Source organism: Cupressus sempervirens, chromosome 1, assembly GCF_028749045.1.
Source record: "Cupressus sempervirens isolate cs-2001-9-10 chromosome 1, ASM2874904v1, whole genome shotgun sequence".
NCBI classification, from domain to species: Eukaryota; Viridiplantae; Streptophyta; class Pinopsida; order Cupressales; family Cupressaceae; genus Cupressus; species Cupressus sempervirens.
This window is the reverse complement of record NC_143118.1, coordinates 757,067,373-757,626,912: the sequence shown is the minus strand read 5'-3', so window position 1 is coordinate 757,626,912 and position 559,540 is coordinate 757,067,373. Positions and strand designations below refer to the sequence as shown.

Here is a 559,540-nt window from a genome sequence, read left to right as displayed (position 1 = left end):
CTATTCTTCTATTAAGATGAATAATTGGACAAACATATTTTATTTTCCTCTTTTTTTAAAATAAAATAATTAATTTAAATCCTCAAACCTTATTCTAACCCTTAACCCAACCTTATCCTAGTGGTTCAAGCTAATCAAACCCATTTATCCATATTGACGCATCTTAAACAACTAATTAAACTCATTTACTTAACTCATCCACTTGCATTTTCCTAACATGTCCACTTGCCTCCGAATGACTCCCTTTGTTGGAAACTTACAATTGGAGCAATTTTTGTTTTTTCATTGATGTCAAATCTATGGATGAGCCATATTGCTACCTAATCTAAATGTCATATCTAGTTGACTGATGAAGAGGATTTGAGAGTTACTCATAACTATAGCACTTAGAGTAAAGGTTGAAGTTACAAAAAGGAAGTTACAATGGAAATTTGATTAGATAGATTTTGATAAAGAAAAGTAATTGCTTATGTCAAGGAAGCTAAGCCAAGTCGAACAAAAGAGTACATTACTAAGGAGTGTTGAGTAATGCTAGTGTCAACCAAGCCACAATTAGTGCCAAGAAAATCCAGTGTTGAATGAGCATTAGCATCGACTGATCAAGTTAGTTGATGTCGAGCCAGAAAGCTTAAACAACAACCAAGTATTTCAGTGTTGACCGAGTGTTAGAATTCAATGATTGTCGAGTGACAATAAAAGATCAAATTAAAAGGAATTGTAAGATCAAGCCGACTTAGTTGATTTCTTGGGAGATGTAAAACATGTTGATGATTAGATTCATGAGCTGGATCATTAAATTCAAGGCAGTGATTAGGTAAAGACCTAACATAAGGATTCTAGAGAAGTTTCTAGAGGATGATCAAGAAGTTGTACAAATACATTAAATTGAGTTTAAGATTATCATAAACCCTAAGATCTATGGTGGATGTAGAAAATGGTAAAGCAAAAATTACCTATTTAATAGAATACTGAACTGAACTTTTGGTGTTGTGTCTAGACAAGCCTAGTTGAGCCCAATCAGTGTGTATGAGCGAGTTTATTTACAAAGCAAGGTTGATTAGAAGTACACAAGAGTGTGAATATGAAGCTAAAGGAGAAATCTTGTAGATGTGATGTTATTATTGATAAGTGATTTTGAGTAGAAGGCACAAGTGTTGATGAGAAGTGTAGATTGATTGCTTGAAGGGTGTCTAAGCAGATCGAGATTAGAGATAACAATGAAAGGCTTATCATTGAACCAGCATAAGGACTGAACAAAGATCTGAACTAGAAAAAGTGAGTTTTGATCACACAGATCAAAACCTACTATTTTCCTTCCTATCATTGTAAATAGTTTGTATTGAAATCCTTTTAACAGAGGTTGACATAACAATCATTGGAAGACTTAACAGTCTATGTAAATCATTTAACTAGGTGACATTCTAAATGGAATGATTAAATTCCTCTTACAAGGCCTCTCCTAATAGGCTGATTAAATCCTCTAACCAGGTCACATTTAATAGTGTGTATTGTAAGCCTTTAACAAGGTTGGCTCCTAACAAAGCTCACTTTGAAAGAGTGAAAAAGAGTGACATGTTCTTGGAGGTTTTTCCCAAATTGGGTTTCCACGTAACATCTTTGTATCAAAATGTGATGAATGTCTTATTAATGTTTTACATGTGATGATGTTTTTCATTATGCAATACAAGTTAAGTTTATGATAGTTTTACAATACAAACCGAGCAACAAGTTAAGAAAGATCAATAGAACATTGATGCGTTTAATGTTCAATAGTTAAAGTGGTACATATAAACCTTGAGTAACTTATTCACCCCCTCTCAATTATTATTAACATTTCTAATAGTTGGTATCAGAGATAAGTGCTTGTAGAGAAAATTTTTAAGGTGCTTAAAGCTAAAGATCATGATGAACAAGAGAGATGTACCTAAGCTGAATAAGGAGAACTTTCTTGCATGGCAAACCCTGATGAAGCTACACATATCCAGTATCATTAATGCTACTATAAATTTTTTGAGCAATGAATATGTAGAGGTAACAAGTACTCCTTTGATTGATGAAGATTTGAGACATAAGTTAGATCACAACCAAGCAATGTTAGAGATTGCTTCAACCCTAAGCTATGCAAAGTTTGATGACCTAAAAGATTGCAATACTACAAAGAAGATGTGGGATAGATTGAAGATCATATATGGAGGTGATGACAATGTACTAAGAGCCAAAGTAGAAATCCTAAGAGGTAAATTTGATGATATGAGAATGACAAAAGGTGAGAACATAGTAGAATACTACACAATAGTTAAAGAGATTGTTAATGCTATTTGAGGAGAAAATGGAACAATTGAAGATGAAATAGTGATAAGCAAGGTATTGAGGACTCTACTCCCTATCTATGCCATTAGAGTCTCTGCAATTCAATAATTGAGACGCACACCAAGTAAAAATTTGAACTTAAAAGGTATAGTTGGTAGACTTAATACTTTTGAGATGTCTAATTTTGATAACTATACACCTGCTACCATTGACTCCGCTTTCGAGTCCCAATAGATTCTTACCAAGAAGAAAGGAAAACATGTGAAGAGTGAAAGTGATAGTTTTGATGATGATATTGATGAAATTGAAGCCCTCATTGCAAAAAGGTTTGGAATAGGAAGAGGTAAATACAAAGGTAAATTACCTATCATTTGTTTTTCATGCAACAAAATTGGTCATATTGTTGCTAGATGTCCTGACAGTGAAGATAAGGATGAAAAGAATGAAAGCAAGTACAAAGAAAGAAGAGATGACAAAAACTATAGAAGAAGCAAGGATGAAAGAGGTATGGAATCTTGTTATATTTCTAAAGAAAAGACTAATAAATGAATCTGAGAGTAATGACGATGAATTTGTCTATGTTGCTATGAAAGAAGAGTCTAATGAAGATGAGAAAACTGCATTCATTTCTTATGTGAACAAAAGTGATAGATGAATAATTGATAGTGGATGTTCCAATCATATGACTAGTGATAAAGAAAAACTTAAAGATATTGGTCAATACAATGGAGGATGTGTTAAATTTAGTAATGATGTGGTAAAAGGTAAAGGTGCTATTCAACTGACTAACAAGATAACATGTGAAAATGTTTACTGGGTTGAAGAAATTAACTAAAATTTGTTGAGTGTTTCACAACTAAACAAATCAGGTTACAAAGTTGAATTTCACAATAGGAAGGCCAAGATACATGATGGTGATGGTAAGATAATTGGGACTAGTGAGCAGACAAGATGTAACTTATTCTATCTAGACCTATTAGAAGAGACATGTATGTTTGCACAATAGGAAGATGTTTGGTTATGGAACAAAAGGTTATGTCATGTGAACTTTGACAATTTAGTTAATATCAATAAGATGAAGAAAGTAAGAGGATTGCCTAAAATAAAGAAGCCTAACAATGTTGTGTAAACAATGTCAATTAGGAAAGATGACCAAGTCTAGTTTTAAGAGTAAAGCATATACTGCCAGTGATATTTTTGAATTGGTTCATACTGACCTATGTGGACCCATTGGTTTTAAAAGTTACTATGGAGATCAATATTACATTCTATTTGTGGATGACTACTCTAGATTGATGATTGCAATGTTTTTGAAAGTTAAATCTAATGCCTTTCAGTTATTCAAGTGGTATTTAGCTAGAATTGAAAAGAAAATAGGAAAGATTCTAAAGTGTTTGAGATCAAACAAAGGTGATGAATTCATTTCACATGAGTTCAACACATTCTGCAATGAAAGAGGAATCAAAAGATAGATGTCAGCACCAAGGACCCCTCCTTAGAATGGGATAATTGAAAGAAGGAATAGATCAATTATGGAGTGTTCTAGAACACTAATGATGGAGAAAGGTGTATCATAGAAATATTGGAGATAAGTGGTTAAAAAAAATTTCTATACCCTGAAGAGAGTTCAAGTCAAGAAAGGTAAAAATGTTACAGCTTATGAACTATGGTATGGTTATGTTCCCAATGTTAAATATTTTCAAATCTTTGGAAGTCATGTTATACATTGAAAGATAATAGAGATGGAAAACATGATGCAAAAAGTGACTAAGGCATATTCCTAGGATATCCCACAAAAAATAAAGCGTATAAGTGTTTAAATTCTAACACTAACAAAGCTGTGGAAAGTGCAAATGTGAAAATTAATGAGTTTGCAAAAAAATGTGATGCTTCATGTAACAAAGAACTTGTAGACTATAGTAAATTCATCTATGTGGATGATGATGCTTCCAACACTCAAAATGAATAGACAAATTAAGTTGTAAACTCCCATCAGACAAGAAATGATGTAGTGGAAATACAAATTGTTGAGTAGAAGAGAGTGGTTGCCGAGCAATAGATTGTAGATGGTAAGTCATAGATAGGAAATGCTAACCATAAAATAGTAAATGTTGAGCATTCAAAACCTGAGCCTGAATCATAACAAAGAAGAAGAAATGAACCTAAGATTAATTTTCTAGATGATCTTGAAGAACAACCAAGAAGAAAGCTACCTATATTAGCAAAATATGTGAGAAGACATCATAAACCTAATCAAATAATTGGAGATGTTGAATCAAGTGTTATGACAAGGAGAGAACTCAAAGGTGACACATCATTATTATGTGAGTTCTAGCCTAAATCAATAAAAGATGCTTTAGATAATGAAGATTGGATACATTCTATGAATAAAGAAATTGACCAGATTGAGAAGAACAATACTTGGACCTTAGTGCCAAGACCTAAAGACAAAAAATTCATTGGGACAAAGTGGGTTTTTAGAAACAAGCTCAATGAAAATGGTGAAGTAACAATAAAAAAAGCAAGAGTGGTATGCAAGGGTTATGCACAAGAAGAAGGAGTTGAATATGGAGAAACTTTTACTCCTATGGCCAGACATGAAGGATTCAAAACTCTACTTGCATACTCATCTTACAAGAACTTCAAGGTATATCAGATGGATGTTAAATCTGCATTTCTAAATGGTATACTGGAGGAAGAAGTATACATTGAATGGCTTGAAGGATTTGTAGATCTAGATAAGAGGAACATGGTATGTAAACTAAACAAAGCTCTTTATGGACTAAAGCAAGCACCAAGAGCATGGCATGTAAGGTTACATAACTATTTAGTGAAAATTGGTTTTGAGAGAATAGATGATAACAACAATCTATAGTTGAAGAATGGAAAGAATAATGAAGTACTATTATCTGAGATATTTGTTGATGATATCATATTTGGAGGAAGAGAAGTGTTATGTGATGCAGGAGCATCCTAGGCTTTCTTGCAATCCTGCATGTTGGAGTCGAGTGCTAGTGGTTTCCAACTTTCTATTGTTGTCGAGTTGTTTAGTGGATAAGTGTTCCTGTATCTGTCGAGTGCCAGTATTGATTTTGGTTTTGTTCAATTTGAGTTGTCTATGAGTTGAATTTTGACATTTAATTTATGTATGGGTATTTAATTTAGTGTTGCAACCAACTTGTGGTTCGATCTATATTTAATGTAAGGGATTTAATTTAGTTTGTTATGCACTGGGCCAACTTGTGGCTTAGTTGGGTATAAGTAAAGGGTTTTGTGGAGTCTTTAGCATAACATAGAGAGTTCATTCATTTAGAGGAGTGAAGGGGATTGTGTAGATGTGAATTTGAAGAGCTAGGGTTGCGGCTTGAGAACCAAAGGATTACTTGGTGGACCTAAGGGTACAAGTGTGGATTTTCTTTGTGTTCTTATCCATATGTGGATCTCGACTAGTTGGAATCAAGTTTGAAAGTGGATCTTGTTGGATCTTCTAGAACTGATATTGTAATTGTTGTTTGTATTTGTCCCCAACTTGGAAGGTCTTACAACTAGGCATATTGCATGTAATCAGTTATATATATGAATAAAGAGTTGTGATTTGGTATCAAATTGTGCATTATTGTTGTTGTTGTATTTCCACTATTTGGTTGTTTGCTAGAGGTTTGGACATCTCCTTTGGGGACTCTCCTACTCTGCACGATGTTAGATGGTATCAGATCAAAGGATATTTCTATGTGTGGAGATAGATCACCAAAGTTGAGGCAGTTTGTATTAGCATCTTGGGTTGGAGAAGGTTGATCTTATGGTTGATTGATCTTCTGGATAGGTGGATCTATTGCTTAGGGTTTGCTAAACTTTTGGAAGATTCCTCTAAGAAGATTGGACCCTAGGGAAATTGATGATCTTAGTGATGTTGTGGAAGAAAGGATCTCAGAGAAGATAAGAGTAGAGTTCAGAGCTGAGATTGCATTGATGAAGAGTGACATGATTGTTGAAATTGTGAGTGCTTTAGGTGGTGTCCCTAGGCATGTGGGCACTGAAGGTAGTTATTAGGAAGTTGATGAAGACTTTGAAGTTTCTAGATCTAGTGGTGAGGATAGAACTAATAGCATGAAGAGACCTATTGGAACGATGGTTGGTCAATTTACTAGTCCTAGATCTTTATTGAAGCTTAAGCATAAGATAGAGGTTTCTAATTTCTTAGGTACTTAGACTCCTGAAGACCTAATTGATTGGATTGGTGAGTTGGAAGACTACTTTGAGCTTGAGGATATTGAGGATCCACTTAGAGTGAGGCTGACACAAACTAAGTTGAAAGGACATGCTGCTCTTTGGTGGAAAGAATTGCAAAGAGATAGAGAAGAGGAAGGTGAAATGAAGATCACTAAATGGATGTTGATGGTGACTAAATTGAAGGCTAAGTTCATTCTTGTTGATTATGAACTTGATTTGTTTAAGAGATTGCAGAATCTAAAATAAAAAATATGATTGTGAAAGATTATACTGAGAGTTCTATAAGTTGACTATTCAATCTGGTCATAGAGAATTGCCAAAGGAAAAGGTAGCTTGGTACATTAAGAGTTTAAGATTCAATATTTAGGATGAGGTTGGTATGTTGAATATTTCTTCAATTGAGGATGCTTATCAGTATGCTCTTAAGGCATAAGATAAGTTGAAAAGGAAAATTCAAGGTAATGCTAGAGGGAAGGAGAAGCAGGATAGCTTGTCACAAGCTAAACTAAGTGTTGAAGGTGAACCAAAACCTGTTGATCAGAAAAGGAGGATAGGTGGAGGTGGATTGAGAGGGATTTGTTTCAAATGTGGGAAAGAAGGGCATAGATCTTTTGAGTGTCAACTTAGCAGGACAATTGCTGTTGTGAATGAGGTTGTAGTTCAAGATGATCAACCTGAGAAAGGAGAAAGTTTGTTAGCTCGGTGTGTACTGGTTGGTGAGAGGACATTGGATTCTTGTCATAGGACTAGTTTGTTCAGGACTTTTTGTAATTATGGTGGTAAAGTCTACAAGGTGATTGTGGATGGTGCTAGTTCTAATAACCTTGTTGTTGAGGAGATGGTTCAGAAACTTGGTCTAAAGAGAGAAGAAATCCTTATCCTTATAGGATTGGTTGGTTGCAAGGTGAACATGCTTTGGAAGTAAGGGAGCAATGCCTTGTTGATTTCTAGACTGGGTGGTATAGGGATCAAGTGTTGTGTGATATTGTGGACATGAACAATTGTCATGTGTTGCTTGGTAGACCTTAGTAGTATGATTGCAGGGTTGTGCATGATTGTGTCAAGAATGTGTTTACTGTTGAGAAAGGTGGCAGGAAGTTTTCCCTAATTCCTTTATAGAATGAAGAGCTCAGTAGGAGGAACCTGAGTATTGGTAGCCAAGTTAAGTTAGCAGATTCTGAGAAGGTTGGAGATCAATGTGGAAAGCAGAACTATAGCACAATTAAGATGGATGTGAAGAAGTAGAAGAAGAATAGAGGAAAGAGTGTACAAGTTGAAAATTTGGAGGATATATATGTGAAGAACTAGTTTGGGATTTATGTGCTAAATCCTAGAAGATGTTCTTTCAGTTACTAGAACATCTTTTCAAACCTAGGGTGTCTAATGCAAGAGCATCCTAGGATTTCTTGCAATCCTGTATGTTGGAGCTGACTACCAATGGTTTCCAATTTTCTATTGCTGTCAAGTTTTCCAATGGAGGCCAAGTTACTGCAGCTCCTAATAGATGTTGAGTTACTATAGCTCCTAGTGGGTGCCAAGTTATTGTAGCTCCTAGTGGATGTCAAGTTACTATAGCTCCTAGTGGGTGTCGAGTTACTGTAGCTCCTAGTGGATTCTGAGTTACTGTAGCTCCTAGTGGGTGTCGAGTTACTGTAGCTCTTAGTGGATGCCATGTTACTGTAGCTCCTAGTGGGTGTCAAGTTACTATAGTTCTTAGTGGATGCCAAGTTACTGTAGCTAGTGGATATCGAGTGTTCTTGTATGTGTCGACTATCAATATTGGTTTTGGTTTTATTTGTGTCGAGTTGTTTGTGAGCCAAATTTTGGCATTTAATTTATGTATGGGTATTTAATTTAGTGTTGTAGATGACTTGTGGATTGATCTATGTTTGATACAATAGATTTAATTTAGTTTTTTATGCAATGGGATGACTTGTGGCTTAGTTTGGTATAAGTAAAGGGTTTTGTGGAGTCTTTAGCATAGCACAGAGAATTCATTCATTCGAAGGAGTGAGGGGGATTGTGTAGATGCAAATTTGAAGAGCTAGGGTTGTAGCTTGAGAACCAGAGGATTTCTTAGTGGACCTGAGGGTAGAAGTGTTGATTTTCTTGGTATTCTTATTTGGTTGTGGATCTAGACTAGTTGGAATCGAGTTTGAAAGTGGACCTTGTTGGATCTTGCAGAAATGATATTGTAATTATTGTTTGTATCCAGCCCTAACCTAGAATGCCTTAGAATCAGGCATATTGCATGTAATCAATATATCTATGAATAAAGAGTTATTATTGGTATTAGATTGTGCATTATTTTTGTTGTTGTTGTATTTATGTTGTGTGGTTGTTTGTTGGGAGTTTGGACATCTCCTTTGAGGATTCTGCTTCCCTGCACTGCATCATTATGAAAATCATTTGTTGATGAAATGAAAAAGGAATTTGAAATATCTATGTTTGGTGAGATCAAATTATTTGTTGGTTTACAAGTGTGCCAAATGAATTTTGGTATTTTTATTTCACAAACCAAATACATCAAGGAAATATTGAAGACTTTTGGTATGGAAGATTCAAGACCAGTGAGTACACCTATGTCTACAAGACATAAGCTATCTAAGACTAATGATTCTATTGATGTGAACCAGACCATATATAGATCCATGAAAGGAAAATTGCAATATGTTGTTCATAGAAGACTAGATATTGCATTAGTAGTTGGGATTGTTGCTAGATTTTTGGTAAATCCTAAAGAGAATCACATGATGGTTGTAAAAAGGATAATGAGACATCTAAAAGGTACAAAAGATTATGGATTATACTACAAAAGAAGTGATAGATTTGAACTGAAGGTTTTCACTAACTCAAATTGGGTAGGAATATTGATGACAAGAAAAGCACTAGTGGAAGTGCATTCTTTCTAGAAAAGATATCGGTGTCATGGACAAGCAAGTAACATAATGGTATTTCCCAATCAATAGTTGAATCTGAGTATGTGGTAGTTGCAGTGAACTATTCAAATGTAATGTGGACTAAGCAATTGTTGAAATGAATGAATGAAGAGATTATAGATCCAGTAGTTATCTATTGTGATAACACAAGTGTTATTAACATTTCGAAGAATCTAGTGATGCACACTAAGACAAAGCATATTGCTATCAAGTATCACTACTTGAGAGAATGAGTTCAAGAAAAATAAGTGAAGCTAGAATATGTGAATACAAAGGAACAAATGTTGACCAAGCATTAGCATCAATCGAGAAAGTTAGTTGATGTCGAAACATAAAGCTTAGACAATGATCCAATATTTTAGTGTTGACTAAGTGTTTGAATTCAGTGATTGTTGAGTGATAGTAAAAGATTAAATTCCAAGGAATTGTAAGATCAAGCTGACTCAGTTGATTTCTTGGGAGATGTAAAATGTGTTGAGGATTAGATTGATGAGTTGGATCATTAAATTCAAGTGATTACGTAAAGACCTAATAAAAGGATTCTAGAGAAGTTTCTATAGGATGATCAAGAAGTTGTACAGATATATTGAATTGAGTTGAAGATGATTGTAAACCCTAAGATCTATGGTGGATGTAGAACAAAGAAAAGCATAAATTGCCTATTTAAAGGGATACTAAACCAAACTTATGGTTCCATGTCCAGAGAAGCCTAGACCAACCCAACTAGTGTGTATGAGTGAGTTCATTTCTAGAGCAAGGTTGAACAGAAGTACACAAGAGTATAAATGTGAAGCTAAAGGATAAAGCTTGTAGATGTAATGTTGTTATTGATAAGTGATTTTGAGTAAAAGGCTCAAATGTTGATAATAAGTGTGTGGACTGGTTGCTTGAAGGGTGTCCAAGCAGATCAAGAATAGAGATGACAATGAAAGGCTTATCAGTGAACCAACATTAGGACTAAATAGAGATCTAAACAAGAAAAAGTCAGTTGTAATCACATAGATCAAAACCTATTGTTTTCTTTCTTATCATTATAAAAAGTTTGTATTGAAATCCTTTTAACAGAGGTTTACATAATAGTCATTGGAAGACTTAGTAGTCTATGTAAATCCTTTAACAAGGTGACATTCTAAATAGAATGATCAAAGTCCTCTTACAAGGTCACTCCTAACAGGGTGATTAAATCATCTAACTAGACCACATTTAACAATGTGTATTGTAAACCTCTAACAAGGTTGACTGCTAACAAAGCTCACTTTGAAACAGTGAAAATAAGTGACATGTTGCTGGTGGTTTTTCCCAAATTGGGTTTCCACATAAAATCCTTGTGTCAAACTATGATGAATGTCTTATGAATGTTTTACATGTGATGATGTTTTTCATTATCCAATACAAGTTTATGACAGTTTTACAGTATAGACCAAGCAACAACAAGATAAGTAAGATCAATAGAATATTGATGTGTTTAATGTTTAATAGTTCAAGTGGTACATATAGACCTTGAGTAATTGATTCACCCATACCCCCCTCTCAGTTATTCTTAACATTTATAACACCCTTATCATTTGTACAACTTTAAATATTGGTGTTTAGAAATCCTAACCCAACCCAAGTTAACCCCTATGTCACATCTCTTACACCCCCACCTAAATGAATTAATGTCAACATTAAATGGCCCTTACACATTTCTTACATGTGCCTCCCCCTAATTACTTCTATGTCCCCTCACATTTCCCAAAATGGCCATAATTCCTAACTTAACACTAATCCCCTGACATCAACTCTCCTTGTGACACTTGTCACAAGGCTATGGATTTGAGAAATCATAATCCATGTACTTCCTTTTCCTTGCACCCTAACCACTCTTAACAATCTATCCATCTTGCATCTTTACCATCAATTTCCTGACCCATTTTCCTATAAATTAAACCCTCTACCCTTCACAAATCATCCCTCTTTTATGTTAAAGTTGCCATTAAGAACAAAAATATCTCTATCCTACCCTTATTATGCAAAAATCATCCCACAAATCATCCTTCATCCTACATTGTTGTATCTTTGTCATCCTCATTTGAAGCTTTAAGCATAAGTACACTTGAGCACACATACCTCTATCCTTTGGACACATATCTTCATCAAAAGAAGCTTGGGATTTTTTTTGTTGGATGCTTTGTTTATCTTGGTATTTTATAACACGAACATCTTAGGTGATGCTGGGGATGATGGGGATGGGATCAAGGACTTGTGGAAATGGCCCTTGCCCCATGTTTGTTAGGGAGTGTGGAAAGAGTGGAACAACATAATTTTTAGGGAGAAAGAAACAAATGCTAAAGTTGTCTTCCACAAAAGCCTTAACATTTTGATTGAAAACTACTCTACTATTATAGGTCCTAACCCCTTTCTCAGCACAAAGGGCATGGATAATAATGAGAGGAAATATTGTAGATGGACTCTTCCACCTGAGGGCTAGCATAAAGCAAATTTTGATGGAGCGGCCAAAGACAACCTAGGAAAGGTAGGGGTGGGAGGTATCATAAAAAATGCATGTGGAAAAAGGATTGCCATTGTGTCTTTCCCTCTAGGAATACAAACTAATCATTATGTGGAGGTGATTGTGGCTCATCAAACAATCAAATTGGCTTGGGACATTGAAGTCAAAAATCTCTGGCTAGAAGGAGACTCAAATAATAATATAGATTGCCTTAATGAGAAGAACATGCCTACATGGAAGATTACGAATATCATTGAAGAATGCATTCAACACCTTAAGACTTTTGATAAAACTAATGTGGCTCATGAGTATAGGGAAGCTAATCAAGTGGCTAAGAGGCTAGGCAACTAGGTAGTCAAGAACAATGAAGTGGCAAAGTGGACAAACGGGCATAATTTTTTACAAGACATTAAGATCCTGGGTAGATTGGGAATCATAAAAGGTTCATTATGATTGTTTATGAGTTATGGGAAATGTGTAGAAATATGATGTGTAAGTATGAAAGCCATTGTACTTTTCACATCAATAATATCCATCATCTCACTTTGAGGATCGATTTTGGTCATAAAGTACACAATGTGAAAAGAAGTTTTGAGAAAATGACTAGTGCCAACGATAATCCAACTTTGAAGATTATCAATACTAGGAAAAAAGATTGCAGAGAGGAAGAAATAATGGTGGGGGAAAAACATAGGAGGGAACCTGAGGACAAATCTCAGAAGTGGTGTAGGTGCTCCAAGGTGTGGAGCATTTTGAAAAAAGGTGAAGTTACAAATTCATTGAATGGCTTCATGGGTAGAAACCCTCTATTACACGAAGCATGGTAAAGAGCTAGAATGAGAGGACTGTTACGATTGATGGAGTAGATTTCACAGTGATAAAGGATGTTATCTCTATGGTGTCTAGTATTTCCATCATGGGGAAGGAATTCTATACAAATAGAAAGATTTTAGAGTAGGTTGTAGTTGAATTCACCAAGGATTTGGAGGAAAAGAAGACTATAGTCAAGAAAGGTACTTACTACCTATTGAGCACCATTAAGTTGCTATGGAGGTTTGTGATAAGGGTTATAATCAAGTACATTTGCCTTAACATGAGATTTGACTACCTCTACACCCACCATTTCGTGCTTCTCAACCATTTCATGTATAGGGCAAAGATATCTATCTCTTTCTACCTTTACTCGTATATTAATGAAAATATTAATGACTATAAGGAGAAACACTCTAGCAACCTAGCCTTCCATGAGGTGCTCTTGTTGTTAATCTATGATTTTTTTAAGGCTAGGTCTATGGGGAAACAAATTAAGAATAGGAAGGTAAGGAAGAAGGGAAGAGATGATTCAGATGAGTCGGGAGAGGACTATACACCTTTAGATACTGAGGATAGCCAAGAGATGCACCCGAACACGGAGAAGGAAGCCTCCCCACAGCACAATACTGGGAAAAAAATGTGTTAAAATGGAGAGAAAGGAGAAAAAAGTAATTATTGAACCTAAATAGGGTTTTGACATCTCTTATGATAGGGACTATAGTGAAACGGTGAAGGGCATGGACACGAAGGGCAACAGTGCTAAAGGGGAAGAGGAGACCTATCTCAAAGAAGGGAAGGACATTGAGAGAATGGGTGGTAAGAGAAACATTACCATTAAAATGTTGTCCAATAGAGGGGAGGAATGTGAAGTCAAGACCTTTAGGGATGAGAAGAGAGGGAAAGCTTGAGATTCCAAGCAGGAAAAATAGGGGGAGGGGAAGGATAGTATTGAGGGGTATAGAAATCAGGGGGACCGAGAAGAGCATGAGAAGGAGTACGAGGAATTCAGATCCAACCATTACAAATGCATGATTACAAGAAAAGATAGGAATGTGGTGTGGAGGAATTTTGATACTGTCTCTGCTAGGATGGGGATAAACAAAGAACTAATTAGAACTATGGTCAAGGAGAATAAAGAGGGAAAAATCCAAATGGAAGATTTGATTGACCCAGCCCTTGTGATTTTAAGTGACACCACTAATGAAAATCCTCAAATGGACTTGCTCAACAATGCTAAAAATAGTGTGGATAGCTATCACACTACCAAATGGATTTTCCACAAAATTCAAGAGCTCAAATATAGAGTAAGCAGTTTGGAGAGGGAGAATTGTAGCTTGCAAAATAGGAAAACAAAGGAGGAAAAGGACATGGATAACAGAGTAGAGGAAGTGAAGAGTAGGGTCAAAACCATGGAGAGCTCTATGCATAATATTGTTGAACAAAGCTACAACATTCTCAAAGAGGCTAATGAGAACATAAAGGTGCTCATTAACAAAATTGGAAGAACACATGGCTAGCAAAGAGGATGATCTTTCTCCTAATAGCGCCAAGGATAGGTCTCATGAGGATAGTTCATGGAAGAGAACTAGATCTAGCACAAATAAGAAGGATATCCAAGACCCTGATAAAGATCTATCTGACATGAAGGAGGTGACTGGAAGAATGTCTAAGATGGAAATTCATGCTACAAAAATATTCAGAGAAATCACCTAAGTAGCCTTCCTGGCTTTTTGGCCTCTATTGGTTTTTTATCCTACTCCCCTGGTTTTTTTTAGGTTTTTTCTTTTATCTATGGGGGGTCTATTTCAGTATGTTGCTTTTAGTTTGATTGATACTTTAAGCATTCTTTTTATGTTTATCTTATGATGTGTAAGGGTTTCAAGGCCCCATTAAAACCTATTTTCCTTAATCAAAAACATCTTAGGTGACGCATTTTGGCATGCCCGATGGGACCTTACAATAGGGTCATTTTACTATATAATCTTGATTTTATTTGCTTAAAAGATGAACAATTAATCTAATGTTTTGTGTTGTTTGAAGTTCTTTGCAAATTTTCTAGTTCTTTCTATAGGTTGAATGTGCAATAAGAGGCTAGTGTGCCACCAATATTCAAATTATATTTTCACACAATGCATGAAACAATACATTCAAAAATTTGAATCCATGACAACAAGAATGACAGATAGAAATGTGAGATCACAAAACCACAAAGGTAGGAACACCACCTAAACCTTTAGATTTAAAATGATGGCATTTCTCCTCCTTCATCTTCTGTCATTTTTTCATCTCATTCTTGCACTTTTGGGAAAAAAATTTGATGAGGAGGAAACACCTATAAAACCTAGTGGGACCACTCTTTGTTAGCCATTGGATAGTAATTAAAAATTCACTAGTCTGTAATGGCGAGAATGCCAGGTTTGTTAGTGGGATCACTTCGCTCACCGGAATGCTCTATGAGTATTCTACTCTTAGGTTTCCCTATTGTTTTTTATTTCCAATTTTATTGCATTCTCAACATTTTACACAATCAGTGGGATTACATTAGATTGTGATGGAGAGAATGCTTATTGTCCTCATGGGAATGCTTTGTGATAGAATTTTACTATTTTGTTTGAGTGTTCAATTACCCAATTTGGATAAGTTAATGTTTTTAATCTAAAATTCACTCATACTTTGTTTTTGGTTATTAAAATAACATTATATGCCAAACACAATTCTATCTTGAATTACTAAAGTGTCAAAATGAACAAAATAAATCTCACACTTTTAATTTGTACATAAAATAAACACAATTCAATCTTGAATGCTTGAAGTATAATCTATAATAAAAGCATCACTCTTCAATGTTGGACTCAAAATCAATCAAACAAAGTCTTGAATGCCTAAAAGTGAATGAAAAATGCTATGACAAACCTTTTAATTTCATTATAAAATGAATTCATCAAGTCTTAAATGCTAAAAAGTTGTAACCCTTCTTGTATATTTCAAAAAGTATTGTAATTTCAATTTCCAAGAAGTGAATATACATGCTTGATCATGAGTGTGCCTTGTCATGGATAAAATACACTTAAAATCTTAATTTTGAATGAACAATTTCTTGATGTATTTGAAGGAGTGTTTCTTAGAGCTTCCTTGAGCTTTTTATTTTCTTGAAAATAAGATCCATAAATAAATGTGACATCAGACCTAAGTTTCTTGCAAGAGAAACAAAACAAAGTTGTGGTCCACTTCTAGAGAGGCATGTCCTTTCAAAAAAGAATGTCCCTTTAGAGAGTGGCCTCAAATCAGTAAACTCCCTAACTAGTATAAAAAAAAGTCTCACTTCATCGACTCAAGATCAGATGATGTGTTTTGATATTGTAGTCTAAGGTAGGTGAATACCCCTACAATTTTGACATGTTCAACTAGGATCTTAAGGACTCGTGTGCATACAAACTAATTATGAGGACTCCATATATCCTACTATGAACCAACTTAGAATCTAATCCATTATCCTTGATATGTTATTCACGATGCAAGGGAATATAAGGCTTCTCTGAAGTTACTCACCATATGTGTTTTCCCTATTATAGGCATAAGGCTACTTTGGCTTCATCTCCAAGAGTCATCAACCACTCTGAAATGGGGATTTTATTTTCCATACTTTGAAGGATCATTGATGTGTAAATTTATTGATTGAGTCATGTATTAACTCACCTCTAAGATTTTGAGAGAAACAACACACGAGAAACAACACGCAAGGACCAAAAAAATGTCAAGATTGGGATCCTCCTTGTAGGCCTATGAATAACATATTCCAACCAAATTGACCATAGGGATATCATGTGTTTGAAGTGTATTCTTTGTAACTTGAGTATGTGAAAAATATTTGTAGAACATGCACAAAGTTGGTTTTATCAAATCCTTTTCCAAAAGAGATCATTAATATGTCTCCCTAAAGGTTTATTTGTCCTTTGAGGTATTACTTGTTCACTTGACCCAAAAATAGAATTGCATGTCTTCCAACCTAAGTTAGGGAATACTTAGCATAGTCACAACCTAGAGTTGAAAGTTGTTAATGCATAGTCACAACCTAGAGTTGAAAGTTGTTAATCCAAAGAGTCAAGTTAAATCCTCATTACATATAAACCCAAGCCAAAGCTCAAAATAGTGAAGCTTAAATCATAACTAGCCTACAAAGAACGAAAAATTGAGCTCAACATATTAGCACCAGACAAAAGAATTGTGAAAGAGTTACAAATAGAGAAATAAGGCATTAAATTTTCTCTACAAATATAATGGGAATAAAATTTCCAAAACATGATTCTTAGACTTGGATTCAACCATAGCTTCATCTCATACATGAATTATCCCTATAATGATTAGATCCTTCTTTCTCCTCACACACACTCTGCATTTGTATGAACTTACCATAGAGTCACCTTTAGGAGTTATCATATAGGCCATCATCCCTTAGGCATTTATATATTCATCATCATACTTAGATTATATTTTAGGAATCTTTAGAAAATCCTTGTCCAATTAAAACCCCATCATTATCTTATTATTTGGTATCGCTATCTTGGAGTTGTGCATCCTCCATCTTACATCCATCATGTTATTGTGACTACCCCTTAGGTGACACACTATCTAGTGTAGTTTATATTGTTACTTGTGTCCTTCACAATCTTATTTAATAGGTTGGTTTCCAAATTTGATCATCTCACACCTTCCAAAGGTCATTAGTCTACACTAGGTTGATGCATCCACCCTCATCTTAAGCTTACACAAAGGCAATAACTATCATCCATTCCTTACACCAAGTTGATCCTTAGGTCCTTTAGGAATCTCTTCTATAGGAATCACAATTATATCATCCTTTGCATTATCCAACATATTTTCTCTTTTCCAACACCCATCATTAAGATCGTAGGAAAATCCTTACATCATAGATTAGACATCATTCCCTTTTTAGAAACATCATAGAACTTATCTTGCACTTTGCATCCCACATCTAGGTGAATTATCATTTCATGCCACCTTAAACATGTCTCAACAAGAGCAAGAATCAAGACATGGACCCAAATATCATTGATGGCTCCTATAGTTTACAACTTGATCCAAAAGCTTCCATGCTCATATACAATCCACCTCCCCCAAATCCAGAGGCAATTATAAATTTGAGACCTACCATGACTATCTTGGAGGCATCCATGAACCATCCTAGAAATGCAATACTTATCAATGACATTATATACAGGAATAAGGATGCCATCATGGGGAACTTTTAAAGAGAAAATATTGGGACATTTGGTTTCAAAAGGGAACTACCACCTATAATCATCACATATCCCGCACATCCACTCTTCAAAATGTCACTGCATTTGGGTCCCATAGACCTCACTCATCCCATTTACATTCCAAAGGAGATTTACAACCTAGTGGTGCAATAGGTTGTGGACTCAACCATAGGATCCATCCCCATGTAAGTGTTCCTATCCTCCCTAATAACCAACCACCTATCTTATAACTATTGTTTCATGTCATGCCACAAAAACCCACCACATTACAACTTGCACCATCTATGCAATGCCTTGCATTCATTGCACTTAACACTTTAGGTCATGTCATGTCTCAAATAGATGTCCCCAATATTACCTCATAGTCACAAGAATCTACATCATACACTATCTCAACTAGTGGTGCTACCATTCCATTCCAAGAAACCACTCAAGAAACACCATAGTTCACCACATGAATATCATAGATGGGGATTAAAAATCAACCCCTTGTTCCATATAGCACCAATTTTAATCCATTTACACTCACAAGGAACTACCATGCCATATCCACTTGGCCCATGGGGTTAACACATGCACAAATGTAGACCACATGCATCGTAACTATCAATCCCATTGCACCTACTTTGCACACAAGCACAAGCACCACCACTGACAAATTCACTATCAACCATCGCCAACTTCTTTGCCATACCTCCCCTTGGTGCACACCCATCACATGCAAGCACACACCCATCATACATTGGAAAGAACATGACCACTTAAACCAATGCGCAAACTTATCCACCCCAACAGCAACAACAACATCAATAATACATGCAACACATACATACAAAAAACCTATCCATTTGTGAAACAATCCCATAATTATTACACACATCAAAACATGAAAAATACACAAATTTAGCAAAAATACATCCCACAACCACAACAACAATATGTCCTTCCACTATAACAACCTCAAACTCTCACACCAATATTTGAACATTCATTATTCCAACCACTATATTTCACACAGTAGAATCCTTTATACTCTCCTGCTCCATTTGATACCCACCTTGTACTAAGGGCAGTAGGATTGGGGGAGATTATCAAAACACCTATTAACCTAGAGTGGGAAGAAATGAGAAATAGAATCAAGGAACTTAGAAATGGAAACCAGGTCAAAACCTTCAAATTTGAGGATGTGTGCCCATTCCCATTTAACATATCCAGCACGTTCACACCCTTTCCTGAGCACTTTGAAATACCAAAATTCAAAAAAATTAGGGGGAAGTAAGACCTGATGGCACACTTTGAATTTTATATGCACTAACACGATGTGGCCTATACTGACATATTACTCATGGGTCTATTTTCAAAGGGCCTCAGAGACCCCACTCTTGAGTTGTTTTACCACATACCCTAAGGAATAGTCAATACATTTGTGTAATTCTCTAAAAGGTTTATTACACACTATAATCACTTGGTTGAGAATGAGCTATCAATGGTTGAATTATGTGATATGAAACAAAACAAAGGCATAAGCCTAATTGACTAGTTGTAAAGGTGGCAAGCCCTTGCAACCTGGGTATCATGCAACCTATCAAAAAATACCTTGTAAAAATGTTCACCGATAATGCATTCACAAAACTTGCATACCACATGCACATGAAATGCTAGAAAACATACAAGGATATCAAAGAAAAGAGTATGGACCTAGAGAGAGGACTCATCAAAGATGGAGCCATTAACTTTAACAAAGAAAATACCCAAGAGTGGGGTCACTCTAATGAGAAATAAATGTATTAGAAAAAGAATAAGAGCATGATAATAAATGGTGCTACTAACACAAAGTGCATCCATATGGTAGTTGCAACACCAATTTTACCACCCCACGTTACCAACAAGCATTCCAACAATAACAACCATTCTAGCAACAAACTACATTCCACCAACAACCATATAAACAATCCCCACAATAGGCATATCAACCACACACACCAAAATTTTCAAAATAAGTGCCAACCAATCAAAAAAATGCCATATAATTTACCACTTGACAAAATCCATGCATCTGGAATAACCCAGAAAGGATTTTCACTCCTGTATGAGAGCCACTAGATGTCATTTTTGACAAAATAGTAAAAGGCAACTTTGTGGTATTCCCACAAACACAACCACTACATAAAAGTTAATCTAAGCCTACATGGTACACATAGAATAAGTTTTACACCTATCATCAAGTCAAGGGACAAATTATATTTAAACATATAAAGTTTAAGAGTTATGTGTGAGATCTTATATATCACAAGGAAATTATAGTTGGGGCACCTACACAAACTTCTCCAAATGTAGGATTACAAATATACTCAAATGCATTCCCACCACACAATAAAAATAATAACTTAGGCAAGGAAACTATCCAAAAAACCAACAACAACAACACCAACACTAAAAACACTAACACCAACAATAATAACAACAACAACAAGCACAAATAAGGAGACTTTTTTGATAAAAAGGGTTATACCATTGCCTATATTGACCATGGCAATTTAATTGGGTACATATCCCAAGTCAAGCCCTCTATCAACGTCATACACGTTACGCATGTAGAGAGTCAATGTGTAGATACAACTTAGCGGAGCCAAATATCTATCATAGGACCACCTACAATTGTTCCCTTAGGGGCATAATACAACATCTTGGAACACCTTGGGAACACACCATCCCAAATCTATATTTTGGATTTCTTCAACACCAACCCACTTCACTAGGAGATCCTAAATAATGTTTTCCATGAATCCTACATCCCCACATATTTCAATGCAACTAAATTCAAAAACCTAGTGGAACAATTACCTGCATCATGTGCCTTATCATTTAAACCCTCAAACATACTAGAGGTAGAACCAAACCACAATATTTCACTCAGTGTCACTATCATGGTCATTGACTTTAAAATCAAGTGGGTCATGATAGATAATGGCTCAATCCTAAATTTATGTACTTTGAAATTTTTCAAACAAGTAAGATACACTAAGGTAGACATTATGGACAAAAACATCATAATCAAGGCATATGGCAGCTTAAAGAGAACATCTAAGGGAACTATCTTGCTTCCTGTCAAAGTGGGACCAACCACTAAAGATATAGTAAGCCACATGATTGATCTTAACCTCCATTTAACATCCTACTTAACCAACCTTGGATTCATTTGATGGAGGTCGCTCCATCCACATACCATCAATGCATCAAATTTATGCACCATAGAATTAGGTCACCATCCATGCTAATCCCAAACCCTTCGTGTATTGTCATACATTGGAAGCATCATATCCACACAACAACCATTATCCTAGAACCAAGATTAGTACTTATGTTGCTAGTTCTTCTAGTAATTACCATGATCCACACACCATCCTTGCCTCCACACTATCCACTATTAAGATAAACCACTATGGTTGTGGTGAATATAGCCTATCAGATGCATAGTCACTTGGAGCCTTGCCCCTTGATACACATACATAAGGGTGTGTGTCACATCAAGACACAAAGAAGGACACCACACCTCAACTCAAAAAAGTAGGTTCATCCATGTTTGTCTACCATGTAATCTTAAATGGAAATGATATGGCTTGTGACATCAACACTTAGTTGTATAGAGAGCCACCTCCCAAGGATGAAAGACTACTTGATTATTTCAAAGACAAATACCCCAACTCACATCGAATTTCCAATAAATAATGAGATTATTGAGCAAAGTTAGGTCATGAAGAGTTAGGAATAAAAAATCATGTAGAACCATATATTCAAAAATATCATCAAGGCCTTTGTTTTGGACTTCCCACAATTGAGGGCACTAAGAAGACTGACCAAGCCTTCCTAAACATCTAAAAAAACTCATGAAAGTTGAAGACATCCCTAAAGAGGTTGAAAATAGAGCCTATGATGATACCCTTGATGATGACATCTTCCTAGGACTTTCTATGATCTATAAACTACTCATAAAATCCATTGACCTCTCACTCATCTATCCTAAACTTGTAGATCAGGGCCAACTAATTTTATTCCACATCGATGAGTTCCCTAGCGAGGAAGTGCTCTATGCAAACAAGAGAAACCACTATATACATATGTCTACAAGTTGGGCCAAAAGGGATACATTAGGGAGGACAAAATTTCTAGTCACAACATTGAAAAAGAAAACAAAAATAAAAATTAGAAAAAAAAAAACAAAAGGGTCCCTTGGTGAAAAATCATCTAGATGGATATCAAAACCAATCAAAAAACAGAAATAAAGGATGTATCCAAGGGTGAAAACCTCTATAAAGCGCACGAGGATGGATACTTCTTCCTTACCCAATAGGATTGTAGAATAAAGGTCTCATCTATATTGATCAAAGAGACCAAGCCAGTCAACATAGGTACATAAGAGATCCCAAGAATCACTCACATTGTAGCATCTCTATTAGAGGAGGAATAAATAGACATTGTTGAAATATCAGCAAATTTGCATGGTCATATCAAGACATGTTAGGATTGGACCCAAAATTGGTTGTGCATCATCTACAGTAGAGCCCAAAGAAAAATTGATCAAATAGAAGTTAAGAAAGATGCATCCCAAGGTGGTACTATTGGTAAAAATAAACCTAAAAAAACTTCTCTATGCCAAAGTCATTAGACCAATTGATTGTTCTGATTGGATCTTGAATATGGTGTCAATCACAGAGTGATTAGGTGACATCAAAATCTGCATAGATTTTAAGGATTGGAACAAGGCTTGTCCCAAGGATGACTTTGCATTGCCAAACATCAACATGATAGTAGACCTCACTATTGGACATGAGATGTCTCTCATGGATGTATTTTCAAGATACAATTGGATCAACATCACAAAAGAAGATCAACATAAGAAAACATTCACATCCCCTTGGGGTACCTTCTGCTATAACAAGATGCCTTTTAGTTTGAAGAACATAAAGGTAACATATCAGAGGGCCATGAAAATCATCTTCCATGGCCTAATCCACAAAACCCTTAAGGATTAAGTAGATGATATCTTGGCCAAATTCCTCAATTAGATGGATCATCTCAAGAAACTAGAATAATTTTTTGATCACTTTGGAAAGTACTATCTCAAGCTAAATCCAAAAAGTGCATCTTCGTCATCACCTCAATAAATTCTATGGTTCATAGTTTCATAGAGGGGCATAGAGATCAACCCTAAAAAGGTCAAGCCTATCATGGACATGCCTCCTCAAAGGACTTTGAGATAGTTACATAGCCTACATGGAAAATTTTAATCAGTTAAGATATTTGTCTCACAACTTGTAAATAAGTGTCAGTCTTTCATGCACTTATTAAAGAAGGATCAATATTTCAAATGGGGTCCCATTTGTTAATGAGGTTTTGAAAATATCAAGCAATACTTGGCCAACCTGGCCATCATAGTTCCACCCATTGTATATTCTATAAATATCAACTACTCTAATGGCTAGGGATGTTCCTGTACTAGTTAGATGATGATGAAAAGGAAAAAGTAGTTTACTATATCAATTGTACCCTCATCGGCTATGAGCTCAACTACACCCCAATGGAGAAAGCATGCTTGGTAAGGGTTTTTGCCACTATGAATTTTTTTCATATATGCTTAGTTACACTATCAAAATCATCCCAAATATTGATAAACTAAAATATATGCTTTCATGAACAAATCTCACAACTTAACTAGCTAAATGGGTCATGTTGGTGAATGAATTTGGCATCCAATATTTAGATAGAAAAGTAGTCAAGGGACAAGTCATCATAGCTCAATTGGTCAATGTACCTCCAGTGGATGCCTATCTTCTAGTCATGGAGTTCTTTGATGAATATCTCTATATGATCTAAGAACAACCTCCATGGGAACTTTACTTTGATGGGACCTATAGTCGTCACAGATCTATAGTAGGGATACTATTGGTCACACCTCAAGGTGACTATATCTCCAAGTCCTTCAAGTTATGTTTCAACTATACCAAAAATATATCAAAATACATGGCCCTCGTCACTAGATTAAAGATAAGCATAAAATGAAATATCACAAAAGTATAAGTCTTTGGTGATTCCCAACTAATCATCAAATAGGTCCTCGATGAGTATCAATTAAAGGATGATAAGTTGTTACCATATAAAGATATGGTGGATAAGATGAAAGAAAACTTCACAAAGATCTAGTTCACATAGGTGATATGATTACAAAACAAAGTAGTAGATGTAAAGGCTACTATCAACTCGCTCTTGGAAATTCCTCAGGAGGCTTTACAAAACAAATTCTTAGTTGAGTAGTTACATATGCCTGTATAGGAGAATAATGAGTAAATGATGGTGTACAGCCTAGTTGGTCCCAAATCCCCATGGTACCATGAGATTCAAGATTACCTCAAATATGGTATCATATCCCCCCACCTCATAGGAATCTAATGCCATAACCTTGTTCATAGAGCTTCCTGCTACACTATTGCAACTAATACCCTATATTGTCAAGGTTATCCCAATACTCTTTCTAGGTTTTTAGGATCGAATGAGGCCATAATGGTTCTCTAGGAGGTACATGTCAAAAAAAAAATTGTCCGTAAAGTGGCATAGTCCTAGCTAGGCAGATCTTAAGAGTTGGGTATTACTAGCCTATATTGGAACATAACACTTGTGAATTCGTCAAGAAGTGTCTACCATTTCAGAAACATGCAAACCTAATACATACCCCAACATAGGATCTACAACTTATTTCACACCATGGAATTTTGCATAATAGGATTTCAACCTTGTTGGGGTGATTACACCTTCATTTTTTGAAGGACACAAATGGATTATCATAGTGATAGATTATTTCACAATATGGGTTTAAGTAGTTCCCCTTGTCAATGCCAAGAGAGTTCAAGTATTTAAATTTATCCTCTACCAAATTTTTTTCCACTTCAATATCCCTACCACTATTTTCACAGAAAAAGGAAGCAACTTCGAGAATCTCAACATGAAAGATTTGTGCTCCTCCCTCTACATCTGTCATCACTTTTCCAGCCCATACTTCCCATGAGGTAATCATTAGGCTAAGGCAACCAATAATACCTTACTCAAAAACCTCAAGAAGGTTGTCAGTGATTCTAGTCATGATTGGAATTTTCAAATCAACCTTACCCTACGGGCATACCACACCTCCTATTACACTTCCACTGGAACAGCCCCATACTCCCTGGTTTATGGTGTTGAAATTGTACTCCCAATAGAATTTTAACTCCCTTTCTTATGCATATCTTTGCAAGGTTAAATATATGAAAAAGATTACCCAGTTGCTAGACTCACTTAGCTTGATTTACTTGATTAAAGAAGGCAACAGGCCTATGACCACCTAGTGGTTTATCAAAACTGACACAAACATGACTTCAACAAAAAGGTTTATCCGTGTTGCTTCTAGGTGGGGGACATGGTTTTGAAGGATAACATGATGGTTCAAGAAGATAGAGAGAAGAAGGGAAAATTTAAGCTCACATGGCTAGGTTTGTATGTTGTCACAATGTCTTTTAACTCAAAAGCATATTAATTATCAACTTTAGAAGGTGAACTTTCAAATGATCCCACAAACATCATTCATCACAAGAATTTATATTCCTAAGCCTCTTAATGTACCTTGCTAGTCCTAAAAAAGCATAAAAACATCATAAAATGCCCTACAAAAATCATTATCGTGATGAAAAGTTGGTGATTCAAGCATTTGATGATACAAAATAAAATCAAAAAGAAAAAATATGAAAAAACAAGTGCCCAAAGGTAAAAACTTGGCAATTCAAGTGCCTTGAATAGATACCTTGGTGGAAACCTAATAAAAAGCACCATGTATACTTGGACCCACTCATTATCTATCAAAATCCCATCCCCAATCCCCACAAAATTCACTTATCCATCTACCTATATTCCCATGATGTTCTAGCATCATGATATGTAACAGAGAAACCCTCGGTACTATCCCAATTCTTGAGCTTCGAAAGAAAATTAGAACATTCTACTATATCATGGTAGTTTTGAGTTGTACTATAATCATAGAAGCTTTAAATTTTACTATATCAAAATTGTTTCACTACCTTCTCATCCAAAGCTTTTTAGTTTCACTATCTTCCAAAGCTTTTTAGTTTAAATTTTACTATGTCAAAATTGTTTCACTACCTTCTCATCCAAAGCTTTTTAGTTTCACTATCTTAAGCTTTTCAAATTTTCTATCTTCCCATCCTTAGCTTTTTGGTTATACACTATAAGTTCTCCTATCTTATCATACTAAGATTTTTTGTATAGTTCTCCTTATAAATATTTTGGCATGGAAGTTGTACATATCCCCTTAGAGCTTGTTTCTAGTTCATCTCATTGTAAATATCTCACATTTTGTGATAGTTAGTATGTGATTAGGATCTCCAACTCTCCTAGCTATGCACTTAAGAAATTCCCCATACGAGATCCCTTGCAATTAAAACATTGCCCTAAAGATTTTAGTTTTCTACTCAATCATGGTTCTAGATTCTACCAATAGGTCCTTGTAGGATGTATCCTTCCCCATATTCAACCTTGGTCTATCAATATCCAATCATATTGATCTCTTTGGAAAAATGTTATTTTCATGGATTTACTCTTTCTTTCAATTCTAGGATTTCTATTTTGGTTATAGATTATCTTTTCTTAGAAATTTGGTTGTTTCACTCCTCAAGGTTGCCACTATATTTTATATCATGGTGTGTTATGAATGAGGAAATTCGAGAGCAAGGTCTTGATCAGTTTTTCATTTGTTTATTTTTTCTAGATGAGAGTCAATCAAATGTGACCCTTTCATATCTAAACAAGTGGTCACTTATGGTTGCATGGTGCACTTGGGAAATACCACTTGTTTGGGGGTTTTGTAATGTCATTTTTTCTTGAACCCTTCTAGATTTGTGTGTTATGCTAGGGAAATCCTTGTGTATCTATTTGGAGTTGGTCCTATGTGATGTTGGCAACAAGGCCTTGATGTTCTTGGTAACCTTGGTAGATCCCCAACATTTCTATATCAAATTCAATGGTCAACTACATGGTGGTACTCCTTCCTTGGGTACCCCATGCTCAAGCTTCAAAGGATTCTATCCACCCATTCCAAAGGAAACACAAAAAAAAAAAACCCAAAAGATCCAAATATAATTAATTAATCCAAGCAATCCTATCGAAACATCCAATCAAATAAGCCCTGCAATTAGGTCCTAATGAATCCTAAAAAGTCCAAAGTTTCAAAATTCCCATTTCATCCAACAAATCACTACACTAAGGGTTCAATTTAAAAAGAAAACCCCCCTAGAAATCCTTGATTTTTCAATCCTCACATAATATTTAGCAAATGATTTCTCCCTCGTGGTAGGAGTGTAGTCAGGCAGTGGTAAATTTCTTTTTCTATTTGAATTTACTTGCATTCATTTTTATTTTCATAATCATTTAAAGTACATTTAATTGCATTCATTTTCATTTGCATGATCATTTAGTTTTCATATTAATTTCAATCATTTTTTATTTGCATGATCATTTAGTTTGCATATTAGTTACATTCATTTTTCATTTTCATGATCATTTAGCTTGCATTTAGTTGCATTCATTTTCATTTTTCCTTTTCATTTAGTTTACATTTTAATTCATCCATTTCATCTCATTTTTTAGATGTATATTAATTCAAATTCATTTCACTTAGTCATTCTTTATCATTATCATCATTAATGCATTCATTTTTTAATTTCTTGCATTAGGTTCATTTTAGCCATCACTTATAAAATATTTGAAATATGCATCACATCATATAGTAAATCATCATACCATCTTGTAAATGCATCTCATAAACATATAGCAGTAAAACATATGGATCACATGTCATTTAAATAGGAAATCATCGTATGCACCATATTCTACATCATCATATAAGTACATCATAAATAAGCATGACATCATATATAACCGCACAACACATTATACACAAATCACAAATCACATAGGACTCATCAATGTATCACCTCCTATAGGAACACGTGAAATACAGATATCACATTCATATAGAAAGCATCATATCTTGCAATCACACACATCAGTATCACATCATATAGGCATCATAAAGCATTATGAGTCCACTATCCAATGTCCACAAGTCCATAACAATAATTATCTCAATTGTACAACAAGGTTTGTGCTCCCAAAAATATAAAAGTGCATCATACATGAATATAGTATAAGAACCTCAAAATGCAATATATCACTACCCATCTGTGTCCCATGTGGAAAACTGATTTATAAGATCTATGGATCATAATGGTACTATGGCTGGATCTGTTGGGAGCCCCCAACCTTGAAGTTGTTGCTGCTCCTAGCCTCCATCCTTGTCCCTATCCATGAGACCCTTGATTGTGAGGATCGTCTATATATTTGTATCTAATATACTATCACTATAGCATGATACTCCCACCATACACCATTGCTTGGGCTCTCATTATTGCCACTTCCACAAGAAGCTTTTCTCTCTCCACCTGTAACACATCTCTATCTGCCTACAACTTGTTTGTCCCTCCCTACAACTTTCCCCACTCTAACTTGAAATAGTCTCTCTCCACTAAACATTAATCTCTTTGTGCCTAGCTATCTTAAAGTAACTGACTTGCCACATTGTGAGTCTATTGCATAGAGGTCATTCATGTTTCTGTACCATTGTCCTTATCACTAGTCAAAGATCCTCATCCATTAGATCCCTTCACAAGCCCCTCCATATCCAATGCTACCTAAAACCCCTTCTTTCCATCCACATCCATCTACTAAGGGCCTCCATCATATTGTCTCTACTCCTCCCCTATCTGGGTGTCTCCTAGACCATTGCCTCCCTTTGTCTCACTGCCTTGGCCACATACCAACCCTGTCTCACTATCATTGCTACTTCCCTAATATTTTCCTCCACCCAAGATGTTTGAGACCTCCTCACTAGTTTTGGCCTGTTGAACTAATCTTTGTACCCTTGGGTAGATCCAACATCGAGCACCCCTCTTCTCCAATCCTAGTCCACAGACTGTAGATCCCTCCACACCACTAGTAGGCCATCTCATCCTAACCTCTGCCTAAACTCTATGGTCCTCTCTTGGGTCACACACTAATACCATACCTTTGTTGTTTGTACATCTTGAAGCCATTTGAACTACCTCATAACCCAATTTGGGTAGTACTACTCTATTATGTGCTCATCACCTAAAAAATAGAGCCTAGAGTAATAATATATGATAGTTGTTGTTGCTCCTCTACCTAGGGTCCTAATCCCATGTACAACCTCCAAGTGATACCTGTATGCATGAAAACCTAACCTGTCAGGAGCACATAAACAAGAAAACATTAGTAGCATGTGCATATCAAAGATTCAAATAAGATTAGAAAACTACTAATTCTACTTGAGTTTTAAAACTATGCAACTGAAATGTCAGAGTCCTCATGCAACCTCAAAGCAACTCAACAAGGGCACCCATAAGAGGCCTTGTTGGTGTGCTCTAGATTGTGGGATGTGAATCTGCTCTCCCAATCACAACTATTGAATCCCAAAGTGATTGAAATGAAAATGAAATATGAAATATGAATGTAAACTAAAATAAGTGTAGAATACCTTCAAGAAATGGCTATGAGTAAGCCAACCCCAAATGATTCTAAAGATGTGAATATGGAAAAGAAATAAAATGAGCTATCATGAAATATACAAGCATAAATGCAAGAAATCTAACATATACCAAAGGGTTAGTAATAAGCATGCAAATCTCTAAAATCACCAGAAATCTCTAAAACTAAACTAGCATGATAATAATACAATGGAGGAGATTGAGAAATGCTTGAGACAAGGGCTCTGTTTATAGGCTTGAGAGAGGCCTTGGGGAGGTAGCATCTGGGGAGGTAGCATCTATGTGGCATCCACATAGGTTCCACAAGGGAGACACATGGGCTAAGGGAAAAAGCCATGCAAAGGTTAACATAAACCTTGTTGGTGAAAGGGATGGCTCAAGGTTTGCTCACACATGTGAGCAACCTTGGAGAAAGGAAAGGGGGACAAGTGAGTAAGAGTGTAAGAGACTTTTGAATAAATTAATAAAAGGGAGGCTTTCTTGGATCTTGAGTTTCTCACACATGTGTGATCAAATACTTAGGGACTAAAAGGTGTTTAGGAGGGTATTTAGGATAACTAAGTGGGATTAACCAATGGGTAGGCTTAGAAGGATGAGAGTGATGGGTGTAGACTAGGTTTTAGGATGGCATTAGGGTTAAATTAAATAAGATTTAACTTAATCACACGATTAAAGAATTTAATAAAGTGGAGGGAATTAAATAAATTGAGATTTATTTAAAAGGGGATTTATGGACCACTATGCATTAAATAAATTTAATACATTAGAGGGGATGTATTTAAAATACATTAAGGAAATGAACCTATTTAATTAAATAAATTTAATTAAATAAGTAGGAGAATATGATAAATATAATTATTAATTAATTAATTACGATGTTAAAAGAAATATTAAATTAATTATTATAGTTTTTAGGACAATTTTAAGTGTCTACATTTTGCCCCTCTTTGATGTGATGTTGAGATAACATTATATCAAAGAAAAGAAAATAGACATTGTTCCAACGAGGAGAGGAGTCACAAGAGTCATGTCATAGCTATGACAAGGGACGAGGGTGCCCCCTCGAGGAAATGGGGTGAAAAGGGGATATATTTTGCCCCATTTTCTCAAAAATAGACACAGGAAGGAAAGGAGGAAGAAAAGGGCTTAAAAGAAGGCCTTGCATGACTTGTTGGTAAGATCAAAATGAAGCTGGGTGAATTGGATAATGATTTAACGAAATAATATATCTAAATGTATCCTAACTATGTGAATGCATGGGATTCAGTTGTGTTCATATGGGAGAGCACACCCTAGTTTGATATTGCAAGACGAGTTATGCACCAAATGCTATAGTAGCATAGATGACAAGATTCCATTGTGTGGAATAGACTCTCAACAAAATAGAGACTTTAGGACAATAGATGTAGTTTTCATAGTCATGATGGAACAAAATGACATGTACGCACTGGAGAGGTCTAGGCACATCCAAATTCTTTTGAGGGATCTTGGTGGAAAGTGTGCTAACCTGGTGCTCGCAGTGAACAATGCATAATCGTAACTCAAAACTGACATAGATGTGCTAAAGAATTATGAAAATAGATGATACTACAAAATGACATGCGTAATTAGGTTAAGTCATGCAAATGATACCAAGATATTGAAGATTAAGGCACACTTGGGAAGGCTGTAGTTGACAAACAAAGATAAAATTGACAAAAAGACCTCATGACCAAGTAATCATTCAGTCCATAATTCTTGCCATGAAGGTTATGCTGATAGTGAAGTCTGCTAAGCCTGTGTAGAAAGGATGCATCCTGTAAGGCAAAAATTGATTATTTAATTGAAATTGTATTGAAATATTTGCGATTGCTTGCTGGCAATTGTGTGAAAGGAACAAGGTTCTCAAATCATTTAGTCTCAATGTAAATTTGTGTAAGTTTTGTTTGCAATCACTATTTTGATAAGCTCAATTTGATGGGTTGAAGCTCAATGTCATTAGATTAGATGATAAATAAAAGAATTTGGACAAGATAATGGATGAAGGAAGAACTTGATGGAATTAGCAGAATGATTGTGATAAGCTTGGGTTAGAAGAAAATGATAGTTAGATAGGATGGAAATTGATTTGTATGAAATGAGTGGAAGAAGGGAATTTGATTAGATAGAGGATAAATGAGTTTATTGAATAAATTGGAAGAAGTAAAGATTGATGGAAAGTGGAATAGATTAGAATCAATGACAAGGGAGAACCAAGGAATGGTAAATGGATGAAATGAAAGGTGAAAGAATATGGGGGACCAAAGGATATGGTATTAGACAATGGGGAGTCAAGGACCATGTTTCAAAGGAGTTAAAATGCCCCATACCAAGGATATGAAAATGGAAGGAAATATGGTGGGAAAGGATGTATAAACATGGAAATATGGTGTGAAGGCTATTGTTTGGAGTAAGGGAAGGCATGTGTATTTCCAAAGCATGTGTGAACATTTTGTTGTTGTGCCTCTAGTATTGATCACGAGCATAGGCCTGAAAGTGAAATGAATAAGGGATATGGGAGGGAGGGTATGAAATAGGGATAATGATATGAAGAGTGTGGAGGAAATGTGGGACATGAAATGGATGAAATTGATGGGATAACCAAGACCAAAGACATATGAAAGAAGGATGCAAGTATGTAGAAGTATGGATGGAGGATAGAGGAAAGGAAAATGCCAAGGACTATGGGATACAAGATATGGATAGGATGTCAAGATCAAATATGTGAAAGTGGATGGAAATGTGTAGCATAATGGATGGATAATGTACAAGGGATATGTCAAGTGAGCATGGATGGATGGAAGGAAAATGATAGTCAAGATAAAATATGGACAAGGACAATGAATGGTAGATAGGAATATGGAAGATATATAAGGCGGTGTGGTATGGATCAAGCTTGCCCCCAGTGTAGAATGCAAGTGGAAGAGGAAAAGTGAATGGATGGATAAGTATATTTGGAAGACACTGGATACAAAGGGAGGAATTAAGCATCTAGGTACATGGATGGTATCCCTTGGCATTTATTCTCTTTCTTTTTTATTTTCAAGGAATTTCAACTATCTTCTCATAGATGTTGGTAGGATGGTGAAACAGAGGATGAAATGGGTTGGGAAATGGAAAATGGCTTACGAAAAAGTTTAGATTAAGGGGTGGAATGATTGGGAGGAATACATGGTTGATGGATGCTAGCTTGGAAGAATTGTGAATGAGTAGATGAAGGATGTGGAAAGATTGTCATTGACACACACCTTGAAGGGTGATGGAAAGGAGGAAATTTTGGAGGATATGTAGGAGAATGTTTGAATTTTGGGATACAAGGACCCAAAATGGATGAAGCAAATGATGGATTTATGATGGTGGATTTTGGTACATAAGGACCCAAAATAGAGTTGGTAAATGGAAGTTTTGAGGATTTATGTATTATGAAAGCATTTGGATTAGCAAAATTGGATGCTATTTTGAATCTTTCTTTGAGAATAATTGCTACATTAAGTATCTTTGGAATCCACCTAATTTTTGAATTTACAATTTTCAGCCTTTGTGGCCTTCTAATGTTTTCTTTCTTTTGGATCATATTTTTGTTTTCCTAAACATGTCTTTTAGAGGGGACATGTTGATCCTTGGATTTTTTTAGATTTTTGACATTATTCACTTTATCTTTGGCATCCAAATTGCTTTCATTGGCCATGGTATGGGTGCATGAAGATAAATGGTATGGAGAGATAGTGGATGAAATTATGGAGGATGAACATTGGAAGGAATTCAAGGATGTGTGTCTTTTTTAATCTTTACTAGGAGGAGGATGGGATGAAGTCGAAGAGTTGGATATGGTAGATGGATGTATGTAGGGACCCGAAATGGATGGAAGGGATGAATGGTTTAGTTTTGGAACATAAGGACCCAAAATGGATGGAAATGAGGAATGAAATGGATTATGGATATAAGGGCCCAAAATGGACTTGGAATATGGATGATGGGAAAATTTTGATTTGGATGGAGGAATTTTAGATTTGGAAGGAGTGAAAGGCATACCAACATCTTGAGACATTATTTCTTCAATGGGATACTTATCTTTTTCAATTCAAGATGTGAGTCCATGTATATGGGGTTCATGAGTGGATTAGATAGGTGTGATAGGATCATGTGGAGGATTAGGATCACGAGGGGATTATGAGGGATAATAGGACCATGAGATGGGTTGGGTTCATTATATGCAAATTCAGGGATACTTTGATCTTCACTTATAAGAGCAACATGTGGTGGAATGGAAGGAATGAGTGGATCATGAGATGGAATAGAATTATAGAATGGAGTGGAGGGAATGGAACCATGAGATGGAGTGATTTGATCTTGACATTGAGAAATTATAGTTGATGAAGTGGAGGATCAATAGATGCTAACTCATGAGATGGAGGGGAATCAGTAATGTGCGCGGTACATGGAATGTCTTGATCTTGATTGGGAAGGGTATCATGAGATGGATTAAGAGGGATAAATGGATTTTGAGGGATAAGGGAATTATGGGATGGAGAAATGCTTGAATCTAGAGGAGAAAAGGAATCCATAATGGCATACTTTGGAGGAAGGTATTGAGATGGAATTGGGTGTATGACTTTGGGTGATTGAATCACTTTATTTTTGTTTCTATATTTAGACAAGGTTTATAGTGAGATAAACCTATTACAAGGTGGGGATGATGTTGATTTTAGAGGATTAGGATTCTATGAAGGTGGAGGCATGGGTAGGGGATTGGGATGATGTTTTTCGACATTAAGCTTGAAGTGTGGGGAATTACATGGAGGATTCGGGTTGGATGAGATATTAGGATTATGGTCTTGGAAACACAGGTGAAGAGGACATATGTCTTGGAAGATAGACTTTTTCTTTTCACTGCGTAGGCTCAAGATAGAATTCTTCAATTCCATAATTTCTTTGGAAATGGCTTTTTTTTTTTTGAGGAATTGTGTGGGCTATGAATGGAATTGTATGTGGTTAAAGGATAATGAGGTGGATTTCCCTTGTCAAATGTAGAAAAATAATGAACATGAGATGGATTAGAATTAGATATGAAGTTTTGAGGATTTATTGATATGGGGTTTGTGCTAGAGGTGTGACTCCATATTGCCTTTGAAGATCTTCAACCATTTGGTTAAACCAATTCTAATCCATGGAGCTTAGATGAACAGTGATGAAAGATTTGATGATGGATGAAATATGAACTTGGGACGAGGAGCAATTTTGGACTTTGTGTTTGATTTGATTTGGATTGGATTTGATTTGATTTGATTCGGTATTTGATGAAGGTTTGAGATAACCTTGATGTAGATAATGACCTTATGATATTGGAAACAATTAGATGTTGGGTTTGGATGATGATATCTTTTTCCACTTGGGGATGGACAAATGATCACAAGTTGGAATAGGATACAAGATAAATGACTCAATATTTGGCAATGGACAAATGATCCCAAATGAGAGAGTACAACTATGATAAGTTTGCTTAAGGATGAAGGTCTAGTATCACACATTGCATAAATCTTTCTTCCTAAAGTCTGCATTGAATCTTGATGAAGGAGAAATATGATTGATGATATTGATTTGAGTCAATCAAGATAGCCAGGATTAAAGTCCAAGGTTTATGATGGTGTTCCTATGTCCAAAGTGAAAGTTATGAAAAAATGAATTAGAAGAAGATTTGAGTAGATAAAATTAGAAAGATTGATTTTTGGATGAAGAAGAAAATGGATTGAATCAGGACTTGATTGGAAAGGAATGAATTTGACAAGGGATTGTATTAAGAATTATGAGGATGAATCATTGAATGAGGGAATTGGATCTTGATGTGGAATATGAATCGTGACTAAGATGAAGATTAGGGATTTGATTGAATGATTAGGAAGATGAGAAAATGATTAGGATGATTGAGATGATTAAGATTTTGAGGAATTATTTGAATGATTAAGAAGGTGATCAAGATAAGAGATGCATGATGATGATGAAATGAATGGATAGAAGAAGTGATGTAGAATTTATGTGGATGACTTTGACTAAGAGGACTTAAAACAAGACTTGTTTTTTTTGTTTTTGACAATTTTTATTTTTTTTTTGAATTTTGAACTTTTATGATGTTTTTGGATTTTTCTGAAACATAACATGCAAAGCATACAATAAAATATATATACAAGAAAATCTTAGATGGTGGGGTAAAAGCACAAATCTATGTCACCCTTTTACAAAGGAAAAGGCTAACAAAAGTATAATTGTTCACCTTCAATGACATAAAACTGGTATTATTATTTAGAATTTGAAAATGGCGTAAACTAATGAAATGTGTAGAAATGGATGAAGTTTAGGATTATAATTTTTAATAATTATTTGGAATAAGAAATGATATATTTTCCTATTTTTAAAGATCACTTTTTAGTTGCTGAAAAATGTTGGAAATTAAGGGTCTAGATCCCACCACAAAATGACATGGAAATAAACTTATTTCCATTTGATCTCAAATTATGTTATAGATAACATATGTAGCTACAACAATCAAATATCAAAATTGGCTTTAGACCTATATCTTCTCTTTTATAACCATTCAAATTGATACTTATTCAAATTGATACTTTTCATCTCCCACCACATTTTTCAAAATAAATGTATTCCAACCAAACGAAAATCTATAAATTCTAGAAGAGGACTCTCTCCTCTAGAACATCATGAAATTTTTAAATTTTCTTGATACGATTTAATATTTTCTTTCTTTCTCAAAATTGACATCTTCTTGAGTGTTAAAATATGTACTTGTAGAATTTTTTAATTACAATATAGTATATCTAATTAAAACACTATGAACTTTATATGAGAATATTCATGAATTTGAGCTCTATAAAATGGTATTTATATGCTATTAAAAAATAGTAAGAGTTATTGAAACATCAATTTTCTGAAATAATTTTATTTCTTTAGTAATTGGATACTAACTGGTATAAAACATGCATTTAATGGACATTTCTAATTGGAAAAGTGTGAGACCATATATAACTTAGCTAGAATAAATTTATCAAGATCATGTGTTTGAACAAAATTGATTTTTAAATAGAAACACTCAAATTTAGTCGTTCTAATAAGTCAACCTAAAAGGTGACACAACTTTGTACTTTTACCCAGTGTGTCCCCTTCAAATGGGGAGGTTTTTGAACACTTAGCACGCCCAACACACCAACAATCCTATAAGGTTTTGACTAGGATATACAAGCTCAGATAAGGGTGTCCTCAATATATGCAAGGTATGTGAGGCCCAAATCTATATATGAAAGAAAAAATGCCACATAGCTAGGAGGAGACATGGTAACCCAAATCTCCACCTTCACTTCCCAAAGGTATAAAGCTCTTTGGGGGCTTAGCCAAGAGTGACAAGATTTTACTTTCAAGAGAGGTGTTTTTTGGTTCACCTCCCAATATTTATACTCTGCCAGAATGCTAGAGTTGAGGTCGTCCCAAGGGCTGATGAAATCCTCAAGCAGGCCTCCTAAAAGTGTAAAAAATGCCACTTATTTCTTGTGCACTCAAGATCATCTGAAGGCCTGAGAGGACTAAATACGTAAGTGGTCTTGGGCTTAAAAGACACTTGTTCTTTCCCAATGGAGCTTTAGGTTTTCTATCTATTTTTGAAGACACTCGTGTTTATAGCATACAATGTTCTTTCTAACTTAACAACAATGCCAACATAATAAAAATTGAGAGTTTTCCAACATAAGTAAATCGAGCGTTGTCAACATAAGAAATTTGATAAGGAAAGAGTCAATTCCTTTATTGTATTCAAGATTGGGTGAGTGTTTGTTTTAAGCACCAAATCCAAATGTTCATTGCAATGTTCTTTGATCCTTAAGCATTCAAGATTTGATGAGATTCATTTTAAACTCTAATTGAAATGTGTATCATAGCATTGTTCTTTGACCTTTATACATTCAAGGGTGTATTTGACTTCTGAGCATTCATTCCAAAAAAAAAAAATTTGAATTTCCTTAAGGCATTCAAGATTGAATTTGGATTGTTTTAGCTTCAAGACATTCAAGAGTGTGTTGGATTTATCAAATTAATTGCAGCATTCATTCAAAGAAAAATGATTAATCATTCAAGTTCATTCCCAAGAGTGATAAAATATTAAGAAAAACGTGCAAGAAACATGGTTAATCGTTTCTAGAATGCTCCAATCTGCAAATGCTACAATAAACAACTTGATTAGTCACCCCATTTATTTAATACATTAAGGAAATGAACCTATTTAATTAAATAAATATAATTAAATAAGTAGAAGAATATGACAAATATAATTAAGGAATAATTAATTAATTATAATGTCAAAGGAAATATTAAATAAATTAATATAGTGTTTAGGACAATTTTAAGTGTCTACAATACCATCTGTAATCCCCATCCAATGTTACTCTCTAGTAGTATAGATCATTCATATGATGATAAGTCAGAGACTTTTCCCAACTATACACAATATGCTCCTCTACACACCTATCCTATCTCTCGACTAGCCTAAGCACTGTAATATGCTCTCAAGCCCAAACCTATATAAGTGAGGTGAAGCCTATGCTCTACCCCTAAGATCCATGTCCATGATAGACTATTTGGTGTATTTCTCTATACAACTCTGCTAAGATCATCACTCCCCATGTTGTTGGCACGTCAACATCAACAATATGAACTATGGTTGGAATATAACAAGAGTGGTGCTTGTACCTCTTGTGTATAGGGAAATGTACTCTGGTACCAACACAGACATATAATAGATGTGCCTATGTTGTAAAATGTCTAAGTGTTGGTCTAGCATAAATTGACCTTGTCAGATCCTAAAAGGAACATTAGAACCAACTAACATTTGTATATCCTACTGTGTTGTCACAATTACACTATTCATAACCAATGTCCCAACTTGGGTAGGAAATAGGAAGATCTTGTATACATCCTCTAGATTCATTGCCATCTCCCTTATTAGAACATGGAATCAGGTTGTCTCGCTCTACCACCACTCACATAGCATTGTAACCATCTCTATATATGTCCTCTTGTGGGGCATATGCGCCAAGTAGCCAAGCTTGAGTGTGTCAGCCCTCACCCAATTTGCATCTTCAAATTAGTTAGCTATTGCATGTCTCTCCTGTGATGTCAAGCGATCTATGAACCACTGCATCCAACAAAAATAACATGTGTTAGTCTTAGATTAATTTTATAACTATCTTACTAATGTTGTACTTGTTAACCCATTCCTAGCCGATCCCAACCCCATTCGGTCCCCTTCCCCTAGCCTAGATTTACTTTTTACCCACTGTCAGTGATCTTGCTGAGAAAAGACCATGATCTCGTAAAATTCCCCATACCTCACATTATTGTCATCTCAGGAACATGGACCTAAACCTAACCCCTAGTTATCCCCTTAATCTTGGTCTTGTGTTGACCCCTGAAACCTTATTGACTAGGTAGGAAGGTGTTCCCACCCACAGGAGCATATTTTTGCTAAAAATACCTTGCAACTTTGTAAACTTGTAAGAAATTTTCTACAAGATCACATTCCTATGATTAATTTTTTAACCTGCTAGATCTTTTATGAGCCCACAAAAGATCTATGGCCTAGTTCATTTTCCCCATTTACCATGGAACTCTTTGAGGGGTCAAGATCCCATTGACATTCTTGTTTGACCCGAGCCAATAGGAATGTACTTTTGTAATGCAATATTAAAATAACTAAGAAATTACAAAATACAAAGGAAATTTTTTTGGCTTATCGCTCAATCCACCACTTTATGTGCTTGTACATGTCTCACCACATGCACTCAATGCTCTAGTTGCCCTAGTCTTGCCATATTTGCAACACAAATTAGAGCTCAAATTAACAAGAACTCAATAAGCAAAATGAAAGCAATTACGCCCCTCATGACCCTATTGGCCCTTACTTAGGACCACTCCTAATTCATTTTTCCATGTTTCCCTTCTAAGGTGACCCCTTTTTGCCCTCTCCCTATTATTTTAGCATCCTAATTGCAATTTTAACCCTCTTTTAGCCTTTCCTACATCTTCTTTCTCACCCCAAATTTCTTACTTTTTGCGATGTCATTAGGCCTTGTTTTCTCTCCTTGCTACCTTCTGAAGGGAGAATCACCTAGTCCATTCTATCCTCTCTCTTTTCAAGACTGGGGAAAAAATTTTGTTAAAAAAAAAAAAAAATCTTTACATCGTCTATCTTCAAACTTCTTTGAAATAGTGTCGTCCCAACATTATGACAAAGAGGGGCAAAATGTAGACATCTAAATCTAATTACACAATTAAGTAATACTATTTAGTCATCTTATAAGGCATTATTAATTAAGTATTTAATATTTTATTAATTTATGTTATCTTATTGTTAATGAATTTAACTAATTGACTATGGTCCAATTAACAATCAAATGATAACCAATAGTCTAATTTATTAACTAAATCTCTATTCTTCTATTAGTTTGATTAACTACACGAACACATTTAATTTAATTTTTATTTTTCCTTTTTTATTAAAAAGGCTAATTAATCAAAATCCTCAACCCTTAGCCTATCCTTTAACCCAACCCCAACCCAATGGTTCAACCCAATCCAACCCATTCACCCATACAAGTCCATCTTAATTATTTAATTAAACTCATTTATTTAAGCCACCCACTTGCATTCTCCTAACATGTTCACTTGCCTCCTAATCACCCTCTAAGATAATCCTAATCACCCCCTAATAATTTTCATGACTTTAAACCTGGGGATTAAGAAATCTTAACCCAACACAAGTCAACCCCCATGTTAGATTTCTTACACCCCCACTTAGATGCATCAATGTCAACCTGAAATTCCCCTTACACATCCCTTACACATCTTGTACATGTCCATCCCCCTAATTAGTCATTTTCACCCTCACATTCTCCAAAATGTTCACATTCCCTAACCTAACCTCGATCCTCTCACATCCATTCTCCTTATGACACTGTTCACAATACTATGGATTCAAGAAAGCATAATCCATGTGCTTCCCTCTCATTTCAACCCAACCACTCTTAACAATCCCTCCATCTTGCATCTTGACCATCCATCATACCCTTCTTTTTCCAAAATTATCCCCCATCTCATCCTTCACCCTCTATTGTTGCATCCTCCTCATCCTTATTTGAAACTTGAAGCATAAGTATTCTTGAACACACAAACCTCCATCCTTTGGACACATCTATTCATCAAAGGAATCTTGGGGTTTTGTTTATTGGTTTGCATTTCTTATTGTTATTTCATTTTTCCCATTCATAAGTTTTTTATATAGTTTTTTCTTGTTGAATACTTTGTTTATCTTGTTATTTGATAATAATAACATCTTAGGCGATACATCCACAAGAAAATCTCATTAGGATCAATAAAGTGAGGGAAAGGATGTTGATCTGAGTAAGCTTTGTAAACATTCGTAACCCCACCATTTTCAATGTATGGTAATAGATGTCAAGCAACTACTATTTGTGCAATATCCTGTAATGAAATCATATATAATAATCAAGGTACCCATTGTGGCTCCCCATCTCTGATACATACATAAATTGTCACATCCTATAGAATACTCCACAACCATACTATCTCAACACCCAAGTAACAATGAAACACTCAACTACATAACAAGTCTAACTAAGAAACTATCTTTTCTTAAAGAAATAAGGCATCTACCTTTGGTCACTATCTCACTCCTTACAATCCAAGTAGGGCCTCCACATGACCTCTATAACATCATCAAGAAGACATCTCAAATACTATAGCTCACCCAAATGGGGATATTGCACATAACCTAAATACATATAGATCCTCAAGATCACACTATTTATCTATAACTAGTCATGTCACTAGGATGTGCTCTGATGCCAAGATCTGTAATATAAAAATCCAAATAACCATACTCATTGAATGTTTATAAACAATCTTATGGATCTCTCTATACATATATACAAGAATACAACTTCCCCATGCAAATAAGTGGGGGATAGCCTTCATTTCTCCTAAATAATAAAGACCATCCACACATATATCTATGTTACCCCTGGTCAAGCATCATAATACCACCAATAAGGGAAATAAGAAATACTAGAAAACACTTATAATGTGTTTGAATATAGTATTGTACGTTAAATATTTTTGTGTAATACTGTCATATCCAAATACTCATTGAGCATCCGATATGTCCATTATTGATCATGACTCAAAGTATAATTGAGTGCCCATCATTGGAATGTGTATGATCCTTTAGACATCCTTAGGGATCACTGTGTTATCTCTTATTAGCAAGAGGATTGTGTTGTGCTCGAAATGCCATCTCTTGGCCAAAGCAATCATTAGGTCTCGATTCACCTCGACATTAGGAAAATCAATAAGGCTGGCAAGTTCTAGGTGCTCAACAACACACCTCTCATTGTCAATAAGATGATCTAACATGATGAGTACTCTTGCTGGTCTAAACCCATAGAAGGATACAAAACCTAAATTAGTCCACAATAGGGAGTTAAAGACAAAATCAAACCCAACTATAGACAAAACTAGAAAACTCAAGTCTCAGAACCTACAGAGGCAAGTAAGAGATCAAGATTACAATCAAAATCAATAAAAACACAAGTCAAATTGGCAAATTTCTTAGAAACCACTTAAGACAGCATAAAAATTAATTTTCTACTATATATGATAGTGAATTTCTCATGTGTGACTCTTCAACAGTAAATGACTTAAAAATCCCTCGATATGAATCTTAAACTAGATGTAAGCTAATATTAACCAGAAATAATAGTGTGGGTTTCTAAACTAAAATAACCAAGTTAACTAAACATAATTCTAAAATTAAACCAAAAGTGACTTTTTTTTTACTAGATATGATACATGATTTCTAACTAAACTGAAAGTGACATGCATTTGAGCAATGTGACTCATGATATGAAAAATGAAACATATAATAATTAATTAAATGTGTAATGAACATGTGAACCAAAAGCACATTATTTATTAGATACTCACCGAAGGGATGTAGTGTGTTGGCCTTCAATGTTGAAAACTGAGCTCAAATCAATGCTTCTTCATGGGGACCACCATCTTCTCACATAGAGATAAAAGATGACCAAGGTAAAAAGTGAAAATGAAATGGTTGTTTGACTAGATTATTCCTAATTTAATAACCTTCCATTATTGATGACCTAATTCAATTGAATAGAGTAGAAAGGTAGAATCAATACCAAATCATTATGTCAAGATTGAAATCAAAACTGGGGCAAGAAAATTAGTTGATGAAGGAACAATTTGATAAAGTCAACAATACAAAGAAAAGTCAAGTTTAATAAAAATGTAGTTGACTAGGGGTAGAATGAGCTAGAATAAGTACATTAATGATGTAGAAAGCTTCCAGAATGTTTTTTGAATGATACCTAAAGTCAAAAAAATTTCACCAAGGAAGAACTTTGATCTAACCTTGATCAAATAGGGTACAAATATAGTCAAAAATAGTCAAACAAACTATAGATGCTATAGAAAATTGCAATCAATCAATAAAATTAAGTCAACACATCAAAATCATGGTCAATGTCATTCAAACCTTCTCAAACCTTGCTTTCACAAAGTGGTCAAACTTGGACAAACTATGTTCTTATTAACACACAATCAATCCAAATAAAATTAAAATTGATGCAAAGCACATTCTCACTGATATCAATATCACTACTAGAAATCTAGATTCCATTAATTTTCATTTTCATTTTTCTCTAGAGGGGGCATGATCATACCTAAATCAATCAATTTCTCATCAAATCTAATCGTGGATTCAAATTAGAATTATTTTATCTATGACCAAAGTAAGTCAATTAGTGAATCAAATCAAATTTCAACACTAAGGGCATACACTTCATCAAGAATCGTACAAATTTGATGCATTCTTAGCAATTAAATTAATCAATATAATAATGAGTAATTTTTTCAAGATCCATATCAAATTACTCGGTGTTATCAATCAAATAATGGTATGTCATTTCCTTCCATCAAGATGGGAATATTGGATAATTGAGTTCATTAGGATACATATCAAGTTGATTATCAATGTCTAATCAAAACATGTTGCATATGTTTTTTTTTTTATTACACCATGTCAAACCAGTTATTCTATCATATCAAGCATCATTTCTTTCAATATTTTTCATACATTGATCAATTGAATCACTTCACGTCAAATTGGTTATTTTTCATCATCAAGATCTTTTAGATGTTCAAATGAAACCAATTAGAGCTAATCACATGGGTCAAGTGAGAATTGCAATGCCCCGCCTATGAATTTTTAGAGACAAGGATCAATCAAAGACTAATATTTTTTATTTATTTTAAGAAAGAACTATCCAACATATGAATACAATCCAAGCAAAATACTAACACACTACCAAAGATTCCCAACCCTTTGAACTAGATTCTAATGATCAATTATTGATTAAGTGATTAACATGCAAGGTTCATCTAGTTACTAAGTTAATATTTCATTTGATGTTCATTTTAAACCAAAAATAAAATTTCCTATATGGTCAATCATACAAGTTCCTTTTCCTATTGAACTACATAATTAAATGAGATGTTGCATCTAGATACTCTAATGGTGATTGATATTTGATATGTTCTAAATTGGAAATATGTATCTCCCAAAAGGGTATTCAAATATGTATCTCACATTTTTTGATCTCGCGCAAAAGTACCCTTTGTTTAAGATACAAAGGTTAGATATAGAATATCATAAGACAAAACTCCTAAAGGCAAAGAATGGAATGCATGTCAAATGATGAAACACCTAAAAGCTGCATGAGGAAGTGCTCCTTCTATAATGAAACTCAAAGGGCCATATGATGAAATGTAATATCATACGATAAATTGATTTATTACGATCCAAGAAACTTGTGGGAGGAATAAGTTGACAATACACATAAAAATATCCACATTGAGGAGTACCAAAAACTAGAAAATTTAGGAGACCATCACTTGAATGCTTCATGAACATAAAAAACATCAGCATAAGCATATAGATAATCTATCCATTCAAATACAAGTCCTAATCAATTTGCTAGATAAAATGCATCAATAGTATGAGTACAATGATCAAGAGGGCAAGAGAAGAGAGAAGGTCAAATAATATTCTACAACTATAAGGAGAATATTTTCCATTCTCTCATATCGTCTGTAGTGGTATAGGTAGAAATGCTTCTCAACCATGTGGAATCCCTAGGCCCACCTCATCTTGCTCATGGTGATAATGATCTGACCACAGTCACAAAAGACAAGACCACCAATAAGGCTTATACATATGATAAATAATTCAAGGAACTAGTAATACACATGAGAATGAATGAAATGTAGTACTTCAAGTCACTATTCAAACCAATGTATAGGATAACTATGTAGGGACTCTAGTGGAGGGTCATTACTTGGCTTGTACTAGCCCAGTTAACATTGAGTCTTTGTTCCAACACATTAAGGAGGCCAAACTCAAAAATGTATCATCATTTCAAATACCTTAAGAGGATAGATACTGTGTCTTCATTTCAAATCCCTTGAGAGTAAATAAACCATACCTTTGTTCCAACTCCCTCAGGAGGCTAGGTATTCAATATACTCTTATCTTTCATTAAGTTTTACTACCCATTTATTTATTTGGTTATCACTTTATTAAACCCATTCATATTAACTTTTTAGCCACTTATAGGCTAGGATAAACATGAGAATATACTCCAAATATCTACTCTAAATACCCTTCTTGTCATACAATGAGTGCTATAAGGACAATACAAATTCCCAGCCCAACCCCCAAATGAACCAACATTCAACTGGCCCATATCTAGGAGTTCAAGTCTCGCAAGATCCCACCACAGACATACTCATATGAATGTGTGTGGGCACAAATAACTCAACATTAGTCAATGATATAACAATATGCAAGAGGCTAGATTTGGGAAAATTAATCAAAGATACAAGTATAAAATATAATCATCCAAGCACTTTGCTAGGAGTATGGATTTGCGGATAAATCTAAAAGCCATAAAGTAAAAGAATGAGATGAATGGAAACATGGAGTATGATCCATTTATATTATCCAAAATAATGCCACAAATTCCTAACTCAAACCTAGGATATAGGAGTTGTTTATAGGGAGGTCAACAATCACTACTTTGAGGTATCAACAGAGTGTATGTTAACCCATTCCTAAAAGGATAGCAGGGATTAGAAGAAGTTGAAAGATAAAATATATGGATGATTATATTTATGCCTTTATTAACCTAGATCCTCAACCTCTTGTTCAAGCTCCATAGATGTTTGATAACACTTCCCTTACAAGCCAATAATTATTGAGCTAAATCCAAAGTTGAAAAGCCTTAGTGGAAGCCTTTAATGAAAGGGTTAATGGGGTGCTTAAAGAAGGTAGTAAATTCATCTTGGATTATAAAAGGGTAATATTATGATGATAATAATCTAACAGTTGAAATACAAATTCTAGACCAAGTGTGGAAAATAAAGGAGTCAAAGTGAATAATAGTCTCCCTGCAAATCTATGAAGTTCAGAAGTAAGAGGCTTCCAAGTTCTTAATAGAAAACCCCTTAAAGTTTGTGATGAATGCCTTTTATGTGTATTGAAAATGAATATATACTAGATAAATTCAATGTTCAAATCTTCCCTTGTTGAGTCTAAAAAGACAAAAACATAATTACAGGATACTAGCCTAATCCTCTCCAATGATGCGCGGTGTATTAACGCCACCTATGTATGGAACAATGGTAATTTGGAGTATGAAATGGATGCAATTGTAAAGGATTTGGAGAATGAATTGGGATAGGTAAAGATAGGGAAGGACCCAACTCCTACTAAATTCACCAAAGTAGATAAAGTGAAATGCATGTTGTACCTTTGTGTCGATGAGTTACCACAGCATACAAATGAGGTGACCAAGTTGAAGCGGGAAAATGAAGCTTGTAAATTGAGGATCCTAGACACTAATAACTCTGATGTCCCAAAAATCTAGGAGTTGCTTTAATGCCTATAAGGGCTGGAAGATAGTATGTGATGCCCCTCCAAAGCATAGTCATCCCACAAAGCAAGTACCGATTCCTTCTTAATGTTTTCTTTAAATTCCTTTTACATTTATTCAAAAGACGTGGGGATACTTATCATAAACTCTGTTCGTTATTAAAACTTCTTAAAAATATGTCTTGAGATCAGCTTGAACTTCGATGCCTATGGTTGATCATAGTTCAAATTAGAATATATATATGATGGTTTGGAAGTTTGGTGGAAAACTTTACTATTTTGTTGTGATATGTTTTCAGAAGATATGAACTCAAAAAATATCTTCTTGTGAACAAAAGTATTTTGAGATCTATGGAAATAGTTTGAATATTTGAATTTAAGCCCATGGAGTTTTTTTTTTTATGAATTATTTTCTTTTGAATATAGATCAATTTGAACACACACACACACACACACACACACACACACACACACACACACACACACACACACACACACACACACACACACACACACACACACACACACACACACACACACACACACACATATGATGGTTTGGAATTTTGGTGGAAAACTTTACTATTTTGTTGTGATATGTTTTTTGAAGATATGAACTTGAAAAATATCTTGTTGTGAACAAAAGTATTTTGAGATCAATGGAAATAGTATGAATATTTGCATTTAATACCATGGAGTAATTATTAAATTTTTGTGAATTACTTTCTTTTGAATATAGATCACTTTGATTTCAAGTTTATATGAGATGATGCACAATGATCTGTTGAGCTTCTAAAAGTGATAATATACAAAAAAAATTATCATTTTTATAATAAGTTATTGTTATACTCATTTGATTTCCATATTCACTGCACATCAAATAATAGATGCATGTGGCCTTATTTTCTTTCTAGTTAAAAGTATGCATGTTTAGTAAATTAGGACTTATTCATTGAATACTTGACAAGGGAGTTGTACCTTAGTCAAAATGTAGAGGGAAACAAAAATGCATGTTTATCCAACTATTGTGAAGGTTTTGTTCTTAGAGAGGGTGATAATGTAATTTAACTATTGAGTGAAAGGGAAAAATTGCTATCCAACACACGTATCCACTTCAACTTGTGTCTAAGGAAGTCCTTTACTACAATGTTATTTCCCCCCCTTCTCACTAAATTCTCTCAAACTCTTAATTATAATACTTCCAACCTTGCCTTATTTATCTTTTTCTTCCTTCATTTTTATCTAGATTCATTTTTCAATGATTCTATTATGCTCATTTGGTGAACCAATTAATATATAAGTCCATGATTTGGTGTCTTCTCTCTGGTCTCTTAACTAAATTTCTTCTAACTTGAACATGTCTACTAATGTTGATTGGATCTCATTTATTTATAGCATATCTTTTTCTCCCTCGTGATAATGAGAATTTTGCACACCACCAACACAAAATAAAGTACACTGTGTATACTTTATCCTTTCTTGAATAAGGAAAGCTCATGTTTTATTAGATATGATTTAGTGAGATAACCCCAAGGTTCCTAATGCTACACAACACACTTCCAAAGGTGTCATAGGAGAATAAGAAGAAATAGAAGGTACATGAAATATAATTTTGACTTTTATTACATCTAACTTTGAAACATTCTCATTCCTTTTATGATAAATCACATTTTTTATATTTCTCCTTTAGAAATTTCTTTTTTTCATGTGACATTCTCTAGGTGTATCCATTTGTACTTCCATGAATTCTAAAATTATTCATTAAGATTTTTATTAGGATAGATTTACCTATGAGTAGGGATGTTGAAATGCCCTTCTAGTCATACTTCATCCTAGTGATCTTCTAACTTTGTTAATCTAGTCAACAAAGTGGTGCTCTTGATCCCTTTGAAGGAAAATTTAACATTTGCATGTAGACATCTATAGGAAACCACTAAAAAATTTATTATAGTTTTGGCATAGCCAAGAACATCAAAATTCAACTTCATCATAATTATCATTAATGTAAGTATCCATTTTATTTTTCACAATAAAAAAATATTGATAGTGCAATGGATATTACACCAATGAATCAAGAACTTGATATGACATAGGAAGATTAATTTTGTTTTAGGTCTTTGGATAGTCTATGATTTACTATGATGAAATTTGGATTGCATGAAGATGGGATAAGTATATTATAATTTCATTTATTTATCTGGCAACATTTACTCATTTACATAGATAGGGAATTTGGAAAAGTGGAAGATTGGATTCATTGATTTGTAAAGGAATCCCTTACTTTTCCTTGTACTTTAGATTTCCAATTTTGGAATTATAGGACTCAAATTTTATGGCTCAATAGAAATGATGAGTATAAGGTGAATTATTGGAATAAAAAATGAAATTGAATGAAGAAGCATAAATGATATGGAGGTAGCATGGGGATTCTCAAAACCTTTGGATTTTCCATTATATGTTGCAATTTGTGTTATGCATACATAGGTATAATTTTCTCTAGCTAATCATTTGGCAATCTTTGGAGTGATACAAGTGTGGTTGTTGTTGCACCAAAAGATTGACTAGACAATGCCTAATACAACCACTAGATTTATAGAATCCACAAGAGGTGGTTAGTCCCTTTTTATGATTCCCAAAGGGAGCACTAACCATTTTGCCGACATGGAGGTTGTCAGGAATTTTGCAATATCAAGCATTTTCCACAATTAGGGATTTTGCACTGTCAAGGATTCTCCATTTTTAGAGATTTTGCATTGTCAGAGATTCTCCATTTTTAGGGTTATTCTAACTATTTGGATTTATCAAAGGCATAGGCTAATCTTCACTATTGCTATAGGTTTGTCATTCATTCCTTGAATAATTCTCTTTTGTTGCAAATTGTGTGAAGCCAATTTTGTTTTCATCCAAGAGAGTGAAAAATCCCTTCTAAGGGTGAAAGAATGACATTTTTAATTTATTTATTCCATTAATTTGATTCATAAGTTGAGTTATTGATATGCCCAAAGGATTATGAAGTACCCACCAAAGCCAATATTATGTCATTCTCTTACTTAAGTGATATTAATTTGATATTTTCTTTATTATCAATTTGAGGTGAAGGTGTCCATGTCTATTCCAATTATCCAGACTTCTTCTTTAGTCACATTTCTCTTTTGTTTCACTCAATTCCTCTATAAATTAATCGATTAAAAATTTAATTCTAGGTTGAAAAGTCAAGGAAAAATTATTCATTTCACACTTATTTTTTCAATTCCTTGCTTCTGCTTGACTTAATGCAAAGTCCCAAAATCCTTATCCAATACTAATTCAAACATCTTATTTTTTCCAAGAGGAGATTTAAGTGTCTTGGAAACTCTCCATATCCATAATTTATTTCTTGTTCAATCTTGTTAAGATTTAAAGTTGTAATTAGCCTAGTCCTTTCTATGCAATACTTCCTTCCAATTTTCCTAAGTACAAAGATGAAATAAAACCTAACAAAAACACTCCAAATTCAGAGAGATGAAAAAACATAGAACTAACCTAACCTAAAGGTGCTAAATAGAGTTGGAGTTTCTTATCCATGATAAGGCATGGGTGCAAGGCACAACATTTCCACTACCAGCAACTTCTTTTTAGCTATTTTTAGTTGACCTAACTCTTATTTTTAATAGTGAGTAATTCTTGTTGTTATCTTTTCATATTTTTCCATAGATTTAAGATTTATTATTGAAGTATTTTATTCTCCCTCTCTCACTCATTATTTATACATGAAACTTGTTTTAACTTGTTGAATTTGTACTTTCCCTTTTTTCTATAACTTTGAGTCTATTATTCATTCTAGTGAATTCTTCCATATATAGCTTTTATGAAAATAATAATCATGTGGGTGTAGGGATCTAAGGTTTCGGGAACACTTTTATGATGACCATGATGGCTCCATTGAGCCCTTCTTTCTTGCTCATATATAGTTCAAGGTTCTCTACATTTCCTATTTATTTTCCCCTTCTTTCTAATCAGTTTGATCAATTTATTATCCTCTTTAAAATATCTTACATAATATCTTTGTATTACTATTGTTTTCTCTTTGGTAAAATCACAATGAATATTTTCTGTTGAGTTTATTTTAGTTTTTTAGTTTGTGTCTACCTTAGAATCCCTTTATACTATTTTGCATTCATGAAGATCAATCTCTTATTAATGTTTGTAGAATAAAGCGTATTTTAACAATGTGTTAACACATAACCACACTTTTCTACTAGATTCCTATTTTGAGCACTTATTACCTTATTTTTGGTTGCTTTAAATTACTAGTTTCCATATCCCAAACAAGTAAAAATATTTCATGATAGATGATGTCATTTATTAGCTCATATATATTTTATAATCTATGGAATACTCTAAGAGATATCCTTATAAGAGTACCTAGTTTCAACTTAAATACTAGGGTAACAAACATGGTGTCCTCTTGGTAGATGAAATGCATGCTTCCATGATGTATTTTACCCCATAATCACTTTTGGCTTAGAAAATTTCAAAGATCTTTATGTGAATGAATGAATGATTTATGATGAAATAGTCTAAGGGACCTTATGTTATAATAATTAGAATAACTAAGAGGGGGTGAATCAATTATCCTTAGGTCTAGATGTACTCATTCAAATTTTAACAACTTAATCAAACTCATAAATCTACTCATCCAATATAACAATTCAACAGTAATCCAACTTATTCACCCAACACTTAGCTCTATGTTTAGTATATGTCGAATACCAGAAACATATAACAATAAATACCATGAAACATGAAAATAACATTCACACAAGTATGAAACTAGGATTTAACATGGAAATCAAATTTGGAAAAAAAACTACTAAGTAACATGCTACCACTTTTCACTCTTATGAAGTGAGCTTGGTTAAGAGCCAACCCTGTTAATGACTAGAAAACACACTATTAGGTGTGACCCTGTTAAATGATTTAATCACCCTATTAGGAGTGGCCTTGTGAGAGGTCTTTAGAGAATTCCATTAGAATGTTACCTTGATTAAAGAATTTACAATACGACTTTTAGGTCAACCTTGATTAAATTAATTTACTACCACAATGGTTAGAAAGTAACAACTAGGTTGATCTGATAAAGTACAGCTCACTTTGAAAATTTAGATCTCCATTCAAATCATTCCTACTCCATTGACTGGACTTCATCACAATCTACATCACTAATTCTCTTGGTAACCCTTAGAGAAATTAATCTTCACCAACTTCTAACTTTGCCTCTACATCTCTTTTCTTCGCAAGTTCTCCACAAATTTGCCAGTCCAACAACCAACAACCTAACAAATCTCTTGTGCCTCCTTAGATAAATGGTTTTGATATTTTATTGCTTAAACATAACCGTAGATCTTAGGGTTTGATCATATTTATTGAATATATCCATCATTTTGTCCTTCTTCTCCTTTCTTAAAACTTCTAGAAACTTCTCATTAAATCCTTACCTTAGATCGCTTAACAAACTCAAATCATACATTAAATATGTCAGCTCATCATTCCTTATTATTTACGCATTTTGACCAATTCATAAATTCAAATGTGTCGGCCTCAAATCTTGATTCTTTCTCAAACTATTGATTTCTCAACACTTGGTTGTCACTATGTTCTTCAACTTGATCATCACTGAGGAGCTCAATCTCTATTGATCTATCTCGCTCGACTTACACTTGCTCACTTGGCCTTCACTATGCTCATTCAATACTATAGGTTTCTTCTTCATCTTGCTCTACCATTACCATCACTTGACTAATACTTTTTGCTCGACCATCTCTTAATTTCCTTAATCTTTAGCTTCAACTTCTTTATTGACCCAGTAAACAATCACTTGGTCAAGCTTAGTGTTTTACTCAACTTCTTGTCTTTCAACAAGTATCTCTTCTCCACTTCAACTCATCTTTCTTCTTCACTTATTATAATGATTAAACAACACATTATCTTTTCAAATACTAACAGATCAAGTACACATTATAATTCCATTTTACATACTCTTCTTCACCCAACAACTTTACTAGTTAACCTCGTTATCTTTCTTTTCAAATCCTCTTCATCAATCAACTTATATGACACTCTACACTATTAGCAAATGTCTTACCTGTAAGGTTTAACATAAATGACAATATAACAATTGTTCCAATTGTAGTTTCCAACACCTTATTCATGCTACTTTTGATGTTAGATCTCCTACTATTAATATTAACTAAAATGACAATCACATTGATTTTGTTTTTGTCAAATAAATGTGCATGTTATCAATCTTCAAGTTGTCCTTGCATTGAGTATGAATATCTTCACACATAGCACATTCAATGATAGAGTTTCATTCTATCTCCACTATACCCTTATTGTAGAACATACAAGTTCTATATTTCCAAGCTTCCTTGGGCCGCTTCTACCTGCATGTCTCACATTTGAGATGATGTGATCCCATCCTTAGTTGTGTAAGTAACAACTTTACTTTCTATTTTATTAAGCCCCCTCACTAAGTTTCTTTCTTCATGTTTACAAGTTGGATTAAACTCTTTAATGTATTATGTTCTTTTTCATCCAAAGGGATGACACCACACTATAGTCCTAACTTTCTTGGTCACACTCTTTTAAATTTCTCCATTAATATTCAAATACTCATGTAGCTTGATATTCTCTTTGCTCAACACTTTCTCTTTTAATTTCTTCCATGTTATCTTCCTATAGTGAAAACCCTCCTCCATGGCTATTTTTGGTCAACATTGGCTATCTATGTTCTCAACCTTCTTTAAATAACTTGTTATCTAGGTCAATGCTAACACATCCAATGAGAATGCACCTAATTTGTCCAAAATTATTTCATATGATATCTTAGGTTTTGATTATAAGATTGTTGACATGCTTCTAAATTCTCTTTGATTATTCGTGATTATAATTTGACAATGTTGTCGTCCTACACTTCACAACCATAGAGGACCAATGATGGGACCAACAAACCAAAAAGATTTTTCTCAGTTGTCTAATCCCAAAGTTTAGTTTGTTTGCACCTGTTGTAGAGTAGGTGTAAAGAAGTCCTTTGTCTAAGACATTTTTAGTCTTGTGTCTAAGCCTTTTCATAGTTTAGTGTGTCTACTTCTATTATAGCACCTGTATATTTTTGTGCATGAGGTTATTGTTAGAAAGTAAAATCCACCAAGATAAATTTGGGGGGGGATGGGGTAAATCACTTATGTATTTAAAATAACTCCCAATATATTTATTATTTCTAAATAATGTAAATAATAGATTCAACAACCATAGAAATATAACCATACACAATAACACAAGATATGTTAACTAGGGAAACCCTTGATCAAAGGGAAATCCCCCATGGGAATCATGCCCACAAGATGATGTACTAATATAAAAGTTCCTCGTAAAAGGATGGACTCTATTATGAGCCAATGAAATACAATCATTACATATGAGTTCCTGTTAGGAGACTTTAAATCCATTTCAAGAGATTCTAACCCTATTGGGAGCCATGTCAACCCTGTTAGGAGTTGAAAGGAGTACAGCTGAACCTACTGTTCAAATAACCTTAAATTGTCTTCACTAAACAATATTCAAGATAACATATCCAATTTCTAAACTAACTAAACAAAAAACTCTTTGCCAATACTATTCTTTTGAAGCTCATAGTACATCCTTAATATCATTCTCTTCTCTAATCTTAGCCAAATTTGCATAACCAACAAAATCATCTCATTGATCCAATGTCACTATTACAACCAAGGAAACAAAATTTCCTCTATACCAAGTCCTAAAACAAGTATTGAGTTGGCCTCGAGCCTTTCTCAATTATAACTAATATTATAGGACCACATTAAAATATAAAGTTACATATTACATTACAATTAGCACTTCCCATAATGATTTTATCAATAGTCAACCTCCAGGGAAAAATATGTTGAACAATCTTCACCAAACCTCACGTAATGAACATCTAATTTTGCCATGTTAATAATAGCATCATGATCATATATTCAACCATAATCCAATTGTTTTGAAAAATCAACAACCTCACCAAAAAGATACAATGTAAATACCAGAAATTCTCTTTGAGAACAGTCTTCACAAATCTTTTTGTAACTCACTAAAATCTTAATAAATTTTATTGTGAACATAGACATAGCATCAAGATAGGTTCTTGAATATACGTTCAAGTGCACATAACATAACTTACTGACCATGAACCTCACCAAATAAATCTTCCTCTGCAAGTTTGGCTAAACTTTCCATAAAACTGATGTTGAAATCAATGATAAACACTGTCATGAATGCAATACATATGCACTCAATCATCTCTCTGACACACTAAAAAACTCCCCATGCAACTATATCAAGCATTAATTCTTAACAATACCCCCCTTTGGAATTTATGGCAACAAAAGATGAAAAACATCTAAGTACCATAAATACCAAAAATACATTTCTTCCTCATCTACCCTTACCCCCCATTCATGTTGCCCATGAATGTAAACATACATCTCAATCTCAAACAAGTTGTAAAGAGTTTTTCATGTTCAATTACAACCACATAGTACATCAAATACTCAATATGTATGAGGAAGGTGTTAATCTCCCCCATACATAAATGTCAATACTCTCTCCCAAAATACATGTATTACTCACATATCTCCCCAAAAATAATTATTCCAAGAGAATGTTTTTTAATGTATTGCTTTTCTCCCCCATTGACATCAACAAAAAAGATATCATTAAGTAGAATATCAATATTCAATCATCTGTAATACAGTATAAAAAAGATAAAGTGTTCAAGCACATTGTTAAATACCAGTACCACAAGTCCTTAATGACTCATCTCAAATACTAACAGTCCCCCATAGGAGAAGCATCAAACATCCAGTCCAAACAAAAGAATAGTCTTGTATTACATACTGGAGTGATGTAATATATGCATCAACTACTCTAAATTAGTTTGGTTTATGACACCAAGCATAGCTCTCAAGTACTCAAATGTGTCCTTGGCAAAAAAAATTGTAAAATATCCACTATTTGCTCCTTTGTGCTAACATATTTGATGTAAAACTAGGTAGTTTACATGTTTAATCCATATCTTCTCATGGACTAGCTCAGGATTTCTCTTAGCCTAATAGATTTAACCTAAATACCCTAACCTCTAGAGGATCTCTAGCCTATCCTCCAACTTCTCACTACCAAGATACACCAAGGGTTTTTGTTTCTTTATTCACCAAATGCCTCTACAAGCTGACTTGTCAACTTCATTTCTTGATCCCACCGATTCATTTCCTCAACTACATGGAGTGAGGGGCTCGTAAATGATGTATTTAGACCTCACCTAGGCTCCTATACACAAATCCCACAAGTTTTTCTCAAGTTCCTTGCATCTACTCCAAAACTGCCAAAAATAAGCCTAATAGAATTAGCCCTCCTACTTGGGTTTTTGGACTTTAACTCCAAATTTATCTAATCAAGGTGGAAAAAAAATCATTGATTCGAGTACCCTTTTGGAAAACCTAAAGGATTTTTGGGGTCTCAAGTCCCCAAGCTCTTCGTACACCTAAAAGCAATTTTTATGCCTATAATCAAGGGTTTCACATTGAAAATGACAGTGCTGACTAGGGTCTAATCATACCCATAAAAAAATTGTTTTGTAATTTTCCCCTCTTGAATATAGCATCATCACTCACCCCTCTCTATTCTAAAACTCATGGTTTCAAATATCTATCACATTCAAACCTCCAAAAGCTTCTTGCCAGCGTTGTGATTGCCTAACCAAGTGACTGTGACTAGCCTAGGGCATCACATTAAAAATGGTTAGCCAAAACTCTAGGGCCCAAAAAGATATATACATATTGTACATAGGATCCACTTCCATTTCCCTTAATTTTGTGATGAATCCATGGTAGGAACTCATGGGGGAGCCAATTTTGCAAAAAATGTCAAGACTGGAACAATGCACAATCTCATTACAAAATATTTTCAAAAACTAGTCAAATGAACTTCTACAACCTTGAAACCTAAAAAAAGGACTGTACAAGCATGAAATCCAATAATCCAATGCAAAAACTCAAACTTTAATCCATTATTGTGAATATGCAATCCAAAACATGAAAATTTGTCAAAACTGGGTAGAATTTGTGGCTTTCAATAACAAAACTTCCTTCTTGCAATCTCCAACCTATGAAATTTCATTCAGAGGTTCTTAAATACCTTTTCTCTATGGACCCAAACTTTTTCTCATACCAAAGTTTCATTAGGAAGACAAGATGAAAAAGTTGTCATATGTTGTCATGACAATATTGCAAGATGCAATGTTGTCATGAGCAACATTTTACATTTCTAAGCATCTTTGAATTTTAACACTTGGAACATGATACATACCCTTAAATAGGTTCCTTAATGATGCATAAGCATGTTTGAGCCTCCAGACCACCATTTTCAATCCAAGTTCATGTTTTTGCTCTCCTACGCCTAGTTGACAATATTGCAACATTTTTGACAACTTATGCAATCTTTCCCCTAATGATAACCTGTGACTTCTAAACTATGAAAAAAAGTGTAAAAACATCTTAGAAGAAATATATACATCAAATCCCAACCTTACCAATATGTCTAAGGTATTTGTCCCCTATTCCTATGTTTGCTCTCAAAAACCCCTAAACAACAAGGAAGACCAAAACCTCTAGACTGGATTGAACCAAACAATCTAGAATAAAAAAAATTTGACCTTGAAAGGTCCAAACTCACACTCTTGAATTTTCTAGAGTCATTACATGCCAAAATCCAAACTAAAATCAAAACAAGGAGCTTTTACTAGGAGCTCTTGCACCATACTCCCCCAAAAAAAGAAGAAGTTAATCCATCCTTGGATTAAGTAAGGTGGAATCAATACCCAACCTATTGAAGTTTGTTTCTCTAATCCGTATAGCATCAATATCATCCTTTCCAAGCCATTTTATGAGGTTTTTCATGTAGTCCTTCTTCTTGATCTTCTTGTAGACCCTTGAATCTAGTATTTGATTTGCTGTCAGAGGAGGAGTAGAGTTTAAGTGTAGATCTGCTACATCTTGGGTGAACTCTTGAAGTTTCTAATCATCATCCTAAATAGGTCCCTTATATGAAATTATTTCTACAACATTGAAGATTGGTGACAACCCCATGTCTACAAGTAACTCAACCTTATAAGCATTCTTACCATATGTTGCAAGTATTTTGCAAGGACCCAATCTTCTCATCTATAGCTTGTGTTGTACTCCCTTTTGAAACCTTTCTTTATTTAGATACACCATCACAAAATCCCCTATTTGAAATTGAACATCCCTTTTTTATGCATCCACCTTTTGCTTCAATTTGTTAGCATTTTCTGTTAATGTCTTCCTTACATTTTCATGGACTTCCCTCATAGATTGGGCAAAGTTCTTAGCATAACCACTACCTTGTGCTCCATTCTTCAACTCCCTTAACTCAAATACCCCTCTAGGATGCAAACCATAAACTATTTCAAAAGTACTCTTTCCAGTTGATCTATTCACTATGTCATTGTATACATATTCAACCTACCCAATGAGTTGGTCCCATGCCTGACCATAATCTTTCGTGAAACACCTCAGCAAGCTTCCAAGGCTCCTATTAATCACCTCTATTTGGCCATCTATCTATGGGTAATAGGAAGATCCAAAAGATAAGTTAGTTCCCAACTTTTTCTATAGTGTCTTCCAAAAGTGGCTCGTAAATTTGGTGTCTTTATCTGAAACAATGCTTATAGGTAGTCCATGGATCCTAACCACCTCTCTAAAAAATAGATGAGCAATCTAAAAAGCATCATGTATGGTCTTGAAAGGTAGAAAATGGGCGATTTTACTAATTATGTCCACAATTACATAAATGTTATCATAACCCTATCTTGTCTTAGGTAAGCCAACTACAAAATCCATATTGATGCACTCCCATGGTCTACTAGGTATTGGAAGTGGTTGATAAAGACCATCATTGTTCGATGCACCCTTTGCCTTTTGACACACTATACAACTTTCCACATACTGTCTGATATCTCTAGTCATCCGAGGCAAAAAATAGAACCTAGTAACTAACTCTTGAATCTTCTTGACTCCAAAATGACCACTAAGTACCCCACTATGATTTTATTGGATCAAATTCTCCCTCATTGACCCTATAGGAACACAAATTTGACTCCCTTTAAACAATAAATCATTCTGTAATGTGTAATCAGAAAAATCACCATGAAAATTGTTCTTAAACTCCTTGCATACCTTGTAGATTTGGGCAAAGTTTTCATCGTCAACATATAGGTCCTTGACACTATCAGTCCCAATGCTTTATAGTTGAATCTCTTGGATTGTAGGGAGTCTTCTACTCAATGCATCAACTACTTTATTCTGCACCCCCGTCTTATGTTTGATGGCAAATGTGTAGGCTTGTAGGTATTCCACCCATTTCATATATTTTCTCCTGAACTTATCTTGGGAGTTAAGGAAAATGAGGGCTTGATTATCTGAGTATACAACAAATTCTTTTGGAAGAAAATAGTGGCTACACTTCCTTAGAGCTCAGACTAGAGCATACAACTCTAAGTCATAGGAGGAGTACTTCCTCTTTGCATCATTGAGCTTCTCAGTATAAAAAGCCATTGGTCTTCCTTCTTGGCTTAAAACAATCCCAATAGCTACAATATTGGCATCACGCTCCACTTGGAAAAATTTCTCAAAGTTAGGAAGCACTAGAGTAGATAGCTCTGCTATCTTCTTTTTGAGTGTTTCAAAATCATGATTAGCTTGTGTGGTCTAGTGAAACTTTGTCTTCATTCCACCTTTGATGGTATCCAACATAGGAATGCATATGTTATTGAAATGCCTAATAAAATTTCTATAATACTGGGGCAAACCATGGAAGCTTCTTACATATGATGCAATCTTGGGAGTAGGCCAACTTAGAATGGCATCTACCTTATCTTGATCCATTTTGACGTCAAAACAAAACCAAGATAAACTAGCTCCTATTTCATGAAGTCATACTTCTCCAAGTTTATCTTTAGCTTTTCTTCATGCAATTTATTAAAAACAATTTGTAAATGCTTGATATGCTTGATATGCTCCTCTTTAGTTTTACTAAAAATTAATATGTCATCTAAATAGACAACAACAAACTTACTAATGTAATCTGCCAATACCTCATTCATCAGTCTCATAAAAGTAGATGGAGCATTAGACAAACCAAATGGAATTACAAGCCATTCCTACAAACCTTCTTTAGTTTTGAAGGTTTTTTTCCACTCATCCCTTTCATTTATTCTAATTTAGTAGTAGCCACTTTTTAGGTCTATCTTGGTGAAATATTTTGCTCCCCCTAAATAGTCCATTAGGTCTTCAACTCTAGGTATTGGGAACCTATACCTAATGGTAATTCTATTAATGACTCTAGAATTAGTACAAAGTCTCCAAGTTCCTCCTTTCATGGGGGCTAAAATAGTAGGGACTGCACACGGGCTAATGCTTTTCCTAATTAGGCCTTGGTCTTGGAGTTCTTGAATTTGCTTGGCAATTTCGTCATTTTGTTGAGGAGTCGTCTTATAGGCAACTTTTTTGGGAAGGATAGCTCCTAGAATAAAGTTTATTTGGTGGCTAATAAGTCTCTTAGAAGGTAGGGTGGCAAGTTTTACATCACTAACAATAGCTTTCTACTCCTCAAGCAATTCTTGTACTTCACTTGGTATCTTTGTTTTCTTGACATCCACTTCATCTTTAGGTTTCAAAACTAATGTAAACCCAACTCCATCTCCTTCTTCTAGGGTTTTTAAGAATTCTTTCTCACCAACCATGAACATACTTGGACCTGAGCTCTTCACCTCTCGTTCTTCTATCAAGGATTGAATCTTGATAGTCACACCATCATTCTTGAATGAGTAGGCATTCTCGGTTCCATCATGTATGGCTTGATTATCAAATTTCCATGGCCTTCCAAGTAGAAGGTGACATGCATCCATAGGAATAATGTCACATAACACTCTATCCTTGTATCTCCTTATGGTGAACTCTACCCACGCTCGTTCTCCCACCAAAATATGTTGTCCTTTGTTGAGCCATGTGACCTTATATGGGTTGGCATGTGGGATTATTTTTAGCTTCAGCTTGTTAACTGCCTCTTTATTAATTATGTTGTTTATTGAGCTCGAGTCAACGATGACTCTACACACCTTCCCCATGATTTTGCATCTAATTCTAAAGAGTTCCCTTCTTTGACTTGATTCTTCTTTGATTGGCTCCTTGATCAATGTTCTTATCATCATAATTTCCCCTTCCTTAGATTCTGAAGCTACTTTAATTATTTATGTCTACTGCTAGACTCTTCTTCCACATAAATAACTCTTTTTGTACTTCCTTGGGAAGTTGAGCCTTTTTCAGGGCACCTATATGTAGGGTGTCCTGACTGGTTACAATGGTAGCAACTCATGGTGGAAAAATAGGATCCTCTCCCCTGGTTGCTGCTCCTTCCTCTCCAACTAGTGTTAGAGCATCTTCCTCTGCTAAAACTTCCTCTTCCTGAACTTCCTTCTTTTTGTTCAATCAATTTGTTGTTTCCTTGTGGCCTAGAATCTGAACCTCTTCCACCATAACCTCTTTGACCTCTTCCATCTCTACCTTTACCCCTACCTCTAAAGTTTGTGTCTTCCCTCTTATTGTTTTTTTTCTTCCACTTTCAAAGCAAGTTGGAAGCATTTATGGAATGTTGTTGGAGTCCATAGGTCAATCTCTTCTTGTGTGTTCCACTTCAAGCCTCCTAGATATCTAGGCACCTTGATAGTTTCATCTTCTTGTACTCTTGACCTCAAGCATAGCTTCTAAAACTCTATAGTGTAATTTTCCACATCCATGTCTTTTTGTTTTAAAATTTTCCTCTTCTTATGTAATTAAATTTCATAGTCCTTTGGTAAGTATTGTTCTTTCACCTTTGTTACCATGGCTTTCCAATTTTCAATGGGCTTCTTTTCCACTTTCTCCCTCTCTTTTGGGAGGTACTTCCACCATGTCAGGGTTGATCCTCTTAGCCTATATTTGGCTACCTTAATCTTTTGTGCTTCAATCACACCCTCACACTCAAAGTGGTTCTCCATTCCTTCAATCCACTCCATTACAAGTTTAATGTCCATTTTCCCACTAAACAAAGGGATTCTTTCTAGAGCTTTCCCACCCAATACCTTGATGGTTTTTAAGAATGGTTCCTCATTTAATGTAGGGTCTAGGGTAGGTATGATGTCTTCCTCATCCATATTTTCTTTACCCTTACTATTGCTTTCACCTTCTTGGTCTTTCTTCTTAGCTGCCTCGACAACTTCTTCTAATTTTGTTTTCATTTCTTATAGGGCTTCTTCAAGGATTCTATTTCTCTCCTTTTTCTCACCTATTTATTTAACTAACTTTGCATTAGTCACCATTGTTGACTCACCTATTGATTCTCTAGTCTAAAACATCTAACCACGAGCCCAATCTTTGGGGCTCTGATACCAATGTGATGTAATACTAGGTAGTTTTCATGTTTAGTCCATATCTTCTCATGGACTAGCTCATAATTTCTCTTAGCCTACTAGGATTCATCCTAGTACCCTAACCTATGGAGGATCTCTAACCTATCCTCCAACTTCTCACTACCAAGTTACACCAAGGGTTTTTGCTTCTTCATTCACCAAATGCCTCTACAAGCTGACTTGTCAACTTCATTTCTTGATCCTACCTATTAATTTCCTCATAAATGATGTATTTAGACCTCACCTAGGCTTCTAGACACAAATCCCACAAGTTTTCCTCAAGTTCCTTGCATCTACTCCAAAATTATAAAAAATAGGCCTAACAGAATTAGCCCTCCTACTTGGGTTTTTGGACTTTAACTCCAAATTTGTCTGAAAAAGGTGGCAAAAAAATCATGGATTCAAGTACCCTTTTTGATAACCTAAAGGATTTTGGGGGTCTTAGGTCCCCAAGCTCTCCGTACACCTGAAATAAAATTTTATGCTTGTAATCAAGGGTTTTACATTGAAAATGATAGTGTCAAATAGGGTCTTATCATACCCATAACAAAACTTGTTTTGATATTTTACCCTCTTTCATATAGCATCATCACTCACCCCTCTCCATTCTGTGACTCATGATTTGAAGTATCTATCACATTAAACCTCCAAAAGCTTCTTGCCAATGCTATGATTGCCTAACCAAGTGACTGTGACTTGCCTAGGGCATCACATTAAAAATGGTTATCCAACACTCCAAGGCCCCAAAAGCTATATACATAATTTACACAAGCCCCACTTCCATTTCCCTTAAGTTTGTGATGAATCCATGGTAGGAATTCACAGGGGTGCCATTTTTGCAAAAATTATCAAGACTGGAACAACACACAATTTGATTATAACAGATTTTCAAAAACTAGTCAAATAAACTTCTACAACCTACAAAACTAAAAGAAAAAGGACTGTACAAGAATGAACTCCAATAATCCAATGCAAAAACTCAAGCTTTAATCCATTATTGTGAACATGCAATCCAAAACATGAAAAACTGTCAAAATTGGGGCATAATTCATAGTTTTCAATAACAAAAATTCATTCTTACAATCTCCAACCTCTACAATGTCATTTGGAGGTTCTTAAATAACTTTTCCCTATGGGCCCTAACTATTTCTCATACCCATGTGTCGTTAGGAGGACAAAATGAAAAAGTTGTCATGACAATATTGCAAAATGCAATTTTGTCATAAGCCACATTTTGTATTTCTAAGCATCTTTCCATTTTAACACATGGAACTTGCTTCATACCCTTAAATAGGTTCCTTAATGATTTCTAAGAATGTTTGACCCTCTAGACCACCATTTTCAACGCAATTTCATGTTTTTGCCCTCCTAGGCCTAGTTGACAACATTGCAACATTTTTGACAACTTATGCAATCTTTCCCCAAATAACAACTTGTGACATCTAAACTATGAAAAAAGGTGTATAAAAATAATAGAGGACATATGATATAAAACATTAACCTTGCCAAAATTTCTAAGGTATTTTCTCCCTACTCCTAGGTTTGCTCTCAACAACAAGAAAGACCAAAACCTTTAGACTAGATGGAACCAAACACAATCCATCTATAATCAAGTAAAAATGACCTTGAAAGGTCCAAACTCACACTCTTGACTTGGCTAGATTCAGTACATGCCAAAATCCAAACTAAAATCAAAACAAGGAGCTTTGACTAAGTGCTCTTGCACCAATATTCCAATCTGATCTCTTTCTTTGCTACCTTTTCTCTCGAAAAATGACACTTGATTGAAATGTTCTTTGTTTTTGAATGTAAAACTAGATTCTTTGACATACTCATTGTACTTGTGTTATTGCAATGTATTATAACAGTCTTAATAAACTCAATTCTAATATCCTTCAACATTTATTTGATCTGAATAATCTGATTACAATTATTTGCTATTACTACATATTTAGCCTTTGTGTTCTTTGTGAAATTTAATCTTGTTTCTTGCTCAACCAATAAACCAATCTTCCTCCCAAGAAGAATGCTCCACCACCGGTGCTCTTTCTATCATCTACACTTCCTACCTAATCAACATTAGTGTACACACACAATGTGAATTCATGTGATCTATCATACCATAAACCATAATCTAGATTTCCTTTCAAGTATCTAAAAAATATTTTTACTACTGCAAGGTGTGTCTCTATAGGATTTTATTGAAATATTTCCATAGTTCCAATTGCATTAGCTATATTAGGTCTAGTATGTGTCAAATACTTCAATCCACCAATCATAGATCTGTACTTTATTTATTCTACTCCTAGAATTCATCTTTGCTAGGTAGCCTACATCTAGTTAGCATAGGGTTTCCAACAGGTTTACAATTTTCCAATCCAAATATTTTCAACAAATCTTTAAGATACTTAGCTTGTGATATAAAAATGTCATCTTTGTTCTTTTCAATCTACTCTAATTTCTCTTTTATAGCTTTTACCCAGTGTATGCACACAATGTGAAATAATGTGATCTGCCATACCATAAACCATAATCTAGATTTCCTTTCAAGTATTTGAAAATTCTTTTTACTATTGCAAGGCGTGCCTTTATAGGATTTGCTTGAAATCTTTCCATAATTCCATTTGCATTAGCAATATCAGTCTAGTATGCGTTAAATACTGCAATCCACCAATCATATATCTATACTTTACTTGCTTTGCACAAGGGAATTCATCTTTGCTACATAGCCTACATCCAGTTACCTTAGGTGTTGTTAATCAAAAATGCCTTACTACCAAAAAATTGAATTTAAATGCCAAAGTCCACCCAACGATCATTTCCACATTTGAATATTAAATACCAATTGAAATATGAAATAACTAAATTAAAAACCTTATTATATTTCCATATGAATCTAAGTTTATTTCTGCGGGGCTGCAACTTTCCCTATCGTTAGATCTTCCCAGATCTACAGTCGTTACTTTGTCACTTTATGAAGTTGCAAGGGTTTTATGGAAAGTGACAAAGCGACATTGCGATGCATGGACTTTGTGACATCATTCTCGTTGGTGGGCCACAAAAGAAAAGACTTGTCAAACTAGGTGGATCAGTGTTAGACAATTGGCAAAAGGCAACATTCTCATTGTTTAAGTTCTGGCATGAATTTGTACATTTTTTGGGACTGTTGGATGAATTATAATCATGTGGTTGTCTCTTTGTCTCTAATGAAAGTTTCACGAAGGATACCCATAGTGACTTAGTGAGGCTTCAAGATGTGTTATGGCCGGTGAAGGAGTCACACGATCTTACGATATAGACTATGTTCGTGAGATCACAGAAAGGAATGATTAAGTTGTCGATATTACGATATCCAACTATCATAATATCATAACAACAAATGATCGTGGAAAGGTTAAGAAATGGACATGATCTTCTAATAACTGTGTCGTAAGATTGTAGGTAGTGTTAAAGGGTCCTTCGAAGCTACGAGGAAGGATTCTATCGTGACGACAAGGAAAATCGTAAGATCGTAAAGACAGATTGGTAGGCTTTTGATGCTACGAAATATGGTGTGTCAAAGGATCATAAAGGAGTTCCAAGAAGGGCTTGATGTTAAGATATATTGATGATTGTAAGATCATAAGGGGCTAGGCTCTAGGTTGAAGATGATACGAGGGTTTTGACCTCGTATGATGATCGTAGGATCATAGGACTTTGAGTTGACCATGAGGTCGTTTCGCTTGTCCAGGTTGGAAAATAAAGGGATCTTCAACCAATGAAATTAGAGGAAAGGTATAGGATGAAGGTTTGATATGCTTGACTTACTAATATATCTGATTTGGCGAGTGCCGAGAACAGTAAAGATGGCTCTTAATGATCAGATTAATCTTTTCAATCATCTGCAACTACTTTTTTGTTTTCTCCATGCCCAGTGAATGAATTTTCTATCTCCTTACAACTGTGGGTTATCCATCTACCCAATCTTTAGTTATGGCCACTGTTTCTATCCCTTCTAGAGATGAATATGAATATGGAAATCATATTTTTTGCATATGGGCACTCACCTAAGCAAATCCTTTTGTATCAACATTGATGTCTCTCTACAACTTGATAATAGTGGTTGATTTCTTGACTTCCAATAGAAGTTTCTTAGTTATGCTTGAACTATAAAAGCAAGTTTTGTACCCTTTCAAAGGGTTGATCTTTCTCTGATTCTCTAGTATTGCTTCCTATGCATATTACTATAATTTCTCATGCCTCTAGGTCATTTAATTTTTTGCTATATCTCTTTTAGCCATTAACACATTGTGCGAGATTTCTTTGCCTCTGGTTAATGTTCTTGTCTATATTATGCAATTTGCATGATTATCTCTATTTTGGCATTTGAATGATATTAAGTGAATTTTCTTCCTATAGCATTGTTTTGTTGTCTAATCTACATGTGGTTGTTAGGTTAAACAAGGTTTGAATTTATATTCTTTGAGATTATAACTGGTTAACTATGCATTTATGGGCAAAGATAAGATCAAACACTCTATTTTGGTGCATCACCTCCTTGGAATAGATTAGGCAATTTGCTTCCATGCATTCCTTCTCCCTTTTTCTCTCCAAGAGTAGTTAGGTGCATCCTAATAGTAAAGGAAGCCAACCTTCTCTGGAGACTCTACCTCATAATTCAAGTTCGACAGCTTGGAGGTTGTTTCCATGTTTCACAAGGTTTTCCTTAGGTAAATACTTTGGACAAGGGTGCAAACTTTTGTGACAGCAGGTGTTCAGACAAGTTTACAATTTTCCAATCCAAATATTTTCAACAATTATTTAAAATACTTAGTTTGTGATATAAAAATGCCATCTTTATTCTTTCAATCTTCTCTAATTCCCCTTTTATAACGTCTACCCAAAAGTCATCTTTACAAGCTTCTTCAACATTTGAAGGTTAAACTTGAGATAATAAACACAATTCTTCACTAACCTTGTTTCTTATCACAACTCCTTTGTTCACACCTCCAATAATTTGTCTTGGAGTGTGATTCTTTGCCACATTTCTATTAGGTGTCACTTTCTCAATTCTAATTTCTACTCTAGGTTCAGATCTTTGTTCTTCTCTCTATAATCCAATCTGCAAATCAGTGTTAGTCTCATAAAATAATTCCAATTCCTTGTCTAATTTTCACTTTGTTCATAGTGTACACTATGGTGTTCATTATTTCTCTCCAAAAGACATGCGATATATTATTCTCAAACATCACTGTTCTTCTTGTTTTTGTCACTGATATGTTTCTTCTTTATGATATCTCATTCTATTGCAAAGTCTTAAGGGCTAAGAGTTGTCTCCTTATAGCACTATCCTCACAAAAGTTGTTAAATTCATTTGAAATAAATTGTCCACCTTTATTTGATCTCAAGCATTTAATCTTCAAACTAGATTCATTCTCAACTCCATTCTTAAATGTCTTGAATTTCTCAAAAGCTTCAATTTTCTCTCTAAGAAATGTAAACCACATCATTCTAGTGAAATCATCAATAAGAAGTATAAAGTACCTTGGACCATTAATAGCTCTTTTTCTTGTAGGGCCACATGGATCTTTATGCACAATCGCCGACTTCGGGTAAGTAGTAAATATCTTTCTTGGAAATGAACTTTTCTTCTACTTTGCCAACAACATTCTTTGCAAATCATATTAGAAGTTTTCAAAATATCAGGAAAATCTCTAACTGCAAATTGTGTATTGACCTTCACAACATTATCAAAGTTGATATGACAAAATGTCTTATGCCATAATCAGCTATCATCCACTTTAGCAACCAAGCATGTCATTTAGTAGGGTTCAATTGAAATACGTTACCTCTTGTTCTTGTACCAGTACTAATCAATGTGTCATTCTTATCCTTGATAATGCAAGTCTTCTCTTAAAATACAACTAATATCCCTTGTCAACAAGTTCCAACACTCAAAAAATTATGTTTCAATCCATCCACAAAGTAAACATCCTCAGTGTTAGTCATTTTATCAAGAGTAATAGGCCTTTTTCCTTTTTTGTGACATGCTGCATTATTTCCAACTCTGATTACTCCTCCATCACAACTATTGAATTCCAAAAATTCATTCACATCTGTAGTCATATGATGTGAACCACCACTATCTATAATCCAATCAAACCTTTTCTTCTCGATCTATGATACTAAAGTTTTTTCTTCTCTTACTTCTTTTATTTCTTTTTTAGGACTTTATTTCTTTAATAGCAACAAATCCTTTCTCATCATCTTCATCATCACTATCACTAGAAAATTGACCTTTTTAAAATCAAGTTCATCATCCTCATTTACAAAGAAGCAATCTTTAGGTATTCCTAACTTGTAAGGTTTTCTAGGCTTAAACTTCTTTTCTCTCTTAGGTTATTTAGATGAATAATGACCAAGTTCTTTACATGCCCAACAAATAATAATTTTGTTAGCTTTATGTTCTCTCTTCATAAGCAGGGCAAGTCCTTCTTCAATCTTCTTGTCTTCCTCTTGATTTTTTGCTTGTCCACTAGCATAATCTCCACTTATACTAGCACGTCTTCTCAATGTAGGTCTATCTCTTTGTACACTGAAACTAGTTTCCACTCTAGGAAATCCTTCATTCTATTTCATTGACAATTTAGATGTTTGCAACCTTCCAAGAAGAGTCTCTTTTGTAAAGTTAGGTGTACACAAAATACCTTCTTCAATCATCCGTGCCTTCTGACGGTAAGTAGGTGTCAAAGTCTTCAAAATCTTCCACACAATCTAATCTCGTATCTTAGTTATGCCACAACTTCTAATTCCAACAAAAATATCATATATCTTACTAAATTATCTTCTTATAGTTTCATCTTCCTACTTTTTAGCATCTTGAAACATACATATCCAACTCTGCAATCTAGCATTCTTAGCATGTTCATCACCTTCAAATATCCTTTGTATTTTAATCCAAATCTCACATGCAAGCTTTAAAGATTTTACCTCTGCATATTCTAATTTAAGAAGAGTTGAAAATAGTGCTTCTTTAGCAAGCATATTTTGCATGACTAGATCTTTTTCAGTTTGTTTAGAGGAGTCAAGTGTGTCTTCATCAACTATATTCTTCTTCTTCATAGTCACCAACCAAAATTTCAGACCCATGTACAACATGTGGTTCTTCATCTTCTCTTTCCAGCTATCATAATTAATTCCATCAAACTTTAGACTTTTGTTTCTAAAATAAGAAGCCATGGATTTCCTCAAGATATTAAATATTTCCTTTAAGGACTTGATGCTTTGATACCAATTGCTAGAAAGTAAAGTCCACCAAGATAACTGAGGTGTTGGGCGGGGTCTCATGTATTCAAAACAACTCTCAATATCTTTATTAATTCTGAAACATGTAACCAATTGATGCAACAACCATAGAAAAACAATCATACACAATAACACTAGATATGTTAACTAGGGAAACCCTTGATCAGAGGGAAAACCCTAGTGGGAATGATGCTCACAAGATAATGTACTAATATAAAAGTTCCTTGTGAAAGGATAAACTCTATTAGGAACCAATAAAATACAATTAGTACATATGAGTCCCTTTTAGAAGACTTTGAATCCCCGTCAGGAGATCCTAACCCTGTTAGGAGTTGTGCTAACCCTATTAGGAGTTTAAAGGGGGAAAACTGAAGCCACTATTCAAATATCCTCAACTATCTTCACTAAACAATCTCTAGGATAACATATCCAAGTTATGAACTAGCTAAACAATAACTTGTTTGCCAATATAGTTCCTTGAATCTCACAGTACATCCTTAACATCAATCTTATGATCTTAGCCAAGTTTGCATTCAAGTTTGCATAACCAACAAAATGATCTCACTGATCCAATATCACTATTACAACCAAGGAAACAAACTTTCCTTTATAACAAGTCCTAAAACATGTATCGAGTATACACTTTCTCAATTTACAATGAATAATATAGGACCACATTAAGATATAACATTACATGTTACGTTACAATTAACACTTCCCATAATGATTTTATCAATAATTGACCTCTTGAGAAACATACGCTGAAGAATCCTCACCAAACCTCGTCGAATTAACATCTAATTTTGCCATGTTAATCATACCATCATGAACATGTCTTCAACCATAATCCAAGTGTGCTAAACAATCCTCAGCTTCACCAAAAAGATACATTGCAAATACCAAAAACTCTCTCTAAGAACAATCTTCGCCAAACTTTTTGTAACTCACTCAAATCTTTATAACTTTTTCTGCGAACATAGGCATAGCATCAAGAAAGGCTCTTGGATATACCTTCAAGTGCACATGACATAACTCACTGACCATGAACCTCACCAAATGAATCTTCCTTTACAAGTTAGGCTGAACTATCCATAAAAGTGATGCATGAACATCAATGACAAACATTGTCATGAATGCAACACATAAGCACTTAATCATCTCTTCGACATACTGACAAACTCCCCATACAATTGCATCAAGCATTCATGCTTAACAATTATACCTTAGCACCCCAACTTGATTTGGATTGTAGCCTAGGTTACTTATGCTAGTTGGTACAAGATTATTTGTGCTTCATTTATGATAACTATTTTGGCATTCTTGCATTATTGTTAGTGGCTTAATAAAATTATATCCCTAGGATGGTATAAATATTTTAGTTTGTGCTTAAAATGAATCTTGTGGATAGATAGACTCAGAAGATTGACCTAGTCTCATCTATGTGTAGCTCTACGACTCAAGTCATCCTAGGTTAGAAGGAAACTCGAGGGACCTAGTTTGAACTTGTGTGATAATTCAAGGAATGTTTGTATTTTATTTTGGTAGTATGGTTGAATGCTTGGAAGTGTAAGTCTTTTGCTTGTGCATGATTGTATAACAATCATCATGTTGTACTTGGTGGTTCTAAGGTAACCTTATGCTATGCACATGGTTATGTTATCGTTCAATTTTTTTTCATCCATATTAATCCTTAGTTTAGAGGGTTCCTTGGCAAGACATTACAACCATTGGTGTGACCAACACAACAAAAATAGTTTTCTTAGTTTTCAAGTCCCCAAAGTTTAGCTTGTATGTGCTTATTCTAGAGTAGGTATAAAGCTTTCTCTCCTCCTTGTATCCTTTTCGTCCTACAAGTCTCCCTATAGAGCTTGGAGTGAAAGTCTAACCCCCATAATTGTATCCTTTCACCATTTCCAACAAACTTCCATAACAAATAAAGGTAATTTGTTTGCCTTTCTTCTTTAAAGAAAAACAATATTATTTTGATTTTGGTAGTGTTCACTTGCATCTCAACCTCCTAACAACAATGTTCCAAGGCCCTAAATGACTTCTTAATTCATGAACTGTTTTTGACATTAGGATAAGATCATCAATGCAAGAAGTAGCTTCATTACATAACTTGCTAGTTAGATACCTTCACTATTTTCTTTCTTTTAACCATGCTTCCAATTTATGAATTGTAAGATTTGATAATGAACAAATCTACAGATCCCTGGATATCTTGCATGCAAATGACCTGTTACAAGGAAGTAAAAAAAGCAAAGAGAGATAAGGGTTTCCGCAATAAACAAGAAGATTGTATTTACTTGTGCAAAACAAAATGAATAAATTTAGAAATTATAACTGATCAATCCTTATGAAGGAGATCAAAAACCTAAAAGGGAAACCCTAAGAGGTAAAATACATTTAATAATTAAATATTAATTATTAAATGGAGATGCATAAGCATGAAAAAGAATCTTAAGAAGGTAGTAAAGATTAATTTAATCAATGTAATTAAATTAATTCTTTACTCTAACATGACTGTATATATCAAACGAAGTGGGGGATAGAGGACATCCTTGCTTAATATTAATGTCACCACCAAAACATTTAGACATTCCTTTACTTATTCGTATTTTAGCTCAAACTTTCTCATAATGTCTATGTATTGCACCCACAAACTTATCCTAAATACCCATTTCTTCTATTCTATTACATAATTTACTAATACTCTAAACTAATCATAGATATCAAATTATTCTATTCTACTACATAATTACGTGTCAACATCATATCAAAAACTTTCTTAAAATCCATGAAATAGTAATAAATTTTTATCTCCTTTTGTTGACTAAGATTCATTTGGCCATTCACTATACACTCCCTAACATCTAATAATTGAAATATAAATGAATAAATGGAGGTATATTAATAATGTCTACAAAAACTCAACAGCCTAGGGAACACAAAACAAAGATCTATATCGTATTTATATGAGCTCTTCTTGTTATAAATCTGAAAACTAATTATTCTTTTAAATAGTCTTGTTTCACCAAAAAGTTAATATAGAAAATAAAAAACAAAAATGGGAAAAAGTGATTGTCTTTATCAAACTAGGTGTTAGAAGGTAGAGGTTTGGGATTGGAAAACTAGTCAAACTTTGTTTGGTCTTCTTGTGCTACCGGCTATTCTTTATAGATGTGAAATATGGGCCAACAAAACTTCAGCCTTATAGTAGAAATAAATTGAGAGGATTCAAAAGTGTTGGATCACAAACAAGTTTAAAATCAAGAAGATTATTTCATATGATATTATGTTAATTGAAGTGGGGGCTGCACATATTGAGGCAATTGCTATGGTTCGCCTCATTAGCTACCTTAAAAAAATTGAAAAAATGTGTGAAGATAGATGATCTAAAATGGTCTTTAATGATACATTGCACAAATGTAAAAAGACATGGATGCAACAAAACATCAAGTGGATGAGCAAATGGAATATCGATTTCAATATGTGTCCCACAAATAATAAAGAAATAAAACTCTTTGTTATGGAGAAATTCTATAAGAAAATTTGGGGTAATGGACTTGGCAGAAAAAAAGCTTATAATATTAGTGAGTTCAATCCCATGTGTGATCAACTCCAAAAGGCATACATAGGGGCCAACATTTCTTGGAGAGTTAAAAGTCTCATTACACAACTCAGACCCAAATTTCATCAACTTCGATGCGAGATCAGTCGATAGAAGAGGCCAAAAGAGTCTTGAGAAGAGAGAATTTGCATATTTTGCAACTCTTGGAAGGTGGAAATTGAACAACACATTATGTTAGAATGTGATGCGTACAAGGACATTAGGTTCAAATTTGTGGATATTATATCTGGTAGCTCTTGGCACAACTTATTCGTTAAAAAGAACAGTGAGAAGTTAGGTGAGCTCATCATCACTTGCAAACAAATTACTAAAGCTGGTTTAGTTAGAAGACTGTCCCATAGACTATTCTTAGCCTTAAAAATCACCTACCTATCAGCTGATGAATGTGGTGTGGATTTAAACATTAAGAGGGCATAAGAACTCCTAAATCAAATAGAAGTTCATTAATTTAGTATCATCCGACATTATATATATATATATAAAATTAATTATTGAAACGGGCTAGCGCAGGCACAGTGCGTGAGTAACCGTCTGCAAGACATTTGATTGATCACCGACATTCTACAGATTTAATGTTGTACATGAGATCTCTCGTTTGTAAGTCGTCCGAATTTGGAAACACGCGGTAAAGAGCCATTGCCAGAATATCGCTTCGATCGTGACTCTTTAACTCTATTCCACCACTTTTGTTACCAGCTCCTAGCAATGGCGATCGCAACCGCGATGCTGCAACTAAGTCTCCGTACCCACTTAAGAAACTTGAGTAGAATTAGCATTCCTTGTGCTCTTGTTATGCAGCGCCAGGCATTATTCTTGTTAACCCTATTGGCTGCACTGTTTGACAATAACTGCCTGCTTTCAGTTAACGAGATTGAGTTGATGTCTTTGTGCAGATAAGCAGCGAGGCAATATTAGGGAGGTTGAAAGAGAAGGGTTTACTGAGATCACAGGCTTTAATCGCAGGAAAATGGGTTGATGCGAAGGATGGCACTACCATACCAGTCAGTACTCCTATCCTCACTTTTACTGGTTATCGCCGTTTTCATAGCTCCCTTGTCATCAAATAACGGTTTATTACTGTTTTAATGGCATCCCTACAATCAAAATTGCTTTCTACTGCCGGTTTAATAGCACCCTATCATCTAAATTGTTGTCTGCTGTTGTTCAATAGTATTTATATAATATGAATTCTGTTTGTGGCTGTTTTTACACAACTTTATCATCTCAATTGCCTTTCATTGCCGTTTCAAGAGTACAATGTACACTCCACATTGTTTTTCAATGTAATTTAATAGCTCTTATTTCATCTGAATTGCTTTTCATTGCTGTTGGAATAGCACTCGAATCCTTATATTATTGCTAATTACCATTTTAATAGCACGAAATAATTTCAGGTGCGATATATTGCTGTTTTAATAGCACCCATATCATCTAATTTTCTGTTGACCGCTGTTTAGTAGCACCCATGTAATCTAAATTACCGTTTGTTGCTGTATGATAGCACCCATATAATCTAAATTGCTGTCTATAACTGTTTGAGTATCACTGTATTATCTAAATTACTCTACATTGCTACCTTGGCAGTTTCATAGAAATTTTGGTCTTTCAAGTGCCTTTTTAGTAGCACCCATATAATCTGAATCAATAAAGCACTTTGTCGGATTTTCCCCAAAATAATTAACAATTTTGAGGTTAAGAATATTTGTTTTTCAATTTCAATAGCACTAGGATTATCTGAACTATTGGGGACCGTTCTGTAAACTAGTCGCCAAACCAATAAACCAGTTTCGTTCTACGTTGGTGATTTTTGACAAACTTCGATAATTTTAATTTCTAAAGAAATTTTAGTTTGAGCAGACTTTCGTAGCTTATTCTTCCCCGTCAAATTCTCCGATGACTGAATTTTCGGGGATCATGGGTCACCTTTCGTCACGAGTTTGTACCCCAGAATACTTGTTGCAGTGGTGGCACAGACAGCTTTTCTGTCATTTTGTAAGTTGTGAGATAAATAAGGGAATGCCAGTTGGTAGTTGGTGGTGCCTCCATCTCTTGTTTCAAATGTTGGAACTTAAGAAGATTTGATACGGGATAACATAAATGATTGTTGCAGTATTGGCACAAACACTTTGTCCACCAGTTTTGGTTGCCCTTGTAATTTGAGATGATGAAAGTTTCAGGGCTGCTAGTGTTGATGGCGCTTCTCCCTCAAGACAAATGAGAGGGTCGATGATGGCATTCCAACATAGATGAGTGCAATTGTCATCTAGCTGAGACAAATCCAGTTTCTGCTAATACTAGAGAGAATGCCACAGTTCACTTGGAATGACAAAGTTCCTCCTTGTTTGAATGTATATTTAATAGATCAAGGTTTGACTGATACAAACTCACCACAACCTGCTGTGGAGGGAGATTGGAAAGAGGCAGGTAATAAAATAGTGAACAATTGAAAAGAAATAAATTCAAAGGGCTGAAAATAGACTTTTGTAGAAAAACTCAGAAAAATATAATCTGAAAAAGTGTTTCTGCAACCAAAGTCTCTCATTATTCCTTGCTTTTTAAGTTTGTGGTGCCGAATTATTTCCTAAAATGCTACTCTAGTGCTATTTGTACATCTCATACATCAGGATAGTGATGAACTCCTTTTCATTTAGAGGTAGAACCTGACATGATGGAGCTAAAGCGTAGACAAACAATGTCTTTTATCTGTACAAGTGGATGCATGGTCAAATCTAATATGATAGTCACTCATCCTATTCGGGGAATTAGAATCTCTTAATTGCTCAATGATAAATGTAGAGTATAGTGTGTTTGCATTCTGTCTTGAAACTTTTTAAAGGAATGATATAAGAAGATAATGAAGTCGTGTCTTATTTCAATTTTCAGGTATACAATCCTGCAACCCAAGAGCTTCTAGCCAATGTCGCATGCGTGGGTGGAAAAGAGACGGAGGAAGCAATTACATCTGCAAATAATGCCTTTTGTTGTAAGTAAATGCAGTTTGTAGATGAGAAGGCACTAAAAACTAGTAATTCCTTTTTGTTGTTTTCAAATTTCTGATATAATTCTGTCATCTTTGACCTATTCTATTATTCAAAACTAATATTGATTGCTAATGCTTTTATACTAGCGCCGAACCATTTGATACTAGCAATTTACCCTGGGTGATGGTGCATATGTTAACCCTGACAAGGATCAACATTTTGATAAGGATCCTTATAAAATATGGACATGAATACAGTGACAATAATCTGTAAACAAAGATATAGTTTAAATAATAACAATGTAGTTTGAGCTAATTTTCAATATACTTTAGAATGAAAGCTATAATGTAGAAATTCTATCTTTGAAGAAGCAAAGACTGGATTCAGCACAAGAATATAAAATTAATTGGCCGATTCCTGCCAATTGTATTCATGTTCTGCTTGCAAAGATTACTGTTTTTTTGGAGTACAGATAGGAGGATTCTCAAGAAAATGTTTGTCTCCAACTGAGGACAGATATTAGTTTAAAAACAGAAAAAAATGCCTAAAAGGTTTCTGTTTTCAGCTTTATAGAATATCATTGTCTTTCGAGAATGGCCATAAACAACTCCCAAACTTGGTGGTCTTCAATGACAATCCTATGCTAAAACATGAACAAGACCATCTAAGTACGATACTAAAAGGGTTATAATCTAATTTCTACTGTATCAAAGAGCCCATTGAGCAATAGATTTCTACGATACTTGGGGTAAAGATGTTTTAGATGCTAACCATAAGTTTCAAAGAATATTAGACATGGTTATACTTGTTTTTCAAACTAGTTAATGATGAGACAAGCTTTAATCTCCCTTTCTAAAGTTTAGGAAAAAGATTTATTTCCTGCTGTAGGTTTGATTGCAATGCCAGAAATAATATGAAATACATATGAAATCAAGTACCAATTTTCTGTCTGTAGTTAGTGTCAATTCTTGTGTGTGGAATTATCTTTCTCTGAAATGACCTTGGCAAGTCATTTAAATTCATTGAATGTGGCTATGAGAGAACAATCTTTCCATCTTTTTTATTTACAAACATTTTTTCTTGCTTTCTCAATTTTTTGTGGCCATGATAGCCAATTTTCCGTCAATTTTAGATATAAACACTTTTCTCTTGATTTTTCATACAAAAGATGTGCTGAAGCTAACAAAAATAGTCTTTTTGTTTTATGTTAATACTAACAGCTTGGAGCATTCTTACTGCTGCAGAGAGAAGCAAAATTCTTCGCAAATGGTATTATGGTTTATTTGTATTATTGCAATTGACAATTCTGCAGTCTGATGTGTGGTGATGATTACATTTGTTCCTATGCTTGTTGGTTTTTATTTTGATTAATTTTTTCAAGTAGCTTTAAAATGCTATGTTCCTTGTTGTGTAGATACACTTTCAATCAGTTCCTTTATATGATACCTATTTGTTTTTTATGAGTAAGGCAAGTCAATGATACATTCTAGTCCTTATGGGAAGAAGAAACACAACTGCCCATGTAAAAGTGATCCGCTCTCTATACATAACTGGTGCATTGATATTGGCAGAAGTATCTTTCAGATGGACAGCTGCCACATTGAGCTCTGAAATTCAGTTTATTATTTCTTCACTGTCCAGAAACTTTATTCTTCACTATGTTTCAATATTAGAAAAAAAAACAGTTTGTGCTTCAAGGTGATGTACAATGATCAACAAGATGTTTGAAAACATTCATATCATTTACAAAATATTCAAAAAGCCCAAAAATGTTGAAGATTGTAATATTGAGGAATTCAATAAAGCAGGAATAAGTTGAAGGTGTGAAATGTTAGTTACTGCCCAAATGTAATTTGTGTATAACATTGTGGATTAATTTATTTTCATTGATTAGATTAGATTGTGTTGTATACTTTTTCCTTTATTGCGTTTGCACCTATTGTATATAGCTCATTCAGAGTTGGACAGCAGAAAGTATCCTTAGGCTGTAATGCAATTAAAAGGGTAGTATTGTAAACCAAAAATACATGGCATAGAAGTATGTAAAGACTTAATATTTGCTATAATAATATATTGAATAGAAATTTTTCACTAGGCTGTGAATAGGATGAATAGGTAAACAATTATGTTCCCCCGAGTTTCTGGGACGGGGACGGCAGGGGACAGCGGGATGGGTTTCCGGGACGGCATTTTTTTTTGCCGATTTTGGGGACGGCAGGGGATGGCAAATGTGACATTTTTTTTAGTTCTTTTAATTTTTTGTGTTAAAAAATTGGGGACGGATGCAAGTCCCCAATGAAGTTTCCGGGACGGGGACGTCCCCGTCTGCGAAATGCTGGTTTTTTTGGGGGGGACGCGTCCCCGGGGAACATAGGTAAACAAAAATATAGGCCAAGGTTCATGTACAATAGGTCAAGAACCTACAAGTATACTGCTGATAATAATGACAAATAGCTAGGTATATAAAATTCTCTCCTTGTTGGAGAGGCTTCAACCTTTTAAGTGCATTTAAAAGACAATATCCTAGAAGATCTTGAAAAATTTCCAGAATGGGCTCATAAGATCAAGAATGATCCATCCAACATAGATTTTGAGGTAATATATTTATACATATACATACACGCATACACACATATAGATAGATAGATAGATATATAATCCAATATTTACATGTTTGGTTCATATTCGTGTATTTGGTATCACTGTGTTGTTTATCTATCTTATACTTTGGGCATAATAATACTCGCTGCATCAAGACATCATAGGGCATCATCCTGAGTACATGCTTCATTATCAAACCCATACATACCCTATGTGCAAGGTTTTGGTCTTTGTTCGAAGTTGAAGCATCAACATGTGTCTCAAGGTCTCATAGACCATACAACTAATAGACACACCTTACACTGTACAACAATGTTGGAGCCAACCATAGTCGAAGGGTGTCGAGTACCAAAAGGTGTTGAATTGTAGCATGGCAGTGTTAGGTGGTGGTTTGCTAACTAATGGTGCCAGTGGCAGGATGCTAACTGGTAGGTGTTGTTGTCGAGTGGTAGTGCTTACTGGTAGTTGGTAGTGTGCCGATTGATACAATGGTAGTGCCTGGTAGCGGTGTGCCAACTGGTACGATGGCAGTGTGTTGTTGAGTAGGGTGAAGGGTTCGTACCATTGAGGTGTACCATTTGGTACATCACATTGTAGCCAAAGACACACACCAAGAACAACTGCCACAATTTTGAGGAAGACAAATCCTCCAAACTTTTGCAGAAGAGCATGATGCCCCAAAAGGATTTTTGAGAAAAAAATTGTCATACCCAAGATTACAAATCATAATTTTTTTTTGCGAAAAAATTGGTAAAAACCCACAAAGGAATCCCAGGCAACTTTGTGAATTACAAAATCTAGAAATGATTTTTGAGGATAAAATCGAAACAGATAGTTGACATAAAATTCGATGGATTAGCATACAAAACATCATTTTTAAGGAAAAACAATAAAACCTTTCGAGAAACTAGAGAGCCCTCTCTTTGTGACAAGAGCGAACCCTTAATATTCGAGGAAAAGTTATTAACTTTAAATAATTTGTTTTCATGTGACAAAATTAGTAGAACCTGCCAAAATCTTTTTATATGGAAAAAACTAATGAAAACCCATCACAAATTTTTAAAGGGAAATTATGAAAACCTACAATTTTTTTTAAGGGATAAAATTATGAAAACCCATCAAAGAAACCTTGCGGCAAAACATGAGACTTCGCATGGTAATCAGCATATGCAAGCAACATGCAATTGACAAAAAACACATGCAAGCAACATCCAACTCACAAAATGTACATGCAAGCAAGATGCAAGAACATGCGACCCTAAAAAATTAGAGACATTTGCTTAAACTAGGAAATCACGTGATCAAAACCCTCGACCATGCTCACAATTTTCAGCAGAAATCTTCCAAGAAGAACCACAAAATTTTCCTAAAAGTCCTCTTACATTATTTATTTTAAAAAATTAAAAAACAAATTTCTAGAAAAGGAAAATACAATATCAGAAGAAGCTTGAATTTTTTTAAAAAAATGCCAAATTTTATGAGATCCCATCGACCTGCTTTGATACCATGCTATGGGAAATTAACGTTGTATTAAATAGAGGAGATGAAAGCTCCTTATATAGATTTACAAAGACGATGTTTCTAAAAGAAACAATCATGGACAAAAGACGAAAATAGCCTGATTTACTTAATACTCACCAAGATTGTAATGTCCCCATTTTTAGTTAGTTCTTGCAGTTGGCCAGGTCAATTCACCATTGTGACCCTTGTGAGCTGACAGTAGGATTTGAGGGTCTTAGTTGTGTGGTTATAGGCTTTCCAGCAGCCTATGGTGTGTTTTGGCTCCGTTTGAGGGACTTACCATTTATAGTAAGTCAATCCGTTGGTTCCAATGAGCTCGATTGAGTCAGAGGAGTTGAAGGATGCTCTTAGTTTTTATTTCAAGCTGCCGGTTTGGGCTCCAAGAATCTTGGAGGGAGCGTCTATCTAAGTCACCCCGTCAGGTTCATTCATCATCTTTCATCATCAGGATCACTTTTGTGTTGTTAGATTTCGATTCTTATGCTTCTCCAGTTGTTTTCGCAAGATGAGTGAATTATTATTATTCATCTAAATATGTTGAGTTTGCTATTTTTGTTAGTGTTGTTGGTTGGTCACCTCAGTATCATAGCTCGTTGGAATTGGGACGAAAAGTTTTAAATCATGGGAACAAGAAATAGTGGCCTTACATGTTAGAATTTGAAGTTATGGTGGTGTTGTGAGGTTTTCACACCATCGCCCCAAAATTTTGGGGACCCCCCTTTTTTTTGATTGCCTCGGCAAATTTTTGGATTGTCCAACAATTTTGAGAATTTTGAGCCTTGGACACTTTTGGGCCAGTGGGAGAAAGGTTAGATTTATTTTCACTCAGTTTCAACTTGATTTTCCAGAGCCACCAATTCTATTCTTAGGCCGAACAAATTTCAAAATTAGTTCCAACTTGGTAGGATAAAATTGTAAATTTTGCACTTAGACATTTTTTTTTTGAAAATTTGGATATAATTGTATAAATTTGGATAATTTTCAAAAAATGAAATTTTTGTTAAATTTGGTCTTTTGGAAAATCTTAATTATTTTTTTTGGTGAAGAAAATTAATTTTTGTGATGGTGAAATAAAATTGCAAAATCGATTTTTGGCTCTAGAAGAAATTTTATTTTATTTTTGTCAATTTTTTTTTTATTTGCATAGCAAAATCGATTTGGGTAAAAATTGCAAAAAAATGGCTTTAATAGATTAAAATTGCCTTGAAAACTTTTTGCCTTTAATGAAATTGGTAATTTAATATTGAAAAATGGCTTTTGGTTAGCCAAAATCCAATTTTAATGACGTATTAATTACTAAATTCTCATTAAATGAAAATATTTAACATCTCCAAGGCACCATTTAATTTTTTTTGCAATTTAGAACTAATTGGCAATTTTAAAAGGCAATTTTCATTTTGGCAAAATTAATATTTAGCTAAGTATTTAATTGTGAACTATAATTTTGCATTAATTATTGTTTTTCTTTCTCCCAGGGTCCAAGTCGGCCAGTTTGGGGGGAATAAGAAAGTTGGGTATAAGAGGAGGCCTCTCTCCCATTTCTTCCTCACTTCTCACTTATTCTTCTCAAGGTGTTGGTGATTTTGCAAGAGCAGATCTGCACTCTTCTTGCTTGGTGAAATTTGTGGAGGGCGAAATTTGTGGGAGCCGAAATTTGTGGGAGCCGAATTTTGTGGAGGGTGAAATTTGTGGGAGTCGAAATTTGTGGAAGATAAAATTCTGATTTTTTCCAAGAGACTGCGATTTTGGCCCTAGGTTGGGTAATTTTATTTGGAGATGAATTGCATGATAAATTTTTTGATTTGCAAGGGATTTGAAGTTCTTAAAGTCAAGTCCTAATTTCGAAAAGTCATTGTAAGATTATTGGTTAAGGTGAATTTTCATCATCTAGAGTTGCAAGGGGTCCTTCAGCTGACATCCTTCTTTCGTTCTAGTCTAAGGATTGCTCCTTTTGGTTCTTTTTGCCTTTTGGTCCACCACTCTACCATCTCGTAATAGGGCAACGAGCATGGAGGATGTTAGTGCAAGTAAGAATCCCAAGCGGGCAAACACTAAGAAAGACAAAGAGGATATGATGCCCAAAACTCCCTTCTCGAAAATGAAGAGAATAACCGACACCAATATCCGTACAGTGGACATGATACGGATGAGGGAAAGACTAAAGGAAGGACAATCCCCCTTGGCAAAGAGGGATGTCAATGAGACAGATTTTGGATCGAGATTGGATGAGCTGGGAAAGGTTGCCATCAGGAAGAAGCATTTGTGCACCCTTTCCTCTCTCAATGCTTTTATTGGATTTGAGAAAGAATATGAGAAGGATCACGATAGGATACTACAAGCAGCAAGTGGCGTGGCGAAGTTAGCGGAACTCAGGGCGAAGCACACACCTTGTCCTCCTATGGAAGAAGTTAATGAAAGGCTAGCTAAGTTCATTGCCTTAGCTAAGAAGATGAAAGAAAAGGGAAGATTTATATTAGAAGATCATTTGATGTAAGCCCAAGTGGCAATTTCCCTTTCTTCTAGAATAGGACAAGTGTCTATTTCTGATTGACCACCCTTTTGGTGCCTTCTCATTGGTTGCCACTTTTTGCACTTTTTTCATTGGTCCATTGACGAGGTGGCCACTTCTCATTGGCCGATGGGGTGGCAACCCTAATTAGGGTTTTGAGGATCCAATCTGGATCGTTGATCTTGTTTTGATCTCCATCGTCCATTGTATTTTTGGCCCCTATAAAAAGCCATTTGCTCTCATTTGTAAAGTGTTGGAGAAATTGTTGCGAAGATAATACCAAAATTGCTCTCTTTTTCATTGTTGCGATTTGCATGTTGATTAAGAACATTGGGTATTATTGCATGTTTTCTTCTTCCACATAGTTAGATTTCTTTTCAAGTTGTTGAAGCAAATTTCATTTCAAGTTGTTTAAGTGAGAGTAAAGTAGATGGATAGAGGTATGGTAGCATTGGTAAATGTTTGAAAGGGGTCAATACTAGGCCACTAGCATCCTTGCCGCTGGTTGGGAAGCTTTGTGTGGTAAGCTAGTTTATTATTCCTTTGAATCATTGCACCTGTGGAAGTGAGGCCGCTAGTCGGCTCTCATTAGATTCAATCCCCGTCCATTTGCTAACCTTCCATTCATAGGAGTAGGAGTAGAATAGTAAGTAGCTGGGTAGTCGAAGCTTAGAGAAGCAAGTTAGAGGAGTAAGTTAAGTATTAGAGCACATCCATTCACCTCCCATAACCATCGCTTTCCCATCAACATCATCACTGGCAGACACATCCTTCATCACCACCACCATCAACATTATCTGCCACTCGCATATTTCACAAACCCATCGTCATCTCCATCATTCCACCAAAGTCCAAGTCATCCTCGAATGAATAGCGTAAGGCCGCCTACGTGATTACTAGCAAATCACATCGATAAAACTGAGCGAGTATCCAACGGTGTAAGGAACATTGGAGCTATTGCTTATGTCTTCATGAGTAATAACTTTTCAAGAGAGGAGTTGCATGTTTGATATCCCATATTGAATATTCAAATCCTAATATGGTATGTAAGTGATACAAAACTCGCATCAACAGGTCGAAAAGGTCATTTTTGGAGCCAAAAGCAATTAATAAATTAGTTTATAATGACACTTTATTATGTTTTAATGTTGTGTGTGGGAAGCTTCTTAAGTGAAGTTCATTTGGGAAACTTTGTGCCATTTGGAGATTATAAATATGAGCCCATTTGATGAGTAAAGCATCCGATTGATTATTTTCTTTTGTTCCTTGCAAAGAGTTTCTGAGTTTGCCGATTTCTTTGCCCTTGCTGAAGTATAAGGTTTTGGAATTAAGAAGTGCCTAGTAATTCACAGTTGAGGTATTGTGAATTAATTCTGAGAATTGTCTTAATTAAATTATAGTATTTCCCGACTGTTATGTACTGTACCTGGGAATTTCATTGTGGCTGGAGAATTTGTGATTTGGAACACCATTATTGTCTACTGTTTGGCGTGGTTAAAGAGGAATGTACTGTGGTTGTTGTCCCTATATTTGGCAGTGATTTCAGACTTTGTGGAAGGCTGCAATCAATTATTGTGGGGCAGCAATTAGGTTTTAGAGCACTTGCGATTATAAGTGAGGAGCATGTATTTTTGAACCTGCGAGTAAGTTGGATTATTTCTTGAGAGCTGCAATCCATATTTCATCTGTTAGAAGTCAGTTTCCAGGTTCATTATTGCATTCTTGTAAATTTTGAGAATTCAATTTCAAAATTGGATATTAGTAGCATTGTCATCAATTATAGAATTACTTCTGAATTGTTTAGTGGTGTTCATTTGTCCAAATTGATAAAGACTTAATCAATTAAAATTGTGAGAAGCTAGTTGTGAATTTAAAGAATTATTTATTGAGTGATAATAATTTGCCTGCCAAATGTTTGACAAAATATCAAACTGTTGATTAGCAAAAGCAAATTTATGTTTGTTAAGGATATAGCCTATTTAGGGTCTTTGCAAAGATGACTATTAAAGAAACATTAAAATATTCTAATAGCCATGACTCAAATTTAGTTCCTGATTGGTTAAGTATTATTATTATTTCTTATATTTCTGATAGTCTAAAAATTTAGTTTAAACTTTAAACTATTATTTGAGTCAATGGATATTGATACTTATTTCCTTACAAGTTATACAATACTTAGCTCCTGAAGAGCTTTAACATCTGGATAATAACAAAATTCCTCCCAAAAGCCACAAAATGGAAGACCAAAAGTCACCACTGAAATTTCCACCTTAGATCTCACTTTGGGGATTTCAACATAGGTCTCCACAATGGAAACACAATGCTTTAACCATTTGAGATCAACACTTTTTACAATAATTATTTTACTTTTATTACCAAGCTCAAAATATTTTGTTTGTCTCCTATGAAATGTCGTCAACTTTTGCGTTCTTTCCAAATAGGAGGCAAACCACAATTTGTGTTGTGTGCTTATCCACTAATCTAAGATTGAATTTCACTTAATTCAAATATTATTACCTCTTGTGTTTCAAATTTGGTTGAACTGACCAATGTTTTCTTGTGAAATCTCTTGCCACATTTTTTGTTGGTTTGTCTCTGAAAAAGTATTGGTTTTCATCAATAACACTGATAAATTTTTCACTTGCCTTATTCAACAATCCAGGATTAAATTGAGTCCTATGTCCTTACCTCTTTGCAACAACCAGTTAGCTGAATTTACACAATTCAATATGCATTTAGTTGGCTTTGTTTAGTTAATAGTGTCAGGGTGCACGCAGCTCTTTGTAAGCTGCATACAAATATATTGATGTATCTTTACTGTAAAATCCATAAATATACCAGAAATCATCTATTAACCAACAGAACATCCTGCCACAAATTTTACTCAAATATTTACCAAACTAAACATAAAATCAGGTTTGCCAGGAATCTCTTGCAAGCACCATTAATGAAGGTTAAAGCGTAATTTTACAACACTGTCTGTAAACCAATACATGCACAAGACAATACATCGAGCTCAATTTAGTAATAATTAATAAATCTGCAACAACATGGAGGGAAAGAGAGCAAGGTGAAACTCACACTGCCATGAATCCTTATACAGCTACTATTTAAAGTCCTCCAGAACACAGCAAATGTGTACACAAAGATGCTTCTGTATTTATATATAACCTTCTCCTCAACATGCTTGCACTTTCCACAGGACACCTCACTGTGTACCTTTTTATCTTTTAGTGGTGCACACACTAAAATTCATTTGCTAGTAATATATTAGCTTAAACCCTTCTATAGTGTTACTGGAGGATGCCATAAGCTAAAGCTACGAATTCATGGGACATTGGGTCAGTGGGATTACTAAAATCTAAATTAGATTAAAACTAGCAATCTAGCTGATCAAGCATATCCAATGAATCTAATGCATCCATAGGAATTTTTGTGTGGGAGTTAATGTGTGGGTGGTGTCTTCTATGTTTGGCTATTTGTAATACCTTTGTTGAATTTTAATGCTGTTAATGTTTATGGTTACCTTTTCTTAGTTACCATTAGTTTTTCAGAACTTATTGAGTTCTTTCTCTCTGGAACTTATTGAGTTTTTTCTTTTCACACGGTAATAATTTAAACAATTTATTATGTATTGAAAAGTTTGTAAAATGCCTAGTTGGTTCTTTTTTCACAAAACATCATGTTTAATTTTATGTACCAACAGATATGATATTATATTCTATATAGTATCTCCATCAACTTGTATAAATTACAATATCATGTCGGTTGGAACATATCATTTAATTGGTTTTTTAACTATTTGGTTCTCATTTCAATGAAATATTGCAATGAAGATATGAATGGAATACATGTAATAGGGGATTGGCAGGCAATGCGGTAGTCAATGGATGAGAAGGTTTCGTGAGAATTTTCCTGCATGATAAATAGCATTTGTTAGGTGGTTTTTCATATATAATAGCTATGAGAAGAACTACCTGAATTAGGGTTTGCTAAAATATTGTGTTTCTAGGTATGAATTTTTGAATTTGGCAAGCTGAATCATTTATCCAGGTATGAATTATTGATGGCACACAAAGAAGAGCTAGGGCAGCTTATGACTTTGGAAAATGGTAAACCTCTGAAAGAAGGTTTGGGTGAGGTAATAAAATTTTGTACTCTTCTTTATCCCCTTATCCTGCATTTTTTGCTTCTCTTCTTATGATCGTCTTGAGACATGTGACAAACTAAACACGGACTCAGAAACAGAAATAAACTTTAATTTTCCTATTAGGAAGACCTTGAGTTGTGACATGCACATAGTGCCTATCACTTACTGAAAATGTTGGTCCAGGTTGTGTATGGTGCAGGTTTTGTGGAATTTTATGCTGAAGAAGCCAAGCGGGTGTATGGTGATATAATTCCTCCTACTTTAGGAGATCGTAGACTGTTTGTTCTAAAACAGGCAAGATAAATGCTTAATCAACTATATTTTCAGACTGTAGATTATTCTTCCTTCCAATTTATGCCATCTGTAAAATGCTGCTATTGACTTGTAATTTTTTTCTTAATTTAATATGGCTTTGCATTTGATTCTTTGTCTAGCAAGAAATATTTTACAATTCTATACCATATAGGTCACTAGACTTAAACCTCCTAGTTTTTGAATTGGGTCAATTGCAGGGACTTAAATTTCTGTGAGTATTATTTTCAGTCATGCAGCTATTATTTTAGCAAAGATGAGTCAGCCTGAACCTATTACTTCCTAGATTAATGGCTAAAAAGACAAAAATCATAACAACCAATAAATGCTAAGTGTTTCAAAAGATTGATGACTTTGCCATTTATGGTTATTCAAATATTCACTTAGCACCTACATAAATAAATAATAAAGTCAAATCCCAATATAGGATGGCAGTCATTTTCTCCCGACCCTTTGAATGATTCCCAAAATAAAGTTTGAAGAGTGTTTATGGACCCGATCATCTTTTGAAAGTTAATGTGGGAATCTTTCAAGTCCGACATATAATCGAGGGTTGGGCCTTTTCCTGAACCAAGAAATAATTGGTTTTAAAGTTTCCAATCTTCCACTACTTCCCAACATGCCGACTCCCTTGCGTAAATGCAAAGTGCTATAATGGAATGATGTGTGGATTCCACTCAACACTCTTTTGACTTCATGGTGCACAAGGTCAAAGATGGTGACCCCCGAAGAGTATTTTTAAGAAATGTTTGAGAATATTAAGAGCCCGTGCAAAGTCAGGACAACAACATTATCTCTTAGGTGCAAATCAATTTCAAAGATTCCATTTTTCCTTGATTCACAACTGATATGCATCGTCAGGCATCATATTTGGTTTCCAAACTAATTCAAAAGCCTGACTTGGTTCACTGTTTATGTATGGGCTTGGCATGTAATTCAAAAGAGCATCTAGTCAGCTTTGAATTCCGGGTGTTGGGTCAGGCAATTGGCTCCTTGAGAAAAGTCCAGAAATCAAAACACCAAGTATGGAAGTTTGGGATTATCCCTGATTTCTTGACATGTCACTAAGAAGCCATGCAAAATACCAATAGTGAGCAATATACTTGGGCAGAGTTGATTTGATAATCACCAAATAAGTTAATTGGATAGATCTCTTATCGGCTCAGCCTTAGCATTTGAAGAATTAACGTCTTCACTTTAGCAACACCTGATTGACATGTTCGATATTTTAACTGTTCAAAATCCTACATGAACTTGGCAAAGTTGAGCAATTCCAAAACTTTAAGGTAAATGTATTAGGTACATGAAGTTTGTATGCATCCTTGGCTTGATGACGTCACAAGGGAAAATCTTGACTTTGAGACAATCAAGGCCTTATTTGGTGTGAAGGTTATCTATTAATTTGAGATGATAATGGAATAGCATGAGTTTATCACATTTGTCCAAATGCAATGAGATGATACTGCACTTGTATTATCACAATGCATGATAATAGGCTCAGTAATCTCAGTTCCAATGTCTTTCAACATCTGCTTCATCCAAATAATCTCATTACAATTCTTTGCTGCTGGTACATACTCTGCTTATGCTGTCCTCTGTGAAATGCAATCCTATTTCTTGCTCAGCCAAGAAATCAATCGTCCTCCCAAGAAGAATGCTCCACCACTGGTGTTTTTTCTGTCATCTATACTTCCTACCCAATCAACATCAAAGTGCGTACATAATGTGAAATCATGTGATCTGTCATACCATAAACAGTAATCAGGGGTGCCTTTCAAGTAACTAAAAATTCTTTTTACTGGTGCAAGGTGTGCCTCTTCAGGATTTGCCTGAAATCTTGCCACAATTCCAATTGCATTTGCTATATGAGGTCTTGTATGTGTCAAATACTGCAATCCACCAATCATAGATCTGTACTCTATTTGTTTTGTACTAGGGGATTCATCTTTTGCTAGAGAACTTACAACCAATTACCATAGGTGTTCCAACAAGTTTACAATTCTCCAATCCAAATCTCTTTAATAAGTTTCTAGGATATTTAACTTGTGATATGAAAATTCCATCTTTATTTTGTACAGTCTGCAATCCCAAGAAATATTTCATCTCTCCAATCATACTCATCAAATTCTTTCTTCATTTCTTCTAAAATTGTCTGACTAGTTTCATCATTACCTCGAAAAATAATGTCATCCACAAATACTACAACAATCAGCAAACCATCATCATTCTTTCACAGGTACAAATTACTATCAACATTACCTTTTACAAATCCCAAATTTTTCAAATGTTTATCCAATCTTGCATACCAGGCTCTAGGAGCTTGTTTCTGTCTATACAATGCTTTCTTCAATCTGCAAACCATATCCTTCTTATCCAGTCAAAGGAAAACCTTCAGGCTGTTCAATGTATACCTCGTCTTCAATTTTTTCATTTAGAAAAGCTGATTTGACTTCCATTTGATAAACTTTAAAGTTCTTGTTAGCTGCACATGCCAAAAACATCCTCACTGCTTCAAATCTAGCAACAAGTGCAAAAGTTTCTTCAAAATCAATTCTTTTGCTGTGAATATCCTTTACAAACTAGTCTTGCTTTGTTTCTCATAACTTCACTTTGTTCATTCATCTTGTTTCTAAGTACCCATTTAGTTCCAATAATATTCTTACTTTAGGTCTAGGAAACGATTCCCAAGTCTTGTTCTTTTCAATCTACTCTAATTCTTCATCCATAGCTTTAATCCAATGATCATCTTCACAAGCTTCATCAGAATTCTTAGGCTCAACTTTAGAAATCAAACACAATTCTTCACTAACCTTGTTTCTTGTCCTAACTCCTTTGTTCACACTTCCAATGATTTTTTTAACGTGGTGATCCTTTGCTACATTTCTATTAGGCATTACTTGTTCAACTCTAGGCTTAGAGCAAGGTTCTTCTCTTTGTATTTTTCCTTGTAATTCAGACTGCAAATCGCTGTCAATTTCGTAAAACAATTCTTGCTCAACATTCTAAATGTTAGTCCTTGGATTAGTCCCTTTGTCAGAATTATAATCATCTTTTCTTGAGTCCTAAAATTTTCATCAACTCTCACATTAGCGCTTTCCACTATAGTCTTCAATCTCTGATTAAAACATCTATTTGCTTTCCTTTTCAACGAACAACTAAGAAATTTGCTTTTCAACGAACAACTAAGAAACATTCCTTCATCATTTATAGAATCAAACTTTCCAATATCATCATCTCTCTTATTATAGGATTTACTTTCAAAGATTCTACAGTATTTCACCGAAGGTGTACATCCAAACCAAAGTTCATAGGGTGTCTTACCAGTACCTTGTCTAATTTGTACTCTGTTCATAGTGTATACTGCTGTGTTCATTGCTTCTCTCCAAAATATATGTGCCACATTGTTCTCAAACATCATTGCTCTTGCTGCTTTTGTTATTGACCTATCCCTTTTTTCTGCTATCCTATTCTATTGTGGTGTCTTAGGGTTTGAAAGTTGTCTCTTTAAACCATTATCCTCAAAAAAGTTGTTAAACTCATTTGAAATAAATTCTCCTCTATCAAATTTTAAACATTTAATCTTCAAACCAGATTCATTCTCACCTCCACTCTTTGAATATTTTGAATTTCTCAAAAGCTTTAGATCTATCTCTTAGAAATGCAACCCACATCATTCTAGTGAAATCATCAATAAGTAGCATGAAATACCTTTCACCATAGAAAACTCTTGTTCTTGTAGGACCACTCAGATATGAATGTACAATCTCCAACTTTGCTGAAGTAGTAAATGTCTTACTTGGAAATGAACTTTTTTTTTTCTGCTTTGCTAGCATACATTCTTTGCACATCATGTTAGTAGGTGTCACAATGTTAGGCAAATCTTTGACTGCAAATGTAGTACTAGCGTTCACAATGTTATCGAAGTTGATTTGACAAAATTTGTTATGCCATAACCAACTGACATCCACTTTAGCAACTAAACATGTCATTTCAGTAGGATTTAGCTAAAATACATTACCTCTTGTCCTTGTACCAGTACCTATCAATGTACTATTAATGTCCTTGATAATACAAGCCTTTTCTGTAAATTGCAACTGATATTCCTTGTCAACAAGCTATCCAACACTCAAAAGATCATATTTCAAACCATCTACAAAATAAACATCCTTAGTGTTAGTCTTTCCATCAAGTGTAATAGACCCTTTTCCTTTTATGTGACATGCTACTTTATTTCCAACTCTAACTATACCTCCATTGTAGCTATTGAATTCAAAATTTATTCATATCTCCAGTCATATGATGGGTATTACGAGGTAATTGGTAAATACTTGCTTGTTATTAACAGAGACCAAGAGGTCAATTTATACAAAAGAATAAAGCGGAAAGAATAGAAATATTCTATTCTAACAAATAAAACTAAAAAAACGAAAGCTAACTAAAGCTAACTAAATATTTACAATAGATAACCATTAACTAATAATAGACGTCTTATCTATTATTGTAATACCCTCCCTTAATGGTTAATCTATCTAACACACCAAGCTGTCTTTTGAATTTGACAAACTTATTAGGACCAAGAGGCTTGATGAGAATGTTTGCAGTCTGATCTGTGGTAGGAACATACTGCAGATCTATAGTCCCGTCTTCAACCAGCTGTCGTATGTAATGACAATGAACATCCACATGCTTGGTTCGTTCATGGAAGACTGGATTCCGTGCTAACTTGATAACGCCTTCGTTATCAACAAACAGAGTAGTCGGTCCTGCTGGTGACATCTGCATATCCCCAAGCATCCGACGAAGCCAGACAGCTTCACATCCTGCCTTAATAGTCCCTCTGTATTCAGCCTCTGTAGAAGAGAGAGAAACTGCCTGTTGCTTCTTGCTGGTCCATGTGATTGCACCGGATCCCAAACTGAACACATATCCAGATGTTGACTTTTTATCATCAACAGAGCTTGCCCAATCTGAATCTGTGAACCCACTGAGTTTAGGATTAGAACTTCGAGAATACAGAAGTTCATAATTAGAAGTGCCCTTCACATAACGAAGCACACGCTTTGCTGCCATCCAATGATCAGCCTTAAGAGCTGTCATAAAGTGTGAAATATAGCTGATTGCGAAGCTGATATCAGGCCTAGTAGCAGATAGGTAGATGAGGCTGCATACTAGTTGCCTATACGTAGTATCATCAACGGAAGGAGAATCAGACTTGGCTGATAATTTGAGACCTTTCTCCATAGGTGTAGATGCAGGTTTGCAATCTTGCATTCAGAATTTGTCTAATAGTGCCCTAGCATATTTGGACTAAGAGATGAATATCCCAGAAGACTGTTGCCAAACTTCAACACCTAAGCAATAATGCATGAGCCCAAGGTCAGTCATATCAAAAGACTGGCATAAGTGTTGTTTGATTCCCTGAATCAAAGATGTTGAATTGCCAGTGATGATCAGATCATCCACATAGATAACTAGAAGGATGATGTCACTGTTAGTAGTCTTGATGTACAGATTTGAGTTTGAAGAACTCCTCTTGAATCCTTGATCACTGAGGTACGTATCAATCTTGATGTACCATGCCCGAGGGGCCTGCTTCAAACTATAAAGAGCTTTTACCAATTTGAGAACTTGATGGTCTTTACCAGCAACCTTGAAACCAGGAGGCTGCGTCATGTAGACCTCTTCATGGAGATCACCATTCAGGAAAGCACTCTTTACGTCCATCTGATGGACCTTCCAGCCAAACTGTGCTGCCATGGCTAGGACTAATCTGATGGTGCTCATCCTTGCAGTAGGAGCAAAGGTCTCCTCATAATCAATGCCCTGACGTTGAGAAAAGCCCTTTGCCACTAAACGAGCTTTGCACTTATCCAAAGTACCATCTGATTTGTATTTGATTTTGTAGACCCATTTGCAGCCAATGGGTTTCTTCCCTGGGGGAAGATCAGAAAGGACCCAAGTGTTGTTTTTCAGCAGGCTCTGGTGTTCAGATGTCATGGCCTGTTCCCACTCTGGAATTCCTTTAGCCTCGGAATATGTTTGAGGTTCAAACACACTGTGAATGTTGGCCATAAGAGAAAAGTTAACAGAATCTGTAGTTTTGCTCTTTTTTCGAGCAATTCTCCCATCAATGAGCTCATCATCATGAAGATCAGCAAGTGTCTTAGCCCACCACTTAGGCCGGAGAGGAGAATGACCAACAGTAGTACTAGGAGATGCTTGATCAGCAGGATCCTCATCAGAAGAATCTAGATCAAACTTAGGTGAAGCATCTTCAAAACGAGGTGATCCTGCAGGAGAAGCTGGAGGTGTCTTTACAGGTATCACTGGCATGATTGGAGCTGCTGGAGCTATTGGAGCCCTCCCATCGGTGGACCTAATGGAAGCCTAACTCCCAAATCATGAACCTGCATAGGCTGGTCTGCTGGATCAGGAACAGGAGAAACAGGCATGAATGGTCCTCGCTGCTCATCAAAGACTACATCGCGGCTGTATATGAGACGAGATGTCTCAACATCAATAAGGCGATAGGCTTTGTGAAGACTGCTATATCCAGCAAGCATCAGTTTTTGACTCTTGGCATCCAACTTGGTGCGTGAAGCATCAGGGATCCAAACAAAAGCAAGAGAGCCAAAAACCTTCAGGTGACTGATTCTGGGCTTGCGACCTGACCAGGCCTCTTCCGGAGTTTTACCTTTGACCGCCACTGTGGGTGACCGGTTCAATAGATAAACTGCAGTGTTAACTACTTCTGCCCAAAACTGCTTCGGAACATGTCTGTGTTCGAGCATGGAACGAGCCATCTCGGTGATTGTCCTGTTCCGACGTTCAACTACACTATTTTGTTGTGGCGTGTGGGGTGTGGTGAACTGGCGTTGGATGCCATGTGTATCCAAGAAGTTGGAGAAAACATTAGAACAAAATTCCCCCCCATTGTCTGATCTAAGAGTAATAATAGATTTCCCAGACTCTTTTTCAACTAATGGTTTAAACTTCTGAAATACAGTAAATGCATCGGATTTCTTTTTAAGGAAATACACCCACATTTTTCTACTGAAATCATCTACAAACAACAGAAAATACCTGTACCCAAGAACAGAAGGAGTGGCCATAGGGCCGCAGATATCAGCATGAACAAGCTGAAGTACTTGAGAAGCTCGCCAAGAATCGCCACTGGGGAAAGGTGTGCGATGTTGCTTCCCAGCCTGACATGCGTCACAAACTCCAAGGTGTTGAGTTTGAATCTTTGGCAAACCAAGAACAAGCTCATCCTGAGCAAGTTGTGAGAGATAATGCACATTTAAGTGCCCATATCGCTGATGCCAAAGTGTGCTGATGGAAGATCGCCGAGCAGCCATAGCTAAGTCCTGAGAATCACCAGAATCAGTAAGTCTGAAAAGACCATGATCCTCAAGACCAACTGCAACAGTAGACTTAGTCGCCCGATCAGTGATGGTGCACTGATGTGAACTGAAGGTGACTGCCAAGTGTGGAGAATGTCGCAGCAACTGACTGACCGAGAGTAGATTTAGTTCCATCCCTGGAACGTAGTACACATCAAGGAATATGAGATTCCTCCCAACAGACTGAATTTGAATGTTGCCTTTACCAACAACCGTGTACTCTTCTCCACCACCAAAAATAACAGAATCTGAATAAGGCTGGTAGTTAGTAAACCGGTCTCTACGGTGAGTGAAATGTTGAGAGGCACCCGAATCAATGTACCAGGCAGATAACTTCACATGATCTGCGGGTCTTTTAGCCATGAAGGCGTAAAAGGCAGATTCTGCCTGCTCAGTGTGCTCTGCACTGTTCGCTTTGAGTTGTGAACTTGATTGCTTAGACTGGGCAGCTAAGCGTTTCCGACATTCAACCTTCATATGACCAAACTTGTGACAGTAGTTGCATTGAATGTTCTTCTTTTTGGTACCATCAGATGCTGGAGCAGAAGACTTCTGCTGAGATGGTTGCTGAAACTTGCCCTTATCCTTCTGAAAGGATTTCGCAGCAAAGGCTTGCTCAGTGGAGGTGGAACTGGAGCTGCTACCAAACTGTTGTTTCCACCGATCTTGCTGAAGCAGCAGGGTGCAGAGATCAGTGAACTTTAGATCAACACCAGTAGATGTGATGTTGAGAGTTTCGATAAAATGCTCATAGGATTTTGGTAAACTCCGAAGAGTGATAACCACAATATCCTCTTCCTCCATCTTGCGACCGATGGCAAGTAATTGATCACGGATTTCTTGAATCCGATTCAGGTGTGCCTGGAGCGAGGTGCACTCATCCATGACAATAGAAAACAGAGTGTTTTTCAGAAAGAAGGCTCTGCTCTTGTCAGAAGTCTCATGAAGATCTTTTAGATGTGTCCAGATTTCGGCAGCTGTCTTGCCAGATGGAATCTGAGAAAGCTGGTCATCAGCTACGGATAGTTTGAGAAGCATTACTGCCTCTCGATTATTCAGATCCCTTGTATCTTGATTAGGACCCGGAGAAGTCGGACGCTGCGTAACACCCAGAACAAGTTGATCGGTGTTTCGATATTCAAAGATTGCGATGATGCGCTGCTTCCAGATTCCATAATTGCGACCATTGAATTTGGAATTATGTTCGAGCAGAATATTTGTCAAAGATGCCATGGCACGTTTTTCAATGAAAAATTGTGAAAATCTGTGAAGGCACGTTCTTCGAGGCAAAAATACGAAAGACCCAGAAGAATCAGAGAATGACCCAGAAGAGAGCTCAAAAAACCCAAAAGGAATTTGCTATCTTTTTTGGATCCGCTGGCTCGAAAATTGAGACACAAAAATCGAGGCACCCAGAAAAAATGGACGACAACCCAGTTGAGTTCTCGAAAAACCCACCAACAATATGCAAACAAAATAGTTTTTCGACCCCAAAAATTAGGGTTTCGAAAAAAAAGGCCCTAGTTGAAAAAAGCTTGAAAAAGCTTTAGATTTCTTGATAAAAAATGACAGATTTTTCTTCAAGGATCGATGTGCATAGCCGAATGGGGCTAGAGTGTGCTGAACAAACACAGGCAGACCCGAGTTCGGGAATTTCTCTAGGCTGAAAACCCCAAACGGGTTTTAGAAAAATTCAACAGAAATAATATTTTAAAAAAATTTAAACAAATAATTTCACGAAGAAATTATAAATTTTTTCGAAAAAATTTAAGTAATAGCTTTGATACCATATTACGAGGTAATTGGTAAATACTTGCTTGTTATTAACAGAGACCAAGAGGTCAATTTATACAAAAGAATAAAGCGGAAAGAATATAAGTATTCTATTCTAACAAATAAAACTAAAAAAACGAAAGCTAACTAAAGCTAACTAAATATTTACAATAGATAACCATTAACTAATAATAGACGTCTTATCTATTATTGTAATAATGGGAACAACCACTATCTATAATCCAATCAGACTTTATCTTCTCAATTTGTGAAACTAATGCTTTTTTTGCTTTTCTTTTTTCTTTTTAGGGGTTTCTTCCTTAATAGCAACAAATCTTATTTCATCATCCTCATCATCCCTATCATCTAAGAAGTTTATCATCTTAAAATCAACTTCACCATCCTCATCAATATAGAAACAATCTTTAGGTACTCTTGATTTGTAAGTCTTTCTGGGCTTAAACTTCTTTACTCTTTTAGGATATTTAGAACAGTAATGACCAAGTTCTTTACATGTCCAACAAACAAGAATTTTGTTACCTTTAGGTTCTCTTTTCATAAGTAGGGCAAGTGCTTCATCAATCTTCTTGTCTTCTTTCGCTTTAGATGCTCGACTGCTGGGAGCATAATCTCCACTTGTACTTGCACTTCTTGTCAAAGTAGGTTTGTCTCTTTGTCGCTGAAAGTAGTTTCTATTCTAGGCAATTCTCCATTCTATCTCATCCACATCTTAGATGTCTACAATCTCACAGAAGAGTCTCTCTTGTAAAATTAGGAGTGTAGGGAATAACTTGCTCAATCATCTGTGCTCTCTAATGATAAGCAGGTGTCAAGGTCTTCAAGATTTTCCACACAATTTCATCTTCTGTCTTATTTCCTCCACAACTTTTAATTCCTGTAACAATTTCTGATTTTCTATCAAAGTAATCTTGTTTTAGTTCCTTATTTTCTCTATGGATTCCTATATTAATTATTACTTGCATAGTGCCGATTTATCCATTATCATTCTATTCCCTTAATTTATAATTCTATTGCAGGCTTATAAATGAATGTTAGTTGAATGATGCATTTTATTTGTATTGGCTATCACCAATAGTAGCTTACCTAGTTTCCCTAGTCCTTTGTTTCAATTATTTATTTTGGTCGTTGCTCATTCGATGCTGGTCTAGGTGTTCCGTGTTTCACCTTTACCCTTGAGGATGGCAAGATCATGCTTTGATACTACTGTAATGCCCCCTTACAGTTTTGTGAGTCTTTAGGACTAATTTCCTTATACTGAATCTCAAGAAAACTTCTTTCTAATCGATATTTTACTTATAAACCAATTATTCTTCTGAGCTTGTATTGATATTAGTTGATGTCACTTATGCTTTATCATCGATTACCCTTAGAATATATACTTAACACGAGTATTATAATAATTTTAGTCATTATATAGTTGTCTAGTATTACGAGCTGCAATGAATATTCTTAAATCTCTTTCTTGATAAGATAAGATGGGGTATCTTCTTGTATCTTGGATGGGCAATGCAATGATATTCTTTGCTATACACTAATATAAATATTAGAGCATTCAGATATATATAATTTCAATATGTACTTCAGATTTATACTTCCACACATCTTCCTTTATATATAGTTCCATAGTTCCTAAATCCTCCGAATAGGAAATTCATAATTCCTTTGATTGTCTCATACTCTTTGAGATCCCATTTTTATGCTGAATATACATTCTATCCTTAAGCTTTACCCTTCAATATAATCATTATCAAATAGAAGTGTATATTCTTTTTTGCACCCCATACTAATTATTCCCATCGCTGTTTATTAATTCTGAGTTGTCTTGTTTATTAATCATCTTATTGATTCGTCATCAAATTATATTACTTGATTAATTATGTCAACTAAGTCATGCAAATTCAGTCTCTGTTAATACCATCGCTTCTCTCCTAATCGCGTTCTCAACATTTTTCATTTGTATTTTATTAACAAATATTGTTGCTCCGGAATGCCACTATAAGAATTGGGTCGTTGGTGCTGTGTATGTCTTGCCATTATTAAAAACTTGGATTTAAGCCTGAAACTTCCATATCTAATATAACACATCTGTAGCAACAACAATCTTTGATATCATCATGAGTTCATGCTCAACAAAGGCTACCATACGACCCAGACTAATGTTTCCTTTATTATTGTAGCCTCTTAACACCTTCATAGCCTAGCCAAGCAGTTATATGCGTCGATTACTCTCACCCATTGATTTACATTAAGCATCTTGGAAAAATAGTAGTTTACTTCATGCTAATGACGCAACCCAACTACTCTGACAAAGATTAAATCCATTGAATATTTCCTCCACAATCTTGCATCCCGTAAATGCATGCAAGCAAACTCAATGATATGAATAAATATTGACACTGCACTATGATGATGATCAATTAATGATATTGTCTCTTCCTTGATTCTGTGTTCATTCCTCTCCCTAGTTTTACTCACATGGGAAGGAAACGCGATCTTCCAAGTTCGTGCCTCTTCCACATTGGAATGTTGTGTCTCTCAGGCAACGATTCTAACAAGGAGCATATGTAATTGAAAAATATAAAAGAATCAGTGTTTTAAGTTGATTCTTTTTCTTCTATTTGGTCTTTGCAACCTTGATATGATGTTTGGTGGTTATATATTATATTTCATATGGTTATTGATATGTTTAATATATGTATTTCATATATATATTATATTAAAATAATTGCACTAAGATATGGCGGATTCATGTTTATTTCAACTTATTTGATGGTGTTCTTCCAATTTCTCAATTGTTAGGTGAAGTGCTTTGATTTCAATGCAGAATGTAACGATGTTTGATGAATTCCCGGGGCTCATACTTATGAGTTGCAATGTAAAGTTAGCCATAGCCATTTTTATGGATGCTTAACTTTGATCATAGAATGTGCACTTTTGGTCATGATGGTGTTCATTATGATCTGAAAATTCTTTGCATAACCTTTTGATTGCACTAGTTCCCATGGAGGCGTTGCTAATCTTTATTTGTTCATCTAGAACTTGGTTTATTTGGTCATCCAATAGAGTATTATTGATTGATATCATGCCCCTTAGGAGTGAATTTAGATCCTTCTAATTTCTAACCACTTCCCCTTTAATTTTGGTTCATTTGGGTGAAGTTTGTTTGAAGAGAGATGCATCACAAGATTGCCACATCTAATGATGAAGTTCCAACCACAACATTGAAGAAGTGTAGAATGATATCAAACACAAGTTCCCCTTGGATTACGACCATACATCAAGGCAAACGAGCTCATGTCTCACCTAAAGTCGCAAGTTCATAGTAGGAACCTTGGAATCACCTCTATGATCTTCACAATCTTACCATACAAGGGGTCTTTGCTTAAGAGCAGAGTGTTCCTTGGCTCTTTATTCCGTGTTGGTATGGTCTTAAAACACCCATCAACAACTAGCACCTCCCATAGGTATATTGAAGTGATCTATTACTAGTCTACTGGGCCCTTATATAGTTTGTGGAGTGTGGATTGACCTTTGAAGAATTCCCCTTAAAGTAACTTATTGGAATATTTTGCCTAGTTTGTCTTAGATGCCATGAGTTAAAATATTAAAAATTGTGGACATGTTAGTAGTAGGACTCATATATACTAACACTCATCAATGTGTGTGTTGCTTTACCATTGAGCTAGCAGCCTATTAAATGTTTTGTTTTCAATGGAATGTATACTGACTTCCCAACACAAAAAGGTTGAGCAAGCAAATAATTAGTGTAGTTTTTAGTGTAATAATTAGTGAAATTTGGGAAAAAAGATATGTAATTTTTTTAATGAATATTGAAGATGAAGACTATAGGTCATAGGAACCAGTATATTGTTGAGGTGCCATTTAACATATAGAGGCAACTTAGATGGTTATGCACCATTAATTTAATGCAATAAAATAATATTATCCTTAGTTTCAGCAAGAACATGCATACAATAGGAGCAATTTTGTACAAGGTTGTCAATATCCAGAAAAGATAAAACATTATGTTGGTAGTTATGATACTTCAAAATTTCAAATACTTTGATTGTCTAGTTCACTTATTCATTTGCAGTGTGCTCTAGATGGTGAGAGGACAATGTACAGTGCTATCCTTTGAGCATTTAAGAGCTAAATGGTTCCCTAATCCAGTGTTACAAGAATTGAACTTGGTTCAGACTTAGCAAGTTGTTTCTTGATCCAAGCTTAGACTTGGTGATGAGACTTGGCCAAGACTTGATAAATGAAAATATCTTAAAATATCTTGATTTTTATTGATTTAAAAACCTTTACTATGCACCCTTATATAAACAAACTTTAAATATATAGTACAGTAATCAAGGAGAAGCTACTTTGATTACATACACAAGTATACATCGATCACATGTACATAAAAGCAATTTTCCTAATGGAACCAACATTTCTAAATATATTAATGTTGCCATTTGTTTAGGTGCACAAAAATAATGGATTATGATATCTGTCGCATCTAAACAGAAGTCACAATATGGAGTCATGAACCATGGTAGATTATTACTTGTCCTTGCTAACTCTATGTGAACTCATGCAATTTGTATCTTAGACATGTTTGCAAATGCCGTGACAACCATGGGAGCATTACTTAGGATAGGAATTGATGGAGCACTTTGGAAGTACAAATTTAAATCAATGCTTGGTATTTAATTGGGAAAAAGTTGAAATAAAGTTGCTTTTCAATCTAGCATGGCCCAAAACGATTCTAGTATTTTTCTTCTTGAAACTAGAGTGGGTTTTTTTAAGTAGCATCCCTAGTGGATTGGATGGGTGAAAAATGTTTTACTTTCTTGCTTTAATGTCATTCAATTATTTATTTTTTCCTAACTTGACTGAGTCTTCGAGCAAGACTCTTTGGCTTTGGCTCTCATGTCCCTAAATTTGAATGCAGTGATTTAATTAAATTAATTAATTAATTGGTCCCAGAATTTAAATAATATAACAAAAGGACCTTTAATTAGTTACTTTAATTAATTAATATGGGGCCAAGTTAATAATATTTGTATTTGTGGTTCCGATTGATTTGGTCTATCTCGGACCAATTTTTATTTAATTGTTTTTGTAGGTAGGTGTGATCGTTGGCTATCTTTGTAAACCCTTGGAAAGTTTCTTCGAAGGTTATTTAAGCACAACACGTAGGTAGTAGTTGGTATGCGATTTGGTTTATTATTCTGTGTACTGCAAATTCCTATTGGGATTCTTTGTTGTCGCCATTTCGGAAGTGAAAGATCTTCCCTACTTGGCTCCCGTAGTTTCTGTGGGATTCAACTCTCACCCTATTCCGTTTGTATGGTTCGGCTCAGATCTAGCAAATTAGAGCTACATTTTATCTATCATTTGTATATGGCAAATCTGAAGTGCTATTGTTATTTCTCTATGTACAATCACCGGCAATATAATTGTTATTGGTAACAATTTGTCTTTCTTGTGTGGATGTGTAAAATACTCTGGCAAAGTGATCACATTCCGTCACCTTTCGCCCATACGCCATACGGATCCATCTACTTGCAACCGTACGGATCCATCAACTAGCACCATACAGTGTGTGGCATCATTACCGTACGGCTCCCACAAACCACTGTGCGGAATAGCCCCTCACCGTATGGACACCTTCCCATCACCGTAGAGCCTCCCTCCCATCACCATACGACCTACCTTCCATTCTGTACAACCACCCTTCATACCAACAGTACTCCCAACATACAACACCTTACAACGAACTCAATTGCACAGTATGGACAACTTAAAGGCATCGTACACTTCCTACTTTCTGTACAATACCCTCCAACTACTTGACGGGGACAAAATTAGGATATAGAGGAAGCACGTCTTCAATTGTGGGGGATTGGAACATTATAGTGGGGTATTATAGCAATTGCTTTCGGGTCAAGATCCCCTTTGGATTGATTTCCCCCTCAGGTCGCGATTTCCTTCGGACCAAGTTTCCCTTTAGATCGAGTTCCCCTTTAGACCGAGATTCCCTTTGGACTGAGTTTCCCTTTGGATCAAGTTCCCCTTCGGGTCGAGTTCCCCTTCAGGTCAAGATTCCCTTCGGACTGAGTTTCCCTTTGGATCAATTCCCCTTCGAACCAAGATTCCTTTCGGATCAAGATCCTCTTCGGGACAAAATCCCCTTCAGGCCCATATTGCATTTTGGTCGAGGTCGCCCTCAGGCCAAGTTCGTCTTCGTAACATTACAGTGGTATCAGAGCTGGTGATTCTGCCAACTTGTTGGGAGAATGTAGAGCTTTGACTTGGATTACACTATGGCTCAGTTTCGAGCCGATTAGAGGGCACATCTGTTAGTCGAAGACTCCAAGAATACTTTTGCGTGCCAATTATTGGATGGTCAAGTACAGGATGACAGATACAAGGTGGTTGGTGAAATCATTTACCACAAAGACAAAATCTACTTGGTACCTAAGTCCAAGATGAACAAAATGATTCTGGAAGAAGGTACTTGCACAAATATCATTGAACCAATGCTCGACGATCAACTTGATGGAAATTTGGGTTCTATTAGCGACCCTTCGAATAAGCAAGCTTTATAGGTAGTTGTTCAGCCTCCTGGTGATGCGGATTCGATCGAGGATTATTTGCAGGAGCAATCTTTACAGTTGGCTGATTATGAAGTCTATTCCCCAGTGGCAATAATGATGGATTACACAGATGAATTTCAAGTTTGGGATCTTGGTGACTTGGGACAAGAGAATATTTATATCAGAGTGGTGCAGTGGATGCTTAACGACAGTGTGGTGCAAGGGAGGTTTGATGACAATTCACTCTTTTCGCTTGTGTATTTGGTTTGAGATCCTAGCGACTTAGGACATGACAATATTTATATCATAGTGGCACTGCAAAAGTTTGACTACAATGTGGTGTTTTGAAGGATTGATGTCATTTCACTTGGCTCGCTTGTGCGTTTGAATTGGGACCCTAGAGCTGTTGGCATTTTGTTTGAGGACGGATTGCTTGAGAGCAAGCAATCTTTGTAGCAAGGATTTGTCATGTCCCCAAATTTGAATGTACTAATTTATTTAAATTAATTAATTAATTGGTTCCAGAATTTAAATAATGTAACAAAAGGACCTTTAATTAGTTACTTTAATTAATTAATATGGGGCCCAAGATAATAATATTTGTATTTGTGGTTCCGATTGATTTAGTCTATCTTGGACCCATTTTTATTTAATTGTTTCTGTAGGTAGGTGTGATTGTCGGCTATCTTTGTAAATCCTTGGAAAGTTTCTTCGAAGGTTATTTAAGCACGACATGCAGGTAGTAGTTGGTATGCGATTTGGTTTATTATTCTTTCTACTACGAATTCCCGTTGGGATTCTCTGTTGTCACCATTTTGGAAGTGAAAGATCTTCCTTACTTGGCTCTCGCGGTTTCGGTGGGATTCAACCCTCACCCTATTCCATTTGTATGGTTCGGCTCGAATTTGACAAATTGGAGCGACATTTTATCTATCATTTGTATCTGGCAAATCTTAAGTGCTATTGTTATTTCTCTATGTGCAATCACCAACAATATAATTGTTATTGGTAATGATTCATCTTTCTTGTGTGGATGCGTAAAATACTCTAGCAAAGTGATCACATTCTATCACCTTCACCCATATGCCATACGGGTCCATCTACTTGCAACCATATGTATCCATCAACTAGCACCGTATAGAGTGTGACATCATCACCATATGGCTCCCACAAACCACCGTGCGGAATAGCCCCTCACAGTATGGACACCTTCCCATCACTGTACAACCTCCCTCCCATCACCGTACAACCTACCTTCCATACCGTATGGCCACCCTTCATATCAATAGTACGACCAACATACAACATCTTACGACCAACTCAATTGCATAGTACAAACAACTTAAAGACACTGTACACTTCCTTCCTACTTTCCATACAATACCCTCCAACTACTTGATGGGGATGGAATTAGGATACAAAGAAAGCACGTCTTCAATTGCGGGGGATTGGAACATTACAGTGGTATTAGAGCAATTGTCATCGGGTCGAGATCCCCTTCAAATTGATTTCCCCCTCGGGTGGAGATTCCCTTCGGATTGAGTTTCCCTTCGGATTGAGATTCCCTTCAGATCGAGTTCCCTTTTGGGTCAAAATTCCCTTCGGGCTGAGTTTCCCTTTGGATCAAGTTCCCCTTCGGACTGAGATTCCTTTCGGATCAAGATCCCCTTGGCGACAAAATCCCCTTTGGGCCGATATTGCATTTGGGTCGAGTTCGCCCTCAAGCTGAGTTCGCCTTCAAAACATTACATTGGCAAGTCTTGTGTACTTGATGGGTCTATTAGTCATGAGTCCTTGTGACTCTTTTGGCTCTCCTCACCTTGGGAGTCACCATGTCTGGGCAAGTCCTGTATCTTTGGTGTAACCCTTAGGAGGGTTGACTCATGTTGTATGACATCAGTCCTTTTACAATCAAGCTAACCTATTTGGTGACATGGGTCATGATATATCCTCATGAAACTTTCCCTAGGTTAGTGCTCTTTCTCCTCAAGGGGCTTGTATTTCATTCGTCGAAAGTCATGGTTGCAAGAAGTGTTAACAATGGCTTTAATGCATACTTTTAGACCAAGGGATTAGTTCCTCTTCGTTTTATTGTTATTGTGTATTGAACTGAATCATTTTTTTCTGGTTTTTAGAACATTATGCTCTGAATCTTTTACATCTAACTCTTAGTTGTGGAATGAAAATGCTACTTCTTATTTAATAGATGGATTGATTGAAGAATTGCTTTGAAGCCTTTAATTTATTTTTTGTTGCCTTGTCACTAAGACATGTGGGTGTGAATAATAGATGTTAGAAGTGTGCATTTTGTGAAATATTTGAGATGTGATATGTATAGATTCTGTAAATTCATAAATTTTGTTCTACTGTTTAGTAATAACTTTTAGTCCATTACAGCCTGTAGGTGTTGTTGGTGCCATTACTCCATGGAACTTCCCACTTGCCATGATCACGCGCAAGGTACACGCAGGATTCTTGAGTGTATTTGTCTCTTCAATTTGTAATGCATACAGTTTTAACCAGAAAAGTACAATAGCTTATTAATTTTTTTAAAATTTAATTGGATATAACAATTTTTTTCAGCTATTACTATTGTCATATGTACTAAATGCCTGCATTCAAGGTGGTCACAAAGAGATACTGATTGCCTTGTCTATTAGCTTAAAAGTTTGAAATTGAGTGCTAGGATGTTTGACCAGAAATAGACCAATTTGTGTTTGATGTGGTTTTTATTCTTTTTAATGTTTTTCAAAGCTTAGTAATGTTTGTAACTATATATCGTATGCAGATCCTATATGATTTACATAACTGAAGTTTTAAAGAAATATTTTATCTTATCTTGTTTGACCTTGAGCAAAATCTACTTTGTTTGCAATATTTAATTTTGACATCAAACTCATAGTGCTCTAATGAAATAATCTTATAAGTGGGACACATTCTTTGAATATACATTATATTTGTTTCAAGGAGAGTGCACTGAAAGCTAATTAGAGGCTACATTGTAGGTATAGCTCACTAGTACAACCCATGGCCTGTTGTTACAGATCATGTCCTTTCCCCATTTTTTGTTCCTTAAAATGCATCAAAACACGAGTGCAATGTAATGGTATTATCGTATACATGATGTAGGAGCATTTTTTGATGAAAGTTGAAACAACAATTTTGCATCACTGCAAAAATTGACGTGTCACAAGCAAAGGCATTGACAAATTTTGTAGAAGTGATAGAGGGTGACATTTTTTATTAGCAGTGATCGTTTTATGAAAATTCTTTCAGCAACGTTTTAGTTTCTACAAAAGAGTTACCTGCAGTAGTTATCCAAATGCTGGGGAACATTACTTGCAACAGTTTCACAATTGTTGTGGGAATTCTTTTACAAGATTTACACAGTTACTGCTAATTTTTTGTTGTAACAATGTTATTTTTGAGTCTCGTTGCTAGCCGTTACATTAGATGATCTGTTATTTCATTTGTTCTTCAATTATTTGAATTTCCATTTGAAGAGTACTTTTCATTCTTAACTCATGGTAGTGCTAGATCTTCTCATTGCTTGGATCAGGAATTTTCATGATTCAATTATTTCCTTTTGGACAGTATTTCTATTCTTAACATTTCTTTTAACTTGGAGAGAATGTGATTTCATTGATACATGATGAATTAGCCAGACACACACTCACACACACATTCTTAAGGTATATTAAGGCATGTGTCATTGCTTCATTTTTTTTCTAGGTAATAAGAAAATAGACTCACAATTGAAATAAAATGCTTAATAAATGCTGATGCTCTGCTTGTTGTTTGATATCATGTTTAGGGAATATCCTAGAATTCTTTATGGAATCAATATGATTCTTGGCTTGTAAATTTGTAATCCTTAACAGGACATTTTAATTTGCTTTACTATGCCCTCTTGTAATCTCCAGGTGGCCCCAGCTCTTGCTTGCGGTTGTACAGTTGTGGTCAAGCCATCTGAGTTGACTCCTCTGACAGCACTGGCAGCTGCCGAGCTTGCACTTCAAGCTGGAGTTCCATCAGTAAGATTTCAAAACTTTTCAATTTTTTGTATTTGTTTAATGTTCTCTTGATCTGTATGGTTCAGTTACTGATTCAAAATCCTAAATTCACATTTTGTACACTTTATGATGACATGTATTTCTACATTCAAATATACAAAAATAAGTTACAGAAATTCACATAAGAGACGTGGAGAGGAATCACTTCCCCCAAGATCGAGTGATTAGGATTTATTCTTTTTCAATAACTTGAGGAAGTTTAAGGAAAATGCAACTTTCTTTTTGTTGAACTGATTTGTTTAACTTGGCAGCATTTGTTATGTTGAATTTGGTAGACATGGAGAAGCTCTTTGTGATTTCTTATGGCCATTTTTTTAAGATGGGAAAATATTCAACTTAGCTGGTGTTGGTTAAAATCATTAAGAACTGCTGGGTGGTGAGAAGGAATAACTTCATAAATGACTAGTATAGGGAATAACTCATCATTTTGGAAATATGAGTGAATAGAGAAGTTCTTACTAATATCATGACAGTATAGGGAAATACTAACCCACGCATATTAGCATTTTTATTGGCACCTTTGTGTGCAACATAGACAGGAACAATATGTAAGGTAAAACCTTTATTTGGCTTGGGAGGGAAAATTCCCATTTGAGAAGAATGAAGGAAATGATTTGTTTTTGAACAATAAAATTCTTAATAACCTAGAACTTGAGATTTTAAGCATGAAATACAAAATTAACCTTAGTTACCAGTTCAAGTTTGATTCAAAATACTGGTTCAAAGAACGGTTCGCTGGTTTGGCAAAATTTTGGAAAGGGTTTTGGGTTCGTTCGTACAAAAACATGTAAAAAAAATAAAAAAATAAAATATACATATTTATGAAGCCTAGAAGTATAGAGAATCATAAAATCTTATGATTTAATCTTAGTTAATCATTTAAACAACAAAAACACCATAGGCATAAACTTTAAACATGAAAGTTGTAATCATAGCATCATGAATCAAGATCATACCATCATATATTTCAAATAATTTTTTTTCAAGTTCAACATCAAAGATTCAAAACATTTAAAGTAAATCATGATCCATAAATCATAACAGCAAGCGTCATTGTTTCAAGTTCAAGCTTCAACTAATCATAATGTATAAAATTTTAATATTCATCTTCTTCTTCTTCTTCTTCTTATTCTCGTAGTCCTTCCACATTAGTTGACTTAGCAATAGAGCTAAGGTCAATGGGATCAGCATGAACAACAATAATATGGGCATCAAAATCTTCAAAGGCTTCAATTGTAAGCCGAGAAGCAGAAGCATCCAAGTCCGCCAACTTTGCATCTACATCCCACCTCTTTGTCTCCCCTTCTTTGTATTCTTTAGTCTTGCGCGAGAGGAGACACAAGTTGTAATGCACAAACACCAAGTTCTCAGCTCTTTTTGATTGCAACCTATTGCGCTTTATTGAATGGATGAAAGAATATGTGCTCCAATTTCTCTCTGAAGCAGAGGAACTAGCAATCTATGAAGACATGACATGTAAACAATTAAAATAAAATTTAAATTATTTGTCTTAGACTTAAATCTTAGAATATCTAGCAGTTTATGAAGACAAAAGAAACTAATAACATTTTTTTGAAAATTAAACTTTGTTGTGATGTCACTTTAATTGCAAGGGGCTGCAATGTTTGGAATCTTTGGCCATGGAGGTACCACCAACTATGAGCATCCTTCCTAAATTGATGACGAAAAGCATCATTACTTAAATGTTTTGCATCCACAAACTGTATGAACTCATCCGTAATCAAATCTCGCCTTTCATCATCAAGAAAGAATCTTTCAAATGCTTCCTTGTATCCATCAGACACTTCTATGTCTCTATAGGGTGGTGGCCTTCCTGGTAGATCAGTATACTGGGTGCTATAGTATTTGGGTATCAAAGCATAGGTAAGCAAATGTAGAGGAGTGGTCATTTTGTTCTATCTTTCTATAACAATTGCTCGCAATTGTTTGAAGATCTCTTGAGGATCTTGTTCCTTTTCATTTACAATTTGCTTGATCTTCTCAAGCATTGAGTCTATGCCATCATAGATCTCTCTAAGGCAAGGCCTATCCATGTCTGCGTACCTAAGCACGATCATAATGGGGGCAGTGAGATTTATGAGATATTCCACATGTTCCCACCAACTTTCATCCAATATCCTCTTCCTTGTTTTGGTTGCCCTCTTAGTGTTGCTTTGCCTCCATATAGCCCAATTGTTTCTGATTATCATATCGGTAATGTTGGGTGGATATTTTGCAACCGATAGTTTTGGGTAAAATCCAGTCGCAAAATAGGATCACTAGCCATAGCGTGTGAGATAGAGTCTCTCCTACCTTAAAGAGATGACTCCCCTTTCTCATCGTTCCTTGGTTCAACTCAAGGTAAGCAAGAAGTCGAGAGATTTTGAAAAATGGGTGTTACCAATATTCTTTCTTCTTATCTTTTAGGAAAGAATCCACTTACCCGTGGAGCGAGTAATGGGCAGAATGAAATCTCTAACTACACTTCTATCTAAAGCTGAAAATGATGATATCGATAAACCAACACTAACTCAAAGGTTAGCTGAAAGTATACCGATTTGGCTCTAAGTCCCGTCGTACTTCTATATGGAAAAAGCTTTACTAATAGGGCACAAAGACTTCTAAAAGTAATGATATCTTAACTATTTTGTGAATTAAGAAAGAAATATAAGCTATAGACAAAGCTTCTAGCTATATATCTCCACAATTACTCGCAGTCAAAGCTCCGACTCCAATTGCTTTTTAACTCTTTTACATTCAATTATCGAGAACACAAGATAACACGAATCTAAGATAACGTATGCGAATTACAGACAACTTCTAATTCACACAAGTAACAATCTCACTCAATCAAAGTTAAGTCTCAATTGCTCCTTTCTATTCACTTTTCTCTCAAAATAATGCTTACACAAACAAAGTTCAGCTGGCACAATTTCTCCAAAGCTTTCTTGCATATAATAAAGATAAAAGATCATTTTACAATGAGGAGGGCATTCTTTTATATAGGCACAGGAGTTGAGAAAAAGATGGAGGAAAAAGTGGGAGCAGCTCAACGAACTTTGACCTAGTCCAATTAGAAGAGAAATTATTGGGTTACATGCAACTGCACATGCAACTCGCACTACATCATTTCATGCACATGCAATTCCCATTACATGTAATTACATCTTTTCATGCAATGCATCCTCTTAGATTGACAAACAAAAATAAAAACAAAAATAACAATCTTAAAGATTGTTCTTTAGTGCCTTGAACTTGATAATATCACACACTGTAAGAAGATCAGAAATCTCCATTGTCTTTGATATGACCTCTATCCTTATTGCATCTGCATATGCTGATTGTACAATCTTAGAATTTGTCGCCAGAGAATCTAACAAGTGCTTTGTCGAGGATTTATATAGGACAAACTTGTTTATCGTGTGAGAACCAAAATTTTCATAATCTAAATCAGTATTGATCCTGATTGTATATTTTGAACTTGCCCTTTCAACTACAATCAGATTACCACGTTCATCAAGAACCTGACATCTCATTTGTCCCAAATCAGAAGTGACACCTGTTTCTACTGCTTGGCAATCTCCAAGAGCTGCATGCAACTTTGTAATCAACTTCCTCAATGTTTCCTCTTTGTAGTTCATAAGTCCTTGATATGTGAAAAATATTTCACATGATGGAAGAATGTTGCATGAGACCAAGGCATCTAGATCAAATTTTGCAATCTCATCCTAGTCATTGAGGATCTCCTTCAAATCATCTGCTTCTCGAGTCAAAGAAGAAACCAAGTTTTGCTCCATTTCATTCATCTCTTTGACACACCTAAGAACTGCAAATGTTTTTGTAATGGATCGAACCCCTTTATAGATGACTTCTCCTATCCAAGACTTGGCGGCTTCAATTAGCTTTCTTTCCTTGGATGTTTGACACATAATAACAACACTTTGAGAAGATTGTTGCTGAATGACCTCATTCAAATGAGTAACTTCCTATTTGAGTTGATTTTTCTTTTTCCGTAATTCATGATTACTTTTCAATACATTAGCTAATGCATCTTGAGCATCTTGCAAACAACTCAAATGTGACTGCTTCTCGATTTCGACCTTAATGAACTTGTAATCAGAACAAGTAAGTTCTTCAACAAGTTTGCCCACTAGTGGCTCAGCAACTTATACATACTTAGTTTTCTCCGAATCAAATATGATCCTTGAAACGATCTTATCTTTAAAAGGTTTGAACTTAGTTTTCTTGACAAGAAGATTATCCGGAGGTACAACCACTTTTGTTCTCTTCATTGTGATCCTGCTGAACCATGCAGGCAAGCTAAAACTTTCATCTGTGGAAACAGGTAAAGTGGAGACCATTGGCATTGATCCAGATTGTATTTTCGTTGTGACTGAACAAGATTCAGTCTGCACAGCTGAATTCATAGGTGCATGATGAGAGGATTCTATCATTAAAAGCTCAAAGCTTGTCAGAGATGTATCAAGTTGAGAAACTTGACCCTTTGTAAGAGTTGGAAAATCCTCAAACACATTTCCCCAATGTTCATATTGTTCATTTGCCAGAATGAGAGGAGTGACTGAAGAAATAGGAAAAGCCAATGTATTTACTTTTGAAACTAGAATAGAAGGTGTGAAAATAGTGGAAAATGAATCCACATCATCATCTATCTCATCCAAAAAAAGTGCTTCATGCATGGATGGTGCATGAGTTTGTGCAGTCCTTGGGGGAGATATGATCATGACATCCCCTTCTTCCTCATCTCCTTTATTTTGATTTTGTCTCTAATTCTTCCTTTGACTCCTTTGACTCTTCTTTTGATTCTGGAATTGGTTTGGGAATTTGGGATGATTTAGATCCCTTTCCGCCCTTCAATTTGAATTTAAGGGACTTCTTTGCATTAGAAGAAGAAGCTCCATCTTTTCCTGCAATTTCTAGCTGTGACTTCCTTCGAGAAGGGCCAAAGCTTCCACAATCCAAACCCAATTTAGATTTACCCTTTTTAGGCCTTTAATTTTCAGCCACTTATTAGTGTTAGTCAAAATGGATTGAAATCTATCTAGGATAGATGTACCTTCTTTCTGCTGCCATTGAATGGGAAAAGGGTACCTTTTATTGAAACCAACTTGATGAAATTCCAGATTAAGAACATTGCCATCATCTTCGATTTGGAAATTTGAAGGTATCTCAAGCATGCTAAGATCAATGATTTTCTGCAAAGTTAATCTACAGTAATCCATCTTCATTATATCCAACTCTGTCCTCATATTAATCCGAACATCCTTGATGCGATGAACATGCATGAAAGCCCTCTTGATTTGAGAATTCATTTCTCGGTAATCAGAGTCAAATCTGGGTTTGAACTTCTTCAAAGTGATTAACTGCAATTCTGCTTCCATATTTTTCGCTTTGTGCATAGAATTAATCGAATAATTACCAATCGCCAAGGGTTTGGCAGAAGAAATACCAAAACCAGGCCTATACAAAGTATACTGATCAGATTGTACTTCCATGAGTTGTCTGGCTAACTCCATCAGAATGATTTTATCAGTGACATACCTAGGTAAGGTAATACGACTCACCTTTAGCGTATCCAACTCTTAAGTATGTAAAAGTTGGAAACTGGATAAAGATAAAACCTTATTGATTTACCTTTTCCTAGGCTTCATCAGATACCCTTTTGATGGACAACTATTTATCAAACAAGCATCGAAAATGCCCAAAGAAAACATCTTGGACTCTTTTGTAATGGAAATTACTATTAGCCAGAGTGATTTGATCATAGTAATCCCAAACTGGAATCTGAAGACGATCTCCTTTGGTTGAGAGACCAGAGAAAGATCCCATGACAACAACAATGTATACAAGGTAGGAGTTCATGTAAAAAGGCATCGAAGTTCCTATGTTGAACAACTATTGACAGAGTGCAGTGCTAATCAACTCTCCCCAAAATATGTGTTCTTTGTTTTCCATGATCTGGAAGATGAATTTGTACATCAATGGTTCGAAAATAGTGGAATCTTTAAAACTGCAAGCCCTGTTGAGAAGAATGATAAGGTCTTTGTACTCTTGCTTGAAGTTAGACCTATGAATGGTCTTTGGCCATTTAGAGAAATTACTCTTTTTACTATCCAACTAGTATTGATTAACATACTTTTGATAATCTCTTTTCTTTTCATTCCAAATTTCCAAAGATGATTCTTTAGTCAAATCTACACATATTGCATTATGTGGCACTTTGAAGATTTGCTCAATAACTTCTGGATCAAGACTAATGATAACCCTGCCATCAACATCCTTGATTGTCTTCAATTTCGGGCTGAAATGTTTCGCACATCCGAGAAAGAACTCAGGTTCCATGACAGCCATGAGAAATGTAGATACCAAGTGAATATGACTTCTCTTGACACATTTCATCTCATGACGAACAGGGTTTTCTACTCTTCGCAGAAATTCAGCCATGTCCACGTGTCCGATCTTCGTGTCCAACACATTGTCAAGAATAGATGTGACTTGAGATGGAGTTGCATGAGCTAACTCTTTGTCAAACTGATATTTCATCTTGCCTTTGGATTTTGATGGTGAGGGCATCTCTTGCGCTTGTGTTGCAACACAAAAATCCCAAAACATAAACACATCCTTAGAGGAAATCACCATACAAGTTGATTCTCGATCAACAAAAAAGGTTCAAGTACGGATTTGAAGCTTTGTAGATCCGATGAAATGATCTCAAAGAGAAATCATATACATATGTAGTGAATGGAGATGAAATGTGAGTGGAAATGGAATGTGGAATGAAGCATAATGAAAGTGAAAAATGGAAGGAGATGAATACGTGTGAAGGTGGAATGCATGGGAATGCGTGCAAATGAAGATTGCTGATTTTCAAAAACATGATTTAGGTTTTCAAGACATTATTGCATGGAAAATGGATTACATGTAAGTGCAACATGTAATGAGGGATGGAAAGTGAGATGAGATGCGGATGCGAATGGGGGATGAGCTTTACATGTAAGTGCGGATAACGAACGTGATGCGGAATGTGGCAAGACAAAAAATGGAAAAAAAACATGTATTTGCTCATGGAGGCGTGAGTGCATATGGAGAGATGAAAATGAAATGTAGCTTAAGGTGAAAAAAACTTTGTAGTTGTCTTGGTGGAAAAGTGAAGTCAAATGAAGTCAAAGTACATGGGAAAACATGCATATGACATTTTTTGACTTTTCAAAAAATGACTTTAAGTGAAAACGGGTTTTGGAGATGTCATTACACGCAAGACTTTTTATGTAATCGTGTCGTGCGAGTGGATATGGAAAGTGAGATGAGTGAAAACAGAAGTGAGAAATGAGATTACATGCATGTGTGGATGGTGAATGAGATGAAATACATGTAATTGCATTTGACGAATGAGATGCTAAGTGTTGTGACATGGGAGATGGAAATGAAATGTGATGATGCTTTTGCATGAAATGGAATATGGAGTGAGGTGAAATGCTTTCAAGTTCTTGGGAAAGAACTTGCAACTTCTCAAAAAATGGAAAAAACCGGAAAGCAAGCACACAAAACACAAAAACTTCAAAAGAAAAATGTACCTTGGTAAATGACTCAAACATGTCAATAAACAAAGCACTTCAATATGCAATCTCGAAATTGGAGTTTGGGGAAAAACCAAAAACATGAAAATGAACCATTTCATCATTTTAAAAGGACAAATACACTTTCCATGGCAAGAGTTTCAACAAGTGGCAATCATCAAGCTAAAATGTGCATAAAATCAGCAAGATAAGCACAAATTTAATAGCAAGAAAGAATATGTCCACTTACATGATGATTAAGTGCCAAAAATGATGGAGGGAAAAGCTCCAATATTGAAAATTTCTTCAAGAAACTTGGACTTTTTCAAAATTTGCAAGAAGAATCCGTAGTGGGCAGCAAATGAGGCGTTTTTGATGGCCAATGACAAAAATGTGCCCTAAGAAAGCTCAAGATCCCAACGTTTTTGGCAAATATATGCACATGGGACATTTTTGCAAAAAATGTGATTCTCCAAGGCATGAAACAAAAATGTTTTGACTTCCAAACACCAAAATGTGAGCCAAGATGCAATGCAAACCACTAAAAATGCCAAAACGTTTCCTCTTGCAAAAATGTGAGCCAAAAATAATTTTTTTTGGTGATTTCCTCCAAAATGTGCCCTTGAATGGAGTTCAAAATAACGATTTTTAGCAAGAAACTTTAACATTCAATGTTTGAAAACCCATATATTTGCAACACCGCCTCCAATGGAGAAGATTTCAAGAAAACCCATGAAGGAAATCAATCGAAATCCTCAAAAACGTCTTCTTGATAGTTCTTTGCATGTATTTTCTCCAAAAATGGATTTTGGAAGGGCATGAGCATGAGTTTTAATGCAAAACACACCTTTTAGAGGTAAATGCATATTTAAAAACATGCCATGATGCAAAACACACCTTTTGGGGGGTGAAAGCATGTTTTAAAACCTCACTTTTTGTTCAAAACTCATCTTTTAGATGTAAATGCATGTTTTAAAAACTCACTTTTAGTGTAAAACTCACAATTTGAATGTGAATGCATATTTTAAAAACTCACCTTTTGGAGGTGAATGCATATTTTAAAAACATGCATATACATATTAAGGCAAAAGCTCACCTTTTTGATGTCATTGCATGTTTTAAGTGAGCTTATATCCAGTGGCATCAAAAAGGTCCACTTTAAGTGACTTTATATTCTAAGTTGAAATTTACATGCAATGACATGAAAAAGGTCCACTTTTGATGGAATTTTACATGTAATGAAATGAAAAAGGTCCACTTTTGATGACTTCAAGTGATTTAATAAGCACATGCCAATTTAATTTCAATAAAATATTACTTAAATGGGACATAAATTATATTTACATATTACATTTAACAATATAATAAGTAAATATCATTTAATAAGTAATATTTACTAGAGCATTTGATTTAAATGTCAAAAATTAAATTGAACTATATAGTTAATTTAGTCACTTAAGTGAAAAATCAAAAAATAAACTCAACTTAAAAATATAACATAAAGTGCACTATAGTTACTTTAAGTGAAAATTTAATTGATAAAGTAACTAAAAAACATAGCATAAAGTGAATTTAAGTTATATTTTTCAAAAAGTGAATGTCAAATTAGAAATATAACATGATGTTTTTATTCGTGCTGTTGTATAAAAAAGGTCCACTTTTTGAGCACTAAAATGACCATATCTTTTGATTGATGATTCCGACTAAGCTCTAGGTTAGATCAAATTGAAGGGGAAACCAAAGGAATGACTTGAGCAAGACTAAAGGACTAAAAACCAACAAACACACACTCAAAAACAAAAGAAAGGACGATGAAAACCTCAAAAATCAAGCATAGGCTCGATAAACAGAGAAACAAAGAAGATTTGACAAGAGCCTTCAATAAAAGAATTTGATATGCGAATTGGAGTTGATTGATCGATCGACATTAAGAAATTGAATAACAAATTCAACTTAGAGAGATGCGAAACTAGTTTGAAAAAGTTTCGTACTGTTATTAGCATTTTGTGGCGATAAAATATAGGACAACAACTGACTCTGATTGGGGAATATTACTCGTTTGTTCTTGGAAACAAAGAGTGACATAGAATCCAGTTCTCTAAGTGCCTTTATCCACTCCATTGGGCAATAGAGTCAGGTGACAAAAGAAACAAAAATTAAACTACGACTCAAAAACCAAAACTATATACAAGGGGTACTTATCTGATAATTACTTAAAGTAATGTTTCAGATGTTATCCACTGTGGGGTAGTGGCATTGGTGTTCCATCACGATATGCAAGCCAGAAATTGTTTTCGCTCGCAATCTAATGAATTGTAAAAGGTCCCTGCCAAAGAGAATCAAACTTTCCATGCATTCCTTTTTGCTCTCGCCTTTTGTCCTAGAGTAGAACAAGATCACCAATTTGAAATTCTCAATACTTGGCCTTTTTGTGAAGAACTTTTACTTGTTGCTGATGAGCAGCAAGCATGTCAACCACTTCTTTTCTTCGTTCCTCCAACTATTGAAGAAACATAATTTGCTTATCCAGTGCATCTGAATAAGTTTCATCCTCGATGGCTCGTACCAACTTGAGAGTTGGAAACTCTAAAGTTATTGGAATCTCAACATTGATCCCGTATAGCAACTGAAAATGTGACATTCCAATTGCTCGCTTTGGAGTGATCCGATCTGCCCAGAAAGCATCAAACAAAGCTTTGTGCCAGGTTCTTTGATTTGAATCAACCAACTTTTTAATGATATTCACCAAATTTTTATTGCTTGATTCTGGTTGATTGTTACCTTGTGGATAATAATCAGATGCATGTGCCAAAGTAATCCCGTGATTGAAATAGAATTCAATGAACTCCTTGGAAGAGAAAGCAACTGCATTATCTGCAACAATCTTATTTGGAACACCAAAACGTGAAATGATGTTCTGCTTCAAAAACTCACAAATTATCTTAGATGTAGATCCTTTCATCGCAATTGGTTCAACTCACTTGAAGTAATTTGTCGTTGCTAAAATATGAGTGTGACCCTTGCTTGACGATGGGTTAATAGTACCAATAAAATCAATTCCCCATTGATGAAATGGCTCATCGATCACAACTGGTTTCAATGGAAGAGTAGTGTTGCCAAGTTTTAGTTGTGCCTTCTTCTATTGGTTGAAGTCTTTGGTTAGAGTGAGAGTGTGAATAAAGGAGATATGTCTAATGTGTCTTAGGTAACTTACTTCTCATCTTTCCTGAGCCATTTACTTTCTTCCATTGCGGGTTTCCTATTTTTCCGGTGCGCGCGGGATTTAGGTGATCTAGGAGTGCTTGGGTTGTATTTTGGCATCTTCTTGATGAGAAGTAAGTTGTTCTTCACCTCATTATCAAGCACCTGGCCCTAACATTTCACATTCCACGGCTTCGAAGATCTCGAGCAACTTTTCCCCTTCAAGCGAACCACATCAAGTGCGGATCCGGAGAATAAAGCCATGGTAGTAGTTGATAAGTCCCAAATTTGATTCTGTCAATACCAGAGGCCTATGAGGTTATGGACAGAAGCAAATGTGAATGTCATTAAAGGTGTGGATAAATAAGACTAAATGTGTCGAGTATTATGAGTTTATGGTTGATCTACTGCATATTGATGGAAATGAAGCCATTAGTCTCTACTTCCGATGCCACATGAACTTAAGATAAACATTTGCCCCAACAATTGATGGACTATATATAGACTTGCATTTGTTAAGATGTGATCAACTCAGATCAAGAACTATGCATCGAGGCCTTCATAAAGAAATAAAAGGTTAAAAGGTTGCCTGCTGAGTTTCAGATTGAGAAATGTGGTTGTAAAGGGATTTTTCTGCCTCAAGGTAACAAAGGAAGCCATTTTTCCAAAGATTGTGAAAAGAGTGAGGTAAAGATACTCTAAAATACGAATATTCCTCGAATATTCTCATCAGATATGTCCGAAAAAATCAATAATAAGAGGGCAACCCCGATACAAAGAAAAGGCAGTAGGCAATATTAAAAGCTTTCGGCGGAAAGGAGAAGAATGGAGTGCGCATGCCACCAAAGGATTACTGCCCGTGCTGTATTTCTGGATAAAGGGAAAATGACTTGTAGAAAAGTTAGGTGTGTCTCTCTCTCTCCTGCATATGTTAACGCCATTATATATTTGTGTGTTCTGGACTTTGAAGAAAAGAAGGGCACTTCTCATAAAGATAAAATACTCATGCAAAGTCATGTCATATCACTCTAGTAAAGTAATATTGCTTTCAGAAATTTTATATTTGATGTGCAATGGAAAGTTTAAATAGTCGTTACTCATGGAATTAAATGCAAATCTTTTCGTTATGAATGTTGGCTGAACTTAATTTCGTTCGTGTGGCGCCAACGTTTGAATTCATTTACTTATTTCACTAGGATTGCTGGTAATTCCCTTCTTCAAGTATATTTAAAACGACTTTTTTATCGAAATCTACATCTTGTGTTATCATTTGGTGAATGGCAATCAAAGCTAATGGTTACAAGAAACTTATTGGCCTAGAGAGTGAGCTAAAAGAGCTGTCAGACACATCCTTCAAATTCTACGATTTGGGTGATCTTCACAGAAGGCTTACTTCTCAACCTCTTCACCCAATCACTTAGAAGCTCAAAGATAGTGGACTGGTTGAGGCAGTCGGCTTTCCTATGGCTGTACATGCACCTGAGCTTGTTCGAGAATGCATAGAACAATATCACCCGAAAACAAAGCAGATTTTGTTTCCTGACCAGTCTATTCTCCTGTCTATCAACAAGGCATTGATGCAGTCTGCATTCGGCATTCCAGTCAAGGAGCAGTATTGTGACATAGATTTCATGTCTTCCCTGTCCATGTTCAATGAAAAGAAGACTCTCAGGTGGGAGGACATGCAGAAGACTTGGTTCTAGACTGCCCGCTCAAAGAAGAGCAAGATGCCAAAGACTCTGTTCAACACAAATTTGATGCGAGAGATTGTAGATATCCTCGCACTTCTCCTCAGGTTAAAAGGAAAAGAAGAGATATTGGAATTTCTCGAGCATCATTTCTTTCTGGTGCAAGGAATTTGTGCAGAAAATATGCACATAGATTGGGCACAGATCATCTGCCATGAACTCTCGTCATGGTTAAATTCAGCCAAAGGCTTCATGTAGTTCTACATGTCTTCTTATCTTATTAATGCTCTAGCAACTCACCACAACTGGTCCGACCTCCCTAGCATTCGGGATTACAATGAGAACACTAAAGTCTATGAATTTTACCCACATCTGCAACTACAGAGAAGTTACGAGGAGTATGTGGCAGTTATTGATGGCTATGCCGTGAATTGCAAGGATGCCTAGAGAGGAGATTCTCATCTAAGGCAATTTTGACAATAAGTCAATTCGGATGCCCATTCATCCAGTTCTCGAGTTTCTCCTATTTATGGATAGGAGCTTATGACGGATTTCCTAAGAAGTTGCCAAGGTATCTGGAGGACAAGGTGGTGCTAGTCGAGCTGTGTCGACAACTCCTAGAAGTAAACACTCTATTCTAATGTAAAGAAGATTGCCGGGATTTCATTTCCTATAGTGGTTGGTCCGTATTCTTGTGCCTCCAGATCAGATGCTCGAAATCTGGTGAAAAGCTTTGAAGGCAAGATCAAGTTGCTAGATTATGAGGTGCTCAGGCCTCAGTATGATCCAGTTGATTTTGTAAAGGATCATTTGAAATTGGGATATGTCTACAGGCATGTCCCGGACATTGGGGATTATTGGTATGGGTGTCTCAACGAGTACCAAACTCGAGAGAGATTTTGGTCTCAACTAACTGTTGATGAAATTAAAGTATATAACAATTCTGTTGATGTTTCTGACCTTGCAGATGACTGAGCCTTCATGCATCCCACATCATATGAAAAGATCAAGAACACCCCAATATTGGCCTCCCCATGCTGGCCCAGTTATTGATACCATGGAGGTTCTGATGCAGGGGATCATCGAAAGAACTGATAAATGGGTTGAAGGGACTGGAGCAAGGAAGAAAAGAATGGGAAGTATTGGTTCCACGGGAGGAGTTTCATCTGGGGCCGCTTAGTCCGCCGCACCAACAACAACCATAGTTACTACTTCAAGTGCTGCTAGCCTTGCTCAATCCATTGGGCAAGGAGGACACCAACCTTCAGAGAAGAACGTGCCAATTACTCCTACGTGCAGAAGTGGCTCCCTTCCAGAGATTGGAAATGTTGGAGAAAAGCAAGATGACAAAGATAAGGGGAAGGAGCAAGAAAAATCAGTGGCTAAGCCTTTCTCCCCCATTCAAGTCATCAATTTGGATGGTGACACCAATCCTATGGATGGCCAAAAGCAAGATGTATCCCAACAAGGAGATACCTTAGCCCTTTTGGTAACTAAGGTAGCTGTTTTCCCCATTGCTTCCTAGGACAACACAACTCCGTTAATGCCAAGGAAGCTATTCGATCCTACTTCTTTGTAGTCGGCTGTCAATGTGCTATCTACAGAGTCATGGCTCGAGGAGACTATTGACAGCAAGAAGAGGAGATACAAGGATGCTACACCATTGAAAGACTTGATCACATAAGTCACCTCTTCTCAGCCATCCAAAAAGGCGAAGAAGCAAAAGACAATTGCTGCGTTGGCTACAGATTCCTCTACTGGTCACATGCTGATCAAAATCGCTAAGCCACAGAAAGATGACAGATTTCACAAGCTATCAAAAACGATTTCCAATTCAGAACATTGGATCTTGGTATCCCCCTATTCATGATTCCATGGTAAACATCTGGAAGTCTACTAATGAGAAAATAGAGGACAAGCTGGAAGAGCTTAGAGCAGAGAAAGAAGTGTTGAAGGCTTCAAACAAGGAGTTGGTGGAATGCATGAAGTTTGCCCTTGGAAGCACGTCTCTAGGTCAATTTGACTCGAATGTAGAAGAAAACAAGAACTTGCTGGCAAAGTTACAATATGAAAGGTAGTTCAGGCAAGTTGGAAAGGCATGGGTAGATCAATTGAAGATTCAAGGTAACCTATTGGTGGAAAATTTGGGAAACTTGGCGTTGGATGCACACAAGCTCAGAGAGGTAACCGCAGACCATAAGAAGACTATACAAAAGGCGGCTAATGGGCTGACAGAGCAATTGGCCCTTCTACAAGTGGTAATTTACATGAAGACAAATGTGACAATTACTCATGGGATCCTCAAGACAGGCATAGAGCCATTGTTTCATTGGAGACAATCCTTAGAATTTGTCATAGAAAGCTTTGTGAGGTCTGCAAATAAGTTAGGAGATGTATGCGACCTGGTGCAAAAAGTTATTGACAAGTGCTTTCACAACTTGAAATTATTGCACACAGTCTTTTGTATCCACCAATGGCAAGCTTGTGGATATTGAGAGAATGAGATCAAAGTTCTTGGCATTTGTTGATGAGGCCATTGACCCTCTCAATTTCGAAGTGTCTAAAATCCAAGAGCTCTCAGTAGCAGATGCGGTCATAATTAGAGAAACAGGGAAGTATAAATCAAGAATGACCAGAATGGATGAGTTAACAGACATGCATGACTACTGGATGGTCCGGGCTTACAACATTATCATTCCAAATGCTGAAGAGCTGAAAAATGTAATTGACACTGTGAAAGCATACAAAGCTAAATCAATTACCTCGAAGAAGACATAATTGTCTTTGACATCTGTCATTCTTCTTTCTTCTCTTTCTTTTTGTAGCCACTCTTGGCATTTTGTTAATCTCTGTAACAGACAAATGATTTAAGCTTGTTCTATTATTAGTATTTCAGTTCGGATATGCTCTGTGAAGCAATCATCCAATGTAATCGGCCATTTTGAGAAGGCCTATATATGTAAACTTTCAAGAAGTTAATTAGATCGACAAAATTTACTTTGGGCAAACCCCTATAGCTGTGAGTATTGTGTGAGACTCTGAGTTCATTTTAGATTTTGCTGTTCATTTAGTTTAAGAGGAATTGGTGGAATGAATGTGTTAGTGCTAAAAATTGAATGAACTTGGTTTCATTCCCTTTATTTAATGAATGGTATGCTTTACTCTATTTAGCATAAACATGTCTTCCATTATTTCTGCTGGTCCGTGTCTTTAATTAATTCATTGCATTAGGAAGTCGGAAACTGATCTGTGGAGTGGCTGAAGGATAGATAATCTGGGCATTATCAAAACATCAGCTAAATTACGTAATCCGGGAATTAATTGTTTGATGGTCTTTTCCTCTCTTCCTATCGTTGTAGTCAATTTTGCATGTTTCTATTTCTCTGCATTGATGGTTTGAGTCAGGTGCATTTAGTGAGTTTTTCTCATTTTTGTTGCCTGGGTTGTTTAAGGTTTTGAGCAACTTGGTTTTGCCTCTTCTACTCTCAAGTTAAGAGCATACCCCCCTAAAAACCCCAAATACAAATTCATTGCATACTTTGCACTTACAAGGGAGCTGTACCTTACAATTCAGGGGTCTTTGAATAGATTTCTACAATGACCCATTCTGTTATTAACTTTGTGTTTTCCATAAGCCATAGGGTAAGTAAAAATTCAAGGTACAAACCAATATATTAAGGAAGACAAACTGTTAACCAATTGTTTTTGGCGACTCTGCTAGGGAACAAATCACATGCTCTAGGTTCTCTCAAGTAAGTTGGTCTATGGCTTTACAGAGAAACTTGGAAATCATCTCTACGACACTTCATTAGTTGAATCATGTATAAACACTCTTAAGGAGAAACGATGTTGCCTCATGAGGGATAAATCCCGGTGGTGCAACCTAACCTTGGCTTTCAGGACGAGCAAGAAGACATCATAAATCAATTGAACGCTCTCGCCTGGAAAAGTCGAAGATCCCTTGACCAATATAGAAGAGTAAGCTTCGCCCTCGAAAGAGAGGAAGCCAATCTTGAATATTGGGAGGGAGTATTATGGGAAAGAAGATTAAGAGAAGTGCGCTCGTTGTAAGCTGAGCTAGTTCACCCTAGATTCCGCATATACCCGCAACGCTCATGGTAAAGGGCAAGTTGATTCTATGTTTGAAGAGTTGTAAAAAGCTAACTTCCCTATATTAGAAAATCCTATAGCAAGAGGGAGGTTACGTTCTCGGGACCAAGTATATCAAGGTATCCATGGTGCTCTTTTTTTGCCACCTCACCCTTCTTCACAGATACGTAGTCATTCCTCATTTCCTGTTTTCCGCACTACAATCTCACCTTTTTGCAATGCCCTCACTCTTCACGGAGTAGCTACCCCTTCTGCGGTTACATTCTAACCTGTACCTGTTATCTGGTACAAACCTTCTTAGAAAATACACCTTTCTGAAGAAAGAGTGAATTGCTGTTTTACTTGATGGTAAAGATAAGCTTTGTATTGCTTGTACCCTTTTAGGATCAATTTTAATACCTTCCTTTGACACATTGTGTCCTAGAAGTTTTCCCTCCATCACACAAAAAACTGATTTTTTGGTATTTAAAGACACGCCATGTTGTCTGCATCTTTCTAGAACTTGTCGAAGATGAAAGAAATGATCTTGACGTTTTTTGAAATAAACAGTTAAATCATCCAAGTATACAACAATATTGTCGTTGATCAGACCATCAAAAGCGAGATCCATTGCACGTTGAAAAGTTGCTCTAGCATTGATAAGACCAAAAGGCATCCGCCTATACGCAAAAGTTCCCCATGCAGTAGTAAATGCCGTCTTATACTGATCATCTTCACGGACCTCAATTTGATTGTAACCCAAAAAGCCGTCTAACATAGACAACATTCTAGAACGAGTAACAACTTGTAAAACTTGGTCCATGAGTGGTAATGGATAATTATCCTTGAGAGATGCCTGATTGAGATTGCGAAAATTCACACATATGTGAATCTCTCCATTCTTCTTCCTAACAGGAACTATATTAGCTACCCAAGACGAATGGTGAATAGGAAATATAATACCTGCTTCAAGAATCTTTTGAATCTCTGCCAAAATGGTAACTGAAATCTTGGGATTATATTGCCTTTGTTTTTTGGCGGAGAGGAGCTGCACCAAACTTCAGAGGAATATCATGTTGTACTTCTTTTGGATGGAAAGACTTGAGATCTTCATAAGAATAAGCTAAAACATCTTTGTATTCACGAAGCAAGGTGATAAACTTTTCCTTCTCTTCCCCCGTGCACCAATGTTAACCAGCTTTGGGTCTTCTTTAGTTCCAATATTGTATTTTTCATACTGTTCCATAGATCTTGTCCTTGTCTTCTGCTGTTCCTTAACATACCTATCATGCTTGTCAAAAAGCTTTTCCAAGGAAACTAAACCCTTTGGAATCTTATTCCCTTTAAGCTGAATAACTTCATGACCAGTTTCAGGATCTATCTCGGAAAGAACTTCATTTGAGGCATGTTCACCTCCTTCAAAGTACATCTCATCGAAGCGTTCATTTGTTTCAAGAAAATTGATGATCTGAGTATCATCATTGAACACTTGCCAATGTTCACAATTATCTAGAATACTTGGTCGATAAACCAATTGTATTTCATATATATTGTCTTCAAAATCTTGATGTGGAATTAATAGAGTGGCTGAAACAACCAATGAATCAGCCCTATCATTCAGTTCTCTGGGAATCACTGAAATATTGAAAGCATCAAACAATTTGATGTAATCCCAAGCTAAATCATGGTAATGTCTAAGTTAGTCATTCCTTGCTTGATATTGACTCTTGACTTGACATACTACCAACTCAGCATCTCCTTTTACATGCAAATTTTGAATTCCTCTAGCTTGCGCCATATTCAACCCCAATATCAAAAGCTTCATATTCAGCCGTGTTATTGGTGTTAGGAAATTACAACTTGTAGGAAAAATGGAAAAATTCACCATCAGGAGAAATAAAAACAACTCCAGCACTAGATCCCACAGAAGCACAACTACCATCAAATTCCATAATCCAGACAGTAGCAGAACTACTCAAACTTGCTCTAGAATTGTTCAGAATGATTTTTCCTTAAAGAGAATCAATGGAATCACCTTTGGAAAGAATTTCTTAATCTTTAAAACAATCCCTAGGATCATCTTCAAGAATAACTCCTTCCTTAGGAATAGCATCTTCTTCTATTACTTCAACAACATCAACAAATCTTTCAGTGTCTAATAGTAAGGAGGAACTTTCAGAATCAGTCCAATCTTTGGCAAATTTGAACACTTCATCAGCATCTAGGTAGTAATTTTACCCATTCTGGTTGACTCAGAAAGAATTTGAGAATGTGGATTATTGGACTTGACTACCACATACTTTGTTTCTCTTTCAGAGTACAACTTCTGCATAACAACTTTAACTGGTATTTTGGCTTCAGTCACATCCATATTGAATTCTCCTACATCTTTGCAAAAATTGTGACCAAGTAACATACCATAGGAGGCTGGTACATCAGCAACTAAGATAATCATCTTAATCTTTTTGTTTGGAAAAGACGCAAAGGCAAACTGAGGATCTTTAATTTGTCCTTTTAGGGGCACTTGTTTATTTTCCATAGAATAACAGCTACCAAAAGACTTAGTTAAAGTCAATCCTAAAGCATTTGCAATCTTGGTTGGCATGGCATTATCAGAGGCCGCAGAATCTATGATGCAGTTACTTAACTTGAAACCATTGATCAAAAGGGAAAGATAGAAAGGTTTAATCTTTCCTGGAACTAAGGATGGAATGGTAATTAAGTTATTTGATATATCTTTAACTTCAGGGGCAACCAAATGAGTTTGGGTAGGCTCGGATTCTTGGACAAATTTAGTAAGTCTATCTAGCTGATCCAGATAGGCTTGTAGGTATTTTACCTCAGACATCTGAATTTTAGTCTTCTTAGCATGATCTATGATATCAAAAGCTTGGAAAGAATTTGCTAAAGAAGAATTGAAATTTTCTGCCTGAGTTTTAACACTAGTATTAGACATACTGGACTTTGAAACACTAGATGCAGGAGTAGTTTGATCAACACTTGGGTTTTAGCTGGATCATTAGGTAGGCTAGGTAATGCTGTTCCTCTCTTTGCAATAGTCACATGCATTTGAGGAATATCCAACTTCTTTTCAGCTTCCTCTTGTTGTTGAGCCAGCTTGGTTTGTGAACGTGTCATAACCACATAAGCTTGTGCAAAATCGATTTCATGATCTACATCATTGTATTGTACGTACCCAATAGTAGAGTCCTCAGCTGCTTGAGGATCATCATGATATAGAGCAGCAATATCCTCGGAAGGATATTCATCTTGATTATCATTCATTGGATCAGCTTCAAAGTAACCAGTAGCTGTGTTACTTGGTGGTGCTTTGAGCGCAAGCCTCTCCGGAGGAGGAGGAAGCTTATTCTGATTCTTAGCTGCATAATTATCTGTAGCATTAGGATAGGGTCGCCTTGGAATATCCTTGTATGGTGCTGCATATGAACCGTGAGATATTTGCTTCTTGAGAGCAAGAAGTTCATTTGCTAGCTTCTAAACCAGTGAATCAGATGTAATCGATGTAGAAGATTTCGGGAAGGAATTGTTCTTAAATCGGTTAACATCTTTATGAATCTTTCCCGCATGTATCAGATCATCTTCAATCTCAATTGCCAAAGATTGTGAGAGAGCCAATGTTGCAGGAGCAACTCTTCTCAACAAAAAGCTGACTTCAGGAAGTTGAGTGTTGATGAAGAAACACTTCAAATTCGTGGCAGTGGGCTGAGAAGTAGTAGGAATTCTATTAGCTAATTTATTGAACTTAACAATAAACTCCCGCACTCTATCATTTGCTTCCTTCTTTCGTAGCATAAGATTGAATGAACGAACCACACAAGGTGTCCAAAAAATATGTTGGTATCTCTCTTCAACCAACAAACCAACAACTCTATAATTCTTTGCATTGTCCGTTATGACTTGAACAATGTTTCTTGCACCCACTTGTTCAATGGCCTCAATTAGGATATTAGCAATAAATGACCCATCTTATACCTACCCCTCACAATCCATTGCTTTCAAAAACATTGCCTCTTTAGGGGACACCGCCAAAACATTGATCAATGGATGATTTCTAGCATCTTTCCACCTGTCTGAAACAATTGTTACTCCTATCTCAATCCATGAATCCTTGATGGGCTTCAATTGCTCATCAATCAAATTGACCTCGTCATCCAACAAGGTTGTTCCTACTCTCTCAAAACTAGGACTTGAATACCCTGTAGGTGCTTTGTTAGCACTCCTCAACATCTACTTGAAATATGGAGAGTGAACAAGATTAAAAGACAACCCATTTGCATACAAGCATTTTGCTGCATCAATGTTGGCGATTTCCCTACTTTGATTTTGAAATGCAGTTTCAGGTGGTCCCTTTTTTTTGTGTTGAATGAGTACTTCATTTTGAGAATTAGGGGCTGATGAGGTAGTATAGAAAGGGTGATTTTCTATCACAACATCTGGGGTGGATTTCATTCCTTTTGCTCTTTTCTTATTTTTATTGCCATCAATGATATTTTGTCTAAGTTCATCTGTCTCTCTCTTCAGCTCGTCCATGCTCTTCAATATATTTTAATACTAATGTGTTTGGCACAGGTGCATGTTTCTTCTAGGACATTTCTTAACTCCTCTACAGGGGTATCCACACAAATGACCCACCACACGATAATATGAATTGTTTCTTTCTACATCACAACCTCGATATTTCCAATGGAAGCCACCACCTCTTGGAAGAGGTTGTATAATATCCACATACTTCCACAAAGGAGAATCAGATGGGGTCTATTCTTTTTGGGATATTGACATTGCCTACTAAGGAAGATGTAGATCCCTTTGAAGCTCCTTTTCCTATGATAAGAAATTGTGTACATATTGACGTATTGTTATTCAATATAAAATTTTAGTCTTTAGGGAATATAATAGCTATAGATCTTATTGTCAATGAAAGATATTAGAAAAAAGAAAAAAGCTTAAACAAAACATTGAAACAAAAGAAAAATAGAACAAGAACTTACCTCTTCCTGTCATTGTGAGCTTGCTAAGATGTAGCAATGAGACACAAACACTTCAATATAGCTTACAATCCAATTTTCCAACTCCACCTTGCACAAGCTTACTTTTGCTCAATCACCTATTTTCTCACAAAATCACCTATTTGAACACCACAAATGATGTTAGAAGCCAAAATAACCTATTTACATTCATGTTTTAGGGCAATTGGAACTCAAAAAAATCAAATTTGTTATAGAAAATCACTTGCAAAGCGTTTGTTGGTGCAAATTCGCCTGGTTCACACCAAATTCGACCTAGGCAGCTGAAATTTGTCTGGATTCGAATCTTGGTCTGCGGGTTTGAACCAGCGCAAGGAAAATCGAACCCTGTTTGAACCTGGGCTGAACCGGACCAGTATTTTCCACTGGTTCAAACTCAGGCAGGGTTCTCAGGCCAAAGAAACGAACACGATTAACTAAGAAATTAACTAAAAACTTGTGTCTTGTTCCTAATCTAGGGGACAAGGTGATTTGACACTTCTGCAGTAGACAAAAGATTATGTATTTTCTTTTTATTGTAGGAAAATAATAACACATAATCAATTAACATTTGTGAGTTAAACATATATTGAATTTAATAAAACATATATATAAATAAGCATGAAGATTTGCTTATATAGTTGTATATTCTTTTAAATAAGGATTGCAATACAATGTTTAGAATAATTATTAAATTATACCAACTCACAAAGATGATAAAAATGAGAAATCACAAGAAATCTTTGAGCAACTTTTTCAAAAATTACAAAAATTACAAAAAAATTGTTTAAAAAAATGCTAACTAGATCTTTTAAGTTAGAAGATTTTCAGTTGCACACAAAGCAAGTCTATAATACAACTTTTTTTTTGAAAAAGGGGTAAAAGTTTATTGAACTAGAAATAAAAGTACAAAGCAAAAGGCCAAGAAGCCCCAGAAAGAGAGCAAGACTAGAAACATCAACAATAGGGTGACCCCTAATGAGCCACAACTAACCCACTATATCTTCCATAACAATCTTCTCAATTTTTTTAACAAACTCTAGTGACCATTGACTCCTCTCTAGCATTCCAACTATCCAACCATTCAGAGGCCCACTTAGCTAATAGTCTGCTGTCATATTCCACTCTCGAGGATCATAGCAAAAGGAAATTAATTCCAAGAATTCCTTAAACTAAGAATCAGTCTACCCACCAAAGCTAAATGCCATTCAACATCATCTACCTCCTACTTATTTAGCATATCCACAAGGACTTGGAAATGAAAGAACATTGAAAGACAAAGTGAGAATTGTTGGTATTTTTCCTTGATGGTCTTGAAGATTTTGTAATTAACAAAGATTTTGGTTTGGCCTGCTTGATGAGCTTGAGCCGGTTAAGGTGCTCAACCTGCTTGACGAGCTTGAGATGCTTAAGGTGCTTGACCTGCTTGACGAGCTTGTACTGCTTAAGGTGCTTGCGCGCTTACTTGTTAGCTGCTTTGTCAGATCCAAGTCAGATTAATGTGCCATGTCATCTCTTAAATTGTCTAAGGGTGCAAGGAAATGAAAACAAATATTGCCAAATGAATGAATAGCTTATGGACTCTGTCAGTTTGCTTAATTTGAGACACGTCAAATGTTAGGGTATGATATTTTGAGAATGGTGCGGGGAACTGTATCAAATCCTCTTCAACAGTTGGTAACACTTATCTCTTTTTATTGAAGTCTAAATCACAGCAGCGTATATCCTTTTTATCCATATGTGCATCTTCAGTTTTGGATTGCCTCGTAGACACTCATTCCAGTTGCAAAAAGAGACAATTACTCATAACTTTCTGCTGGCTAACATTCTATCTGGCTGTCATTTCAGTCTGGGCTAACGTTTTTGTGGAAACCGAATGGCAGAGATATACATTTTATTGTGTTTGTGAAGGAGTGGGGCACACATGTAGTTTTGAACCATGTAATCATATGCCCTGAATGTGCGACAAATGAGTCTGAAGGGAATATGAATCATTACACAGGCATCTAGCATCTCTTCTACTGTAATCGTGGCCTTCCAGAAAATCACTCTCTTCATATATACATTTTTTAACATATGTTTCAGAAAAAAGGGGTCTCCAGTAGTAATGAGAGTTTGGTAGATGTTTGAATGATTCTATGGTCGATTTTTAGAAAATGGAAATAACAACACAAATAATGAGATAGCAATCGTTTTGTGAACAGAGTGGCAACAACTGTTTCTTGTTGGAGCATGTTGATAAAGTGAGAAATATAGAGAGAAGAACGTGTGCAGTTAGAAAGTTTTTTTGAATGGAATTTTGCGTAATGGCAATATCGGGGCATGAAAAAATTATTGAAGCTTACTGGTGAGGATGACAGCTGAAGAAGCTTTGGCGTCATTGGCATTTGGGACATCTGTGTCAATGGTTCTGGTATTCTGAGAATCCAAAGATCACTCCGTCCTCTTCCAACAGAGATGTTACGATGGAGTAACATCAGTTTCAGATGCTCTACTCAAGCTTTCAATGAGTTGTATGCAATTTCATATAAAATTTGAGAGATTTATCTTTGATAAAAAACTAAGAAGGATAGAGAAGATAACATCAAGCAGATTTAAAGGTTGTGAAGTAGTGTTTAGTCTCCACTGTAGGATAATTTTGAGAACCTGTGAATAGGGGTTGTCTAGAAGTTACAGGAAGTGGAGTTGAAGTTAATTAATATCAGTAAACATCGGCTCAGGTGTTCACAAAAAACTGCATAACTGTCACTTTTATGAGTCTCTACTTACTCTAGTAAAGACAGGGAGCTAAATCTGGTCAAATTCTAAGTCAGTTGTATTCAGAAGATTAGTGAAAGAGGTTGTAGCCTTTCTCGTATCTGGTCGGAGCCTGAACGTTTCTAGTGATTGTCAAGAGTTGAAGCTCTAAAGTTTGTAATCGGGTTGCAACCCTGTTTGCTTGTGATTAGTATTCCATGGTTTTTACCCAAAAGGGTTTCCATGAGACATATTTGTGTGTTCTTTTCTTCCTTGCGTTGGCTTAAGTTTGTTTTCTGATTCAAAGTTTATTAAATACTGATTCGCACACTCCCCCTCTCACTATTTTTGTGGTGTTCAATTGGTATCAGAACTGGGTTTCTCTTTCTAAGGCTTAAAAGCTTGAGAGTAGGTCTGTCCTGTATCACCATGAGTGCTCTAGAAGGTCTTGCTACAAACTGTGCACCCTTATTTGATGGAACTAACTATGCCTTTCGGGCTGTGCGTATGAAGACATACATTATGTCATTAGGCTGTGATTTTTATTTTCGTATGGTCAATGGCTACACCATTCCAGCTCAACCTCCTGCCGATCTTGATGATAAAAGGATTCTGAGAACAATGCTAAGGCTATGAATGCCTTATTATGTGGGTTAATTGAATCTGAATTTGTCTAGGCTATGCATTGTACCTTGGCCATGGAAGTATGGGACAAGTTGTTTAATGTTTATCATGGGGATTTTGAAGTTAGGAATGCCAAGGTTCAAACACATAGGGTTGTCTTTGAGAGTCCTTGCATGAGAGAGGATGGGGGCATTACTGCCTATTTTCTTCTGGTCGAAGAGGTTCATTGTCCTACATTTTGTCACTACAAAATGTAGGTAATAGTACAAAACTTTTTCAACTTAGTTTCACATTTCTCTGAGTTAGTTTATTATTTAATTGGCTAACACTAATCAATCAATCAACTCCAATTGATATAATGAATTCTTTTACTGAAGGCTTTCGTCAAGTCTTTTTAGTTTTTCTGTTTGTTGACCCTATGCTTCACATTTTTTAAGCCTTTAACATTCTTTTTCTGGTTTTCAAGTGCGTGTTTGTTGGTTTTTAGTCGTTTGGTTTTGCTCAAGTTATTGCTTTTAGTTTTCTATTCAATTTGGTATATCTTAGGGCTTAATTGGAGTTGGTAGTCAAAAGATATGATCATTTTAGTGCCCAAAAGGTGGACTCTCTAGGTGCAATTGTCCTACATTTTGTCACTACAAAATGTAGGTAATAGTACAAAACTTTTTCAACTTAGTTTCACATTTCTCTGAGTTAGTTTATTATTTAATTGGCTAACACTAATCAATCAATCAACTCCAATTGATATAATGAATTCTTTTACTAAAGGCTTTCGTCAAGTCTTTTTAGTTTTTCTGTTTGTTGACCCTATGCTTCACATTTTTTAAGCCTTTAACATCCTTTTTCTGGTTTTCAAGTGCGTGTTTGTTGGTTTTTAGTCGTTTGGTTTTGTTCAAGTTATTGCTTTTAGTTTTCTATTCAGTTTGGTATATCTTAGGGCTTAATTGGAGTTGGTAGTCAAAAGATATGATCATTTTAGTGCCCAAAAGGTGGACTCTCTAGGTGCAACTGCACGAATTAAAAATATCATGTTATATTTTTAAGTTGACTTTCACTTTTTGAAAAATATAACATAAATTCACTTTATGTTATGTTTTTAAGTTACTTTATCATTTTGATTTTTTACTTAAAGTAACTATAGTGCACTTTATGTGTAAAAACCTTGACCTGGCTACAACTGAAACACTTTGACTTCACCAATTTATCACACTAATCAGTCAGTTTGGTATTTCATCAAACACTCCACAAACATTCACAGATATCCCTGAATAAATGATATTATACAATCCAAATACCAAACTAGAGAATGCAAGGAAATGCTTACCAACTTTCAGATCAATTTGGTTTTTAAATTTTGAATAGATGAATACCGAATATTATTCTGCACTACGGACTTGCATCCACAAGAACTCTAATGGATAATCATTTATTAAATAATTAGAGAGTGGGCAAACAACATTAATCTCTACATATATATCTTGTGCTGAACATATTCCATCATTTATTTAAATTTCATAAGTATCTGGTAATCCACGATCAACCAGTGATTCTAACTTCTGTCCCAAATATAACCCATGCAGCAGCAGATGATACCAATGCTGGTGCCCAAGTCTGCGCATATGAAAACGATCCCAACAGCTAGGAAATTGAGCTTCCAATCTGCACTTTGAATGCCCAGTTTGCAACTTAAATCTCACACCAGCAGTCAGCCTAATGGCCTCCCGAACATCTGAAAATATTAGGAGAAACTCTCAAACAATGGTGTCCAACATGTGCCAATAGATGGTTATGTGTTGCAGGGTAAAACAGTTCCAGCAGACATCCATACAGGCAGCCCCTTAATCTGCATAGGCAGCCTCCAGATGCAAATGCAATGTCTACAAATCTTGCCAAAAGATGATTGCAGGCTTTAGATGATAAAATATAAACTCACATACAAATTGCAGACCTGCAATTCCAGTCGCAGGCTTCTTAAAAGCCCAAATGCTGCCCTTTTCCTGAGTATTGAAACCAATTCTGTACAATTTGATCTCCTACATGAGAATCGTGGGGCATACAAACACAGTAACTCCTCCAATCCTCACAACTCAATCTCAGAAATAAGAATTAACACCAACACTAATTCACTTCTCAATACAGTAACTACAGATGAGAAGTTGAGAGAAACTGCTATACCTCAGCAGTAATTTGCGCACGACTATTAGAGCAATTCTCCACTTTACTTCAGCAATGGAGCAAAAACCTCAGGTTAAACCCTTATACTTCAGGAAGGGATTTGAAAATCAGAACCTCAGAAAAAGCCACGAAGACAACAAAAGAAAATTAATATTCAAGCATGCTTTTCTTAACAAATGGGCTTGTATTTATAACCTCCAAATTCTTTTTTATTGCCAAAATGTAACTGCACTCGAAAAGCTTCACCACACAACATTAATTAGAAGCTTCCTTTAGATTCTCTCACTTGATTTGGCTTAACTAATTAATAAATGACACTTTCTAATGATAACTCATCTCTCGACTTAAGTGAAATTATAAAGTTAATTTATAACTTTATAATAAGCTATATAATAATTAATAATAATTTGGCCACTAAAAATATAGTAATTCTCAAAATACTCATCATTTAAATATGCCATCTAAAATAGGAGTCATATCTATTATTTCTCCATGTGACCAAATGCACTTTTAAAAAATAGAAAGAGTCCATCTCGATCAACACCAACTTACCACAAATAGTAAGTACACAAAACTAAGCCCAAATGAAGTTCGATCTGAGCCAAATGAAGACCAACCTGTAGCTTACTAAAATGTGGAGAAGATAAAATCCTCGCAAGCCAAGCCGCTGCCATAGAAGACCCTCTATCCACAATAATTAGCCTACGAGGATCACAATAATAGGCTAATTTCTGAAACTCCAAGGCTGGTAAAAATGGGGACATTACATTATGTTATATTTTTAAGTTGAGTTGCTTTTTAATTTTTCACTTAAGTGACTGTTAACTATATAGTTTGATTTTATTTTTGATTTTAAAACCAAATGCTCTAGCAAATATTACCTTTAAAATGATATTTGCACATTATATTTTTAATATGATAGTGTAAATGTTTTTTATGACCCATTTAAGTAATATTTCATCAAAAATTAAATTGACATGTGCTTATTTAAATCACTTAAGTTGTGCAATTTAACCGTTAGGTTCATTTGCATGTTTAAAAAAAAAATTTAAAAATATGCAAATGCATCTAGAGAGCGAGCTTTTGAACTAAAAACATGTAAATGCCTTTGACTTAAAATATGCAATCACTCTCCTAGAGTGAGCAATGCATATTTGAGTTTTTAAAATGTGCAATGACCCTCCTAGAGTGAGTTTTGCATGTTTTTAGAGTGCATTTTTGCCTTGAAACATGATTTTAAAATATGCAATGGCACTTCTAGAGTGCGTTTTGCATGAAAAGATCAATTACATGCATTTTAGAATATGTAATGGCACTTGGAGAATGTGTTTTGCATATGTTTCATGCATTTGCAAATGATGAACCCGAATTTGAAAAAAGAAGGGCCAAAAACTTCATGTTTTTCCTCTCCAAGAACACATTTTTCACTAAAAATGAGCAGATCTGCCCCATGAGCTTGAAATCCCCATGAAGAGGGTCGTTTTTGCATCTCTTGGCATTATAATGCCCTAGGCGTTGAATCTCATGCAAAAAAGGGTTCATTTCATGGCATTTTTGAGCCATGTTTTTGTGAAAAATGTCTAGATTTGAGGCAGTTTTGATCACTTTTTGGCTCAAATAGAAGTTGTTTTGAGGTTTCAATCTATATATATATATGCTATTGAAGAAAATGTTTTTGCCTTTAGGTGTCAAAAAAAACTTCAGTTCATGCATTTTATGAATCACGTTTTTGCTAAAAACGCCTAGAAAATTGGGGTTTTTATCCACTTTTGTGCATTTTGAAGTCACGTTTTTTGCATTTGAATCCATGTATATGCATTTGGGGAAGACATTTTTGCATTCCTAAATAAAAAATGACTCAAAAACATGCATTTTTTTGGCCACGTTTTTTGCAAAACGGCTCAGATTTTTGCATGAAAAAACACTAAAAATGACATTTCCAGCCATTTTAAAGTTGTTTATAATTTTTAATGCATGCTATTGCCTCTGGAGACCATGTATTTGGCATTTTCATGTCAAATTCGATCCTTTATTGCTCATTAATATTTGTTGAATGCAAGTATGGAAGAAGTCAAAAAGTTGTTTGAAAATCCGGATTTGAGGGAGAATTGGTTTTCAAAATCTAAAATTTTTGCTATTTTGGCTCATTAACCTCCAAGTAAGTGGATATTCTCAAACTTGTTCATCAATTCATGCTTATCTTGCTATTTTCATGCATATTTTAGCTTGAAGTTGCACACTTGTCCATATATATGCCATGAAAAGTGCATTTTTTCTTTAAAAATGATGAAAATTCTCATTTTCATACTTTTGGTTTTTTCCTAAACTCCAAATTCGAATTTGCATTTTCAAGTAACTTGCTTGTTGACATGTTTGAGTCTAAGACCAAAGGCATGTGTTTGTTTTGTGCTTGTTTTCGTTGTTTGTTTGCTTGCTTTCTTGTTTTTCTTCTTTTGGAAGATATTGTGAGTTCTTTCCCAAGAACTTGAACACGTTTCACTTCACTCACCATCCATCATCGCATGCAAGTCCATCTTTTCATTCCATTTTCACCATCACATGCCAAGGCATATTGCATCCATTCCATTCATATGCAATTACACTTCAAGAGCAATTACATGTAATTTTTCTTTCCATGTCATGACACATTGCATCTCATTCTTCACATGCGATTACATGTAATCTCACCCTCCATCCACATTTACATGCAATCTTGTCTTCCATTCCTATTTACACGCATTTCCATCTTCTGAACCTAAATGCATGTTCGTTTTACATGTAATCCACTTTACGTGTAATGACACCCAAAGAACCCGTTTTTGACTAAAGGTCACTTTTAAATTTAAAAGTTATCATTTGCACACATTCCCATACGCCAATCACTTTGTTTCAAAAAAGAAGTTAAAGGTGCTGATAGAAAGTTGTTTGGAGTTTACATCCGGACACCATCAAGAAGATTTTCAAAGTGTCAGAGACTCCATAATGTGCCAATCTACAAAGGAGAATTCATGACAACTCAAACGAGAAAAAACTTGATCACATCAAGTTTTCAAATGACAATAGACAATTCATCAAAGAGAGTCAGAGGCTATCAAAGATGCAACACCTTGGTTATCAGGGTGAATTTAGTGGCATGAAATATCGTTCGGGATTGCATCGCCAAGTGTAAGGCCCTTCAGAAGAATCTCTAGGATTGTTTCAATTCTATTATGTCTTTCTTCTTCTTCTTTCATGTTTGTAATTGAAGAGGATGTATTACATGAAAATGTGTAATTACATGTAATATGACTTACATGTGTAATGACATATAATTCAATTATTTCTCTTGTTAGTTAGACCGAGTCAAAGTTGGTTGAGTTGCTCCCACTTTTTACTCCATCTTTTTCTCAACTCTTTTGCCTATATAAGGAGTGCTCCCTCATTGTAAAAATCATCTTTTGTTGTATGTAAGAAAGCTTTGCCACACTTGTGCAAGCATAACTTTGATTATGTAGTATGAATTTGGGAGAAAAATGAATAAAAGAAGCAATTGAATTCGAAGCTTTGACTGGAACCAATTGTGATAGAGCAAATTAGAAGCTTTGGTTGTGATTTGTGTCTATTGTATTTGATTCATGTTATTATTGTGTATTCAATAATAGAGCGTAGTGAGTTAAGAAGCAATCGGAGCCGAAGCTTTGACTGAGAGCGGTTGTGGCAATACATAGACTAGGGGCTTTGACTTTGACTTATATTATCATAGTTTAAAAACTCGATATCAGCAATATCTTGGCCGGCTCAAATTTTTTGAAAAAAAAGGAATCAACAAATAACTCGATGAAAAAATCGGCAATAAATCGACACTTTTATCGAACATTTGAAAATATAATTTTTTAAAAAATATTCTTAAAAACACATATATACACACCAAATTTGTAGAATATATAATAATTTGAGATATCCACCATATATTATTCAAAGTTTTAAGTTAAACAATAATTCATAGCAAGAGGAACTTAGTAGATTAATATATTGCTAGAATCATATACCAAAAAACAAGTACAACATCTGATATTCTGAATATAAATAAGTTCGATACATATAAGTCAAACTCTATGAAACTACTTCTTCTGAAAACATATTAAGTTCAAGTTTCGGTATCAATGAAAACTAAAAGTAGCAATCATAAATTACATCTACGAGTAAAACTCAAAAGAGATCATTGCTGCTAGGTGGGTGGTGTTGGTGTAGTTGTGGCAACATCCTCAACAGGTGCCCTAATAGGTGCCTTACGCTCAACAAAAGCCTCTGATGGATAACCAATTTTATGTTCCTCCTCACGTGTTGCCACATCTGCATCCCACTCATCTACTTCTCTCTCAAACTCAGCTAGCTGCTCATCTATTAATAATGGTTCACCAACATCCGCATCCTCACCATTAGGAGGAGCAATCCAATTGGCTGAATATGGATCAATGTCATCCAAGTCTAGTGTTTCATATGAAGCTTGCCCTTTCACCTTCTTCTCGTGCAAGAGAAGGTTGTACTTTACATAAGCCAAGTCATTCAGGCGCTTTTGAGTCAATCTATTACATTTCTTTGTGTGTATGTTTTGAAAAGTACCCCAATTTTTGTCGCAGCTGGAAGCACTACAAGGCTGCGATAAAATTTGGATGGCAAGCCGTTGAAGATTAGGCGTTGTGGCACCATAATCTTTCCACCACAGATCTGCAAGGATTAAAAAAAACATTTATAATGTGGTAAAACTTCCAATAAACTTCGCGAGTGAAATAAATGGTATGATAGAACTAAACACATATTCCTTTTTACTTGGCTACAAGGTGTATCTCCTACGTTTGCAATTAGGAGAAGAAAACAACGGTGCCTCTTCCCTCTTGTAGCTCTATAACTCATCAAGTATGAGGTCTCAGAGGTCCGTATTAGCAACCAATCTTCGAATACATGTGTCCAAGCTAATTTGAACCTCTGCATCTGCTTTAAAAGTGTTGGAGAAATAATACTTGTTGTTCAAGAAGTAACCAACTGCATGAATGTGTTGGTGGAGTTGCCGGTTCCACCTATGATCAAGGATATTCCATATGGGTCTATATTTGGTCTCATTTGACCTATATAAGTGCTGAATGGCCTCTTTTGCCCTATCCATGGCCTCGTATAAAAACCCCATAGGATTTTCATCCCCATCCACAATTCGTAGAACCTTCACCAATGGTTCTGACACCTGGACATAATAAAAAATACAAAAATCAGCCAATGAAAATATTTCAAAACTAAATACTAAATCATCAGTGAAGACCCTAAAACTTACTTTGAGGGTCTCCTCCATTAGCTTTTCAAAGCTAGCATCAAACACAATCCTCACAATCTTCTCTGCTTCAGGCTTCCTGGCATAAGGACTCTCTAACTATTTCTTATCAAGAAACATGCGCCTGAGGTCTATCAATGTCTCAGATATGCTTTGCAAGTTTAGAAAATTAGTAGCAAAGCGTGTTACCCTTGCTCGTACAAGATCCTTACCACTAGTGTGCTCTCTCACAAGACTCAAGACCCATGTATGATTGTAGATGTACTTCACAATATTTTTTCCATCTTCAACCACCTTCTCCACCCAACTCAGTTTTCCTAGATCCTCAAGAAGCAAATCAAGACAATGGGTAACACAAGGGCTCCAAAACAATGTGGGATGTCTCTCCATCAGAAGTCTACCGACTGCCACATACGCAATTTGCATTATCTGTCACAATCTGGATGACATTAGCCACTCCCATTTCTATTACCACCTCATCCAACATGTTACACAAATTTTCTGCATTTTTTACTTGATTAGAGGCATCCACTGATTAAAGAAATGCCAATTGCCCTCCTGAAGCAACTATAAAGTTGATGAGTATCTTGTTCCTACCATCTGTCCACCCATCAAATATAATATTGCAATCTTTTTGTTCCCAAACTTTTCTTTGCTCTTCCACAAGCTGATGAATATTTCTTACCTCGTCATTTAACAACGGCCCACTTGCCTTATGGGGACTTGGGGGCTTGGACCCTTTACGAGACAAAGAAATGGAAGTTACCACTTGATCCCAATATGTACTACATGAAGTATTGAAGGGAATATCATTGCAGATCCAAAATCTTGTAATTGCCACCTTTGTCTTCTTATGCATCTCTTTGTTCCATGCAGTGCCTAGCAAGCCGGGTTGAGCACTAGGAGTATTACGTGGAACCCAAAAGTCTGCTAGAGACCCACTCGTACTTCCCGATCCTCGTATTCGAGGCCCAATAGAACCCTCTCCACCTGTTCCTAATCCTGTATAACTAGAAGTCCCCATTGGGGTTGCCATGGCATCGAATATCCTCTTTTTTTCTGACTTACTTTGTGCATATTTTTGTAGGCTTGTCAAAGCCTCTCTTGTAACCTGTTCCGAACATACATCACACGGTCTAATGCTTGGAATCTTCGCAAGATGCTATTTCAATCAGCTTATGCCTGAAGTCATATGCTTATGGAAATGGATACATTCAACGCGTCCATTAATCCACCCTGAGATCCCATGTTCCCATAAAGGATCCTTACCTTTGCCACCAACCATCTTGTCAAGAAATAGGTAGACCTTCAGTACTTAACAAAAAAAATGATTTATAAATTAGAAAGCATCTAATGAGTAACAATCTAATATTTTATAGATTTGCTGAAAATTGAAATACTATTATTAATCTATTAAAATCTATTTTGTATAATAAATGTACTAATATCATTTATTATTAATCTATTAAAATATATTAATTAATAATTAATAATTATAAATCTATGAAAAAATACTGTTATTATAAGCTAACAAATTCTAAAAATGAAAATCAAACAGTATTAAACAACTTTATATTTAATTAAATTGAAACATATTGAAATTGCAAACTTAAAAAAAAAAAATTATAAAATAAACTTACCAGATTTGGAAGTGTAAGTCGTCGCTTGCAAGAGAGACTGTTGAATGTTCAACTTCAAATCAAAACCCAAATTGGAGAGAGCCGAGTGCAGATAGATTGCAGACGCAGTCGTCATCGTCCAACAAGAATGCAACAGTCGTAGATGTCCAAGTTGAAGTCAAAGTCATTGTTGTCCATGAAAAATGCAAGCCGCAAAAGTTGAAACAAAACCCGTTGTCGCAATTGGAATGAGGGAAAATGTTGAGACGAAAGTATAATATTATAAAATACCGTTTAACCTAACGCACATTTTCACGTGACCACGTAGTCAACAATATGTTTTGGTAGTATTTTGCTTTTACTACAGTTTTAACTCCAACAATCGTGGTGAGTTTTGTAATTTATCGGCATCGATATATGGTGTGATTAATTTGTTTCTATTGTTACCTCACGATATATCACGATTTTTGCGATTAATTGCAGATATTTTAAACTATGTGTATTATCATCTCAAATTCATGAAAAATAGTTAGAATTCCCTACTTCCGGAAGTCTTTCTGCCCTAATGGTAGAGGTTATTCTTATAGAATAGGTTAAGACAAGACTTAGAACTAAACTGGTATGCTTTCAGCTAGCCTTTGAGTTAGTGTTAGTTTCTCGGTATCATCGTTTACAACTTTAGATGGAAGTGTAGTTTGAGGTTTCATCTTGCCCATTCCTTGCCCCGCGGGTAAATGGATTCTTTTATGAAAGATAAGAGGAAAGAATATTGGTAACGCCCCTTACAAAATCTCTCAACTTCTTGCTTACCTTGAGTTGATCCAAGGAACGATGAGAAGGCGGAGCCTTCCTTTTAAGGTAGGAGAGACTCTGTCTCACATGCTGTGGTTGGTCATCCTATTTTGTGACTCGATTTTACTAAAAACTATCGGTTGCAAAATATCCACCCAACAAGGTTGTCAATGCATTGAAAGGCTTGGGAGAAATCATTGAAGAGAAAACAATGGTTCAAAAAATTCTTTGCTCTCTTACCATGAAATTCAATGCTAAGGTGTCTACTGCTGAAGAAATGTCTGATTTGGACACTCTTACTATTGATAAGTTGCATGGCATTCTAACCGCCTATGAGATGAGAACCAATGTTGAAAGTATCTCTAATAGCGAAATGGCATTCAAAGCCTCTAATACAAGTAAGGACAAAGAAAGGAAACGAAGTGAAAGCTTAGATGAAGGCTCAAATGATGAAATTGCAGACCTTGTAAGGAAGCTGAAAAATGGTCTTAGCAAGAACAAAGGCAAGATATCTTTGAAGTGTTTCAATTGTGAGAAACAGGGCCACTTTGAATCTAAATGTCCCTTTGAGAGAGAAGATGAAAGCCAAGATGAAATGAGCACAAAGCTTACAAGAACAAGAAGGTTCTCTAGACGTCATATGAAAGCTGATAAATCAAAAAGAGTATTATACTCTAAAGATGGCAGTGATAATTCTTCCGGCAGTGAGGATGATCCTCAAAATGATGAGATTTTGTTCATGGCTATTGATGACTTGAATCTAGAACAACATGAAAATTGTGGGGTTCCAAAGTTTGATGGCTCAAATTTCACAATTTGGAGCTTTAGAATAATGACTTACATCAAGGCTCTAGGACTTGAGGTTTGGGAATGTGTTTCAGCCGAATATGTTCCATCCCTTAATCCTCCAAATTCTGAAAAAAGGGTCACAGCAAATGCAAAGGCGACAAGTGCTATCATAAGTTGCCTAGGAGATTCTTCACGTGATAAAGTTCTTCTCCTCAATACAGCTGAAGAAATTTGGGAACAATTACATAACACTTATGCTAAAAATCTTCTAGAGGATATGGCTCGTATAGCTTTGGAGGACGCTCAACTTGAAGACCAAGGTTTCTTTGAAGATGTGGTTATGGATGATGATGAAGTAGACTTAGAGTTTGAATTGGTTGCAGCCTTGGCTGAAATTAAAAGGCTCAAGAAGAAAAATCAGAACTGTGTTGATCTGCTACAAGTGGGAAGTGAAGGTAAGTTGAAGGCTGCCGTGACTATTAATGAAGCTTAAAAACACTTGAATGATGTCAAGATTTTATATGAAGAGGCCAAGGTAATACGTAAAAATCTTGAAAATCAAATCCAACTGAAAGAAGATAACATAATCAAATTAGAAGCTGAAGATTGGAAAATCTACTACCTTGTCTAGTTTGGAGTTCTCGCACAACCACAAAAAAATATCTTTGGATGATATTCTTTCCTCTCAAAAATCAATTCTTGATAAAAAAGGAATTGGATGGGAGAAAGGTGAAAGCTCTTCGTCAAAAGGAAGGATCATCTGAATTCAAATGGTGGACAACATACTATCTTTCAACAAATGCAAGCTAACAAGGTGAACAAATCCTTCTTCCATAGTTATTGTTTTTCATGCAATTATTTGGACATAAGACTATGGATTGCAAGGCTGGTTTGAAGAAAGTCCTACAACTTTGAAAGGAATGTCTTTGGCCATTTTAGGAGGTTTAATCTGATATGCTACTGCTGTAATAGGTTTGGTCATACTTCAAGGTTTTGCAAGAGTTACGGCACAGGATCTCTCACTAAAGCTGAAACTAAAGGCATGCCAAAGAGTGTCAAGGTATGGAAGGAAAAGAACCAAGAGGATTCTCATTAAGCTCTAGTTGTCTTAACCACTCTTCTGGCTAAGAATGAAAAGGATATATGGTACATTGACAGTGGTTGTTCAAGACATATGACAGGTGATTTGAGTAAGTTTCATTCCATTAAACCAATAAAGAGTGGAAAAGTAAGATTTGTTGGTAGTTCTTATGCTACAGTTGCTGGTATAGGTAATCTCTTATTGAATAATGGTCAAACTGTTGTAGAAAATGTTCTCTATGTTAAAGGACTGAAACATAATCTATTGAATGTGAGGCATCTATGTGATCACGGATATGAACTTGGTTTTAATCCAAACTCTTGCACTATTAAGAAAGGCAAAGATGTCATATCCAATGCAACTAGGGCAGCTAACAATCTTTACATTCTTGAAGATACTAGAACTGAAACCTGTTGTTTAAGTTGTATGGATGATGCTTGGCTTTGGCACAAGTGTCTTGGGCATATTAATTTTGATTATCTGGTCAAGATTAACAAGAAAGAAGCTGTTAGGGATATGCCTATGTTAAAAAAGCCAGCTGATATTGTTTGCAAAAATTGTCAAGGGAAACAAACTAGAGTTTCCTAAAAACCAAAAGAACATACCAGCTCCAAGCCACTTGAGTTAGTGCACACGGATCTTTGTGGACCAACTACACACGGATCTTTGTGGACCAACTAGAACAACAACCCTTCAAGATGAGAAGTATTTTATGTTGCTGATTGATGATTATACACGCATGACATGGGTTGCTTTTCTATAAGAAAAATTAGAAGCATTAGATAAATTCAAGGTGTTCAAAGCTCTAGTTGAGAATGAAATTGATTTGAAGATCAAATGTTTGCGTTTTGATAATGGTGTAGAGTTCACATGAGCTGTGAACTTCATGGCATTAGAAAATAGGTTTCAGCCCCAAGAACACCATGACAAAATGGTGTTGTGGAAGGAAAAACAGAACAGTACATGAGATGGCACGTTGCTTGAATGAGAGAAAAATTAGTGGTACTTTTTGGAAAGAAGCTGTTCATACAACTGTATATATTTAGAACAGGACTTTGTTGAGATCCAAGATCAACAAGACTTCATACGAACTTTGAAAAGGTATGTTTACCGTACAAGGTAAAAGGATACTTATCGCATGTAGTATAGTAAGATACAACACAAAATAGATAATTCATATACGCAATATGCACTCCAACGCTTACAATATGATTATGATGATTATAATGATGTTCCAAAATCCCTTCTAGACAGTGTACATGTACTTTCCCGAAGGGGTAACTCAACCATTATGCGCCCTTTCGGATACAATTCTACCCATCGGCTACAATATAGAATTTACTGACAACATCATCCCTCCCAAAAAATAAAGTTGTCTCTGGACGACAATTACAAAATATCTAAGACAGATTAACAAAATAGAATAGATCTTTTTTCATCACATCACATTCACATTCCTCACATGCCTGCACCAAACTGGTCTCCAAAACACGTTGCATCTGTAGCCTTTGCTAACACAATAGTCTCCTTAGCCAATTTGACCTTCATAGCCACCCATGCCGCCTTCTCTGCTTCCAACTCCTAGGTACACTGAGCCAAGTGTTGCTCCACTACCTCCAACTGGACGATCAACTCCTCCTGAGCTCTCTATGCATCCACCAAGACAGCTTCACGTCCAACACTTACTCTGAGTGCCTCAAAGCGTAGCATCCCTCTCAAAAGGCTTGCTCCAGTGCTCTTTGCACCTCTGGCAGATAGACACTCCATGCCTGTAGCAGCTTTAGGTCTCATCAACTGGTCACACTTCCCATGACTGATAATTGAACTGATTGGGGGTCTAGGGGGCAATGCCACCAGTGGGGTCGAAGGGTAGCGCCCCTGTGGGGTCCTCGGGTAGAGCCCCAGGCGCGCTTCCACCCCGTATGGTGGTATTTTATAGCTTTCCCACCCTTGCCTTTCTTATCATACAGTGCTTTCTATTCTCTGTTTGTAATGCTTAATCCTTACTCCTAGGCCGTACGGTGATCTCTCTTCTTTTATGCTTTCATGTTACCATATGGTGCTTTTCTTTGTGACCTTCCTGGTGTTGTTCGTACGGCTGATGGTGCCTGTAGGGTCTCGAAGCTCATTAACCTAATTGACTGGTTTTGTTCGGCCTTGGATCAACCTGTGATCTATAGTATTCCGTACTTCACCACTATCTAGGATTATATGTGTAGCGAGAAAGCTTATATATGGGTTTATGATAGGGCGTGCAAGAAGAGATGTCAGGCCACTATTCAAGTGCCTACCTCGGTTAGGGATAAGCGCAAGACTCAAGTATCTACTTGCATCAACTTTATCCATCATCAAGATGCCTTTATAGCTATAAAAGTGGTAGAGCAATTGACTTTAATGGAAGTGCCGGTGTACACAGTACACGATAATTTCAAAACAACCTTTATTTTTGCAGTAGGGGTTCACGACTTTGTCCTCCAGATACTACCGTATGGTGTCCTTCCATAATGTAAGTTCAATGTTTAACAAAAATGGCCGTACGGTATCGCTTATTATGTCCTTACCTGCTTGCCTCTCCTAGTGTATGACTGTACGACTTTCTCCTTGTTCCTGGCCATACATGATGCCTCTTCGTATGTGTTTCCTCTGCCTCCCTTCTATGGTCTGTACTTCCTTACATGCCTTTCCCAAGCCGTACGGTCCCCTTAAGCCGACTATATGGTAGCTTTCCCTCTTGTACTTCCCAAGTACGACACTCCTACTTCTGATTTATGTTTCTAGTGTTTTGTTAGCCGTATGACGTGTTTCCATTGTGCTTGTGTCTGTACGATATTCCTAGCCATATAGTATTGCTTCTCCTGTTCGTACGATGTTCACATGCGTGGTGTCCTTTCCCAGATAGTTTGTATGGTACTTGCTTCTCCTTTGTGACTATCCTATATGCTTTGTATGGTGTTCTTGTGTGGTTGCTTCTATAGATGGTACGGTGGCTACAATCTCCTGCCCTTGACCGTACGGTACCTTGTAGAGCCTTTATATTTTATCGTTGCTCCGATACATTTTATAATTTCCTTCTTTAACTTCTTATTCTGTACATTTTTATTTATTACGCCTATTTACTTATTTACATATATACATTACTACTTTTTATTCCTTCTACTGTCTCTGAATTGTTCGTCCGTACAGGCACGTTATTTCTTTCATGATAGTTTTTTAGCTTCGACCCGTTCACTGCATCAGGTACTCGTCGAGCGTCCATAATTTTATTGCTCCATTATCGCCAACTTCGCGAATCTTGTATGGTCCTACCCATTTCATTGTGAACTTTCCTAGTTTGATCTCGTTACACCCATTATACTTTAAAACTAATTGGCCTGGTTGAAATTTGTTCAATTTTAAATACTTGTCATGCCATGCCTTACACCTATTCTGTGTAACCTCCGTGCCCCATTGTGCCTGTAGTCATTGCTCATCAAGTTTATTTAAACTGTACAATCTTTCCTTTAGGCTTTCCATATCTCTTAGCTTGTTTTCAATTGCAATCCCCAAACTTGGTACCATGAATTCTGTCAGCTGCCACTTCTTGCCATCAATAATTGTATTCTTGATTTTAGAACCTTCACTTGGTAATACTGAAGTTTTTATTAAGCCCTTCCTCTTTGTTTCCTATGCAAACTGTACGATGTGTTTTTCTTGCTGCCGGTACGTTTCTACTAAATCCGTGGTGCGGTGTAACCTTTTCTTTCCGCGTAGTCCATTCATCGTGTACCGTCGGTGGTATCTTTCCTTTTGTTTGGTTCGTATGGTATGTTCTTTCCTTCAATTTTAGTCGTAACTGCCTTTCTTTCTTTCGCTTCTCTGTATTCCTTCGAACATTCATTTTCTTGTCCTTTCTTACCTTCGCCGACCCTTAACATATTACAGCTCGAAAAGAGTTCGTAGTTCTCAATCTGCTAATGGAGTAGGCCGTTCATCGAGTCTAGGTCGTCATCATTAGACCCTCCTTCCCATCTCAATACTCCCTCTTCATCAAGTTCCATTCTCTTCTTTTCCTCATTGTCACCTTCGCCTTCACCTTCGGAATCTGACGACGCTGCCTCCTCACCTACTATCTGTGTGTGCAGGTCAATTATAAATCTTTGGCCTTCGCGTTCCATGGATAGGGTATTTCATTTTCAATCATGTTTCACTTTTGCTTGCACCAATCAACCCTGTCCAAGGATAGTGTCATACCCTTTTCTTTTTAGCGGAATGACCATGAAATCTAATGGAAATGTTTGCATTCTGATAGTTACCAGCTGCATCATCAGGGTTCCCAATGGCTTGCTTCCGTGCAGTGGCCACAACGTAGGTTGTCCCAACTTTTCCCATATATCCTTTGGTAGCACGTTTACGCTTGATACTTACTACACAATAGTGTCTGTAAGTACGGTTCCGAGGATACCCATCTCTACTACCATTGGGTGTCTTCCTGTCGTGAGTGCTAGTAGCATTGGGTTTGTTGCAATCGCTCTGTTGCCATCCTTTCCTGTCTCTTCCATTGCTTTTGGGAGTGGTGTCATGTTTAGTGTCGCCGTCCGCAACGGAGGCATTGTAAGAAGGTCATTTAATTTTATAGGAACTTCTATTTCATTACTTGCCTTATTATGTTTTGTTCTGCCAGGTTTCTCCTCGAGGTGCCGACAGAGTCTTTTGTTTGTAATTTCTCCGTTTCCATTTGTTTTTCCAACTTCGTGTGTGCTTGCTACAACCTTTTCTTTTCTTCCTCTACATCTGGGTATATTGCCTTCTTTGCCTTTTCGCAAGTGATGACTAGTATTTTCTCATCACATGCTTTGATGCTTAACAAGTTCACCCCTTGCTTAGGGCATTTTGAATCCTCATGGTCTCCCGGACCACACCATCTGCATAAAAACTGTGGCGTTGCCTTCGTGGTACAATCTCTAGTGAAGTGCCTCTAGAGGTTGCACGCACGACATTGTATCATCGACTGTCCACTCGAGTCGTACTGTATTCAACTTCGGCCTTTATTATTTTTATTATTGTTATTGTTATCGCCTCGTCTGCACTAGTTATTGTTAGGGTAACCTCTTGAGGTTGCGTTATTGGTTGTGTTTGTTCTTGCTCCTGTAGTGGACACTTCCTGTGTCAGTAATACTTGCTGGTGTCCCTTCGTCTTCATATTGAACGGGCATTCTGTTGATGTGAGTTTTTGTACCACTACATAACATATTAGTAATTGAATATTTGATACGGAGTATCAAACACACAATTCCTCTTTTGAAAAGTTAATGCTCATGGGACATGAGAATAACTCCAATGTTCTTTACACTTGTGGATACTTGCTCAATTTTATCGATGTGATTTGCTGGTAATCACGTAGGCGGCCTTACGTTGTTCATTCAAGGATGACTTGGGTTTTTGGTGAGATGGTGATGATTTTGTATGAGTGCCAAGTGATGTTGATGGTGACAGTGATGGTGGAGGATGTAGCGCTAGATAATGTTGATTGCACGAGGAGGCAATAATGCTTCTAATGACTTCTACCTTCCTAACTTTCTTAGAGTGAAATTCGACTACTCAACTACTCGCTATTCTACGCCTACTCCTATGAATGGAAAGATTAGCAAATGGATGGGGATCGATTCTAATGAAAGTTAACTAGCGGCTCCACCTCCATAGATGCAATGATTCAAAGGAAAAGAGAACTAGTTTACCACACAAGGCTCCTTAACAAGCAGCTAAGATGCTAGTGGCCTAGTTGTAGATCCCTATCAAACAATCACTAACATCACCATGCAATTAGCCATCTACTTCTACTCTAACAACATGAAATGAAATCTTACTTTAATTTGAGAGATGAGAAGAACCATGCAATACACCAAAATGATCATGTATATCCACCATGCAAGCCACAACAATGAATAGAGAACAATTTTGATAGTATTTTGGCAACAATTCTCTGACATAACTCCCTCACAAATGAGAGCAAAATGACCTTATATAGAGGCCAAAATTACAACCGACGGTAGAGATCAAAAGCAAAATCAACGATCCAGATTGGATCCTAGAATCCCTAATTAGGGTTGCCACCCCATCGGCCAATGAGAAGACGCCATCTCATCAATGGACCAATAAAAAAAGTGGAAAAGTGGCAACCAATGAGAAGGCACCAAAATGGTGGCCAATTAGAATTAGACACTCGTTCTATTCTAGAAGAAAGAGAAATTGCTGCTTGGGCTTACATCAAGTGATCTTCTAATATAACTCTCCCTTTTTCTTTCATTCTTTTAGCTAAGGCAATGAACCTAGCTAGCCTTTCATTGACTTCCACAATGGGAGGACAAAGTGTATGCTTTGTCTTGAGCTTAGCCGATTTCACCATGCTGCCTGCTGCTTGTAGCATCATCTAATGTTCCTTCTCATATTCTAAATGTTTCTTCTTGATAACGACCTTTCCTAACTCATCCAATCTTGACCCAAATTTTGCCTCATTGACGTTCTCCTCTCTGATGTTTTCAAAATCAAGTGCCACCCCAACATCGCTCATTATGGTTGAAATAGAAGTGTCGATGCTTGGGTTGTGATATGCAACCGCCTTCTGTATCTTCTTTGCCAAGGGGGATTGTCCTTCCTTTAGTTTGTCCTTTACTTGTATCATGTTTACTGTATTGACATTGGTATTGGTTATTCGCCTCATTTTCAAGAAGAAAGTTGTTTTGGGCATCATATCCTCTTTGTCTTTCTTAGTCTTTGTTCCCTTAAGGTTCTTGGTTGCACTAACATCTACCATCTTGTCAACCCATGATGGGATGGTAAAGTGGTGGACAATGAATGGAAGAAGAACCAAGAGAGACAATATCTAGACAAGAATGAAAGAAGGAAGTCAGCTTAAGGACCCCTTTTAACTCTAAATGATTAGAAGTCACCTCTGCCAATAGCCGGATCTTTCTTTTGGAATTTAGGATTAGACTTGAGAATTTCAAATCTCTTGCAAATTAGAATTTTAATTCTTTGGAATTGTCCACCTTTTGCCCCAAAAATCAGACTTTCATCATGTATTTGTTTCTCCAAACTAAAATCGCCCAGGTCTGATGTAAAAATATAGTCCCAAATGGAGAAAATCAGACCTCCATCATAAATTGCCTAGGGCATAAAAATCAGGTCTGCCCTCAAAAAATGCCAAGAGTGGAAAATTCTGCTCTCAAACGAATTTGCCCAAGCATGGAAATTCTGTACTTAGAAGGAAATCGCCAAAAGATGGAGAAATCTGTTCTTGCAAGAAAAATCGCCCAAAATGAAGAGAGGACTGCCCTTACCAAAATCACCAACACCTTGAAGAGGAAGAGTGAGAAGTGAGGAGGAAAGGGGAAAGAGGCTTCCTCTTATACCCAACTTTCCTACTTTCCATAGCTGGCTGACTAGGACCCTGGGAGCAAGAAAAACAATAATTAATGCACAATTATGGCCCCCATTTAAATGCTTAGCTAAATAGTAACTTTGCCAAGATGAAATTTACTTTTTTAAATTGCCAACTAGACCAAAATTGCAAAAAGAAAGTAAATAATGCCTTGGAGATGCTAAATGTTTCCATTTAATGATGATTTAGCAATTAATATGTCATTAAAATCGGATTTTGGCTAGCCAAAAGCCATTTTTCAATATTAAATTACCAATTTCATTAAAGGCTTAAATTTTTTCAAGGCAATTTTAATCCATTAGAGCCAATTCTTTTTTGCAATTCAACTCAAATTGATTTTGCCAAGCAATTTTAATTTTTGACAAAAAAAAAAAAATCATTTCTAGAGTCTAAAATTGACCTTGCAATTTGATTTCATCTTTACAAAATTAATTTTTTTCACCAAAGAAAAATTTAAGATTTTCCAAAACTCAAAATCTAAAAAATTTCACCTTTTGAAAATTATCCAAATTTTCAAAAGAAAAAACCGTTTAAGTACAAAATTTACAATTTTATCCTGACAAGTGTTGCCTTTGAAATTTTGTCCGGCCTAAGGATGAAATTGGTTGTTCTGGAAAATCAAGTCGAAACCGGGTGAAAATGGATCTAACCCTCTCTCCCTTCTGGCCTAAAGGTGTCCAAGACTTAAAATTCTCAAAAATCAAATCAAAATTGTTGGACAATCCAAGAAAATTTGCTAAGGCGATTAAAAAAAAGGGGGTCCCCAAAATTTTGGGGCGATGGTGTGAGAACCTCACAACACATTCCTTTGTAGAATGTCCTACAATCTGACATATATCGTAAATTTTTTTTTTGGGCATGAGCCTTTTGTGTGGCCCTCCTCTTTACAGTCCATACACCACAATTCCCCTTTCACCGAGTTAGGATTTTTTTTGAGATTTTTAAATTCCTTCATCATACGTAACAGATCTTTCTGCAACACTTGAACTTTCTTACTTGATTCTTCGTCGCTGTTGCTACTTTCGGAAGATGAATTGTTTGAGATCGACAATTTGTGCTTCTTTTTGCTTGTCTTTTGCTCACTCTTTATATCCATCTCCCGATTATGCGCATCTGTGTACGATGTTGGAGGTACAATCTTCATTTTCTTCTTTAGGGTTGGCCACACTCCTTCAATAAACCATCGTTTCTTTAATCCGTCAGCTGATAGGCTCTCCATCTTCCTCACCAATTCTTTCAGCCTTCTTGCATAGACGCGAATTGTTTCATTCTTTCCCTGCTAAGTACTGCATATTTCTGCTACAATTTCGTTATCGTTCCTTAGTAGTCGGAACTCTGCTATGAACTTCTTCCTAATGTCTGCCCATGTAGTTAATTTTTGAGGATCGACATTTACAAATTAATCGATCGCTACACCCCGCAGGGTTGCCGAAAATTGTCGAACCCAGTCATCCTGGTCCATTACACTGTTTGCTGTCCATATTGTTTCACATGTCTTGCAATGTCTGATCGGATCTGCCGTCCCATCACCGTTAAACCTTGACAATTTTTCCTTTGGTCTTGGCATTACTACTTTCTTTTGATTCTGTGGTACTTGGTGTGTACCTGCGCTGTTCTGAGTACCCGCGTTGTTCTGAGCACCCGCGTTGGTCTGCACTACTGTGTTGCTTCGGAAAATCGCTCTATTTCCAACAACCGCGTTACCTGGTGAGAAAAGATCTTCCTCAATCGAAGTTGTTTGATTCTCTGCTTATATCCATTTGTCGGGTGTATCGGGAACGAAGAATTCACTCCATGCTCGTGCTCCTTTGGCACTTCGAGCTGTGCAAGTTACTTCCCTTCCGTTCAGATTCTCTACTCTCAACATATACAAGTTAAGGAACTCCTCCCGTTTGGTCCACCACATAAAAATCTGCCTCAAGAAGGAAATCATCAAAATGAATTGAAAGTCCTAACACCTTCCCTGTGCATCTCAATATCTCACCTCTTGCCACTCTAACCTCAAACTCTGGCATGTCGTCGATTTGTAACCTCCTCTTGGTAACCCATCGTGAGCTTATGAAGTTATGCAAGACCCCTGTATCTAAGAGACATATAATACACTGTCCTCTAACAATTCCTTTCAAACGAAAGGAGTGTCCCGTGGGATTGCTAGAAAGTGATGCTATGATAGGAGGCTACCCCTGGGTAACTTCCTTCTTCTTCCCTCTAGGTGGTTGATCCTTGTTCTCCTCCTCATCACTGCCATCAACATCGATGCCCTCCTTTTGCTCATCCTCCTCTGAAAGCACCTCTACATAATGTATCTTGCCTTTGCCAAGGCATCTATGATCCGGTGTCCATGGCTCTCTACAAGTAAAGCATAACTTCACCCAAAGTTCATTCCGTGTCTCAAGGTCCATCTTGGGAGATGTAGCCTTATGCTGGTTTTTGTTCTTTTGGAAAGAAGTGTTCCTCTTATACGTCTTCTTAGGAGGCTGTAATATCAAAGAGGGTGACTCAAGATCGTGTGCGATTTTAATAGCATCATCTAGAGTGTTTGGTATAAGTACCTTAACCAAACCTCTATGTCTATCTTGTAAACCCTTGGTGAATAACATTACCTTACGCTGTTCTGTCATGTCGGGAACCATCACCAAGATCCGTTGAAACTAGTCAATGAAATCATCTAGAGATCTGCCCTGTCGTAGCTATGCCAAATCTCTTCAATAGACCTCTATATCCTTCTTGTCAAAGCGAGTAATCAGCATAGAGCTGAAAGTCTCATATGATGTAATCAAACCATGATCCTAGGTAACCAACCCGTGGTGCCACCAATCATAAGCTGCTCCTTCTAAGTGCATCGTAGCAAACCTGATGGCTTCCATCTCAGACATAGGTTTAAGTGTTAGGGACATGTCGAGCTTGTGAATCCAAGCTTTCGTAGATGTCTTACTGCTGCCATCAAAAGTAGGGAGAGAGAATTTGTTCATAGCATGCTTTAAGTCTTTGTTTGGTGCTCTAGGCCTCCTATCCTGTTGCTGTCTATCTGACTCCCTTTTCTGATCTAGATATTGGACAAAGGACATATTTTGTTTAATAGGATCAGGAAACAAATCCCATTCATCATACATTGCCATAACATTGTCCGGTAGTAAATTTGGTGCTACTAGTGGTGTTGCCTCTTCCTCTGCATTAAAGACTGGCATTAAAGGTCTGTCAGTGCTTCGTGTGGGAGCTTTAACAGCTCGGGGTGAACTAACTACACTACTACCACCACTGTGATGGCTTGGAGCTCTCTTGTTAACAGGGGCTAATTGCTGTATATTAATTGCAAGTTGCTGAAGAACATCAGTTATGTTGTTCTGCCCATCTCTAATAGCCCGCAATGTCTCTCTAACTTCCTTGTCCGCTTCAGTTTCATTACGTACCATTTGAATGTTGTTTACCTATTCTGCGTGTTCAAAATGATCAACTTGTTTAGTTTGTTCAGCTTGTTCACCTGTTCCAAAAATCAATTCCTCATCCACTGAATAACTATCTTCAATAACAATTTGTTCTGAAGACCTTGCTTGTTGCGGTTGGAGGTGACTGAAATTATAAAGGTTTTTCTTCATACCTAGCTGTCATTTTACTTCCTGTTTAACCCACAAGATGGCAGGACCTGTAGCTTTGATACCACTGTACTAATCTCTCCTGGATTTGGATTAAAATATTGAACTAGGACTGACGAGAATTTCGTCAAACAGTTGTAATATAACTAGTTCTTGGAGAATTAAGGTATTACTGTTCCAACACTTTATTATTTCATGGAGTTAATACTAAGGAGTGAACATGCTAAACAAGATACCAGTACATTCAACCAAATCAGAATTAGAAGCTGATTACAGACTTAATACAAAAACTTATATTCAGGTCAATAAATTAATAAGCTTAAAGCTACAGTCTGAGGATGCGGTTTAGTCTTTACAATATCATCAGATAAGCAAAATGAACATTACAGAGAGAATAAAGGATGAACAAACCCGAATATGATGAATGCCGCTAAGAGACTTGAATCGGTAGCAACCACTCAGTCCGCCAATGATTCTAGGTACTCAATTCGACTACCATCTATTGTTGACCTGTAAACTTTTGATGGAAAACCAACTCATACTGTAGGTGCGGATAATGCCGTGGTAGATGCTAAGTGCCCAAACCGTGTATTGCTTAGTGAAGTCCCTCCCCGTGATCACTTTTCAACACACTGTCATATTCTCTAGTTACCAACTGCAATGCAAGGTCTCTGTTGTAGTTACTTCCAATGCCGCCTTTGCTATACTATTCTGCCCGACCTTCAATCCTACAGGATGGTGCTCATGCACAAATAATTATGTGGGACTGATTAAATGTGAAGCGATACCTGCCCAACTGTCCTGTATGCTCCTTTGGTGGAAAAGCACGCTGCCACTGTGTAAGACGTAGATGAAGGAAATCACACTTTGCAAAAATAATACCAACTCTGACTTGGAAGTGTCTGCTTCCTTGAATGCTGACTCACTTCAACTGGTGTTCTTTAGAAGCCAGCACCATTCACTGATGAGTTCCCTTTCCGTTTACTTTTGTAGCTCCAACTTCTTATCTAACCTTCAAATCGAACTCCAAATCTGATAGTAAACTGTGCTGAACTAGGTTTGCGTCTAGTTGCACACTTTTCCTCAAGGGGTTTCGTCCTTAGGAAAATCCAGTCACATCTAAGCAACCTTGGAATTTGTATCATAACATATATTCGTGGTGTTCTTTTCCAAGACGGAGTCTTATATTTATATTCTCAAAGTGAGGGAAAAGTGTTGGAATAAGAGATGTGGGATAAAACACCAATTTCATCTTCTAGTCACTTAAGTCACTTTATAAAGTGAATGACTTTTAAAATATAACTTTATTAAAGTACTTTAATACATTAAATGATGAACTTAAGACAAATCTTCCCTTGTGATTGGCAGGCATCCTTACTGGTAATGCCATTAATCTATCCGGATGTGGAGATAGATTAACCAGGCACCAAAAGAACTAACGCGAAGGAGGGGACATGACATAGACATTCAGGGGGAGTTGTATGTTTGCAGGTGTTTCTTCAATTCAGTTGTGGTTGCCATAAATGAAAAATAGAGAGAGATAGTCGGTATTTTTCCTTGATGGTCTTGAAGATTCTGTAATTAACAAAGATTTTGGTTTGGCCTGCTTGACAAACTGGAGCTGCTTAAGGTGCTTGACCTGCTTGACGATCTTGAGATGCTTAAGGTGCTTGACCTGCTTTACGAGCTTGACCTGCTTGATGAGCTTTTGCTGCTTAAGGTGCTTGTGTGCTTACTTGCTAGCTGCTTAGTCAGTTCCAAGTCAGATTAATGTGCCATGTCATCTCTTAAGTTGTCTAAAAGGCGCAAGGAAATAGAAAATAAATATTGCCAAATGAATGAATATCTTATGGACTCTGTCAGTTTGCTTAATTTGAGACACGTCAAATGTTTGGGTGTGATATTTTGAGAATGGTGTGTGGAGCTGTATAAAATCCTTGTCAATACTTGGTAATGCTTATCTCTTTTTATTGAAGTCTAAATCACAGCAGCGTATATCCTTTTTATCCATATGTGCATCTTCAGTTTTGGTTTGCGATGTAGACACTTATTCCAGTTGCAAAAAGAGAATTACTCACAATTTTCTGGTCGCTAACATTCTTTCTGGCCGCTGTTTCAGTCTAGGCTAATGTTTATGTGGAAACCGAATGGCAGAGATATACATTTTTGAGAATAATACTGCAGTAAGCATCATTTTCTTTAGCAGGTGTATAATGGACATAAAATCCCATCTGCTGGCATATGTTTTCCAAAACCCAGGATATCGTGTTTGTGAAGGAGTGGGGCACACACATAGTTTTGAACCATGTAATCATATGCTCTGAATGTGCGACAAAGGAGTCTGAAAGGAATATGAATGAATTGCTGAGCATCATTACATAGGCATCTGGCATCTCTTGTACTGTAATTGTGGCCTTCCAGAAAATCACACTCTTCATAAATATATTTTTTAATATATGTTTTAGAAAAAGGGAGTCTCCAGTAGTAATGGTAGTTTGGTAGATGTTTGGATGATTCTATGGTCAATTTTTAGAAAATGGAAATAACAACAAAAGTAATAAGATAGCAATCGTGTTGTGAAAAGAGTGGCGACTACTGTTTTGTGTTGTTGCTTGTTGATAAAGTGAGAAATATAGAGAGAAGAACGTGTGCAGTTAGAAAGTTTTTTGAATGGAGTTTTGCGTAATGGTAATATCAGGGCATGAAAAAATTATTGAAGCTTACTGGTGAGGATGACGACTGAAGAAGCTTTGGCATCATTGGCATTTGGGACATCTGTGGCAACAATTCTGGTTTTCTGAGAATCCAAAGATCACTCCGTCCTCTTCCAGCAGAGATGTTACAATGGAGTAACATCAGTTTCAGAGGCTCTATTTCTCAAGCTTTGTACGAGCTGTGTGCAATTTCATATAAAATTTGAGAGTTTTTTCAGTGATGAAAAACTAAGGAGGATAGAGAAGATAACACCAAACAGATTTAAAGGCTGTGAAGCAGTGTGTAGTGCCTACTGTAGAAAAGCTTTGAGAATCTGTGAATAGGGGTTGTTTAGAAGTTACTGATTCAAAGTTTTTAAAATATTGATTCAGCCTCTCCCCCTCTCAGTATTTTTGTGGCTTTCAAGAATTACTCTTCTCATTATTATTAAACAAAGCACAAACATAAGGTGCCTAAAACCCTCCCTTCCGAAGATTCTCCAAAGTGAGGCATCTATTTTTGTACAATTAACCACATGAAAATTTTACACTCATGCCGAGCCAAGCTGTTCCAAACCTTTTTCCACCAACGAATATTCACCTTCACAAAGGTTGGCCTACCCAACTCCACATATCTAGAAGTCACCAGAAGCTTACCCTTATGATTAGGGCTCCAAGCAAGAATATCAACTTCTTTCAAGGATTTACACATTCTTTCTGCCAAGATCCTCCCTAACCTCTGCTGATCCTCTTTAACCTCTGCTGATCCTCTTAGAGGCCACTTGTGCAACTCTTTCCATCTAGCCACTTCTTTCTGTCCCAAATTCAAAGTAACTTTAAATTTCTCAACTCTACTCCAATCAATTTTTGGACAGCTACTCTAAAGTGATTGCAAATGAGGAAATTCAGAGAGAATTGGAGGTAGTCCGCCCCAAGAGTCATGTTACAATAGAGCTTGTGTGTCCTTACTACAAATCTCAGAGTCCTTTCTTTACTAGTTGCGCTCCCCTTTTAAGAGTATTCGAGATCATGGAGCCATTGCCTGCCAGATTGTACCAAAGAACATCTTTCCTTCGACTCCCCCTCGATACTTTATATTGATAATTTTATCCCACCCATGATCTTGGTTTTTGCCACGTTCCACAGACTCTATAACCAGCAATAATAGTCGGGTTATGTGGTTGTCAGTTGTCTATCAGTCTCCCTGATTTCTCGAAGGACTTTTGTTAGTGATATTTTTATCTCTACCTTGGCCTGGTGTCGTTCCGTCCTGTTTGTCTTATTCTTGCTTGTCTTTATTTTGTTTTGGCTCTCCTATTCCATTCACTGTCGATGATAGCAGGAGCTTTGTTTTTGGTTTGATGTACACCTGCTCTGGCAGGTTGAGTTTCTAAATTCCTTAACACTCCCTGTCACCTGTGACGGGTATCCTGACATTTGACCAGGCTTCTTTCTTGTCATGTTTATTATGTTCTTCTTCTGTTCGATGCTTGTGTTTATCGGTTTCTATTTCCCCCTTCCCTATCTTATTTGTCTCAGGTTCCTCCTTATAGCTTTCCAAACAAAGTCATGACTCTATGTGGTCTCTACTTCTCTTTCTTCACTCAGTCAATAGTCAACTAATCAAAAATTAGTCTTCTTAATTAAATGGATGTCATTTGATATAGAGGTTAGTACATGTTTTTGGGCCTACTGTCCTTGTCGGTTTCTCATTGATAAATGTTTACTAATGAATCAACGTTCATTAAGGTGCATTTTCACTAGTCAGACGTCAATTAGTGGTTATCGGTATTCATTTGCCATTTTCTTCTTGGGTTGGGTGGAAGAATTCTTTTAAGTATGGCATGTCGGTAGACTTGGTCAATTCTTTTCCATTTGTGAGATTTTCATGTTGTTGTGCCAATCCAGTTGTACTAATGCACTCAATACAAATGCCCTTATTGTAAGCTTTTGTGGTCTTTATAGCTTGACCACAGTTCTCTGTATATCTGATAATTATAATAGTATATTAGTGACAAAATTTTATATTAAAATATATTATATTTATTAATTATTACATTGCTATTATTATATTAATGTGATACATAATAATTATATATTATTAATTATTTAATTAATAGTCATTGATGTCAAATGAAGAATGAGGATGTCATTGATGAAAATAAATGAACTATATGGAACACATGTTATGAAGAATAAAAGTAAAAGATAGTTGTATGCAAAGGCTTTACAATTTGTTTAAGAAATCAACAAGTATGTCGCCAGGATAAGTCTAATAATCTAAGTTTAATGTTCATCATATTATTGGCCACTACATACTATCAAACACACAGGCCAGTGATTATATATATGAAGGCTTTGGAGAATAAAATAAATATACTTTGAAACAAATGCTTTATAGCTTGAATTGACAGCTAGGTGGAACTGATAATCTTAAAGTTAACAAATATCAAACATGGCAAGCCACAATGGAATACAAGCTGAATATGGAAATGATACAAATAAATAATCATCAGTCAGATTGAACAGTCAATATTGGAGACGATCACATAAGATGCAGTGATATATATAGAATGATATATGTGCAGCAATATATACAGAGCAGCAGCAACATATAAATGGTTCAAGCAAAAATCATTGAAAACTAAGAAAAAAAATAATAAACAACCACAGTGTATTTTCTAAAGACAACAATGAATGGTTCTAGCATTCAGACTTACACAGTAAATGATTGCGACATCCTTTTAAAGTGACAGAATAGTGATAGCAAATATCAATGACTATTAACAGCAGCCACTGTGCAAGTTTTTAGAAACTGAGTCGGCAAATGATTGACGGATGGAAGTTTGAACTTGGCAACAAATAAATATAGATGCCATTAAGAGTACTCATACGTAATCAGTTTTTGAAAGATCATGAATAGGTAGTTTGCACAGTGGTGATTAGTCAGATATGGTGAATATGTATGAAATGATGATATGTCTATATGCTGATAGAAACAATTTTGGAGTCCATAGGAGGTGAGCACGATAGAGATATGGTTCGAATGTTTGATTGGAAACATGAAATAATCAATAGCGATTAAAAGACAAAGTTACCATGAACAAAGCAGTGAAAGATTATGTAAACAATTCATATCGATGGATTCTAAGGCGGTAAAATACAAAAGGTGCAATGAAGAAAGCCAATACTAGAATGAATAAGGAGGCACATAAAAATGAACCACGATAAACAAATATGAAATAATATTAATGGTCTATAGTTTGCAGCGGCAATTTCTGGACACTAAAATGTGTGTCTACCAAGCTCGTTTGTAATGAAGTTATCAAAGTGCGATGATGAAAGCAAGTAATGATCATATTAAACCCACATCAGATATCCTCACAGTGAACTACAGATTGATGTCAGATGCTAGACAAGTCTCCAACGATGAGAAAATGATTTTGGTCTCTGAGATATGTGAACACGTTGAAATGGTGAATAGGCAACTCCTAGAAATGTATACAGCGAACTCAAACTGAGACTATGTTTGACAATACAAGAAACAGCAATATATGGAGTTAATACAGGTAAATTGGATAGTAATTATATTGAAAGCTGCAATTTTTTTATGGAGGGATGCCATTTGTAAGCAGCGATAGTCAGAGAAAAGTTGTTTGAAAGTCAGATTTAGTGCCATACCCACGTTGACAGTCATGATGGAAGCAATACATTAGAATTAGAAATAATTTTTTAGAAATATCAAATATTACATGGAGGAGACATCATGCCTGTGAGAAGACATCAGGGATTTTTTTGGTGACGACAAATTTACTGATTAATTAAGTGTTATTTATTTAATAAGGGCTGCTATTAATTTGTTAAAGTGAGGTAGCACAAAAGAGGTGTAATGTTGAAAAGTTACACCCACTGTGAATGGGGTATAAATAAAAGTTACGACTTTTCAGTTTGAAAAGTCACACAGATAGGTTAGATATAAATATAAAGAATTTTTATTCAATGAGAGTGAGTTGAGAAGAAATAGTAAGAAAGTATAAGAAACATAAGAGGAAGTAAGGGAGTCAGCAGAAATGAATGCAGAATAAGGAAGTGGTAAGAGTAGTAGAGAGCAATGAGCAGAATATAAGAGGAGCAGTAGATGAAATATGGAATATTAAAGAAGACATCTGAAAGAAGTTAAGGATGTTCAAATGTAGTTGAGAAGCTAGCATATATACTGATTTATACATTTGATTGAAAGAATGACGTAAAAGGATACAAAAGATAGAAGGATTATAAAGAACATGTAATGTCCCCCCTTTTCTTTTACTAACTCAAGAAATAGGGACAATCGCCGTTTAATCTAAGTCAGAAGCCACTTCTTCTCTCAAGTCCTCAATGAATTACTACTTGTGAATGTTAAAATTACACAGCGGTGTTGTACACCTGATATGAATGATAATAATTATACGAGTTGATTGTGATAATTAATGCTAAAGATATTACTCCTCCCTGTTTTGACAGTGGCGAGTATATTGTATTATCTTCCTGTCACTGGTAACGGTGAAAGCTATTTCTGGTCTAACATTACAAACTTACAACTGTCCCTAACATCACATGTAAGTTGTAATTGTTATCCTGAATTCGAATTCTGAATATATGTACAGTAGATGACTGTTATCTGTTGCTATTTCAGATATACGTCTATGTTCTTGTAATAATTACAATGATGTGGTGTCGGATCCTGGCAATATGTGCTTGTTCAATCAGTCAAGAATGATTTAGATGAATACGTCTTTTCTGCTCTATCCTTGCAATATCATCTCCTATTGGTTCTCCACTAGAATATGTAGTTTTAGAATTTGATATCCTTTTCTGTCTGTATTTCTGACAATGTTCCTCCTTCTTCCTTACTATGGCAGTCAGATGGTATTCTTGGCCTTTTGCAATAAAGATATTATACGATAGGCTCTGTTATATCATGGTCTGCGATATCGACTTTCTCCAACACTGATGTGTATGGTTTACTCCCTTTTGATTTGATGAATTCTTCAAAATATTCTCACTGTTGATTATTTCACCACCATTGTCCTCTATTCTCTTCTCTGAAGTCCCAATTGATATTTATTAGTTGTGGGTACTCCCAACCCTTGCTATTGATGAGTGGTTTATTCACTTGGCAATAGCTGAATCCCAATGGTATAAGCAGCGTCCATTCTTCCTTAATATCTTTCATTCTCCATTTTCTGAATCACGTTCTATGGGTGTTGAATTTAACAGTAGCTTGTTTATCTGAATATGAATGGGAGACTTTTCCTTTATGTTGAAGAGTGGTAAATAATAATATCCTCCGTCCATTTGCCATCGCATTTGCTAAGAATATGATCCCTGTTCGCAGATTGCCATCCATATCCTTATGCATCCTATCCTCCATGTTCTGTATCTATTCAGTGTTGCCCTTCTTATCCAATGCCTGCTCCAAAATATGCCCCACTCTCTATTTGTTATATATATATAATTTTCCTCCCCCCAATTGGGTGAGTTGATTGTGTGTATAAATGTGTGCATTGAAGTATGAAGAGGCATGGTGGAAGAGACACCATCCTTGGTTTGAGTCGATGATATAGTTTGGCACATAGGTGACGTCTTATAGTAGTGCTTAGATAGTATATTTGGTGTTTAATCTCCTCGGTAAGGTAATATCAATCTTTGTATGTTTGATAATAGAATTTATTGTATGTTCTATAATATAGATTCAGTGTTCATAAAGTTTGCATCTTAGAATATATGTTTCAATTTAATACTTATTGGTATTGTATTATATATATATTTTATATTTGTTATTATCATGTATTAGATATACAAATTTCTATTATAAAATATTTTTGATTTATATTATAAATAAATATTTCAAATATTTATCTTAAGTATTTAATGTGTATTTATATATAAATTCAGTTATGATCATATTTTAATTTCATCATTTTATTATTATTATAATTTGATAATTATAATAATAATTATTATATTCTATTATATATTTAATTGTCATTTTTACTATTGTTTATTTAATATACAACTTTACCTTATTTGTATATTTTAATATTGTTCTCCTTTGTTATCATTTACTAATTAATTAAGCTATTATTTATTTATTATCTAATCATTGTTTCGATAGGATCAATAGGGACATAACAGTCTGCCCTTCCCAAAATTGCTTGTCCCCAAGCAATCCATACTCTCACGAGATCTTGATATTCAAACCAAGGATCCTGAAACAAAGTTTCATCTTGAGGTTAGTATTATAATATATATAAATTTATCAATAAAAAAATCATAATATTTAATTTAATTTTTAAAATATAGAGAATAATTCAAACAAAAGAACTTATGTTGATGTATTGTTGTACTTGTGATTGTCGTCTTGCTAAGTATTGCTTTCTTTCTGGATGAGTAACCCTTCAAAGATGTAGAATCTTTGTCTTAATTCCCTTCTAAGAACTACAACAATCATTAGGATGTTCTTGTTCTAGTCTTGGTAGAATGTCCTTAATCTTAACACTTGCTAAGAATGTTCATGATGCTCAATGCTCCTTAAGAATGTCCTTATTTTTGACATTCATTGAGAATGCCCCTGATTTTATGCACTGACTAAGAAACATATATTAGGATATGTGAAAACACAAAGCATGTACAATATATATACATTCATGTATGAAGACACGATGTAGACATGAAGGATACACATTAATGCATGAAGACATGATGCAGACATTGAGCATACACATTTTAAAAGATTTGGTGGATTCCTTCCTCTAATTACAATTTTGTTGTTGTTGAAGTTGGTGGTGACTAGCTCCTCGACAGGTACTCCAACCATGATAAGAATATTATTCAATCTTGTAAGTCATTAAAATATAAGATCCTAATTAAGACACATAAGAGGAAGTAAGGGAGTTAGCGGAAATGACTGCAGAATAAGGAAGTGGTAAGAGTAGTAGAGAGCAAGCAATGAGCAGAATATAAGAGGAGCAGTAGATGAAATATGGAATATTAAAGAAGACACTTGAAAGAAATTAAGGATGTGCAAGTGTAGTTGAGAAGCTAGCATATATACTGATTTATACATTTGACTGAAAGAACAACGTAAAAGGATACAAAAGATAGAAGGATTATAAAGAAGAGTTAAAAAGAAAAGAATATGTAATCAGATCTGTAATCTGATTTATATATCTATAAGAATATAGTTTTATTAAAAAGAAAATATTGTTAAGAGGCTGACTTCAAGAAGGGTGTGAGGTGACTCAGAGTAAAAGAAAGAGAGGGGTGTGTACGAGTGAAGATTAAAGAATTCATAAGTATCACATTGAAGAAGAAAAGACATTTAATTTGAAGTGAAATTAAAGTAACCATCATCAATTGGCAAGCAACATTACAAAGGTGGAGAGAAAGTCCGTACAGTGGGTTGGTGCTCATGAAGACAACAGTGGGGAGTTGATGCTTCAAGTAGTTCGGTGCCTGCGAAGTGTGAGAGTTAGAGCTTCTAGTTAGTTGGTGCTCATAAACAAAGAGGTTGGAGTCTCTAGTAGGTCGTAGCCTACTAGACATTGTAAAAGAAAAAAGTTTATATAAAAGTATTTATTGTCGTGGTTTTCTCCCACATTGGGATTCTACATAAATCTTGGGTTATTGTGTTCATGTGCATAATTGTTTATTTCAGCATTTAAAGTTAGTTGTTTGGATAAAAGTTTTAAATTGGCAAATTTGTTATTATACTGATTTACCTCCCCTCTTAGTATAATCGTGTGCTCTTCATCAATATAATATGGTCAATTATAATTCCACTAAAATTTTTTTAATAATAATAAATTCTATTATGTTATTTATCAATTATTTATTTATTATAATACTATATTTATTATGGAATTTACCTTCTAACACTGGACATGACATATGCTAGATGCACACGTTCACTTTCACGATGTGAATTCCTGCGGTCAACTAGTATTAGCATTTACTGATGTTACTAATCCTTCCACAATAGAGGCTTCAAACTAATGCTTGTGACTTTTGTGTATTGTTTGGTTTATTCGTATCTTTATAGTACATTTAGTAGTGTCGTATCAAAGGGCCCACCTAGGGTACTTTAAGTGCATGGGTGTCATATACTTTGGATATCTGTCATGTCCCCTTTCTAGAGTGGACATTAGAGATGATAGAGTTGGCCTATCACTAGAGTCTCGTAGGCTGGCAGTGGTGTTTAGGGACTTAGTCAGGGTACACAGTGTTCGGATCTGGAGTTTCAGACAGTAGGAGAGCAATTGAGAGTAGTTTCTTAATTGTAGGAGGAGTTTCCTACATTTTAGGAGGTGGAGTTGGGTTACATTCTTGAGTCTCTACGAGATCATTCTATGGTTTCAGTTTCGGGAGATTTAGAGACATTCCTATTTTTTAGGAGTATCCCTAATTTTGAGGGATGAGACTGTCAGTTATTTTAGATTATCCGGCATCAGTAACAGTAGGTGACGAGTTCAGTTTCACCTTGTAGAGGTGTTTTGGCTATCAGTTCGCTATTTGGGAAATATTTTAATATATTTAAATATTCTCCTAAGTTAGCATTTTAATAATTTAAATAAGGCTAAGTTATAGCCATTTTGGAGTAATAAGGGGTTTTTTGGCCTTAGCGGGGTGAATACCCCTTGGTGTAATAGCTCATTGGAAAGGCCTTGAACTTTTCTAAATATTTCTCTTTTGATTCAGAGCAATTCGGTGAACGGATTTCTTTCTATTGGGAAAAAGGTCATTTTCTGGATACTTGACCACTTTAAAAATGAGAAATATATTATTTTGTAACCCAACACCACATGGAGACACTTTTAGGGTTCGAGCTAAGTTTGGTGGGTTATAAGGAGGTAAAGACAAAGTTCGAAGGCATGATTGACATATTACATCTTGGATTTGTGTTTTGGGCTCTTATTGAGCTTTCAGCATTTGGGACGCCAACCCCACTTGCTTTGCCTGTTTGGGACGTAGCCCCCAAAACAGTGGTTTGGATTCTTGCAGTTAGAAGCATCTTGGAGATTGTGCATTGTTTCTTCTGGGGAATGCAGTACTGAGTCAGAGTTTTAGTTGGGGTTTGGGCATTTTACCCATGTGTGGGCACTTTGTAGTTGTACGACCGCGCTTGGCAGCCATATTCTTTCCCATGTGCAGCATTTGAGAGCTGGATTCTGGCTGTAGCTTCCTTCTGGGCTCATATTTGACCTTCACGCCTTCACGTTGGCTTTATTCTTGGTTGTAATCATCTAGATAGTATTGTAAATCTTCATCTGGTTACATATTAGGTGTATATTCAAAAAATGTGCTTGAAATGACTTTGCTTTAAATGTATTTGGAATACATTTTCAGAACTAGTTCATGTTATTGTAGTTCCGCTATTACTTATTGAAAAATCATCAAAAATATAAAACAATCAAACCCTTCTGCAAAAAAAATTTAATAAACAGGAAAAACAAATTTAAAAATATAAAATTACAGCAGATCAGCAGAAGAGATCCATCAAGGATCTTTCAATATCCTAGTTACTTTATAGCGGTAAATATTTCAGCCTGTGCATAAAGTATCGACTGCCATCACTATATTAACAAATATCTATTAATCCATGTTTATTGGAGGCCGCCGGTTTATATGAGCCACATCGTAATTGTCTCAATGGTTCTACGTATTTTACACAAGCCATTGCTGTTATGTAGTTATGTTTTCCTCTATGTATTTGTAGTCCATTTTGATTGTATTTCTTCCTTGCTGTTATTTTTGTATCAATCCTGCATTGTGTTAAATGCGATTTCACCTTGCTCACTGGAGTAATCTTTTCCTTTTGATGGTTACCATTTTTTTGGTTATAAACCATGCTTCCAATTGCCGATTTCCATATGTCTGGTGACCATAATTGATTGTTGTATACAGATGCAAATTTGTTTAGAGGCAAGTTTGATAATTGAATTTTAAAACATTTCTTCTACATATATGTTGACAGTGTTTTTGAAAATTTCTCTGATCGTTTTTTCTCAAAGTGGGATCCCAACTTTGATCTGTAAGATTGAACTGCTCTAGTACGATGTTATTTAATCAGGATCGCTGCAAATGTATTAACATTGCCTCTTCGGTATGTGTTTTCCAAGAGCAGCGATCTCTTTATTCATTATTATTTAATTAATATAACAATTAATTATTTAACTATAACTATAACTATATATATATATATATATATCAGACACACATATATTTATGTCGCATATATAATATATATATCTTCAGTTATGTCTCATGGGTTTATCCAATTGAAGCTACCAAACATTAACAAACCGAAGTTCCATCCTTGAATCAATCCTTGCCTAACAAGAGGCTTTATAAATCTTCTTAATGCTTTAGCCATCAAAATGAACAAGTACGAGGAGAGGGGTTCACCTTGCCAAAAACCTCTAGAAGCATCAAATAACTTTGCCAGCTCAATACTGATAGAACCACAAAAGAAGACGAAGTGATACAACTCATCACCCAATTGATCCACTCAATTCCAAAACCAATGACTCTAAGCTCTTTGTGCGAGAAATTCCATTTGACTCTATCATAGCCATGCACAATTTTATGAACGTAGTCTTCTCCTTAGAGTGCGGTTTTCCCTTTCTTGAATAGGATTTGGTAATAAATAATGAAAAAATAAAATTAAGGAACTGATATAATATAATATAATTTATTACTAAAATCAACTTATAATAATGTATTATATTAATCAATATAATAAAATATTATGTATTACTGAATTGTAATGTCCCTTCTTTTGGGACATTGGAAATTAAATGACAACTTAACAAAATATCAAAATGATGACTTCAGAGCTTAAAGAAAATTTGTCAAGTCATTTATTTTTTAAAAAAGGTACAAAAAGAAAGGAGACAGAGACATGGAGAGGGAAAGTGAATAGTCACTGGATTGGACTTTAAAAGAAGATTTATGAATTCATTTCAGCATGCTTGGTTTATTCATTTCTCTTGGTCGAGCTTTGAGAGCTTCTTGTTTCAGTTGTAGTTTCCTGAGGACAGAAACCCCTGGGGTTCTATCAGCAGATTGGATGGAATTGCAATTCGTTTTTAGAGGGTGGTTTCGGGATGAAGTTCATAGCTACGCAAAATTGTTAGACGGTTATCATGATTGTATGGGAAAAACATGGCTGTAATGGTTTATCTATTTTGAGGACAATGTACATTTCTATTTTCAGAATTAATTGTTTATGAATATAAATCAGTTTTGCATGAAAATTGTATGTTTAAATTTCTGTGGTAAAAAATGGGACAAAATTAATTTACAAATATTCCTAGGGGGATATTATAGTGGTATTAGAGCTGGTTTGTTCTACGAGCCTATGAGGTTTCATGAGTTCGATAAGTGCAGCCTGATTTCCAGTAAGAGCTTAAATTAAGAATTGATTATTACATTATTTGTTGCTGGACAAGTTTAATATTGGATTCAATGACCATTGACTATTATGGTAGCTTGATTCAACATTGAATGAATTATATAAATTCCCTCTTTTATGTTTGTGGGTGATTGGTTTTGGGAGTCCTCAGAGCAAGTAGTATTCCCTTGCCATTACAAATCTTGCTGGAGGCTCTTGTCTCTATGTGGGCTTCATTTGTCATTTTCAGCTAATGTGTGGAAGAATTCACATAGAAGTGTTTCAGGTAATTTAAGAAGGGATACTAGTAATGAGTTGAATTTTTTAGAGAGACACAAAGTTTGAAGTAAGTTTTGGTGGAACCCCGAAATTTTCGTTAGAATTGGGCATCAAAGGTTCATTAACAAGGTTAATATATAAATAAAATATATTATTTATATTATTAGAACGATCTATAGTCAGGTTGATCACTAGATCGACAGGGAGGACAGGGTTTGCTGCCTTTGTCACCTCGAGGAGGCTGAGACCGAGATTCACTTTATTTTTTGTTGCCCCATCTATTATGACATCCGGGGGAGGTTCCACTATTTGTTCAAAGAGTGCACATCCTTTCATTTTTTAGATATACCGACCAGCGGTGTCTCGCACTCTATCTTCAGGAGACCTTACGGCTTTGTGACCACACTCTCTAGCTCCAGTTTCCCTCGACATCAACACCTGTACAACTCATTACTTCCTTCTTCACTCCTATGGTTCCCACTGGGGGTCGAAGTGGTCTCTTCGCACTAGCTCGAGGCACACCAGATCTATGAGACCCTGTAGCAATCACACTCGTCAGCACCTCCCTACTTCTAGCGGGCCTCAGAGGAGGCATTCTAGAGCGCCTTCTCGTTTTAGAGCACACCTTTCCATTCTAGACTACTTCTCGTCTGTGCAGAGTACCTGGCTCCTTTCTCTCTTTCTTGTCTTGGTTTGCTGTTTTTGCTTTCATGTTCTTTCTGCTGACACGTTTGGTGCTCCCTCTCTTGTTGGTGTTTTCCTTTTGTACTGTTCCCAGTCCCTTAGACCCTCGTTGCTTTCTTGTTGGACATTAATAAATTTTTCTTACCTTATCTTATCTTATTAATATAAAATTCATATAACATTGATCAAACACATTATATTTAATATAAATATATATTAAGATCACGATTCATGAAGTGTCTATCCTAATATCAAAAGGGGAGCATCAGATTTCACTAAGAAGAATAGAAAATGCTGGTGTTCACAACAATCTTACAATGGCATCGAAGATCATTGTCTCATTCTCATATATATCATGTAATAGGGAATAGAATTGGGGAAGTATCCTATAATGGGCATTAAAGATTGGGAACTTCCTCATTATTCCACTGACTTGTAGAATTGCAGTCCTATGTCTATCCATAGTTGGAGAACATAAAGTGGTTGTCATTGTAGAAATCAGATCTGAAAATCTTCAAAGTCAGCACCGAACAAAATAAAAACTGAGCCCAATTCTTGCAGGCTGGCAAGAAACCGCTTTGAAACCACTGTAGAAACTCTCAACAGGCTATATCCTTAACAAACATCAATTTGCTTTTGCTAATCAATAGTTTGATATTTTTTCAAACATTTGGTAGGCAAATTATTATCACTCAATAAATAATGCTTTAGATTCACAACCAGCTGGAAATTGACTTCTAATAGATGAAATATGGATTGCAGCTCTCAAGAAATAATCTAATTTATTCACAGGTTTAGAAATACATGCTCGCTTATAATCGTAGGTGCTCTAAAAGCTAATTGCTGCCCTCCAATAATTGATTGCAACCTTCCACAAATTTTGAAATCACTGCCAAATACAAGGACGACAACCACAGTACATTCCTCTTTAACCACGCCAAACAACAAACAATAATGGCATTCCAAATCACAAATTCTCTAGCCACAATGAAATTCCCAGGTACAATACATAACAGTTGGGAAATACTATAATTTAACTAAGGCAATTCTCAAAATTAATTCACAATACTCAGCTGTGAATTACCAGACACTTCTTAATTCCAAACCCTTATACTTCAGCAAGGGCAAAGAAATCAACAAACTCAGAAACTTTTCGTAGGCAACAAAAGAAAATAATCAATCGGATGCTTTACTCATCAAATGGTCTCATATTAATAATCTCCTAATAGCACAAAGTTTCCCAAATGAACTTCACTTAAGAAGCTTCTCACACACAACATTAAAACATAATAAAGTGCCATTATAAACTAATTTATTAATTGCTTTTGGCTTCGAAAATGACCTTTTCCACCATAACTTTAAATTCTGACATGTAAGGCCATTGTTTTTTGTTCCCATGATTTAAAACTTTTCCTCCCGGTTCCAACAAGCTATGATACTGAGGTGACCTACTGACAATACCAACAAAAATAGCAACGTCGGCGTATTTAGATGAATAATAATAATAATTCACCCATCTTGCAAATACAAATGAAGAAGCATCAAAATCGAAATCTGACAACACCAAAGTGATCTTGATATGAAAGATGATGAATGAACCGGACGTGGTGACTTACTATAAATACACGTTCTCTCCAAGATTCTTGGAGCCCAAACCGGAAGCTCGAAATAAAAATTGAGAGCATCCTCCAAGTCCTTTGGCTCCATTGAGCTCATCGGAACCAACAGATTGACTTACTATAAATAGTAAGTCCCTCAAACAAAGCCAAAACACACCATAGGCTGCTGGAAAGCCTATAACCACACAACTAAGACTCTCAAATCCTACTATCAGCTCACGAGGGTCGCGATAGTGAACTGACCTAGCCAACTGCAGGAACTTGCTAAAAATGGGGACATTACATAGTAGGCCTCCTTATAGGAAAGACAATAAAAGACAATGATAAGGAGAATGTACCCTATCACCTACACGAGGTGGAATGACATGTTTGAAGACTAAATAGGTCTCAACAAACAAAAAGATTCTATCACATCATCAAGCTGGCTTATGAGATGTGGAAAACCATGTGAAGACGAAGAATAAAGAGTGTCAATCTCCAAAGAAAGTGAAGAAGTATCAACTCCAATTGTGCTAAAACTATCATCAAAGAGAAGAGAAACCCCCTCAAATATGTCTCCGAAATCTAAATGTGAGACTCCATAAATAATGAACCAATATTTGACAAATAAGAATCCCAATCAGGAAGACAAATAGATATCTCTTGTAATATTTCTTTGGAGTCACCAACAAGAGTTGAATGTGTGATCTCAAGCAGAGAAGTAGAACCTACATGAGGAGTTACTTGATCATCTTTTCACTCAATATATCCAAATTCTTCCATCTCCTCTAAGGTATTATCATCATAAAGAATATTATTTGCATCATTAGGCGGAATGAGGCAATCTGAAGTAGGATCATTTGGGAAAGGAGGAACATGGGGATCTCCAAAAATCTCCCAAATAATTGTGTAAGTTATGCATGGGCACTGAAAACCTTTAACTTTGGGGTAGATATCATTGAAGAGACACAAATTGATGCTACTACTAATCAAATTGATAATATGAGCATTCTTTTCTCCCCAAACATATTGCTTTCCTATGACTTTGACTCAAGAATGACTCCATAAAGATGAGGCAAGAGATTAAGCAATCTACAATGTGTCATTATTCCTTTTGTCCATGACTCATAATCATCCTTAGTCAAAAGTATCACCGTAGGATGTGTTTCATAACCCATGATTACATCAATCATATACTTCTCACATTACAAAATGAAATCTACAAATGATTATACCCGAAAATTAGGCTATAGTAGACTTAGATCACTATGCAAATGACCAAGCTAAGGCCTATGCATTATAATTGCAAAAATCTGAAAGTGCAATTTCTGATCACAATTACAAAAAAACTGATATCAGATCTGAAAAATACAAAAATAATTATGCACTTTTAAAAATAATTGCAGCTTCAAAGGAGTTCATATGAGCCTGAATGAGGCCTTAAAAGTTGTGAAAATTGAGATTTGCAATTTTTAGAAAAACTAAGGAATAGAGACCCAAAATCACCTGCACTACTACGTAGGTCGTGAAATTCTACCCCAAATTAAAAAAATGCCCCAAAAAGCGATTCCGGGTAAGTGAGATATCTTTGTTTTAAAATTGCCTTTGAAAGTATTTTTTCTGAATCGCCATTGTTGCACTTCCAAAATTATAATAGCTCTAGATTTGGCCTCAAATGCCCAATTTGGATGAATCAAAATTCAATTTAGGAGTTCTTGGACCTCATTAATGTGATGCCAACCTTTGATTTATACGAACAAGCTCCAATTTTGACCTGTAATAGAAAGCCACAAAATACAAAACTCCAAATGTCCTCAAAATAGACTTATGCAATGATGATGCCAAATTGTCAAATTCTGCATCCACAATTGAATCAAGCCAAGATTGATATTCTTGAGAAGAGGACTTCACATTGTGAGAGCTTTGATACTATGATAGAGTTTTAGGTGACTACAACATGTCCAAGATCAAATGAAAGACCAAGATAACTTCCACCTCAAAATAGACTTATGCAATGATGATGCCAAATTGTCAAATTCTGCATCCACAATTGAATCAAGCCAAGATTGATATTCTTGACAAGAGGACTTCACACTGTGAGAGCTTTGATGCTATGCTAGAGTTTTAGGTGACTACAACACGTCCAAGATCAAATGAAAGACCAAGATAACTTCCACGAGAGATTGACAAGACAATTGCATTAAGATGCAAGAATGATATTATTGATAATGGACATTATTGTACATTACATTGATTGAACGGACATTATTAAAATGTACATAGTAGGCATCCTTATATAGGAAAGGCGATAAGAGACAATGATAAAGAGAAGATAACCTATCACCTACACATGGAGGAATCACATGTCCACCAAAGGTGGATCATCCTCCATTATGCAATGAAGTACGTGCAATGATGAGGATGAAAATGTGATATGTGAATTAATGGTGGATTGAGATAACAACTATCACAACCTAGAGTGGAATTCTCCAACACCATGTGCTTAATTGAGGTGCAATATCTCAGGTGTCTCAATGACAAACTACTATGCAATTTATTATCCTAAGTAAGCTTAGCAAAGTGTAATTAGTGAATATTTAATTACCCAACGATTTCTCGAAATTCTTTATAAAATTCTATAGATAAACTATAATGGCTAGGAGCTTTACCCTTCTTAATGCTGAACCCCACTATTTCAAGCTCAAATAAAGAGATAGGTCTAAGAGGATCCTCACTCCGAAATACAGGTAAGCACAAACCCTTTCTCCACACGTGATGGTAAAAAGACCTCAACAAACAAGTCCGGAAAGAATCTAATGGCTTCAAGAGTAATGTACTTGTAGGAAGATAGAAGGACGCCCCCCTCGAGGAAATGAGAGAAGTAATTGGACTCTCCTATCTTCTATCCTTTACTGAATTGTTGAAAAACTTAGTGTTTTTGTCACCATTTTGGATCCAATCAACCTGTGACTATTGTTGAGTAACATGGATCGTTTTCTGCAAATGTACTAGCATTGCCAATGTAATTGATATGTTCCAAATGCATATTTGAAGACTCGTAAATATGAGAGGAGGAGACATGTCTCTATAGTTAATCATCATTAGTTAATATATTAATAATATAAATAACCATATATATATATATATATATATATATATATATATAAGAATGTTTATCTAATGATAATTCATTATCAACAATATATCTCATGATCGAATCAATCTGACTGGAACTACAAACTTAACACTCCCTCTTAGTTAGGGAGGATTGATATAGAACACATAATGCTCTTGAGTATTTGAAGCGATATCATCTCAGTATGATATTCTTGGAATGACATATTTAAGGATATCAACATAAATCCATCAACTTAGATGTTATTTTTCAATATAATCCGAAGTATGATTCAACAAAAAAAATCAATCATATGATATTCATCATACATATTTTCTTTTGGTATGTGCGCTGCAATCAAATCCTTGATGCCTACCAAAAGAGTATGTTATATCCTAGAAGGATATGAGTTATTTGATTTCCGGCACTCTGGGACAACAACTTAATATAGTCTATCAAATAATGAGAAATCACAATGTCATGGTCTCTATCATGACAAGTATCATGATCTCCGACACTTTGGGACAACAACTTAATGAAGTTTGATCATGATACGTTCGTTATCATGACTTCTAGCACTCTAGGACAACAACTTAATGAAGTCCGTCATGATAATAGGTCTACCATTTATAAGATCATCACCTTACAATGGTTACCTTCTATTTATATATGTCAATGAAAGATCGTCACCTTTCATTACATATCATATGCAAAATAGTAACCACCATGAACCAAGGCAGAGGGTGGTAGAAAGGCTTTCGCCTCAATTCTCTCTCACAGAGAAGAATGCATTACAAGGAATTTCACTTAGAACTTCTCCTCATAGAGAAGATATCATTCACAAAGGATTGCACCTCAAAATTCTCCCTCTGAACAATGATCTTGGGAAGTTAGGTCCAACAGTTACTCCCTTAGAGGCTCTCTTCCCCTAAGGATTCTTGTTAGACTCACTCTGAATCTAATATCGATGTTCCAATTTTCTAGTGATAAGTCAATACTTCCTCATGATGCACTCAAGAGTAGGCCCATCAAAATCATGTAGTCACACACATGTATTTCTAGACTCCCTCTGAGTATCAATCTTCTAAGCTCCTGCGTTGCCTTCGAAGAAGTGTCATACTCCTTCTTAATGTAAAAGGATATTCATAATCTCAATCATCAAGGATATTTTCTTCAAGAGTCTCGTTGATCATTAGACGACTAAGGAATTCTAGATCACAACTTCTTTCGAGCTACTACCATAAGATTGAGTCTGCACAATATTTGGTAGCATGTGTAAAGTACCATCCTTCTTTTCCTGCAAGATCCATCCCTACACATAAAGGAAAAGATCAAGGCAAATACCTTTTATAGTATGTATACAATAATGAGAGAATACGATGAGTAGGTAAATGTAATACTGAAAGCTAATGAATAGATCTCTGTGCATCCTTAGTACAAGTTACTTTAATGAAGGTCTATATCTGTCATGTCAGAAAATGCCTCCATATAAGCGTTTGTCAAACAATGGGAATGGAACATTGATTACTATTCCCCCTCACAATGTGAAGTTCCCACTCTTATATTGTAAAAAAATTTTGCATTATGTCAAATATGAAAAACTTCATGTTCTTCTTTTGCAAACAATCATTCCTAGGGATCAAGCAAAACAACAAGAGTATAATAAAGAAAATATCTCTTATGTCACATGCATGGATACAGTTGAGAGATTGACTATGGTATGCAAATAAAATTAGTATTCAAGAGGTAATAACCAACAATACTTATCTCAAGATGCTCATTAACATCTTTCCCAATTGATGACTAGTGAGAATGACAGTTCTTGTACTGTGACCAATTCTGGGTTGAATGAATTCCTAGCAATCTCTTTTTCCAAGTGAACCAAGTACTCCTTGTTCGAAGTACCTCTTGGTATTTCTACCCTTTGTAGAATGTGTCACCTTGCTTCATAATCTGTTGACACCAAAGATTCTGTTCATGAGACTCAGCCTCCAATTTCCTTTTGTTGATGGTTGCTTCGAGGAGTAACAAAGGAAGTTTATCTTTAGCCCAAGCAGAGAAGGAAATTGAATGGTCATCCTTAATTTTGTCATGAACACAATTCAGCAAAAATGAGTTGCATTTTCTTGTGAAATGTTCATGTTGTGTTCAAGGAATCTAAACTCTTTTATTGCCCAGAATTTAAATCTACGATACAATCACAATGTCTTATCTTCTCCCAATACAGAATGCTTCCACTTGTCCATTTCTATTTCCATTTCCATCACCTGTTTTTTTTAGACCTTGTTGGCTCTACATCATATTGAATTTTCTCTTACCTTATCCTTATTGTTCTTTTCATAGTGTTAATTCAATATGTGATTATGTCCTCAATAAAATGTGAGTCAGTATATTAGTAGCTTCAAGATCCATCTCCAATTGGTTCACACAATGTTATTTGCATGGAGTACATAGAATATCAACTCTAGATGTTGTCAGCTATCAAGTCTTCAATCTTAAGTACATCAAATAATTTTGTTATGATGTAATACATAGGTCACAAGAAGATGAGACAAATATATTCATGGCACTCATTACAGCTGATAAAATACCCAACCTACTGATGATGGATCGACAATCTTTAGATCTCCATATACAATAGTCAATATTCGCTCCCAACACCTCAGTATTCACAAGTCTTAACCAGTCAACATGCAACATTAACTGCTATCTCCTTATGCACATTGTGTCGCTTATGTTTCTTTATCTTGTTATGTATGGCTCAAAGAAATGAACGATTTCAATCGCCTAATTGATATTGATTGCGGCAATTGAATCTTTCTACAGATCGGAAGAGGATTATTTATTATAAGCATCAACTTGGAGCTCCTTTACTGAATGAAACACAAATACAAAGTTCCCAAGCTGATGATTGATGTCTCTTATCAATCAAACAATCATCTTTACACAGAGTTTGATTACTTAGCTATGCAAATAGAGAATATAAATTTCTTTAAGTATCTTACAGATACTATAGTCAATGAGATTGACTCATACACATAAAACTCTAGTTCACTAACCATATACAGAATGATACTGTCACATATAATGCACTAATTACAGAAGATGAACTTCTGCTCCATGCTTGAGAATATCAAAAATACATAAACTGAAGTCACCCCTCGCTCTGAAGATGATCAACCAGTTTTTATAATCAACCCACACGCAGATGATGATGTGAAAAGAGCACAGCATATCCATGCAACAAATCCACCCAAACTGAATGCTTAATGACACTTCATAATTTTTTTCATAAAATGCAGGCGGTAACAGTTACAAGTGAATGTGATGCAACAGGAGAACAGATACTGCAAAATACATACAACTGCTAAAAGGAAACACAAGGGAAAAGTTTCTCTCCAATAATGTGTTTATAGAGAATGAATAAGGCAGCAATGTAGCCATGATAGTGTCTCTGCTTATGTATTGGCTATTCTATAGAAGTTCTCCTCTTTTGTAAAGCTAAATGGTTTAGTTCCCACATGGTGGAGGGTTCAACATAGAGTTCATACTCTTAAAATACCTTCCAATTGTTAAATTTATATTTAATGTAGAATGCTCTATAACTGTCGAACATTGTTTCCAGTACGACACACAGTTTCGATCTTTTCGAAGTTATCAATTTGTTTGAACTATGATGTTTGTCTTGCTACAGAACTCAATTTACAAATTAACAAGAGATTAATTGAGTCTTGTGCTAAAGACATAGAATACTGTGAACAGTTGAGATTCCCTTACTATACTAAATATTTTGAGATGTATTAGCAGAGTTTCGAGTATTTTGTCCAACCACATACTATATCTTTTTTTTTTGATAGGTAACATTTTATATTTTTCATTAATAATAAAAGAGGTATTACATTGGATTGCCATTTGCATAAGTTGGCCAAAAGCTTTACAAACTTCTATCTTCCCTTACCCACAAACATATATAGATATTAAAAAGAAAAGGGCATTAACACCGAATCAAAAAACAACACTTCATCCCACAAAAAAGAGAAGTAGTAGATGCCAAAGGCAGTGACACGGTCAACCACCAACAACCACTTGTGCTTAATCCTTAAACCATTGTGCTGCATCCTTCCTCGTGAAATTTGGAATGGAACGGTTGTCTTAAATTGACCTTGGCATGCCAAGAGGCCTGGTTCCTTGGTGACGCTTTCTGCCCATTTCATTTGTGCCTGCCTCTTTTGTCAATGAGATGTCTAGCCACATTACTGTCATCGTGGAATCCTCAGCATCATTCTGAATTCCCCTCTCAATCTGGTGTGGCGTCGCCTTCATGAATCCCCGCCTCTCCTCGCTTGAAACCTAGATCTTCCCCTGCAAAAATTTCACAATCTTTTTCCACCCTTTCTTTGCCTGTAGTAGTGGCACCCCTTGTGGATTTGCTGATGACCAAACAATCAGGGGTTGAACCGAGGAATCCCCTCCCCCAATCAGCCTCCATGGTTCCTGTCCCATTTCCAAACCCACACCCAGGACAACTCTGTCCACAATATCCTCCAACCCCAGCAGCCATTGTGGGTCAACGCATGCTGCCACAACCCTACGGACTTCCTCCTTGGTCTTGCCAACTAGTAGAGCCAATGCCACAAAGAGTGCAGCAATGTCCAAATTGGAGCATCTCTTCCACTAGGATTCCATATATTCCATTCCATACGTTTGCTGATTGCCATCCAAGAACTCCTGGTCTTCAAACAAGAAAATGTTCTTCAAGCGCCTTATCATAATCTTCCCTTCATACGATTGCATCTAGTTGTCTGATTCCAATGCAAAGTTAGCCCCCATATCCATCTCTCTGCTGAAAACCCTGTGAAATGACCTACCCTTTCTCCTTAAAATCACACACTCGAACAGTCTGGAAGCTCTTTCTATGCGGGGTTGCAATTTAATGATTACAATCTCTATCACGCATGAGGGATTGATATTTCTTGAATGCCGCTGGGAGTATTGATACATGATTGAGTTGTACTCCCATAATAAATGGATCAAACACTTTTATTGGTCCCTTGATTTTTGTTTTCCAATCTTTATTCCAAGTTGAGAAGCCTAAGGTCTTCAAAAATTTCGTTCTGAATCCCCAAGGCTGCATTCGGACCCATGTTAGCTAGTTTGTTTGCCACCTTATTTGCTTCTTTGTATACATGGGAAACCTTAAAGTCCTCAAACTCCAGTAACAGGCATCTAATTTTCTTTATGTGCTTGTCAAGATGCCACGCTTCTAGCTTCCCTTTCTTAATTCCGTCAGTGATTATCTTTGAATCTCTTTCCAGATGCCCAATTTAACGCTTGAAACTAAAGCCTCTTTAACCGCTACACATTCTGCCACATTATTCGTTCCGTCCCTTAGTTGTTTGGCCACAAAAGCAATGCTGTTGCCCTTGTGATCTCTTGCTATACATCCACAACGGGGAGACCCTTAGATTTCCCCAAGTTATTAATCTCTTGCTATTAATCCAGGTATGTATTTTCTTATTGTTATCTCTGGATGTCAATGATGATATGAGTTGTCAAAGAAAAATAAAAATAAAAATCTTCTAGTATTTATAATCCGACCCAGGTTGTACAAATCTTCAACATCTGTTTGTCTAATTTCCATTACAAAATGGACTGGTATCACCTTGGATAGAGTACAATGTTTAAATAGCCGTAAGGAGTTCTGACTTTTTATTTCAGTATCTCCCTCTATGGCCATAACTACCAAATTATATCTCCATTTGAGTTGCCTGATGGTGCCCATCTTGTCTTCTTGTTTGTTGACTACTTAACATTTGCAGTGTGGCTCTGATACCATGTTGAGTAACATGGATCGTTTTCTGCAAATGTACTAACATTGCCAATGTAATTGATGTGTTCCAAATGCAGATTTGAAGACTCATAAATATGAGAGGAGACATGTCTCATGAAGAGACATGCCTCTATAGTTAGTCATCATTAGTTAATATATTAATAGTATAAAGAACCACACACACACACACACACACACACACACACACATATATAAGAATATTTATCTAATGATGATTTACCATCAACAATGTATCTCATGATTGAATCAATCTGATTGCAACTACAAACTTAACCACTATCGCTTCCAATAAATTTCCTCCTAGAGCTTCCATTCCTCCAACTCCTTCACCCCATCAGACTTCCCTATATAAGTCCTCTATTTAATCTTGATTTCTGATTTGGCGAGTGATATCATCAACCCAAGACTGAGCATCCCTTTTTGTCGAGAATATATTACCATGACACATCCTATTTCATATTTTAACCTTATATTTTATGTATTGCAGTTACTTGACAAAGGAATACATTGTAGTACTGAAGACAGGCTTCCCCTCACTCCACCAATCTAGCATAAGGTCATGAAGGGAAGGGTCTTGAAGCTACATAATCTGAAATTTAAAAAGAGGATTTTTTGACACTCAAAACTCATTAGCCAAAAGTGTGATTGACGAATTGTTAAATTCTCTCCAATCTATAATTTTCAAACTTAATAGCCTAGGTTTCACCCATTCAATAGCAAGAGACTAGAAATATATATAATTTCTCAGCTATCGCCTCCACTCCACATCTTCTAATGTACCAAGAATACAATCTAGTGGTGGGTTTAACATCCACTACCTTCGTAAACTCCTTATTTTTTCCCAGAAGATCTGCAGAAGGTTCGAGTTTGATATTAACTCCTCTTTTATCATCTAAACTTGAGACAGCACTAAAATCCCTTTGCGAAAATCCACGGCAATAAAGGAGCAAGGAAGAAAACATGTCTTATATGTGATCAAAGCAAGGATTTTCCAATAAGAATAGTTGGAGCATAAACATTAGCAAAAAGAAGGTTCTTACTGAATTCACAACTTGTGGCCACGAAAGAGAGAGGATCTACAAGATATCCACTAAAGTGGGATAATGTTTGACAGGCAAGACATACCCCTTGAACTGCCTTGAACTCTAATGCATTGACAATGACTTTGAGCATTAATTATTGACGTTTTGTTTAGCTTACTATCAAAATATAATTTATTTTCCTGAATAAAGACCACATTAGAAGAATTCAAATCAATCAACTCTTGAATATATATTTTTTCTAGGATGTTATTCAACCCCCTTACATTCCATGAAGACAATCATTTATATGATGGAGTGAAATGGGACTTCATTAAAGTAGACTCCACTAATTTTTTGTCAACTAGCTTCACCTTTTCTTGGTCTTTCTTTCTACCCACCTTGGGAGGTTTCTAAGAAACACCTTTTCTAAGAGTTGTTTGGTGTATTCCCAAAGCAGGTGGGATTCCCTAACCTTTATTACCATCTTGTGAATTTTTCTCCACATTAGTCACAGAACAGGTAAAGCCAAGACCATCTTTCATCATATTGCATCTATGTAGAAATAGCTCACAAACCAGCTTAGAGCACGCATCAATCACCCTTCAATACTCCTTGTGCAATGACAAGCGAACAAGAAAGTTCAGCAACAAAGGCGAGAAGTTTTTTCCCATTCAGAAATGTACAAATGAGGTATGCTACACCTTTTTGGCCTCTTTAGTGGTCTATTTAAGGGTTGGAGGGTTGAGCTGACCAAAATACACGAAAAAAGAACTTAATAAAGTAAAAATAATGCCTAAAACAGGTCAAATTCTGCCCGGGTTCTGGCAATCAAGTTAATATTAATATTCACTGCAAATTCTTCTAAATTCTCCCTTGCCCCTTCACTGTGAACCCGCAGTTAAAATTCTGAACCCTGGACAAATTCTGGCCGGACCGGAGTGGAGCAGGACCCTGGGCTTCCAGGCAAGAATTTGTTAATGTAGCATTATATTGTGCTTGAAGTTATAAAGCTTATTTCCATCCTCTTGCCTCTCGGTGCTTGAGTTTTTTGGAACTGTATATTCTTTTCCTTCTGAAAGTATAAAAGAAAAAGTATTTTGCTTTATTTCTCAAACATTGTTTGGGTCATGATAGAAAAAAGCGTTTTCAGAAATATCAAAATGGCTATTTTTCATATCACAAAATCTTAATATGTAATAAGCTTTATCGATAGTATTAAACCAGTTTTTCAGGTAACAAATCAAAATATACGAGAAGCTTCAGAGTTGGTATTATTAAATTAGTTTTTAAGCTACTTATTCTTCTGGCAATTGATTTTATGCAGGGTGTTCTAAACATTGTCATGGGCAATGCTTCTCAGATAGGAGACACATTGCTTGCATCTTCTCAGGTTTATTGCCATTTTTTATTGAACAAATTAGCTTTGGACAATAACAATTTCATGTAGGAGTTAAGTTATATGGATAATTTACCGTGTCATATTGGATGTTGTTGAACATATTTCCTTGAATTGATTTGTTACATCTATAGGTGAAGAAAATATCATTTACTGGATCAACAGCAGTTGGAAAAAAGCTGATGGCTGCTGCTGCAGGAACTGTGAAAAAGGTACGTGAAATTTTCTTAAGTTGAAAATCACTTTCTGATTGTAATTTCTTGCTTCATAAGCATGTTTTCTTTTAGGATGCTCTACATTATGTTTATGAGAAATAAAATTGACAAGATTTAATCTTCAAGGACTTGACTATATAGATAAAAATTTAGAATGTAATTGTATAAGTAGTAGGTTTAGAAAATTGTCATCATAGGAGATAGCTACTTTTGCACCTTTTTTATGAGATTACTGTCTATTTTGAACTCAAATTTTAGTACTTGCAGACAATTGTAATGCATGTGTTTAAAATTTAGATGCACATAGATGGTTGGTACAGTGACTTTCTTAAGTGCTATGTTTTGAAATATATATAATGTTGTTTTGCCTTCTATGCTTATTTTCACTTAATGTTTTATTTGCTTCAAATGTGCATTAGGGTATAGTACTTGGTATATTCACTTAGTGTTCCTTCTAACTAAAAGCCCAACTAAACCCTAGAACATGAGTGTAATAACTGTTATCATTTTTTACGCCCCCGCCAAGATTCAAATTTCAAATGTTTACCTGCCAACGGCTAGTGTGCAGAGTTAATATTATTTTAAATGCCTGATCAAATCTTATAATATGTTCTGCGGCCCGCAAGTCTTCCATCGTCAGAGCTAAAGAATATCTACGGTTGGCGCTATCTCGCCATGGCAAGTTGCACAGTGGATACGTTAGCGACATAGCGCCCTTCTGCCGCGTGTCGTGGGTCCCCTTTTCCTTGATTGTTTCTCTAGCGCTGGATTTTGCCAGTTCCACGGTGGGCGCCATGGCGCTATCAAAAAATCCGAGCTTCTCGCCGTTAGCGACATAGCGCCTAGACGGAAAGTGATCCTGCGGCAAGGTTTGGAAGTATGGTGGGTCCTAGGTGTGCCCTGTCAGATATCAGCGAGGATTCGTCAGACAGTTGGCACGTGGCCAGTTCCTATTGGCTATGCACTGAGAAGTTAGATCTATCTTGCTCGCCATTAGATCAGTTCAGATCAATGATGGGCACTATCTCGCTATGGAGAACTGCGAGAATTTTAACCATAGTGACATAACGCCTCGGCGACGCGTGGCATAGATGACGTATTGGGCCCGCCCTTCTTCAAAGTGATAGTACATCTCATCCTCAGTGGCAGTTGTCAGACGGGTTAGAATATGGTGGCATTTTTTCATTGGTCCATTCAGCCAGCTCGAGATGCAGTTGTACAGTTTTGTGGATCACCGTAGATCTAAGGCAAATCTACGGCAGGCGCTATCTCACTATGGAGAACTGTGAGAATTTTAACCATAGCGACATAGCGCCCTTTCGCCACGTGGATTAGGGGGGCCAGGTCTAGCCAAGGTATGTGTGCCAAGGATTGCCAGGTGTCATTCGAGTGTGGTGCATTTGCCGAGATGGCGCCAGGTATGATGGGCCCGGGGTAAGAACAAGCATAGTATTACGACGAGTCTTCACGATCGTCAGATTTCAGGAAGATCGATGGTTGGCGTTATTGCGCTATTGAAAGTTGCACACTATATACCATAGCAACATAGCGCCTTAGTGACACATACAAGGTGGGCCCGTGTGATCTCGTGAACCTCAAGGATGATGCTAGGTTATGCCAGGTCGATACCAGGTGTGCTGACAGTGTTTCACAGGCCCAGAAGTTGAAAAGCAAAGCGTGGAATACGACGAGTCTCCACGATCGTCAGATTAAGAAAGATCCATGGTGGGCGCTATCTCGCTATGAAGAACTGCGAGAATTTTAACCATAGCGACATAGCGCCTTGGTGACACGTGTCTTGCGGGCCTGGCCAAGGTTGACAGTTAACGGCTGGTAGTTAGTGTAACCGTCGCAGCTGGAGTTTGAGGAGTTGGCGCGGTTAGTGATGAAAGAGATGGTCAACTATGTGTAATGTCCCCATTTTAGTAGTTGACCAAGTGTGTGTGCGTTAGCCTTGTTCTACATGGTCCCGAGGGCTAACGAAGGGTTTAATGGGATCTTGGAGTGTTTTGGCCTAGTCATTTCCAGTTTGGGCCAAAACGAAGTTGATTTACTCAGTTTCAGGCATACTTACTATTTTTAGTAAGTCGGAAGGACACAGTGCAGGTCAATTTTGGTGATTGGATTCGATACTCCTCGGTGAGAGCTTTCCAATGAGCTATCACTCGCATTATTCAGAGTTCGATTGCTAATACATTTTAATGCCTGAAGTTTTATTAAAGTAACGTCTAATTTAATTGTAAAATATTAAAGTGTTACTTTAATATTTATTTTATGGTGATGTGTACCCAAGGGAGACATAAGGGGTATTTTAATATATGTTTTATATTACACATCTTTTATCCCACATTGCCCATATGAGTTGAGCGGACCCGTGGGAATAGAATAAAAGGAAGCATCTGTGGCTTCATTAGGAGGTTGAATATGAGAAGAAATTGGTATGTGAGTTGCAGCTCAGTTCTTGGCATTTGAGGACGTCTATCCTCTCTTGTAACATTCTAGACGTCATTCCCTTGGGTTTGGCCTTTGGAATTCTTTGTTTTTGGCTTCATTATCAGGCAGTTTAGTTGCATTTCCGGCTACAGGCAGATTTGGTATTTTGCTCATATCTTCTTCACTACTTGTCCGACGCTTATGCCGCTTTGAGGGAATGGTATTACGAAGGTAGTGGACTGATTGAAGGACAAAGTATTGTAGCAGCAAGTTCTTAAGCATGGGCTGGAGTATTATGACAATATTGCTGAAGTAATTAGTGAGTTGATAAATCTGCCATGTATTTGGTTTTATGAATTCTGAAAATAACATTTTATTAGCAGCAGTTCATTTCCACTTTGCATATTATTGTAGTTCCTTTCTTGTTTATGTTGTATGATACCAATTCCATGCATGAAACACAACAAACAAATAAACGTTTGATTTCCGGAGTTATAAGGGGTTTTAAGAAGTTGAATGCAAACTGTTTGACATAATTCCTTTCAGCAATTTGGTTTAGTTTTTTGGGACATCCAGGGGTGCCCATTACACTATGTAGGACTTTCGCGAGGTGGCAAAATAAAAAGAGCCTGTTGGTCCACGTGGTCCGTCCTGCTTACAAAAACAGGTTGACTGGCTGACCCTGCTTATTCATGCACCAAAAATGATAAGGAATCGGGTTTGTTGCGCGATCTGATCTTCATGATCGATCCCAACTACCATGAAATGAATGCAGAACAAGAACACTCCATCACCCATATTTTGACCCATCTAATTGACCAGGACAATTAGTGGCGCCGTTTTTGTCTTCTCAGGGCCCTGTTCCAAATCATTGTGTCTGGATCCACATCCAGATCAGATTTCCCCTTGATTGTTCTTTGCAGGACTTAATGGCAGGTAGCTGCGAAGTCACTTCAGCTGGAAGAGATCTCAGTTATGCCTGAACTATAAAGGCAACTTTTGTAGATTTTGTTAAGATTGGATCATTCTTTGTTGTTCTCTGCTATTGCTCTGCAATTCTAGTGTAAATTCCCCTGTGCCTCTGAACTGTATGACATACTGCCTTATCTCCTTCAGCCATTGGCGTGAAAGTGCAAGAACTATTTGCCTCCACTAGTGTTTTGTGGATATCTGTAACCTGCATGACTGTATCTCTTTTGGCCTGTGAATGATGTATAAGTGAATCTTCTCTTTCCTTGTGTCATTCATTTTGGTTCTCTGATCTGTATGTGGTTATTAGATTAAAGCAAGTCTGAATGCATATATCCTTGGTTTCATTCTGGTTTGATAGTGCATGTATGGGCAGAGATTGGTCTGAACACTCTATTTTGGTGCATCACCTCTTTAGATTAGATTAGGTAGATTTGCTTCATGCTCTCCTTCTCCCTTTTCCCCTCCAAGAGTAGTTAGGTGCACCTTGATATTAAGAGGAAGCCAGCCTTCTCCGGAGACTCAACCTCACAGTTCATGTCCCACAGCTTGGAGGTTGTTTCCATGTTTCACTAGGTTGTCCTCATGCATAGGTTTTGGACAAGGGTGCAAACCTAAGTGACAACAGTTTTTGGCACGCTTGGTGGGACTCATTTCAAAAAATTTCAAGTCTATTGGTGTCAAAAGGGAAGATTTCAAGATTAATACTGAAGAGATAGTACTGGCTTCGGTGTTTAAGCCTTCAAGAGGCTCATTCTTCAAAGTACTTGGCGACTCTGAGCTTCAAACACATATCTGGTTCCAGACCAAAGTTGCAGTGATTCATGCCCAGAGTTGAGACAAGGACATCTTCTAGAGGTAATTTTCAATACCAAGAGCTTTCACTTTCAAACCCTAGAAGAAGGAAGACTAGAATATCTTTATCACCAGTTAGGGGCGCAGTAGTAACAAATACTCCTGCAAGATCTATCTCTACTCCTCCTGCTGTTAGATCTCAGCCTAGACTGCCATCAGCATGTATCAATAGATCACTTGTCTATATGGCATTGCCTAGAGTTCATACTTTTGCCACCTTTAATGGTGGGAGCCCTCTCTTGTTAGCCCAAAGACATGACATACCAGTAGCTATACTCAAAAGTATACCAGAATTTACTGGTGAAACTTCTATCTCCCCCTCAGAACACATTCAAGAGGTTGCAAATGTCTGCAATATCCATGGCATTACAGAGGATGATGTTGCAGTTAGGCTCCTAGCCTCATCTTTGAAAGGAAAAGCACTACAATGGTATAGAGGTTTAGCTCATGGTTCTATAACAGATTGGGATGGATTAGGAGCAGGATTGTGCAAACATTTTGAGGATAAGAGTGACTATTTGTCACTTTTAGAGCAGTTGACTACTATAAAAAGAGCCCCCCATGAATGTATGACTGATTTTAACTATAGATTCCAAAAGACATGGGATAGAATACCTACTTCAGTGAAGCCTACCCCTGGTAATGCCTTCTAATGCCTTCTTGCATTACCTTAGAGCTTTTAATAGCGATATTGCCACTACAATCCAAACTATGGGAGGAGATACCTTGCCTAACGCTTATGACATAGCAATAAGGGCGGAAAACATCTTGATACAAGGAGGTAAGTTAGCTCCAAGGCCTCCTATGCCTTTCTTCCCTAATGTTCCAAATCATCAACCAGCAATGGCTCCCCTTCCCACAACTTCTATATCACAATCCCTTACTCCAGTCCCTCAAGCTTCCACATCCTCACATGGGATAGATGAAATCAAGGAGATGATGCAATCTATGATGCAGAAAATGGACAAAAGAGACAACAACCTTGATAAACGATTGCAAGATCAAGAGAAGAACCTTGATAAAAGATTGCAAGATCAAGGGAGGAAGTTAGAAGACCAAGGAAGGAGGCTGGAGGATAATTTCTCCATGATGCAAAAAGTGAGCAACAAAGTGGTGACTTTAGAAAGACAGCAAGCTCAAGGTAGTAAGCCTCATCAATTGCAATATCAAACTCCAAATAGTGGTAGGCCTCCAAATCCTAATCATTGGAACCATTCTTTTGATCAGAGTAGGCAGGGTGGCTAGGCTTCAATCTCAAATGTAAACCGAAGTAGGGCCATAGTCCCTCAAAACAATATGGTTCAAGATCAAGATTTTTGTCCCTCCTGTAACTACTCCTATGCCTATTGTATGTGTCAGAAGGCTGAATCTTATTTGGCCTTGACAGTCCAAGAACCTGCAGCAAAACAAGCATACAAGGAGGACCAATTTAAGGATGCCTCAGATATGCAAAGATAGGGTGATTGCTCTTTTATGAATCATCAGATGGAGGAGCATTGTAATGTAAACCAAGATTCCATTGCTCATAACACTAAAAGCAAAAGAAGAGCTATGGAAGATGTTGTCCCTCCTCCTCCCAATCAGGCCTCAACTTCGAATGCAGTACCTCATGAGCAAGCAGCAAATAATCAATCAAGTGCCTTTCAGCAGCAAAGGCAAAACCATGGCAGAAATGATACAAGTGATCCTCAGGCCATCCCATCTCAACCTCATACAGTTGCAGCCCCCAAGATTTCTACCAAAACACTTGCTATGCCATTTAGTGTGGTAGAGCAAATGAAGAAGACAAATGTGAATATCTCCATGTGAGATGCTGTTGTTACTATACCAATGCAAAGGAGGTTGCTGCAGGAAGAGTTAGAAAGAATTGAACCAAAGGATCAGACACCTAGCATGGAAAGTGCCACAAGCCTAGTATAACCATCAAGTGAGGAAGAAACAAGTAAAAAGGTTAGACCTCCTCCATTCTACGTTTCCCTAATTATAGGAGGCAAACTAGTCCATAATTGCATGATTGATTCAAGGGCCAGTAGTTCAGTGATGCCTAGGTGTGTTGCTAATGCTTTGGGAATGAAATATGAGCCCATTGTTAGGGATGTATTACAGTTTTATGGTAGTACTGTCAAGACTGTAGGGATCCTTAGGAATGTGGAGATGGCCCTACATGCATGACCTGGTTGTAGTGTAACCCAAGATATCTCTATTGTTGAAGTCAAGCCATATTTTGCTATCTGTCTGTCAAGAGACTTTATTGCCCAAATAGGTGGTTTCATATCTTCTGATTGGTCATATATGTCTTTTAAAATGAGATATGGAGCCAATGCTTCAATCAGAGCAGAGCCTCAAGCCCTCCATCATACTGAATCTTACACCCCCAACCCCATCAACATGAATTGCCCTATTCTAGAGATGGATGAGAATGTCATAGTGAAGGAGCCCACCACTCCCTTGGCAGAGATACCTGATTTCTTCTTGGATGAGTGGGCTGACGCATATCAATTTGACCCTATGTCAGAGATCCTCGAGACAGGTCTCAGTACATATTGTATATTGGAAAAGGATGCCCTGGTTCCCAATCTTGTGGATGCTAAAGAAGATGAAAGTGGGATATGGAGTATGTACTTCGATGGATCAAAGAATAAAAATGGATCAGGAGCTGGTGTAATGTTAATTTCCCTTGCACAAATAAGGTATTACTTCTCCTTTAGGCTCCAATTCAGTTGCACCAATAATGTGGCCGAGTATGAATCCTTGATCCAAGGTCTCTTACTTGCTCAAAAAAGACGAATTCAAGCCTTAAGGGTCTATGGAGACAGTGAGTTGGTGGTTAATCAAGTGAGAAATCAGAATATCGCCAAAAATGGTTTGCTCAAATCTTATAAACATAGAGTTTGGGATTTGCTTGAGGGTTTCAATGCATTTAACATCCAAAGCATCCAGAGAAAAGTAAATAGACATGCTGATAGACTTGCAGCAATAGGTGCATCTTATGATGTGCCAGGGAATCTTGAGGAGGAGAAGAAGCAACAAATCGGAGTGGTAGTAAGGCCTACCATCCTTGACAATAACACCCACTGGCAAGTGTTTGAGTCTGATGAGAAAATTGTCAGCTTCTTACAGAATGAGGCAGAATTTTCAAAGAGAAATCAGTCAAGACTGCAAGATCAGTATGGTGATCAGATCATTCATCTCAGTTCTAACAAGCTGCCTAAAGGTCTCATTACTTTAGAGAGTGTTTTTAATCCAGATGATCAAGCAAAGGGCAGGGCCATGAACCTAGTTGCTGATGAGGGTGATCATACTCCAGTCATGGTTGCTGATGGAAAATCCTTGAACATGGGGAAGGTATGTTCTGAAATTGAACAAGAAAATTTTATTCATCTATGTCAAGAATTTAATGATGTATTTGCTTGGACATATGATGACTTAAAGGGTTTCGACCCAAGGTTATTTCAGCATACCATAGATTTAATTGATGACGTAAAGCCAGTAAGACAAAAACAGAGACCAGTGAATCCTAAAATTGAACCCTTAATGAGAAAGGAGCTATCCAAATTGATTGAGGCCCACATAATTTTTCCTATCAAACACTCATCATGGGTAGCAAACCTTGTCCCTGTTAGGAAGAAGAATGGGGAAATTAGATTGTGTGTGGACTTTAGGGACCTTAACCAAGCTTCCCTTAAAGATCACCATCCCCTTCCTTCTATGGAGCAAATTTTGTCCAAGGTCAGTGGTTCAAAGAGATTCTCATTTCTTGATGGATTCTCTGGTTACAATCAAGTGCTGGTTAAAGAGTCTGATAGGTACAAGACTGCATTTACCACTAAATGTGGTACCTATGCTTATTGTAAGATGCCATTTGGGCTAACCAATGCAGGTGCTACGTTTCAGAAGGCAATGTAGATGGCCTTCAAAAGATTGATTGATAAGTTTGTCTTAGTCTACCTTGATGATATCACTGTGTATTCAAACGATGTAGATGATCATTTTCATCATCTCATACAGGTATTCTTAAGATGTAGAGAGTTTGGGGTTTCTCTTAACCCAAGCAAGTGTGTCTTTGCTCCTAACCAAGGAAAATTATTAGGGCATATTGTATCTAAGAATGGCTTAACCATTGATCCAGAGAGAACAAAAGAAATACTTGCTCTCCCTCTTCCTAAACACAAGAAAGGGCTGCAAAGTTTCCTAGGCAGGATAAATTTTGTGAGAAGATTTATCCCAAATCTCGCTAGCATGGTAAAACCTCTTACAGCTATGTTAGGAAAGGTATGGTCTTTGCATGGACCAAGGAAGGGAAGGAAAGTTTTGAAGAGATCAAGACAGCCATAGCCTCAGCCCCTACTCTCATGAACCCAAAATTTGAGAAGGATTTCATTCTTTATACCTTAGGTGGTGAGTCAAGCATTTCTGCTATCTTGACCCAAACAAATGACAAGAATGAAGAACAACCCATAGCTTTCTTTAGTGAAGGGCTTAAGGAGTATGAAGATAGGTACAGTTATGTAGAGAAGCAAGCCCTTGCGGTCATCAGAGCTTTAAGGAAATTCAGACACCTCCTATCCCATAACAAGATTCATTTGTTAGTACCCCATGCCAGTGTGAAGGATTTCCTTTCGAGCAAAGATATTAGTGAGAAAAGAGCTGGTTGGATTACAAGAGTGATGGAGTATGATGTCGATATCCAGGTCACTAAGCTGGTAAGAGGTAAGGGATTGTGTAAGCAGATGTTATCATCTCAAGAACCTGATGAAGAAGTTGTCATGGTATTAACAGAAGAACAAGAAGCAAGAAATGATGGCCCAAGGAATTGGATGGATGACATGAAGAATTTCTTATTAGGGAATGGATACCCTCAAGGATTAGACAAAGCTAAAAAGAGACAGTATAGGCTACAGTCAATTCCTAATGTCATAGTTGATGATATCCTTTTTAGAAGAGATTTTAATGGAGCCCTATTAAGGTGCCTTGATATAAACTAGGCTGAAAGAATGATCAAGGAACTTCATGATGGTCCTGATGGTGGCCATTTCTCGGCTAGAACAATTGCAATGAAGATCATGAGGGCTGGTTATTACTGGCCATCTCTGTTCCATGACTGTCATAAGTATGTAAGGAAGTGTGAAAAATGTGCCTTTTTCTTTGGCAAATAAAGACTTGCAGCTCTTCCCCTCCATCCTATCCAGCTGGATCAACCTTTTTCTTAGTGGTGGTTGGATTTCATAGGCCTTATCAATCCTTCTTCCAGTTCTGGTCACAAATGAATTTTAGCTGCTATAGATTACTTTACCAGGTGGATAGAGGCAGTGGCATTGAAGGATGCCACCGAATCTTCAGTTGTTGAGTTCCTTGATGGAATTGTGACTAGGTTTGGTGCCCCTTCAACCATTATTTCAGATAATGTCAAGTCTTTTGTTGAGCTCAGATTTGTGTATGGGCAGTGGATCATAATATCTATATGAGCACATCCTCAAATTACTATCCTCAGGGTAATAGTTTGGTCGAGTCATCCAACAAGAACCTAATCAGGATCATGAAAAGGACAATAGAGGATAATCAGAGGTGTTGGCATAAGAAGTTAAAGACTGCACTAAGGGCTGATAGGATAACACCTAAAAGATCAATAGGGAATTCACCATTTGTGTTGGTATATGGTAGAGAAGCAAGGCTTCCAATTTCATTGGAGTTCCCAGCCCTGGAACTAGCTTATTAGTTGGAGTTGATTGAGGATGATGCCATGACAGTGAGAATGGCAGAACTGATGGAGCTAGAAGAAAAGAGAAATTAGGCCATGCAAACCCTAGAGGCACACCAGTAGCAGGTGAAGAGGAGTTTTGACAAGAAGGCTAGGGTCAGAATCTTCAGGGAGGGAGATTTGTTTCTGAAGTGGGATGCAGATAGGGCAAAACCAGGAAGACACTCAAAGTTTGATGCGTTGTGGAGTGGTCCCTATCTAATTATCAGTTGCAAGCAGGCCAATGCTTTCCAGTTAAGCAAACCTGATGGTGAGATTCTGCCCATCCCAGTAATTGGGATTTACCTTAAGCCGGGTTCCATGTATATAGTTAGTTTAGTTCTGTTCTTTGTTTGTTTCCTGTTTTCCAAGAAGTGCATGAGCACAAGGTTGTCTCTCTGTGAGGTAGCAGGTTTTCGAAATTTTGAAGATTGCAGGGAGTTTTGGTCTCTGGTTCCAGTTGCAGAGACAAAGATCTCTGGGTTTTTCTCTCAGAAGTAGGGTTAGGGTTTCACAATGCACAGGATCTACATCTTTTGACTATGTAGCCCAATAGATGCTTTAAACCACTGGTCTTATGCATAGCAGGCTCGCATCCCCTATGAGTCGCCAGAAATGTTATCATTTTTTACGCCCCCGCCAAGATTCAAATTTCAAATGTTTACCCACCAACGGCTAGTGTGCAGAGTTAATATTATTTTAAATGCCCGATCAAACTTTATAATATGTTTTGCGACCCGCAAGTCTTCCATCATCAGATCTAAAGAATATCTACGGTTGGCGCTATCTCGCCATGGGAAATTGCACGGTGGATACGTTAGCGACATAGCGCCCTTCTGCCACGTGTCAGGTGGGTCCCCTTTTCCTCGATTGTTTCTCCGACGTCGGGTTTTGCCAGTTCCATGGTGGGCGCCATGGCGTTATCAGAAAATCCGAGCTTCTCGCCGTTAGCGACATAGCGCCCAGACGGAAAGTGATCTTGCAGCAAGGTTTGGAAGTACGGTGGGTCCCAGGTGTGCCCCGTCATATATTAGCGAGGATTCGTCAGACAGTTGGCACGTGGCCAATTCCTATTGGCTATGCATTGAGAAGTCAGATCTATCTTGCTCGCCGTTAGATCAGTTCAGATCAACGATGGGCGCTATCTCGCTATGGAGAACTGCGAGAATTTTAACCATAGCGACAAGATGACGTAATGGACCCGCCCTTCTTCAAAATGATAGTACATCTCATCCTTAGTGGCAGTTGTCAGATGGGTCAAAATACGGTGGCATTTTTTCATTGGTCCATTCAGCCAGCTCGAGACGCAGTTGTACAGTTTTGTGGATCACCGTAGATCTAAGGTAGATCTATGGCAGGCGCTATCTCGCTATGGAGAACTGCGAGAATTTTAACTATAGCGACATAGCGCCCTTTCGCCACGTGGATTAGGGGGGCCAGGTCTCACCAAGGTATGTGTGCCAAGGATTGCCAGGTGTCATTCGAGTGTGGTGCAGTTGCCGAGATGGCCCTAGGTATGATGGGCCCAGGGTAAGAACAAGCATAGTATTATGACGAGTCTTCACAATCGTCAGATTTCAGGAAGATTGATGGTTGGCATTATTGCGCTATTGAAAGTTGCACACTATATACCATAGCGACATAGCGCCTCAGTGACACATACAAGGTGGGCCTGTGTTATCTCGTGAACCTCAAGGATGATGCCAGGTTATGCCAAGTAGATACCAGGTGTGCTGACAGCGTTTCACGGGCCCAGAAGTTGAAAAGCAAAGTGTGGAATACGATGAGTCTCCACGATTGTCAGATTAAGAAAGATCCATGGCGGGTGCTATCTCGCTATGAAGAACTGCGAGAATTTTTACCATAGCGACATAGCGCCTTGGTGACATGTGTCTTGCGGGCCTGGCCAAGGTTGACAGTTAACGACTGGCAGTTAGTGTAACCGTCGCAGCTGGAGTTTGAGGAGTTGGCACGGTTAGTGATGAAAGAGATGGTCAACTGTGTAGGACTTTCGCGAGGTGGCAAAATAAAAAGAGGCTGTTGGTCCACGTGGTTCGTCCTGCTTACAGAAACAGGTTGACTGGCTGACCCTGCTTATTCATGCACCAAAAATGATAAGGAATCGGGTTTGTTGTGCGATCTGATCTTCATGATCGACCCCAACTACCATGAAATGAATGCAGAACAAGAAGAACACTCCATCACCCATATTTTGACCCATCTACCTGACCAGGACAATTAATGGCACCGTTTCTGTCTTCTCAGGGCCCTGTTCCAAATCATTGTGTTTGGATCCGCATCCAGATCAGATTTCCCCTTGATTGTTCTCTGCAGGACTTAATGGCAGGTAGCTGCGAAGTCACTTCAGCTGGAAGAGATCTCAGTTATGCCTGAACTATAAAGGTAACTTTTGTAGATTTTGTTAAGGTCGGATCATTCTCTGTTGTTCTTTGCTATTGCTCTGCAATTCTAGTGTACATTCCCCTGTGCCTCTAAACTGTATGACATACTACCTTATCTCCTTCAGCCATTGGCGTGAAAGTGCAAGAACTATTTGCCTCCACTAGTGTTTTGTGGATATCTGTAACCTGCATGACTGTATCTCTTTTGGCCTGTGAATGATGTATAAGTGAATCTTCTCTTTCCTTGTGTCATTCATTCTGGTTCTCTGATCTGTATGTGGTTATTAGATTAAAGCAAGTCTGAATGCGTATATCCTTGGTTTCATTCTGGTTCGATAGTGCATGTATGGGCAGAGATTGGTCTGAACACTCTATTTTGGTGCATCACCTCTTTAGATTAGATTAGTTAGATTTGCTTCATGCTCTCCTTCTCCCTTTTCTCCTCCAAGAGTAGTTAGGTGCACCCTAATAGTAAGAGGAAGTCGGCCTTCTCTGGAGACTCAACCTCACAGTTCAAGTCCCACAGCTTGGAGGTTGTTTCCATGTTTCACTAGGTTGTCCTCATGCATAGGCTTTGGACAAGGGTGCAAACCTAAGTGACAACAATAACCCCAACTGGTTATAACTTTGGCAGACACCAAACTTCTTTATTATCAGTTGTTTGCCATTAAATCAAACACTTGGCAAGCAACGCTAATACCATTGGACTGAACTTCAAATGTTTGTTGATCTGCAAATTCCTCAGTTTCAAATTACCACACTCAAGTAATTAAAAGATAAAGGCAGTCTTCTTAATAACAATGATGATGTCAAGCCAATTCAGATTGCAAGGAAAGATTGTGCAGATTGTTTGCTATGCTAAATGAACACTAAAATTTTGAATTCTAAACAAAGACTAATTCTGAAATGTAATGCAATTGTATCTTTTGTCAAGATAATTATGAAATCAGAATTACAACATAAATTCCTCGAACCTGATGATCACTACATACAATTGCAGCAGATTCCACAAGCATGCCCAAACTGGTAACCGAAATTACACATAGACTGGTGTCCCAAACAGAGGAAATGGATGCCCAGTTGCAGCTGTTCAATGCCTGGACTGTGGTATTCAAACAGGCCTGTGGCAGATGGAAAAATAGTGAAATGTGCTGCCATGAACAGGTAGCTGCCCATGGATGTCAATAGCAATGTGTAAAGCCCTAGTGTTCTGAAATGCAATGCCAAAAACCCCCAACAGCAGTGATGCCAAATCTGGAAATGCAACGCCAAATTTGACAGTGACAATCACCTTCTTTGCAACAGTATAGGCAATCAATAGCAGGCCCTAGTAACACCAAAAGGAATGACAATCTCCAATGCCCAGCAACAGATGTAATACACAGTAATTAATTCTACCAATTTGTCCCAACTCCTCAACGTCTTCTTAGCAACGACATATACAGATTTTCAGCCTTGAACAATTCTTATATTTTAATCCACAATACTTCAGCTGTGGATTAAATGCACATCCAAAATCAAACCCTTATACCTCAGCAAGGGAATTCACAAATCAGAAAACCCTCACAAGACATCAAAAAACAATAGACAATTGGATGATCAATTCTTATAATGGGAGCCATATTTATAATCTCCATTGTGCAACTTAGCTTCAAGTATACACCTTTCACTTAAAAGTCCTTTTGCTTTATACTTAGGCACGTGATATAATTTATTAATTTTCTTTTTGACTCCCAAAAATGACCTTTTCAACCATATCACGAAATTATGAACGAGCTATGACACTAAAGTGACCAACATACAATACCATAAAAACTAACAACTTCAACATATTTAGTTGAATAATAATAATAATTCACCCATTTTGCAAAACTGACTGAAGAAGCATTTTAATTGAAATTTGACAACACGTGAGTGATCCTGATGAAGAAATTGAAAAACGATGAATGAACTTGTCAAGGTGACTTACTAAAAATAGATGCTCCCTCCAAGATTCTTGGAACCCAAACTAGAAGCTAGAAATAAAAAATGAGAGCATCACTCAACTCCTCTAACTCAACTGAGCTCATCAGAACCAACATTCCCTTAAAATAGAGCCAAAACTCACCATAGGTCATTGGAAAGCCTAATAACTCCGCAACTGAGACCCTCAAATCCCACTGTTAGCTCACGAGGGTCGCGATGATGAACTGACTAAGCCAACTACAAGAACCTGTTAAAAATGGGGACATTACAGTTTTCGCTCCCTAAAAGTGCTTGTCCCCAAGCAATCCCAGAGCAAACTGAACATCATAGTCCACTGGGATCCCAAGGGTGAACTGTATACTATCCCTGTTGTGTACAAGCAACTCTTGTAGCACCAATACCCAAATAATTGATATCAATGACATAATCAACCGGAAACTAATTGTAGGCTTTGATGAATGAAACAACTCATATGAACTCGGTCCAACTGAAGCTATATCTTTGTTAACACCTGAGCCCCAATATAACTGACACGCACACCCAAGTACATTGTGAAGATGGTAATAACCATAGATCCTTGAAACACTACCACCAACTCCATCCTCTGCTAAACTATTCTGGGTGTGTCGATATTGCAAGTGATCTAACCGCAATTGTTGATCCCATCTGCAAAAGATGGTGCTAACGCATCCCATAATGGATGGTATGAAAGTGGAGCCAACCCACACTTGCATGAAACCAAATCCTCTGCTTGTGGGTCCAAAGCGAAATGATGAGCACTCCTCACTATGTAATGTCTGTAAGAAGCCCTAATCAATACCAAATTGGGAATCGGGAGATGACTCCAATCTCTAACTCTAAATGACTAGTTGGGCAAGATCTTGGGCAATTCTCTCAGCAAACCCAACCGCAAAATTCTTTTGGGGAAGCATTGTAGCCAAAGTCTCTACAATGTTTCCCACCAACCGCTGAATACCATGAGAGCCCCGAATGAGACTACCCTCAGACACTTTGTATCATGCCTCTCACAAATCTACACTCTCCAATAGACACCCCATGAAAGACACTATGTAGTATAAATTTTATGTGGAAGCATCAACATGCTCCCTTGCAATTCACAAATGATCCCTTTGAAATCGTGGCACTGCCAACTGTCCGATGCTATCAACTGTATGAGATGAAAGAAAAAATTTGTTCTTGGCAAAAGGAAGCAAATCGCCATGTGTAATGTCCCCATTTTTGTTGGCATCAGAGTTTGAGAGATTAGCCAATTATTGTGATCCTCGTAGGCTAATTATCGTGGATAGAGGGTCTTCTGAGGCAATGGCTTGAGTTGGGGGGGTCTTATATTCTCCACAATTCAGTAAGCTACAAGTTGGTCTTCATTCGGCTCAGATTGGACTTTGTTTGGGCTTAGTTTTGTGTACTTACTATTTGTGGTCAGTTGGTGTTGATCGAGATGGACCTTCTCTATTTTTGGAAAGTGCATTTGGTCACATGGAGAAATAATAGGTATGACTCCTATTTTAGACAACATATTTAAATGATGAGTATTTTGGGAGTTATTATTTTTTTAGTGGCCAAATTATTATTAAATAATTAAATGGCTTATTATAAAGTTATAATTTAACTTAATAATTTCACTTAAGTTGAAGGTTGAGTTAACAATGGAAAGAGCCATTTATTAATTAGTTAAGCCAAGTCAAGTGAGAGAATATAATGAAAGCTTCTAATTAATGTTGTGTGGTAAAGCTTCTTGAGTGAAGTTACATTTTGGAAACGAAAAGAGAATCTGAAGGTTATAAATACAAGCCCATTTGTTGAGAAAAGCACGTTTGAATATTTATTTGCTTTTGTTGCCTTTGTGGCTTTTCTAAGGTTCTGATTTTCAAATCCCTTGCTGAGGTATAAGGGTTTGATTTAAAGTTTTTACTCCATTGCTGAAGTATAGTGGAGATTGGTTTCTTGTAAATTTTGATAATTTCATGGTGGCTTCTCGTACTGTATTTCCTGTGGCTGAGGAGTGATTGTTGGTTACAATAATTCAGTGTCTTCTCTTATTGTATTGACTGTGGCTGAGAGGGCAGATCTATCTTGGAGAGTTTGGTAATTTATATCTCTGATTTCTGGTAATTTCTGATTTGGATTTCTCAAGGCTGGATGTTTGTGGTTTTGCTGGTAATAAAATCTTTATGTGATTGCAAGCTTGAATTGTTTTGAAGATTTTTGCTGTTAAAGACTTGTGATTCGAATTTAAGGTGGAGTTGTAACTTGTCTACTGTGATTTTGGAGATTGTGCAAACAAACAGGTTCTATCAATAACCATTGTAATTCCATCTTGCTGCAAATTGGATCTGTTAAGGATCTTTAGGTTGATTGCTCATTGTGATTTCAGTTTTCATGCAGCAATTATTATCGATATATTCAGAATTGCATGCTTGATTAATCAGTTTTCAAAATTGGGCTTGCACAATAGCTATAGATTCTTTAATCTAATATTGTTTCCACTTATATTTTATATGCAAAAAAAGAAACACCATTAAATACAAAGGTAAATATTATAACAGAATTGTGAGCCAAGTGTTTGACGAATTGCCAAACTATTGAATAGTGAAGAAAATTGATGTTATTTGAAGCTATAACCGAGCAGGGTTATTACAGTGGTATCAGAGCTAGGTTTCCTGCTAGCTTGTAGGAATTGGGCTCTGAATCAATTCATAGTGGTCAGTGCTTGGTTAGAATTGTAGTCAGTATTTGATCCATTATTTTCTATTTAGTATCATGGTTAATGATAGGAGATTTTTGCCGGGTATGCACTATACCTGAAGAGGACATACCACTCCACCCAGGGAAGGTGAACCTGAGATACAGTTTGGTTTTGTTGGTTATCTGGGTGGTTCAGGCAGGTTGGGAGTTAGAGATGCTGATGTTGACAGAGAGGCTATGCAAACATTTAGGAACCTGGCAGCTAGACAACAACAGATGATAGGTGTATTGCAGCAGTTGTCTAACACCCTGCAACAGATAACACTTCCTCGAGGATAGAGTAGGGAGAGAGCTCGTGATGTTTCTGTTGGTTCTCATAGATCTCGAGTCGAGGATAGAACCCGAGATGGTGATAGGTACAAAGATGGAGATCGGATTTGAGTTGAGGATCGTGGTGGATTAGTTGATAGAGGTAACATACATACTGACACTCATGATCATAGTTGGAAAACTCACGAAAGGGAAAAACTCGCCAAGCCCACCAAAAGTTTAATTGGGAAAAAATTGGCGATTTAAAAAAAAAAACTCAGGAAAACTCGGGAACCTAAAAAAGCCGCTGAAATTTAATTAAAAATACATTTATTTTGCAAAATTTAATGAGAAGATGCATCTAATAAGTTAATTAAAGAGAATACAAAAGAAACAAGCAGAGTTTAGATATATATATAAATGCATAGTGCATAGAAAATTGCAATTTCATGCGGAATGCTCATGGCAGGAAGCAAAATAGTAAATAGTTTCAATTTGTCAAACTAGAAGTAAATACTAAGAGTCTAAATACATCAATACAATCACATCTTCCTCTTTCCAGCTGCACTAGTAGGAAAGCGAGGGGGTCTAGTGTTCGAAGAAGTGCCCCGCACTGGGATAGGGTGTGAGCTACGTGATTGTGAACTCTGTGGTTGTGCCTCCTCGCTCGACATCCCTATTGACTGGCTTGGCGTCCTGGAAGAGGATGTATCTCCTCCTATATGTGGCATGTCCTCTGAGCTTGAATCATGATCGTCCTCGTCCTTGTCCTCAATGCCATCCATTGTGAAATGAAAATCAGTTCCAACATCCCCCTCCATGGCCTGCCTCTCCAAATCAGCGATCTCATCTATTGTAAACAATGGACCTGGCTCCTGTACTGTCCAATTAGAATAAGGATCTATCTCATCTAGATCAAGTGGACCAGGTAGTGCTGAACTCTGTGCCTATTTTATGCGCAACTTAAGATTATAGTGCACATAAACAAGGTCATTAAGCCGTTTTTGAGTCATTTTGTTTCTTTTCTTTGTGTGGATGGACTCAAATAAGCTTCAATTGCGCTCACAATGGGATGAGCTACAAGGTTGGCATAGGACTCTGAGAGCAAAATTCTTTAAATGGGGGGTATTGCCACCCCAACTTGCCCACCAAGAATCTGCAAAACAAAAAACAAAAAGTTATAAAGCAACGAAAAAAAAAATCAGAAACACAACTTATCAATTTGCAGAAGTTTTAAAGTTTGATGCTTTACCTAGTGCTTGACTAGATCTTGCTCTCTTTGCTAGCATAGAAGAGAACAAATTACCCCTCGATTCCACATAGACTTGTTGTTCGGTCACAATAAGGTCTCTCTCTGCTTCATTGGATATCATTCTCTTAATGCATTTAGAGAGACCTTCCATGACTTCTTCATTAGGATCTGAGGAGGAATCATCAGCCCTAAAACAAATAGACAATGATCTCAAGTCTTACTACACAACCTTAAAAAGTAAAGTAACATAAAGTCTTAGTAAAATCTCAACTTCAAGGACAATCATAGTACTTGAATATGGGTTTGAGGAAGTAGCCTGCTGCATGAATGGGTTGGTGAAGCATATTGTTTCACCTCCTATCAATTATTTCCCAAATGTGGTCAAATTTGAGTCTGTCCCCATGATAGTAATTTCTAACAGCCTCTTTGGCCCTATCCATGGCCTCATAAAGACCTCCCATTGGGGATTGCTGCCTATCACATATGCACAAGACTCTAACTAGGGGCATAGACATCTACATTTGAAATTTGAAAAATACAAATTAGTTAAATAGTAAGTTATAAATTAATAATGAAACTTGAATCAACTAAAAATATGATGTTTTAATTCTTGAAGTTACCTCTGTTTACCGTATGAGTAAATAGATTAATGCATACAAACAATGAACAGAAACATGTAACAACAATACTCCTTTTATTATTCGCATACACAAAAAACATTACATTATGCTTATGATGATGATTACAATGATCTCGGAGGGTGTATATATACTTCCCGCCGAACTTTCCTGAAGGGGTCCGTCGGCTTCATGACAATGCTAATCTACCCGTCGGCTACACAATATTTATTGACGACATCAACCCGTCGGCTACACAATATCTGTCGACAACATCATCCCTCCCAAAAGAAAAGTCGTCTCCTAGCAACTTTAGAACTAACAAAATAGGAGATAACAACATACAATATATGTAAGCACTATGTAATCTCTTCGGCATATATGCGAATAATAAAAGGAGTACTGCTGTGTTACATGTTCTTGTCTATTGTCTGTATGCATTTATCTATTTACCTCGTATGGTAAACAACCTCCACAATCTCGTTAGCCTTTGCAAAAAAACTATCATCAAAGACTATCCGTGCCACATCCTCTCCTTCGAGCTTCTTTGAGTAAGATGAAGGAACCCAATCAGCACACACAAACATTTGTTTCAGAGCCAATATGTGGTCGAGAATACTTTGCAACGTCAAGAACACCGTTGCAAACCTTGTTATAGCGGGTCTCAGCAAATCTTTGCCTTTAGTGGTTTTTTCATCAAACTGAGAACCCATTGGTGATTATACATATATTTGGTGACTTGCGTAGCATCTTCCACTGCTGGACTCACCCAATCAAGTTTTCTTATGTCCCCCAAAATAAGGTCAAGGACAAGTGCTGCACAAGGTGACCAAAAAAGTGTGGGATGCCTCTCTTAGAGGATTCTACCTAAAAGATTAGTAAAAAATCAATAATTAGTTACAGACTTTCCGTATTTAGTGTTACTATTTACATTAAATCTAAATTGAATAAAACCATAGCATTACATTCATGATTCATATTGAACATAAAAAATTAGATTTATGTGCTACCACATATGCTGCTGCATTATCTGTGATTATTTGCACCACATTCTCTACTCCCACCTCCATGACAACATTCTCCAACATTAAAGCCAATGTGTGTGCATTTTTACACTTTGTTGGAGGCGTCAACAGATTTCCAAAACACCACATCATCTTTACAAGCAACCAAGAAATTAATAATGGTTCTACTTCTTCCATTTGTCCACCCATTAGATAAAATGGTGCAGCCATACTTTTTCCACTCTTTCTTTTGGTCTTCTATCAATACTCTTGCCCTACCAACCCCATTGTCAAGCAACCTACAAAATTTATGCGTAATCAAGTGTTAGTAAAAAATAGGAAATAACAATTAAGATTTAAAATATAACTGTAACATCCGGTTTTCTAGGGTCTAATTTAACATCTAACATACACAAAGAATGCAGTTACTACTTCGTTTCATAGGAAGATAGTTATATCATTCTTGTTCATGTGAATAAGATTTACCATTAAAATCAATTAGGCAAAATTTCTTTTAAAAAAAAAAAAAAAACTTGAATTACCATCAAAGAAAATTACTGTAGAAATTGAAAATCACATACCTTGGAAAACTGAGATCGAAATCAAACTAAGGATGCTTCTGCAACCACTCAGGTTAGTCCACAAATACACTATAACAATTTCACATGACGACTATCATCTAAAAATCGCTATTTTAAAATCAAATGATATTTTCAATTAAATACCACTATATTTTAAATTAGGGCATCACATATCACTGTATCAATTAGGGCATCATTTACCATCGGTTCACTTAGGGCTTCTGATACCGCTATCTCACTTAGGGCTTCCGCTACCACGAATTCAAGTAGGGCTTTCGATACCACGGATTCAATTAGGGCTTGCGATACCACTGATTCAAATAGGGCTTCCAATACCATGGATTCAAATAGGGCTTTCGATTCCACTGTATCATTTAGGGTTCCAGTCATCTCTCAATCAATTAGGGCTTCAGATTCCTTTCCTTCCGATTACTTAACTGTGACAATATCTCAAGATTAGAAATATGCTTATATTCGATATTCATCTAAATGAAAAGCAATCCATGATTCTATCTCTTATATCTAGGTGTAAAATAATAGTAACAATGAAATAACTCAATTTAATCTTACCTCATAAATAAAAATGATATTGCTTGTTTCAACAAACAATTGAATGTACAACTTATTTGATAACTTGGGAATAGGTGAAACATTGTCAGGGGCTTGACCACTCAACCTCGAACCACAATTTATCCCCACATGATCTCTAACAAGAAAAGCCCTCCCTACTCGGAATAGACAGGGGTCATCTTGCGATCCATTGGGCTTCCTAGTAATTAACTCACCATATGACTTGGCAACAGGAGATCACAATAGCAGGAATATGCATGAGCTATTAATTAATTCATATTAAATGATAAATATTGAAATGTCATAACTGATTACTGTTTCATGTTATTACAGATTTCTCTTTTTTCACTTCGTCACCCTTTTTCTTGGTTACATAACTAGGTGAGTCCCAAGTATTCGAAATTCTCAGAGCAAACGGCTTTATCAATTATTCAAGAAGATTACATACATCCATCATTTCACATTCTATGTTTACATAAATTATGTTCTTTAAAGATTTCAAAATTCAAATGCTTAATTACTTAATTTAATCATAACTGAATTCTCTTTTGCATTCTTGTAGACCCTCTACACCTCCTCACCATTTTAGGCTACCATGCTGGTGATTTCCAGGTGCTCACGAGTCATATCCACCATACACCTCTCCACCTATTATGGCATTATCGCCGGTGAATTACTCGGTGTGGATTCATTTATCATCTCATTATGAAAGAAAAAAATGTATTAAGTTCTGATCAAAATTATTATTGAAGGTTATTGTGGCTTATCCAAGGTTGATACTCTAAGTTAAAAACAAAGATTATTAAGGAGATATTGAACAAAATAATTGAACAAGAATCTTCTCTTATCAAATCGATTTCAGACTGAAAGGAAAAAGGTGGGTTCAGTATTTAATTTAAAACGTAGCACATTCACAACTTGGGATTTAATTATAATTTGATTCCAACTTCAGCTGGATTCCATCAAATAGACAAGCTTACAGTTAGCATAACAAAATGATGCAGGCGGCATGGCAATTAGTAAGGTTTATGCATACAGTTGGCATAGCAATGATAAGGAAAATGCTTACAGGCGGTATAACAAATGATAGGAAAGATGTTTACAATCGAGATAGCAAATGTTATGGAAGATGCTTACAGTCGACATAGTAATGATAATATGGATGATGCATATAGTCGGCATATGAAAGTATATAAAAAATGTGCAAGAGAAAAGAATACCCTTACGTGACTGTCAAATATCCTGTTACGGCAAGTTGTGGCCTCGAGCCTAGCTTGATTCACAGTTCTGAGGACAGTAGAGTATTGTGTAAGGAAAATAGCAATCAAAATACTTCGCAGGTTATCTCCTTCAAGGATGTGAGCCGACTTTCATTGGAAACAAAGAGGAATTATGGTGTGAGTTGATAACTCGTGAGACTCAAATATAAAGTTTAATTTGACTCATCGGCTTCCCCCAACAGTTACAAGATTTCATCGGCTTCCCAACAGTTACAAGATTTCATTCAAATGCTATACAAAACGTTTAAAGAAAAGGAGGGAAAGAAAGCCAAACCATGGGTGAAGATAATTTTCTTTTTTTACCGCTAAAAAGATTAAACATTTATGTTGACGTTCTATATCCCCTGGCTCTACTCACGGCTTCCAATATAAGGAACTACCCATGACTTCTTGACTTCCAAAACATAAAAGATGTAAAACCATTCGAATTCCCAATTAATAAATCGACTATGAAGAGAAAAAAAAAAAAGCAAATAAGAAGTCGGAAAGAAGAATTGGAAGATTATAATTTGAAAATTATAATAATTCAATTATTATAATTCGAACATTATTATAATGTACAACTAAACATCACTCTATTAAATTATTAAATGATAATGGTGCCAAATCATTTTTATATTTAAATGCACGTAATTAAATATTTATTAAAATAGTATGATGAAATTAAAATCCTTTGAGATATGTTTTATATTTTAATCCAATTATTTTAATTAAATTATTTATTTAAATAACTCATGCGGTTCCACAGATGTATCCTGTTTCAAATTGCTAGGTCCTCTACCTATCTACCCAGTGATGGTGATGCCCTGCCTAATTCTTTTCTAACAATGCTTCCACCCCTTAGACATGCTTCCTGCAAGGAATTTCTCCGTAATTAAATTTAATAATCATAACAGTTAACCTTCATCTTAATTCTATGAATTTGTGATTAACGATCAACTAGCATGTCATCTTCATTTGAAATCATAATGACTAACCATCTTACCATTTCGCTAGATTAAAACAAATTAAACTGCCAACTGACTTCATGCGAACCTCAATGGCTATATTTCAAGTTAGGTCAAAAATTGGGACGTAACAATAACAATGAATTGAAGGGAATCACAATCAATTACAATTACTAAATAGTAAAATACTAACCTTCCACTCATATCCTTGCGATTAGGTAGTTTGTACCCTTTGCTTGATATTGAAATTGCATTCACGATATTGACCCAACAGGGACTATCAGCCGCATTTATTGAGATATTGTTGAAAAACCAAGAATCAACTGCTGCAATATCAATTTGCTCATGCACCTCCTTGAACCATCCAATGCCCTCTAATGATGGCTGTGATCCAACTGTGTTCCTGGGCACAAAATAACTTCCTATCCTTGATGCGGATGGTGATGAAGAACTAGGACCTGTAGAAGAAGTGGAACCGCCATAAGAGACATTTTGTTTGCGGATCTGTGGGCCACGAAGAGATCCTTGTATGTTCTCAAGTGCTTCTTCTTCTTGCATATCAAACGGAGCTCCTTGAGATTCAGCTATGGCTGCTCTCATAGCTAATTTCGCCCTCTCCCCATTCAATTTTTTCTTTTCAGTAGCTGCAAGTAGGGCATTGATGAATCTTTTTTCTTCACTTACCTTGAGACAAGGATTTGAATCATGTTTCTTTATGCTTGCAAGGTGGTATTTGAAGCGGTTTATGCCTCCAGAAATAAGTCGCTCACATGGAATGCATATCACCTTCCCAACATCATTTAGAGCTTCATAGGCATACCGCCATACCTTATCTTTTGCATTTTTAGGCTGAGTGCCTATATATCCAGATGGGCATGGGGTTTGTGGCTAGTCTTCTTATGGGTTTGTCATTTTTTTTAATGCTTGACCGCTGCCCTACACATGAATTTATAGAAAAATGAATAAACAAAGTTAGAACAACTAGGGTTTGTTTTTAGAAAATCTTACATATTACTCAAAAAAATTTGTGAAACATAGAGCGGAATGGTTTTCAAATGATTCAAACATAGAGCTAAAATGCTTTTAAATGATTTGAAATCATTTACAAACAACAACAAAAACAATAGAACGTTTGTTAAGACTATAAAAAGTTTTCGAACTATGATAAAATGAACATACCTGGAAAGAAATTTGTCCAGTAAAACCGGTTAGAATCCTCTAAAATTCACTCAAATCTACCTTGAATCATTTGCAATTAGCTAAGAATGCCTCCAAGCCTTCTTCTCTCCACACCTCAAGGATATAGAGAACACAAATGCAACAAACAATAAGAAAAAAATGAGTTTTTGCCGTTTTAAGCTGTCACAGGCCGCGAGCCAGGCAAACCATGAGTTTTTTGAAAAAAACTCGCCGATTACTCGCTGAGTAATTAGCGATTAATTGTTTCTAGCCGAGTTTTTGAATTCGCAAGTTAAGTGGTAAAAAATTTGCCGAGCTAAAAAACTTGGCGAGCGTTTAAAACTCATCGAGTATTCGACGATTTTTCCATCTATGCTCGTGATAGGCCGCAGAGGCCCATGTTTAGATAATACAATGTTATTAAATAAATATGATAATAAAGTTATATTAAAACTAATACTAAAATATAAAAATAGGAAATAATAATTATTTAATTTATATTATCAATGAAATAATATTTAGTATGATATTTTAAATAATTAAAAAATAATAAAATTTCAATGAGTAAATAAAGAAACACAATTGAATACAAGCGACAGTATTGTAGAAAGTATGTTAACTTTCTAAATAGAATTTAATAACAAATCATAATAAACTCAAATAAGTAAGCAAATAAATAATATAACATAGAATAATATAAATTAACTAAATCTAATGAAAAGTTGAGATTCTTAATAAATAGACATGACTCCTTAAAATTAAGATATAAAAGGAAGGAGAATTTATTTTAGAGAGAGGGAAAAAGAAGAGGAGAAGATAGGAGTTCAAAAAAGAAAAATGGAAAAGGAAAGTAATATGAAGAAAATAATGAAGTGACTTTTTGAATAGGTATCAATGACATTGAAAGGATGTGAACATTGAAAAGGGTCATAATTATGAATAGTTGCGACTCATCAAAAATAATGTGATTATAAAGTATTGAGACTTTTCCAAAGGATTTTAGTTGTGAAGTGTTGTGACTTTTTGAAAGGATCATAACTATGAAGTGTTGTGACTTTTCAAAAGATTTGTATTATGAAAGGTTGTGACTCTTTGAAAAGAAGAAACCAAAAAACATATTTTATCCTTTCCTTATAATTAGAAAAGGAAGAATTTTAGAAAGTAAATATAGAGTTGAGATACTCTAGAAAGAATAATTCATTGAAGGGCCAACTAAGGATAGAGCCACATGGACCAAGAAAATAAGGTAAGAAAGGTATGTTTATGGATTATATTTGTTTAATTATGTTTATGAATTTATTTATGTTAATGTATTATACTTGTGGATAATATTGTGTTAGCTCATGGGGTAAACACTATGGAGATTAATGAGACTTGAAGCATGGGGTATGCAAGATGTTAAGATCTCCATTTGACCACCATGGCGCAGAACCAATGGCTAATCTCCATGTGCCAAAATATTTTGATGATGTCAACATATGCATATGTGATTGGCCTTGGATAAAGGATGTCCCGTCCAAAAATAATCTTAAGGGGTGCGTTCCCAGGAAGATGACGAGTTAGCTATGAGCTAGGAAGCTCGATTTGGAGATGTCCTTAAGATTGGGGTCAAATTAGAGGGTAGAATAATATAGTTAGTTTTGTTATTGTTGTGATTCTAACCATTATTTTGCAGGTATTACTTGTCCCAAACTAACCTTAACAGTGGGGACATTACAACATGTATGCCAGGAATCTAGCAACAAAAAATAATAGATTAGGTGATGAAGAGGGGTTCTTAGCTGAGTTTCTCAAACACGACCTTTTGATCTTGCATGGGTACTTAGTTGATCTCTTTAATCAGGTGGTTTATTTGGGGTACCCCCTCCCGGTCACATCATATTATACATTCGATCCACAAAGAGGTTTGGTTCTTGGTCCTTACAACTATAAGACTCTTATGATGTGACACACTTTTTCTAAGTTGTATGCCATTGTTCTACATACTCTTCTCTTGAGTGAAATGGATAAAATTTCCATCTGTGCCAAAAGGTAGGTCTGCTTTAGGCTTGATTATTAGACTATAGACCATGTCCTCGTATTGCGAGCTATTATTGAGGAGTCTCATTGCCACTCCTCGACGTTGTATTGCTACTTTGTGTGTGTTCCGCAAGGCCTTTGACTTTGTCTTGAGGACGACCCTCTTTGAGAGACTTTGGGACATCGACATTTCTGAGATCCTTTTGACGACTATTATGAGGTTATATGAGGGGGTTCTTAGCCTTCTCATGACTCCTTTTAGACTTTCAGATTTTACCAGGAGTACTATTGGGGTCAAACAAGGTTGCCTTCTGTCCCCTACCTTGTTTGACATTTACATTAATGAGTTGGAGGGCTTCCTTCAAGAGCTCTCTCTTCGGTGGATGGTTGCCTCCTCCACCAGGTCTTGATCTCTATTTTTCTCTTTGTTGATGATCATGTCCACTTGGCTTCCTCTCCAAGTAGTTTGTAGAGATAGTTGAATAGACTTGCCTCTTTCTGTGACTTGTGGCATCTTATGGTTAATTTGGTGGAAGCCATGATTATGGTTTTAGTGTGCTTAAGATCTCTCACCACTTTTTTTATTGGGGCAACAAAGGGGAGATCACGTCTTCCTACACTTACTCGAGGGTGAAGTTATTTGGTCCTTGATTTAGCATGAGGCTTGCACTTCAATTGCGTATCAACAAGGGGTATTTCTCTATGCTTCTTGTGGTGAGAGAGTGCTTTCAACACCACTTCTAGGATACCATGTTCAAGATGACCCTCACGGACACTGTTATCAGACCTACTATTCTCTATGGTTCTATTGTTTAGGGGCCTTGCTTGTTGGGGTTTTCTTGGACCTCTGTTGAATGGGTTCATACCCTTCTTTGGTGCATCATCAGGTGCATGTAGTCCTTTCCTCATAGTATCATCCTTGTAGAGTTCGTGGCACACCTCTTCAAGCTTCAGGCCATCTTTGATTTGATTTAGTTTTTACATCAACTTGGTGGCTTTTTTGATTCTCTTGAGGGAAGACACAAACATGCTTACCTTGCCTATTGCTCCTTGAAGTCGATTGCCTATATCTCCTCTAGCCATTCTTGTAAGTGGCTTGTTGTGGGCTTATTTGTACTTGAGTCTATTGGGATTTTGATGGGTTGTCTCCCTCATCTAGTACTCTCTTGATGATCCTTCCCGTCTCCTTGACAAGAGTGGAATAGGTGCATTAGTTCTAACATCTACAAGGATTACATCCACACTACTTGGGTCAACCCTCATGGGGGCTTGTGCCCCAAAATAGTAATCTATGTGGACCACTTCCTTGAGATGAGGTATAGGCTCATTTTCTACTTCTCTTACTTATCACACAATTGGTCCCATTGTCTCATGATCTCCCTTGTTTCCTTTAGATTGACATCCCACAGGTTCCCTCGAGAGACTAATCATTAGCTTGATAGAAAGGACAAGGTTTGGCAGTTATGCAACACAAGGAAGATCGAGTTGGCGGAGCCTCATGCATACTTACAAGAATTTGGACTTATCACCTTCTTCATTATGCTCCCGTTGATTTGTGTGGCACCAAGAGGCAATCATTCCCCCCCCCCCCCCCCCCCCCTTTCCCCCCCCAACCCTGGTCACTCTAGATCTGTGAGGCCTCGAAGGGACCCTTCTTAGCTTCAACCTTCTTCTTCCAAGACTTCTCAGAGGTGACCAGGTGCCTCAGCTAGTTCGATGACTTAGCCTTTCGTTTGGAGGCTCTTGTTGGCGGTTCAGGTTTCTTAGGGGGTGGGGGTTTTGCCTCTTGGAGCACATGCAACACCCTTATTTCTCTTTTGTTCTGACTTTGTGGTTCTTTTTGTTTCTTGTTGCTTCGACTTTGTCTTTATTCAAGTATTATTTTTGTTCCCTTGCTGCTGGTTGGACCTTTGTGTTTTGTTCGACAATCTCTTTGACCCCTTTTGTGGTCATTTTATTGGACATTAATAAATATATCTTATCTAAAGCCAACATATTTATTAAATAATTCATCTGTTTGATTAATACCCCCTTTTGTCTATAGCCCTCCTAGGTAAATTAATTACTTTAATTTCCTTATAGTGTCATGCCTCTAAATTAAATAAACACATTCATGTGTTTATTTGATGCCCTTTCCTTTCTTTTGACATTAAATTAATTCAAAAAGCCAAATTTCTCTCATCTACTTGCACAATCCTAAAAATCATGCTTGCATGCTAACCCTTTATTTAATTAAGTAAATGACTATGCTTACTGAATCAGTCCCTTTCCTCACAATTGGAACTAAACAAATTTTTAATTCCCCACTCATTCTCTCTCTTCTCATCACATCCTCCTAAAATGTCCACTTGCCCTCTAATCATCACTCAAAAACCCTATCTCCCCCATAATCATGTAAATTTCTAATTCCAAAGTTTAGGAACCTAAAGTCAACTCTTCCATCACATCATGCACATGGGCCCATGTACTTGGTCACATGGGCTTGTCCCTTCATGTTCCCCAAAAGAATTTATAAATCCTTTTGTTCCTCTCAAAAATCCTCAACCATTGATATTTTCAGTCGATCTCAACCATTCATTCGTCTCATCCAAACGCTATAAATCCAGCCCTTCACCATTGTTATCTCTAAACCCATTTTGCACTTAAAGCGTCATTATGTTATTGAAATATTGAGTGAGCACATATCCAACCAAACATCCATGACATATCGTTGCATCAAGGAGGTTATTGATTTGCTACTTGGGTTTGCACTTGTTGTTTTTAGTTATCTTTTGTGGAATCTTGTATATTGCTATGTGTTTTTTGATTTTTGTGTATTTGTTAATTATTTGCATTCTGTTGAATCTCTTTTCCCTGCACATAGTCTTATGTCCTCAAGTATCTTGTGGTTATGTATGGGGTGTAACCATAGAGTAATTGGGGTGGCAGGACCATTCCCAAGCTGTCCTATCCGTGCTCTTGAGCCCAATTTGGAACCACTCCCATTCTGTCCTACGTTGGTACCTAAATGCATGGAACCCAGAAACATAGTTTTTAGCTTGGGAATCTCAATCTGCATAAGCTTTCTCAAGGCTACATTTTTTGATTTTTGATCACTTGGAGGTTCCCATAATTAATCTCATGGCTACAATTTTTTAGTTTCGATCACCATTAACAAAGTATATTTTGCTCGAGTTTGTGGACTTGGACCACTGGAGAGTTGCTTATAATCCAACAACTACTGATGAGAATCATTTTTTATAACAATCTTTTAAATTTTTTGTATGAGTTTGATCATTTAACCTTTCTAACTGCATCTGTAGTCAAATAAGGAAGGTGAATCTTTTGTGTGTAGTTTACGAGTACTCTGCACGTGCTTGGTCTTATTGTTCCAAGGGTCATCCTTTCTCTTTTAAATCTAGGCACTCTTTAATGAAGATGTTATGATCTATTATGTGTTAATATTCACTCATCTGTTCCTTTTTTCTTTCTGTGGGTGTGTGATTGTATATCAAGGTCTATTATAGTTTCTAAAAAAATTTGTCATGCATGTATTGATAAATTGCGGAATGCGTCCTACATGCAAGAGAATCTATTTCCAATTTTTCATCAAATCAAATTCTTCTAGATTTGATTTATGGAAATCAGCTCATTTGGTTGCATAGTGTTTAAACAAATGGACTTGAACTTGTGATTGCTATATAAATAGTTGGATAAGGAAGGTGAATCTTTTGTGTGTGGTTAATGAATACTCTGCACATGCTTGGTCTTATTGTTCCAATGCTCATCCTTTCTTTTTAAAATACAGGCATGAAGATATTATGATCTTTTATGTGTTAATATTCACTCTTTTGTTCCTTTTTTCTTTGTGTGGGTGTGTCATTTTATATCAAGATCTCACGATCTAAAACTCTTTTTTAAAAACTCTCATGCATTTATTCATAAATTGTGGAATGCGTCCAATCTAGAATTGATTAATGGAACTCAGTTCATTTGGTTGCCTAGTGCTTAAACAAATGGACTTGCACTTGTGATTGTTATATAAATAATCACTATTATCCGCAAATTGCATTTGAAGCCTTTTGTATATGTTGGTCCCTTGATTTTCATACAGGATATTGACTATTTTAATATTTGCGCTCGCCTGTGATAATCATGAACAGTACAAATCTTCAATGAGATACTGAACCTTTGGTAGTCAGCTGCTGTGAAATCTTTAAGTTGTCTAGTGTTTAACTTTCAATTCTTTTCTGAAATTATTATGGATAATGGACTTTTCCTGGACCAGTGTTATCAATTAACATCGTATAGTCTTAGAGGATAATTTTGTCTGATTATAAAGCCTTATCAAACATTAGCATTTTTCTGTGTCTCAGGTGTCAATGGAGCTTGGTGGTAATGCACCTTGTATAATCTTTGATGACGCAAACCTGGAAGTTGCAGTAAAAGGCACTGTAAGTAAATCTCAACTAACAGGTTAACTCAAACTGATGTTAGGACTCAATAATGTCTCATGATGCGTATGAGTTGAATTTTCACTGAACTTGCAAAATATATAAATTGATTTATATGCATCTAAACAAGTATGTTATAAATTGCCGAAGATTCTTAACTTTTCCAAATCAAATGCAAATCTTATCAAAGCTCAAAGCCAAATTTTGTGGAAGTGGGAATGTATCTTCTTGAAAAGTAGATTTCCATCTTGTCCTCCTAAAGCAAATAATCCTTATTCAGCCGAATTATATGGCATGGACTATTGCGACTGTCTGTGAGTTTTCAACAATTCCTTGAAAGAGCTCCTTTCTGAGAGAAATGGACTGCAAATAGGATATTGGGTTAATCTTTTAAGCATCCCTTAAACCTTATACTGGTTGAGAACTTCTGGAAAACATGATTTATTGTCTGCACTTTATTGTATGTAGTGTTTAAAATACACACTTTAGTCAACCTTGCTTTGAAAGCTTATCCTTGATGCTTTACTAGGTAGCCCAACATAAATGTTTGAACTGTTTTATGCTACCTTTAGTGGTCATGCTTTCATGCCTAAATAGTCATTACAGTTGAGAATTTTTTTGGGTGCTAGAGGTTTATCCACACCATTTAGCTATTGTAATTGGCGTACCTTTGAGTCTTATTGATTTTCTTTGGTCATTTATGGTTGTCAATATAGTTTCCTTATTTCCTTGTTAGTACTGTATGTAAATTTCTTTAACTAACTTTCAACTTCTGATGAAGCTACTTGTTCATTATGGTGGAGGTCTGAAATCATTGTTTAGTTGGATAAGATAAGATAAGATAATGATATTAATGTCCAACAAGAGATCAACAAAAGGGTCTAAGGGATTGAAAGATACAACAGGGAAGAAGAGTAACCCAGTAGGAGCACCAAATGGTGTCCGAAAAAGAGCGAACAGGAAAACAAAGAAATAAAACAAGCAACACAAAAGAGAAGGACTAGAAATCCTTTCTCGGTAGAAAGAAATTCTTCACGGAAGGATAAGGCCTCGAGCGACTAGAGGTTCGGGCTTGTCTCTAAATAAACTAGAAGTAGGGTGCCACAGTCGAGTGAGTCCGCAATGAGGTCTAACTGATCTGGTATGTCCGGAGTCAGGCGTAACAAGTAGCTGCTTCATGCCCCTGGAGCGTGACATGGGCTGGAAAAAGGCAGTAATAAGCTGACCAGAGGCCTGACTTTGAGGAAGCAGAAGCTGTAAAGTGTGGTCGCGGAGCTGTGAAGTCTCCTAGAGGTAGAGTGCTAAGCACCGCTGGTCGGGGTAGCTGAAGAAGTCCGAAAGAGATTTGCAGTCTCTGAATAAACAATGGAACCTGCCTTTGATCTCATAGTAAATAGGGCATCTGAAAATGAAGTGGATCTCGGTCTTCGTCTCTGACAAAGTGCAAAGGTGGCAAATCTGGTCGTCTCTAGTCAAATGGTGGTCCGTCTAGAACAAATTCCCTTTTTAGGTAACTGTTGACCTTATTCTCGTCTTTACTGCAAAATAGATATTAACTAATACTCGGGTTATACACTTAAGGTTGCTAAAGCTTCGGAGTATCCTGAACTTTTTTTAGTTGAGAGACACGTTGGAGTTGAGATTGGGGAGCCATGATGGTGAAAGAGTGCCAAGTGGCTTTCTTGCATGCATATGGTCATAATGGTGAAGGATGTCAAGGACTTCCTTGATTTGTTTTGATTAGGTTTTCGTTGGCTCTGGTATTTTGTTGTTTGGTGCAGGTATCAGAAAGGGACAATCCATAACCAAAGTTGCATGGATACGGATACAAATACAAATACAGATATGGTATTGGGTACGGATACGACCATTTTTTAAGACCCTCAATATGGAAACAGTTGAACACGACATTAGTAAATAACACATACATATATTTAACACAGTTTTCTAAGTTATTATAGGAGACTTTCATTACTTCAAAAACATTATTGACATGTAAATGCTATATAAATATTTATTAGTTAATTTAACACTATACAATTTGTAAACATAGTAGAGTTGCATTAGAAGATAATGTAAAAAATGGGTTGCTGAAATAGAAAAATATTTTATTTGTCTCTCTCATTTAGTGCAGGTCTTGTTTATTCTATTATTTAAAAAAAAATGGTTTAATAAAGTTTTTCTTAAATTAAATGTCGAAAGATTTATGTCAAATCTTTAAAAGAATCAAATCCCATAGTATTTGGCACAGTGGAAATTCAAGTTTTTATAGTCAAACATAGTACAATATTTGACGTGTATCGGGGCAGTATCAGATACGTTTCCAAATTGGATACCGGGATACGTGCGCCCAAAAAGGGACAGAAGGGTTTTTTGGCAACTTTGTCCATAACAGCTGTGGTAATAACTAAGCTTGATGATAGCAGTAGTAGACATGTGAATTACTCAAACTTAATAATGATTTCTCATGGGCATAAATTAGTGTTAATAACAAAGTGTGCTAAAAAATATACGGACCATTGTTATAGTCAATCAAGGGAATTGATTACCTCCTCTCAATTGTTCCTATTATAGGCCTTGGTTCCAACTTTGTGGTGCCTAATTGTACCTTGTTAGGGAGAGTTACATTTTTTTAACATACATGCATGTAAGCATAGTTAAAATCAGTGAAACCTGGGGATGCGCACCCCCTCGAAAAATTTCAAAGCACCCGTCCCTAGGTACCTGATTACCCTCACCTCTACCATTCTGCAACCACGCTGCCGCTAGGATGGGTACCTGAATTTCTATTTGAATTTTGTTTTTTGAATGTTACTATATGATATGTACTATGTTACTATGTTAAATGTTCAATGGTTCTGTTTCCTGTTGCAATTTTGCTATGTTCAAGTATTTCAATTCAGTATGTTATACTAAAACATCATTGCATAACTAGGATTTTAAGTTTGATATATATATAGTATACAACATACCCCCCTGCCTCCTATCCTGCTACCATCCCCTTGTTGTCCCCTTGCTGTCCCAAAATTGAGGCCCTTTATCCCCTTGTCTTGAAAAATCATCTTGGTGTCCCGATGTACCTAAGTGTTGGTGTTACACTGGTTAAAATTGAGATCATATGCATAATATATAACTTAGCATCTATGCTAAGTAAATACATCATTTAGAAGTAGAACCATATAGAAGCTAGGAACTCTAAACTTAGCTGATGCTCTTGTATGAAAATTTCAATAAACATTACAAAAGACTATGCTTACTCTCTCTACTAGAACTTTAACACCTACTTTTTCTCTAGATTAATCAATATCTTATTTAAAATTAAAACCACATGCATAATACCATAGTTTATAGATTTGGACTCCGAGGGTGTTTGCCAAGCCAAAAATCTCTGACTCAGAGAGTACTTGACACTTAAATTTTAATATCTAAGGGGTAGAGCCCCCAACAAGGCGGACGTGCAATCCTCATCCCTAGTACTAAGCTGAGATCTTCAAAACGACACAAACCTTCATGGCATGCACCACTTTCTTAACTAGCAAAATGCAAAAATAATGCTTAAAAAGCCAAAAGAAGAGTTTTTATAGTAATAACTCCTGTTTTTCCTCTATTTTGACATGTTGGGGATAGTCATGTGGAAAAACATGTGCCAAGTTTTTAGCAAGTCTTAGTGAGTGCTAGCCAAAAACTTGTGAACCTCGTGGATAATTGCGGACAAAAGACAGCTCGCAAGTACTTGGTAATCGTGTGAGCTTTCAAAGTATGTATATTACCATGAGATATGTATCAATGATAACATTATTTAAACAACATAGATACCACATACCTTGTTCTAAACTAAGCTAGTTAAACCACTAGTGAGAAAATTCAATCCAATTTGGATTGCCTATCAAACATTATGAAGAATTGCATTTTGTTCTAGAAAACATTCCTCAAGTCTATGGAAGAATTTAGTACACCAAGAAAGGTTGTCCTTGCTATAAAAGACTAGGATGATGATAAAAGTTAAAACAAATTTGACAAATTTATATTGACTGTCAGATTCTAAAACCTATTCAGGCACAACTGGGGTCAACTTGAGGATTATCAATGTCATTTATAAACTATTGGAGGTTCCTTAAGTATTAAGAAATATAAATAGTGTGCATATCTTAGTCATGTTTTGCATTGTACTTATCTTCATACAAGTATACAGTGAATGAAGCTTGGTATGTAAAACTTGGAATTGTATTTTTAGTTATCTTTATGCATTGTAATTGTTTTATTGCAAAAATAAAAAGCATAAACTCTTGAAAACACACAAAAAAAACTATGTAACTTGTGAAAACAAAATCTTTAAGAGACAATGAAATAGTGGTAGAACCATTGGAGTTCTTATAGGTTTTACTGTTTTTCCTCCAAAACTACATTTTTTGTTCTAATCCGTGCCTCATATTTTATGCTAGCTATCTATGTGGTTTCGATCAGTTTTTAACTTAAAAAATTATGTAAGGTTTTTGTCAAATTTTCTCCTCAAAAATTGTTTTGAGTCTTTGTAATATGCGAAGTGTGGGATTTTCTATTAGGAGTTCTTGTTGTAGGGTTTTACCTTTTTTTCTAAAAAAATGGTGCTTAAGTATCTTCAAATCATGATAGATTGTAGTTTGTTTTAGGGCATCCAACTCATCCACAAAACTTTGGTGGGTTTGTCGATTTTTCCTCAAAATTGTGATAGCTATTCATAGTTTGTCTCTGTCTATGGAGAAGGGCAACTCAGTTATGTGGCATAAGGCTGGATGTTTTTGTGAAATGTTTGATTAGTGGTTTTGCAGATTCTGTGAAGCTCAGTGATAGAGTTAGTGGTAGGTTTTTGTCTCCTTTTGCAGACCATTCTGAAGAAGGGGACAACCTTCTCTATTTTTTTCTAGGCTACTCTTGGTCATTGTGATTTTGTAGATCTAGATAGGGCCTTAGTATTGGGTGGATATTTTGCAACTGACAATTTATGCAAATGCAGTTGTGAGATAGGATTTCTAGCCACAACTTGTTAGACAGTCTCTCCTACCTTAAATGGAAGGCTACCCCTTCTCACCGTTCCTTGGATCAACTCAAGGTAAGCAAGAAGTAAAGAGATATTGTAAACGGGGGTGTTACTGATATTCTTTCCTCTTATTTCAAGACAAAATTCACTTACTTGTGGAGCGAGTAAGGGGAAATATTAATATCTATAACTACACCAACGAGGGAGAAGTAGTGAGGAACTTTTGGAGGAGACACGACAAAGATTGGGTTTGATCGAAGAGACATGTGAACAGTTTTCAAAACTATCCAACACACCTTGGGGGGAGGGAAATTGAGGCTGAAGCAATCAAAGTGAAGGGGAAGAGGAAGCGAAGGAAGCCGAAGATGTCGAGATAAGGAGAAAGGTCGGGAGGACACTGCATGTTGGTTAGGGAAACCTTCCATGATCCAATCCTAGTAGTTCGGGAACACAAGAAGTTGGTCAAGGACAAATGAGAAGAGTCATGTCGCAAAAACAAAAACTACCCAAGTTTACTGGTGAGGGGATGGAAGATCCTGTCAAACATTGTCGTACGTGCAAAACTATTTGGGCAACAAATGGGGTTATCAATAAAGATGAATTGTTCCAACAGTTTCCTGTAACCCTACGGGGTGGTGCCATCAACTAGTATTCAGATATGATTTTTGAAAAGAATTCCATGCAGAATTTAAACTGCTTTGGGATGATAATGAGATCATTACAAAGATCCACAGTGCTAAACAAGGGAAGAAGGAAACTGTCTAAGCCTACAGTAGAAGGTTGAAGGAATCGCTTGGGAAGATGGAAACCCAACTGACAGATGAATTGAAGAAGAGATGGTTCGTTGACAGATTGAACGCATCTATGAGAAGAAAAATGAGGATTGTACTGCCGATGTCGTATAATGATGCGTATGACAGAACTATGAATTTGGAAATCAAAAGCAAAACATTAAAGAAGAAAAAAATAAGTCATCATTCGAGAGTGATGAATCATCAAAAGAGGGCAGTAGTAGCGATGATGAATCCAACAAAAAGTTGCAAGCAAAAGGATATGGAACACATGATGCAAGAGTTTAATACGATGAAAGGAGGCATAGGGCAAAATGATGAATGAGAATCATGGTGCACAGAGTGCAAAGAAAGCGGGCACACAAAAGGAGCATGTCTGAAAAAGTCATTATGGGACATTTGCTAGGTGATGGGCCATTCCACCAAGGACTGCCTATATAACTTAAAGAGGAGAGGAACACAAGTTCTTTCCACCTAGGAACAACCATCTACCTTCGGCACAGCCACTGCCAATCAGCAAACAAACAATGCGTCATTTGGCGGGTTCTGAAATAACTGGCGAGGAGGAAGAGGAGGTAATGAGAATTGCAGCCGAATAAAATACGACTTGAAGGCTTGGCCGATGATTCAGTGTCGGGTGTGCAGCCAGTGGGGCCACTTCACCTGAGACTACAAGAAAAACGACACACAACCGAAGTTGTGTCGATGGTGTGGTCCTAGAGATCATGAAGAATCCAATTGCCCAAAGCTTCGGGTGAACTTATTCAACATTGAAGACGAAGAAGTATTGGCAGTCACTCGTAATCAGGCGAAACAAGCTGTGTGCCCTGATTTGCATACAGTGAAGCGGAGAGTATGGGAGGCCAAAGAGGAAATAGAGAAGGCAATGAAAGCGAAGTGGAATTCACATGTGGCTACAAGTACCTTCGGATGAACAAAGGCTGAGAATAACATACTAGGGCGGACATTGCAAATGGAGGTTCTAGTTAAAAACAAGACCTCCACACCTTACCCTAGTTGAAGAGGACATTACTGAATACCTGTACCATACAACCAAGTACCAACACCACACAATAGTGAAACGTTCCGAGAGGATCAACGGTAGACCCTATGTTATTCGCGTTTAACAATGGATGATACCTCGCAATTGTTGAGATGGGTATCCTTGGGACAATCCTCATTGATTCCATAGTTGATGGTGGGTCGAGGGTAAATGTGCTTCTGAAGGAGACGTGGACGAACCTTGGGAAGCCTACCCTATGTCCCCTCACCTTCAACTTACTCGATGCAGATCAACATAGAATTAAACCTCTGGAAACATTGATGGCTCAGCCAGTCACCATTGGAACCCAACCATTTGTGCTAGATTTCGTCGCGATTCCATTAAAAAAGAAGGGGTATGATGCCATTCTTGGAAGGGGATGGTTATAAGTAGTAAGGGCAAACCATAATTGGAAGAAAAACACGCTTTCATTGGAGAGCAACTGAAGGAAGTTAGTTATCAGCCTTCATACAAATGGTGTGTGAGAGATAGCTTTGGAATTTGAATTTGATGGAGAGCCTGGTGGAATGGACGAGGGAAGAGACCAGATGAGGCCTAATGATGAAGGCGTATTGGAACTCAAAGGATCTCAGAAGATGATTTGGATTCCTTGAACAGACTCTTCCATTGGCAAATGAAAGATTACAAGTTATTTTTGAGTTGCAATATGTTAGGAGTGGAAGGAATGGATGGAGAAGAGAATGATGTGCTTCTGCCGATGTTCAGGGAATACAAAGAAGGAGAATTTTAGGTGAATGAAAGTCCTGCTCACAATTTTGATGCAGGGAAAATCAAGTACGAAGAGCCATCCATACAGGTCACGAATCTCGGGGATGAAGAGAATTCGCACAAAATACTGGTGGGCGATGATTTTGATCTTGTGTTAAAGGCGACAACATTCAAAATCTTCACGTAATACAAAGATATTTTTGCCTGGAGTTACAAGGACCTAAAGGGTGTACCACAAGAGTTGTGCGTACATCGTATACCCCTAGTGCATGGAGCCGTACCTGTGCGGAAGAGACCGTACAGGATGAACAAGAATTATGTAGCCAAAGTTGATGAAGAGATCCAATACATGCTTGAGGCAGGAATCATAGTTAGAGTTGAGGCAAGTGAATGGGTCTCACTGTAATGTCCCCTTTTTAGCATTCATAGCATGATGTTGTCGTTAGCCTATTTCCCCATGGTCCCGTAGGCTAACCAGGACATTAAAGGGGCTTAGAGGCCATTTGGCCTAGATAGTTTCAGTTGCAGGTCTTTTTGAGGGGTTTTGAGGCAACTTTGAGCATACTTACTATTTATAGTAAGTCATCTTGGGCATGGGTGGACATCCAGTGGCAGCGGTATGTTGATGGTAATTGTTTAAAATCGGCAAGAAGACTTGTTTATCATTGATAAGATTCGTTTTGCATTGATAAAGCTATTCTATAAAGTTAAATTTAAATATTTAACTTTATTAATGCATAGACTATAGTTTGTGGGAAATATTTAAATTAAAAGAGTCCCCTTTATTTTATAACACATTGGAGACATAAGTCACATAAAGGGAGTTATGTTTTATCCCACATTGAGAAAACGAAGGATGGAGCTCTTGTGAGAACACTATAAAAGAAATGGAAGAGCTTTTTAGCATGCTTGGAAATATCAAAAAAATTGGGGAATTTTCTGGAGATTATGTCTCAATAGTTTGAAGGACAAAATCCCTTCAAGCTGGAAATCTTGACGCCATTGAAAGATATGGTCTTGAGATTCAACATAGTAGCAATCCGAAAAAGCAAATACGAAAAAGCAATCCGAAAAAAGCGGAATTGAAAAAGCAGACTGAAAAAGCGGGTACGAAAAAGCAGTCCAAAAAAAGCAGAACCGAAAAACCAGGCCGAAAAAGCAGTTCGAAAAAAGCAAAGCAGAAGGGGCAGCATTGAAGGAAATTATTACAGCCATCTACAACCAGGTTCTTTTGGTAGTATTGCTTTTTAGGGTGTTATAAGCTTTCAGCTGTAAGTGTGCATTGTACCAGCATTATCATTTTGTAATCCATGTAAATGCCAAAGTCTTGGCCATATTTCATGAGCATTGTATTTTTTCATTGCAATTAAGAAGATAATAGTTGCTGGTGTCATTTAAGCAATTTAATATCATTATTTATCAGCTAGTTAGTTTGCATACCAACTGTTTCTAAAAATGCCAGTTGGCTGTAGGTGTTCATTTCTCATGCTTAGATCATATATATGCATTGAATATTGTCAAAATTAGTAGCACACTCATGTTAGGTCATTGCGTAGTCCATTGTAGTCTTCTAGCACAAGATTCTCATTGGTGCAAATTGAAAAAAAAGTCAATTGAAGCTAGCTGAAATACTATATCAGTCATACGTCCCTTGCATGTAAATTGTTTGATGAAATTCCTTGAGCTTTCATCAGCATTTTTTGAGGGCAGATTTGAGGAGGGTTATTACAATGGTATCAGAGCTTGCCTGCAAAGTGTTTGACGAAATGTCAAACAACTAAAGTATAAAGAATTTTGGTGTTTGAAGGAGTTATAACCTGTTGGGGTTATTACACTCACCTATTGTGATGTTGTTAAAGGAGGCAAACCAAATTAGGATTTGTGTCGAATTCTGCTGCTTGAATTCTATGACTATAATGGACCCCTTATGTATTCCGTTCACGGATACAACACTCAAAGAAGTTGCTGGACACGAAATGTACTCATTTATGGACGGGTTCTCTGGTTATAACCAGATATCAATTTCAGATTAGGATATATTGAAGACCATCTTCGTGGTAGAGGATGGCGTCTATGCATATAACCGAACGCCCTTCGGTTTGTGCAATGTGTCAACAACCTTCCAAAGAATAATTTTTCATATCTTTGATAAAATTTCCATAGGAAGCTTTCGCACATTCTTGGATGATTGGTCTATCTTTAGTGGACAAGACACGCATTTGGCAGCACTCGGGGAGTGCATGGAAAGGTGTCATTGGGCCAGGCTAACGCTGAACCCGAAGAAGTGTAGACTTATGGTACCCCAAGGTAAGTTGTTGGGGCACATTGTATGTAAGATAGGACTCAAAACTGTTCCAGACAAGATACGCATGATAATGGAGATGGAAGTGCCAACCGACGTCAGTGGAGTCAAATCCTTTTTAGGACACATTGGATATTATAGAAGGCTCATAAAGAACTTTGCTCAAGTTTTAGGCCCCCTTGACAGGTTGACAAGAAGAGGGGAACCCTATGTTTGGGGTACGGAGCAAGAAACCTCCTTTAACGAATTGAAGACGAGATTGCTAGGAGCACCAATCCTGGCATACCTGAACTAGGATAAAGAGTTTCATGTGCATGTGGACGCATCTAACTTTGCAATTGGCACAACACTTGCACAGGTAGGTGATCATGGCTTGGATCATCCTATCTATTTTGCTAGTAGATGGTTGTCAAGGGCAGAGAAGAACTACAACACAACGGAGCTGGAGGTTCTAGGAATGGTCTATGCCATACAGAAGTTTAGATATTATTTGTTGGCAACACCCTTCACTTTCTACGTTGACCATCAAGCATTGATGTACTTAGTGAACAAACCCATCATTCAAGGGAGGGTGAGTAGATGGTTGTTGCTACTCCAAGAGTTTACATTCACCATCATGGTGCGATTGGGGAGGAGCGACATTATAGCCAATCAACTATCTTGAATTAGGTCAGGGGAGTTGCCGGAAGGAGTCAATGATGACTTCCCAGATGCACATTTAATCCGTATATCCATCCTTCCAGAGTGGTACAAAAGCATCGGCGAATATTTATCCACTTCACAATTCCCGAGGGAGATGCCACCAGGCGACCGACAAAAGTTGGTACTAAGGAGCAAAACGTTTTTGCTGATTAATGGTGGGTTGTTTAAAATGGGACCGGACCAAGTATTGATAAGATGTGTCATGGAGGAGGAAGTACAAAGTGTCCTTCAGGAAGCTCACGAAGGCCCAACAAGAGGACTTATGGGACTGGACATGACGGCAAGGAATGTACTCTTGGCAGGGCTATGGTGGCCTATGCTATACAATGATGCCAGAGAGTGGGTGGTCAACTATGATATTTGTCAGCACGCGGGTAAACCCTTGAAACGGGATTTTATGCTGCTCAATCCATCACATGCCCAAGAGTTGTTCGAACGGTGGGGTTTAGATTTCGTGGGGCCCTTCAAGCCAAGTAGGGCTCAGAGATGCTATTACGTTGTGGTAGAAATTGAGTATCTGATGAAGTGGGTGGAGACAGGAGCGTTGCTCGACAATTCGGTCATAAGCACGACAAAGTTTATTTATTAGCAGATCATCATGCATTATGGCATCCCTATTCAGTTGATCAGTGACAGGAGGGGTCACTTCGTCAATCATGTGATTTGATTGCTCATGGCGGAGTTCAAAAATTTTCACTCCTCGTCAAGCCCGTATTATCCGAGGTTCAATGGCTAGGCGGAGGCAATGAACAAAATCCTAGTGATGGTCATCTACAAGTCATGCGGGGTGGAGCAAGCCGATTGGGAAGAGAAGTTGCCATCAACACTTTGGGCGTACCACATAATTATAATGGGACACACCATTCCAACTAATGTTTGGGCAAGAAGCGGTAGTGTCGGTGTAATTTATGTTTCCAAGCCTTCAGATAGTGATTGAAAATAGACTTGGCAATATGGAAAGCCTTTGAGAGATTATATAGGCTGAACAAGCTAAACAAATGAAGGTTAATGGCACAATGGGCAACAGAGGTAGCACAAACTCGTCGTAAAGCATGGCATGATAAAAATCTGAAGCGGACAAGGTTTCAGCTTGGACAATTGGTACTAAGGTACAATGGTCATATTGAGATCAAACCTGGGAAGTTCAAGGTGAAATGGTTAGGACCCTACAAAATACAGGAAGTTGGCGACAATGGAGCCATTAAGCTGTGGACTCTCGATGGACAGGAGATGGCATGCCTAGTTAATGGTTCAAAATTGAAAATCTATCATTAGAGGAATGAGGGTCGTAGAGTTAATACTGGTCGCCCAGAAGAGGGGAACACTTATGAAAAAAAAAAGCAAGCAGAAGTCATCTTACAGTGACTGTCACTTCACAGTGATTGTCATTGCACGGTGAAGTCACTGTCAGCAATAGACCACCACACACCTTCGTCGAAGAAATTGAGTATACTCAATGAGATCCAATTGAACTATTCTTCAACACTTGGATGCCATTACATGTTTGCATTTACATATAAAGACCAAAATTGTGGTTTGGAGATTCCTTTACATGTTTTAAATTGGATATAAAATCACCCAAGTAGTTGTTTTGTTGAGAAACTACTGGATTGCAATCGTAAAATGTGGTTCGGAAGTTACATGTTTTTCATTAAAAAATAACATGTAATTCACTTGCATCACTTAAGTTTTCTATTTTACACATGGCTGTTTGATTCACTTAAGTGAATCTCACTTTAGAGGGTCCAAATTTCACCACGTCAATCGTAATTAGGGTTAGGGTAGGAGAGAATTTGTCATAAATGAGTGGGTCTACGTTGACTAATTAGAAGAAGGGTTTCCACTTAGTGGTAGAGTGGTCAAAGATGACCCATATTGACCGAAGGTTCCCACTAAGCCTTAAATGATCACTTGCCCAAAATTACTTGTCATTTATTCCTTAACATAAAGTTTCTTGACATGTCAATTTCAGAAGGTGATTGAGCGCCATGCTTGTTGGCCATTTTGTTGTTATTTTCACGACCCCTGCAAATGTACTAAGCATTACCATGTTAGGTATGTGTTTTCCAAATGGTAGTGATCTCTTATTTATATTGAGATTATATCAAGAGGAGTGTCCCTTCATGGGACATGTCTAGTCATTAAAATAATAACAACATAATTATATAATTACATATATTTAAATATATATAAGATCTCATATATATAATTTATTATTATTATATATATATATATATATAATATCTGCACTTTAGTCTCATAGTTTTATCCAATTGAAGCTGCCAAATATCAACATTCCCTCTTAGCTAGGGAGGATAAATACAAGACTGATATTACAGGAATGACAAATTTTAAGGAATCTTTGATCAGAAGATTTCTACCATTTTGATATCACATTTGATATCATGAGTATTGGCCTCCAAATTATCAACATATTACATTCACCAAATACTCTAACTAACATTTTGATATCATGAGTATTTGCCTCCAGAATATCAACATATGATATTCACCAAATACTCTTAACATTTTGACATCCTGAGTATTGGCCTCTAGACTATCAACATATTATATTCACCTAATACTTTGAGTAATGGCCTACAAAACATCAATATATGATATTCACCAATTCACCAATTACTCAATATGTTTGATATCATATATGATATCAAGAGTATTGGTCTCTAGAATATCAACACATTATATTCACCAAGTACTTAATAAGGTAATGGCCCGCAAAATATCAACATATGATATTCACCAAATGCCTATTATATATCTATACAAACAACTCATAAACTGTCAAATGAATGACATTTAACACTTAGTTGTTGATTTACAAGATATTATCCATCATGATCTGTTTCAACATTTACATGAAATGTATACCATGACTCAAGTTATTGTAAGATCGTCACCTTCCGATAACTTTTGCACATACAAGTGATGATCATTTGGAAGTTGTCACTTCCCCATGATGTATACAGGGGGTAGCTCCATTAAATCATGCAGTCACATGCATGATACCAAAAGTTTACATGAAGTCAAAACTCCCCTTGATTTTGATATGATCAAGATCTTCAAAAATCAATTGAAACATATCCTCTATCCACTTCTTCAGATGGATGTGTGAGACTCCCTTTGAACATCAATCTTCTAAACTTCTTTACCTTTGAAGAAGTGTCAAACTCCCTTTGAATTTGATATGAATCTTTTTTAACTCCAAGAACATTCTCGAAGGAAATGAAAATCAAAGCAAATAGCTCTTATTGTACGTATTGAAAATATAAATAAGAGAGAGTCTGCAATGAATAAATAAATGTAATACTCAAGGAAAATACTTATCTACCCATCAACATCCTTGATTGTCCTTGTCATCACTGATGTGTTCATTTTATGACTTCATCTAAATTTAGATGTATTCTTGATTGGTTGAAAAGACTCCTTATTAATGTGCCCATTCACTTTATTAATCATCTTTTCCAAAGTGTTTGTTTCCTATATGTATGTTTGTATGTATGTATGTACATATATATATGAATGTACATATATGTACACATATGTGTACATATATGTACATATATATATAGATATATGTAGATATGTAGATATATATGTATACATGTATATATATATATATATACATATATACATACATACATACATATATATATATATGTGTGTGTGTGTGTGTGTGTGTGTGTGTGTATCTATGTATATACGAATACCTTTTGTTCAATACCCATTGTTTATACTGGTTTGATATGCCACCCTGTATAGATGTGAACTTTGACTGACTTCAATCCTCCTTCATTCCATCAAATTTTGTTACAAGGCGATATACATATCGTTGTTCATTCTCACTTTCAGATGCTTTGTCAAATTGTGACTAGATTTGACATTCGATAGTTTTAATTTGTGTTGTATTAATCAAGGTCGTCAACATTAATGCTGAACAATGATTATAAAAAATGATGCCACCAATCACATCAAATTTTAGAATTATCGATATCAACCATCATATCAGCCTTTGTTTAAGCATTGTATTTATCACTGCTGCTTAAACAGAAGATTTGTGTCTTTCTTTACTGAAGATTCAGTTTCAACGAAGAATTCTGTTGTTGTGAGTTATGCTCTGCCGCAAGAGTATTCGTATATTGCACAAGTTAGACTTCACCTTGTTAAACCCAAACCTGTGCATCATCATGTCAAATAACACATACCTATTATTGTGACTTAACAGCCCAAATCCATCTGTCGTAATCTTTTGAAGACCTGAGAGAAGGGTTTCAGCGAATACTAAAGTAGCAATTATGAGTGCTCCTGACATTCTGCATGAAGATATTCTGTAGTCAATATTGAAAACACTGAGGATATATCATTCCACAAACACATATGCTGAACTATTTCTGTGTGCCACACATATTGTAGAAGATCATTCCAATATTCCAACTGTGTGACCAGCACGAACATCTTCAACCAGCAACATAAACTCAACAAAGCACACATCTTGGAGATTACACAATTAACTGCAACTCAATTTGACTTATAAAACAATCTTTAACAAATATTAAATATTACTCTTCAATATTATTGCTCATTTTCAGATAATATCCCATTTGTCTTGACATCAATCACCAAGGTCTAATAGTCCATCCGACATTCAATTTTCAACATCTGCAATTCTGATCTGAATCCACATAATGCTGCGCACAAGGAGGATGGAGGCAATGATTATAGAGATGGACTCCATAGCAGCCAAATACATTTGTTTGGAAGCATTTTCAACTGTTAGAATTCTAAATATATGATCCATTTCTACATTTGCAACTTGGCTCTAATTCCATGTTATTTTTCAGGATTGCTGCAAACGTACTAAGCACTGCCATGTTAGGTATGTGTTTTTCAAATGGCAGTGATCTCTTATTTATATTGAGATTATATGAAGAGGAGACATGTCCCTTCATGGGACATGTCTATTCATTAAAATAATAACAACATAGTTATATATAATTACATATAATATCTCATATATATATATCACACACATATAATATCTGCACTATAGTCTCATAGTTTTATACAACTAAAGCTACCAAACATCAACATCTGTCATTGCTGAAGTCTTTCATACTTAAATTTAATTTTAGGAGCCTTAATGTTTTCCTTGAATGTTTGTAATGAGAATTCTTCCTCATTCTTTCTTAACTGGGATCTTCAGATTTCTTGTGGAACTTCAAGGTGTTGCTTTCTTCCTTCTACACTTGCATTTGAACTTTGATCGTTGAAGTCTTGAACCTTGCATGGCCTAAACTGGATTGCTGGAAACTTGGATGTCTTCAACAGCAGAACTAGAATTCTTGGAGTTGTATGTCTTCCTTGAATGTTTAGAACTGGAGTTCTTCCTCCTTTTTCTTCTTAAAAGCTTAGGCATTCTTTCTTCAGAAACTCTTTCTATCTCATCAAAATTCACACCTTCCTTTGCTCATGTTTTAGACTCACTTTGTCATGCCTTTTCTTTTATTTTCCAAGAATTCTCTTTTTGACATTTATTGTCACCAGTATTTCTCAACCCATGGGCGCACACCTAAAGAGGGTGAAATTTGAGATCTAGATAGGGAATTTCCATACTTAGTGAAATTTCATCTATTCCTTGCAATTTCTTCTTTAAGGGTACATGAGCTAAAATAATTTTTTTTCCAACTCAGTCATTTTTCCAACTTTGTTTGTTCTCTTAACCTTGGGCGCATATAAGTCATGGAGGAGAAGCTTTCCAACACTTGGCAATTTTTCATCTTTCCTTGTCCTCTTGAGTGCATATGATACATGGAGAAATTCCCTTTTCTAGGTGCAAATGCAGCATGGAGATAAGATAAATGTATTAATGCCCAACAAGAGACCACAAAAAGGGTTTAAGGGACTGAAAGCATACAATCAAGGAGGCTACAACAACAAGATCAGCAAAAAATGATCTGAAAAGAGCAGAGCAAAGGGAAGTAGTTACAGGAAAGAGAAGAAGAGCAAGAACAAGATAATGAACACAAACACCACCTAGGCAAGGACTAGGGAGAAGGATTTTCCCATTTTGAAGAAATTCTTTGAACTGAGAGAATTCTCTTTCCTAGTCACACTTTGAGAGTGGAGAGTTGATTTTTTCCCACACTTAGTGAAATTTCATCTCCTTTCCTTTATTGCATGTTTTTCAAAGACATTCTTCAAACATGTCCATTTTATGATGTTTATAATTGCTTTGCACTTTTGGATATTTCAAGGATGTTTCTAGACTTAACCTTTTTCTAATGAATTGCCTCGGTTGCTCATTCTTTTGGATATAGAACCATATACCCTTTTGTCTCTTTATCAGTAGAAGCTCACGTATTGCCAAAAATAGGCTTGCTAAATAATAAGTTGTTCCAATGTCAAAATAAGGCCCATTTAGGATGTAGTAAAATTTAGTAACAATAAACTAAATAAAAACAGACATTGCTAACAATAGTAAGTTCTTTTAAAGTCAAAATAAGGCCAATCTTGGATGCAATGAAATTTACTAAAAATAGATACTTCAAAAAATATGAAGTTCATTGAAAACAATCAAAATTTCATTGGCATGCCTTTTTGAAAGATTTTTCCTTTCCATAGCCAAATTTTATATGTTTTGTGACATTTGAATGCTTAGGCGCACTTTTGGGTCGGAGGATTTTTTTCTTTGAAGAACCCCTTGCATGTGGAAAATTTTGTCACTTGGGTGCAATTCCTTGGTAGTGGAGTATTCTATACTTGGGTGCAATTCCATGATTGTAGAGGATTTTTTCACTTGGGCGCGATTCCATGGCAGTGGAGGACTTTGTTAGTTGGGCGCAATTTCTTAGCAGTGGTGGAATTTGTTCATAACTTAGTCATTTTTTCAACTCTCCTCGCATATCAAATATAACATTTAAATCTTTTATATAACTACTTGTTAGAATGTTTGAGTGTGGTTTCAGATTTCCAGGAGTTATAATGGAAATTCTAGATTTTAGATCCTAGATCTCAAACTTAGCCAAATTTCAGTAATCAACATGCTTCCATTGGTGTTCTTTTCCACAATTTTTTTCCCCAAGATTTCAAATTAATTTGACACTAGGACAAGGATTTTCCAAGAATTTTTACGTCTTTTCTTGCATTGGAATCAAGAATCTTCAGAACAGCCCATGCTTTTGGCATTTCTTTCCCTTTCAATTTAGACTTTGGTGATCTTGAATTCTTCAGACTTAGCCATTTTTGCTAGTCCTCCATGCTTTGCCAACTCGGTCTTGGTGAAACCATAGCCATTTTAGCTCATTGCTTATGGTTTCCAAACTCGGTCTTGGCTGACACTTATGTCACTTTGCTCGTTTTTTGTTCAATTTCTGTTATGGGTGCAAAGTAGAGGCTGACATGGAATTTATGAGAATTGAGTTATTTTTCTCATCATCTCTCCATTTTGATTAGTACTTAGCCAAATTTGGTTGAGTTTTCCACATTTTGACGTTATATGACTTAGTGCATTCTCCATACTTAGTGAATCTTCATGCCCCTTTCCTCTCTGGGGTGCTTTTTTCACAAAATTTCGTCAAACTTGGTGATTTTTTGAGCTTAACACTTTTAGACTGCTTCTTTAGACTTAGTGCTGTTTACACCATCTGCATCATCTGATCACAATTCCGAATGGATCTGGATATCCTTTTTCCTCCTCCTCAGCCACAACTCATTAGCACCCAGAGTTGACTTGCCTAAAATATAATTACTATAAATAGTAAGTTTGTTCAAACACAAAAATAACCAATTAGAGGCAATGAAACTAACTAAAAATAGCCGTACGAAAATAGAAATTTCTAAAGATAGCAAGTATGTCAAAAAGTTCAAGATTTCACAGGCTTTCTTTTTGAAAGATAAATTTGTAGTAATACATCGCCAAATTCATTGTTCTTCAAGGCAGAAGGCATTCAAATCTAGACCCAGCTAATGTCACCCAAGTAGTTTAAGGGTTGGGAACTTGGGAGACAACACTGACTGCAAAGAGATTTGGGTTATTCAACCAAAATAGGGGGTGCCCATTTGCAATGGGGTGATAAGCGAAAGGGTCACAACATGTACCCACAAATTTTGTTGATAAGAATATAGGCCAATTTTTTTACAACTCTGATACTATGAAATGGTATTCAAATGAATTAAACAAGGAGAGGAAGAAACCTTAGAAAAAAATTACAAACGATGTTTCTTAAACTGAAACAATCAATAAGCATTAAATATAGCATTCCCAGCATAGTAGGACATGTATACACCAATAAATTCCATTCAGTTTCTTGTATTCACTACCAAGAGATGTGAGCTATCCACTCAACAGAATATGTCATGTCAACAATGCCCCTTGATTGGCATATAAATGTAGTATCACAGTTGCATTTGTTCTCTTCCATCATTTTAAATATTCTGTATTTACATTTCAATTCATTGAAGATCATTTCTACGAGGAAGCTGGTGAGGGAAGTCATGTGGAGACTTTCTAATAAAGGGGTAACAACTTGCTGCCCTTTACAAGATACAGCGCTGAAACCTACCCACCTGCCCCATTGGTTAAGCATGGGGAAGACAACACACAGCAGATTCATCACCCACAACCTGGGACTCCTAAAAGTGATTGGACATGCTATGTTGGGAAAGAGACAATGATAAGTTCGAACAGTGGTTCTAGTTTTGCAGAACTGCCAATGATGCATAATAACAATACTTTATGTTGACAAGATTTCTCTAGCAAATTACACTGAAATTCCCAAATTCTAGTATTTTTTGCATTGTTCTTAGATGAATCTCAAAACTTCAAACTGCAAAGGAAACAAAGTTAGAAATGCTATCCTAATATGTGCTGTTTAGCACTGTTAGTGTTTGGTTTGCTTTCACTGTTGCTTCTAAAAGCTGTGTCTTTTATGCAGTGTTCTCAGATGAATCCCAAAACCATAGTACTCCATAGGGAATGAAGTGAAAAATACTATCTTTGTTCACCCTTATTAGTATGGTTAGTTTTTAGTTTATTACACTGTTGATTTTGAAATCTGGATAGTGGTTTTTGCATTATTCTCGGATGGCTCTCAAAAATATTAAACCTCAAACGGAACTAAGTTACAAACACTATCCTAATACTGCTCATTATTATGGTTACTTTTTAATTAATGATCACCATTGGTTCTGGAATCTGCAGTCATTTGTTCATCGTTTTGCAAATGAATCTCAAAAGTATTAAACTCGGAAGGGACCAACATCACAAACAATGTTTTTGTACCTGGTCCTTAGCACTGTTAGTTTTTAGCTTATGTCACTGTTGATTGTGAATTATAGAGTCTCTTTAAGATTCTTCTCAGATGACTCTCAAAACTATTGAAGTCAATAGGGAATGAAGTTACAAGCACTATCCTAGTACCTGCTCATCAGCTCTGTTGGTTTTAAGTTTATAATTTGCTATTTTTACATCACATTTTTAAGGAAACCATTGATGTTATAACTCAAGTTAATGTTCACTGACTCTGTAAAGTTTGTTTCTTAACATTGTAATAGTTTTAATTGTGCTATGCAGCTGGCAGCCAAATTTCGTAACGCTGGACAAACTTGTGTTTGTGTAAATAGAATATTAGTACAAGAAGGTATGATGTTCCAGTCTTAATGTTTTTTTTTTTGATTTATTAGAAATTCAAATATTTAAATGATATCATTGATAAATTATTCATCACACACATGCATACCTATCTGCGTGTGTTAAAACTTAAAAGACATGCATGGCTGGTGTGTATGTTTAGGTTGGATTTATTGTTGAAGTTTTCCTGAAACCTTCAAGAAGATGTTTCTCTCTCATATATATAGAGTGTTTTCTGGGGATGTGTCCCCGATATATTTTCAGCCGTCCCCATCCTGGAAACATCTTAGAGACTTGGGACACCTAGGGGACTTTGACTTTGACTTCTAGAACAAATTAGACTTTGATTCTCAAATTAACACAAATTTGGCATATGAATTATGTTGATTCTTATATTAAAGGTTCTATTATGTATAAGTACATGCTTTATCATTGTTTTCATATAAATATCTTAAATTTCTTTATATATTTTAATTTTCCCTATTGTTATATAGCTGTCCCCATTTGCCATTCCCCCGTCCCCAAAATCGACAAAACCTTTTTCTGTCCTAGAAATCCGTCTCACTATCCCTTGCCGTCCCCGTCCCGGAAACTCGGGGGAACATTATATATATATATAAGCATGTGTTAAAATACATGCTTGGCTGGTGTGTACATTTAGGTGGGATTTATTATTGAAGTTTTCCTGAAGCCTTCAAGATGGTGATATCTCTCTCTCTCTCTCTCTCTATGTATGTATATATATATATATATATATATATATAAAAGCAGAGTTACAAAAGAAATGCTGGTTGGTTTGTATATTTATGTGGGATTTAAATTTTAATTATTGGATTTTTCACGGTGCTATAATATCCCCTGTCAGATCCAATAGGTTTGGGATTGATTTCTTTGAATTCAATTACAAGAAACTTCTTCTCATTCAAAATTTGTACCCAATTCTTTTAAATTTAATTTGGTTGTTATTCCTCATTGTTGGACAAAAGCCTGGATTAGACAAAGTGTGTCATTACCTGAATTATGTATACTTCTAATTGCTTTCTCTATTTATTCCTTTTAAAGCATATGACCACTTGTAACATCTTTCCTATATTAGTGATTTGAATGTATGCTTCCATGTTTGCAACTCTATTGGTTGATAGAGTATTGTAGGTTAGGGATTCTTAGGTTGCAGTCAATGCTTCTAGTATATATGCATATTTATTGTGATAGTAAATATTCAGCAACTCATTGTAGAATGGACATCAACCAGAATAACATAACATATATTCAATTGTACAGGAATCAAAAGAACATTTAATGCAATTACCATACTTACCAAAGTTGGCGAGGGGAACTATATATTTTATAGATTACCAAAAAACAAGTACATTATTCATATTCCAAAGTCTTTAAATAGAGGTCGGTTGGTTAGGAAAACCAACCAACACAACCTCTCGCTAACAAGTACCCAACACCAATTAACTATCCTTAATTACAACATTGTATTATCAGGCCTTACATCTATCCTTCCCAAAAAATAGAGTCGTTTTTCAAACGACTGCCCAACAAAACCAAAAGAAACTATACTTCAAGAGGTAGGGTGAGAGGATGTCCCTGGATTGGATCCTTAGTGGTGAATTTGCTCTAACTCCCATTGAGCAGCCATGTGCTTAGCTTGAATTCCTTGAAGTAAGCATAGGGCTTCCATTCTATCCTTTTCTGTTTCTGCCAATTTGGCTCCCAAAGTTGCTTTCTTAGTCTGCAATCTACCTCCTTTTGGTTTACCAATTCCTTTTCTTCTTTCAGCCATCTTGCTAAGTCTTTTGCCTATTGCCATGCTAGGAAGGTGCCTTGTAATGCTTCTTCCATTGGTGAGAGGGATTGCATGAGAGATGGCTGCTCAAGTGTTGAGGGGACTATAAGTTTAGCCTTCCATATCTCTGCTGCCTATTCATGCACGACTCCACTCTACATAAGTACTCCAGTTTGTATGGTAGTCGGTCCTCATAAATGCCACTAGCGACTTTGCTACCCTGATGATGACATCCAAGTTTTGCCCTTGAACCTTCTTTATGATCTCCTTAGTAGCTTACCTCATGTCCCACAACTCTTTGAGAAAGTTTTCATCTTTGTCCCCAAATGAAGGTAGTGCCACCGCTACCCCAGCTAGTGCTAATGGCTCCTTGTGAGTTTCCACACAGTCCTCATCTGTCTCCATTTACAAGGGAATTGAAAGGGGCGGTATCATTTCAAATTTTCGTAGTAAACTATTTGCCTCTGCCAACATCAGTGTTCTCACCTTGTGCTACTGGTGGTGTACTTGTACTTGTTCTCGCCGTGGACTTATTCTGTACCACCTTCTTGCCAATAGGTTGAACCAATAGGGCAATTGGTTTAACCACCTCAGTACCTTGTAGTGTTGCCAATCTAATACTCTGTAAAGCCTTCCTATGGCCTTGAAGATCTATCATCTTAGTGTTAGGCAACTCATTCGGAGAAATGAAGTTCGCTGGAATGGAAATGTGTTTAGCACCTGATTGAGGAAGTAGCTGTGCACCTCCTTGCATCCCTTCTTCTGTGACCACGTGCTCATTACAGACTCCTGCAACCCCCATATTTCCTTCCGTACCAACAATCTCCATACTATCCTCTACTGTACCACTACTATCCTTTGTACCATGCACAGGGACTTATCTAGAATGGGCAACCTTATACCCTCTTGTGTGTACTCCTTCCTCCACCGCACGTCCTTCCTTTCCCATAGTACGACTCCCTTCCTCTTGACTCTTACTTGGCAATGACGCCAAAATGTAGAATGGACATCAACCCGAATAACAAAACAAATATTCAATTGTACAAGAATCAAAATAACGTTTAATGCAATTACCATACGTACCAAAGTTGGTGAAGGGAACCATGTATTTTATTGATTACCAAAAAACAAGTACATTATTCATAGTCCAAAATCTTTAAATAGAGGTTGGTTGGTTAGGAAAACCAACCGACACAACCCCTGTCTGACAACTACCCAACCCCAATTATTACCCTTAATTACAACATTGTATTATTAGGCCCTACACTCATGATACCAATTACTATAATTCCCTATCATAAATGAACTAACATATATTTTAGGACTTGCTTCTCTAGTCTAATACCACGATTCTTGATACTCTCTCCAACTCCACATTTTCTTACTATTTGATGATGATCCTAGAGATTTTTTTGTGCTCCTTCAAGTATGATTGCCACCTTCTCTTTGGCTGACCAACTCTTGAAAGGTTGTGCTTGTAATGTTTGTAGTGATTAGATGTTTTTAACGATTTGTGGGACTCTTGTTTGCATTACTCTTTGGTCCATTAACTATATTGATGTTTTTCCTTAGGCTATATTCCTTAATTTTCTGACTATGATCTCTTACTCTTTATGTGATTATTGAATGTCTTTGAACCACAAGGAACAATATATGAGGGTTGTAATGCCTTTTCATTATGTAACCTTGTATTAGTAAGAAGAATGAGAGTCGAATCGGTCTCTTTTCATTCGTTTGTTGACTCTACTTTGTTTTGGTACCCAATGACTAGATGGTTGTCATTGCCGAACATCCTTTGTTTTTCTATTCCTGTCTTATTTCTTGTCCTTTTCTGTTCCAAAAGTATTTCTTGTTATATTTAACCTGATTTCTTTCCAATGTGCGAATGTGTATTTTAGCCATCTAATTTGGAAACTTTGTTTCTATTTTATTTGATGAGATGTTTGTTTAGCGGCTCTCCTTGGTAATAATCACTATATATTCTGATGCGATATTGAGTTGACCTTCTTCGTTCACTTAGTACTATTATATGCAATTGGTGGAATACAGGTGTCACATTCTTAATAGGTTTCTTTGATTCTGATGTATTGAAATTTTTGGAATACAGGTGTCACATTCTCAATAGGTTTCTTTGATTCTGATGTATTGAAATTTTATTTTCTCTTCTATTCAATGGTGTATATTACAATTGCCATTCCAATATGTATTCTTATTCGACTCCAAATAGCACCATCATGAATCCTTTGCCAATCATTTTCAATGTTTTTCCCATGAATACCCTGTGCTTCAAGATAATAATCTTAGATCCGAAAGTCATTGACCATGAAAGGTGTGGTAGATAATTAATCTAATGATATATTATACTGGTTTTATAATAATTTTAATTAATTTCAGGTTATACTATATAGTATATATGATATATATCAATATATATTGTATTGTGTTATATATAATGTTAATGTTTTAGCGTCAGTAGAAGTAAAACATTGATTATCTGAGATACTGATCTGTGCTTATAGATGAATTAGATTGCTGCTGATTATCATACCTATATATATATATATATATATATATATATATATATATATATATATATATATATATATATATATATATATATATATATATATATATGTATGTATGTATGTATATATGTATATGTAGTAATGAATGTGTATTATGTGATTAACAACAGCTATCTAATCCACTGTTATCGAACTCCATATTATTATTAGTAGATATGTTAATTCGGGCCTCATGTTATTGGGCTTCTTGTTAAGCACATAATAAAGTTATTTTGTTTTGTTAAGCCATGCCTCCGAAGAGGCATGAAACTACGTGGCTCAAAGGCCATGTAGAGTCATGACTCTTCGGAGTCATGACTCCTTACATGATATATATGAGCCGTGCAGATCGTAGGACAAGGATATCAATTCACGGCATCTCCAAAACCTGTGATTAGATAAAATACATTGTTTACTATAATATTATTTGTAGAACAATTCATATTCAATTTGTTTCTTCTATTCATTCACAATCTGAAGTCGAAGGAAGGCAGATCGTGATCACCCTGCAAAGCACTGAAGGAGAACATATATTCAACACAATAAATATTCAAGTAAGGACATTCCCTGCTATCATTATTATTGTAATTGTTTTATCTATTAAAGATCCACAATCTTAACATGGTATCAGAGCTATTTTGATAAGAAAAACTATTACAAAGTAAAGCTTGAAATCTCAAAGTCTGAAAACGAAAGAGGCTAAAACATATTATTAAAATAGCGAATCATGTGAAAATAGAAGATAGGCTTGAGGGGGCATCAAATTTCTCCTCATGGAAAATCAGATTATTAATAATATTAAGAGAAATGGAATTAGAGAAATATATTGAATCAAATTTACCCATGCCTGAAAATGAGTCAGAAAAAGTAACTTGGAAAAGACATAATAATAAAGCAATGAAGATCATTATAGATTTAGTAAAAGATCATATTCTTCCATCAATAGCTAATCTTCAGATTGCATTCGAAATGTTTTCCTCTATTCAAAATACATTTGAAATCAACAATACTAGTAGATTATTAACTCTAAAACAAGATCTACTATATATAAAGATGAAAAATGGAGAATCTATAACCTCATATTTATTAAGGATTACTGAACTAAAAGATCAACTCGCAACTATGAAAAATCAAGTTGATGACAAGGAGCTAAGCATGATTACTCTAAGAGGTCTTCCTCTTTCATAGGAAACTTTTATTTGAGGTTTAAGTTCACGACCCAAACTTCCTAAATTTGATCAGTTAAAGAATGAATGTACTCAAGAAGAATCTAGACTGGCTTCAAGAGGACTAAGTACAAATCAAGAGGGAGACATCCAAGCACTTTATGCTAAATCAAACAAGAAAAGAAAATTCAAGCATAACAATAAGGAATCTAAAAAAAATCACAAATCAAACAAGCAACGTGATTGGTCCAAAGTTAGATGCTTTAAATGTGATAAAATTGGTCACTCTTATATGTTCTGCCCTGAAAAGAAGAAAATACAAGCGGCCTTAGCATAAATTAAAGGAGAAAGTAAAGAGAAAGAAGAAAGAGAAAATTATGCTTTTTACTTAGCCCTTTCAAGTGAAATAAATTCTAACCACAACACTTGGATCATAGACAGTGGAGCATCTCGGCACATCACTAGCTTTAAAGACAAATTTGAAACCTTCTCTAAACAAGCTTCAGAAGAAGTTACCATTGGAGATAACTCTACTTATCCTATTAAAGGAATTGGTTCCTGTTCAATACAACTAAATTCAGGAATTACACTACAACTCAAAAATGTTTTATATGTACCAAGAATCAAAAAAAACCTAGTCTCTATTTCTGGGCTTGCTGATCAAGGCTTCAGAATTACATTTCAAGAAGACAGTTCTATCTTGGCCCAAGAACTTTAATATTAAGAATGCCATTTCCATTGGATTTAGAGATGGAAGTCTTTATAAACTTTGTAATAATCAGAATCTAAACCTAACTCTTAGTCATGAAACTTCAAATTCCTCTGAAATTTGGCATAGGAGACTAGGTCATCTTAACTATCGAGCATTATCATCTATAGGGAAAATTGTAAAAGGTCTACCTAATCTAAAATCTGATGATTCAAGTATTTGTAAAGGATGTGCATTAGGTAAGAATACTAAGCAATCCTTCCCTAAGTGATCATAAATCCAAATCCATTCTTGAACTAATTCACACAGATCTCTGTGGCCCTATGTCAATTCCCTCTTTTAATGGGTGTCTCTACTATATAATTTTTATTGATGATTACTCTAGGAGAACTTGGATTTATTTTCTAAAACAAAAAGAGTCATTTGAAGTCTTATCCAAATTCAAAGAATTCAAAGTCTTAGTTGAAAACCAATCAGGACAAAAGATTAAAACCTTAAGGTTAGACAATGGGGGTGAATACATATCTGATATTTTTAAGAACTTGTGCATTATTGTTGGGATTAAGAGGGTGTTTTTTGTACCTTATAATCCTCAACATAATGGAATAGCTAAAAGGAAAAATAGATCTATAGTCAAATCAGCCAGAGCTATGTTGCATGATCAAAATCTTCATTATTCATTTTGGGTTGAAGCATCTAACACAGTAGTCTACATTCAAAATCAATGCCCACACTCCGTATTAGAGAACACCACTCCAGAGGAAGTATTCACAGGCATTAAACCTGATCTAAGTCATCTAAGAATATTTGGATGTCCAGTTTATATTCACGTACCAAAAGAGAAAAGAACAAAATTAGAACCTTCCGGAAAGAAGAGAATATTTATTGGATATAGTGAAACCATGAAAGGATACAGGATTTACATTCTAGGTCAAAGAACAATTGAAATTAGCAGAGATGTGAAATTTGAAGAAGACACAACCTTTAAAATTTCTAGTAACAATGATGAATCCATTATAGAGTCCATATGTGAATAAGATCAACCTACATAAATTGAGAGGAAGAATGATTCTGAACCTTCATCTATGTCTAGAGATTCTAAAAACACTAATAATAATAAAAAGAGACCTCTTTGGGCTAGAAAAATGATAGAAGAAAATCAGGTTAAGCCAGATGAAGTAATTCAAGAAAGCAAAAGTACTAGAAATCAATCATGTTATGTTGCATTGTTAATTGAACTTATAAAATCAGAACCTTCTAATGTTGAAGAAGCACTTTCAAATCAGTTTTGGAAAGAAGCAATGATTGAAGAATATAACTCTATATTAAAAAATGATGTATGAGATGTTGTATCGAGACCAAAGAACAAATCAGTTGTCTCTTCCAAATGGTTATTCAAAATTAAACATGCATCAAATGGAAGTATTGAAAAATACAAAGCAAGATTTGTAGCTCGAGGGTTCTCTCAGAAAGAAGGCATTGATTATGAAGAAATATTTGCTCCAGTTGCTAGGTATACTTCAATCATAACCATCTTAGCAATCGTAGCATCCAAAGGATGGAAGGTACATTAGATGGATGTCAAAACAACGTTTCTCAATGGCAAGATTGAAGAAGAAGTCTATATTGAACAACCAGAAGGGTTCAATACTTATGACAGCAAAACTCATGTTTGTAAATTAAAGAAAACACTTTATGGACTTAAACAGGCTCCCAAAGCTTGGTATGAAAGAATAGACAACCACCTATTGAAGTTAGGATATTCCAAAAATGAAGTTGACCCAAATCTATATTTCAAAACTGATGGTGATGATATGATTATCCTTGGATTATATGTTGATGATTTGCTAATAATAGGTGAGGAACGTTTCATAAAGAAATGCAAACAAGAACTCACAGCAGAATTTGAAATGAAAGACTTAGGGCTACTTCACTACTTTCTGGGATTAGAAGTTTGGCAACAAGACTGTTGCATTATTCTAAATCAGGGAAAATATACAATTGACATTTTACTAAAATTTGGAATGATGGAATGTAAATCAGCAGCTACTCCTATGGAAGTAAATCTACACAAATTGAAAGATGACATGAACAAATCTGAACCTACAGATCTTACTTACTATAGACAAATTATTGGATCCCTAATGTATTTGGTAAATACTCGTCCTAACATATGCTATGCTACTCATGCCTTGAGTCAGTTTATGTGTGCACCTAAGAAGATACATCTACATGCAGCTAAATATATTTTGAGATACCTAAAAGGCACTATTGGAATGGGAATCAAATATGATAAAGTCAACATTGAACTTCTTGGATATTCAGATTTCGATTGGGCTGGCAGCTCTATTGAATGGAAGAGTACTTCAGGATATTGCTTCAGTCTAGGATCTAGGATGGTTTCTTGGTCCAGTCGGAAACAAACTTCAGTTGCATTAAGTTCCACCGAAGCTGAATAGATTGCATCTTCCTGGGGTGCTAGAGAAGCAGTATGGCTACGGAAGTTGTTATCAGACTTATTCAAAAGACATTTGAAGCCCACTGTGATTTATTGTGATAATCAAAGTTGCATTAAACTTTCATCAAATCCAGTATTTCACAATCGCTCCAAACACATTGAAATTTTGTTTCATTACATTAGAGACATGGTGAATCAAGGAGTCATTCAACTAGAATATATATGTACAAATGAGCAAACAGCTGATATCTTTACTAAGCCTCTTGCTAAAGTGAAGTTGAAATACTTAAGAGAAAAACTTGGTATGATTAATTGTAATAATGAAATTTAAACTAAATGTTTAATTCATGTGAGTTTATGCTTCTATTTGATTACTTAGTAGCATCTGATATGTAATGAAAGGTGATGATCTTTCATGGACATATTCATTCAGAAGGAAATTATTTACAAGGTGACGATCTTGTAAATAATAGACCTAGTATCATGAACATCTCTAGACATTGCTCAAGTGCAAGTAGAGATCATGAGTGTATTATGGACATCTCTAGACATTGCTTAAGTGCAAGTAGAGATCATGAGTGTGTCATGGACATCTCTAGACATTGCTTAAGTGCAATGTGTCATAGACATCTCTAGACATTGCTTAAGTGCAAGTAGAGATCATGAAAATTTTATCACTATGGACATCTCTAGACATTGTTTAAGTGCAAGTAGAGATCATAGAAAATATTTTATGTTGCTAAGAGATTCTAATATACATTGTGTTGAATTCATAATGATTTTGATTCTAATCTAATGATGTTTTACTTCTTCCTTGCTAAAGAGGGAGTGTTAATGTTTTAGTGTCAGTAGAAGTAAAACATTGATTATTTGATATACTGATCTATGCTTATAGATGAATTAGATTGCTGCTGATTATCATACCTACATATATATATATATATATATATATATATATATATATATATATACTTATGTATATGTAGTAATGAATGTGTATTATATGATTAACAACAGCTATCTAATCCACTGTTATCGGACTCCATATTATTATCGGTAGACATGTTAATTCGGGCCTCATGATATTATTGGGCCTCATGTTATTGGGCTTCTTGTTAAGCACACAATAAAGTTGTTTTGTTTTGTTAAGCCATGCCTCCGAAGAGGCATGAACCTACGTGGCTCAAAGGCCACGTAGAGTCATGACTCCTTACAAGATATACATGAGCCGCACAGATCGTAGGACAAGGACATCAATTCACGGCATCTGCAAAACCTACGATTGGATAAAATACATTGTTTACTATAATATCATTTGCAGAGCAATTCATATTCAATTTGTTTCTTCTATTCATTCACAACTTGAAGTCGAAGGAAGGCAGATCGTGATCACCCTGCAAAGCACTGAAGGAGAAATATATTCAGCATAGTAAATATTCAAGTAAGGACATTCTCTGCTATCATTATTATTGTAATTGTTTTATCTATCAGAGATCCACAATCTTAACATATAATATATTAGATTTATTTTAATTTTCTATTTTTCATTTTTCAATTATTATATATCCAAGTTTTTTTTGTTAATCAGTATATTATATTATATATATTTTACTCTTATATAAGTATATTAATAATAGAGATTTTTAATAATTTTATCATTATTTATTTGTTTAATTATTATTAATGTTAAAACTTGAATTTTATTGTCATCATGTATTTAATAATTTTTATTATGTAATTATTATACAAATCTTGTTTGAAATAGGCAAGAGCTTGGAACACAATGGTAAATTGTGAGCCTCTTATACGAGAGGTCTTGGGTTCGAGTCTACTCAATCTTAACTAATAATAATAATAATTAATCACAACAAATAATGATAATCAACCATGGCTTTGGCCTATTACTGATAACAAAAAAACCTTGTTTAAAATTGGGGGGGGGGGCATGACATATGCCTTAAAAACTACCCATTATGCTATCAAACTCATTAACAAAGAGGAACAATTAAGTAAGATGATAATTGGTTATATTTTAGTTGGACCTTGATTGGGATACTGGTAGATGTGATTATTCTATGATTTGTTTGTCCAGGGTATGATTGATATAGTTTTGCGACATGAAAGTGCCATTCCTATTGACCATGGGGTAACTCATACGAGTGGTATAATGGCTAGAGCATGCCAACTTTGTTTTTGGTTGTTCTTGTATACTGAACAAGTTGTCCAATTTATGAAACAGTATAATCTATGGTTGTGACTTTGATTGTGAAGATGAGATCTGCAACAAGGGATATGCATCATTTTTCTTTTTATATTTTGTAATCATGATTAATTGTTGGTCTATTACTTGGTTAGACTTATAAACTAGTGGGAGTCTAGGAGTAACACCCTTGACTAGGTTAAGAGGTAGCACCAAGCGCAAAAGTAAACCCTCAAAGCAATACGGACCTTCATGACCTCACATATCCCCTTTTAAAATCAAAATTGTGTTTTTTATCTAAGTTGTCGGTTCAGGTTCAGTTTGAAGTTCGGGTTCGAAGAACTGGTTCATTGGTATGACAAAATATTGAAATGGGGACTGAGTTCGTTAGTTGAAAAACATGTAAAACTTACACACACACATGTATGCAGCCTAGAAGCATGAATTAAGATTAGAATGTCACATAGTATCATAAAAACAAAAAGAACATCATAAACTTGTAATCATAGCATCATATGAGCATCAAAATACTAATATAATAATACTATTGAGTTCAAGCACCATTGTTTTGATTTACAACAATTGGAACTTTATGCTAAGTTTCAATCATCTAATGAATTATTTAAATCTTCTTCTTCTTCATCATCATCAAAGGCATTAGTTGATTAGAAAACAATACCAATGGCGATGGGATCAGTTGAACCTCTAACATTCTTGCTTTCCAAGTCCTCAAATGCTTATTACTTTTTCATTGTATAGAGAGCTTGTTTGTTTGTAACTAACATCCTACTTGAAAAATGTTAAAAAAGTAGCTTGCAACTCCCTTCACCTGTTGAAGATATTGTTTAATGTTTAAAATATAATTTATTGCTCTAGAGTGCTTGCAATTAATCAGACAAGGGTTATTATTACCAATTAGATATAAAAATTTCATTGGAAGAAATCTTCAGGGTTAGTTTAATTTGATGTAATAATTATCTGAACTACTGGGCATAGCGAAGAGAAGCCATGGAAAACAAGAGGAAGCAGTGTAAGCTCCATGAGAACTACTGGGCGTAGAGAAGAATTTAAGACAATAGGGGCAACAATGAACTCAATGGACAGCCTAATATAATAAAACATAATCTCAGGAGATTTCAATGTTTAAGGGCCCAAGCGCCTAGAGTAAGAGCGCAATTGAACTCGATTATAAAAGGTGACTGAGGTACCAAATATTTTAAAATTGCCTCAACCAGGAGCTGTTTAGACAATCGTATATGGTGCACTGGAAACTAAGAAATTAAGGATGTGTTTTTGATCTTTTACAAATCCTTATTCATCATGGAAGAAGAGGATATCAATTGTATGCAAGCTCAAGAATTTTGCAAGTGTTTAATCCCTAACTAAATTAATTGGGATATGGCTATGTAGGTAGTCAAGAGCTCACAAAAGAACAGATTAAATTCACCATTCTCTCCTTCCATAATGGAAAATCTACTGGCACAGATGGCCAGCCAATAGAATTTCATAAGAACAATATTGAGTGGGTGGTTGAGGATCTGTTTGAAGTTTATCAGGAAGCTATTCTAGATGGAACATCGGGTGAATAAATTAATAAAGGTGCGATTGTGATGCTTCCTAAAGATAGAGACAAAGGCCACATGAAAAACTGAAGACCCATAACCTTATTGAATGTCTCTTCTAAAATCCTTGCAAAGTTGTTAAGAGGCTGACAAACATCTTGTCTCAAATTATTAATCAGACTTGAACAAGATTTCATTAAAAAGAGTTATATTTTAGAAAATTTAATCACTTAATTGGGAAGGTCTAAATTGGGCAAAAAGGAGTGGACAACTAGGCATCCAGTTACGTGATTTTAAAAGCCAAAAGGCTTATGACCGGGTATTATGGTCATTCATCTTGACTATTTTGAAGGCTTTCTGTTCCTTGAAATATATTGCGAAATGTTACAGGTTCTTTTCCAAGATGCTAATGCATAACTCCACATCAATGGGGAGCTTACAGAAGCCTTTCCTCTAGGCATATCAATAAGGAAAGGCTTCCCCTTAGCCCAGGCCTTATTTGTGATTGCTTCAGAGGAGCTATACTATATTATCAGATTTTATAAGCTGGGCTCTAAATTGCAGGAATTAATCTTCCTAATGGCCCTCCTCTCAGTATTCAGTTTGCAGATGCCACTGCTTTGTTCCCAGTGTGTAAGGAAGGCAATTTAAGTGACTTGGTTAGCAGGCTTGAGCTTTCTTGTAAGGCATCTGGCTCCTCAGTCGGATCTATTGTCTTCTTGATTGGATTAATATTTATGGTTGGCAATGGTGAGGTCCTGATAAAATTGTTAGATATTGAGGGATCCCATTTTCGGTCTCCCCCTCTCTTCCTAACATTCGGGACTGTCTTTATTCTATAAAATTGAAAGGAAACTAGCTAGCTGGAAAAGGAACTACTTGTCACAAGCAGAAGACTTCAAGTTTGTCAGAAAATATTCTCGTCTTATACTATTTAGTATGCTTTTGCCTGGTTCTTTGCAAGGTATCAAATCAACTGAGTTCAAAAATTAAGTAGACATTTTTTGTGGTCTGATAGGAGGGAGAAACGTAAGAAACATGCAGTCTGTTGGGAGTGGTGTTGTCAGAGAAAAGATCAAGGAGTTTTAAACTGAAGTACCTGAGGAAACAAGGCATTGTCTTATCTGTTAATTGGATTGTGAAGGCTCTCGAAGGTGAGGAGCCATGGAAAGTGATGATAAGGAAAATTATCCATGATGCCTCTTTTGAAGGGGCCTGAAAATGGAAAGGGCTGTATAGTCATGACATTCTATTTGGCAAATTTAGTGCTTTTCCATTTGGATCCAATGTGTTTTGCAGTATTTGTGATCCAACGTTACCTCTGACGCTACTAACTATTCTAAAGGTGAAATTCTTGGGTATAGATCTCTGCCTGTAGCTAAAAGTAATAGTAAAAGCATAAAACTATGTTAAGAGCACTTTGAAAAAATTATGGGAAATTGTAGCATCTGATGTAGCTAACTGCACTTATTCTCATGGAAATTGAGTCTCATGCAAAGTGAAGAACTTAATCTCCAACGGATCTGCCTGGTGGAATATTAAACACAATGGTAAAATGTTAGCTCTTCTTCAAGGTTGTTCTGCTAGAAGTTGGAATGTAAAAGGACTAACATATTTGGAAAATCTTTGTGTTGAGCAAGGTACCAAAAGCTGGGAGAATCTGAATGCTGAATTCCGTTTATTTGACAGTAATAGGATGTACTCTGTTTTGTGCAAATCTCTTGCTAATCTGAAGAGGCCTATTAAGTCCATTTGAAGCTATCTTCTTCTCCAATATAATGTCGGTCGATGGTACCCCCTTTCTCAACCTGAAGGCTAAAAATTTGCACTGCTCCCTGACATAACCCATAATATCCTTGAGAATTTGTACTATTCCCTTACAAAACCCATGAGATTCTTGACCATGTGAATATGAAATGGAATCTTAAGCACAAATTATTGAAATATACTCTGCAATCTTGTTGGTCTAATGAAATCAAACCAAAGAAAAATTGTTTTAGATGGCAGTTTTGGACTAAAATACTTGTTATTAGGACCACTTCTGTGCATTGTTTGTTTTGTGCTGAGTTGGAAACTTGTTTGTGTATCTTTTTTCAGTGTCATTATGCTGTAGCGACCTAGTCTCTTTTTGTGGGTAGTATTGAGGAATGGAACGACACTAGCAAAAGCTTCTGATCTGAAATTCTTATGGTTTTTTTTTCAAGGGTTTAAGTAAAAGGGCATAATGTCTCTTGGTTGGAATTGTCTACTAATGTCCTTGTATTTGTGGAAGAAAAGAAATGAACACACATGTCTAGGGAAAGAGAGTGTCCATACCGAGTCTACTTATAGATTCACTGTGCTTTTGATTGTTGAGAAGGTGACTTTCACCTTGAAACTTCCAGCTGACAGGTTTATGAAGGTGATGGAGGAAGTTGTCCCAATCTAAAATGATGATATTGAAGAAGCTGACTTTTGGCCACAAGATCTCAGGAATGTTGACAAGAAGTTTCAAGATGAGTGTGTTGACTTCTAGAAAACTTATTGCAAAGAACATAAGTACCTACTTATGTGGGATGAAGAAGACTTTCGACAAGTCCAGTTCTCCCATCTGACAGGCATTTGAGTGTTTTCAGATCATCAGGACCAAAGCTAAGTGTTAAAATTGATTGATTGGATTTTGTACAATATTTATAATCTCTGTTTAATATAAAATAGTGACAAGTTATACTGAAATTGTTTAGCAAACTATTTCAGAACCTCACAATTGGTTCGGATTATCCTTGTATATCAAACTTTACAATTATTGTATTCTCTTTATACTTAATTGCAGATTTAACTGACTTTATAACTAATGTCAGGCAGATAGAAAATCACGTAGAAGACTTGGTATTATTTATGTATCATTGGTGTTTGCAATATCTGCTGCAACTTGATATAAATAGGGAAGCTCATGATTTGGGAAGGCACAACCATGAATAGTCATGCTTCCCACGTGGGAGACACGTCCATTCATGGATGTGTCTTTCCTAATTAAATCATGGGACCATTCAGTCGCTTAATACAAAGCAGCCATTATTTAAATATGTGCCCTATTTTATTTTTATCATTCTGTTAAGTTGATATTTATGAAATTAGTATATGAGAACATATCTAGGCATATACATATACATATACACACACAAAGTTCCTAGACTCGGATCCGACTCTGACTCGACAAGGGCAATTCGACTTGTGACCCAGTTTGGACTTGGTTGTGATTCGGTAGTGACTTGGCAAAGTGACAAAAACCTTGAAATTTAGAGATTTTTAGGATTTAAAGAACATTCCATGCACCCATTACTAAATAAAGCTTAAAGACACAATAACATAATGAAATAGAAGGTAATTTGGTCACATTAATAAACATACATCTATTACATAAGCACAAAGGTACATTGTAGCTAAAGGAAATAGCAAACATAGATAGATATATAACCTATAAGATTCAAAATTCTACATATTGTCAAATCAAAATGTATATCAAATCCATGAAATCCATCACATCAATAGTCATCATAAAATGTTCCAAACATATGTAAACAAAAACAAGTCAATAGCTATGACTTCTCATCCTCATCTAGATCCTCGGCCTCAGCCTTAGAGTTATCTATATTATGCCTCCTAGTAAGGCATCTAAGGTAGGTCCTGGATGATAGATGACCATAGTCTTTGCTTGTGAGGGGCCACTAGGATCAATTGTAGCTCTTTACTCCTCTACTGCCATAGCCACGACCTCAGCCTCGCTGTCCACTTGGTCAATCCACTCTATGTCCTCATCATTGAAGAGAGGATCAATAGCCTTAGTAACCCACTCAGATTATGGATCAACCTCCTCTAGAGTAATCAGAGAGGTGTCACTATCGAAAATCTTTGTTCCTAAGGCGCAAGTTGTAATGCACAAAGACTAGATTATTCATCCTCTCCATAGACAACCTATTATGCCTCTTTGAGTTGACGTACTCGAACATGCTCCAGTTGCGCTCACATCCAGAAGCGCTACATTGCTAGCTCAATATGCGGATGACGATTTTTTGAAGGTTTTTGATTGAAGGCCCAAACATTTGCCACCATCTATCTGAAAAAAGGAAAAGGAAAAACAAGATTATTTTTCTTTCCACCTTTAAAGCTAGAACCTAGATAATAAAATTAAAATGCATAAGCAACGGTTTTTACCTAGCTGCAATTTTGTATGACCTTTGCATATTTGGCCTCCAAAAATGGGCCCTAATGAATTATTATAGGCATCCACCTCAAGCAATGTATCTATGGCAGCAGTGCTCACCATCTTCCCAATTACAATATTTAGGCCACTAAGAGCCTCCTCATTTGCCTTAAAATCATTACGGGAATAGAATGTCGAATTGAGGTAATAGGCTGCTGCATGGATGGATCTATGAAGCTGATTTTGCCATCTATCAATTATGTCCCACGTGAGGCCATACTTCTCCTCAACTCCTGTGTTTACCGTAGTGGTAAAGAAATCAATGCATACAGATAATGAACATGAATAGCAGAATAATATTCGCAATAGTAGATGAATGATGCTTTACAATGATCCTAGATGGGCTATAAATACTACCGCCGAACCTTCCCGAAGGAGTCCGTCGGCCACAATATTACATCCGCTACAAACTATTTACCCGTCGGCTACAAAATAGAAAACATCGACGACAGTCAATCCGTCGACTACAGAAACATCGCCGGACCCATCCAGTCGGCTAACACCATCCCCCCCAAAAAGAAAAGTCGTCTCCTGACGACTAACAAAATATCTAAGACAAATTAACAAACAAAATACATTAACAGAGTGACTACAACAAGAGAAATCTACTTCTGACACATTACTGTCACCTTCGTCCCGTGCCTGTAGCCTCTGCTAACACAGCACTGCCTCCTTGATGAAGCTGACCTTGATAGCCACCTGTGCTACTTTCTCTGCTTCCAACACTGGGTCCACTGAGCTAAGTGTCGTTGCACTGCCTCCAACTGGATGATTAGCTCCTCTCGAGCTCTCTACGCATCCACCAAGACAGCCTCTCGGCCAACACCTACTCCTAGTGCCTCGGTACACAAACAGTCCATGCCTGCAACAACTTCAACTCTTCTCAACTGGTTAGATTCCCACGACTGATATCCGCAACGACTGGGGGTCCAGGGGGCAACGCCCCCGGCGGGGTCGAGGGGCACCCCTGCGGGGTCCCACACAGAAATGCACGGAACACCATTTCTGTCATTTTCTGCCGATTTTGCACTCTTTCTGGCAACCACGGATGCGTCCCCTTTCCTTTGGCATCATCTGTAACTCATTCCAAACAACTTGAATCTGTCGTCGTTTTTTTTTTTGCAATTTCTCCTTCTTGACGAAATTAGTGCGCCTCTCGAAACTCTTGGCGGAAATCCTAATCCTTTGGATGGAAACTGCCAAGCGCACAAATTGAGAACCGCCAACAGCAAAAGAATGATGGCCAACTGCCCGAAAAATGAGAACAACCTTCCCTAGTATGCTGACGCCAGTTACGTTGTTCAACTGAAGCACAGAGAAAACCCAAGAAAGCGCATCGAAATCTTGTATTCCCGTAGAGAAGTCTGCTGGCCGGAGGAGTTTTCTAAGTTCTATGCCTTCTGTCCTCTTCCTTTTACCGGCGGAGACTTTTGGCAAGACTGTTTTCTTTTAAGCCCGCGGCCTTCGTTTTTATCGGCGAAGACTGCCCATGGAGGAGATTTTTATTCAAATATTTTTTTTTTTTAATGAACATGAATAGCAGAATAATATTCGCAATAGTAGATGAATGATGCTTTACAATGATCCTAGACGGGCTATAAATACTATCGCCGAACCTTCCCGAAGGAGTCCGCCGGCCACAATATTACATCCGCTACAAACTATTTACCCGTCGGCTACAAAATAGAAAACAACGACGACAAGGATTTTAGTGTGATAAAATTTGAGATAAATCTTGTAATATCGGGACGAGCCAACTCCTTTTTCCTTGTGTAATCCCTCATAATGCTAGGGACTAATGCATGATTATAGATGAACTTGCAAATATTTTTGGCCTTCTCAACACATGATTTGACCCATTCAAGCTTGCCAATATCCTCTAACACGAGGTCAAGGCAATGGGCCGCACATGGAGTCCAAAAGATTTTTGGTTGCCTCTCCATCAAGTTTTCTACAGCAATTTTAAATTAATTATTAATATATTAGATGAAGACAATTTTAAAACTAAAATTAAAAATTTAGAAATTTAAAATTTTACTTGTAGCAACATAATTACCTGCACTATCACTCACCACCTGCACAACATTCTCTTACCCCACCTCCTTTTTGACCTCCTCAATAGCCTCACATAAGTATGTCACATTTTTGACATCTGAGGAAGCATCTATAGACTTCAAAAACATGGTGAGTCTTGAAAGTGAAAACAAAACAAAATAATTATTATGGACCAATCAATAAATCAAAATTTTAAATTTAAACAAATCAAGATGATCAATCACCTCCGTAGGAAACAAGAAAATTAATGAGAGTCCTATTCTTCCTATTTGTCTATCCATCTATCATAATGGTGTAACCCTTCTGTGTTCAAGTCTATTTATGGTCCTCTAGCTCAAGATTCATTTCCTCAACCATTTTTAGTAGGAGGGGGGCCACTCAATTCAGCCTTAGTGGGGGCTTTAAACCCTGGGCCATAGATGGCAACTGCATCAATCATGCCCTGCCAATAAGGAGTCTTGTCACATATATGGAAATATTTAAATTAGTAAATTTCAACATCAACTTATAATTATAAAATTTTATTTTCAAAGTTTAATTTAAAAGTAAAAGTTAAAACAATCAAATATAAATTAAATACTTGCCTGCAATAAATTGAATGTTGCAGAAATACTCAAACTTGCAAATTGATCTTCCATCAGCATGGATCTCCTTGAACCAAATCGTGCTCTCAAGGGAGGGTTGTGCACCAGGAGTGGTACATGATACAAAATAATTGTCCAACCTAGAAGTACAAGTAGATTTTTTGACTCTAGGATGAAAGGTAATGCAAGTACTACTATCAGGGGTAGAGCCACAAGCAGGGTCAGGAATTGCTGTAGAAGCACTAGCACAAGCAGAAGCACTAGGACGAAAGGGAGGAAGGGAAGAACACTCTTCAACACAACCTAGGGGTGTAAAACTAGATACAGATGCAGATGTAGATGTAGATGAGGGTACCCAGGGACCAATTTGAGCTAACTCTTGTAATTGTTTTTGTCTTAATTCCTTTGTTTATTCATATTTTTCTGAGGCAACGTAACAAAAATGTTTAGCTTCAGTAGATGCCTCTTTACAAGGCTCAGTATCATGGCCATGTATCCGAACAATATCGTATTTCAATCTATTTATCCCTCCACTATTAATGATATTACAAAATAAGCATCTTGTTTGATTTCTACCTCTTCCCGGGAAGTATATGGTGTACTTACAACGCTCATCTCTTGGATTGGTTTTGGATTTTTTAGGAGGAGCAGCCATTATGAGTAGGGATAAAAATGTTTTCAAAATGTCAAGGTTGTTGCAATAAGACAATTTTAACCAAAAATTACTATTTAAGCATTGTATTCTATGAAAATTTAAACTACAAAAAAATCAGCAAACCCTACATTTTTCTATAAAAACACTTGCAAATACTTGAGATTATAAAATGCAATGTAGGATTTGAAGTCAAGCATGAAAAAATGACAATACAGTTATAAACAAAAAAACCCATAAACATAGAGAAAAAATTCATGTAAATCCAAAAGACATCAACTCTTACCTCTTTCAAATGAGTTGATAAGTGTTGACAAGAGCTCCTATAAACTCCTTGATGATCTTAATGCAAGTATATAGCTGCTCCAATGTGCTTTTCGCAAGCTTTTCTTCTCTTTCTTTCAGCTGTTTGCAAAACAATGGCTCCCTATTTCTCTTTCTTTCTCTCCCTTTTTTTCTAGTTGTGACATAAGAATGTTAGGGAAGCCCTTTTAGGGTTATGTAAAAAAGAAACATTGAAAAAAAGTTAAAAAGAAGAAGATATTTGCTATTTTGGTCAAACGATTTTTTCCAGCTGCGAGCGGGGCAGCCAGCACAGATTCGCTAGGTTAGAGGTTGACTCGTGGATTTGGGGAGTCACGTGACTTGACTTGCACTTGACTCACTGAGTTAGAGCCAAGGGTTAGTTTTACCCGATGAGGTTGAAATGAATCACCGACTCATGTAACTCTCAACGTGTCTGGTTTCTTTGTATATGCATATACATATGATATATAGATACATATATATACATACACACACACACATATACACATCTAATTTCTATAAATATTAATAAAATCAACTTCTTCAATAAATATACGAATATAACAAAGAATTATTCTGTGTTATGTCTCCTCCATATTTGCACATTATATTTATCCGATTGCAGCTATAAATTACCAACACTCCCTCATAGCTAGGGAGGATAATAAATACATCACCTTAATGTGATATTAGATATCATATCCACTAGTTAGATATCATCTCATGATATCAAGAGTAATGGCCTCAGAGTATCAAGTTGCATGATATTTACCAAGTACTCTGAGTAATGGCCTCCTGAACATCAAGTCGCATGATCTTCACCAAATATGCAACATGTCCATAAGGTATGTGCATAGGTATCTGTTGTGAAGTTTTCACACCATCGCCCCAAAATTTTGGGGACCCCCTTTTTTTAATCGCCTTGGCAAATTTTTGGATTGTCCAACAATTTTGATTTTTCGAGAATTTTGAGCTTTGGATGCCTTTGGGCCCAGGGGGGGAGAGGTTTAGCTTATTTTCACCCGATTCTAACTTGATTTTCTAGAACGACCAATTTCATCCTTAGGCTGGACAAAATTTTCAAAAAGCAACACTTGGCAGGATAAAATTGTAAATTTGTACTTAGAGGTTTTCTTTTGAAAATTTGGATATCACTGTGTAAATTTGGATAATTTTCAAAAGGGAAATTTTGTTAGGTTTGGGTTTTGGAAAATCTTAAATTTCCTTTGGTAAAAAATTAATTTTGTGGAGATGAAGTCAAATTGCAAAATCGATTTTAGGTTCTAGAAATGATTTTATTTTTGTCAAAAAAATTAAAATTGCTTGGCAAAATCAATTTCAATTGAATCGCAAAAAAAATGGCTTTAAATGGATTAAAATTGTCTTGAAAATTTTAAGCCTTTAATGAAATTGGTAATTTAATATTGAAAATTGGCTTTTGGCTAGCCAAAATCCAATTTCAATGACATATTAATTACTAAATTGTCATTAAATGAAAACATTTACCATTTCCAAGGCACCATTTAATTTCTTTTTGCAATTTGGAACTAATTGGCAAATTTAAAAAGCAGTTTTCATTTTGGCAAAGTTAATTTTTTAGCTAGGTATTTAATTGTGGGCCATAATTTTGCATTAATTATTGTTTTTCTTGCTCCTAGGGTACAAGTCGGCCAGCTAGGAGGAAATTGGAAAGTTGGGTATAAGAGGAGGCCTCTCTCCCATTTTCTCCTCACTTCTCACTTTTTCTCCTCAAGGTTGGCGATTTGGCAAGAGCAGTCCTCTCTCCATTTTGGGCGAATTTGGGCTTGGAGCAACTTTTCCCCTCTTAGGCGATTTCTTTTGGGAGGTAGATTTCTTGCATTTTTGGGCAATTTTGTTTGCAATCAACCATTTTCAGACCTTGGCGATTTCTCTTGGTGGAAGATTTTTGCATTATTTGGTGATTTTTCTCCTTCTATTGGGGCTGCGATTTATGCCCTAGGTGATTTTTGAGGGCAAATTGGAGACTTTTCATGCTTGGGCAGATTTCTTTGAGGGCAGAACTTTCCACTCTTGGCAATTTTTGAGAGAAGACCTGATTTTGTGCCATAGGAGATACATGCTGAAAGTCTGATTTTTGAGGCCAAAGGTGGACAATTCCAAAGGAGTAAAATTCTAATTTTCAAGGGATTTGAAATTCTCAAAGTCTGATCCTAAACTCCAAAAGAGCCAAGATCCAGCTATTGGTGGAGGTGACTTTTAATTATTTAGAGTTGAAAGGGGTCCTTAAGCTGACTTTCTTCTTTCGTTCTTGTCTAAGGATTGTCTCCCTTGGTTCTTCTCGCATTCATTGTCCACCACTTTACCATCCCGTAATAGGGCGATGAGTTGGTAGATGTAAATGCAAGCAAGAACCTTGAGGGAACAAACACTAAGAAAGACAAAGAGAATATGATGCCCAAAACAACTTTCTTCTTGAAAATGAGGCGAATAACCGATACCAATGTCGGTACAGTAGACATGATGCAGCTAAAGGTAACTTCAAATCATTTAGAGTTGAAAGGGGTCTTTAAGCTGACTTCCTTCTTTCGTTCTAGTCTAAGGATTGCCTCCCTTGGTTCTGCTAGTCTAATTGTCCACCACTTTACTGTCTTGTAATAGGTTGACGAGTTGGTAGATGTTAGTGCAAGCAAGAACTCCGAGGGAACAAACACTAAGAAAGACAAAGAGGATATGATGCCCAAAACAACTTTCTTCTCGAAAATGAGGCGAATAACCGATACCAATGTTGGAATAGTAAATATGCTATAGATAAAGGATAGACTAAAGGAAGGGCAATCCCCCTTGGCAAAGAAGATATACAAAAGGCGGTTGCACATCACAACCCAAGTGTCGACACTTTTATTTCAACCATGATGAGCGACGTTGCGGTAGCGCTTGATTTTGAAGACATCAGAGAAGAGGATATCAATGAGACAAGACTTGGATCAAGATTGGATGAGTTAGGAAAGGTTGCCATCAAGAAGAAACATTTGAACACCGTTTCCTCCCTAAATGCGTTTATTGGATTTGCAAAAGAATATGAGAAGGATCATGAGAAGACACTACAAGCATCAAACAATGTGATGAAATCAGCTGAGCTCAAGATAAAGCATACACCTTGTCCTCCCATGGAGGAAGTCAATGAAAGGCTAGCTAAGTTCATTGCCTTAGCTAAAAAAATGAAAGAAAAAGGAAGAGTTATATTAGAAGATCATTTAATGTAAGCCCAAGTGGCAATTTCTCTTTATTCTAGAATAGGACAAGTGTTTATTTTTGATTGGCCACCATTTTGGTGCCTTCTCATTGGTTGCCACTTTTTGCACTTTTTTCATTAGTCCATTGACGAGGTGACAGCTTCTCATTGGCTGATGGGGTGGCAACCTTAATTAGGGTTTCAAGGATCCAATCTGGATCGTTGATCTTGCTTTTGATCTCTACCATCCATTGTATTTTGGCCTCTATATAAGGCCATTTTGCTCTCATTTGTGAGAGAGTTATGTTGGAGAATTGTTGCTAAGATACTATCAAAATTGTTCTCTATTCGTTGTTGTGACTTGCATGGTGGATATATATGATCATTTTGGTGTATTGCATGTTTCTTCTCATCTCTCAAATTAAAGTAGGATTTTATTTCATGTTGCTAGAGTAGAAGTAGATGGCTAATTGTATGGTGATGTTGGTAGATGTTTGATAGGGATCAATACTAGGCCACTAGCATTCTAGCGGCTGGTTGGGAAGCCTTGTGTGGTAAACTAGTTCATTTTCCTTTGAATCATTGCATCTATGGAGGTGGGGCCACTGGTTAGCCTTCATTAGATTCGATCCCCGTCCATTTGCTAACCTTTCTATTCATAGGAGTAGGAGTAGAATAGTGAGTAGTTGAAGGAGTAGGAGTAGAAAAGCGAGTAGTTGGGTAGTCGAATTTCATTCTGAGAAAGTTAGGAAGGTAGAAGTCATTAGAACCATTATTGCTTCCTCGCGCAATCAACATTATCTGGCGCTACATCTTCCACCATCACTGTCACCATCAACATCACCTGGCATTCATACAAAATCATCACCATCTCACCAAAGCCCAAGTCATCCTTGAATGAACAGTGTAAGGCTGCCTACGTGATTACCAACGAATCGCATGGTTTAAATTGAGTGAGTATCCACAAGTGTAAGGAACATTGGAGTTATTCTCATATCCCATGAGCAATAACTTTTCAAGAGAGGAATTGTATGTTCAATACTCCGTATTGGATATCCAATTACTAATATGTTATGTAAGTGATAAAAAAGTCGCATCAATAGTATCCTCAATAATACTTATCATAGGAATATTATATTCATGGTCTTCTTAAGGAAATTAATCTACCGTGCAAGATATATTCTATCATGATTTGCTTAGACATCATAAAATATCCATCATAATAGAAGATTAAGTTATTGTAGGATTGTCACCTTCCAATAACTTTAACAAATACAAGTGATAGTCATTTAGAAGTTGTCACTTCCTCATGATGTACATAGGGTCCAAATAGTAATGAAATAACATTCATGATTAATAATTAGTTTCATTAGTACAATAATCAAATATGTTGAGGCTTATTCTCAATAATTATAATCATACCAAGTATACCTTGGAAGTGTTTCACCTTCATTTTGCAAGAGGCTTGGAGAGGATGGTAAAGAACGTGAATTCCCTCTTAATTCAGTATTTCACAAAATTTTGAGATATATTGAAGTTCTTTAGAATACAAGTTTGTTTGAATCCAAGTTTGAATTATTGATTTCCGAAAAGGAAGCTTGATGTTTGAGTCTATCAAGACATTTTGCTACAGTGTGATCATAGTTGTCACATTTGTAACATTGTATTTTAAAATAATCTCTCTGTTTCTCGAATGATTGTTTACCATTTTTGCCCCTTTTCCTTTTCTTTCTAGATTCTATGCCAACTCCTCTAGATATTTGATTACACTCTTCTTGAATGCAGTCAGCTTTTATTTGATCAAATTTGGGGAGCTTGTGATGAGAACTTATTCCTTGTCTAAAGTTTTCCCATGAGATAGGGAGTCCATTTAATGTTACCATAGTTAACTCTTTCCTATCATAGATGTGACCAATTGTTGAGTGTTGGTTTTTTCATTCCACTATCCTCATAAAGTATGAGGTGATGGTCTCTCCTTTATTCTTTTTAATATTAGAGAGTTGATTTTTAAGAGTGAGAATCTTGCTAGTGTTGTTGATCTCAAACATGTTTTTTAGGGCTTTGAACATGTCATATGTAGAGTCTAACTTTGTGATAATTGGTAGTAGATGATCTTTTACTCTGTCTATGAATGATTCCACCGCTTTGGTGATGTCCTTTCCCCATTGACTCTTTTCATCATTCTCATTGGATTTAGGAGGATTTTTTTACAATTGTTTTAACTCATGCTTTCTTAGTATTAGCATCATTCACAGTTTCCAAGCTTCAAAGTTTGAAGCACCTTCAAATTTGATTCCATTCACCATTTTGATAAGATAATATTTTCAAAAATATGCATATATATCTTGTCAATAAAATTCTGATCCGATCGTCTCTTAACTAGGCTCTAATATAAGGTTAGAATTGATTTGATCAGATTTTGTACAATATTTATAATCTCTGTTTAATATAATAATGATAAGTTATACTGAAATTGTTGAGCAATTATTTCAGAACCTTACAATTGGTTCAGATTATCCTTGTATATTAAACTTTACAATTGTTGTTTTCTCTTTATACTTAATTGCAGATTTGACCGACTTTATAACTAATGCTGAGCAGATAGCAAATCACATAGAAGACTTGGTATTATTTATGTATTGTTGGTGTTTGCAATATCTGCTGTGACTTAATATAAATAAGGAAGTTTGCGATTTGTGTAATAACCCCCAACCAGTTATGGACTTCTCTAACTCCAATTTTCCTAACTAGTCAATTATTTGACATTTCGTCGAACACTTTGCCAGCGAACTTTGATATTACTGTGATAATGCCTATGATAGTTTGGCATTTAAACATGAAATGAAGATACTGATATGAAATAGAAAATTTTGATGACAACACAACGATGCAATTAATATACTCCCTACTACAATACTGACTGCTGAAAGAGAGCAACTAATCTGCAAGTTTATTATGCTCATTCCAATTTTCATAAGCAAATGAACCTGGAAGTAATCGAACAACAACATTGGTCACTAAGCAAATCACAGCCTTCATGCAATCCAAATGCAGGTCCAAATAATTAATGCAGACCTCGCATAATCCAAATGCAGCCCAAGAGGGATAGTCACATGCCTGAATTAATGATATGTAAGCCCTAAACTTGTAGCCACAGCCCCTCAAAAACACCTGCACTTGCCTGTAGGCTGTTGGTAAATGGATGTAGATCGTATAAGGGTGGTCTCCAGGCACATACAACCCTCAACGCTGCCTCCAGTGATGCACAACAGCCCAATATTGAACACAATCACCTTCCAGCTATTAAACGCAGGTAGGATATAAACACAACAACTTGTTAAATTTCACCAAGACTACAAACTCCAACTTCGTATAAATAGTATGTTACAGTCGAGAAGTGAACAATCACCATTAACTTCTTCCAACCACAATAAACACAGCTACAAGAAGACAATAATAATTCTCAGAACTATAACCCTTATACTTCAACAAGGGTACATAAATCAGAATCCTCAGAATATGTCACCAAGACAACAAAACAAATAAATATTCAATCCCATGCCTTTCCCATCAAATGGCCTCATATTTATAATCTCCAAATGACAGAAGTTTCTCAAATGAACTTCACTTAAGAAGCTTCCTCCACACAACACTAAAATATAATAAATTGCCATTAAAATATAATTTATTAATTGCTTTTGGCTCCAAAAATGACCTTTTCTACTATGACATAATATTCTGATATACAAGGCCATTGTTTCTTGTGCCCACGATTTAAAACTTTTCATCCCGGTTCCAATGAGCTATGATATTGAACTGACCAACATATAACACCAACAAAAAATAGCAACCTCAAGATATTTAGAGGAATAATAATAATAGTTCACCCATTTTGCAAAAATAACTGAAGAAGCATCATAATTGAAATCGGACAACACCAGAGTGATCTTGATGAAGAAAGACAGCGTATGAACCTGATGGGGTTACTTACTATAATTAGACAGTTCCTCCAAGATTCTTGGAGCCCAAACCAAAATCCTGAAATAAAAGCCGAGAGCATTAGTCAACTCCTCTAATTCAAGTGAGCTCATCGGAACCAACAATTTGACTTACTATTTATAGTAAGTCTCTCAAACAGAGCCAAAACACACTATAGGTTGTTGGAAAGCCTATAACTCCACACTGAGACCCTCAAATTCCACTTTCAACTCACTAGTGTTGTGATGGTGAACTAACCAAGCCAACTGCAAGAACTTGCTAAAAATGGGGACATTACAATTTGGGAAGGCACACCCATGAATGGACGTGCTTCACACGTGGGAGACCTGTCCATTCATGGTCGTGTCTTTCATAATTAAACCATGTGACCATTTAGTCGTTTAATACAAAGATGTCATTATTTAAATATGTGCCCAAATTGATTTTTATCATTTGATTAATTTGATATTTATGAAATTAGTATATGAGAACATATCTAGGCGCCCACACACACACACATACACGTATATATATACATATCTAATTTCTATAAATATTATTAAAATAAACTTCATCAATATGTAACATAACCCTTTTCCCGGGTCTTAACTAACAACTAGCATATGGAAGAAAAATAGTTATTACGACATATTCATAGGAAGACAGTTATATTAGTTATGTTCATCTGAATGAGATTAATGGTTACAATAAGTTAAATGGAAGATTTCATAACTAACAATTGAAGACATCATTAATGAATTAAACACGGAATTTATAAAAAAATATACAGACCGTAGGATTCAACTCCAAATTTTGTCTAGGGGTGCTTCTGCAAAACCCAGGTTAATCCATAAATACCATTTAGAAACAATTAGCTATACCACTTTATCATTTAGGGCATCACATACCACTGCATCAATTACCATTTTATCATTTAGGGCATCACATACCACTGTATCAATTAGGGCATCAATTACCATTGTATCATCTAGGGTATTACATACCACTGTATCAATTAGGGCATCAATTACCATTGTATCATCTCTTCTCTTTCCATTGCTAACTATGGCAATAACATCTAGTTAGGAAAATACGCTCATATTCATTATTCAAATAAATGGAAGACTGAGATAACAATCCATCAGATAAACCCATCTCTTGCGTATAGATATATTCCATATCCAGTTGGACGATCAATCGATCTAATTGGTTGCCAATTACATTTACTTTAAGTGTTGCTGTCATTTAAGGAAATAACTGAAACGGTGATATAAATCAATCCATCTTATCTTCTACTTGAATAAACATCATAAAAGTAAATTACCTGTTACCAATAAATGTTTGAATGCTTAACTTGTCTTTGTCTGATGCACGTCCTAACATCTTGTGGAGTGGGGAAACATTGTTAGGGGCTTAACCTCCCAACCACGAACCTTAAACTTATCCCCACACTTTGTCTAACTAGAAAGACCCTCCTTACCTGTAATAGACATACAACACCTTGTCCAGTCACTGAGCATCTTGGTACTTAATTCCACCACTCGACTTGACAATAGAGTATATGAATTGGACAACATGTGCTATTAAATGGTTCTTTAAAAGTAATAAAATTATTATATCAAATCTAATTCCGGTTTTCTTGTTCTTGCAGAACTATCTTCCACCTCTTCACCCTCTTTCTTGGCTATCCAGTTGGGTGAGTCCTAGGTGACAAATCTTAGAGTAATTCAACTCTTGCTGAACCTTAGCTTGTATAAAGAATAATATAAATTTAGTACTGTCATAATACAATTCTTAAGACCTAAGAACTTCTCTTAAGGATTTACAAAGAAATAGCTTGAATTTGGAGCCTGACTGAAACAAGAGGCGTCTTAGCATAACATTTACAATTGATTTAGACTTAACAAAGAGAGATGGATTCATCAAATGTACCATTCGATATTACAATCAAACAATGATACATAGAAATCATTGACACAATTCTTGCATTTGTATTTTCAAATGCATACATATAACAATATGAATTGAGAAAGCTGACCACATAACTTGATCAAGAAAGATTTGGAGCTTGGGCTTGACTCCGTACAGTCAGCTCTTGAAGTGCGTATTCCAAAATGCAGAGCTCAAATCAGAGAAAACAATGACTCGGATCTGTCCTCAATCCAATCGCAGCAAAAAGGATGAGAAGAAAATGAGGGAGTAAAGGTAAAATGCAGAACTCAAGTTTTGGTTCTTCAAACTTGTATCCACAAGAAGACATATGGAAAAATTATAAAGGCTTGGAAGAAGTCGTGGCTCTTGCATTAGTTATAAAAAAGAAAATTGGCTTCTTGATCCACCGATAAAAAGAGATGCCAAGTGTACATTCTTGTTTCTTATAAAGACAAATAAATATGAGGAAGAATTCGAAGTTTACTAAATCAAAAAGGATAATATATATATATATATATATATATATATATATATATATATATATATATATATATATATATATATATATATATATATATTTGCACATATATATTATTTCAAATGGTGACATTACACTATTATCATTTTGTCCAATGTTATACCTACTAAGGTATGCATATCTAAATATGTGCATTACTTGGAAGATTATTTTATCTTTATATCTTCTCAAGGTATACGCATATTTAGGTATACGCATTGTAATAGATATGAGCTTGTATAAATTAATACTATGGTGGCACCATACTTTTATACCTATGTGTGCACACAGACACACACACACACACACACACACACACACACACACACACACACACACGTATTGTTTGAAGTGATGAGAATGTCAATATAAACCATTAAAGGTATGTACTTTGATTAAGTTAAAATGTCTAATGTTTTAATGGTTGTCCAATAGCTCGTGGTATTATCCAACGTACACTCTTGCTTGCCTAGTCGTTTACCCTTAGTGATGGTGATTCAAGATTCATACCTATTTGCCCAATAATGGTGGTGCCCTTGTTCCCCAATCTTTTTTGACAATGCTTCCAACTCTTTGACGTGCTTCCTACAAAGAAATTCTCCATAGTTAAATCATATTACCATAACAAGTTATTAATCATAAATGATCATAACGACTAACTGCCTTTTCAATTCCCATGAATTTGTGATAAATAACCATCTGAAATAGTTTTAAAATATCATCATAACACTTAACTAGCATGTTATCTTCATATGAAATTATAACGACTAACCATCTTACTATTTCACATGATTATAACAAATTTTAACTATCAATTGACTTCACACGTGAACGTTAACGACTATATGAACATTTTAAATTGGGTCAAAAATTGAGATGTAACACAATAAGTATATGAATATAATGAAGAATTACTCCATTGTATGTCTCATCCATATTTGCACATTATATTTATCCGACTGAAGCTATAAATCACCAACACGAAGGATGATAAAGAAGGCAAATGAAAATTTATAGAAGAAAGGAGGAGACCAATATGACAGAAAGGATGAGAAACACCATCTGATTTTGATGGAAACTGAAAGTATCATTTTATGTTACTATTTGCAACAGTTTTAGCACATGGATGATATTATCAATTTTGTAGACTTCTGCTTGGATAGTAGTGCTAGTTGAACTGTTTATTACTGTTCAGATAAGTTTTGGTCAGCCTGGTTCAGGTATATTGTCTTAATTAGATAATGGCATTATTGATTGGTCCTCTTTAAATATTTCTCTTCTTTCAATGGACATACAACTAGTGTCTACTGGTTCTTTTCTGTTTTAGCAGATGATATAATACACATTAATTTTCTTTTATCCAAAATTAAATTTTTTGTGTTAGTAAGTAGGAGATAATTTCTTGATTACTTCATTAGGTTTGAAATAGATATCATGTCTTCATGTTATATTCAAAAGTTGAACTGATTATTCTGAGGTTGAAGATTTGGAAAAATTGATTTCTACACTGGTGGTTTTATAAATTACATGTGGTTTCTAGCACAATGAAAATCACCTCTAGGCTATTTTATGAATTTTTATCAGCTCAGCATCTAATATTACTTGGCTCAATTCTATCTTGTGTGCAGGTATCTATGAAAAGTTTGCAAATCTTTTTAGTATAGCAGTACAGGAAATGAGAGTTGGGAATGGTTTAGAGGAAGGTGTTGTGCAGGTGATCTTACACGTTGGACTTTTAAATAGAATGCATTTTACTATCTAATATAAACAAGCATCACTATAAATATGCATATTTTAATTTGGAATGAGACCGTCTACGCTTAACATTTGTATATTCAGAGAAAATTATTCATGTGATAAAATAATTGATTGTTTTGTGCAAAAAAGACTTGATTTTAAGTCAACTAATAGCTGTTAAATTTTGAATTTTTGTATGTACGAGAAACGAGTCATTGGAATTGTCAATTTGTATTATTTTATTTGTAATGACTATCCATGATGTCTTGGTTGGAAATAGTAATGCAGTTTTATGATTTTTATCATATTCATACTCCAAAACTTTTCATCAGAAGCAAACTTAAGATATCATAAACTATCTCCACATCTAGTTATACAACTCGAGGAAGGCTTAAAATTTCATCTTGCAAACAGGGGCCATTGATTACCGATGCTGCAGTACAAAAGGTACTATTTTTCACCTATCAACACTAATAAAGGTTTATGCATACCCTTTTATTTCTCTGTGGGCTAGTAATTTATATTACTTTTATTTTATTTAGGCGAGCACTTAATTGTTGTGAAACTGTTGGTTTCACTTATAATTTCATGTGCAGATCTTATATTTTGCACTTATTCCTTGCAGGTGGAAAAACACATACAAGATGCAAAGTCAAAGGTAAATTGATATTACTTTCTGCTAACAGGATGTTTTCCAAATACAACAATCTTTGACCTTATGGATGATAAAGCATCTTGTAATAACCCTTAGCTGGTTATAGCTTTAATGAACATCATTTTCCTTTGCTAAGCAATAGTTTGGCATTTTATCAAACTCTTGGCACACAATCTCACAACTGATTTTATTTATCAAAAAACTTATAATTGAACTCTGCTTATAGGATTTCCAAAAAAAAAAACAAAGAGATGCAATCAACTTGAAACTGAATTCTCTATCAATTTATGAAATTGACTGTACCAAATAAGTATGATGATTTGTTTGATAGTTTTCAGAGCTTCTTGGGTATATGCCAAATATATATTTGTAAACCACAAAGATTGAAGTTTTCAGGGGTATATGCCTGATTAATAATGTCATATTTTAAACACTCTGAACTGAGGATATACTTTTACAGTATTTCAGTTAATGGATTGATTTTTTGAAGAGGTCCCATAAACTGACATGTTTTTGGTCTAATATTTACTTCAACGAAAACATTATGACATCTTATCTATCATGTCAAAATGAAAATTCTAGTTGTATTGAAATAAATTCTCTTATTACTTAAAAGTGGCAGGAGTTTCTTTTGACACATTGGATTTTTTTTAATTACTTAAAAAGTGGCAGGAGTTTCTTTAAACACAGGAATACTTTTATTACTTATAAGTGGAATGAGTTTCTTTTAGCACAGTGGATTTTTTAATTACTTAAAAGTGGTAGGATGTGGCAGTAGTCACTTTTAACACATTGCTAGTTTAATAGATGGATCTTTACTATGTATCATTGAACAGATATAGAGTCCATGTCAAATTCATTGTAAACTTGATTAAAATTTCTGTGATTATATTAAAATCAACAGTAAACATTATTTTGTTGCAATGCTGAAGGGAGCAAAGCTATTAGTTGGTGGTAAACAACATAATCTTGGCTACACTTTTTATGAGCCTACAGTTCTGGGAGATGCAAATTCTAGCATGCTGATCTCCAGGTAATGTTGATGAGAAACATTATAATGAATTGCTGCATTTTATAAATATTGGACGTGGTATTTTTAAAGCCAATAAATTTTTCTTATTTCTTGGCTGGTGAAAAAATATGATTGCACCTTAGGGAGGAGGTTTTTGGTCCTGTTGCACCACTTTTCCGTTTCAAGACTGAGGATGAAGCTATCCAAATTGCAAATGATACACAATTTGGTACTATTTCCATTTTCCAATATTTATAATTTTATGGCATGTGCAGCTTATATTGATATGTTCGTTTATGATGAAACTGCATGGAATATTTTTAAAATGTTTTGCGGACTAAAACACTCCTTTCCAAATCTAAATTACCAAGATTATTCATTTTAGTAATCTTTAATGGACCAGACATTTTTATTTGAACTTTCACCTGATTAAAATTGTGAACTTGACATTTTTTTTGGTAACGTTGAAACAAACACTTTTCGGAAAACATTCAAAATTTTCGTCACTAGAATGAAACTGAAAGTAACTCTGATGTGCCTAATTTAAGTAAACAGACAACTTCTCAGGTAATGTTCGAGAAGTTTGCCATAATTGGTGAAAGTGTCAATATGTATATCTGCCTATTGGAGTGAACCTCTTCTATTCTGCTGTTCTAAAATAGACTGATTAAATAAGATGCTTCTACTATTTCCTTGTACCTCTATATCTGAAGCTACAACATGGACATTGAAATTAAATCTTCTAGAATGACAATGCTTGGCTTCACTGCAGTCATCAGCTGGAAATCCTTTATGTTGGTTCTTGTCATTGGAACTATTGGACTCATTTGGACTTGGCAATAGGACTTAAAAAATAAAAGTTGTGCACCTGGGTTCTCATCAGCCTGCATAGGTCTCTTGGGATGTGTCTCAGTAATAAAATATGAACCATTACTAAAATCAGCCACCGAGACCTATTATTCATTTAATCATTGGCCTCTTTATTTAAAATCATCTTTTTACCCAATTATCTAAGGAGATGGGCCCATAGCCTAATGATAAGTTATTATGAATATAAATAATAGCACCCACCTTAAATGTTAATTTATTTCAATCCCAACTTACGGAACATTTAAATATTTCTTGATCTATTCATAAAATGCATATCTGGCTTGAAAGATTCTACCAAAGCCTTGTGATCATTGATTACACCCAAGTTCTGTAGGCCAATAGACAATACCTCTTAAATGGTAGGGGTCTTCCCTATAAAGTAGAAATGAGTCTCCAAACACTTGAAACTATTCAAAAGGGATCTTCCTTTGCTTCATGGTCCCCTATGTGTTCAGCCAGTCGAATTCCAGTCCTCCCTTAAAATAGGAAACCTCCCTAAAATGTAGGAAACGTTGTCTAGAAGTCCAAGAAGGCTCACCAAGCCCTTGGAAAGCTCCATTACTCTTTGAATGAATTCCCTGACCATACTGTTGACCTAGGGGAACTCAAATGATAGGTCAACCCTCTGCCAACTACTGATTAGTCAAATGAAGGGACATTCCAGGGCTCTCCTCTTGGAGTTGCTTGTCCACAAACAACTGCAAGGCTGGATGCTGTAGTATAGCCTCTCCTTATCAAGCAGCATCCTCTAAGGGAAACTCCCTCTAACATAATGATTACTCCCTGATAACTTTGCTCCTCATCATCCTCTCCCTCATATCCAAAATCTCAGCAGGAATCAAAATCAATCTTCCTCCCTCATCCAATTTAGGTAACTTAGGTGAAGATGCAATGTGCTGTTCCAGAGCCTTATTAAAAGGCAATACATGTAATACATATGCATCTTTCTCTCAAAAGGTAACTCAACTTCGGAGGGTTCCTCTCCGATCCTCTTCAATATTCTTTATAACCCATAAAACCTCGACTTGAGTTTCTCCATGCCACTTCTCTTAAGTGTACTCTGTCTAGTGGGTTGATTGCGCAAAAGGACCATGTCTCCCACCTCAAAGAACCACTTGTTCTAATACCATCATACATGCTTGTAATCTGTTTGCTAAATGCCTAATTAGCAGAACTGGTGAAAGTTATGTTAAAAATTTGAATGAGAACAAGGTTCAAAACAAGGGCATCTCTTATAGTGATTATCAAATTTTAAAATGGCATTAGATGACGGTTTGGTCCAAGTTTTTTGTGAGCTATGTTTCGAATAAGTTATCACAAAGAAAGAAAGAAGTTCTCATCAGTTTGAACCAATTAGACGAATATTTGACAATTGTAGAGCTAGCATATTTTGTTTCATGGCAAAGTGCTCTTGTGCCTATGGTGACTACCTTGAATCAAGACAAATGGTTGAGACATTGAAATGTAAGGAAGGGTTTTAGTTTCCAGTTGCTTGATATAGACAATGAGAATCTTAGCACCTGAAGACCCTTATGAAGAAAATGTAATGAAGGATATACTTAAGCTAATCGGTGATAGTTTCCGGTATCTTGGAGACATCATAAGTCATCGTTTCTCAAGAAGAGTTGCCATAATTTAACCATTTGTAGAAATCAAGTTGATTAATCTTACGCTTGACTTGAGACAATATGACTTAATACATACCATGTTTGTAATGTCTCCATGTACAGTTCCTTAGCATGCAACTAAATTCTTATAATCTCTGCTTCAATATGATATTAGACCTATGCCAAACGTAAGTTCAGCTCATAGGTGAATAGGAAATAAACATATAACTTAACAAAGTAAAGTATTATTTATTCATCAAATGCTTCCGTACAAAGTAATAATATTCAATACCAACATGATGCCAATGACATAAGTGTATGCTATATTTATAACATTCGACACTGTGCCAATAAAGCGACACTGCCATGCTCGTACCCATTACTGTCTAACTACCTAGTTCACTGGACAACATCATCCCTCCAAAAAAGAAAAGTCATCTCCTGACAACTTACCAATTTACAAAATAGGAAATGATGAAGAAAATACATCAAATTAGAGACTAAGGGGGAGGTTGCATCCTTGGAGTGTCTAGCAACCAACGTAGCTCATAGACTTGATCTGTTTGAATGTGCAAATCCTTTTGTGTCCTGGTATTGACCTCCATTGCCTCCTTTAGTAGAAGTGCTGACTCCATAGCCTATGTCTGAGCCTCTTGTAGCTTCAGCCTTTTCTTTATCTTGTAAGAGCGTTGCTTGCTCTGCTGCCCATGTTGCCTGGTGGCTAGCCAATTGGGTAGCTAGCTCCTCTCGAGCGTTTGCCTCTACCTCGTTGGACCTCACAACTACAACTTTATCGGCCTCTCTATTTGCCTTTGCACACCGGTGAGCATATTAGGCGTCTTAATACGCTGCTACTATCTCATGTGCAAGCTTCTCCATAATGGTGTTGCATGGTCCCAACTCTGGTTTTGTAGTCCAATCAGCCAGCATCTCAAATGCTTCCATGGCTAGCCATCCTCTGGTCATCCTCTAGCCTCAAAGCAAGAGCGAAAATGCTCTGAACAGCCTCTCTAGATATAGGCTCGGATCAATTGCAACTCCCTTCTACAGGTCAAAGCATGCTGTCCAATAATGCAACCTCTCTCCAACACATCCTCCATGGACCTAATGTATGCCATGGTTCTCTCCTCATCCAACCCATAATTCAGCCTGTCCTCAATATCGACATCCTGCTCCATATCCATCTCTATCTCCCTCTCTGCCCCTTCTGTGACAGCCATGTTCACCTCTGGTGCAGCCCCCTCATCTCTGGGCACACCCTCAGAATGTGGTACTCCTGACTGCTATGGCTCTAGAATGGAAGATACTCCTGTCAATACCTCTGCCCGCCTTGGTGACTGAATGGAGGGGCTGACATTTGTAGGGGTGAGTTGGAACTGCTGTCTTAAGAAGGCATTGGCTCGGTCCATCACTTCAACACCCTTGCCCTCATCATTAGTTTTCTTGTTGTCTAGTACAGGTATTCCCATTTATCCACGGCTTTTGATTCGTTGCCACTCCAGATTTGAATTGGCAATGGCACCAAATGTTCAGCTCGTAGGTGAACAGGAAATAAACATACAACTTAATTAAGTAAAGTATTATTCATTCATCAAATGCTTCCGTGCAAAGTAATAATATTCAATACCAACATGATGCCAATTACATAAGTCTATGCCATATTTATAACATCCGACACGATGCCAATGAAGCGACATTGTCGTGCCCGTACCCATAATCGTCTAACTACTTAGTTCACTGGACAACAATGTATTTTTGATTCCTAATGCCTTACATTATCTGCATGAAAACATATGATATCTAATAGAATTGTTTACTCATTTATCCTTTTTGTCAAATTCATTTCATTGTGAATGTTCTCCATTGATGTTCTATCATCTTCGTAATTCTTCTTCAATCTCTAATTCCGTATCTTTGCTTACAAATTCCTTGTCTTAAGATATTCAATAATTCAGCACATGTCTTCCATGTCTCCCTCTCTTAAATGTGACAGTTGACCTGGACTATTGTAGATTTGATGAGACTAGCTATCAAAATGAATTGATATCTCCCCTTATGCCTGGTTGACTTTTATTTGAAATGGTGCTGATTTGTTCACCTTCGAACCCTCCTTTATCTAACACACACACACACAGAGTGCTGAAACTTTGTGCAGCTAACCCCATGACCACTCATTATTTATCCTTCATCCGCCTGTGAATAGTGATAATTTATCTGTACTCCTAAACCTCCTCCTTATCGTGGCACTTTGAAAGAGGCATGATGATAATAACTAGAGCGATGCAAGTTTATATAAAACAAGTTTTATGTGGTGAATATTATATGCTCTTTGCTGGTACTATCGTTTCCATGTCCTTGTTTATGGCTTGCTAATGTTAATGCCCTCCATTGAATATGTCGTGTTTGAATGTCGTTCTTTCCTTTTTGTCAACTGCATCAATGTTGGATATAAATGGAATGATGACCACTCACTATTAGGGTCATACTTATTTCTTCTGAAATTTTAGTCTTCCCTTAATGTTCGTATTCACTGGTGATTCCTATGCCAGGTCTTCAGAAGAGGAAGTAAAACATATCAATGTTCCAATTGTTTTCTATGCTGTCTATTATATCTTGGTGTATTTCCCTGCTATTCCTCTAAGTTACCGCCCATAAATATCTGATCTATTTCCAATATAGTCATAAGTTAGCTGAGTATATTCAAAGAGAATTCTTATGATAATATCTTTGTTATATTACTCGCTGCTTTGGTTATTTATTGCTGACTAGTTTTTAATATCTCTATGTTGTTGACTGTCTTTCCTCGATTCACTATTGTCTTCATTATATGTAATGTCCCCGTTTTTGGCCAGTTTGTTTGGTTGATAGAGTTAGCTCATCATAGCGACCCACGTGAGCTGATAGGGTGTTTTGGGGGTCTCAGTTGTTTACTTACTATTTTTAGTAAGTCTATTATGGGCAGTTGCTATTTTTAGCAGCGCAGTGGATGGATCGGCTGTTGGTTGTCACCTGCGGTTGATCAGGTTAATAATTGTATGAGCTCTTATTAATTTATTATTCATTGAGTTACATTATTATAATAATATTTATATTATTATAATAATGACTTTAAGAGATATTTCTAAAAAAGCAAGTTGGAAAGTTTCTAGTGTTGAGTTCTTTTGGGAAACTTCCACATTTTCTAAAGTGGAGTTTTATGGAAACTTTTGCCACTGAAAGCTTATAAATGAGAGCTCATTTCATTGGGAAAAGCACGCTTGAATATATATTTGCTTTTTGTGCCTTTGTGGCTTTTTCTTGAGTTCTAAAATTGTGAGCACTTGCTGAAGTATAAGAGACTCGTTTGAGAAATTCTTAGCAATTGTGCTGAAGTATACAATTGGCCAACTTTCTCCTACTGTATCTTCTGTGTTTAGGGAGAAGAATAATCTTGTTAATTATACTGAAATCATTGTGCATCTGGCTGAGGGTTTTGAGAATTCTGAGAATTGCATTATTGTTAGCAAATTGTGTTGTGGTATAACATTGCATATCTCCTACTGTTCATGCTGTGTCTTGGAGATTGTTTAAATGATACTTGACTGAAATTGGGAAGTGAAATCGAATTCCCTTCGTACTGAAGTTTGCAAGTTGGGAGACGAGTTTTTGGAAATAGAGAAGGGCCGAGTTTCATCTTAAGGCCAGCATCCAATGACAATAATTGCTTTCAGCATAGTCTCTGATCCGCATTTATTGTTTGGAGGAGTTGGATGACAATTACCATAAAATGACAATCATTGGTACTGGCTGTGTGAGGGTTTCAGAGGCTGCGTACAGTTCTTTCAAAAATCAATTGGGGTGCGGAATTATTGTAGGGGAGTCGGAACTACAACGAAACTATCCGCATCACCATTGGAGGGTCATTAGCACATGTAGTGACATTGTTAACCATTGCTGATTGCCTGCGACATAGTATTGAATTCCAGTTGGTCATTTAGCTTTGGACATGATCCCATCCTCAACCATCTACTGTTGTTTTCTAAAACTAGGTTCATCTAATATTTTATTTTCTTGGCTTGTGCTAACAATAATATAAATCATTGCATATTTTGATGAGAATTCTGTTCAATGTAATTTTTCTCCAAAGCAATTTCGTATCCAAATTCCAAAATCATTGAAATTAGAAAACAATATAGAATTAAAAAAAGGGTAATTGAGTTTACACTTCAGAATCGCAACAGAGATTAGACAGGGTTTCTACAGTGGTATCAGAGCGGTTTCCTGCCATCCTATGGGGTAGGAAAGTTATTTTATTTTCAGATTTGTTTGCAAAGTGACCAACACTTCAATTTCTCCAGCTATGGATAGACATAGGACTGGCAGTTCTGGAAGTCGGTGGTGTAGTGGGGAAGTTAGCATAAAAATGAATGCTTTGTAGGAGAGTATGGAGAAACTTAAGCTTCATCAACAGAGGGTGGTGGAGAGCTTGTCAGATCTAGCGACAGTTGAGAGGGCGACAAGGTATATGGTTTCTGCCTTAGAAGGCCGACTTCGAGGTTGCAAGGAAAGAAGCTTGAGTTTTTCCCGACAGGTGTCCATGATGCTGATGATGGACTCGTTTCATAGGGACATGTGTATGTGTTGGTGCCTGTAATGGATAGCAACACTGAGCTTCAGCAGGTTGAGGTTCCCAAAGTAGATGCTCTGGTTAGTTTAGAGGTAGTTGATGTAGTTGTCACTGACTTTTCAGACTCACCAGAGGAGGGAGTTATTATTGGTGACTTATACTGTAGTGTTGCTCCAATACAGGAGGCAGTTTCTTCCTTACGTGGGATCGAGGCACGTATGGAGTCACCCAACTATGATGTTGGTGATATAGGTGTTACAATGAAGTCAGGAGATGTGGATGGAGATGATATGGACACATTTGATGATGCCATGAGCTGCACCTGGTATGATATCCCTTATCAGATATTGGGTGATGATTCCAAGGAGGTTTTGGACGAGTGCTAGGATTGATGTTTTCATGATCTTACGATCGAGGTGGACGCTGAGACATGCAAGGAGATTGATAGTGAGAGGGCTTCCATTTCTTCGGATGAGTTGTGCGAGGATGATAGCACGAGTATGAGTGATCTTGTGGTGGGCAGTTTTGATTCCATTTCTTATCATAGTGCAGGTAGTGAGACAAAGAGATTGCATAAGAGTCAGGGGTTACAGAGACATCAGGTGACCTATTAGCTGAAGGTGAGTGAAAGTGACATTTCTTCAGCTCTGGGCATCATGATGCTATCCGTTAGATGCTAGCTACATTTGGTTGGGGTGCTCTTATGTTTGATGAGCACACTGATAGTGCTCTTTCTCTAGCAAAGGTTCATGCACTTCAAGAGGCTGTTAGGATCTTGAAGCATAAATACTTGCAGCTAGTTGCTGACCGAGATTACCTTCTAGAGTGGGGTAGCACCTGTAATGTTCCTGTTATAAAATAAATCATTAATCAAACTATTGTTAATAGGCCGATTGATTTAATATATCTTGGACCCATTTTTGTTTTGTTTTGTAGTTTGTGTTGCCGTCGGCTAACTTTGTACACCCTCGAAAAGTTTTCCCCAACGGGTATTTAAGCATGACTTGTAGGTAGTCATTAGGTATGCATTTCAAATTATTTCTTTTGTACTGCGAATTCTCGTTGGGATTCTCTGTTATTCGTCATTTTGGAAGTGAAAGATCTTCCCTATTTGGCTTTTTGGTTTTGGTGGGATTCACCCCTCATCCTATTCCGTCGTCTATAATACTTTGCTCAGATCTAGCAAATCGGTGCACCATCATATTGCGAATTGGAGAAATCATTATGTTTAATTTGATCAAATTCTCTGTGTTGAATGAATAAGATCTTTTATAGAATGTTTTGTGTTTCTCTTGCATTTTTCGTACATTCTGTTGTTTGCACTTCCGTCCTCTCCAAGCTCTGTACTTCATCCCGTACGGCCCCTCCATTCAGCAACATCTTAGACTATATGTATGGCCTCCACCCTCATACTGTACGATCTCCATTACTACCACTGTATGGCTTGTATAGCTATCACCATATGGTCCTCCTTCATTATACTATATGACCTTCCTTCTTTCAACCGTACGACTTCCTTAGCTATCACCGTACGGCCACCCCACATCTCTCACCCCATACGACCCTACTCACATGTTATGTTTCAGCGTACAATATCTTCAGTCAATGTACGACACATACGTTCAACTGTACGACCATTCTAAAAGCCCATTTTGTATGACCATCTAGTATTGGTAACCAGTCATCAGATGAATATTGCAATTGGTCTATTACAGTGGTATTAGAGCTTCGATCTTGCTAGCTTGTGGATAGTGAATGAGAGTTTATAGCCGGAAGAGAAGAACCCATTCCATTGATAGAATGGCTACCGAACCAGAACGTATAGATGTCGCACTTGTGGCACTACTGAGAGAGCTTGTGAGGAATCAGGCATAGATCAATGATACTCAACAACTCATGGAAGAGACTCTCAAGAAGTTGGCAGACTAAAATATCCGGAGAATTAAATGGTTAGAGCGTAGACTTGGTGTCGAGTAAAGCAAACCCTCATCCAACATGCTCTCGACCTTCTATGTTGTCTTTTCCCCCACAGATGGAGGCATCATTCGGAGGGAAGCAATCGACCTTTGAAGAAATGCAAGAACAATTGAGAGAAGACTAGAAGAATGCGAATTTGGAGAAAGATATATCCTAAAAAGATTGTGCAAATTTGAGAATGAGATATTCAGGAGGCGGAAATAGAGGATATTTTAATGATCTTAGGAGGAAGTTGAGTAAAGTAAATCTGTCACCATCCATATCTGCGGAAGCGTGGGTAATGAAGGCAGATACCTACTTCTAGCGTAATCCCATGCTAGAAGAAGAAACAATTAAATTTTCAGCCTTACACTTGGAAGGAGTTGCGCATGACTGGTGGCATTACGACACCATCACACTGGGGCATGATTAAATAAATACCTATGCAGAATTCATTGAGAGATTGATAGATCAATTTGATGGTAAAGATCCAAAACTCAATTTCAAAGATTTGGCACAATTGAGGTAAATTAGATCGGTTGACTAGTACTTTGTGGAATTTCAGAAACTCTCTGTTTTGGTCATGGACATTTTTAAAAGAAGACGGATAGTGCTCTTCATGGACGAAGTGACAGTTTCACGGAAGGGTTGGGTAAAAGGGTTCAATCTTGCCACCCTGTTAGAGGCCATTAAGAAGGCAAGAAGTATGACATCATCATCGGCATCATCATTATGAATTTACTCACATTACAAACCTCCACTGAGAAAGCCGTCATTGGATAAAGCTACCAGACAGGAACTCTAAAGGAAGAAACTATGTTTCAACTGCAAAGGACCACGGGAACCCAGGCATAGATGCCTCGTGAAAGGAAAAATCCACTACACTGAGGTCGTGTTTGATGATGAGGATGAACAAAAAGATATACCCTTCGAAGATAACCAACCCCATGAGGACACCAAAATGGTTAGTTTGAACTATACGGAAAGAATTGCAGCATTGGTACGACAAGGAGGAACTATTGCTCTTGCCAGTAGCCTGAGGTGCACAGTGTTTCATGTATGGGGAACCCTTCAAGGACAAAGGGTTATGGTGATGCTCGATAGTGGGGCTACTCTAAATTTCATAAACTCATCTCTAGTGAAGCGAAGAGGTCTACCTATGGAGATGCTCGCAGGATTCCAACTCAAGGTTGCTGGAGGGACTCTTTTGCCATGCACACACCTTGTTCTTTAGCTAAGTATCACAGTGGTGAATCACACGATGACCGAGGATTTCTTCATAGTGGACCTTGATGACATGGAGGTTATTTTGGGCATATAGTGGATGGAGACATTTGATGAATACACTCAAAGCTTCAAAGGGATGAACTTCACTTTTGTTATCGATGGAAATAAGGTTGTTCTCCGCAAAAATGGCAAATGAGGGTCCGAAGGAAGTTTTTGCACATCGGATGGAGAAATTTTTTCGACATGATGACGTTGCTTGGGCTGCACACTGTTTTGTCTTGACAGAACCTATAAAAGGGCAACATACACCTCTCTAGGATCTCTAGAATATCTTGAGTGATCATGATAAAGTTCTTATAGACATTCCTCTTGGCATATTGCCTCATTGAGGGTTTGAACATACTATCGAGTTGGAAGCAGGAGCCAAGCCGGTTATAACCACACCCTACTGCCATCCCAAGAAAGGCAAAGATGAGATTGGAAAGACGATTCATGAACTGCTAGAGAAAGGATGGATCTGTCCTAGTTCTAGCCTTTTCACCCCATCAGTGGTATTGGTGAAAAAGGACAGGACGATGCACATGTGTGTGGACTATCGTGCATTGAAAAAAAATAAAAAAAATAGATATCCCATTCCAAAGATAGATGAGTTGTTGGATGAATTACATGGCGCAGTCTATTTTTCGAAAATATATCTCCGTTCCGGATACCACTAAATCCGCATGAGGGAAGAAGACGTGGAAAAGAAGGCCTTTCGTTATCACTACGGGCATTACAAGTTCCTGGTCATGACATTCGTTGTAACGAATGCACTGGCTACATTCCAATCATGCATGAATCACATCTTCAACAAACAATTGCATAAGTACTTACTGGTATTTTTTGATGATATTCTTATTTATAGCAGGACATGGGAAAAGCACTTGAAGCATTTGGATGAAGTCTTAAGGATCATGAAAGATCAGACCTTGTTTGCCAAGCGATCCAAGTGTGAATTCGATATGACAGAAATATTGTACCTGGGGCATGTTGTCAGCAAATATGGAGTTCAAGTTCATCAGGAGAAGATTCAAGCTATCCTTGATTGGCCTCCCCCAAAATCATGTGCAAAATTGCGAGGATTTTTCGGACTGTGCAGTTATTACCGGAGGTTCGTTAAAGGATTCTCTCAGCTCAACGCACCCTTAACGGATCTGACAAGGAAGGGTTTTTTCCAGTGGAATGAAAAGGCGCAACTCACTTTTGATAAGCTGAAAGAGGCAATGAGCACTTGTCTTGTACTTTCATTACCTGATTTCACTCGACCGTTCATTCTGGAGTGCAACGCATCCGGAGAAGGCATTAGCGTGGTACTGATGCAAGATAAACACCCCATAGCTTATGAAAGTAGGAAGCTTACACAAATAGAACACTTATATTTCATTTATGACAAAGAGATGTTGGCCATTGTACATGCACTAACCAAGTTCCAGCTATTTGGTGGGTGCCAAGTTTGTCGTTTATACGGATCACAATAGTTTGAGATATTTTCTAGAGCAACAGGACTTGAACTAGAGGCATCAAAAATGTGTAAGAAAGGTTTAGGCTTTTCATTTTGACATTGAATATGTGAAAGGAAAGAATAATGTGCTTGTAGATGCTTTGTCTTGGAAACCCGCCATTTGTTTACTAACCCATATTTCAGTTGACTCGAAAGCACATTTGTTGGTAGAATCAAAGAACCAAAAATCGGAATCAGATCGAAATCGGCAAGGCTTACTCGAATCGTGAATCGCCTATGAATCGCCTAAATCGCCGCTATGAATTGTCAAAGTGAAAAAACCTTTGAAATTTAAAGATTTTGCCAATTTAAAACTTGTTTCATGCACCCTTTACTGAATATAGCTAAAAAACACTATAACATCATTAAATAGAAGTTAACATACATAAACAAGAAACCTAATTGATAAATCCATCACATATGTATAATGTAAAGTGTAGCTTAAGTAAATAAAAATCATAGGATCATAATGAGTCATGACATAGATATATAGAATCTAGATTATAGAATTATAAATGTTGTCAAATCATAAATATGTGTAAGACGAAGATCCATAATGACAATCATAAAACCAAATCAAAATGACATCAAATCATAATGTATGTAAGATGAAGATCCATGATGAAGAATCATGAAACACATCTATCTGTAAAGTCAAAGTGTAAACAAAATGAAAAGACAAGGCTCTAGCTCAAGCCTTAGGCTCATCATCATCCTCAAGGTCAGCTGCAGCCTCAGGGTCAGACTCAGCCTCTAAATGCCTTCTACAAAGGCGTGTAAGGTAGGTCCTAGAGGACCGCTGAGCCATAGCCCCCGCATGTGTGATGGGTGCATGAACATCACTAGGGCTTGTATCTATATCTACTTGGTCAACCCACTCATGGTCTTCCTCAGTGAAGACTGTTGCATTTGTGGCCTCAGTGAGCCACTCTAACTCTGGATCAATCTCCTCTAGAATGATCAGAGAGGAGTCAATGGCCAAAATCTGTCTGGTCGTAAGGTGGTGTAATGAACAAATACAAGATCATTCAACCTCCGCATAGACAACTTGTTTCGCCTCTTCGAGTGGATATGCTCGAACATGGACCAACTGTGGTCACATCCAGAAGCACTGTTACGTTGACTCAAAATATGGATGGCAATCTTCTGAAGATTTGGGGTTGATTGCCCAAACATTTGCCACCATTTATTTGAAATGAGGGAAAAGAAAAACAATTAGTCTCATTTACAAGCACAACTTAAAGGCTAAAATTTTAATTACAAAATAAAAAACGAAAATGAATAAGTCGTAACAATTATGAATTAACTTTAAGAATATATTGTTTTTACCTGGCTGTAATGATGTGTGAGCCTCTATGGCCATCCTACTAGAGAAAAGCAAAGGGAGTAGTGAAATAAGAGTTACGTGATTCCAAAAATCAGTTATGCAAACTGAAAATACACATCAACTAGCTATTTATGAAGGTATTTTCAAACAGCAAGGGGTTCTACTTTCCTTTCGAGAGGGAGACTTTGTGCTACAGTGGGGGAAAGAGTTCTAGTATGTTCAGATTTATTCCAGCCTTTTTGAGAGAGAGACTATGGTGTTGCAGAAGAATAGAGTTTTATATTTTCTGAAATTGTGTGTTGAAAAGGGATAAATTTTGATTTGTTTTACGTAAATCCAAGTGAAGAGTTTTAGTTTTCTTTTAGATAGTGACTTTGATTGTAAATGTGTAAGAGGATCTTTGTTGTCTTCTACATTTAGAGAAGGGAGACCGGAGGATAATTGCATCAAAACTTTGATTATGAGGCATTTTCCTTCCACTGATCACGATCTTTGTGTTGTTTTCAGTTTTCTCTAAAAATACATTTCAATGTCACTGTTTTCAGATTGTCCTATCATTTCAAGATATATCCTAAAGCTCTGATTCTTCATTTTCTCAGGAGGATGGAAATTACTTCTTTGATTTCGTTCGCTTTGTAATGCAGCATTTTGGCAAAGGAACTTTGTGTTATTTGCTGATTTCTTTCAGTTAATCTTTTTGCATCTATCTCGTGTTTACGAGTGGATGTTTGTAAACATTATTTGCTTTCAGGTTAAAAGCATTAGCAGTTGTAGTGTAGTTGATTCATTGTATATTTTACACGGGGAGCTGTACTTGATAAAATTCAGAGGAAGGTTATCAATTCAATGATAACCTATCCAAGTGTTAGTGCTGATTTAGTCTTTTTATCTGGGCATTTAGAGTTAATTTGTATGGATTTTCTTGGAAGACAATCTGTTCACTAACAATCATTAATCAAACTATTGTTAATGGGTAAATTAATTTAATATATTTCAGACCAATTTTTGTTTTGTTTCTGTAGTTTGTGTTGCTATCAGCTATTTTTGTACACCCTTGGAAAGTTTTCCTCGGCGGGTATTTAAGCACGGCTTGTAGGTAGTCATTAGGTATGCATTTTGATTTATCTCTTTTGTACTACGAATTCCCATTGGGATGCTTTGTTGTTCGCCATTCAGAAGTGAAAGATCTTCCCTATTTGGCTTTTCGGTTTCGGTGGGATTCACCCCTCAGCCTATTCCATCGCCTGTAATACTTCACTCGAATTTGGCAAATCGGAGCACCATCATATTGCGATTTGGAGAAGTCATGTTTAATTTGATCAAATTCTTTTTGTGTTGAATGAATACAATCTTTTATAGAACGGTCTGTGTTTCTCTTGCATTTTCCTTACATTCTGTTGTCTGCACTTCCATCCTCTCCAAGCTCTGTACTTCATCCTATATGGCCCCTCCATTCGACATCTTAGACTATACGTATGACCTCCACCCTCCTGTACGAATTCCATTAGTACCACCGTACGGCTTCCATAGCTATCAACATACAACCCTCCTTCATTCTACTGTACAACCTTCCTTCATTCCACCGTACTGCTTCCATAGCTATCACCGTACGGCCACTCCACATCTCTCACCCCATACGGCCCTACTTAGACCTCTTGTTTCACCGTGCGACCCATACATTCAACCATACGACCATTCTAAAAGCCCATTCTATACGGCCATCCAGTATTAGTAACTAGTCATCAAACAAATACTGCAATCGATCTATTACAACACTTGTCATGTGACATTGTTAGAGAAAGAGGAGGTGTTGGAGCTCACCCAAGAGCTTGAGGTGACTGTGGACTCTCTCCATTATACTCAGTTGGCTCTTTAGGAGTCACAATCATGATTGGATGAGGTGACCGTGGAGTTGGAGCATGTTCGGACCACACCAGCCCCAGATCTAGTTCAGTTGTATATTGTGGTTGGTGGTGAGTTTGCTTCTATGGTTGGGGATGATGGACGTGATGATGTGGGTGACACATCCGTCCAGGATATGAGTGCAGTAGGTATAGATGAGATGAGAGTATCAAGGGAGTTGGGCTCTCATGTTGATTTGCTTCCTTCTACTGGAAGCGAATCTATTTTTTCACCTCATACAGCTGATAGCATTGGACAGTTGGTAATGCCATATTTTTAGAGGGATCAGTTGTGGGTTGCAGGGAGTAGGTGGATGCTTCCACATATAATTTCTACTACATAGAGTCCTTCATGGAGTATCTATTGGAGAGTTCGGATGTGAGGGAGGATTCATATAGAGTGCCCAAGGGTACTCTTATCCGAGGGTCTCATGCTATTTAGAGGTTGGTGGGAAAGATTGTAGAGACTCTATCTGCTATGCTTCCCCACAGGGATTTTGAGGTTGGGTTTGCTGAGAGGGTTGCCCAGGATCCTGCCTGACCAATAGTTCGAAGTCAAAGGTTGGAGCCATCTTCTAATTCCTAGTTTGATGATGATGAGCCCTTGATAGAGATTGGGAGCTTTTTTTTTTTTGACCCACAGGTAGAGGACTTGGTTTCACGTTAGTGTGGGTTGGCTCCAGTTTCATACCATCCATTATGGGATCAATTAGCACCATCTTTTGCAGATGGGATTGATAGCTGCAAGTTAGACTCCTTGCAATATCTACACACCCAAGATATTTTGGTAGAGGTTGGTGTTGGTGTTGGTGTTAGTGATTCAGGTACTTGTGGTTGTTACCATCTCCATAGTGCATTTGGGTGTGATTATCAGTTTGATGGGAACTTAGGTGTGGATAGAGTTGGTATTTCAGTTACATCAAGTTCTGATGGGTTGTCGCCTTCATCAACACCTCGGGTAAGATTTCAAATGATTGTGATGTTGATGTCCATTATTTGGGTGTTGGTATTAGAATAGTTGCTTGTACATAGCAGGGATGGTACATAGTTCTACCTTTGGGATCTAGGTGGATTGTGTGTTCATTTTGCTCCAGGATTGCTTAGGGACAAGCAATCTTAGGGAGGGAGGATTTTAATGTTCCCATTTTTGGCCACTCTGTGCGGTTGATAGAGTTAGCTCATTGTAACGACCCTTGTGAGCTGACAGGGTGTTTTGGGGGTCTTAGTTGTTTACTTACTAGTTTTAGTAAGTCTATTATGTGCAGTTGCTATTTGCAGCAACGCAGTGGATGGCTCAGCTATTGGTTGTCACTTGCGGTTGATCAGGTTAATAGTTGCATGAGCTCTAATTTATTTATTATTCATTGAGTTGCATTATTATAATAATGTTTATATAATTATAATAATGACTTTAAGAGATATTTCTTAAAAAACAAGTTGGAAAGTTTCTAGTGTTGAGTTCTTTTTGAAAACTTCTATGTTTTCTAAAGTGGAGTTTTATGGAAACTTTTGCCATCGAAAGCTCATAAATGAGAGCTCATTTCATTGGGAAAAACACGCTTGAATATATATTTGCTTTTTGTGCCTTTGTGGTTTTTTCTTGAGTTCTAAAATTGTGAGCCCTTGTTGAAGTATAAGGGACTCGTCTGAGAAGTTCTTGCCAATTGTGCTGAAATATACAATTGGCCAACTTTCTCCTACTGTATCTTCTGTCTTTAGGGAGAAAAATAATCTTTTTAATTATACTGAAATAATTGTGCATTTGGCTGAGGGTTTAAAGAAGTTTTGAGAATTCTGAGAATTGCATTATAGTTAGCAAATTTTGTTGTGGTATAGCATTGCATATCTCCTACTGTTCATTCTGTGTCTTGGAGATTGTTTAAATGACACTTGATTGAAATTGGGAAGTGAAATCGAATTGCCTTCATACTGAACTCTGCAAGCTAGGAGACGAGTTTTTGGAAATAGAGAAGGGCCGAGTTTCATCTTAAGGCCTACATCCAGCAACAATAATTGCTTTCAGCATAGTCTCTGGTCTGCATTTACTGTTTGGAGGAGTTGGATGGCAATTACCATAAACCTGCAATCATTGGTACTGGCCGCATGAGGGTTTCAAAGGCTGCGTATAGTTATTTCAGAGGTCAATTGGGGTGCGGAATTATTGTAGGGGAGTTGGAACTACAATGATACTATCTGCGTCACCATTGGAGGATCATTAGCACACGTGGTGACATTGTTAACTATTGCTGACTGCCTGCAGCGTAGTATTGAATTCTGGTTGGTCATTTGGCTCTGGACGTGATCCCATCCTCAAACATTTGTTGTTGTTTTCTAAAACCTGGTTCATCTAATATTGTACTTTCTTGGCTTGTGCTAACAATAATATAAATCATTGTATATTTTGATGAGAATTCTGTTCAATGTAAGTTTTTCTCCAAAGCAATTTCATATCCAAATTCCAAAATCATTGAATATTTTGATGAGAATTCTGTAGAATGTAAGTTTTTCTCCAAAGCAATTTGTATCCAAAATCCAAAATCGTTGAAATTAGAAAACAATATAGAATTAAAAAAAGGGTAATTGAGTTTACACTTAAGAATCACAACAGAGATCAGACAGGGTTTCTACATTATATATGTGTTTGTCCTCATATTTATCTCCCTTGCTGGTTAAGTAAAAGAAATCTGTATATAATCGATGCCTTTTGAAAATGTGCATTCTCCCCATTTAATATATTCATCTAGGAAAGAAAGAGGTGCCTTCTCAAAGGTTGCCATTAACTTAAGTTTATTTGTTAATTTGATTATTATTATTATTTTATTTTTTCAATATTATTATATTTATATCTTCATTTATTTATTAATCTTATTATTAACTCTTTATGAGATTATCTAATATTATTAATATAACTTTGTATTATAATAAATTAAATAATTAGATATTATAAATTTATAATGTATCATATGAAATATTGCATTTATATGACAATTATTTATTCTCTTATTTATTATTTACTTGATTATTACCATTCATATTGATACAGTCAAAATATCATTATCATTTGTAATATAATTATATTATATTATTCATTTATTTAATATTTTAATACTAGTAACTATTAAATATTTATTTATTTAATAAAATTATATATCTCATTATTTAATTATCAGTAAACTTTATTTTGGGAAATGGGGAAATTACAATGTTTCTATATGTCTTGGTCGCAATCAAGGAAGAACACAATAAAAATGTTATAGCAGCCATGAAGACCATTATGGTCCCAATTGATAATGCTAATACCATGCTCTATAAATGCAGATAATATAATGGCCAGATTCTTTTAGCAAAGAAATTTTAATGTTTTCATAAAATTATGATTGGCACATAAGCCCTCAATGTTTTTTGTTTGCCTTTATATGACATATCATTGACATCTATCCTTCAGCTTAAATTCATACTGAGGTGAGTTGGAAGAATTTTTGGTCGCTTAAACCCATTTCCTTAAAGTCCATTATGATGTGACTTCAAAAAAAAGTAGTTGTGGTTCTTAAATTAACAATTAATACTTTGGAAATGAAGAGTATGGATATGTTTTTGATTAGAAGAGTATGGAAATGTTATTCATTTTTTATTTTAACTTTTTGCAGGACTAGCTTCATATTTATTCACAGAAAATGTGTCACGAGCTTGGCGAGTGGCAGAAGCTTTAGAATATGGATTGGTTGGTATCAATGAGGGGATAATATCAACTGAGGTAAATTCTTTAAACGAAAAGTTTCAAATATTGAAGAATCTTGTTGCTTGTTCATCTTTGGACACTTTCTCTTTGTAGAAATATATTATATTACTATTAGGAAAAGTATTATTGTGTTTTTAAGGGGAATATGATCTATCCTTGTTCAACAATGTAATGTTGTCTTTTAGGAATTAAATATAACTCCTGAATTGCAATGCTCTGATACCACTTGTAATGTCTCCTTATATGATATTTTAGGATTTGGTAGTATTTTCTTACAGCTTCAATTGCAAGAGACTTCATTCTACCAAATCTTGTTCTTTAAAAGAGTTTGGATAGCAATAATAAGCTATTGGCAATTATCATCCTCCTTTCTAATATTGCAATGATAACAGAAGGTTCGAAATAAAATTTGGGTTTGCAACAATTACCGCTATATACAATCAAACTCAGAACAAACTCAGAACAAAATCTCAAATTTGAATCTACAATACATCAGCTGTAGACCGAATGGAACAAATTGGAATTCAAACCCTTATACTTCAGCAGGGCAGCAAAATTCAGAACCTCTAGAAAAAGCCACAAAGGCGACAAAAGCAAACAAATATCCAATTGTGCTTTTTCCAAAAAAATGAGCTCATATTTATAATCCCTTGTTAACAAAAGTTTCCCAGAGAACTCCATTTCAAAAACTACAGAAGTATTCCAAAAGAACTCAACACTTCAAACTTTCCAACACAACTCTTTTAGTATCAGAACTGCAATTAACAACATTGATACCATACTGTAATAACACTGAGCTGGCACTTAATAGAATTGGCAAAATACTGATTGTGTTTTTTTTCGTTTTAAATTGAGATATGCATAGTTTCGAACTTTTCTCCAAGAAAATATACAATGCCAAAGTATAGAATAACATTCAAACTTATTAATGCTGAAACTGATAACTTCCACAGTTCAAGGCCATTATATCTAATCAAATCAGATTGCAAGAAAGCTTATGCCAAGGTAACAAATTGGAATTTTGGAACAGAACAAACAATACTTTTAATTTAACCAATGAAGTTATCACTCTGAAACGGATATTTATTACATTCAGAGACCAAAATATGACATAGAACAAGGTAACACTTTATTCATATAAGCATAGCATACAATAATGAGTACAACTATAATGATGATCCATAGTCCAATAGGATGATATACATATTATGAGAAGGGGCCGACTCAACTATCATGCAACCTTTCAGTTACTAATTAATCTCGTTGGCTTTGTTATAACTTTCTCGATAACATCATCCCCTCCAAAAAGAAGAGTTGTCTCTAGACGACAAAATGGTGACCACCAAGTACATCAAAACATGACTAAGCAGGAGGGTGCAACTGTGCTCGTAACTTGTGCACCTGTTGGGTCCTTGTCCTCACATCCGCCTCAACTTGCATCTAAATCTCTAAAGCTTTCTTCATCATCTCTACTATATTCTCAAGCTCTACCTCTTTTGCTTCCAACTCCTTCTGTAACTGACTGTTTGCTTGCTTTGCTTCTTCAGGCTGAAATAACAATGTTGCCTTCTTTGATTCCTTTACCTGTTTAACTGCCTCCAACTAGGGATGAGTGCTGCCCGTTTTGACTCCCAAGCTGATTGCTGTGTAGCCAAACTTGCTTCTACTACCGCTAATTGGGTAGTTGTCTCTTCTTGAGCCCTCTCTACTGCTACCTAATCTGCCTGACTCCTCCATAGAGCATAGTAGGCATCTCGATACACCCGCATGTCTCTTAGGTAAGGTTCTGCACTCGGCTCTCTCGAATCCACTCCTTTCGCATCTCAGGTCTTTCTATTAGCCCACCCTTGTGCCTCAAAGCATACTGTAAATGCAGTCGGGCAACCAACTCACATAAAGGATAGGACATGCTCTAGCTCCTGCACAATTGTCTCTAGTGTGCGTGCCTGCGCAGAAATCACTTGGTGACCTCCAGTCACCATATCAGCCAAGTATACCTCTACATCTTCCCCCATTTATGTCGATGATCCTGATATGGGTTGCTCTTGTGTGCCCATCACTGTCTCAACTACCTCTGACATCATCTCTATAGTGCTATCAATCGGAGGTAGAGGTGGAGATGGTAGCTCATATGTACCAGTGGGTTGACTCTCCTCCTCTTGGAGCACTTCCCTCATAGGCAAGAGAATATTGGATGCCTGCGCTACTGGCCTGATGTTAAACCTTCGACTCAAATAAGCACTCAATTCTTGTGTTGTACTTGCCCTACTAGTATCCTCACTGGCTGGCCTGACCAATAATGTAGCATCTATGGCAACCATAGTGTTTGACCCAACTACGTCCAATCGAACTTGTAGTGCCCTCTAACTCTCAGGTGCCTCCTCTTGCCTCCTCTTGCCACAAAAGCAACAAAAGAAAATAAATATCCAAGCGTGCTTTTTCCAATGAAATGACCTCATATTTATAGTGCTTTGTTGATAAAAGTTTCCAAAAGAACTCAACTTCTGAAACTATGAAAGGTTCCCAAGAGAAGTCAGTTTTTGAAACTTTCCAACACAACATTATTTTAAATATTTAATACTTGGTTTAGGCATATAATAAATGGCCCCTTCCAATGATGACTCAACCCTCAACTTTAGTGAAGTTATAAAATTAAATAATAACTTTATAATAAGCCATTTAATGATTTAATAATAATTTGGCCAGTAAAAATATAATAACTCCCAAAATACTCATCATTTAAATATGTTGTCTGAAATAGGAGTTACACTTATTATTTCTCCATGTGACCAAATGCACTTTCCAAAAATAATAAGGGTCCATCTCAATCAACAACCAAATTACCACAAATAGTAAGTACACAAATCTAAGCCTAAATGAAGTCCACTCTAAGACAAACGAAGAACAATATGTAGTTTATTGAATTGTGGAGAAAAGAGGACCCTCCCAAGCCAATCCACCACCTTAGAAGATCCTCTATTCACAATAATTAGTCTACAAGGATCACAATAATAGAGTAATCACTCAAATTCTGATGGTGGCAAAAATGGGGACATTATAGTCCTCCCTCCCCGAGATTACTTGTCTTCAAGTAATCCGGCAACACAGTGAACTTCAACCTCCAGCTAGATCTCAAATGAAGACGTGTGGCATCCCCATTGACACTAAACCAATTGCAAACCAACATCATCAATACCAACCACATGTCCTGCAGCATAACACCCAAAATTGGTGTTGACGATGTAGAAGTCAGAATGTTACCAGAAGGTAGCTCCATAGAAGATCTATGCATCCTCATCTTCCCTATATCTACCCACATAATGTATATTGGACTGGAATCGTTATCATCAACAACAATCCATGGAAAAGATGTAGCTACAAGAGAACCATATGTAGCCATGCAATTGCATCAACAATAGGTGTAGTCATGTCAAAACTTGCAAACACAGAAACATCACCAACTGCCACAATAGAAAACTGAACCAAATTTGTAGATAGTGAAAACTGAGCCCAACTCCACTCAAGTGATTGATGAACATCAATCTCAAAAAGGGGATTGTCATAAGACAATGCTGCATCCATGCTGAATATAGGATTGTCCAAGAAGTGAACCTCACCACTGTGTTGATCTGAACTATAACATGACTCTGCCTCGACACCACTCACCTCATCATCAATGACGTGTACTATCATTAAGGCACACATCTACAACCACTGCATACATACTGCTAAACTCCTTGCTAGATGGCTCAACCGACACAAAAGTGGTTGTCATTAGCTAAGAACAATTGCCGTAAATCATTACAACTTATTACCCTATGCTTACTTTTTTATTCATATTTATGTTCTCTTGTTATATTCTATATTTCTAGCGATGTATTTCCTTAGATTTTTCTAACAAGTAGTGCATTGCTTACCGCATTGTTAGCTAGATTTTGATAATAATATATTTTTTCAAACTGACAGTTTTCCAGTGAGATGTATTTGTTAATTGTTTTGGATATTTCATTTGAAATGCAATATGCTAGTAACCTTTGTGCTTCCTTGTTTTGATGTAGGTAGCACCATTTGGAGGTGTCAAGGAGTCTGGCATTGGGCGGGAGGGTTCGAAATATGGCATAGATGAGTATTTAGAGGTCTGTTATTTATTCATTAGCTATATAAAATTTATGTTAAAGAGACCATTTTAATGTATTTAAATACAATGAAGGCCAAGGATTTTTCATTTTGTTTAGTATTTTACTATATTTTTATGTTTTTAAATGAGAACTTTCCATATTGGTTTCCTATTGTGTTAGTAATGTGCATGTTTCTATTATATGAAACAAGTTGTTCACTTGTCCTATTATGCATCGTTTTGAAAGGTCATTATATTTGCAAAATGCTATTTGTTGAACAAGTTTGTAGATCTGTTGAAGAACTGTAACTGGAGGAAACATGATAGATTTTAATATTCATCACTAAAAGATTGATAAGGAAGATCCTAATGGTGAGTTCAAATGGATCCAGTGCTGCTGTGCCAATATGAACCAAGTACTGATCAGTTTTGAAACTAATTAGAAAACAATGCTTGTAGGCATTGAAAGGAATTCTGCTGCATTTGCATGTTTTTGGACCTCATGTACTGTTGGGAAAAAGCAATGATGAACCTAGAAGCACCTTTAATCTTCATCTTGATGGTGAAATGACAAGGAAACCCACTAAACTACTGCTACTGCAGTGGCTTATGTTTTCTTCTCTAAACATCAAATGCAATAGATTAATGAGTATTTTGATGTGAGAGATGGATTGTGCTGTCCAATAATTGAAGATGATTCCATTTGTAATGATAATTTTAAAAATTAAGTACAATGTGCGCTGTTAAAAAACTAGTTTTTTTAGTTCTCCATGCGCCAAATGTAGCAGGTTGTCAAGTCCTGAAAAAGGTGGTGTCCCCTCCAAGTCCCTAAGTTCCATCTATGAATTTATTGAATTTCCATCTGAAGATACAAACAAAAAAAAGAAAGACACACTAGGAAACCCTATAACATTTCCATCTTGCATATTCTTGATTCATGTTACATATTTATAGGAAATTTCCAATATTCTACGAAACCCTATAACAACTCCCAATATAGACAAGTTGTTGTAACAACTCAAACAAACACTCAATAATTTTTGTACTAACATCTACAGGAATGGTGTAACGTTCCCATCACCTCCTTGTAATACATCACTCTCCAAGTGGGAATAGATAGATTGAGAATACTTGATGACCATGCTAGGGTGAGTGGTGACGTACACATCTCCTCGTGACAAGCAATAGTGGAACTAACCTTGGTAGGCTTCTTTAGTAAGATTGATCTTGCTGGACTTTATCCAAGGATAGGGATAAATACTTCTATCCATGGTACTAAGGATAAGGACTAACAATTCTATTCAAGGTCATATGAATAGGGACAAACACATGTATCCAATATCGAAATCATGAACATGGACACACACACATCCAATCATAATTACCAACTTCTATGATTAGGGACAAACTGTAATGACCCATTCCCGTATACGAATCAGAAAAAATACTCCCCAGGCAACATTGGCAACCAGATGGAGTTCATACAGTGACTTGGTACTAGTACTGAGGGAGTTGGGAGGGCGTACGGTTGGCAATGGCCAACGTACAGACAATAGGAGGACCGTACAGGACAGTTTGTACGGTATGCTAGAGGATATCAGATATGCTGTACGGTGGCTTAGGAAGGACCATACACACAAGTTTGTACAGGCCGTACAGTTGGCTTGTGAATGTCGTATGGATGGTTGTAGGAGTACAGTGGGGGAAGAGAGGAGGATGTACAGTGGAGGCTAGACGTCCCTATAGTAGGCCATACTTGGTGTGGATGAGCTACAAGACAATGTATGGCAATGTGCAAGAAGTAGTACAGAAATGACGGGAGGCCACACGCTTAGGAATTTGAACCCAGTAACATTTATAATCTGGTTCATACACAAAACACAATAGCTCTTGATAAAAATACACAATAATAGAGACTTGAATGCGAATAATAATTGTCGAAAGATGGTGGTCCGATTTGCCAGGTCCGAGCGAAGAGTTACATACAACATGGAATAGGGTGAGGGATGAATCCCATCGAAACTGCAAGGCCAAATAGGGAAGATCTTTCACTTCCGAAATGGCGAACAATTCCAAAACTCCAACAAGAATTCATAGTACATAAAAAATAATCCAAAGCATGCTTAAAGACTACCTATAGGCCGTGCTTAAATACCCGTCGGGAAACTTTCCGAGGGTGTACAAAGATAGCCGACGGCGATACAAACTACGAAAACAAAAATAAAAATGGGTCCAAGATACATTAAATGGTTTATTTTATAACAGGAACATTATAGTCCTCCTGTCCCAAAATTTGCTTGTCCTCAAGCAAATGCAATGTCGAGTGCTGGAGAATGTGCTCGCGCTCTCATGTCGCGTCATCCAACGGAAAGTGTTTCCAACACACCAAATATTCCTTTACAATGCGGTTCCGCAGAGTCTTCTTACGAACTTCGATGATCTTGGCCGGTTCCAATATGAGCTTGCCTTCTTCATTGAGTGGTGGGAGGTCGGTAGCAAATGTGACGTTTTGCCCTATGGCTTTCTTCAGACAAGAAACATGGAAGACATTATGAATACAGCTACCTTCCGAAAGTTTCAGCTTATAGGCAACTTCCCTAATGCGGCGAGTTACACGATAGGGGCCATAGAATCGGGGTTTTAGTTTTTCTTTTCCTCTCTCCTTCAATGAGGATTGTCGATAGGGCTAGAGCCTGAGATAGACCAAATCCCCTACTTTCAAAATCCTCTCCATTCTGTGTCTGTTGGCGTACATCTTCTATTGATTTTGTGCCCTTTGTAGATTATCCTTCAAGCATCTCAGAATGTCTTGTCCCTCTTGAAGCCAATTCCTCGCCCTTGGTGCGTGACTGCCTCCTAGAACTGTGTCGATGAAGGAAAGGGGTTTGTACCCATATAGAGCTTTGAATGGTGCCATTCTAATGGACATGTGGTACATGTATTGCAGCAATATTCCCGAGATGGATCCATTTGACCCATGCTCGTCATTGTGCCAAAACATAGTTCCAAAGGTAACCTTCGAGCCATTTGTTCACAATCTCCGTATGTCCGTCTGTCTGTGGGTGGTAACTAGTACTTGGTGACAATTTTGTCCTTGCCATCCAAACAGTTTTGTCTAGAAGATACTGATGAATCGCCCATCCTGATCATTGACAGTGTTTCGAGGTAACCCATGCAGATGAAAAACTTCTCTAAAAACCAACTTAGCAACTTGTGCAGCCTGAAATTCCAAGGGGATGACGAAGAAATTTGCGTACTTTGTCAACCTATCAACCATCACGAAAATACAATCCTTCCCGTTCACCTTGGGGAGCCTCGTTATGAAATCCATTGAGATACTTTCCCACTTATGTTCTGGAATTGGCAGCGGTTGCAGTAATCCGGCAGGCAGGGTATGTTCGGATTTGTTCTGTTGGCAGACCACACACTCTCTTACATACTGCAACATGTCCCCTTTTAATCCTTTTCATGAAAACCTCTCACGTAGACTTTTGTACGTTTTGAGGAAGCTTGGGTGTCCTACCAAGAGTGAGTCGTGTAACTCCTTTAGGATTTTCTGCTTCAATTTAGATTCAAGTACTAGGAATATCCGACTCTTATAATAAATGATGTCATCTACTACTTTGTACCTGTCATCCTTAATGATGCCATCCATTAACTCACAGGCAAATGTGTTTTTGGAATATGCTACCAACAATTGTGCTTTCCAATCAGCTGAAATTTGGGTTAGTAAGCAGACGGCGAGCTTTCTAGACAAAGCATTTGCAACCACATTGTTCTTTTCTTTTACATATTCAATGTCAAAATCAAAGGCCTAAACCTTGCTTACCCATTTTTGTTGCCTCTCGTTCAAATCCCATTGCTCCAAAAAATATCTCAAACTATTGTGATCCGTGCGTATGACAAACTTGACACCTACTAGATATTGCCGGAACTTGGTTAGAGCATGTATGATGGCCAACATCTCTTTGTCATAGATGGAATAGAGGCATTCTGTCTATGTAAGCTTCTTGCTCTCATAAGCTATGGGGTGTCTATCCTGCATCAGTACTGCGCCAATGCCTTCTCCGGACGCGTTGCACTCCAAAATGAATGGTTGAGTGGAGTTAGGTAATGCAAGTATGGGACAAGTGCTCATTGCCTCTTTAAGTTTATCGAAAGTGAGTTGTGCCTTTTCACTCCATTGGAAAGACCCCCTCTTTGTCAGATCCATCAGAGGTGTGCTGAGCTGAGAGAATCCTTTGACGAACCTCCAGTAATAACTGGATAGCCCAAAAAATCCTCGCAAATCTGTGAGTGATTTTGGGGAGGCCAATCAAGGATAGCCTCAATCTTCTCCTGATGCACTTGAACTCCGTATTTACTGACAACATGCCCTAGGTACAATATTTCTGTCATGCCGAATTCACATTTGGATTGCTTGGTGAATAACGATTACTCTTCCATGATCTTTAGGACTTCATTCAGATGCTTCAAGTGCTCCTTCCATGTCCTACTATAAATAAGATCATCAAAAAATACCAATAAGTACTTACGTAGTTGTTTGTTGAAAATGCGATTCATGCATGATTGGAATGTAGCAGGTGCATTTGTTAATCTGAACGACATGACTAGAAACTCGTAATGTCCGTAGTGGCAACGAAAGGCCGTCTTTTCTATGTCTTCCTCCCTCATGCGGATCTGATGGTATCTAGAATGGAGATCTATTTTCGAAAAATAGACTGCGCCATGCAACTCATCCAGCAACTCATCTATCCTTGGAATGTGATATCTATTCTTTATTGTTTTTTTGTTCAACGCATGGTAGTCCACACACATGCGCATCGTCCCATCCTTCTTTTTGATCAAAACCACAGATGACGCGAAAGGGCTGGAACTGGGTCAGATCCATCCTTTCTCCAGCAGTTCCTGAATCGTTTTTTCAATCTCATCTTTGAATTTCTTTGGATGGTGGTACGGTGTGGTTATGACTGGCTTGCCTCCTGCTTCTAACTCGATGGTATGCTCAAACCCTCGATGAGGCAGTATGCTAGGAGGAATGTTAATGAAAACTTTATCATGTTTACTGAAAATATTCTAGAGTTCATCATCCTATGGAGGTGTTCGATGCCCTTTTATAGGTTCCACCGAGATAAAACAATGTGCAGCTCACGTAATGTCATCATGCCAAAAAATTGCCTCCATCCGATGTGCAGAAACTTCCTTTAGATGTTCATTTGCCATTCCATGGAGGACAACTTTCTTTCCATCAACAACAAAAGTGAAGTCCATTCGTTTGAAACTCTGAGTGTATTCATCAAGTGTTGCCATCCACTGTATGCCTAGAATAACTTCCATGTCATCCAGGCCTACTATGAAGAAATCCCCAGCCACCGTGTGATTCGCCATTGTGATACTTAGCTAAGGAACAAGGTGCGTGCAGGGCAGAAGAGTCCCTCCAGCAACCTTGAATTGAAAGCCTGCGTGCGTCTTCGTAGGTAGACTTTTTCGTTTCACTAAGGATGAGTTTATGAAATTTAGAGTGGCTCCGCTATCCAGCATCACCATAACCCGTTGTCCTTAGAGGGTTCCCTATACACAAAAAACTGTGCACCTCGGGCTTCCGGCTAGGGTAATGGTTCTTCCGCGTCGTACCAAAGTTGCAATTCTTTTCCTACGGTTTAAACTAACCATGTTGGTGTCGTCATGAGGTTGGTTGTTTTCGACAAACATTTATTCCTGTTCGTCCTCATCATTGGGCACGACCTCAATGTAAGGGATCTTCCCTTTTTCGAGGCATCTGTGGCCAAGCTCTCAAGGTCCCTTGCAATTGAAACATAGTTTCTTCCTTCGGAGTTCCTGTTTCGTAGCTTCGTCCAACGACGGCTTCCTGGGCGGAGGTTTATTTTCCCTCAGAAACGCCGATGGTTTGGCATGTGAGTAACTTAAAGAGGATGACGTTGTTGTCGGTAAATGTATCATGTAGCCGACGGGTACAATAGTATCCGAATGAGCGCGTGACGCTTGAGTCACCCCTTCGGAAATGTATATGTACATGTCCGAGATGGACTTTGGAATCATCATTGTAATCGGAAATCATTGTAGTCATTGTAATCAGCAAATGCATACATGAATAAAGTACCTGTTCGAAATTGAATCGCGTTATACTTGTGTTGAACTTCTTATCCTATGCGGTAAACATTTGGCGCCGTTGCCAGACGTACCTGGAACGAAGGAATGATATGAAGATTGATGCCGAATTTGCCAAACAAAGATTGGAATAAGGTGAAAGATAAGAATCAACTAAGTACAGCAAAAGAAATTTTAATCTTAACACAGCAAGCAGAACGCAAACAGAGACTTCAGCAGATTGCCGAGGGGCACCGAAGGGGTGAAGAGGCACAGACGGAGGGAGTGCACTCACCTAGTAGGCTGAGGAGTGCCGAGGAATTGCTGGAAGAAACTCGACAACACTTGAATTTGGTGGAGGAAACAAGGGAAGAATTCCTTAACCTGTATACGTTGAGGGGAGAGTGTCCGAACAAAAGGGAAGCAACTCGCATGACTCAGAGTGCCGAGGGAGCACGAGCGTGGAGGGATCTCTTCGTTCCTGACACACCGGACAAACGGATACAGGAGGAGAATAGAACATCACTTGAAGACCTGTCACCAGACAACGCGGTTGTTGGGAACAAAATTGTTGTCCAGAATAGCGCGGGAGTCCAGAATAGTGCGGGAGCACAAAACAGCACGGGAGTCCAGAACAACGCGAGAGCACAAAACAGCACGGGAGCTCAGAACAGCACGGGTACACAAGTACCTCAGAATCAAAGACAAGTAACAATGGCTGGCCCTAAAGAAAAGTTACCCAAGTTTCACGGTGATGGTTCAGCAGACCCTATCAGACATTGTAAAATGTGTAAAACCATATGGACGAAAAATGGTGTGACGGATGAGGATGATTGGGTAAGACAATTTCCAGCGACCCTACGGGGTGTGGCGATAGACTGGTTTTCTGACACTAGTCCTCAGAAACTTAATGCATGGGAGAATGTTAAAAAAGAATTTATCGCAGGATTCAGATTACTCCGAGATGATAATGAAATAGTGGCAGAAATCTACAGCACCAAACAGGAAAAAATGAGACAGTCCGAACCTATGCCAGGCGACTAAAGGAATTGATCGGAAAGATGGAGAGTCAACCAGCGGATGGGTTGAAGAAACAGTGGTTCATGGAGGGGCTACGACCGGCTCTTAAAAAGAAAATGAAGATTGTACCACCGACATCGTACACCGATGCGTATACTCGCGCTATGTATTTGGAAAGTGAATAGAAAAAGCATAAGTCCTCTGATTCAGATGATTCATCCTTGGAGAGCAGTAGTAGTGATGAGGAATCAAACAAGAAGGTGAAAGCGCTACAGAAAGACATGCTACGGATGATGAAAGAATCCAAAAGTTTGGAAAAGAATCTAGATACAGTAAAAGGAGAACTGTGGTGTACAGATTGCAAGGAGGACGAACATACGAAGGGTTCATGCCCGAAGAAGCAGTTTTGTGACATCGGCCAGGTGGCGGGGCATTCCTTGAAAGAGTGCCTGTTTAACTTGAAAGCAAAAGGACACCAACAGGTGTTACTCACGTAGGAAGCGTCGAACAATAGCAATAACGCGGGCAATGATGCAACTTCAGGTGGATATAGAAATAACAATAGACGCGGAAGGGGCGGAAGCAATAACAACAACAATGGAGGCCGAAGTAGAATACAATATGATGCAAGTGGAAGGCCGATGATACAGTGCCGGGCATCTAATCTTTGGGGTCACTTTGCGAGGGACTGTACTACGAAAGAGGCGCCCTAGCTACTGTGCAGATGGTGTGGTCCAGGGGACCATGAAGATTCGAAATGTCCTAAACAAAGTGTAAATTTATTAAGTATTGAAACAAGTAACGAGAACGTGTTGGCGATCACACGGGAGCAGGCGAGGAAGGCAAAATATCCGAATGCGAAAGAAGAAAAGGAGAGGTTACAGAAAGCCTGAGCGGAGATAGAAAAGCAGATGATAGCAGAGAAGTCACAAATAAAAGACACTACTGTAATTCCGAAAAGAAACTTGGCAGAACAAAGTATGGTGAAACAGATAATGCAAATGGAGGTGCCAGTTAAATTAAATGATCTTATTACCATGCCACAGTTATGTACGGCTATTATAAATATGACACCGTCCCCGAGAGTAACGGAGGAAGCAAAGGATAGTACGGAAACAACCACAGCAGCAGCAACAGATCCGATGTTACTAGCACTTACAACAGGTAGACATCCAGCAGTAGTGGAGATGGGCATTCTGGGTACGGTGCTAACAGATACAATAGTAGACGGAGGATTGGGAGTGAATGTGATGCCGGAAGATATCTAGAAAAAACTTGGACAACCAACACTATCGCCACCCACCTTTCAGTTACTTACAGCAGATCAACATGGAATAAACCCTTGGGCACTCTGATGGCGCAGTCAGTAACAATTGGGACAGCCATTTTTGCTAGATTTTGTAGTCATTCCATTAAAGAGAAGAGGGTATGACGCCGTCCTAGGACGAGGGTGGTTGGTGCAGGCTAAGGTAAAGCATGATTGGAAAAGGAACACCCTGTCAATGGAGAAGGGAGGTAGGAGATTTATAATCGATTTGCATACACAGATGGTAGGAGAAGAAGCCGCGTTGTCGGACTCAGAAGGCGATGGCGAGAGTGACGACGAAGGGAAAAGAAGGATGGAACTAGATGATGAAGGGGTATTGAGACTAGAAGGAGGCTCAACTGATGACGACTTAGACTCCGTGAATGGACTGCTGCATTGGCAAATGGAAGACTATGAGGTCTTTCCAAGCTGCAATATTTTGAGTGTCGAGGAGGGAAAAGAAGGCAAGGAGTTTCCGAAGGAGTACAGTGAATTGAAGGAGGGGGAAGCGCAGGTGGATGAAACACCTGCCCATACGTTCAGTCAAGATAAACTAATAAAATATGAAGAGCCGACAGTGAAAGCAATGAACTTGGGTGATGAGGAGAATCCGAAGAACATTCTTGTAGGAGACGATTGGAACCCAATATTAAAGGCAGTAGCATTTAGAATATTTATGGAATACAAGGATGTTTTTGCTTGGACGTATAAGGACTTGAAAGGAGTACCACCAGAACTGTGTCCATCGGATACCATTAATCGAAGGCGCAGTACCAGTACGGAAGAGACCGTACCGAATGAACAAAAACTATGCAGCGTGGGTCACGGAAGAGATTGACAGGATGCTAGAGGCGGGTATCATCTTTAAAGTGCAGACATGAGTGGGTATCACCGATCGTGATATCCTTGAAAAAGGATACGACACAGATAAGAAAATGTGTGGATTTTCGATGTCTGAATGCCGTGACAATTAAAGACCCGTTTCCGATACCGTTTACAGATAGCATTTTGGAGGAAGTAGCGGGGCATGAAATTTATTCATTCATGGACAGATTCTCGGGGTATAATCAGATATCCATCGCTGAGGAGGATAAATTAAAAACGACATTCATTGTCGAAGATGGAGTATATGCATATAATAGGATGCCATTCGGGTTATGTAATGCTTCGGCGACTTTCCAAAGGATTATCTTGTATATATTTGATAAGATGTTTGTTGGAAATTTTAAGACATTTTTAGATGATTGGTCAATTTTTAGCACAGAAGAAAAACACATAACAGTGTTAGGAGAGTGTATGGAGAGGTGTAGGCGAGCAAGATTAGCATTGAACCCGAAGAAGTGCAGGTTCATGGTGCCGCAGGGGAAGCTGCTTGGGCATATAGTTTGTAAAGAAGGACTAAAGACGGATCCAGACAAGGTTCGTGTGATCTTAGAGATGCCACCCTCGACGGATGTGTCGGAAGTGAAGTCGTTTTTGGGGCACATCGGTTATTATCGAAAATTTATCAAAAATTATGCAAAATTTTCTTATCCACTGGACAAACTCACCTGCAAGGGTGAACCTTACAGATGGGAGGCTGAGCATAACAAAGCCTTTGACGGATTGAAGACAAGGTTGGCTATGGCTCCGATTTTGGCCTATCCGAATTGGGATAAAGAATTTCATGTCCATGTAGATGCCTTAAATTATGCCATCGGAGCAACACTGGCGCAGACTAGCGACCACGGGTTGGACCATCCAGTGTACTTTGCAAGCAGATTGTTGTCGAAAGCAGAGAGAAATTACAGTACCACAGAGCGAGAAGCGTTGGGGATGGTATATGCAGTACAGAAGTTTAGACACTACTTCTTGGCCACTCCATTTGTGTTCTATGTAGATCATTAGGCGTTACTCTACTTGGTCAATAAGCTGATTATTCAAGGAAGAATAAGCCGATGGTTATTATTACAAGAGTTCACATTTAAGAGCGTGGTACGGCCAGAGAAGAGTCATGTGAGTGTAGATCACCTATCAAGAATAAAATCAGGGGAGCCACCTGAAGGAGTTAATGATGATTTTCCAGATGCGCAACTTTTTCATGTTACAGTACTACCAGCCTGGTACACATGCATTGGAGAATATCTATCGACGGGGTAGTTTCCAAGCGACATGTCACCAAACGAAAGACGAAAATTGGTACTGAGAAGCTAGACATTTCAGTTAATTAATGACCTACTATATAAAATGGGACCAGATCAGATTCTAAGACGGTGTGTCCTCGAGGAGAAAATTCCGAAAGTACTAACCGAAGCACACGAAGGCCCAGCAGGAGGACACATGGGGCCGGATACTACTGCGTGGAAGATACTTTGGGTAGGATTATGGTGGCCGACTGTATACAACGACGCTAGGGAATGGGTCGTTGAGTGTGATACATGCCAATAGGCTGGAAAACCATTGGAGAGAGATTTTATGCCTTTGAATCCCTCGCATGCACAGGAATTGTTTGAGAGGTGGAGACTGGATTTTATCGGACCACTGAAGGTGAGCAAAACAAGGTGCCGATACATCGTGGTAGCAACGGAGTACTTAACTAAATGGGTGGAGGCACGCGCGTTACCAGACAATTCTGCAGTTAGCACAGCAAAATTTTTATATGAACAAATTATTACAAGGTACGGAATCCCACTCCAGTTGACGAGTGATCGTTGGGGATATTTTGTTAACCATGTAATTAGAGTACTCACTACTGATTTCAAAATTTACCATTCATTGTCGAGCCCGTACTACCCAAGAGCTAACGGACAGGCAGAAGCAATGAACAAGATTCTGGTAGGAGTGATTTATAAATCCTGTGCAATTGAGGGAGAAGACTGGGAAGAGAAGTTACCATTTGCTTTATGGGCGTACCGCACTTCGTATAAAGTAACTACAGGACATACCCCGTTTCAGCTAATGTACGGAGAGGAGGCAGTGGTGCCAACAAAATTCATGGTACCAAGTTTAAGGATAGCAATAGAGAATAAACTAGGTGACATGGAGAGCTTACGGGAGAGATTGTACAATCTGAACAAACTCGATGAGCGACGGTTACAGGCGCAGTGGGCCATCGAAGTTACACAAACAAGGAGGAAGGCGTGGCATGACAAGCACCTAAAATTGAACAACTTTCAACCTGGTCAGTTAGTATTGAAGTATAATGGACGAAATGAAATAAGGTCGGGAAAATTTAAAGTCAAATGGGTTGGACCCTACAAGATATGGGAAGTTGGATATAACGGAGCAATTAAATTGTGGACACTAGACGGAAAAGAAATAACAGATGCCGTAAATGGATCAAAGTTGAAAATATATAGGGAAAGGAAGGATCCTCTGTACGCAAGGAAGTGAATGAAGAAAAGATGTCTGTAAATAATGTACATATGTATAATATGAAATCCAAATATAGTTAAAATATCAAGTGATAAACTGTAAGAGTATGAAGTGATAAAATGAAAGATGAAGCATAAAACGTATTGAAATTCTAGAGGAACAAAAGCTTGTAGTACGACCATAGAAAACATCATCAGATGAAAAGTAGGCAGAAACTGGAGCAAAATAACAAAATGATAATAAAACGAGGAAATTTTTAAAAAGCCGGTAGTACGACTATTGAAAAGGAGTATTTAATGACCGTACGGCCTTCCTTTATGACCGTACGAACTTGAGCTTTGAAATGCAAAGTTAAAAATATATAATACTATACTATCTTAAAATAATAAAGTTGTAAATTATGGAGAAGATTGTACGGCTGCCATAAATTATGAAAAGAGAGGACGTACGGGTATTTGAAGAAGACAAGGAAAGACCGTACGACCCCCTTGGGAGACTATAAAAGACCGTACGGCCCTTGGAAACTATTAAACAGACACAGGAAAGCTAAGGGAAGGCCGTACGGCTTGAGAAAGATACAAGGAAGTCAAATAGAAGACCGTACGGCCCTAGGAGATACAGAAAAGTTGAAAGAAAGATCGTACGGTTTGAGAGGAGAGAGGAAAGTTGAAGGAAAGACCGTACGGCCTGAGCCAAGACTTTGTACGGACTTGAAAGGAATTGAATAGAATATTGATACCGTATGGGACAAGGCCGTACTGTGATAAGGCACTATGATATTACCGTACGATGGTTGAGGGACAATGTGTTTAAAACATTATTTAATCGCATGAAGAATAAAATGTTTCAGACAATGCAAAGTCGCGTTGTTGGTTGAGGAAGACACCAAAACCGCACGTGGGAAGAAGGGAAGTCTGTCCGTACGGCCCTTCTTATGTCTGTACGAACCTTCTTTGTAAAAAGGTGATCGTACGGCCTTCCCTCACGACCATACCGCCTTCATAATTAAAAAATGGAACGGTGAGAACAAAGAAGATACAGCTGCAAGTTGAAGAATGTATTCAATCCAAGTACGAGAGCAAAACACTCAGCAGCGGATACCTTCAGTAGATGGTTAAATAATACCTAGGATGATTACGGCAGAAGGTGCACATATAAATGCCAGGGAGAGCGACCGTACGTACTCAAGTTGGATGAAGAAAAAGACATATTGAAAAGGCGATACTTAAAGGTTGAAATATACAACAAAACCCAGTATTTTAAGACCAGAACTTCCGTACAACAGTAATATTGATACCATATGGCTAAGCAGGAGATCAAGATCGTACGACTTGGGCAGACAAAAGAAAGATGTCCGTACAGCCATAGGAACAGGAAACAGGATTCGAAAAAGCCGTACAGTACGGAAGCCAAAAAAATTGTGGAAAGTAACTGCCATAACGGTGTGACATTTATTAACAAACGACAAAAGAGTAACAATATGGATTCAGCTGGAAAGAGGGCTTGGAAGAGAAAACTAGATGAAGACATGAACAAAAACGCGAAGACACTACCGTCTGGAATTCGTGTAGCAGGAGGGATGTATACAGGAACCACTAGTGCAGGCGCAAGTAAGAAAACAAAGCAAACCAGGCAGTAAGGAGAAATTCCTACAGTACAGAGTATCACATTGGAAGGGTTAAATGGTGCAGAGTGCCGAAAATGGTTGTAGGAGACCCCAGACAACCACCAGGTGAAGGCTAGTATCCGAAGAGCATAGGTTGAATGGGTAGTGCAAATGCCTGTATTTTCCATCAGAGACTACGAGGGGTTTTTGCGTATTATGATTGAAACATATGATAGGTTCTCCAGAAGCAGTACATTTGAATATCTTGGTTGCAAGTTAACGGTATCATTCAGACTGGCAGATTTTACATGAGTATTTGGCATACCTGGTCATGCTCAGGGTGGGAGAAAAATAGAAAGCAAGCCGAAGAAGTTAAGCCAGGAAGTGAAGATGAAATTGATACAGCTTGTGTGCGGAGACCTGTCGCAGGTAGAACAGGAGGCTCTTTCAGTCACGTCCAAAGGCAGAGGACTAAAGAAATCTAATATCCAGGAGGGGCATTGGCGTTGTTTGATGGACATAGTTAAAAGCCGTCTCACAGGTTCGAGCTGTGCTTTAGATATCTCGTTTCCACACGTAGCCATGATGAACGGAATCTTGCACGACAGAGTTTATGACTGGGTAGCACTATTGGCTGAGCAGATGTCAGAGTTTATGACACTACAGCACAAAACGTTCTATATGCCACATTATGCTATTGGTCTATTTTTGGATGCGACGACGCGGTTGATCCCGAATGATGCCGTGGAGGCAAAATCGGGACCACTCGCGCCTGGCGAACCACCTATAATGCAATGGAAACACTTGGATACTCTCGGCACCAAAACAATAGGGCAGAAGCGACCAAGGCCGGATGGTGGCGACACAGATAGTGGCCGAGAGGAAACATCTTCAGAGGAGAACAGGTTTGAGGGGGAAGAAGAAGATGACGAAGAGGTAGGAGTAATCACGGCTACACCCTTGAGATTTCCACAGTCTGTGCTTTCGACTACGACACACTTGGTTTCGGTGGGTATACACAGTATCCCAAGGTTTGGACAGATTAGACAGCCGATAGTGATGACACCAGTCTCAGTTACGACACAACCCACCATAGAGACACGAGCTGTAGCAGAGTCACATCCAGCACCGACGAAGATAGTAGCCCCGGTGGCACCGATGGAACCGGCTCATGAGACTCTACCAGATACAGGAGAGATTTTTGTACCTGAGGTGTTGGAGGTACCCGTAGGTGAGGAATTGGGGGCATCAAGTGTCCTACTGGATGTAGCAGGATCTGATGCAGTGGTTGTAGAAGACACGACACTGTTGGCATCACCTGAGCAGGATAGCGAGAGAGAGGACCGAACACAAAGGGTGAGTGCTTTTTTGAGTACAAAGTTTCACCGAACTCCAGCACCTCGAGTGACATACTTGCCGACACCCACACGGGAAGCAGTTTGGGAGAACCCACTACAGGAGGTTGTGCAGGCACAGAATGAGGGAGTAACGCATAGCGCTGTTGAGCATATGGCGGATGAAGTAGAGAAGGCTATGGGTACATAGCATAAGCACCCACTAGTGTAGGAGGCAACGAGGACAGAGGCAATTTTTCTTGATGATGTCGCAGCTCTAGCATCTCGGGCTCGCCAGGTTATAGATTCGGCAAAGATGCAGGCGTTGGAGTTAGTAGGGAAGGAGTTGGAGGGAGTCATATCCTTCATGAGGATGGGATGCCCAGCTACCTTTATTGTTTGTTTTCGGGAGAGGGGATAGCCCGATGTGGAAACCACAGAAATGCGACAGGATTGGTCCATGACAAGGGAACCTGAGAAGAGGGCCGGATTGAGGTACTGATTCAGGAGATCATGAGGTTATACAGGGAGATATATTACACCCTTCGGAGGAGTCAGGCAGACCAGCTAGCAGTTGAGCGAGCTCGGGAGGAGTCAGTTGCCAGGTTTGCTTCGGAGAGGGCAGCTTGGAAGTCGGAGCGGGTGGCCTAGCAATTCGAAAGGACAGCCCTGTTAGCAGCAAAACAACAGTTAGCAGCAGCAAATGAACAATTAAGGACAGAAAAAGTGAAGATGGCAGCAGAGAAAGAGAAGGAATTGGGAGAGGTCAGAGAGATGATGCAGTCAGCCTTAGAGCTCCACTTGGAAGCAGAAACAGAGCTGAAAATCAGGAAAGAACAGGTCTACAAGCTAAGGGCAGAGGTGAATGAGTTGCAGACGCGGACGGCCACTACGCCAGGGACGCATCCCTCTGTCTAGTACTTATGCACTGATGCATTTTGTTAGTAAAATTTTGTTAAGGAATCTTGTTGTATTGTCGTCCGGAGACAACCTTTCTTTTGGGGGGGGATGATGTCGGTAAATGTATCATGTAGTCGACGGGTAGAGTAGTATCCGAACGGGCGCGTGACGCTTGAGTCACCCCTTCGGAAAGGTATATGTACACGTCCGAGATGGACTTTGGAATCATCATTGTAATCGGAAATCATTGTAGTCATTGTAATCTGCAAATGCATACATGAATAAAGTACCTATTCGGAATTGAATCGCGTTATAGTTATGTTGAACTTCTTACCCTATGCGGTAAACAGACGTGGATGACGATGCCATACTCCGTGCCTTAATGATAGCTTTCGACAGGGTGGCAGGTTTGAATCCCTTTACCCAACCTTTTAAAGGTTCTATCAGTTCGTCCATGAAGAGTACTACCCGTCTTCTTTCGGAAATGTCCGTGACCAAAATAGAGAGTTTTTGAAATTCCGCAATGTACTAATTAACCAATCCAATTTGCCTTAGCTGTGCCAAATCTTTGAAATTGAGTTTTGGATCTTTACCATCAAATCGATCTATTAATCTCTCAGTGAATTCTGCGTAAGTATTTATCTGATCATGCCCCAATGTGATAGTGTTGTGATGCCACCATTCATGCGCGACTCCCTCCAGGTGCAGTGCCGCAAATTTGATTACTTCTTCTTCTGGCATAGGATTCAGTTGGAAGTAAGTATCGGCCTTAATTACCCATACTTGCGCGGATATGGATCCGGATCCATCAAATGGAGACATTTTTACATTACTCTCTTCTGAGATCATCGTTAAAATATCCTTTGTTTCCGCCTCCCGAATATCTCATTCTCAGATCCGCATAATCTTTATAGGATATATCTTCCTCAAAATTTGCATTCTTCTAGTCTTCTCTCAGTTGTTCTTGCATCTCTTCAAAGGTTGGTTGTTTCCCTCCGTGTTGTGCCTCCGTCTGTGAAGGAAAAGTCGGCATGGAAGGTTGAGAGCGTACTGGACGAGGGTTTGATTTACCCGACATTGAGTCCGTGCTGTGTCCATTTTGTTCTTCAAATATTTTATTGTCCGCCAACTTCATGAGAGTCTTTTCCATGAGTCACTGTGTATTAGTGATTTGTGCCTGGTTCCTGGCAAGTTCCCTCAGTAGTGCCACGAATTTGACAGCTATTAGTTTCGGTTCGATGGCCATTCGATCAACGGAATGTTTCCTTCTCTTCCAACTATAAACTCTCATTCACTGTCCACAGGTTGGCAAGATTGAAGAGCTTAGATACCACTGCAATGACTCGTTCCCATATATGAATCAGAAAAATTGCTCCCCAAGCAATGTTGGCGACCAGATGGAGTTCATACAGTGACTTGGTTCTAGTATTGAGGGTGTTGGGAGGGCGTACGGTTGGCAATGGCCAACATACGGACAATAGGAGGACTGTACAAGACAGTCTGTACGGTATGCTGGAGGATAGTGGATATGCTATACAGTGGCTCAGGAAGGACCGTATGGACAGGTTTGTATAGGCTGTATGTTTGGCTTGTGAATGCTGTACGGATGGCTATAGAAGTACAGTGGGGGAAGAGAGGAGGATGTACGGTGGAGGCTAGACGTCCGTATGGCAGGGCGTACTTGGTGTGGATGAGCTACAGGACAATGTACGACAATGTGTAAGAAGCAGTATGGAAATGACGGGAGGCCACATGGTTAGGAATCTAAACCCAGTACCGATTACAATCTGGTTCATACACAAAACACAATAGATCTTGATAAAAATCCACACAATAATAGAGACTTGAATGCGAATAATAATCGCTGAAAGATGGTGCTCTGATTTGCCAGGTCCGAGCGAAGAGTTACATGCAATACAGAATAGGGTGAGGGATGAATCCCACCAAAACCGCAAGGCCAAATAGGGAAGATCTTTCACTTTCGAAATGGCAAACAATTCCAAAACTCCAATAGGAATTCGCAGTACATAGAAAATAATTCAAAACATGTTTAAAGACTACCTACAAGTCGTGCTTAAATACCCATCGGGAAACTTTCCAAGGTTGTACAAAGATAGCTGACGGCGACACAAACCACGAAAACAAAAATAAAAATGGGTCCGAGATACATTAAATCAATCGACTTGTTACAAAAGTTTGATAAATGATTTATTTTATAACGGGAACATTACACAAACAAATCTAATCACTCAATTAATAATTGTGCTTGGGGACACACATCCAATCACATATAAGAACTCTTCGATTTTTTTAAGAAATATGTTCGTCATTAGTATTCTGATGGGTAGATTTTTTATAGCTACTTCATAAAGGCATTCTTCATTATTGTCTACAAGCATTGCCTCATTTATTTGTGGCTTGCCGTCAAAGAGATCCTTTGAACGCTGAATGTAGTTCATTATAAAGAGCGCCTTCTTGCAATGCTAGCACAAAATTCTGTCTTTAGAGAACTGTTGCCTTAATCTCAACATTCCCAAAATTCAAACTTCTGCACCATAAAATGTAGTTCATTAATATGTGCCCCTTCTTGCAATGGTAGCACGAGATTCTATCTTTAGAGTACTGTTGCCTCAATCTCAACATTCTCGAAATTTGAACTTCTCAGCCTTAAATATTATCTTTTCAAAAATAAAAATGTTCTTCCTGGTCAGTCTTCCTCAAATTCCAGTTTAAATCTCAAGGCTTAACTTATTTCTAGTCGAGTTATTAGCAATTTTTAAAAAATGCTACTAAGTTTCAAAAAGGAAAATAGCAAATTATTTAGCAAAATTATTTTGATATTTTGAATTAATTAATTTAATATATTCATTTGAATTTTTGACAAAGAATTCTGTCCAAAAGTTATCAATGGTTAATTGCTCTTTCATTTTCACACAAAAGTGTGAAGTTCATTAATCTACCAAAACAATAAAGGTAAATTAACTCTTCGAAAATGCGTGAAATATGAAAATTAATTCTTCCCAAAAGTGCAAAAGGTTAATCAACTTATCGAAATCCTCAGAAAGGTTAATGAACCTTTTATTAATACATGAAAATTAAAGTTAACCTCTTTCTAGGTTAAGCCTCTTGTCTTTTTAACCTCCGGGACAATGAACAAAAAACTTTTAAATTTTGATATTCTTATAAGGTGAAGCAAAATTATTGCAGAATATGGATTAATTGAACAAGGTATACAAACCTTCAAGGAAATGCAATTAGCATGTGTAAAGCTCAAAGAATAGAGAGTTTATCAGATATTGTAGTTGCAAGTGCATAGCAACACCCATTCATGACCAGTTTCAGAAAAGTCCCTCAATGAAATGACGCTATTATTACAAGTCTGCACAAAATTAAAGTTTGTTAGCAAGTTCTTAGAAAGTTTCAGGGCAAATTAATGGCATAAAAGCTGATTCCATAGACCCTGTCACCATGCTTTCCTCTTGCAGAAAATGAAAGTTTTAGAAATGGCTATGGATTTTCAAGTAGAGAAAAGTTCTGTCAAGTGCAGGCTCGCATGTGAAAGGAAAGATAGAGACAAGAGGAGCAAATTGTTTGACAAAATGCTTCAAAGAACTGTAGCATGCTTGCAAAATGTGGAAATGTATAAGGCAATGAATTGTTTGACAAAATGCCTAGATCATTAAATAATGTGAATTGTTAACTAAATTTCTTGAAGGATGTCATTTAAAACAATGGAATGCATCGTATGCGAACAAGAAAACTAGCATGGGAATGAAGAAGTGCAATTGGACAGTTTTATATAATGCGGTCTCATGGAAGACATAGGCAAACTAGCAGCGAGACATGTTTGTAGCGAGGTATAATTTCTTGGAGTTGAGCAATTGTGCGACCCACACAAGTTAATTTGTCATAAAAACTTCAAAAACTATTAAAACAATTTCATGAGGTAAATGTTAACAAGTGGTTGGTGTCTCAAACCTAACAATTGGGCAAGTACACCTTCCATTAATGTCTTTTCTTCTGTCAATGGTTGCTATCAAAATGGTCATCACTGCTATAGGTTGATGATAGGAATGGTCCCCTATGACTCGACCAGAAAAAACCACCTCAACTGAAAATACTGAGAACCTGATGCACTGAAACGTTTGACGCAATAAGGAGATGTCATCGTGTGGAACATAATGAAACAATTGAAGAAAGCATGCAAAATAGACTTTGCAAAGAAGTCCTCAAAATCATCATTATTGATGCATCCCGCATCCCCTCCCAAATGCATCTCAACATTGTAAGATTTGTTGGTATTCTAGCAAGTGGATGCAGGTTGTACATACTTAAGTCATATGTCGTGCATTGGATAATACGACTTGATGTTTATGTGTGAATGGTTGACTATCATGCCTGGGGTGGTGGCCATCCTTAAAGCTTATTATTAAGATGCCATTCAAGCTTGCAGTGAACTTATATATGTATACAACTTATAGCATCATCAGTAATGCACCAGATTTGTTTGATAGAATACATCCCTAAGACACCATCTTATGGGACAATTGATGGGAAAAATACAATACTGATTTATTGAAAAGGCTTAAGAAACTCTTTAAGAAAATGCAATCAACGAGCCATTGAAGTTGATCCTTCAAACTTTGTTAGCACCCTCATAACCTTCATGCCAATGTGAGAGCTTTAGAAGAGGGATCGTGTTTGCAATTATTTTTCATGGACATAGACGTAAGATGTGGAAACATAGAGAGAGCATGTCGAACTATTTGACAATAATCTTTGTAAGTGTTGCAACATTTAAGATGGATGGATAGTGTTCATAGCATGATGTGTTGTTAGCCTATTTCCCCATGATCTCATAGGCTACCAAAACATTAAAGGGACTTAGAAGTCATTTGGCCTAGGCAGTTTCAATTGTAGGCCATTCTAAGGGTTTTTAAGGCAGCTTTAAGCATAGTCACTATTTATAGCAAGTCGTTCTAGGCATGACTGAACACCAATAGCAATGAAATGTTGATGCTAATTGTTTAAAGTCAACAAGAAGATTTATTTATCATTGATATGATTTGTTGTGCGTTAATAAAGTTAAATATTTAATCATTTAACTCTATTAATGTAGTCTGTAGTTTGTGAGAAATATTTAAAATAAATGGTCCCCTTTATTTTATAAAACATCAAAGACATAAGCTGTAAAAGGGTTGTTATGTTATTTATCTCACATTGACAAAGTAAATGTGAGAGCTCTTGTGAAAACAATATAAAAAGGATTGAAGAGCTCTCTTTCAACATGCTTGGACGATAACTCCATAGATGCTCCCACTCATCTACTCCCCCTATTGGAGAAGATGAATGAGATTACCAAGTTGGACATCTATAGGAGGTTTATCCATGTGACTTAGGTCGACCTGCCAGGGGACCTCCACCCTAGTATGGCCTTTTATGCAGAGCACTATATTGACATTCAGGATGGCATCATTGTTCGACCTCACTACTCTTTCTGTTGGTGGCCCCATGCCTTATGTATCCAATTAGGCTCTTTCAAAGTTGGCTCTCATTGGGTCTGTATCTAGACAAATCATTAGACCAGTAGAGATGAGTAGATTTGTTGATGTTGTGACATGGATGTGAGTGAGACTGAGATCTATTTTCTATTCTATTGTCCAAATTAATACAAGATTCATGGGATGTTTCATTGCTTATGTAGAGAGTGTAGGTCCCTCTCCTCCTTCAGGTATGATGCTCATCGATGCCTTGCACTATGCCTCCAGAGGCCTTCCATCTTCGAGATCTCACTCTACAGGAGCTACCCCCCTTTGGGTTTGTGTCCCTTCACCAAATTATCACTTCCTTTTTCACTCCGGTTATCTCTCCTAGAGGAACCAAGCGAGCTGGGGGTCGGTCTACTATTACTCACACCAGATCACTGAGGCTGTGGAGAGATCATATGCACATACACCATTGGCGATAGTGGCCCCCCTCTCTCAGGTGGCGGGCTCGGACTTCTCTGCACGCGGATAGTTATCCTTCGGTTTTGGGTTACTTTTTGATGACTACGAATCGCTAGTTGTTTTGCGGTCTCGTAGTCTCCCTTGTGTAGTGTTGTTTCTTTGTTTTCTTCTTGCTCTGTTTGTTTCCTTTTTCTTGGACACCATTTGGTGGTCTTCCTACCTTCTAGTCTTTGTTTATATCTTCTGTCCCTTAGGCCCGTTTGTGGTCTTTTGTTGGACATTAATAGTTTATCTTATCTCGTAGGCTTGGAGGATGAAATCCCTCTATGCTAACATTCTTCTCACTATTGCAAGACATAGTCAAGAGGATTGGAGTTTGAATTTGCAAGGTAAACTCTATTTCTGTTGCTTAAAGTTGCTGAGATTAGAGTTGCTAGGAGAAGTTCGAATTTGAAGGGTTTTAAGAGTTTTACAGGATTAGAAGAGTTTGGACAGCAATCATATCAACTGGTTTGCATTTAATTATTGCCATACAAATCTGGAAACACATAAGTTCAACCTGCATTGAAAGTAGAAATTTAGGTGACGTACTTGGACTGCAACTCATTTTAGGGTGCAATACAGCCATAAGAAACATCATTTTGGTGCCGTACCAGTGCTGGGTGCACTGGTTATAACCCTATCAGTTTTGGGATAGCCACAGCTAGGGTTTGGAAGGATAAATCACTGCAAGTGTGTTTAGAGAGTAACCTAATGTAATCTCTGCAAATTGGTATGTTAAGTTTGAATGATAATGCTGTTATTGTAAACAAATATCATTCTGTTGTCATAATATCAGAGGTTTCATTTTTCTGTTATTAATTCAGTTGCTAGTTATGAAATAAGTAAATGTTAGCATTGAAAACTACATTGTTATGTATGTTTATGATCCAACCGTAGGTGAATTGGTATTGTTATCCATCAATCTCATACATTTACATATTCAAATAAACATAAATCAGAACTGCACGTTGAAAACAATTCTGAAAGCAGCAGTTAGCTTGCAAGCCAGCTGTTTGACAAAATTACATTGAGTAGAAGGCACCAAAAAAATGATCACATAAAGGAAGTTTCTTACAAAGAACACAATGTTCGATATGATGGATATTTAGGCAAGGAACATAACATAGGTAATCATCAGCATTGAAGCATAGTAATCCACTTCAAACAGGGATTTTCAATAAGTGAAGGTCACAGTGACTAAAATGACACTGACAAAAGGTGTAAAGACAGTGAAAGGAAACAGATTATTGCAAGGAATGCCTGAGAGAATTGAGACCAAAAAAATCATTGACAAACGAATTGGAAAGTGGATAGATTTTTCCGTTATAATAATCCACTTTGGACAGAGATAACAGAGATGATGCACAAAGTGTGAATAAGTATCTGTTTTAAAGAAGCAGGAAACTTTCTTGATGTTCCTTTCCATCATGATCTTTTTCTCTTTAAATTCATGTCTCTTTCCAAACATAACAGTTCTATGGATGACCAAGTGTGAGCAGACCAAGTGATGTTTATGACAGTGTCATAAAGAAACAAAGGTATCGTCACCCTATTCATAGCTGGAGAAGATTTGGGAGGTTTTTTCAACATTTTATGTGCCCATACTAATTCAAATAGTGAGGAAGCTAATTCATCCGCCAAGACGCAGCAACTAGAGCCAGACAATATAAAGTATAAATATCAGGGATGTGATTGCGCCCCAATGCTCAATTGTACTCTTCTAGAGATAAGCACACAGTGCTAGGGAATGTCAGCATCCAAGAACTGATGGAGGTAAGAGACAAAAAGATCAAAGTTTAAAATGGACAATATATTCATTCTGGTTATGAGGTTATGGTGGAAATTCTCAATTCATACAGAATGTTCAGAACAAAGTCTTCAATTTCGCAAGGAAAAACTATTGTTCAGATGACTTTCCAGACAATCCTAGAGCAATTTTGCAGCATGACGTTCATATTCTCATTGTGCATTCTCTTTAGTTTAGATTGAAAATGTCTTATATTTAGTGATCTTGGTTAATTTTAGTCAAAGTTATGCAATTGACTCTTTTGGTGCAAATTGTAACGTTAATAATTTGTTCAAATCATGCAAAAGGAATTTAGTTATTAACTTAGAAATACAGATAGTCACAAGGAGATATCTATAAGGAAATTAATGTTTTAGGGACTTTTTTGCTCTTTGTGAATTTGTGGCAGCATTGATTTATAGATGTATAACTTCATTAAGTGAATGCATAACAGTTTTGGAAGTGTTCCAATATTGTAATGTGTTCAGATTTGATATTGTGTGTTCATTATATGAGAACATAATGGTATTTTGTGGTTTTACTCCCGTTTCATAAAGACTCTGGTTATAAGTGATTGAGTTTTATTATGATATATCCTTCTTTGGTATCTTTGGAGCGTATTGTTGTTTATGAATTACATTTTCATCAGAGTGTGCTTATGCACAGTCTCCGGCCTTAAATGGTGAAGCTATTAATATAGTGTCTTTTTAACTAAATCTTGGTAGCCTTTGTATATCTGTTATCAAGAATCTTATGTTTGTGAAGTTTGTTTTTTTTTCATTAAATTTAAATAACAATTAGATCATATGAGGGAACTGCCTTTCTCAAATGCAAAAGGTGTTGTCGGTAAAATCTATAGTGTAGCCAACGGGTAGAATAGTATCCGAACGGGTGCGTGATGCTTGAGTCACCACTTCGAGAAGGTATATGTACATCGTCCGAAATGGACTTGGAATCATCGATGTAATTCGGATTGTAAGCATTGAGTGCATATCACATATATGAATAAAGCATCTGTTTTGTGTTGTATCGTGCTATACTACATGCGTTAAATATCTTTACCCTATATGATAATCATTTGGTGCCATTGCCAAACGAATTTGGAATGAAGGAATGTTATGAAGATTAATGCCGAATTTGCTTGACAAGGATATGAATAAGGTAAAAGACAAGGATGAAATACGTACAGCACAAGAAGTTTTAATTTTAGCACAGCAGGCAGAGCACGGACAAAAGCTTCAGTAAATTGCCGACGGACACCGAGGGGTTGAAGGGGCACAAACGGAGGGAGTGCACTCACCTAGTAGGCCGAGGAGTACTGAGGAATTGCTGGAGGAGACTCAATAGCGACTGAATTTGGTGGAAGAAACAAGGGAGGAGTTCATTAACTTGTATACGCTGAGGGTAGAGCGGCCGAATGGAAGGGAAGCAACTCGCACAACTCAAAGTGCCGAGGGAGCACAAGCGTGGAGTGAACTCTTTGTTCCCGATACACCCGACGAAAGGATATAGGAAGAGAATCAAACAACTTCACTTGAGGAAGATCTTTTCTCACCAAGTAACATGATTGTTGGAAGTAGGATGATTGTCCGAAGCCGTGCGGTTGTACGGAATAGTGTGGTTGTTGTGCAGGACGACGTGGGTGTGTAGAACAGCGCGAGTGTTGTGTGGAACAGAGCGGGTGTGCAGAATAGTGTGGGTGTTGTGCAGAACAATGCAGGTATTCAAAACAGCGTGGGTATTCAAAACAACGTGGGTACTCTAAACAGCGTGGGTGCTCAGCAAGTACCTAAGAATCAAAAGAAAGTAGCGATGGCAGGTGCCAAAGAAAAATTACCGTAGTTTAATGGTGATGGTACAACAAATCCAATCAGACATTGCAAGACATGTGAAACCATATGGATAGCAAATGGTGCGACAGACGAAGACGATTGGGTTAGACAATTTCCAACAACCCTATGGGGTGTGGCAATTGATTAGTTTTCAAAAGCAGACCCTCAGAAGCTGACTACATGGGCAGATGTTAGAAAAGAGTTCATAGTAGAGTTCTGATTGCTATGGGACGATAATGAAATAGTAGCGGAGATATGTAGCACCAAGCAAGGAAAGAATGAAACAATCTGGGCCTATGCGAGACGGCTAAAAGAATTGGTTGGGAAGATGGAAAGTCAACTGGCGGACAATTTGAAGAAACGGTGGTTTGTGGATGGGGCTACGGCCGGCTTCGAAAAAGAAGATGAATATTGTACCACCCGCGTCGTACGCCGACGTGTATAATCGTGCGATGGATCTAGAAAGTGAACAAAAGACAAGTAAGAAAAAAAAGCATAAATCGTCGGATTCAGACGATTCATCCTCTGAAAGTAGTAGTAGTGACGAGAAATCGAACAAGAAGGTTCGAGCGTTACAGAAAGATATGCTCCGAATGATGAAAGAATTTAAGAATTTGAAAAAGAATCCGGACACAGTGAAGGGAGAACTGTGGTGCACAGACTGTAAAGAGGATGGCCATACAAAGGGCTCATGCGCGAAGAAACAGTTTTGTGACATCTACCAAGTGCTAGACATTCCCTAAAGGAGTGCCCGTTTAACATAAAATCAAAAGGACACCAGCAAGTGTTACTAATGCAGGAAGTGTCCAACAGCAATGACGCAAACAGTGATGCAACTTTGGGGGGATATCGTAACAATAATAGACGCGGAAGGGGTGGCAATAACAACGACGGCGGAGGCCAAAGTCGAATACAATACGATGCGAGTGAACGACCGATGATATAGTTTCGGGCATGCAATCTTTGGGGCCACTTTGCTAGGGACTGTACTATGAAGGAGATGCCACAGCTACTATGCAGATGGTGTGGTCCAAGGGACCACAAAGATTCAAAATGTCCAAAATAAGGGGTAAATCTATTATGAATAGAAACATGTGATGAGAAGGTATTGGCAGTCACACAGGAGTAGGCGAAGAAAGCGAAATACTCGAATGCAGAAGAAGAGAAGGAGAGGCTACAAAAAGCACGAACAGAGATAGAAAGGCAGATGAAAACAGAGAAATCACAAGTCAAAAACACTGTCGAAACTTTGAAAAGGAATTTGGTGGAACAGAACATGATGAGGCAGATAATGCAAACAGAAGTTCCTATTAAATTAAATGACCACCTTCTCACGACGCCACAGTTGCGAACGACTATTATGAATATGATGCCGCCCCCGAGAGTGATGGAGGAAACAGGAAGGGAAAGTAATGGAACAACGGCAGTAGACCCGATGATACTGGCACTTATGACAAGAAGGCATCTAGCAGTAGTGGAGATGGGCATTTTGGGCATTGTGCTGACAGATACAATTGTAGACGGAGGATCAAGTGTGAACGTGCTACCAGAAGATATTTGGAAAAAGCTAGGACAACCAAGGCTGTGGCCACTTACTTTTTAGTTATTCACGGCAAATCAACATGGGATAAAACCATTGAGAACTCTGATGGCACAGCCGATAACGATTGGGACACAACCCTTTTTACTAGATTTTGTGGTCATCCCACTGAAGAGAAGAGGTTATGACGCCATCCTTGGACGGGGGTGGTTGGTGCAAGCAAAGGTAAAACATGATTGGAAACGGAACACCCTATCCATGGAGCACAGAGGCAGAAGATTCATAATTGACTTGCATACACAAATGGTAGAGGAAGAGGCAACGTCGTTAGAATCAGAAGGTGAAGGCGAGAGTGATGATGAAGGGAAAAAGAGGATGGAACCAGATGAAGAAGGGGTGTTGAGATTGAAAGGAGGATCGACTGATGACTACCTAGATTTGGTGAACGGACTGCTACACTGGCAGATGGAAGATTACGAGCTCTTTCCGAGCTGCAACATGTTGGGTGTCGAGGAAGAAAAAGAAGGCAATGAGTTTCCAAAGGAGTATAGTGAACTGAAAGAGAGAGAAGCGCAGGTGGATGAAACACCGGCCCATACGTTTAGTGAAGATAAACCGATGAAGTATGAAAAGCCTACAATGAAAACAATGCACTTGGGTGATGAGGAAAATCCGAAAAATATTCTTGTAGGAGATGATTGGAACCTAGTTTTGGAAACAATAGTGTTCAAAATATTTATGGAGTACAAGGATGTTTTCGCTTGGATGTATAAAGACTTAAAAGGAGTGCCATCGGAGCTGTGTGTCCATTAGATACCATTAATCGAAGGTGCAATACTCGTACGGAAACGATCATACCGAATGAATAAAAACCAAGGTTGCACAGGTATGTGGGTACGGGAACGAGAATGGGTACGGGTACGCATATTTTTCAAAATAAGGGACGGGGGTATGTGTGTATGCCTAATTTTTTCTATATAATTAATATTTTATAGAAAATATAAAAATCAAAATATGTCATGAGTCGTGACATTGGGAATTCAAAACAAGAAATTTGAAAATATGAGCCATAAGTCAAATTATATATATATGCTATTACTGAATGTTTAATGTTTAAAGTATTTTTTATAATAGGGGACGGAGGTACTTGGGTATGTCAAACTTATTTAAAAATTATACTTTTATATTTATAAAAAATCTGAAATTATGAGTCATGACAATGGTTTTTCAAAACAAGAACAGTGATAAAGTTTGCAGATGTAATGTATTGTTTTCAGTTTCAGATTTGCTATATGTTTGAAATAATAATACATGATAAATGCTTAGATTCATAACAAAGAAGGCAGATTTTAAACATGAACAAGAAGATTCTAAATCATATGACAATGACATATTGCAAATGATAAACTTATGACTTGAACAGTGATAAAGTTTATTGTTAATGAGTATCAAAGTTTCAAACTGATTTGGTATTGAATTAAGTTTGATAAACAACAAGCTAATACAAAAATAAAAAACCAAAAAAAAAATCAGAATCTTAATCAAGGTCCTTAGCTATGATGCTCTCCATCGAGTACTTGGTACGTGGGATACGTGTACCCAGTACTTGGGTACGTGGGTACAAGTACTAGGGGTGTGGGTATGAGTACCCATGCAACCTTGATAAAAACTATGTGGCAAGGGTCACGGAAGAAATCGATAGGATGCTGGAGGCAAGAATCTTTTTTAGAGTGCAGACGAGTGAGTGGGTATCACCGATCGTGATATCTCTGAAAAAGGACACAACACAGATAAGAACATGCGTAGAGTTCCAATGTCTAAACGCGGTAACAATTAAAGACTCGTTCCCGATACCATTTATGGATAGCATCTTGGAGGATATAGCGGGGCATGAGATTTATTCATTCATGGACGGATTCTCGGGGTACAATCAAATATCCATCACTGAGGAAGACAAATTAAAGACAACATTCATTGTGGAAGATGGAGTATATGCATACAACAAGATGCCATTTGGATTGTGCCATGCCCCGACAACATTTCAAAGGATTATCTTACATATATTTGATAAAATGTTTGTTGGAAGTTTTAAAGCATTCCTAGATGACTAGTCAATCTTTAGTGAAAAGGATAAACACATAATGACACTCGGAGAATGCATAGAGAGGTGCAGACGAGCAAGATTGGTATTGAACCCAAAGAAGTGCAAGTTCATGGTGCCATAGGGAAAGCTGCTTGGACACATAGTTTGTAAAGTATGGTTGAAGACGGATCCAGACAAGGTCCGCATAATCTTGGAGATGCCACCCTCAACGGATGTATCAAAAGTGAAGTCATTTTTAGGGCACATCAGTTATTACCGAAGATTTATTAAGAACTTTGCAAAAGTTTCATACCCGTTGGATAAACTCACCTGCAAGGGCGAACCTTACAAATGGGAAGCCGAACAGAATGAAGCTTTCAAGGGATTAAAAACAAGATTGGCCACGGCACCGATTCTAGCCTATCCGAATTGGGACAGAGAATTTCATGTTCATGTAGATGCATCGAATTATGTCATTGGAGCAACACTGGTGCAGATAGGTGACCACGGATTGGACCATCTAGTGTATTTTGCAAGTAGATTGTTATCGAAGGCAGAGAAAAACTATATTACGACAGAGCGAGAGGCGTTAGGGATGGTGTATGCAGTGCAAAAGTTCAAACATTACTTGTTGGCGACGCCATCCGTATTCTACGTAGATCATTAGGCACTGCTATACTTGGTGAATAAGCCGATTATTCAAGGAAGAATAAGTCGATGGTTGCTATTATTATAGGATTCACATTTAAGATCGTGGTGCGACCAGGGAAAAGTCATGTAAGTGCAGATCATCTGTCGAGAATAAAGTTGGGGGAGCCACCAGAGGGAGTTAGTGATGATTTTCCAAATGCACAACTATTTCATGTTACAGTACTACCAGCCTAGTAGGCACGTATTGGAGAATATCTATCGATGGGACAATTTCTGAGCGAGATGCCACCAAATGAGAGAAGCAAATTGATGTTGAGGAGTCGAACGTTCCAGTTAATCAACGGGCTATTATACAAAATGGGACCTAATTAGATTCTAAGGCGGTGCATCCTAGAGGAGGAAATTCCAAAGGTACTAAAGGAAGTGCATGGACCAGCAGGAGGACACATGGGGCCAGACACAACTGTGTGGAAGATACTTCTGGCAAGACTATGGTGGCCAACTGTACACAACGATGCCATGCAGTGGGTCGTTGCATGCGACACATGTCAGCGAGCCAAGAAACCATTAAAGAGGGACATCATGCCTTTGAATCCCTCGCATGCATAGGAACTCTTTGAGAGATGGGGATTGGACTTTGTCGGACCTTTGAAGGTGAGCAAAACTAGAAGGTGCCGATACATTGTGGTACCGACGGAGTACCCAACTAAGTAGGTCAAGGCACGTGCACTACCGAATAACTCTCCAGTAAGCACAACGAGATTCATTTATGAGAAAATCATTACCAGGTACAGAATTCCATTATAGTTGACAAGTGACCGGGGAGGACACTTTGTTAATTATGTCATCTGATTGCTCACTACGAAATTTAAAATCTATCATTCATTGTTGAGCCCGTACTATCCGAGAGCTAACGGACAAGTAGAAGCTACGAACAAGATTCTGGTCAGAATGATTTATAAATCCTGTGTAGTTGAAGGAGAAGATTGGGAAGAGAAGTTACCATCAACCTTATGGGCGTATTGTACTTCATATAAAGTAACTACAGGACATACTCCATTTCAATTGATGTACGGACAAGAGGCAGTGGTACCAACAGAATTCATGGTACAGAGTTTGAGGATAGCAATCGAGAACAAGTTGGGTGACATAGAAAGCTTAAGGGAAAGCTTGTATAACTTGAATAAACTCGATGAGCGATGGCTGTAGGCACAGTGGGCTATCAAATTTATACAAAATAGGCGGAAGGGATGGCATGATAAGCACTTAAAATTAAACAAGTTTCAATCGGGCCAGCTAGCGTTAAAGTATAATAGACGGAATGAAATCAGACTTAGAAAGTTCAAAGTTAAATGGGTCGGACCGTATAAGATATGGGAAGTTGGTAATAATAGGGCAATCAAGTTATGGGTGCTGGACGGGAAGGAAATACCAGACGCAATGAATGGGTCAAAGTTGAAGATATATCATGAAAGAAATGTTGCCCTGTTGAGGAACAACTGAGAGAAAAGAATGACTGTAAATGATGTATATATGTAAAATAGTAAACAAAATATAGTGTTGAACATAATTTTTAAGTGCGAAGTAATAAAGTAACAAAAAGTTGAAGTATTAAAGGAGTACGGAAGCAACGAATTTGAATATGATTGTTAATTAAGCGATAGTCCTTAAAACAAGTTATGAATAGATTAGACCATACGGTATGCGGTATAGCCTTAAGGACGTCCTGCATATGTTAAAGCCACCATATAGCTACAAAAAGAAGAGTAACTAAATTCCTATGAATCATACGGTGTACAAAGGTAGGAAGCGAAGAAAAGAAAATAAAGGATGTATGACATATGGTGTATGGTACAAGAAGGTGAAGGAACCAAAAACCGTACAATGATTTGAGGCAGAGAAAAAATAAAGACCGTATGGTGTATAGTGTATGATACAAAAAGGTTGAAGGAACCAAAGTCCGTATGGTGATTTTGGAAAAAAATAAAAAAGAGGCAAAGCGTAGGTCATGCTACGTACGATAGAAAAAGAAGCAAAGTATAGACTCCGTATGGTAAGAGCAGACAACGGTTGTACGGCGTACGGTAGACGAGTTAAAGCAAAAACAAAACCCATACAACGTTGTATTTGTACGGTGAAGTGAGTACAACCAAAGGAGAGGTAAAAGATCCGTACGGTCTAAGATTATAAGAGGAGGACCATACGGTATGCATTATTAGAAAAGAGAACAAGCCGTACGGCCAGAAGCAGAGTGAGCTAGTAGGCATCACCGTACGTACGGCCAAGGGGTGTGAGGTGAAGACTTGAAACCATACTGTACGACATTTCGGTGTGCATATCAAAAGCAATCGTGCAAGCATTGTCAAGCAGGAGACAGGAAACAAATTAGTCCATATGGAAGGAGAGGAATTTTTGAAACAAGGTTGTACAGAAAAAGCAACTGACCTAACGGGTTTGTAATCTATCCAAGTAAACGACAAAGAAGTGACAGTTATGCAGTCAGCTGGCAAAAGGGCTTGGAAAAAGAAAATTGGACGAAGACTCAACCATGAATAGGAATGTGAAGACATTGCCATCCGGAGTCCATGCAGTAGGAGGGACCAGTACAAGTCCAAGTAAGAAGAAAGGAAAGCAACCAAAACAGATGGCTGTGACAAATATTCCTACAGTGCAAAGTGTTACATTCGAAGGGTTAAATGGTGCAGAATGCCGAAAGTGGTGGCAGGAGACCCTAGACAACCACCAGGTGAAGGCTAGTATCTGGAAAGCACAGGTAGAATGGGTGGTGCAAATGCCGGTATTTTGTATCAAGGACTACGAAGGGTTTCTACACATAATGATAGAAACATATGACAGGTTCTCTCAATCCAGTACGTTTGAATATCTTGGTTGCAACTTAGTAGTGTCATTCAAACTGACCGATTTTACACAAGTACTTGGGATACCTGGCCATGCTCAAGGAGGGAGGAAAATAGAAAGTAAGCCTAAAAAGATGAGCCGGGAAGTGAAGATGTAGTTGATATAGCTCATGTGCGGAGACCTATCATAGGCAGAGCAGGAGGCCCTTTTAGACACATCAAAGGGCAGAGGGTTGAAGAAATCTAATATTCAGGAAGGCTACTGGCGCTATTTGATGGACATCGTGAAGAGTTGCCTCACAGGTTCGAGCCGTGCCTCAGATATTTCATTACCACATGTGGCAATGATGAATGAAGTTTTGCATGGCAAGGTATATGATTGGGCAGCATTGTTGGCTGAGCAGATGTCAGAATTCATGACATTGCAACACAAGACCTTCTACATGTCACATTATGTCATCGGCCTTTTCCTAGAGGCAACGACGCGGATGATCCCGAATGATGCACTGGAGGCCAAACCGGGAGCACTCGTGCTTGGCAAACCACCAATTATGCAGTGGAAGCATTTGGATACACTTGGCACCAAGACCATTGGGCAGAAACGACTAAGGCTAGACGGTGGAAACACAAACAGTGGTCGAGAGGAGACTTCTTCGGAGGAGAGTGGGACCAATGGGGAAGGGGAAGAGGATGAGGAGGTAGAGGTGATTACAGCTACGCCATTGAGATTCCTACGACCTGTACTCTTAGCTATGACACATTTGGCTCCTGTTGGCATACATGGTACTCTGGGTTTTGGTTAGCTTAGGCAGCCAGTGGTGATGACACCAGTTTCAACTACGATGCAACCCACCATAGAGACACAAGCTATTTCGGAGGTAGTAGTGGAGGCACATCCATTACCAACGGAGATAGCCGCTCCGGAGGTAATGATGGAGCCGGCTCGTGAGACTTTACCAGAGGTAGGAGATGAGACATTGGTACTTGATACTGAGATGGACACAAAGATAGGGGTATTGGAGGTACCAATAGGCAAGGAGTCGGGGGCATCAGGTGTTCAATTGGATGTAGTGGGTTCTGATGCAGTGGTTACAATAGATACGACACTGATGACATCACCTGAGCGAAATAGAGAGCCGAACCCATAAGTTGAGTGCTTACTTGAGTACGTAGTTTCGCCGTACTCCAGCACCTCAGGTGATGTACTTGCCAACACCCATGTAAGAAGCAGTTCCGGAGGAGAACCCATTGCAAATAGAGGTTGGGTAGACACAGGTTGAGGGACTATCGCATAGCGCTGTGGGCGTATGGTGGAAGCAGTGGAGAGGGCTATGGGTGTGCAGCAAGAACATCCAGTAGCGTAGGAGGTAGGGATGAGAGAGGCATTTCTTGCCGATGTAGCAGCTCTAGCGTCTTGGGCTTGCCAGGTGTTAGCTTCTGCAGAGACTCAGGCATTGGACTCCGTAGTAAAGGAGTTGGAGGAAGTGATATCCTTTATGAGATTAGGATGCCCGACTGCCTTTACAGTCTGTTTTGAGGAGCGGGGCCAGCCGGATGTGGAGACTGTAGAGATGCGACAAGACTAGGCCATGACAAGAGACCCTGGTATGGAGAGCAGAGTAGAGGCTTTGACTCATGAAGTAGTGAAGTTATATAGGGAAGTGTATTACAGTCTTTAGAGGAGCCAAGCAGATCAGGTAGCAGCTGAGAGGGCTCGGGAGGAGTTAGCTGCCAGGTTAGCCACGGAGAGGGCAGCCTGGGAATCCGAGAGGGCAGTCCTGTTAGACAGACAGAGTCAACTACAAAAGTTGGCAGCAAAAAAAGAACAAGTAGCAGTGGAAAAGGAACAAGTGGCAACAGAGAAGGAGAAAGAGTTGGGAGAAATTGCAGGGATGATTCAATCAACTTTAGAGCTTTAGATGAAGGCAGAAGCGGAACTGAAGGTCAAGAAAGAGCAAGTCTACAAGCTATGGGCAGAGCTGAATGAGTTGAGGGCGCGAACGACCACTATGCCGGGGATGCATCCCTCCACTTAGTATTTATGCATTGATGTACTTAGTTTATTTTTTAGTTTTGTTGTCGTTTGGAGACGACTTTTCTTTTGGGGGGAATGATATTGTCGGTAAAATCTATAGTGTAGCCGACGGGTAGAATAGTATCCGAACGGGCGCGTAACGCTTGAGTCACCCCTTCGGGAAGGTATATGTACATCGTTCAAAATGGACTTGGAATCATTGTTGTAATCATTGTATTCGGATTGTAAGCATTGAGTGCATATTGCATATATGAATAAAACATCTGTTTTGTGTTGTATTGTGCTATACTACATGCGTTAAGTATCTTTACCCTATACGGTAAACAGAGGGAGATCACAGTTTTGAAGTGATCTATCCAACTATTGGAAGTACAGTTTTCTCTAACAACAAAAACGAACTTCCCTTTGAAGTAGAATAATTGTATTTAGAAGAATGATTACCCTTGTTTTTGAAAAGCATTAGAATTTTTTTGTAGTTGAATCATTTTTCTTGGCTCCTTCATCAAACAGAATAGATATTGTAACTTCTAGAGGAACACCTACTTTGTCTGATGTGTACACAATATTACCATAGTAGAAGACACGCCATTCAGAAAAATAGATTTTGGATCACCATCTACTGTAAAGTTTCTACAAATTCTGAACAACCAAGTCTGATATGAAGCCTTTGTATACTTGCTGAAGATGGTCTTTATTAACACCAACCAATATATGCAGTATCCTTTGATTGATGTATAAATCAGTACGATGTATTTATATCTGCTATACTTCGTAAGAGGCAACAAATGCTAAAGGAGCAGACTTAGTATTTCTTGTGTGTCCTTTATCCACATTCACACCCTATTAAATATAGTAACCAAGGGTCATGTCCCTTCCAAAGTCAGCCTTAATTGCTCTCTTTAAAATTGGCAACTTTACAAGGAGACATGTTAATATATTAAACTAACCAAGATGATTAGTTCATCCTTAACTATGTTACCCAAAGGAGACACTAATACCTATTAAGGAGAAGACAATTACTTAAGGACTAACTTACCAAGGGATTTTATGCAAGAACAAATCTGTACAATTTGTAATCAAACCAGTATGATATATAAGAGTTACGAAATAACACTCCCTCTGAACTTGATAATCATATTGAGACATAACATATCTAGCAACATCAATTAAGATGAATGAGCATACATTGATACTCTATATCTATCTAAATCTGCTAAGCATGTGGTATCATTGAACACATGATATGATGTCATATTACTATACCTGTGATATGACTTATCACTTATGCTAGCGATAACAGTATTGCATGGAATGCAACATACAGGATAAAATCCAGAGAATGATTAAATTCTTCCTTTATCCAAGTTGTGACTCATAGATACTGGTAGATTAAATTCTTCCTTTATCCAAGTTGTGACTCATAGATACTGGTAGGCCTATATCACAATATGATCCTGAGTTAAGATCTGTTAGTTCATAGGATAAAATTCGGAGAATGATTAAATTTTCTTCTTTTATCCAAGGTGTGACTCATAGGCATAGAAATGTCTATATCACAATGTGATCCTGAACTCATCCAGATTTGACAGTAGTTCTCTACTATTCAGCACATTATCTAAGAGATCATCATCTCTCATAATGTCTTTTATACAAGTGTTCATTATCTCAAAGATCGTGACCTCTTAAATAATGAATACAAATGGTGGAGCCCATAACAGTCAATAGCCTGACAATAATAATTGTAACTCAAAAGTATTTCATTAATAATTAAAGAATACAAATGTATTATAATTCAACTATACCAAGTCTTTTCCTAAAGTGATCTATCTTCACTCAAGAGAGAGGTTTGGTAAGAATATGTGTTGTCTGATCTGCAGTGCAAATGTATTCTAATTTTATAGTATTCCTATCTACCATATCTCTTACATAATGGTAAGGAGTTTCAATATGCTTGTACCTGTCATGGAAAACTGGATTCACAGAAAGCTTGATGGAACTCTAATTATCACAATGATTAATAGTAGGATTCATGAGTTGATCACATAATCTTTTAAGTAACTGTTTAAGCCAAACTGCCTCCCAAGAGGCCATTGCTGCAGCAATGTATTCAACTTCTGTGGAACTCTGTGCTACTGATGCTTGCTTTTTGCATATCCAAGATATCATCACTGAGCCTAAACTGAAACAACATCTTGAAGTGGTTTTCCTATTAATAACACTTCCAGCCCAATCTGAGTCTGTGTACCCATGTAAGTCCAAGTCAACTTCTCATACTTGAGCCCAAGGTTAAGGTGCCTTGTTAGTATCTCATAATGTGTTTGATTGCAACTAGGTGAATCTCCTTTGGCCCACACATAATTGACTTAAGCCATTAACATCATAGAAAATATCAGGTCTTGTATTTACCAAGTATATAAGGGACCCAATCATCTATCTGTAAAGAGTAGAATTTATGGAGGGTGATTTTGCTGCTACTTCCTTAAGTTTGTGTAGATTAGTCTCCATAGAAGAAGACATAGATCTGTAGTTCCACATTCCAAATCTCTTCAAGATGTCTAGTGTATACTTTCCTTGATTAAGTATGATGCTATCAAAATTCTGCCATACTTACAGTCCTAAGAAGTAATGAAGGAGTCCTAAATCTTTCATTTCAAATTGTCTGATTAGAGCTTTCTTGCATTGATCTATAAGATGATCATCACCTGTTATTAGTAAATCATCAACATATAGAATCAAAATTATTAGTAGAGATTTGGATCAGTTTCATTTTTGGAAAATCCTAAACTGGAGAGTTACTTATCAATTCTTTCATACCATGCCCTTGGAGCCTATTTGAGCCCATAGAGAGCTTTCTTGAGCCTGCAAACAAAAACTTTAGGATTATGAGTTTCAAATCTTTCAGGTTGCTTCAAATATACCTCTTCTGTAATCTTTCCATTTAGAAATGTTGTTTTTACATCCATCTGATGTACTTTCCATCCCTTCGATGCTACAATAGCTAGGACTACTCTTACAGAGGTGTATTTGGCAACTGGAGCAAAGGTTTCTTCATAATCAATTCTCTCATTCTGAGAGAAACCTCTGGCTACGAATCTGGCTTTATATTTTTCAATGCTACCGTCAGTAGCATGCTTGATTTTAAATATTCACTTAGAAGAAACAACTGATTTTCCTTAAGGCTTTGGAATAATTTCTCAAACATCATTCTTAATAATGGATTAGTATTCTTCTGTCATAGTAGCCTTCCAAGCTGTATGTTTAATAGCATCTGAAACATTGGTTGGTTTTGATTTAGATAAATCACTCATGTTTGCTACATAACTAGAAAATCTTTTGGGTTTTTTGCTTTCTTTGAAGGTTCCAGATGGTGCAGCGAAGTCTTGTTCTTCCTCTACAGTCTTAATAGCCCAAAGTAGTCTTTTCTTAAGATTTTGAGCTTTCGCAAGATTAAGATTTTGAATTTCATCCTCAATTTCTTCAATGTTCTTCCTCTAAAACTCATATTCATGATTTTCTTCAGAACTAGGTAAATGTTTGGGATTTTCAGAACTTAGGGCTCTTTTGAATGCTTAATCTTCTTCAAATATTACATCCCTACTAAGTTCAATGTTTTTCTAACCAGGTATGAAAATTCTATATGCTTTAGATGTTTCACTATACCCGACAAAAATACCTTTCCTCCCAGAGGGTTCTAACTTAGTTCTCTTTTCTTTTGGAACATGTATATACATTAAGCACCCAAATATCCTAAGATGGCTTATATTAGGTTTAACGTTAGTAAAGACTTCTTAAAGAGTTTTATCTCTAAGGTGTGAGTGAGGACTTTTGTTTTGAATATAGACAGCAGTACAAGAGGCTTCTACCCAAAGATAATATTCTAAATTTTGATCAAATATCATAGCGCTTGCTGCTTCTATAATTGTTCTATTTTTCCTTTTTGCTACCCTGTTTTGCTGTGGATTATAAGGAACAGTAGAGTCCCTCTTAATTCTTGCTTCTTTACAAAACTCTTTAAACAAATCTGAAGTATATTCCCCTCCATTATCAGTTCTAAGAGTTTTAATTTTGTATCTTGATAAGTTTTCAATTAAGGTTTTGAATTCTGTAAGTCTTTTAAGGATTTCTTCTGATTCTTTACATTTTAAGAAGTAAATCCAAGTTTTCCTAGAGAAGTCCTCTATAAAATGTATATAGTACCAAAATCCTCCGAGAGAAGGAACAGACATAGGTCCACATAAATTTGAGTGGACTAATTCCAAAACATTGTCAGTTTTTCTAGTGCTATCATGAAATGGACTTTTGGTGTTCTTACGTAGAGCGCATCCTTTGCATATGCTCGAATGATCTTTATTCAACTTAGGTAAACCAATAACCATCTTCTCCATAGTTGATAATGTTTTGAAATTTAGATGTCTTAACCTTATGTGCCATATTTAGTTTATATCAGCAGCTTCATGAATTAAGGCTTGAATAGGTTGATTAGGTTCTGTATTTAATTCATACAAGAATCCCTTTCTTTGATCGATCAACTTTGATTTCTTAAATGAAGAGCTCTTAGACTAGGTCATTACTTTACCGTCCATTAATGCAATATTATGTCCATCATCTTCAAGTGTTGTAATAGAGATTAGATTCCTCTTTATTCCTGGTACATAAAGTACTCTTTTGAGATGTAGAGAAATACCTGTCTTTAGTTTCAAGGTACAATTCCCAATTCCCAATTCCTTTGACTGAATGAGAGGAATTATTACCAATGGTAACTTCGCCATCAACTTCTTTTGATATTGAATCTAGTATTTCTTTGTATCCTGTAATGTGTCAAGATGATCCACTATCAATTACCCATGCTTTGCTTGATAGTTCATTTGATAGTGTAGAATACAATACATGATTCTCAAGATCATAGTTTTCTTCTTTCCTGGTAACATTTGTACAGTTTACTTGCTGCTTTGTATTCTCAGGGCAATTAGATCTATAGTGTCCAAATTTCACAATTGAAGCATTTTATTTTGGACAAATCGTTTTTAGGTTTGTCATTTCTTTGACTACCCTTCTTCTTACCTTTATAGGAATTTGTGTTGAGAACATGAAGTTCTTCATGTTCAGTTTTCGATTTTCCTCCTTTCTTAAGTTTCCTAAATTCTTCTTGAAGGCAATCTCCTTTAAGTCTATTGAAGTTTGGAAGATTGTCTCTAGTACTTACTACTTGTGAGAATGTTTCCCATGAATCAGGTAAAACCCATCTATAGCCATTTGTGTTAACTTTTTGTCTTCAATTATGGTCCCTATACTTGCAAGTTCATCGCTTAGACTAGCCACCCTTAGGAAGTATGAATTCATAGACTCTCCCTTCTTTATCTATATATGATTTAGCTGTCTTTTTAGTGCAAGGGTTCTAGTTGCATTGTTAACCTCATATGCATTTAATAATGCATTCATCATATTAAATGTTGTTTGATGTTTCATTAGCATAGGTACTATTTCATTTTTGACCCCATCTAATATGATTTGCATGGCTTTCCTATTTCCTTTGATCTAGATAGTTTTATGAGGATCAATATCAAGTTGCTTGGATTCTTTATCAACAAATTGTATTACATCATTGTCTTCAAGAACCATCATAATTTTGAATTTCCAAGCAACAAATTTTTTTTCTCCATCAAACCTATCCTCAAGTTTGATTGTGCTAGCCATTGAAGGTAGAAGGAGTTGTTAGATATTTTTAAATCTAATCGTTAATTTGCAAAGCCTAGGTTCGACTACCAGAGCTCTGATACCATGTAAAGTTTCTACAAATTCTGAACAACCAAATCTGATATGAAGCCTTTGTATCCCTGTTGAAGATGGTCTTTATCAACACCAACCGATATGTGCAGTATCCTTTGACTGATGTATAAATCTGTATGATGTATTTATATCTGCTATACTTCGTAAGAGGCAATGAGTGCTAAAGGAGCATACTTAGTATTTCTTGTGTGTCCTTTATCCACATTCACACCCTACTAAATATAGAAACCAAGGGTTATGTCCTTACAAAGAACATGTCCCTCCCAAAGTCGGCCTTAATTGCTCTCTTTCAAATCAGAGACTTTACAAGGAGACATATGTTAATATATTAAACTAAACAAGATGATTAGTTCATCCTTAAGTATGTTGCCAAAAGGAGATGCCGATACCTATTAAGGAGAAGACAACTACTTATGGACTAACTTACCAAGGGATTTTATGCAAGAACAAATCTGTACAATTTGTAATCAGACTAGTAAGATATATCAGAGTTATGGAATTAACATCTACCACAACTTTTATCCTTGTTAGTTGGTTCGCCAAGGAACAAAACTTAGTGATGTATTGAATGATATTCTTGCCTTCCAACTTTTGTACCCCAAGTAATTTTTACCCATGATGGTTGTGATCCAAACAAAACATCTAGATCATCCCACACTTTTGAGTCTTTAAGAAATCAATATGGTGGAGCTATGCATTTGAATGTGTAGGACAAATCAAAGTTGCTCCCCTAGGATCTTTTGTTATCTACTTTGAGATTCCATCAACATCAGATGGCACTAATGTAGTACCATTCACAGTGTTTCATTAATCTTGTTCGATAAGAATTAATTGAAGCTTGACTTGCCAGACGTGGAATCTTGTAATCCAGTCAGTTAGATATAGAAGATTAAGGGACAAGGTTCTTACAAATTGCGATATCCCCAATTTTAATATAATAATTAATTAATAAATTGGTCCTAGGAATTGAAATTAAATAATTGAGGACCTTTAATCAATCAGTAAATATGGGGCCCAAATAAAATAAATAATAAATTTATATTGTCGGCCTATACTAGTAAATTTTTAGATCCTTCTTGGAGGCCTTTATAAGGTGATGGTTGGGCATTGTAATGATCATAGAATGGATTTGATTTCTCTTTGTGTTTTTAGAGGCTAAAGGCTAAGAAAGTTGTGTGTAGTTTCAAAGATGGAAGACCCTCCCTATTCTGCCTATTCCAGTTTCGGTGGTTTAGTGATACCCTATTCTGTCGTTGGAGGTATTACTCAGATATCTCGCAATGTGTGCCAGATTTGCTAGTCGACGACATTTGGCCACTACTTTGTAATTGCTCAGACCTTGTTCAAAATATATAATCAAGTGCTATCATTTGGAAATTTATGTATGTGCCGCACAAAAGTTTGGCGACTATCTCTGGAATCTATTGTGTGCAGATCTTCTAGATTGTGTTGGTGTATGATTGTTATACTTGGCAACTAGTTAATATCTTAATGCACACCTATTTGACATCTCCAAGTTAATTGTCATCTTTGGAGACGTTGCATGATCACTATACGCTACACCTCAAGAGTTGGCATCCAATTCGAACTGTATAGTTAATGTAATGTCCTCTTTTTGATAGGCACCAGCTACTTATTTTATTTTAGCCTTTATTTTTCCCAGAGGCTAAAAAGGAAGAAATAAGGGGGAAAAGATATATTAAATTAATTACTTATAAGGTTACTAAACAACGAAATATTAAAAAGTAACTTTATATTTAATTGATTTAATATTAAAGTGACTAACATAATAAAATATCAAAAAGTCACTTAAAAGAATAAAGTGTTCGATTCCTCTAGAAGCTTCTTGGAATTGCTTGTGAAATATTTATAAGGAGCCTTTGGGGGGTCATTTTACACATCTTGAGTTGCGTTTCATCTATTGTGCTGAGAGCCTTAGTGCTTGCATACTTGCATGAGGGTTTGAAGACTCTAAGGTGCCAATTTCGGTTGTGAGATATCAACCTTAGTTGGGAGTGGAGGAATTGGTATTCAGCCAATTCATTTGTGATTAATTGGGAGATAATATTCAGTGATTTTTGTTCAGCCCGTGAATCTAATTTTTGACATCAGTTGGGAAGGAGAAAGGTTTCAGTTTTCGTAGCGGATCCGAAAAAGCAGAGCGAAAAAGCAATCCAAAAAAGTAGATCCGAAAAAACAATCCAAAAAAGCAAAGCGAAAAAGCAGATCCGAAAAAGAAAATCTGAAAAAAGCAAAGCCAAAAAGCATGTCATCTTAGCTACTTATTCTAGGTTTTTTTGGTATTTACATTTGGCAATTGTAGATGGATACATTTGACAAGTAATATATGTCTTTTTGTTACCAAAGTATTCAATCATTGTGAACATTGAAGTATTGAAGGGAAATCAACTTAATTCAGTTGTTCAGTTTGTATGCCAAATGTTTGTAAAAACGTCTCATTGCATAGTCATAGGATGCATACCAAGTGCTTGTGAAAATACCTTTTGGTTGTAGGTGTGCATTTTACATCAGAATTTCATGTACTTGCATTTGGAAAATAATAAAAAGAAGTTGCATATCACTTTGATTTCCAATTAGTTATTTTGCAATCATTTGTATTCATCAATATCATTGCCATTCAAAAATCATAGCAAAACAACAAACATCAGCAAACTGAGGCTGCAAGGGAAGTGTTTGACAAAATTCCTAAGGCAGAAAAATAGGGATAAAACTTCAAAAATTGTCAAGGCACTTTACAGTGGTATCAGAGCTAAAGTTCCTACCATCTTGTACGGGTTATGAGTGGAGAGTTTCCAAATGTTCCATTCATAAATCCTTTGGATAAATTCTATAACAGGGCAAGAAAGGGCTTAAGTCTTTTAGAACTCATGGAAGAAAGCAGTACCTAGCAAATGCTTAATGCTCTTGCAAGAGGGCAACAGGAGTTGAGAGATGAAATGGCAAGAGTAAGAGAAGAATTGTCACTTATCCTTGGACAGCTGGTAGATAACAGAAACAATGGAAATGATGGGAACCATAATAGGACTAATGGGCAGAATGGACACAATAGGGGTCAAGAAACCAATGACATAGCTCAAAGTAGTGCTAGAACAACAAGTAGAGCTACTCCTAGGCCTCTTATGCCTACATTTTTGAGAGAATAGGGTGCTACAAATCAGGACCAGCAAGTAAGAGAAGAGCGATATGGTGATTATTTGAGAGAGTACAACTCTCTAGGTGATGATTTCAAGGCTGCCATCTCACCAGTAGACTTTTGTGGTCTTAAATTGAGGAATAGACCAAGAAACAATCAATGGGGAGTGCAAAATCAAGACTTGCAGCGTAAGGTGGGAAAACTAACTTTACCATCATTTGATGAAAGTAACAAAGGTACAGCTAAAGCTTGGGTTCAGAAGCTTGACACATATTTGCAGATCAATCCTATGTTGGAAACAGAGGCTATCCAGTATGCCACACTCCATTTGGAAGGTGAAGCACATGAATGGTGGTACCATGGACTTGTCACCTTGGGGCATGCCAACATTTCTTCATATTTGGAATTCACCCAAAAGCATTTGATCGTAAGGATCCTGAACTCCACTTTAGGGAGTTAGCACAACTTAGGCAAACTAATTCAGTGGATACTTACATCACAGAGTTCCAACGGTTGGCAGTTATGGTGACGAATATTTCAAAACAGCGGTTGGTTATGCTCTTCATTGAGGGATTGACAGAGCCTCTTCGTGGTTGGGTTAAGGCTTTCAAACCAGATTCTCTCTAGGATGCTATTATGAAGACTAGAGACATGGAATATTCTACATCTAGCATCAGGGCTCCTACCAAGCCTTTCACATCTCATAAGGAAAGAGAGAAGACGCCATTCCAGAAGAAGAGTAATAAGGTGAATTTTGATGAAGCCTATAGACAGGAGTGTAGGCATAAGGGGATTTGCTATCATTGCAAGGAGAAATGGACTAGTGGACACCGTTGCCTAGGGAAAGGCAAGGCTCACTTAATTGAGGTGATATTAGATGATGAGAGCAGTTCTGAGGAAGAGGAACCTCAAAGGGAAGACAATAACGATTTAGATGGGAAAAATAATGATGAGATCATTGCTTCTATCTCCAGTGCTCCTAAGTTCAGCTCTTTCAAAGTTCGTGGGGTCCTACAAGGTCATCAGATAGCAATATTGATTGACAGTGGAGCTACTCATAACTTCATTGATGCATCATTGGTGAACAAGCGACAAATTCCTCTAGAGGATTTTGAGGGATTCAGTGTGATGGTGGCTAATGGGCGTAAGATAGCTTGTACCTAGTGGATTCCACAGTTGTCTATTACAATGGGTAACCACACAGTTATAGATGATTTCTATGTGGTTGACTTGGGTGATATCCATGCCATACTTGGGGTCCAATGGTTGCAATCATTAGGGAAGTACTCATAGAACTTCCAAACCATGGAACTCAAGTTCAGAGATGCTGATGGGCGTAGAGTGGTGCTTAGAGGTATGGCATCTAAAGCACCTAAGATTGTTTCAGCTAGACGTATGGAGAGTATTTTCAGGCATGATGACATAGTTTGGGCAGCAGAGTGTGTGATCACTCCTAAGGAATCTACAGATTCAGGGCAGCCAATCCACATGGACATCAAGGAGTTATTAGGAAAACATGACAAGGTTTTTGGTGAGACTACCTCGGGGAGGCCATCGGACAGAGGCTTCGAGCATACTATTGAGTTGGAAGAAGGGGCCAAGCCAGTGATTACTACCCCTTATCGCCATCTTAAGAAATTTAAGGATGAGATCGAGAAAGCAATCAAGGAATTGCTTGATATGGGACACATTCGTCCTAGCTCCAACCCTTTGGCTTCTTCAGTGGTCGTGGTGAAAAAGAAAGATGGGACTGTGAGAATGTGTATAGATTATCGAGTCCTCAATAAGAAAACAATCAAGAACAGGTATCCGATACCCAGGATCGATGAGTTATTGGATGACTTACATGGGGTAGTATATTTTTCAAAGATTGATCTTCGATCGGGTTACCATCAGATTAGAGTGAGGGAACAAGATGTGCACAAGACTGCTTTCCGATGCCACTATGGGCACTATGAGTTCTTGGTGATGCCATTTGGATTAACTAACGCACCTGCCACATTCCAGTCTTGTATGAATCATATCTTCAACAAACAGTTGCATAAGTTCCTCTTGGTATTCTGTGATGATTTGCTCATATACAGTAAAACTTGGGAAGAACACTTGCAGCAACTTGATGAGATCCTTACCATCATGGAGGAGCAGTCCTTGTACGCTAAAGCTTCGAAATGTGAGTTCGACCTTAGAGAGATTCTTTATTTGGGACACGTGATCAGTGCAGAGGGTGCCCAAGTGCACCAAGAGAAAATATAGGCTATTCTAGATTGGCCCACACCACGGTCACTTATAGAGCTACGGGGCTTCTTCGGACTGTGCAGTTACTACAGGCGTTTTGTTAAGGGGTTCTCACAGTATGGGGCACCTTTGACAGATTTGACCAAGAAGGGTGCATTTTGTTGGACAACAGAGGCGCAGTGAGCTTTTGATAAGCTCAAGGAGGTGATGAGTAGTTGTCCAATGTTGGCACTTCCTGATTTCACACAGCCTTTCATTCTAGAGTGTGATGCTTCAAGGGAAGTTATTGGTGCAGTATTGATGCAGAATCGACACCCTATCGCCTTTGAGAGCCGTAAGTTGAGGGGAGCTGAGAGACTATACTCCATCTATGATAAGGAGATGCTCGCCATTATGCATGCCTTGGCGAAGTTCAAACAGTATCTAGTTGGGGGGAAATTTGTGGTGAGGACAGATCATAACAGTCTCAGATACTTTTTAGAGCAGAAGGACTTGAACGAGAGATAGCAGAAGTGGGTTAGCAAGATACAGGCATATGATTTCGACATAGAGTATGTTAAGGGGAAGAAGAACATTGTTGTAGATGCCCTCTCCAGGAGGCTTTCAGCTTGCTCACTCTCTAAGATTTCGACAGATTGGAAATCCATCTTATTGGTGGAGTACTCCAAGAATACATTTGCTTGTGAGTTGATGAATGGATTGATTCGGGATGACAGGTACAGGATAGTTAATGATGTGATTTACAGTTTTACTACAAGGATAGGATCTACCTGGTACCAGAATCAAAATTGAAGGAGAAAATACTACAATCTTGCCATGATACACCCCTAGCAGGCCATCAGGGCTACTTCAAAACTTATAGACAAATTAGAGAGAGGTTTTCATGGAAAGGTCTCAAGGATGATGTGTTGAAGCATGTGAAGGAGTGCGTGACTTGCCAGCAGAATAAGTCTGAGCATACACGTCCAGTTGGGTTACTTCAGCCTTTGCCCATTCCTGAGTAGAAGTGGGAGAGCATTTTGATGGACTTCATCATAGGCCTACCCAAGGTACAGGGGAGAGATAGCATCTTTGTTGTGGTAGACTGGCTCACAAAATACGCACATTTCTTTGCTATTCCGAAAGAGTACAAGGGTTCACAAGTGGCTGAGCTATTTTTCAGGGAGATCTTTAGATTGCATGGGCTACCTAAGAACATAGTCAGCGACAGGGATAGCAGGTTTATGAGTGCTTTTTGGTAGGAGCTGTTTAGACTGACAGGTACTGAGTTGACACCCAGTACTAGTTATCACCCTCAAACTGATGGGCAAACAAAAATTGTTAATAAGTGGGTTGAGGGGTACTTGTGTAATTATGTGGCAGGACAACAACGGGCTTGGATCAAGTGGTTGCATTTAGGAGAGTATTGTTACAATACCACACACCATATGTCCATTGGAATGAGTTCTTTCAAAGCCTTGTATGGGTATGATGCACCTTCATTCGTGGAGATGGCTTTTGGTGAGAGTAGGGCATCTAAAGCAAAAGATTGGATTCAGGAAAGCCAAGATATATTGAAGGCACTCAAGGATAATCTGGTAATGGCACAAAATCAGCAAAAGACTTATGCAGATAAACACAGGGTTGAGCGCAGCTTTGAGATTGGTGATATGGTATATCTACGATTGCAGCCCTATAGACAGTCCTCTCTTAAAAAGAGTGGAGTAGAGAAATTAAGACCAAGGTTCTACGATCCATACAGGGTTACCAGGAGGATTGGGGAGGTAGCATATGAGTTAGAGCTGCTTGCAAGCAGCAAGATTCATAATGTATTTCATGTTTCATGCCTCAAGAAGGCATTAGGTCAGCAAGTTATCTCTTCCACGGATCTTCCACCACTTGATGAGGAGGGACATTTGGTCTTGGTGCCTGAAGAGATCATTGATGTCAGAGAGAGGAAATTGCGGAACAGAGTGATTAAGGAGTACTTGGTGAGATGGAAGGATCTGTCTGCAAAGGACGCCACATGGGAGAATGAGCAGATTTTACAGCACCCGAGTTTGCAATTGCTTGAGGACAAGCAATTTCGGGAAGGGAGGACTGTAATGTCCCTTTTTTGACAGGCACTAGCTACTTATTTTATTTTAGCCTTTATTTTCCTCGGAGGCTAAAAAGGAAGAAATAAGGGGGAAAAGATATATTAAATTAATTACTTATAAGGTTACTAAACAATGAAATATTAAAAAGTAACTTTATATTTAATTGATTTAATATTAAAGTGACTAACATAATAAAATATCAAAAAGTCACTTAAAAGAATAAAGTGTTGGATTCCTCTAGAAGCTTCTTGGAGTTGCTTGTGAAATCTTTATAATGAGCCTTTGGGGGGTCATTTTACACATCTTGAGTTGCATATTCATCTATTGTGCTGAGAGCCTTAGTGCTTGCATACTTGCCTAACGGTTTGAAGACTCTAAGGTGCCAATTTCGGTTGTGAGATATCAACCTTAGTTGGGAGTGGAGGAATTGGTATTCAGCCAATTCATTTGTGATTAACTGGGAGATAATATTCAGTGATTTTTGTTCAGCCTGTGCATCTAATTTTTGACATCAATTGGCAAGGAGAAAGGTTTCAGTTTTTGTAGCGGATCCGAAAAGCAAAGCGAAAAAGCAGGTCTAAAAAAGCAAAGCCGAAAAAGCAGATCCGAAAAAAGCAAAGCTAAAAAGCATGTCATCTCAGCTACTTATTCTAGGTTCTTTTGGTATTTACATTTGGCAATTGTAGATGGATACATTTGACAAGTAATATAAGTCTTTTTGTTACCAAAGTATTCAGTCATTGTGAACATTGAAGTATTGAAGGGAAATCAGCTTAATTCAGTTGTTCAGTTTGTATGCCAATTGTTTGTAAAAACGTCTCATTGCATAGTCATAGGATGCATACCAAGTGTTTCTGAAAATATCTCTTGGTTGTAGGTGTGCATTTTACATCAGAATTTCATGTACTTGCATTTGGAAAATAATAAAAAGAAGTTGCATATCACTTTGATTTCCTATTAGTTATTTTGCAATCATTTGTATTCATCAATATCATTGGCATTCAAAAATCATAGCAAAACAGCAAACATCAGCAAACTGAGGCTGCAAGGGAAGTGTTTGACAAAATTCCTAAGGCAGAAAAATAGGGATAAAACTTCAAAAATTGTCAAGGCACTTTACAGTTAATATCCTTGTGGTATGCCTTCAGACCAAGATTACCTTCAGATAGAGATAGCATTCAGGCCGAGATCACAGTTGAAACATTACACAAACAATTTGATTAATGAAGAGATTTCATGGATTATTCTTTGCCAGAGGGACCTAACACAAATCAATGCCCTTATCATTTACCAAGGTGGAGACCAATCAACTCAAGTACAATTGATTTAAGCTCAATGCATCTTATAGCAAGATTAAAAATAAGAATTAACCAAACATTGACATCCATAGAGAAATAGTAAAAGCCATTAGTGGTAATAGCCTCTTAGAAAAGAATAAGGTTATTATGGATGAAATCTTTGCCAATAAAGGATAAATTTTTTATTTATTTAAAAATAGGGGTATATGCTTTTGACTAGAGTCATGAACCAGTAAGGCCACATATGAGGGGACCTCATTCTCGATAAGAACAGTCGGCAAGAACATCGCAGTTAGAGGTTGAACCTTGGTGGGAAGAATCACAATACCACAATGTGACCATCACACTATGCTATTATTGGTACAAATGATTCTAGTTTAGTTAATACTCATGGCATGTTTTTATTTAAAGTAATAGACAAGACAAGTCTTATGATAGAAAATTTAGGCAGAATTTAAAAATAAAGAAGCCATGCATGGTTTAGTATGTTTTGAGGAGGCAAGGGCCTTCTCTATATAAGTTAGTTATATTGAATGGATTTTTTCTTTGCATAGAAATTTTTTTGTATACAAAACTTTGAAGGTTAAAGATGAGCGTGTGATACCTCAAGATTTGGCCTTTTTAATTATAACAGAATTTATTCCTGTGTTCTGTAACTCCAGATTTCTGGTACTTTTGGCAATAAAGTTATAAACCTCTATGTCCAATTCAGGGAAATATAACTTGGTTCATTAACACCTACTGTCTGAAACGTTGATGAATAATATTGAGGTCAGAAAATGCAACATAAAGGCTAGTTATCATGGGGTATCATTTTCTTTACATACATATGCTTACCATTTTTCTTTTGCAGGTAAAATATGTATGCTTGGGAAACATGAAACGATAGTGTCGGGTTTTTGCTCATGATTTTATAGATTTAAAGCCTGCACTGGACAGAAAGCGTGTATGTTTAATCTCTTCTTCAAGTTCGATGAGTTTTCTGTAAAATCTTTATTGCCTTTCCATTTTTTATCCTTAATCCATTTTTCCAAATTTTCTTTAGCTTGGATTTAGCACCATATGCTAATGGCACGGCTCTTCATCTTCAATGAGAATATACAAATTTGTTGTATTTTTAGTACCTATGAAAAGTCAGAACTGTTGATTCTCCCGTATCAGAATTTGTAGTAGAATAGTCATTTTTATAAATAAATCCAACTTCACTAATATTTGCATTCATTTTAATATCGTTCTTGAAAATTCGAAAAGGAGATTCTCCCTTATCAGAATTTCTGGTAGAATGCAATTACCATACCAGTAATAATTTTTGTAAATAAAACTGATTCCACTAATATTTGCATTCATTGTAATGTCATTCTTGTTTATAGTTCCATTTTACATTACTGGAATTATTAACCCTAAAATATTTTCTTGTTAGAAAATTAAAGGCTTTCTTCAAAGGGCCCGAAACTTTATACACACATTGATACAATAATAAAGCACAAGCAGCTATAAAGACGCAACAAACAGAGGCTTATCAAAGAGCTCAATTGCAGAAAGGCTGATAAACAGCAGCAAAATATATTTAACAGCAAGAGAATATGGGAAACATAACCCCATAAAATGAAATAATAAACCAAAAAGAATACAAAAATCAAAATATCATCTTCATTCTCTAATCTTAAGAGGCAGCTTGCAGTCACTAAATCAAAAATTTAGAGAGCCCTGATTCCCATTAGCCTTTTCTCAATCTGTCTAAAGCAAAAATATTTTTCTTACTCTGTGTTCTCTCTCTGTAGCCATCCCTATGCCAGGAGTACCTATAGAGCCTCTCAATAACATATTGAAAAATTTATATAGTTTAGTGTGTTGTCTACCAAATTATGATCTAAATTTAGATCATGTTATGGAGTAAAAATTATATAACACAAAATGAGGATTTTTTATTTTAGAAAGTATAGGCTTGTTACCTATGTTACAGTTTTTACAGTATGAAGAAAAGAAGAATTGGTGAAGATGACGACTTTTAAGATCTTTTGAATCAGACTTGTTTCTAAGTACTTTTAAAATGTAATATTCAATGGTTTAATGTAACTTCGTAATGTTAAATTTCAATATATAAGCTATCAGCATTGGCCCCTTCGATGTCATTTCCACTCTTCTAATCATGTCTAAGAAATCTTCCCAGGTATAAGAAAACTTTAATCCTTTGCACTTATTTTGATTCATATTGTGTGAGATTTTGGGAGTCTATTTATTTAAATGACAGTTTGTCATTTTTGGTTATTATTGTACTTGCAAGAGGTTATTGCATTACCTATCTTCTATCTTCAATCAATCATAAGTAATTATTTTTTTCTAATTTAAATATTTATGCATTTATTTATTAATTAAATATATTATATAATTTATTTATTTCAATTATAATTAATTTAATTGATTCAAATGTTATTTCAAATTATTAAATAATTTTCTTAAAACTAATTGTACTCTATTATGTTTTAATATTGAATTTTTTTTAATATATTGATTAAAAGTAAACTTAAGAGTCAACATAGAATAACATGTTATATGTATCACAAAAAACTTCCAAAAGTATTTATAAAAAAATATTAAATGACATGATTAACATAATATAGCTACAAACTGTATTAGAAACTACTTTTCATATTAGTAAAACACAAATGGTGCATTTCAGTCATATAATTGAATCACAATATATTTTAAAAGTGTATTGTTCTATTTGCAATTGAATTTAAAAATTTTTTTACATGTTTTTTAAGTGATAAGATGCAAATAGTTCTAATTATTGTCTTGCATTTTGTCACCACAAAATGTAGGTAAGAATACAAAAAAAATCAACTTAGTTTCACATTTATCTAAAATAGTTCATTGTTTAACTAGCTATCATTGATCAATCAATCGAACCCAATTTGTATAATGAATTTTTTTACTGAAGGCTTTCATCAAGTCCTTTTTGTTTTATATTTTATTAACCTTGTGCTTGATTTTTGAAGCATTTGTCATCCTTTCTCTCATTTTTAAGTGTGCTTGCTTGTTTTTGGTCTTTTGGTTTTGCCCAAACCATTGCTTTCAATTTTCCCTTTGATTCAATATATCTTAGGGCTTAGTCAAACTTGAGAGTTAAAAGATATGACCATATAAGTGCCCAAAAGGTGGAATCTTCAGAGACAATTGCATGATTTAAAATATCAGTTTATATTTTAATGTTGATACTTAGTTTTTGAAAAATATAACATAAATTCATTTTATGTTATGTTTTTAAGTTATTTTATTTTATCACTTAAGTGACCATAGAGCACATTATGTTATATTGTCATGATGAGTTGTTTTTTAAAATTTGCACTTAGTTTTTGAAAAATATAACATAAATTCATTTTATGTTATGTTTTTAAGTTATTTTACTTTATCACTCAAGTGACTATAGAGCACTTTATGTTACATTGTCATGTTGAGTTATTTTTTTAATTTTGCATTTAAGTGACTTTATTAACTATATAGTTTGATTTATTTTTGAGTTACTTTATGTTTTATTTAAAACATTTAAGTTAAATATTAGTTTTTGAAATAATATTTGCACATGGTAATTAAACTATACAATGCAAAATTTTGACCTAATTTAGTGATATTTCTTCAAAAATCAATTAGACATGTGCTTAATTGATCATTTAGGTTGTGCATATACATGTTTTCCCACCCATTTATGTGTAAATGCCTCTAGAGTATGTGATTTTGCATTAGAGCATCATTTGGAATACTAAACATGTAAATGCATGTAATTTAAAGTATGCAATGGGTCTCCTAGGATGTGACTTGCATCTAAGACCTCTTTAAAACATGTAGAGACCCTTGGAGAGTGATTTTGCACTATATGCTTGTTTTTTAGAAGTTTTAAATCATGTAATGCCCCTCTTAGGATATGATTTGCATCTAGACTCCAAATGCATGCTTTTTAAATAATGCAAATGCACTCCAAGAGTGTGATTTGCATAAAAGGCCAAGTTTCATGTCATATAAAACATGCAATGCCTTCTCTCAATTGTGATTTACCTTTCTTACACATGTTATTGTTAAGTTTTTAGATTTTAGGGTAGAGAAGAGATATAGTGCAACAGTGGTGAATAATTACTTGCACATTATGTTTTGGTGTGTTCCTTATTCACCACCCAACACACACACACACACACACACACAAGATGAAGAGGTGCATCTTACAAAAGACATGACACTTCAAATGGTGTCAATTAAGTTTTCCCACTTAATTGAATTACTATATATAAAATAATATATTTCATATTATTATTATTATATTGCTACTAAATATGTAGCCACTCTTGGCTTACTTTTGCATATTTAATTATTTATTGTTGATCTTTGACGTAAAGGCCACAAACATTAACACTCCCTCTTGGACTTGAGAAGAAGATCAACCATAAATTTCAAGTCTATAAAAGACCTCAACTTCTCTATCTTTACAAATGGTAGAGGTACCAAAAACATAACTACAATCATATTCAATAAGACACAATCATGCTCTCTTTTGTCAATAAAAATGCCTTTAGAGCAAACAAGCACATTGAAAAATGTAATTTGGAAAACAACATTTGTCTATATCATGTTCAAGTCCCTGCCTATTGCACAATTTCGGCAAATTGCAATAACCACCTTTCGTGAAACGACATGTACACTTTAAGCTCAAATACCCACATCATGATTTGAATCATATTAATAATTCTTGCAATAGTGAAAGGGAATTTGTATTGAATCTATATCATGTCTGGTTCAAGCTCATAGAATTTATATCATGGTATTCAATGATATTCTGAATGCCCTATAAGACCCATGCAATGTCTACTTCATTGTCAAAGATCCATGTCATACTTTGGAAAATATTATTAATACTGATACATTGTAACAACCAACGAAAAGATCCATATAAAACTCATATCATATCTAGCTAAAGATTGAAGTCCAATTCTTGAATGGGATCATATTAGAAATAAATCATAAAAATATCACATTAATACGATGAATGATGAATATTGATATCTTATTGGTAATATATTGTTAGACCATGGTCCCATTGAGGGTTATAATGTAATTATCTCGGTAGGTGTTGCTTAGAAAATTTCAGAGAAAAATGCCGACATGAAACTTTGTAGCTTTCTCTACATTTTGTGAGGATTATGCATGAAATTCTCAAACTAGAGCTGCCAACGGGCTAAAAGATCCTTGTAAAGGATGTAACAAGCATGGTAAGTGCACCACTTGTAGTCATTACCATTCTACACGGAATGCCTCTCAGATGTGTGTCCTTCATAGCCCACTTCATTTGCTCCTCTTTCAAAACCTCTCATTTGAATTGATATTCTCCTCACATGTTGAACTATTCAACTAAATTGGGTTTCGAACTCAGACTTCCAATTGGATGTAGTTTCCTTTGTACTTCTGTGAACATCTTCTTATGTTCAATTTTGCCCATGAATCTGAATGGATCTACCTTCAAGCAATTAAGCTTCCCATGAAGGAACTCACTCTGATACCATGTTAGGTTTTTAGATTTTAGGGCAGAGAAGAGATATAGTGCAACAGTGGTGAATAATTACTTGCACATTATGTTTTGGTATGTTCCTTATTCACCACACACACACACACACACACACACACACACACACACAGATATAAGCTGAAGAGGTGCATCTTCCAAAAGACATGACACTTCAAATGGGGCCAATTAGGCTTTTCCACTTAATTGAATTATTATATATAAAATAATATATTTCATATTATTATTATATTGCTATTAAATATGTAGCCACTCTTGGCTTACTTTTGCATATTTAATCATTTATTGTTGATCTTTGACATAAAAGCCACAAACATTAACAGTTATTGCAAGTTGAGAACCTGATTTTGGCTTCCAGGAAAACAATGTCTGTGTTCTTGCCTCCATGAACACGTTTTTGCTATGACATCTCAAGATTCGCCCATTTTTTGGATTGAAATCCATGATAGTAGGGTATCATTTTTACCTTTTCATGCATTCCCATGTATTTATCATTTAAATCCTTGAAAAAAATGCTTCATTTTGTGGCATTTTGAAGCCATATTTTGGTGAACAATGCCTAGATTTGGGGCATTTTTTTATCACATTTTGGTCCAAGATGAAATTGTTTGGAGGTTTCTAACCTTGTATTTGCTATTAATGATTACATTTTTTCCCTCCATTACCAAAAATGTTACAAATAGTGGCAGTTTGAAATCATGTTTTTGACAAAAATGTCTAAGAGTTTGATATTTTGCAAAAAATGTTGTCTATAAGAGATTGAAGGGCACGTTTTTGGCATAGCCATGTGAAAACACCCATTGATTACTCATTAATGTCCATCACTTGCAAAGTTGAAGCAACCAATATAGTTGTTTGCAGATTCAAATTTGGAGGAGAATCTTTCTTCCACATTTGTCTCTTTGATCACCAAGTAAGTTGAAGTTTTCAATCCTTTTCTTTTTCTTTGCATCTTTTCATTCATCTTTGTACATTTGTCCCAAGATGTGCCATGTAAAGTGCAATTTTTTTAAAAATATGATGGGAACTTCCATTTTCGAGTGTTTAGAATTTTCCCAAATTCTAAATTTGAATTTGCATAAGAGAGCAACTTTGTTTGTGGCATGTTTGAGTCAAAGACCAAAGGAATATTTTTGTGATGTTTCGTTCTTGGAGGGGGCATCTAGTGATCAATTACTAACATTGAGTAGTCATAAGGAAAAACATCAAGGTGGTCGTACGGTGGAGATGGTTGTGGTTATACAGTGGGCAATGAACAGAGGCCGTATGGTGGAGGATGGTGTAGCCATATGATATTCTAAACAGGTTGTACGGTGGAGGATGTTACAATACAGATGAGTCTATACAATATAATGTGAAGGTCGTACACCAACAAAAGATGGGGGAAAGTATGATGATGGCAAGATGAAGAAGGCAGAGGGAGGATGTGAGAAAGGTTGTACGGTAGGCTAAGGGAGGTCATACGATAGTCAAAAGGGAGACCGTATAGTAGGCCAAGATGGTCGTACAGTAAAACTGAGTACCCATACAGTGAGTTGTTGGGGAGGAATGGAGTTGGAGATCTTTCGGAACGAGGGTATTCAATCCAATATATTCACCAAATATGTTATACCACAGTAGAATGAGAGATTTAATACAACTCTAGATATAGATATATGCATCAACTATAAAGGTGGTGCTCGGAGTTGCCAGATCTGAGAAAATTAGTACAAATACAAAATGGGGTGAAGGTTGAATCCCTCTGAAACTAGAATAGCCAAGTTAGGAAGATCTTTCACTTTTGAAATGGCGAACAACATAGAATCCCAACTGGAATTCGTAGTACACAAAAATAATCCAAATTGCATGTCTAATGACTACCAACAAGCCATGCTTAAATACCCATCGGGAAAAACTTTCCAAGGGTGTACAAAGATAGTTGACGGCTACACAAACTACAAAAACAAAACAAAAATGGGTCCAAGATATATTAAATCAATCAGCCCATTAAAAATTGTTTAATTAACGATTTATTTTATAACGGGAACATTACAGTTGTTTCATCCCAAATTTTGCTTGTCCTCAAGAAAATGCAATGTCGGATGTTGTAGAATGTGCTCGCCCTCCCATGTCGTGTCATTTAACGGCAAGTGTTTCCAACGTACCAAATATTCCTTCACTGTGCGGTTTTGCACGATCTTTTCACGTACTTCAATGATCTCGATTGGTTCCAATACGAGCTTTCCTTCTTCATTGAGTGACAAAAGTTTTGCATCTACCGTGACATTCCATCCTATAGCTTTCTTAAGGCAGGAGACATGAAAAACGTTATGAATACGGCTCCCCTCTAGAAATTCCAACTCATAGGAAACTTCACCAATGTGGCGAACTACCTGATAAGGGCCATAAAATCATGGCTTCAATTTTTCTTTTCCCGTTTCCTTCAATGAGGATGGCTAGTATGGTTGAGTCTGAGATAGACCAAGTCTCCCACTTCAAAACTTCTCTCAAATCAATGTCTGTCAACGTACATTTTTTGTTGATTTTGTGCCTATTGTAAGTTTTCCTTCAAGCATCTCAAGATGTCCTGTACCTCTTGAAGCCAGTCCCTTTCCCTTGGTGCGCGACTGTCACCAAAACTATGTCGATGAAGGAAAGGGGTTTGTACTCGTATAGTGCTTTAAACGGTGCCATCCTGATGGACATGTGGTAAGTGGTATTGTAACAATATTCGTTGAAGTGCATCTATTTGACCCATGCCCATTGTTGTACCTAAACGTAGTTCCCAAGGTAATCTTCAAGCCACTTGTTCACAATCTTCATATGTCTGAGGGCGGTAACTAGTGCTTGGGGACAATTATGTTCCTACCAATTGAAATAGTTATGTCTAGAAGATACTAATAAATTGTCCATCCTGACCACTGACTATGTCTCGGGGTAACTCGTGTAGACAAAAGACTTCTCTAAAAAATAGATCAGTTACCTGTGTGGCCTAAAAGTCTGAGGGGATGGTGAAGAAATGTGTGTACTTCGTCAGTCTGTCAATCACCACGAAAATAATATCCTTTCCGTTCACCTTGGGAAGTCCAATAATGAAATCCATCGAAATACTTTCCCACTTATGTATGTTAGAGGTTGCAGTAACCTGGCAGGTAGAGTATGTCTGGATTTGGCAGAGGTTATTGGCAGAGGTTGCAGTAACTTGGCGAGTAGAGTATGTCTAGATTTGTTCTACTGGAAGACCACACACTCTCTTACATACTACAATATGTCTCCTTTAAGGCCTTTCCATGAAAACCTCTCCTTGAGACATCTGTAAGTTTTGAGCAAGGCTAGGTGTCCTACCAAGGGTGAGTTGTGTACCTCCAATATTTTCTACTTCAATTTGGATTTCGGCACTAAAAATATTCGATTCTTATAGGAAATAATGTCGTCCACCACATTGTACCGATCATCATGGGTGTTGCCATCCATTAGCTCACAAGAAAATATGTTTTTGAAATATTCTACCGACAAATGTGCTTTCTAGTCAACTAAAATATGGGTTAGTAAGTAGATGATAGGTAACCTAGACAATGCATCTGTAGCCACATTGTTCTTTCCTTTCACATATTTAATATCAAAATCAAAAGTCTGGACCTTGCTTACCCATTTTTGTTGCCTCTTGTTCAAGTCCCGTTGCTCCAAAAAATATCTCAGACTCTTGTGGTTCGTATGAATTACAAACTTCACACCTTTCTACATGTATGATGACCAACATCTCTTTGTCATAAATGGAATATAAACGTTTTGTTTGTGTAAGTTTCCTACTCTCATAGGCTATGGGGTGTCTATCTTGCATCAGTACTGTGCCAAAACCTACTCCGAATGCATCGCACTCCAGAATGAATGCTCGAGTGAAATCAGGCAAGGCAAGTATGGGACAAGTGCTCATTGCTTTTTTAAGCTTATCAAAAGTGAATTGTACCTTTTCATTCTATTGGAAAGACCCTTTTCTTGTCAGATTTGTTAGTGGGGCGTTGAGCTGAGAGAATGCTTTTACAAACCTTTGGTAATAACTACATGGTCCAAAAAATCCTCGCAACTTTGTGAGTGATTTTGGGGGAGGCCAATCAAGGATAGCTTGAATCTTCTCCTGATGAACTTGAACTCCATATTTATCGACAACATGTCCTTGGTATAATTTTTTTTTCATACCAAATTCACACTTGGATCGCTTGGCGAAGGACCGATACTTCATGATCCATAGGACTTCATCTAAATGCTTGAGGTGCTCTTCCCATGTCCTGCTATAAATAAGAATATCATCAAAAAATACTAGTAAGTACTTACGTAATTATTTGTTGAAGATGTGATTCATGTATGATTGGAATGTAGTAGGTGCATTCGATAAACTAAATGACATGACTAGAAACTCGTAGTGCCCATAGTGACAATGAAAGGTCATCTTTTCCATGTCTTCTTCCCTCATGCGGATCTAATGGTATCTGAAATGAAGATCTATTTTCGAAAAATAAACTGCGCCATGTAATTCATCCAGCAACTCATCTATCCTTGGAATGGGGTATCTATTTTTTATTATTTTTTGTTCAACGCATGATCGTTCACACACATGCGCATCATCTCATTCTATTTAACCAATACCACTAATGACACAAAAGGGCTAGAATTGGGATAGATCTATCCTTTTTGTAGTAGTTTATGAATCATGTTTTCAATTGTATCTTTGAATTTCTTAAGATGATGATGGGGAGTGGTTATGACTGGCTTGGCTCCTACTTTGAACTCAATAGTGTGTTCAACCCTCGATAAGGAGGTATGCTAGGAGGAATATCTATTAAAACTTTATCATGATCACCCAAGATATTCTAGAGATCATCATCCTGTGGAGGTGTTTGTTTCTTTTTATAGGTTTTGTCGAGACAAAATAGTAGGCAACCCAAGCAACGTCATCATGTCGAAAAATTGTCTCCATCTGATGTGCAGAGACTTTCTTCAGACCCTGATTTGCCTTTCTGTAGAGAACAACCTTCTTTCCATCGACAATAGAAGTGAAATCCATTTATTTGAAGCTCTAAGTGTATTCATCAAGTGTCTTCATCCATTGTATGTCCAAAATAACCTCCATATCGTCAAGGTCCACTATGAAGAAATCCTTAGTCACCGTGTGATTTTTTATTGTGATACTTAGTTGAGGAACAAGGTGTGTGCAAAGTAGAAGAGTCCCTCTAGCAACCTTGACCTAGAATTCTGCATGTCTCAATAGGTAGACCTCTTCGTTTCACTAGAGATGAGTTTATGAAGTTAAGAGTAGCTCCGCTATCGAGCATCACCATAACCCTTTGTCCTTGAAGGGTTCCTTGTACATGAAACATTGTGCACCTCGGGCTACTAGCTAGGGAAATAGTTCCTCTACATTGTACCAATGCTGCAATTCTTTCTGTACTGTTCAATCTAACCATTTTGGTATCCTCGTGGGGTTGGTTGTCTTTGGTGGGTATATCTTCTTGTTCATCCTCATCATCGGACATGACCTCAATGTAGTGGATCTTTCCTTTCTAGAGGCATCTGTGCCCAAGTTCCCATGGTTCCTTGTAGTAGAAACATAGTTTCTTCCTTCTGAGATCCTGTTTGGTAGCTTTGTCCAATGAGGACTTCCTCGATGAAGGTGGTTTATTATCTTTGTCCCTCAGAAACATCAACAATTTGGAGTGTAACCCCGAGAGGATGATGTTGATGATGATGTCATACTTCTTGCCTTCTTAGTGGCCTTCAACAAGGTGGTAGGATTGAACCCTTTTACCCAAACTTTTAGTGGTTCTGTTAGTCCGTCCATGAAGAGCACTATCCGTCTTCTCTCAAAAATGCCCATGACCAAAACAAAGAGTTTATTGAATTCTAGAATGTACTAGTCAATCCATCTAGTTTGCCTCATCTGTGCTAAATCTTTGAAATTGAGTTTTAGATATTTACCAACAAATCGATCTATCAATCTCTTAGTGAATTTCGCACAGGTGTTTATTTGATCATGCCCTAGTGTGATGGTGTTGTGATGCCACCATTCATGCACTACTCCCTCCAAATGTAAGGCTGCAAATTTAATTGCTTCTTCTTCTGGCATGAGATTAAGCTGGAAGTATCTACCTTTATTACCCACGCTTGTGTAGATATGGATCCAGATCCGTCAAATGGTGATAGATTTACTTTACTCAACTTCCTCTTGATATCATTGTTAAAATATCCACTATTTTTGCCTCCCGAATATCTCATTCTTAGATCTACGTAATCTTTGTAGTATATATCTTCCTCAAAATTTGCATTCTTCTAGTCTTCTCTCAGCTACTCTTGCATTTCTTCAAAGGTCGATTGCTTCCCTCCATTTGGTGCCTCCATTTGTGGGGCAAAAGATGACATGGAAGGGTGAGAGCATGTTGGAAGAGGGTTTTCTTTACCTGATGCCAAGTTCGTGTTGTGCCCATTTTGTTCATTGGATATTTTATTATCCGCCAACTTCTTGAGAGTTTCTTCAATGAGTCACTGAGTATCATTGATCTGTGCCTGATTCCTAGCAAGTTCTTTTAGTAGTGCCATGAGTTTGGTAGTTGTGGGTTGTGATTTTATAGCCATTCTATCAACGGAATGGGTTCTTCTTCTCTTCCGGCTATAAAATCTCATTCATTGTCCACAGGCTGGCAAGATCAAAGCTTTGATACCACTATGATGTTTCATTCTTGGAGAGGGCATTCGGTGAACAATTATTGACACTGAGTAGCCATAAGGAGAAGGGGCAAGAAGGTCGTATGGTGGAGATGGTGGTGGTTGTACATGGTGGACAATGAACAAGGGCTATACAATAAAGGATGGTGCAATCATACGGTATTCCAAACAGGCCATACAGTGGAGGATGTTATAGTACAGATGAGTCCGTATGGTATAATGTGAAGGTCGTACACCAATAGAAGATAGGGGGGAAGTATGGTGATGGTAGGATGAAGAAGGTGGAGGGAGGATGAGAGAAAGGTTAAACGGTAGGCCAAGGGAGGTCGTACGGTAGTCAAAAGGGAGGTTGTATGGTAGCCCAAGATGGTCGTACGGTAGACCAATTGGTCATTTGATAGAACTAGGTATCCGTACAATGAGTTTTTGGGGAGGAATAATAGAGTTGGAGATCTTCCGGGACAAGGGTATTCAATCCAATATATTTGCCAAATATGTTATACCATGGTAGAATGAGAGATTTAATACAACTCTAAATATAAATATATGCATCAACTATAAAGATGGTGCTTCAACTTGCTAGATCCGAGCAAATTAGTACCGATACAGAATAGGGTGAGGGTTGAATCCCACTAAAACCAAAATAGACAAATAGGGAAGATCTTTCACTTCCAAAATGGCGAACAACAGAGAATCCCAAATGGAATTTGCAGTACAAAGAAATAATCCAAATTGCATGCCTAATGACTACCAACAAGCTGTGCTTAAATACTCGTTGAGGAAAACTTTATGAGGGTATACAAAGATAGCCAACGGCTACACAAACTATAGAAACAAAATAAAAAATGGGTTTGAGATATATTAAATCAATCGGCCCATTAACAATAGTTTGATTAACGATTTATTTTATAATGGGAATATTATAGTTTTTGTTTCGTGTTTAGTTTTGTCGGTTGTGTGCTTTTTTTTTTCAATTTTTTTTGAAGAAGTTGCAAGTTCTTTCCCAAGAACATGAGATCATTTACCTTCATTCCATTTCCATCTTTTCATGCAAGTGCATCATATGACTTCACATCCATCATAACATGCCAAAGCACATTGCATCACTCTTCATATGCATTTACATGTATTCACATCCTTCATCCACGCTTACATGTAATCTCATTCTTCATTCCCATTTAAATGCATTTCCATCCCCTGAACCTAATTGTATATTACATGTAAATCACTTTACATGTAATTACATATTGAGAATCTGATTTTTGTTAAAGGTCATTGTTTAAAAGCCAAAAGTTATCATTTGTGCATATTCACACGTGCTTAACCTACACCTCTCAAAGAATTTACATAAGAACTCATCCTTTACCCACATGCATTCTATTTTTACGAATCTCATTTCATCCCTTTACATATGCTTACCATTTCCATTCGAAGCCATTGCATAAGAGCTTTGAATCTATACTCTAAGCATATTGGTCCTAATAGATCCATTGTTGTCAATCAAGAATCAACATCTTTATGGAATCAACATCCTCTGATGATGTGCTTACATTTTGGAATTTTCATGTTGCAACAAAAGATATGCCCTCGTCCACAAAATCCAAAGGAAAGATGAAGTACCAATTTGATAGAGTTATCTCATGCATCTCCATCTAATGTCTCATCTCTTCTAGATAATGTTTATGACACAAAGATTGGGCACGTTGAGATGGTTGATTTCTTACAAAGGGTCGAGGCTCCTTCAAATCAAGAAATGAGACGCATCAGGAAAAGTAATATTCATTTGGTGTCTACTTTCCCTATGGTTTCCTTGGAACTAGAATTTGTCTTAGGACGTGCACATAATTTTAGTCCAAAGATCAAGACAATCAAGGATGTAGATGGAAAGGTCATCATTAGCCTTGACCTAGAGGTTAGTGAATAGATCTTTAAAGTTCCTCAAAATGCAGAGTATGTGGATCTGTAAAAAGAGACGTATTTGGAGTTATGGAATGAGAAGAAGGCAGATTATCAAAAGTAAATAAATGCATATTGATTGAAGGTAAAAAAAAAAACAATTTTTAATATAGCCTAAAACCATTTGTACATTTAACTTCAATCCAGAAAGTAAGGACTTGATTACTCTCCTTAGCAGGGTATGCGTTCTCAAAGGTTCTAGTGACTTCGAGTCATGGATATAAAAATTCAGTTTCTAGATCTACGATAATGAAGAACCTATCTTCTAGGGAGAACTTATCAATACCACACTTTGTGGATAGCTTCTCAATGTGGGAACCTCAATGTCATTTTACATGAACTCCTACTTGGTCTACATTGCTGCATCCATGGGATCTTTCTCAGGGCTTTCAACCAAAGGAGATCAGTTTCAAGTTCCTATTAGGAATATTATGATCAAATCACCTTGGTGCACAACAAATATCACTATAAGAGAGTCTAAGATGCATTTTTTGGACATTCGTGCTATTTATTTAATAAGAAACTAGTAATAAGAAGAGTGTTTGATGAAGCCTAAGACAAGATAAACCAATATGGTTGTATCTTCCTACAATTTCCAAGTTTCACTTATTTGAGAGTTGAGTATTTCAAAGGAGAGCAATATACCTTACCAAGGTATGCTAATGAAAAAATCATACTAATGGAGTTGGTCAAACAACTCATATAAGTGCAGTCATATCAAAATACTCAACACAGGCCAAGATTTGGTATCACTACAACTAAGTCCTCGGTGATTGGTCAATATATGATCAATTCAATCTACAAGAAGAAAAATATGGAGGCATAACTTCAACTTAGCACATTGAAGAAGTTCAAAGCTAGGTATGATGTTGATAATTGAGGAATGCACTCAATGATCAAAAGAGCATTCACCCATATCCATCACATAGATGACATATGGATTGACCTATGCATCGAGCTTGACATCATGAGGATGGACTATTGCAAGCTCACATTGTAGCAAATAATTGATCTTAACATGCTCAAAATTCCATCCAATCTCCAGTTTGAAGATGATGGTAATATTCTTGATTTAGAATACCATCATGCTAGTTTTGACAAGCAATGCCCCTTTTCCATACAATGGTACTAGAAAGAAGATGTATCTACCTCTGATAGATTTCAATATGTCTTGGTAAATACCAACAAATGGTTAAATATCAAATGCCTAAGGAGGGTAAATCCTAAGCTTGGGGTAGACTGTGGTAGTTTTGGACCATGTGGAAGGAAATCCAACTCAAAATTTCAAGAAAAGATGGTGCATCTTCCTCCATTGCATCTAAATCCCTCGTGTTTAAGTTGAAAGGTGGAAAGGGGTCTAAATCATCTCTAGATCCCTCACAAGCATATGTGCAAACTCAAGAATCTGAGGAGGAATTTGAATAAGAACCTAATGAGGAGGATGAAGAGGAAGGAGAAGTTATGATCATTTCCCCTCTACAACCAATAAACCATCAAGGTCCATCCGTGCAAGAAACATCTTTTCTAGGTGTCATAGACAATGATGTGGATTGATTCTCCACTGTTTTCACACCTACCATCCCTACCTCAAAGGTAAACACATTAGCACTTCCTATCTCTTCAAATGTGTTTGAAGATTTCCCAACTCTCACAGAAGATCAAGACTCCCAACTTGATACTTTGATGACTAGTTTTGAAGCATTCATGACACAATCTTCTCATCAAGCACCTCTCATTACAACTCTACAAACTAAAGCATGCTCAGTCACAATGGAAATACAATTAGGATCAATGTCATTGGTTGCCACTGACCCTGATTCGGTAGATGAAGTTTTTAGTTTGCTTGCATGGTTGGGCAATATCTCTATGAAGAGAAGGAAGGTTGTACTTCCCCCAGAAAATCTTCCTATAAAAAAAACTAAGTCTAAATCTCTAAACTACATGATTGTTTCAAGAATTCTAGTGGATTTTGAAAAGACTAAGTTTGTAGAGGTTGTTTAACCATTGGTGCATAAATCAACTAAAGAACTTAACCATTCAGATTATAAGCCCACCAAAACTTGCAAAACAATCATAACTAGGTTGTTTACAAGATACTCAAGATGTACTTTCTAATGTATCGAAGAGCAATCATGAGTTATGGAAGAAGAAGAATCAGCTCAAACAGAAGGTTGCTCACCTAAATGAGGTCATTCAACAATAGTCTTTGTAATATGTAGTCATTACATCTCAGTCACCTCAGGAGAAATGGATAATGGAACCAACAAAGACTTGGTTAGGAGAAGTTGTCTCGAAAGTAGTTCAGACCATTAAAGATGTGGTCAATATTCTTGAGCATATTAGAGGTATTAAAGAGATACTGCATGACCTAATTTCATCATTGAATCAAGAAGCTAACACTTTCAAGGAAATTTTGTGTGATTGGGATAAAATCGCCAATTCTGATTTGAACGGCCTAGTTGCATGTGATGTTGTCCCATCTTGCGAAATGTTCTACATATGCCATAGACTCATGGGTTACAAGGAAAAGATGTTGAGGAAACTCATACCAAAGTTGCATATAGCCTTAGAAGTCAATCATTGAATTGAAACTGAGATCATGTGCAACCTAGAACAAATGGGATGCCAAGTTCTTACTGAGTATGACAACTTGGTCACAATGGAGTAGATGACTTTAGAATATACAATCATTGTTAATGTTGGTTTAGATTCTGAAGAATTTGGTTCCCACACAATGAATAGGTTCACTTTATACAAATCATTTGCAAAGAATCTACAAGATTTTCTTGGATTGAGTTGTAAAATTGTAAAATCAGTGTATACTGATACAGTCATAATAGATGCTATATCAAAGACAAGATCTTCCTACAGTGTATGATGTCATCATCAAGTTCAAGGCACTTAATAACAATCCTTAGGGTTGTTTTGACCTTTTCCATTTTCTATTTTCTTTCCTTTTTTCATGTTCATAGATTGGAGAGGATGTATTGCACGAAATTGTTTAATTACATGTAATTCAATTTACATGCTTTTATGATATGTAATCTAATAATTTATTTGGTGTAGTTAGAAAAGATCAAAGTTGGTTGAGTTGCTCTTTTTTCCTCCTTTTTCTTAACTCATTTGCCTATATAAAGGAGTATCCCCTTATTGTAACAATCATCTTTTATTGTTTGCAATAAAGATCTGGAGAAACCATGCAAGCATAAATTTGATTGTGTGATATTATTTTGAAAGAAAAGTGAATATAAGGAAATAGTTGCAGCTTAACTTTGATTGAGTGGAATTGTTACTAGTGCAAGTTGGAAGATTGGACTGTGATTTGTATTTGTTATCTTTGATTCATGTGGTTTTGTATTTTTAGTAATTAAGCATAAATAAGTAAGAAGCAATTGGAGCCGAAGCTTTGACTAAGAGCAATTGTGGTGATACATAGACAAGGAGCTTTGATTGTAGCTTGTGTCACCTTCTTAATTCACAAAAATAGTTAGAGTTGTTTACTTTTTGAAGTCTTTGTGCCCTAATAGTAAAGGTTATTCTTATAACATAGATTAAAACCAGACTTAGACCCAAATTGGTATGCTTTCAGCTAACCTTTGAGTTAGTGTTGGTTTATCAGTACCACTGTTTACAACTTCAGATAGAACTATAGTTAGAGTTTTCATCTTTCCCATTACTTGCTCCATGAGTAAGTGGATTATTTTCTAAAATTTAAGTGGAAAGAATATTGGTAATACTCTTTCAAAATTTTCAACTTCTTGCTCACCTTGAATTGATCCAAGGAACAGTGAGATGGGGGAGCCTTCCCCTTAAGGTTGGAGTGACTTTGTGTCACACAATGTGGCTGGTCTACCTATTTTGTGACTAAATTACACCTAAATTTTCAGTTGCAAAATATCCACCCAACAATTTTTGGTGACTCTATTAGGGACACGAATACATTTGGAGCCCTCTTGCTTTTGGCTAAAGTTTGAGTTCCTTGTTCTAATTGGCACTACTAACTATCAAAGTAGCAAGCTTTGAGCATGTATATTTGAGGAGAAAGAAGGTTGACAATTCCTAAAGTTCTACAAGATCATTTTGGGCTCAACAAGCTTGTTTTGATATACTTACTAAAATCCCTTCTCTTTCCCAAACTACAAGCTACCCACCTTCCAAAAAGAAGGCTACTATACCTAGTGAAGATTCCTAGTTTTTTTCTCAAATCCCTTGTTTCTACTACATAGATGATTCATGTTGTTCATACCATCCATACACATATTCCTAATACTAATATGGATACCAGACCATTGGGAGCAACTTTTGGTCTATTGAATCTTGCAGCATCATTACAATGCTCCCATAAGAATTTTCTCAAATTCTACAAAATTATACATGGATAGAAAACAACACCCAAATGAACACATTAAGGCTTTCTACATTGTTGTAGGATTTTTTGGTGTAGAACATGAAGACATATTTGTAAAGTTTTTTTTTTGAGACCTTACAAGGTATAGTAGACAATTGGTTCTATAACTTGGAACCCAATTCTATCATGGATTGGACCTCTTTGCAAACCAAGTTCCTTGACTAATTCAAGCCTCCAAAAGATGATCATGCTCTCCCAACACATCTCATATAGATGAAGGACAAGGAAAATGATGGGATGCGAGAATTTATTGCTAAACTTCTCAACCTACTATTGCAAATTTGAATTGTTTCTTTATTAACACTCAACTTCTAGAAGTTAGTTTCTTGCTAAGAAGGGTTGCTCTTGCTACTTTGACTCTTGCACAAACTCTTGTGGAAGAGATTGAAGATGATGTGATCCTTGCAGGAAATATTCATAAAAATTCCAATTGATTTAAGAACGATTCTTATACAAAATTTTCTTCATCGGGCTGAACTGATCCATTGGTTCAGAAATTGGAAAATGAACTCCTTTCTCTTAAGAAGAAAATATCTCAAAGGTCATTTGCTGCTCCATACAAGGATATTCCAAGACAACCATATCTCAATGATGCAAATAACTATGTAGGTAAGAACTAAAGCAAGCTTCCTCCTCCTCCGAAGAGGCTTGCACTTGAAGTGCCACCAAGTAACTCAGCCACTAGTTACTGTGACATTGATCTTACTAATAACAAGCAAGATGACTATCCTAACGAGGATAATGATGCTCTCCATCATGAAGATAATCAAGCAATTAGCGACTCTACTATTGGGTACATTCAATATGATGATGATGATTATGAGATTGATTTTGCACAAGCCTACGCAGTCATGATGTGTTTCCAAACAAAGCTTGCTCAACAACAAGATGAGTTTGTAAAGAAAATGGAGGCTCCTCAAATGCCTGTCAACATTGCAAAGAGGGGAACAACTTTGCCAATCTTACCTATTGATCCAGCCAAAAGCCAAGTAAGTGTTGATCTCCATACTCCATCTAGTATTTCAAAGCCTAGCATGCCTAATGCTAATGTTAAACTTGAAGTTAAAAGTTTTAATTCTTCCTTAGCTAGTTCTTTCCAAACTTTTGATATTATAGATAAATGCTAAGAAGATAAAAATACAAATGTATGAGGTAGAATACCTACAAGCATATCCAAATTAGCTAGATAGGCTTACCAAATTTGTCAAAGAATCACGACCTTCTCAACCTCATTTGATTGTCCCCAAACCAAAAAAATGCCCAATATTCTAGTTATTATTCCATCCTCAATTCCAGGGAAGATTGAACCTTTCTATCTTTCCCTACTGATTAATGGTCTCAAGCTTTAAAAATGTCTTAGATTCAGGTGCTTCTAACAATGTCATGCCAGCTAAGGTTGTTGATGCTTTAGGATTAACTTTGACAAAATCCTTTGATAACTATTATTCTATGGAAAATAAGCAAGTACCACTGAAAAGAAAAATCAAAGATGCTCAATTTGCTTTTGTGTTCTTCCCAGACAAAAAGATCAAGATGGCCATCTTGGTTGTAGATGTACCATCTTCTTACAATATGTTACTTGGTTGTAATTTTTGTAAAGACATAGGCGATGAACTCAACATGGATATGATTGAACCTAAAGCACCTGGGAAAGAAGTCATGTAAAATTTCATCCTGAGAGAGAAACAAAGTATGTGGTAATCAATTCTAATGACCCACACACTCAAATTATTTTCGAATTGGCTGGAATGGGTAATTATTACCTACATACGGATGAAGTATCAGAATTCGCAAAGGACTAGATAGGCTTTGAAAGTTCTTCTCTTCTTTCAAATACTGAAAGATTTGTTGATGCTACTGAAGATCTAGAAGAGACTACCATTCCAAATCAACTGCTAGTCGTGGTTGAAGGAGAAAGCATTCTCGAGGATGATCCTATGGATTTTCTTAACAAAGAAGAAAATATTTCAGTTACAAATTCTACTAATTCTCTTGAAGGAAAGATTATTCTCATGGAGTGTAAAGCAAGCTTGAGTAGTTCTAATGATGTTTGGATCATGTAATTCGATGGAAGTTGTGCTTCTATGGGATCCAAGGTGGGAATTGCAATGATTTCACATAAAAGAAATTTTTTTCCCTTTTTCCTATAAGTTGTGATTTCCTAATACTAATAACACAGCTGGATACGAGGCCTTGATATTGGGATTACACATGGTGCAAGCTAAAGGAATTAGGAACTTGCATGTTAAAAGAGATGTTTAGTTGGTTGTATGTCAAGTCAAAAGTCAGTATCAAGCCAAAAATGATCAACTTAGACATTACAATGATCTAGCTTGAGACTTCATCAAGTTATTTGATGCCTTCAATATCTCAACGATCCCTAGAGAGTTGACTCACTTGTTGTTTCAACTACTTTGTTACTTCCCCATCAAGACTTTGAAGATGACATCTATGAAATACAATTGGTTTTTACCGACCAAGTATCCCAAATAATTGAAAACATTAGCAATTTTTTAATGATGATACTTAGATTATCAATTTTCTGAAAACCAAGGAAGCATTTGATGATATGTACTTTGAAGGAGGCAAGAATGTGCCAAATGAAATCATCTCTAATGAAAATTCTAATACTAGTAAAGAAGTAATTCAATTGAAACGAAATAAGATCCCTAAAGGTCTCATTTCCTTGAAGAATCTATTTGACAAGCATGATAGGTATGTCAAAGAGAAACAAAAGACAATGACTATTTCCTCAAGACAATATAAGAAATACAACATTGTGACTAAAGATAATCCAAAACTAGTTACAATGGTAACTAGTGTATTGACAAAGAAAAGGAAAAGTTCATCACTTTGCTCCGTGAATACAATAATGTTTTGGCTTATTCTTATTGAGGATTTGAATTCTTTTCATCCTAAGGAAGTCCAGGATGATATTCCTCTTAAATTTGGCACAATTCCTTTCAACTAGAAGCAAGGGCAATACAGTTGAAAGATTTTGGGTACCATTGTAGCCAAAATTCAAAAGATGCTAGAAGCAGGTATTATCTTTCCTATTCATCATTAATCATGGGTGGATAACATAGTTCTTGTTAGAAAGAAGAATGGACAAATTCCCATATGTGTGGATTTCCGCAATCTCAATTAGGCGTCTTTCAAGGATAATTATCCACTATGAGTCATGGATCAAGTGTTACAAGTTGTAACTGGTTTAGAAATGTTATCTATGTTAGATGGTTTCTCTGTCTACAACCAAATTGAATTTTGTGAGGATGTTCAATACAAGATGAAATTTACTACCCCATGGGATATATTTTCATATCAGCATATGCCTTCTGGCCTTATCAATGCTAAAGCGACTTTTCAGTGAGCAATGGATCTTGCCTTTGATGGTCTCATCAACAAAAACATTTTTGTATACTTGGATGATTTGACAGTTTTCCCCAAGGCACGTCAAGATCATTTCTTCCATCTTTGAAAAGTCTTGGAGAGATATAGATAGCATAGTGTATCACTGAATACCAAGAAATCAGTTTTTGGTTTAATGTAATGCAAGCTATTGGGACAAATTGTGTCCAAAGAAGGTATTAAAATTGATCCAGAGAAAGTGCAAGAAATTTAAATCTTATCTTTATCATCAAACAAGACAAAGTTCATTCTTTCTCTAGAAAGACAAATTTCATGAGGAGATTTGTACCAGACTTCACTGAAAAGACTCATCATATTTTTGATATAATGAAAGGAAAGGATTCTTTCCATTGGAATCATGAAGTAAGGACAACACTCGCAGAAATCAAAGATGCAATAGCACATGCACCTGTGCTAGTGTGCCCTAATTACACAAAAAGCTTTGTCATGTATAGTTATGCCTCTAAGCATACTGCTATCCTGATGTAGAGAAATGATGAAGGTATTGAATCACCTATTTCATTCATGATTTGTCCTCTAAAGGCTCATGAGTTGAGATGTAGCAACCTGGAAAAGCATGCTGATGTTTTTGTCAAAATAGTGAAGCATTTCAAGTTCTACATATTGAATTCTCATATTATTTCTCTAGTTCCACATACTACTGTCAAAACCATATTGACACAACAAGAGTTTGGCACAAAAGGAGGAAACTTGATTGCCAAGATTTAGGAATATAATATGGAGATACGACCAACTAAGCTAGTTCATGGAAAAGGACTCTGTCAAATTATGGCTAAAAATAAATTTTTGCAAGTGGAAGATGAGAATTCCTCTTCTCTTCCTACCGTTCTATTTGTCAGTACTACAGATGATTGGTATTGTGATATGGCATATTATCTTAGTTATGGAGAATGCCCCTCTCATTTGACATACAAAGAACAAAGGGACCTCAAGTTGAAATCTTTTAGCTTCATCCTATGGGAGAATGGTCTCTACAAGCATGCAATGGATGGAACTTTTCTTTGATGTGTGGACAAAAGCCAATAAGTGCAAATTCTAGATTATTTCCTTATTCAAGCCTGTGGTAGATATTTTTCAGCACCTGTCACTGCATGTAAAGTTCTAAGAGCACAATACTATTGGTCCACACTTTTTAAAGATGCATATCAGTGGGTAAGGAAATGCAAATTGTGTCAACAATTTGTAGGTAAACAAAAAATTTATACTTTTCCTTTGAAGCTAGTGGTGATCGAAGAACCATTTCAGCAGTAGGGAATTGATTTCATTGGTACTATTAATTTGCCTTCAAGAAAGGGTCACACTCACATCCTAGCAGTGAAAAATTACTTTACCAAGTAGGTAGAAGAAATTCTTGTGAAGTGTTCTACATCTGAAATAATTTGTGACTTCTTGAAACATAATATCATTTCATGTTTTAGTGTTCCAAATAAAGTTGTTGTGAATAATGTTACTGCTATCTCTTGTAAGGAGTGATTGAGCTTGTTTTCAATCATGGGATAACTTTGGCACATGCATCAAATTATTACCCACAAGGTAATGGTCAAGAAGAATCAAGCAACAAAAATATAGTAACTATCATGAGGAATTTGATTGAATCAAATCAAAGAACCTAGGACAAGCCATTGTTCAATGCTTTGTGGGATGATAGAATTACTCCAAAGAAGGCAATTTCAATGTCATCTTTTTAGTTGCTATATGGGATCAATGTTGAGATTCCAATAACTTTAGAGCTTCATGCTCTTAAGTTGATACGAGCCATCGAAGATGAAGCTTATTCCTATGCTCTAGATAAGAGAATTATGTTCCTTCAGCAATTGGAGGAGTGGAGGAAAGAAGTGGTTGATACACTTTCTACTCACCAACAACAAGTCAAAGTTCTTTTTGATAAAAAGGCCAAGTATAGAGTATTCAAAATTGGCAATCTTTCTCTACTATAGGACAAGAAGCGTGAACCAAACGAAATGCATGGCAAGTTCGATTCTCTTTAGTGAGGGCCTTTCACAATTCATCAAATTACAAGAAAAATAGTTTCTAACTTGCATATCATGATAGAACACTAATGCAACTTCCTTATAGTGGACAACATCTGAAACATTACTTTCAATGATTATCAAATAAGTACCCCTTGTACATAGTTTCTTGTTATTAAGCCATATGGTTTTTGTTTTTAGTTTTGTTTTTGGTCACCTGACTCTATTACCCAATGGAGTGGATAAAGGCACTTAGAGAACATGATTCTACACTTTATTTTCAAGACCAAATGAGTAACATTCCTTAGATAGAGCCAGTTGTTGTTCTGCATTTTATCACCACAAAATGTAGGTAATACTATGAAACTTTTTCAACTTAGTTTCACATTTCTTTGAAATAGTTCATTATTTAATTGGCTAACAATGATCAATCAGTTGACCCCAATTTGTATAATGAATCCTTTTACTAAATGATTTTTTCAAGTCCTTTTCATTTTTCATTTTATTAAGCCTATGCTTGATTTTAAAAGCCTTCGTCATCATTTTTCTCATTTTTTAGTGTGTTTGTTTTCTTTTGGTCTTTCTGTTTTTCTTAAACAATTTCTTTTAGTTTTTCCTTTGATTCGACATATCTTAAGGCTTAATCAAACTTGGCAATCAAAAGTTATCATCAAATAAGTGTCCAAAAGGTGGACTCCTTGGAGGCAATTGCATGCTTTAGAATATCATGTTATATTTTAATGTTTACATTCACTTTTTGAAAAATATAACATAAATTCACTTTATGTTATGTTTTAAAGTTACTTTATCACTTAAATTTATCACTTAAGTGACTATAGAGAACTTTATGTTATATTTTCATGTTGAGGTGCCTTTTAATTTTTCACTTAAGTGACTTCATTAACTATATAGTTTGATTTATTTTTGAGTTACTTTATGTTTTATTTAAAACATCTAAGTTATATATTACTATTTGAAATAATATTTGCACGTAGTAATTAAACTATATAGTGAAAATCTGATTTTTTACCCAATTAAGTGATATTTCCTCAAAAATCAATTAGACATTTGCTTAATTGATCACTTAAGTTGTGCATATACATGTTTTTCAACTCATTTACATGTAAATGCCTCTAGAGAATGTGATTTTGCACTAGAGAGTCATTTGGAATACTTAAACATGTAAATGCATCTAATTAAAAATATGCAATGGGTCTCCTAGAATGTGACTTGCATCTAAAAGCCTCCTAAAACATGTAAAGACCCTTGGAGAGTGTGATTTTGAACTATATTCTTATTTTTGAGAAGTTTTAAAACATGTACTGACACTCCTAAAATGTGATTTGCAGCTAGACTCCAACTGCATGCTTTCTAAAACATGCAAATGCACTCCAAGAGTGTAATTCTCATAAAAGACCAAGTTTCATGTCATTTAAAGCATGTAATTCCTTCTCTAGAGTTTGATTTTCCTTTCCTACACATGTTATTGTAAGTTGAGAACCTGACTTTGGCTTCCAAGAGAAAAATGTCTGTCCTTGCCTTCCATGAGCACGTTTTGCTATAGAAATATCTAGATCCGTCCATTTTTTGGATTGAAATCTATGATAGTAGGGTCATTTTTACCTCTTAATGCATTTAATGTTCAACTCCTTACAAAAAATGCTTCATTGCATGGCATTTTAAAGCTGCATTTTGGTGAAAATGCCCAGATTTGGGGCATTTTTTTAATCATGTTTTGGTCCAATTTGAAATCGTTTGGAGGTTTCTAATATTTTATTTTCTATTAGTGATCATGTTTGTGCCCTCCATTACCAAAAACGTTACATATTATGGTGGCTTGAAATCACATTTGTGACAAAAACATCTAATAGTTTTGTATTTTGCAAAAAATGTTGTGTGTTAGAGACTGGAGCGCACATTTTTGGCATATCCATGCAAAAACAACCATTGAGTACTCATTAATGTCCATCACTTACAAAGTAGAAGAAGTTAATATAATTATTTGTGGGTCCAAATTTGGAGGAGAATTTTTCTTCAAACCTATCAATCCTCAACATTTGGCTCTTTGATCACCAAGTAAGCTAAAGTTTTCAATCGTTTTCTTTTTCTTTGCATCTTTTTGTTCATCCTTGTACATTTATCCCAAGATGTGTCATGTAAAGTTCATTTTTTCTTTAAAAAAGATAAGAACTTCCAGTTTTGAGTGTTTACAATTTTCCCAAATTCTAAATTTGAATTTGTATAAGAGAGAAAATTTGTTCTTGTCATATTTGAGTCAAATACCAAAGGCATGTTTTTGTTTTGTGTTTAGTTTCATTGGTTGTGTGCTTGTTTTTTTCCCCAAGTACATGAGATCGTTTCCCTCCATTCCATTTTCCACCTTTTCATGCAAGTGCATCATTTCACTTCACATCCATCATCACATGCCAAAGCACATTGCATCTCACTCTTCGTATGCATTTACTTGTATTCCCATCCTCCATCTGCACTTACATGTAATCTCATTCTCATTCCCATTTACATGCATTTCCATCCTCTGAACCTAATTGAATATTACATGTAAATCACTTTACATGTAATTAAATCCTTAGAATCTAATTTTGGTTAAAGGTCATTCTTTAAACGGCAAATGCTATCATTTGCGCATATTCCCATGTGCTTATCCTACATCTCTCAAAGCATTTACATAAGAACCTATCCTTTACCCACATACATTCCATTTTTCTAAGTCTCATTTCATCCCTTTGCATATGCTTACCATTTCCATTTGAAGCCATTGCGTAAGACCTTTGAGTCTTTACTCTAAGAATATTTTCCCTCATAGATCCATTGTTGTTAGTCAAGAATCAACATCTCTATGGAATCAATATCCTCTGATGATGTGTTCACATTTTTAGAATTTTCATGTTGCAACAAAAGATGTTCCTTCATCCCCAAAATCCAAAGGAAAGTTGAAGTGCCAATTTGATAGAGAATTAGCTCATGCATATCCATCTCATGTCTTGTCTCTTCTAGATAATGTTTATGACATAGAGATCAGACACATCGATATGGTTGATTTCTTACAAAGGGTTGGGGCTCCTTCAAATTAAGAAGTGAGACACATCAAGAAAAGTAATATTCATTTGGTGTCTACTTTCCTTATGTTTTCCTTAGAACCAAAATATGTCTTAGGATGTGCCGGTCATTTCAATCCAAAGACCAAGACAATCAAGGATGCAGATGGAAAGGTCATCATTAGCCTTAACCTAGATATTGAACAAATCTTTTCCTCAAAATGCAGAGTGTGTGGATCTATCAAAAAAGATTGCTTTGGAGTTATGGAATGAGAAGAAGGAAAATTATCAGAGGAATATAAATGCATATTGATTGAAGGTCGGAAGAAACAAATTTTCAAGATGGCCCAAAACCATTCACGGATCTTACTTTAATCTAGAGTATAAGGACTTGATTACTCTCCTTAGTAGGGTATGTGGTCTCAAAGGTTCCAGTGACTTCGAGCCATGGATGTACAAATTCATTTTCTAGATATTTGATAATGAAGAACCTATCTTCTAGGGAGAGCTTATTAGTACCATACTTTGTGAATAATTTCTCAATGCAGGAACCCCAACATGTTTTAGATGAACTCCTACTTGGTCTACGTTGTCTCATCCATGGGATCTTTCTCATGGATTTCAACCAAAGGAGATCAACTTCAAGTTCCTATTTGTAAATATCATGATGAAATCATCTTGGCACACAACAAATATCACTATAGGAGAGTCCAAAATGCATTTTTTGGACATTTTCGGTGTTTATTTAATAAGAAAATGGTAAGCAAAAGAGTGTTTGACGAAGCCAGGGACAAGATAAACCAATATGGTTGTATCTTCTTATAATTTCCAACTTTCACTTATTTGAGAGTTGGGTATTTCAAAGGAGAGAAATTTATCTTACCAAGGTATGCTACTGAAAAAGTCATACTAATGGAGTTGGCCAGATAGCTCATGGAAGTCAAGTATCGTAATGTTAGAAATAATAGTCCACCAAGATAACTGGGGGGGTGGGGGGGAGTGGGGTGAATTAGTTATCCAATAATTTTAACACTTATCTTCTTTAAATAAACTTAACCATTCAATCAAAGTAAACAACAACCATACATTGATGCACATAGACAATTACGCTAGATATGTTGACTAGGAAAAACTCCGGTGGGTATGATGCCCACAAGATGATGTACTAATATAAATATTCCTTGTCAGAGGATAGACCTTGTTAGGAGTCTCTTACAACATTTAGTACAATGAGTCCTTGTTAAGAGACTTTGAATCCCTGTTAGGAGATTCCAACCCTGTTAAGAGTTGTGGCACAATGTATGCAAGAAGAGCCCACTCTCCAAACATGCAATTTCAACTACAAGAAGAGATCACTGCTCAAACAAGTAATTTATTGGTATCTTCTTCTTTTCTCTATCCTTTCCTTTGTCCTGTCAACTAGACCAATCACTGTCAGACCTTGTAGACTAGGTCATGAACCTTGGATCCAAATATCAAACCTTGGATCACTCAAAAAAACCTCGACAATGAAGTTTCCTTCACTTTCACACTGCTTTGCTCAACTTTGGATTCCATACTCTTTGTTGCTTTCTGAACATTCACAATTTGCATTCATTCATATCATGATAAAGGAAAATGTCCTTCCTTTATACTGAGTCCATAAAATAATAACCTGAGTCAGTTTTTAGTCCTTCTCAATTAATTATTATAGGACCTTACTAAGAATACGTTACACTTAGCGATAACCTTAATCTTTTGTCGTTCAACTTGAATAACTTTCCATACATGTAATATTATGATGAGCGAGCTTAGCCATGTCATCCTCAACATGTATTCTTTATGTCCTCAACCTCAATCCTCAAGATATCTAACTTTGCTATAAGATATAACAAATTTATAGAACATGCCTTTGTAAACTCTATCTCAGAACAGACATCACCAAAACTTACATAACTTCTTCTAGACTTGACCTTTCTATTTCTGATGTTAACTACATATACTAGCTACTCAAAAGTATCTCCCATAACCTCAAGTGGTTATCATGTTCAACTAGCCGTCCATACCAACTTAATGTTTACATTGTTCTTCTGTCAGATACCACAATAGATATCAAACATGCTATGTTGACATCAATGACAAACTCAGTCATGAATGTAACATATCATCAAACCAATCTTCCAATCTTGCCAATCTTACATTACCAAACTCGGTCATGAAATTTACCTTACCAAGGTATGCTACTGAAAAAATCATACTAATGGAGTTGGCTATATAGCTCATGGAAGTCAAGTATCATAATACTAAACATAGGCTAGAATTTGGTACCACTACAGCTAAGCCCTTGGTGATTGGTCAATCTATGATCAATTTAGTCTACAATGCTAAAAATATGGTGGCAAAACTTTAGCTTATCACATTAAAGAAGTTCAAAGCTAGGTATGATTTTGATTATCAAGGAATGCACTCAATGATCAAAGGAGTATTCACCCATGTCCATCACATAGAGGACATATGGTTTGACTTGCGTATGGAGCTGGACATCATGAGGATGGACTACTGCAAGCTCACATTGCAAAAGATCATTGATCTTAACATGCTCAAAATCCCATCCAATCTTCAGATCGAAGATGATGGTAATATTATCGATTTAGAATACCATTGTGTTAGTTTTGATAAGAAGTTCCCTTTTCCCAATCATTGGCAATAGAAATAAGGTGTATTTATCTTGGGAAATACCAACAAATGGTTAAAGATCAAAGGCCTAAAGAGGGTGAATCCTAAGCTGAGGGTAGACTGTGGTAGTTTTGGACCACCTAGAAGGAAATCCCAACTAGAAATTTTAAGCAAAGATGGTGCATCTTCCTCCATTTCAAATAAATTCCTCAAGTTTGCATTGAAAGTTGGAAAGGGGTCAAAATCACCTCTAGAACCCTTATAAGCATTTGTGCAAGCCCAAGAACCTGAGGAGGAATCTAAAGAAGAACCTGATGAGGAGGATGAAGAGGAAGAATGAGAGGTTATGATCATTTCTCATCCACGACCAATAAACTATCAAGGTCCATCCATTCATGAAACACATTTTCTGAGTGTCATAAATAATAATGTAGATTCATTCTACATTGTTTTCACACCTACCATCCTTGCCTCAGAAGTAAACACATTAGCACTACCTATCTCTTTAGCAACTCCTATTCTCATAACTAAGTAGTGTAAGAATTTAGGAAATGTGTTTAAATATTTTCCAACACTCACAAAAGGTCAACTTTTCCAACTTGATGCTTCAATGACTAGTTTTGAAGTAATCATGATAGAATCTCCTTATCAAGCACCTCTTAGTATAGTTGTGCAAGCTGAATAATTCTCAGTCGCAACTAAAATACAATCAAGATCAATGTAAATGGTTGCCATTGTCCCTGATTCGGCAGATGAAGGTTTTAGTTTGCCTTCATGGTTGTGAAAGATCACAATGAAGAGAAGGAAGGTTGTTCTACCCATAGATACTCTTCCTATCAAGAAAAATAAGTCTAAATTTCTAAAAGACAAGATTGTTTCAAGAATTGTAGTGTATTTTGAAAAGACTAAGTTTGTAGAGGTTGTTGAAATATTGGTAGATAAACCAGCTGAAGAAATTAACTATTCAGATTACAAGTTCACCAAAATATAACTTAGTAAGCAATCACAACTAGGTTGTCTGAAAGATGCTCAAGATGCACTTTCTAATGTATCCAAGAGCAATCATGAGTTACGAGAGAAGAAGAACTAGCTCAAGTAGGATGTTGCTCACCTAAATGAGGTCATTCAACTATAGTCTTCACAATATGCAGTCACTACATCTCAGACACCTCAAGAGAAATGGATAATAAAAGCAAGAAATACTTGGTTTGGAGAAGTTGTCTCTGAAGGAGTTCAGGCCATTAAAGATGTAGTTAAAATTCTTGAGTCTATCAGAGGTATTGAAGAGATGATGCATTACTTGATTGCATCTTTGAATCAAGAAGCTAGCACCTTCAAGGGAAACCTGTGTGATTGGGATGCAATCGCCAATTTTGATTTGGACGACATGGTTGCACGTGATGTTGTCTCATCTTGCAAAATGTTTACAGATGCCATAGACTCATAGGTTACAAGGAAGAGACATTGAGAAAACTCGTAACAAAGTTGCGGGTGGCCTTAGAAGATTGTTAGTCAATTGAAATTGAGATCATGTGCAACTTGGAACAAATGGGATGCCAAGTTCTTACTCAGCATGACAACTTGGTTATAATAGAGGAGATGACTTCAGACTATTCAATTAGAATTAATGTTGATTTAGATTTTGAAGAATTTGGTTCCCACATAATGAATAGGTTCTCTTTATCCAAATCATTAGCAAAGCATCTACATGATTCTCTCACAACAAATTACAAAATTATAAAATCAGAATATGCTGATACAATTAGAATAAAATCTATATCAAAGACAATGGAAATCTCAGATCTTCCTAAAGTGTGTGATGTCATCGTCGAGTTCAAGACACATAAGAACAATCCTTAGTGGTTTTTTCAACCTTTTCCATTTTCTACTTTCTTTCCTTTTTCATGTTTGTAAATTGGAGAGGAGGTATTGCATGAAATTGTGAAATTACATGTAATTTGATTTACATGTCTACATATTAATACTTCTTTCTCACTAAGACTAGACACAATATAACATTATAGCAGTCTATCTTTCTCATCTACAATGATTTCAAAACAACATACTTTTGTCCCTTTCTCTTATACTTTCATTTGCATTTGTATAAATGGTTGATATTCATGATTGTGAACTTGAGTCCCTTGCTTGATTGTTGGAAATTGCAATTTTTTTATTCTGTGTTTTTTATGCATTCAAATGCTTTTTTGTTTGTTTGTTTGTTTCATATTTCATACAATAAAGGGGTCTCTTTAGTACACTTTTGTGCTTGTCTTGGCATGTTTAGGAAGAAGGAAATAAACATCAATATCTGTGGATGATCAAAAGTAGTAATTCAAGTGTGACTCAAAAAATATATTGAACTACATGATAAATATTGTGGCAAAACTACCCCAAGTACTACAAGTCAATTAGAATTGAAGTAATAAAGAAAAACAAGCAGAATCAATGTGTTGATTATTTCTAACTCCTTGACCAATTCTCTAAAAGGGGCTTATATTTATTAAGCACAAAAATAATAACACTTGTATGTAATTGGAGTTCCCCGTTGAACATATGGATCAAGTATTCTATGTTGTAAAGAGTAAAGACTAATTGGTGGTACTGTATATAGTTTTTAGACCTGCCCTTTTTGGTTCTTCGACTTGTTGTTTTAAGTAAGGAATCTATCTTTCAATACTTCAAAGTAGGGTACATTTAGAAGCATCATGTATTTCAACCTCATTGCCATAGGCATTGTTACCATAGGTAAGAGCCATGGTTTTACTGGTTAGACTTTACTAAGATATTTCAATTATTATCTAGGTGACTTTTAAATTGTATCTAGTATAGTACAGTTTGTCCTCGTTACTCAAGTTTTCTCTCTTGTCTTGAATTTGAATGTAGATACAATTCTTTCTAAAGCTTTCCTCGGATTTAATCCTAAATAATTTGTAAATAACACTACATCAAAATTTGAAAGCCAAAGCCAAAGTCCTCAATTCTAGTCTCTTCCATTTTAAATGCCAAAGTCATATTTGAAAGCATGTTTGCCTCTTTATTCCCTGACCTTGAACATGTGTTATTTTATAGTCTTCTAGGGGTTTCAATTCCTCATTAATTTGAACTATGTAATTATGAAAATGCCAAACATGCATATCTCATTTAATTATTGCATTTATAATTATTTGTGAAACTCCTTCTGCATGAAGTTTTCAAACTTCTAAACTTTTTGTTTCTTGATGGAGAATAACATTGCTTCAACTTTGGCTACATTATTTGTTCCATCTACTAGAATTTTTCCCCACACTCAATTACATTGCCATCCCAATCTCAATTGGTAAATCATGCTCCTCATGACCTTGGGTTGCTTTTAGAAGCACCATCAAAGTCCTACATAAGCTCTTAAACATTATTTGTTGGTTCATCAAGTGAGATGAATCAAAAGTGAATTGGTATATATTTGCATTAATCATGTCAGGCCAATGAGGAATTTTACAAGCTCAACGAGTGCTTTAGATAACATGTCACCTTTATTTCATCTTTGGAGATGTAAAAATAAAAAGTTCTATTGATTGACTTGAAATCCATTATCATGTTTTATATTTGGTTTGGTGGTTGGAACAAGAGATAAGAACAAAGAGGGTTATGGTTTCCAAGAGAGAAATATGTTTTACCAATTTCATTAATCCTTAGGATGTTTATAATTTTATTCACAAGTATAAAGGTCGCTTGCTACTGCTTATTATATTTATGACAAAAAATATATGTGGGCAAGTATCTTATATAGACTTCCACCTTTTTCCACTATCGGCATACCCCTTGCTCCATCGGGTGCAAGTGCTAGTTTAAACACAATGATTAGTCTTTCAAAAACTTATTTTTCTAATACCTTTTTTTAAATTATGTTTCAAAAGAGTGGTTTTAGAGAAGGTCAAAGGTTCAAACAAATTCTTTTAGATAGATTTTTAATTTCTCTTATATTATGCAAAGGAGATTGGTTGGAGGTAGTTATTATAAGCTAGAATAGTTTTAAATTAAAATCAAAAAATGAGAAAATATAAATAAAATTTAAAGTACAATAATTTCTTCTAGTGTAAAAAGAGCATGGGAAGTTCTAAAGCATGATTAATATGAAAGTGCTAGTGTAAAACGTAACATTGAGATATTTAACAAAAGGGAATTTGAAGGAAAAATAGAAACAATGAGAATAACATGAGGGGCTTGAAGGAAAAATTATGAAGTTTGTGTATATATATGAAAATTGGTCATGCAAAATTAAAGTCAATCATTGATTACTAGTTTATATTAATGATTTTTTTTTACCTTGTTTATATTTGTTTGTAATAGTTATAATTGTAAAAAGGCTTAGTGTAAAAGAACTTTTAAAAAGTCATATGAAGGACCAGTACTCATGACTGCTAGTTTTTTTTTTGAATCATTTACACAAAGATTTAGGATTCTTAATATCTTCAAATTTTCTTACCCTTTAATTCAATTTCATTCTTATAATTTGACAATTATAAGCTAATCTTGTATAAAAGATTTCACATGCATTCTAATTAGACATGAAATCAAATTCTTCTATCCTCTTACTAATCAACTATACTAATTTAATTTTTACATAGAAACCCACTCAAAAAATAATAATAGATATGAAAATAACCAAATGCATGTACTAAGTGACTCTAGACAATTTAATTTGACTTCTATTCTATGTACTTTATGCTTGTAAGATGGTCTTAATTAATATTTATTAATAATAGTATATTTATTTATTCATAAATTTCTTTAAAAATCAAAATATATATACATATTGTTCATTTTTATTTTCATTGATATTAAAAGCAATATAATAACATGTAATTTGAAGATAAATTCTTTTAAGTAATCATTACTCAAAAATTATTTCAAATTGCAATTCGTATAGTTAAGAAAAATTGATATATCATCCATCAAAATTCAAATTCTATGATATAAGAAATAAAGTCAAAATTATATCCCAAATAATTTTAACCAAATGAATCCCCTCTATCCAATACTAAAATATCTAATAACAAAACAATCCCATTGATCATATTAAATCTTTATTAAAAAAATTTAAAAAATCTACAACCATACATAGACTTGGTTCCCAATACCTATCATCGAACTTCTTATTTAGAATAAAACTTTTATTAGAAGAAAACATTGATGTCACTACCAACATTGATCTGTTTCCCAACTCCTTCCTTGTTTCTTACATAAACATCCTCTGGCAAAGGTGGAAAGTTGAATTCTCAACCCTAGCCAGAGGTCATATTGGGCATGGTTGTGTGGATCCACAAGAGTAGAATAAGCATCCTTAATGTCAACAAACTTCTTATTGCTCATGTTTTTGAGGCACTCATCCAAAACAGTATCAGGATGAAAATGTTTTGCAAGCTTTCTATATGCACTCTTTATATCTCTCACACTCGCCTCTTCAGCCACCCCCAAAAATTCATACATATTTCTCTTCTCTCTCTCCATTGCTATTACTCTCACTTTTATACTTTTATTCCAACTGAAGCTGCAATTTCTACCTTTCAAAGTTATGGGCAAACTCTGCATGGAATAATTTGGCCAGCAGGCAACATGATTACAATGTGGAATTGAACCAATGAAGCCCATGTAGATTATGCAGTTGTGTACAATCATACAGATCTCAGAGAAAAAATATGAATCACAAACTGTTATTTATAGAATAATCATAATAAACTATTCCACCGTCGACCCAATAGAGAAATGAAGTTTCACAATGTGAACATGAGAAATATGGCATTGATTTCCTGGTCTTACACGTTGTTAATTGCATTAGTTGATTACAAGTACGTACCAGCTAGCGGAGCAATTTGATCAAAGCAAAAGATTCTCCAAAAGCAAGAGCACTGAAAATAATAATAATAAAAGAATATAGTTTAATGAGTGATGCTCTATATTGCTGAGTTGTGCATTCTAGAGAGTGGGTGCATCTTATTCAAGGGAGAGTTGAAGATTATTTCATGAAGAATATAAATCCACAAATAATAAAACATCAATTTGAGGATTTGCATGGTGGGTTCCACGTACAAGCCCATATTTGAGCCATAGTCTTGCTCGCTGCTAATGTTTTGTAACTTCAGCACAAGTTTAAATCAATGTTAGTGTAATAAATATATTAATATATGTATATTGAGAATAATTTTATCTAAAATGTGGAAACATACATTATATTCAGAGTTAGTACTATTGTACATGAGGGTTAAAAATGTGGTATAGTATTAAAAGGGGTTCAAATTTTTTTTCGGGTGTGGGATATGTAGATTTTGTGTCTTTTTTGAGTTGTTTATAAATTTGAATGCATGTATTAATGAAAGTCAAAATTCTAAAAAATTGTCAATCATTAAGGATACACTAGAGATGTCCTACATATGGCCATGTCCATAAATCTCAATTAGCTAGCCACTTATCTGGAAGTAAACCATTCTAAAATAAAAAAGGTTACCTAGTGCTACCTTGTGCAAGTGTTTGATATCTATGCAACATGGGAACCTTGGATCAATGCTACATTTCAACGGTTAGACTTGATGATCATTTTTAAAAATAATTCTTTCAATCTCTACAATCTAAGAATTGAGCTAGAAAATCTAAGTCCACCAAAGAAGAAACATTTTTTTCCTTGATGTCTTGCATGCCCTTTTCGAACATCATTCCAAGGCTTTCGACTATCATATGTAGTTTCTACAAAGGGACAAATACTTTAAACCTACCTAGATTTGGTCTCTTGCCATCTCACAACAATTTCTCATGATGCTTATGATAAACTTCTATACTAGGAGTTCTACTCAAATTCCTTTTCTATGGTAAAGTTTGCAATCCTTGTGGATGTTGTCATCAATCGAGAATCTTATCGTACCAAATTTATAAGTTTTCTCACCTTAAGTTATGGATCTTAAGATGATTTGGTTTAGGCAACTTATCACTCTCTTGAAAGTCTCTTAATATATCATTACCATGGATGTAACCACATTGATAGTTTAGTCAAAATAAATATAATCATTGATTATGTCACTCAATCTTGAAAAGTATACAATGGGCACTTAGATAAAATTAGAGGACTATCTTCTTTATATTTGATTTTAAGAGGATCTATGATATTTATGTTGTGTAATCTTACATAAGACATTTTTATCACTTATATTTGTCTCACCATCAATATTTTTCAATCTAAACACTTTGACCTTAAGCATCATCTCACAAAAGTTAAAGGTATCTCCTTTCCTGGTCAAGGAAAAATTTATAATATTTCCTTTCAAACAATATTTCAAATATCTTGGCACTTTCTAGTTATCTTCAAGCTCCAATATTCAATAGAACCACTCAAATTTATATGCATTCTCTTTGTATTTCAAGCTTGTCAATCCTAGTTATGGTAATATGTTATAAATAGAATTAAATAATTGCATTTTCTTCTTGAAATTCTTGCAACTATGCATGTGTATAACTCCTCTTGTTAGGTCCTTTCCAAAGCATCACACCACAAAATTGGCAATATATTGTAAGATTTTCTATCCAGATCATTGTAGACCACAATAAATGGCTTCATTATATTAACTCTTGCATGACCAAAGATAAAGGTGGGTTAGGTATCATTCATGTCAATTGACAATGTATTGCCCTATACAAGTAGTGGACTTTCAATGTTTTCTTTCTCTTGAAATTCTTCTATTCATCTATAATAAATGATACTTTTGTTGCTAAAAGATTTTAGAAGGTGTGAAAAACTATTAAATCTTGGTTTCGATTGAAGCAGGTGCGATTTCGCAATATTTCACAATGATTTATCTATTAATAGGATGGTCTCCAATTATTTTATTTCAAGTTAAGATGCTAGTGGCCACTTTTTAGATGCACTTATGTTCTACATAAGATGGTTTAAGCACTAATATGACCTCTACTCCAAGGATATTTTACTTGGCTCTCTTAGTCCCAAGCTATAATATCCTCTGCAATAATGAAATCTTGTATTAAAAGTATAACCAATACCATTATATTTCTATATTGAATACATAATTGATTAAGAATATAAAATGAAATGACTAAGTGGTCATTAGATAATTATCAATATTGAATATTATAATTATACATAAATTGAATAGCTAAAGCTACCAAATATAGCTAAGAAGCTATTTATCAACAAATAAGATTCAACTCTAAATAAATGAACTAATCCTTGCAAGATATTAATATTGTTTATTTATCATATGAGATAAATTTCATTAATCCCTAAAAAAAAATCCTAAATAAATTATAAAATAAAGATTAATGAGTAGCCACATAGGTAACAAGGATGAGACTGATCATAGGACCCATGTACTATAAAGAACAATTAGCATCAGGATGAAAAGGGTATCGAAGATGGAAATAAGGAGAGTGTGGAGAATTCATATTAAGAAATGGGCAGCCAATAATAAATAAGTTTCCACCACCACATTACATATGTAAATGTCGAGTCATACGAGGGTCATAGAAGTAGCAAGTAGATTTTAATATGATGTAAGATATAAAAATAAGGAGTGCAAACAAGGAAACCGAAAAGTAATTTTGTCACCCTTAAATATGTTACATATATGATATTCAAAATTAAGAGACCATGTAAGGTAGCCAATTTAAGGCATAAGGAAGTAAGAGAATAAAGATATAAAACAAGGAGCCTATATGGAGGATTTAGTAAGTAAATGACAATTGATAAGTATATAAGGAGATATAAAGTGGGCTTGCCACTATATTACAACATACTATTGACATTAAGATCAAAGTTTTTTTATTAGTGACTCACACTTAGTCAATTAGTTAAGCTGCTACCAAGCTTTTCTTGCAGTTTACAGTATTAACCCAGTAATCCAGTTACTACTAGGTAATATAGTTGTTACCAAGTTCTACAGTTGCTACCAAGTTCTAGAATCTTTATATAGTTCTTAAGGAGCAGTATCTACCCAATTTTTCAGTGGTAATGCTAACCAAGCTTCACAGTATTAACCGAGTTGCACAATGTCAACCATGATCTCCAGTACTACAAAGCTTGCAATATTAGTGATGAGAATCTAGTGTTGACTGAGTCAAGGAGTGTCAACCAAGTGATTCAGTTTATACCAAGCTCGCAGTGTTAGTGTTGACCAAGCCATGGAGTGTCAACCAAGTGATTAGATTTATATGTCAATTTTCCCAGTGCTCATTGGGTCACACAAGTGTTGACCATGTTCAAGCTACTTGGAAGTGATTAGTATGAACCAAGCTTCTACATCTACCAAGTGCATGTGATGCCGAGTGTTCACAATGGTTTTCGAGTATCAGCACATCACCAAGTTTTTCTTTTGAATCCGAGTGCCAACAGTTGGACCCACTTTGTGATCTTGATAGAAACATATGTTGTAGTCGAATTTGATGAATTATGATTTCAATTGGTATATATATAATGAATTATATCATATCCAAAATAAATATGTATGAAGAATAATAAAGTGCAGATAGGTGTATCAGTTAAATCCTTTAACCAAGTAGACTTAACAATCTTTGACAAATCTCTTTACTGAGTGCATACTTTATTGTATGTTTTGTAAATCCTTTCACAAGGTGGACCTAACAGTTTTTGTTGTCTCTAACAAGAAAAATCATCAAAAGTAATCAATTGTAAGCCTTAACCAGCCAACTTTATACCATAGTACTAAAGCTTGTGGGTATCATCCCCACCCCAGTTTTACTTTCTATTTGGAAGGTTTCAAGGTCACCATATCTTGTGTGCAAAGTGTTATGAATGTTTTACTACTTTCATTCTCTCATGCATGCAATTAGATCATAATATTATATGAAATATTAATTGGTGAAATAAGTTAAAGTTTTATTGGTTCCTGATTCACCCCTCCCCTCTCAATAACCTTGCCTATTAATATTTTCAACAATTGGTATCAAAGCATTGTGGTTCTTAGAGAATAAGTCTAGCAAATTAAGTAAAGATTAGAAGCAATGGAGGTATATAGGCTAGATAAGGCTATTGACAATGAAAAGTTTAATCTTGAATTGTGGGCATTTGAAGAAAGTAAAGGAGAAACTCTCTCAATCATTAAAAAGGAGGAGAGATCTTGCAGTACAAATGAATGACAATCTCTACACTGAAGAAAGAATTGAAGATATCTGTCCAGAAAAAAATTCAAAGGAAGCTAATGAAGCAATCAAAGACCTATTAGAAAAGAATTCCAATCTTCAAGAAGACGTTAGAAAGCTAAAAAGAGAACAAGAAATCTAGTCAGTAAGATTATGTGAATTCATAGAAGAAAAAGACAAAGCAAAAGAAGAGATAGAAGAAAAGAACAATGAAATTCAACATCTATACCTTCAACAAGAAGACTTCTTTGATCAGCTCACTAATACAAATGAAAAACTCATGAATCTAAGATCAGAGAATGAAATATTACATAATGATCTAAACACTAAGAAGCAAACCAATGAGAGAATGATGAAATCTCAAAAAAGCATGAATCTGTTTAATGAGCAAAATTAGTACAGACACAAAGGCAAAGTAGGAATAGGATACACAAAATAAGGTGAATAATCCAAGCAAGGAGTTTAAAAGAATCAAAGGCCTACTTGCAATCATCGTGGTAAGTTAGGTCATACATAAAATAAATGTTGGAGTAATGGTAAATAAAAATTCAATGGAAAGTGTTACAGATGCAATAAGCATGGTCATAGAGCAAGTGAATGCAAGGAAAAACCTAAGTTTGAAGGTAAATGTCACAATTGCATTTACAAGGACACAAATCTTCTGAATGCAAAACTATGATATTGAATCCAACAAAATAAATTGTAAAAGCTATATTTGGATGTGACTACAACACATAGTGTAGATGCCACTATTGTGGAGAATTTAGGCACTTTGGAGCAAATTGTTTGAAACATCACATGAGGAAGAGGGACACTACTAGAAGATGTTTCATTTGTACAGAACTTGGACATCTTGCAAAGAACTATATGAACACTGGAAGAATTGAAGATGAAAAGAAAGCCAAAGCTGGCAATATCAAAAAATAGATGAAGCAACAATGGATACCAAAATCTCCTGAGAATGCAAGTCCAAGTCATGAAGCATATGTCACTCAAGAATTGGGTGACATAAGCATTTCAACTTGAATTCTTGTCTGGATAATTGGAACTGAGACTCTAAGGTAGACATCTCACATTAGTTCCAGCTAGCTAGAAGAAAAGATCCATATCAACATTTAAGATGTACTAGGATAACCAAGTGGGTACATAAACCATAGACTTTACTATGCTTGGTCAGGTTGCAAGACCCTACCGAGCAAGGTCAGGTCACACTAAAGTATTGTGTGTGGAAACCGAGTTATTGAAGACTCTACTGAGTAATTTTGAGATTGTTGAGTTATGAATATCCACCAAGTATCAAAAGATAGAATCAAGTGGAAGATAGCCTGTCACCAAGCAAGTGGTCATACCAAAGTATTTATGGCGATTGAAAAATGAAAATTTTTAAAAGGAAGGAAATTGAATTCATTTTTCACCATGAATTTTTGAGAGCTATTTTTGAAGACAAATTTATGTGCTTCTAAGTGATCTATGTGTTTGTTATTGGAATAATTCTCAAAGTTTTTTGAAACCCTTCAAGTCCCTACCGAGCATGGCTTCTTCTAGCAACAAAGTGAAGAAAGGATCAAAAATGTTGATTCGAGGAGTATAATGCAAGCTTTTAGCATTCAAAATCAGTCCAACAATTTCTGAATCACTAGACCTAGTAGGTGCACAATCACAAACTCCTTACCAAGTATTATTTGTGCACAATATACACTTGTATTATCACTATTCTATTCAAGAGCTAGGCACAAATGAAATGCATGATGCATTGAATGAGATAAGTGTGAATGACACTCTAAAATCCTAGCATTGACATTTGGAAGAAAAGGGCTTGACACATATTTTGCATATGCCAAGGGATTTTCGAGTAAAATGGATAAGATTCATACTAAGCCATCATCACAATGGGAAGTTATGGTTGGATCAGCCCATTTTGGTCACAAGGAAAATGATTCATCTAATCATTAGCCTTCCTATCTTAAACAAAGCCAAGATGACCAAAACCCTAGGTCAGGTTGCACTGGCAAAGAAAACTATTGCTGAGTGGGATGGTAGAGGAATGAAGATAATTGGAATCACATACATGGAATTAAAGTTTGAAATTCATGTGATTCCCCATAAAATCTATAGCTCCATTTGTCTCAACAATGTGTCATGTGAGGTAGTTGATTTGGCTCTCAAAGTTGTGAAGATTTACATGTCGTTTGACCTTGTCGAGTTGTTATTGAATCAGTTCAATAAGAACATGGAAAGCATCAAAGGTTCCAAGAACTATCCATGTAAGTGTGGTTCACTCATAACTTGTTTATTTTTGTTCGTACAAAAGTTTTTCCTTTTTAAAAGCACAGTTGTATGGAGAAAAGATGTACTTGTATTGTATGAGATTAATAAATATTTAGCAAAGATGGGTGAAAATTTTGACAGTATAATGGATAACTACTAAATGATACATTCAAAGAAAAGATGAACAATAGAGATAGGATTCCAAAGAAACTTGTAGAGGACTAAAAAGATGATATTTGTTTCATGGTATACTGTGATAGAGTGTACAGTCAGGCAATCAGACCAAGGGTGGCAAGTGTTAAGCCTCTTGAATATGAGGTTAAAATTGATGATACAAAAGATATCATTGAGGCTTTGTTGAATGAGCCTATGGATCCCAAGGCACCATATTTTGGAACTTATGAAGATGCCAAGGCAAGGATAAAACTTGAAATTAAGCTTCCTCAAGTAGTAAACAAAGGAAGAAAGAGGATAGCAAAACTAAAGCAAGAAAGCTCTATTCTCCTACTAACAGAGGGAAAAGGAGATGATGTAGAAGATGGTGAAGCAAAGGATGAAGTAGAAGAAACAAAATCTAAGGAAGAGGAGCCTATAAGAAAGAAAGGTAAGGTTATCATAACTGCTTACTAAATCATCCATTGCAGTATTCACAAGGACATCAAAGTCTAGGAAGAAATTGAAGTTGGGTGAGGAGGATACCGAGCAAATTATTTTCAAAAAGCCTCTACCTACACTTCAATAAAAGTTGAAATAAATGGAAGAAGAAGCTGGAATGAAAAATTTCAAATCTCTCAAATATGAAACTAGGAATACATATGAGAAAAAGTAGATTGAGGATATGATGATGTCAAAATTGGGAAAATGGAAGTACTCTCTTGATCAGCTTGCTCAACAAATTTCAAAGGAGCTTTTGCAAGCAATCAAACCTAGATGGGAGAATGCAAGGAAGACTGCAAAAGACATATTTGAACAAACCCTAAGACAACTCATGCCGAGTTTTAGTGAAAATGAGGTGAAAGAATCTTTCAAGATAAATGAAGAAAATATCACTCTTAAGTTCAACACATGTCTTATGCTGATGAAAGACATAGAATCTGTGGCAAAATCTGCCACTACCACATGGAAGAACATTTACAACCAGCATCAACCGAGTGACTTTGTTGTTCATGTTAGTGACAAAGATGATGAAGATGACAAGAAAGATGATAATAGTGATGAAGAAGAAGATGTGGGAATAGAAGATGTAAATCTAGATGATGCGGAAGAATAGGAAGCTATAGGGGAAAATCTCCCTGAGATTTAGAGCATTGAGGAAATTGGCCTAGAAAAGATTACAACAACAATAATGGCCTCATTTCCTCATTTCATAATCCATAAATTACAAGTATTCTGGAACACTTGTTTGATAGTCTGAGTGCTCTACATACTTGACTTGAGCAGCACTGCCATCCCTACACTTCCAAAATGTGTCGGCAAATTGAAGCTTCTTAAGTTTTTGAATTTATTTAAAACAAAGATCAAGGAGGTGCTCGATTGTGTTAGAAGGCTCAAGTGTTTGGAGTATCTTGACGTTTCTTGATGCAGGAGCCTACAACATGTACTGATTGGATAGGCGATTTCCAATCTCTTTCCTTTCTTAATGCAGAGCAGTGCTCAGAAGAACTTGACAGTCATATGCCAAAGGGAATGGCTAAGCTTTCCAATCTGAGGGCACTGAGATCACACTGCATCCTGTTGATATTGTGAAGGCGAACAGTCGCACCTTTCTTCCCTCCAATAAGCTAGTCTCTTGGTTTCCAGAGACTTTTCATATGTAATATCATTGGAGCCTTTTTATATGCTGCTCCTGCTCATTTGTAATAACCTTTTTACATATTAATTCAATACTCTGCAGTTTGGATGTAGCCACTATTGTGGTGAACCAGGATAAATCTGGTGTTGCGTATTTTTCTTATTGCGTCTATCTTATTTCTCTATTTAAATCTTTTCAATTGGTATTAGAGCACGAGGTGTGTAGATTGGGAAATCAGTGTTGAATTTTTTTTGAAAAGATGGAGGATATGAAAATAGAGAAATTTACAGGTAAGAATTATAGCCTGTGGAAAGTGTAGATGCGCTCCTTGTTGGTAAAGCAAGACTTAGCTCTCGCAATCGAAGGAAAATCTACGAAACCATCTACAATGTCTAATGAAGGTTGGGAAAAGATGGATGAGAAGGCGATGGCATCCATTTTTCTCTCGCTAATGAAAAAAATCTTGTTCAATGTCTCAAATGAGAAGTCAATGAAAGAAGTTTGGGACAAACTTCAGAATATGTATCAAACGACGTCAGCTACAAACAAAATCTTCATTATGAAGAAACTCTACAAACTAAATATGAAGGAAGGGACTGTGATGTCAAATCATATAAATGATTTGAATGCCCTATTATATCAAGCAAGCTCGGTTGGTATGACTCAAGATGACGAAGCCCAAGCCATCATCTTGTTATGTTCTTTACCTGACAGTTGGGATTTTGTAGTTATAGCTGTAAGTACTTTGAACTCTACAAAGTCAAAGCTGACCTACAACAAAGTTGTTGCCACTTTATTAAGTGAAGACATGAGAAGGAGTAACAAAGACTCCTCATCCGGTGATGCTCTCACCATGGTCAGCATCGAGCAAAAGGGAAGAAGCCATCTTAGAGGTAATAACCATAACAATCAAAGGAAATCCAACTCACCCAATTGTTAAAGGTCAAGAGGTAGGAATGGAGAATGTTGGTTTTGTGGTAAGCCTAGCCACACAAAGAGAAATTGCCAGGCTTACAAGAAAGCACAAGAAAATGTGAGAAACATTGAAGAAAATACAACCTATGAGAAAGATGAAAGTGCTCTAGTTCTTTCTACAAGTGATTCAAAATCAGATTCTTGGGTGATAGATTTCAGAGCTTCCTTCCATGTCACTTCATGTACGGATTGTTTCACAAACTACCATGAAGGTCAATTTGGAGTGGTATTTCTTGGAGACAACAAATCCTATGAAATAGTTGGCAAAGGTGACATTTTGTTACAGCTGGAAGATGGAGGGAAATGGTTGTTAAAAGATGTTCACCATGTTCCCAAATTAAAGCAAAATTTGATTTCCGTCAGTCATCTATTTGCACAAGGATATTATCCATTCTTATATCTAGATACTTGGAAAGTTACTAAGGGATCAAGAATCAATGCCAAGGAAAACAAAGTTGGTAATCTTTACCTTCTTGAGAAGCCTACTGAAATAGGGGCTACTATGACAGTCATGGGCAGCGATGCAGCACTTTGGCATCAAAGATTAGGCCACATGAGCAAAAAGGGCCTTGAGGTAATGCTCAAAAGGGATCAACTACTGGGTCTCCAATCAGCAAATTTGGAATTTTGTGAACATTGCCTTTATAGAAAACAAAAGCGGGTTAGCTTCTTGAAAGATGGACATAATCTCAAGGAAAAACCATTGGAACTTGTACACTCGGATGTCTTTGGTCCAGTTGAGGTAAGCTCTTTAGGAGGTGCAAATATTTTTATTACTTTCCTTGATGATTGTACTAGGAAAGTATGGATATATATGATGGCAAATAAATCTGAATTTTTTTCTTAGTTTAAAGTTTTCAAAGCTCTTGTTGAAAACCAAAGGGGCCATAAGATCAAATGTTTAAAAACAGTTAATGGAGGTGAGTTTTATTCGCTGGAGTTCAATAATTATTGTACAGATAATGGTATTCATAGGGTGAAAGTTGTACCCTACACCCCTCAAGAAAATGGGTCAGCAGAAAGACTCAATAGGACAATAATGGAGAAAGCTCGGTGTATGCTTTCAAATGTAGGTTTGGGAAAAGAATTCTGGACTGAGGCATGTAATACAACCGTATATCTCATTAATCAGAGTCCTTCTTCAAGGTTGAACTCTGATATTCCAGAAGAGGAATGGCAAGGTAGAAGAATTTCATACTCCCATCTTAAAGTTTTTGGTTGTTAGGCTTTTGCACATGTGCCCAAAGAAAAGAGAAGCAAGTTGGATCCTAAATCTGAGCCTTGCATATTTGTTGGATATAGAGAAGATTAGTTTGGCTTCAGGCTTAGGAGTTTAACTGATAAGAAGATCATTAGGAGCAGAGATGTCGTCTTTAATCAGAAGGTATTTCCTCATTCTAAAGATGAGACTCCTAATAGAGATTTCATTCCTCTATGTGATATGTTGAACAATGGTACAAATACTCAGAATGGGCAATTTGATACTACAACACGGTCTGAAAATTCACCTCAGTCATCCATGAGCAATGAATGGCAATTTTCTCAAGTTCACAATACAAGAGATAACATTATGTTCCCAACAGATCACAACAATGGTGATTTCTCCCAACCTTACTCTACACCTTGTTTTGTTGATAGAGCACATGTTACGGCTCATCGTGTTCATTGTGGCTTTCATACACCAATGCATATGATTTCTCACCCACTACAGGACAATTATTTTTTTAATAACTTTGAACATTCCAATCAGTGCAAAAATTCATTTGCCACGTTGGACAAGCAATCTCCTTGCAATATAACGAGTAACCCCTTGCAATAGACAGGCCACAACAAAATGGGGCGTCAATATTCTTCTACATAAGAGTTTGAAATTAATTTGGACTATTCTTCTTGCAGTGGGAGCACAGACTAGCATCCTGGCAATTTACGAGAGCAGCCTCACACGGAGAGATTAGTTTCGCAGGGTCCATTCAATATTTAGGTGGTCAACACTGCTACACAACTTGCAGGCAATCCACAGGGCAATCACATTAATGCGTAGGGTGAAGAACTCCATCCACAGGGTGTTAGAGTTGTTTCACGAGGTGTGCAAATTAATCCGCAAATATTAATTGATGTCAATTCGCATGATAATATCAAAACAACATGCCAAACTCATCCGTAGGATAGAAATGGCATTCTACAAACACAGGATCTCTCTAAGTTTAATGTCGTAGAAGGAAGACCACATGGTGCTTTGTCCACCAAGGTCAACTCACAACAAGATAATCTGTAGGAACATAGAACGCAGATTGAACATATTAACACATATACGCAAGGTAATCACCTTAATGCGCAGGGTGAATTAAATCTAGCTAATCTGCTCAAAACTCCCCTCAATGATTCCAATTATCCCTATCATTGCAGGTCTGAGATTAACATGGATTTCAGACACGATCATGAGTGTGTTGAAATAGAGAGGCAAGGAACTATAAAATCTAGTCACATCAGTAAAGAGGGAGTTAAAAATTTGAATGGGAAAACCTCTATCTCTGGTTCTCCATTCGAATTAATTCAAGTTCCAACAGAGAATGTTTAAACTCATTTAAGAAGATCTAATAGAGAAAGGAGAATTCCAATTAAATTTTTAGACTGTGAGTTGTTATTTGCTAAAGAGGCAGAGCCTTCAACTTTGATTTTTGAATTTTCATAACCCACCACTTATAAAGCTGCACTTAAAGATGTAAACAATGAAAAATGGCAAGTTGCAATGCATGAAGAAATAGATTCTTTACTCAAGAATCAAACCTGGGATTTATTATCTCTTCCGCCTAATCGAAGACCACTTAGGAACAAGTCATGGGTATACAAGTTAAAAGAAGAAGCAGAAGGCAACAAACACTTCAAAGCTAGATTGGTGGTAAAGGGATTTGATCAAGAAAAAGGGATAGATTTCAATGAAATCTTCTCACCGATTGTCAAGATGACAACTATCTGAACTATTTTGGGATTAGCAGCACTATGGGATCTTGAGTTAGAACAACTCGATGTGAAAATCACATTCCTACATGATGATGTAGAAGAGGAACTTTACATGGAGCAACCTCAAGGATTCATAAAGAAGGGACGAACATCTTTATTGTAGATTGAATCGGAGCTTGTATGGCCTCAAACAAGCCCCAAGACAATGGTATGTAAAATTTGATCACTTCATGGCTGAGCATAATTTCACAAGATGTGAATCAAACCCATGTGTTTACTTCAAGAAACTTCCGAGTGGTGAGTTTGTCATTCTTCTTCTTTATGTCAATGATATGTTAGTAGCTGGCACAAACCAAATAATAGTTAATGAGTTGAAGCAAAAATTGGCTAGCAAATTCGCAATGAAAGATTTAGGGGCAGCCAAAAAGATTCTTGGCATGTCAATCACAAGGGATAGGAAAAAGAGGAAAATCACTTTGGCTCAAAAATAATACATTGACAAAGTTGTTGAAAGATTTGGCACGGCTAATGCAAAAGTAACTCCTATTCCTCTTGCTGGTCACTTTCGATTAAGTTCTAAATTATATCCTAAAACATAAGAAGAAAAATAATTTATGGAGAAAATTCCCTACAAATCAGCCATTGGTAGCATTATGTATGCTATGGTTTCTACTCGCCCCGACATTGCTCATGTGGTGGGAGTTGTGAGCACGTTCATGAGCAATCCCAAAAAAACTCATTGGGAAGCTGTCAAATGGACATTGAGGTATCTAAAAGGCACTACCGATTACGTCTTATGTTTTGGTAGAAACAAAGTTTAGCTACAAGGTTACATTGATTCTGATCTTGCTGGAGACTTGGATAAACAAAGGTCTACCACTGGTTATACCTTCACGTTTGTTGGAGCTGCGATCAGTTGGGCTTCATGGTTGCAACATTGCATTGCTCTTTCTTCAGCTGAGGCTAAATATATGGCTCTTTCCGAAGGTGCAAGGGAAATGATTTGGCTTCAGCAGTTACTTGGTGACTTGAAAGTTCATCAAAGTGAATATAATTTGTTTTGTGACAGCCGTAGTGCGATCTTCATGGCACATAATCACTCATCACAACGTCGCTTCAAGCACGTTGACGCTCATGCTCACTTTGTTCATCACGTAGTCGAAGAGGGAAAGCTAAAAGTTGTCAAGATTGATACCAAGATCAATCCAGCTAATGTATTCACGAAGGTTGTTACCAAAGAGAAGTTTGAATGTGCTAGAACTTCTCTTGGGCTTGTGAAGAAAAGATAGATCATTCTTTGAGCAGGGTATTGGGTGATTAGTTACAGCATTGGCTGTCTTTTAGGTGGGAGTTTGTTGATATAGTGAAGGCCAACAGTCACAACTTTCTTCCCTCCAATAAGCTAGTCTCTTGGTTTCTAGAGAGTTTTCATATGTAATATCATTGGAGCCTTTTTATATGCTGCTCCTGCTCATTTGTAATAACATTTTTACATATTAATTCAATACTTTGAGTCTGTACGTAGCCACTATTGTGGTGAACCAGGATAAATCTGGTGTTGCATATTTTTCTTATTGCATCTATTTTATTTCTCTGTTTAAATCTTTTCACATCCCTCTCTAGTGAAGATAATGAATTCTTGAATGTTCAAGATGTCGACGATTTGGTCAATCTCCGAGAAATAAGATTTAGTTTAAAAGATGAAAGAGCGCTGAGAAGTGTAATAACAAAACAACCCCATACTAAAATGTCTAATAACAAAACAATCCCATTGATTATATTAAATCTTTTATTAAAAAAAAAAATCTACAACCATGCATAGACTTGGTTCCCAATACCTATCATGGAACCTCTTATTTAGAAGAAAATATTGATATCACTACCAACATTGATCTGTTTCCCAACTCCTTCCTTGTTTCTTACATAAACATCCTCTGGCAAAGGTGGAAACTTGAATTCTCAACCCTAGCCGGAGGTCATATTGGGCACGGTTCTGTGGATCCACAAGAGTAGAATAAGCATCCTTAATGTCAACAAACTTCTTATTGCTCATGTTTTTGAGGCACTCATCCAAAACAGTATCAGGATGAAATTGTTTTGCAAGCTTTCTATATGCACTCTTTATATCTCTCACACTCGCCTCTTCAGCCACCCCCAAAACTTCATACATATTTCTCTTCTCTCTCTCCATTGCTATTACTCTCACTTTTATACTCGTCTTCCAACTTAACCTGCAATTTTTTCCTTTCAAAGTTATGAGCAAACTCTGCATGGAATTATTTGAACAGCAGACAACATGATTACAAAGTGGAATTGAACCAACGAAACCCATGTAGATTATGCAGTTGTGTACAATCATACAGATCTCAGAGAAAAAATATGAATCACAAAGTGTTATATGAAGGCCATCAATTTATAGAATAATCATAACAAACTATTCCACCGTCAACCCAATAGAGAAATGAAGTTTCACAATGTGAACATGAGAAATATGGCATTGATTTCCTGGTCTTACACGTTGTTAATTGCATTAGTTGATTAAAAGTATGTACCAGCGGAGCAATTTGATCAAAGCAAAAGCTTCTCCAAAAGCCAGAACACTGAAAATAATAATAAAAGAATATAGTTTAATGAGTGATGCTCTATATGGCTGAGTTGTGCATTCTAGAGAGTGGGTGCATCTTATTCAAGGGAGAGTTGAAGATTATTTCATGAAGAATATAAATCCACAAATAATAAACCATCAATTTGAGGATTTGCATGGCGGTTTCCACGTACAAGCCCATATTTGAGCCATAGCCTTGCTCGCTGCTAATGTTTTGTAACTTCAGCACAAGCTTAAATCAATGTTAGTGTAATAAATATATTAATATATGTATATTGAGGATAATTTATCTTAAATGTGGAAACATGCATTATATTCAAAGTTAGTACTATTCTACATGATGGATAAAAATGTGGTATACTATTTAAAGGGGTTCAAATTTTCTTCAGGGGTGGGGTATGTAAATTTTGTGTCTTTCCTGGATTGTTAATAAATTTGAAATGCATGTATTAATGCAAGTCAAAATTCTAAAAAATTGTCAATCATTAAGGATACACTAGAGATGTCCTACATATGGCCATGTCCATAAATCTCAATTAGCTAGCCACTTCTCTGGAAGTAAACCATTCTAAAATTAAAAAAAGTTACCTAGTGCTACCTTGTGCAAGTCTTTGATATCTGTGCAACATGGGAACCTTGGATCAATGCTACATTTCAATGTTCAAACTTGATGATCAAATTTTTAAATAATTCTTTCAATCTCTACAATCTAAGAATTGAGCTAGAAAATCTAAGTTCACCAAAGAAGAAGCATTTTTTTCATTGATTTCTTGCATGCCTTTTTTGAACATTATCTCAAGGCTTTCAAATATCATACACAGTTTCTATAAAGGGACAAATACTTTAAACCTACCTAGATTCAAACTCTTGCCATCTCGCAACAATTTATCATGATGCCTATGAAAAACTTCTATACTAGGAGTTCTGCTCAAATTCCTTTTGTATGGTAAAGTCTACAATCCTTGTGGATGTTTCGGTCAATCTAGAATCTTATAATACCAAATTTATAAGTTTTTTCACCTTAAGTTATGGATCTTAAGATGATTTGGTTTTGGCAACTTATCACTCTCTCGAAAGTCTCGTAATATATCATTACCATGGATGTAACCACATCGACTAGTTCAGTAAAAATAAATATAATCATTGATAATGTCACTCAATCTTGAAAAGTATACAATGGACACTTAGATAAAATTAGAGGACTATCTTCATTATATTTGACTTTGAGAGGACCTATGATATTTATGTTGTGTAATCTTACATAAGCCATGTTTATCGCTTCTATTTGTCTCACCATCAATATTTTTCAATCTAAACACTTTGACCATTAGCATCATCTCACAAAAGTTAAAGGTGTCTCCTTTCCTAGTCAAGGAAAAATTTAAAATATTTCCTTTCGAACAATATTTCAAATATCTTGGCAATTTCTACTTATCTTCAAGCTCTAAAATTCAATAGAACCCCTCAAATTTATATGCATTCTCTTTGCATTTCAAGCTTGTCAATCCTAGCTATGGTAATATATCATAAATAGAATTAAATTGCATTTTCTTCCTGAAATTCTTTCAACTATGCATGTGTATAACTCCTCTTGTTAGGTCCTTTCCAAAGCATCACACCACAAAATTGGTAATATATTGTAAGATTTTCTACCCAGATCATTGTAGATCACAATAAATGGCTTCATTATGTTGACTCTTGCATGACCAAAGATAAAGTTGAGTTAGGTAGCATTCATGTCAATTGACAATGTATTGCCCTATACAAGTAGTGGATTTTCAATGTTTTCTTTCTCCTAAAATTCTTGTGTTCATTTATAATCAATGATACTTTTGTTGCTAAAAGATTTTGGAAGGTGTGAAAAACTATTAAATCTTGGTTTTTTTCGAAGTAGGTGCGATTTCGCAATGTTTCACAATGATTTATCTATTAATAGGGTGGTCTCCAATTATTTTATTTCAAGTTAAGATGCTAGTAGCCACTTTTTAGACACACTTCTTATGTTCCACATAAATTGGTTTAAGCATTAATATGACCTCCACTCCAAGGATATTTTACTTGGCTCTCTTAGTCCCAAGTTCTAATATCCTCTCTAATAATGAAATCTAGTATTAAAAGTACAATCAATACCATTATATTTCTAAAATGAATACATAATTGATGAAGAATATAAAATGAAATGACTAAGTGGTCATTAGATAATTATCAATATTGAATATTATAATTATACATAAATTGAATAGCTAAAGCTACCAAATATAGCTAAGAAGTTATTTATCAACAAATAAGATTCGACTCTAAATAAATGAACTAATCCTTGCAAGATATTATTACTGTTTATTTATCATATAAGATAAATTTCATTAATCCCTAAAACAAATAATTCCTAAATAAATTATAAAATAAAGACTAATGAGCAGTCGCATTAGGTAATAAGGACGAGACTGATTGTAGGACCCATGTACTATAAAGTACAGTCAGCATTGGGACGAAAAGTGTATCGAAGAGGGAAATAAGAAGGAGAGTGTGGAGAACTGATATTAAGAAATGGGCAGCCAATAATAAACAAGTTTCCACCACCACGTTATATATGTAAATGTCGAGTCATACAAGGGGTCATAGGAGTAGCAAGTAGATTTTAATATGATGTAAGATATAAAATAAGGAGTGCAAACAAGGAAACCAAAAGGTAATTTTTTCACCCTTAAATATGTTACATTTATGATATTTGAAATTGAGAGACCATGTGAGGTAGCCAATTTAAGGCATAAGGAAGTAAGAGAATAAAAATTTAAAACAAGGAGCCTATATGGAGGATTTAGTAAGTAAATGACAATTGATAAGTATATAAGGAGATATAAAGTGGGCTTGTCACTATATTACAACATACTATTGACATTAAGATCAAATTTTTTTTATTAGTGACTCAGATTTAGTCAATTGGTTAAGCTGCTACCAAGCTTATCTTGCAGTTTACAGTATTAACTGAGCAATCTAGTTACTACTAGGTAATATAGTTGTTATCAAGTTCTATAGTTGCTACTGAGTTCTAGAATCTTTTTATAGCTCTTAATGAGTAGTATCTACCGAGTTTTTTAGTGACAATGCTAACCAAGCTTCACAATATTAACTGAGTTGCACAATGTCAACCATGGTCTCTAGTATCTACAAAGCTTACAATATTAGTGATGAGAATCTAGTGTTGACTGAGTCAAGGAATGTCAACCATGTGATTCAGTTTATACCGAGCTCGTAGTGTTAGTGTTGACCAAGCCATGGAGTGTCAAACAAGTGATTAGGTTTATATGTCAATTTTCACAATGCTCACGGAGTCATACACATGTTGACCGAGTTCAAGCTACTTGGAAGTGATTAGTATGAACCAAGCTTCTATATCTACCGAGTGCATGATGATGTCGAGTGCATGATGATGTCGTGTGTTGAAATGGTTGTTGAGTATCAGAACATCACCAAGTTTGTATTTTGAACCCAAAAGCCAACAGTTGGACCAACTTTGTGATCTTGATGGAAACCTATGTTGTAGTCGACTTTGATGAATTGTGATTTTGATTGGTATATATGTAATGAATTATATCATATCCAAATAAAGTATGTATGAAGAATAATAAAGAGCAGAAATGCAAACTAAAAGGGCTACAAGCAGTATAAGGGACAACAAAGACTTATCTATCATAGCAAGGTGATCTTTATGCTTCAAAGGAATCTCAAACCAACAAATCAGAGTTGCAAATAAGAGATCAGCCACTGGTTCATTCTAATAGGTGTATCAATTAAATCCTTTAACCAAGTAGACTTAATAGTCTTTGACAAATCTCTTTACCGAGTGCATACTTTATTGTATGTTTTGTAAATCCTTTCACAAGGTGAACCTAACAGTTATTATTGCTCCTAATAGGATAAATCATTAGAAGTGATCAATTGTAAGCCTTAACCAGCCAACTTTATACTATAGTACTAAAGCTTGTGGGTATCATCCCCACCCCAGTTTTACTTTCTATTTGGAAGGTTTCAAGGTCACCATATCTTGTGTCAAAGTGTTATGAATGTTTTACTGCTTTCATTCTCTCATGCATGCAATTAGATCATAATATTTTATGAAGGATTATTTGCTGAAATAAGTTAAAAGTTTTATTGATTCCTGATTCACCCCTCCCCTCTTAGTAACCTGGCCTATCTAATATTTCCAACAATTGATATCAGAGCATTATGGTTCTCAAAGAATAAGTTTAGCAACTTAAGCAAAGATAAGAGGCAATTGAGGTATACAGGCTAGATAAGGCTATTGACAATGAAAATTTTGATCTTGAATTGTGGGCATTTGAAGAAAGTAAAGGAGAAACTCTCTCAATCATTGAAAAGAAGGAAAGGTCTTACAGTACAAATGAATGACAATCTCTACATTAAAGAAAGAATTGAAGATATCTGTCTAGAAAGAAATTCAGAGGAAGCTAATGAAGCAATCAAATATCTATCAAAAAAGAATTCCAATATTCAAGAAGATGTTAGAAAGCTAAAAAGAGAACAAGAAATCCAATCAGTAAGATTATATGAATTCATAGAAGAAAAAGACAAAGCAAAAGAAGAGATAGAAGAAAAGAACAATGAAATTCAACATCTATCCCTTTAGTAAGAAGACTTCATTGATTAGCTCACTAATGAAAATGAAGAACCCATGAATCTAAGATCAAAGAATTATCTAAACATTGAGAAGCAAACCAATGAGAGAATGATGAAATCTCAAAAAAAGCATGAATCCATTTAATAAGCGAAGTCAGTACAGAGACAAAGGCAAAGCAGGAATAGGATACACAAAAGAAGGTGAATCATCCAAGCAAGGAGCTCAAAAGAATCAAAGGCCTACTTGCAATCATTGTGGTAGGTTAGGTCATACATAAAAAAAATGTTGGAGTAATGGTAAAAAAAAATTCAATGGAAAGTACATTACATATGCAATAAGCATGATCATAGAGCAAGTGAATGCAAGGAGAAACATAAGTTTGAAGGTAAATGTCACAATTGCAAGAAACAAGGGCACAAGTCTTCTGAATGTAAAACCATGATATTGAATCCAACAAAATAAATTGTTAAAGCTATATTTGGATGTCACTACAAAACATGGTATAGATGCCACTATTGTGGAGAATTTGGGCACATTGGAGCAAATTGTGTGAACCATCACATGAGGAAGAGGGTCTCTACTAGAAGATGTTTCATTTGTATAGAACTTGGACATCTTGCAAAGAACTATATGAACACTAGAGGAATTGATGATGAAAAGAAAGCCAAAGATGGCAATATCAAAAAATAGATGAAGCAACAATGGATACCAAAATCTCTTGAGAATGCAAGTCCAAGTCATGAAGTAAATGTTACTCAAGAATTGGGTGACACAAGCATCTCAACTTGAATTCCTATGTGAATATCTAGAACTGAGACTCTAAGGTAGACATCTCACATCAGTTCTAGCCAGCTAGAAGAAGAGATCCATATTAGCATTTAAGATGGACTAGGATCACCAAGTGGTTATAGAAATCATAGATCTTACTGAGCTAGGTTAGGTTGCAAGGCCCTACTAAGCAAGGTCAAGTTACACTAAATTATTGTGTGTGGACAATGAGTTATTGAAGAATCTACTGAGTAATGTTGAGATTGTCGAGCTATGAATATCCGCTAGGTATCAAAAGACAAAAGCGAGTGGAAGATAGTCTATCACCGAGCAAGTGGTCATACCAAAGTACTTATGGTGATTGAAAAGTGAAATTTGTTAAAAGGAAGAAAATTGAATTCATTTTTCACCATGAATTTTTGAGAGCTATTTGTGAAGAGAGATTTCTGTGCTTCTAAGCGATCTATGTGTTTGTTGTTTGAATAATTCTTAAAGTTTTTTGAAACCCTTTAAGTCCCTACTGAGCATGGCTTCTTCTAGCAACAAAGCAAAGACAAGATCAGAAATGTTGATTCAAGGAGCAAAATGCAAGCTTCAACATTCAAAATCAGTCCAACAATTGTTGAATCACTAGATCCAATAGGTGCATCATCACAAATTCCTTCCCAAGTATTACTTGTGCACAATATACGCTCATATTATCACTATTCTATTCAAGAGCTAGGAACACATGAAATACATGAGGCATTGAATGAGATAAGTGTGAATGGTACTTTAAAACCCTAGCATTGACATTTGGAAGAAAAGGGCTTGACGCATATTTTGCATATGCCAAGGGACTTTTGGACAAAATGGATAAGATTCATACTGAGCCATAATCACAATGGAAAGTTATGGTTGCATCAGCCCATTTTGGTCATAAGGAAAATGATTCATCTAATCACTAGCCTTCCTATCTTAAATAAAGCCAAGATGACCAAAACCCTAGGTTAGGTTGCACTGGCAAAGAAAACTCTTGCCGAGTGGGATGGAAGAGGAATGAAGATAAGTAGAATCACATATATGGAATTAAAGTTTTGAATTCATGTGATTGCCCATAAAATCTACAGCTCCATTTGTCTCAACAGTGTGTCATGTGAGGCAGTTGATTTGGCTCTTAAAGTTGTGAAGAATAACATGTCATTTGACCTTGCTGAGTTGTTATTGAATCAGTTCAATAAGAACATGGAAAGCATCAAAGGTTCCAAGAACAATCCATGTAAGTTTGGTTCCCTCATAACTTTTTTATTTTTCTTTGTACACAAGTTTTTCCCTTCTAAAAGCACAGTTTTATGGAGAAAAGATGTACTTGTACTATATCAGATTAATGAATACATAGGAGAGATGGGTGAAAATTTTGATATTATAATGGATAACAACTTTGATACATTCAAATAAAAGATGAATAATAGAAATAAGATTCCAAAGAAATTTGTAGAGGACTAAAAAGATGATATTTCTTTCATGTTAGACTGTGATAGAGTGTACAATCAGGAAATCAGACCAAGGGTGTCAAGTGTTAAGCCTCTTGAATATGAGGTTAACATTAATGATACAAAAGATATCATTGAGGCTCTATTGAATGAGCCTATGAATCCCAAGGCACCATATTTTGAAACTTATGAAGAAGCCAAGGCAAGGATAGAACTTGAAATTAAGCTTCCTCAAGCAATAAACAAAGGAAGAAAGAGGATAGAAAAACTAAAGCAAGCAAGCTCTATTCTCCTACTAATAGAGGGAAAAGGGGATGATGTAGAAGAAGATGAAGCAGAAGAAACAAAATCTAAGGAAGAGGAGCTTATAAGAAAGAAAGGTAAGGTTATCATAACTAGACCTACTAAATCATCCACTGCAATATTCACAAGAAGGACATCAAAGTCTAGGAAGAAATTAAAGTTAGGTGAGGAGGATGCCGAGCAAATTATTTTCAAAAAGCCTCCACCTACACTTGAAGAAAAGTTGAAGAGAATGGAAGAAGGAGTTGGAATGGAAATTTTCAAATCTCTCAGATATGAAACTAGGAATGCAGATGAGAAAAAGTAGATTGAGGACATGATGATGTCAAAAGTGGGAATATGGAAGTACTCTCCTAATTAACTTGCTCAGCAAATTCCAAAGGATCTTTTGCAAGCAATCAAACCTAGATGGGAGAATGCAAGGAAGACTGCAAAAGACATATTTGAACAAACTCTAAGACAACTGATGTCGATTCTTAGTGAAAATGAGGTGAAATAATCTTTGAAGATAAATGAAGAAAAATCACTCTTAAGTTCAACACATGTCTTATGCTAGTGAAAGACATAGAATTTGTGGTAAAATTTTCCACAACCACATGGAAGAATGTTTACAACCAGCATCAATCGAGTGACTTCGTTGTTCATGTTAGTGACAAAGATGATGAAGATGACAAGGAAGATGATGACAATGATGATGAAGAAGATGTGGGAATAGAAGATGTAAATCTAGATGATAAGGAGGAAGAATAGGAAGCTACAGAGGAAAATCTCCATGAGATTTAGAGTATTGAGGAAACTGGCCTAGGAAAGATTACAATAGCAGTAATGGCCTCATTTCCTCACTCTCCGAGAAAATATTTAATGTCATCAAGGTTTTAGAAAGATTATGCCAAGTTGGTTGTGGCAACCACTACAACACCAAGCACCCAACCAATCTTTGCACCTGTTCAGTTGAGTACTACATTGACTAAAGTGATCAACACTTCATCCGCTGAGCAGCAAGTACCTCAATCATCATCAGATTTGACAATAAAACAAGAAGTTATTTCTATTTTCAGTTCCATATCTAATTTTTTTTCCAGCCCCTCTATTTCTACTATTGTTTCTATTCCACATTTACCTAGTACTAGCACAGTTGAGAACAAATTTCAACCGAGTACTAAAGTTTCAAATAAGGATAAAGGTAAAGAAGAAGATATTGATCTAGATGAGGATATAGTTATCCTAAATTGGGATATCTCTACTCTAAACCTTGATCAAATGAACATTTTGGGTGAATTATTGCAAAAGAGAGCTAAGCAACAAAAGCTTAGAGAAGAGAAGAATAGGGAAAACCAAGTGTTTGAAGATGTAAAGAACATACTTGTAGATGCACTAAGTATTGAGGTTGATAGTACACAACCTATTTTGGATCAATTGTCAAAAGTTGTCCAAAAATTCAATGAAGATTGGAATGGACAAGATAAGGTTCTACAAAGAGCAGAAAGGAAATATGAGAACAAGGTATTGGAACAAGTGGCATAGAAAATTGCAATAAATCAAGTAGAATTGTCTACTATTCTTAGTTCATTGGAAACATCTACAAATAATGTAACTTCATTATTTAGTAAGTTGTGTGATTCATCTATCTTCACCCAAGGAATCAAGGAAAAATTATCTAAGATAGATGAAGACTTGATGGCAAGTGCACACCAGTTGTCACTTGACCCAAGCTATACTTCTGCTCACTATTCAAATAAAGATCAGATATCTAAAAAAATTGCAAGCAGAATTATTAAGGGAGGAAGCCAAGATTATGGCCACACTTGTAGACATCCAAGGCATGATTCTTCTAAACATGGATGCATTGTAAAAACACATTGCACATGCCAAGACTCTCATCCATGATAATAACTTCTCCATTGTTGATCACATGATGGAGTTATTAGTAGAAGTGCAGATTACATTTCATACAAGCAAGGTGTTACAAGAAAATTAGGAAATGACAATGACATTGATTTTGAAGGTATATTCTGACTTCTTGTCACATTTTGGCATTACCATGTAGTATACACCTTTGCCATTTATGTCAAAAAGGGGGAAAATTATAATATAGTTGAATGTATATATGAAGAGTATTGGGGAGAATTGTAATATGAGATATATATGTATGAGGGAGCAACATAGTATTAGGGTAAGTGCACAAAGTTGTGGTGCCAAAAGGGGGGTATAAGTGGACACCTTTTTCCTGAAATCAGAAAATTCTGGACTTCAAATAGAATTTGAAGATAGTTACGCTCAAAATTTTAAGATATGACAAAAACAAAAGTCGTAGTCCTTTGAATCTAGTTTCTAAACTACTAATTTTTTTTCAAAATGGTTTAGTTTTACGTCCTCAAAAAAGGGGGCCACAGAAAGTGGTACTATTTATTCCAAAAAAACATAACATAGTACAAAGTGTGGCCCCCCTAAAATTTTAACTTTTTTTTTGAAATTCTTTAATCGCTCTAGTCAAAAGTTACCTAACACTATGTAGTTTATCCCAGATTTTTCGGGTAATTTTATAATGTGTATTTTTTTTTTAATGAATTTTTAAATTAGACCCATCCCAAAAATGTGAAATATCTGTGTGCTCCCCCTAGAAATGATTGAAAACTAATCTAAAATCAAAACTTCTTTTTTTCAAAGTGTGTAGAATGGAGTCTAGTTTCTAAAAAACTAAGTTGTTACAAAATTCGATGAATGAGCTAAAATCTATAGCCCAATTAGTACATGGTGGTTTTTAACAAAAAATGAACATACATTCAAAAGAAATTATAGATGAAAGACTTAAAATAGTTCAAATTAAAAATAAATTATATGGTTAGATAGCTAACACAAAGACCTATAATGTTATGTAACCTAATCTTATCAATACCCAACCACGAAGAATCTTGAAGGGGAGCACACAAGAAAAATCAATCATTTTTTGTATGTTTGCTGGAAAACACGTCTCAGACCTGTTTATAAACTCCAAACCTTTGGGTTGGATCTCCAAGGCAAAACCAAGCCTTAGGCTTGGTTTTAATGCAAAGCTTTGAATAGCGCGTGCGCCCTATAGTGCGCACACCCTATTAAAACGCTATTGAATTCAAGGTAGTGCGCACGCACTATTGAGACCTAAATTGCAAATCAAAACCAAGAGAGAGCTGGAGGGGGTGGGGTGAGGGAATGGCTATTTGTGTGTGTGAGAGAGATAGAGAGAAAGTAGGGGATGGGAGAGGGGAGAGAGGAAGTGAGAAAGAGTAGGGGTGGAAGAGAGAGTATAGGATAGGAGATAGAGGAAATGTGAGAGAGTAGGGGTGGCAAAGAGAGTACAAGATGTAAGAGAGAGGAAGTGAGAGAGAGAGAGTAGAGGTGGCAAAGAGAGAGTATGGGATGGGGGAGAGAGATTGAAAGTAGGGGATGGGAGAGAGAGGAAGTGTGAGAGAGAGTACAAGTTGGGAGAGAGAGATTGAGAGTAGGGGATGGGGGAGAGAGAGAGAGTAGGTGGTGGGAGACGGAGTGGGAGAGGAAGAGCGAGAGAGAGGAGGATGGGAGTGCATGTGTGTGAAAGAGAGAGAGTAGGGAATGGGAGAGGGGGAAGATAGAGTAGCTTGAGAGAGAGTAGGGGATGGAAGAGAGAGTAGGGGATGGAAGAGAGAGTAGGCGATGGGAGAGGGAGTGGGAGAGGGAGAGAGAGAGGGGGGATGGAAATGTGTGTAAGAGAGAAAGAGAGAGAGTGTGAAAATGTGAGAGAGGGTAGGGGGTAGCAGAGAGAGAGTAGAGAGGGAGAGAGTGAGAGAGAGAGAGAGTAGGCAGTGGGAGAGGGAGAGCGAGTGAGAGAAAAAGTAGAGGATGGGAGAGGAGAGAGGGGGGATGGGTGTGTGTGAAAGAGAGAGAGTAGGGAATGAGAGAGGGGAGAGAGAGATAGAGAGAGTAGGGGATGGGATAGAAAGAGAGTAGGCAATGGCAGAGGGAGTGGGAGAGGGAGAGAGAGGGTGGATGGAGGAGAAAGAGATTAGGCAATGGTAGAGGGAGTGGGAGAGGGAGAGAGAGGGGGGATGGAAGTGTGTGTAAGAGAGAAAGTAGGGGATGGGAGAGAGTGTGAGAGAGAGTAGGGGTGGCAAAGAGAGAGAGTGAGAGTAGGGGATGGGAGAGAGAGGGAGAGAGAGAGAGAGATAGTAGGCGATGGGAGAGGGAGTAGGAGGGAGAGGGAGAGGGGGAATGGAAGTGTGTAAGAGAGATAGAGTTGGGGATGGGAGAGAGTAGGAAATGGGAGAAGGAGTGAGAGAGAGAGAGGGGGGGGAATGGGAATGTGTATAAGAGAGATAGAGTAGGGGATGGGAGAGAGTGTGAGAGTTTGAGAGAGAGTAGGGGGTGGTAGAGAGAGCTTGTACAGGATGGGGGTGAGAGAGAGAGAGAGAGTATGAGAGAGAGTAGGGGATGGAAGAGAGAGAGTGAGAGTAGGGGATGGGAGAGAGAAAGTAAAGAGGGAAAGAGAGTACTTGAGAGAGAGAGAGAGATAGTAGGTGGTGCAAGAGGGAGTGGGAGAGGGAGAGAGAGGGGGGATGGGAGTGTGTGTGACAAATCTAGAGAGTAGGGGATGGGAGAGGAGAGAGAGAGGGGGGGTGGGAGTGCGTGTCTATGAAAGAGAGAGAGTAGGGGATGGGAGAGGGGAGAGAGAGAGTAGGGGATGGGGGAGAGGGAGTGGGAGAGGGAGAGAGAGAGAGGGGGAATGGGAATGTGTGTAAGAGAGACAGAGTAGGGGATGGGAGAGAGTGTGAGAGTGTGAGAGAGAGTAGGTGGTGGCAGAGAGAGCTCGTATGGGATGGGAGAGAGAGAGTGAGATTAGGGGATGGGAGTGTGAGAGAGAGTAGGGGATGAGAGAGAGAGAGAGAGAGAGTGAGAGTAAGGGATGGGATGGGAGAGAGAGAGAGAGTAGAGAGGGAGAGAGAGAACTTGAGAGAGAGAGATCTAGTAGGCGGTAGGAGAGGGAAAGGGAGAGAGATAGGGGGGATGGGAGTGTGCGTGATAGATGTAGAGAGTAGGGGATGGGAGAGAAGCGAGTGGGGGGATAAGAGTGTGTGTGTCTGTGAAAGAGAGAGAGTAGGGGATGGGAGAGAGTGTGAGAGTGAGAGAGAGAGTAGGGGGTGGCAGAGATAGAGTGAAAGGATGGGAGAGATAGAGTGAAAGGATGGGAGAGAGTGAGAGAGAGAGTAGGGGGCGGTAGAGAGAGAGAGAGAGAGATTATGGGATGGGAGAGACAGTGAAAGGATGGGAGAGAGTGTGAGAGAGAGTAGGGGATGGGAGAGAGTGTGAGAGAGAGTTGGGAATGGGAGAGAGAGAGAGAGTAAGAGTAGGGGATGGGAGAGAGAGAGTAGAGAGGGAGAGAGAGAACTTGAGAGAGAGAAATAGTAGGTGACCTGGGAGAGGGAGTGGGAGAGGAGGAGAGAGAGGGATGGGAGTCCCTGTGACAAATCTAGAGAGTAGGGGATGGGAGAGAAGAGAGAGGGGGGATGGGAGTGTGAGTGTGTGTGTGTGTGTGTCTGTGAAAGAGAGAGAGTAGGGGATAGGAGAGAGTGTGAGAGTGTGAGAGAGAGTAGGGGGTGGCAAAGAGAGAGTACGAGATGGGAGAGACAGAGTGAAAGGATGGGAGAGAGTGTGAGAGAGAGTAGGGGATGGGAGAGAGTGTGAGAGAGAGTTGGGAATGGGAGAGAGAGAGAGAGTAAGAGTAGGGGATGGGAGAGAGAGAGTAGAGAGGGAGAGGGAGAACTTGAGAGAGAGAAATAGTAGGTGACCTGGGAGAGGGAGTGGGAGAGAAGGAGAGAGAGGGATGGGAGTGCCTGTGACAAATCTAGAGAGTAGGGGATGGGAGAGAAGAGAGAGGGGGGATGGGAGTGTGAGTGTGTGTGTGTGTCTGTGAAAGAGAGAGAGTAGGGGATAGGAGAGAGTGTGAGAGTGTGAGAGAGAGTAGGGGGTGGCAAAGAGAGAGTACGAGATGGGAGAGACAGAGTGAAAGGATGGGAAAGAGTGTGAGAGAGTAGGAGGTGACAGAGAGAGAGAGAGTACGAGATGAGAGAGACAGAGTGAAAGGATGAGAGAGAGTGTCAGAGAGAGTAGGGGATGGGAGAGAGTGTGAGAGAGAGTTGGAGATTGGAGAGAGAGAGAGAGAGAGTAAGAGTAGGGGATGGGAGAGAGAGAGAGAGTAGAGAGGGAGAGAGAGAACTTGAGAGAGAGAGAGAGAGAGAGATAGTAGGTGGTGGGAGAGGGAGTGGGAGAGGAGGAGAGAGAGGGATGGGAGTGTGTGTGAGCGATATAGAGAGTAAGGGATGGGAGAGGGGAGAGAGAGAGGGGGATGGGAGTGTGTCTCTGCAAAAGAGAGAGTTTAGGGGATGGGAGAGGGGAGAGAGAGTAGCGGATGGGAGTGTGTGTAAGAAAGAGTAGGGGATGGGAGAGAGTGTGAGAGAGAGTAGGAGGTGGCAGAGAGAGAGAGAGAGAGAGTAAGAAGTGGGAGAGGGAGGATGGGAGTGTGTGTGAGAGATCTAAAGAGTAAAGGATGGGAGAGGGGAGAGAGAGTAGGAAGAGAGAGAGAGTAGGGAGAGAGAGAGAGTAGGGAGGGTGGAGAGTGATGTGTTCTAATATAGTGCGTACGCGCTATAGCGCGTACGCACTATGTGAAACACCTAAAAATGGTCAAAAAGCAACTTTGGGGCCCGTTTCATTCATTCTCTGCTTTTGTTCTGTTCTGCACTCTGTTATCCCAACACAAATCGCGGGTTTCAACACAGAAAACATTCTTTCAAAGTGGCAAACACTATTTCAAGCTAACAAACACTATTTCAAGGTGGAAAACACTTTTGGAAGCTAACAAACACCAAATTCAATCATTGGATACACGATTTGAAGACTTTTTGAATATTCCTTGTATAGAAAAGGTTAGTGCAATCTATTTTAAATATTGTTTGTTGATATATAGATACAAATTTGATTATAATTTGACATGTTGTTTAATATATAGTGAATTCATTGAAATTTGTATGTTTCAATGAAATGTTATTTCGAAATGGTTAGAAATTTGACAAGTCATTTTATATATATATTGTCTATTCATTCAAATAATTATAATTTTTATATGTATTTGAATAATTTTTAATTTACACATTTTAAGTAATTCAAATGTTTGAATAATTTGACATGTAGAAATCATCATCATGCCAAGGAAGAAACCAAAAAATCAAACAAATGAAGATAGGGAGAGAGATTTGGCAATTAAAAGAGATAAAATGAAATTACTACATGAGCAAAGAAAATTGCAAAGCAATAATGAAGAATTGACTTTCGAAGAGGATCAAGAACCACCGGTACCAAGAATCAAAGAGGAAGAATTGGAAAGACAATGAGAATGAATGAGACTGTTACGCTCAAGAAGACAATTGAATTGTGAAGCTACACCATCTTCTAATGTTGGAGTCATATCGTCCGCTACACCATCTTCCAATGTTGAAGTCATATCGTCCTCTCATGTTGAAGAGACACCAATTTGTAGATCCGACGATATACACACTCCATCATGTCATGTTGAAGGCACAACATCAACACATCAAGTAGGTGATATTCCATCTTTTGCATCTTATTGCCAAGGCACATCATCTTCGGTTCAAGGTACGCAATACACTCAACCTTATGTTGATGTTCAAAATGTTGAGAGAATTGAAGAGATTATAACACCTTCTAGAATTTTTTTTAGAAGACCAAAATATTTGATTGATATTGATAGTAACATTTTGAAATCAATGCCTGACAAGATTAGCAAGCGTACTTGTCAAAGAAAAGTTAATCATATGTGGAGATTATTTTTTGATGAATTAAATATTATAGGTCAATGCCAATTATTTGTTGAAATGATGAGAAATTTAAAATTTAGGCCTATCATGAAGATTCTTGGGCTAAGAACGATGGATGATTTAAATGAAAAAAACATTGTAAAGAATCTAATGAATGCTTATGACAAAGTGGGTTCTAAATCACACACCAAAGATAGTAATATCGCAAGACGAGTACTTACATCGACAATAGTAAGTAGCCAAATGAAGAAAGCTCGACTCATGAGAAAGACAAGCAAAACATTAAAAATTGGTAGAGGTACTCTAAGGAGAGCCATGCTAAGGCGTGAGAGATTGGAAGATCCAACAAGAAATGAGTTATGGACATTTAGCGGTAGACTACCGTGAAAGGATAAAGAAATTAGTGAAGCCTTGAAATCATTGATCGAAGATTTTTGGAAAAATAACACACGTGTTTCCCCTAATCAAACAGATGTTGTAAGAAGGAGGATTGGTAGCCAAAATCGTGAGCCACATGCAAAACATTTTTTGGACACAACTCAGACACAATTTTTTGCAAAATTTATTGGTATGTATCCTCAAATTCGAATAAGTCAAAGATTTTTTGAGATGGGTAAACTTTTTTATGTGAAGATAAATCACACACGCACAACTTGTTGTTGTAGGATACATATTGAATTTTCTAACCATTTTGATGTTTTTAGGCATATATGCATAATTTTGCATTCTCAGTTTGTTTTGTAGGATTGTGACATAAATGAGCCACCAAGATTTTCAAGGGAATTCATATCCAACATTTTATGTGAAATAAGGGACGGCCAACAATTTTACAAGACATCATGCTTGGATGGTACGTGCTTATTTTGTGGTTCTTTGCAACTTTTATCAACTTGTCAACATATGGATAGTACACATGCAATTAGAAATGAAATAGTAGATTATGAAAAATTTAAGACAGTGACATATGCTCTAAAAGATGAGAAACATGGTAAAAGATGTGATTTAGTCATTGAAAAGATTCTAGTGTATGAGTTCATGAAGATTTTTTGTGAAAACATTATTTACGAGTATGCAAGGCATACCCATAGAGCTCGATGGCTGGATTTGCAATTCAAGTTGTGCAAGGATACGTTTCCACTGGATACCATTGTTTTGGTTGTAGATTTCGCAGAGAACTACACACTACAACCACAAAATGAGGTGCAAGCAAAGTATTATACTTCTCAACAGGTTTCCATATTTGTTCACATAACATTCATGCATTCACCTACAAGTACAGAGGATGACAGGAAGATTTTGAGGGAGTACCATTTTTACATCAACGATGATCGATCACATTCTACAGAGTTTGTACATGGTTGTTTTCAACTATTTTATAGAGATTTGGCTAACAGGGGCATCACATATCGTCAGCACATTATTTGGTCAGACAATTGTGCATCTCAATTCAAGAATGCACGGATGTTCTATTGGTTGAGCAGGATGCACAAGTTGTGTAGAATTCAATACATGTGGAATTTCACAGAGGCTGGTCATGGAAAGGGAGAGCACGATGGTGCAGGCACATGCATCAAAAGAGTCTTAGCTCATGAAGAACTAAAGTACAAAGATGGAGCAATATTGACAGATGCAAAATCCATCGTCCAGTGGTGTAACGCTACAATGGGTCCAGGTAAGGAAGGTGAGTCTACGGTTCGTAGATTTTTTTGGTTGATAGATAATACTAACATTGCACCATATCAGGATTGTTGCACACTAACAGGATCCAGTGAGTTGCACTCTTTTAGAAGCTCTGATGCAGGTTCATGGAGTATCCACACACGAAAAATGGCATGCCATTGTCCATCATGTGCAAAGGAAAATTGGGATGACTGTGAGTCGACTGAATGGGTGGACAAATGGGATATACGGGTTTTGGACCCAATTGACACCTATCGTCCCCCACAAGCACTAGAAATGGTATAGATGGAATCTTCTATTGACTTTGATCGCTTGTCTGATCTAGTGCAACCTGGTAATATATATATTTATATATCTTTGTAATTTCAATATGTAACTTTATAACTTTTACGCAAGTATTTTCTGAATTAATGACCGCATTTTGTACATTTGTCACTGCAGGCCATGTTTTTACTGTTATTGCACCTGAAGACAATGAAGAAGGGACAGATTATTATTTGTGTCGTTGTGTTCAAGCCAAACAAAAATTGGATCACTCGGTTATAGATGGTGAAGGTTTAGAGTACCATGTCGGTGCGGTGGTTGTAACCGGCACATGGCTTAGACGATATTCTATGAAGAACCCTAACTTGTGGTTATTCGAGGATTGGCAAACAGAGAGGAAGATTCTTCATTATTCAAATCTTGTTGTCGCATCAAATGTCCACTTGATAAAATATGGTGGAAAACCACATAATAAGAATCTTTGGAGAGTTCGCGAGTCAGACCACGAGGCAATACTTGAGACATTAAAATGTCGAGCAGATCCAGTTGGCTCATTAGATTGAATACAGAGAGAGGGAGAGAGAGAAAAAGTGATCAAATGGATCCAAATACATTGTTGCAACCTCTTCCCCAAGACTGTCCACATGAATAAGGTGGACCGTATTGTTATGATGCGTAAGTGATGAGATTTAGTTTAAATCATAGATTTTATGTTTTGATTTGTTTAGAATCTAGATTTTATGTTTTGATGTCTCCAATTTTTTTAAAGCTAGAAAAATATTTATCATATTTTCTTATTGTGACGATATTTTTCTTTCATTGCATGTTCTCTTGGATGACATGAGGGAGAGAAGAAAAATAAGTAGATTTCCAAACAGCCAGCCACCCTTCTTCATGTAATTTATTCATTTAAGGTAAATGTCCCATTTCCTTTGTTTGGCTTTGGTATTTGGTTATTTAAAGTCATTATTCTAGTTGGACCTTCATATGTTTGAATTTGGGATTGTTTAGTGTCTATTTTTTATGATAAACATTTTGTTGAAGGTGCACCTCCAATATTTGGTCTATATCTCTTTCAAACATTTAGATTATCCTCTCTTTCTTTCCTCTTCTATTCCTTTAGTGCAACCTTCTCCGCAACTCATTTTCCCCTCTCTATAGCATATAAGATCTCATTTCTTGCAATCTTTTCCTCTCTCCCATCTTTCCTATCCCTGATCTTCTCCTTCATGTAAAGTGCATTAGCCTCAAATAACTTCTTAGTCTCTCTTGTTCCTTAGAATTTTGTATCCTTTTCTTTGGTAGCTATAGGAATCTACTGGGTAAACCACTATGTTGTTTTCTGTCTAGTGGCATGTAACCTATAAAATCATCATCTCCATCATTGTCATTTTGGGCCTGGGTATCAAAAAATTGTTAACTATTTATTTCATCATGGTTGCCACCATTTTCAAAGCATTAGATGACGTCCTTGGGGTCAACATGTGGTGGGGATGGAATTAAAAGGGAAACATTTTCATCCCCACAAGTATTTGGTTACCCAAGGTTTGTGACAACCTCCTACAACCAATCTAGTTGTGAATCTTGCATTAGCAAGCTTAATCTAATATCAATGTTTGTTGTATGCTCAAGGTTTTATCTCCTATAATAGTCCACTGGCTAGTTCAGGTTTTATGGTTGGGTATTTTTAGGTGCAATTGTACCTAGTCCCTTCATATTTTGTCCATAACTCCTCAACAAAGTGTTAATTGGTTCATCTAATAAGCCATTTATTTTTAGGAAGGATTCAATAGTGATTTCCTCCCCCTCGCTTTACAACTCGTCAATATTTGCATCATCTACAGTAGTTGTTTCTTGCAACTCATCTCTTACACTTTCTCAATTTTGCCTCTTCTAGGCTTGTTCCAACTAGCCCTTTCTAGTCCTAAACTATTGGGTGATTAAAATACCCTTTTCCTCACTCTAAAATATACTCCAAAATCAACTACACTTGTTTTGTAAAATATCACTCAAAACTGGCTATTTCAGTCTGCCAACTAGGCCTAGTTTGAGGCCATTTACAAAGCAACTCACAATCCCTTGACTTTTGGAACTCCCATGACCCAAAAAAGTCTTAAGAAATGACTCAAATGCAAGGATTCTTTTATTTTTTTGGTCTCATGATCAACTTTACAATGGTTTTTACAAACCCTCCTTTCTAGCCCCTTTACCCTAGGGCTTTCTAGAACTCTTACTTTGCAACGTCTCTAGAACCCCAAAATTGTTCAACCACCTTCACTTTGGTTATATTAGATGACTTAAAACATAAAATGCAACTCTTGTTTGGAGAAAAAACTAAATCCACCTTGGGAGTAATCACATACCTTTTTATGCACTCAAATTTTAGGGAAAACTATGCAAATACTTCTTAAATGGTTTCAACACTCAACTTTTCAAATGGAAATGGTTATTATAGACTCAAACCAACAAGAAAAATCCCAAACTTGAGGTTTCTCAACACTCAACAATCAAATTTCAAAACTATTACAAGCACTTACTACTAGGACAATTTCTAGTTTTAATGGTCAAACTCCCAAACCATACAAAGGACCCCCCGTTGTTTTTGCATTTTTAAACACTCTTTTTGGAGACCTACAATAACCTCTCTCACTTTTTGGAGATCACACTCCATTTTCATTTTACGACGCCATCTCGGGTGATGCTAAAACTTGCAATGTCGGCTAGTACAAAGTTGCCAACTGCCAAATCTCTCTCACCTTTCCTCGTGGGATCGAACTGTCTACTCTGTTGGCTCCGTGTGGTCGGGTAAACCCTATCCCCAACCTCGTCCTATCCCCTTCAGTGCTCAAACGTTCTCAGGCACGCCAATCCAGAATGTCCCCAAGGGTCACTAAATGCCATAGGGCTGCGATCTTTGACGTGGAATATCTCGGAGCTCGTGCAAGGTTTGGATGCGATTCTAGTTCTTACAAGACCGTGTTGCGAAGACCTACAATAACCTCTCTCACTTTTTGGAGATCACACTCCATTTTTATTTTACAACGCCATTTTGGGTGATGCTGAAACTTGCAGTATGGGCCAGTTCAAAGTTGCCAACTGCCAAATCTCTCTCACCTTTCGTCGTTGGATCAAACTGTTTGCTCCGTTAGCTCCGGGTGGCCGGGTAAACCCTATCCCCAACCTCGTCCTATCCCCTTCAGTGCTCGAATGTTCTCAGGAACGCCAATCTAAAATGTCCCCAAGGGTCACTAAATGTCATAGGGCTGCGATCTTTGACGGGGCATATCTCGGAGCTTGTGCGAGGTATGGATGCGATTCTAGTTCCTACAGGACCATGTTGTGGAGACCTATAATAACCTCTCTCTCTTTTTGGAGATCACATTCTGTTTTCATTTTACAACACCATCTCGGGTGATGCTAAAACTTGTAGTGTTGGCCAGTTCAAAGTTGCCAACTGCCAAATCTCTCTCACCTTTCGTCGTGGGATCGAACTGTCTGCTCCATTAGCTCCGGGTGGCCGGGTAAACCTTATCCCCAACCTCGTCCTATCCCCTTTAGTGCTCGAACGTTCTCAGGCATGCCAATCCAGAATGTCCCCAAGGGTCACTAAATGCCACAGGGTTGCGATCTTTGACGAGACATATCTCGGAGCTCGTGCGAGGTATGGATGCAATTCTAGTTTCTACAGGACCATGTTGCGGAGACCTACAATAACCTCTCTCGCTTTTTGGAGATCACATTCTGTTTTCATTTTACAACACCATCTCAGGTGATGCTGAAACTTGTAGTGTTGGCCAGTACAAAGTTGCCAACTGCCAAATCTCTCTCATCTTTCGTCGTGGGATCAAACTGTCTGCTCCATTAGCTCCGGGTGGCCGGGTAAAATCTATCCCCAACCTTGTCTTGTCCCCTTCAATGCTTGAATGTTCTCAGGCACGCCGAACCAGAATGTCCCTAAGGGTCACTAAATGCCACAGGGCTGTGATCTTTGACGGGGCATATCTCGAAGCTCGTGCAAGATATGGATGAGATTCCAATTCCTACAGGACTGTGTTGCAGAGACATACAATAACATCTCTCTCTTTTTTGAGATCACATTTCGTTTTCATTCTACAATGCCATCTCGGGTGATGCTGAAACTTGTAGTGTTGGCCAGTACAAAGTTGCCAACTGCCAAATCTCTCTCATCTTTCGTTGTGGGATCAAACTGTCTACTCCATTAGCTCCGAGTGGCCGAGTAAACCTTATCCCCAACCTCTTCCTGTCCCCTTCAGTGCTCGAACGTTCTCAGGCACGCTGAACCAGAATGTCCCTAAGGGTCACTAAATGCCACAGGGCTGCGATCTTTGATGGGGCATATCTCGGAGCTTGTGCGAGGTATGGATGCGATTCCAGTTCCTACATGACCATGTTGTGGAGACCTACAATAACCTCTCTCACTTTTTGGAGATCACACTTCATTTTTATTTTTACAATGCCATCTCGGGTGATGCTTAAACTTGCAGTGTGGGCCAGTACAAAGTTGCCAACTGCCAAATCTCTCTCACCTTTCCTCGTGGGATCGAACTGTCTACTCCGTTAGCTCCGAGTGGCCAGGTAAACCCTATCCCCAACCTCATCCTATCCCCTTTAGTGCTTGAACGTTCTCAGGCACACCAATCCGAAATGTCCCCAAGGGTCACTAAATGCCATAGGGCTGCGATCTTTGACGGGGCATATCTCAGAGCTTGTGCAAGGTATGGATGCGATACTAGTTCCTACAGGACCGTGTTGCGGAGACCTACAATAACCTCTCTTGCTTTTTGGAGATCACATTCTGTTTTCATTTTACAACGCCATCTCAAGTGATGTTGAAACTTGCAGTGTGGGCCAGTTCAAAGTTGCCAACTGCCAAATCTCTCTCACCTTTCGTCGTGGGATCAAACTGTCTACTCTGTTAGCTCCAGGTGGCCGGGTAAAACCTATCTCCAACCTTTCCTTGTCCCCTTCAGTGCTTGAATATTCTCAGGCACGCCAATCCGGAATGTCCCCAAGGGTCACTAAATGCCATAGGGCTGCGATCTTTGACGGGGCATATCTCGGAGCTTGTGCAAGGTATGGATGCAATTCTAGTTCCTACAGGACCGTGTTGCGGAGACCTACAATAACCTCTCTTTCTTTTTGGAGATCACATGCTGTTTTCATTTTACAACACCATCTCGGGTGATGCTGAAACTTGTAGTGTGGGCCAGTTCAAAGTTGCCAACTGCCAAATCTCTCTCACCTTTCGTCGTGGGATCGAACTGTCTGCTCTGTTAGCTCCGAGTGGCTGGGTAAACCCTATCCCCAACCTCGTCCTATCCCCTTTAGTGCTCGAATGTTCTCAGGCACGCCAATCTAGAATGTACCCAAGGGTCACTAAATGCCACAGGGCTGCAATCTTTGACGAGACATATCTCGAAGCTCGTGCAAGGTATGGATGCGATTCTAGTTCTTACAGGACCATGTTGCAGAGACCTACAATAACCTCTCTCGCTTTTTGGAGATCACATTCTGTTTTCATTTTACAACACCATCTCGGGTGATGCTGAAACTTGTAGTGTTGGCCAGTACAAAGTTGCCAACTGCCAAATCTCTCTCATCTTTCGTCATGGGATCAAACTGTCTGCTCCATTAGCTCCAGGTGGCCAGGTAAAACCTATCCCCAACCTTGTCTTGTCCCCTTCAATGCTTGAATGTTCTCAGGCACGCCGAACCAGAATGTCCCTAAGGGTCACTAAACGCCACAGGGCTGCGATCTTTGACGGGGCATATCTCAGAGCTCATGCCAGATATGGATGAGATTCCAATTCCTACAGGACTGTGTTGCAGAGACATACAATAACCTCTCTCGCTTTTTGGAGATCACATTCCATTTTCATTCTACAATGCCATCTCGGGTGATGCTGAAACTTGTAGTGTTGGCCAGTACAAAGTTGCCAACTGCCAAATCTCTCTCATCTTTCGTCGTGGGATCAAACTGTCTACTCCATTAGCTCTTAGTGGCTGAGTAAACCTTATCCCCAACCTCTTCCTGTCCCCTTCAGTGCTCGAACGTTCTCAGGCATGCTGAACCAGAATGTCCCTAAGGGTCACTAAATGCCACAGGGCTGCTATCTTTGACGGGGCATATCTCGGAGCTTGTGCGAGGTATGGATGCGATTCTAGTTCCTATAGGACCGTGTTGCAGAGACCTACAATAACCTCTCTCACTTTTTGGAGATCACACTTCATTTTTTTTTTACAATGCCATCTCGGGTGATGCTGAAACTTGCAGTGTGGGCCAGTACAAAGTTGCCAACTGCCAAATCTCTCTCACCTTTCGTCATGGGATCGAACTGTCTGCTCTGTTAGCTCCGGGTGGCCGAGTAAACCCTATCCCCAACCTCATCCTATCCCCTTCAGTGCTCGAACGTTCTCAGGCACGCCAATCTGAAATGTCCCCAAGGGTCACTAAATGCCACAGGGCTGCGATCTTTGACAGGGCATATCACGGAGCTTGTGTGAGGTATGGATGCGATTCTAGTTCCTACAAGACCGTGTTGCGAGACCTACAATAACCTCTCTCGCTTTTTGGAGATCACATTCTGTTTTCATTTTACAATGCCATCTCGAGTGATGCTGAAACTTGCAGTGTGGGCCAGTTCAAAGTTGCCAACTGCCAAATCTCTCTCACCTTTTGTCGTGGGATCGAACTGTCTGCTCTGTTAGCTCTAGGTGGCCGGGTAAACCCTATCCCCAACCTCGTCCTATCCCCTTCAGTGCTCGAATGTTCTCAGGCACGCCAATTCGAAATGTCCCCAAGGGTCACTAAATGCCATAGGGCTGCGATCTTTGATGGGGCATATCTCGGAGCTCGTGCGAGGTATGGATGGGATTCCAATTCCTACAGGATTGCATTGCAGAGACCTACAATAACCTCTCTCACTTTTTGGAGATCACATTCCATTTTCATTCTACAATGCCATCTCGGGTGATGCTGAAACTTGTAGTGTTGGCCAGTACAAAGTTGCCAACTGCCAAATCTCTCTCATCTTTCATCATGGGATCAAACTGTCTGCTCCATTAGCTCTGGGTGGCCGGGTAAACCCTATCCCCAACCTCTTCCTATCCCCTTCAGTGCTCGAACATTCTCAGGCACGCTGAACCAGAATGTCCCTAAGGGTCACTAAATGCCACAGGGCTGCGATCTTTGACGGGGCATATCTATGGGCTGTCAATACTTCGACTATACTTTAAGTCAACGATTATCAATATGTGAAAAAATGGAACTCGTTGTATTTTGAAGTAATGAGAAGATGGCCTTGCCCTTCCCCAGGAGTTTCAGAAATGGGAGACATTAGGTAAGAGAGTGAAAATGTTACTATCACTTAAACGCACATGACGCAATTGGAAATGCAAATTTTGATGGTAATCATTTTGTGATAAGGGAGAGACTAGGGATGATCATTGTTACTATCTCTTTAGTAATGGAATTTTGTTTTCTCTTGAATTTGGTGGTGGGGGATCAGTGGTAAGACTCCTTGGATATTCCTTCTTATGATGTTAGTGACAAGTGTTGCTCTTTGAAAACACTTGTACAATCTTTTTTAAATTATTAGATAAAAATAGAGAATTGTAAGTATTAAACATGATTAGCCTTTAGTTCCTAGAAGATCTTTATTTCCCCATCAATGCATTTAGAAAGTTAAGTTTGAAGAAGATCATAAATAGAAAAAATTAGAGAAGCGATTTAAACATTTATATTGATTGGAAACATGTGAGTCTTGAGTTTCCTCTACCTTTTAAAGAGTGTTCCTTAGCTAGCAGACCTAATTCCACATTCCATAAGACTGTCATTGCGCTAAAGATTTAGGAAACCAACTGCTCTAAGATAAAGCTTCCCGGTCAATAATAATCTAGCCTATTGAGGTACATAATACTTCTCAATTAAACTTGTGTTAATTCAGTATTAATTTTGTAATTAACTACAATTTCAGTATCTGTGTATAGGGGGTGACTGAGAAAACTGTTTGAGGTCCAATTTGAAAATATATTTGTAAGGATCTTGACCAAGGTTCACAACTTTGATGATTAATACATTCATTCAGGCCAGATCCTCACTACAAAAAAATAATATATAAAAAAGGTAGTGAATAACGTCATGTCTGGACCCATATCAACCAATGAAAGTCAAATTAGCATAATGTGGAACAACAATATATGCATTGAGTGGGTTGTCATAAAAAAGCTTCATAATAAAATTCATGTCTAGAATTAAAAGACCTTAAAGAACATTTATGCTTGTAACACAAATGGCCATTCAAAACTAAATATGATTACAATATGTGAAATAGCATTACAAGAACTTGTAATGCTCTTGTGAACATCGTGTTAATTCTTGTAAGAATCCCTAAGATGCTTGTTATACTCAAAATTTTGTTGAAATTGAATTAATTTTTATCCTATCGGTTAATTGGCTTAGGGTGATATATGCTTCTTGGATGGAATAATGAGTTCATGATTAACTCTGTATTAAGATTCATAGCATCTTCTAGTTATTTGCAAAGGAAATTTATAAATTACTTGCTAATGTCATATGGCTTGCTTGAGAAAGATGTTTGTGTTCTTATTGATGGGTACTAATGACTATCCACATTTAGTTCTTTAATATCCTATTTGACAAGCTTTCCATAGACATTTCTTTGCCATACTAAGTATTTTTGAAAACATATTTGAGTAGGACTATAGTAGATACTACCAGAAAAAGCTTCTTTGTAGTTTTTGAGAAATACTAATAAAGCAAAAAAGAACATCTACTAGTTGGTAGACATAATGGCAACTCTCTAGAAATTGAATTTAATTTCATACATGCACATATCTAATTTAATGTCATACACGAACATATCTAATTTAACGTCATACATGAACAAACATATAATATAAAATGATAACCAATAATGTCATATACATTAACAAACACATAATATATTATGATAACCAATAATGTCGTATATGAACAAACATATCATATATTAACCAATAATGTCATACATCAAATATGTCATACATCAAATATAGAATGCCATATGTACATCAAATGTGTATCGAATATGTCTCTCAGATGCTTATATATATACATGGGGAAGGAAACAAGTCTCTATATATATGTATCAAATATCTCAACTACATCTTTTCCTTCCCACGAGGGGAAGGAAACAAGTCTCTCGACATCCTCTGTCGTCATGTGGAGGGAGACAGTGGAGATGACGAGGCCTTCCTGACACGCTCACTTGACCTCTTGTTAAGGCTCTTCTCCAGGTCCAACTAATACAAAGAAAGTAGATATGAATCAATATTTATTATACGTTGAAATCAAATATATGTACTCATAAAATCAATTATTTTCTTACCGCCAACAAATAGTCACTCTGTAAGTCCACCTCAAATGCTCGTGGACGATCAGGCGTGACAAGACCCTACAACAATTCAATAAATATAATCACTTATAAATAAAATTAGAAATTTTGAGATTAACTATTATAAACAACAACTAAAACGAAGAAAATTCTTTCATACCTCCGTCAGTGGCTGTGAGCTAGCCACAGCTGCGGCCACTCCACTATCAACAGACTGTCGCAGATGAGGAGGTGTGTCTGACATCATGAGCTGCACGTCATACAATACACGTTATATCTAACATGAAACATGGAATAAATATAATCAAATGAATTAAATTAACATGAAACAACTGTACCTGTGTGAAGCTCGTATGATGTCTCTGCTCTGCATCTGTGGTAAAGGTTGAGGGTCCTGTGGAGAACTGATGCACATGCATTTTTTTTTGGTCAATCCTTAATATGATTACGTAATAAATATATGTATTAATTAAAATGATTAAATTGATACATACCTCAGGACTCGTCGAAGGGACAAAAAATGGGCCTGGAGGATCACTGCTAGGCCCAGGAACAGTTTGACCCTAAATTTTGAACAATGTCAATAAATCCTAATTAATTAATCATTCACTATATGTATGAAATGTGATCAAATTAGTAATTTACCTGTGTGTCAATGCCAAATGTCTCATTCAGGAATTGATCGATGACAAGCCCATCATCTACACCATCTCCGACATGAGTGCCAAATGTGCATAGGGATCCACATGAAGTGCACATGTGACCACGACGTATAGAAGGCTCCCCCTCAACTAATGGGCTCGTGGAATGGATGAGGGTCTATGTCAAAGCATTAATGGTCCCTAGAGTGCTGGCCTCTACATGTTCCTTCACAACTGAAGGAATAATCACATGCTCACACTGTGGATGGACCACGGGTGCCCTAACTACATTAGGGTCACGACGTGCTTCGGGCCTCTCAAATGATGACCCCCCACCTCTACCCTGGGAGTCTAACATATCAAAATAATTGGGGATCTCCCCAAGGACAAACTCACAATATAATTTCTTCAAAAAATACATGGGGACCTCGTGATTGTTGCACGGAGGGGCATCAAAAACCATCCACCATCTATCCCAAAAATTATTTCTAATAGCATCATGTATGCACCAATGGATGGGGAATCGTTTAGTACCCTCTCTAACAGTATTTTGCTCACCGGGTTTTCTAAATAATGCACATATACTACTTTTTGGTATTTCCTTTTTTTTAACATCTTCATATGACAATTTATTTGCATAAAATCTTTTTTGTTCATCCCTCTTAGCCCGCCAAATATCTAACTAACCACTAATTGAGGCTATCTGAGTGTTAATGGATTTGAGGGATGATGCCAATTGAGCCCTCATTGGATTGGTTTGTCCGGATTCTTTCAACCGAGCAATGATTCCTTCTAATTCAGTTTTGCCTCTCTCTATTTCATTTCTTAGATTTTCTTGTGTGCTTGGTGGAGGTCTTGCAATTGGTTTGGGTTGTGGAATTTGTTCTTCTTGAGGAGGGTTTTGGTTTTGGGGTTCTTGAGGGTTTTGATGTTCTTGTGGATTTTCTGGTTGATTATGAACATTTCCTGATAAAAAATCAATTGAAATTCAAATAAATAAACAAATCTAAATGAAATTTGTAAAAACCCTACAAAAGAATATTAAAAACTTACAAAACAATATGAAAAATATATCAAACAATGCAAAGTTAGGTTTATATCACTTACGGCGTCGTCATGGGTGCGCTTGTGGTCTTGGATTTCGTCGACAAGGAGGCATTTTGGCAAATGGTGGTGCAAATGTTGAGTCTTCAACTCGCGTACGCGCTGCTCGCTGTAGGAGTAAAAGAAAATGGTAATGAAAATGATGGGCTGCGGGTTTGCAGCCCATCATACATACTTCTTTTTTTTTAAAAGCGTGTACGCACTATAGTGTGCACGCGCTATGGCTTGGGTTGCCCAAGCCATAGTGTGTGCGCGCTATAGTGCGTGCGCGCTATAGCGCGTACGCGCTGTTTAAAATAGGAAAAAAAAAAATTGTTTTCACCTTTTTGGCACCACAACTCGGTGCATATGCCCATTATACAAATACATGTATAGATAATCAGAAAATATCTTTTACAAAAGCAATTTTGAAAAATCTCAAAAACAAAGTATGTTACCGAGTTGTAGACACAGAAAAGAGATAAAAGAATGTTTTGGACTTGAAATTTTGAGCATTCAATTTTTGATAAGTGTTTTTGTCACTAATGCCAAAGGAGGAGATTGTTGACATTAAGGTCAAAGTTTTTTATTAGCGACTCACACTTAGTCAATTGGTTAAGTTGCTACCAAGCTTATCTTGCAATTTGTAGTATTAATTGAGTAATCTAGTTACTACTAGGTAATATAGTTGTTACCAAGTTCTACAGTTGCTACCAAGTTCCAGAAACTTTATACAGTTCTTAACAAGCAATATCTACCGAGTTATTTAGTGACAATGCTAACCGAGCTTCATAATATTAACCAATTTGCATAGTGTCAACCATGGTCTCCAGTATCTACCAAGCTTGCAATATTAGTGATGAGAATATATTGTTAACCAAGTCAAGGAGTGCCAACCAAGTGATTCAATTTATATTGAGCTTGTAGTGTTAGTGTTGACCAAGCCATGGAGTGTCAACCAAGTGATTCATTTTATATGCTAAGTTTTGCATTGCTCATTGAGTCACACAAGTGTTAACCAATTTTAAGCTACTTGGAAGTAATTAGTATGAACTAAGCTTCTACATCTACCAAGTGCATGACGATGCTGAGCATTGACAGTGGTTTATGAGTATTAGAACATCATCAAGTTTGTCTTTTGAACTCAAGTGCCAGTAATTGGGCTGACTTTGTGATCATTATGGAAACCAATGTCGTAGCCGACTTTGATGAATTATGATTTGGATTGGTATATATATAATGAATTATATCATATCCAAAATAAGTATGTATGAAGAAAATATAAAGTGCAAAAGTGTGAATTAAAAGGGCTACAAGCAGTAGAAGGGACAACATACATTTATCTATCACAACAAGGTGATCTTTCCACTTCAAAGGAATCTCAAACCAGCAAATCAAAGTTACAAATTAGAGATTAGCCACTGGTTCATCCTAATAGGTGTATTAGTTAAATCATTTAACCAGGTAGACTTACCAATCTTTGAAAAATATCTTTTGCCGAGTACATACTTCATTTTATGTTTTGTAAATCCTTTCACAAAGTGGACATAGCACTCCTTATTGCTCCTAATATGGTAGATCATCAGAAGTGGTCAATTGTAAGCCTTAACTGACCAACTTTATACTACAATACTAAAGCTTGTGGGTATCATCCCCGCCCCAGTTTTACTTTTTATTTGGAAGGTTTTTGGGTCACCATATCTTGTGTCAAAGTGTTATGAATGTTTTACTGCTTTCATTCTCTCATGCATGTAATTAGATCAAAGCATTATATGAAGGATTAATTGGTGAAATAATTTAAATTTTTATTGGTTCTTGATTCACCCCTCCCCTCTCAATAACATTTCCTATCTAATATTTCCAACACATATTACATGAAAGACAATTGAATGGGATTAAGGAAATCTTATAGTTAATAAAAATTTAATAAGGAAAGAAAGTATGAAATAAAGTGACTTGAAAGGGTAAGCATAGAGGAATAAATAACAAGGAAAATAATCATATTTTATATCTATTAGTTATTTCAAGAATTTATATTTGTGGAAATAAATTTGCATGTTTGTACTAAGGAAAGAGCTTTAGACATATTCCAAACACTAAATTGGGAATTAGAAGTGATTTGAGGAAAAAATCAAAATGGTTTGAGGAGTTGAACACTATTTAAACCACAGAGACCGATTGGTGTGTCCAAGTTATAAGTTCTGCTCACCAGTCAATGTACTACAAAAGATCAAGGTATTGGATAAGGAATGAATGTATGAGTATTATTTTTAATAACTTATCAAGGGGGGATTATTATTTTTAAGGGAGGTATGAAGGATTATTTAAGGAAAACATGAATGTGTATGTTTTGAATAACGTTTACTTATATGCAAAGTAAATCTATAAATATAATGTATTAGAACAATGATTATTTTTTAAGATCAAGAGAGTCCTTCAAGAAGAGAGTGATCTTAATGACTTAAGATGAAGAAAGTATCATTCAGAAGAGAGTGATCTTAATAAGGTTATATGGCCAGAATACTTTTTAGAAATTAACATATGCATATGTTATAAGGGCCTTGGTTAGAGAATATTTCTTCTGGGAAGGACCTTAAAAGGAGCACTTCATAGAAGACAAAGAAGTAGCTAGGGACCTAAGGATCCTCAAGAGGGTTGTCAATCCTAATATGAAGAGATTTTAAAGGTTAGGATTGGGATAGAGGGTGGAATAGTGAAATATAATTTATTATTGTATGTATTCTAACATTGGTTTTGCGAGTACTCTTGTCCTCGTTAGTGGGGACATTACACAAGTCAAAGTGAGAGTTTATTTAAGCCAAGAAAACTACAAGACCTTTGAAATTCTTATTAAGGTTGTGTCTACAAGGAATCTACAAAAAATATTTTTACACTCAACTAAGCCTTGGTAGAAGTTCTAGAATAATATTTCCCTTTCCATAGCCCCATCCATGAAAAGGGATACAAGTAGCTTTTCTCATGGTTCAAAAGCTCAATATCAACTAATATCTTTTTGTGGGAAAAGTGTTCAAAATTGTTGTGGAGCACAAAGTTATTTTTGGCTGGTGTTTTCTTTACCAGGGCCTTTATAATGGCACCTAGTTGATATATTTTGGTGTATCTAACCTATAATCTTTGTTTTGTAAGCAACCAAAATTTTTATATATTTTCTAGTTGTATGATGGTGCACAAAATGCCTAATGTATGCACAATTATTTTCCACATTTAAGGCTTTAACCCTTAACACATTCTCCTTTTAGTGTTGAAGTCAACTTCTTCACAAAGTTATCCCAACTATGACATGTCTTTGTATTACAAATTATTTTTGTGGGTGGAAAGATAAAAATTCTACTACCTTTTTCTTACACTATCATGAATTATAACTTTTCTATTTACTCCAAATCCTTGGTAGTTCTTGCAATGTGCCCATGTGTATTCAATTCAAGCTAGAAAAGTGACCTTGGAGAACTATAATCTTAAGTCCTCCTTGATTATTGGGAGAATGCACTATGCACTATAGACATAGTTTTTTACATTCTTCATTGCCCTTAGAATCCTCCTACTTAGCCCAATAACACAACCATTCAAAATCCTCTTAATTTTTATATTCATTAAAGAGCTTCAATAGCTACCACCTTCTATAATTGATCACTAAGATGATTGATGCTTGACCCCACTTCACTCGTTTGCATCCTCTCAATACCATAGATGGGTTCTTTCATATCAAGGAAAACTCTCCCAATTATCTTTGGCTACATCACTACAAAAGGACTGTGCATGGATAGGGATATAAGAATCTCAATGCAGAAGTTGTTGTTCACATTGGCTATGCAAAATAAAAGGTGGGATGACCACAATTGAAGACCCTCTACATTTATTTTGATAGAACAAATCTCTACATGTTTATCACTAATTTATATTGATGAATTGTTAATAGAGGGTAATTAGATATACTTTATGCCATTAAAGAAATACGTGATCCCTAATCGAAAGAGAACTTCAATCAAAATGGCATGGGCTATCCTCCTAACAAGACGCATTGGAAAGTCAAAATTTTCAAAAGAAATCGGATTTGCAAAAATGCAATGATTTTTTGCAAATTTTGTGTTGTTTTATGCTATTTTCCATTAAACTCAACATGAATCCATGCTGAAATTTTTGTAAAAACTCATTGTATTTTTGTAATTTTGAAACAGATTCAAAGGTACAATTTCTCTCAAAGATAACCGAGTCTAATCAAAACAAACCCTTAAATGATGCACCTCAACAACCTCGAACTAAAAGTATCTGCTCAACAAAACATAAAGCACTATAAATCCACCCTCACCTCTTTTGGAAGAACCTTCCTTACATATAAATAAGAAAGCTCCTCTTTACTCCATATGTTGAATAAAATTATTCACTGACAGAGAATTGATCAAAATGAAGAATTCTCCACTAGGTGCCAAAACATTGTAAATAAAAGAAATGTAGTTTAACAAGTGATGATTTGTATTTTCATATTGATTGGGTGTAGCTTAGTCAAGGGAGAATTACAGATCATATCAAGAAGAATAGAAATCCAAAACATAAGCAACAAGTCATTTGTTAATTAGAAACAATAAAATATTAACTTTAAGACCTATAGGTTGGATTCCATAATTAAGGCCTATATTTTATCTTCTTTCACCTCAAAACATTGTTCACCTTCTATGAGGTTATGAGTCTATTGGTGATTTTAGCAGGTATCAGAACCAATAGAACATTCAATTAGTGTTTGCTTATTTCATATATTTTAACACAGTAAATCATAACATATATATATATATATATATATATATATATATATATATATATATATATATATATATATATATATATATATATATATATATATATATATATATATATATATATATATATATATATATATATATATATATATATATATATTACAATTTACTAGTAAGATAATAGATTTAACTAGAACTAATTTAAATATTGTAATGTACATTAACATAACAAAACAAAAACTAATTTAATATAATAAACTCCACAAAGACAAAACATTGCATGGCATTAAACACTCACCTTCTAGTAGCCCAAAACTAACTTAGGAAGAATAGTGTAAATAGGATAAAACATCAACAAGAACATCAACAACAATCAGTCAATAAATGAGACAAACAAAGTCCAAGCTATTCTACGCTTTGATTAAGCTCTCTATCAAACTTGGAATAAATTGAGCACTAAAAGGAACATTGAGATTTCCTTATGGATCCCTCAATACATGTGTGAAATCTGTTATAATTTTAAATTACTAAAAAATAATCAAATACAATTCAATTATGCATAAATTATAAATTTGTTGAGTGGATTTTAGACACTTTAATTAACTTTTAATTTCCATGTATGTAAGATTGTCTTTATTAAAATTTATTTACAACAAGTGTCACATAGTGGCATGTACTTGCCTTATAGTTGAATATAGTTATTAATAAAAATATATTGTATTGTTGAAAAGTAAGTGAAAAGAAAATTTATAATTAATACATTGTAAAATATAACTATAAATATATAATTGAAATATAATGATATTGCTTAAATACTATTGTATATAGTTTTAAATTTTATCGAATCATAAATTAAGTAAAAAGAAAATTTATAATTAATAAATTGTAAATTGTAAAGTGTAATTATAAATATATAATTAAAATAGTATGATATTATGTAAATACTATTGAATGTGTCACTTTTAGATTTTATTGAATCATTAAAATTACATTTTTTCAACTACACCAAATAAATTGTATGAGGAATACAATTTCAAGAAATATAAAAAGCAAGATTTGTTGTTGAGAAAAAATTTAAAGAGTTTAAACAAAATTATTTTTCAATAATAGACATATTATTATTAATTTTTTTAATTTCTTTTAAATTCATAATACTTCATTAATTTCATTTTAATATTAAAATTTAAAAAATCATAACATTATTAAACATAAGTTAATGGATAATATTGTTATACATAAATAAATTTACATTAAATTCAATTATAATTAATAAATAGATTTAACATTAAAATATTGAAATCTAATAGTAGTTATTAACATGTTTATGTAGTTCTACTTTTTATAAAATAAAATAAATATATCTTTATTATTATAGTTATGAGAAGAGAAAACTATTTTCAAAATTTAAATTTATGAGAGAATTGTGGCCAAAATCAATGCATAGTGGAGGAAACAACCTCTTAAAAAACATCCTATAACACAAATTGTTTTGAATCAATAAGATTGCAACTAAATTAATATTTTATGAAGACAAAATTAAAAATTTTAATTTAAACTTTATAAAATATGATTATTTAAGAATTGAAAAAAGTAAAGTGTTTCGATTGGTTGAAATTAATTGAAAAATGATTGCAATAGTATTACCTCTCACAAATACAATAACACTTTTACTTCTTGATAATTTTTTTAGAAATTAAATAATATACATATTATTCTTTTTTATTGTACTTGCCGTAGGCAATACTATGGCATTCAGTTGATGCAATTAGTATATTAGTTTGGACCAATCAAAACACTTTATTATTTTCATTATTAAATTTATTATAGTTTTTATAAAGTTTAAATTTATATGTATGTGTGTATATATATATATATATATATATATATATATATATATATATATATATATATATATATATATATATATATATATATATATATATATATATATATATATATATATATATATATATATATATATATATATATATATATATATATATATATATATAATTTATTTATTTATTTTTTTAAATTTTTTTTAACTTATTTAAAATATGATTGGCTCAAAGAAATTGGTGTTATAGGGATGATTTTTTCGGAAACACTAGTTTTGATTAAGTAAATACCAGTTTTAAAAGGACCCAAAACCTTTTAACAAAGGGCAAGAAAGATATAACAATGAGGATCAAAATACAACTATGGGAAACCACCTAGCAAAATAGAGGGACACACCAAAGTTCCCAACAAGAGATCAAACAGCCCAAGAATTTATAGACCATCAAGATTTACATTTTGGTCCAGTCTTTTGAGAACATAAAGACATATCAAATGAATGAATGAAGGATTTTCCTTTTTTTTCCTTTGACTGATGTCCAACCATCCTCTACTTTCCCAACAACCTTCTGCCAATCCCAACTAACCCCCAAAGACCCCTCATCGACAGAGTCGGCAACAAAAAAAGGGACAGCAACAACATTATGATCCTTATGATCCAAAGCCATCAAAGGGATAGCAGTCGAATCAACAGAGACAACAACACCCGATGAGTCAGAAACAACATTCTGATTCAAAACCATCGTAGAGACAACACTAGTTACTCTCTCCACACTAGTTCCAAAAACACTAGTTACTTTCTCCACATTGCACCATTTTTGGCTATATTTTAGGACAACTTAATTTTTCAAAACATTTACACATACCAATGTTTATTGTTCTTCGAACAAGATTCATTTTTTTGTGTGGAAATAGGGTTTGCTTAATAATTTTTGAACCATTTATAATCAATGTGTAATTAGTAAAAGCTTAGTATGTACTATTTCAATAGAAAATTATTGTCGAATATTTTATGTTAAGATAGTCATTTTTAATAACATATATTATAATGTATTTAAATATGAACATGATTATATCTTTAATTTTTAACATTGGTTAATATTAAAAGTATTATATTTATAATATAAATATAAATATACATAACTAATTATAACTTTCAACATTAAGACTTTAAAATATATTTATTCAGATATTGTTGTAAGCTAATGTTATCAAAATCAGAAGTATATTCAATTTCAATATTATTATTATAGGTCAAAGTGGAGCATAAATTTATTTATTTTTAAAAAAAAATTTAAAAAATTAAATTCAAGAAATTAGGTTACAATATAATTCTATTTATACAATTAATTTAACCTTAGTTATGTCTGAATACAAGGGTTGTTACTATTAATAGTAAATAACTAGCTTATATTAATCTATTTGTATTGCATAATCTGCTTCTAGCTACTATTAATGGTAAATAATTTGCTTCTATTATTAGTCTTATTTTTCTATTTGTATTACAAAATATGCTTCTATTATCGATCTTATGTTGCTATTTATTTTACAATTTACTATTATGACAAGTACATGCCATTACGTGACACTTGTTTTAGTTGTATATTATTCTTTCTGATTTTACTTGTATATTAAAACTATAAACTTACAAATCCTCTAAAATAATCATCAAAAAATAAAATAAAAGGGTGGTGATGGAACAAAAGATTGTAATTCAGTTGAAGTGGAGAAGTTTCACAATAAGAACATGACAAATATGCCATTCTTTCCTTGCATTAATTCGTTGGTCTTGCGTGTAGTTGAATAAATGTATGCACTGGCAGAGCTGATCAACACAAAAAGTTCTCCAACAGCCAGAGCACCAAATATAAAAACAATTTAGTTAAATGAATGATATTTTGCTCGTTGGTTGTATCCTAGTCAAGAGAGAATTATAAATCGCATGAAGAAGAACATATATCAGTCAACCCTTATCAGAACAAATAAGAACATCAATTTTAATATCTATAAAGGTACATATTTCGGATTATTTAAAATGTGTAAATATAAAAAAAAAATTTAACAATAGTATAATTATTCAGTGATCAACGTGTGGTATGATGGTTAAAAATGTGATATGTTGTTCCTAGGTTCAAATCATATTAGGGTTTTGAGTTCGTAGATCTTATTTTCCTTTGGATATATACATATGGCTCAGAAAAAAGATGGAGAATAAAAAGATTATATGAAACTCATTTATATTATATTATCTAATAAACAGTGCCACCGTTGCAATAGACCATTGAAGAAGTTTCACATTGAGAACATGAGAAATATGGCATTGGTTTGTTGCTCTTACACGTTGATAATTGATTAAAGCTATGCATTGGTGGAACTCTGGTACAAAAAAAAAAAATTAGCCAACAGTCAGAGCACAAAAATAAAAATTGAAAACCATGGTAATGTTAGATTTTTTTATTTTTTCAAAAGCTAATGAAAAAGACAAGAAAGTAGTCAATGTAAAGCTAAAGCTCATTTGTCTTCCTAATCAATATTTCATAGAGCTTAGTAATTCTTGATTATCTTTCTAATGAATCTTTCATTGAGCTTAGTAATTCTTGATATTTAAGAACTTCTAGTTTTAGGTTTTTAATCTTTGATAGAGTTCAAAGTTAAAAAATTCTCTTTATTAGATTAGGGCAAATGTTCTTGCAACCTCCTTAAAAGCAGAGGACCTAGTATATATTCATAATAAAATCTAAATACAATTTAGATAAATTTTCTTTTGAAAAAAGAACAGATTTATGTAAAATATTTTAGACTATCTTTTTTTAATCAAATACATCTCGTGAAATGTTAGAATTTTGACATGTTATAAATTTGATAGAGATTTTTGCCTTTAGACCTTTTTTCTTTTCAAGATATCAATGTTGTTGATCTTTTTCCTTCTCTTATATCACATGATTAAATATTATTTAGCACTATAGTAGTAATGCTGATGAGATTCAAGGTGGTCTGGTATTTTTTGAGTACATATGGTATAATCTTTTACATCAATAATCTATACATATGGACCAAATAATATTGTGGCTGAAATGGTTATGGATTTCAAGAATTATCATCATGTCGAAGTAGTTTCAATGAAAACTTTACTATAATTAAGGCATTTTTTCATTAGTGGGGCAACTTACTCATGAGATAGATAGCTGGTGAATAGTGGATGTCATTTTCAATATAATGTCCAATTTACATAGTGATTCAAAAATAATAATTAAATGATTTAATAGTGTTATGATACTTCATTTTTGCTAATTATTTCCAACTTTCAATGGAACGCCTACTTGATTATGTTGATTACAATCACTTTTCAATACATTTAAGATTGAACTGGATTTTTCAATGCCTAATCTTGAAAATACTCAATTGCTAGATCATGAATCCATGTTGATCCATATTTGATGTGTTTGGAACTTGAGGTTACATTAAAAAGGGGATAAATGGTGTATAAATTGGTGGTTTGATGTCATCAACCATAGAAGCCCATTTCTTAATAATATTTGATTTTCAATTACTAAGGATAGACTAAAGTAGTACATGGTCATGCCTAAGAACCTTGGTTGGCTAGTCACTTAGCTCAAAGTGAACCCTTCTAAATTTAAGTAGTTATCTAGTGCTACCTTGTGCAAGTGGTTTATCCATATGCTCATAGGGATATTAGATCATTGGTAGATTTCACTAGTTAAAACTAGACAACCTTCTACAACCTAAAAATTTAGCTCAAAAATTGTGTCAAAGAAGACAAACAAATTACTTCTTGATGTATTAAATGTCTATGTTCAACTTTATTCCAAGGTCTTCCAACGTCATATCTATTTTCTATAAATGGAAGAAACAATTTAAACTTGCCTGGATGTGTTCTCTTGCCATCTTGCAACAATTCAACAAGGAACTTGTGATAAACTTGTATTCTAGGAGTACTACCAAACCACCTTCGCATAGGTCATTGTACATTTTTTTAGGATGATATGTCTACATGTAGAAGCTTATAAGACCAAATCTTTAGGTCCCACAGTTAACATAAGAAATATCAAATTAGCACCTAAATTAATATATCCTAAGTTGATTGGTTTTGGTAATCTATCAATAATGTTGTTGCAATTTAAAGAGGTATGAAATGAGCATATAAATCAAATTAGTAGACTTCCTTCAAAAAAATTAGCTTTTAGATGGCCAACTATGACATTTAATATAAGCCATGTTTAATGCTTATATTTTCTTTATCATCAATGGTGTTCAATCTAAATGGATTGGCTTTTAGAACATCTCATAGTAAGTTAAAAGCATCTCGCTGAAGCTAGTGTGAGAAATTTGTGAACAATTTCTTTCCAAAAAGATGGTCTTTATATTTTCAAGTTCTAATATTTAATCAAACAAGGAATAATATTACAAGCTTTAAATATGTAGACATTTCCTATGTGTTTCAACCTTTTCAATTTTCAAGTTGTGACAATATGTCATAAATGGAATTTAATGTAGATAATTTTCAAAATTATTGTAATTATGCATGTGTATTACTCCTATTGTTGAGTCATTTCCAAAGAATCATATCACAAACTTGAAAAGCTTTTGTGAGACTATTTATGAACCAATTTAAACTACATTAAATAGGCTAAATAGACCATGACCATTGACAACTTATTGCCTAATACAATTAGTGGATTTTCAAAGCTTAGTTTCCTTGAAATTTCTCTTATTCATTTCAAATCAATGACACTTTTGTTGCTAAAAGCGTCCTTCCAGAGTGCAAAACTATTAAATATTGATTACTTTAAGGTAAGATTGATTGGCTCCCCTCATTTCAAGAAAAGATGATAGTTCAATTATTTCTTAAATTTAAAAGAAATTATACGTTTATATAATCTTCTATTCCAAAAAAAAATTATTTTTTATTTTTTAAACCACAACTCCCAAACCAAAATGAAGATTTGTTTAAGCCAAGATATATTCTAAAAGAACATAAGAAATTATTTAAATTTTTACTAGCAAATTTAGAATACTCAGCTTATTTGTCTTTTTCCCTAAACATTTACCAAAATGTATGGTCCATTAGGAAAGGGCAATAAGATCTACTTTATACCATTAAAGAAAATATTTGATCGCTCAATTAAAACAAAGTGTCAAGGGTCCACCTCAACAACATCCAACAAAACATAAAGCACTTGGAAAGAGTTTGAAAGCTGGTCAAGCAAAAGAAAAACAACGATTGTTAGAAATTTTTTGGCTGTTCGCTCATATTATGGTCTAGAAAGATACATTTCCATCTTCTACCAAATCGTTTTGGCAAAACCAACATATTTTCTCTCGCTTTGGCAGAAGTTTCGGCTCACTATGATTTGAAAGTGGATTGGTGGTGCTTCATGAATGATTCATCCCAACAGCTTTTCTACACCATTTTAATTTCCATTATAGTAAAGTTGAAAGGTGTGCAATAATCAGACAAGAACACATTGGATGCATCAGCACAAAGTAGGGTCTTCCGTAGCTTGCATTATTATTAATATTTGTTTTAATGATGCTGGATTCTTGATTGAACAAGACTTAATTTCTAGAAGGCTCAATAATTTTTCCTATCATCGAAAATATTTGCCGAAAATAGTATAGCTTAAAAATACTTTCATGTGACTTTTTTAGTATTTATGGTACATAAAAACAAATTCATGGTCAATAGGTCCCTGGTCTATCAGTGGAGTTGAAAGGTTCTTAAAGAGGCCACCAAGGATCAAATCTTGTTGAGTTCATGGCTTGGACAATGAAAAGAGATGGGTTCAGTTGTAAGGCTTGTTACCTTGTCATAATCCACTTTTCAATAAAGTGAACTTGATTAAATAAATATGAGACACACTGCCATCTCGAAATTGTGCTAGGAGATGGTGATTTATAGAATGATAGTTGTGGGGTTATACTTATGTATATTGCCTCATGATTGACCTTTATGGTTATGTTTTGGATGTTTTTTAATAGAAAAACAATAAGAGAATGCAGGCCCATGTTATAGTAGAGGACTAGAGCATTAATAGCACATTAACAATAGCCAACACTTTGAAAGCAGATCAAAGTAACCACTTTTGCCTCTATCGAAAGCATGAAATGAAGACAAGTATCTTAAAACCAAATTAAAACAAACCATACTAGCATACTTAACAAAGAAGTTCAGATAAAACATGGGCCACATAAGGCCAATAACTGTTAGAGTAATTAGATGTTTTCTAATTAACTCTATTCTACTTAAGCTAAACTTTAGGCATCTAATAATTAATTCTTTTATTAATTATTATAATGCAACTTAGGTTTTACCTTTTAGGATTTTGGATCTCCTTTTATAAGGATTGATATCTTTTTTGTAAATTCATTCACTTTTGATTAATAGCAATTTATCTTTTTGCTCATCAAGAATGTTTCCTCCGTAGATTTGGGAATTCTAGCCTCCACAGCTTTTGCTTCTCTCTTTTTGTGACAAATGTTTGCATGCAAGTGATCTTAGGAGTTTTGGGGTTGATTTTTCATTGACTTTAACATGGTATCAAAGCTTCAGATCTTCATGCCCCTATTCTCTTCTTGAGAGGTTTGGTAGCAGTTTTCATATCAATGATTTTTTTTCTTTTAGAGGGTTTTAGTTTTTAAAATTGTTTATATTGGATTTGGGCGGATACTTTTTTTTTTTATCACTTTAAGACCAAATAGACATCATCGCTGAGCTCAGAGCATCCAAAAACCCCTATTTTCATATAAAATCCATCTAGTTATGTAGGTCTCTATCAAAAAAAGGTGCATATTTTGTGCTCTACGCACAAGAATTATAAGTATTTTTTGTCGCTCCTTTTTCTAAGGTCTGAACACATTTTTTGGAGTGAATTTCTCTAGTTTGAGCCCCTACAGGCCCCTATACTTGCGATGTACAAAGTCAACACTGTACTGCCAACCTGTCAAGTCTTCCCTCAACATTATTTGATTCATGAGTTCCAAAAAACAAAGGGATAAACATTTGTTTATGTGATGGACATTTTTTATGCAATGAGTTTATTTTGGAGGTTACGATTTCTTAGGGGATGTCGATTTCTCCAACCATTAGTCGCATTCCCTATTTCCCACACCTGAGTATTCCTTCTCAACCCATTGAAAACGTGTAGTCTCTCAGGCTCTCGAGCTCTTTGGAAATTGCACAATATACTCCCCCACGACATTAGCCGGATCTCGACCTACGGTCCCTGTACTTGCTACCTACGATTGATTTTTTTGGTGTGGAGCGTCCCTTTTTGTGCTTGCACCTTGGGCGTCAATTTGCATGCAATATTATTTTTTGTGGCTCCTTTTTTTGGAGGCACACCCTTGTGGCCCCACCTTTACTCCCCCACGAAGGCAAAATCAATGTAGTATCGTAGGTTTCAAAGGGCAATTTAGAATATTTCTAGCCTTCTTTTTCCCGTGGTTAGCAATATTTGACATCTTTGGTGACTTTGACAATTTGATGTTGGTTTGAAGGTTTAGATTAGTAGTAACATGTCTTCAAAAGTAGATTTGAAGGTATTTCACCATGATTGGTGATATGTTTTAAGTTAATTGTAAATGCATTTCCACAATCCATAATACTAATCATGTGTTTCTGGTTTTTGCTTGTGTGAGTCTTTTTTGAGCCAACATTTTGGGTCACACTCTGTGAAACATCATCAGGGTAGTAGAGTAGTAAGGAGTTGAGAAGTGTGACCACTTCTCAATTCCTTACTGCTCTACTACCCTGATCTGTGAAACATCATCAGGGTAGTAGAGTAGTAAGGAGTTGAGAAGTGTGACCACTTCTCAATTCCTTACTGCTCTACTACCCTGATGATGGTTCACAGAGTGTGACTCGAAACATTGGCTCAAAAAAGACTCACACAGTCAAAATCCAGAAGCACACGATTAGTACCATGGATTTTCCAAGCCATTTGATGACCTTTAATTTGGAGCAGCTCACACCACATGGCATTTTTACATGCCCTCTACACACCTACCCACATTGGTTTTTCCCTTATTAGTGGTTTTTTGTGGTACCAATTATGGTGGAGTTTATTTTGGATTTGTGTGAAGTCACTTTAGGCGGCTTTTTGCTCTGCCTTGTTTTTTGCCCTGCCTCAGTGCTTGGACTCAACTTTGGAGATTGTGTGGGCATCTCCTTTGCATGACAGGCCTTTTTCTTTTCCATTGATAATTACCAAAGTAAACAATTTTATTATGATGGATTATATGATCATTTTTATATAGATTTATTAATCAAACTTAATATTAACTATGTTACCTTTAACCCTTCATGTTTTTTATAAAATGGCCCAACTTGCTTTACATGGCCTGTCAAGCATGAACAAACAAACAACAAAACACAATTAAATAAATTAATCATGTTAAGATTATGTATTTAATCAAAAATTTATGATATTTTCATAGTTCATTTAATTACTTACATTCATTCCATTGTATGATCCAATATTTTGTATTAAACTCTGCCATGTAATCCTGTGATCCAATCATAATGATATAAAGATTGGGCATTTAATTCTTAAACAACAATAGTAGAATTTGATCCTATTTGACACAAAACCATTAGTATTGAAAAACTTTACATAAGCAAATTAGAATCTTAATTTGATTTGAACATTGGTAAAAAAAAAACTATACAATCAAATTCAGAAACAAAACCTTGACATCCATTGTCATAACTTATAAAACACTTAAATGTGTCTAAGAGAGCACGAAAATAAGATAAATTTGGCTTTCCTGGACCACTTTTTATCTCCTTCAACACCAAACTTCAAAAGTAGGTCGATGCCAATACCCTGAGTTTGATTGTGTCCTTCTGAAATCTCTTCCTTGTGCAGAATCCTTTCCATTGCCTGATTATTTTTGTCCACCCCTGCCATCACTACTATTCATCACTTTACACTACTTCACAAAAGTATAGTGCTTTGTTTCATCATAAGTTATATGGGTTTTTCTAGAGAAGATAAGGGAAGCAAATTGCAACATGGCCTTGGGAGATATGTTATGGTAACACCAGTAGCCGTTCTTGTCAATTTGTCTCCCCCTCCAAGCAATACCTTCATTCATTTTGAGGATAATCATAGATTTTAAAGACAAGGTTTATGAGGGAGTGAAATACAGCTACTACTGAAATAAATGTGTACAAAATGTGGTGTGGCTTCTGGAGCTAAGTATCAACAAAATAAGAAAGGACATCAATTAAAAGATTTGTTAATACCATAGAACAACTGTTGAGAATTATTGTAATCACACTATGCCCAATTGCACTCCATTTCCCCTCAAACTTTCCTGCACTAAAGGGCACAAGAATGGTGATGAATTGCCTAGGATTAAATCTCTACTATCTAAATTAGAGGGAAAATGTGCTAGCATAATGTAGCCGATTTTCCCTCCTCATCCAACTATCTAATTCACGGGCCTTCCATCAGAGCCCCCCAAAGACGAGACATGGCAAGAGAGATTAAAGGATTTTAATTGGTGATGGAGGAGGTGAACAAAAGGCATGCTGGATGGGTTATGAGCAATTGATTCTGGACTATGCTGCATTTATGGAGAGATACAATAATTCAAAGTGACTTGTTCATCAAGTATTCTGCCCACCAGATTGATCGCATTGAGCCAGCCATCTCACGACCAAACTCAGTGAGCAATGACTCTGTAAATAAATCTGGTTAAGGCCTACTTGTAGATCAAGTGAGATTTGATTAGATCCACATATCATATTTGACTTGATTTGATTTTGATATCAGATTAGATTTAGATATCATTAATGGGAAAGCAGTTTACAATGGTGAATGGTATGCAGTCTTATGCCTTGGACAAGTGTGGGGTGAAATCCCCATATGGTCACTAATGAAATTGATATGAGACTCTCGTTGATTAATCATTGACCAGTTTTCAACTCACTAATGGTATCTTGTAAATGGTATGTACCAATGGACAGGTTTTGGCTAAAATATTCACCTATAATAGCCTATTAGCTAATAAAAACATTAATTTTAAAATCTTCTAGTTGGGTTCCACTATAAAGGTCCATGTTTGGGCAATATCCAGGTTCCCCTTCCAGCTAATGTTTACTTAGATGAGGACTATGTAAAATGTGTAAATATAATTTTTTTTTAAATGTAGTATAATTCAATGATTAATGGTGTAGTGTGATGGTTTAAAAAGTGATATATTGTTTCTAGGTTCATAATCTTTAGATTGTATATGTTATGGACAAGGAATTTCCAAATTTTTTGAAGTGAATGACAAAAGAGAAACAAGTCTAGTCAATGGATAGCCTAAGTTCACTTTTTTTTTTAGGTGAATCTTTTATTAGTAAATGTTGATATTTTAGAACTCGTACTTTTAATCTTTTATAGAATTGAATGTTTAAAAACTCTTTTTATCACATTAGAGTAAATGTGGTTTCAACTCTCACAAAGGTAAATGAACTAAAATATATTCATAACAAATTGTAAATACAATTTAGATAAACTTTCTTTTGAAAAGTAGAGTAGATTTATGTAAAATGTTTTAGACTATCTTTTTTAAAATCAAATACATCTTGGAATGTCAGAATTGTGACAAATTATTAATTTGATAGAGATTTATGTCTTTAGAACTTTTTTTCTTTCAAAAGATCAAGTATGTTCATCTTTTTCCTTTTCTTATATCATTTGAATAAATATATAAGTGTTATAGTAGCAACAATGATTAGATTTGCAAGTTAATGAGGATGTTACTGCAATGGCTATTGGGTTGTCCATGAAGGGGAAGAAATGGAAGAAGGTTACAAAAACGGTGGACGAGGCTAGCATGAATAGTTTTTTTTGTAGAGTATGAAGAACCTATTTTCTATAGAGGAAGATTCTAGAGGGATAAGCTACCAGCTCTGTGGGAAGATGTCTGTCTAGTGATAATGAAGTACCTCGTGCTTGAAGGTAGGTTTGGAGTTTATTATTATTATTGCTTCCCCCTCCTGAACCATTTTAGAAATAGATACTTCATTTCTATTCCATTCTTTCTGTTACATTCCCTTGAGGATATGATTAGTGATGTTAGGGAGAAGAGAAGGGTAATAATTTTACCATCAACCACCAGGGCCTGATTTTTAGACTCTACCAGTTCCATCTTGCCCTCTACCCCTCTAGGGTTGTTGTGGTTGACAATCAATGCCACCACAAAAATTAAATATATAAATATATAAATGGTATTATGTTCCAAGTTAATGAGGATTTTATTGCAATGGCTATTGGATTTTCCATGAAGGGGAAGAAATGGAAGAAGGTTACAAAAATGGCGGACAAGGCTAGCATGAATAGTTTTTTAGCAGAGGATGAAGAACCTGTTTGCTATAGAGGAGGATTCTAGACAGATAATCTACCAGCTCTATGGGAAGATGTATGTCTGGTGATAATGAAGTACCTCATGCTCAAAGGAAAGTTTAGATTTTATTATTATTATCACTTCCCTCTCTTGAACCATTTTAGAAATAGAGACTTCATTTATATTTCATTCTTTCTGTTACATTCCCTTGAGGAAATGATTAGTGATGTTAGGGAGAAGAAAACTAAGGGTAATAATTTTACCATCATCCACCAAGGCCTAATTTTTAGACTCTACCAGTTCCATCTTGCCCTCTGTCCCCCTAGGGTTGTTGTGGTTGACAATCAACACCACCACTAGAATTCCTTGTCGAGTACCAGCACTGGTACCAAAATCCACACTTTGTGCCCTTCCCCTAGTAGGAAAAATAAGAAAAAGAAAAACCTAGAATGGGTTATTGAACAAAAGGGTAGTAAAAAAATCAAAATTGAAAAACTAGTGGAGGTGGAAGTTGAGGATTCAGAAGAGGAAGTAGGTAGGAAGGGTATGAGAAGGTCAAAAAGGCTTGCAAAAACACAGGCAAGGTATAAACAAAAGGCTAATAGATTTAGGATTGACAAGGCGGAGGAGGAGAGTTCAAAAAATAATGAAAGAGAGCTGGAGGAGGAGAAACATTTTGATTCCAATAGAGAAAAGGGGAATGAGGAGAAAGAAAAAGGTGAAAACTCTATTGATAATACCTAGGTGTCTACTATTAATACCCAAGTGTCTGCTAGTAATGTCAATACCACTGAGAGCACACAAGTGTCAGTGAGCTTTACCCCACAGTCTATTACCTTATGTGAGGACAACAACAAAATGGGCAATTCCCCTATCACCGTCTCCTCTCCGGTAAAGGAAAAAATCAATGTTTTTACTAACCCTCAGGTTTTGCAAGATGAGAACCAGCCATTGACAAAGACTAAAGAGGTGTATAAAAATGTTGAAAAAGAAAACAAGGAGAAAGAGGAGGAACAAAATGAGAAGAAGGCACAGTTGGAAAAAAGGGTCAAATCCTTAGAGGAGGGGTTCTACTCCTCTAAATTTTCTCTGAAGGTTACCCATGTTGCTGCTACTACCATCCAATTGCTAGCGTAGAAGGATGAAATAGGGCTAGACATGGAGGATAACAAGCTCCTCTATAAGTTTCCAACTAAGGATTGGGCTAGGGTGCTTTTGGTTGGGAAAGAAAAGGAGAAGGATGAAAAATAATATGGTAGCCTTTAAGGGCTTTATGAACCTAGTTGTTTTTTTTGTTTTCTACTACTATTTGGTTTGCTGGTTTACAACTATTACTCAGACTTGGGTTGGCTTGTTTATGCCAACAGTTTTATATTCTAAACTTTAATAGTATGATTAGTACTATAGTTTTCAACACTAGAAAGATATTACTCTAATAGATGTAAATGGTAGTGTGTTGTTTCTAGGATGGGTTGGTTTGATTTTGCCAACAGTTTATGCTTTGAACAATCATAGTATGGTTAGTACTATAGCTATAAATTTAGTTTGGTTAAATCTCTACTAGCTGTTAGCTTCTTGGTTGTTAGTGTAGTTCTCTGTTGCAGTGATGCCTCCTGCTTGTTTTTTTCGGTAGTGTGCTAGTTGCCAGCATTTTGTTTGTAAGGGTCGACCCCCTTGTTTTGGTCACTTTATATTTCAAAAATAATGATTACATTTAAGGTGGTGTGATAGTTTTGAATATAGATGGTATAACCTTTTACTTCAGTGTACATATGTCAAATAATGTGGCTAAAATGGTTATGGAGTTAAATAACTATCATCATGTACGGACACCATAATTTGATCAAAATTTCACTTTTTTCAATTTTTTTTTCTTTTAACTTCAAAAGAATTGAATGTAGATTGATGACATATAAATTGATTTAAGAAAAAATATAAAATAAAAAAGTTATTAAAGTTTTAGTGAATGTTGCTATTTTACATTTAGGTACCACCTTTGATTAAAAAATAATAATAAAATAGTAAATAAAATCATAACTCTATAAAATGTATATTTCTGAAATCAAGATAGTGAGAGCTCTAATGGGTTTTTGTTTCATAAAAAAATTTGATCAGGAAGACCCTCTAAAAATCATGGCAAGGCATGAATTTGTCAGTTCAATGCCTTAGCCAAATCTTGAGAGGCCAAGGCATAGGCTTGGTCTCACCAAGCCTATCCCAAACCAAAATTCGGGGTAGGGAAAAAAAATTATGCCTCACGTTGTAAGAAACGGGCACCCGTTATTTGAATTTCAAAAAATAGGTACCCGTTTTGAAAAGCTAAAAGCGGCATGTAAAATCTGCCGAAAATTTAAAAAATTGAATTTTTAAGAAACGGGTACCCGTTTATTACTTTTTAAAAATGGGTACCTGTTTTTTATTTTTTTTAAATGGGTGCCTATTTCTTAAAAATTTAAATTTTTAATTTTTTGAGAAACGGGTACCGTTTTTTGAAAATAAAAAACACGTACCCGATTTTTAAAAATAACGGGTGCCTATTTTTTAAATTTAGGGTCGGGCACCCGAACCAAAAATGGTTGCCCGTTTTTTATAGTCGGGTACCCATTTCTAAGAGGTCTCATTTCGCAGATTTGACTTCCGTGGAATTGCGACCTGACTTTGTGCATTCACTCAGTACTAATCATGTGCTTCTAGTTTTTTACTGTGTGAGTCTTTTTTGAGCCAACATTTCGAGTCACACTCTACGAACCATCATCAGGGCAGTAGAGTAGTAAGGAGTTGAGAAGTGGTAAGGAGTTGAGAAGTGTGACCAGTTCTCAATTCCTTACTCCTCTACTACCTTGATGATGGTTCACAGAGTGTAACTCGAAACATTGGCTCAAAAAAGACTCAAACAGTCAAAATCCAGAAGCACACAATTAGTACCATGGATTTTCCAAGCCATTTGATGACCTTTATTTTGGAGCAGCTCGCACCACATGGCATTCTTACATGCCCTCTACACACCTACCTACATTGGTTTTTCCCTTATCAGTGGTTTTTTGTGGCACCAATTGTGGTGGAGTTTATTTTGGATTTGTGTGAAGTCACTTTAGGCGGCTTTTTGCTCTGCCTTGTTTTTTGCCCTGCCTCAATGCTTGGACTCAACTTTGGAGATTGTGTGGGCATCTCTTTTGCATGATAGGCCTTTTTCTTTTCCATTGATGGTTTCCAATTTTTTTATGCCAGTTTCCATGATCGAAGAGGTTTATGGTGTCAAATTTTTTTTTAACAAAACTTTATTTTCGGTACATGTAGAATTTGGCCATTGGATTTTGTTTTTAGACATCAACCCAATTTTTTTCGACAACACTATGTTTCCAGTAGATGGATTTTTTTTAGAAGACTTTTCTGGCATTTTTTGCCATGATGGTCAAATGGTCGTCAAATTTATACTCCCCGACACATTCACTGATCCCAGTGACATGTCAGCACTACATCATCAGCTTGTTTGTCCTCTTGGCTCAGTTTGGACCTCTTTGTGGTTGTTTTTCCATATCTTACTCATCTTGACTTTGTTTTTGGAAAACAAGATATTTTCAGAAAGCTAGTTTCGAGCCCATCATATTATGTAGATGATTTTTAGTTTTGATGCATTTTATGGGTTTTTTTGTTGTCAAAGTGAGGATTTCACTTTTGTACTCCAAGAGACATATCTTGAGCATCTAATCTCTGACTTGGGGAATCTTTTATATTGTTCAAAAGGTCTTTCAGAGCTCTTTCTAATGATTTTTTTTTTTTCCAGATTCCTCGCCAAGAATATTCTATTCATTTTTCTATTTTTTCATTCTAGCAGATATCTTGGTTGTTTTAGATTTGGGGATCAATTTCTTTACTTTAGATTTTTTTCATGGGTTTAAGGTCGTCAACTTACTATAGAGACCTTATATCCAATTCAATGAAAGATCGCCGCCTTTCATAAAATAATACACGTGCATAATAGTAACTCATATACATAAAACAAAAACTGAGACTTAATCTCAAAAGTTACATTTACATCTTAGAATTATAACCCACTTTCCCCTCATTCGAATAAATTGGCATTCCAATTGCCACGTGGATCACTAAATCCAATTCTTGATAATATTTTTTCTTTATATATACTAATGAATACAAATAATGGTAATATCAACTGTTATGAATTAATTACAAACAATTGGAATATCTACTAACCATTTACGCTACGTAATGTCTCTGATTTTTCATTGGAACAACAGTGGCTATCATAGGAGTTATGGGAGCACAGAATTAGCTATATTTGTTTAACAAAAACATAACAACCATTTGGGGGTTGTAACTCCCACTTTGAGTAGTAACCGCCTGGGAGATGTAAACGGAATTGGGAGGGTAAGAATTTGTACGAGAGCATCAGATTAAAAATCGTGACTAATGTAGCCACAAGGACTTGCTACCAAAAATTGGGACTCTCAGTAAGAGAGTTGGAAGAAGGGCATCACCATGACTCTGTTGATTTAAAAATGCATTTGATGGCATGGTTTTCAAGTTGATTGTGTTGGGTAGGTTGTACCTTATATTTGCTGCCAAGGGGAATCATGGCCAATGACAAAGGATCGAGCATATTTTGAGGCATTCTGAAAGAGCATGGTCGATTGTGTCCAAAACATTACCAGAAATGTATCATTTTGATCCTATTATGGCTATAATTGTTATGCGCTATTTGGAGCCCACACACATCTCAAGAAGGGGAAATATGGCAGTGGAAATTGCATGAAGACAAAAAATATGAAGGATTAGAAAGCGATCTCAGAAAGGAATGTGGACAAATACAAATTTTGCAGGTTCCCATTTTGGCTTCTTACAATTAGTTTAGTATTATGCTTATTGTGTAAGACTCCAACTGAGTGTGATAAGCTTAATTGTGTTTAATTAAATTGCATAATAATCATCCAGCATTCTTAGACTAACCCATGACATGTGTATGTAGAATATATTGCTAATTGTATTCCTCATAGTAACATGAGGACGCATTATCCACCTTTTTACCCCACGTCCCAGAGACTTCAACGCACTAGGGACTTGGGGACTTCGTCCCCCTGCCCCAACGGTGCCATCAAATTCCACCACCTCCATCGAGGATGGGGGGACATCTTGATGTTGACTATTTGCAGATTTGACTATATATGTTTAATGTTCGATGTTCCAATTCAATGCAATGTTCAAATATTTACTCTTTTACATCTTTATATCTTATATTGCAATCATATTTTCATCACTAGCATTTTAAGTACCATATGTGTGTGTGTGTGTGTGTGTGTGTGTGTGTGTGTGTGTGTGTGTATATATACACCCCCCCTCCTGTCCCCATCGTCATCCCCCCATTGTCCCCAAATTATGGCCCCTTTGTCCCCCCGTTCCACCGTCCCTACATCCCTAGGGCGGTGTAACTATGGTATTCCTACAACTTGAGTGCTTGTTACGAGTTTCCTTGGGCAAATGATTCTAGTGAGTATATCCTCAAATGGATTACGTATGAACTGCTTCTTTAAATTGGGAAATAATGTGGAAAATGTTGTTGTCCATTTGCAAATGTGAATAACCAAATTCTCAGCGAATTATCTTAAATTTTTTGAGCCTTACTTGCGTATTAACCTTTCATTTGTTCCTTCATTTCGGTGTGCCTTCTTATTTTCAAAAAAGATGTTACCGAGAAACTTGAATTCATTAGAAGGGATGTCAATAGGCCTTTACTTAAACATAATTATTACAAACATGTGATAACCGGTTGGAGTGTTGGAGTACCTCCAAATTTGTAGATGCTTGCATACTCTTGTCAATTCTATCTGGTCTCAAATTCAGCAAAACTGTAACAAAATCCTCAATAAGCCATAGATACATGCTGTCAACACCTGGATCCCAAACCCTATTACCATGACCATCTAATATGATGAGGTTGAAGTGTATCCAGGAGCTATGTATAATCCAGTAGATAGTGATGACCCGACCAAAATAGATGATATAAGAAACAAGCTGCTCAAAAGCTGAAAATAACACCACAGGCACATCAAAATTCATATCGTCGTCATAAACCTAGAGAAACACCAAATACATAGGTGCTATGAGTAATGAAGCTGAAAATCTATTCGCTATGGTTGAGACATAGCTTACATCAATACTCCACCAAGATCTATTCAATGGCTGATGTAGGAAATCCATCCAACTCTTGCATGGGATGAAATCGGAAACCACATTTGGACTGATCCAATGACAAGTTACAGTAGTCCCTTCATGTGACCAAGATCCACTACTAGGAACGATACACGGATTCAATATTTTGAAATCAAACTCATATTCTTCATGACAATCAAAAGGAGTTCCCTTGTTTATCACAAAAAGGGGATTATAGGAAATCCAATCCGCATCTACTTCAAACAAAGGATTATCTACAAACTGAATGTGATCTAAAGTTTTGGTACTTGATAGTTTGGGGCAGCTATCCAAGTCATACATCTGCTGAATGCTATCAAGTTCATCAATTACTTCTTGGAAAAATTCCTCTCTACCCTCATGTTGCCGAAAATGGTTTGTGATCCTAATCTAATTTTCTACTTCCTAAAGACAAAATTAAGTATCCTTCAATGCCTCACGAACATACTTAAGCTCCTTGTTGAGCTCCTTAATCTCATTCCTTTCTCTATTTCACTGATCAGCATATATTTCAGAAACCTTAAGAATATACTCCCTGTCGGAAAGCAAACACAAATAATTTGATTTCATAATTTCAAGAGTTGTTTTGATCACCCTGCAAATCAGCAAAAAGCCAATCTCCTTCCTCCCCCTTTTGAACCTTCCTGTAGAGGTCCTCAACCATCTTGTGAGTGCTGTCATAACGTACCAAAGATGCCACAACCATGTCTTCACTAACCTTCAACAAGTTCTTTAAGCTATGCATTTCATTATTGTCATGTTGAAGCGGTTCATTGTCTTGCAATGTCATCTTAGATTGTTCCTCCAAATTCATGTCATGGGTATCAGAAATATAAGGCTCATCGTACAAAAAGTCCAATCTGTTATTACCTCGTGTGCAACCGACCTCATCAACTTGCTTGTCAAAGCTGACTTCCAAATCACCAATGTAGAAACTTGCACCCTGTGTAACATCTTCCACGTGATCATGGGAAGGCTATAAATCAATGGTAGTTGACCGCTCTTCTTTTTTAAGACCCTCTATTAGATGATTTTGGTCTACTGGAAATTCTTCATACACATTTTTGCACGAGTCCTTTGCAAGGAGATCCTGAACTAATTCCAAATACTTCCTTTTTGCCATATCAGTCTTATTTTGCTGCTCTAGATGAAAATCCAAGTAATCACTGAATGTTAAATCGTTCTAAATTCGGATAGGAAGTTCTTTATACTCTCTATAAATGTCAAGTATTTTTGCTCTTACATCAGATTCGGAATTTTGGGCTAACTGCTCTTGTGGCTTCATAGTACCCTTCTTGATTTTATCCAAATCTTTTCCCATTGCTGAATGTTGCTATTCCTGATATTGTAAGTCAGACAAACGGCTACATTCTACCCCAGAATTGCCTTCTTCAAATAGTCAAACTATCTTGATTTCTTTATCGATTAGCATTATCAATAGGATTTGGCATTCCTCAAGCTGACTTCGCTCAAGGCATACATACACAAAAATCTTGAAAATTGATCCTAAAATATTCTCCTTCCTTTCAGTTAGGACAACGTATTTCCTAATGCACTATTTTCTGAAAGTACTCATGCTGACTGTTGTTACCAGACGTCTATTATAATTTTGTCAAACACTTAGCTTGCCAGTAGAAGGCTCTGCTCTCGAATTCTCCAACTATGATGACTTGATGACACCTTTACTCAGAAAAATGACTAGAATTACCTCAGACCAAGAGAATCACTCTACAATAATCAAGAATGTGTCCCCTATAGCGATAGTATAGTACACATATGTATTCTTTTGTGCATCTTGATTGTGGTTCCTTGACATGCAGTTCTTTTGGCCCACTTTTCCAATTGCCTATCACCTCGCCCTTTGTTTGCATTAGGGTGGTTCTTTTGTTTGTTATTATGCTTCATTGGTTTGATGGAGTGAACTATGTATTCATTATTTGTTCCTTTATACTAGGCAAATGCAGTGGCTGGATACTTATGTATTTTGGTGAGATGGATCATTTATCATATAGACACTTTTCTTTTTCATTCTTACTTTGATTGTAGTCTTCCATGTTTGATTGATCATGTCTTCGGGCTTTTGTGATTCATGTCATTTGTATCTTCGTGTTCAATTATTTTCCTTTGTGTGTCTCTTGATTCAAGTAGTGTCTTCTAAGAGCACTCATGCAGATTATAGTCTTCTCTATCTAGTCAGGTTCTATTTTAGTGGAGGTTCTTCAGATCAACAATTATTTTTGACAGAGCTTTGCAACTTCTACATGCTTCAATGGTGTTCTACATGATCATCCTTATTTTCCCATCTTCTCGGACATTCTCTAGTTTAGAGGCTTCTTCAATCCTTCACTAGTCTTTTAGCATTATTTCCATCTCTATTTGGAGTAGAGTTTTTCCCATGTGCTTTTCTTTGTTTATCATCTTTACAAAGATTTGGTTGTGCTTGGGTGCTTCATCAAGCCTTGTTGTTAAGACCCGAATATACTTTCAGTAGTACTTTCTAGGTTTTTAGCTACTCCCTAAGTTTATCTTAAGGGGGGTGTTAGAGTAATTAGATATTTTCTAATTAACTCTATTCTACTTAAGCTAAGTTTTAGGCATCTAATAATTAATTCTTTTATTAATTGTTTTAATGCAACCTAGGTTTTACCTTTTAGGGTTTTGGATTTCCTTTTATAAGCATTGGTCTCTCTTTGTAAGTTCATTCACTTTTGTTAATAATAATTTATCTTTTTTCTCATCAAGAATGTCTCCTCTGTGGATGTGGGAATTCTAGCCTCCATAGCTTTTTCTTCTCTCTTTCTGTGATAGATGTTTGGATGCGGGTGATTCTTGGGAGTTGTGGGGTTGGTTTTTCATCAACTAATAACAATAAATATTATAGCTTTTAAAAGTTTACAAGATCTCCTAGGGTTATCACTAAAATGATAACAAAAAGGAGAAAACCCTATAACCACATAAGCATTAGGATTTCCGCCCAAGCTCTTAGAGAGGAGGGTCATGGCTCATTCTCTTTTAGGAATTCAAAGATGTCTTTCTAGTCTTCATCAACACTTGGCTTAAATATGAAAGAGACATGCAACATGTCTATATTTTGTGTGTGTTTGATGGTTGAAGTTTGTTGGGTAACTATTAGTTGTTTTTTATTGAAGATTCAAGAGCATCAATCTTTCTAGTGCCTCTATATAATGCCAAAAATTTTAATGTATAATTTTGTTTTGTCTAAACCCTTGGTATAAGTAGATTTACAAAGCTTGATTTAAGATCTCACTATTATCCAAAATGAGAGTAGATCATACCTAGATCGATGGGATTTGTGCAAAGACAATGGAATTGGAAATGTAACATGTGAAAATAAGTAGAAGATAAATATTTAGTAGAAACATGCTTAGAATTTTTGTATAAAATTTTGCAAGTAAGAAAATTCATTTTAGTAAAAATTTTGGAACTTTAAGCTCAACATTTTTACTAATTCATATGCTTTTGAACCCATATTTCCATTGTTATTTATCAATTTGTAATGTTTATTTTGTGTAGTGAAGTATAGGGGAGTTCCATTAAGAACATAATGTAGTGACTAATTATTGAAATTAGATACTTTGTATATTGTTCCACTTTTCATCTCATATTGTCCTATGTAACTTTCTTATTGTCTAATTTGGTCTGAATATTATTTTTAGATTGGTGTTTTATATTTGCATTAAGTCTCTACATTATTTGAGGGAAGATTTAGGGGTGTTTGTTTGGGTGTTGAGACATGCATTCTGTCTCCTCTCAAACATGTGTAGCACTTGAGTTTATCCCCTTTACATAACATTGATACTACTTTGCTTTGTCAAAAGGTAAAATTGTCAATATATTCTAGTTGTTACACAATCCCAACTTTTTACAAATAATAAGATTGATTTTCATCTAGTATGTGTGCAATAGAAGAAAAATGATTTTTTCATGGAGCTTTAGAAGAAGTTGAAATTAGAGTTGTGTTCACTTCAAATATTGATAAATGGAATGCCATGCAAACTCTTCAAGTTTGAATTTTGCCTTCTATTTTTCAATGGCTTTGATCAAAATCAAGGTTTTTCATCCTTGTTTCCAAACAATTCTATACAAATGAGTGCATTAATATGTTTTGGTTATAAGATAAGTGAAAAAAAAAACTACTATTGTTGGTAAAAGAAGAGGATTGTTCATTTTTCATGATTCTTTGTGGATTCTTTAGTATGATACTAAATTTACAAGGTGATGCACACCCATTTGAATTAACATATCAAAATATTATTTAATTTGAAATTTATATAGATTAAATTTGTCTAGAAAATTCAATCGATCAATTGATCATATTGAAAATGTTAACCAATTTTAATCAATATCTTATTTCTCTAATTAGTCTTATATTATAGGACACAATAAAGTCTACTATAATAGAAAGTAAAACCATGTATAAGCCTTATCAGCAATTAATGTTGGATTGGCCACTATGATGCAGGAGCATCCAGAGGTATAAGGGAAATCATGTGTCACTAAAAAAAAAGTACTTAGACTTAGTTTCTATTTCATGTGTTTTCATTTCTGGATACCCATTTGGGTCAAATAAAGGTTTCAACTCTCACAGTTCCACTATCAGTGTTCTAGGATAGAGTATTTGAACACCTTGGGATACATGTAAATGCCAAAAAAATTGGGGTATGTAATTGAGCCATAATTTTGGTGAACTAGAAGGTGTAATTTGGTCGGATGATTGTCATTGTAATTTAGAGCATTCCAAAAAAAGAATCAAGTGAAAAGGCCCCACAATTTGAAATTTATCGCAGTTTTTCAGTTTTTGGAGACATCCTAAGAATGCTTCAAAGTTAGGTTAGGGGCATTAAATGACCTTGCGCTTCGAGAGCTTTTTGGAAATCTAAATAGTTTGTCAATCAGAGCTACGGTTCAAAAGTTATGCCTCCTGAAATTTCGGTTACCGTTTCTAGATTCTTCTAATTTTATGTCGAATTCTAACGTGGCTTCTGGAGCCTTCTATTTGGTTGGTGGATGCCAACTAGCACTTTCTAGAAAGTATTCCTAATCCTTAACCCATCGGGGTCTATTTAAGAACATTTTTGGCATTGTAAAAGGCAGTTCGAGGTGGAGTTTGAGAGAAGGTATTGGGAGAAGAATTTATCTCCAGGTTTATGCTATTGTAAGCCCATAGGGCATTTTTTGGAGTTTGTTTCTCTGCACTAAGTGTACTAGCATATTTTCACAATTAATAAAATTTTCCCTTTCCTATTGTGTCATTTCTATGCTTGGGTTGTGTCTCCATCAAGTGGTATTAGAGCAGGTTTTCCTGAGTGTGTAGACAGAGCGCCCACTATGAGGCAGTTTGCACCAGGACTGTGTGGTTGTGGGTTTGAGTTAAGAAGATGCCTCCATGAAAAGAGCATGGTGGAAGGGCTAGAGCTATTAATCCTGAGGAGGTTAGAGCCCTCCAAAGGCAGGTACAAGCGTTGCAGGAGGAGCTCCGTAGAGGAACAAATGTTACTGCAGGTGATGAAAGTGAGGACGACAATGAAGAAGAAGAAATTGGACCAGAAGAGGAAGTTGATGGGGAAGTTCTGAATCAGGTAGAGGAAAGGCTTTTTAGGGCCATTACTAAGTTTTGGAAAAGACCTACAATTGATGTTGGTATATTTTCAGGAAATTTGAAACCAAATGAGTTGATCGATTGGATCAATGAACTGGAAGAATACTTTGAGTATGAAAAATATCAGGGACCTAGATAGGGTTAAGTTTGCAAAGGCCAAACTAAAAGGACATGCCAAAATCTTGTGGCAAGAGGTTCAATTAGAAAGAAATAGAAGAGGAAAGGATAAGATCACAAGGTGGGATCATATGGTGGACAAATTGAAGAAGCAATTCATTCCTGTTGATTATGAGTTTGATTTGTTTAAGAAGATGCATGGGTTAAAGCAAGCAGGAAAATCAGTTTAGGAATATATGGAGGAGTTTTACTGACTCTTGATTAGAGTAGGGCATACAAAAGAAAATAAGGAGAAGGTTTCTCATTATATTAGTGGGTTGCGACCTAGCATCCAAGAGGAATTAAGTCTGGTAAGAATGACCAGTGTTGAAGAGGCATACCAGGTTGCCCTACGAGTTGAAAAGAAGCTAAATAAAAGGTTTTAAGGGACAAAAAGAGGGTATGGTCAAGGAGGAAGGGGTAGTGGTAGGTCATCTAGAGGCCAAAATGAAACCCAAAAGAAAAATGAAGATGGGGGTACTAGCAAGAACTAGAGGAGCGAGGGTTTCAACCGCTCCCGTGATCAAGACTTTGGAAATCAGAGAGGAAGAGGTAGAGGATGTGGAAAAGGAAGAGGAGGCTTCTGTGGTACCTATTTCCATTGCAATGAAGAAGGTCATCGTTCCTTTGAATGCCCTCAACGACAAGGAAGGATAGATAGGAGAGCTGAGGGTCAAGTTAGGGTTGCTCATATGGATGAGAATGCACAATCATCACATTCAGAGGATGCAGAAAGAGGAGAGACTTTAATAAATGAAAGGATCCTACTAAGTGGTGAGATTGAACTAGGTCAAAGGAGGAGTTTATTTTGTACCAGGTGCAAGTGTGAGGGTAAATTTTGTGATGTGATCATTGATGGTGGTAGTACTGATAACTTGGTATTAGAAGAGATGGTCTCTAAGCTGAAGCTCAAGAGGGAGAAACACCCCTAGCCCTATCGGATTGCTTGGGTGAAGGATGTTCATAAGGTCCTGGTAAGTGAACAATGTTTAGTGAAGTTCAAAATTGGGAGTTACCGTGATGAAGTTCTCTGTGATGTTATTCCAATGGATGTTTTCCATCTATTGTTGGGTAGACCGTGGCAGTTTGATAGGCATGCAGTACATGATGGTCATGCAAACACATACTCTCTAACAAAGGATGGAGTTTGCCACAAATTGAAGCCCATGAAAAAGGAAGGCGAAAAGGTATGTAGCAATGCTAGGATTTGTCTTGTTGATGGAAGGAAGTTTTTAGATGGCATGAAACATCAGCGTATGTGCTATGCTTTGATTCCTAGGAAAGATAAAGAAGGTAGTAGTGAAATACCACTTGAAGTTTCAGATTTACTAGGTGAGTTTGGAGATATCATCTTTGATAATGTTCCAGAAGGATTGCCACTGGTAAGGCAAATCAGTCATCAAATAGATTTAATCCCAGGAGCTAGTTTTTCTAACAAGGTTGCTCATAGGATGACTCCTACTAAAACTAAGGAGCTAAATAGACAAGTTCAAGAGCTATTGAGGAAGGGCCTGATTCAGGAGAGCCTGAGTCCATGTGTAGTACCTGTAGTACTGGCACCAAAGAAGGATGGAGAGTGGATGATGTGTACAGACTCTCGAGCTATAAATAGGATAACCATCAAGTATCGGTTTCCTTTGCCAAGAATGGATGATCTTATGGACTGTTTGAGTGGAGCTCAATATTTCACAAAGATAGATCTCAAGAGTGGCTATTACCAGATATAGATACGAGAAGGAGATGAGTGGAAAACTACCTTCAAGACCAAGGAGGGTCTTTATGAGTGGTTAGTCATGCCCTTTGGATTGACGAACACCCCAAGCACCTTCATGCAGCTTATGAATGAGGTACTTAAGAAGTTCTTGGGAAAATTTGTTATTATCTATTTGGATGATATTTTAATTTTCAGCAAGACTTTGGAAGAACATTTATTGCATATTCGTAGTGTCCTTGAAAGGTTAAGAGAAGAGAAACTGTTAATTAATCTGAAGAAGTGTATCTTTGCAAAAAGGGAGTTAGTCTACTTGGGGTTTGTTATATCACCTAAAGGTCTCAAAATGGATCCAGAGAAGGTAAAAGCCATCTTGGAATGGTCTACTCCAAGGTCTGGTATTGAGGTAAGATCATTTCATGGTCTAGTTAGTTTTTAAAGGAAGTTCATTAAGAATTTCAGTGGCATATGTGCACCCCTGACTGACACAATAAGAGGGGATAGATAAGAGTTCAAATGGGCTGCGACAGCTGCGAGAAGTTTTGAATTGCTGAAGAAGAAGGTCATAGAACAACCTGTGTTGGCACTTCCAGATTTTAGAAAGGTGTTCTAGGTGGATTGTGATGCTAGTGGCAATGCTATTGGAGCTGTATTGAGCCAAGAAGGTAAGCCTATTGCATATTTTAGTAAAAAATTGAATGATGCAAAAAAGAATTATTATGTTTATGATCAAGAGTTCTATGCAATAGTTCAAGCCTTAAAGAAATGGAGGCATTATTTATTGCCAAAGGAATTTGTTTTATATACTGATCACTAGGCATTACAGTATCTAAATAGCCAAGGAAAATTGAATCAGAGGCATATGAAGTGGGTAGAGTTCTTGCAGAGCTATACATTTGTGTTAAAGCATAGAAGTGGAAAATCTAACAGGGTTGCAGATGCACTAAGTAGGAGACAATTATTGCTTACAGTAATGCAGGTTGAAGTAGTTGGGTTTGATGAACTCAAGAATATGTATCCTGAGGATCTTGATTTTGCTAAAGCATGGAAAGCTTGTAAAGAGCCTATTGCTGTAGATAGAACCAAGTGGCTAGACTATTTGATTCAGGATGGTATGTTGTTCAAGGGCAGTCAATTGTGCATTCCAAGGAGTTCCATGAGGGAAAATCTGATTAAGGAGAAACATAGTGGAGGGATGGCAGGACATTTTGGTCGAGATAAGACCATTTCCATTCTCAAAGAACATTATTTTTGGCCTCAAATGTCACAGGATGTGAAGAAGTTTGTACAGAATTGCTAGGTTTGTCAAGTGGCCAAGAGATTTAGTCACAATACTGGACTATATCAGCCATTTCCTGTTCCATCAAAGCCATGGGAGGACATAAGTATGGATTTTGTTCTTGGATTGCCGAGGACACAAAGGGGTAATGACTCAGTATTTGTGGTGGTTGATAGGTTCTCCAAAATGGCACATTTCATTCCGTGCCACAAAACTCATGATGCTATCCATATTGCAAACTTGTTTTTCAGAGAGGTGGTAAGACTGCATGGTCTCCCAAGGAGTATAGTTTCTGACAGAGATACTAAATTTGTGGGGTATTTCTGGAGAACACTGTGGAAGAAGTTGAGAACAGACTTGAAGTTCAGTTCTACACATCACCCACAGACTGATGGACAAACAGAAGCGGTAAACAGAAGTTTGGGCAATTTACTGAGATGTTTAGTTTGGGATAAGCCCAAGGGGTGGGATTTGATTCTAACACAAGCAGAGTTTGCTTACAATAACTCTGTAAATAGGAGTACTAGAAAATCACCATTCCAAATTGTATATGGAAGTAGCCCAAGGACTGCACCAGAATTGAGGAAGATAGAGAAAGGGGAGAGGACAAGTGTTGAAGCTGAAGAATTTGTTGAACATATCAAGCGTCTACATGAGGAGGTCCAGGCACACATTACCAAGATGAACCAACAGTATAAAGCTAGGGCTGATCAAAGGAGAAGACATAAGGAGTTCCAAGTAGGGGATCTAGTCATGGTACACTTAAAAAAAGAAAGATTTCCAGCCGGTACTTACAACAAGCTGAAAATGAAGAAATTTGGCCCTTGCAAAATTCTAAAGAAACATGACTCAAGAAATGCATATGAGGTGGAGTTGCCAGATGGTGTTCACATTTCTCCTATCTTCAACATTGCAGACTTGACAGAGTATCATGATGATGGTGCAGATGAGGAGCTAATGTTAGAGCCATGTCCAATTCCTACTTCTAAGAAGGAGGAGATAGAGGAGATTCTAGATAGTCATGTGGGTAGGAGCACTAGAAAAAGGCAGTATGAAGAGTATTTGGTCAAGTGGAAAGGACGACTGATAAAGGACTCAACTTGGATATCAACAGCTAAGGTTTCCCATTTGGGATTTCCTCTACCATTCCTACAGTGACAGGGTCACTTTTCAATCTACCCTAGGTGTCTGATGCAGGAGCTTCCAGAGGTATAAGGGCAATCCTGTGTCACCCAAAAAAAATGTACTTAGACTTAGTTTCTGTTTCATGTGTTTTCATTTCTGGATACCCATTTGGGTCAAATAAAGGTTCCAACTCTCACCGTTCCACAATTAGTGTTCTCAGATAGAGTATTTGAACACCTTGGGATATGTGTAAATGCCAAAAAAATAGCAGTATGTAATTCAGACATCATTTTGGTGAACTAGAAGGTGTAATTTGGTCGGATGATTTCCATTGTAATTTAGAGCATTTCAGAAAAAGAATTAGGTCAAAAGGCCCCACGGTTTGAAAGTTATTGCAATTTTTCAATTTCTGGAGACATCCTAAGAATGCTTCAAAGTCAAGTTAGGGTCATTAAATGACCTCGTACAAGGCCAAAAAATGGGGGACGAACGAAGCTGGTCCATAGGGCTATAGAGCGTTTTGAGAGCTTTTCAAAAATGTAAACAGTTTGTCAATCGAAACTACAGCTCAAAAGTTATGCCTCCTGGAAGTTCGGTTACCATTTATAGATTCTTCTAATTTTATGTCGACTTCTAACACGGCTTCTAGAGCCTTCTATTTGGTCGGTGGATGCCAACTATCACTTTCTAGAAAGTATTCCTAATCCTTAACCCTCCGGGGTCTACTTAAGAACATTTCTGGCATTGTAAAAGGCAGTTCAGGGTGGAGTTTGAGAGAAGGTACTGGGAGAAGAATTTATCTCCAGATTTATGCTATTGTAAGCCCATAGGGCATGTTTTGGAGTTTGTTTCTTCGCACTAAGTGTACTAGCATATTTTCACAGTTAATAAAATTTTCCCTTTCCTATTGTGTCCATTTTGTGCTTGGGTTGTGTCTCCATCATACTAGTTTTTGTGTTTGCATGATGTGCTTGAATATTTAGCATTTGGTGAACAAAAACACACACCAATCTATTAGAGGCTTTAAAATATCCAATTATTTATGAGGAGGTTGACACTTTTAACACTTTTATTGTAATCCACTTCACACTAATTGGTTATTTTCAAGACACTAAAAAAAAATATTTATAAGGTTTCTATAGCATACATGTTCTTTATCAAATTATTGTCAATAGATTGCAGTTGCAACAATAGTTTTAGGAAGATTGGCGTTCATTCTAATTTATTTTTGACTATTGATTTAAATAAGCATACATGCAACTTATGTATAAATTGAAACAATAAATCAGTGTTGTCTGGAAAAATGAAGAGTTTTTCAAAAGAAAATAAATTGAGACACCATAATATGGTATGATGGGGTATCTATTTTATCAAATAAGCATTGGTGATGTTGAGTATGCTTGACATACCTTAAACATGACAATTAACATCACAATCTTTCTTAGGTTTTTTCTACTATATGTATTCTAGCCCCTAAATATCCCACAATTGGGCCTTTTTCTTCTTCTTCTCCATATCTTTACATTCTTCTTACTTCCCTTGGTATTTCTCTTGCCTCTTCGATTATGTTTTTTCTTCCTAATATAGTACCATTTTTGGAGATAATTTTTAAAAAGTCATAGCTTATAGACAATGAAAATAAAATTAAGTTGGAAAATCATAAATGCTTAATATCTGATTGTAAATAACAACTTGTTCTAATAAAACATAAAAAGATAGATGATAATCATTACCTTTATAAGAGGAAAATATTGGGTAAAAGTTGCTTTTAACATTTTACAAAGCAACAATTTTAGCTTCCACAATCACCTAGAGAAAACATTTGCCACGGCACATGTACTTGTCATAATAATTAATTGTATTTGTATTAATATTATTGAATATGAATTATTATTTTAATATACTTTTAAACAAATTTAATTTAATATAATTCAAATATTCATACAAAAGGATAGTATTCTTGATAACTTAATTATGGAAAGTAAATTAGAGAATTTATAATTAATAAATTATAAGTATAATTAAAAAATAAATAGATAAAATAATTTTAACAATAATACTTGTTATGTATTTATATTAAAATTAAGACTAAAATTAATTGATAAAGTAGATATTCAATTTTTCCTAAATTGAATAAATAGAACTTCTTATTTTTTTTGTATAAGTTTTTAATGGAAATATTTAAATTAAATTTTTTTTTTTTTAATAAGAAAATTTAACTAAAATAGTAGTTAATAAATAAAATTTTAGAAAGATGACAAAATAATTACCAAAGAAAACAATTTTATGATGGTGGATTATATGATCATTTTTATATAGATTTATTAATCAAACTTAATATTAACTATGTTACCTTTAACCTTTCATGTTTTTTATAAAATGGCCCAACTTGCTCTACATGGCCTATCAAGCATGAACAAACTAACAACAAAACACAATTAAATAAATTGCCATGAATTTGTGATATTTTCATAATGATGTTAAGATTATGCAATTAATCACAAATTTATGATATTTTCATAGTTCATTTAATTACTTATATTCATTCCATTTTATGATCCAATATTTTGTATTAAATTCTGCCATGTAATCCTATGATCCAATCATAATGATATAAAGATTGTGCATTTAATTCTCAAACAACAATAGTAGAATTTGATCTAGTTTGACACAAAACCATTAGTACTTAAAAACTTTACATAGGCAAATTAGAATCTTAATTTGATTTGAACATTGGTACAAAAAAAATATACAATCAAATTCAGAAACAAAACCTTGACATCCATTGTCATAACTTATAAAACACTTAAATGCATCTAAGAGATCATGAAAATAAGATAAATTTGGCTTTCCTGGACCACTTTTTATCTCCTTCAACACCAAACTTCAAAAGTAGGTCGATGCCAATACCTTGAGTTTGATTGTGTCCTTCTAAAATCTCCTCCTTGTGCAGAATCCTTTCCATTGCCTGATTATTTTTGTCCACCCCTACCATCACTACTATTCTTCACTTTACACTACTTCACAAAAGTATAGTGCTTTGTTTCATCATAAGTTATATGGGTTTTTCTAAAGAAGATAAGGGAAGCAAATTGTAAGATGGCCTTGGGAGATATGTTATGGTAACATCAATAGCCTTTCTTGTCAATTTGTCTCCCCCTCCAAGCAATATCTTCATTCATTTTGAGGATAATCATAGATTTTAAAGACAGGGTTTATGAGGGAGTGAAATACAGCTACTACTAAAATAAATGTGGTGTGGCTTCTGGAGCTAAGTATCGGCAAAATAATAAAGGACATCAATTAAAAGATTTGTTAATACCATAGAACAACTATTGAGAATTATTGTAATCACACTATGCCTAATTGCACTCCATTTCCACTCAAACTTTCCTGCACTAAAGGGCACAAGAATGGTGATGAATGGCCCAAGATTGAATCTGTACCATCTAAATCAAAGAAAAAATGTGCCAGCATAATGTAGCCATTTTTCCCTCCTCATCAAACTGTCCAATTCACGGGCCTTCCATCAAAGCCCCCCAAAGATGAGACATGGCAAGAGAGATTAAAGGATTTTAATTGGCGATGGAGGAGGTGAACAAAAGGCATGCTGGATGGGTTATGTGTGAGGTTGGCATGAAAGAGAAGCTTTGGTATCAAAAATAATGGAGCAATTGATTCTGGACTATGCTACATTTATGGAGAGATACAATAATTCAAAGTGACTTGTTCATCAAGTATTCTGCCCACCAAATTGATTGCATTGAGCCAGCCATCTCACGACCAAACTCAGTGAGCAATGACTGTGTAAATAAATTTGGTTAAGGCCTACTTGTAGATCAGGTGAGATTTGATTAGATCCACATATCAAATTTGATTTGATTTGATTTCGATATTATATTAGATTTAGATATCATTGATGGGAAAGCAGTTTACAATGGTGAATGGTATGTAGTTTTATGCCTTTGACAAGTTTGGGGTGAAATCCCCATATGGTCACTAATGAAATTGATATGAGACTCTCGTTGATTAATCATTGACCAGTTTTCAACCCACTAATGGTATCTTGTATATGGTATGTACCAATGGACAGGTTTTGGCTAAAATGTTCACCTATAATAGCCTATTAGCTAATAAAAACATTAATTTTAAAATCTTCTAGTTGGGTTCCACTATAAAGGTCCATGTTTGGGCAATATCTAGGTTCCCCTTCCAGCTAATGTTTACTTTGATGAGGACTATGTAAAATGTGTAAATATAATTTTTTTTTAAATGTAGTATAATTCAGTGATTAATGGTGTAGTGTGATGGTTTAAAAAGTGATATATTGTTTCTAGGTTCATAATCTTTAGATTGTATATGTTATGGACAAGGAATTTCCAAATTTTTTGAAGTCAATGACAAAAGAGAAACAAGTCTAGTCAATGGATAGCCTAAGTTCACTTTTTTTTTAGGTGAATCTTTTATTAGTAAATGTTGATATTTTAGAACTCGTACTTTTAATCTTTTATAGAATTGAATGTTCAAAAACTCTTTTTATCACATTAGAGGAAATGTGGTTTAAACTCTCACAAAGGTAAATGAACTAAAATATATTCATAACAAATTGTAAATACAATTTAGATAAACTTTTTTTTGAAAAGTAGAGTAGATTTATGTAAAATGTTTTAGACTATCTTTTTTTTAAATCAAATACATCTTGGAATGTCAAAATTGTGACAAATTATAAATTTGATAGAGATTTATGTCTTTAGAACTTTTTTGTTTTCAAAAGATCAAGTATGTTCATATTTTTTCTTTGTTTATATCATATGAATAAATATATAAGTACTATAGTAGCAACAATTATTAGATTTGCAAGTTAATGAGGATGTTACTACAATGGCTATTGGGTTGTCCATGAAGGGGAAGAAATGGAAGAAGGTTACAAAAATGGTGGACGAGGCTAGCATGAATAGTTTTTTTTGTAGAGTATGAAGAACCTATTTTCTATAGAGGAGGATTCTAGAGGGATAAGCTACTAGCTCCACGGGAAGATGTTTGTCTAGTGATTATGAAGTACCTCACGCTTGAAGGTAGGTTTGGAATTTATTATTATTATTGCTTCCCCCTCCTAAACCATTTTAGAAATAGAGACTTCATTTCTATTCCATTATTTATGTTACATTCTCTTGAGGACATGATTAGTGATGTTAGGGAGAAGAGAAGAGTAATAATTTTACCATCATCCACCAGGGCCTGATTTTTAGACTCTACCAGTTCCATCTTTCCCTCTAACCCCCTAGGGTTGTTGTGGTTGACAATCAATGCCACCACAAAAATTAAATATATAAATGGTATTATGTTTCAAGTTAATGAGGATGTTATTGCAATGGCTATTGGGTTGTCCATAAAGGGTAAGAAATGGAAGACGGTTAGAAAAATGGTGGACAAGACTAGCATGAATAGTTTTTTTAGAGAGGATGAAGAACCTGTTTGCTATAGAGGAGGATTCTGGATGGATAATCTACCAGCTCCATGGGAAGATGTATGTTTGGTGATAATGAAGTACCTCATGCTCAAAGGCAAGTTTGGATTTTATTATTATTATCACTTCCCTCTCTTGAACCATTTTAGAAATAGAGACTTCATTTATATTTCATTCTTTCTATTACATTCCCTTGAGGATATGATTAGTGATGTTAGCGAGAAGAGAACTAAGGGTAATAATTTTACCATCATGCACCAAGGCCTGATTTTTAGACTCTACCAATTCCATCTTGCCCTCTGTCCCCCTAGGGTTGTTGTGGTTGACAATCAACACCACCACTAGAATTCCTTGTCGAGTACCAGCACTGGTACCAAAATCTACACTCTATGCCCTTCCCCTAGTAGAGAAAATAAGAAAAATAAAAACCTAGAATAGGTTATTGAACAAAAGGGTAGTAAAAAAAATCAAAATTGAAAAACTAGTGGAGGTGGAAGTTGAGGATTCAAAAGAGGAAGGAGGTAGAAAGGGTAGGAGAAGGTCAGAAAGGCTTGCAAAAACACAGGCAAGGTATAAACAAAAGGCTAATAGATTTAGGATTGACAAGGCAAAGGAGGAGAGTTCAAAAAATAATGAAAGAGAGCTGGAGGAGGAGAAACATTTTGATTCCAAGACAGAAAAGGGGAATGAGGAGAAAGAAAATAGTGAAAACTCTATTTATAATACCCAGGTGTCTACTAGTAATACCCAAGTGTCTACTAGTAATGTCAATACCACTGAGAGCACACACGTGTCAGTGAGCTTTACCCTATAGTCTATTACCTTATGTGAGGACAGCAATAAAGTGGGCAATTCCCCTATCACCATCACCTCTCTGATAAAGGAAAAAATCAATGTTTTTACTAACCCTCAGGTTTTGCAAGATGAGAACCAACCATTGACAAAGACTAAAGAGGTGTATAAACATGATGAAAAAGAAAATAAGGAGAAAGAGGAGGAACAGAATGAGATGAAGGCACAGTTGGAAAAAAGGGTCAAATCCTTAGAGGAGGGGTTCTACTCCTCTAAATTTTCTTTGAAGGTTACCCATGTTGCTGCTACTACCCTCTAATTGTTGGTGGAGGAGAAGGACGAAACAGGGCTGGACATGGAGGATAACAAGATCCTCTATAAGTTTACAGCTGAGGATTGGGCTAGGGTGCTTTTGGTTGGGAAAGAAAAGGAGAAGGATGAAAAATAATATGGTAGCCTTTAAGGGTTTTATGACCCTAGTTGTTTTTTTTGTTTTCTACTACTATCTGGTTTGCTGGCTTACAGCTATTACTCAGACTTGGGTTGGCTTGTTTATGCCAATAGTTTTATATTCTAAACTTTAATAGTATGATTAGTACTATAGTTTTCAACACTCGAAAGATATTGCTCTAATAGATGTAAATGGTAGTGTGTTGTTTCTAGGATGGGTTGGTTTGCTTTTGCCAACAATTTATGGTTTGAACAATCATAGTATGGTTAGTACTATAGCTATAAATTTAGTTTGGTTAATTCTTTACTCGCTGGTAGCTTCTTGGTTGTTAGTGTAGTTCTTTGTTACAGTGATGCCTCCTGCTTGTTTTTCCGGGTAGTGTGCTAGTTGCCAGCACTTTGTTTGTAAGGCTCGACCCCCTTGTTTTGGTCACTTTATATTTCAAAAACAATGATTAGATTTAAGGTGGTGTGATAGTTTTGAACATAGATGGTATAACCTTTTACTTCAGTGTACATATGTCAAATAATGTGGCTAAAATGGTTATGGAGTTCAAGAACTATCATCATTGCTAAGGGTTATCAATGAAAACTTTAGTATGATTAAGGTGGTTTCTTATAAGCGGGGCAACTTATTCATTAGATAGACAACTAGTGAATGGTGAATGTGGTTCTACATGTCAAATAAATTATTAATATACGAGAAAAATATCTTTCATTTTCTACATAAGTTCTAATTTACATCTAGTGATTCTAAAACAATAATTAATTGGTTTGATTGTGTTGTGATACTTCTCTTTTGCTAATTGTTTTCCACTTTCAATGGAATGTCGACTTGATTATTTGGATTACAATCACTCACAAATATATTTAAGATTGAATAAGGTTTTCTTTAATGTCTAATCTTGAAAGTACTCAATTGCTACATCATGAACCCATGTTGGTCCATATTTGATGTGTTTGGAACTTAATGCCACATTAGAAAGGGGATAGATGGTTAATCAATTGATGGTTTGATGTCATCAACCATAGAAATCTATTTCTTTATAATATTTGATTTGTAATTACTTAGAATACACTAGGAGTATAACATGGCCATATCTAGAAATCTTAGTTGGCTATTCGCTTTGCTCAAAGTGAGCCATTCTAAATTTAAGTAGTTATCTAATGATACCTTGTGCAAGCGGTGGATGCATATGCTCATAGGGAAAATATACCATCAAGATAGATTCAACTAGTTAAAACTAGACAATCTTCTATAACCTAAGCATTTACCTCAAAAATAAAGTGTGTCAAAGGAGAAAGACATTGTTTCTTCACACCTCTTAATGTCTTCCATGTCTATGTTCAACTTTATCCCAAGGTCTTCCAACATCATATATATATCAACACTGTTTGCTAGTTTTCATAAGGAAGTGTGGTCTTCATTTGTCAATATTTTTCTAGGCTATATTTGTTGGTTTTTGATGGGCTTCTAGACTTTCCATTATCATATCTATGGAAAGTTTCATCATGGATGGGGTTGTACATCTATGATTATATATATATTCAATAAAAGAAAGAAACACTTTAAATTTACCTCGATGTATTTTCTTGCTATCTTGTAGCAATTCAACAATGACCTTATGATAAATTTCTTCATTCTAGGAGTAATTGCCAACCACCTTGGCAACAATAATTTTACAACTTTCTAGGTGATATGGTCTATGTGAAAGCTCATGAGACCAAATCTCTAGGTCCTATCAATAACAAAAGAAATATAAAATTACCACCTAAATTTATATATTCTAAATTGATTGGTTTTGGTAATCTGTCACTAACTTGCATGTTTCGCATCATTACCATTTCTTTAACCACACACAATAGCTTATATACAAAATAAATTATTTCTAGAATGTCATTGTAATTTAAAAAGGTACGAAATGGAAACATAAATCAAATTAGTGTACTTTCTTCAACAAACTTAGCTTTGAGGCCTATGATATTTTTATTGAATGACATTTTATATAAGCCATGTCTAATGCTTATATTTGCCTTAAATTATCAATAGTATTCAATCTAAACGGATTGGCCTTTAGAACCATCTCAAAATAAGTTAAGAGTTCATCTCCCTGAACCTTGCTTTAGAAATTTGTGAACAAATTCCTTTCCAACAATATTTTGAGTATCCTGGCACTTTTTTTTTAAAGCTCTAATATTTAATCAAACAAAGAAAAATATTAGACACTTTAATCTTATAGGCATTCCCTCTGTGTTTCAACCTTTTCAATTTCCAAGTTGGGGCAATATGTCATAAATAGAATTCAGTTTAGATCATTTTTAAATTTCTTGTAACTATACATATGTAGTACTTCTCTTGTTGAAACCTTTCCAAAGAATCGAAACAAAAACTTGAAAACAACTTTTGTGAGACTATTTTATAGTCCAATTAAGACCATATTAAATGGGTTCATCATGTTAATTACTAGAGCATGACCATTGACAATGTATTGCCTTATACAATTAGTTGAATTTGAAAGCTTATTTATCATGACCATTAACAATGTATTGCCTTATAAGAAAGAGCCTGCAACACAATGGTAAATTGTGAGCCTCTTATTCAAGAGGTATCTTGGCTTCGGCCTCTTATTGATTTAAAAAAAAAACAATTTATTGCCTTATATAATTAGTTGATTTTTTTGATGAATAGACCTTTTCCGTTAATTAAAATTTAAAAATGCATATTCACAAATTATTTATCTTGAAATTCCTCTTCATCATTTGGCGGAGTAGAAAACTATTCAATCTTGGTTGCTTTAAAAGTATGATTGATTTGTCCATTTCTTTGGCTGTCTCTCATCATTTGAAGATAATATGATTGCTTGAAATATCTGCTGCAACAAAACAGAAAGCACTTGGAAAGAGTAGTTTGAAAGCTCTTTAAATCCTGGTCAAATAAAAGCAAAACAACGATTGTTAGAAATTTTTTGACTGTCCGCCCAAATTATGGTCTAGAAAGATACATTTCTATCTACCACCAAATCGTTTTGGCAAAAATAACATGTTTTCAACCGCTTTCGCAGAAGTTTCCCCTGGATTGACCGTCATTGCCAGTGGTGACTCATGACTGACTCATCCCAACCGCTTTTCTAGAACATTTTAAAATTTTTACTATATTGAAATGAAAGGTTTGTAATAATCAATATATTTATAGTTTTGATATCAAAATCAAGAAAGAGATTGGGATTGGCCAAAAGAATTCTCTCCAATGAAGTCTAAGGTTCGTGCTCTAATAGCTAAAATAGTTCTACAAATAATCTCTATAAAAAATAATTTGTTCATTTATTCAAGGTTCAATTTTTGAATACATAATTAAATGGTTTGAACTATTCAATTGTTTTTATACATGGAATTTTCTTTCTATACTGTAATTTAACCAATAGATACTTTCTACTATGTATTCATACTCTTCCTTTGAAGAGGGTGTATTTGTTGTTTTTCTAGTGTAATTTTTTATTTGAAATATAATATTGTTTTCATCTCTTTTGATATTATAGCAACATATCAACGACTCGTTTCACCAATAGTATAGTTCATTTCTATTTTATTTTATATAAAAGCAATTCATCAATAAACATGTAGTTGTACAAGACTTTTAATAATCATATTAAAAAAATCAATATAAAGTTTTTTAAAAAGTTAAAAATATAAGAGATGTGTTATGTTCTATATAAAATAATGTAATGGTTGAATATGTATTTTTTAATTATAAATTGAAGTATCTCTTATTGATATCTGTGGTCATCTAAAATATAATTCATGTATCTAATCTTATAATTTAAATATATAAAGATTAAGATCTTAAATGTAAATTTGTAGCTATTTAGGATTCAAGCTTCTAGTGCTCTCATGTATTTGGTTTAGGTTGTAGATTTTTACTATATACATGTAATGGTTATGAGAGGAAAATGAATAGTACAAGTAAAGAAAAGTCACAAGGATTTAATTTCGTGAGTTAATTAATAAAATGAGTTCTAGACTATATATGAAAAACGGAAAATTGGCTTAGAGTCTCATTGTAAAGAGTTTAATATTTTATGTAGGAATATATAGATTTAATTTTAGAAAATCCCAGATTTATAACATGCCATACAATGTGAGATTCCAAGATGTGATGTAAGCATGTAACTATTGTAGATGTTCATAAGAGGTTTTCTTCCTTGGCTTGTGCAAATTGATAGACTTTTGAGATGGGAATGTAATCACAAATTACATGTAAGATCTTGATTTTGTATTGCCATTTTGTGTGCATATTTTTACTTATTTCTAGGAGCATGTAATAAGTGCAAATGTGAGAAAAAATATTGAGACTCTAGTGGAAAAAGTTGATGTTAGGATTCCAAACAAGGATATGAATTATAGTAAACTTCCAAATCTTATTCATTTAGTTCTTATATTTGGTAACATTTGGCAATTCTTGAGAGCAACTCAAGAATTTTATTCTCATCAACTACTCGATTCCAAATAAGGTAACTTGATAGGTGGTATTCTTTTTCTTACACTTTATGGAAGAAAACTATGCAAATGTGCTCATCCAACACATTTCCTACAATTTTGACAATTATTTGTTCCTTTCTATTTGTTCAACTAAAAGGCTATTGAAGTTTTTAAGGGTTGAAATTTTCTATATTATTATTATTAATTGAAGAAAAGAAAATTACATCAGGAAAAATACAATGGTAAAATTGTTGTAGCAACAGTTACATAAATGAAGTCTCCTATATTTTCATGTTTGTTCAAATCTAAATTATGTTACTTCCTCCCTTGGGGACAACCATCTGTGTTGAAATCAATAAGTTTATTATTTTAATTATAATAATAAGTCTATGTGAAGATAAATTTATCCCAAGACATAAAGAAGATAATTGATATTGATATATATATATATATACCCTTTAGTTTCCCATATAATTCTAAAATAGCTAATGATAAATAAAAATATAGATGGTTAGATAAATGTAGGTAAACATAAAAGTGATAGATCATTGATCTTGTTAAGGCTATTAGTCCAATAACGAAGGAACCAATAATGATTACGTTACCCAAGCCATAATAATGTAATATTGTTTACTAAAAGAAAATGGCAAGTTGATAATGGAAATAAGATCTTTTAGATCTTAAGCCAACAAAAAGGGCAAGAAAGAAGTTAACACATAGCTAAATCCCACCCATCCTTTTGGTGAATCTTTCAAAGAAGATAGTAAACCTTGATACTTTAGAGCTCCTCTCTTTAATTGTTTTATTTTTGATAGAGTTGACATTAAATAAAAGTCATATCCACTAGATAAGGGAAAATACTTTTGCAATCCCCAAGGATATGTAAGAAAGTGTTTACATATTCCTAACAAATTGTAAATTCAATTTGGATGATTTTCTCTTGAAAAATAGACTACTTTTATGTAGAAGTTCTTAAAGTTTTTAAATTTTTATAATAAGCTAAATCTCATGGAATGTTAGAGGTCTAGCAAATTATAAATTTGATATTGTCTTATCCTTTAGTTCTTCTTTATCTTATAGAGATTAATTCTATTAGGATTTTGCATTTTTGTCATTCTATATGAACAATTTGTAGTTAATTTAGTTGTGGAAATAATTGAATTCAAAGTGGTGTAGTAATTTTTAAACATGTCTAATACAACTTTTTACTTTGGTAATAAACATGTCAATAATGTGGCTAAAAGGACATAGTTATGGTTATTAATTTCAAGAGTTATCATCATTCCAAAGGGTCTTCAATGCTCACTTTAATATGATTGATTTTTTTTGTGAGGCAATAAATCCATGAGTCGAACAACTAGAGAATGTTAGATGTGATCAATTCTACATACATCCAATAAACTAAGAGTTTTATGGGAAAAAAACACTCGTTTGCCACACAAGGACCAAATTATGTAGTGATTCTAAAATTATAATTAATAGTTTGATTATATATGTTCTGATGCTTCTCTTTTGTTGAGTATTATCTACTTTAATTGGAACTCATTGATTGTGTTGTTCCCAACCACTTTCCAATATTTATTAAAAAATCAAATAGGGTTTTTCAATGCTTGATGTTGAAAAGATACAATTGTTCCATCGTGAACCCATGCTAGGCAATATTTTATTTGTTTTGAATTTGAGACCACATTCAAGAGGCTCAGATAGTGGGTGAATTAATTAGTGGTTTGACATCATCAACCATAGAAAAAAAAAACTATAATGTTTTATTTGTAATTTCTAAGAATACAATTGATGTCCTACATGACCATTTTCACAAATTTATAAGTGTTTAGCCAATTACCTCACACAAAACCATACTATATTATCAAAAAAAAAGCTAGCATTCTATTATCACCTTGTGCAAGTGTTTGATGCCCATGCACTGTAAAGACATTAGATCATTACTAGAATTCACTACTTAAAACTAGATGATCCTCTACAACCAAATAATTTAGCACAAAAATCAAGTGCATCAAAGAAGACAAACATTGAACTTGCTTTCACTTCTTGGTGTCTTGCATGTCTTTGTTAAACTTTATTTCAAGGCATTCTAATATCATAGATATTTTCTAGAAAAAGGAAGCAAAGATTCAAACCTACCTAGATGTAGTCGCTTGTCATCTTGTAGTAATTAAACAAGGAGTTTATGATAAGCTTATATGCTTGGAGTTCTTCTTAGTTACCTTTGGCATGCACAAGTCTACAATCCTTTAGAATGGTATGACTTATCTAGAATCTTATCAAAGCTTGGTCCTATCATTAACAAGAGATATAAAATCAACACATATATTTATGGATCCTAAATTGATTTGGTTTTGACAACATATGACTCTCTTAAATGTGTCCCATTAGAGGTGTGGATTCAACCACACAAAGTAGTTTATACAAAATAAACAAATTAGTAATAATGTTAAATTACAATCATGAAAATTATGGAATGGGCACATAGATCAAATTAGTAACTTTCTTTGCTAAAATGACTTTGACAAGTCTCATGATATTTCTATTTATAGAATTCTACATAAGTGATGCAATACCCAAGTATCTGCTTACAGTATTACATTTGGTAGACAAAAAATATAAAGAAAAATATAGAAGCAATACATATATTTCGAAACTCGTATATTTTCCATTCACCATCCTCTCTTCTACATCATTCTACGACTTCTTAAATAATTGAAAACACCCTAAATTTGAAGAGAGGGAAAAAAAACATAAAATTACTTTTTTTGGTAGATTTTTACAAATCTTGAAATTTTCCATTTTTGGTAACCTTTGAAATTAACTCCTATAAAGCTGAAAATTAAATTGGACTTTTCTTAAACTATGACAACTAGACTTGTTAACAAAGCTTCGAATTTGCAAATATTCATTCAAAGTTATTACAAAACACAAACTCTAAAAAAGACACAAAGATTATAGAAACAAAGTTTTGGGGGTCTAAACTGATTTTATGGGACCTGAAAAATATATTTTTCTAGATACAATGGAGCCAAATTAAATTGTCAAACCACCAAACTCCTCCTAACAAAGCCACCGTAAAACTTTGAGAGAAAACCCAGGTTCGAGTCAAAAGTTATGACTTCCAGAAGTTAATGCATCAATAAGCCATGCTAAATACTTTATTTTCCTTATCATCAATAGTGTTCATATAAACACATTTTCCTTACAACTACCATCTCACAATAAGTTAAGACTTCTCCTTCCCTAATCAATGGGATATATGTAAAAAAATCTTTCTAATAAGATTCTAAGCCCCTTGGTACTTTCTATTTTATCTTTAAGCTATAATATTCAATGAAACAAAACACAATACTATAATATTCAAAATTATAGGTATTCCCTTAATGTTTCATGGTTTTTAATCCAATTTATGGTAAGACATTGTAAGTAGAACTTAAATTTAAATTCTTTTGAAGTTATTGTAATTATGTGTGTCTATTATACTCCTCTTGTTGGGGTTTTTCAAGAATAATACCACAAAATTGAAAAGCTTCTATATGACTTTTTATGGCCCAATTTATACCACAATAAATGGTTTCATTGTGTTAATTATTGCATGATCAAATAAATTAAGGTGAGGTAGGCATCATATGTCATTTGACTTGAGATATTGCCTTATACATTTAGTTTATTTTCGTTTCGATTTATTTCTATTGAAATTTCTCGTCTTCCTTTCAAAGAAACAACACTTCAATTGCTAAAAGCATTTAGAAGGTGTGAAAAAATAATAAATGATGATTTTTTTTGAAGTAGTTTGAATTTTACTATGGTTTTTCCATCTACATGGTGGTCTCCCATCATTTTATTTCAAGATAAGATGATAGTGGCTACTCTTTAGATGCACTCTCTTGAAGTTTTATATTAGCAAAATTAAACATTGACATGATCTCTTCTCTAGGGATAGGTTTACTTAGCTCCCCTAGTCTCAGGCCAAAGTAAGGATTCATCTAAGCCAAGGAAGATACTTAATAACTTCCAAAAGATTTTTGAGGTTATCTTCAAAGCATCTACACACAATATTTGTGCATTCCACTAAACCTTGGTGGAAATACTAGAATCATATGTTTGTTTTCATAGTTACACTCATACTTGGAGGAATGAAGGTATATTTTCCTCATTTTCAATGGTTCAAAAGCTTAATATCAAGTGAATTCTTATGTTTTGGCTAAGTGTTCAATTTTTTTGCAAAACTCAAAGATATTTTTGTATGGTGTTTACTTTACTAATGCCTCTAAAGTGGCACTTGGTTGATAAATCTTTGCTTATCTAACCTATATATGTGTTTTGTAAGAAATCAAAAGTTGGATACCTTCTTTAGTTTCGTGTTGATGCACAAAATGTCTAGCCATGAATCGATTATTAACATAATGTACTTTTAGTGTTGAGGCCAACTTTAACACGAAACTCCCAACTGTGGCATATGTTCAAATTGGAGATTCTTTATGTAGATGGAAAGATAAATATTCCACTAGTGTTTCTTATAGTATCATGGATTCTAACTTTCTGATTCACTCCAATGTGCTCGCAATGATTTGATTGAAGCTAGCAAAGTGACCATGGAGGTCTAGCATCTTCGAATCATTCTTAACCATTAGGAGAATTCCTCTTGTGCTATAGGCCATAATCTTGTCTTCTTCCCTATCCTCAACAAATCACCCAACCTAGTCAATAGCGCAACTATTTTGAATCTCTTTATTATCACAATCATCAAAGAACTTATATCCCTCTACTGCTATTGCTAACTAGACACCTTTACCAATTCTATTAGTTGGCCAATAAGATGGTTGATCCTTACCCCACTTCACTTTTTTTTTTTAAAAATCTCTCAATGGTAAAGTATAGGTATAGGTTGGTCCTTCACTCTTATTTGAGGGGTTAAAGTGTACATTTTTATTACTAATGTACATAATATAGGTCCACTAAAAGAGGATAGTGGGATCTATTTCATGTCACTAGAAGAAACCTTTTTTATTTCTCATTTAAAAGAGAACCTCAATCAAAACAAAACCCCAAAAGCTACGTATGGGATATGTAAATGGCCACGTCAACATCCTCCACCCAAAAAAAAAAATCTGCTGAAACAAAAGGAGAAAGGGCTTAAAAACTATATTAATCCGCCGACGCCTCTTCTAGAAGAATCGCTCTTACGTACAATCGCATCTCTACAGTCACTTTCCGTCTCTGAGCAACTTTGCTCTCCTTACCCTCTAAATTCGGCCCGCCTGGTTAAGCGAAATAAAAATAATTCTTTTTGTAAACTTTTTGACTGTCTGCCCAAATTTTGACTGTCGCAGAAACTGATTTGAAAGCGAACTCATATTGGACCGTTTTAGATTTCATTTTATACCCCCAATTTTTTTAATTTTTAAAGAATGGTTTCCTCATGTTTATTTAAGCTCAATTTTCCTCAATTTTCTTAACATAATTGGATTATTTGGACTATTCAATCGTTCTCATAGGTTAGATTTTTTCTTCACTATTATTTGCTTACTCTTATATTTTGTAATCTATTTGGACAAGACGAAGAGCGATATGGATTCACATTTTAGATTAGGGGACGAATGAATGAAGAAAAATGAATGCGATGAAAAAAATTAGTTCAATATTATATTTTATTTTGTCAGATTTTATATTATTAATTTTGACCAAGAAACTAGTCCTTTAAGATATAGTAGTGAAAAAAAATATTTACAACTTTTCCTCACTTGTTTTATATTTATCTTAATCTTTTTCTTTATAGATTTATATTTAGCTTCCAGACTGAACTTGATTTTCATTTCTAATGAATATGGATTTAGTTTGCAATCATCATTTATCTAGTATTAGGTCATGATTACTCACGGATGTAGATTGTATTAGTGGCCTTGATTTGTATTTTCAAAAAGTACTCTTTTTTTTTAGTCCAATTTGACTTGATTCTAACTAGTTGTTAGGCATCAACTCTTGCATAAAATATTGAAACTTGATTGTGAAGGTGTTTGTGTGAATTAGTGAAGCCCTAGATGATGTATTTTGTATGTATGTCGTCATGAAAGCTCTTGAGCCATTTTGTCAAGAGATTGGGGTGCTCGTAAATACTAGCAAGACCATAGTCTTGATCTTCTCATTAAAAAATAAACTTGTCAGCTTAATTTAATCTTCAAGGGTAGCCCCATGGTGTTAGTAATGGAATACAAGTGCTTAAGAATTGGTTTTCACAATAGGACTAGTTAAGAGACTCATGGATCAAAGAGAATCCATGGAGCGTGGAGATCTTTATAGTTTCTTCAGAATAGATGTAGGAAAGCATAGTTATGGATTGGAAGACCCTTTGCAATTTGTTAAAGGTGCACATTATTCTTTACAGATGTGAGGTTTAGGGGAATATCATGTCAAACCACAAATCACCAGAAATCAACAATACCATATGAGACTCTTGTAGTTGAGGTTAGTATATTTCATTAAGCACCACTTGCCTCAAATGATCGTTGAAAATGAGCTAGGTCATTAAAAAAAGAGTTGGAAGAAACAAAATAGCAAGTGGATGAGTGAAGGGAAAATAAATCTGCATGATTGTCCTAACACTAATGGAGACATACGAAGCGGGTGTTTTGGAAAAATCAAGGAATGTCATGTTGACAAAAAACTAGACAAGAAAAAAAACCATACTAACCCTATGTAATAGCATGATGAAAAACTACATTTGAGAGATACAATGAAAGGAAATTAAAGAATTTAAATTGCAAAATTAAAAAGTAGTTCTCATGTGAGATTTTAAACTAGTAGACGGAGGGTGCCCAAGGAAGATTGGAAGGAAAGGTTGTACTTTTTGCAGCAAGGTGGTGATGGAAACAAAATGATATTTCATCAAGACATGTGCAACATGTGAAGATTTTCACTTAGTTAATTTGAAAATTACTCAAAGGTACACAATTTGAACGAGCTTTTTGAAGAGGAAAAGCTTCACAAAGCAATGCATTTTTTGCTCAAGATCATAATAGAAGAACCGAGATGGATAAAGAGATAAAAATGAGTTTATTTTGTGCATCTTGGTTCCTTTGACCGTTGGGCCATATAGACGTTGTTAAAATTCATTCCTTCATTCATTCGCACCTAATATGCAAGAAAGGATCCAGTAATTATTTAGGGGTCCAATAACCATGACTTTTCTTTTGTCATGTTGACCCCTCAATTACTAATATGAAAGGAGAACCAAAAATGATAGTACATGTACCAATAGTAGATCACACATATACTAATAGTCGATCATTTTTTAGCTTTTTTGGTTGGTAACTGGCCCATTTGTGGACCACTATCATCTAGACAGTTTGTAGTGACTAAATTGGGACACTCTGCTGTAAGTATTGACATTTTTGAGTGAACAACTATTGGTGCAAGAAGATAGTAGGTATTAGACAACACTTTGAAATGGTCATTTTCTAACCACTTTGTGTTTGACGATTTGTACAAAGAGATATGTGAATACCCACAAGCTGAAACTTTATCTTTAACTAGCTAACTCACATACATAAACATACCCAAAAAATCATTGAAATTCGATGCACGATTTAAGATTTATAGATGCATGAAGTTGAGGTGTGTGACTACTAAGTAATTTGACGTAATCATTGATGTGAGGTGTGTAATTACTGAACTATCTTAATTACGTGAAGTTAAGGTGTGAAACTAGTGACTCATTTCCCATAGCCGTTGATGTAATCTTTTTAAGATAAAACGATGTAGAATAGAAAATCTCCTATACCTTCCGCATCTAAAATGAAACCCAATTAAAAAATGATAAACCTAAAATACCGGCCATTTAACTTTTCTTTTTTGAAAAAGATACCAAACACTCCCTTTCAAATAATTAATAATGATTAAACTTAAAACCACCATAAGATCTTCTAGACGAACGTCAATATTAAAACCCACTGGAACGAATACCGACACATCTTCTAGAAGCACTCGTCTTACTCCTAGACGGCCCGCCACGTACCCACGGGAAGCAGAACGAATCGGGTTCCACCACGTGGCATTCACAACTCTCCCGGAGCAAAAACCTCCGCATCAGAAGTTAAATTGTCGGTGCAAGTTCCCAAACGTGTACGGCCAAGATCAGTTCCAAACATCTCGGGCCACACTAAAAAGATCTCAAAGTGTGGTTCTGCACATATCCCAAGAAAATAATCTAATCTCTTTATCCATTTCAGAAAAAACAATTCGTCTCATGAAATATCTACTCTGCAGCTGTCACCCCGATCTCACATAACACGCGGCCTAGCCAGAATTCATACGCGGATTCGTACGAACTCGAACTCCCCGGTGAACTTTCCCAATTTCACTGCTGGTGCGTCATGTCCTCCGACTTTATCCACAATTTCCTTCCTCTCATCATTCCATTCTATAAATCCATAATTCCCCCCACTTCAAACTCCTCCACTTACTTTTTTCTTCTACACATCCGTCAAAATTCTTCTCTGTTTCAATACGTTTCTTCAAAATCTTCTTGTGAGTTCAAGTCCTGTAGATCCCTGTTTGTTCTTCCGTTTTCTGGTCTGATGTGTATAAAAGGGCAAAAGTCTCCATAAATCTCTATTCAGCTTTAAGATCTTGTGTGCATTTAAGGGGAAAGCCGCCATTAATCTCTGTTCAGTTTTCTGGTTTGGTGTGTTCATAAAAGGGCAACAGTCCGCCATTAATATCTGTGCAGTTTTTTTATTAGGAGTCCTCAAAAGGGAAAAAGTCCCCATTGATCTCCGTTTTTTGTGCATAATTTGGGGGAAAGCGAAAAAAAAGGGTAGAAATTTCTCAAATGGGTTGTGTTAGATTTTCAATTTCTCCAACTGGATTAGCAATCCCAGGATCTGTGAATCTACAAAGCATGAGGCGAAAAGGCAGGGAAAATGTTAGGAACAGATGTAGGCCTGGTTTGAGTGTGATTAGGGCTGTGCAAGTTTCAGGAGAACCTGCAATCGGAGCCGACGGTCACATGGAGAAATGGAATACGCTGTACGATGTGCTTGGCGTTCGGCGAGAGGCCTCTGTTCAGGACATTAAGAGTGCTTACAGAAAATTAGCGCGGCAATTTCATCCAGATACAGCTCAAGGCAAAAGCAATAGCACTGAGATGTTTCTGCAGATTCATAATGCGTATGCTACTCTTTCCAAACCAGAGGACCGCGCTCAATATGACCGTCAGCTAGGGTTTCAGCAGATCAGGTCAAGAACAAATCGCGAGCCGTCTTTTCATGTTGTGCGTAACTGGGAAACTGATCAATGCTGGTGATCTGGAAATGATTTTGTACAGAGAATTTAAAATGAAAAGATCTGGCTCTGTGGTCTTATGATCTGTAACTGAGAAAAAGAAAAAAAAATGCCGATCTGTACATAAATTTGCGCGAGTTCTTTCTTATCTAGGGTTTTTTATTTTAAAATGGTGTATATGATTTGGTATAATCAAAAGATTCTTTCATTCTTTGAACATTGGTGTTTTTTCAGTTGATAAAATGAATTGATGATATCATTCTTTTAAATTTGGTGTATATGGCTTTGTATAATCGAAAGATTCTTTCATTCTTTGAACTGTTGATCGGATTCTCTAGAAATGATGGATATGATTTTCTCATTCTTTGGTGGTGGTTGTTTGTTGATCAAATTCTGAGATGTTCAACCTAAGTAGGTAGATCTCATTAGAAGAATGGACTGGCCAGTTGGTTTGAATACGCAGCTAACAATCAATTCTAACGCCTGGTCAACCATGGAAGCTGTGGTTGTTGAATCGCTTGTTTTCAAATATGTGTTTCTGTGTTTGTCTGTTTTTACTTTTTTTTTTTTTCTGGGTTTAGGGTTGTTCTGTTTGATAGTGAAAGAATCAATCTGTTTTTGCACATTGTAATTTGTTGAATGAAATGGAAGAGATTTTGATGTCAATTGGTTCTCAAATTTGAACCGGGTTGAAAATAATAAGGAAGGAAATCTAGCAATTTTTAATTCATAATGCAGGAGTCAATCAATTGTTTTAGACATTGTAATTGAGGTTAAGATTATTTGGAAGGGAAGATTTTAATGACAGTGACTAGTGCTTAAAATTTAAAATTTAAAATCTAAAAATAAAATTGTTAGTTTTGTGATTGATTAGGATCTAAGGAATAATTCTAAATGAGTTGAAGGAACATTATCCATTATTATCAATTGTGTATGTTCTTTTAGTATCAATATTTGAAATCACATTTTATGATAGAGATTGATGAGATGAGAAAGTATAAGATTTGATTGGTAAAGTTTTTATTGTAATTGTCTAAGATCTAACAAACAAAATTTGATGACATGAAAGTGTGTGAGATTTGTATGGTAAAATTCTTATTGTAATCGTCTATAAGATCTAACAAACATCTTTGATTTTAGATTTTCAGTGATTATCAAGATCAAGTGGTTCTGAAAAATTAAATCTAGAGAAAACAAACAAAGTTAACAAGCCACAATTTTAAAAAATTACAAGCTGGAAGTCTTATTGTAAGTGTATAAGATCTAACAAACAATTTACACCCCTTATTTCTGAAATTTCAATGATTCATCAAAAAAATTAACCAGTCTGATTTTCTAAAATAGAACAAACAAATCCCACTTCTTATTTCTGATTATTCAATGTTTTTCACCAGATCAATTGATTCTGAAAATTGAGTATTGTTAATACGACATAAAATCTAACAAACTAATTACAATTGTCTAACAAACTAATTACAATTCTTCATTTATTTTCATCTTGATCTCTGCTTTCTAATTATGCATTGTTTTTCCTTTTTTGTCCTAATTTTATTCTCTTCTTTTTCATATGATAGATCATGGAATAGAATTTGATAAGAAATAATACATGATCTCTATAGAAACTAACATCATAAATTGTTAAAATCATATTTAAAATTATATATTAATTTATTCTGTTTAATTCTATCATAATGGAACAGTCTCTTTTATTTTATTTAGCTAATCAGAAGCAAGGTAGTCGAGCAATCTACTAAAGAACTTAATAAAAAGATTAAATATAATTTATCCGAAGTTTGGTATTGCAATTCTATTTTCCTTTAAAAAGGATCCCTATGAAATTTACTCTTTAATTTAATATTTACAATTCAATTTATGAAGTATAAGTAAATATCTATACAGAATCTAATATAAGGAGTTTATTCGTTTTTCATTCATCTTATGGATTAGGATGAAATCTGCATATGGTGGCCCTGTATTGGATGAAATAATTGAAGAGAAGGGGTTGTGCTTAAGAATTATTTATTTAATTCAATACGGATAAGGATGAATCTGAATCTGGTGGCCCAATGTTAATTGGAGTATTTGTGTAGGGAACAATTTGTGCGTTGGCATCTTGTTCAGTCAATGACATTCTCTACAGATTGTTCAATAATGTTTAAATTTATTTTATAGCTGTCCTAATAATGTTCACAAATGGTGTACACCTGTATCAACATTAAAATGATTGTTCAAAGCCCTCATATCTGATTAAAAAATGAGAGAGAAGAAAAACTTTAGAATCATTTTTTTTTAGAGTATGGAAGTTAGTCCTATTTGTAAATGCAATGGTTCGGAAGTTATATTTGAAATATACTGGTAAAATTTATTGTAAATGGATGTGTATACTAGCTTATATATATTATATATATATATAAAATAAGTCGAGAGATATCCTTCTCCAAGCGTCTATTTTCTCATCGCATATTTATGTGAGTCTAAGAGGTGTGAGGAAATGATTCGAAACTCTTGATCTACCTCATTTTTACTTCCATTTCCTCTTTGTAATTTTCACGATTTTAATTATATTATATTTAGTTTATTTCTTCTTTTTTGACGTGTAAATGAATGTCAAATTTTTTTCAAAATGGAAAATGTTTACATTGAAGATCGCTGCCACTATAGAAAGCCTCTCGGCTTAAAGAATAGGCAATTGAGGATTTTGTCAGTCAAATTTCTAACATTTAGACTGATTATCTTTGTATATATTTGAAGTCTTTTAATATTGGACTGTTCTTATTAGCAGGTCAAAGTTTCTTTGTGATTCTTCTTCTAATAACTTCTTTTTAACTGTTGTTTGTACTGTATTTTATTTCAGTTTTATTACTTACAAAATTAATAATTGAAGTTTTGCATTGAAATAAAATGTTTTTACATACTATAAAAGCAAAATTGTTTTAGAAAATATAATTAGTTTCTATATATATATATAGACGAAACTCTATATTGAGTAGTGGCAATTGTTACTATTTTTGTGCTAATGTTCTTGTAATTTCATTTTCATTTGATCTATTATTTATTTAGTCTAATAGTCTTCAACGATTATTAGGTGTAAGACAAGTTTTGTAATATAAGTACAAATGTTGTTTTTTCCCCTATAGCCAAGACTTAGGATTGTTGCTTAGTTCTTATTACAAAATATCATGACATGTCTTTTGTACCATGTTATGTTTGTGCAAGTCATGCATTTCAAAATAAATATATAGGGAAAATATTGCATATCCTAGATCTAAATATATAAAAGGAATGGATGAACACCATTTAACATATTGCTAGGGTCTTTCTCAAAGAAAACAACACATCTACTGGCATGGCATCACATTGAATTTCATCAGCGGAAAGACCATTTTTGAAAGCAACATGACATAAGTACATTATAGTCCTTGATGTCTTGCAAGATTTGGATTTTCAAGTATGAAAGTTGTAATTCACTAATCACTTTAAAGAACTCATATTTTGTGACAAAATTGCCAATTAGCTTCAAGGGTCTCTTTGTTCCCCAATATGAATGTTCTTTACAACATAGTTTCTCTTTCATTCTTGCTTCAATTTCCTTGGTTGAAGGTTCCTCTTCTTCTTGGCATACCATGACTCTTATAGGGTTTTGAGGGTCTATAGCTTGCTAATTTCAATCAAACAAAATGCCTCAAGGGCTTCTAATCTTCAAAAGATTGTCATCCTCAAACTCAACCTTTGAAACATCTCTTTCCTCAAAAGTTAGCCTTCTCACTCTTGCTCTCTTCCAACTCTTCACTCAATGTAAATTATAAACAAAAATTTTAGTCTTTATTTTGATTTTCACTACCCCTTTTGCACCTCATTTTTTTAAGTTTCTCCTTTGTTCCTAAATCATATCCATGAGCACTTTCATTGATGCAAGCTCATCCTAAAGTTGAAACTTTAGTAAGTTTCACATTTGAGATCGTTGCTCGCCTTGCCCTTTCTTGTATATTTATTCAAATTTGAAGCCTTCAAACTTGTTCAAAATAATCTTGTACCAACCAATTCCCATTTTCCAAAATCAAGAATTCTTTAAACATATTTTGTTGGTTATCAAAGGGCAAAAATCAAGCTCTTAAATATTTCAAATAGAGATTTATTATTTTTTCTCACGTTCTTCTTGAACCCAACCCATTCTCACAACATTGGTTACACAACTCCAACTTGCATGAAACAAGTTTGATTATTTAGGATCACATTCTTCAATGTCTTTCATCTCAAAGTACTAAGGGAGATGATCTAGTAGTTGAGCAACCTAACTTTGCACTTTTCAAAATCCTACATGGAAATTTTAAATCGCTCCTAATTTTTAAAGTAGCTTACTTGATAAGCCCCGAGTAAATATGATTCACGTTACCATATTTTTTTGTCAATGTGTCTAAAAGACTCCAAAAAAAAGTGAGATTGATACTTGTACACAAAGTCATGTTTTATTGGTGTGTTAATGTGGCATCACATGGTTTGTTACATTTTAGATCTAAGGAACACATTTCAAGTCATTATCAACAATAACAACTTTAAAGTCACTACTATTGATTTAACATTAGTTGAGATGTTAGTCATTTATCAACAACAATAAGTACAAATATATAACCCTCACCCAAACTTCAATTCACCTATCACATGATTTTTTATAACTCTTTCATCTTTTTAATGCTTTTCATTTTATTTAAAAAAAATATGATTGTATTTTTAAAAAAAATTATAAATCATTTATATTATATCAAAGTCAAAATTACTTTTTAAATGTCAATGGGCCCTTGGTCTCCTGGTGAAGTTGAATGACTCATAAAGAGTCCACCAGGGATCAAGTCTTGCTGAGTGCAAGGTCCAAAGACATCATAAGGGATAGGCAAGGATTGTGCTCTGGGCGAATTTGGCAGTGTGGATGCTCCCTAGTCCTTGGCTCTTAGCCGAAGAGGTTTCAGGCAAGCGTGGATGCTCCTTAGTCCTTGGCTCTTAGCCGAAGAGGTTTCAAGCACGCATGGGCCCATATCGAGTACGTAAAACTTGTTTGTGGATGACCTCCATCCAAATAAAAATTACTTTAAAAATGTAAAATAAATAATAATAAGAATGTCAAACTGACATTTAAAATTAACAATAACAAACAATCTAGAAACCCCCCTAAAATAGAAAGGACCGGTGTGAACAGTTAAGACGCAAAAATTGGCAGAAGAAGTGACGGTTAGTGGGGGCCTTTATTAAACGGCGTTACATTACTTTGCATGCATAATGGGTTTGAATAAAATAAACACTTTTTGGGAGTTGACCGGTTCCAGTCGTTGTCAAAAGTCAAATCCACCGTCACGGCAGGTAATGCTTCACGCTAAAAAAACACAAGAAAAAATAAAATAAATAAATGTAAACAAAGTTATTGTGACTCAAAACGCAGGTTAAAAAATATATTTTTATACCAAACAGTCAAAAACAGGTACATAAATAAAATAAATAAAAGAAAAGTCTTTTCGCACTTTTATCTCTAAGTGGGCCTACTTTCCTTGCTTGAAAGTTGATACCATTCAAAATTGAAATTATTATTAATTTATTTTTTATTATTAATAATTTATTTTTTTGATTTTACCTAAATTGAGTGTGTTTTGGCATACCTACATAAAAGCAATATTCGTGCCCTAAAGTTTGTTGAATTTTTTACGCTTCTTATATTCCAATTGCTATAGTTTTACACTATTTTATATTCTTAGTAAGTTTTATTTTTTTTTTAAATGTGTAGATGGTGTGGGAAAGAGACGTGAGCATGTGGTTAACTATTTATTTGTTTAAATTAGTTTTGGGAATAGAATACACCCTATAAATATTTATTTAGGGTAGTAAATTGATTGTGATATACAATTGGAGTAAATTATTCAAGATAAAATATTGGTTGAAATTAAATTGGGGAATATGGTTTACCTAATTTTAGTTGTCAATATTTTTAAATTTTTTATTTTGGTTATACTTATTTTCTTGTAGTTTAGAATCATGTAGAATCAGATATCTTAGATGTATAATGATAAAATTTAGACTATGATCATCTTCAAAATTTTGTAAAAGGTTGTGATTGTGTTGTTATGTTCTAGTTCAATTACATCATGAGGTGGATTTTACCATCGTAAACATATACTCTTGTAAAATGATTGAGATGTGATATTGGATTCATTGATTATATATTTGAATTATTATCATTATGTAATAAATTAGTTTCATGTGAATTTATGAGTTTGACAAATGAATGTAGTATTATTAATCCAAAGTTTCCACTTTATATTTGTTCATGTGTTGCTAAGTAGTGATGCGAGGGAACCCTAGAGGATGTGATATTTTTATTATGTTATATTATTGTTAGATGTAGAGGTAGATATTTGGTTTAAAAATGTTTGTGCCATCTTTACAGTAATTTCATGTTGTCCTCTTAGATTTCCTGGTGGGTTGTTATAACATAATAATATAATTATATCTAAATAATAAGTTAAAATTAATTACAAAAACTCAGACATGTTTAAGAATAGGGTGCATGATGCTCCCAAAGCACTCAAGGCTTCTCTCTAGGGGTGACAATCTTCTCTATAATGAAGTTAGTCGTTGACTTGGGTGTAGTATGACAATCATGCCTAGTTTGGGAAGGAAGAAGCATTCATGGGTTGAAGTGGGAGACTTTGATTTTGAATGTCATTTTTAGATAGGTGAGCTCTCTACTTCTGAAGATTCAAAATAGATGTTTCTTTATTATGCTACTAGTGGAAGGATTAAACATTTAATTATTGAAGGTTTTGGATGTTCGAAGATTTTTGTCTCTATTGATGACAAGGGCTTATTCCACAATTTTGGGAATGATAATGTTCCTAGATCTTTAGGTGAAGGGGAAGGTTTTGTTTGCACTAGTCACAAGTGTTGGAAATGTAAGAGAGTAACTGAGAGGGGAGGGGTGAATTATTTACCAAAAAAATAAATCCTTGTCCCTTAGATGTTAAAAAAAAAAATAGTGATCATGCAATATTGACTAGCTCGATTAACATTAGAATTTTACTGTCAATTGGTTAACAAAGTAATCTTAAGATTATTAATCTATTATGTCCTTTAGTAACTTAGTTGCAAGAATATAAAACATAAGCAAATAACATGGACACATATGACAACAAGATTTAACGTGGAAACCCAATTTGGGAAAAACCACTTTATAACTAGTCACAATATTTTTCACTCTCCTAAAGTGAACCCTATTAGGAGCCAACCCTATTAAAGGTTACAAAACATATTGTAAGTATGACTTTGTTAGAGGATTCAGATCAGCCTCTTAGGAGTGGTCCAGTTAGAGGTCTTCAAACACTTCAATCTTGAAATGTCACCTTGTTAATGGATTTACAATATGACTGTTAAGTGAACTATGCTTAGATATTTCTTTACTTCTACAATGGTTAGAAAGCAATTTTAATTTTGACTTGATTTATGAAGCAACTTTCTTTGCAGATTTAGATCTTTGTTCTGCCTTGACCTCTGGATCCTTCTTGATTAGATGTTCTTTGTAGCTTATCTTCCACCCTTTCCTACTCTGCCTTTCTTTCGCTCACATATCCATCTTATTTCATTTTTCCACTTCACACTATTATCCTCGCAATTTGACCTTCCTTATATATCATAAGCTAGGAAAAGTCTACTTGAATACACTTTCAAAACATCAATAAACATCCAAATAGTCACCCTCAATTAATCAAATATTTGAAAAATGCATTTTGTTGTCACTCGGTCAATACTAGGATGGAACGCTCGGTTGACATTGTGACTCCTTCAATGCTCGACCACTCGGTCAATACTGCACTCATTTGATGCCTGACCACTTTGTCAATATTGCAAGTAGGAATCCTTTTATTAACCAACTGGTCAATTAATACTAGAAAGTCTTCTTTACCCAACTTTTTGGATAATATTGAGATATACAAGGTTAATACTATAAACTCTATATTGCTCAGTTCGTAATTACATTTGTGTAAACATCAATGACAATTTACAATTGAAGAATTGTTTTCAATAACAAGATGTCAACAGGGTAGGTTGGAGAGGATAGAGAGATAGTGGAGAGTATTATAAAATCTAGCAAGTGCATTTAAGCCACTAAAAGGAAGGCCCTTTGTGTGTCTAGATGGTGATATTAGGCAAGATGTGACACAGTGCAAGGCAGGAGAATCCCCAAAGGAGATGTCCTAGCCCCCTTTCTATAAAACCACGCAGCGGAAACACAATAACAGGAAGCAATAACACAAGATCTGATACCAAATCACAATAATATATTCATAAAATATAACTGATAACATGCAATTTTCCAAGCTATAAGGGCTTCCCGGTTACGACCAAATACAAAGCAAGTAATAGTTATGCAAGATCCCCCAAGATCCAATCCCAAACCCTAGCTAGTCTAGATCCACACTTTGGTAGAAACCCACAAGGGAGATCTCAACTTGTGCTCACAAGCCCACCAAGCTATCTCCTTATTTTCCAAGCCACAACTACTAGCTCTGCTCCAACTTCATCCAAGTGTAAACTGCCTCACATTCGACGCTCTATTCACAGACTCAAGAAAAATCACTCTTCAGCTACTTCCCACACCCACTCCTCTTCTGAGTGAATGAATAATGACTAAAGACTTCCCCACAACCCCTACTTATACCAATCTAAGCCACAAGTCAGCCCAAAACACAATTTAAATGCAAATATATAAATTAAATGCCAAAGTTGGCCTCCTACAACAATTAAATTCCCAAAATTGATGTCTTAGTAAAATTGTGATATCCCTTAGCTCCGAATGAATTAGAACTCGTGCTTCAAACCGTAGGTAGAAATCTGGGCCCTCTTCAATCTCTAGAATTTTCATCCTTTAACTCATCGTGGAAAATTAGTTGTATGGCCTGAAATAAACACCGAATTCCCAGACCATGCCGAGCAACCAAAGACCATTCCGGGCTCCCAAGACCATGCCGAGCTGCATAGACCATGCTGAGCTCCCTAGACCATGCCGAGCTCTAATTCTTCTTTGACTGAGTGCTAGTCCAAATAGCCTCCAAAGCAACTACTGAACCTCCTCCCATGAACTCCAAAGTAGTCACCAAGTAAATCCAAGATGCTCCTGCATCAGACTCCCCAGGTAAATAGAAAAGTGTGTCCCACACTTGGATGCCCAAAGAAAGAGCAAAAACCAACTTCATCTTCACCAAAGGCTTCCACTCCAACAGAGATAAGAAAAGCAATCTACACATCATCCACATCCACATCATTCTATCAAACACTATAATCTCATCCAACCAATCAGCATGCTCACTCCTAGGAACAAACTGAACATAATGCTTCAACATCAAATCCTCATCCACAACAACAACTAGTGAATCCACACCAGTAGCAAAAAACTCCATATCAGCCACAAAATCCACATTAGTAGTAACATGAAGATCTCCATCAACACATGCCAAACTTTCAACACCAACTATCTCATTGCTCACAACAAGATGCTCTGCAACACACAACTCACCACCAACAGCAACCAGATCATCCATGACCAAGCATTCTGCAATTTTCATGTCAGACTCAACTAACTGATCATGAAAACCAGCCTCTATCCCAGCATCAACAAGGTTAGGAATATCTTTAGCAACAACTTCCAGTTGTTCTGTAGGTTCTGTATCAAACTCCACAAACTAATCAAAAAAACCAAACTCTTCCACCTTGACCTTGTTATGCTATCTTCTCTCACAAAGAAGCCTCTTAACTGGCCAAACAACTCTCTTCCAGATCAGTAGACTCCAACTCCACAAATAGCTATGGAATTCCTTCCTTACCCCGTCCTTAACATGATCATCCAAGCTAACTTCAAATCGAGTAGTCATCTCAGAAAACCTCCTCTCCACCACATCAAGCCTCCTCTCCACCACATCATGGAGATTTGCAAGCATCTTAGAGTCCAATCCTCTCAGAGCCATCTTTCAAGATCTTTGAAAACCCTCTGCAACAAATCCTTCCCACGCTCCTTGTGACAACCTTGAATTATTTGCAAGTCATATCGCAACCTGCCACCTCACATGAATAATCAAGAACCACATCACAAGTCCAAGACCATGGGTCTGCAATCAACAAACTCTCTACGATCATGCCTCAACAAGATCAATATTCCATCTTCACATCCATCAATCCATCTACAAGCCCTTGAATCAAATCAGATCTACTTCTCCAACCCAAGTCTTGGTGCAAACTACCTCAACTTCAGCGATCTATCTATACACTCAGGAACAACCTTCGCTCTAATACCACCTGACGTGCAATGCAATACAACCAGGTAGCAAAAACACAAGAACAAGGATAAATAATGCAAGCTCTAATACCACCTGACGTAGTGCAAGACAGGAGAATCCCTAAAGGAGATGTCCTAGCCCCCCTTCTATAAAATCACGCAACGAAAACACAATAACAGGAAGCAATAACACAAGATTTGATACCAAATCAAAATAATATATTCATAAAATATAACTGATTACATGCAATGTGTCAGGCTGTAAGGCCTTCCCGATTATGGCCAAATACAAAGCAAGTAATAGTTCTGTAAGATCCCTTAAGATCCAATCCCAAATCTTAGCTAGTCTAGATCCACACTCTGGTAGAAACCCACAATGGACATCCCAACTTGTGCTCGCAAGCCCACCAAGCTATCTCCTTATTTTCCAAGTCACAGCTACTAGCTCTACTCCAACTTCATCCAAGTGTAAACTGCCTCACATTCGGCACTCTATTCACAAACTCGGGAAAACTTGCTCTTCAGCTACTTCCCACACCCACTCCTCTTCCAAGTGAATGAATAATGACTAAAGACTTCCCCACAAACCCTACTTATACCAATCTAAGCCACAAGTCAGCCCAAAACACAAATTAAATGCAAATACATAAATTAAATGCCAAAGCCAGCCTCCTACAACAATTAAATTCCCAAAATTGATGTCTTAGTAAAATTGTGATATCTCCTAGCTTTGAATGAATTAGAACTCGTGCTTCGAACCGTAGGTAGAAATCTAGGCCCTCTTCAATTTATAAAATTTTTATCCTTTAACTCATTGTATAAAATTAGTTATATAGCCTAAAATAGACACCAAATTCTCAGACCATGCCAAGCAACCAAAGACCATGCTGAGCTCCATAGCCCATGCCGAGCAACCAAGGACCATGCCGAGCTACATAGACCATGCCGAGCTCCATAGACCATGTCGAACTCCCAAGACCATGTCGAGCTCCCTAGACCATGTCGAGCTCCAATCATTCTTTGACCGAGTACCAGTCCAAACACCCTCCAAAGCAACTACCAAGCCTCCTCCCATGAACTCCAAAGTAGTCACCAAGTAAATCCAAGATGCTCCTGCATCAAGATGTGGCAAAAAAATTTTAAAAAAAAGATTTGGGCTTGATTGGGAGATTTAAGGGCTTATAACCAAAGCCTCGATGATTTACAAAACTAGACCACTGAGTTATGAAATCTTGTCTTGAAAGGGGATGTTTTGATCTATCTCTGAGCTTATAGTTTTTTGTTTTCTTATAATGACAAGGAAATAAATAATATTTTGTGTGAATATCAATGGATTTGGTAGGACAAATAAATAATATTGTTACAACTATGTTACTCATAATTCAATCGTTCTAATAAATCTTTTGGCAAGATATAAACCTAAGATTGCATTTTTTGTTTGAATTTAGTTTTGAGGCTATTGATGATACCCTATATAAATTCTTAGGGGTGGATATGGGGTTCCCTTTTATTTCTTTGTAGTACCTATGATCACATTCTTGTTGAAATGGAGATGAAAAAGCTCATACTGAGGATTTATGTCTAAAGTATGAAAATGGTAGTTGGCTACAACTAGCAGATTACAAAGGTATATTTTCAAATGTAGGCATTTCTTTTAGATAGTCCATGTGGATATGCATTCTATCAAGAGGAACATTCAAATTCAGTGAGCTTGGTGGAAGGAGGTAAATCTTCATCTCTATTTGGTGGAAAAAGAATATTCAAAAATTGTTGATGAAAAGAGAGCTAGAGCGAGTGAGTAGGGGAAGTTTGCAAAGCCACAAATGCCTTTAAGAAAGATGAGATAATGAAAGTTAACATTATTATTGTTGCTGGTTATTTTGTGGGGTTGAAAGAGGATAAAATAACTTGTTTACAAAGTTCAAATTTTGGGAAAATGCCCCTTTCAACCTTAAAATTTTTAGGAGGAACATAATCAATTAAAATAATCAATCATGGTATGATAACACCCATGGTAGTGCAAGAAAGGATCAAGGATAGTTCTCATTTAGTCATGATCCAATGAAGGATTTTTTAATAATGCAATATCATGAAAAACGAAGGCTACAAAGCTAGTTGAAGGTTCAGAAGTTTTGAGAGGAAAGAGGTGCTAAAATATTAGGTTGATGTTATCCATGTTGTTGTTATTAATGATTTTCATTGATGTCAACATTTTTCCAACCTCTTGGTGTTTCAATTGTAATTGATTGATGTGTACCGATAGGTATGACATATCAGTTTTGATTGGTCATTGTTTATCGATAACCTCTATATAGATTGATATGCTCACCAATGGATGCATTTCAAATTTTTTATCCTTCTACATGTTAGTGCTAGATCTTCTTGGTGCTAATAGATTTACATGGTGTGTAACATGTGGTGAGTCATATTTTTGGGTCAATCCAAGGTACAGTTTGTTATTTGTGTTTTGATCTCTTCTACTTTGTAATGTGTTCATCATGATCATTGACACCGAAGATCATGTTGATGTTGTTTCTTTTTGGGTAGTTCAAGGAGCATAATTTAGTCAACATGGTCCATGTTTCTGTTGAAAATACAATAGAGAAAGTAAAATCTTGGGGGGAGGTGGGGGGTGAGTCTTCCCTATTAAAGGCTTACAAGATTGTTAGATCTTACCTTGTTAAAGGATTTCAACACCTTCTTAGAAGTGTGTCTGATTAAAGGACTTAAAACTTATAATGAAGTAAACACCCTATTAAAGGATTTACAACAACTTATTAGGACTACTTTGTTAAGAGATTTAATTGATTCACCTACTAGAATGTATCAGCAATGATCTTGCAGTTAGCACTCTGCTGCTAGATAACAAATCACCTCTTTCCTGATGTGTACTTGATCCTCTCTAATCTGATGTATCACTTTTATCCTCTAACTCCTTTCCTCTGTTCTCCTCTAACCGATTCTACAATGTATCTCAATTTACAACTCCTTAGCCATCACGAATGCTTTGTTTGTGCATGCAAACTTCTCTCTTCGATCCTTCCACACTTGCTTTCAAGGTTTGTCCTCCTTATGAAAACTTAGGTGACTCAGGGTTATGTATGAATCAACCATTGCAATTCACCCATTTTTAAATTTAAAATATCCCTTCAAATGATTGGTTGCATGTACTGCATAGGGATCCTTAACATAGATTCATCCTTATCATCTAGAATCACAAAACAATCCTTAAGTAGGCTCAAAAATGGTTTACATAGAAGTTTGTGTCATTACAAACAACTATATCCAAAATTGTTTACTTGGCTCCTAAAGTGTCTGATTCTTGACATCCATTGATCTTTAATGATGTAAATCAACCTTTGAATGACTCGGCATCCATTGATCACTGGGCATCTAAATGACCGGACATCTACTATCTGCTCGGCACTTGGGTGACTTAGCACTTACTGCTTACTCGTCATATATTGTAAAATCACTCGACATACATTACTGACATCTTATTCTTGACATACATTACTTTTTCGAAATGAACTAAGAAAATTACTTAAGTATATTGTCACTCATATATCAAAGCCAATATGAGATTAACAATCTTCCTATTTGACATGAGTGGCAAAAATACTCGGTCATGCATGAATAACCTTAGCTCTTGAGCGTAACTCAGATAATATCTATTTAGTACTTGGCTTACATACAAAATTTCAAAACTTTAAAATTTTGGAAAAAATATATACCTTAAACTTCTATAACTCCTCCTGAGTTGATTGTTCTATTATGATTCTAAAACTAAATACTCCTGCTAAATATATCTATTGTGCTAACTCTGTCTCTGTAATCTCTATTTGGTCTCTCCCAAAAATTATTCTCCCCCCTTTCTTAATTCTCCCCCTTTTGACACTTATGCCATGGGTGGTATACAAATTTTGTGTTTTTCCAAGAAAGATTTATGGACCTCCATCATTATCTTCAATGCTGCATCCCAGTTGTCACATACTACCTCTAGAGATTTGATCTGAATGTTGAACTTAGCAACAAGGATGACTAAGCCTTTACGAGTAGAAAGATGGGATATTTCTTCATCAATGTATTTGCATAGGCTAGTTCCTTGTGTAACACCTCCATGTGAGGGGTTAACATGGACTGGGTGCCAATTAGTGTAGCCCTAATATTTGCATCTTAAGCTTGCAATGCTACTAACTGACCTTGTGTTGATAGTAAATTTCTAAAATGAGACTGACCTTGACCAGGAGATTATTGTAGAATGTCACCTATTTTCTTCAAATCTCCCACTAGATGGTCAATGTGTCTCTGCTCTTCTTGTGTGAACAGGGGAACATCACACAACTTGGTGTAAAGAGAGAAAATGTGTTCCAACATCTTCTTCACACCCTCAATTTTGGTTTCTAACTCAACCTAGTGTAATGCAATGGCATTAGATATATGTTCATTCTTCTTAGACCATTCCTATAATTTAACTTTAGTATCTAGGTCTTCATCATTGATATTCTCGACAATATTTCCCAACTGCTCAATGATTGGCTTGGCTTCATCAAGTGCAAGTAGGCTAGATGCATCAAGAAATATGCCCTTGATGTCATGAAGTGCTTGTTTCTACCTATGCTCCCTTTTGAGTAGTTCTTGGTGTTTCTTCATTGCCATAGCATCCTACAATATGCTCATTTGCTCTATTTTAATTGATGTAAGATCAAACTTTGGTAATACAATCACCTCATCTAAGTTGATATCACCATAGGAAGTCACCTCATCAACCTTAGATGTGCTAGGACTAGGCCTTGATGTTTGCAATGGTATAGCTTTAGTACTCGGCCTATGAATTGCTAGACTAAGAATATGAGTAGCAGTATCTAGTAAGGTAACTAGTGTCTAAATTGCTATCACTTCCTCTTGTTTTATAGTCAAGACTGAATCTTTAATCCTATCTTCTCCTTTTCTTTAATTTCTTCTCCACCTTATGCTTGTGGTGTAGGTGCAAGACTGGCTTCCTGACCTATTTGTACTGGTGTCCCTTCTTGCTCAATTATTGTAATTGCTAGTACTAAAACATTTTGTACCATAGTGCTGACATGTGAAGACATAGTGTCCTTCCTTTTCTATACTACAATAGACATTATAGGTTGCACTTTTATAGATTGAGAGGGGGCATTGGATAATGCTTTTGTTTTATCCCCTGTAGATGCCAAATTTTCCTTCTCAATCTCATCCACACTCACCAGAATAGGATGATTGCATAGTTGTGCTTTGGTGGTGGAATTAGTCAATATCTTGTACACATACTCCTTTGTTAAGGGATTGATGTCTAAATGATGGTGTTAGAGATGTCCTTAATTTTTACTGTATCTTCTTGTGGACTGACACTTAACATATGTACTTTTGGTACATTCTTGTCTTTCTATTGTTCTTCCTCATCTATTGCCTTTGTAGTAACTTCCTCATGTACTTCCACCACATATTTATCATTTATTACTTCAACTATGCCTTCCTCTTATTTGTCTTCACCTACTTCCTTAGGTGCTTGCTTAATAGCCTTTTGTGTATACATGTGTGCTCTGCTAAACAACCTCTTCAATTTTGTTCTACAAAATATTGAAGGCTCGATATTTTGGAGCAAATATTCCCTTATACTTATTAATAACCTTTGTCATTTCAGATTTTTCCAACTCTGGCATCACTCTTGCAAATGTAGTCTCTCTAATATTTCTTTATGTTGTGAGACTATATTGCCACCTTTACTCAACTCTGTCATATAGGTTCTTTGGTAGAGATTTGGAAATCTTAATTGGAGTCTTCTTAAAAGTTTCTATCATGGCATATGCAGATTCTTCTAAATTATTTATTTCTATCTTCCCAAGTTTATCAAACTCAACATGTGTAAATCCACTTAAATCAGCATTATTCCTGATATTTTCACACAAGTTGTCCAAATCAGAAGAGGGAATATGATTTACCACTTTGAATTGGTTGTTGTCATCTAACTCAGTCCTCTCCTCATTTGAATTAATTGGGGCAATATATTTCCTTCTTTGTTTCTGCTCAGGTTCATCTTTTTTTGTAGCTATGCTAGCTCTCTTGCCTTTAGGCTTCTGAACCTCCCGACTCTTCTTAGTAGTAGCTCTTGTGCTAGCCCTAGTAATAGGAAATGTAGGCTTTTTGTGAATGTTTGACAATATTTTTAGGTTTTCTTGTTGCTGACTTCTTTTCTTTCCTCTTCTTTTCTTCTATGGAAATAGGTGCTTCATTGGCTACTTCTCCCTCGAGACCTTCAAAAAAAAATTGCTCCTTCTTCTCCTTGGTCCTCACCTTGACCCTATGTGAGAGAAAGTGGTGCTTGGGTATATGTATCTTCATCATCTTCATTATCTTCTTCCTCTTCATCTCCTTCCACCTCTTCACCAAATTATTCTTTGAGTTTCTTCAAAGGTTATTCGTCTTCGTCATCATAGAAGTTGTCTTCAAATCTATTGCAATCTTTGACTTTGCCGCATCATAATTTCCAAACAAACTAGCATTCTTATCTACTTCTTCTACCAATAAATCAGTGATGGTTGCAGACACCTTATCAACATTAATCTCATAAGGCAATGACCTGAGCCATCTCACCCTTGGAACAACAACTTGCACATGAGTGACATCAACATCAACTAGAAAAAAAACATCATTGAAATGCTTCTCTACTAGTGACACTAGAATTCTTAGTCTTTGTTTCATTGACTTCTTAAAGTCTTCAAAATAGCTAGTCATCATAGTCTCAAAATTATCTCCAAGTTGCTCTATGAATTCACCAATCTACACTACAACTGACCTATTAGTCTTCCAAGCTACTTTCCCAAATGTGGGAAAATATTTTGCACATATAAAACTATAGAGACAAGTATTGAATGAGATTTTCATTGTGCACATTTTTTCATTCTTATGGCTCCCAAGTATTCTCATAACTACTAGAGTTTTATGTTAGCAAGGTCATAAGAATGGTCTTGCTTTACTATCTTGTTACCCAAATCCATAGCCATACATGGTACACTGCTCAACCTAATGGATTGAAAGAATTTATGTGCAATAACTCTCATTGCAAATGCAACTAGGGGATTAGTAATTGTGTCTATGGTCATCCCTCTTATTCCATAGTGCCCCTTTATTCTTATCAATTGCCTCTTTTACATCACTCCTCATAGTCTTGGGTCGATCTAGGGTTGGATGTCCTGTCACTCTATGAATAATCCTCTTTTTGATTTTGATAGGGCCATCCTCCAACCATACAAAATTTTCATGAATTCTACTAAGCACAATCTTAATCCACTCTGTCTTCAATATGCTAGGAAAATCTAGGGCACGTTTAATCCTTTTCTCTCTACAACCTTGTATTCTTCTTTCAACATTCCATTCTCACACAATTTTCCATTTAAGTCTCTTATTTCCATGTCTCCAATGCTTCCTACCTTACAAGTGTAGCAACACCTTACATCTTTTATCATTAAGACTTGTGGTGATATCATAGATAACACACCAGATGGGTCTCCCTTATAAGAAATGTCAGGAATAGCTCCAAAAATTGGTTGTTTGATCTCATTGCTTGTCAATTAAACATTTAAAACTTCATTCCCTTCCTTAACCACAACAAAAGAAGAGCTAGATGCAATAACAACTTACTAGGGTTTGCAAAAATTCAAATAGTGTAGCTCGACACATGATAAATACCTTGAAAAAATTGATGTTTGGTGTCGAGTAGCAGTTCAGCTCAGTATACAAATGCTTGAATCAATTTCTCCAATTTGTCTTATTCCCTTCATGTTCTCTTCAATCTTGAATAATTGAAAATGAGTCAAAAATCAACCATATAGCCCTTGAAACTTCATAATAAATGCTCAATACTTACACAACTGTAAGCTTCGCTCCAATAAAATTTTTAACTCACTCAGCTTCCATGTGATTCCTCTTATGCTCAAGAACCACATTGAGCTTGACCAGCATTATCACCTTCAATAGCTTGGCAACAACTGAACTTTCACTCGATAGCTATAATGAAACTTTTCATGCTTAGTAGTAACATGAGAACTTATAGATTTTTTCTTAGTTCGAACCAATACTTTGCATCTTACTTCATGCATATATGATCTTTTTATAATCAAATCCTTGAAACTAATTTATAATTAAACATCAAAATATTAGTCATATACATACCTCTTGATTTCCTTGTTGGGGGTGGTGTGATCACTTGATCCATTGGATGAAGTGATCCCATCTAAATTTGATGTACCACAATCTTCCTTTTTCTTTCATGTCTTGTTCATCTGCACTTTGACTTCTTCAACATCAACCTTTCCTTTGTCTTTATTTAATTCATTGCTAGGTGCTTTTGACCTTGTTGGACAATTTTTGCTAATGTGACTAGTCTTCAAACAACTAAAACATGTAGTTTGACTCAACCATCTATCGTAGTCACTTCTGAAATGTGTTCTAATACAATTTTCAGCAACATGTCGATACTCTTGACAATAGTGACAATTATGCCTTATATTTTAATCCCAATTATAGGATCTATCAATATGGTTTACCTTTGCTTTCTTGTTTGATGCCCAGTTAAGCTTTGATTTGCACTCATATGCTCTATGTCCATACTTCTTACAATTGTAGCAGTAACTTTCAAATCTTTGTGTGCTTGATGTCTTGATTTTGCATTCGTGTGCCTGATGTCCTTGTTTGTTGTACTTGTGATAGTTACCCATGAACTTCTTCTTAGGGTTCTAATTTGCATTGTTGCTCCTGCAAACATTTTTTGTATGACCTATCTTTCCACAATTATGACAAGTAGGTTGGTAGTTGTTACCTTTGTTGCTTCTTTGTTCACCACTTTTAGATGATTCCCATTCTTTAGCACTGGTGTAACCCAATCTAGAAGTATCACTGTTAGATCTAGGAGATCTCATCAATTGCTCAAAATACTTGATGGCTTCACTAGGTTTATTGAAACTTTCAAGAAATTCTTTTTCTCTTTTCAGGTCATTTCTCAGTTGTTCATTCTACAACTTCTATGTTGTGATCTCAATATCTTTTCCATTCAATTCATGATTGGCAATCATCATTTGATTCAATGTTTCTAGTTGCATGTGAGCAATCCTATTCATGTCTAATGTCTTTTCTTCTAGTCTGTTGGTCGGTATCCTTTTGTCATCTTCAATCATGACTTTGTCTTCTTCAACTTTCTTTTTCTACTCGGTCACTTCACATAGAAATACTGATTGGACTTCTTGTTCTATCTTAATATTTCTAACCTCTTCCGTTAGGGCTTCATTCTTTTCCATTAGATCTGCAACTACTACATCAAATTCACTTGAATGTCCATCTGCAAACAATTTAGTAGTTTCAATATCTTGGTAATGTGTGTCATTCTCTTCAATAGGTATCTCTTTCCTTTTCTTTAATGACCACTTCAAATCATCTCTTTCTTTATTTAGTTGATGTAGGGCAAGATTTTAATCTTCTAACTCTCAATAGTCCTTCCCAACTTGTAGGCTTCCATCTTCAAGATCTTTCCTCAAAGTTGCAAAGCTTTCCTTTCCAGAGAACTGGGCTCTGATACCAATTGTCAAAAATACAATAGAGAAATTAAACTCTGAGAGGGGTGGGGGGGTGAATTGATCCTTCAAAAATTTAACGCTTAAAACATTCACCACACATCCATCTCAAAATTTCAATGTAAACTAAAATAACCAGCTAAACATTTTAATCCATAGCATGACAATAAATAACATTCAACACATATATGACACAAGATATTTGATTATACAGAAACCCTCCAATGAGAAGGTAAAATTGGGGTGGGGATGACACCCACAAATATTCACTACTGCAGTAATAAAGTGTATCCAATGAAGGCTACAATGTTTGATCATGAACTATGATGTACCCTATGAAAGATCTGCCCTGTTAAAGGCTTACAAGATTGTTAGATCTTAACTTATTAAAGTATTTCAACATCCTATTAAAAATATGCCTGATTAAAGGACTTAAAACTTATAATGAAGTAAGCACCTTGTTAAAAGATTTACAATAGCTTGTTAAGACTACTCTATTAAAATATTTAACTAATTCACCTGCTACAATGTATCAACAATGATCCTGCGGTTAGGACTCTAATGCTAGATAATAGATCACCTCTTTCCTAATGTGTACTTGATCCTCTCTAATTAGATGTATCACTTATGTCCTCTAATTCCTTTCCTCTATTCTCCTCTAACTGATTCTGCAATGTATCTTAATTCACAACTCCTTATTCACTATGAATACTTTGTTTGTACATGCAAACTTCTCTCCTCGCTCCTTCCATACTTACTTTCTTTTAGGGTTTTTCTTCTTTATGAAGACTTAGGTGACTTAGGGTTAGGTATGAATCAAAAATTATGATTCACCCATTTTACTACTTAAAATATCCCTTCAACTGATTGGTTGCATGTACTACATAGGGATCCTCAATATAGGTTTGTCCTTATCATCTAGAATCATAATATAATCCTTAAGCCTTTTTAAAAATGGTTTGTATAGAAGTTTGTGCCATTACAAACAACTATGTCCAAAACTATTTACTTGGCTCCTAAACTGTCTGATGCTCAACATCCACTGTATCTTCAATGTTGTAACTCAGCCTCTCAATGACTTGACATCCATTGATCGCTCAACATCTACTATCTGATCAACACTTGAGTGACTCAACACTTATTGCTTATTTTACATATACTATAAACTCACTTAGCATACACTATCTGGCATGTTATGCTCAACATACATTACTTGTTCTGCATGAACTAAGAAAATGACTTAAGTGTATTGTCACTCATATGTCAAAATCAATCTGAGATTAACAGTTTCATTGTCTAAATTTTGGTATGAAGTTAATACTCCCTCCATTTTATATGTAATGAATGTAATCTCTAATATGTCTTTAACTAGAATACACATAAGGCAAGAAATCATCTGTCCATAAACATGTGATAGATGAGATAATTCACAGAGTATTAAATAAGAACTCAAAGATTCTTAACTTCAAACTTATAACCAAAAAACCAAGAGAAAGATCAACTATTTATTTTAGATATACTGTGATACATATAATTCAAAGGTTTCTTTGCAAACACAAAAGTAATGTAGTGGATGTGGATTTATAAAAAAAAACTCCCTTAACACAAAGATCTAATGCAATCCAAATGAATACTTCAAAGCTCAAAGCTTCAAAACATATAATGTCTTTCCTCTATTAAAGAATGATATTTGAAAGACTATAATCTCCATCCACAAAGAAAATTATATTTGAAAATGAAATATACTCTCCTTTCCCCTCTATAATTATTACAAAACTCAAAAAATAATTCCCATGCCCTATATTACAAAGACCACTTGTGAAAAGAAAAAACCCCTTTCCATCTCAATCATAAGACTCTAGAACTCTCCTTTTGTAAATAAAAAAGACACCGTTATATTTGATTTTTGGCCATGACTGTGTGAGTTTTTTTGTCATCAATATATATAGAAAAAGAGAGAACTCGTGTATCATTGAATATTTTGCAATATATATAGTGTCTTGATCGGTTGTTGTAACTAATTTCTAGGAGCTAACTCTTTTTTCCCTTGACCATGTCTTCCTTTGATAATTTTTATATTCTCTCCTTGTGATTTTTTGACATCATGGTTGATGCAAGAGCATCTTGGGTTAACAAGTAATCTTGCATCAACCAAAAACATTTCTTATTTTTTGTACTAGTCTAGTGTTTGCAAAGTAGTCATTGCCAATTTTGGTTCTAGGTTGAGCGTCATTGAAATCATGTTGAGGACCTATTCTAGATCCTTTTTCTAAGTACACACATTTTGATGTTTCATATTCTTCAATTTTGGAGTCATTCTGTATAATCTTTGTTTCCTACAATTTTCATCCAACGAGACATGTTGTTTCTATTTGTACTGTTTCTGTTGATGACATGGCATCTTTTGTAGTTGGGAGCTAACTCCTAACCTCCACATGGACCTATCCTTAAGTTTGGGTGATCTTATGTTGTCATTTTCTTGGGTTTAGTTTACTCTTCCAAGATTGGACCTATATTGTAATTAAATTTTTTACTATCTAAATTGTGGCTTAGTTGGCTATATAAGAAGCTTGGATAAATGAATGAGAAAATGGAGAGTTAGAATATGATCAATACCAGTAGAAGATAAAGGATATTTGATCAGACTCTAAATTGTAATTCTTATGCTATATAAGGCCGCAACCCAAAAGGCCTCATAACCAAGCATGTTGTTGATTCTATATGTGAAGTTAAACAATTGCACCTATTAAATTACTAGATATGTCCTAGTGTTCCTTGTTGTGTATGTGATTAAGATTCTGTGTGTAAATATTAGCAAGGGTGGCTTGGGGTTTTCTCTTTGAGATGCCTCATTCTTGTATCATGTGGTATTAGAGCCTAGTTCTTTTTTGAGGCTTGGATCGTGGAGAACCTTGCTAAATTTGCTTATAGGGTTGCAGATCTAAAATTTGACCTATAACTTGTGGAAAGTTAGGATCTTGTAGGAACTATTATCAAGATGGTTTGTGGTAGAGGAAATGTTGATAAAGTTATAATGTGGCAAATTGTAGTGAAACTTGAAGTTTTTGATATAGCATAGAGAAGAGGTGTACATCTTGAATATTTTAGTGATGATGAAGAGGAAAAACCTAACCCTAATCCTAAAAATAAGCTTGAACAAGATGAGGAAAGGATTTTGAGATTTGTGTATGGAAAATACTAGACATGTTGTTAAATTTTCTTTCTATAATGGAAAACTTGAGATAGATGTTGTATTGGGTTGGATCTCTAAGATGGATAAATACTTTCAGTATGAAGGTACTCATGATAACAAGAAGGTTAAGATATCAATCACAAAGTTGAAGGGTCATGCTTCACTTTGGTGGGGATCATTTGCAAATTGAAAGAGAGAAGAGAGGAAAAGGAAAGATCAAGATACATATGAAGATGATTGGAAACATGAAGAAGAAACTTATGGATTATCAAGTTAACTTGTTGAGGAAAATGCATAATTTGAGGAAAAAGGACATGGGTGTGAAGGAATATATTGAGGAATTCTATAGATTGGATATTAGGTCTAGACATGTCGATGATGAAGTTGAGAAAGTGGCTAGATACCTAAATGGTTTGCAAACATCAATTCAAGATGAGATCGGTTATGTGAAGATGGACAATGTAGAAGAAACATATATGTGTGCTATAAAGGCCAAAAAAATATTGGTGAAGAAACATGATGAAAGATAGAGACGAAGAGGTAGTAGGTTTCAAAGAAATAGAGGCAGAACCTTTGGAGAAAGTAGCAGATCTAAAGTGCAAGAGAAAGGAAAGTCTGATTGGAAAGATGATAGTATCGGTAAGAGAGGTAATTACACTAGAGGTAGCTATATTGGTTACTCTTATAATAGTAATAATCGTAAGAGGGATGAAATATCTTGGTTTATGAGTAATTTTTATTAATGTGGTGAAGAGGGATGTAGAGCTTTTGAATGTACGAATTGTAGAAAAAAGGTTTCTAGAGGAAGTGGAAAAAATATTTTATCTTGTGAATAAATGGCTAAAATGCCTAATGAACATAAGAATTGTGAGAACCTAATGATAAAAAGGGTCTTGTGAAATGAGACATTAGATGAAGAGCCTATTTTAAGGAGACATTTGTTCAAAACCAAATGTATAATTGATGGAAAATGTTGTAAAGTGATCATTGACATTGGTAGTTTAGATAATTTGGCTTTTGAGGAACCGATAAACAGGATGAAGTTGTAAAGGCTGAGACATTCAAACCCTTATCATGTTTCTTGGACTCAGGATGAACATAAATTGCTAGTAAGTGAACAATGCCATGTGAAATTCAAAATTGGGAACTATTATGATGAATTCTTGTGTGACATTATGCATATATGAATTGTTGTCACATTTTGTTTGGTAGATCTTGACAATATGATAGACAAGCATTTCATTATGGTAGAATGAATCAATTTACTATTTGGGAAAATGGAAAGAAGAAGATTTTGTTACCTTTGATTGAGAAACTTGATGAGAAACATTGTACTATAGTAAGATTTTTTTGGTAAATGGAAATCAAAATTTTTAATGATATGAATGAACATAACATATCCCTTGCCTTAATTCTAAGAAAAATGAAAAAAAAGATGAACTTGAGCATGCACCTAAGATAAAATATTTGTTAGATAAATTTCAAGATGTTATTTTAAAGGTTGTACCTAATGGGTTTCCTCGTGTGAAAAGTATTACTCACTCTATAGAAATGATACCTAGAGCTAGCCTGCCAAATAAAACACCACATACACTAACCCTTGTAGAGATTGTTGTATTGAATAAACAAGTGCATGAATTTCATTAAAGAGGTTTGATAAGAGTATGTTTGAGTCCTTGTGCAATACCTACTGGGAAAAAGCACAAACCTGTGTCACCTTTTATAAATGAAAAGTGATATCAGAATTTAAATTCTTCAACTTTAATGACATAAAAGTGGCATTTGTGTTTAGAATCTGAAGATGATGTAAACTAATGAAATGTGTAATTTGGATGAATTTTATGTTTGTAATTTTTTGAAAAAAAAATTGAATGAAACTTTTATTTATTTTTGAATTTTTAAAGTCTATTTTTTAATTTTTTAAAAATGTTGAAAATATAGAGTTTTTTTTTTCCCGTCAAACAAATATAAGCAAATGTTCATATTTTGGTCTGACTATGGAAAGTGCACCAAAAAAGAAAAATTGAAATTTGACTAATACTTTTCAAGTTATAACTAGTCAAAGTCAAAGTTATCAGAAATTGATAGTTTTTATTCTCTCGTCAAACTTTTTCCATCAAATCTACATATTTTTTAAAACAAATTACATATTCTTGAAGAAGACTCTCTCCTCTAGTGCAACATTAAAAAATAATAATTTTTGAATATGATTTACTATTTTTTTCCTATTTTTGAATAGACATCTTTCTGAATCTTAAAATACCCACTTGTAATATTTTCAAATCATAACATATTATCCATAATGAAAATAATAATAAAAATTATATGGTCATAACCTTGACTCTGAGACCTACAAAAGTATATTTTTAGTTTTTAAAACAACTTCAATTTAGTAGGTCAAATTGGCCTTCAAAGTGAGATGTTTGCAAAAGTTCTTAATTTGGTTTGTGTGGCTACCACCTAGGATGCCGCATAGACAGTTACGTTGCAAACACTTTCGGTCGTAACCCTTTTTGGCCAAAATGGTTTCAACCAAAACACTTGTCGGCCCATCAAAGTGCTAGCAGTTAGTTTGGTTGTTTCATGTATAAAATAAGATTTGTGTTTTCTTTTTTTTAATAAATATAGAAAACAACAAAAAATAGAAGAGCATTTTCGGAAGACAATGATTTTTGAAACCATTTTCAGCAACTATTTCGTAGATTTAATCAGAATTGTAAAGGATCAAATATTTTAAAGGTGTTTTTTCTCGTCTACTTATTTTTATTTTTATGCATTCTAAATTAAAGCATTAGCTAGTATTTAGTGTTCAAAATCATTAAAAAAAAATTGTTTCTATAGATTAAAGTATTCAATGGGCAATAAAAGGAAAAGATCAAGGAAATATGATAGATTAAGAGATGACAAAATGAAAGGTCATACAAAACATAACCAAAACCAACCTACTGAAATTCTTGAATAGGATGAGATTCATGAAGAGAATGAAAGTAATGAAGAGGGAAAAATTGGTAGTTCTACTGAAAGAAACAAATTAGAAGGCATAACAAATTTGATGGATTTGGGTGAGGAACTACTTTTAAACCAAATTCCATCTAAAGATATGATAAATGATAACACTATTAGAAAGCATTGTCAGAACATGTGGGATGAATATTTCAACGATAAAAGTATATTTGGATAGACACAATTATTTGTCAAATTATTTAGGGGAAAAGATATGAGACATGTTTTGGAGTTGTTGGGTGTTGATAACAGGAAAAACTATGCGCATAATATTGATAAAACAATAGTTGAAAACTTGCAAAATGCTTATAACAAAATTGACAACACAACTCGAGGAGGTGATTTGAGTAATGCACATAGAGCATTGGTGACTACTATATCTAGTAGAAAATTGACACAAAAAATAGGTACGTGCAATTTTTGATGTACTACATATATCTAGAAGAACTATTCAAAGATACATCAAGAGGAGCAATATGTTAGATGATAACACTGAGAATAATTGGGTGAATATTTGTAGAGTTCCTTGAAAAGAAATTTTTTTTGAAGATGTGAAAAGACAAGTTATTGAATTTTGGACCACACATTCTCGTGTTTCTTCCAACAAATGTGATACTATACAAATTAAAGATCAAGAGACAGGGGCCAAAATTGAACATCCAAAACATTTCATAGATATAACTCAAAGTGAATTATTTCAAACATTTAAGCAAGAATCTTCAAATGCTAAAATATGTTAGATAATGTTTGAGAGTTTGCATCCTTCCTTTGTACGTATAAATAAGATGTGTGAAGCTTGTTGTTGTCGAAATCATGTTGAATTTAGTCTACACTTGCAATCATATAAAAAAGTTAGGGCAATACTTGATCCTAATTAGGTCATCCCTAGCAGTACAACACAATGTGTGAAGTCCATATTATGTTATAAATTAGAAGATTCAGATGAGTTCAAAGTACAATGCATCAAAAATCAGTGTGAAGATTGTGGAGATTTACTCAAAAATTTTGAAATGCAAATTGAGAATATTAATGAATCGATACCAGTTTCATGGATGAGATATGAATATGAGACATACCAAAATAAGACATGAGATGAATCCACAAAAAATGTATTAAAGGAGAGTGAATTGTGTTATGATGAGTTTATGACCAAGTTTCGTCCATTGATATATCCACATATCCAACATTGTCATGGTGCACGATGGCAAGCTAAATAGTTTCGTGATTACAAAAATTATTTTCCACATAGTTGTAGATTTTTTTGAGAATTATGCATTTGCACCTCAAACAAAGCTTCAAGGGCAATAATATCATTCTAAACAAGTTGCAATATTTGTGCAAGTGACCTATAGACATGCACAATTTGAGGTGGATGAGATAGAAAGGTTGGATGAAAATGAACGCATCATCATCAAAGAGGTTCATTTCTATATTAGTGATGATAGAGTTCATGATAGGAGTTATGTGGCTCATTGTTTTGCAATGTTCTTTGAAGATCTTAGAAATCGTGGAATAAATGTTTCAGACCATTGGATTTGGTCTGATGGATGTGTAGGTTAGTATACACAAACTTACACATTTATTTAACTTATATTTATTTGGACATGCCTATTTCGATTTGATACATGTAGACAAGTAATTATTTCTACTTATCATGTTTCATGTTCACAGGACAATTCAAATCTGCAAAAGCATTTAATTGGTTAGCAATGCAACATGCTAGAACCAATGTTAGGTTTTTATGGAATTTCTTTGAAAGTGGACACGGAAAAGGGGAGCATGATGGAGCAGGAGCATGTATAAAGCGTGTGCTTCGACAACATGAACTTGCAGGTAAATATGCATTTAATGTGCATGTTTAATACTAGTAGCATATATTTTAAATTATATTTATGCATGTTGCATGTACATACAGGGAATAGGCTAGAGAGTGCAAATCAAACTATTGAATGGTGCAAAGTTCATTTTTCTACTCGAGAAACTGAATACAATAAGCGTAACTTTTGGGAAGTGAAAGGTGAACTAAGTTATATTTATTTTTAATATATTTTTCAAATTATTGAGTTTTGTATTAAATATTTATTTTAAAATATGAAAATTACTTTTTGTATTTGTAACAAATATAGATTGATCTAATCCTTACAATTGTCAAACAATTCCTGGTATTAGAAGTTTACATCAAGTGATGACTACAAGAAACCATAAACCTCCAGTAATTAAAGTAAGAGAGAAAACATGTTTTTGTGATGACTGCATTAAGGACAATCTAGTGAGTGTATGTGAAAATATTGTGAATGGATATGTTTCATGTTGGAATTTGAAGGAGATAGTTAGAAAGCCTCCTTTTGAAGATGTCGACATTGGCATTGACATTCATGATCATGTATATTCAGCTGATTATGAACGCATTTTTGATTTAGTTATGGCAGGTATGTGTGCATATATACATATATATATAAATTAATATACATGTATATATTCATTTTAAAATTAATTTATATTTATCTATTTTTATATACATGCAAGAGATATTCTTGCAGTTCAAGCCTTACTAGATAATGTGGAAAATGTGGAGTATTATCTTTTAAGATGCACAAAAGGAAAACACAAGTTTCTAGAAGGAACTATAGATGCTGATGGACAATCATATCCAATTGGATTAGTTGTTATTGAAGGAACATATTATCAACAAACAAGGGTATTTGATAGTGGTATTGAATTTATTGAATACAAGCTTGGAGGAAAAGTATTACATTGCAATAACCATGTTATAGCAACAAAGTTACAATTTGAAGCAATACAAAGAAGAGGACGTCATGGAAATCAAAAGTGGAAATTGTCTATTGAAGAACATGAAAAACTTCTAGAGATAATAAAAACTAGAGAGGATCCTAACAATAAAATGTTTGTGGAGCTCTAGTTTACCTATGTACTTATTCTAGAGCTCTAATTCAGCTATGTCTATATAGCTACATTATAATACTTTCACATTTATTGTTGACATGATATTTGTTTCATAAATTTGTATACATTGGATCATTTCTCAAGTGGATATGCGAAATTAGACATGTTTTGTTATTTTTATTTAAATTAGACATGGATATCTCATTTAAGACAACCTCTTAGGACCTCCCCTTAAGAAAACCTCTTAAGGCCTCCCCTTAGGACTGCCTATTACTTAACCTCCCCTTAAGACCACCTATTAGGACATCCTCTTAGTACCACCTTTTAGGACCTCTCCTTAAGACAACCCCTTTAGTAAATGTGTATGTATTTATATACATTATTTATGTTTTCTTATTGATTGTTAATGCTCTTATGTATTTATGTATATAATCTTTCTGTTCGTATATGATACATGCTCTTTATGTTTGTATATAATCTTTATATTCTTATTGTAGACACCTAAAAACCTTTAGAAAATAAAGTATTTTTATTTTCTGAAAAAGTCCTGATGACACCATCATTTATTAATTAATTATTTATTTAATTAATTAATTAATTTTTATGCCATTAAATCCCTTTATCTTAATTAAAAATATTTAATTAAGGAATCCCTCCAAAAAATGTTTAAATCTTATTTAAACATTATTTCCTTATTTATTAATTATTTAATTAATAAATTGACCAAAAATCCTAAAATAAATTAAAAAAAAATTTTTTGCCCAAAACTTGGCCAATTTCCTTATGACCAATAACCTCTTCCAAAATCTTCTAATCCTTCTTTAATTTCGATTAAAAGCTAATCCCATCATTTGCTACCCCTAATCCCAACTCAAAATATTTAATTAAAATTAAATATTAATCCTCATGTTTATTAAAAAAATTTTAATAAATATCTCCTCAACCCAAACCCTTGAAATAAATAAAATTTTATTTATTTCCTAAAAATCTAATTTATCCTCATCCTAAGAAATTCTAGACTCTTCTAGAAAGTCTTCATCCTCATCCTAGGAAATTCTAGACTATTCTAGAAAGTCTTTATCCTCATCCAAAATTTAGACTCTTCTAGAAGATGTCTTTAAACCTAATCCTAATCCCCTCCTAACCTTGTCACATTCCCTAAACATGGGTTAAGATTTGCTAACTCAAGCCAAAGTTAACAAATATCTCCTCCTTCACCCACCCTCATTAAATGCCATCCACTTGCCTATCCCTAAGCTAATCCTAAACCATCCTAATCCATCCTCTAATCATTTGCACAAGCCTAAACAAGCTTAAAACCTTCCTAATCAAGTCCAAGTCGAAATTTCTCTCATCACCCTCAAAATATCTCAACCATAAAACTTTATGAAGTCCACTAGGTCATAAATGACTCTTACAAGCCCTTTTATTGCTCTTACAAGTCATTATGAGGGTCTTTATGAAAATTTTATCCCTTGAGCCTCCTTTGTTGACTCATCCTTCCCCTTTCCTCCATCCTCTCACCATGTGACATGTGTCACTCCTTGATTGGCTATAAGGAAGCACAATCCATGTGCTCTCCTCTCATGCAATCTGAGCCCTCCATAAGCTTTTTCCCATCCTTGCATCTTAGCCCTCAAACCCTCAAGCCTCTTGCCTATAAATTGGATCCTTCCCCTTTGCAAAATAACACAATCCATGAAGTAAAGTCATAATGCCATTTTGAGAAGCCATTTTACATCAAAACCATACACTCACACCCAAATTCCAACTCCATTGAAGCCTTTGGAAGCATATTGAGCATACATCCTATCCATTTAGATAAAGCTACTCAACAAGAGAGCTTCTTATTGAGAGAGTCCATTAATGGCTCATATTCTCAATTGAGAGCTCATCTTAGTCTATCTTGAAGTTTATGAATTTTGTTTAGTTTGTAGAGGCTTTATTTAAATTTGGTTTCTATTAGCATACTAACATTGCTCATATAAATTTTGGCACGCCCAGTGGGACCCCGCATGGGTCATCTTCATTAGCTTTTTTAGTCAAGTTTTGTATGTTATTTGCTGATTTTGGCTAATTTTTCTTGTTTTTGTGATTGGTAGGATTGTATAAATTGGTTTTGTAGGTCCACATGAGCATGAAGAAGACAAAGGAACTCATAATCTATCTCATAGTGTTTGCAGATTTTTCAAGCTTATAGGTGGACAAAGAACTTGAAATTCTTCTTCCTCTTCTTGTCTATATTCTTCTTATTCCATCTACTTCTTCTTCTTCTTCTTCTTGTGGGAGATCTTGGCCATTTTTTTTTTAAGGAAGCAAAATCATACACACTTCTTTTTAGTGCTTAAAATGAACCCCCAAATCATACTTAAATCCATTGAAAAATTAAAAATTTGCAAGAAAGAAAAAATCTTTTAACAAGTGAAACTAAACCAATCTAATCATTTGAATCCTTGCAACATCAAGGTTTTAGATGCATTCATGCAAAATTAGGAACACTTCATTTTTGAGAATTTAAAAAGAACTTCAAGTTTCCATTTCAAAAGGTTCAAAATCAACACTAAGTGCACACTAAAGTTCTTTTAAAAAATCTCATGAAAATTAAGAGTCCTAAATGGTTGCCAAAAATTGTCCTAAAAGCTTTGTTATTTGTTCCAAACAAATGTCTTATTGCAAAATCTTGAATGTTTCTTAGGATTTTCATGCATCAAAACAATCTAGGAATATCATTTTTGGGCTTAAAATATGCAAACTAGAACACAAAATCTTGAATGAAAACCAAAGTCCAAAGAGTCATTTTCACTTTTGAGTCCAAAACAATCTTGAATGATCTAAGGTTAAAACAAAGCACTTCAAAGTTCTTAAAACAACACACAAAATCTCAATCTTGAATGCTCAAAAGAAAACACTTGAATGTTTAACCACTTTTCTTTGAATGCATGTTGCTAAAATCACTCTTGAATGCCATGGATTAAAATCAAATTTTTCTTGAATGCATGATTAAAACAACAAATCCAATCTTGAATTCTAAGGATCAATTAACCATTGCAATATGAAACACTTCATTTGGAGCTTCTAAAAATTGAACAAAACAAATCTCTTTTCCACATGCAATCTAGGTAAAGTTTGATTTTTGGACATTTAAGAAACCTTGTTAAGTTAAAATACAAATTTGCAAAAATCAATTTGAGTAGTTCCTTGGACTCACCTCTTTTCTAATCACCCATCAAATATTAACCATTGGTTGCAATCTTAGCGCCATTTATGGGGATGGGTCTACTTGAAAAAGGTGTTAAATGTTCCACAATCTAACTCACTCACTTGGTCTTTGAATGTTTGCTTTAACTTTATCAAAATTCTTAAATGATAAAAAATCTAGATTAAATCGATCACACTTCAAGTTTGGGCACTAAAATTGAACAACAACTGACGTGGAGAGCCTCCGGGCGCGCGCTTGAAATCGAATCTCACACACTTTTGTTTTGGGCTTAAAACAAACTCACACTCAATCTTGAATGCCTTAAAGAAAATTAATCGATACTTGACGTGGAGGGCCTCTGGGCGCGCGAGTTTTCTTTTGTTGACCCTAACTCTTCTTATTGTTTGCATTCTTCGATCGATTTACTTTTGTTGGCGCTTCAAGTTGGAATTGAACATTGTCTCTTAAACATGAGTGCTTGCAAAGTCTAGATTAGCACACATAAGAGTCAGTTGGTAAAAGAACAAGCGTGTTTTTTAGCCCAAGGTCATCCAAGTCTTCTCTCCCCTTGTCGTCTTTCGAGGCCATCTTGGGTTCATAAGATTAGGATCCAAAACCTTGTTTCTTTTTAGGAGGCCTGCTTGGGGATTTCATCACCCCTTGGACGACCTCAACTCCAGCGTTCTAGCGGAGTATAAGAATTGGGAGGTGAATCGAAAGGCACCTCTCTTGGGATCAAGATTTTGTCACTCGGGCTAAGCCTCAAGGAACTTTATACCCTTGAGAAGTGAAAGAGGAGAAGTGGGTTACCGCTCCTCTCGGCTGTGTGACATCTTTTTGGTCTCATCTACGGATTTGGGCCTCACGTACCTTGGGTATATCGAGGACTCCTTAGCTAAACCAACTGTCAACCTTGTAGACAACCATCTAGGATGTTAATGTGTTTGAGGTGACTGATCGAAACATTTGTAGAACATACACACTCCTTGGCGCAAGTATCACTTTCTGAGAATCAAAAACTTCTATCTGGTTGTTTCTATCTATTGCTTGATCTTTTATTTGTTGAATGAATGTTTGCCAAACTTGGTCAATCCTAGCTTAGGGCATACTTAGCATAGTCACTGCCTATTCCAGAAGTTGAACGAGTTGAAGCAAAACAACCAAGATCTCTCAAAGCCAAGCAGATTCAGAAATTGATGTCAGAGCAACCCAAACCCAAACAGAAGTTTCACAAAGTTAAACTCAAACCATCTCTAGCATACCAAGAACTTTCAGCCAAGAGAAAAGAAATAACACCAAGCCCACGAATTGCCAAACTCCACAAAGTAGAGGACAAAGCTACCGACAAAGCACTTCAAGAGGCCTGGTTAGAGCGCACCATCAAATTTAGCCAACATCCAGGAGTTAATCCTGCTTATGCCTTACCAACTAGGCATGATTTTTATGATTAGACACCCTTGTTTCTCCACATCTTCTTGGATTAGCTTCACTTTAGAGTCATCTTTGTAGAAAAGCTAGCCATCTTAGGTTATCCCCTTAAGCATTATTAGCTCATCCATCTCATTTAGAATCAAACCATCTAGCCAGCAATCAAAACCTCACATCCAAGCCTTCAAAATTGTTGTCACTTTTGCCAAAAGTTTGCCACTCCTAAAATCTTCCAAATCCATCAATCTCACCAAGGTTATCCCTTTGACAGAGCTTTGTCTAGGGTAATCCAGCTTTGTCACTTGTTATCCCTCATCACCTTGAGCTAAAGGTTGGGATCCACAAGTGGTCAATCTCGTGTTCTTCCTAAAGGATCATCAGTCTATCTTTAAGTTGACACAATCACCACCAAGCTTGCACATAGGAAAGCAGACCTTTCGTGCTTTGGCAACATATCTTTGAAGTTAGAATCTCCAACCCAATCCTCCTTAGGTTTTGTCATATAGCTTTGCCTTAACCTAGGAAATCATTTGCATAGAGAAGCCTTCCCCCTTTTGCATCCATCAGCATTATTGCATCTCATTCCTAGGAGCATTTTTCATGCCACCCGTCACTCGCTTAGCCAAGAAGAAAGAAACAATGGAGCCTTATCATTTGGATCGAACAACCTCACCCCCCTTGAGCACTCAACCATCCTTCAGCCCAGAGAAAGCTATGCCATCATGTACTGACATTGAAGCTTTCATGAACCAACCAGGAAATGCAGTATTGGTAAATGCCATTATAGACAAGAACAAAGAGACAATCATGGCTAATTTTCGAAGGGAAAATGTAGGAACCTTTGACTTTGGAAGACCCCCTCCATTATCAGATCCATCTCACCCATTGTTTGGGCAGCTACCACCACCCATAGGCTCTTATGATCCAAATTATCCTCAATATATGCCAAAAGAAGAGCCTCCAGCCAATCCATATGATCCAACAGACCCAAACATACCATCATCCACCCAAGTTGAAATCTCCATGCCGCAAGCCAACCCATCCACCACCACTCCATCCTTGGTTCATACCTCTCCGCTCCAAACCCCCTTTACCCAAAACAGCTCATCGTTCACCCCCTTCACTATTGTTGTTGCTGCTCCCCAACCCAGCCTTCCAAATCCACCCATCTCCCAAATCAGTGCTAGCATCTTTGGCCAACCTCAGCAATATACAATAGGGATGCCACCCATGGGGCCAAGTAATCAACCTTTCATCACCCCCAGCTTGTTCACTGCAGCCCAAAGCACAATCCCATCATTTCCATTAGGTCTTGGGAGCTCAATACCATTAGCCACAAATCTACAAGCTACTACCCTCACTCCACAAAGCTATCAAATCCCACAAGCTACTACCAATTTTCTACCAAACTCCCAAGTGACCCTAGCCTGCCACCACTCTACCAAGCTTCCAAATCCAACCACAAAGCTATCAAACCCCATCAGTTCCATTCCCAAGCTTTCAATTCCCACCACCTCCACCACCAACTAATCCATTACTTCCAATTACCAACTACTTTTCAATGCCACTTCTAGGAGGTAATCCACCACCCCAGCCAACCACCAATTATTTGCAGATACCATCCCAAATGGGGGCACAACCCACATATATTGGTCAAACCCCACAAGCCCTGCAATCCTTTCCCCAAGCCTCTCAACCATCTTATACCTTACCTCCACAAAGCAATCCATTTATCCCACAGCTAGCTTATGTTCCTCAATCCCAACCTCAAATCCCATATCAACAACAAGCCTCGCAGCACATGCAGCAATATGTGCCACCTCCGCCTCAGCAATCTGTCATCCACCATGCAGCTGCCCAAACAATGTACAATCCCTATCAGCAAATCCCTCATAGCCATCCATATTCAGTGGCCCCATCTAGAACATACCTACCTCAAGGCACTCCTACATTGGGGGCACCCCAGCCATCACCTATCAATTCAGAATCGAAGCAAATGAAGATAGCTCTGAAAGCCATCCAAGAAGGGAATGATCCGAAGACATTCAAGTTTGAGAATGTGTGTCCTTACCCATTTGACAGAGCCATTACCATGACACCATTTCCCAAACACTTTGAGGTACCCAAATTTGACAAATTCAGAGGAAAAGGAGACCCTGTCACACATATCAAAGAATTTTACATGCACTGCCAGGACGTAGCATACAATGATGTCTTCCTCTTGCGCCTTTTTCCCAAAAGCTTAGCTGGACCAGCTCTTGAATGGTTTTATAGAATCCCCTATGGCACAATTAAAAACTTTGCTGAATTATCTGAGGCATTTGTAGCCCAATATGCCCATCTTGTTGAAACAGAGCTATCAATAGTTGATCTTGTCCACACCAAGCAAAAAGGTGGAGAAAGCCTTGCCGAATACCTGCAAAGATGGCAAACCCTTACCACCCGCATATCCTGCACCTTGCTAGAACGCCATGTGGTGAAAATGTTTATTGATAATGCCCATCCTAGCTTGGCTCACCACATGACCATGAACTGTTTGCAAACCTACAAAGATATCAAAGATAAAGGAATGATCCTTGAGCAAGGACTCATTAAAGATGGTGTGGTCAAGCTTTACAAGGAAGCCAACCAAAATCAATCACATTCCAATGACAAGTCTAGGTATTGGAACAAAAACAAGCACGTTGCAACAGATGGCGTCACTGACACCAGACATGTGAATATTGTTGGTCCTTCTCACAACTAGTCCAACCCACCATATCAACCAAAAAATCAACAAGCTATCAACTACCAACAACAAAATAACCAAAGGTATCAAAACCACAATCCAAGGCCCAACTTCCAAGGGTCTAGCAATCAAGCTAATGCCATCAATGTAGCTGTAGGACAAAAGCCTAGATTCCAACCTACACCTAGAAACTATATGCCCCTTGGTGAGCCATTGGATGTCATTTTTGAGAAATTAGTCAAAGAAAACCTCATCAAATTTCCTCCTACCCAACAAATTGACCCAAGCCAATCCAAAGCTGCATGGTACAAAGATAATGAGTACTGCAAATTTCATAGGGTAAAAGGTCACACTACCCTCAGATGCATGAAACTGAAAGACTATGTGCAGGACCTCATTGATCGGAAGGAAATCACTGTTGGTGCCCAAACCTCTCCCAATGCAGGCTTACAGATCTATCAAAATGCTTTTCCTCCACACCACAACCAAAATCCTGGAAAAGCACCTATCCAAACCAACAACAACAACACCAAAAACCGTCAGCCAAACCAACAGCATGGGAAGAACAATGACCACACTTCATCCTATATAGACTATGGTAGCCTTATAGGTTGTATATCCGAGAAAGAGCCTTCCGTCAATGTTATCAATATCCAAGGACCAAAAAATGAGTGTGCAGTCACCACTCGAAGAGCGCGATTTAACATCGCAGGCCCACCTGTTACACCAACACCATCAGCTCCATCAAAAAGCCAGTACAATATCTTGGAACACCTTGGGAACATGCCAGCCCAAATCTCCATTTTAGACCTTCTTCGCACTAGTCCTGTGTACAAGAACATCCTTAACAGTGCTCTCATAGAATCTCGTGTCCCTTCTGATATCAATGCTACTGATTTTCATAATCTTGTTGGACACCTCTCATCCTCATGTGCCCTATCGTTCAAACCCACCGACATACCCGTGGTCGAGCCAGATCATACCCTTCCGCTTCGCATAGCCATCATGGTATCCAACTATTTTGTAAAAAGAGTAATGATAGATAATGGATCAGCCTTGAATATTTGCACCCTAAAATTCATAAAACAAGCTGGGTATACTGAGGCAGATATCATCAGTGAGGTTATCACCATCAAAGCTTATGACAACTTGGAAAGAACCATAGAAGGAACTATTTTACTGCCAATCAAGGTTGGGCCAGTCATCCAAGAGACACACTGCCATGTTATTGATCTAAACCTACCATTTAACATCCTCCTCGATCGCCCATGGATTCATGCCATGAAAGCCGTTCCATCCACTTACCATCAGTGCATCAAATTTCCGCATCAAGGCACTGAGGTAACCATCCATGCCGATCCAGAACCCTTTGCTTACTGCAATGCAGTTGAAGCTTCATATACAAACCATTGCCCTGGAATTGATATCAGCACATCCATCGCCAGCTCATCCCACACTTATAATGACCCAGAAACCATCCTCGCCTCTACCATGTCTACTGTGAAGATCAATAACAAAGGTTGTGGAGAGTATAGTCTGTCAGATGCATTTGCTGTCGGGGCACTCCCACTTGATCCACATGCCCATGGACGATCGACATATCACAAAGCTAAGGAGGTTCCACCACCTCGATACAAACAGTTTGGCCCAACAACCTTTGTATCCTCAAAAATCCCTCTTCATGAGGAGCTCACTCCAGATATCAACAAATGGTTACATAAGGATGCACCTCAAAGAAATCAAGCACGCCTTGATCACTTCAGCCAAAAGTACCCCCAAGAACATAAGCTTATCACTGACAAATGGAACTATCAAGGTGGTGGTCTAGGACCAGAAGAAAGAGGCATGCAGTGCCCCATCGACGCACACAAGTGGGAATCGAAGTCAGGTCTTGGCTTTGGCATACCCACAATTGGGGGCACCAATGAGAACGGTCACGCTTTTTTAAACATTCACCGCAACCTTGTTGAAATCAAAGACATTCCTGAGGAAGTTGAAAAGAGAGCCTACGACGATATCCTAGACCAAATCTCCCTCGGAGACTCTGTTCTCCAAGAACTATCCATCCACCTCATTGACCTACCACTCGCCCATCCACAACTCATAGATTGGCACCAACCAAGTGTCATACACATGAATGAGTTCACATCAGAGGAGGCACTTCTAAGATTCATGGGAGCTAAAACTCCTCACAAGAAAACAAAGCCAGATTCTGCCTATATCTATAAGCTAGATCCCAAGGGGTATTTTGGAGAAAATCCCCAACCTAGTTCCAATACACCCAAAACTGGAACTAAGGTGAATCTAAGACTAGCTAAGACAACGAAGAGAACCCCTCAGCAAGAAAATCCAGAAGAACATGAGGATTTAGCATTGCCTCCTCAAGATAATCGACCAGAGGTGTCTTCTATTCTAATTGAGGATACTCGAGAAGTCAACATTGGTTCATCAGAGATCCCCAGACTTGTTCATATTGCTGCATCCCTATCACAAGACCAAGCTAACCTCCTCTTTGAGGTCTTAAGAGAGAACATTGGCTGATTTGCATGGTCATATCAGGACATGCTAGGACTTGATCCAAAGCTTGTAGTTCATCATCTTGCAGTTGATCCAAAGATCAAGCCCGTCAGACAAAAGCTTAGAAAAATGCACCCCAAGGTGGCATTATTGGTCAAAGCTGAATTAGAAAGAATGTTAGCTGCTAAGGTTATCCGACCTATCGACTACTTAGAGTGGATCTCCAACATGGTCCCTGTCACTAAACCTTCCAGTGACATCAGAATCTGCACTGATTTTAGAGATCTTAACAAAGCTTGTCCAAAAGATGATTTTCCCTTGCCCAACATAGATATGATTGTAGATCTTACAGCTGGACATGAAATTTTGTCCCTCATGGATGGATTTTTTGGGTATAATCAAATCAAGATTGCAGAAGAGGATCAGCATAAGACATCATTCACTACCCCTTGGGGAACCTTTTGCTACAACATGATGCCTTTTGGCCTAAAGAATGCTGGGGCTACTTATCAAAGAGCTATGACAGCCAATTTTCATGATCTCATCCATAGCATTTTGGAGGATTATCTGGATGATATCTTGGTCAAGTCTCATACCTTCATGGATCATCTTGCTGACCTGGAGAAAGTCTTTGATAGGTTAGCCAAATATCATCTCATGCTGAATCCCAAGAAATGTGTCTTTGGGGTCACATCTGGCAAGCTTCTAGGTTTCATAGTTTCTAAACGAGGTATAGAGATCGACCCCAAGAAGGTCAAGGCTATCTTAGACATGCCTCCTCCCCAGACACTGTGACAGCTTCGCTTTCTTCAAGGAAAGCTCCAATCTGTTCGGCGCTTCATCTCCCAACTTGCAGATAAGTGTACACCATTTTCACATTTACTGAAGAAGGATGAGAACTTCAAGTGGGATCCTTTATGTCAGCGCAGCTTCGACCATCTCAAGCAGTATCTCATCAATCCCCCTATCTTGGTTCCACCAGTTCCTGGTCGTCCCCTGATTTTGTAGATATCAGCAACACCTACTGCTCTAGGGGCACTTCTAGCATAGCTTGATGACTACAACAGGGAAAGAGCCATCTACTACATCAGTAGAACCCTAGTTGGTTATGAACTCAATTACACTCCTATGGAAAAAGCTTGTTTGGCAGTTGTTTTCTCAACTCAAAAGCTTCGCCATTACATGCTAAGTCATACCATCCAACTAGTCTCCAAGATTGACCCTCTCAAGTATATGCTCTCTAGAACAGCACTTACAGGCCGTTTGGCCAAATGGGTTATGCTCCTTAGTGAATTTGACATCCAGTATGTGGATAGAAAGGCAATCAAAGGGCAAGCTATAGCAGATCACCTAGCTGATGCACCTCTAATAGATGCTTATCCATTGATCACAAAATTTCTAGATGAGCATATCTGTCTAATTGAAGAACAACCCCCATGGAAACTTTATTTTGATGGCTCATACACATCTCATGGATCAGGGGCAGGAATATTGTTGGTCACACCTCAAGGAGATTACATTCCAAAAGCCTTCAAGCTACAATTCCCTAGCACCAACAATATAGCTGAATATGAGGCCCTCATAGCAGGATTAAAGATAGCTGCAGAATGGAACATTGTTGAGCTACAAATCTTTGGCGATTCTCAGCTCATCATCAAGCAAGCCCTAAATGAATATCAAACCAAAGATGAAAAGCTATTACCCTACAAAGAGCTGGTTGATCAGCTAACCCAACATTTTACAAAGCTTCAATTTACACAAGTGCCTCGAATACAGAACAAAGCAGCAGATGCTATGGCTACTATAGGCTCGCTCTTGGAAATTCCCCAAGCAGCTACACAGTATGAGTTTTTAGTGGAGCAGCTCCTCACACCCGCCTATGCGAATGAGGATTCAAACCGTGTTGTTATCTTGGTTGGTCCCCAATCCCCTTGGTACCATGATATTCACGCTTACCTTAACGATGGTATCATATCCCCTCACCTCACACGTACCCAACGCCAGAACCTCATCCAAAAATCATCCCGCTATGTTATCATAGCCAATACCCTATATCGTCGGAGTTATCACGATACTCTCTCTCGATGTTTAGACCAAAATGAGGCCGCGATGGTGTTAAAGGAACTACACGCTGGACTTTGCGGTGCCCACACGAGTGGTATTGTCCTAGCGCGACAAATCCTTAGAGCAGGCTACTATTGGCCTACCATTGAAGAAGACTCGTATGACTTTGTCAGAAAGTGTCTCCCATGTCAGCATGCAAATGGATAATAACAGCTACAGACTATTTCACTAAATGGGTGGAAGCAGTCCCCCTAGTCTCAGCTACAGGAGTTCAGGTCTCCAAGTTCATCTTGTACCACATTGTTTGCCGCTTCGGCATCCCATCCACCATCTTCACCGACCACAGAGGTAACTTTGAAAATCTCAACATGGAAGAATTATGCACTTCCCTCCGCATCCATCACCGTTTTTCTAGCCCATATTTCCCACAAGGTAACAGTCAGGCAGAGGCAACTAACAAAACCCTCCTCAAAATTCTAAAGAAAGTTGTCAATGATTCTGGACGTGATTGGCACCTACAAATAAATCCAGCCCTATGGGCCTATCGAACTTCCTTCCGTACATCCACAGGCACAACTCCATACTCCCTAGTCTATGGTGCCAAAGCGGTACTACCTATAGAGGTTGAACTTCCCTCCTTGCGCATATCTTTGCAAGGGCAAATATCAGATGAAGAATATAGAGTAGCTCGACTCACCCAGCTAGATCGCTTAGACGAGAAGTGGCAACAAGCCTATGATCATCTCACAGTCTATCAAACTCGTCTCAAAAGAAATTTCAACAAGAAGGTGCTTCCACGACACTTTCAGCCAGGTGACATGATCCTCAAAGAAAACATGAAAGTCCAAGTAGATCAAGAAAAGAAAGGCAAGTTTGAACCTACATGGCTTGGTCCTTATGTTGTCACTGCTTCCTTTGGCTCTGGAGCTTATCAGCTATCTACACTAGAAGGAGAACTCTTGAATGATCCTACTAACATCATTCATCTCAAGAAGTTCTATGCTTGAAGATCCTTGGTATACCAGGCTTTTGAAAAATACAAAAGAAAAAAATAGTAAAGAGAAATAAGCGTCCAATGGTGAAAACTTGGCAATTCAAGCACCTTGGATAGGTACCTTGGTGAAAACTTGGTAATTTAGGCGCCTTGTGTACTAAAGACTAATCCATTATCTATCACTATCCTATCCCTCATCCATTTACCCACCATCCCATAAGACACACTTGCTTGTTCCCTTGGTGTTCCAACCAAATATCCAAAATCTGATGAAGCTTGGAAATACCTCCTGTACAGCTTGTAAATCTTGTACCAAAGCTTGTATTATACCTTGTAAATCTTGTACCATACCTTGTCTATCCGAATCTTGTCCAAGGTTTGTACCATATTCCAGCCTATAAATAATCTTGTATCCTAGCTTGTATACTATCACGTGCACACACAAAACCCCATTTTCACTTAATCTTTTCGCAAACCATCTACCTATCCACCTATCACCTATTATAGACATCCCATCCTTCACAAACATTTCCATCTCACAAAAACCAAAACATGAAAAAACTTGTACATTTGTAACATATCTTGGTCCATCAGCTTGTACATCCTCTTTAGCTTAGTACCATTGTATCTATCCAGCATTCGTGTCAGTTCGTCCTTGGTCAACATCTTGCACACATCACACACTTTGGTTAGATATTCCAATGCATCCTTTAGCTAGATTTCCTATCACCAAAGTGTTATCTTTCTTAGTTCAGCTTGCCAGACGCATCACTCATCCAAATCTACCAGCTTAGGTGCTCTCCGATAGGTCCTTGCAGGATATAGCTTTCCTCATGTCTGATCTTGGTCCGTTAGTACCTCGTCCTACCCATCTCATTGGCAAACGGTTCTCTTTTGGATTTTCACTTTCTTTTGATTTGGGATCTTCCCTTTTGGGTTTTGAAGTATCTTTTCCAAGCAATCTCCTTGTTCCCTCCTCAAGGTTGCCACGATCTTCCATATCATGGTATGCTGCGAATGGGGCAATTAGAGCATAAGGTCTTGATCAGGTCTTTCGTTTGTTTTTCTTTTCTGCTTGTGGGTTCTCCAATGTCGTTTCCACGCTGCTTCCTCTAGGATTCATGTGTGATGCTGGGGCAATCCTTGTGTGTTTGTTTTGAGTTAGTTTGTCAGTCCTTTGGACGGTTGGTGAAAAGGCCTTGATGTTCTTGGTAACCTTGGCAATTAACCAATAGTCCTATAGCAAATCTAGTGCTCAACTACATGGTGGTACTTTTCTTTGAAGTATCCCCCCGCTCAAAAAGCTTCAATGGTTTTCCTTCATCTCCATTATCCCCCATCCATATCCAGCATCCATCTCTCCTACCCCAGCTTATGCATCAGTATCTCTTTGAATCACTCATCACTCTTAGCTTTAGGGATCCACAATCCTAGTCTTAGGGATCCACCAATCCAAATCAATCCACCAAGACTCATCTTTTGAGATCCACAATCCTAGTCCTAGGGATCTCCGAAACCCATCTTCCACTAATCTAACTCTTTGAAATCCTGTTGCATCAGCTTTATAATCCCCTCATCCATCTCCCTATCCTGGATTCCTTTTTATAGCGCTCTGCTCCTTCATCCTCCACCTTCCCTAAGGTCTTAAGCTTGCTTCCTCTTGTGCATCTGATTCTCCTTTATCATTCTCCCATAGTGAGAGTTTGAGCTAATTCAGCCCCTTCTCTTTGCCAATCTGAGTCTCCTTGCTCATCTCGGATTCTTGTACTTTTCAAGAAGCCATCGAGCCTCGCTTTCTCTCCTCGCTACCTTCTTAAGGGGGCAACTCACAGTCCATTCTGCTCTAGCCTTGGGCATCTTATTTTCTTATCTTTGATGCCATGCCACTTGCGGCATCACATCAAAGAGGGGCAAAATGTAGACACCTAAAAACCTTTAGAAAATAAAGTATTTTTATTTTCTGAAAAAGTCCTGATGACATCATCATTTATTAATTAATTAATTAATTAATTTTTATGCCATTAAATCCCTTTATCTTAATTAAAAATATTTAATTAAGTAATCCCTCCCAAAAATGTTTAAATCTTATTTAAACATTATTTCCTTATTTATTAATTATTTAATTAATAAATTGACCAAAAATTCTAAAATAAATAAAAAATTTATTTTTTGCCCAAAACTTGGCCAATTTCTTTATGACCAATAACCTCTTCCAAAATCTTCTAATCCTTCTTTAATTTCGATTAAAGGCTAATCCCATCATTTGCTACCCCTAATCCCAACTCAAAATATTTAATTAAAATTAAATATTAATCCTCATGTTTATTAAAAAAATTTTAATAAATATCTCCTCAACCCAAACCCTTGAAATAAATAAAACTTTATTTATTTCCTAAAAATCTAATTTATCCTCATCCTAAGTAATTCTAGACTCTTCTAGAAAGTCTTCATCCTCATCCTAGGAAATTCTAGACTATTCTAGAAAGTCTTTATCCTCATCCAAAATCTAGACTCTTCTAGAAGATGTCTTTAAACCTAATCCTAATCCCCTTCTAACCTTGTCACATTCCCTAAACATGGGTTAAGATTTGCTAACTCAAGCCAAAGTTAACAAATATCTCCTCCTTCACCCACCCTCATTAAATGCCATCCACTTGCCTATCCCTAAGCTAATCCTAAACCATCCTAATCCATCCTCTAATCATTTGCACAAGCCTAAACAAGCTTAAAGCCTTCCTAATCAAGTCCAAGTCGAAATTTCTCTCATCACCCTCAAAATATCTCAACCATAAAACTTTATGAAGTCCACTAGGTCATAAATGACTCTTACAAGCCCTTTTATTGCTCTTACAAGTCATTATGAGGGTCTTTATGAAGATTTTATCCCTTGAGCCTCCTTTGTTGACTCATCCTTCCCCTTTCCTCCATCCTCTCACCATGTGACATGTGTCACTCCTTGATTGGCTATAAGGAAGCACAATCCATGTGCTCTCCTCTCATGTAATCTGAGCCCTCCATAAGCTTTTTCCCATCCTTGCATCTTAGCCCTCAAACCCTCAAGCCTCTTGCCTATAAATTGGATCCTTCCCCTTTGCAAAATAACACAATCCATGAAGTAAAGTCATAATGCCATTTTGAGAAGCCATTTTACATCAAAACCATACACTCACACCCAAATTCCAACTCCATTGAAGCCTTTGGAAGCATATTGAGCATACATCCTATCCATTTAGATAAAGCTACTCAACAAGAGAGCTTCTTATTGAGAGAGTCCATTAATGGCTCATATTCTCAATTGAGAGCTCATCTTAGTCTATCTTGAAGTTTATGAATTTTGTTTAGTTTGTAGAGGCTTTATTTAAATTTGGTTTCTATTAGCATACTAACATTGCTCATATACACTTATATGTATTAACTTTTATTAATTAAATGTTGTAACATGCATTCTTTAGGTCATACTCTTTATATGTTCTTATGTACATGTATATGTTATATTCTTACGTGTGCATTAATCTACATTCTTATAACACATTTAATTTAGGATCTCCCCTTAAGACATGTCATTAAATATAGTTAATTATACTTAGATTAAGATATTAAAAATAATAACATATGTACATAAACATGAATATTGAAAACATATGTGTGTACATTTAACATGAACATATTTACATACATCTATGAAATAAAATATACATTCTTTATGTTTGTATATAATCTAAGTTATGTTCTTATATGTATTAACTTTTATTAATTAAATGTTGTAACATGCATTTTTTAGGTCATACTCTTTATATGTTCTTATGTACATGTATATGTTATATTCTTACCTATGCATTAATCTACATTATTATAACATATTAAATTTATGATCTCCCTTTAAGACATGTCATTAAGTATAGTTAATTATACTTAGATTAAGGCATTAAAAATAATAACATATACATAAACATGAATATTGAAAAACATACATGTACTCTACATTTAACATGAACATATTTACATACATCTATGAAATAAAATATACATAATCTACATTCTTATGTATAATTTAGGATCTCCCCTTAAGACATGTCATTAAATGTAGTCAATTATACTTAGATAAAGACATTAAAATCAATAACGTATACATAAAAATGCGAATATTGAAAACATACATGTCTACTTTTAACATGAACATATATACATACATCTATGAAATAAACAATCAATTAAATTAATCTACATTCTTATGTATAATTTAGGATCTCCCCTTAACACATGTCATTAAATATAGTTAAGTACACTTAGATTAAGGCTCTAAGTTTACTTAACTATATTTAATGCCATGTCTTAAGGGGAGATCCTAAATTATACATAAGAATGTAGATTAACTTAATTGATTGTTTGTTTCATAGATGTATGTATATATGTTCATGTTAAAAGTAGACATGTATGTTTTCAATATTCACATTTTTATGTATATGTTATGTGCTCTCTGCACGTATCATCGAAAAGGCGACCTCAATTTTGAGTTACAAAAAACTAGCCTCATTTCAACCTCTCTGCTATTGGTATTTGGATGTCTCTGGTTTTTTGTTCGCTCTGTAAAATGGGGGTTGAACCGAGGAAGCAGGAGCCCAAAAAATGTGATGGCTAGAAGGCTAGGCAGGATGTTTGGAAGATTCTCCAGAAAGGGAAGGTGGTTAGTTTTCTAGAGCGTTTGCATGGATTCAAACCCCATGTCACCACTGCCTTCTTCAAAAATTGGGTTGATGACAAAGTTACTCTCCACGGAGTCACTGTGAAGCTTACTGAGGAATTCATTGCCGAGGTTACTGGGCTCCCCATGGAAGGTATTAAATTCTCAAAACAGACCAGCATTTCCAATGCGGCCTACAAAAAATTCCCAAAGATAGATGCTGAGGAGAAGCAATTGGAGAATGGGGATTTCTTTGATGTGCAATAGATTAAAGATATTTGGCATGATGTGCTTGGCTATATCCATGAGTACTTTATCCTTGATGGTAGGAATAAAAGAGTGCACAAATTCCACTTTGTCTTTCTTAACCATTTTAGGTATACAGACATAATTTCCTTCCCTTTCTATTTGCATTTCTCTTTGCTTCAAAGCTTGTATGCCCATAGAAAGAAAGAGTCACTACCCATCTTACATGAACGTTTGATTTTGCTCATAGAGGGTTTTTGTAAAAATAAATCCATTGCTTCATCTCCCTCCATTGGTAAACATAAGGATTCTCAATCCATAAAATGTAAAATTGATGAGAATGTTAAAGAGAAAGATAAGGAAAAATTGAAACCCTCTAGCTCTCGAAGACAAATTGTTGAAGAGGATTCTGAGGTGAAGAGTATGAAAGGCTAAGATAAGGATGTCCCAGAGGAAGAGGAAGGAACAGATGTTGGGGAGTTTAGCTCTAATTTGGAAGTTTATCCAGGAATGAAAGGCAAAAATGAGAAAGGGAAAAAGGAAGAAACAACTGAGGATAACTCGAAACAGAGCAAGTCTGATAATTAGGGTACTCAGATTGCATCTACGGGAGGTGATAAAGATAAGGATAATTTAATTGATGATCCAACCATTATGAGTGATGAGGAAAACATGGGGAAGGCTTCCACTCATGCAAAAGAGACTAAGGGGCAAGATAATGAGGTCCCTAGTCAACATGACCCTATGGAGACTGGAGAGGAGGAGCCATTGGATGGGGAGGAACAAATTGATAAAGTTGTGTCCCCACCACATGCCATTGTTGAAGATGCGGGTGACTCCCTGGAGAGGGAAACCAAGCTTTCCTTCCTGCATTTTGCCAAAATTAAAGCTGATTCTTTCCTCCAAGTCGATTCTTGGATTTATAATGAAATAATGGGGTTGAAGAAGAAAGTGGAAACTTTGCAACATAACCAGGAGGCTGACTAGGCTATTATCAAACACTTGGATGTGAAAATGGGAGACATCCCAAAAAAACTTAAGGATTATGAGCAAAATCTTAGAATGCTTATCAAGGAAAGTGGAAAAAAAATGGAGCAGGTTACTTCAAGCATCTGTGCTACTGCAGCAAGCCTGGGCAAAAGAGAAAATGAAGGAACCATATCTTTGGAGGGTCCTAGCAAGAGGACAAGATAGAGTTCGAGGAAGAAAGCCTTGATTGTTGCTACTTCTTCGGCCGCTAACTCCATCTAGGATACAACTATGATTGGTAAGGAGGCAGTTAAGATTATCACGAAACTGCAATAGTTTCTTTGGGTCTTCTTTTTTGGTTGGGTTCCTGTTCAGGTCCTTTTTGTTGGTTGTTACATCCGGTTCCTGTGTTTGGTCCTGTTTTCTAGTTTTCAGTTTAAAACTGTATTGGAGGTTCCAGGTCCTTGTTAAACCTGGGTTCTTTAATTGGACTATGTAAGTGGTTTCAGGTCCCTATAAAACCTGATTTTGGTGCTGCTTCTAGTAGGTTTAAGGACTCTTTTCCTGATGGATGTCTTGCTTTTTCTTTTTCAAGGATGTGAAAGGGTTTTCGGGTCCCTTCAAAACATGTTTTTACCGTAACCTAAAACATTAATAAAAATATAAATATTGAAAACATGCATGCACATTCAACATGAACATACATACATATACATCTATGAAATAACATCTGAGACATGTACATATATATAATAAAATATATTTGGAGAATAATGTACCCATATCAAATGTATAAAAATATCATGTATCAAATGTCTCCAAATAACATATAGAAAACATCAAAGTCTCCATATAAACATGTATATGGAAATAACATATAAAACATCAAAGTGTCCATATAAACATGTAAATCCAAAATATTATATCAAATGTCTCCAAAATAACATGTATAAAATAAAAGGTCATGATCTAATCAGCTACATCCCCCTCTTGATCTTGGATGTCCCAAAAAGGGTCTATTAGCTGTGTTTGAACCCCGTGTCAAATGATAGTGTCAAATTATGTACAGACAAATTATATCATACATATAAATCAAATATATATTTAAATTGTAACATACATGAGACTCAGGACATGTAGGATCTCTCAGTGTCTATAGATCACCAAAACATAACATACTATCACTCAGCCCCTATAACACATACACAAACACACACACAAATATAATTAAAATAAATTTAAACATATAGACATATAAATATCATAGCATCATGTAATGCTCTGCCGATCTGACTGATATCTAAATCATGCAATGATAAAACATTATCAGCGTCCAAGTTGATAGTGTCATCTGAAAGCATGGAGGTAAATAGACCAGACTGTCTAGCTGTGAAAACCTAAGTAAGGGGCATATTGTAGGGTCTTGAGTAGCTGGGGCTAGTGTTGTAAGGGCTTGTGTAGCAGTAGGAGTAGTAGAAGGTGCAAGAATTTCCTCCTACCTCTGTGAACCCTCTGATCTTGCTGTATGTGACAGAATATGACTAACCTAAGAGCTGATGTCACAAAGTGGAATCCTTGTGACTATAGATAATGCTAGATATAAATCCAAAAGATCAGATACTAAACATGATCCCAAACGATGCAATATATACATCCAAATTTGAGACTGCAAAAACCCCTAGTGGAGAAGGTATGTCTACTACCCCATATGCATCATCAACACTTGCGCTAGATGATGCAACAACACCGATACCTTGAGACTGTAACATATATCTACCACATTGATCAGAAGAAATCTCTTGAAACTGTGTGGCAATGGTGGTGATGCTCGAATAAATCTATGCCCTGATTGTGTCATCAGGAACACTCTGGCCTGCAACAACCATCTATGGACCTTTTGGCATAACCAAAAGGTTTGGACCCACCATTGCTCATTTGTTAATGGGTGTAGGAGTGTCTGTGGATCTGAATCTATTTGAAAGTCTCCCTAGATCCTGCCCAACATGACCTGGATAATTTGTGTAATCAACATCGTGGTGTAAATGAAATTTTGCAAACAATTATTTGCAGAAATATAGAGGGAACTCATCCTTCTATGGTCATCTATGATGAGTAGCCAACTAGTGAGGATATATGAATGGTGCGACGAGCTCATCAGTACACTTTGTCCCAGAGTAGCCTCTAACTCTAGCTCTATTTGTATAAAATGGAAACATGGTCTTCACCATGGAAATGGAGACCTCAGTGTCAACTTGTCTATACTTCACAGTGCCAATGACACTATGAGATAGAGAAGAATCAAATGTCTCAATACTAATATCATCAAAAGGGTTGTATGATTCAATGGTCTAAATCATACGAAACAACTCCTCTTGCATCGCTATGATCTTCTCCCTATTAGGGAGGGTAGTAGAAGAGGAAAGAGAGGAGTCTAGAACCCCTACAACACCAGATAATCTGGCAAGTGTATCTCTAAATAATTGTTCTCTATTCTCAGTGGAGGATGTCGACTTGTGTGTTGTGCCAAACTCAGCACTCTAACCCCCTCCCTGGACACTAGCATCCTTGAGGATGCAAGACCACGATCCCAGAACTAGATGCCATAATGTATATATGTATATAATGTATGAGGATATGAGTGTGAAGCTACAATACTGATAAATATCTAGAGATCTGCACATGCATATATTCATTCGAAAATGATCTTCCACTCCTCCTAGCTCATTCATTCGAAATCTCCACGAAGACTTCTATTAACCAATTGATTGACCAAATGAGAGAATCAGTTTGAGGGCTTTTGGCGGGATGTCACATTCTTTTGATTTTCAGGCCTTTTGAAGAATTGTTCCAATGTCGTTAGAAATACCATTTTTTGATAAAGCAATACTTTGAACATAAGATATTCTATTTTGAGAACATATCTTGTAGCCTTTTCAGATCTTTGGAATCCTTCATCCTTAACACCGTCCCCTTTTTTCTTTTTCTTTTTGAAATCTTCTGTATCCTGACTATGCTTAAACTATGTAGCCAGAACATTAGTGTCGTTTCTTGAATTCGATCTCTTATGAACATCCCTTGCGTTCCTCTTTTAGAAATTTTAGAAACTCTCACGCCAATCAATGATCTTAGCTATCATTCGAGGAGACCCCTCCCGTTTGAACCAATTGGAGCTTGGATCATCTCTCATTATCTTTGACTTCAATTCAACAACACCCAAAGCGATCAAATTTTAAGATGTGTAGAGTGTTGAGAACTTGTTAGTCTAGAGTCCTGATTTTCCGACTGAAAACCATCTATTTCCACAAGGAATGTCCAATGCTCGGTTGGTGAAAATGCACAATCGTCTGAATGTTTTGACAAAGAAAAACCTCTTCCTGAAATTGGGACCAAAGAGTGGTTAGTAAAATCATGAGAGAAATCTCAAGTACACCTTACCCCCTAAGACTGACACAATTCTGAAAACAAAAGACACGACTGAAAAGAAAAAAAAATGACTGAAAGCAAACACACAACTTGAAATCAAACACACTTGCAGAAATAAACACACTTGTAGAAAAGAAAAAATCTACTCTAGATGCTGAAATAAAATCTAATTAATTTTTTTATTTTTTATTTTTTTATTTTTTTTGTCTTTTTTGTTTTAATCTAGGCTTCAAAATAATGTTTCAGAAATTGCCCATTTACGGGCAAAGGTAGAAACTCCCCCTGTAAGGAACTTAGCCTAAATGTGTTTTCTCCGAGAATTTTTGCAATCTGATATGGGCCTATCCACAAGCGTTGAAACTTAGTATGGCTTCTCGGCTTTTCTTTCGCTTTATCCCAAAGTAGGACTAGGTCATAAATCTTGAAAGATTTTATGGTGGCCCTCTTGTCGAACCATCTCTTGACAATGACTTGATGTTTAGCCATGTGTTCCAATGCAGTTGTTCATTTCTCCTCCATTTTGGTTCTTGCCCGTAAACAAGTAGATAGGGAGAAGTACCCAAGGCCTTTTTTACTCTGACCCGATCTGTCCACAAGGCGTATTTCAATTTTGTATGCCAATCCCTAGGGTTCTCCTTTAGCAGTCATTTTATCACAGTGATCAAATTTTTGTTCGTAGACTCTGCTACCCCATTTCCTTGCGGGTAGTAATTTGAAGAGAATCTGATGATGACTTTGTTTTCAAATGCCCATTGTGTCAAAAATGCAGATGCAAATGCAAATCCATTGTCGCATAAAAGAGCAAACGACATTCCAAATCTAGTAACAATGTGCTCTTCCAAAAAGTCTGCCACTACCTTAGCAATGCAATTTATGAAAGTCTCAGCCTCCATCCAATGTGTGCAGTAATTAGTAACTGTAAGGATGAATGTGTGTCCCATTGATGATGGTGAGTTTACTAGACCAATGAAATCCAGTCCCCACTTTGCGAAAGGGCGCACCTCATATACTGGTTGAAGTGGCATTGTTGGGTGCCTCTCTTTGTTAGCACTAGTTTGACATGTATGACAAGAATGCACATGTTCAAACGTATCCTTGAATATTGAGGGCCAAAAATAACCCGACCTTAAAATCATGTGTGTTGTGGCTTCTGCTGAACCGTGTCCTGTACCATACTTATCATGAAACTGTTCCAGGACATCCTTAGCTTCTTCACGTCCTAAGCATTTCAAATAAATCCCCTTGTAATTCCTTTTATACAACTTGTTACCAAGTATCTTGTATGACTCACATTTTATCTTAAGTCCCCTACGTTGCGAACTGTTCATCCACTTGGGGCATTGACCTTGCAGGAGATAATAGACAATATCTTGGTACCACACATCTGTCAGCACACCTTGATTGATATTGACTTGTGATATGATACAACCATCTTCTTTAGATCATCTTCATCAATTTCATAATCAAATTTGAATTCCTTTTGACTTCCTTCTTGGTTGTCAGCAATCATTTTGGATAATCCTTGGCCTCTGACTAATCGCATAGGTTGAATCTCTAGATCGAATTCTTGAAGTATTGCCATCCATTTCCCTCTTCTTTCACCAAGTTCATTCTACATCAAAAGCATTTTTACTGCTGGGTCAGGTACAATTGCATACACCTTACTTCTAAGTATGTAGTGATGGAACTTCTTTACTGCCTTGATTAACGCAAAGGATTGCTTATCAAGATTTGAATATTTTAACTTAGCGTTCTTTAGAGGAGAACTCATAAAAGAAATGGGTCCTTCATCTTCCTTCTCTCCTTTTTGCGTCAAGATCCCTGCGCAAGAATGTTCGAAAGCAAAGCAATAGATCTTGAAAGGTAACTCATAATCTGGGCTTACCAAAACAAGGGTTGTGGAAATGGAAACATTGATATCTTGAAAGGATTTCTTTATCTCTAGTACCCATTCTGTTTTAGCCCCCTTTTTGAGTAAATCATTGAGGGGACGAACTATCTCTGCGAAACCACTTATGAATTTGCATACAAAGTTTATCTTTCTAAAAAAAGATTTCAACTCCTTCCGACTGTGAGGAGGTGCTAATTTTAGAATAGATTCAACTCTATCGGGATCAATTGAAATTCTGACTTCAGAGATGACATGTCCCAGGAGCTTTCCTTTAGTAACACCGAACGAACATTTCTTGGGATTCAGTGATATGCCGTACCTGTGACATCTATTGAATACCTATCTAAGATCAGCAATATGAGTACTTTGATCTTTCGAAAAGACAATCAAGTCATCCATGTAGATGACTATACACCAATTTATCAATCCTTTGAAGGGTTCATCCATTGCTCGTTGAAATGTAGCTCTCGCATTAATCAACCTGAAAGGCATCCTTCTGTATGCAAATGTTCCCCACTTTGTTGTGAAAGCAGTCTTTAGCCTATCTTCTTCATCAACCATCACTTGGTTATATCCTGAGTAACCATCTAGGAATGACATCATCTTTGAACCATTAATGATTTGCAACACCTCATCTAACGATGGTAGAGGGTAGTTATCCTTCTGAGATGCCAAGTTCAACTTATGAAAGTCAACATAAAGGTGAATCTCTCCAGTCTTTTTCCATACAGGAACCAAATTTGCTACCCAGGTGGAATGACGAATAGGGAATATGATCTTAGCATCCATTAGTTTTTTGACTTCTTTCATAATCAGTGGTTCGATTATCAGATTTATCGATCGTTGTCTTTGCCGAATAGGTTTAGCATCTGGTTTCAACGGGATGTCATGTGTGATAATCTCAGGATCATAAGTTTTTAATTCTTCATAGCTCCAAGCAATGACATCTTTAGACTCGATGAGCAACTTAAGCATGTCATCTCGTTCCTTTTGGTTGCATGCTTTTCCTATTTGCACCATTTTTGGTTCTTCATCAGTGCCTAAATTGTACGAGTCACATTCTTCGATTCCTTTCTCTTGAGTTTCCCTTCTATGGAGTGCTGATTCATCACGATCGAAGATGCGTTCAAGTTCAACCATCCCTTTTAATATGTTGTTGGTTTTCAAATTAAGGATTCCATCATGATCCTCAAGCTCATCATCTTCAAGCTTGTCTTCAGGCGTATCATCAATCTCTTGTACTTGGAAACGGTGAGTGCACATAATAAAGTCGAGTATATGTTGATCATCTTGAAAGACTTGAAAGTTCGTGATATTTTTGGGAATGGCAAGAACGGCGACTAATTCAACTGAGAATCTTTTCAACTTTGTTCTTTCTATTGGTTGTAAAGCGCTGGCTGAAATTGCAAGGGCATCTACTAACACATTCCTTCTTCTTGGAATGGATTTGATGTTTACAACTTCAAAGTCATCCATTATATCCCATACCCTTTTCCTGTAAGTGATTAATCTTTTGTCGTTGCATGAGTATATGGATTTTACTTGTCTTATCACTAGTTGAGAATCTCCTTCGATTATAACAATAGTAACTCCCATTTCCAACGCAAAGAGAAGTCCTCGAATCAAGGCTTCATATTCTATGCCATTATTAGTACATCTAAACTACAATCGATATGTGGCATAGAAAGACTTACCTTTTGGGTTGATTAGTTCAATACCTGCACCAGCTCCTTATTTGCATCTAGAACCATCGAAGCGGAGTGTCCAAACTGTATTTTCCTTGGGTTTTCTAACTTTGTGCTTATTTGTCCTTAACCTTTCTTTTACTTGAGTCTTGAACAACTGTTTCTTAGGAACCCATTGTAACTTTTCTCGTGTAGGGCTTGATGAATCTCCTTCAGATCTCCTGGATAAAGGAAGAGTGTGTTTTTCTTGCTCCTCCTAAATTTTCCCTATTAGCTCATTGATTTGTTCAACTTTAGATTCAAGATGAATGACCACTGAAGTCCATCCTTTACCTTTGACATACCATCTTCTTCTCTGAACTTTAATTATCTTGGGAGGAGGAGAAGATAAACCACCACCATCTGAAGAGTTATCGTTGTATGATATGTTTAGGTCTTCACTTTCCTCCTCAGTTTGTTCAATAAGGTTGGATGAATTCGCTAAATCCTGACTTTCAATAATTTCATCACTAGAGTACTTTGTATTCTTGTTTTCCATTATTTGTGTCAAAACCTTTGTTACTGCTTCCTTGCATGCTGAACATTCGAACTCTGAATGACTAACCTTGTGCAACCGGAAAAATCCTAGAAGGAGGAGGATACTAGAGTCAGCTTCCTCTCCTAAACATTGTAGATTAGCCACCAAACTTTCTATGAATTGTGTCACGGTCTCACTTTTGGGTACCGACACCTTAGGTTCTTCATTTTGATCTTGAGATGTCTTGTTTGGGACCATATTCAATACCATCGCTTTGTATGACCCCAAGTCAGATTGTAAGAATGCTACCTCATTCGGGGCGTTGTAATCCGTGATCATTGTTTTCAGTTTGGGTTCAACATCTATCTTGATTTGATTGTTTAAACCTTTCCATGGCAACCATAATTGAGTGAAATCTATAGAGAACCATCCTCTAAGACACTTTGTCCATTCTCTGCTGAGGAGTAATTCGTACATCTCTGGGATGTCAACCACATGTATGTCAACAATATCCTGGATTCGAGGATCAACTGTTAGTTGTATCCGCACATCTTTCAATACTCCAATGACTTTTACCTCTATTTTATCCAACTGTGTTACTACTTGGTTAGAGAGTTGAGGATTAACTCCTAGCCTTTGAGCGATTGATAATGGCATCACATTATAAGAAGCTCCCGAATCAATAAGACAATTGTGTAGATTCTTTCCATATATCCGTATGCTCAACAAAAATGGGGGTACCTCGACTTTGTCCTTGAACATAGTAGGCATTGCTTCTGTAGTATTTACTTGTTGTGGCGCCGCCTTTTGGGGAACATTATTCATATTATGGGAAACCTTTGTATTATCCAATGTCTTCATGAGTGCTTCTCTTTGTTGTGGACAATTCTGCAACATGTCGAACATGGACATATTGGCTTTTGTTTTCTTCAGGTCTTCAACCGCATTATATTTTTCAGTAGACCAATTAGGGTTCCTCAGTATTGTCGGTATGTTTACTTGATTCTGATAATGTGGTCCTCCTTGAGCTAGCCTCACCGGTGGTGGATTGTTGCTTGCTCTAGGATCAGGTGGGGTTGGTTGCAACCCAGGAGGAATTCCATCAGTCAAGGGATCCTTTTTGTTTCTAAGATTATATGTGTTTCAATTATCATTTCGAAAGGAAAACATCTCATCATGTTGAAGATCTGGTTCTTGACTGAAAGGGAACGAGAATTCTTCATTTTCTTGTTGTTCCACTTGTACATTCTGGGTAGAATCATAAGATTCTAATAGCATTGCGTTGAATTGAACAAGAGGCAGATTATCATTCATTGGCAGGTTCTGATTCCCATCCTGATTACCATTGTAGTATGCACCATTGTTGCTAGGCATATTTTGGCTATCATCATATTGATTAATGTTGGCATACTGAATGTTGTTGTTATCAGCAGGAATGCTTCCATTATTTGGTCTAGTGTTCCATTGTCGGTTTTGTCTTTGGAAGCCATTGTTGCGATCAGGAGGTTTGAAATTGTGTCCTCCCCCGTTGCTTCCTGCGTTATTGTTGTTGTTGTTATTGTTGAAGTTCCTGTTGTAATTTTGGCCAAAATTGTTGTTGTAGGGGCCAACGTTGTTTCTCTGAAAGTTGTTACTTTTTCCTTGAGACAATCTAAGATGTGTCAATTCGTTGTTCATTTGCGACATGGTTTTCTTCATCTGACCAACTTTCGACAGGAGATGGTTATCTGCTTCCACAGGAACCGTCGCCTTTTGCTCAAAGAAGACTGTTTTCGGGGGCTCATACCCTGGATATGTTATCGCCTGAGTTTGTCGAGCTGGTACCTATTGTAATGGAACCAAGTTCATAGGTATGAACTGACTAGCTACTGTGGGTGCTCCCACAGGAACCGTTGGCATTGTAGGGACTGCCTGCATAGAAAGCATCATTCCTCCTCCATTAGGATTACCTTGCTTTGTGAACATAATTGCTTCTGCAAAAACTTTGTCCAATGTGTCAATATTTGCTGCAAGGAGTCTTCTTAGAAAAATTGCAGTAAGAGGATCCATGGCATTGAAATAAACTTGGATGGCAGCTTCAACTGAAATTGTGTACTATGTTTCCAACTTGTGGTAGGCCATATGAAAATGATGATTGAAGCGCGAGACCGTTTCAGTTGGGTCCCTTTTTATTGATATGAATTGTTGATGTATCACTGTTGGATTGATGAATGTTTTGAATTGTTCCAAAAATGATTTTTCAAAAGTGTTCCAGTCTCCAATACATCCTGGTGGTAGGTTCACATACCAAATGAAGGAAATCTACCCTAGAGAGTAGGGAAATAAACGAAGAACCACATCTTCATTAGCAATTTTCTTTCGGTTGCAAATTTCCTTAAAAATCCTGACATGATCTTTAGCGGTTCTTATTTCTTTGTAAATAAACCTTGGATAGAATTTCTCAAGATTCTTAGGGAGGTCATGGAGGGCATCTCTCAAGCTAAGGGGTGAATCAACTGTGTTTGCGAAAAAGGCCATTGGAGGATTTTGTGGACCTAAAGGCGGGTGGAAAGGTGATGGGGGTGTTGGAATATGTGGAGGTCCACCTGGTGGTTGAATTGGTGGTGGAGTAAAGAAGATGATGAAATGTCGAATGGAAGTGGTTGAATTTAGGGTATTCCTCTGTCACTACGTGGCTTACGAAAATGAGTAAGCTCTAGAAATTCTTGGGCACTTGGTGAAGATCTCAATGCTCGCTGAAAAGGCGATCTAGGATCAATATCTTCTAGCTTGTATCAATTTTGGGAAAAGCACACCTCTGCAGAAGCACACTTCCTCACTTCTTCTGAATTTTGTGGACCACAGAGTTTTTGCGGAGCTGCAGAGCCGCGGACTTGCGGACCCGAAATTCTGAATATTTCAGAAGTGATTTCTGAACCTTTTATATAGTGTAGAATTATTGCAAGGGTGCAAAATTTTTGAAATTTGATCAAATATTTCTTGTTTTCAATAGTATGTTCTTTGTAGGGGCCCTCCTTCTAGCGCCACTTCTGTTGAGCGTTTGTTTTGCACGAGGTCAACAGCAGGAATCCATAGTGTAATTCCTCTCTTAAAAAGTAAATCTTTTAAAGGATCCACTCCAAGGTTCAGTGTTTGTCTTGCGACGTACCAAAATCCGCTCAGTAGAAGATAAATGTGAATGTTCACGAGGAGGCCTTTGCTAGTTCCAAAAACTCTTTTACCTTAGAATCAAGTAAAATTTGTTCGCTGTCTCAAAATATCACACCAAAAGAACAATATTTTTTGTTTTTCAATGAATGCAAATCTAACAATGCAGCTAGTATGAGGTCTTATTCTAACAGGGGGGGTTAGCAAAGCAAATAACGAAACTGAAAGCAAATAACATGAAATCAAACAACTTGAAAGTGAAATTCCTAAATGGACATAAGCTACAGAACACAACACGCTGCGAGTTAAACCTTTGAAGAAATCGGTAGGAAACCAATGAAAACAGGAGCAGCGCTTCCTAGAATCCACTGATGCAATCGTCGGTGAGAATCTGTAACAAATCTAATGATATTTTACTCTTCATCAAATCGCAAGGCCATGAAAAGTGTGCTCGTGCGAGACAAAAAGCCATGTAGACACAATCGGGTGATCTCTTCTCAAGCTCGTTACGTCAACGAAATTCATATATCTGTAGCAAACACCAGAACTAAAAGATCGCACAACCAGAAACAATGCAATAAACCTTTGGCTCAATCACAATCTCATGAATAAAATCCATAAAACAATGACACATCCAGGCAAGAATAACTACACTCCGAATGCTAGCACCAAAAGCATAATTTTATTGCATAATAACAGTGGCCCTTTTTACATTTTACAATGGGGTATTTATAAGAAATCGTCTCCTCAATTTGTGTTGAGAGTGAGAGATATCTTAATGCAATAAAATGCTTTTAAAACATTAAAACAAACTAAATATATACAAACTGGTAATCTAACTAGTGCTTAGAGGGACTCCATCCATATTTTATTCATTAATTGGATGCATGAGCCCTTTACATGTCAAAAACAATGAAATTATGAGAGAGAAAATAGGAGGAAGCCATCAGTCGAAGTAGAAGTGCATGAAGACACCAAAAATAGAAGTTTCCCCTTCACTTGATGTGTGTCGATGATAAACTTGCCATTAGAATGCGTTTCCAATACATTCCATCACTTGTGTCTCTTTTGGTGACTCATCAGTAACCCTTGGTTCTGGTTCTTTTTGTAATGATGATTCCTTCTAAACATGTTCCTCTGAACTTAGAGGTGGAGGTGTCACTGAAACATTATCTATCATCATACCTAGAGGTGAAGATGGGAGCATTAGATGAGGACCTTGTGTCTCAGGTGGCATTTGCATCCAATCTTGTTGTTGAGATTTACCTATAGGAGTTTCTCTAATCTTATCTCCAACTAATTCTGTACCTACCGGCATGAAATCAAAATATGGAATGGAGAGAATATCATCACCTATCTCTCTTTTCTCATTCACCCATCGTTGTACTTCATCCTCCAACGAAGAGAGCTTTACTGTTTCAGCTTGGGTGGGTGGTGAGGTATTTGTGACATTTTTCTTTCTTTCCAATTTTGTAGCTTTGGCAAGTTGGATTCTCCCTTGTAGAGGCACTTGCTCTTCCTCCCCATTTGACTCTGTTTCATCCTCTTCTGAGTCTTCCTTGGGAATGGTTTCAGGAACAGATGGATTAGGCACTATTCTTTTATGAACTCTCTGCCTCTTGTTCATTCTAACCTTGACCCTTCTTTGCTTCTGTGGAACCATAGGAGAAACAAGCTCTTGATGTATCAGAGGAATGGATGTCTCTGGAATCTCTCCCTCCTCTTGCTGGCTTGACAAAATAGGAGGCAATGGAAAATCAACCTGGATATGAGAAATCCCAGAGTCCTAGGGGTCCTGGGGAGTAAATTCATGTTGCTACAAGGGGGCCTATTCTTCAACATGCTCTGTCTGGATCCTTTGAGGAGAGGCTCTCTTCCTCTTTTCTTTCTTCTTCTGTTTTCTTTGAGGAGAGGTTGTCTTCCTCTGAATGGCGTCGCAAATCCGTGCACGCACGGCCTGAATGGCGCGCAGGCGCCGCCATGCGCAATGTCGCGCGCGGGCCGCATGCCAAAAATGGTGCCATGACAGAGCGGTGCACGTGTGGCCCTAAGGTGTGCACAGCGTCACGACAAAGCGGCACGCACGCGGCCCTAAGATGCACGCAGCACCGCTCGCGCACTATGCGCCCAAAAGGGTGTCGCGGCAGTGCGGCGCGCACGCGGCCCTAAGGTATGTGTAGAGCCACGCGTGCGCACGGATCTAAGGCGCGCGCTACACCCAAAAGGGCGCCACAGTAGCGCGGCGCACGCAGAGCAAAATGGAGAGAAAGAGGGGGGTGGGGGGAAGAGCTTTCCTCACCTTCCTCCCTTGGTCAAATCAAGGTAATGGAACAAAATGAGATGAGAAGGAAGAGGGGGGGGTTTTATAACCCCCTCTCCTTGCTTGTTAAAGTGCACGTGCCTTGGTATGCGCGCATGAGAGGAAATTTTTTTTTTGACTCAAATAATCTAACTAATAAACTAATTCTCTTCTCCCGACTCTCAAAATGAGAATCGGGAGTCGAAAATTTTTTTGGGGGTCCCCATTCTAGACTCGGAATGGGGCGTGTGTTGTGAATACCACAACAAATATCATTCAAAGAGATTACATAGCTTTATTTTTTAGCCTATTGTTTAGTATTATTTGGATTAGGATTAGGCTAAACTAGTAGCTAGGTCTTCTTGGGAGGAGTATTAGTAGCTACAAAGGAGGCATTAAAGCTTGCTATTGAGGTGGTGGCAATAGGGTTTGCTGACTAGGTTGGGTATTTCAATTCTGAGTTTGTTGCCAACCCTACTAAGGTTGCTACCAACCCTACTGAGGTTGTTGCCAACCCTATTGAGGCTGTTGCCAACCTTGTTGAGGTTGTTATCAATTATTATTTCCACTAAAACTAGTATTTTAAATTTTTTTCCATTGATTGTTATTATTATAACTTTGAAGAGGATCTTGTGCCATACCTTCTCTTTGAGCCCATGGCCTTCGCTGAGTGACATAAAGCACCTCTCCATTTTCATCAATGGATTTGAACTCAATAGGCATTGGTTGTGTCTCCAAATTTGCAATAGACTTACATGTATAGTGCCTTTTCTTTTCCCTACAATTTGGACAGTATTCAGTCAAGATGGCATCGACTTCATCTTTCTTCCTTCTTTCCGACATGGTGTCTAGCTAAGTGGATACATCATTAATGATGTCTTTCTTGAAATTTGATAGAAAATTGGATAATTCCATCTTTGATACTTTTGAGCTGCCATTGGACTTATGTGGTAGATCCCTAAGTCCCCTACCTTTCTTCATAGTGGCTTTGGAATAATTCAGACATATATTATGTATACAAGTCCAATTTTTTTGAGTGATATCTCCTCTTGCCATAAGATCTAGAGCTTCAATGCTTCCATCATTCACACCTCTCAGAAAAAGATGTTTCTTTGATTACTCATTCAATTGATGTTGTGTATTACGTTGTAGGTTGAACATGAACCAAGAAACATAATCTTCCAGGGTTCCATCATCCTTTTGCAACATTTTTAAAATGTCATCCCCTTTTAAATCTTGACCCTTGTAGTATTCTTTATACTTTTTGAGAAACAAGTTGCTCATTGTGGGCCAATCTACTATAGCGTTGGCACCCAACCCCATGAACGATCTCAAAGTAGCTTCTTTTAGGGTAGAAGGAAACAACTTCAATTTACGAGCATCATTTGTATATTCATAACTTCTAAAAAGTATGTCAAACTCAAAGAGAAAGGTTTCAAGGTCTTCAGCAGTTAGGCCATAAAGCTTGGAAAGTGTAGCAACAAGTATGTTCTTCAAATTTTGGTTACCCTATTAAGGAGGGATAGGAAAAGGAAATGTAGGTTCAAGCTGAGACTTAGCCATTCCTAGAGGAGGTACTAGTGGTGGAGGTTGATAGATAACAAGGGCAAGTGGATTATCTTGGTCTTTAGGTTTAGCAAAAAGATCATTCAAATGGAAGGATTCTTCAGAGGATGACGGTATTTATTCTTGAGTAGTAGTGAATGAATTTTCAAAAGGTTGTTCTATGTTCTCATTATGAGGTTCTTTGAGTTCAAGATTAAAATTTTCTTCCTAAATATTATGTGGAAGAAATCTCCCAAGGAGGTATCTTCTTCTATGCATGCAAAATAATGTGAAATCTAACTAACATAACAACTTCAGGGTTGAATTAGATTGACACCTTCTCGGAAATGGTGCCAAAAATGGTCGGTCAGCTTAATACCATAGTAACAAACAATTGGAAATCCTTTCACATCGACTCCATGATTAAACAAAATCATGTGTTTTTCTAAAATAACATATTGACTTCATTTTATTTTTTCAACCCAGGAGTGTAAGATTGAGAGGGTGGCTACAAAGTATATGATCTACGTCCTCTTTAAGTCATTACAACTAAAACAAAGGAAATGTTGAAGGAGACTTAAGGTAGAAACTGAAACAACATCTTAACTTAGAGCTTAGAGTAATGCTATAAATAGTAAATCTATCTATGCACCTATGTTGCAAGAAAAGTTCACTAATTCTATTATCAATGGTTGTAGAAACATTAGAATTCTACCTTGCAAAGAAACAAACAAGGAAATGAAATCTATTCTAATAGAGCAGTTCACTCACCAAGTGGGCCCCCTTGGATGAGTGAACAGAAAATACAATCAAGATAGAAGATGTAAACTTGAACCTTGTATTCTATCCATTCATGGTAAGAGATTACATCTGATTAAAAATAAGATCACACACTACTATTATGAAAATTAGTCTTTCCTATCTTCTTTTCAAAAAATTCCTTCAAAGCTATAGTAGGCATTATTTAAAGGGAAACTACAACAACTTCCTAACTCTATGATTACTCCATCAATGAGGATCAATTATAGATTCATAAAGTTTACAACAAAAATATCATTAACCGCAATTAAATACTCCAAGAATATAGCAAGTTGAGGGAGCTATATATGTGTGCTACCATAATAGAAAACATTCAATGTCTTGCTCATTTGTGGTGGTCCAACACTCTGGTTAGCTTTGACTTAGCGCTGAGGTGCTAACTTTGAATACATGTAGCAAGTACCTGCAAACATTGAATGCATACAACTTCCACATACATATATTCATTTCATCATCAATGTTAGAAAAAGGTGTAATGTTCAAACTATCACTCTTTGCAAATCCAATGGCTACAGGAAGGAATCTACCCAAAACATAGCATGGATGAGGAAAAATTTAACAACATGTAACATTCCTTCATTATACCATACAAGTCCATAAATTCAAGCAAACATAGAATATTTGAACTATCTATACTTCAGTCTTCATGTCTTAACATATAGATAACATATTCATAAAAACATAAGTTCATTTTCTTAAAACCATAGAGTCAATATTGTTTCTACAAGATAACTGTCTAAAAGAAAAATAAAAAGGATATCAAAATAATTTATTTTTAGAGGCTCATCAATCCCAGTGCATGCCAAGCAACCGATACATGTCGAGCACACAGAGAGTGTCGAGAAACCAACATATGTCGAGCACTACAGTGAATGTCAAGCAATGTGAATCTATTGAGCTCCTTAAGTGATGGAGCCCCTTCAATGATTGAGCTCCTCGGCCACAACTAGACCCTTTAGCAACCGAGCACCACTATTTGGCGATCAAGTCCACAACTCTTAGCCAAAATACTTCCAATCATGTAGGATTGCAAGCAAGCCTAGGATGTTCCTACATCATTTCTAATTACATTTTCCAAATTTAACATTTATTTATTATAACTTGATATCCATAAATTTACCATAAACTACTCAAATATCAATAGAGACTTTCCTTGTGATGCTTTTTTGGAAGAGAAGAACAAATGATCACTTTCAAACTCATTGATATCCATTGTTTGAAAAAGTCTACTATAAACAAACACAACTTTAAAAATATGCAAAACCCTTCAACATACTCCCATTCCCTACTCTTTGCATGACTAAATACATGTTGATAAGACTATTTATAGACATTTTTTACGATTGTTTGTGAACCTGTAACAATAACTCACTCTTTGTTAAAACATGTTTGAACCCACTATGACCTTGTTATGCTGTGAAAACCTTTCATGCTTGAGCATGCCATTAATCTTAGTAATCATATGAAGATTTACACTCTCTCCATTCTCCACACATACATTAATACATTTTGTCACTTAGATGGACCTCTTTCCTTTTTTGTTGTCTTGAATTGTGGGGCTTCTAGTCAATTAGCATGATTCATGCTTTGCATTTTTAATTCAAGATTTGCCTAGCCTTTGATCAAGTGCAATCTAGAATACTTTTTCATCTCTTTATTTTTGAACTTGATCACTCTTTTATTAGGAACACTCCTATAAATTTTATTCTTTTGAATGACTTTATCTTGACATTTCTCTATAACATTGATTGTCTTGTTTTATTTGAATGTTTGAAACTTTCTTCAAATGGGACTATAAAGCAGAAGACAATATACTAAGAAAAATATAATTGCCTAGAAATTTAATTATAGGAATTAAGCTAAAAGAGTCTAACATATAAGAGTTTGGATTTTACATTTAGAAATAATGGATGAGCCCGAAAATTTCAACATAAGTGTTAGCATTCTACAATCACAACATCTAATTTTTTTTGGGTAGATAAAAAGAGTGAGTAGAATCCACCCTACTTGGTAAACTTTTAAATATGCATACCTGTGCTAAATCGGGATATTGTTTCTTGTAAATTACTATAAATGTGCCCTTCAATACATATGCTAAGTCAAAGAAAACTCCAAAAAGAATTATGGATTTAAACTATCTTAGGACCTATATTCCCATTCATTAGCATCATCTTATCTTTTGGTGATACATTATTTATAGATTAGATTATGTTGGAGCTTTTGTATCAAAATTTCCATGTGATCAACTATTAGTAAAATATAGAGAGTTGATGGATAGCTTATGTATCAATGGTCTCATGTGATCCATCATTAACATAACATAATGAAGAGTTTAAGGGAAATAAATGTCACCAATGTATAGTTATAGAAATTTGATATCATACTCTCATATTTCTCTCCATTGTCTCACTGTATGAGATTTAGGGTTTGCCTATATGTTATGACTTTTGATGTTTTGTATTTTTCCCAATTTCTTTATATGGTTTTGGTCCTTCCAATTTATATGTCCAATCAAAAGTGTCTATCATAATAAAAATCCATTTATAAACATAAATTTAAAAAATAATTTTTTTCTCTACAAAGATAATGACCAATTAAGATCCTCTTTCCTAATTCTAAATGAGTTATATTGATAAAAATAGTATTAATGCTATGCTCTTAAAACATGAACCAATTTGCATATTGTAGTCAAATGGAACCAATAGGAGACACCATCAGATCATCCATAGCTATATAATAGATGAGTCGATGAAGTGTTACTTACATTGCAAAAAACCCAATGCAAAGCATAAGATAATTAGAATGAGGAGAAATAGTGAGAGAGAAGAGTGTTATAGTAGAAAGCTTGTTACATATCAAATGTAGAGATTCATAACATTTCGCTCACTACCTATGGTAGAATGGGAACTTTTTTAGTATAGGAATCTATATAAGCATAATGGAGGGATTTTATTGGAGTTTGGAAATGCCATGGTGAATATGCATGCAAAACGTGTAGAATAAGGTTAACCATCAGATCAATTATCTCAAACAAGTATGGTCTCATAAAGAGAGATTGTTTTAGGCAATACACATAACATATTTTATTGAATGACTTATAAAATTGAAAGAGCGTCCATTTGGTGAGTGTAATGGCATAGTTTACAACCCTTACTAGTAGTGTTTTGGGTGCACCATGGAATAGGGGTGTAGAATTCACCCAAGAGAAGTGCAAAAGGGGCTAGGGAAGAATGTTGGAAGAAGAAACCTCAAAATGTGACTAGATCATAAACACATTTGCAATAAAAGCTAAAACAAGGAGGACCACATGATTTCCATCTAATGTAGAAACATGAAAGAAATGAGAACCAAGTCACATTAAAGATGAAATGTCCAAAGGCCATACCTCCTGATCTGAATCTGCATTGTGTGCATTGTAGAAGATGATTTTCTTATGGTAATAAAGAAACATAATTACGGTAGGAACAACAATGTCAGGAGTGCATTGAAAAGCCACGTACAATGGGTTGCATAAAGAATATACATCATTCACTCTTTCCTCGACCTAGACAAACTTTTTTTGGGTAGAATTTTGCATTTAGAAAAAATAAAAGACAATGGAGAAAATGGATCCAGACCAATGAGAATGTTACAAATTTGAGAACAACAAAAATGTTTAATAAAAATGACAAACAAAGCTTATTTTTGTGGAACTATTTTTCCATTTTAACTATTCTTGAAGTACAATAAAGTGAAAACATTAGTCCCCACCTATGGGAGGAATGGGCTAACAATTATATGTGGTTTAGTTTCTTTAAGAGTGAGAGATAAAGAAATTCAAACCATAATAATTATAGAGCTATGCAGCAAGTGGCTTCATTGACACCTATTTGGAACAAATTTCTTACTATTGAAATAAATGATCAAGAAAGAATTTTTATTTTAAATTTTTTAATTGGTACTCAGGTGAAGCCCAGACTATTTATTATTATTATTAAAATTAATTGTTATTATGTGTTTATTTCGAGTAGATTTGAACCCAAGACCTCCTTGATGAGAGGCTAACAATTTAGCATTGTGTTGTAGGCTCTTGCCTAGTCAAGAAAGAAAATATAATTAGACTACTAGTTAGCAATTTTTCTTTTTTGAACCATCAAATGAATTAAATTAATTCCTTTTTAGAAAAATAACAAAACATAGTACATGCAAATTGTGAATATGGATTAAGTTTAAATATCAAGGAGAAATCAAAGAAAAATGTGAAATACTCTCAATTTCAAGAGAAGTCGTGTGACCAAAAAATTTATCAATTTTACTACTTTGGATGAAATCATTGGTTTACCATTATAATTGTAGAAAAAAATTATGTGACAAATGAAACTACATAAGGAAAATATAGAAGAAATTGTGACACAGAGAAAAAACTAGCGATAACTATGCTCCTAAAATATAAACAAACCAGACCCTACCTTGGAGATGTATATTGATTGGCACACATTTATTTTTGTCAATGTCATTTATGGTTATTAAAGTTTCCTAGTCATTACACATGCAATGTTGATCCACTTGTTTTTGGGCAATTATAATCTTCATGTTAACATGAAATAAATCTTATTTTTCTTTTAATACAACTCTCTATTAGTATGTCTTAAAACACAAATTTGTATTACAAAATTTTGCATCAATAATAGATAAAGTTACACCATCAAAATCTAGCCATGTGATGCAATTTTGTCTTAAACTACTTGGTCTTGTTGACATTGTTAAAATTCCTTCATATATACACAATCAAATACAATAACTATTGCATTTATTTGTATTATATGTTTTTATCAAATTTAACTCATTTGATATAATCTCACTAGGAAGTTCTCTATAATAACATCATTGAATATAGTTGTTGAGCATTAAAATGTATTTTATATATTTCAAAAAAAATGATTGACATATTATTAAAACGACAACTTCAAACAATTTTATAACTAGCTTATATATATATATATATATATATATATATATATATATATCCTTCTTGAGGTGTCTATTAGACCTTAGGTGAAAAATGATTTAAAATAGGCACCTCAAGAAGGATATCTCCTTCAATATAGTTTATATATCTTATAAATTATATGTAAACTATTAGTAATAGTCGCAACATGAAAGATATTAATTGAATTAATATATAATTCAATTGTTTTAATGCTATGATAATGGTTAGAGTTTAAGATTAGAATTAGGATAGAGTTTACGATTTAGGATTTAGGAATTGAATTAGGGTTAAACTTAGAATCAAAGTAACTTAAACTTAGGATTAGGGTAACTTAAGATTTAGGATTTGGATTATTGTCAAGCTTAGTATTTAAATATCATGATTAGAGTTAGTTTTTTGGGGGGATAGAGTTAGTTTTAGGGTTTATGCTCAAGATTATAGCTAAGATCATGGGTATGGATAACATTTCCATCATTGCTACTGTTATAATTGAGGTTAGGATTAGGATTTAAGTAAATATTGTTGTAAGTTTTAGGGTTTGTATGATAGTTGCAATTATGTTTAGGTTGATATTTTCATGAGGGTTAATATTTACATTTAAGATTAGGAAAAAAAAAAAAGGTTTATGTTATGGTTAGGGTTTGCATCATGATCTCATTTATGATTAAGGATTAATATTTGGGATAGTTTGGGGTTAGTAGAATGGTTAAGATTAGGTTTTAATATTATGGTTAGAATTGAGGGTTTACATCATGGCTAGTAATGTAGGAAGACTTAGATTTTTAGTTAGTCGTAGGGCTTAGGATTAGGGTTAAGGTTTTGATTAAGGACACGTTTAGGAGTATGGTTAGGTTAAGGGTTTACATTATGGTTAGGGGTAGGATTTTATTGGGGTAAGTAGTTAGGGTTACGATTAGGAATAGAGTTTAGGATTTATGATTATGATTATCATTAGGGTTAAGGTAAGGATAATAGTTTAGGTTTATGTCATCATTAGCATTGTGTTTAGAGTTTGGATTAAGATATTGTTTAGGAATAAATATTATGATTAGGTTTAGGGTTTAATAATTGGGTTAAGGTTTCAAGTTAGGATTAGGGTTAAGGCTAGATTTAAGGTTTACATTGTTAGAAAACTAAGAGAGGTGGGGTGAATCACTTATGTCCAGTTATCTCACAATTCCTTAAAAAATTTCAACTCCATCAAAGCATCAGAATCATTAACAACAATAACTTTAATTACTTTGTATACTCATCCAAATCAATACTTAGTCCATTCATTCACTTATTTGCAAATTATTATCAAATTGTTCCTTGTGTTACCAATTGATAGTAAGTTTCTAGTTATGACCTAGGGATATCTTGGTTATAAATGAGTTGTAGTTAATTGTAAAACATGTAAAACAACTTGGAATATAAATAACAATCACACAATTAATACCAAGACTTTAACATGGAAACCATGTTAAGGGAAAAACTATCTAGGACCAACAACACAAAAATTTCACTCTTCTAAAGTGATCTCTACTAGGAGACAACCTTGTTAAAGGTTATATACACTTTGTTAAAGTGACCTTATTAGAGGATTTCACCGAAAGATCATCTAGACCTTATCACTCCATGTCCTTGACTAAAAAGAGTGGTTTGATTTAAAGGACTTACAAACACCACTAATCGATGTTACCATATAGGATTTCACACACATGTTAGGTCCACTCAGTAATTCTGAGATTTTTTTCTACAATGGTTAAACAATAACAATATAAAGTTATCTATTGAGAATAGCAACTACCTTTTCTTGTTCATATATCTATTCTTGTTCTTTCACTATCTTTTATTCACTTGATTGATTATGTCTTTCACAAACTTTTCTTCATGTCTTCCCTCTGCTCTACTCAGTTCACTTGGCTCAACAATCTCCTTTAACCTTCTCCTTCACACTTTGATCACCTCTTTACAATATAATCAACAATAAAATTAAATTTGTTGTCTTGTTCTCCTCCTTAAAATAGTTTTATCAATGCTTCCAGATCCTTCCATCTTTTGTCTCTTAATCAACATCGTTGATCTTAGGTGTACAACATAATTCCTTCATACAATGAATTTAGACACAAAAAATATAAGTGTACATAAAACTTTGTGTCCATCCTTATCCTTTGTCAATTTCCTTCATCAGATCCTTCTTGATTTTTCTTAAACATAGATCTTGTAATAAATTTTGACTCTCACTTTAGACCTTCTCGAACTTTCCATATTTCCATAATAAGTCGGTCTTAGATTCCAATTTCTCAAACTTGCTCATCCAACTGTCACTCGATAAACATAACATTTACTTGGGAAACATATAACTCAATTAATATTGACTTGCTTAGGTAACACAAAGTTCTTCCTTCCATTACAATCGCTTGGGCAATACTACAATCACTCAATGAATACATATTCCCTTCATTATTTGGTTAAACTTGTGATCTTCAATACGTTCCAATAATATATGATTGTAAAACAATCAAACCAATACTACATAATCATTGTCCAACTCATTCAAGTGCCCATGAATACTTTACATATCAACTATGTCTTCATCATACTTTTGTCAAATCCTTTTCACCAATATAATGATATGGTACTTTCCTAAGTTAGCATAATGTCTAGCCAACATCAATGACAATATAACATTTGATATGACTCTTTTATTTACATTCATTACACTTATTAGCTAACAACCTCCCACTATCAAATTACAATATTAGTTGGGACTAACAACGTTATGGTAAGTATTAGGATGCGGTTAAGGGTTTACATCATTTTGAGTAGTGTTTAAGGTTAGAGTTTACATCATGGTTCATAGTATGGTGAAAGTTAGATTTTTCCTACCCAGGTTAGGGTTTAGTGCTACAGTTAGGGTTATGGGCATTATTAGGATCATGATTAGGGTATGTGTCTACATCATGGCTTAGGGTATGAGATTAAGATTACTCTTAGGGTTAGGGTTAAGATCTTATTAAAAGTTTAGATTTATGTTATAGTTAGGGTAATTATGTGGTTAGTGTTACAATTATGGTTAGGGTAAGGGTTCAAATAACGACTTAGCATTCAAGGTTGGAGTTTAAAGGTTTCAGGGTTTATGATCACAATTCTAATAACAATTAGGATTAGGGTTAAGGTTGGGATTTAGTTTACATAAATAAATACAAGTAATATGCGCAATTCTATTACAATGAAATATAATTTTGATGTATTATTTGTTATCATTTAATGATATTATAATTAATAAATTTAAAAAATATTAAAACTCTACATAATTTTTAAAAAAAATTGTAAGACAAATTAATTTGAAAATCATAATTTTTTTTAAAATTTTTTTTACTCATTTGACATAATCAAGTTGAAAAGTTATATATAATGGCATAATTGAATAGATGAGCTTCAAATATATATTAATAAAAATAATTGTAGGATTAGTGCATTATTAAAAATTAAAACTTTAAAATAAATCAAAAAATAAATTTATGACCCTAACCTTCCAATAAAAATAAATAGACTCATAAGTAATTATGATATGATTACTAGGATTCACTTATGTTAACTCAAACTTACTTGTTCATGTTTCATTAGTAATGGTTAAATTTTTATTTTATTTTTATGAGAATGAATGGAACATTGTCCACTCATTACATTTAGATGATGTTCATGATGGCAAAGCATCAAGACTTCTTAAAATGTCACTCATCCCAATACTACTCTAACGCAAACGTAATTGACCATAGAATTTCTTTCAAAGTTAAGCCCACTTTGATTGCAACCCCATATACAAAACCAAAATTATTCGTTATGAACCATTCATTTAAAAATCTATCAAACTATTAAATTAATAAATAAGATGTATTTTCCCCAATAAATAATCGCTACTTTGAAAAAAATGAAATAAACTAAGTCTTAAAATAATTTTTGCTAATGATTTTCTTTTTCTTGGAAGGCGACGTGCCCCTCGATCCTTACGCGCCAACAGTCCCGAAGCAAAAACTGCCCGTGAAGCAAAAACTGACCATTTTCATCTGTTGAAGTTTCCTCCTGTTTTCCTCGCCCACCATTTTCTCTCTTAACGCCCTCAGAATTCTCATTTTCCCTCTTTCTATAAATCTCCATTCTTCTTCAATACAGATCCACGAAATCCCAATCATTTCTGGTATCTGCATTATTATTTCTTCGAAGAAAAGGCTTCGGAAAAGCCCTAAAATACGATTCAGAATGAGTTCTATCAAAATTTCAGCTTTTCCACCAAATGCTTCAGCCATAGCAAGCACTGGCTCTATGGATTTAGCCGCTACCAGGCATAAATGCGCTGCAAATGTGAGATTTAAGCCCTCTTTTACTGTAATTAGGGCATCGAGGGTTTCCGCGGCCGAGTATCAATCGGCTTCTGCAATCGAAACCGGCGGTCACATGAGAAATGCGGGGACTCTATACGAGGTGCTCGGGCTAAGCCGAGGGGCTACATCGCAGGAGATAAAGAGGGCTTACAGGAAAATGGCCCGGCAATTTCACCCGGACACAGCGGTTTCTTCTAAAGGCAAGATCTTTACCACCGAAATGTTTCTGCAGATTCACAGTGCGTATGCCGTTCTCTCCAGAGCGGAGGATCGAGCCCAATATGACCGTCAGCTAGAGATGCAACAGAGGCGAACGTGGAACCGAGGGGCTTATCGAGAACCCCACGGTCATGTGGTGCGGAATTGGGAAACTGATCAATGTTGGTGAACCTGAAAAATGAAAATTATTTCTATTGAGATTTATAAATTTGTGCGGTAAAACATGTAGATAAATTGTGTAAAGAGGATTTCTTCATCCTTCAATTCTTGGTATGAGTAATGCTTCTGTATTTTTTTATGGTGTGATTAATGCTTCTGTCCAGTTCTGGTGTGAGTAATGCCCGGTGTCTGAGAGTAGACATGTGAGTTAAATTATGGAAACCCAATGTCATGGTGTCTGGTTAGTCTTTACTATTTATCTGTCAATTAAAAATGTTTAAAGACTTCTAAAAATTTCATATGAGTAAGTAGCTCTGATTAGATTGGATGGTCATAATTAAACATTTCACACTATCAAAGAAATTAAGTTTGAAAAAATAAGTTAACTTTTGACTATTTAATACTTTTAAATTAGGAATCAAATATTAATCTTGGTCTGAACTGGACAGATCTAGATTGAATGCCTTTATGTTATTCTTTCAGAATATTTTCACTCCAAGCTCATCACATCCTCAATAGACTTCTTTCTCCCTAAGCTTCCTTGCTTCAACACATCATATTCTATTTGGATCCTATTTCAATGTTTCCAAATTACTCCTTCAATACACTTGGTTAGAATTCTTTCAATCTCTATGATACTTATGCCATACTTAAATTGTCAATCTTCCCTAACGACTCATATCCCAATTCAAACTTAAACCCAAGAATGAGCTTGCCTCTCATATAACTCTTGCAGCCCAACCATATTCTTTTGCATGTCTAATTTTTGCATAAGATATCATGGCATAGGATGAACTCTTAGATGCAATGGTTTGTTTTGATTAACATTTATAAAATAAACACAATCATGTAATTTTTCAATAATTTTTAAACACTTGTATTTCTAATAATCTTCAAATAAATGCATTCATGTAATTTTTCATCAAATTTTTAATACTTGCATTTTTAATAATCTTTAAAGAAGCTTGCCATCCTCTAGAACATATAAGTCCAATTTTACTTATTTATTAAATATATGTTAAGGAAATGAATCTATGGTAGAGTTTAACTTCTGATACAATAGTCTGATTTACTGTGTAGTGCTTGAAGATTATTCTAATCTATTACTCTTGTGTTCAAACTATGTAATGGGTAATATTGATATTGTTATTGTTTATTGCAGGTGTATCATATGTAGATTGCTAGTAATAATATGTGTGCATTGATATGTTTCTAGTGATCCACAAAACTCAATATATATACATGTTTGAATGGACATTCTCATGTAGAGACACAACTCTACATGTCCCTTGGACACGTAGAGCCATGTCTTTACATGAGGTGTCCTTTGCAAAACATAATAAACAAATTTGTTACCATAATCATGATTGCTAATGGCCTAGTCATTTAAATATCTGACTTATGCTATACATTCAACACTCCCTCTTAGCAAGGGAGGATATGATTATCTCACAAGATGGTGGTCTTAGACTCTTATCAATCTTATCAATAAGATGCTTATCAACACAGACACTTGAAGGGTGCAAAAAATTAAGCCAATCATGATATCTTTGTTATCACACGATCCTGACACATTTTGGAACTGAAGTCTATGATAATAGGTCAATCTATTGTTGAGGTCATATCTTACAATAGAGACCTAACATCTCATAATATGAAAGATCATCATCATCATCATCATATATATGTATATGTGTGTGTGTGTGTGTGTGTGTGTGTGTGTGTGTGTGTGTGTGTGTGTGTGTGTACATATACATACATACATACATACATACATATATATATATATAAACTGAGATTGTCGGAGGAGCTTACAATAACAATCACAATGTTTCCATACCAAGTTTTCTTGTGAAGTACTTTACGTTCACATTAGCAAGAGGTTTGGTAAATATGTCAGTTGATTGTTCTCCAGTGCTGATATATTCCAACTCGATAACACCTCTATCTACCATATCTCTGATGTAGTAAACAAGTATCTCTATATGTTTGGATATGTTGTGGACAACTGGATTCACTGAGAGTTTGATGCAACTTTGATTATCCCAATGTATGACTATAGGTTTTAGAGGCTTTCCAAATAGCCCAACGAGTAACTTCCTTAACCACATTGATTCTCAAGTTGCCATGGATGCGGCTATGCACTCTGCTTCAGTGGAACTCAGAGCAATAGATGATTACTTCTTGTTAAACCAGTATACCATTGCAGAACCAAGGCTAAAACAACATCCTATAGTGCTCTTCTGATTAGTTGAACATCCGGTCCAATCTGAATCTAAATATCCATGAAGTTGTAATTCAACTCTTTCATATTTCAACCCAAGTCCAATAGTGCTTCATAAGTACCTCAAGATGTGTTATGTTGCCATGAGGTGAATCTTCTTAGGCTCACACATAAACTAGCTTAGTGCATTTGTGGCATAACAAATATTTAGATGAGTGTTCACTAAGTACATTTATGATCATATTATTTGTCTATAATATGTAGGATCAATGGCCTCAGACTCGTGCCTCAGTTTTGAGTTTATGGGGATTTTTCTCTATGCGTATGGATAGTGGTTTGCATTCCATCATGCCAAATCTATTCAATATGTCAGTGGTATATTTCCCTTGATTTAGGAAAATGTATTCTCTCTTTTGCGTTACTTCTAATCCCAAGAAGTAGTGTAGAAGCCCAAAATCTTTCATTTCAAATTCAGCTATGATGTTTTGCTTACATTTGATAATAAATGAATTAACATCAACATATAGAACTAGTATTAACATAGAGAACTAGACAACTAGTATTAACATAGAGAACTAGACAACTAGTATTAACATATCTCCCTCATATTTCTTGAAGTATATATTGGGATCTACTTTATTTCTTGAGTACCCTAGTTTGGCAAGCTAGTTGTCTATTCTTTCATACCAAGCCCGAGGTGCATGTTTAAGACTGTAAAGAGCTTTCTTCAGTTTGCATACATGTGACTCTTTCTTGTGGATATCACACCCTTCTAGTTGTACCAAGTATACTTCTTCATTAATAACTCCATTAAGGAATGTTGTCTTTACATCCATTTGATGTACCTTCCAACCTTTGGATGCAGCTATTGCAAGTATAGTTCTGATAGATGTGTATCGGGAAATGGGAGCAAAAGCTTCATCATAATCGACCCTTTCCTTTTGTGGGAATCCTCTAACCATAAATCTAGCTTTTTGTTTCTCAATATTGTCATCAGTTGCTTGTTTAATTTTGAATAGCCATCTTGAGAAGACAACATATTTGTCCTGGGGACTTGGCACAATATCCCAAACATTTTTTTTAATAATAGATTGATATTCCCCAATCATGACATCTTTCCAAGCTTGAGATTTTAGAGCTTCTTCCTCATCAAAAGGTTCAAAGTTACTAGATTCATTTATGTGAGTAACATAACATGAATGATTTCTTGTCCTCTTGGTTTCTCTAAGCACTTCATCATGTTCCACATTTTTTTCTTCAAACATTTTTCTTGTCCATAAGGGTCTTCTCTTGTTAAGTGGACTTGAAGTTTCTTCAGGATTAGATGCAGTGGGTCCATTATCTTCTACGTCACTCTCCCTCGTAATCATAGAACTTTCATCATTTTCAAGAATGGAATCATCATTAGGTTCTTCTATATCTTTAGAAGTTTTGAATGCAGCGTCTTCGTCAAACTTGACATCTCTATTGATTTCAATTGTTCTTGATCCTGACACATATACTCTATAGGCTTTAGAAGAATCACTATAACCAACAAATATGCCTTTCTTCCCTAGTGGCTGTAGTTTAGTTCTTTCTCCTTAGAAATGTGGATCTGTACTGGACAACCAAAAATTTGAAGATGACTTAGATCATGTTTGTTTCCTAAGAAAACTTCTTCAGGAGTTATGTTTTCTAGAATTGCATGAGTTCATTTGTTTTGAATATTTATAGCAGTATTAGATGCTTCAGCCTAGAGTGTTGTATGGAGATTTTGATTGTACATCATTGCTTTAGTTGCTTCAATGATAGTTCTATTTTTTCTTTATGTTTATCCATTTTGTTGAGGGTTATATGGTATAGTATACTCCCTCTTAATCCCAAAAGATATACCAAAATCTTTCAAGTTCTCGGAGATATATTCTCCTCCATTATCAAATTTTAAATTTTTGGTCTTCTTCCCAGTTTGGTTTTCAACTAAAGCTTTAAATTCTTTAAATTTGAGTAGGACCTCATTTGATTCTTTTAATTTATATATCCAAGTTTTCCTAGAATCATCATCTACATAGATGATGTAGTATGAAAATCCTCCCAATGGAGGTACTGATATGGGTCCACATAGGTCAGTATGAATAAGTTTAAGAATGCTCTTGGATTTATGTTCACTGGAATTGAAAGGAGTTTTAGGGTTCTTCCCTAACGCACATCCTTTACATATTCCTTCATATCCAAGTTTAAGGTTGGCTAAACCTTTTACAAATTTCTCCATATAGGGTATGCTCTAAAGTTTAAATGTCCTAGTCTCCTATGCCAAATCTCATTTGTCTTTCCAATTTCATGATTTGGTGCTAGATTTGTGGAATTACAAATTTTGTATAGACTTCCTTCTCTAACTCCAATAGAAATAACATTTTTAATATTTGAATTCTTCATCCAACACAACACTTTATTTTCTTGAAAAGTAATTCAATATCCTTGATCTATTAGATCAAATATAAAGATAAGTTTCTTTTGATTCAATGAATGAATATGACATCTTTTAGGTGCAAGTCAACTCCAATACTTAGTTGCACTAAACAGGTCCCAATTCCTTTCACAGGGTAAGTTGAGTTTTTGCCTATTGTCACTTCTTCAATTGAATATTCCTCAAGAGGCTCAAATTCATCTCTAAATCCGGTTATATGTCTAGAAACTCCACTGTTAACTTTCCAGGTGTTTTTATCAATGCTAATCTCACTAGATAGGGCAAGGTAGAATAATGAGTATTTTTCATTCTTGTCTTCTACTTCCTTAACTTCAGCCATGTTGACAAGATTTTTCCTCCTTTATGGACAATACATGTATGTCCAAATTTGTCATATTTATAACATTGAACTTTTGATAGATCTCTTTTCTTATAGGTTTTCTTTCCTCTCTTCCTTTTGAATTTTCCATTTTTATTGCTTGGTTTTATATGCAATGCTTGAATCTCTTCCTCTTTGTTAGAGATGATACCTCTTAAGATTAATTGAGCCTCTTCTTGGGTACATTCATTTTTTAGTTGATCAAATTTGGGTATAGATGGACGACTGATGCATTGAATAAATGATTCCCATGATATTGGTAATCCTCTAATAGCTATTAGGGATAATTCAACATCTTCAACATTGTTTCCAATGGTAGAGAGTTGATCTCTTAATTTAGAGATTTTGGAGAAGAAGGATGTGATTATATCTCCTTTTTCCATCCTGATGTTTAGGAGTTGTTATTTTAATGTAAGCAATCTGCTTCCATTTTTTAATCTCAAATGTGTCTTGAATAGTTTTGAACTCATCATAAGTGGTTATAAGTATTTCTATTGATGAAGTTTATGATCTTTAACTCCATCAATGATAATTTTCTTGGCCTTATTATTCCATCTTTTCCAAGTTATCAATTCTGATTCATCTTTAGGTAATTCCCTATTTTCCTCTATAAATGACTCCAACTCAATTTTTTGAAGTTTTGTTGTGATTCAAATTTTTCATGAAACAAAGTTAGAGGCACCTTCTAGTCTATCCTCAACTCTTATGTTTTTTACCATTGTTGTTAATTAAAATAAATATTTCAGTGATATTGAATCAACAACAATCGATTAAAGCTTGTTCTACTAGCCAAGCTCTGATTCCATGTTAAGGAAATGAATTTATGGTAGAGTTTAACTTCTAATTCAATGGTCTGATTTACTGTGAATATGAACTCTTACATAATCTTCTATTCAGCAATAGTGCAGCAGCTCACCAAGTTGGATCACCATATCACATAGCTCCCCTCTTCTGTAAACGCCCCGCCAAGGGATCCAAAAGAATTAACTTAAAGTTTCATTAAGTTTGCTAAACATTTTTTTTTTTTTTTTAAAGTAAGAAAGTATAACATACACATCAAACACATAGTAGCGGAAGCAATAACATGTAATCATCGACAACCATACATCGCAAGTTACATTTCTTAAGGATCCCAAGACGTTGAGTCACGTTTAAATTTAATTAATTCTAAGTCTAACAATTATCACATACATATGAAAGAATAATCAGAAGTCCCATGTCCATATTATACATTTGTTCTGAATGCCTCTTGGAAAATTAATTCGGAATGCTCAATCATCCACTGTACAAGTCACAGGGTACGAAAGGCTTAAAGGAATATACATATGTAAAGATAAAGATACAACATCCTCAAATCCATGATACAAAGTACCGTAAAAATATATGAAACTATTCACCATACATGATACATTCATACATCCATAATGATAAAACATCTATCATAAAATCTAACCATCCACCATAATAATCCAATGACATAGTGAAGGTAAATGCCAACCAAGAAAACTCCAGTCACGATGACCACGGAATGGATCTCAATGGTAAGAGTAAAAAGCACTACCACCCTACCACGTGGAACCTAAATGGTCCACTCCCACCGCACTAAGGAGATAGTCTCAAGTCCCAAACAAGGTATCAAAACACAAAACACAAGTACTCTCTAAGTCTGGAAATCCTAAAAGTATACTAACTCAAGGGTTCCAACATAGATGGACATCTAGACCTAGAGGCACCACAAAGACACGTAGGAAACCTAATATGCAAGCGAGAAAGTGTCATCACAAAAGTCACGTAGAAGTTACCCGAGCAATCCCTTAGGAATCCCGGGTCCCTACTAATCCCTGCGGCCACTAGTATCCTCTCGTACTGACGAGGCATACTATGGAATGCAAGGTCGTAACCAAGCATTCTCTCTAACCCATCCTATTCTGTACTAGCACTCAAGGCATGGGAGAGAACATACAATTATCTTATTAGGTTCATTTTCCCTCATTTAGTGTAAATGTTTTCACTTATTAAAATAACTTACAATGGGTTACTCCAGGAAGCCTCTTAGGGCCCCGATCCCCATTGCAAGCCACTTCCCGACACTACACATAGATAACCTACCCTAGGCTCATGAAATCACAAATCAAAGAATCATAACAAAATCACCTCAGTCCTATACAAGCAACTGAAAAACATCATAACAGATAAGCCACAAAAATACATCATTTCTTCATGAGCAACAGATAAGCATCATATAATAATCATATGATCACAACAGTTCTCTATCAGCAACTGAAGGCATCAATGATAGATCACAAAACCAATGGTTCTCCAATGAGCAACCAAAAAGTATCCCAATAGTAAATTACAATACTGATCGAAGACTCCAAAATGGTAAAGTCAAAATATGACATCATCAAGAACATAACCAACACTTCAGTCCTCTCAAGTGACCGAAAAGCAATCCAAGTATAACTGATCGAGACTCAAAAATGGTTAAGTTAGGTATCTCAAAAACATACACCTCAGCTTCGCACAAGGAAACTGGAAAGCAATAACAAATAGTAAACACAATCATGTCATAGAGCACTTCATCACATTACCATGGTCGGGTTAAGAAAGATCGAGACCAAATCATCATGACATCACATTCACAACCCCGAGCCTCTGGTAACAACTTCAACTGGTCAACGCTAAACTAACCCCAAAACACAAAGAACACATAGAAAACATCAAAGTCTCAGAGATTGGATTTGAAAGTATATTATTATTGAGTTAAGGTAAGGTTTATGTTTCCATTTAATGTCGAATTCAGGTAACTAAGTTTTCATAACTACCCCTTACGATTAACCCATTTCTATAATAACTTCATTAAGTCAATAATCCAAATCTACCATTTAGTCAATTAATATTCATTATTAATTAACTTTAATTAAACTAATTTTAATTAAATTAATCAATAATTACTTGTTCTAATTACTTATTTTAATCTATTTATTAATTGTTAATTTATTAATATTAACCCAAATTTATTAATAAATTAATATTTACAAACTATGTTAAATGCATTTAATATTTATTTATTAAATATTAATAAAGATAAAACTATTATTAATTAAAATATATTATAATTTTATTAATTAAAAAATTTTAATTAATAATAAACATTGTTTTTGTAAATAACATAATTTTTTTTTTAAATGAATTTTAAAAAAATATTTATAAACAAAACGTACCAGGTATAAATACCGTCGGCTATTCCGGTCGACAGCCCGCCGCAGTCCTGCGGACGCAGGGCCTGCGGCAGCAGGTACTGTCGGCTAGGCCAACCGTGGGGGTGGGCACGGGGTAAATCCCTCCCCCCCACTAAATTTATATATATAATTTTTTTTTTTTTTATGTATATATATTTTTTTAAAGAAACAACGATTTGATTTTAATAAATTTCTATTTATATATATATATATATATATATATATTTAAAAGAATACCATTTCGTTTATAATAAGATTGTATTAATAAACCAATTATTTAAGAATATATTTAAAATTTATAAATATATATATATTAAAGTAATTTCTTTTAATATATATATAAATACATGCATTGAAAAATTGTTTCTTTCTTAAATTGTTATAGAAAATATAGTCAACCATTCGGACTTCTAAATGAGAATTTCGGTATTAGATTCAACCCTTCCCATTTAAATCTCATGTATACAGAAGTTTATAAACAAGCATCTGATAAATTCCAATATCGTAATGTTTAAACATTCATCACAGAGAATTTAGATTTACAAACCCCAGACACGAAGAAGACAAGAAAGATAATTGCGTATTTAATCGATAAACAAAAACACAAGACCCTACCTGATCCTGATGCTATTATGCAATCTCCAGGAATTGTAAGAGAATTCGCTCCTCTCAATAACCTTCTTCTGAAAAACTTTCTTGGTATCAGCCTTCTGAAATTCGCTTCCAAAAGTAGTCCCCCCAAAATTCCCGTCCAAATTCGTGTATCACAAAAATGAACCCCCAAAGTTGTGATAAGCAATTTTTTCCTCAAATCGGGGCACTAATTGTGCGTTCACCCGAGAAGACTCTTTTCACAACTCAGTTAACTCCAAATTAACCTTTATTATCTTTTCTTTTATTTTGCATTCAACTTTAATGCACATTAAGTTGATTTATTAAATAACTTTATTTAAAATTCTACTTGACTTCTATTTTAAATTAATTTATTACTTTAATCTCATGTGCACTTTGTGAAATTAAAATAACATTATTAATTTCTATAATTTAATCTTTTAATTTATTACTCATATTTAAACTCATGCTTAGATCATGCGATCTAAAATCCTTAATAATTTAATGTCTTTCAACTTTTTTTAAAATTAATTTTAGAAACTTAATTGATAAAATATTTATTAACTCAAATAATAATAATATTTAGCATTTATTTAAAAATGAACTCTAAATATATTATTATTAAATTAACTAAATATTATCACGTTCTAAATTTAGACTTAAAGCTTTTATCTCAGAATTTAATTCTTTTCATTTAATTAATTTATCAATTAATTAAAAATAATTAAATATTAAAATGTCATAATAATCTTCTATTAAATTAAATCATTAATTAATCTTTTTAATTAAACTTAATTAATAGAAAATACACCAAGGACTCATAAAGAAACATACGAAAACCCATCATAGGAAAATACATACTAAATCAAACAAAAGGGTTATAATCACGAAATAACATCATTTGATGCATTCAGAGGGTACTTAACTCAGATACTTGTCCTAATTATCAATTAGGACAATTGGCTAAAGGGTTTAGGATTTGGACTTAAGAGTTTATCTCCCCTCTCTTACCATTGAGATAATGCGATAGGGTACGCTCATCCTGGCAATTCAGGGAAGTCGATACCTGGTACCTGCAACCTGCATAAAATCCATGCATGTACAAACACAATATTCTAAGCTAAACAGACAATGGCAGGAAGTGGTGCATCGTGTAGATACCGACTAGCAGGTGACTACGACTCCCTTCCTTAACCATATCAGAAACACCATACATAAAGAAAACAAACACGCACACCATACACATGCAGTATGGGGTAAGTATCCATAAGAAAGCACATGTGATAATAAACCATCTAACTAATCATCATTGATAACTGAAAACACTAAATAATCATCATACATGCATGAAATATAGAGTACCAAGTAATCTCATCATATAATAAACTGAATGTAAAACAATATTTGATAATCTGAAAGTAATGCTACTAAACATCAAGTATAAAACTGGCCTAAAGAGTTTGGCAAGATAACTGAAAATACGACTTAGGGGCAGACACTACATCTTCTTTCATTCTAGAAAGGCTTTTTCCACTTATCTTGGATGTGAATCACATCAATTGATCTACGAGCTTGTCATCGAGTAGATCCTTTAGTCTTTGCTGGAGGGAAACAATAGTTGGGGGCAATGAGTAAACAACTTGTCGTTGTACAAAAACTGACGTTGTTGCTTGTGTTTGATGTCGCATGATTAGGTTTAGCACAAAGTGTCTAAAATGTGGATGTTGCCCAAATCTATTATCATTGAATCACATGAGGTGGAGTGCATATTCATGCATGTGTACATCATTTATTCATTGTTGCATGAAATCTGCGTTGCCCATGGAAAAGAGTGTTGGAAAATCCATTACAAATAAGCCTTCAGTATTGTACTCATTAATGGGAAACAAAGAAATTGTGGGCCATTGTACCTTCTATGTTGGGCAACCACTTCCTATTTCAAGTAAAGATCAAAGCTCTACAACCTCTGTAAATGCTAGTGGAAGATTTGCTACAAAAGAAGATTGAATTTATTAGAGGTTTTGTAGAAGGTCATCTTCTGTAGCTTCTATTTCTAAGAAACTTGTTTCTTGATGATCAATTATTGATGTTGTTTCATAGAGGAGGTTTGATATATCAGTAGAAGTTGTAGGCAAAGATGATAATGCAATGTCATCTACTTGTACATCTTTGTAATATGGATCATTTTGTATTTTGTACGAGTGCTTCACAAACTCAATATCTACTAACATAAAAATTGTACTATTGTTGGTCAATGCTTTCCCTATTGACAATAATTATGTCTAGCTCACATATGCGCCTTGGCAAGTGAGATGCAATTGCTGAAATATCTTGAGGGAATGAAATTATGTGACCACTATATTTGAGTTGTCCGCATCTTGCATAAGTAACCTAAAGTATTGGATTGACTCTAGCAATCAACATCTCTTCTATTTGAGTTAGTATTCTCAAAAAAGCACATTGTTCTCTAGGGTCCATGTTGTTCCAGTTAGAGTATCGATGACCATTTTTTCTATTGCACATCTACATGATGTTGTTTTACCATCAAATTGTTTTGTTTTGATTCTTGGATAAATTTCCATGCATATCAAACATGTTGGCATGTTTGAGAGGGTATCTAAGTTTGAACATAAGTTCTTTCTAGCTGTGTAGTACTCAGGACTGAATTGTGGTGTCCTTTCAATTGATTCAAGTGGGATGGAATTTTGGATTGGATTTTCAAAGTTGCAATTGTTGGTGAGATGGTTAGTGTATTTGATGATGGTATTGATGGTTGACATCTAGTAGATTTTATGTTGTGTTGTTCTTGATGTTTATTGCTGATAACTTATGCTCTTTAATGGTATTTTTTAGGTTGCATCTCATTCTATCGAGCCCTTTTGTCTTCATTTATGTCCTTCGAAACTTCCATTGCCAACTTCAGTATTCAAGCTTTTTAAGCTAAAACAATCTGTAGACGATGAGTTTTTTAAGTAATTGTGTTCTTAAGAGTTTAAGAATAGTAAATCAAATAATTGAATTAATAACAAATAATTTAAAGCATAGTACATTTGAACAATATAAGGAAACATTGATTGAAAAGGTAAAAAATAATGTGGTACATTTGAACAATATAAGAAAGCATTGATTGAAAAGGTAAAAAATAATGTAATGTACCAATTTTTCAAAACATAATACAAACCAAATAGATATAATATCAAATTACATTGGAAATAAAATATTGGTTCAAAGTTTCATGCTATATTATGTATATTGGATAAAAAATAACAAGTCCCAGAACCACAATATATACATGACATCATAAAGAAAAATTTGAAAGTAGTGATTACATATCTTAAAGTATCTTAAAGATAGACATAACTATGCTTTGTCTAGCATGTCCATCAAATGTTGATGCCTTGATTTTGAGATAAAAAGGAATCGACAATTGATGATCTTGCCTAATATTTATTCACCACCATTTGGCTCTGCAAGTAGTAGTTGGAAATATTCAGCAGACCCCTGACAACACATTTCTTGGTCCTTCAAATGTTGTGACTTTTTGTAGTTCCCATGTTTGATCTCGCAAATCCATTTTCAACATGTAGCTAAAATCATAGTTGGGCACATTAACTGAAGATTTTGGGCATTCAAATGTACTATCTGAGGTTTGAATGAGTTTTTTTTTTTTAATTTCTTGTTCTCAAAAACTTTTGGACACGAGAGATAGTAAAAAAATTTCTAGATGAACTTTTGTAATTGTGGCTTTTATACATGTAGCTTCTTCCTCAAAAATGGCTCTATTCATCAATGATGAAATAGGTATTGGACTTTCAAAGTTGGGAATAGATAAAGTGGTTCTTGACAATGATTTTGATGGATTAGCAATGGCTTTTGTGGAAAACCACATTTGAAGTGTTCTACTTCCAATAAATTTGGATTTATTATAATTGATGTTGGAGATATGCTATCTAAAGCCTTTCCTTGCCATGATATAATGTGAGTAGATTGGATCAAGATTATAGGTGGGGTTTGTTGTAAAGGCATTGTTGAAATTTTCCTTCCTTGAGCTTGGCAAAGGTCCCCCAAAAGTGTTATATTAATAGTACAATTAGACATATCTATGATGGTAATTGTACATTTGCTTCTTTCAGTTCCATCTACTTTGTAGATGGTTGATGTTAGATTGATGGATAGGAAAATGCCAATGACATCTACTACAAGGCTAGTAGGTAAAAATTGCAGTGATTCTATGCTCATAATACTTAAACACGGCATAGGTATGGTGGATTCTGTAGTTGCTGAAGAATTAATATTAGATGAGCTATGTAGAACAATCTCAAATGGATTAGTAGAGCTACTATATATCAAATTAGCAACTTTGACTCTGCCATTCGAGATGACATAAAGCCCACTTGATTGGATAACATTATTAAATTCTTCAACTACGTCATTGAAGCATGTGATATGTATCACAATATTTTCTTTATCAATATAGTCAAAACCAAATGCTTTTCCATCACATTCACCATTTTTTAATCTATAAATAGGAGTTTTACTTAGTGCCCTCCCTTTAATAGTCCAAATTTTATGATACGTGGTCAATCCTTTAATGGGGGTTACTGTTGGTGCTAGGCAAAAGTGTTCTACTATAGAGCGTGCTTCTCTGTAGCTGGAATTTATTTCTTTTGGACAACTCTCAAATAGATTGTGCTTGCTCATTGACAAGGTGGTTTCTTTCAAAAGAGGAGTTGGTGTTCCAATAGTTGTTGT

At 36.0% G+C, this 559,540-nt stretch overlaps 4 protein-coding genes and 1 long non-coding RNA gene across 7 annotated transcripts; 3 read left to right on the top strand and 2 right to left on the bottom strand.

Annotated features, from left to right (window-relative positions):
- The first annotated feature begins 73,801 nt into the window (after positions 1–73,801).
- On the top strand, positions 73,802–341,233 carry ALDH5F1 (aldehyde dehydrogenase 5F1). 3 transcript variants are annotated; one of them, XR_016353198.1, is made up of 21 exons: positions 73,809–74,107; positions 74,197–74,304; positions 76,187–76,286; positions 77,505–77,553; positions 86,969–87,056; positions 87,249–87,359; positions 105,562–105,624; positions 107,088–107,198; positions 182,942–183,007; positions 183,148–183,225; positions 214,409–214,486; positions 234,659–234,725; positions 266,279–266,364; positions 266,802–266,834; positions 267,013–267,045; positions 267,975–268,075; positions 268,198–268,283; positions 286,736–286,842; positions 290,886–290,963; positions 340,753–340,845; positions 340,945–341,233. XR_016353198.1 is itself a non-coding variant. In XM_089789175.1 (20 exons), the coding sequence occupies exons 1-20, from the start codon at positions 74,009–74,011 to the stop codon at positions 340,786–340,788; spliced, it is 1,578 nt and encodes a 525-aa protein (XP_089645301.1). In that variant the 5' UTR covers positions 73,802–74,008; the 3' UTR covers positions 340,789–341,233. The 3 variants fall into 3 exon arrangements, 2 of the variants coding, with proteins under 2 accessions (XP_089645301.1, XP_089645313.1); XM_089789175.1 differs by having other exon boundaries at positions 73,802–74,107; positions 340,753–341,233; XM_089789187.1 differs by having other exon boundaries at positions 73,901–74,045; positions 340,753–341,233.
- Positions 341,234–389,650: 48,417 nt separating this feature from the next.
- On the bottom strand, positions 389,651–389,962 carry LOC149580109 (chaperone protein dnaJ 11, chloroplastic-like). The gene has a single exon (XM_089803460.1). It carries the CDS (start codon positions 389,960–389,962, stop codon positions 389,651–389,653), a length of 312 nt encoding a protein of 103 aa, XP_089659586.1.
- A 26,688-nt stretch (positions 389,963–416,650) lies between these two features.
- LOC149580108 (uncharacterized) lies at positions 416,651–417,015 on the bottom strand. The gene is made up of 3 exons (XR_016359808.1): positions 416,923–417,015; positions 416,757–416,822; positions 416,651–416,670 (listed from the first exon to the last, which is right to left on the bottom strand). It is a non-coding gene; the product is annotated as an uncharacterized LOC149580108 (long non-coding RNA).
- A 54,976-nt stretch (positions 417,016–471,991) lies between these two features.
- LOC149580107 (uncharacterized) lies at positions 471,992–473,240 on the top strand. The gene has a single exon (XM_089789166.1). It carries the CDS (start codon positions 472,572–472,574, stop codon positions 473,043–473,045), a length of 474 nt encoding a protein of 157 aa, XP_089645292.1. The 5' UTR covers positions 471,992–472,571; the 3' UTR covers positions 473,046–473,240.
- Positions 473,241–545,102: 71,862 nt separating this feature from the next.
- Positions 545,103–546,027, top strand: LOC149580106 (chaperone protein dnaJ 11, chloroplastic-like). Its single transcript, XM_089789153.1, has one exon. It carries the CDS (start codon positions 545,389–545,391, stop codon positions 545,896–545,898), a length of 510 nt encoding a protein of 169 aa, XP_089645279.1. The 5' UTR covers positions 545,103–545,388; the 3' UTR covers positions 545,899–546,027.
- Positions 546,028–559,540: the final 13,513 nt, after the last annotated feature.

Bases quoted from the DNA above. Each gene is read 5' to 3' on its own strand.
- ALDH5F1 (XM_089789175.1), top strand. From the start codon at position 74,009: ATGGCGATCGCAACCGCGATGCTGCAACTAAGTCTCCGTACCCACTTA. The intron at 76,287-77,504 runs GTAAGTAAATGC...TAATACTAACAG, and splicing joins TGCAAATAATGCCTTTTGTT to CTTGGAGCATTCTTACTGCT. The intron at 268,076-268,197 runs GTAATGTTGATG...ATTGCACCTTAG, and splicing joins TCTAGCATGCTGATCTCCAG to GGAGGAGGTTTTTGGTCCTG.
- LOC149580109 (XM_089803460.1), bottom strand. From the start codon at position 389,962: ATGGAGAGAGAGAAGAGAAATATGTATGAAGTTTTGGGGGTGGCTGAA.
- LOC149580107 (XM_089789166.1), top strand. From the start codon at position 472,572: ATGGGTTGTGTTAGATTTTCAATTTCTCCAACTGGATTAGCAATCCCA.
- LOC149580106 (XM_089789153.1), top strand. From the start codon at position 545,389: ATGAGTTCTATCAAAATTTCAGCTTTTCCACCAAATGCTTCAGCCATA.